Source organism: Bos indicus, chromosome 6 (genome assembly GCF_029378745.1).
Source record: "Bos indicus isolate NIAB-ARS_2022 breed Sahiwal x Tharparkar chromosome 6, NIAB-ARS_B.indTharparkar_mat_pri_1.0, whole genome shotgun sequence".
NCBI classification, from domain to species: Eukaryota; Metazoa; Chordata; class Mammalia; order Artiodactyla; family Bovidae; genus Bos; species Bos indicus.
This window is the reverse complement of record NC_091765.1, coordinates 87,037,232-87,613,947: the sequence shown is the minus strand read 5'-3', so window position 1 is coordinate 87,613,947 and position 576,716 is coordinate 87,037,232. Positions and strand designations below refer to the sequence as shown.

The following is a 576,716-nucleotide window of genomic DNA, read 5'->3' as shown; positions in this document are numbered from 1 at the left end:
GAATCCACTATTATAAGTTATTGTCTAGTTCAACCATAGATTCAACAAGTGAAAAAGAAAATGAAAGTGAAGTCACTCAGTCGTGTCCGACTCTTTGCAACCCCACGACTGTAGCCTACCAGGCTCCTCCATCCATGGGATTTTGCAGGCAAGAGTACTGGAGTGGGTTGCCATTGCCCTCTCCAAGCCAGTTCTTAAATATTTAAAAGTTTATCATGGTAGATTTTGAATGCTTTCCAATAGGCAAAATTAATTTATCAAAAGTAGAAAGCATAATCTGTTTTGAAACAAGCATCACTGAAACTCGTTACATAACTCCTCTACTGCTCTGACTGTAACAGCCTAAGTTGTATTTTATATAATATATGCTGTGTACTCTATTACATGTACTCTATTAACCTTTTTTTATTTTAGTAACTTTCAAAAATACTTGCCAGCAGTCTACTTCCATCCAGCATATTTCTAGGCTATTATAAGTTATCAAGGGCCCAAGAAATGGAAACTTATTCTAGTGCTAGCATTAGAAAAAAAAAGATTATATAGAAGGAGTTACAGACATAGCCATCAAATATACAGTTATGGAGATATGGATGAATATCCGTATTACATATACCACTTTGACCTTCTGTTAATATAACTAAGAAAGGACTGCCAGAATGGGAAGTTGAATTTATTACATATACTGAAAACCTCACAATACTTCAGGCAAGTACTTTATTCTGTATTCTTTGAACTGAAAAGACCCCTTTTTCCCCACTGTTGGAATGCCAGAGAAAAAGAACACTAAATTGAAAGCAAAGAGACCGGAGTTTTATCTCAGTTTTGCCACCAACATACTGCATGACCTTGGAGATTTCATTCAACCTTCTCAAACTCGCATATGTAAAATGCTAACAATGGACTGTATAACCTCTACAATTCCTTATTCACTTCATATTCTCTGACAACAGTATACATCATATGAGTTTGATGCTATTCTATGCCCAGTATCTGAAACTTTTTTTAATATTTATTTATTGGGCTGTGCCAGGTCGTCGCGGCATGTGGAATCTTCAGTCTTTACTGCAGCACATGAGATCTTTAGTTGGGACCTGTGAACTCTTGTGGCATGTGGAATTTAGTTCCCTGATCAGGATCGAACCCAGGGCCCCTATACTGAGATCACAAGTCACTCCACCACCAGGGCAGTCCCTGAAACTTTTTGAAAACCACTAATTACTCAGTTGACCACTAGATGGTAGCAGATCCCTGGTTACTCTGTGAATGCAGGCAGCCAAGTCAACCTTCACAACATTGTGAATTCTAGTATCAAAAGGTTCATGGAAGAACTTGGCCTTGGTCATCGAAAGACTGAGTTTTATTCAGCTCTGCCTCTTATTACTTCCATGATCTTGGACAAATGGGCCTTTTGGGGTTTCTGATTACCTACCATAAAATCAGAGGTCATCTTCTAGATCTAAAACTATGATTGAATATCATTACCTTAGCAAGAGCAAGATAATTTAATAGTAATGTCCTCTTTTGCTACCTTGAACCGTTCAAACAGTTTGCATTTGACAGAAAGAAAAATTCCTTTTTCTATCCATGAGATCTTGGGCAATTAACAATATTTGTATTTGCTCACCAGTAAAATGGAGAAAATAAGAGTACCTCCAAGGGACATTATAATGAGTAAAGAGATATGGTGATTAAAATAGCTAATAAAATCAGTCATTTTTAGAAATTGTTTATTAATTTTTTTAAATTATTCTGATTGTGTTGGTTGGCATTTGGACTCCCTCAGACCATTATTCTTACCACACCTTTCCCTGAATATTTGAAGGTATAAGCCAATGACTTTAGGCTGACTCTCATTTACATGTTCAGAGTCTACATAGAACAGTATGTGTGTCCAGAAATACGTCTCGAAATCCTCTTTAGTCTAAGTGGCTGCAAAAAGTTCCAGGCCTTGGATCTGTAAGTCCTGAAAAAGTCTAGGCATTTTGCTTTAATCACTCCTCACCAAAACTCCTTGAAAGAGCTCTCAGATCTGGAGCTGTGGCCTGTAGACTTTTGGTTTCCCCGTTAAAGAATGGGAAGTCAGTCTGAAGGTCTCCAGGTAAACATGGACTTCCAGTCTCAGCAAAGCACTACAAAGACTAGTAACTCTGCTGCTGCTGCTGCTGCTAAGTCGCTTCAGTCGTGTCTGACTCTGTGCGACCCCATAGACGGCAGCCCACCAGGCTCCCCCGTCCCTAGGATTCTCCAGGCAAAAACACTGGAGTGGGTTGCCAGTAACTCTGAAAGATGCCTAACCTAGATTGCAGAAACCAGTGTAAGTGGTTTGTCTTGAACTGGCTCTGATAATTATTTAGCATAATCATCAATTATATTACTTCTAAATAAAAATACTATTTTACATATTGTGTGACAAGAGCTGCATTTTCTCTTAGGTATTCATTTAAATCCTTGAAGGCATAAAATACATGAAAAGGCCAAAGAGGTCGGGTCATGGAAACAAATAAAATCCCTAGAAGCCACTGTGCTTCTTTGCCCTCATTAGCCATCATCACTTTGAAAACATTGAATGCAATATTGGATGTAATTGAAGTGCTGCTGCTGCTGCTGCTGCTAAGTCGCTTCAGTCATGTGCGACTCTGTGCAACCCCAGAGACGGCAGCCCACCAGGCTCCCCCGTCCCTGGGATTCTCCAGGCAAGAACACTGGAGTGGGTCGCCATTTCCTTCTCCAATGCATGAAAGTGAAAAGTGAAAGTGAAGTCGCTCAGTCGTGTCCGACTCCTAGCGACCCCATGGACTGCTGCCAATGGAAGTGCAAAGCAGAGCAAAAACTAGCTTGAGTTCCTAGTATGAACTGTGCCTTTACCCACTCCTCTTTTTCCAAAGACGCCTACCTTGTAACAAATTTCTCTGTTTTTCTTTCTTTTTAAAAAATAATACCGTGTTTAGCACATAGTTTATTTAGCAAGAATGTAGGTGTATCCTGATAACTTGTTCTGTGGTGTAACAGGGTGAGTCCATCAAGATATCAGTGCTGACAAAGAATGGTGAGCCAGAGAACATGGCTCAGAACAGGGCAAATGCCATGGAGGATATAGTCCAGCCACACAAGGTCAGAGCAGGTGATGAGAAAACAAAGCCAGAGATGAGCTGGGTCTAGAAATATCTAGCACCCTTTAGATTCTGGCATGGTTGAGGACAAGAACATGAGACAGTGGCACTCCAAGGTCTGAGGTTGCCAGGGATGTTGAAGAAACCAGAAAAAAAATAAAAATAAAACTATGGTCATCCCTTTAATGAGGCAGTGTGGAAAATCTATTCTCCAATAGCTCTGGGTTCTTTATTCACCGTAGCTGCCTCATGCAAAGTTGCTTCAGCCATGTCCAACCCTTTGGAACCCTATGGGCTGTGGCCCACCAGGCTCCTCTGTCCAAGGAATTCTCCAGGCAAGAATACTGGAGTGGGTTGCCATTTCCTTCTCCAGTAGATGCCTCAGAGAGTTCAAAGGCAAAAGCAAGATTAAACAGTTCTTAAAAGCATATCTCTTATTTTAAAAGAATAATGAATACAAAATAGAATTTTAAAAGTAAAGAATAAAAAAGGTTGGCCTCCAATCATACTTTTTAGCTCAGGAAAAGTTCTGCAGACGCAGCCCACACTGCACTGAACTCACTGAGGGCAGAGAATGAACCTGGCTTACCTCTTTTATCATCAGTGCTCCATCTGGTGCTTGGCACACCTGCTCTCAGTGAATGTTTGTTACTGTTGTTGTGGATGATACAACCAAGTACATTACCAAAGCAAAAGCCTGTAATAGTGTCCTGCTGACGGGCCAAAGTGCAGAGTCACAAACACCCTGATCTTTAGCCCTCTCCAGACCTTTAAGCTGAATGTATACGGAGCGTACAAAGGAATTCAGTCACTTCAAACAAGAACTAAAGTTGGGATGTAGAATTCAAAATGACATCAACTTCCTGCATGCCTCTTACATCTGTGTGCCTCTGACGCCCTGAACGCCATCCCCACCAATGGTGAGTTCTGTAGAATGGCTTTATAAACATGATACAATTGGCTGGAAGTCAGAAGACCTATACCTTATGCCTGGTCTTGACATCTACCAGCTGTGTGACCCAGAACAAGCCATTTAATTGGAGTTTTTCATACATTAAACTAACAGTCTAATTTCAGCAATAATCATCCATTTCAGCAATAATAGTCTGATTCTAAGCTGATCGTGAAGAAGAGAAAATTGGATTCAACTGGGCCAGTCAATGCTCCTGATCTTTATAAATTCCCACACAGACTTTTACTCTCCCTAATCCACATACTTTTCAGTGTGTGAACAACTAAACTGCTTACAGGAGATTTACTGGTGACAAACACAAGGAGGATTCCAGCAAATTACATGTAATCATCTTTCTGTGTGCTTTAGAGCAGTACGAACTCTCACCATTTCAATATGCTCCTACATTGGTTAGCTAAAAACCTAAAACAAAAATTTTAACACCTTAAAGTGTAGCTATAAATATATAAGGATTCTCACACTTTATCCAAGAAATCTTATAAGCAATGGTCTTCAATTTACTACAGATGTCACATGAAAATGATGACAAAATTAGCAAATGTGACAAATGAAGCCATCAGTCACTGGAAAAATCGGCCAATGGAGGTAGAATTCTATGATGATCAGATGCCACTAATGTGACACAGAAGTTATGGTAAACTGTGTCCCTGAGTCGAAAAGGAAGCCAATCCTTTAATATGTAACTTTAAAGGAGGCTAGAATAGGGAGGCAAGAGAGAGAATAGAGGGAGAGGAAAATGAGTTTGAGAGCTGAGGCAACTCTGGATGATATTATGAAGAAGAAGCTATTTGACTTTGATTTTCATAGAACCCCTCATCATCACCACCATCAAAACAGAGAACTAGTGACCAACTGCAAAGGTTCATCATCAGTTCCAAGTGCATTACCTTCCAATCTAATAAAAATATTCTATTGAGTTCCTGTTTGGAGTAAGATAGAACAAACACATTCTATCCTGTCTCTGTCCCTGAATGTAGCTAAGAACCTAGACAGATGGCATCGGCAGCTATCTGAAGACTCAGAGCAGTTGTGGTAGGAAAGAGGACAAGATCGAAATACCACTGATACAGCAGTGCATTTACCTTCCTCTTCCACTGGTATCCCCTGGCCTCAACTCCAAGCAGCCTAAAACCCAGAAGTAAGTATCACTGAAAATAGAAATAATCCCTGGAAAAACTCTTTAGTTTAGGCTTGAGACCTGAGTAAGGTGTCATCTAAAACCTGAAGGTGGGGGAGAAACTCCTCCCCACTTGCAAGAGCTATGGTCCTAGGAACTAAGAGGGTAGGGTGAACCTTTACTGTTTTGCTCTCTATCTTTCAACCACCAACCCACAAACACTGGAGGAGTCATGAAAAATACCTGGCATAGCAGAGTAAATCAACTTTCAGCTTTCTGGCAACAGGACTGAAAAAGTGTGCCTTGAGGAACTGGAGAGAAACAGGGAAATCACAGAGGAAGGAATTCAGAAAGCAGCTCTATAAAGTTGGCCACGAACTCCTGGGCTCACACCCAAGTCGTATATGCATCAATCTAACCCTAGTAAGCATAGGAAAGACTCTAAGAACTAAGAGTCAGATCCTATTTATCAGACTTGCCACTGAATAAAACACACAGAGGCCAGATCCAAACAGCAAAGCAAGGGTTTTGAAAATAGGAGTGAAAGAGAAAATGTCATGACAGATTCTTCAAAAACTGAAAGGAAATTTAGGGATACCAGCCAGAGATCTATGCATATAAATTTGACAACACGGGTGAAATAGACTGCTCCAAAACCACAAACTATCTAAATTCATACAAGATGAAATGGAAAACTGGAATAGTATCATAAGTATTAAGGAAATTAAGCATAGAGATATAAACATTTCAAGCAAAGAAATCCATAGGGCCAGATTGTTTCACCGGTGAACTTCACCAAAACATTGAACAAATAACAAAAATTCTACACAATCTCTTCCAAAAGTTAGAAGATTAAGGAACACTTTCCAACTGATTTTGAGGCCAGCACTATTTCCATACCAGACCAGACAAAGACAATACAAGAAAACTATAAACTAATAACCCTTATAACATAGATGCAAAAATCCTCAACAAAATGTTAGCAATTTGAATGCAGCAATATATACAAAGGATAATGTACCACAAGTAAGTTGAGTTTACCCCAAGAACCCAATGCTGATTCAATATCAAAATTCAACCAATGTAAACCACCATATTGACAATCTATAGGAAAAAGAAAATGTAAAATTATATCAACTGATTCTGAAAGTGTTTGACAAAATTCAATACTGATTCATGATTTTTTAAAAAAATTTCTCAGCAAACTAAAATGCAAAGACAACTGCCTCAATGTAATACCACTAGAACCATATTTAATTGTACAAGATTGAATGTTTTCCCTAAAATAGGAACAAGGCAAAGATACGACTCTCACCATTCGTATTCATTAACACACTGGAAGACCTGGCCAATGCAACAAGGCAAGGAAAAAAAAAAAAACAGAATGTATATAGATTGGAAAGGAAGAAATAAAAATTTTTATATTTACAGATAACATGATTGTCCATTTAGAAAATCTCTAGTAATCTAACAGAAGGGGGAAAAAAACTCCTAGTACTGATAAGTGACCTTAGCAAAGTTGCAGTGTACAGTCAATGGACAAATATTACTCATATTTATACATACTAACAATGAACAAGTGGAAAACAATTTTTTAAAACTATGATTTATAATAAGTTTAAAAAAAAAAGAAATACAGGGTGTGAGTGTAACAAAAGGGATTCAGACCCTATGCTGAAAACTACCAATGTTGATTAAAGAAAGCAAAGAACTTAAAAAGAAACTGGATAGACATACCATGATCATTAATTAGAGGATTCAATTAATGTAGTAAATGTAGTAAAGATGTCAGTTCTCCCAAATTGATCCACTCAGTGTTATCCATGCTTCTCATGTTATTAAAGAAGCAGAGAGGTACAAAGAGAAAGATGAGGCAACCAAAATATGAATATCACAGCCTTGCAAATGGCAGGTATATTAGCTTTCCATTGCTGCTCTAACAAAATAGCATAAACTTAGTCGTTTAAAATATTTCATCATTTGGAGGATGTGTAATTTCATCATTTTGGAGGTCAGAAGCCAAAAATCAAGGGTATTGGCAGGACTGCCATCCTTTCTGAACGCCCTAGAGGAGAATCCCTTTCCTTGCTCTTTCCAGCTTTTAGAGGCTAAAGGCCACCAGCACTTCTTGGCTTATGGTTCTCTCCTTGCATTATCAAAGCCAGCCACGTTGCATCTCCCTGTGTCTTTTGTCTGTAAATGCATTTCCCTCTGACTGCTCTTCTGCTTCCTTCTTCCATTTTTAAGGATGCTTGTGATCATTTTGGGCCTATCCAGACAATCCAAGATAATATCTCTATTTTAAATCCAGTTAATAAGCAAACTTAATTTCCCTTTGTTTTGTAACAATGTATTCATAGCTTCTGGAAATTAGGATGTGGATGTCTTTGGAGAGGGGTATTAATGTACCTAGAATAGCAGACTTTACCAACTAATTTTAAGCATTTGATGAGGAATTTTTAAAGGTCATGAGATATTCAAGACAAAGCTGAAGCTCAGGAGGAGTTTCACATGGAACAAAGAAAATTTATTAATATATGACTTAAAGTTGAAGTGTTTTTATTTTGTTCTTATATGTTCTCCTTATCTCATTAATACTACCCAGAAAGTCAATAACTGTTTTAGGTCAATAACTCCATAAGCATGAAGTTGAATAAAAAGTCTGTTTGGTGCTCTGTATGGTTAGGAAACCAAACAAGTGCATCACATACTATAAAATATAAGCCAAAACTGACTTTAGAAGCTCATCATAACATGATAAATGTAACCAGAGAACACAAAAAGGCATTACTTACTGATGTACCTGCAATACAATGAATATAATTCCATTAGTAGAAAAAACTCGAGAAAGGAAATAGAATGATGAATAGAAAAGCACCATAAAAACCAAAATTCAGTTCAGTTCAGTTGTTCAGTCGTGTCTGACTCTTTGTGACCCCAAGGGCTGCAGCACGCCAGGCCTCCCTGTCCATCACCAACTCCCAGTGTTTACTCAAACTCGTGTCCATTGAGTCGGTGATGCCATCCAACCATCTCATCCTCTGTCGTCCCCTTCTCCTCCCACCTTCAATCTTTCCGAGCATCAGGGTCTTTTCCAATGAGTCAGTTCTTTGCATCAGGTAGCCAAATTATTGGACTTTCAGCTTCAGCATCAGTCTTTCCAATGAGTATTCAGGACTGATTTCCTTTAGAATGGACTGGTTGGATCTCCTTGTAGTCCAAGGGACTCTGAAGAGTCTTCTCCAACACCACAGTTCAAAAACATCAGTTCTTTGGTGCTCAACTTTCTTTACAGTCCATCTCTCAATCCCTACATGACTACTGGAAAAAACATAGCTTTGACTAGGTGGACCTTTGTTGGCAAAATAATGTCTCTGCTTTTGAATATGCTATCTAGGTTGGTCATAACTTTTCCTCCAAGGAGCAAGCATCTTTTAATTTCATGGCTGCAATCACCATCTGCAGTGATTTTGGAGCCCAAAAAAATAGTCTGACACTGTTTCCACTGTTTCCCCATCTATTTGCCATGAAGTGATGGGACCGGATGCCATGATCTTAGTTCTCTGAAAGTTGAGCTTTAAGCCAACTTTCTCCTCTTTCACTTTCATCAAGAGGCTCTTTAGTTCTTCTCTTTCTGCCATAAGGGTGGTGTCATCTGCATATCTGAGGTTATTGATATTTCTCCCAGCAATCTTGATTCCAGCTTGTGCTTCATCCAGCCCAGGATTTTGCATGATGTACTCTGCATATAAGTTAAATAGCAGGGTGAAAATATACAGCCCTGACGTACTCCTTTTCCATTTGGAACCATTCTGTTTTTCCATGTCCAGTTCTAACTGTTGCTTCTTGACCTGCATACAGATTTCTCAGGAGGCAGGTCAGGTGGTCTGGTATTCCCATCTCTTGAAGAATTTTTAGCAGTCTGTTGCGATCCACACAGTCAAAGGCTTTGGCATAGTCAATAAAGCAGAAATAGATGTTTTTCTGGAACTCTTGTGCTGTTTGGACAATCCAATGAATGTTAGCAATTTGATCTTTGGTTCCTCTGTCTTTTCTAAATCTAGTTTGAACATCTGGAAGTTCACACTTTACGTATTGCTGAAGCCTGGCTTGCAGACTTTTGAGCATTACTTTACTAGCATGTGAGATGAGCACAATTGTGCAGTAGTTTGAGCATTCTTTGGCATTGCCTTTCTTTGGGATTGGAATAAAAACTGACCTTTTCCAGTCCTGTGGCCACTGCTGAATTTTCAAAATTTGCCGGCATACTGAGCACAGCAATTTCACAGCATCATCTTTTAGGAAGAAATAGCTCAGCTTGAATTCTATCACCTCCACTAGCTTTGTTTGTAGTGATGCTTCCTAAGGCGTGTTTGACTTGGCATCCCAGGATATCTGGCTCTAGGTGAGTGATCACACCATCGTGGTTATCTGGGTCATCAAGATCTTTTTTGTATAGTTCTGTGTATTCTTGCCAACTCTTCTTAAGATATTCTGCCTCTGTTAGGTCCATACGATTTCTGTCCCTTATTGTGCCCATCTTTGCATGAAATATTCCCTTGGTATCTCTAATTTTCTTGAAGAGACCCCTAGTCTTTCCCATTCTGTTTTTTTCCTCTATTTCTTTGCATTGATCACTGAGGAAGGCTTTCTTATCTCTCCTTGCTATTCTCTGGAACTCTCCATTCAAATGGGTATATCTTTCTTTTTCTCCTTTGCCTTTTGCTTCTATTCTTTTCTTAGCTATTTGTAAGGTCTCCTCAGACAACCATTTTCCCTTTTTGCATTTCTTTTTCTTGGGGATGGTCTTGTTCACTGCCTCTTGTACAATGTCATGAACCTCTGTCCATAGTTCTTCAGGTACTCTGTCTATCAGATCTAACCCCTTGAATCTATTTTTCACTTCCACTATATAATCATAAGGGATTTGATTTAGGTCACACCTGAATAATCTAGTGGTTTTCCCTACTTTCTTCAATTTAAGTCTGAATTTGGCAATAAGGACTTCATGATCTGAGCCAAGGTCAGCTCCCAATATTGTGTTTGCTGACTGTAGAGCTTCTCCATCTTTGGCTGCAAAGAATAGAATCAATCTGATTTCAGTATTGACCATCTGGTGATGTCCATGTGTAGAGTCTTCTCTTGTGTTGTTGGAAGAGGGTGTTTGCTATGACCAGTGCATTCTGTTAGCCTTTGACCTGCTTTGTTTTGTACTCTGAGGCCAAATTTACCTCTTACTCCCAGTATATCTTGGCCTCCTACTTTTACATTCCATTCCCCTATAATGAAAAGGACATTTTTGGAGGGTGTTAGTTCTAGAAGTTCTTGTAGACCTTCATAGACCCATTCAACTTCAGCTTCTTCAACATTACTGGTCAGGGAATAGACTTGGATTACTGTGATATTGAATGATCTGCCTTGGAAATGAACAGAGATCATTCTGTTGTTTTTGAGATTGCATCCAAGTACTGCATTTCAGACTCTTTTGTTAAATATGATGGCTACTCTATTTCTTCTAAGGGATTCTTGCCCACAGTAGTAGATACAATGGTCATCTGAGTTAAATTCACCCCTCTGAGTCTCTTTTAGTTCACTGATTCCTAAATGACGATGTTCACTCTCTCCATCTCCTGTTTAGATACATAGATAGTGGTTGCTCAGTCGTGTCCAACTCTTTGCGACCCCATGGACAGTAGCCAACCAGGCTTCTCTGTCCATGGGATTTTCCAGACAAGAATACTGGAGTGGGTTGCCATTTCCTTCTCCAGGGGATCTTCCCAACCCAAGGATCGAACCTGGGTCTCCGGCATTGTAGGCAGACGCTTTACCATCTGAGCCACCAGGGAAGTCCAATTTACCTTGATTCATGGACCTAACATTCCATGTTCCTATGCAATATTGCTCTTTACAGCATCGGACCTTGCTTCTATCACCAGTCACATCCACAACTGGGTGTTGTTTTTGCTTTGGCTCCATCTCTTCATTCTTTCATGGAGTTATTTCTCCACTGATCTCCAGTAGCATATTGGGCACCTACCGACCTGGGGAGTTCACCTTTTAGTGTCTTATCTTTTTGCCTTTTCATACTGTTCATGGGGTTCTCAAGGCAAGAATACTGAAGTGGTTTGCCATTCCCTTCGCCAGTGAACCACATTTTGTCAGAACTCTCCACCATGACCCGTCCATCTTGGGTGACCCTACACGGCATGGCTCCTGGTTTCATTGAGTTAGACAAGGCTGTGATCCATGTGATCAGTTTGGTTAGTTTTCTGTGATTGTGGTTTTTGTTCTGTCTGCACTCTGATGGATAAGGATAAGAGGCTTATGGAAGCTTCCTGATGGGAGAGACTGACTGAGGGAGAAACTAGGTCTTGTTCTGATGGGCAGAGCCATGGTCAGTAAATCTTTAATCCAATTTTTTGTTGATGGGCGGGGCTGCGTTCCCTCCCTGTTGTTTGACCTGAGGCCAACTATGATGGAGGTAATGAAGATAATGGTGACCTCCTTCAAAAGGTCCCATGCAAACAGTGCTGCACTCAGTGCCACCAGCCCTGCAGCAGACCACCGCTGACCCACACCTCCACCGGAGACTCCTGGACACTCACAGGCAAGTCTGGGTCAGTCTCTTGTGGGGTCACTGCTGCTTTCTCCTGGGTCCTGATGCACACAATGTTCTGTTTGTGCTCTCCAAGAGTCTGTTTCCCCAGTCCTGTGTAAGTTTGGTGGCTCTATGGTGGGGTTAATCGTATCCTCTTCCAAGAGAGCATATGCCATACCCAGGTCTACTGCACCCAGAGCTCCTGCCCCTGTGGCAGGCTACTGCTGACCCATACTTTCACCGGAGACACTCAAACACAGTTCTGGCTCAGTCTCTGTGGGGTCTCTGGGTCCTGGTGTGCATAAGGTTTGTTAAGCCCTCTGAGCGTCTCTGGCAGGTAAGGGGTTTGATTCTAAATGCGATTTCTCCCCTCCTACTGTCTTGCTGGGGCTTCTCCTTTGCCCTTGGATGTGGGGTATCTTTTTTTGGTGGGACCCAACATTTCCAGTCGATGGTTGTTCAGCAGAGAGTTGCAGTTTTGGAGTTCTCACAGGAGAAGACGAGCACACATCTTTCTACTCTGCCACTTTCCAGGTTAACCAAAATTGTTCTATGACCTTATAGGGTAAGTGGAAGAAATATTTACAGGGAGAAAAATCCTTGTGTTGATCTGGCAATAGCAAATGAGAAACTTAATCTAGGATTCTTTTAAACAGAGGATGTCTATGTTACTTTCAATAAACCATATTAACAAGTCACTTTTGCTCAATGTTAATATGTGTGTTCCTGGTGACAGATGCACAAATGATTCTCAACCTTTCTTCCACAGTGGGATTCATAAGAGACAATGGCATTCATTAATGTGATGAACATATATGAGATTTAAGTTTAATGTCCTGTATAACATTTCTGATGCCACTCTTTTTCTCCTACTCCAGGTAATATAGTTGACAATTTGAGAGTTAAATCCATGTGATAATAGGTATAACACAGAAGCCCACAAGCTACTTGGATTCTCCCTCCTTTAAAACCTAATTATTTACAGTCTGGGTCTCCACTATGTGTGGCTACACAAAGTCTAAACCCCTTTCAAGTCCTGGGAATTTGCAGAGAATTAATGTTCTCCTGGTATTGGCTATGCCAGGCTTCCCCACCGTTTTTGTCCATTCCACCGTCTCATAAGTACTCCCCCAGCTGATAAACTTATCTCTGTTCAACCTCATTCAAAACTAGACACTATCTTCCTTTCTCCAAAACACAGTTGACACAAGGTTTTATTCTTCAAAATACATCACTGAAGGAATTCTACTATGATATAAGCAACCCTCTATCTGGAATCTGTTTTTTCACTGATGTATTTTAAACACCTAGAGTAGTGCCTAGCCAGTGAAACCCTGTCAGATATATGAAAAGTTTGTGGAAACAGGTAATTACAGTGCAAAAAAAAGAGAAGGAAATATGACTCCTAAAACCCATCAGTCATTCCCCAGCTCTAAACTAAATTTCTAGGACTCTATCACTCTTTTCGTTCCCCATCTTTGTTCTAGCTTCCCTGGAAAATTCAAGCCAGTTAACCCCATAATAATCTTTCAGAAATGCTATTGTGACCACAGAAAACACAGTGGTCATTGCTTTGTGGAGCAGTTTGGATTTCTGTCATTTCAAATCCAGCATTCCAGAATAGGATTTTATCTTACCTTTGCATAATCAAAGGTTCATGTAAATATTTACTCCAAAAGCCAAAATGCCTTCTAACACAAACTTGATAGGGAATTCATCTTTAGCAATATAAAGCATGAGTGAAGCTCCAAAGTCCCAGGGTTTTTTCCTTAAACATTTCAAAGAATCCAGATCAGTTCCCTGCCTCTTCCATCCCCCTCCTGCTTTGCATTCAAACAGCAGTCTGAAAACAGAAAGTGTTTCTCAATCCACTCTAAAATAAAGGTTGGAAGGAGAAAATGTGTCTCTGTTTCTGGAATCACAGAGGTCATGGCTCCCCTCTGCCCCATCATACACATGCAAAGATGACTCTGAATATCTTGTAGCCCTTTAAAAAAAAAAATCATATGCAAACACTCTTGAATGATTATTATTAGTAACATACCACTAGTGACTCTTCCTCACAATGGGCCATGTCACTGTATCATGACACTTCAGCTGAGGACACAAAGTAGTAGCTATAGCCTAAGGTCTTCAGTCTCCTAGCTTTGTTTCCAAACTTATGCAAGAAGCAAAAAGGAGTATTTTTCAAAAAGCTTAGAGACTTGGTATGTAAAGCATTACATGTATATAATCAAAGCAATAACATTTCATATCATAAATTAAGAAAGGTTACACAATACAGGATGGCAGTCAAGAACACAGGAAGTGCTTCATGCTCCCTGGAATCCCAAAATGTTTCATGACGATACAAGGTGGTTCATAGTTAAATTGACAGGTTTTTGCGATCCAAACTACTTGAATTGGATGCCAAGCTCTACCTCTTATTACTATGACCTTGAGCAAACTATATGACCTCTCTGAGTCAGCTCTCTCATCTGTGATGTTGTGTGCATGCTACGTTGCTTCAGTCGTGTGCAACTCTGTTGGATTCCATGGAATGTAGCCCTTCAGGCTCCTCTGTCCTTGGGGATTCTCCAGGCAAGAATACTGGAGTGGGTTGTCAGTCCCTCCTCCAAGGGATCTTCCTGATTCAGGGATCAAACCCACATCTCTGCATCAGCAGGCAGGCAGGTAGGTTCTTTACCACTAGTGCCACCTGGAAAGCCCCTCACCTGTGAACAGGCACATTAATACAGGTGTTAGAGGGCTCTTGTTCAGTGACAGATATACAGTCGTGCTTCTAGAAAACCGAAGTTCCAAGTCCATTGGGCCTGCAATATCATCTTACAGCCTTTCTTCACTCTGGTCTCTTTGCTCTCCCATTTCCATGGTATTGTTTCATACCTTTCATTCTTCCTAACCCTGTGGCTGCATCTCACCTCCAATGCCACTGAGAAAAAGAAGCCACCCTAAGTAGGGTGACTATATAATTTATCATCCAGACTGAAACTATTTTGAGAATAAGAGATGATACTCCCATAATTACACCAGGACCATAGGTATCAACCAAGATTTTCCCAGACAAACTAGGATATATAGTTACTTCAATAATAAACTCCCTCAATTTCCAATCACCAAACTGAAATAATCTCACCTATATTTGTACCCATCTTTTTTTCCTTGCCTCCTGTTAGGGTGAAAAAATGTGCCGCCCCTCCTATCACTGGCAAATCCCTCTGCTTATTCTCCAGACCCATCTCATTTCACTTCTCACCTTCCCAATGTTTCAGCCTTGCTCTGTTATTCCCTCTTTGCTTTCTCTCCAAATTCTCTCTCTCTACTGCCTCCTTTCCATTAGCATTCAAATATTCTTCAGTCTTTCCTGTCCATGAATTCTGTCACTTCAGTGTGTCAACTCTTTGCAACCCCATGGACTATAGCCCACCAGGGTCTTCTGTCCATGGGATTCATCAGGTAACAATAGCAGCATGGGTTGCCTTTGTCCATGGGATTCTTCAGGCAAGAATACCAGTGTGGGTTGCCATGCCCTCCTCCAGGGGATCTTCTCGATACAGGGATTGAATCTAGGTCTCCTCTGTCTCCTGCGTGGCAGTTAGATTCTTTACCCACTGAGCCACTGGGGAAGCCCTCAGTCTTTCCTAATTAAAAACAAAAGTGAAAAGTGAAGTCACTCAGTCATGTCCGACTCTTTGCAACCCTATGGACTGTCGCCTACCAGGCTCCTCCGTCCGTGGGATTCTTCAGGCAAGAATACTGGAGTGGGTTGCCATTTCCTTCTCCAGGAGATCTTCCCGACCCGAGGACTGAACTGGGTTTCCCACATTGTAGGCAGATGCTTTACCATCTGAGCTACCCGGGAAAAGGTCTTCCTTAATTCCATGTCTTTTTTTCCCTCTCTTTTACAGAAAAATATATTGGAATCCTTCTACTTGTTTCTTCAATTCTTACTATACCTCTCCACACTGCAGTCTGGTTTCTACCACCACTGAAATGCTCTTGACAAGACCTCCACCCCTATTTCCAATACATTTTAGTATATATATATGTGTTCTCAACAGCATGAACCATTGGTGATGCGGTCTTCTCAATACCTTCTCCCTTGACTTCTGTGATACCATTTCTAAGTTTCTGGCTATTCTTCAGTGTCCTTTGTGGACTCCTCTTTTGTTCATCTCTTGTTCATAAGAATTCTTCAAAGTTCTATGTTAAAACTTTTCCTGTTCACATTCTTCTAATTTTCTTATGTAATCTCAATTTTGGGGTTGCAAAGAGATGGACCTGACTTAGCAACTGAACAATAAATGATCTCATCTATTCCCATGGAATCAATTACCATCTTCAAGCTGATGGCTTTCAACTATATGTCTCGTCCAGATTTCTTTCCTAGTTTTCAGATTTGAATGTCCACTCTTTTTTAAATTCATACTGGAACCTCAAACTCAACATATCTGAAACTACACATATCTTCTTCAAAATAGTTGTTCCAACTTGTTTTTCCCGCCTGGGTGAGTGATGCCACCATTCACAGGTTCCCCTGGTTAAAAAATTGGAGGTTTTTCTTCTCTCTCTTCCTCTATAGCAATCATTTCTACTCTGTAAATGTTGTTCAAATTAGGTTACTTTTATCCTTCCCATTGTACTGCCCTAGTTCAGATTATAATCATTTTTCATCTATATTATAATTCTCTAGAAATAATTTGTGTTAGGTGAGCTGATGTGGGTTGTGAAAGAATTCACAGAAGTATTAACAAGGAGGAAAAAAAAAGTGTTCTTATTCACTTTCCAAGGGAGGAAAGGGACCAGACCCATACAGTGGCGTTGGCCCTGATGCGTGGGTGTTTGAGTCTTTTATTGAGTTTAAAGAGCAAAGTGTAGGAAAGAGCAGGTAAGTTTATATCTATTTTGGTCCAAGTTCTGTCTGGGCTGGATGTGCTTCTATAGAATATGATTTTTCTGAAACTTTGTAACTTTTTGCCTTCAGTAATTTTCCAGTCCTTGGGTGTTTGAAAGAGACTCGATAGGGTGTCTGAAAGACCCTTGACAGGAGCTTCTCTATCTTGAACCATGTTAGATGAGTTTAAAGTCTGCGCACACACACACACACACACACACACACAGAAGTCGCTCAATCGTGTCCGACTCTTTGAGACCCCATGGATTGTAGCCCACCAGGCTCCTCGGTCCATGGGATTTTCCAGGCATGAATACTGGAGTGAGTTGCCGTTTCCTTCTCCATTAAAGTCTGCAACTGCTAGGTACCTAAAGGTATGCCAGGAATATACTGGTTTCTTCCTTGCTATCTTTGTAAACATAGCTTATCTTTTTAAAAATGACACAAAGAAAGCAGAAGAGGAAACAGATGCCTCTGGTAGCACATGACCCCACCCCCACTCCCAACCTGCCCAGGTAAGCAATGCCTGAAGCCACATTTCTCTCTCAAACTTTCCAGTTATCTGAGCCAATGCATTTCAATTTTCTTTTCAATTAAGCAAATGTATTGGATTTCCACTACCTGAAATTTAAAAGCAATATAAAATCATTTGACCAGGACATGATATTTATCCTTGGTTCCTAGTACAGTACCTGGCCAATGCTTAACTTGTTGTATAAATGATGTATACAAACCACCTTATATTTATTTTTTATCTCCATGACAACAAACAGCAAAGTGCTTTCATTCATTCAACAAATATTTGTTGAATTTGTACTATGAATCACTATTCTAGATATTGGGAATATGGCCCTGAACGAAATACACAAAAGCCCTACTCTAATGAAATTTACATATAGTTTATTCAAAGATAATGAATAAAGAATTAAGGTGTGCTGTTTGGCAGAGGATTTTCTATTTTTGTCTATAAATATTAGAAAAGCCCCTTGGAGTTAATACAGCAAGATAATATGTGTGAACCAAAGAAATCCAAAGAAATCCAAAGAAACCAAAGAAATTCTTCAGTTTTTATTTGTCAGCATAAGATATTTACATGAGAATGAATCAAAGACATTATATCCACTAAATATCAGGTCTAAACAAACTTCAGGGTTTAAAATTCTATCAGAAACAAATTATTTTATAAAGCACTGAGGATCCAGTTCATAGAAACTTAGATTCACGGACCCTTTAATTCAGTATTCAAGGTAACATAGAAAAAAAACCATAATATATCAAGTAGGCGGTCCTAGAGCTGAATCCTAGATTAAAATAAAAGCTCTGTCCTTTGGGGAAAGTTTCCTATATTTTCTAAGTGCTATTTCCTCATGATAAAAGGAGGATTATAACAGTTAATTCACTAGGTCTGTTCATTCACTTTGAAAATTAGCCAGTGACCATTTAGTATGAATATTAGTTGAATGAATGCTAATATAAATATTAAATAAGATGAGTGAAAGTCGCTCAGTTGTGTCCAACTCTTTGCTACCACATTGACATTGACATTGAAGTCGCTCAGTCGTGTCCGACTCTTTGCGACCCCATGGACTGTAGCCTACCAGGCTCCTCCTTCCATGGAATTTTCCAGGCAAGAGTACTGGAGTGGGTTGCCATTTCCTTCTCCAGGAGATCTACCCAATCCAGAGATCGAATCCAGGTCTCCCACATTGTAGGCAGACACTTTACCGTCTGAGCCACCAGGGAAGTCAACTTTGCGACCACATGTACAATATATATTTCATGGAATTCTCCAGGTCAGAATACTGGAGTGGGTAGCCTTTTCCTTCTCCATGGGGTCTTCCCAACCCCAGGATCGAACCCAGGTCTCCCACATTGCAGGTGGATTCTTTACCATCTGAGCCACCTGGGAAGCCTAAGATGATATATATGAAAGCATTTATAAGATGTAAAAGATGTAATGTGCTATACAAACTTTACTTGTTTGGTATTATTATTATTCCTGTGAGAGCCAAGGTTGTGGAAGACTTGCATAGGAGAGGGTACTAGAAAGAGAAGGAAGAATAAAAACTGACTTGAAAAGAGTTAAATGTCTAAGTGTCTAAGAGGAAAGTGAGAAAGGCCAACAGTAATGAGCAATATACTTCAAAGTAGTGGAAGTCTGATGTCAGCCTCTGGGCTCTTCTTTGTAACACTTATGATTCTCACCATAAAAACTCCTAATCTTATGCTCTGCACATACCAATTTTACCTCCGCACTACCATTTTTAAAGCTGGTTTTAGGATAGCAATCTGCTTAAATAATAATGTTACAATGTCACAAAAACATTGTTACTGTAGCGCTCTGCTGCTTTGGATTGCATCTTGATTTCTCTATGGAATGCCAACTCTTCCTGTAGTTACTTCTTAAGGTTAAAATTTTCCCTGTACAGAATTAGTCTCTGCATGGCATTTTTCCTTTTTGGTTTTGTGTTTTCTAATTTTTCTGTAACAATTTGGAGTTATAATGAAAATGAAAACATTACTTTCGAAAACAAGTTTTAATAAAAACCAAAATCCTCCAACAGTTGGGCTATGTCTTTTCCTTCTACATTATCAACTGCCAATTTAGATTTCTAATCATCTGAATGAGCTTCTCTAAGATGACTCTCTCTCTCTCTCTCTCTCTCTCTCTGTCCCCCTCCCCCCCAATTAAACTGACCATCATTGAAATCTAAATGTTTTGATTCTTGGCAAACTTGTTTATCACCCCCAGATTCTGGAAATTTAGAAGAGAGAGATAGCAATTTCTTGTCTTCTCTCATGTTGAGAATTTTTCAAGGTGAATGTTGAGTATGGGCAGGAACTATCACAAAATAATACCTTGGAATTTAGGAAAGAAGAGATTCATCAAGAAAAGAGGAAGCCTAAACTAACAGACTTATATTCTCTCATCTCTGAACTATTTTTCAGATTATCCTGTTTACCAAAGCTGTCTATGAATATTTTCATTTAAATGACTTACTATTAAAATGTTATCGCTAGCACAATCAATACCATGCACACAATTAAATGTGTTGACTTAGTTTTAGTGTTAAGCTTTCTTTGGAATAAGCAGTGTTATTCTATACCCTCCAAACTTTTGAAATTTCTGACATAGCATAGCTGCTTGCTTATAACCTTTTAAAGCAGAAGGAATACTGGTTATGTCCAGAAGATCACAAGGATAGCTGAGACAAGGCTAGGGGCCAGGATGAGGAGAAGATGTAGAAGTGGGTCAAACTCAGGAAGGGGCTCAGAAGCTGTAAGGCAAGGTGGGTCTGAACCCAGTGAGGTGTGGGCAGTGGAAGTATTCATTAATTCTCAAAGACTTGCAGGGATCAATATTAGTGTGAGTGGTCACAGTAGACAGGAAATCTATGGAGCAGAGGTTAATAACATGCACAGAGTTTGGGTTCAACTCCTGGGAAAGAGCAACAAGCAGAAGCTTTCCATTTTGCCAGCTTCCTGTCTCACCTACTGGTTTTTATGTGGTTCCTATTGAAATAGAGAGAAACCAGCATGATATGTCAAGGTGTGAATTAAAGAATGTGTAATCTAAGAGTATGGATGAGAGAAGAGAGGTAGAAATTTTAAGTTTGTTTTGTGGGGAAGGGCAGGAGAGGTACAGGACAATGTTATTTTTTCCTTTTCCCCCATTGAACAAAGCTCTCTGAAATTCAAAAATAATAAGAAAACTAAAATTTCAAATGTTGAATTTGGGGATCAAATAATCAGAGCCCCATTTTGACCACCATTCTTACTTCCTCACTGTACCTTATTCTTAGACTTGGCAAGATTCAATAAGCAAATTTAAGAAATTTTAGAAAAAGGACAGGAAAAACTATTAATATCTTCATTGTATCTACTGAAAGCAAATGCTATCCTAATATTCATCTTCCTGAGGGCCTTTAAAAGGCAATATTTAGTCACAAACTCATCTTGAATAGTTGGTATAAGGGGATGTGCAGTATAGGACAATTTTCATCTCCAAAAAATACAATCCTAGGTTTCGTCCGTGTGTAAATGAGATCCATACTGTATCCTCCTTGGAGCAAAATGTTTCTATGCTGAAAAGAAGTGGCAATCTTGTCCAGGACTTCCAAGAAAAAAGGCTTCCCTGGTGGCTCAGAGGTTAAAGCATCTGCCTGCAATGCAGGAGACCTGGGTTCGATCCCTGGGTCGGGAAGATCCCCTGGAGAAGGAAATGGCAACCCACTCCAGTATTCTTGCCTGGAGAATCCTATGGACGGAGGAGCCTGGTGGGCTACAGTCCACAGTGTCGCAAAGAGTCGGACACAACTGAGCGACTTCACTTTCACTTTCTACCAAGAGAAAACAGAATACTAAAACACTATTATCTTCCAAAGCCCCAGAGAACCAAAAGCACCACCTTGGATTTTTTTTTTTTTTTGGCTGCACATATGGGAGAAGACAATGGTACCCCAATCCGGTACTCTTGCCTGGAAAATCCCATGGATGGAGGAGCCTGGTAGGCTGCAGTCCATGAGGTCACTAAGAGTCGGACACGACTGAGCGACATTGCTTTTACTTTTCACTTTCATGATTGGAGAAGGAAATGGAAACCCATTCCAGTATTCTTGCCTGGAGAATCCCAGGGACAGGGGAGCCTGGTGGGCTTCCGTCCATGGGGTTGCACAGAGTCGGACACGACTGAAACAACTTAGCAGCAGCAGCACGGCATGTGGGATCTTAGTTCCATGACCAGGGATTGAACCTGTGCCCACTGCAGTGGAAGCACAGAGTCTTAGCCTTGATTTTTTAAGTTTAGTCAAAAACTCCCCCAAAGGCAATCAGTTTAGTTCAGTTCAGTCGCTCAGTCGTGTCTGACTCTTTGCGACCCCATGGACTACAGGATGCCAGGCCTCCCTGTCCATCACCAACTTCCAGAGTTTTCCCAAACTCCTGTCCATTGAGTTGGTGATATCATCCAACCATCTCATCCTCTGTCGTCCCCTTCTCCTCCTGCCTTCAATCTTTCCCAGCAATCAGGGTCCTTTCAAATGAGTCAGCTCTTCATATCAGGTGGCCAAAGTATTGGAGTTTCAGCATCAGTCCTTCCTATGAACACTCAGGACTGATCTCCTTCAGGATGGACTGGTTGGATCTCCTTGCAGTCCAGCGGACTCTCACGAGTCTTATCCAACACCACAGTTCAAAAGCATCAATTCTTCGCACTCAACTTTCTTTATAGTCCAACTCTCACATCTATATATGACTACTGGAAAAACCATAGCCTTGACTAGATGGACCTCTGTTGGCAAAGTAATGTCTCTGCTTTTTAATATGCTGTCTACGTTAGTCATAACTTTCCTTCCAAGGAGCAAGCGTCTTTTAATTTCATGGCTGCAATCACCATCTGCAGTGATTTTGGAGCCCCCCAAAATAAAGTCAGCCACTGTTTCCATTGTTTCTCCATCTATTTGCCATGAAGTGATGGGACCAGATGCCATGACCTTTGTTTCCTGAATGTTGAGCTTTAAGCCAACTTTTTCACTCTCCTTTTTCACTTTCATCAAGAGGCTCTTTAGTTCTCCTTCACTTTCTGCCGTAAGAGTGCTGTTATCTGCATATCCGAGGTTATTGATATTTCTCCCGGCAATCTTGATTCTAGCTTGTGCTTCATCCAGCCCAGCATTTCTCATGATGCACTCTGAATATAAGTTAAATAAGCAGGATGACAATATACAGCCTTGAAGTACTCTTTTCCCGATTTGGAAACAATCTGTTGTTCCGTGTCCAGTTCTCACTGTTGCTTCCTGAACTTCATACAGGTTTCTTAAGAGGCAGGTCAGGTGGTCTTGTATTCCCATCTCTTTCAGAATTTTCCACAGTTTGTGGAACAAACTTTGACACAGTCAAAGGCTTTGGCATAGTCAATAAAGCAGAAATAGGTGTTTTACTGGAACTCTCTTGCTTTTTCGAAGATCCAATGGATGTTGGCAACTTGATCTCTGGTTCCTCTGCCTTTTCTAAAACCAGCTTTTCAAAGGCAATTTTATTCTAAGAATAAAACGAATAAATTAGGACTTCTTGAAAACTATTACTTTAATACCATTTTTTTTTAAAGAGAATGAAACATCTTTTCTTCCACACTTATAAAATCTCATACTCAATACTTGTCTATTCAGTTTGCTTGATCCGTATTATTCTTGAGGAAGTGGTGGAGAAGATATCCATGGAAATAAGAATTCAGTATTTCTCTTAATAGAAATAGAATGATCATATTCTATGTCATCTTAGGTACTACTTTGTGTATTTGAGTAAATAGTGTGACAATTTCAGAATCAAAGACAATCATGTGAAAAAGTTAACTGGGATAAACAGTGACAGGCTTCCTCAGAAAGCTGGACTTTTACTTTGAAAATTTATAAAAGGAGCAAAGATGGTCTGTTATAAATTTAGACTGTTTGAGAGCAGCACTTCAGTGTGGAGAAACCTATTCTGAAGCAAGTAAAAAGAAGTTTATTATCTTTTTATTATGACAAGCAAATTAGTAAACTGAAAAAGTTTTTGAGGGGCCAATACTTAAGTAATTCCTAGAAATTCCTCGAAACCAAGCGACAAACTTTTGACCTTTGTCCATAGTTCTTATATCAGCAATAAGTAGGTAACAGGATAAGGGGCAATTCCTAGGGACATTGAGTAAAGTCTGTCTCCTTCCAGGAGTCTAGAAACCCAAGTTTTAACAGCTGTGGGATTTGGGGTTAGTCATTTTCCCCTCTGAATCTTAATATACTCACCAGAGGATGAAAGTGTGATATAAAGCATTATTTGCCCCCATATTCTTTTTAGTAATAAACCACCTCAAGTTTTATTAAGGCACAAGGGTGCCCAGCTAGAGAAGAATTTCCAGGCTTCCTTTTAGCTAGGAAAGTGAAAGTGAAAGTTGCTCAGTTGTGTCTCTTTGCAACCCAATGGACTATACAGTCCATGGAATTTTCAGGCCAGGATATTGGAATGGGTAGCCTTTCCCTTCTCCAGGGGATCTTCCCAACCCAGGGATCAAACCCAGGTCTCCCACATTGCAGGTGGATTCTTTACCAGCTAAGCCACAAGGGAAGTCCAAGAATACTGGAGTGGGTAGCCTATCCCTTCTCCAGTGGATCTTCCCAACCCAGGAATTGAACTGGGGTCTCCTACATTGCAGGCAAATTCTTTACCACTCCAACTGAGCTAGGAGTGGTCATGAAATAGCAAAGATGATTTTTGCAATTTTCTTATCATTCCTTAGAAATGATGTCACCTGACCTGGATTCGTCTCCCTTTCATTGGTTGGAAAATGCCAACAACAGGAGCCACCACTTTATTTTATTTATTTTTAAAAAAATTTTGATTTGTCTGCTCCAGGTCTTAGTCACAGTATGTGGGAGGTCTTTAGTTCTGACGTGCAAGCTCTCATTTGCAGCATATGGGATCTAGTTCCCTGACCAGGGATGGAACCCAGGCCCCCTGCATTGGTAGCATGGAGTCTTAGCCACTAGACCACCAGGAAAGTCCCAGGAGCCACGCTTTAGACCACTGGGAACCCACACGTTGAGGAGGGCAGACCTTCCTCTTAGCCTGGGTTCCTGAGCAATATCATAGAACAGAGAAGTCCTACCAGCCTTGCACCACTTCCCTTGGGACTCTTGGTGGTGGTGGTGGTTGAGTCACTAAGTCGTGTCCTACTCTTGCAACCCCATGGACTACAGCCCACCAGGCTCCTCTGTGCATGGGATTCTCCAGGCAAGAATACTGGAGTGGGTTGCCATGCCCTTCTCCAGGGGATCTTCCTGACCCAGGAATAGAACCTGGGTCTCCTGCATTGCAGGCAGTTTCTTAACTGACTGAGCTATGAGGGAAGCCCAAATTGACAATAGTTACTGGTTAGTACGTAGCCACATTGGCTTAAAGAACACTGGAGTGGGTAGCCTATCCCTTCTCCTGCCGATCTTCCTGACCCAGGAATTGAACCGAGGTCTCCTGCATTGCAGGCAGATTGTTTACCAACTAAGCTATTAGGGAAGCCTTTTGGGACTCTTAGGTGACAGCAAAGAAAAAACAAAAACGCTCCTCTTCTTTTAAGCTGCTTTACTCTGGGTTTCCTTTGGTACATTAGCTTAGCCTGAACCCTAGCTAAGGCAGAAGTTCCTGAACAAATAATCACAGAAGAATGTCCCAGTTCTGAATAGAAGAAACATAACGGAAGCAACAGATTTTTGCTTCAGGACTAAAACAGAAGGTAGAATAAACCTTGTTATCCTGCCAGTGATGATCACAGCAGCACATGATCAAGCTTAAGATCACTTTTTTAAATGATGGTCTTTTCTTCATTCTTAGCAACTCAGACTCCGAGGCCCCTTTATTATACCTTTTAATTGCTCTGTTAATCACTTTCAATGTTCTTCCATTTTACTACCATGCAGTATGACAATAGATTGCCTTCTCTACAAAGGCTATCTTTAAATTCCCACGGGCATTTAGTAAAGTTTTATTATCCCCAGACCTAATCCTATGAGAAGATTAGATCGCTAGAAGTCGTTTTCTGCCTATCAGCATAAGGCAGCCAGGGAGGGTTTGCAGACATATGGGGTTTGAAACCTTGAAATCCTGCAGCTTATGTCGGGGAGCCAGAGGAGCTCTGGGAAGTCACCTGAATCAGACTCGCCTTTGCTTATGCAAGTCATTGACCATAAAGGCATTTGAAATCTCTTGTGGCTTTGTAAAAGCCCAGGCTTAATTACTCGATTTTACCCAAATTTTACACCTACACACAGATCACCTTTTTATTAATTGCTAAACATTTTTATTAGCAATACTCTCATTTTAACTTTTTAAAAAATTTATTTATTTCAATTGGAGAACAATTACTTTACAAAATCATGATGGTTTTTGCCATATAGCAACATGAATCAGACACAGGTATACATACATCCCCTCCATCCTGAACCCCCTCCCACATGCCTCCCACCCTCTCCCTCCAGGTTGTCACAGAGCACTGACTTTGGGTACCCTGCATCATACATCAGACTCCCACTGGATTTCTGTGTTACATACAGTAATGTGTATGTTTCAATTCTATTCTCTCAGATCATCCCACCCTCTCCTCCCATTGAGTCCAAAAGTCTGTTCTTTATGCCTGTGTCTCCTTTGCTGCCCTACACGTAGGACCATCTTTCTAAATTTCATATATATGCGTTAATATACGATGCTTGTCTTTCCCTTTCCAACTTACTTCACTCTGTATAACAGGCTCTGGGTTCAGCCACCTCATTAGAACTCTGTGATTTGTTGATATCCAAAGGAGAAAAACACAGATTGTATGACAGATGAATTTAGAAGCGTAGAAAACTTCCCAAGAAAGCATTTTGCACAGGGAAGAGATTTGGGCATCCAAAAGGCCAGCTAAATGGCATTCAAGGCTGTGGAGTAGGGAAAGATATATCTAAGGGAATGAGAAAAGGAGTGCTGACAAAGAAAAGTGGAGGAATGCAACATGGTCTTTTAACCCACCTACTGATCTATCTCCCACACTGAAGCCAGAGAAATCATTTAAAAACACCAATCTGATCGTTTTCATTCCCCTGCTTAAAAGTCACAGATGATTTACTATGACACTTAAAAACATGTACCAAATCCTAACTTGACCTAAAAATATGCTGTGTCTGAACCCTAATTACCTTTCTAAAATCGCATCAGACTACAATCTCTTTTCCTCTCTGCAAACTAGGCACATGGGGTATTGTGGTTGAACTATGTACCCTCTAAATATCACGTGTTGTTGTCATAACTCCTAGTACCTCAGAATGTGACTTTATTTGGAAATAGGGTCACTGTATATGTAATTAGTTAAGGCAAGGTTACTTTGAAATAGGGTGAACCCCCAATCCAATATGACTGGTATTCTTACAAAAGGGGGAAATTTGGACATGGACACAGTGATGACACCATGTGAAGAGGAGCGCGGAAATGGGAGTGATACTTCTACAAGTGAAAGAACAGCAGGGATTGTTGTTCTTTCAGCAAATCACCAGAAGCTAAGGGAGACAGTTCTCAGGAGGAACTAAGAATGCCAACACCTGATCTCCAGAACTGAGACAGTACATTTCTGTTGTTTAAGCCACGCAGTTTTGTTATGACAGCCCAAGGGGACTAATAATGTGGGTTTTCCCAACTCTGCATAGATGTGTGTTCATACTGTTCCCTTTGCCTTGGCAGCTTCTCTAGCCAAGCTTGACACCTTGCTTTAAGCATCTTTTCCTTGAGAGAGAAATCTTCCTTAATCTCCCAGACTAGCTAAAGCCCCTCTCCTCCTCAATCTACACTTACCATAAATTCAACAAGACCCTGCACTTCCTCAATGCCCTATGCCCTCCTGAATTATCTGTTTATTAATGTCTGTCTTTTGCATCTTGCTATAAGTCCGGAGAAGGCAATGGCACCCCACTCCAGTACTCTTGCCTGGAAAATCCCATGGACAGAGGAGCCTGGTGGGCTGCAGTCCATGGGGTCGCTAAGAGTCGGACCTGACTGAGCAACTTCACTTTCACTTTTCACTTTCCTGCACTGGAGAAGGAAATGGCAACCCACTCCAGTGTTCTTGCCTGGAGAATCCCAGGGACAGGGAAGCCTGGTGGGCTGCAGTCTATGGGGTCGCACAGAGTCGGACACGACTGAAGTGACTTAGCAGTAGCAGTACAAGTCCAGGCTAGGACTCTGAGTGTCTCATTCACGGCTGTGTCCTCTGTGACTGGCATATAATTAGTGCTCAAGAAATATGTATTGACTGGTTCCCTTGATTTTAACTTGGAATCTTCTGTTCCTAAACATTGTTTCAAAGATCCCACATCCTTAGTTATAATTCCCACCAAAGTATTCCTTTCCTCATGTATATATTCATATGCCTGAAGGCAAACCTCATATTTCTATAATTTGTTGTTGTCATACCTAACATTTTATTCCATTCCACCACACATCTGTATAAGCAATAACATTTGTAAATGTACTAGTCTTCAGGAATGTTTTTGATTTGGGTCCTATATTACTGAAAAGAATCTCAATTATTTGGCAAGCTGACATCCTCATAAGATTCTATCTGTCCAGCAAGGCAGAGGAGGGAAATTGTGAGAGAACACGAAAGCAATGAAGCACTTTTTAAACAAACATTCATTTAATCTGACTCCTGATATGAAAATTTTGGGAATTTTCCTGATGTGGAGAGGGAGGGATGATGGGAGATTTGCTGAAAATTACATGAAATCCATGGAATAATGAAAGTTAATCTCAAAACATCTATATCTATGCCTATCTCTCTCAATAGACATAAACATATTTGTAAAAGGGGAAAAAAGAGCAATTGATTCCAGGTAGGCTACTTCTCCCTCTCAGGTCACTTCTAAGTTAGTTTGAATTTGACTCCCAAAGAATTGCAACAGTTCTTGAAAAGGGTTTACTTAAACAGATAGATTTAGAAGCCTCTTTGTAAAGAAGGTCTTAGTGGGTATATTCACTGAGTAAAAACATTTTGGTTTATCCTAAAGAGAATTTCCTAAGTAAGTACATGTTCAACAGACATGCTCTTGATGGAGTAACAGTTGGATATACTACAGTTTTTAGTATCATATTTTCAGACAAGACTCCACTGGTCACAGAAAGAGTAAATGACAAACTATAGAAAGAACCATTACTCTTGAGCACAGGAAGAATAAAATAACTGGACTTGTCCTAGTCATTCGTTTAGTAAATAGTTCTTGAGCATTTACTCTGTGTTAACAATTGTGGCAGATGCTATTAATACAAAGTTCAATAAAATAGTAATAGTAATAAGAATAGCTTATTCTTATTGGTTGCTGATTTTGTCTAGGCCCCAAGCTAAATGCTTTACATACATTATCTCCTCTAATCCTCACCATAGCTTTGTACATAGTTACTATCATTGTCCTCATTTTTAGGAAGAACTTATGTCCCAGAGAAGTCTAGCAGTGTGTACAAGGTCAAAGAGCTGAGATATAAGTACAGCTATGCCTGACTCCAATGCCTAAGTTCCTACTCAGTGCATTAGACTAACTCACAACAGAGAGTCAATTACTATAATTTTTCCCCAAATCCATAAAATTCAGGTTGAGCTTCTGATCTAAGGAAGATAACATTAACAGGGAGTTTGAGAAGGAGAATTTAATTCCACAGTAATACAGGAATGGCATTAAGTAACCTTTTCTTAGAATGAGTTTATGGACCATTTCACATAAGCTCCCCAAGTTCAAAAGTCAGGATTATAGTGATTTGGGCTCATCTCAAGTGAGCTTAAGAAAAACAGAAATGAAAGTAAAGGACTTTAGACTCTAAAGTCCTGTGTGTGTGTGTGTGTGTATGCGCGCGCACTTGGGTATGAATGCAAAATAAAAATAGTGCAGAAAAGAGACCTGAAGTTTTGAGTCAAGAAAGAAATCCAATCTCTTTTTTAATCACTAGGGGAGAAATTGAGTTTGTATATGTTTTTGGTAAGAAAGAAGCCATACATTTCATGAAATTCTTTTAAAATACTCTGACCCCAAATTTTGAGCCAACACAGAAAGGAAAAACATATTTTTCAAAAATTTAGACAGAAGATGGCATACAAATGTAACTGTTAGAGATATCAGAATTTTCAAGACCATGTTAAGGCTACCCCAGAATAAGGGAATCACTGGCCTCTGCTTTGTCACTGAGCCTGTGTACTTCCTGACATGTGTCATTTGGGTATGGTATCTTTTGTGTTAGGGAGGGCATGCATCTTCCCCATCGCTTATCTTTCAGTTTGTTTTAATACTCCTGACCTCTCTCTTCTTCCTTCACTCATACAGTCCCAGAAGAGAAGGAGTGAGCTAACCTGATTGATGAATTTGAGAAAGAAACTGTGAAAGCTTGCAGAAGCCACAAACTCGTTTTCCTCTACAGTTTGGGTGGGATGTGGACTTGGAGAAGAGGATGCCTGCTCCATTCTAGTGCAGATAATGCTAAACAGGTGAACCTCCTCATTCTAGATTCAGTATTTGAGAGCCAACTTGCCCACAGATACAAGTCAAATTTCCAATAGCAGTTAAATCAGTAATTAAGGTCATAATTTTTGGTCTCTACCTATTGATTCTTTTTTTCTTAGCTCACCATTATTCTGAAACATGAGGACACAGTGAATCATTTATTAGGTTCCTACAAAGACCCCAAATTGTAGCTAAATTGATAACACTGTACTGTGCCTGCTTAGTTGTATCTGACTCCTTGTGACTCCCATGGAGTCTGCCAGGCTCCTCTATCCACGGAATTCGCCAGACAAAAATACTGGAGTGGGTTGCCATTTGCTCCTCCAGGGGATCTCCCTGGACCAGGGCTCAAACCTGTGTCAAGCCTGTATTGCAGGCAGATTCTTTATCGCTGAGCCATTGGGGAAGCCTAACAGTAGCTTGCAAACAGGACACTAAGAAAGAAAAGCTTATCTTTGTATATTCTGGAAATAAAGAGTAGAATTAGATAACTGCTGCTGCTAAGTCGCTTTAGTCGTGTCCGACTCTGTGCGACCCCATAGATGGCAGCCCACCAGGCTCCCCCGTCCCTGGGATTCTCCAGGCAAGAACACTGGAGTGGGTTGCCATTTCCTTCTCTAATGCGTGAAAGTGAAAAGTGAAAGTGAAGTCTCTCAATCGTGTCCGACTCCTAGTGACCCCACGGACTGCAGCCCACCAGGCCCCTCCGTCCAAGGGATTTCCCAGGCAAGAGTACTGGAGTGGGGGCCATTGCCTTCTCCGGAGAATTAGGTAACTATATTGGTCCAATTTTCTACCCCCAAGCATTACTAATGTAGCTCTGCTTGGCCAAATCCTGTGTGACCATTTGTAAATGGGTAGGTTAACAGTTTAACTGGAGAGCCCAGAAAAGTTATAAGATAGCCTCTAACTCCAGTTCTGCAGTCAGTAGAAACATTTGACAGAGAAGAATTAGAATTAACCTTAGAGGATTAGTGGGGATAATTCTGAGTAATGAGGGAAAGGGCTCTATGTATTATTCAGATATTTTATTTTCTAGCCATGCTGTCTTTCATTTTTCATTTTCTTGTCTATCCATCATAACTGAAGCAAAATTGTATGAGGTGTGGGGGCCATGAAGATGTGCTTTGCCTTCCTTCTACAGCAGAAAATGTAACTGACCAGGAGCCCCAGCTTAGAAATCCAGAATTTGCTTTCAGGATGCCATTACCACAGCTGTTCCAGCCACTGACTGAATACTAAGTACAGCAGTGACATTAAGGCAGGTCCCTTTCCAGAGAGACATGAGACTTCAGTTGGCCAAATTCATCCGGGGGGGGGGGGGTGGTTCCCTAATGGCTTTGCTGGAACTGTGTGGCCCTCCACCCAACAGCAAGGAGATCGACCCAGTCAATCCTAAAGGAAATCAACCCTGAATATTCACTGGAAGGACTGATGCTAAAGCTCCAATACTTTGGCCACCTGATGCGAAGAACTGACACATTGGAAAAGACCCTGATTCTGGGAAAGATTGAGGGCAGGAAGAGAAGGGGCAACAGAGGATAAGATGGTTGGATGGCATCGTTGACTCAATGGACACGAGTTTGAGCAAACTCTGGGAGATAGTGAAGGACAGGGAAGCCTGGCGTGCTGCAGTCCATAGTTTCGAAAAGAGTCGGACACAACTGAGTAATTAAACAACCACCCAACATTCTCTCCCTCTCTCCTTCACTCTGGGTTAGACTGGCCAGGTGGTCAGAGGGATCCCCCAGCTTCCTCTGGGTACCTCCCTATTTCCTTTCACATGGGTACTTTCTCCTAAGACAGCCCTTAAATGTTTAATCCCATCTTAGTATCTGCTTCTTAAAGGACACCAAGGGAAAGTTTAACAGATTACACAAGTAGAGCCCATTGACCCTGATAAGGAGCCAGAGACCAGCATTTACTTGAAGAAAGCATAACTTGAAGAAAGAAGAACAGAGTTAGTTAAAGCTTTGGAATATAGTTAACACAATCCCATAGCCAATGCAGGGTGACTCTGTACCTATTTTTTTTTTCAATTTTAAATACAGTTTTATTTGAGACATTAAATTTTTTCTCTTGCAATACAGAGCTTGTAAAGTGCAATTTTTTCCATGTGCACACACATTCCATGTTCAAGTACCAAGAATGCCCAGTTATTTACTATAGCAGCTCAACTTTGTAACTGCCACAGGATTTGTTACAAATTTGGGTCCTTCCATGTTTTGTGTGGAACAATGCTATATCTATGCTAGGCTGGCTTAATCAACCTCTTCAATGGTGGGCCCTGAGAAGGCACTACCTGATGGAGGAGCTCCATCACCAAGGAAGCCCCCAGGCATTCCTCCTGGCATTCCCCTGGGCATGCCTCCTGTGCTCTGGTACAGCTTGGTAATGATGGGGTTGTAGAATTTTTCCAACTCCTTCTGCTGGTGTTCAAATTCTTCCTTCCCTGCACTCTGGTTCTTATCCAGCCAGTTGATTATTTAATTACACTTGTAAAGAATCTTCTGTTTGTCCTCATCATTAATCTTGCCCTGAAGTTTCTCATCCTCAACAGTAGCTTTCATGTTTAAGGCATAGGATTCAAGCAAATTTTTTGAAGACACCTTATTCTGCTGCTTCTTGTCTTCAGCTTTGTACTTTTCTGCTTCTTGAACCATCTGTTCAATGTCATCCTTGCTCAAACGGCCCTTGTCATTAGTGATGGTAATCTTGTTCTCTTATCCTGTGCTCTTATCCATAGCAAAGACATTGAGAATGCCACTGGCATCAATATCAAAAGTGACTTCAATCTGAGAAACACTACAGGGGCAGGAGGTATGCCTGTGAGTTCAAACTTGCCAAGCAAGTTGTTATCCTTGGTCATGGTTCACTCACCTTCATAAACCTGAATGAGAACACCAGGCTGGTTGTCAGAGTAGGTGGTGAAAGTCTGCGTCTGCTTGGTAGGAATAGTGATATTGTGCTTGAGGACACTCATGACTCCACCAGCAGTTTCAATTCCAAGGGAAAGGGGAGTGACATCCGACAGCAGCAAGTCTTAAACATTTTCAGGTTTGTCTCCAGACAAAATGGCTACCTGGAATGTAGCATACAGCTGCACCATATGCAAGAGCCTCACCGGGGTTGATGCTCTTATTCAGTTCTTTCCCACTGAAGAAGTCCTGGAGAAGTTTCTGAATCTTGGGGATGCGGGTTGAGCCACCCACCAAGACAATATCGTGGATCTGAGACTTGTCCAGCTTGGCATCCTGAAGGGCCTTCTCCATAGGGTCCCGGGTGCCATGGAACAAGTCAACATTCAATTCTTCAAATCAGAAGTTGATTCCTTCATAGAGAGAATCAATCTCAATACTGGCCTGGGTTCTGGAAGACAGAGTGCGCTTAGCAAGCTCAGAAGCAGTACGGAGGCAACAGACAGCCCTCTTGTTCTCACTGATATCCTTCTTGTGTTTGCTCTTGAACTCTGCAAGGACATGGTTGACCCTGCCATTGTCAAAGTCTTCTCCAGACAAGTATCTCCAGCTATAGATTTAACCCCAAAGATTCTATCCTCAATAGTGAGGATTGACACATCAAAATGCCACCACCTAAATCAAAGATCAGCACATTTCTCTCTGCTCCAACATTTTTGTCTAAGCCATAGGCAATAGCAGCAGCAGTTGGTTCACTGATGATTCTAAGTACACGGAGACCAGCAATAGTTCTAGCATCTTTGGTAGCCTGACGCTGAGAGTCATTAAAGTAGGCAGGTACTGTGACAACAGCATTGGTAACAGTCTTCCCAAGACAGACTTCTGCAATTTCTTTCCTCTTTTCAGGACCATGGATGACATCTCCTCTGGATAAAAACTCTTTGTCTCTCCTTTGTATTCTACTTAAACCTTAGGTCTGCCAGCATCATTTGCCACCATGAAGGGCCAATGTTTCATAACAGACTGGACAACAGCATCATCAAATCTTCATCCAGTAAGTTGTTTGGCATCAAAAACCGTGTTGGTGGGATTCATTGCGACTTGGTTCTTTGCAGCATCACCAATCAATCGTCTGGTGTTAGTAAAGATGACATAGCTTGGGGTGGTTCAGTCCCCTGATCATTGGCAATTATTTCCACCTTTCTGTGTTCTCCCACACAAGAATCGGTGGTGCCAAGATCAATGCCAACTGCAGGTCCCTTAGACATGGTTGCAAAAACATAGGCCCAGCTCTGCAGGAGGAGCAAGCAGCAATCTGGAAAGCTACCAATGCATCCAATGAGCTGGCTCTGTACTTTAATGGATGGATTTTGAGCAATGTCAAAAAGAGATAACAGCGTTTGGATTTGTCAGAACTGATGCTGACTTTTCAGCATTATAAGTATTGGAGAAGAATTAGCGTGAGATTTAGTTGAGAGGAATTGTCAGTGTAGACTCAAAGAATGTCAGAGACTTCCTGAGCCATATTGACTACAGGTTTTATCAACACCACATACAGAAGTGCTTGGTAATTAACACTTGAAATATATTATTTGGCTCTATTCGGTATGGTTTCCAGAATGAACAGACCAAGAAGCAAAATCTTTTACAAATTAGTACCTTGTTTATATATAGAACCTTTCCAGAGTGATTCTGAGTCTCGCCCAGCCCCTCATTGGATCATATCTCATAAAGTGCAAAATTTTGTACTTGGGCTGTAGTGTATTGGTAGAAAGATTCTAGAGCTGTGCTGTCTAATATGGTAGCCACTAGCCTCATCTTATTTTTTAAACTTAAAATTACTTAAATTTGAATAAAATTTAAAATTCAGTAGCTCACTATACTATTCATACTACAAATGCTCGATAGCCATGCATGTTCATGGTTCCTTCATTGAACAGCGCAGATATAGGACATTTCCAACATCAAAGAATATTTTATTCAACAAGGGATATTCTAGAGGAGAATTTCCCCAAGGAAAAAAGTTATCTGACTTTTTAAAAGTAATTCTGCTACATTTGGTGTGGCGAAAGAGTGTTTCAAAGTCACCAGTTCAGCCCAGCTCCTTCTCACACCTACAAAAGATGCTTAATGACTGCCCTACAAGCCACTGAGATTTTTAGAAACCACCTAGGAGGGCTCAGTTTCATCTAGAAAGAGAATCAGTAACCAATATTTCACAGATATCTTCAGCTAATGTGATATTTTCTCACCCATTGCCTAATGAGATTATGTTTTAGGACAATGGAGTACCCTTAGCAACTTTGGGGTAAATGAGCAATGGACATATGGAAAGGAGGCTGGACCACCCTGTTGCTGAAAGACAGGATGCACATAGCAGTCTACGTGATGCTTAGTGTGCCTGAGAAGAATCAGGGTTTGGGAGTCTCTTGTAGCTAGGGGTAGAAATTGAGTTTCAAACAGGAAGTTGAAAGGTAGCATGTCTCACTCTGCAGAGATACCATGGCCATGCTCCTAAGAGAATCCATGTGTGCAGAGCCTGTTAGGCTTTAGACAGAGGGATGCTATCTCAAACAGAAAACAATCCTGCTAGGACTGTTGACTCCACTGAAGAAAGTAATAGGATATTAAACAGTGACTTAGATAAGTTGATCAATGAAGGTCTCTCAGAGAAGGTGAAACTTGAGTAGAAACACAAATGATAAGAGTCAGTCATGTAAAGACCTAGGAAACAATGCTGCCAGGTTGAAAGAACAGCAAGTATACAGGCACCAAGGCACGAATGTGTCTGGCATGTTCTTGGGAGACAGAGAACCAGTGTGGCTGTAACAGAAAGAGAGGGAGAGACTGGAAAAAGATGAAATTGAAGAGTTTACATTGAAGTTTCATCAAAAAGCTTGGATTTGATTCTAACTGGAAAGGAAGGTCATTGGAGAGTTTGGAATAAAGGAGTGACCTTATTTGATTTAGGTTTGCAAAAGTGCTCTCCAGATATTATATGGAAAGGAATTTATTTCAGACAGGGTCCCTATAAAAAAAAAAGAGTCATGCTCAAAAGTGTTTAACTGAAGAGAGTTTAATGAAGGAACAACATACAGAGTAATGCATAGATGAAGGCAGTTAACAAAGCTTAGTGAATTCCCCACAACAGAGAGGAGTTATCACTATGACAAAGCCTAAAGGGACAAATATAATGTACAGAAGTACCTGAACTCTGCGAGGGCCAAAATAAGAGGAGATCACCCTACAGGATCTGTTATCCATGGAAGAACACCACCACTGTCAGATGATGGGAAGAATTGGGGCAAAATAAATGTGCTTCCTCTTTCTCTTTCCCCCTCTAGTCTTCTACTGGGACTTTCAATTTTCTGGACTCAACCATCCAGGCAAGAGAGATACAGAGGCCAGACAATGTATTTTGTAAAAGTAGGGGTCAAAGCAAAGCAGAAAAGGATAGAAGTGAATGTGGAGGGTTGGGCAGCAGTAAATCTCAAAGAACAAATTGACTATATAGCATGATAATAAGTACTATGGAAAATAAAATGTCAACACAGTATAAAGAGTATTTGTCAATTTTAAATATCATCTCCCAAAATACAGTGATGGTGAGACATTCATACATATTATGATTAACTAGTTTATCAACCTGGCTTCATTCTACCTAAAGAAAACAGTGCCTATGAAAAATAGCCTCAGTATCTTTTGAGATAAATAAAGGAAGAACCAGTCATAAAAAAATAACAAAAAGCAGGTCATATGGGAAAAATCTACTTTATCTTCTGGGTCTGTTCCCCAGGGTATTCATGCTGGCCTCCCTAGGTCTTAAATAAATATTCTCCCAGGTAGAAATATGAATGATAAATTATTGTGGGTAGACCTTAAAACTATGCTTCCATGAGAAGCAAACATTAACTTCAAGAGGAATGTTCTCATAACCACGGTGCCTAAGACCCAATATTTCTCCCACTTTTGTAACATCTTAGTATTTTCTTCACTCTTCACTCCCAAGTTAAAAAAACTTCAAAACAAGTGTGAAATGATTAAACTAATCCAAAGTGATTTAACTGTATTCAGAAAATAATAAAAACTTTAAATGAACACAGAAATAAATAGCACTCAAGAAGAAAATCAGAGGCTTAGCAACCATTAAAGAGATAAGATATGCAAATAAGCAGAAAAATATGACAAATGATCAAAAGTATCATCAATAGAAATATATCCAGAAATAACAGAGACAGAAGACTGAGACCTTAAAATATTACCATGTATTTATTCAAAGGGGAAAAGTGAACACAACAAGGAAAGAAATGGAAGATCTACAAAGGAACCAAATGGGACATCTAGACATGAAAATCATAAAAATTAAATTTAAAATCTACTAGAAGCAATTAATTGTAGTTTAAATCCTGTAGAAGAAATATCAGTGAAATTGGGGCCATAGCAATAGTACTTATCCAAATGAAATATTGCACAAAAATTAAAAAGATGGAAAAATCAACAGAAACTCCATGACCTGTGGAATAATATCAAGTAGTCTAACAGATATAATTAGAGTTCAAAGGGTGAGCAGGAAAAATATTTGAATAACAAATGGCCAGGTATTTTCCAAATTTGAAGAATTCTATTTCTTCAGATCCAGGAAATTCAATGACACCCAAGCAAAATGAACATAAAGAAAGAGATCCAGGAAATTCAATGACACCCAAGCAAGATGAACATAAAGAAAATCACACAAAGGCTATTATGATTAAACTGTGGGGGGAAAAGCATTAAAGAGAACATTAAAAAAAATCACATAAAAAAAGACATGCACGGAAGGAAAAAATAAATGAGAATGTTCACAGACATCTTGTCAGAAAGTATGTAAGCTGTAGGACAGTACAGAGAGAAAACTATCACCAAAAAACGTATATCCAGAGAAAATATTCTTGGGGGAAAAATTAGATTTTTATCAGAAAAACAAAAGCTGAGAGAATTTAATGAATAAACTATTCATGGAAACAAATGTGTGAGTGCTCAGTCACGTACAACTCTTCGCAACCCTTTGGAATGTAGCCCACCAGGCTTCCTCTGTTCACGAATTTTTCAGGCAGAATACCAGAGTGGGTTGCCATTTCCTACTCCAGGGCATCTTCCTGACCCAGGAATCAAACCCACATTTCCTGCATTGCAGGTGGAGTCTTTATCTGCTGAGCCATGTGGTAGGCAAAACAGAACCCTAAAACTATTAAGTTATTGTAATAAGGCAGGAAAATGAAAATAAACACAGAGGATTCCCTAGCAGTCCAGTGGTTAGGACTCCAAAATTTCACTGCCAAGGGCACAGGTTCAATTCCTGGTCAGGGAACTAAATTTAAAAAAAAAGAAAAGAAGCACAGAAAACAAATACCAAAATGGTAGATTTAAACTTAACCATATCAATAGTTACATGTAAATAGTCTAAATACTTAAATTAAAAGATAGAAACTGTTAACTGGATTATTAAAAAACACAACTATATAGTGTCTCAGAGAAGGCAATGGCAACCCCCTCCAGTACCCTTGCCTGGAAAATCCCATGGACAGAGGAGCCTGGTAGGCTGCAATCCATGGGGTTGCTAAGAGTCAGGCATGACTGAGCGACTTCACTTTCACTTTTCACTTTCAAGCATTGGAGAAGGAAATGGCAACCCACTCCAGTGTTCTTGCCTGGAAAATCCCATGGAGGGAGAAGCCTGGTAGGGTGCAGTCCATGGGGTCGCACAGAGTCGGACACGACTGAAGCGACTTAGCAGCAGCAGCAGCATATAGTGTCTACAAGAAATTAATTTTAAACATAAGACATAGGTTAAAATTTAAAGAATGGAAGAAAGATGTAACTTGTAAACCCCAATTATAAGAAAGCTGGAATGACTATTAATATCAGACAATGTTGTGTGTGTATATATATCTAACAAATATAATGGTATTAAAAAATATTATACTTTTTTTCAAGAGCACACAGAACATTCATCAAGATAGACTAAAATGTCATGCCATAAAAACTAGCTTTGACAAATTTAGAAGGATTAAAATTATACCACACATACTAGGTGGCACTAGTGGTAGGGGTAAAGAATCCACCTGCCAGTGCAGGAAATATAAGAAACTCAGGTTTGATCCCTGGGTGGGAAAGATCCCCTGGAGGAGGAAATGGCAACCCACTCCAGTATTTTTGCCTGAAAGATTCCATGGACAGAGGACCCTGGCGGGCCCCAGTCCATGGGGTCACAAAGAATCAGACTACAACTGAGCATACATACATTCATTACTTTACTACATTAAATTAAATTAGAAAGAGCTAAAAAAAAAAGAAAAGAAAATAGAAAATTCCCAAATATTTGGAAAATAAACTTTTAAGCAGCATCAAAGAAGAAATCACACACACACACACAAAAAAAATATAAAACTTTTAAAATACATGAGATTAAAACCCAATATACTGGAATTTGTGGGGCATAGCTAAAACAGCTTTTAGAGGATTTTACAGCTCTTATTGGTTGTATTAGTAAAGACCTCAAAATAATGGCCTAAGTGTCATTCTTAAGAAGCTAGAAAAATAAGAACAGATTAAACCCAAGGTAAGTAGAAGGAAGAAAGTAATAAATAATAGAAATCAAGAAAAACAGAAAAGCAAATAGTAAAGAATCAAACCAAAATGAAGCTGCTTCAAAAAAAAAAAAATCAATGAAGTTCAAAAACTAGTAGCTAAACTTACAAGGGAAAAAAAGAGAAAAAATTACCAATATCAAAAATGAAACTGAGAATATCACTAGTAATATAACAAAAATATTGGCAAAAAACTGACAAACTTTGACGAAAAGGCAAACTTTCTTGAAAGGCAAATTACCAAACACTGCCTGAATAAGCAAAAGAAAATCTCAATAACCTTAAGTCTATCATTGTTGTCTAGTTGCTAAGTTATGTCTGACTTTGTGACCCCATGGACGGCAGCACCTCAGGCTCCCCTGTCCTTCACTATCTCCTGGAAATTGCTCAGATTCATGTCCACTGAGTCGGGGATGCCATCCAGCCATTTCATCCTCTTCTGCTGTGAGACCATTGTTAACACGTGGTGCCTGGGTTTGACTTAACCTTTTCCTCATCCTTTCCTGAAATGTCAAGTCCAGTCTTATCACTACTGCTGTCGTTGTGGGCATTTGCTGCTAATTGTGAATCTGGTAGCAAAATGCACGTTGGAATTGCCTGCTTAGTGCAGTTCCCCAAAGTGGAAGCCTCTCCTGGTGCAAGCAAGTAGGAGAGCCTCATAGGGGCAGCAGCTCTCCAGGCCTTTGGGGCTAAAAGGGATGAGGGCAGAAGCCCAAAGCTGCTAGCACCAGTGTGATTCCTGTTACCTATTTGCTCTATTCCAATAAAGTAGAGTTTCACACACACATCCACACCCAAAATGAACTGTCTAATGAGCTTAAGAGGCCAGAATGACTCTAATAGTTAATTCTAATAACTGTTTTCCCACCAGGATTGGGAGGTGAGAATGTCCACTGCTACTTCTAGTCAAAATTTTATTGAAAGCTTTTATACAAAAGGAAGACATCTTTTAAAATTCAAATTTGAAAGAAAAGTAAAATTCTTTCCTGAATACATAATCATGTCTACTATTTAGACAACTAAGAAATCTCCCATGGACAGAGGAGCCTGGAGGGAGAGCTGCAGTCCATAGGGTTGTAAAGAGTCAGACACGACTGAAGCAACTTTGCACAAGGAATCCAGTTTTTTTAAAAAACTACTTAAAACTAATAACCTAGTTATTGTTGTTCAGTCACTAAATTGTGTCCGACCCCAGGGTCTATAGCCCACCAGGCTCCTCTGTCCATGGGATTTCCCAGGTGAGAATACAGGAGTGGATTGCCATTTCCCTCTCCAGAGGATCTTCCTGACCCAGGGACCAAACCCTGCATTGGCAGGCAGATTCTTTACCGCTGAGCCACCAGGGAAGCCCAAAAATCTAGTTAAGCATGATCAAAAGATATACATAAATCAACTATATTTCTACTTCATAACAATAAACAATTGGAAATTGAAATTTTAAAATAATACCATTTCTAGTAGCATTAGAAACATGAAATGCTGAGAAATAAATTCAATAAAATATGTTCAAGAATTGTTTAATGAAAGTAACAAAATATTGCTAAGAGCAATTAAAGGAGATCAAAAGAAATGGACATAGATACTATGTTTCTCCCTGGAGTAGAGCATGGCAACCCACTTCAGTATTCTTGCAGGGAGAATCCCCACGGACAGAGGAGCCTGGAGGGCTACAGTCCATAGGGTCACAGAGTCAGACATGACTGAAATGACTGAGCACCATGTTTCTGGAGTGGAAGAATCTATATTTAGAAAACAAATCTTTCCAAACCGACTTCAAATATGGTAATCATCTTGCCCTCCTGCAGTATGTCATCCAGACTATCACTAGAGTGACCTTGCTAAATTGCAAATTTGATCATGTAATTCATCTACTTAAAAAATCTTTTATGGTTCCCCAGGGCTAATAGGATAAAGCTTAGATTCCTCAGGATAATACAGGGCACTCTGATCAGAACCCACCTGCTGCTCTTTACAATGCCTTCTGACTGAAATACCCTCTTTTATCCCATTGGTGAACTCCTTTCTACTCTCCAAGATCCAGACGTGACCTTGATCCATGAAGACTTTTCTCATCTACCCAAGATTTAACCACTGCCTCTTTTAAGTCTATAGGACCCTGTGTTAGCCCTTTTCAATATTGCCATAATTTATTTGATAATCTCTATCTCCCCAAAACAGACTGTGGGCTCTTTTGTGATCTCCATCTTGAGGATAGGGACTGTAGCTCATTCATTTTTGTTTCTCCAGCTCTAGTATCTCACCTAGTACATAGTACGCACTCAGTGATTATTTTAATAAATCATAGTCTGATCTACTGATTGGATGAAACAGAGTAGGCGTTCTTTCAAAGATGAAAGACTCAAACAGGTTAAATTTCAGAAGTGAATGGGATCCCTTCTCTAAGTTTGGCTAAGATAAATATGAAAAGGACATTTCATAACAGGAAGAATTATTAAACATTCTTATTCTGGCTCCCTCCTCATCCTGGCTTTACTTCTAATCTAAAGCAGTTCTGAGGAAATTATGTTTGACCACAAGCTCCACAAACTATTTCTAGTTTCTCATACTAAATCCAAGAGATTTTGTATAATATGTCATCTATAGCCTCATTTTACCTCAATCTTCAAATTCACTCTCACCCGCTTTCACTCTCTCTTCCACACTAGACAAATTTCCCCAGGGAAGAATGGAGATATTTATAGCAGCCAAATAAAGAACTCTCCCAGAAAGTCAGGGAAGTTTGGCCCAAGAAAGTTTGCCCACTTCCTTTTCACCATCCACAGATTATTAGTTTATGCCCACCTCTCAGCCCTCTGGAATTAGCTGTTCCCCTTTCTAGAGCTTGATTCTCCTGCATTTGTATTGTCTGTGACCTGTAGGTTTGGCTGTATGCACATTCTTTTACAAATCTTTTCATGGATTTCCAAAATTACATTGACATAACTTTTCCAGATAAAAGAGTCCGGGCGCCCCATGAAAATTAATTTCCTTTTGGTAACTGGAAATAAACCTACTTGTGCTAAATGATCTTCAATATTTAATAATTATTCAATACTAATTTACTGTTTGTATTTGAAACAAAGTCTGAACAATAGAGAGCTACGCAGAAAACATGACAAAGCAAAAATGAAGGCAGGAAGACTACTGGGAGAATTCCAGAAGTTCCTGTTCCAACCAGGGCAAAAGCTGGCAAAATTGATAGGGGCAAAGCGTGCCTTCTGGAATGGCTTGTCTCCCCGTGTGTAACCTGATGCCCTCTCATGTGGCTTTTCTCTCCCACCCTGTCAGCCGGCTCTTAGAAAATATTCTCAAATTTCTTCCCCCTGAAGCTGTACCTTAATGTGTAGTAAGAAAGAATGAATTTCTTCTCCTCGGGATTTGCCTTTTATAGGAGGACAAAGGTCTTTCCAACCTCACTTTGGTTTAAATCCAAAGGAATTATTTTTAGGAAGAAGCAAAGCAGAGGAGAGAGGGAGCAGATTTATTACTTCCCTTACAGAGGAAGAGGAGAGTGCAAGGAATCGAACCTGAAGCTCTTGCATTGCAAGCAGATTCTTTCCCACTGAGCCACCTGAAGCCACCACATTTAATATTTAGTAAATGGTCATAACCTTGCTTAACTTTTTGCTCCACACTGTGGGGTGAACATCAGGCCTGGTTAAATATCAGTGCTTCAGAAAGCTTGTTACCGCTGTCTTCCTTGAGGGCCCAGGTTTAGAATAAATAAAATTATTATAAGTGAAGAGAAGTAAGAGAATATATTTTGAGTCACAAAAGGGATTGTTCAGTAACTCCCTTTTTCAGTCAGATAAGGAATGTTACAGTCCAGTGAGAGACGTGAAATATATATATATGTATGTATATGTGTGTGTGTGTATGTGTGTGTGTATATATATATATATATATATATATACATGAAAAATATTTATGGACTTCCCTGGCAGACCAGTGGTTAAGCCTTCACCTTCCAGTGCAGGGGGTGTGTGTTCAATCCCTGGTCAGCGAGCTAAGATCATACATGCCTCTGGGTCAAAAAAACAAAACATAAAACTGAAGCAATATTGTAACAAATTTAATAAAGACTTCTAAAATATGTTCTGCTGCTGCTAAGTCACGTTAGTCGTGTCCAACTCTATGCAACCCCATAGATGGCAGCCCACCAGGCTTCCCCATCCCTGGGATTCTCCAGGCAAGAACACTGGAGTGGGTTGCCATTTCCTCTCCAATGCATGAAAGTGAAAAGTGAAAAGTGAAAGTAAAGTCATGTCCAACTCTTAGCGACACCGTGGACTGCGGCCCACCAAGCTCCTCCGTCCATGGGAGTTTCCAGGCAAGAGTACTGGAGTGGGTCGCCAGTGCCTTCTCCAAATATGCTCTACATAAAAAAAAGAAAAAAAACTTAAGAATATTTAAAGAAAGTTACTAAGGCTTCTTAAAGGCCCAAAGCAACATCTTAGCTGGTGAAATAAAGGCTGAATTTTGGCAGAAGGAGAGGTGTGGAGTAGATGACTGGTCACCTGCGTGTACCTGAGGTGCCCAGCAGGTGCCTAAACTGTAGCACAGTTGGGGCTCAGACCTGGGAAGAGGGAAGCAGTTGTTATAGGAGTCTGTTTTCTTTCAGACCAAGGACTATCTTGAGAAAGATTGGTCTGCTTCTGTGAAAGTGAGAATCAGCTACACAAGCTTGGTTGAAAGCAGATGTTTCAAGGTCAGAAAGGAAAACTCACAGAGCATGCTCCTCACATAACCCCTGACCCAGCTCTCCTGGCCTTCTGTCTGATTCCCAGGGTCACCTATGCAGAACAGAGTCACCAAAGCCCCGTCATGCCAACGGGTGCTAGGATCCAAAAGTAATTGGCAAACATCTGTTCTCAAGGTCTCCTTTTATTCCACGTTAAGTGCTCCACAAAAAAAATCTCTCTAAAACGCATCCCAAGAGGCATCTTAAAATTCTTGGCTCCTTTCCACTCCCCTTTATGGTTATCCACCTGCCCCAGTCCTCACTTTCTCACTTTCTTTAGATCTCTGCTCCATGTCAGCTTTTTATAGAGGCTTTCCTGATCACCCAATTTAAGTAACAAACCCCTAATCCTCTCTCACCACCTAGCAGCTCCTTATCCCCCCTCCCTGTTTTATTTTTCCTCATATTAATATTTGATATCCTGTGGATTTTGCTTGCTGATTATATTTCTCTCGTCTCTCGCAGGTAAGCACAATGAGGATGTGAAAGGGTCTTTTTTTTCGGTGGGGGAGGGCTGGTTTTGTTCACTACTTAGTATCTGAAATAATATGTACTTCAGGAATTAATAAACAAAAGAGTAAATGCTGATATTGTTTCATACATTACTCTTTCTGCAAATTCACAGACTCTTTGTCTTACCCTTAGATGACTCCATCTACCCGAATTGGCTACAGAAGGTTCTAGGTGAACTTAATAACACTAGACTCATAAGATGAGAAATAACTGCCTAAGGTTTCTATTGATTTTGGTCTTAACTGTGGGATGAGGGATATTACATTTCCTGAGCAAAAAGGGGCCTTAAAAGGAAATTGAGAATTAGGAAGAAATTGTTTCTTGGTGGAAACAATCTTTCTAGTTATCTCTGGTTTTAATCCTGTTTTGTGTGGTACTTTACCTCTGCTTGAAACTATTCTTGGATCAGGCTGTTCCTCTGTTGTGAATAATCACTTCAAACATCAATGAAAACCAGAATAAGGGAAGTATGCATATTTCACTTAGAAAATTCCCAGAATGATTTTATGACCAAATAGTAATTAGATTTTTTGCTTCTAATGCTTTGTCTCAGGATAGAAAGTACAGAACTGCACCATTAGGCCATTTGTTTTGTACAGTATCCAGCACAATGAGATGCATACCCACTTACAATTTCACGGATTTTTGGGGAATGATCACGGAGACATAGATTGTATTTTGTACTTGATAACGTGTTGGAATCATGGTAAATCCAAGAAATATAGTGTCTTCTAAGTAGATTACAATTTTATGTAAAAGGGGACACTGATAACCAAAAAATACATGGCTAAGTATTAGATAAATTTATTGGGTATGTTCATTTCACCATAATTTTTTCTTATTCTCCTATTTCTTTGATAATTAAAGTTTCTCTTTTAATCAAGAGATCTAACATTGTTAGTGACCTAATGGGCAACCTAATTTTTATTTCTCACCTAGAAGTTCCATATCTCCATCCTAGCCTCAGTTTTGCTTCAAAATAAATTGTAATTTAAAGCAAGTTTAGCTCAAAGGATCAAGTTTAGCTCAATTTGTCTTTCAAAAGAGGAAATTTATCCGGCCCAGGAAGTAGGAGTTAGTGTCAATTAATTAACGATCATGAAGTGCTTTTTAAATACTGACTGAGTGTTCACTCTTGTGATAATTAAAAGTAAAATGCAATGACTCAATAGCCCATGTATTAGTGGTTAGAGATAAAATTCTATTGGTTATTCACTGAAATTTTTTAAACTTTAATATGTACAAGTTTTATTGATAAAGCTGCTTATTTGAGAAGAATTATGTAGCAGAACATCTGCATGAATTAAATCTATCTAATTTAGTACAATATGCTTTAAAATTCATTAAATCCCAATAAAACCATGCTTTTTACATCATGGGTCTCTTTTTCCAATGTTTAAGATAAACTGTTTCAAACTTAGAAGTCTTAGAAGAACTTTCAAAGATAGCTTCAAATTACTCATTCACAGCTGTATATGCCAGAATTTATCCCAAATAATTTTTGTTGCCAATTCAGATATTTTTTCTACCTTTACAACAGCATGTTTCTTTGTCAACAACTCCTGTCACTCAGTAAATGGAATGCAAACTACATTGTAATATTATTAGGAGAAAACTAATACTAGGATGTTAGGACAATCAAAAAAAATTTTTTTTTCCCCAAATCAAGGATAAATTTGTTTAGATTATCTACACTGTTTTTCTCCTCCATGGATCATATGATTACACATTGATTTTCATGAAACGTTACCTTTAATTAGTTTTCTCAGAATTAGAAACTTAACCCTCCAAGGACAATCAGGAGTGATGGTAGAGTGGAAAGAGTACAGCTTTGGAATCAAACTCTCTCCATGGACTTCGCTCATGGTACAGTGGATAAGAATCCACCTGCCAATGCAGGGGACATGGGTTCAATCTCTGGTCTGGGAGGAGTCCATATGCCACTGACCAAGTAAGTCCATGCACCACAACTGCTGAAGCCCGCACACTCTAGGGCCTGTGAGCCACAACTATTGAACCCACATGCCACAAATACTGAAGACTGCATGCCTAGAGCCTGTGCTGTGTAACAAGAGAAACCACTGCAATGAGAAGCCCATGAAATACAATGAAGAGTGGCCTCTGCTCACTGCAGGTAGAGAAAGCCCATGCACAGCAACAAAAATCCAGTGTAAACAAAAATAAATAAATCTCTCTCCATAACTCCTAACTTTAAAAGACACTTTCATTTCTGAGCTTTAATTCTCTCATCTCTAAAATGTACTTAATAATAAATTACTCACAAGAGGTGTATGAGGATTCAATGAGCTAACTGCACACTGAACATTTTTGTCCTCCTAAAAATGCATGTGCTAAATTCTGACTCCTAATGTGAAGATATTTGGAAGTGGGGTCTTTGGGGTAACTAGGTCATGAGGGTGGCACTGTCATGAATAGGATAAGTGCCCTCATAGAGAGACCCCAGGGAACTCCCTTGTCCCTTCCACCACGTGAGGACGTAGCAAAAAGAGGAAAACATAGTTGACTGTGAACCAGAGAACAGGCTCTCTCTAGACACAAAATCTGTCAGTACCTTCATCTTAGACTTCCCTTTCTCTAGAACTGGGAGAAATAAATTTGTATGGTCTATAAATTACCCAGTCTAAGGTATTCTGTCTTAGCAGCCCAATCGGACTAAGCCAGAAATCAGTACTGAGAAGTGGATGCTGCTGTAACAAATATCTGAGGAGGCACTCGCTCTCTGGATGCTCTCAGCCCTGTGCTTGCATTTATCTAAGAGTGATGCCTCCTTAAATGGAGAATGTTAGTGCCACCCCAGTCCTCTTTTAATCCTAGATTACTTATTTTAACTCTCAAACTTTTTCATACGATTTTTTTCTCATGTAATGTTGTGGCTTGGTTAAATTATATGGCCATTATGACTGTTTATAAAGTCTTCAGGGCATTTGTGTTTTGATCGAGACAAAAGAAAACATGTATTAGGTATCTACACCTGCATAGCCACAGTCATTTGAGGCCTTGACTGGGTTGAAGGATCTGCTTCCAAATTCACTAACATGGCTGTAGGCAGTACCTGGTCTCTCCATAGGGCTGCTCTTGACAGAACAACTGGCTTTCCCCAAATGAATGATCCACAACAAGAGAGGGAAACCAAGACAGAGGTTATGTTTCTTTTATAACCTAATATCAGAGGTGACCCTGGAGGAACAAATAGCAACCCACTCCAGTATTCTTGGGCTTCCCAGGTGGCACTAGTGGTAAAGACTGCCTGCCAATGCAGTAGATGTAAGAGACTTGGGTTCGATCCCTGGGTTGGGGAGATCCCCTGGGGGAGGGCATGACAACCCACTCCAGTATTCTTGCCTGGAGAATCCTATGGACAGAAGGGCCTGGTGGGCTACAGTCCATACAGTCACACAGAGTTGGACACAATTGAAGCAACTTAGCATGCACCAGTATTCTTGCCTGGAAAATTTCTATGGATAGAGTAGACTGGCAGGCTACAGTCCAGGGGGTCTCAAAGAGCTGGACAGGACTGAGCATGCATCCATCAGATGTGAGAAGCCGTCACTTCTGCCATATTCTACTGGCCACAGAGACCAACCCTGATACAGAGTGAGAGGGAGGAAGAGGGACCATAGCAGGCCACTCTGGAGGTAACTACATCAATGTGTTTTTAGGGGTTTCAGTTTTGATTCTATCAATTAAAAGCCATTCATTAAAAGAAATTTTGTATCTCCTTTAAACCTCACTTGTCTGGTCTATAGAACAAGAATAACACAAACAAAACCTGCTTCGTCTTATAGTGTCAGATGGGTGGAGCTCCAAGCATGCAAGTAAAAAAAGAGAAACAAGACACAAGAACAATAGAATCACAGCATCCTGAGGTGAAGCCAGCTGTTGACTATGGAAAGCCAACAGAAGGGTGTTCATCTAGCGAAACTTCTAGGAGTGCAGGACAGCCAGGAATTCCAACAGGATGAAGTTTCATGGAAGGTGCAGTCAAGGTGAAAGCAGTAGCAGACCCACGTGAGGCTGTGTGCAGGAGGAAAGAAAAACTAAGCTACAAGTGACCTTTCCACGCAGCAGCATGAGCCCAAGGGGCCCATCCACAGAGCCAGACAAGGATGATGGTTTAAAAGTCAAGATCATCAAATAAGAGTAATCTCCTAGTGTAATTCATAGGATTCCAGGAAGCTGTGGAGCTGCTGTATACCTCTCAAATGTAATGTGCTTAGGGTCGCCTGGCAGTATTGCTACAGTATGGATTCTGAGTCAATAGATTTGGGGAAGGATGGCGACTCTGCATCTCTTACAATTGCTCAGATGATATCACTGCTACCAGCCCATAGATCAAATTGAGGAACCAGATATATACCTGCTCATGTTAGGAACAATCGGGGTATTGCTGTAGGTCTGGAAGCCAGGAGCCACCTGAAAACATCTACTCAAACTTTCAGAATCATCTCTCTTCATTGTGGCTGCCAGCTACCCCTCAGCTAATACACTGGATAAACAAGTCCCTGTAGATTGGATTGATTATTTAATCTTTATAAAATAGGTTTTAAAAGGTAGAAAAAATCAAAAGACTAATCCTATACAAATAAAATCTGGTTTCAAATAAAACGCTCACTCATACAGGGTAAATAGCTCCTTCAAGGCTAAATGGTTCCCTAAATTGAACTTCCCTTTTTTAATCTCACATGTCCCCTCTGTCCTTGAAACTGCTTTCCCTCAAGGGAGTATTCAATTTCTTAGAAGTCACATTTTATGATTCTTGATTCAATCTGAAGTTAAGCTAAATGTTTAAATGCATCATAAATATTGAAGCAAGACCCTCAATATTTGTATATACACAAAAGTCAAGTATTCAAGTTGTTAAGGATAGTTAATTTGGGGTAGGTAGGAAGATTACAGAAAATTTTAGCTTTCTTATTTTGTGAAATTCTATGTATTCCAAATTCTCTACAAGTAGAGTATGTTACTTTCATAGAAATAAAATATATATTGTATATCAACTAGTTTTTCTGGTCAAGCCATACAGCTATCATTGGATTTTGTCACCTCCCAAGATTCAAAAATCCACAGAACATTAATTGATTTCCACTGTTGCCAACAAAGGTCCATCTAGTCAAGGCTATGGTTTTTCCTGTGGTCATGTATGGATGTGAGAGTTGGACTGTGAAGAAAGCTGAGCACCAAAGAATTGATGCTTTTGAACTGTGGTGTTGGAGAAGACTCTTGAGAGTCCCTTGGACTGCAAGGAGATCCAACCAGTCCATCCTAAAGGAGATCAGTCCTGGGTGTTCTTTGGAAGGACTGATGCTGAAGCTGAAACTCCAGTACTTTGGCCACCTCATGCGAAGAGTTGACTCATTGGAAAAGACTCTGATGCTGGGAGGGATTGGGGGCAGGAGGAGAAGGGGACGACAGAGGATGAGATGGCTGGATGGCATCACTGACTCGATGGACATGAGTTTGAGTGAACTCCGGGAGTTTGGTGATGGACAGGGAGGCCTGGCATGCTGCAATTCATGGGGTCGCAAAGAGTCGGACACAACTGAGTGACTGAACTGAACTGATGCTTTAGACACAATACTAGGAACTGGGAATATGTATACACACACACACACACACACACAGAGTCTCTGTTCTTAAAGAATGTCTAGTCCAGTCAATGCCATATCCCAGGGTGCAGAGTAAACACAGGACAATGCTCATATCAGTCCAGCACCCAGGGAAGTCTTGAAGAGCAAGTGAGTTTGCCAAGCAGAAAAGCATGGAGAAGACATTACAGGCTGAGGGAAGAGCATGAAAGACACCTTCACTGCCTAATTCCTCAGCAAGTCTGATTTTAAAGCACATTATCGTCATTAACCGGTTAGTCCATGTCAAATCTCTAAGGGTTATTTCTGTGAACAGTAAATTTAGTTGATTAGACTTTGACATTAATGAGAGCCCCAAGTTAATTGGATAGCTTGCCAAAAGAAAGTGTACAGAGAAACCAGGGTAATAACCCTAAAAGACTTTAATCCTAGCCCATAAGGGCATTCTGAAACAGGCAGTCCCAGGATTTCATTCAACAGCTAGTCCCAGGAATTTATTCTTCACTGCTCCTGAGAGTCAGGTTTTTGAGGATAGCTTTAGCAAAGTTTTTTTTCCTGCAGCCTCCCCATCCACAAACACTCACAGGCAAAACTCTCCTCATCACCCATCACCACCCAACATATGCATATAACACCTAACTCCAGATAAACCAAAAGAAAGAAGATCAACTAGTCAACATAAAACAGCTTCACTTCTGAAGGGAAAAAACCGACTCAAAATGATGCCCCATTAATATTGGTAGAGCAGCTTTGGTTATCCCTTCCTTCCTTCATTTATTTATTTAACAAACACCTACCAGGCCCTAAGGATTGAAATCTGACTGAGACATGGTGTTTTCCCTTAGAAAGCTGCAGATCAGACCACAGCACAATGCAGTCAATGCTGTGATGATGGATGGAGAAGGACAGTATGTTAGGGGCACAGGTATAGGGCATCTAAATCATCCTGGGAGGACTTGTCCTGAAAAGTTGTCCGGTTCCCTGGGAGACTGCAGAGGACTACAAATTGTTCAATATAGCTGGAGCCAAGGGTGAATGTGAAGGAGTGTGGGCACTAAAGCTGAAAATATAGAAAGAAATGGGGTCACAAAAGCCTTAGATATTAATGAAAGAGTTTGAACTTTCTCCTTGAAAGCTATGGGGAGCTATTGAAGGAGTTTAAGCAAGGAAATGGCATGATTAAAAAGATCAATATCACAGCAGTGTGGACAGATTGAAGGGAAGCCACTCTGGGAACAGGAAATGCAGTTAGGGGGCAATTGTAGGACCTAGAGATGTTTAATGAGTACAAATTAGGGGAGCTGTGTGAACAAAGCAAAAGGGAGAAATTTAAGAAATAGTGAGAAACAAGATCTTCACAACAAAGTGAGTCACCAATACCAACTCCAGGTACTGAACCTAAGGGGAGAAAAATTACAGGGAGAGCATGAAACTCATCTCAGAGGTTTTCCAGTTAGAATAAAAAGGTGAATGGACTGTTCACAGAGGAGATTGAGCATGTAAGGTGGTTTCTTAGCTATAGACCATGAGTTCTTGAGGCCCCAGTGGAAAGTTCTGGAAGGTCTGGTGATGGGCGGCTTGATGGAATAGATTAGGAGGAACATAGGGCAGCTTAGAAATGAGTTTCAGATAAAGAAAGATAGGTTATCTGGGAGTCTTGACCAGGGGTGTGGGTTTGATGTGGCCAATCTCAAGTGTTTGAAGGATGTGGCATATCTGTGTTAGCCAAACTTATTTGACCACAACATGCTTTTAAAGTCATGATGTATTGCTGGGACATCAAAAGGAGTTCATGAAATATGATGAGTTCTATAATCAAATGGTCTTAAGGATAAATTAGTTGCTACAAAAATGATCAAAAATGTTTTATTTGTATCATTTTAGTGCCTAACAGAGAAAAATTCGAGGAACCAAATATTTCTGTTTGTTTTAGTAAAAAACAGAAAAAAAATCACAGGAAATGGTAAAGATAGATGTCCATCTCTGCACAGGGCCCTCTTTCCATATGCCAAGAGGTTTACTGTGACCCCAATCCCATTCAGGTCAGGTAATTTCTACACACAGTGTCCCAGCCTTTTTTCCAGGTTGGTATCTGCCTTTTAGTTTCCTCAAAGGAACTTAAAACTGGACAGGCAGGTTTGAATTTAGAATGAGTGGATTTTCTGGAGTTTTGTACCTGAAGCTGATGGGGAAGTTCAAACTCCAGTCCTGGCCCCAGTCCCTAGCCTAAAATCCCTTCCCCACTTCCCAGCCCAAGCTTACCTCTGAATCACCAGGGTCAGCAACATGGCCTTTCCCACAGAAAGTCTCAATCATTCCCCTGGAGTACATTCACTGTGTTTGGATGGGGCATTCCAGGGACCAAAGCATCCAGAACACAACTAGATGGATAGGTAAGGAGGGGCGGCAAGGGTTTCAGATCAGCCCATCTTCTTGGCTCCACAAGCTCCTAAACCTCAGGAGAGGAGCTGTGCAGAAGGAGGGCAAGAGTGCCATTTTCTAAGGTCAGGATTCAGAGCAGGGACTTTCCTGCCAAGATAGTTGAGCCCAGAAGTAAGAAAGAGCATAGTTGTTTCTCACCATACGCAGACTTCACCAACAAGCTATAAGAAAGAGTAACCATTGCTAAAAACAAGACCAGAGGACCAAAATGAAGGCACTTATGCTAAGCTCTTCATCACCAACCTGAGAATTAACTCAATTATGCAGGTACCTGCTGAGCCCCTTGAACTTGCTCCCTGCTCACTGCCTCAGATGGTGGGTAAGACCTTCCAGGGTCCTAGGGCTGCAGCAACCATCATTAGGAACTTTCAGGCTTTTTTGGAGAATTTCTCCCAAACTGGGCCTGGAAGCTAGTAAGAGTTTAGACTGGGTTTGACGTAAAAACCAGACAGGGTTCAGAATTGAACTGGATCCAACTTAGAAACCAAATTGAGTCCAAGGTTAGACTAGGTCCAACTTAAGCCTGCACCCAATGTGAGGCCTCAAGTGAACAGAATCCTGTTTGAAAGCAGAGCAAGCAGGTTAACCTTATCACAGATAATCTTGAATTAGAGTGGCCATAATGGAGAAATTCTAACCTAGATAAGTTTATCCATTTATGAGGTATCTTAAGGGCTTCCCTTGTGACTCGGATGGTAAAGAATCTGCCTGCAATTCAGGAGACCTGGGTTCCATCCCTGGGTTGGGAAGATCCCCCAGAGAAGGAAATGGCAACCCATTCCAATATTCTTGCCTGGAGAATTCCACGGACAGAGGAGCCTGGTGTACTACAATTCATGGGATTTCAAAGAGTCCAACATGACTAACACATTAGACAAAAAGGGCCCTTAGTCAAGCACTACCATTAAGGGTGGAGGGAAAATTGTTTTTCCTCCTCTACAGTTTCTGACGACCGAGTTGAGAACTGCTGGGAGTAGCCACTCAGTCCGGAGCCTACAGCCAGGATTCTGGGAAAACTGGCAGGAGTCAGCAAAGGGTGAGAGTTCTTACCAAAGTCTACTCTCCTAGATCTCTGGTGCCTGATTGAGAGAGGAATGTAAGATCGTCCTTTCCTTTCCAAATTCATATTGATAGGCAAAAAACATTTGTAAGAATTAAATCTCTGATTTGCTGCCAGGTACCTACTGGTTGTCAATTCTTTCTGTCCCAGGGACAGCTGTTGTCTGCCTGTGTGTCTCATTTCATGTCCTGGGAACCTGACTTGGCAACCATCAGCTTGGGATCCCCCAAATATGACCAGGCAGGCATATGCGGCTAAGGTCCTATCAACTATTTCAAACAATTTTCTAAAAACATTAGATGAGTGTTGGCTACCATTACAGAGAGAATTTTCCTAATAAATCTGGACTAAATTTTCTCCCCAATTTCATTCAGGTTTCTATTTTAAGCAGCAAGAGCATAATTATATATCCAGAAATTCAGATTCAGAGAAAATATAAAAAACTTTTTAATCTTTTTTTGTTATTATCATAAAGGCAAAGTTGGAAATAGACTGCCTATTCTTTCCAAGGACATTGAAAGCTGTGATCAAACTTTTCTTTTAATTCTTTAATGCAATCAGGTGGTAAAATAGATGAAAGGAATGTGTCTGACAGTGACCTTGGTGATTTTCTTCCTAATTTATATTTCTAGTTATCTAGTTATCTCCTCCCATACCCCAGTTGGCTGAAATTCTAGTATGTGAGATAGAACTTGTTTTCTGGAGCTACTGGTCTATAGTCTGCAAGTCTTCCTTTACCCTTCATCTCTTTTTCTGAGTATGTTCCCCACTTCTTTGCCTTTACTCCTGATTCTCCCATTAGGACTCCATGTTCCTAGCAGCCTCAGTGTCAGCAGTTGGGATCAAGAATTTCTTACTCCCCATTGTCACCTCCAAACTATTCTTCCCCTTCTCTGCTAAAAGATAATAATATCTCTACTCCCAGGGAATGATGAACAGAAGTTCAGGAAGGTAGCTCTCTTGGAGTGGGGTTGACAAATAAGTTCCAGACCGCCTACTCAACCTCCCAGCTTTCACATCAACTGTTCACATACAAGCAAAATACTCCTCCACAGACTCATTTTTACCTTCCAGAAATGGAACCAACTTTCAGTTGGTCAAATCTTAAACCCAAGAAACCTCCTTGACTTCTCCTTCTCCCTCAAGACCTCAAAACTAAACTATTCTGTTTTCTTGCTCTGTTTACTTCCTATAGATATCTTGAAGCCATCTACTTTCTTCTATCTTCACAGCCTTAATTAGTACAACCACCATCATCTTTAGCCTGGTTAGGTGTAATATTTGTCTAAATGGTCTCGCCACTCTAATCTAGTGCTGTCATCCAATCTGTTCTCCATCCAGAGACTAGAGTATTGTTTGCAAAATACTAATCTGATAATGCCACTGTAGAAAGCTTTCAATGGCTTCTAAAAACTTGTAGGAAAAAAATCCCAAATCTTTATCAAGGCCTTGCATTGTCCTATGTCTAGTACGATAGCACCATTAGCCTATGGGCTCCAGTCACAGTGGCCTTCTCTGTGGTCGTGGAACATGCTATGTGCTATCAACCAACTAGGCCCTCTGTCTGAAATATAAGAACATTTTCTCCCACCTCACCCTACCTTTCCTAGACCCTAAACCCCTAATTTTCACTCAAATCTCAGATTCAATCACTTGCCTAGAAAATCTTCTTTGATGCCCATGGGTAGATGAGGTCAATTTCTTATATGTTCCAAGAATAATGTTTTTCCTCTTGAAGTGTATAATTTTATTAATTAGTATCTCCTCAAATCAAGTATAAGTTCCATGAGGACAGAAATCATGCTTGGTTTTGCTAATTTTTGTATTCTTAGCAACTGGCCTAGTATTCAGGACATAGTAAGATTTAGATTAAATTGTTAAATTGTATAGGATAGTATACTAATTAACTTTTGCCTCATGACAAACGACCAAAAAAAACTTAGTGGTATACAGCAAAAAGCACTTTTTCCTGCACTCATATGTCTATGGGCAATCTAGTGCACACTCAGCTAGATGACTCCACCTTAGACCCAACTGCATTTGGCTTTAGGCTGAATGTTGCACTCTAGTCTACCTCATAAGTCTTCCCCATGACATGATCTCATAGAAAAGTCAGGAGCACGAAAAGAAAAATAAGTTGCCTAGTCATGTCTGACTCTTTGCAACACCATAGACTGTAGCCTACCAGGATCCTCTGTCCATGGAATTCTCTAGCCCAGAATCCTAGAGTGAGTAGCCTTTCCCTTCTCCAGGGGATCTTCCCAACCCAGGGATTGAACCGAGGTCTCCCGCATTGCAGGCGGATTCTTTACCATCTGAGCCATCAGAGAAGCCCCAGCAGCACTAGATCCAAGCCAGATTGCAAATACATCTATGGCCTCTGCTCATGTCAGGTCCACTAGCATTCCTTGGCCAAAGCACATGTCATGGCCAGACCCAACACTTATGAAGAAGAGAAATATATTCCATCCAGAAGGGGGAAGGGGAGTGAATATTTGTGGGGCAATAATTCAAACTTTGCCAACAAAGGTCCATCTATCTAGTCAAGGCTATGGTTTTTCCAGTGGTCATATATGGATGTGAGAGTTGGACTGTGAAGAAAGCTGAGCGCTGAAGAATTGATGCTTTTGAACTGTGGTGTTGGAGAAGACTCTTGAGAGTCCCTTGGACTGCAAGGAGATCCAACCAGCCCATTCTAAAGGAGATCAATCCTGGGTGTTCTTTGGAAGGATTGATATTGAAGCTGAAACTCCAATACTTTGGCCACCTCATGCAAAGAGTTGACTCATTGGAAAAGACCCTGATGCTGGGAGGGAATGAGGGCAGGAGGAGAAGGGGACGACAGAGGATAAGATGGCTGGATGGTATCACCGACTCAATGGACATGAGTTTGAGTGAACTCCGGGAGTTGGTGATGGACAGGGAGGCCTGGCGTGCTGCGATTCATGGGGTCGCAAAGAGTCAGACACGACTGAATGACTGAACTGAACTGAATTCAAACTATTATAGATAGAATCAGAACTTACTGTAATTTAATTTATAAAGGGTTTGATGACATAAAGATGACATATTAATAAAGGCCAGTGGAATTCAGTGGAATTTGTTTCAAAGCTAGGGCATCATAAAAGAAAAAATATTCATGAAAGAAGTTTCATTTCAGGTAGTCCTTGAATAATGAAAGCATTTGAACTCATAGAGACAGAGGTACCTAGATATCCCAAGGGGATGAAACAGTCAAAGCAAAGGCCTAGAGATAGGAATGTGTGAACATATTTAAATATTGAATGGTTAGGACACAGAGAACCTCTAGGGCTGTAGACAGAGAAAATGCAAAGTGATTTTATTCAGCAGTGGATAAGTCAGTAAATGACTTTTTTTTAAAAATTTATTTATTTTAATGGAGGCTAATTATTTTACAATATTGTAGTGGTTTTTGCCATACATTGACATGAATCAGCCATGGGTATACATGTGTTCCCCATCCTGAACCCCCCTCCCACCTGACTTTTAAGCAGTGGAGTTACATGGTCAGGGCTGGGCTTTGGGCTACCAATTTAGCAGTAATGCATGCATGAGACTTTCTAGACGAAAAGAGATTGAATGGAGGAAGAACCATTAGTAAATTCTTAGAATATTTATGAAGGTGTGACAACTGCTTGATCCAGAAAAGTATTAGTAAGAAATTGGCAATTAGTTGGCAGTAGAGAGTCAAAACTCAAAAGCATCAAAGATAATTGAGATTTTTTTCTTAATTCAGTAGACTTGTAAAAGAGTAGTAAAATTATCAGAAGTAAAAAAAACTCAGAAAGAAGAAAAGACTCAGAGAAGATGAACAGTTAGTTTTTGATATATTTTCCTTGATACTTCAGCATGAATATCAAGATGAAGATATTTGACAGGTGCAAAGATTAAAAGTGAGACTAGACTGAAGACAGATACTCACTCATCTATTCAAGAACCATGTATTACCAAGATCTTTTCAGGGGTCACCCCATCTTGTCACCATTGTATATCTAGTATTAACAGGTTCCTGGTTTAGCACAGGCTCCTGGAACATACTAACTGAATGAATGCCAGGCAATGGGCCTACAATGGTGAGGCAGATACAGATTATACAGATCTCAGTAAGTTCACAGCCTAGATTTGAGTGTTATCATAGTAGAAGTCATGCTGAAGCCATGAGCAGAAATACAATCACCTAGAATCCTTGACCCAATCCTAACTGGCCCAGGACAAAGTCTTCATGAATATGAACATGCAGGAGGGGAGGGGAGAGAACAAGGAGGAAGCTGGAGCCGTCAAACGAGTTAATAACAGAAAAGAAGCCATGTTAAGAGAAAATGTAATATAGGTGAAGACTAACAATTTTTAGCAGAAAAAAAACACTAACATGTTATCTGACTTAGCAACAGCAGGCCTGTGATACTTTTTAGGATTTGAACAGCAGGCGCAGAAATGAGATAGCAAGATCTCAAAGAAACAATAAGTCTGTGTGAGTCAAGGCACTACGTTCACTCTCAATTCTTTTTTTTTTTTAATTGATAGTAGTTGGAAAACAAGGAATAAGGTAGTAGTTCAGGAGGTTCTAAATTATTGAATTAAGATAACCCATAACCAGGCATGAATGACTCACATTCTTTTTTTTCTTTTCCCTGTTCAGTGATTTCACATTCCATGCCAGGTAAATCACAATGTCTAATCTTGTGACTTTCTTCCTCATAACACTTCCATTGGTCACTACCTCTTAAAGTCTTAGATTTTTGCTCTAGTTCAAATGCCAAACCTGTATTTAAAGCATTTTCATCCAGGGCTTTTTCTTATAATGTTCCGAAAAATTGAATAATTTTCTATCCACTCTTTCTATTTTAAAAAAAATTATTTTCAACCAGATAACTATTCATACTTCTATTTATTTTGTCTTATTCTTTCAATCTTGCCTTCCCCATAAGGCAATTGATCCATGAAGTATTTATTAGTCTCCTCAATCCACTGTCTTTTTCTCTTTTCTTACTAGAAAGATACAAACACCAAAATAGTGAACAGCAGCCAGTATGTATAGGCACTTGGAGGTTTTAAAAATAATAAACAGATGATTTGAACAACTCTGTGTTAAAAAATTGATAATCTAAATTAAATGGACAAATGTTATGTTCACCAGAACACAAAACATTGATATAAATATCAAGAAAATATAATATAGTACCTCAAATGGAGTAGTAACAATGCAATTAATCTCAAACCTAGAGGGTTTCAGGTAAAGTTTATGAAATTCTTAATGAACAGGTAACCCTGTATTATACTACCTGTTTCATAATTTTAAACATGGTTGGAGAAGAAGTTAAGAGATATTAGGATGCAAGTATAGCCTTGGTTTGGAGAAGGCAATGGCACCCCACTCCGGTACTTTGCCTGGAAAATCCCATGGATGGAGGAGCCTGGTAGGCTACAGTCCATGGGGTCGCTAAGAGTCGGACATGACTGAGCGACTTCCCTTTCACTTTTCACTTTCATGCATTGGAGAAGGAAATGGCAACCCACACCAGTGTTTTTGCCTGGAGAATCCCAGGGACGGGGGAGCCTGGTGGCTGCCATCTGTGGGATCACACAGAGTCAGACATGACTGAAGTGACTTAGCAGCAGCAGCAGCATAGCCTTGGTTCCAAAATTTGTTTTTGACTGTAAAGAAAATTATGGGACAATTTCAGGGGGCTTCTCAGGTGGTACAGTGGAAAAGAATTGCTTGCCAGTGCAGGACATGTAGTAGCAGACTTGGGTTTGATCCCTGAGTCAGGAAGATCCCCTGGAGGAAGAAATGGCAACCCACTCCACCATTCTTGCCTGGAAATTTTCACGGACAGAAGAACCTAGCAGGCTACAGTCCACAAGGTCTCAAAGAGTTGGACATGACTGAGCACAATTTAGATTTAGAAAAGGCAGAGGAATCAGAGATCAAATTGCCAACATCTTCTTGGATCTTCAAAAAGGCAAGAGAGTTCCAGAAAAATTTTGCTGGATTCTATTTCTGCTTTATTGACTATGCTAAAGCCTTTGACTGTGTGGATCACTATAAACTGTGGAAAATTCTGAAAGAGATGGGAATACCAGACCACCTGACCTGTCTCTTGAGAAATCTGTATGCAGGTCAGGAAGCAACAGTTAAAACTGGACATGGAACAACACACTGGTTCCAAATCGGGAAAGGAGTACGTCAAGGCTGTATATTGTCACCCTGCTTATTTAACTTATGTGCAGAGTACATCATGAGAAATGCTGGGCTGGAGGAAGCACAAGCTGGAATCGAGATTGCCAGGAGAAATATCAATAACCTCAGATATGCACATGACACCACCCTTATGGCAGAAAGTGAAGAGGAACTAAAGAGCCTCTTGATGAAAGTGAAAGAAGAGAGTGAAAAAGTTGGCTTAAAGATCAACATTCAGAAAACTAAGATCATGGCATCCAGTCCCATCACTTCATGGCAAATAGATGGGGAAACAGTGGAAACAGTGGCTGACTTTATTATGGGGGGGGGGGGGCTCCAAAATCACTGCACATGGTGACTACAGCCATGAAATTAAAAGACAGTTCCTCCTTGGAAGGAAAGTTATGACCAACGTAGACAGCATATTAAAAAGCAGAGATAGTACTTTGCCAACAAAGGTCCATCTAGTCAATGCTATGGTTTTTCCAATAATCATATATGGATGTGAGAGTTAGACTATAAAGAAAGCTTAGCACTGAAGAATTGATACTTTTGAACTGTGGTGTTGGAGAAGACTCTTGAGAGTCCCTTGGACTGCAAGGAGATCCAACCAGTCCATCCTAAAGGAAATCAGTCCTGAATATTCATTAGAAGGACTGATGTTGAAGCTGAAACTCCAACACTTTGGCCACCTGATTCAAAGAACTGACTCAGTGGAAAAGACCCTGATGCTGGGAAAGATTGAAGCTGGGAGGAGAAGGGGATGACAGAGGATAAGATGGCTGGATGGTATCACCAACTCAATGGAAATGAGTTTGAGTAAACTCTGGGAGTTGGTAATGGACAGGAAGGCCTGGCTTGCTGCAGTCCATGGGGTCGCAAAGAGTTGTACACGACTAAACGAGTGAACTGAACTGAACTGAGCACAATCACACACACACACACACACACACACACAGAACCATTTCACTTATGAATGTAGACACCAAAGTTCTGAATAACATATTAGCCTCCCAATTCCATTCAACTCAAATTGAAGAAAAAAAAAAGGATTGGATAACAGAAAAACCTACCAAATCTAATTCACCAAATCAATGATTATCTGGATTATCATGTGATTTCTCCAATGATATGGGGAATAGTTGAATATTTATTACTTAAAAACTAAAACAAAGCAAAACATTTCCAAGACCAGGAATGGAAACCTTGGAACTTCCATAATTTCAAAGGCCTGACCACCAAAATTCTATATGAACATGAAAGGAATGATCTATTAGTGCAATTTCAATAAATCAGCAAGTTTTTAAAAACTCAGTTTGAAAAATTAAAAGCTGTCCTTTCTACCAGAATAACTAGCTACCAAATGGAGATTCATTCACAGTAGCAACATAAACAGGAATTAACCTTATAAGGAATGCCCAAGAACTCTACGGAGTAGATATTCCATGTTGGACAGAGGGGTGACTTAACATCTATAATTTCAAAGTCATCTCAACCAAAATTTCAGATTTTTTTTTACCCTCTTCTGAGACTTTTAAAATCTTCATCCTTGCATCACGATTGTTGTACACTTGCTTTCCTCTCCAAAACCTGAAGTTATTTGAGGATAGTGATGTCTTCTCCATTTTAAAAAATCTTTGGCATGCCTACTTGTATGATACATGCTTAGAGAAATATATGTTGAAGAAAAAGGAGGAAAGAGACTGACGGTATGTTTTCCATTTTTCATTGTTTCTCCTAGAAGAGCTCTTAACATAGTGCGTAAAGTAGCACATCAAGGTTGATGAGCTTCTCAATTTCCGTTCCTCTCCTATAGCTTTTAATATTATGATCAATTCTGTCCTAAACTGGTTGAAGTGCTAATGAAGGTTATGTATACTTATATTTATATACCACTGATTTTTTTAATATAAATGTATTTATTTTAATTGGAAGCTAATTACTTTACATATTGTAGTGGTTTTGCCATAAATTGACATGGATCCACCACTGATTTTTAAAGAAATAATAAAATGGAGAAGACATCATTATCCTCAAATGACTTAGGGTTTAGGAGAGGAAAACAAGTATACAATTGTGATGCAAGGGAGAGGATTTTAGAAGTCTCAGAACAGGGTAAAAAAATGTGGAATTTTGGTTGAAAATTATATATTTGGGGAATATATATTATATATATTGCATATATATATATTATATATTTGGGGAAATTATATCATTTTTAAAGATTATATATATATTACTCTTCCTTCTCTTCTTCACACACACAAAACCCACACACCTCTATTTTGTTTCTAAGTTACTTACTTGAGTCTCTTTAAATAGCATATGAATCAAGCAATGCATCTGGCAAATTACTAGCTTGTATAATGTCCTAATAATTCCTCAATAGAAATAGAACCCGAATACTCACCAAAATTATTCAATGGTATGAAGGTTGTGTCTATTACATGGAAAGTTTAAATTTTCAGGAAATTTATGAGCCCATAGATTCATAAATATTAGTTCTCAAAATCAATAATTAGATGAAGACAGAGAGAGGTTAAGTTACTTTCTCACAGTCTCAAAGAAGTTGGTGAAAGAAAATACAGTAGTATACACAATAAATCAATCAGCTGTTCACTGACTACCCATACTTTTTTGCTCTTATCATGAAACCATTATTCATGGCAGGGTAAACTTAAGCAAAGTAATATAGAACAGCCAGACCCACACAAAATTGTGAGCTCCGTAAGGTTTTCCTTTCTTTCACAAATTTCTCTGCGGTGGAATACCAGTTCTTCACTTTCTGGGTAACCTTAGAACCATTACTGAACTTCTGCGAGCTTGATACTTTACATGTGCATTGGAGATAACGCCTATTTATAAGGCTGTTGGAAAAATTGAAGGATTAAAATAAATCCTTGCTTCATGGTAGCTGATGAAGAGCATCTTTTCCTCATCTCTTTAAGACAATATGATTTCTTAGTTTCTTATGACCTGCTTCTATCAAATCAGGAAAAATATCGTGCAGTCTAAATTACTTTTTTTCATGTTTGACAAGTAAGTAAATGACTGAACAGATCTTCTAGAAACTGTATTTTATTTTTTATTATGTTTTTCTCACACTATGTGGCAAGTGGGATCTTAGTTCCCCAACCAGGGATCAAACCCATGCCCCTTGCTTTGAAAGCACTGGAGTCTTAACCACTGGACTGCCAGAGAAGTCTTCTAATTTACTTTCTAATGAAAATAATTTATACTATTGTCCAAAAATATTCCTAAGTTATTTTATTCCAAAATAAAAATTACACTTGGCTATATAAAGGAATTATTGGATAGGTTATTTATGTGAGCTCCTTCTTTGTATCTACATACCATACTGAAAACTATTTATTTAGATCCTAAACTCTGACCCATTAGCCTTATTACAAATTTATGACAATCCAAAGGGAAGATACAGTAGAGAGAGAACTAGAGTCAGAGTCCAGAAAAGGTGCCTCTAATACTGACTCCGCCATTATTAATCATATCAGTTAGAGTGAATCACTTAATCTCCCTAGTTACTCCTCTCCTCATCTACAGACTCAAGGAGCTGAGCTGGGTGATATCTGAGGTTCTTTACCCTAGAAATGTCTCTATTTTTTAGTGCTTTTACAGATGCTCAGTCTTCCTGAGATTTCTTTTTTCCTCATGTGTTGTAACATACAAAAAACACATACTAATACTAATAAAACTTACACCAAAAAAGTACTAGTAACACTGATACTTGTAACTTACACAAAGCTACCAAGGACCTTACCACTTCTCAGAGATTAGCTCTTGGAAATTGGAGACACAGCCTAAAAATTACAGCATTCCAGGCAGATTCTTCACTATCTGAGCTACCATGGAAACCCAGTACGGAAATAAGAAAACATAATTATTATGTTTATGGTTATGTTTATGATTACACAGATGCTCAGGTATATGTAGAATAATTTTAGAGTCTTATCTCACCTGAACTATTAAAGGGAAACATAGCAGTTTCCCTCAGTATACGTGTTAGACATAAAAAGAACTTGAAGTGTAAGAGTACCTACATTTTGCACTTAGTGAATGGAAAAGGCTACGCTAACTGTCACAGTTGATACCATACGTAGTTACGGCACCGCGTCTCCAACTTTCACAACCTGAACATTCTAAATGATAATATACTCAAGGTATCCTAAGTTTTTTTAATTCCCTAGTTACAGCTCTCTCTAAAGCCACAATTACCTTCTACTAACCTAACCACAGCTATCTGAAGAAAATACTTTTCATTCATTTCATTCATTTACATACCACTTCATCTATTCAAAAGCAATTTTTACAAAAATTTAATCCCTCCACTTACACCCTGGATTCCAACTCTTTTACCTACTCAAGGAAATTTCTGTAGTAATTCTTTCCTAACACCATAAATTTGTCATCTTTTCTGAATATTTCCCATTTGTATAAAAATGCTATAATTTCCCCCATGAAAATATTAACCCCTTTTGACTTCATAATCCCTCTAGTTTTTTCTTCTCCTTGTAGAAAAATTCCCCCAAAGAACTGCCTATACATCTTCTCTCCAATTATTCTCTTTCATTTTCTCCCGACTCCTACCCCAACCAGGATTTGGCCATCACTACTTAACCCAAAAAGCTCATGCCAAAGTCAACAATTGCATTCATGCTGTTAAATCCAACAGCCAAGTTTCAATTCTCATTTTAGACAACATATCAGCAGCGTGGGACATAGATGGTCACTTCTTTTTCCTGGAAACAGTTTCTTCATTTAGCTTCCAGGATAATCATTATAAAAACAATAATAATGACTCATACAAGATAACACTATTCCATTTTGAAGTTCACCTGCATCTACCATGATACATCTGGTTTTCCATAAAGGTGACTACAGATAAGTTAACTTTGCTATGATGAAGGCTGAAGCTCCAATACTCTGGCCACCTGATGCAAAGAGCCAACTCATTGGAAAAGACCCTGATGCTGGAAAAGATTGAAGACAGGAGACAAAGGAGACAAGAGAGGAATATATGGCTGGATGGCATCACTGACTCAATGGACATGAGTTTGAGCAAGCTTTGGGAGATAGTAAAGGACAGGGAAGCCTGGCGTGCTGCAGTCCATGGAGTCGCAAAGAGTCAGACATGACTGAGTGACTGAACAGCAACAACTAGCCCTCCATCTTATTAGTCTTCTGTAAGATTACTGTAACTCCTCCTGGGATGGAGTTCTGTGGCATTACTATGATTTACTACCTTAACTAGAGCACAGGGGGGAAGTTGGGAGGTGGAGGGCAATGTCAGAGGTTTCCACTTGGCTTTTCTTAACAGACAGCTTGTATTCCACAGGTGAGGGAATCAAAGTGATATTTCTGCCAGCTGCAGGGTACAGTTACATAATTAGATCCACAAGAACTGAAGAAATGACCACAGATGGGGGGTGGGTCGGCCTTACTGTGAGTTGAATATAGGCCAGGACTCCGCTTGTTTCTTGGCCCTTTTGTTGAGCAGGGTGCCATGACATCATTTCAAGGTCATTGGTATTAGCACTGGCTCAGCTTCCTTTTTCAATAATCTTCACAAGATCTGAGCATATCCCCAACCCCAGCATACAGTGCATTGGTAAATGGCTCTATAGCCCTCTAGTAATAAATTGGTAAGAAAAAAATAAGTAAAAACTTCTGGAAATAATATTGTAGCAATACATAGTCCTTCCTCATGGAGACTAGCCTCATCTTCAATTTGAAGCAGTTGACTTCAATCTTCTACTTACAAAGTCTTAATAATTTGGTTTTATAAATCAAGGAATTCTCTTATTGACTGCCCATCTCTATTGACCCTAGGAAGTCATGGTCCATCAGCCATTGCCACAGAGCCCCGTAACATCAAGCCCTCCTGGTTGCTATCCAGCTATGCTTCCCATTCTAGTAATTATGACCACTTTGTCTCTAGTAGATAGGTGAAACCACTGGGCCTCTTCTGTTCTAGAATCCTACCATCCCACTCATACTACAGAGTTAGTTCAACAATAACACCTCCTACCATCAACTTGCTTACAGAGGACTACCCTCACTGAGTTTTTTGGTGATGCCAGTGCCCTCTCCCCACTGCCCCAGGCTCCCTGCCCTGTACCAGTGCATTCTTCATTGCTTAAGGGGAGGATGTGTCCCCTCCCTTCAAGGGGAACATAGTCAGCTGCTTATGCTATAAATGTATTCGAGCATGGCCACCTCTCTGCGCTTTCTGATCCCTTGTTCAGTGGTCTACCAAGGCAATTACAGCAGCAGCCTGGCGTACTGCAGTCCATGGGGTCACAAAGAGTTGGACATCACCCAGCAACGAAATAACCACCACGTCTTTACTAGCATTGGCATCTCCATAGTTTTAAGGAGTGAAAAGCACAGCACATTAGGACCAGATCCAAGTGTTATTGTCAGTATGTTAAAACCTGAGTCATGATCTGTTAAACTCCATAGCAACAAACTCTTCCCTATCCAGTCATATTTTGCCCCTGCTTCTAACATTGACTATTCCCATACATGCTCTCCCAGTCCCTGTCAGTATTAGCCACATACTACAGCTCTTTAGGATATAACCACTTCCTCCAATCAGACTGTACTTTTGGTTTTTCCACACTAAGACTCAACCCCAGATATTGGCCTAAAAACAATGAGAAAGGAGTAAGCAGAACTTGAGCGGGGCAAGCACCTTGGAAGTTGTCAGATGAAGCCCTTACAAGCCTCCAGGCAACAGGAGCTGCTAGCCCAAGGGAGGGGCTGCTTCTACCAATTTTTTTGTTTCTTGGAAACCTCACAATAGCAAATGATACATGCCAGGATTATTATCACTCCAAATTGTATCAGCCATGGAATCTTTATCTCACCCAGAAAATGATGAAATTTCAGACTTTTATTCTAAAGATCTTTTTTCTAGGACCACTTTTCATACAAAATGTCTTCGATTGAGTTTCCTAGAACAGGCTTTATACAGTCAGCAAAAACAAGACTGGGAGATGACTGTGACTCAGATCATGAACTCCTTATTGCAAAATGCAGACTTAAATTGAAGAAAGTAGGAAAAACCACTAGACCATTCAGGTATGACCTAAATCAAATCCCTTTTGGTTTTACGTGGAAGTGACAAAAAGATTGAAGGGATTAGATCTGATAGACAGAGTGCTTGAAGAACTATGGACAGAGGTTTGTGACATTGTACTGGAGGCAGTGATCAAGACCACCCCCAAGAAAAAGAAATGCAAAAAGGCAAAGTGGTTGTCTGAGAAGGCCTTGCAAATAGCTGAGAAAAGAAGAGAAGCTAAAGGCAAAGGAGAAAAGGAAAGACATACCCATCTGAATGAAGAGTTCCAAAGAACTGCAAGGACACATAAGAAAGCCTTCCTCAGTGATCAGTGCAAAGAAATAGAGGGAAATAACAGAACGGGAAAGACTAGAGATCTCTTCAAGAAAATTAGAGATACCAAGGGAACATTTCATGCAAAGATGGGCACAATAAAGGATAAAAGCAGTATGGACCTAAAAGAAGCAGTAGATACTAAGAAAAGATGGAAAGAATACACAGAAGAACTACACAAAAAAGATCTTCATGATCCAGATAACCATGATCACTCACCTAGAGCCAGACATCCTAGAGTCTGAAGTCAAGTGGGCCTTAGGAATCATCACTACAAACAAAGCTAGTGGAGGTGAAGGAATTACAGTTGAGCTATTTCAAATCCTAAAAGATTATGCTGTGAAAGTGCTGCACTCAATATGCCAGCAAATTTGGAAAACTCACCAATGGCCACAGGACTGGAAAAAGTCAGTTTTCATTCTAGTCCCAAAGAAAGGCAATGCCAAAGAATGTTCAAACTACCACACAATTGCACTCATCTCACACACTAGCAAAGTAATGCTCAAAATTCTCCAAGACAGGCTTCAATGGTATGTGAACCAAGAACCTCCAGATGTTCAAGCTGGATTTAGAAAAGGCAGATGAACCAGAGTTCAAATCGCCAACATCCGTTGGAACATAGGAAAAGCTAGAGAGTTCTAGAAAAACATCTATTTCTGCTTTATTGACTACACCAAAGCCTTTGACTGTGTGGATCACACCAAACTCTTGAAAATTCTTCAAGAGATGGGAACACCAGATCACCTTACCTGATTCCTGAGAAATCTGTATGCAGGTCAAGAAGCAACAGTTAGAACTGGACATGGAACAACAGACTGATTCCAAATCAGGAAAGGGGTACGTGAAGGCTGTATATTGTCACCCTGCTTGTTTAATTTATATGCAGAGTATATAATGCAAAATGCCAGGCTGTATGAAGCACAAGCTGGAATCAAGATTGCCCGTAGAAATATCAATAACCTCAGATACGCAGATGACACCACACTTATGGCAAAAAGTGAAGAACTAAAGAGTCTCTTGATGAAAGTGAAAAGGAAAGTGAAAAAGCTGGCTTAAAACTCAACATTCAAAAATAAAGATCATGGCTTCTGTTCCCATCACTTCATGGCAAATAGATAGGGAAACAATGAAAATAGTGACAGACTTTATTTTCTCAGGCTCCAAAATCACTGTTGATGGTGACTGCAGCAATGAAATTAAAAGATGCTTGCTTCTTGGAAGAAAAGCTATGACCAACCTAGACAGCATATTAAAAAGCAGAGGCATTACTTTGCCAACAAAGTTCCCTCTAATCAAAGCTATGGTTTTTCCATATCCATTCATGGATGTGAGAGTCAGACCAGAAAGAAAGCTGAGCACCAAAGAACTGATGCTTTTGAACTGTGGTGTTGGAGAAAACTCTCGAGAGTCCCTTGGACAGCAAAGAGATCCAACCAGTCAATCCTAAAGGAAATCAGTCCTGAATATTCATTGGAAGGACCCATGCTGAAGCTGAAACTCCAATACTTTGGCCACCTGATGGAAAGAACTGACTCATTGGAAAAGACTCTGAAGCTGGGAATGATTGAAGGCAGGAGGAGAAGGGGACAACAGAGGATGAGATGGTTGAATGGACAGGGAAGCCTGGCGTGCTGCAGTCCATGGGGTCACAAAGAGTTGGACACGACTGAGTGACTGAACTGAACTGAGTCAAGGATTTGGATGCAAGCAGTTTCCTTGGTGAGTAATTCTAGAAAGAAGGTTAATGGTATAGGGAATTGTGACAGAGATGGAGGAAATCACATAAACAGAACGCTAAAATGAAGGATTTCACAATGAACAACTGACATACACTGGAAAACTACAGAATGCACCTCAGAAGTGTGCCATGAAGGAGCAAAGAAGTTAACGTATTTATCCACGAACTCCTGACCTTCACCATTTTTAGAGAGAGCAGTGACTCTCAGCTACCTTCAGGCCCATCCCCAGGCACAGGTCAAACAGGCTCGCTCAGTCAGTTAGCCAGAAATGAGTTTCTATAACCTTGAGATCCAGGTGGGCTGAGGAAAAATGGTGGGGCACTGATAGGACCTACTACATATGCTACCATACACTGAAAACCTGCCTCTCCATCCTTAGAAAGAAGGAGGCTACCATTAACCAGAGCATTAACCAAGTAACTGTGGGTGGAATGGACAAAGGGACAGTTTTGAAAGATCTTAATGAGGAGTTTACAGGACTCATTGACTGATAGAAAATGGGAATTAGATGAATAGAGTATCAAAGATATAGTTAACGTCTCTTCCCTTCTTTTAGGTATGAAAGTTAAGTGCTTAATAACAGTCAAGTGAAAGAAATCATAGACATCTGCATAAAAATCTATGACTCCTCATACTGAATTTTGAACTAAACTCCTCAGATTATTTTGATACTTACAAAAGTTTGAGAACCAAGGCCTAATAGGATAATACTAAAATTCCTTCTTCGGAGAAGACAATGGCACCCCACTCCAGTGTTCTTGCCTGGAGAATCCCAGGGACAGGGGAGCCTGGTGGGCTGCTGTCTATGGGGTCGCACAGAGTCGGACACGACTGAAGCGACTTAGCAGCAGCAGCAGCAGAATTCCTTCTTAAGAGATTTGGGTGTCTTTAACCATCCTACAGGTATCAATACCCAGAACATTATCTATTTTAGGTGTTCAGTTTCAATATGGAAATTTACAAAGTCATATTAGCATGATCCAAAAAGTTTAACCGTACATATCTCAGACTTCCTGTAACTACCTTGGCACATCACCAAGTGGTGTGTTAACCATTGTCAGACATCATTCTGAGCAGAAACTTCCAGTAAAAGGAGGGAAACTGGGAGAAACATTGAAAAGCAAAAAAAAAAAAAAAAAAAGCTAAAGTAAAAAAATCCAAGTGCCAAAATATAAATGATTCTTACTGTCTCTCTAATAAGCACTGAATGAATATCAACTGAGGCAGTTCCAGGATGAAGCAGGATGGATTCATGATTGGCCACTCAAACTTATGAATTGCCTCATGTTAAATTCATAATATGGTACAACCTGGTTGCCCTGTCACTAACACAAACCAGCTGTGACACGTTCCTTCCACCGGACAGACTGACTTAAAGCACCATTCAACAGAAGACTGTATCTCTGCCACCTTTGCATGAGGATTTCTTGTAGCAAAAAAAGTAACCTAGAGGCCACTTTTCCTCCAGCTTCCTAATTACTGAAAATGTTAAAAAATACCATTAAATTTCAGCAGAAATAAAAACTGTAGGTTCTGTATGAGAGAAGTTATTGACATTTTAGGGATAGGGATGATAAAATATACATCCTGGAAAGAGAAAAGTAGAAACAAATATTTATTTCTGACTGGTTTGGTACAGGTTAATGCATTCAACAAATATTTACAGTGTGTCTATTTGATATTTGACTGGCACTTTCTCTGAATACTGGGGACATAGCAGTGAACAAAGTGTGTCCTGTGAAAACCACAGTGGTAAATATTTAACAACCAGCTCTCCAGAGGGAAATGTTCTGATCTGTAAACTTCACTGATTCCTATAATGTAAATACTCCAATTGTGGTTGACTTCAATCTACTTACATGACATAACCAAGGAGCTGGGAAGTGACGCACACAGCCAGCTTTCAGAAGCCAGTAGGAGCGAGTTCCAGCACACCTCTGGAACATAGAGACAATGGGCTCCCTCCCCGCAAAAAGCTGAATTATGTAGAACACATGAGTTCTAAAAAACACTGTATCTTTTTATTATATAGGACTTTCCTGGTGACTCAGATGGTAAAGAGCCTGCCTGCAATGCAGGAGAACGGAGTTTGATCCAAGGGTTGGTAAGACCCCCTGGAGAAGGGAATGGCAATACATTCCAGTATTCTCACCTGGAGAATTCCATGGGCAGAGGAGCTTGGCGGGCTACAGTCCACGGAATCGCAGAGTTGAACACAACTGAGCAACCAACAGATTTTATTATATATTCTATTCTTCTCTTCAAGGTTCTCCAAACACATTAACCCAGTAAAAGTCCCATAGTAAAGATTTACTTAGAATGACCTAGCCACTCTTTCTCAAAACGATATGACCATAGAACTAGCTTGTCAGCCTGGATAAGCTTTAAACTACATGATCAGCCCTTGAAGTCAGTCCATCTGACTGTGAAGGACTTAAAGGTAAGAATCTCAAAATCCTCAGACTGGCAAGGGCAGGCACACCTTAATGCAGCCAGAATAACTTTTCCCAAAGTGATCATGTACTCCAAAGACAGGGGAAGTCTGCTCCAGATATGAGTTGGTTCTCATCACCAAGATTTGTTTTAGTCACCGTATACTTTATTTCTCAGTGATTCAGGGAACTGTCAGATTATATCTTCATTTGTGATGTACACAAATCCATTTTATTTCCTTCTCCTAAATTCTTCCTTGTCATCCATTTAAGACTGATACAATTTTTAAAAAAGAAATTAAAAGTCACACTAAACCAGTAGTTTTAGTTGATAATAACTTGACAATAAAAACAACAGCAACCAAAACTTAGGCTTCAAAACTATTGATTAGGGTTGGGAGGTGGGAAGGAGGTTCAAGAGTGAGGGGACATATGTATACCTATGGCTGATTTATGTTGATGTATGACAGAAACCAATACAATATTGTAAAGCAATTATCCTCCAATTAAATATATATATATATATATTGATTAAAAGACCATGATTGGACCAAGATTGAGCCAATTGTCCAACAAACACTGATAACTGAAAAATTATAATAATTCAGTTATACTTTTGTGACAAAACTATGGAGATATTTGAACACATTTTTTTTTAATTTTATATATATGTGTTTAGAATATGAGACCCAGAACAATGAGGTACACTAGAAAATATCTAGCAGCGATTTTGTGTTGCAAGGTTAGAATATGTACAACTCTGAAAACCCATATTCTACCAAATAATGCCATTTTCTATCTGAAGCTTTAAGAAAATTACAGAATGTTGAAAGCTTCTTGGATACTAATATTTCTATCTACTTATCTATCTGAGTTTTGCTATGGCATCAAGATGCTGAAAGATACAATATGTTTACATACACTCATGAAAATATTTCTAGATGTTTTTAATAGGATTTTTTGCATATATTTAGCTTTTTTAGAAAATGATCCTATAAAATTTATGGAAACTGTGATGATTAAATCTTGGACACTAGAAAATGAGATTTCAAGAACAACCTGTGTAAGTGATAAAACTTGATGCTAAATCAAACAATATTTGAATTTAATTCAGTAAATTTTTACCAAGAACATGCTAAAAAAGAGGTTCTATGCATGACAAGGAGGAAATCAGTCCTACATGTCAGGAGTTCAAGTCTGTCAGAAGCCAAAGTGTTTTAAAATACTTTGATAATTTTTCCAAGGCGAACAGTGACAATGAAATAAATATTTGCGATATAAAATAATCTTAAAATTTTTTGGTTAAATTAAAGAGAATCCATACAAATTTGGCTTTACCACACTGATGAGTTTATGCTGGAGAGTTATTGACTCCACTCACAGCTTTTGTTAACTTATGAAGTCACTGCCTAGAATAGAACCTACCAAATATTATAGAATGCTGACCTCATCCATCTTGGCAATGATAGTTATTCTGCAAAATCTGTTGAAGCAACTGATTGCAGCCTTCTTAGATTCTGTTTAAAAGGTTTTCTGCTGTGAAATAGATGAATTTGAATGAAAAATTGCTCCTATGCTTTCTGACCATTTTTTTCCTTATAAAAATGAAAATTGTTATCTGCCTCCTCTATGGTTGCTAGGATAAAATGTCTCCTTAAGGTTGCTAATAGTAGTAGCAACAACAGCTGGTGAATCTAATTTGCATTTAAATGAACAATTCACAACTCTGTCCTTCAAGTCTTGGATGCTCCTGATGGATTCTCAGAGCATAGATGCAATAGTAGGTGCAAGATGGATATGCAGTCAACAGTACAATCTAAAAGCTGCATTTGTCAAAGAATCAGTCACTCTATGAAGGGTATTCACCAACCTTTGGAAAAAATAGTCATCCCAAATCTAATGTGAGATCTCTATGCCAGCCTCTCTTCTTATATTTCAAGTCGTTTGAAGGTTAATTCCAGCAAAATTAGAACTGACATGAGTTATTTTACCAAGTAAAAGAGCTACCAAAAATCCTTTATCCTAGAGATATGAAACATATGATTATAGTGTTGCCCTGTACCCTTGGGTCTGGACCAACTTGTTAGCATTGTTTAGTGGTAACAGTGAGACTGATGATTTGTACCTAAATCTTTGTGAGACCCCTGAAGTTCTCTCTCAGTGTTGCCCGTAGGAACAGACAGATTTCAGTGACTGAAGGACATTCCCAGGATCCAACATGACATTATTTTCCAATTTAGAGTTTTCCAAGAAAAACATACAATGTGGCAATTATTAAAGCGCCCCTGGTGCTGGATATGGGCTTCCCAGGTGGCTCAAGGGTAAAGAATCCACCTACCAATGTAGGAGTCACAAGAGAAGCAGGTTTGATCCCTAGGTCAGGAAGATTCCCCGGAGGAGGAAATCGCAACCCACTCCAGTATTCTTGGAAATCCGATTGTCAGAGGAGCCTGGTGAGCTACAGTCCATGGGGTCACAAAGAGTTGGACGTGACTGAGCAACTAAGAACACACACACACACACACACACACACACAACCTTTACAGAGGTACAACAATTTGAGCTCCTGGCAGCCACTATGGATTCCTATCGGTGAGATAGCTTTGGACTGTGAAGTATTTTCTTACTTTAATCCTTATTTTTAAAGGTCTTCTTAATAATCACACTTAAAAGGAATCCTTTTTATGATCACAAATTATTACCTGCTTATCAGAAAGCTTGTAGTTTAGTTGCTAAGCAATGTCTGATTCTTCGCAACCCCATAGACTATACATACATACATACATAAAGTCACTCAGTCGTGTCCGACTCTTTGTGAACCCATGTACTGCAGTCCACCAGGCTCCTCTGTCCATGGGATTCTCCAGGCAAGAGTACTGGAGTGGGTTTCCATTTCCTTCTCCAGGGGATCTTCTTGACCCAGGAATCGAACCCAGGTCTCCCGCATTGCAGGCAGACACAGGCAGACACTTTAACCTCTGAGCCACCAGGAAGCCCAAGTTTGGGGGGAAAGTGAAGTTGTTTCTGCCTATAGCCCACCACAAAATTCCTCTGTCCATAGACTCTTCCTGGCAAGAATACCAGAGTGGGTTGCCATTTCCTTCTCCAGGGGATCTTCCCCACCCAGGAACTGAACCTGGGTCTCCTGCACTGCAGGTGGATTCTTTACCAACCGAGCCACCTTTTGATAAGGGAAGCCCAACTTATCAAAAAAACTTAAAGATGATAAAAAATTCTACTGAACAAAATTGCAGTTACTCATAATCTTACCATTGAGAAATAACGATTCTTAACAGTTTGAGTCCTTCTCTGCCAGGTTTTCTCTTTGCTTTACTGGGATCCATATGCTCATAAGAATTTTGTATTCTGCTTTTCAGGTCACCTTGATAACACTAGCATAACTCCCTTAGTAATGTCATTTTACTGACTACATAATAATTACACATGGATATCACATTATCACAAAAATAAGTGTATAGTTGAAATTTTCATTTATTTTCATTTTTTTTCTCATCAACTTAAAGACAAATAAATAACATAAGAGTTGTGAGTTTAAGTTTTATTCCACCTCTCACTGAGGACTATAGCCTGGGAGACAACTCTGAATAGCTGTCAGAGCTGTCTTAATTTCCAAAGAGATAATACCTGTGTTTACATTCACAAAAACTGTTGGATCACTTTACTATCCTGTCATATATGTTGGAAATATTTATCCCCTCTTCATCATATCTATTGGAATACTTTGTTTTTTGCCTTTTACATTTTTGGCTTATAGGCATTTTATAATTTTATATAATCAAGTTTATTATCCTTCCTCTGATTTCTTGCACTACTTTTGCTTGAAAAAACCTTTCTCCTACAGACTTATGATAATATAATAATTTCTATTTTTCCCTAGACTTTCTACAGTCTGATTTTTGATACTAAAAAGCATTTTAAATATTTCCCCAAATCATAAACTCATTTTTTCTAGTACCATTTATTGAAAAACTTTAACATATGTTAATATATGTATTATAATGTATGCTGTGGGAAAACATCTTCCCTGGATTTCTCAGTGTTCTTGAAAAGTCCTGGCCTCATGAGCCATGAAAATGATACAGCATAAAAATTGAGATTATTTTGTTTTACTTCACCAGTAAAAAGGTTGCTTTTCACTTGTATCACTTGCTTTTCACTGAGTATCAGATGTTTGGCTCCCTACCTCCTTAATGGTGGAACTTATTGCTCACATGCAAAGGATTATAAAGTTTTATCCTTAAAAAGTTTCCATTCCAGGCTAGGCAGCTGAATTAAAGGAAAGGGAGACTGAGTAAAGCCTAGACCACTGAAGGGATTTAGAACGTTATCTTTCCATGTATTTACATTTCAAAACACAGAGTCAGAATCAAGGGCTGCAAATTTCAGAACAGGACTTAAAATCCCTAAAAGAGATTTATTTGCATTCCAAAGGTAAGAACCTAGTATCCTTCCCCCTCCCTCAGGAGAAGGAGCAGATATAGCCCCTTGCTGTGTGGGGGAGAAATTCACAGTTCTGGATCCCTAGCCCGCACACAATCCCACAGCACGTGAAAGATTTTTTCATCTACCTCTCATCACGTCATTTGTGGGTTCAGGCCCTGCAAGGGGACTGATTCTAGGAACAGTTTCAACTGTGAGTGAAAAAAACCCTCTGATATCTGAGGGACTACCTGCACAAGTTTCTCTCTCTCTCTCTCTTCTTTGACTATACTATCATTCTTGATAATACTATAAAATAATCTTATATTTATTATTTTTTAATATAATTTTTACAGGCTTTCACCTGACAGATTTAAGTTTCTTAACTATCCAATCACATCTACTGGATATAATCATTAAGTACTATTTTGCATTGTTTAGCACTGCAATTTCTAAAATACATTTAATGGTGAAAATGACTGTCTTAACCACAGAACTAAAAAATTTTTCTGGTTGATCTAGTCATGTATCAAATGTATTCATCATGAGAATTTGTAGTTACCAAGTACATGAATGCCAAATCTTAGAAAATGACATAATCACAACCACAACCTAGTAAAGGAGAGAGTAACTTCCCCAAAAAACTCAAAAACGTCTATACATCTCTACATCAGCTGCAGACTTCAGGCATCAGGCAGATGAGATAGCAAATGATCAAGAAATTGGTGGATAGAAAGTTTCTTGAGTCTCTGCTCTAAAAAGCAATCTATATAGTTTAGTACATTTATAGACTTCAGAATGTGTGTGTAGTCAGCTGTTCAGTCATATCCAACTCTTTGCAATGCCATGGACTATAGCCTACCAGGCACCTCCATCCATGAGATTCTCCAGGCAAGAATACTGGAGTGGGTTGCCATGCCATCCTCCAGGGGATCTTCCCATCCCAAGGATTGAACCAGGGCTCCTGCATTGCAGGTGGATTCTTTACCATCTGAGCCACCAGGGAAGGGGCAGACTTCAAAATAATTTTTCTCATTTTAATTTTATTTTCATTTTTTTAATTAGTGAATTTTAAAATATTAAAATTATATATTAAAAAAGAGATACATACTTTATTATTATTATTTTTTACTCATTTTAAACTCATGTCAAGGTATATATAGTATGGTGAAGAGTCTAACAAAACTCAGATGTGGTAAAGAAAAAATTTCTTCCCTATATAAGTACGTACCACGATTCAACCTTTCTGAAGTCCTGGGGACCTTTGGAATATAGTTTCTGAAGTTTAAAGATTATTGGTAAACGTGAATTATTTCTGATTTTTTGGGTTTGTTCCTATCATGTGAGGATTTATAGTGGACATTAGATAAAACATATTAAAGTACCTAGCAGAATTTGTGGGCCAAGGAAAATACACAATAAACAATAATCCCCTATTACTGTGGTGTTTGTGTGTGTGTGTGTGTGTGTGACTTGAATTAAACTTTTGGTTTTACTAAACTTGGACTCACTTTATGGTAGAAATAAATAATCTATAATTTTTCCAAAAATGAGTTGTGAAATTTTTACATTCAGCTGTTAAGAATTCTAATTTTGGCAGTTATCAAGCAAAATATAATTTTTCATGAATAGCAACCCGTTTGTATTTGTCACAGTGTGCAAAATTAAAACACCAGGTCCCTTATAGAAATACGTGCAAAATAACATTGATATAATAATTAATAGATTTCCTTTTAAAATCCATGTAGACTTTATACCTATTAAACCTAAAATTGCTATTTTCTAAATTTAAAATAATCTCAAAAGCTATTCTAGGGTTCTTATATTTGCCATATATATGTACCTATATTCAGAATGAATTGACACAAGGCAAATGGACAGGTGGATAGATAGACACAGGAAGAAAGAAAGAAATCAAAGAAGGAAGTGAACAGAGAAATTTTTCTAAGTTACTTTTATAAACAAAAACTGTCATTTCTTGGAATCTAAATTATTGTAAAGCTTCAGTTCAGTTCAGCTCAGTCACTCAGTCGTGTCCGACTCTTTGCGACCCCATGAATCACAGCATGCCAGGCCTCCCTGTCCATCACCAACTCCCGGAGCTCACTCAGACTCACGTCCATCGAGTCAGTGATGCCATCCAGCCATCTCATTCTCTGTCGTCCACTTCTCCTCCTGCCCCCAATCCCTCCCAGCATCACAGTCTTTTCCAATGAGTCAACTCTTCACATGAGGTGGCCAAAGTACTGGAGTTTCAGCTTTAGCATCATTCCTTCCAAAGAAATCCCAGGGCTGATCTCCTTCAGAATGGACTGGTTGGATCTCCTTGCAGTCCAAAGGACTCTCAAGAGTCTTCTCCAACACCACAGTTCAAAAGTATCAATTCTTCAGTGCTAAGCTTTCTTCACAGTCCAACTCTCACATCCATACATGACCACAGGAAAAACCATAGCCTTGACTAGACGGACCTTTGTTGGCAAAGTAATGTCTCTGCTTTTGAATATGCTATCTAGGTTGGTCATAACTTTTCTTCCAAGGGGTAAGCGTCTTTTAATTTCATGGCTGCAATCACCATCTTCAGTGATTTTGGAGCCCCCCAAAATAAAGTCTGACACTGTTTCCACTGTTTCCCCATCTATTTCCCATGAACTGATGGGACCAGAAGCCATGATCTTCATTTTCTGAATGTTGAGCTTTAAGCCAACTTTTTCACTCTCCACTTTCACTTTCACCAAGAGGCTTTTGAGTTCCTCTTCACTTTCTGCCATAAGGGTGGTGTCATCTGCATATCTGAGGTTATTGATATTTCTCCTGGCAATCTTGATTCCAGCTTGTTCTTCTTCCAGCCCAGTGTTTCTCATGATGTACTCTGCATATAAGTCTTAGGTTAGTTTAAAAAAGTCACGTATGATCTAGCATATAAATCAAACAGTTATCCACTTACTGCCCATTGCACCAACATTTTCCATGTTATCAAGGATTGATTTACCACTAACTTCCAGGAGGAAAATTTCCTGCCCAGTCTATTACAAATATTCCTGTTTTCTAAAACTTGGATATTCTACTGGGAAATTTTGAGAATAAAATTAATAAAGCCAGTTCTTCTAGAATGCTTGTTTTGAAAGTGCAAATTTGTTCCAAGGTAATTGACATATTAGGGAATCAGTTCAGTCCAGTTCAGTTGTTCAGTTGTGTCCAACTCTTTGCGACTCCATGGACTGCAGCATGCCAGGCTTCCCTGTCCATCACCAACTCCCAGAGCTTGCTCAAACTCATGTCCATCGAGTCAGTGATGCCATCCAATCATCTCATCCTCTGTCGTACCTTTCTCCTCCTGCCTTCAATCTTTCCCAGGGTCAGGGTCTTTTCTAATGAGTCAGTTCTTCAAATCAGGTGGCCAAAGTACTGGAGTTTCAGCTTCAGCATCAGTCCTTCCAGTGAATTTTCAGGACTGATTTCCTTTACGATTAACTGGTTGGATCTTCTTACAGTCCAAGGGACTCTCAAGAGTTTTCTCCAACACCACAGTTCAAAAGCATCAATTTTTTTTTTCTTGCAATTTAACACATACTTTAACAGAGGTAGTAGATGTTTAAGATGTTTGCATGAATGTGTTTTGTGTATTCTGACTCATCTCAATTCAGTTTGGTGCAATTTTTTTTTTTTCTCTGCAGGTAAAATCATACCTAAATAAATGTGAAATTCTCATTATGCCCCAAAATTTCACACAAAACACATTCATGCAAACATCTTAAACATCTACTACCTCTTTAAAGTATGTGTAAAATGGCAGGAGAAAAAGACTGGTAAGCATATGGATTGAAGACCAAATAAAAGAAAATTAGAAACAATCTTCCTGACAGTCAAAGAGAAAGCACTATCTACAAAATATACAAAGACTCAGCCTGAAAGTGACTCCGAAACTGACCTCTTAAATCACAACTTTTAAACACAGTGGGGTCGTCAGCAGTTTAAAACATGGCTAAGACTCCCAAAGCCTTCAGCTATTGGATGAAGCCAGAAGTAAAATAATAAAGGCACAAAAAAAAGTTTCCATTAGTGATACAGAATTTAATTGAAAGAAAAGACTATACTTTAGACCAAATTTTTAAGAAGTGGGTGTCTATTCTATATATGCCTAGAAAGACCAACACCTTAAAGATAGAGAAGCATGCCCTCGGGTTTAAGGTTGTAAATCGTATAACTCTGATGTTTGGCTCAAGCCCAATAAACCACACTTACCCAAACTTTCCATCTGATTTCAGATACAGTCCTGCCACAGTTCCCAATAACTCACTAGTCTCAACCCTTCTGATGTCCACTTCACAAACAAACTTCCGATCCTTCTCAAGACTGTGTCCATACTTATTGTATTGCATGCATGCTTCCTCAGTCACTTAATTGTGTCTGACTCTTTGAGACCACATAGACTGTAGCCTGCCAGGCTTCTCTGTCCATGGAATTTTCCAGGCAAGAATATTGGAGTGGGTTGCCATTTCCTCCTCCAGGGGATCTTCCCAACCCAGGGGTCAAAGTCACATCTGCATTGACAGGTGGCTTCTTTACCACTGAGTCACACGGGAAGCCCCATTTATCATAGTACTGCATATTAATCATTTAACATGTGTAAAAGCATGTTATCATTTCTTCTTTATACATATATGTATATGTAAACATGGCACCGATGACGTTTTTAAGTGTTGTGACCTGATTTGTCCAATGAACATTTTTGTTACATAATTTTCCCAGCTTTTCCATTTGAGGAATATATCTTGTTATAGCAGAACTGGCTGTATTTCCCTTCAAAGAAGTTCTCTAGCTTTCTACCAATACAAGTCATCTATACATTATATGTAGCATGACAATTATCCAGAAAGAGTCTAGTAAATAAGATTAATGGTTCATCAGTAATGAGAAGGGTGACTTCCCTGGTGGTCCAGTGGTTATGAGTTCACCTTTCAACACAGACGACACGGTTCAATCCCTCGTGGGGTAGCAATAAGCCTGTGCACCACAACTAGAGAGTCTGTGTGCTGCAATGAAAAATCCTGCATGAGGTAACTACACAGCCAAATAAATAAATAGTTTAAAAATAATAAGAAGAAGATGGGCAGGGGTAGGACGGGGAATGGGGTTTCATCTCTACACTAACAACTCCTAAATGTACACATTGAGCTCAGATCCTCCTTCTGGCCCCCAGACTTACCTAATCAATAGTGTACTTGACATTTCTTCTTAGACATCTTGCCACCATTTCAAATGCACTTCATGCACCCAAAGCCAAACTTTTCATCTTCTCTTGAAAAACTATTCCTCCTCCAGTTTCCATCATCTGAGCTAACTGCCCCTCTGCTCTTGTTCTTTCTTCCACTCATGTGTGAATCTTGGTCATTCTGAATAACTTTCCCCCCTACTCCCTAATACCACTGGCATCAAAACTATCATGATGCCTATCTATTATTCTACGTTCCAAATGCATTTCTACTCTCTCCCTTCTGTCTCCACTGCCCTCACCCAGGCCACATTTCCCTGGGACCCCACAGCTTCTTCCTGGTGCCCCTGCTCTAGGGTCTCCCCAGAGTAATTTGAGGGAAAACTAGGATCAGCTCACACCTCTGACTAAAAATGTCAATGACTTTCTATTACAACCCACACAATTTCTTAAATTCAAAATTTCTTAAATAACATGACCCAGACTACCTCTTAAATCTCATCTCACTTTACTCCTCCTCATCACTCCCATTTCCTGCTTTCTGAAACCAGGCTTAATGGAACCAAGTTCTTTCTTGCCTCACACCTCCATTCATACTGTTCATTTTGTGAACACTTCTCTCCTATTTAATTTCTATTCAGCCTTCAGATCTCTGGCAAATATCACTTTTTTGGAAATACTTTTCTACTTCCTACTCTAAATTAGCAACCCCCTCATTCTCTTTCAGATATTACAATCACTGTCTTTTTTAAGCCTTATCACAATACTTATTCACTTGTGTAATTATTTGTGAGAAGATTGGATGGCATTACCAACTCAATGGACATGAATTTGAGCAAACTCCAGGAGATAGTGAAGGACAAGGAAGCCTGGCATGCTGCAGTCCATAGGGTTGCAAAGAGTCAGACATGACTTAGCAACTGAACAACAACAGTTATTTGTTAAATTCTCAATTTCCCACTAGACTAGGAATCCCATGAAGTCAGAGAGCATCTGTGTTTTGGTCACAATGTTATTTAAAACATGATTAGTACCAAGCACAGAGTTAAAAATATTTACTGAATGAATAAACTCCCTCAGAAAATGCTTGCTCCTTGGAAGAAAAGCAATGACAAACCTAGACAGCATATTAAAGAGCAGAGACATTACTTTGCCAATAAAGAGCTGCCTAGTTGAAGCTATGGCTTTTCAAGTAGTCATGTATGGATGTGAGAGTTGGACTATAAAGAAAGTTGAGCACTGAAGTATTGGTGATTTTGAACTGTGGTGTTGGAGAAGACTCTTGAGAGTCCTTTGGACTGCAAGGAGATCCAACCAGTCCATCCCAAAGGAAATCAGTCCTGAATATTCATAGGAAAGGCTGACACTGAAGCTGAAGCTCCAATAATTTGGCCACCTGGTGAGAAGAACTGACTCATTAGAAAAGACCATGATGCTGGGAAAGATTGAAGGCAGGAGGAGAAGGGGATGACAGAGGATGAGATGGTTGGATGGCATCACCTATTCAATGGACATGAACTTGAGCAAGCTCTGGGAGTTGGTGATGGACAGGGAGGCCTGACGTGCTGCAGCCCATGGCATCACAAAGAGTCAGATACAACTGAGTGACTGAGCTGAGAAAATGTTTATCATACAATGTTTTAGATCTTGGGTTAAGTTTTGGTAGTATACCTAAGAACATATGATCTTTTGGGGGGAGACATTTAATTATATAATCATCATAATAGCAATCATTAGCATGTTGAAAATTTGTGTTGAATGATGCATTATCAAAACCCACCTTGATAGCAACTCTATGAAATTGATACTATTATATTATTATCCCCAATCCACAGAAGAGGAAACTGAGATTCATCAAAGATAAGCAATTTGTCCAGAGTTACTCAGCCAATCAGAGACAGAAGTTTAATCACATGTGTTCTAATTACTCTCTACAGAGGCAGGAAACACCTATCTGTCCCTAGGGAGTTGGGACAGATTGTACTAAGAAGTGACATTTAATCTGCATCTCAAAGAATGAGTCAAAGGTTTCCAGATAGAAAGAGGTGAAGGCATGCTGGGAGGAAGAAAAAGCAGAATCAAGTGTGTGAGAGAGCAGGGAATATTTGTTGTAGGGCAAAGAGTTCACAGGAGCTGAAGTGCTAAGTCACAGGGCAGAAAGTACACTGAAAGGAAGCAAAAGAAATAGGTTGGATCAAACTGAGAAAGTCCTGTGTTAATTCTAATCTGATGAAAGGAAAGCCAGTGGTAGTTTTGGTCTAACAATAACAACAAAAAAATTCCAGATAACTTATCTCTTAAAATAGTAGGTCCAGATAGCTCAGCAGGTAAAGCATCTGCCTACAATACAGGAGACCCAGGAGATGTGGGTTCGATCCCCAGGTCAGGAAGATTCCTTGGAGGAGGGAATAGCAACACACTTCAGTTATCTTGCCTGGGAAATCCCATGGACAAGAGGAGCCTGGTGGGCTATAATTCAAAGGATGGCGAAGAGTTGGACACGACTGAGCAACTAGCGTAGCACAGCACACAGATTCCACAGCAGAAAAGCAGAAGTGCCAGACTTATTAAAACACATGGGTAATCAAAGACAAAATGCTAGAGATTCCTACTTACTAATAGGCCAACTGCTGTCTTCCGCTTCTCTTTACTTCCTTTCCTGGACATATCAGTCCCAGACAAACAGGTGTGGCCTAGCGTGGTGGGTGTCCACCTCAGCACAGGAGAGCCACGGGAGCCCAGAGCAATAAACAGTAAGATCAGAGTGAGATAAGTGTCCACACAGGAAGGCAGGCCAGGATGGGATGTCAGCACTCAAGCGGGGTGAGAAGACATCCATGGAAACAACTTTGGACATGATGTAGAAAACTGCGTTTCCACAGAGACATAGTCCACTGCAAGATAAGATAGCTTAGAAGGGTAAGAAAGGACCCACAGAGGTGGGTACCTGGCACAGGATGTCAAAGGCAAGCAGAATGAGGACGGTGTAAGTGGGGGAAGAGTGGCCTGGAGAGGGGAACTGGAGCCTGAGTTGGGTGAGGAGGAGGTCTGGGTGTGGGGGTGATTCAGGTCAGAGTATCAGAGCCTGGGGGCAGGGAGGGGGGTGGCAGGTGAGGAAGGCTTCTGGATGGAGAGTGGCCCAGTGTGGGGCATGAGGGCCCAAATGGAGTAAAGAGGGTGCCTGTATGGGAGAGGGAGCCATGGAGCAGCCATGGAGCAGCAGCAGCCATGGCAGCAGCGTAGCATGGGGACTTAAAACCTGAATGAAGCGAGGACAACATCTCCGAGAGGAAATGGGCTGGATCAATGATGGGAGGGAATTACATACATACAGTTTAATCAGTCAGTAAACATACGAAGAGTAAATGGGACAGGTTTTTCACTGCCAGAGAATGGAGTTACCAGTATAGAAAGAAACCCTATGGTGTTGATCAGAATCAAACGCTTCAGTGTAAACTCAGTGTTTTACAAAATTATCTATATGATACAGAAATAAATATAGATGTAAGTGTGTGTATGTATTTGTGTCAGGGGGTGTATATGTAATTCCCATCTCTGTCCAATAAGATGGCATGGAAAGGACAAAAGCAATATGCACACCAAGCACCCAGACCTTCCTTTCTGAAGACCTTTATCCACTGAAAACAGGACTTCTTTGAAGAATTAGCTGATTTCAAGGCTGAGGAAGAAAAGGTAGAAGATGAGCCTAGAATATTTTGTGTGTCTGAAAGTGAGGGAGTATTACAAAATGATGGGGACGTGTCAAAAGCTAGATTGAAGGATTTCTACTGGACAAGTCAGGGGTAATTTGAAGGTCAAAATAAATACCTAGAAACTGATTATAATCCATTAAACAGAACTGTAAGGAATGGACCACTCAGGCAGGGGATGATGACAATGGAGGAGACTATATGTGTACTTTCCTCTCAGTTTTGCTGTGTACTTAAAACTTTAAAAAAGAAAAAGCTTTAAAAATAAAATTGAAAATCACGAGTCCATATTCATATAAGTAATTAAATAAATAAACAAATGACTGAAACTGATGAGAAAGGGGATTTTACGGTCTCAAAACACCTTACCACAGGGGAGAAAAAGTTGTTATTATCTGCAAAGAGAAAAAGAGTAACTTCACAGTGAACAACACAGGTAGACACCACCTTGCTGAAGCAATTAAACACCACTAACAAGAGGACAAAAATGAAATCTGATAAAATGATAAATCTGATAAAATGCAAAGACAAGAACGCAGCATCACTTTAGTGCTATTTCTGCCAAAGATGCACAACTTGAATCTAAAGATAAGGAAATATTAGACAAGCCCAATGGAAGGCCATTCTCTAGAGTAACTGGTCTGTGATATTCCAAAGTGTCAGGATCATCAGTAAGGGAGAGACTGAGATGTTCCCGATTGCAGTAGGCTAAAGAGATAAGACAACCAAATGCAACAAGTGATTTTGAACTGCAGCCTTTCGCTATGAAGGGTATTACTTCCATGTGGTCTGAGGATGAGATGGGAGTAAGATATCAGTGCTCATTTCCTGATTTGGAGGGTTGTACTGTGGTTATGTCTTTGTCTGTAGGAAATGCACATTAAAGTAATTGGGATGCTGAAGAAGACCAGCAATCTACTCAAAACAAAGACAGGACAAAAGTTCTCTGTTGGATTACTTACTGTAAGCTAACCTTTTTGTGGTTGGAATGTTTCTTTTAAGTAAAGAAGCTCGCAAACAATATCACACTGATGTCAGTTCTCCACAACTCAGCTTGAACTTGAATGTGATAAAAAGAGAATCTTGATCTTTTAACCCCTGGCAATGTACTGTTTCCCTCCATTACATACTAAATATCACATTCACTCTTATTTAACATACATCCTTAGCAAGTTATACTTGGTTTTCAGTCTTTCCTGCCAATTACTTACTATATCACCACTGTTGAGAGTGACAAAGAGTACCAGGAATACACCTGGGAAAGGAAGAAACAGACAAAGAACAGTGAGTTTATTTAGTTTGTACAGCAAGGAAGGCTGCAAGCCCTTGGGAACCCCAGGAGCATCTTAGCAGGGGAAGCTGAGAAAAGGTTCTTATGAGGTTTGAGCTCATGCTGGAGGATTCTAAGGAGACGTTGAGGAAGCAAGGACCAGTTCTGGACTAGAAGCTCTCAAGGAGCTAGGGAAGTTCAGTGGTTGGGAATCTTAACATTTTTCCTCTAGGAGGTGGGAAGATTAAGCAAGTCTAGAGTTGCCATTGTAAAGCAACTGCACCCTTTCATGTTAGCACTAAGAGAAGGGTGTTTATTCATTTCTGTGGTCACATACAGGCCTTGTCTATGGCTTGTTCTCAGTATTGTTTATGTTCTGTTGAGAATACTGTGGTCTGGTTGTCATCAAGGCCATTTTTCAATTTCTCACCAAAGGACTAGAATAAGGAGATAAGTAGTACTAGAAGGGCAGACACAGTGCTAACAGAGGAAGTAATCACTGCTGCTGCTGCTGCTGCTAAGTCGCTTCAGTCGTGTCTGACTGTGTGCGACCCCACAGATGGCAGCCCACCAGGCTCCCCCGTCCCTGGGACTCTCCAGGCAAGAACACTGGAGTGGGGTGTTTCTCCAACGCATGAAAGTGAAAAGTGAAAGTGAAGTCGCTCAGTCGTGTCTGACTCTTCGCGACCCCATGGACTACAGCCTACCAGGCTCCTCCGTCCATGGGATTTTCCAGGCAAGAGTACTGGAGTGGGGTGCCATCGCCTGCTCCGAAGTAATCACTGACTACCTGTTATTAAGGGAAGAGTCAAAGAGAAAAAGAAAACATGGAACAGTGATAATCATCATCATCAGCTAAGGCTTTACATGTGCCAAATATTTTTAATTCTCAAAACTAAACAATAAATTAGCTGCTAACTAAAGAATAAATAATATTATCTGCATTTGACAGATGAGAAAACTGAGTGATAGATTAATTTGCCCAGTGTCATTCAGCTAGCAAAAAGCAAAGCCAAGATCACCATATAACACATTTGTGGATTCCTATATCCAAAGGCCAAATATTTACTAAAGTTACTATATACAAAGTATTGTCTGAACATTGCAAGGAATAATAGGATTGGAGCATGCTCTAAAATACTCCTTAACTCTCCCACAAACACTTGCCCCTCTCATCCATCCTCCTTCTCACATTTTCAAAGGATATAATCTAGTGTCTTATTCATGATTGAAATGTGGGATAAAAATGAACTTTCCTTTAACTTTGACATACCCTCAGCCTAGTCCTCTATTTGCTTTCAGTCTTTTCTCTTTGCTTTCACTGTTTTCCTTTTTGAACTCTAATTGCCTCACATATGTTCCATGCCCAGTCTTGCAGCCTGTTTATGTATCCGTGTCTTAGGAGACGCTCCTTATTTACAGTTTTGGCTGTTCATCCTCATTCCTCTTGACAATTACTCTTACCCAGTGATAAGTCGATAAATGTTTAACAACCGGCTCCCCAGGAAAAGAAAATGTGGAGATGATAGATGTATAGATAGACAGATAGATAGAGTTATATAAATATACAAATTATAAATTTTGCTCATGTAAGGAATATGTTCAGACACTTTACCCTCTGAGCCACCAGGGAAGCCCCAAGGAATATGTAACATTTTATAAACAATAATAAACAACAATATAACACTCTAAATTCCATGTAGTCAATTAATTTTCCCAACAAAAGAAGGCCTTTGTTGATATTTTGGCCGAACTGTTACAACCAAACTACATTTGTAGCTGATGAGTGAACAGAAATACAACTCAAAGGTTGTTGGATTTTTCTGGGTCTATGACTAAGGCAAGGTGAAACAACAAAGATGTATGTCAGAATGTTCTTGTTCATCAATGACATAAAGGAGTTCTTTGCTGAATTTGATAATAGTTTTGAAAATACTAGAAGACAATTTCCTCAGTTTTTTGTGCTCTTCGCAATGTAATGCCTACAAACATGACATAATTTTAAGCTTTATCTGCATTATTTATATTTCTCCATCACTTTTGTAATCTAGACAACACAGGAATAAACCAAGCACTACTTTGCAGCATTTGTGAACCTCTGTAGTGTAAAACAGTCCCACTTTGGCCAGTTTTGAGCTACCAACTTGATGTCACTGGACACAGAGCTGGGAAGAGACCTACAGGCACACCCATATATGATATTTCCACTTGACAGCCGTATTAGATGTAAATAACCTCAAGAACATAAATAAATAACAGTAAAATATCTTAGAAGTCATAAGTCTTGAGTATTTATGACCTTTGCTTTTAAATATTATTTATTTAATAAATTTTCTGAAAATGTACTAATTGGCCCTTGTGAGCAATACAAGCTGGTCCTAACATACAACTGCTTCTTCCCCACTCATCTTATGTTGGATGGGAGGTATCATCTTCCATAAAGGAGATGAAAGGAAATATGTCTTCTTTCCACATTGAACCAAGGGACAGGCCTGGAACCTAAGCTTGGTCACTCTGCACTTTCTCATGGGGTTCTGAATGCTGTCTGAGACATTAAAGGAGAGAAGAAATAGTTGGAAACCAATCACCCATCATGGTGGCTGTTGCTAACCAAACAGTTCCTGCTATGGGATTGTGCCCGCTTCCCTTTCTACTGTCCAGAGTGCCCTTGGTTACTGCCTTTTTCTACTGTCTCTGTTCTCTTTTTTTTTTTATACCTATTCTCAAGCCTATGATTCTCCCATGTTCTTCCCCAAAATTACATACAGTATGTTTTCATCATTCACAGGCAATAAATCTGTTACTGCATGGGTTTCTTAGGAACAAGGGCTGGATCATCTTCCTGTTTCTAAGTCTTGCACATTACATGGCTCTAGGACCAGGTATTTCTCATGATAGTCCTACCAAACTAATTTATATGCTATCGGAAATAAATATATTTAAAAATAAATATCAGAAAATTTTTTCAGTATTTTTCTCCCTCTACTAGTATGGTTCATTGACTATGCTAAAGCCTTTGACTGTGTGGATCATGACAAACTGTGGGAAGCTCTTAAAGAGATAGAAATACCAGATCATCTTACGTGTCTCCTGAGAAAGGAGACAAGATTGAGAAAGGAATATGACAGGGCTGTCTGCTGTCACCCTGTTTTTTTAACCTATAAGTTGAGCACATCATGAGAAATGCTTGGCTGGATGAGTTTCAAGTTGGAATCAAGATAGGCAGGAGAAATATCAAAAACCTCAGATAAGCAGATGATACCACTCTAATGGCAGAAAATGAAGAGGAACTAAAGAGCCTCTTGATGAGGGTGAAGGAGGAGAATGAAAGAGCCAGCTTAAGGCTAAATATTAGAAAACTAAGATCATGTCATCTGTCCTCATTACTGCATGGCAAATAGAAGGAGAAATGGTGGAACTTGTGATAGATTTCCTCTTCTTGGGCTCTAAAATCACTGCGGATAGTTACTACAGCCCTGAAATCAGAAGAGGATTGCTTCTTGGCAGGAAAGTGATGACAAACCTAAACAGTGTGTTGAAAAGCAAAGACATCACTCTTTTGACCAAGGTCCATATAGTCAAGACTATGGTCTTCCCAATGGTCACACATGGTTGTGAGAGCTGGACCACAAAGAAGGCAGAACGCCAAAGAACTGATGCCTTTGAACTATGGTGCTGGAGAAACACTCCTGAAAGTCCCCTGGACAGCAAGGAGATCAAGCCAGTCAATCTCAAGGGAGATCAACCCAGAATATTCACTGGAAGGACTGACACTGAAGCTGAAGCTCCAGTATTTTGGTCATCTGATACAAACAGATGACTCACTGGAAAAGTCCCTGATGCTGGGAAGATCAGAAGGCAGAAAGATAAGAGGGCATCAGAGGATGAGATGGCTGGGAGGCATCACCAATGCAATGGACATGAACTGGGGCAAACTCCAGGAGATGGTGAGGGACAGGGAGGCCTGGTGTGCTGCAGTCCATTGGCATTGCAAAGAGCGGGACATGACTAGGTGACTGAACAACAACAGTATAAGATCTACTTACCAATCAATGAAGAGATAATTATTTTAGAAAGGGTGTCTATATGACACCCATTTTTTTCAGGGGTGGAGCTTAATGATATAAACCTCTCCAGGACTACAATTTATCAGAAATGAAACATTTCCATATATTGCTTTATAAATAATACATCTCTATCTTGGCAGACTTTTCTAGCCTTCAGATTTGGAAGAAGCATGCTTTTCTTATGTTTCCACGGGGAGAAGCATGACTGGACAGTAATGCTGAACACTGATAAAACCTGGGAAATATTTATGGATTGTGGAAAGTATCTCAGATTGTGGAATAAAGATGGTGAATTACATTTAGTGTTTTTCTGTATTGATTTAATGCCTCATTATTTATTCTAGATCATAATGTGTTCCCAGAACACTGCTAAAGACTCTCCTTTCCTTTTTTACCTTGGATCCATTACCAACCAGTTGTGCAAGCGGATGAGCCATTGTTACTCTGGAGGGCATGCGTGCATGCTCAGTCACTCAGTTGTGTCCAACTCTTTGCGACCCCGTGGACTGTAACCCTCCAGGCTCCTCTGTCCATGGGACATTCCTGGCAAGAATGCTGGAGTGGATTGCCATTCCCTTCTCCAGGGGATCTTCCCAACCTAGGGAATGAGTCCTTATCTCTTGCATTGGCATGCAGAGAGACCTACAAAGGACGGGAACACAGGGGAGGCCAATACGGCAAGGCCTGTAAGCTGAGCTGAAATGAATGAAAGAGGCTCCCTAAAGGGAAAAAATATATATTTTAATTCCTTCTCCCATAACCCACAGTTAAAATTAAAATAGAGAGATTACCAGATGATTTTGATACCATAAGAAGAAATTTTATCTAAAACTGTTAGGATAGGCTGGGACACAGGCACATAAACAAACATCTGGAAGCACCTGAGTGACTTGACACAATGCAGCCATCACTGGTCATGTTTTCTAAAATCTGTTCAGTTCAGTTCAGTCGCTCAGTCATGTCCGACTCTTTGGGACCCCACGAATCGCAGCACGCCAGGCCTCCCTGTTCATCACCAACTCCCGGAGTTCACTCAGACTCATGTCCATCGAGTCAGTGATGCCATCCAGCCATCTTATCCTCTGTCGTCCCCTTCTCCTCCTGCCCCCAATCCCTCCCAGCATCAGAGTCTTTTCCAATGAGTCAACTCTTCACATGAGGTGGCCAAAGTACTGGAGTTTCAGCTTTAGCATCATTCCTTCCAAAGAAATTCCAGGGCTGATCTCCTTCAGAATGGAGTGGTTGGATCTCCTTGCAGTCCAAGGGACTCTCAAGAGTCTTCTCCAACACCACAGTTCAAAAGCATCAATTCTTCGGCGCTCAGCTTTCTTCACAGTCCAACTCTCACATCCATACAGGACCACAGGAAAAACCATAGCCTTGACTAGACGAACCTTTGTTGGCAAAGTAATGTCTCTGCTTTTGAATATGCTATCTAGATTGGACATAACTTTCCTTCCAAGGAGTAAGCGTCTTTTAATTTCATGGCTGCAGTCACCATCTGCAGTGATGACCCTGAAATTCCTGAGTTTCAATGAATATTTTTGAAGGAAAAAAATTTTTTCTAAGGAACTTTTTAGTCAAGTTTAAGTATATTGCTTAAAACTGATCTCTCAAATAAAGTGTCTACCATGGAAACATAGTATTATTGAATTCTATGATAATAGTAGAGATAAAAACTGACTTCAGCCAAAATTATATGACATGGTAAGCATGTCATATGTAGATACACATATCTGTGTATCTAAATAAGCAGATTCGACCCGTCTGAAGAGTGCTGACCTGACACATGCTGAAGAGTCACAAGCCCATTGTCTTTTGTGATCCCCAAAAGGACAATCATGAAAGGCACAATATATCTCCTGAGGGGGACTGCTGAATCTTTTACTCATTCTAGCCTGAAGACTATACAGGTTTTAATATTCCACTACTTAATTTGTTGGATATATTTATAAGAATTGAATGTAAATTGCTCTGGGCTCCATTGCTAAGAGCCGTGTGTGTGATGTGAAATAATTACATTGTTTGAGAACAGTAATGAGATTATTAGCTAGTGATGATGCAGGTGCTGGATCACTTTCACTTGGTCATCAATTTTTAATATCAGCTGAGAGATTTACTTAAAATGGCATATTTAATCAACACAGATAAAGAAGAAATAAGTCATCAACAGAAAAATAGGTGGCCATTGCAGGTTATCTAAATCACTACCTAGGATGATAGATGGAAAAAAACCTCATGCTGGGTTCAGTAGTAACCAGCCTTCATGTCTAAGCTTCAAAAACCATTCTGAAATACAAATGTGTTCTTTCTCTCCACAATCTGTGCTGCTTTTTCTAGTCTGCCAGTGAGCAGACCATTTTTTTTTTTTCATTTATCTGTTCCTGTTTTCATTCTTTCTTCCTTGCATTCTGAAGATGTATAAGTCCTGGACCCTACTTTATGTTACAGACAGTCTGTCAAGAAGGTAGAATAGATAGAATGGAAGGGAAATCTTAGAGGCCCACATATGAAGAAATGGATAGATGTTTGGGCATGATGTTCTGGAAAGTAAGAAAAACATATCTTGAAAAATTCAGATACATACCCAAGACACCTAATGCTAAAAGAGACAAGTGTCGGGATATAGTAAAAAGTTCTGGAATGGTTGAGCTTTACTAATAAAGAGGCAATGCAATGCACAGTAGAACTTTAATAGGGTAGTACTTAATTAGTACCAAAAAACCACCTTTGAACTCTACCTGTTTACCTGAATCAGTACAAAACAAGAAGACAAAAACTCTAATAGAATTTCTCTGTAATTGAGCAAATACACCAGCTTTGGACAACAGCCTCTGTATATAAGAGCAACTGAGTAATGTAATTACTACTATTACTCTCAGAGAAAGTGGAGATGCTCAGAGATTTGGGAGAGCATGTGGTCTGATGGAAACAGGCAGTGAATTTAGACATGTGATGGCCACTGACCTGTAATCTTGGCAAGTTGCTTAATCTCTTTGAGAACTAGCTTTTTTCCATCAATGAAGTATGGATAATAATAGCCCTAAATAATACAGCTATTTTCAAAGGGCTAGTTACATGTGGAAATGGTTCCAAGATTTAAAGTAAAAAAATGCACTTAAAGCATATAACTTGGTGCATAGATATATGAGAAATATTAGTTTCTATCTTTTTTCCCCTTCTTCATGTACCTAGTTCCCTGTTCATAGAATCTGTGGCATGAATGAAGAAAGGAGACAAATTAATCAACAACCACTTAAGCAAGAATGGTCAAACTGTCGGACATTCCAACTCTGCTGAACAGAAGTCCAATACCAGAGGAGCCGGGTATGCTATTTCTCCCTGCCCGGATCTCATTTTCTGCAAGAAGCACACTTTCAACAACTTTGTAAAACTAATATGTTGACATGAAGGATGAGAAAAAGTATGAGAGCAAGAGCTCCAAACTGGAGTTAGAAGGCAGTCAAGGGAGCTGCCTGATCAGCATCTTGCCTTTCCCCTCCAATCATAGGGGCAGGTGAGGCTGCTGAGGCTCAGCCATGCCCAGTCTCTCTCCCCTGCCCCTCAAAAATGTTAGAACTAGAACCTCTGTCAAAGTAAACTTATCCAAAACTAATATTAAAATTCTCAGTTCAGTTAGTCAGTTCAGTTGCTCAGTTGTGTCCAGCTCTTTGTGACCCCATGAATCACAGCATGCCAGGCGTCCCTGTCCATCACCAACTCCCGGAGTTCACTCAGACTCACATCCATCGAGTCAGTGATGCCATCCAGCCATCTCATCCTCTGTTGTCCCCTTCTCCTCCTGCCCCCAATCCCTCACAGCATCAGAGTCTTTTCCAATGAGTCAACTCTTCGCATGAGGTGGCCAAAGTATTGGAGTCTCAGCTTCAGCATCAGTCCTTCCAATGAACACCCAGGACTGATCTCCTTTAGAATGGACTGGTTGGATCTCCTTGCAGTCCAAGGGACTCTCAAGAGTCTTCTCCAACACCACAATTCAAAAGCATCGATTCTTCGGCGCTCAGCCTTCTTCACAGTCCAACTCTCACATCCATACAGGACCACAGGAAAAACCATAGCCTTGACTAGACGAACCTTTGTTGGCAAAGTAATGTCTCTGCTTTTGAATATGCTATCTAGGTTGGTCATAACTTTTCTTCCAAGGAGTAAGCGTCTTTTAATTTCATGGCTGCAGTCACCATCTGCAGTGATTTTGGAGCCCAAAAAAATAAAGTCTGACACTGTTTCCACTGTTTCCCCATCTATTTTCCATGAAGTGATGGGACCGGATGCCATGATCTTCATTTTCTGAATGTTGAGTTTTAAGCCAACTTTTTCACTCTCCACTTTCACTTTCATCAAGAGGCTTTTTAGTTCCTCTTCACTTTCTGCCGTAAGGGTGGTGTCATCTGCATATCTGAGGTTATTGATATTTCTCCTGGCAATCTTGATTCCAGCTTGTGCTTCTTCCAGCCCAGCGTTTTTCATGATGTACTCTGTTCATATGATCCAGCAGCCCCATTTCTAGGAATATACCCAGAGAAAATTAATTCGAAAAAATACATGCACTCCAGTGGTCACAGCAGCTCTATTTACAACAGCCAGGACATGGAAACAACCTCAATGTCCACTGACAGAAATGGATAAAGAAGATGTGGTATAAATATATATATATATATATATATATATATATATACAATTGGGATGTCACTGAGTCATGAAAAGAATAAAATAATGCTACAAAAAAATTTGTAGCAACATGCATGGACCTAGAGATTATCATACAACGTGAAGTCGGAATGAGAAGGACAAATACCATATGATAACACTTGTATGTGTCATCTAAAATATGATGTGAATGAACTTATTTACAGAACAGAAACAGACTCACAGAGAGAACAGATATGTGATTGCCAAGGGATGGGAGGAGATATGGATTAGGAGTTTGGAATTCACAGAAATAAACTATTATACATAGAAAGGATAAACAACAAGGTCCTACTGTTTAGCACAGGGAACTCTAGTCAATATCCTGTGATAAACCATAATGGAAATGAATATGAAAAAATAACATAAAAAGTGAAGGTGAAAATGTTAGTTGCTCAGTTGTGTCTGATTCTTTGAGACCGAATGGACTGTAGCCTGCCAGGCTTCTCTGTCCATAGAATTCTCCAGGCAAGAATACTGGAGTGGGTAGCCATTCCCTTCTCCAGGGATCTTTACAACCCAGGGATCAAACCAAGCCTTCCTGTACTGCAGGCAGATTCTTTACCGTTTGAGCCACCAGGGAAGAACATTTATATGTACAACTGAATCATTTTGCTGTAAAGTAGAAATTAACACAACATTATAAATCAACTATACTTCAATAAAATAAAATTTTTAAAAAGTTCTGCCCCTCAATCATTTTTGTGAAGCTAGAGTAACAGATGGATCTTTATGGCAGAGCATAGGAAAACACACAGGAAAAACATGCACACAAGGGCTGAGTTTCCTGCTCAAATGCAACCTTTTTAGATGTGACTTTAAATCTTCAAATATTCTATTTAGAACAATAAAAGATATGCCCCGATCATGAGTGATATTTCTTGTGAATATCCAACATTATCACAAGTCATTCTTGCCATGTGCTTTAACACAAAAAGGAGGGTGGAGAGGAGGACTGATTCAGACAACAGGTCTGAAGCATAATTAAACACACACTGGTAGCCTTGAGCTCTAGCTAGCAGACTTGGGCAGCCAAGATTCCTCAATGTTTGCAGGGAAACAGATACTCTATCACCACTGGCTTAAGCTGTTCTCATAATGATTTCATCAAAGTCCTCCAACCCTCCTGAAGTCTGAATTGGGTAAACCATGAAATCTCTTAAGTTTTAGTTTTGAAATCAGCCTCTTATGAGGAGAAAATAATTTTCAACTGTTACGTATCAGACACTTAATAGTTGCTGGTAACATTTATTTATATAAACCTCGCCACGTATATAAGCTTACCAAATACAAACCCAGAAGCGAACAAATTGCACAGAATGTCAAAATCACAAAGGTCATAAATATGCACATACAAAGGACATAAGATCAACTAGTGTCAAAGCTGACGTAGGAATTTGCTTCCAATTTTGTTGACAGCCAACATGAAAGAGAAGCATTCAATTCAACAAATATTGATTTTGTTAGGATCTGCTATGAGCCAAGCATTGTTCTAGGTGCCAAGAATACAGTAGTTAAAACCGAAAAATGTCTTGGTTGCTCTAGCACAGAGTAGCCAATTATTTAATTCTCTTTGATAATAAGAAATAGCAATTCTTTAAGGCAGGTGAAGCCTTCCCTGGCATAGAGCAATAATTTCACTCAGAGTCTCACGTATGCAACACTGCTGTGCTACAAAGACCCTTGTCTCAATGACATACCTATGAAAGTGCAATATTAAATTTCTTCTTGCATCATTCAATGAAAACTAAAGACAAGACACCAAAGTTGATCTCAGTAAAAGCAACCTGGCAGGAGGTTAACACAGCTTAGTGCAAATGTGTAATTTTTAGCTGATTTAACTTAATTGGCCTGGCATGTTGTGGTTTATGGGGTCACAAAGAGTTGGACATGACTGAGTGACTGAACTGAACTGAACTTAATTCAAAGATAGAACCTGGGTCACATATAGAACCTATTTCTCAAAATCTGCATCAGAATAATCTTGGAAGATTCTGAATAATGTAGATTCTTGGACTGCATTCACAAAATCTTAGTGAATCAGAATCTCTGAAAGCAGGCCTAGTAGTCTGTATTTTGTAAGAGCTGTTTGGGATTTTCTTTTATACACCAAGTGTTTAGAACTTTTAACTTTGAGGAAGAAGTTTTAAACTGTTTTCATTCTTCAGGGGTTGTGAAATAAGTTTAGGGGCAAAGCAATTATTTCAGTTCAGTTCAGTTCAGTCACTTAGTCGTGTCCAACTCTTTGCGACCCCGTGAATCGCAGCATGCCAGGCCTCCCTGTCCATCACCAACTCCCGGAGTTCACTCAGACTCACATCCATCGAGTCAGTGATGCCATCCAGCCATCTCATCCTCTGTAGTCCCCTTCTCCTCCTGCCCCCAATCCCTCCCAGTATCAGAGTCTTTTCCAATGAGTCAACTCTTCGCATGAGGTGGCCAAAGTACTGGAGTTTCAGCTTCAGCATCAGTCCTTCCAAAGAAATCGCAGGGCTGATCTCCTTCAGAATGGATTGGTTGGATCTCCTTGCAGTCCAAGGGACTCTCAAGAGTCTGCCACAACACCACAGTTCAAAAGCATCAATTCTTCGGTGCTCAGCCTTCTTCACAGTCCAACACTCACATCCATACATGACCACAGGAAAAACCATAGCCTTGACTAGACGGACCTTTGTTGGCAAAGTAATATCTCTGCTTTTCAATATGCTATCTAGGTTGGTCATAACTTTCCACGAAATAGATTAAAATAAGATGGAAATAATGAAATAGTAAATATTAAAGTGCATTGTATTTTATTTAAATATTTATGTAAATATTGCAGATAACATAAGAATAGTTTTGTGAAATTTTTATTTTTATGAATATGTAGAGTATAATAGGTTATATGTATAGCTTACCCTGGGTTTCAGTCAAAATACTCTGAAAACAGTAATCTAAAGGTATATATTGACTTCAGATCTTTCAAAAACTCTCTGAAAGTATCAGTCTTTTCTGGTCTATTTGAGAATTAAAAGTAAACAGTTGTGTATATTATTACACAAGATGCATGTAATTCATATTATATATATAATATGTAATACATATGTATCACAAGTTTTTGCTCACACTAGCGATGGAAAACATCAAATATCCTTTGGTTACCATGGTGTCCCTTCATATATTTTAAAATATGTATTGTTAAAAGAGTTGAGATGTCCCTCTGGAATAAACACTCTTGTAAACCATATGCAAATTCATTACCAACAGCAGAAGTCTTCTGGCTGTATCCTGCTGAGATGTTAAGAATAAAATAGAAATAAATTTTTCCTAGCCTTTTTTATGTTCTTGATTTATTACTATACATGAAACAGTAACTCACCCCAATTTTATTTATGATATTAGAAGATAATACTTATAGCATTTCAATCCATTGACTATGATTAATGAACCTGAATTTAATTTTCCATCCAATTCTATATAGTCAACTCTTTGTAAATTGATTCTCCTCCCAAAATTATGATGCATGTCAGATTATTATAGCTGGTACTATTTCAGACAGAGCAGATGCTTCCCTTAGTTTCGATGTGTATAATATGAATGCTCAAGAATTTTGCAGAAAACATAACTTTCTAAGATTCACAGAGCAGAAAGTGGCTTTAGTACCTCAGGACTTCAGTAACGATATTGTCAATTCAGAAGCAAAAGTACTAAGACTCTATTTCCCACTTGAATACATTTTCCTTTTTTTAAAAATACATTTTCATGGTAAGCAATTTAGTTAACTATTAAATATTCTTTATTTTGGGGGAACTGTTCTCTAGAGCAAGTGTTTTTACCATAAAATTCACAGAAAAGTTGCAGCATCTTTGTGAAGTCTCTAAAATGCCATGAAGAATTCTGTGTATGTTGCTGTATAGATTTCTCTAGGGAATGAATCCACAGCTTTCAGAAGTTCCTGAAGGCATCCATGACAAACAAAAACATCACAAGACAAACTTTAACTGCTTTAAAGCCTATCTTTCTTCTCTTACTCCATAATTTAAACTTTAGATCTTTTGCATCTGTCTTCAGATAAGATCAAACACAGTTTTTTCCCTTGTGTTTGCACAATTTATTCTTGAGAGCTCTCATTAGGTAACACTCTGACATGCTCTTCTCCAAAAGAGAGACAAATGAAGCTCATTGGAAAGAATAATTGTTTAGAGGAATGGTCTTATATAAAATAAAATTGCCAAAGTCTGTTTAGAAATTTTTTTTTTCCCCACTCTGGAGCAGTAGGATAAAGTACCAAACTTGCTGATCAATAAGGTGTAACTTCCATAGTACTGAATGAAATCACAATGGAATGTCAAGCCAGGTAAGTCATTAGGAAAGTATTTACTTTTGAGAAGTCAATACTTCCTTCAAATAGTGGAGATAAACATGTCTTCCTAGAAAATGGTATCTCTTTACTACAAATCATACAACAAATGCACAACAGAAGTCATTTTTGAAATATCTTTTAAAATCTGCAGACAGGGAAGTATAAGTGTAGTAAAATGTGTGTGTGTGTGTGTGTGTGTGTGTGTGTCTGTGTATGTTCAGTCACTCAGTCATGTTTGAGTCTTTGCGAACCCATGGACTGTAGCCCACCAGGCTCTTCAGTCTATGGAATTTTTCAGGCAAGAATACTGGAGTGGGTTGCCATTTCCTCCTCCACACACAATATGTTGTAAAAGATATGTGGCAAATTTCATAAAATGGTGATATTCCCAAGTAAAACTGTTCTTTCTCCACTAGATTGAGACAAGCTTAGAACATGATATCCTTATGCGAATTTTTATTAAGGAAATCCCAAAATGCAAAACCCCTAAGTATCCTTTGTTCAATAGAAGTTTTATCAGACATTTTCAAGGAAAAGTCAGACTTTTTTTAACTAACACTGTTTATATTTCAATATACATGTGTATGGCAACAGTTAGGAGTGATATTTTGGTTTGCTTGTTCTTGAATCACAGAAACTAATCAATCATTATCACATTATATCCCAAATGCATTCATTGAACAGATCATCATTTGATGTTTATTATGTGCCAGATACTGCCCTAAGTGAGTAAGAGTACCTAAGTGTATGTAATGATGAAAAGGAACAGGAATGATTGCTTAACCTAAACATGAACAGAATGGATGGTAAATGAGTAAATCATTTTGTCTTGGACAGGCATGGATTAGTGATTAGGAAATCTGGAAAAATACAAATCAGATATGAAAAAGTATATTGCTTTAAATAATAACAACATTCTGTATGCTTCTTAAGTGCCAGCTATTCTACGAAGAAATTGAACAGGCTTGCTGCATCTACACAAAGCAGAAATCCTATGAAGTGAGTATTTGTGATAAGGCTCTGGATCACAAGGACAGAAACCAACTCACAGAACCCAGTATTTAGAATGCAAAGAGAACTTTCAAACCACTGGTTTTAGAAGAAGTGCTCAAGTTCTTACTCTGCCTTCTCTACTCCTCTTTGCAAGTCTCCCACAATCTTCTTTCTTGGGTTTCCTCTGGTCCTTGTGTCTATGTGACAGAAAACAACATCACTAATAATTCAGTTCTCAAATTTTGCATACCAATAAAAGCTATCCTTTCTGAGTTGCAATTTTAATATCCCTGGCAAAGAACCACCATTGAGCAAGGATTATTCAGATGCCCAACACCAGATCAGCAGGGTTTGGTAAGTCCTGTCTATTATATCAAGGTAACAAGATGTTGAAATGTCAATCTTTAAGATTTTACTTTTTTTCATGCGCTTTCATTATTCCCCCAATTTGTCAGAGGAGCATGGAAGCATTAGTATTTTTCTACAAGGAAAGCGAAGAGAAAAAAATACATATACTTTGATTTGTAGGTTTGGTTTGGTTGTTGGTGGTTGCTTTTGTTTTTTTTTTTTTTTTTATGCTTCCTAACTAGTCTCTTAAGACTCAAAGGGAAGTCCCTGAAGGAAGTGGATCAAAGGGTTTATAAAAGCAAAGGTTAAAAAGCAAAAAAGAGGGAAGGAAATGACTCCACCTCCCACATTTGGAAAATGATGGTTGAGGGTTCCCTGGGCTGAGAGAAAGAGAAAAGGGAATGGTGGGGCCAACCTCAGAAGAGGACCAAACTTCCAGACCAGAATGGTCTCAGGGGAGTTAGGGATGAGAGGGAAGTATTACCATGGCAATGTGTTTAATCATCAGTAAGGGGTCAGCAGAGTGGAAGCCAAGATAATAGACCACTCTTCTGCTTACAGAAAAGCCATGTCAGTGACTGTCATCATCCCTGGGTAGAGAATGGCTTCCATTATCAGCTGCCACCACCTCTTGCTATGCTCAAGATTTTGCAGAGTCTCCTGTTCTATCTTTCATCCATCCAGGACACTTATAAGTACCCCAAAGAGAGCACAGAAACTTCACCCACCATATGACAATAGTGGTAGGAAAGGAAAAGTCCTAGTACAGTTATTGGGGTACGCTGACGAGTGGAAAAGTTCACCCTTGTTTTACCACCCTGTTGGCTTAGACAGTAAAGAATCCACCTGCAATGCAGGAAACCTGGGTTCGATCCCTGGGCAGGAAGATTCCCCTGGAGAAGGGAATGACTACCCACTCCAGTATTCTTACCTGGAGAATTCTATGGACAGAGGAGCCTAGAAGGCTGTAGTCCATGGGGTCACAAAGAGTCAAGTACAACTGAGCAACTAGCACTTTTCACCACCCTGGCAATTTTCAGGCCAGTTGGGCAGATCCCAGGAGGGAAGATACACTGGAGAAGGGATAGGCTACTCACTCCAGTATTCTTGGGCTTCCCTGGTGGCTCAGCCGGTAAAGAGAATCTGCCCTCAGTGCGGGAGACCTGGGTTGGGAAGATCCCCTCGAGAAGGGAATGGCTACCCACTCCAGTATTCTGGCCTGGAGAATTCCATGGGGTCACAAAGAGTTGGACACGACTGAGCAACTTTCACTCACTTCACATGTAAATGTCAGGATAGGAAGGAGAAAGTTTCAGGAAAAGTGCTGACTTGGGTTACAGGGCAGATGAAAAAGTAGGAATCTCTTAGAACATAAATATTCTCATCTGATACATGAGGCAGCTGATTCTTACAAATATAGGTACCAAACCAAGATCACATGGTCAGGAAATCCTGAACCACAATACAGACCAAGCCAGTGTGCTCAACCAGATGCAGGAGTGCCTCCACACTCAGATCCCTGTGGCAGCTTCTTTAATAAACAAAAATGAGCAAGAAGCATTTGTGGAAAATTTTTGCAATCACAATTTCAACTCCTGGCACCATAGGAGGTAGCTAGCTATCTGAGCATCCTTGGCGACAGATGGTTCTAAGATATTGTGTACAGTACTGGGAGAAGGGGTTCATTTTTTTTTCATTTGAAGAAAATATATTTATTGTTATCCATCTACATCCTGAATTCAGTTGGCATCTGAGGTTATTCGTTATGAATTTTGTATATGTATGTTTCCATTTTGATAAAAAGTAATACATAGAGACAATGGATCACTTGACCCACTAGAAGGCAAATTTTCAAGAGACCACAGGGAACCCAAAAGCCACAGAAAATGTGCAACTCCAATGTGTACATTTTTTTCAACTTTTAAAATATCTTAAATATCAAAATGAATCCGCCATAGGCAAAACTAATACAATTATGTAAAGTTTAAAAATAAAATAAAATTAAAAAAAAAAATCTTAAATAAAGTTTATGGTAATTGAAAAGAAATCTTCAAATGTGAATTTTTATGCTTCCAAATCATCATTTTAATAGATCTGTAGTATTCTATTGTTTGAATATGCCAGATATGCACTAAATGGCAAGTTGGAGAAATTGAATTCAAGTTAACTTAAGCAACAAATGGAAATTCTGGCTCATCTAGCTGTAAAAAATACTGAAAATATGATGATGTTAATCTCTCTCTTTCTCCATTTTGCATCTCACCCAGTTTCTGCTGACCCTCATTCTGTCCCTTCACATATGCATGAAGAATAAGACTGTAGGGGGACTTCCCTGGTGGTCCTGTAGTTAGAACTCCAAGCTTCCACTGCAGGGGGGCCTGGGTTCGAACCCTGGTCAGTGAAATGAGATCCCAGAAGGCTCAAAGGGCAGCCAAAGGAAACAAAAAAAGAATAAGGCTGTAGAAGGTGTGAGTTGATGATATCACAGCTCATTATTCACGAACAAACAAGAACTTCTCTCCAGTGTTCAAATATCAAATTCTTTATATCAAATCAAACAATCCTAAAGGAAATCAACCTTGAATATTCACTGGAAGGACTGATGCTGAAGCTGAAGTTCTAATACTTTGGCTACCTGATAGGAAGAGCTGACTCATTGGGAAAGACCCTGATGCTAGGGAAGATTGATGGCAGAAGAAGGGGGTGACAGAGGATTAGATGGTTGGATGGCATCATCGACTCAGTGGACATGAGTTAGCGCAAACTCTGGGAGATAGTGATGGACAGGGAAGCCTGATGAGCTGCAGTCCATGGGGTCTCGAAGAGGCTGACACAACTGAGTGACTGAACAATAACAAAATAGCTACTTTGATTAACCCAAACTGGGACACATGTTCACTTGTGGATGAATGAATACCTGAGACAAAGGGACAGAGCTCAGGGAAGGGTTGCGTCTCATCCACATTTTGTCTGAGTGTTGCCAGTACCAGTCCCACCAGAGTCAATGTCAGGTAAGGAATAAGAGGTGTGTCATGCTGCCCCCAGCTCCAGCCCACTGGAGATGACTATATATATCTCCTCTCAAATCCAGACAGGTAGCTTAAAATCAACCATGGTGGAAATATCTATGCAACAGAAATAAGCATACACTGCAAACCAGGACTTTTTTAATTTCCTGAGGGCAGGCTGTTAAATATTTACCAGAAATTCTTAGACGGGAGATTTTTGCCACAGGGCTGTGGTGAGGGAGACAGAGCGCTAGATAGAGACACCAGTATGCTGGTACCAGACCCACTTGTTCTCTACGAGTGCAACTAATAAGTAGTATTCATAAAACCAGCAGATGCATTAACATTTACAATGATTCTTCATGAATAGAATGCTGATTAAATAGGTCTTTTAAAACTTCCACCTGTTTTCAAACCATTCAAAGAAAAGTTTTGGAATTGTTTTTTTAATAGCATCTACTCACCTCACCAATGTTTAAATTGAGGAAAATAAGATCAGCATGATCCAAGAAGAGAAAAATACCATCTACATTCTGATAAAGACGTAACCTGTAGACCATGGTTATTTCACTTGAAAGAAATTTCGTATCAGCCTTTCCTCAGAACATTTAGGGAAAAATAGCCCTGTTGTCCAGTCTGTCTTTGCAAAGGAAAATATCATGTCTTGATGCATATCCCCAGCTGTGCTATCTACATACCAGTCTCTGGTGTCATCTTATTCCCAGAGTGAAACTTTCCTAGAGCCAACTTCTATCACTCTCTCTCTCAATGCTGGTTTTTTCCTAAGATTTGTTAGAATCTGCTCATGATCTTGAGCTAGGCTGCCTATTTACCTACTCAGATAACACACAGGGCCTCCTGGTTTTGCTTCAAATATTTTTTTTTCCCAGAAAGAAACTTCCATTTTGCCAAATTTATATGTAACTGCATTCATTGAGCAACTATGGAATAACTCAACCCAGTAACACAACTAGCACTTTTTGAGCATTTACTAGTTTGCTAGGCAAACTACTACTGCTAGGCAAACACTACTTTCCTCATTTTATTTGATCCACACAACAGCCCTATGAGACAGGAAATGTTATCCTCATTTAACATACAAGGACAGAAGATAGAAAGAAGATAAATAATTCTCTAAGATCACATAACAATTGAACAGCATTGCCAGGAATAAGATGCCTGTGTGATACCAAAATCCACTCAACTCCTGAATATACTGGTCATGCCATGCACTGAGGTGCTTACGTACACTTTCCCATCCGGTTCCAAGTGTGACGTGGGTTTTGTTATTCTCCTTTGCAAATGATAACAACATGGCTCAAAGGGTTTAAGAAATGTGTCCAAATTTCCAAAGCCATAGGTAATATGTGGATTATCCACCTTTACAAGGTGGATCTCAAATCCATACATAACTCCTTGCCCAGTTTTTTTTTTTTTTTTTCCTACTATAATGCACCTTTCAGAAGAGGCAAGCCATCTGAATATGTTCTAAGTTTAGCTATTTAAAAAATTTTAAGGGAACAACTTTTGAAATGATGGATATATACTGGTGTTCAGCTATATAAAAACATAGCATTTATTTGGAGTCTTAATTCTATTACACTTTGAGGTAACAACAGAGAGTGAGGACTAGGTGAATCATCAATCCTGGCAATTTTGTGGGAAGGAGATGTCGGGGAGGAATCTATGCTCCAGAAGAAGTAGAAATGTATTATATCAACGTCAGCCAGTACAGACAGAACTTGAAGAGACAGAGAAAACAAGGAGAGAAAACAGGCAGAATCATTTGTATTCTTTAATCACAGTAGTTAGAGTAGCCCAGAAAAGAGCAAATTGAGTTCATCAAAGCTCTACCGCACAAATTCAACTCCCTGTCATTCCAGCCTTGCACTCCTTGTGGCAACGGTTTCCTCATGAGAAAACCACATGCAAGTGAAGTCAACAGTGGCTAGGGGGCAGAGTTAAAGATGTTTATCACCACAATCTTGAAATGTCTGGGAAGGATTTAGGGGGGTGGTTTGCCAAACAGAACAAGAGTGATTATCAGGAAGTGAAAGGATATGACAAATAGAAGAGTTACCTAGAGCCTGTGCAGTGACGAGTGGCAACCCAGAGCCTCTGAGCTCTGCCACTTGCTGCTTCTCAAGTTGACTCCAACAGGAGGACATCTGAATAACAAGTCATGCGTGTACCCTCATTGTCTTGCCACATGATCATTGTTTCTTGGAAGGAAACCCTGGAATTCAGAAACAATGGGTAGGGATGAAGAACTGGGAAATGATGCCACATTTCTCGTAGCAGAATCAACATCACAAAGATATCGGTTCTCAAGTTGCTGAAAAAAGCAAACACAGTACCCTCATTTAAGGCAAGGAATACACAGGAAGCCAAGACACTGGCCAGTTCAAATCACCTCAGAATCTTGAAATTACAGAAGGAAACTTTAAGAGAAATTGCAAGTAAAACAAAGGTAACTGATCAGTAGGGTCCCTGAACATAGATTGGAAGGAGTTAGGCTATCAGAATTCTACTCAGTAGGACTAGAATTCAACTTAGAATTCTAACAAATCAAAGAAAAAGTATGATAGTTAGGAGGTTGGAGAGGTGAGCAGTTGTGGGTAAGGGGTATTGTAGGAGGTGTTTGGGAAGGTGAGCAAAGAGGAAAGAAACCTCTGGTCATGAGCCAACAGGCTCAGAAAATTTCAAGATCTATATTTAGATGCCCGTGCACACTGGCAGATTTGTGGACTAAGAAATCTGGAACTTGTGTTTGCTTTTTGGAATAATCAAAAAATGGGATGCTTTCCTAAATTCCTCCAAGCTACATGAAGTGGTATTGTCTTTACTTAGAGCTCAGGTAGTAGCTCTTCCCACATTCAGATCAGATCTGCTTCCCTCATAAGGCAGCCAACCGCTCACTGGCAGAAAGGTCTACAGTATTTGTTTTCTGTATGCATGTATACGTATACACACATATGTATACAATGGAATACTACTCAGCCAAAAAAAAGAATGAAATTTTGCCATTTTCAACAACATGGATAAACATAGAGGGTATCATGCTAAGTGAAACCAGTCAGAGAAGACAAATACTGTATGATTTTACTTTATGTGGAACAGCAAAACAGTCATAGATACAAAGGACAAACAGGTGGTTGCCAGAGGGCAGAGTGTTGGGAAGGAAAGAAATATGTGATGGAGATAAAGAGGTACAAACTTCCAGTTAAAAAAAAATGAATCATGGTGGTGATTAGTTTGAAATATATGGAAATAACAAATCACTGCATTAACAGGAAGAGATGGGAACACCAGACCACCTGACCTGCCTCTTGAGAAACCTATATGCAGGTCAGGAAGCAACAGTTAGAACTGGACATGGTTCCAGATAGGAACAGAAACAGACTGGTTCCAAATAGGAAAAGGAGTATGTCAAGGCTGTATATTGTCACCCTGCTTATTTAACTTATATACAGAGTACATCATGAGAAACACTGGGCTGGAAGAAGCACAAGCTGGAATCAAGATTGCTGGGAGAAATATCAATAACCTCAGATATGCAGATGACACCACCCTTATGGCAGAAAGTGAAAAGGAACCAAAAGCCTCTTGATGAAAGTGAAAATGGAGAGTGAAAAAAGTTGGCTTAAAGCTCAACATTCAGAAAACAAAGATCATGGCATCCGGTCCCATCACTTCATGGGAAATAGATGGGGAAACAGTGGAAACAGTATCAGACTTTATCTTTTTGGGCTCCAAAATCACTGCGGATGGTGACTGCAGCCATGAAATTAAAAGACGTTTACTCCTTGGAAGAAAAGTTATGACCAACCAAGATAGCATATTTAAAAGCAGAGACATTACTTTGCCAACAAAGGTCTGTCTAGTCAAGGCTATGGTTTTTCCTGTGGTCATGTATGGATGTGAGAGTTGGACTGTGAAGAAAGCTGAGCACTGAAGAATTGATACTTTTGAACTGTGGTGTTGTGGCAGACTTTTGAGAGTCCCTTGGACTGCAAGGGGATCCAACCAGTCCATTCTGAAGGAGATCAGCCCTGGGATTTCTTTGGAAGGAATGATGCTAAAGCTGAAACTCCAGTACTTTGGCCACCTCATGTGAAGAGTTGACTCATTGGAAAAGACCCTGATGCTGGGAGGGATTGGGGGCAGGAGGAGAAGGGGATGACAGAGGATGAGATGGCTGGATGGCATCACTGACTCGATGGACGTGAGTCTGAGTGAACTCCGGGAAATGGTGATGGACAGGGAGGCCTGGCGTGCTGCGGTTCATGGGGTTGCAAAGAGTCGGACATGACTGAGCAACTGAACTGAACTGAACCAGTCCATCCTAAAGGATATCAGTCCTGGGTGTTCATTGGAAGGACTGATGCTGAAGCTGAAACTCCAATACTTTGGCCACCTCATGCGAAGAGTTGACTCATTGGAAAAGACCCTAATGTTGGGAGGGATTGGGGGCAGGAGGAGAAAGGGATGACAGAGGATGAGATGGCTGGATGGCATCACTGACTTGATGGACATGAGTTTGAGTAAACTCTGGGAGTTGGTGATGGACAGGGAGGCCTGGCACGCTGCGATTCATGGGGTCACAAAGAGTCGGACACAACTGAGCAACTGAACTGAATTGAACCTAATGTTTTAGGTCAATTATACTTCAGAAACAACAAAGTTATAGAAGAAATCAGATTTACAGTGACCGGACAGGGGGGTGTAGGGAAAATGGCATCAGATGAAGGCAGTCAGAAGATACAGACTTTCAGTTATAAGTAAGTGCTAAGGATGTAATGTACAACATGAAAAATATAATTAATGCTGTAGCACATCATACAAATTCAGAGAGTAAATCCTGGTGGTAAAGAACCTGCCTGTCAATGCAGGAGACTGAAGAAATGCATGTTCTATGCCTGGATGGGTAAGAGGCCCTGGAGAAGGGAATGGCACTGCACTCCAGTATTCCAGCCTGGGAAATCCTATGGGCAGAGGAGCCTGGCGGGCTACAGTTTATGAGGCTCAGAAAGTCGGGCACAACTAAGCAACTAAACACTATAAGCAACTAAGCACAACTAAGTGTGCGGATACATACACATAGATATATATGCATGTGTACGTATATGTGTGTGCTTAGTTGCTCATATATACACACACACGTACCACATCTTCTTTAGCCATTCATCTATTGATAGGCACTTAGATTGCTTCCACTTCTTGACTATTATAAATAATCCTTCAATGTACATAGATGTATATATCTTTTCAAATTAGAGGGGTTTTTTCCCTGATAAACACCCAGAAGTGGAATTCATGATTCCATATGGTAACTTAATTTTTTAAGGAATCTCAATACTGTTTTCCATAGTGGCTGCCCCAGTTTACATTACCACCACCAGTGCACAAGAGTTCCCTTTTCTCCATACCCTTGCCCACACTTGCTGTTTGTTGTCTTTTTATTAATAGCCATTCTGACACGTCTGAGGTGATAACTTATTGTTTTGACTTGCATTTTCCTGATGATTAGCAATGTTGACCATCTGCATGACTCCTTTGGAAAATGTCTATTCAGAGTCTGTGCTCATTTTTTAAATTGGGTTGTTTGGGTTTTTATGATGTTCGGTTTTATGATTTCATTTATTTTAGATATTAACCCCTTAACAAATATATTGTTTGGAAATATCTTCTCCCATTCAGTAATGGCCTATTCATGTTGTTGACAGTTTCCTTCACTGTACAAAAAGCTTTTGAGTTTGAGGTAGTCTTGTTTTTGTTTATTCTTGCATTTCCTTGATTCTTACACGTATTCTCCTCTGTTTTCTGGTATTTAATGTTACTATGACAAAGTTTGAGATCAGCCTTATATTAGTTTTCTAGTGATTCTTCTGAGTGATTTAATGCTTTGTTTGTTTGTTTTCCTGCCAGGCTATTTCTGTCAGAGTCCAATTAGAAAAACAGAAAATCCTTTAGATGTTTCAAGCAACACTTGCAAAAGTATTGGCAGAACTGTAAGAGGAAAAGGAATTAGATGATGATATCCAGAGATCAGGAACTGTAGGTAGAAGCAACAATCTGTAGGAACCCACAAAAGTATCCTTGTGAAAACTGCTGGAACTGCTGCTCTGCACTGACTGGACACCCAGGAGCCAGCACTCACTGTTGTTGCTGCTGAAGCCCTGGGTCCCTGGCAGAACTGGTGCTTCTTCTACTTGCTTCCAGCCTCCTAATCTCACAACTGGCTCCCACTGGCAGACTCTAACCGAAACATCTGGCAAAAAGAACCTAGAAAATGTGGCATACTCCCCACCAGCAATACACAAGAGAATAGCATCTGAATAACAGATTATTTTTGGCATGTTTCCCAAAGGATAAAGGGAAAATAATCAAAGGACTTTCCTTTGAAGTCAACTTTACTAGCTATATATTACAGCAGTGGCTATTTTGAGTCAATTTCCATGGTTCAAGATGTATTCTTCCAATATATAGATTCAGGTTTTCGCTCAAGGAAGTTTTCCTGGTTACATTTGTGAATATTGTTCCAGTCCATCATTTTTATTTTATTTGGGAGGGGCTTTTCAATGGTATATACCTTGGACTTCTATTTCTCCTCCATGGGTGCTCAGTTGTGTCCAGCTCTTTGTGACCCCATGGACTGTAGCCCACCAGGCTCCTCTGTCCATGGGACTCTCCAGGCAAGAATACTGGAGTGGGTTGCCTTTTCCTCCTGCAGGGGATATTCCCGACCCAGGGATCAAACCTGTGTCTCCTGCACTGTTGAGCCACCACTGTCCATAGTTTTTTTCTCCATTCACCTGTGATTTGTTCCCAACTTCCTTTTATTTCACTTTGCATTTTTCTCTATTTTCATTGTTTTCTGCAGTGTCCATCCTGCCTTGGGTTCTTAAATGTATTTTAATTTCTATAAAAGTTGTTCTTTTTTTCAGTTCACATTATATCTTTTGATTTTTCTTTTTTTTTTAAATTTTATTTTATTTTTAAACTTTACATAATTGTATTAGTTTTGCCAAATATCAAAATGAATCCACCACAGGTATACATATGTTCCCCATCCTGAACCCTCCTCCCTCCTCCCTCCGCATACCATCCCTTTGGGTCGTCCCAGTGCACTAGCCCCAAGCATCCAGTATGGTGCATTGAACCTGGATATCTTTTGATTTTTCATCAGCACTTTTTCTCTGAGCTTTTCCATTTTTTTATTTGTGGTTTCCCACTAAAGTAAAACATTAATATTTTCATCTGCAACATAACATTTTTTATGGTTAGTGTTCTGTTAATAAGAATTTACTACTAGTTTCTCTACTTTCCTTTATTAGCATTTCTTAGCATCTAAATTTTACCAGTTCCTTTTTATTACTTGTCATGAATGCCTTGGATTTTGCAAGACCAGCTGTTTTCAGTGGTCTCCAAGCCCAGGATACATCTTGTTGTTATATTAAAAGTCTCTCCCATTTTTCAGCTACAGAAACAAACTGCTTCCAGCAAATATGGCTTGTCTGTGTGATTCCTCTGTAAATGCAGTATCCTCTGCTTCTTGGAACCAAACCAGCTCCAAGGTAATTCTATCAATGTAGGTCACACAACGCCCACCTCTGTGGCCACCAAAAATGTAAGCCCAGGATGACCTTCCTTATGAGCGGCTGCCACTGGCCCTCCCACTGTTAATATTTTTCTCAATTGTTTCTGATCTACACCTCTTTTCAAAGGGATGACTACTCAGTCCTAAAAGCCTATTGAAACCCTTTTATATAACTGAAGATCATGCTTGTCTATTTTCACCATAAATGGTATTTTCAGAGGTTCCCCCCACCCAGAGGTTTTGATCCTTATTCTTCAGTAATTTGTAGGAGGCTCTTGGCCTGTAAGCCTTGTAGTTGCCCGATCTTGAAATTCAGGAGCCTGGAAACATGGACAGAAATGGAGGTTTATTGGACATGTGATTGCACACATCTGAGCAAAAGGTCCTGGAGCAACATTTCATTGTGTATGGCAGACAGCTGGCAGGACATTACAGCCATCTGCATTACTGGGGAAGAAGGCCATCATTTATAGGGGGAATTGATGTCAGGTTGGCTCATCAGTTACCAGGGAAACCAGCTCTAGGGCTCCTCCCTCACAGTCCCACCGCCTCCCTCTGCCCTGTTTAACAACCATCATGGCTGCAGATATTTTCCTTCAATCAACTAGCAGGTTCTGGCCAAATGATTAGAACAATCACTAATTGGAGCAGGGGGAAGTACATTCATGTGGTAAGGTGTAGGTGTAGCAGGGACTGGCGAGCAGGGGATGTACAGAGAGCACAAGCACAGCCATCTTGAGTGGCCTGACCACACGCTCCACCCCTACGTGCCCTGCATGACCTTTACAATCTTGGACCAGCCCTCTTAGGTGATATCCCTGCATTCAGGTATTCAGAGATTCACTGCAACCAAATACCACAAATGCAATACAGACACCAGCAGCTAAAGAACATCACGAGTCCAAGAGGTGGGCAATCTTGGGAGCCAGGCATTTATCAGGTCAATTTTTCATGGAACTCCAGAGGATGATGACAGTGGCATAGCACCATAGACCCAGCAATCAGACGAATTTCTCAGTGAGATACCACCATTGTTGCCAGTCCACAAAGATCCCTCCACTCTAACTGGTACAAAACGTTTAACAGGCACAACCAGGGAAGGTCATTATGCAAATTACGAGCAGTAACAGCATTCTGAGATAATACCACCCCTGCCCGTGGTTTTTGCCCTGGCCTGCCATATCATATTGCCTGTCCACCCTCAGTCCCCAGAGCTATGCTATATTCTGGACAGACAGTATAGCAGACCATGGGGTTAACGTAACCGTGCCTTTCTCCAATGGGGGCCCAGATTAATTGCCTTAGTAGTCTTAGACTTCACCTGTCTTCTTCCTGGCCCCACTTGAGTCTCTAATTATACTGAGGACTTCCCTGCCAGTTCCAGGGCCATTTTATAACATGTTCCTCTAGGGATCATGTTATAGGGCAAAAGACTGCCCTGATAGTTGGCAGTGATTCCGGTGATTAACAGTTGATGGTGTTGACTAGTTAGTTGCCTCTGGCTTAACATAGCATAGGTACTGGGACAATTGTTCAGTTCTTAGGGCTTGAGTTAGCCTTTGGGACCATATGTTGAGAGAGTGACTTTCCAGTATCAATTGTTAAGTAGTCCATTCTTCCTTTCAATTAGCCCAGCAACAGTAGAGCTGCAGGGCAGGTGGAAATGCCAGTGTACATGATTTTTATTGGCTCATTCCTGAACTTCATGGCTGGTAAAGTGGGTTCCTTGGTCACTAGCAATGTCCATGGGGGTCCCTGTGTCATCCACAGCTGTTCTAGTCCTCAGGTAGTGTTTTTTGCATTGTGCAGCAACTCAGGTAAGCCTTTTGTAATATCTTACACCTGTCATAATGCATTGTAGACTGTACATAGCTGTCCCATCACCCTATATCATTGCACTATCCCCTTCTATAGCTAGGACCAGAAGCCCCAAGAGTACTCTTACTATTTTGCCATTGCCACAGGTCCCAGAAATACCCTTCCAGGTAACTGGCCATGTCTAATTCACAAACTGTCACTTAGTTAATATCCCTAAAGTCCATGTCTGTCATTATTCAGGGGTGGTGAGTCTGTGTTCGTGCTCTGCTGCGTTGTTCAAAGTGCTGTCACATTGTATACTTTGCAACCTCATGGACTGTAGCCCATTAGGCTCCTCTGTCCATGGAGTTTTCCAGGCAAGAATACTGAAGTGAGTACCCATTTCCTTCTCTAGGGGATCTTCTTGACCCAAGGATTGAACCCCTGCATTGCAGGCAGATTTTCTTACTGCTTTTCCACTGGGGAAGCTGTTTTTCTTAGCCAGATAACACCAAAATACTCAATAGATAATCCATATCCTTGTATTTTGTCTACTTTCACCAGCCTTCTCCATGCAGTCAAATGAGTCATGAGTGCCAGGCTGCTACTTTTCAACTGGAAAGAGACTGAGATTTTCATGTCCCACATGCTAAAGGACAGTCAACTCTGTTTCTTGTTCTTATTTCCCAACATCTCAATGCTCTTAGGAGCTTCCTTGGCATATTGGCTAACTCACCAATTGTTGGGCTGCACCCCCACAGACCTGTAAGCCTTGTAGTTACCCAGCCCCAAGACCAAAGAATGAGCCCGGAAATAGAGACAGAGATATCAATGGTTGTTGGAAAGGGGATCTTACAAGTCTGAAGCAAAAGTTCCTAGAGCAGCACCCTCCATCGTGTATAGCAAGCAACCGTGGCAGCCGTCTTTGCTCCTTGGGGGAGGAGGCGCCATTTAGCGGGGCAATTGATGTCAGCTTGGCTCATCAGTTACCAGGGAAACCAGTGGCTGGGGCACGTCTCTTACAGCCCCTCAGGCTAACGACCATCAAGAGGGCAACTGTTTACCTTTAATTAATTAGCAGGTGGAACTGTTCTGGCCTAAGGATTAGAACAATCACTAGCCAGGGGAAGGGCAAGTAGGGACTGGCTGACCAGGGGAGGCAAAGAGCGCTCGAGAGCAGTCCTCTTGAGTGGGGGGAAAATGGTGATTTATGCAGCCATGTTCATAAATGAAAAATCCTTGTGCTGGTGACCCATAGACACAATTACAGAGAAAAATCTTATATATTTATGGCCTGATTGCTATGATGCAAGGCAAAACATATTCAGTATCAAATAAATGATACAAAAAATAAAAGTAATATCAAGAATGACACCAGGAAAAGTTTCGTAAAGGAGGAGGTAGCATTTGATGGGGGTCTTTGTTGAAAGGATAGTAGAAGGGAAGGATTCGGAGGCAGAAAGAACGACTCTAAGGCACTGCTTGGAGAACTGTGAGGCTAGCACATCTGAGAAGTACGTGTATGCAGGAGAGTAGAAGGAGATACTATTCACAGAAGCAGTTTATAAATCCCAGCACTATTCGAGTTTTAAAGAGGATTACTAACCCTGGAAAGTTAGATGGGGACACACCTGGATTGAAGAGATACTTTAAAGCAGCAGAACGCTCACATCCTACCACATAGATAAATATCTTTTTTGACCAACTCTAAGGTATCTGTTCACCCTTGAATCATATTTAAAAGTGAGTTTCTGATTGAAGCCAAAAAGCATCACTAAGTAGTGGATAAATGTTGTGAAAGCAACTGTGAATCTAACATGGACATCCTTTTAATTTATTTCCCTTCAGACTGAGGGTAAGGACAGTAGCTACTTTATTCAATCTTATGTATTAAGCATGTACCATGATACCTTGTAATAGGCATTTGATACATAAAGGCTGAATACATTGTAAATAAATAAATTCCCTCAGTGTAGCTTCTTTAGAGTTCCAGTTCTTTCTCATACTGTTTTATCATTTGCAATTTTCCTGTGATATATTAAAATGTAACTAAATTGAAAGATTTTAAACTTGGAATTTAAAAATAATAACTTTTCCCCATCTCTCAAAATAATTGAAGTTAGTGTGGTGACTTAAATGGCAAGATAATCCAAAAAGAGGGGATATATGTATACATATAGCCAATCCACTTTGGTGTAGAGCAGAAACTAATACAACTGTATAGAGCAATTATACTTCAATAATTTTTTTTAATCTGAAAAAAAATTGGAATCAGTCAGAATCACAAAGTAAGGATTCGGATATCAGTGCTATAGGTAGTTATGCTAAAGAAATTTATATACTCTCTTAAAACACTTCTGTTTAACCTTCAGAATGAAGGATTTTCATTTGTGAACACTGCGCATGTGAACAGATGTTCTCTAGAAAAACAAAAATTGATCAATATTGGCCAGAGAACAAAGAGATTCAAACCCGAATGATTTCCACATGTGGCCACTGCCTATCAATCACAGGCGACAGCAGTGACTGCTCTGCTGTGACCGAGGAAAGCTGTACTGATTTCCGTTAGACATGCTTCCGCCAAAAGAGATTAATTCTTAGTCATCAGAATCTGATTTGGGCTCAAGCTTAGCAGGCTAATTTTCAGCCTATGGGAATAAAGTCATGGTAATTTTCTGATCCTTTAATGGAAAAGAAACGGGCAAAGATAAAAGAAAAACAACCACACCAAGAGGCTACCAATGGCAAATATTTCCTGCTTCTCTGGCCTTTACTTGTAAAGGTATAATTCCTTTAATAATTAGGAGTGGTATTGTTTTTAGGGTGCCTCATTTACTATCAAGGAAAATGCCACTAAAACAAGGTGAATTAAGCTTTTGCTTTCCATCAGAGTTGCCCTAGTTCCCTATGATTTGAAACAGTGTTCTTGGGCTGTATTTTACTTCCAAAGAAAGATAGTATGCTTTAGAGCAAACAGTAAACAGAAAGGAATATTCCAGTGGAAACTTGCTTTTTAAGGAAGTAGTAACTGGTGACTTTTCTTCCCTTTACTTCTTACTTTGAGACAGCTGTGCTCAACTCCATAACCAATTTGGCTGGAACATACATATTTATTAAATCCTTACATGCCTCCTGGAGGCATTTTGCAAAATAATGAACAGATTCTGGTTCTTGGTGCTCTGTCATGTTGTTAAAATCCATTCCTGATTTGATGCAATGGGGACACTTTACTTCTCTGGTATTCTTCCCCCAAACTCATAATTCCAACTTAATCACAAGAAAACATCAGACAAACCCAAATTGGAATATATTTTACAAAACACCTGACCCTTTCTTTTTTAAGTTTTCAGAGTCGTGAAAAGTACAGAAACACTGATGAACTTCTGCAGATTGGAACAGACTAAGGAGGCATGACAACAAAATGCAATGTTGGGTCCTGAACTGGATCCTGGAATAGAAAAGGACATTGGTGGAAAGATTGGTGGAATATTAATAATGTCTGTTGTTTATGTAGTAGTATTGTATCAATGTTAAATTCTTCAGTTTTGTTCAGTTCAGTCGCTCAGTCGTGTCCAACTCTTTGCAACCCCATGGACTGCAGCACACCAGGCCTCCCTGTCCCTCACCAACTCCTGGAGTTTACTCAAACTCATCCCCATTGAGTTGGTGATGCCATGCAACCATCTCATCCTGTGTTGTCCCCTTCTCCTCCCACCTTCAATCTTTCCCAGCATCAGGGTCTTTTCCAATGAGTCTGTTCTTCACATCAGGTGGCCAAAGCATTGGAGTTTCAGTTTAACATCAGTTCTTCCAACGAACATTCAGGACTGATCTCCTTTAGGATGGACTGGTTGGATCTCTTTGAAGTCCAAGAGACTCTCAAGAGTCTTCTCCAACACCACAGTTCAAAAGCATCAATTCTTCTGTGCTCAGCTTTCTTTATAGTACAACTATCACATCCATACGTGACTATTGGAAAAACCATAGCCTTGACTAGATGGACCTTTGTTGGCAAAGTAATGCCTCTGCTTTTTAATATGCTGTCTAGGTTGGTTGTAGCTTTTCTTCAAAGAAGCAAGCATCTTTAATTTCATTGCTGCAGTCACCATCAACAATGATTTTGGAGACCCCCAAAATAAAATCTGCCACTGTTTCCACTGTTTTCCCATCTATTTGCCATTAAGTGATGGGACCGGATGCCATGATCTTAGTTTTCTGAATGTTGAGCTTTAAGCCAACTTTTTCACTCTCCTCTTTCACTTTTATCACGAGGCTCTTTAGTTCTTCTTCACTTTCTGCCATAAGGGTGGTGTCAGTTTTGATAAATGTACCATGGTCATGTAAAATGTTACAATAACGGATCTGTAAATCTAAGATTATTTAAAGTGAAAGTGTTAGTCACTCAGTCGTGTCCAACTCTTCTGGACCCTGTGGACTATAGCCTGCCAGTCTCCTTGGTCCACGGGGATTCTTCAGACAAGAATACTGGAGCGGGTGGCTATTTCCTTCTCCAGGAGATCTTCCCGACCCAGGGATCCAATGCAGGTCTCCTGAGTTACAGGCAGAGTCTTTACCATCTGAGCCACAAGGGAAGACTTTAGAGCAGCTTGCTCAGCCTCTCCTGCTCGCAGCTTGCCCTCTGAAATCACCTTGTGTCCAGGGCCTGGAGGGAGGGAGGTTCGTCCTTCCTGTCGCCGACCTCAGCAGGGAGGGGGAGGCAAAGCCTAAGCAAGGCCTCAGCCACAGGCCTCTGTGAGGTCACGGGGCACTACCACACTGGCCCGCCAAGGGGCGAAGCAACTCCCGCCTAAAGGAGCGTCCATTTGGAGTGTTTTTGGATGAGACTGACATTTGAATTAGTAGTCTAAATAAAGCTGAGTGCCACCTCTAATGTGATGGGCCTTATCCAATCCGTTGAAGCCCGAAGAGAACCAAAAAGCTGACCCTGCTGAGCGAAAGAATTCCTCCTTCCAGACTGCCTTTCAGCTGAGATATTGTTGTTGTTCCTGACTTTGAACTCAAACTGAAACTCTGACTCTTCCTGAGTCTTGAACCTTCCTGCATTCAGGCTTGAACTGTACCATCAGCTCTCTGGTCCTCAGACCTTTGAACTTGTTTGGAGCTACACCATGAACTACCTTCTTCTGGTTGCCAGCCAACTCACTCTGCCCATCTCAGGACTTGTCAGCCTCCATAATCACATGAGCCAATTCCATATAATCAATGTCTCTCTCTCCCTCTCTGTTTTTCTCTCTCCACATCCAAGTGGCCCTATCTCTCTGGGATATTGAGACACCTTAACTAATGCAGTGATAAATATAATTATTATTTGTTCATTCACTTTTCTGTTTAGAATGAATTTATCTAGGAGTTCCAGTGGCAGAATTCATTGGTGTGTGGTACTTACAGAGAATATATTTAGATGTTTTAACACTGATAGGTACTTGTTTTGTTTGGGATTATTACAATATTAATTTGAGGATTATTATAAATAATACGGATATGGACATTCCTGTGCATGTGTCCTGGTACAAATGAATGTAAATTCCTCTTGGATATAAAACTAGGAGTAAGATTCCTGCTAGATCTGTAGATTCAGCATAGCTGTAGTTTTTTTTATTTTTTAACTCAACAAAAAAAATTTTTTTTAAAGAAGTTGACATGCTTATTCTAAAATATATATGAAATCAAAGGATTAAGAATAGCTCAAACCATGTTTAAAGAGAAGAAGAGAGTTGTAGGACTTTACCTGACTCTAAGACTTATTATAAAGCTACAGTAAACAAGACAGTATACTATTTGTGTCAAGACAGGCAAATAGATCAATGGAACAGAATATAGAGTCTGGAAATACACCCACACATACTGTGAATTGATTTTTAGCAGATACAAAGCAATCCATGAGGGAAGAACAGTCTTTTGACAAACAGTGCTGGAATAATTGTATACCCACACGCAAAAAAATGAACTTTGACTGTTACCTCATATTATATACTACAAATAGACCACAGAGCTAAAGGTAAGAGCTAAAATTATAAAACTTCTAAAAGCTCAAATATCTTAGATTTGCTAAAGATTTCTTACATGCAACACAAAAAATCTCCAAAATATCTAAAAGAAAAAAATCAATATGTCAGCCTCAAATTTGAAAGCTTTCACTATTCAAAGACACTATTAATACAATAAAAAGCAAGCCCCATCAATGGAAGCATGATACATAAATATGCATACACATATGTATTCATATCATAGAAAACTATACAACACTAAAAAAAGCAAATTAATGATATATACTACATCATGGATAGTTTTCACAGATATTATGTACAGCCAAGGAAACTAAATAGAAAAGAGTATACATGATCTTCTTTACATGAAATTAAGAACAGACAAAATTAAGATGATCAAAGGCAAGAGATGTCAGAGTAGTGATTACTTAAAGATTGGATAGCATTGACAGAAACTCACAAGAGCACCTTTTGTAGTGCTGGAAATATTCTACATCTTGATCTAAGTGGTGGTTACACATATGTATACAAATGTAAACTTTCATTGAGCTAATAATTTTTTTTTTGCTGTTTGGAATTTTTTTTTTAAGTTTTCTTTTTTTTTTTAATTTTATTTTATTTTTAAACTTTACAATATTGTATTAGTTTTGCCAAATATCAAAATGAATCCGCCACAGGTATACATGTATTCCCCATCCTGAACCCTCCTCCCTCCTCCCTGCCCATACCATCCTTCTGGGTCCTCCCAGTGCACCAGCCCCAAGCATCCAGTATCGTGCATCGAACCTGGACTGGCAACTTGTTTCATACATGATATTATACATGTTTCAATGCCATTCTCCCAAATCTTCCCACCCTCTCCCTCTGCAACAGAGTCCATAAGACTGATCTATACATCAGTGTCTCTTTTGCTGTCTCATACACAGGGTTATTGTTACCATCTTTCTAAATTCCTATATATGCATTAGTATACTGTATTGGTGTTTTTCCTTCTGGCTTACTTCAGTCTATATAATAGGCTCCAGTTTCATCCACCTCATTAGAACTGCTTCAAATGTATTCTTTTTAATGGCTGAGTAATACTCCATTGTGTATATGTACCACTGCTTTCTTATCCATTCATCTGCTAATGGACATCTAGGTTGCTTCCATGTCCTGGCTATTATAAACAGTGCTGCGATGAACATTGGGGTACACGTGTCTCTTTCAATTCTGGTTTCCTCAGTGTGTATGCCCAGCAGTGGGATTGCTGGATCATAAAGCAGTTCTATTTCCAGTTTTTTAAGGAATCTCCACACTGTTCTCCATAGTGGCAGTACTAGTTTGCATTCTCACCAACAGTGTAAGAGGGTTCCCTTTTCTCCACACCCTCTCCAGCATTTATTGCTTGTAGACTTTTGGATCACAGCCATTCTGACTGGTGTGAAATGATACCTCATAGTGGTTTTGATTTGCATTTCTCTGATAATGAGTGATGTTGAGCATCTTTTCATGTGTTTGTTAGCCATCTGTATGTCTTCTTTGGAGAAATGTCTATTTAGTTCTTTGGCCCATTTTTTGATTGGGTCATTTATTTTTCTGGAGTTGAGCTGTAGGAGTTGCTTGTATATTTTTGAGATTAGTTGTTTGTCAGTTGCTTCATTTGCTATTATTTTCTCCCATTCTGAAGGCTGCCTTTTCACCTTGCTAATAGTTTCCTTTGATGTGCAGAAGCTTTTAAGTTTAATTAGGTCCCATTTGTTTATTTTTGCTTTTATTTCCAATATTCTGGGAGGTGGGTCATAAAGGATCCTGCTGTGATGTATGTCAGAGAGTGTTTTGCCTATGTTCTCCTCTAGGAGTTTTATAGTTTCTGGTCTTATGTTTAGATCTTTAATCCATTTTGAGTTTATTTTTGTGTATGGTGTTAGAAAGTGTTCGAGTTTCATTCTTTTACAAGTGGTTGACCAGTTTTCCCAGCACCACTTGTTAAAGAGATTGTCTTTAATCCATTGTATATTCTTGCCTCCTTTGTTGAGCTAATAATTAAATGTAGTTCATTTTAGGCTTTCACTCCATAAAGATGTTATGGAAATAATGAAATAAATTAACATATAGGTTACCTTACATGCAAAATAGAAACCATGCTAGATAAAAATATTCCAATAGAAACAAGCAAAATCTCACAAGCAAGTGGTACCTTTACCAGCAATCTTCCTTCACTAAGAACCACCTTATCAACTACACCAAGCCTCCAACCCCATGGATTATATTAATGCTCTTAATCAGCCAAAACAAAGCAGCCGTGCATCAGATGTACATAAGATGGATAAAATGTGGCTCTCTTTAGCTTTCTACTACAGGGCTGACAAGGTTAGAGTTGTATTAGATTTTATGTGTCCTTCCTCCATTTAGAAGGATTATAGTTTACCACCTCCAGTTTTGGTCAAGAAAAGTGATTGGAAGAGAGGTGGGTCACTTGTGAGCGTATGATCGGAGAGCTGTTGCATGTGCCGTGTTCTCCAGTCCCTCTACCATGACTGGCCATGTCTCAACAGAGGCCGCTCCATCAATCTACATTTTGGAATGAAGATAGTCTGGTGCAGGACCAAACTGATTGGTAGCCTGAGAAATTAATCTTTGATGTTAAAACCCACTACCTGTTAAGATTATTAGCATAATTTACCTTAAGCTGATTTATATAGAAATTGCTTGCTTGCTTGCTCAGTCACGTCTGACTCTCTACAACACCATGAACTGGAGCATGCCAGGCTTCCCAGTCCTTCACTTTCTCCCAGAGTTTGTTCAAACTCATGTCCACTGAATAGGTGATGCTATTCAAACATCTCATCCTCTGTCATCCCCTTCTCCTCCTGCCTTCAATCTTTCCCAGCATCAGGGTCTTTTCCAATGCTCTTTGCATCAGGTGGCCAAAGTATAGGAGCTTCAGCTTCAGCATCAGTCCTTCCAAAGAATGTTCAGGGTTGATTTCCTTTAGGGTTGATTGGTTTGCTCTCCTTGCTGTGTAAGGGACTCTCAAGAGTCTTCTTCAGCACCACAGTTCAAAAGCATCAATTCTTCAGTGCTCAGCTTCCTTTATGGTCCAACTCTCGTACGTGACTACCAGAAAAATCATAGCTTTGACTATACGGACCTTTGTCAGCAAACTGATGTCTCTGCTTTTTAATACACTGTACAGGTTTGTCATAGTTTTTCTTCCAAGGAGCAAGCTTCTTTTAATTTTACAGCTGCAGTCACCATCCACAGTGATTTTGGAACCCAAGAAAATAAAGTCTGTCACTGTTTCCATTGTTTCCCCATCTATTTGGTGCCTAGAAATGCAGTGCTACTCTAATAAAAACCTGTTAAGTGACTTTAGTTCAGAGGCCAGCCTATGTGATGAGGAAATTTTGTAAATGGAGTCTGGAAAGATGACAATACATATTATGCATTGGCAAAACATTTGGTAAAACTTGCTTGCATTAACTTGGAAGACAATTAATGTTTTGAGTGATCTTTAAAATTCTGCAGTTGGTAAATAAAGTTGGTAGTACTTCTTCCTTCTCATATATACAAGAAAGATTAATTTGTTTAAGAAAAAAGTCAATTTGCAATCAAAGAGGTAATAGAATTAAAAGATGCATTTGTTTTCTCTTTCCTAAACATTATTTCCCAAAAGGTAAAATTGAGAGGACATTTGAGATAAAATTCACTTCATTCCAAAGACCAAATCAAATATGACCATAATGTCCTTTGTTAAAATTTTTGAATTAAGATGGAGTTGTTTCAGTTGGATGAACTAGCTCATGGATAAGAGATTAAAGCATCAGTCTATCCACTTCCAATAAACTTGATTAGCTCATCACCTTAATTAAGTTTAGAGAAATAGGCATGTCTTGAAAAGAATTGCAAATGAGGTTATAGGCACGTGAAACTGCTACAATCAAATAAAAAGCCTTATTCTGAAAGTATTAGTCGAGACTAAATACGATTGCGACTGTTCTTGGCTAAAAATGACCCTGGGGGTCCCCAGTATTCCTGTGGCCAAAGGAAATTTCTGGGGAGGGACCCATCTGTAACTGTCAGCAGCCAATCAGCCAATTCACCTTGAATGAGAGGTTGAGTCTGGAAGGCGTGCTGGGAAGTGCACCACAGCACTGAAGTGACCACGGGCAATCACCTAACTTCTCTAGCCCTTGGTTTCTTCATGGGAAAAATAATAGCTCCTCTCTTATGGGGTTGTTATGAGGACAAATCAATATTTGTAAGGCATGTGGAACGTTGCTACCACATAGTGAGGCTACATATTTGATTGTTAAGTAATAATTGTCTAGTGAAGGTTGTCAGGGAATAAGTTATTTTAATTAGTCTATTAATTGTTCCTATAGGGATACTCAGCCTGAAAGCGCTTTGATATGTTTGTGTGTGTATGTGTGTGTGTGTGTGTTAAGTTGCTTCAGTCATGTCCAACTCTTTGTGACTCTATGGACTATAGCCTGCCAGGCTCCTCAGAGCATGGGATTCTCCAGGCAAGAATACTGGAGTGGGTTGCCATGCCCTCTTCCTGGGGATCTTCTGAACGCAGGGATTGAACCTACATCTCTTATGTCTCCTGCATTGGCAAGTGGGTTCTTTACCACTAGTACCACCTGGGAAGCCCTTGATCTGTTTGAAATCAGTTAATTCTCAAATAGTTTAGAAGTTCTCCATGGAAGCCTTAAGAAAAGTATGAATTTGCTTGGAATCTACATTTTAGCAATCATGCCAAACTAAAATTTATCTCAGGCTTTATTCAAATGATGATAGATTTTGAATTGCTAAAATATGAATCAAAGGGGTATGATTTCTGACAGGTACTGTACTAAATACCTCACATATCTTACACATCTTTTCTTTCATTCCAACCACCTTAAGAGATAACTGTACTGTTATTACCTCTATGTACAGAGGGGAAACTGAGATTCAGAAGATTTTGCAAGGCTGGAATTCAAAGCTGACCTCAAAGCCTTGATGCATAACCCCTGTACTCTACTTGTTCCATTTAAGTTACCCACATACTCAGTTGTTTAAGTTTTTGAAATATATTTGATCTCTTAACCATTGCACTCAAAAGAAGTAGCCTGCCACTGTTATCCTTCACAAAGATTTATAAATAACTCAACATCATCATTTTGCAGCCTCTTAATGGAAGACTCAGGGGTCACAAAAGGTTGGACATGACTGAGTGATTGCACTGAACTGAACTGAATGGAAGACTCAAGCTTCCCACCTCAGATAATAAATAATTAAGATCTTGAAATGTTAAATCTAACTTGTATTCATAATGAAGATGTCAGCTTTCATAGTATTCTAGAAGCATTATATAAAAAGATACATTTTGTATCAAATTGCATATTTTAGTATGAGGATATGTATCATGGCATCAAAAACATACTCAGCACTTTTCTAATAACAGCATCTAATCACAGTCTCACCCTTCAAAAAGCTGATCCTTTAAAAACAGCCTATATATAGTTACTAATCCCTTCATACTTATTTGTAGTTCTGCCCAAAGTTAGCAATTGTGTCTGCCAGTTGAGAAACCTAATCAATAATTGAAGCTCCACCATGGCTAATGCTCAGCTGATGCAACCCCTTGATAATTCTCTCACTGAGTCTCAGCGCTTGAAATATCCTGGCTAAGCTCAGTTTTTACCAGGTCAGCCTGACATTCAAGGTCAAGCAGGGTAAAAGAACAACAGCATTACACATACTAGAGAATGGCTTGTTTCCAAAACTGAACATATCACTGTGCTTCTGCAACTTTCAGCATCCATTCTCCCCACCCTTTGACACCAGCCCCAGTCGGTTCAGATGGTAGACTGAGAGACTCTGAACTCAGGAAAGAAAGACCCCAACCACAACCTGGCCCCAGAAGATACTGATCAGATTCCCATTAGATGGTGGTTGATCTAAATGTGGGGAGTCGTTCAGATATATCCAAAGAGTCACAGGGGGTCTGCTGGGCAGAGCTGCCTTTCTCAAATATGAAGGTAGAGTCTAGCTAAGAGAGACATCTTTATCTACTTGCTTTTATCATTTTGTTTTTTTTTTTCCAAACTCTCCATTTATTTCTGCTGAAACAATTTTAATTCTTTTTTTTTTAATTGGAGCTGTCACACAGGTTTCTGTGTGTTTCTGCTGTACAGCAAAGTGAATCAGCCATACCTGTACATATATCCCCTCTTTTTTAGGATTTCCTTTCCATTTAGGTCGCCACAGAGCACTGAACAGAGTTCCCTGCCCTATACAGTAGGCTCTCATTACCTATTTTATACATAGTAGTGTATATATGTCAATCTCAATGTCCCAATTCATCTGACCCCACCCCCTTCCCACCATGGTATCCATCCATTTGTTCTCTATGTCTGTGTCTCTATTTCTGCTTTGCAAGTAAGATCATCGATAAGAGTTGGACATGACTGAAGTGACTGAGCACATACCATTTTTCTAGCTTTGGTATGATGACTAAAAGTATATTAATTCTCTTGTGAATATGAATGCAACAACCAAGAGAATCACAGAGATGCCGGCCCTGACAGCATCTGGACACTGAACAAAAGCCAGAAGCTGCCTAATCCCAGACTGTTTAAGCCACAGTTAAAAGCTGCCATTTCTTCCAAACATACTGCTAACTGATACTGTGTTCCCACACTTCTCTCCACCTTTTCTTCTTCACTCCTTCCCAACATTCCTTCAGTTTCCTTTTATATTATCAGGGGTGATCTCAGTGGTTCTCTCACATTTTTTGATGCTCCATGCTATTTCTATGGGCTGGTTCTGAATATTGAAACCAATAAATAGTGTTTCCTTTATATTGACTGTGGTAATATTCTATGTTAGCATTATGGCTCTGTTAATATTCTAGTAGAACCAAGTAGTGGGGTATAATTCCAAATTCAATATAATTACACCTGAGCCACTCAAAGGAGAATGTCAAGTTCAAGTAAATTCTCTTTCCTTATATTCCATCAATAGTTCAAAATTTGTACATATTTGGAGTATTTACTGCTCATACAGCATTTCTAATTACTTTTTAAAAATTTTATTTACTTTTAATTGGACGATAATTGCTTTATATGTCCCCTCCCTCTTGAACCTCCCTCCCACCTCCCACCCCATCCCACCCCTCTAGGTTAGCACAGAACACTGGGTTTGAGCTCCCTGAGTCATAGAGCAAATTCCCACTGACTATTTGTTTTGCATATGGTAATGTATATGTTTCAGTGCTACTCTATCAATCCATCCCACCTTCTTCTTCCCCCAATGTGTCTACAAGTCTGTTCTCCATTTTTTATTTGGGAAGATAAATGTATGCCTTCTTCACCATATCCCTAATATCTTCCAGATTCTTACTCCTTCTAAGAATCTTGTGCATTCTCTTCCTTGATATCTGGTAACTTCTATTCCAATTTGGACTGCTTTCTTAATTTTTGGACCATGATTTTCTCATGCAACGTTTCTTTTCCCAGGATTTTGTAAATGTACCTTTTTTCCAATGCCTTTATCTTACACTCATGAACTGTAGCCTACCAGGTTCCTCTGACCATGGGATTCTCCAGGCAAGAATACTAGGACGTGTAGCCATTCCCTTCTCCAGGGGATCTTCCTGACCCAGGGATTGAACCTGGGTCTCCTGCATTGCAGGAGTAATGAGAGCATATTGTATAGTGAAGGGAACTCTAGTCAGTGCTCTGTGGTGACCTAAGGGCAGGCAGATTCTTTATCATCTGAGCCACCAGGGAAGCCCCAAGTTTTCCAACATTCTAGTCATTTTAACCATTCCATGGAGTACTTTTTCTATGTGCTCTCCCAAAGCCCTCTGTCCTGCCTTATCTGTTACTCTGTGACTTGACTATTCAATAAGGTTGGATCAGTTGCTTTCTGTGACCTTGACTGTCTGAGTTAAATTCCTCACAGCGAAGTACCTTTGTAAGTAATTTCCTAGAAGCAGTTGAACTGAAGATTAACTGTTTGGAATTTGGTTTCTAAATATTCTATTCTGCCTTACACTTGATTGATAGGCTGGTTGGGTCAAAAATCCTAGGTTTAAAATTATTTTCCTTCAGAGTTTTTTAAAAGACATTGCACTAATGTCTTTGTTGTTTTTCAGTTCCTCAGTCATGTCGGATTCTTTGCAGCCCCATGGACGGCAGCACGCCAGGCTTTCCTGTCCTTCACCATCTCCCAGAGCTTGCTCAAACTCATGTCCATTGAGTTGGTGATGCCATCCAACCATCTCATCCTCTGACATCCCCTTCTTCTCCTGCCTTCAATCTTTCCCAGCATCAGGGTCTTTTCCACTGAGTCAGCTCTTTGCACCAGGTGGCCGAAGTATTGGAGCTTCAGCTTCAGCACCAGTCTTTCCAATGAATATTCAGGGTTGATTTCCTTTAGGGTTGACTGGTTCGATCTCCTTGCAGTTCAAGGGACTCTGAAGAGTCTTTTCTAACAACACAGTTCAAAAGCATCAATTCTTCGGTGCTCAGCTTTCTTCATGGGCCAACTCTCACATCTATACATGACTACTGGAAAAACCGTAGCTTTGACTAATTCTCAATTTTTCAGTTGAAAAGATTGACTTCACCTTGGTTTTTATGTCTCTATATGTGGTCTCTTTTTCTAGAAAAATTTTAAGATACTCTCTTTTTGTGTTCTGAAACTTTATTCTTGGTAATCTGAAATCCAACAGTGCTATCAATGTATAATTTAAATTATTTGTTCAGAGTTGTTCAGATATGTATATGAACATGTGTAACAACCTTCATTTCTGAGAAATTATATACTCTGACTCTATTTTTATTTTTGATTCTATTAATATACTGTGAGATATTTCATAAACTTTTTCTTTCTACTGTTATTTTGTTTTAGATTTGGAATGGAATTTTAAATTCCAAGTGTTTTCTTTCTTGATTGTTCTGTTTTAAATGATCCTGTTCAAATTTTGTACAGGTGTTCTTTCAAATGTAAAACAAATTAGGATTTTTCTGAAGTTATTTCCTAGTCTTTGAAATACTTGTTTTCATAGGGTTGGTGGTTTCTATTAATCTCAGTCTTTCTTGGTAATGCCTATAGGATTTCTTCAAATATTTTGTAATTCTTATTATTTATACTTATCTTCATATTTTAGAAAGAGAATATTTGACAGAGGGCTTTATGTCTGTGGGTGAGTCTTGTTGACTCTCAGGCTTTGCCTGTGTGTAAAGAAAGTACTCATTAATGTCAGATAAGGAGATCTTTTTAAATAGAAGTTTTGAAGTTTTCCTCAGGAAATTTGTTATCTTAGAGACAAACCCTCTGATTTTTTTTTTTTTTTTTCCCCAACCTGAAGCTAAGAGCTTGGTATTAGGCTTATTAGCATGCAGAGGCAGGAAAGGATGTTTTATATATTCTAATATATATATCCTACATCTTGATCTAAGTTGTGGTTACATGTGTATAAAAATGTAAAGCTTCACTGAGTTGAATAATTTAGTGTACTTTGTGCTCCAAACTCTATAAAGATGCTATAGAAATAATGAAATAAATTAGCACATAAGCCTTGTCCTCTCAAATAGCAACCTCCTCCCCAGCCAACGTGTTCCTCACTATGTCTGTGCAGTGACACCCTGTCCCATGAACCTTTAACCTCTTCCCTATCCTGTGACCCCTTCTGCCTTCACTGCTGACTCCTCTGCCTAAGGCCATCTTCCCATCACTGTCCACCTGATCCTCCACTCAGCCATCTCTTCCCAGAGAGGCCTTCCCTGTTCATCCAACCTCCGTTAATTTCATTTTACTCTTGTATTACCCCATCTTCTTTATTCATGGTACTATTCATAACTCGAGTTATTTTTTATTTGTTGATTGTGTATCTCCCAGACCACACACTTCATTAGGGCACAAACTATTTTATTTGCTGCTTTGACCAAGTAGAGAATCTGGTACGCAGTGAATACATACATAGCAATTCTCTGCCCTGCACCATTCTCTTCTATACCTCCCAGATTTGGGAGGCCTTCATCCATTTTCTTAATTCCACTGATACCATTTGCCCAGCAAATATTTTCTCACCCAAACTGAACCACTGCCTTAGAAACCTTTCCCGACATTTTGGCCTCTTACTCTCAAAAGAAATTGATAACTTCCTCATATGGGCCTTCACTGTACCTGACACATATTTCTGTCATAGCACTTACAAGTTTTCATTTCACTACTTTGTCTACATGTCTCTCTTTCACACTTGACTGTAAGTTAATTGAAATTAGGAATCATATCTTATTTTTGTTTCTCCAACAACTACCCCATTCAACAACTGTAAATGAATGAATGAACAAAAATGGAACATAGTTAATATTTTTGGTGGCCCCAAATCATCATTTTGAATATTAGTTGCAATATATTTTTACCTTTAAACATATAATCAATAGATTTCAATCAATATAACACCAATACATTTTACCTGTAAGACCTGTTGTGGTGTCCTTGCCTGTGTAATAAATAGCCTGATTCTTGACTTCTTGAGTATGTTTTATACCGTTTTTGTGTCATCTCTCTTCCTACCAAGACTAAGTTATTGATTCTTACTAATTCAGCTTTCCTATGAGAAATCCATAGATTATTAAGGTACACAAATCCAAGCATTTTGAAAAAAGTAAGTGGAAACATTTGAATGAGGATTTGAGCTCTCCGCTCAGAACCGTGGTGCTCAGGCTGTGGTTGTAGATGTTGGTACGGATGGCTTGGTATGTCAGAGGCTTCTGTGTTTTAGTTCCCTGTTCTCTGGTAGGTCAGGTAGCGTCATGAAGGGCTGCTGAAGTATGCATTTCCTTTTCATAACACGTTAAATATAACGTGAACCTAATTTCTTAACTCATTTAATGCATCATTGGTGGGCATGTTGTAAAACCAAATTCTCCCATATTATGATCTATTCTGTTTTCTGCTGCTTCCAGTTCAGTGATATAATTTAAACCTCATCCCATGTCCAGTGTCACCACCACTATAAAGATGCTCAGAGCCACTGTCTTTATATTGTTTCCAGATGAAAAGACTGTTTTAACCAGTGTCCCAATCTCATGACCTTTTTTTAAAAATGTAACTGCTTATTGCTATCTATGGTTCTTCTTCATCCCTCCTATTTGTTCCCCTGACCATCCACCCCCTACCCTGCTACCATTCTCTTATTATAAGTTAGGGCTGAATTGAAATTTCCTAGACAGTTGTAAATATTACAGGGAACCCTGGGGAGGATGTATTATGTATCTTCTATGGAGCACCATTCCAGGATTTTAATTTGAATAATTTTTAGTAAGTGCTTATGCTTAGCAGTTTTTCTGCTTTGATAATTGACTATATACATCAATATCACATATAGATTCATCTTCTATTTCACTAACTATATTAAAGAAGAATAACAATGTCACCTTTTCAATAAACCATTTCACTGCTCTTAGTGGACATACTTTTTCTTGCTTTGAGCCCTTGCATCATAGCCCTTCATTAAGACTTGAATAGATAATTCTTACAATTTCTTATTTTACATAATTTAGACATCTATTTTATCCTCTTGCCTAGAGTAATGAAAGGCAATCAGAGGTCAGGAGTTTGAACTTACTCACCTTTGTATTTCCCACATCTTCCAAAGGAGGAAAATAACAGGCAGTTAATAATTATTTGAAAAGTTGAACAGAAGCACTTGACACTCATAATGCATAAAGTTACTTTATTTTAAGTATACATTTAATTTTGAAAAATATAAATGCTAAAATATCTCATCTTCTTCATCTCTTAATTCCATAAAAGTCACAATAGAAAGCTTCATAAAACTGTAAAATACTATAATGTTATAGGAATTTTAGGTTTTATATTGGAAAAAAATTATTAGTAATATATTGAAATGTTTTCTGTTCTATATCATTTTGTTCCACCATGTTGATCTACTTCATTTAAAATAAAAAGATGCATCATTTCTCCAAAGTTAATAAAGACTTAAGAGAATAAAAATAAGAATATCTGAAAGTGCGTATTGATTCTGAAAAGTAATGTGTACGGATATGTACCAGCCATGAAAATGGCTAAAAAGAGGCAACTATTCATTCTTTTCACATTGTAGGATTGGGACAAAGTTACTTCTGGCTCTAAAAGTTTCACTGGATGACTTTAGCCCTGAGTTGCAATATTTGCTTAAGAACAGAATTCAGGATTTTTGTATGTACCCATAGAGCACAAAGAAATGAGCCAAAAAATAGAACATATCTAAATTTCTGGTCAAAAAGCAACTTGACTGGTTAGCATATATCACACAACTTCTTTATTTCAGGCTACAATGAAGCTCAATGAAATCATCATCTGAAAACTCCCAAGGCCCAAGCAAAATATCATTCAATTGTATTCAGCCACTTGGTGCCACTGGGCTTCATGCTCATACTGTGAAGAGTAGAAGTGAAATCTCATGGAATAAACAAGAACATCTTAAGTTCCTGTACCAAAATCATGAAGTGGTATAAAAAGGATTGAAGAAAGCTTTGTCCCATCCCTGCACAATGTCAACCTCTGTAATACAACTCAAACGGTTTTGTTTTTGTTTTTGAAAGATAGTCAGCAGTCAACACATTTCAAGTACTTAACACAGTTTTTAAAAAAAGAACCATAAACTTGGAAGACAATCGTTCTCTGTTTTAAACACCAGTATATAGCTGATTAAAGATTTACTCTGTGTGTGTTGGTGCATGTGCACAGAATACATACAAACTGAACTTCTGATGGCAGACAATCGTTTCTCTTCTTTCCAGTCTTTGGTTGGGGGCTGACTAGAGAAGGCTTGTCTTCCTACTTCTCTGACTTCCTCCATCCCCCTACCCTACTCCACCACCTGACTAGAAAAAGAGGCAGGGACTGTACCCAGTACGGCACACAAAATAATTAGGATCCCAACTTGTTCATTATTTTACATAGTAGAGTGACTTTTATCCAGGAAAACAGTGTCTCCAAAACATCTTTCCAATGCAAGACCACAAGTCTTTATTCTCTGATAAAGCAGATGCTTTCCTTCCAACACTGAGTCAGTACAACCACAGGACTTTTAACAACTCTGCATGTACCCTTAGTCCTTTACTTCTAACATAAATCTTTTACCTCTGTGTTTACATCAGGGAGAAACACTTGCGAAAACAAATTTACTATTGTATTCTGTGTGTCCAGTTTACATAAAAACAAAACCACCCCAAAATCTGCTTTAGTTCTTTGATAGTACATTCAATTACTGAAAGTATAAGTCACTCAGTTGTGTCCGACTCTTTGCAACCCCATGGACTATACAGTCCATGGAATTCTCCAGGCCAGAATACTGGGAGTGGGCAGCCATTCCCTTCTCCAGGCAGGGGATCTTTCAAACCCAGGGACTGAACCCAGGTCTCCCACATTGCAGGTAGGTTCTTTACCATCTGAGCCACCAGGGAAGCCCAAATTCAGTTAAAATACAGATAATCTGATAGCTCTGTGTGGACCTCAGGGTTTGTTTGTTTAGTTGGTAACTACTTGTGCTCCTCTGAAAGTAAGTGCTTTTTAAAATACTTCCCTGGGTTCCAAAATATTGAAAAGATTTGATGCTATTCCTTTTAGCAAATACAAGGTGCTTCTCTGCATTCATGAGTATCAGCCTTCCGTCACAGAATGTGGGTGATTAACGAAGGTACAGGTAGTTTTATCTACTCAAAGGCTGAAATATTGAGTTAAGTTGCTTCAGGAGTTCTTTGAAAGGGACAGAAAGGGACACGAATCCTCAGATACTTGATTCATGATCAGAAATATAAATTATTCTATCTAGAGTATAAAAGTGAACAAATGTGTCTTTAATTTAACAAGATCCTAGGTTAGGCTAATCTTAATATGCATGGCATTTAAACATTTTATCAATGCTCCCATTAGAAAGACAGAGAAAAGCTTCGTACAGTTTTAAATTAGGATAATGAAAAATAAGTAATATCATCATTTTAAGAACAGCTCTAAATACAAACATGATGCCAAAATTTGGCACGTGAGGTTTTAACAAATAATGTTTATTCTGCCACCTTCATTTTAATGAAAAAATTGTAGGTCATTTATGTCTATTTTGTATAAAATTAAAAGTTTTAAGATTATCAGATACTATAAAAGTAACAGTTAATTTAGGACAATAAAATTTTTATAATCAAAATTTCAAAAGGACAGAATTATAATTTAATTAATATAAGAATGAGTGGGAGTCAATATGTACATATTATGAAACCAAAATAAGCGGTTTCATTCTGCTTCTAATACTCCTCCAACAACCTGTCTTAGTCAGGATACATCACAAATATGGTTTTGGGAATCCAAAATTATGGATTCACCATTTAAAATGCTATTTTTAATGCAGATTCATAATATATAATGCAGACTATTAAGATATTACATTTAGATAACATGCTAAATTTGGTTAAAGATCTAATTTTCATTTGTCTAATTTTCAATATGGTACTTTGAAATACACATATACACATATATAGACATATATATTCTAAATGCCCCAATCACAAAGAATAATTGCCTTTCAATCTTAAAGACAATGTGAGTATTATTAAAAATGTATACATATATAATAACTCTGAGATCTATCTGCATTCCCATAAACACTTTTTAAATGTGTAAATGGTCTATTATATAGTCTTATGGATTTTGTATTGTAAATAAGGGCTACTATGTTAGTGATAGTGACTGCTATCTGGGTAATAAAATATATTTACCCTCATTTGCATAATGGTAAATCTCTTGGATCTCTGATAGATTTTTCACAAGTGGTTTGGATTTTATAAAAACTGACACAAGAGACTAGTAACTTTGCCTTTTCCCTACCATCACTCTGTCTCTTTCTAACTTTGCACATATGTGCACCAGCCACACACAGAGTACATACACAAACACACAAATGTTTTCAAAATGGAAAAAAGTCTAACAATACTGCATAGGACACTGACATGGTAATACAATCAGCATCCGTGCCTGGATACTATTATCAAAACATTAGTTATTCCCATTACAAAGGAGTGTCTCCCTCCTCCCCCAATCTCCTTCATAGAACAGTTAAATTTCTCTTAAAGAAAGGGAAAAATGGATGCTTAGAAACATGGTGTTTTTAGTCCAATCTAGCCCTCAGGCATACCCTAGAGATGGTGTGTGTGTGTGTGTGTGTGTGTATGTAAAAATCACATTATATACAATACAATTTTTACAGAAAGCCTGGCAGCTACAAATAAGAGGTAGAACTACTCAAAACTATGTTTCCTGCTGCAGGAAAAAATTCATTTTCTTTACAGTAATTAAAAAAAAGTTTAAAAAATTGACAAAAAATAAGTTGCAGGTTAGGCCCCATAATTTAAACAACAAAATCTAGGAAGAAAAATATTTTTCAATGTACTCAACAGATAAGTTCATTAAAGGGTTAAAAAAAGTTTGCATAGGAAAAAAGGGACATTCCAGCACTTGCTACAATGACGGCAATAGTTTCTCTAATGGGAATAAAGTACCTTTAGTTTTCCTTCTTTTGATAATTCTAAGATTAGGGTTTAAAAGCAAGAGCAAGTTAGAATAGCAGCACGTTTTCCAGTCCTGGAGAGCAATACAAGCGAGAAGGGACTGTCTGGAGGTCAAGGTTTGTTCGACCAGACAGAAACATAAGCCAGTAAGCACAGCTCCAAAGCTAATGTTGGAAGTTCCTTCAATATTTTAATAAAAGGTGTTATAAAATCCTTAATACTTTTGCCCTCTGCTTAATAAAGGAAAATGACAGGGTCTGTGCATGTTTAGAGTGACAGAGGAATTTGGTTGTCAGAGGACATATCTGAAAGTATAGGAACAAAAAGGGATTCTTCAGATGTTGTTTTTAAGGAATGGTGCACTATTGTCTGGATTTTACCTATGCAAGAGAGAAGCAGAGAGAGAGCTGCAGTGTTTGGCCAGTGACCAAAACCCAAAAGAAAACAAAAATTTAAAAATAATCAGACAAGAAACAAGAACATAAACAACAAAAACGGTCAGTTTTAAGAAAGACAAACAGGTTACAATGTAGTTTCTGTTCCCTTGCTCCTCCAGAAGTAATCATTGTCTTCAGGCTCAAGTTCTATTCTAATTTGAGGCACAACTTTTACTGGAGTTCTAGGACTAGAGGAAAAGAAAAAGGGGGGAAAAAAAAGGAAATAGTAAGTACAACAGAATTCCTTTACCATCTGTCAAATGTTTATGCGTTGTATAGAAGTCAAGTGGGTCCTTCTTTGTTCTCTTTAAATACTTATCTCCTCCTTCTGTATTAAAAACAAACACTTTAAAAATGGGACGAAGTTACCAAATAGGAGTTAAGAAATTCAAGTAAGAGTTTCATAAGCTCTCACACCTAGGTTGGAAAAAAAGCCAACAATAAGTAAGACCTACCAGGGAGGTGTCACTGTCAGAAGTTAAAGGACAAAAAGACTGACATGAAAAATACTCAGAGATTTCACGATTTTGAAAATCAAGGAGGATCTGAAATCTCTAGAGCTGTGTAAAAAGGAAGGAAACTACTGGAGAAGAGCCAGCAGGAAATGCCAGCTACCCTTAAATCAGAGATGACACTGGTATGATGCTGGACTTTAAAGATCCTGAAAGATTTCATTATGTTTAAAAGTAGGTGGAACAGGTCTCTTAGAATGTTTTCTACAAGTAAAGGCTTGGATGAGGTCTGATGTCTCGGTAATTTTTCTAAGATAAATTTGTAGGGAGGATGGAGAACAGGGTGTCCTGCCAATAACCTGCCACTGATTCCATGTGTGCAGGGCAATCACCCCACAGAACAACGTTAGATACTGGGCTGTCCTTTACCTTGGCATACCGAGTGACCGAAGGAAAGGAATTTTATCAGCATGATGTATGGCGTTCAAGGAATGTTGGTGATCTTTCTCCTAAAAAAAAAATTTAAATCATAAATAGTCATTGGTAAAGTATAACATTAGAAGGAAAAATTTTTAAGTCTTTACAAAAAGGGATACATCTTTTACAACCGGAAATAGTATGAAAGACAAGTTTACACGATTTAAATAAACACTGTATCAAGAATCTAAGTAGTGTGATGAAGCCAAAATCACTCAGTTTCCTTTATTCTAGGTTTTCTGGGATGGGCCACTATTGTTTTCAGTGAGAGGACAAGCTAAATAATTTTTGGCGGATGATAACATCTACTGAATGCCTAAGTCTTTGCCCTTGGATTTCCTGCCATCTTTAGCATTCACAACTTTGTCCTGCTATTATTCATGGGGGTAAATAAAGATTTTGAGGAACTCGCTTCTACTGCAAATCCACGAAATCAATTTTGTTCTTTCATGGATTTATATGATACTAGAAAAGATTTTAGAATGATCATGGGTATTTTGCTTAAATAAATTTCTCATGTCATATCCACTACTTTCAAAATATCCTTTTAAAGGTTTTTGAGAAAATGAAGAACAATTAGCAATAAATAATCAATCTGCCATACACTTTTTCCAGGAGCCTCAAATTCTATCTGTTGATTTTTTTTTTTTTAAGTGTGAAGTAAAAGCGTCAGTCACTCAGTCATGCCCTACTCTTTGTTACCCCATGAACTGGGGCCCACCAGGCTCCTCTGTCCATTGAAATCTCCAGGCAAGAATCCTGGAGTGAGTAGCCATTCCCTTCTCCAGGGGATCTTCCTGACCAGGGATGAACCCAGGTCTTCTGCACTGTAGGCAGATTCTTTACCTTCTGAGCCACCATTCTGATTTTTTAAAAGTAGTTTTTAAATTGTACTTGGAAGAGGTTGCCAGGTTAGGATGCCAATAGAAGACTTCTACAGTCTCTTTTTGTTCTTTAATGCTCTGGAAATGAAAATGAAACCAAATAATGGTTTGAGGAGCTTGAACTTAAAAAAAATATTCAACTAAATGTTGCTGATAGGATCGAGAAGAAAGTAGTCTCAGTCACAGATTACAGATTGGACACCAAAGGTGAGACTGCGTTAATTCTCTTTTCTTTAAACCAGTGTGGGAGCCAGCTTCCAAGATGGCTCCCACTGCTGCCTACCTTCTGGTATTCATGTCCTTGTATAATTCCTCCCAATATTGTACCAGGGTTGGTTTATGTAACCCAGAGAATATGCACAGGAGATGGTACATCACTCCTGAGACATAAAGATTGCAGCTTCTGTTCTGGTTTCTTCCTCTGTTATCACTGGCCACCATGACAGGGACAGCCCTAGCAGATATCCATGAGCGAAGGAACTATAAAATCTCCTGCCAACTGCTTGAGCCTGGAAGTGGATCCCCAATTCTGGTCAAGCCTTCAGACTTAGACCCAGTGAAGAGCTTGACAGCTGCCACCTCAAGAGAGCCCTTGGGCCAGAATCACCCAAATCAGTGGCTCCTAAACATCAGGAACTACATGAGGTGATCCAGGTTTGCTGGTTTAAGCTGCTGAGCTTTGTGATAAACACCAAGAGATATTTAAAATACCCATTTTCCATAGATATTCATTCATTTCAAACTTTTCTTGGTAACTTCTTATTGAAGTTGAAATAGCACTGTCAAATAGAAATAAAAATGCTTCAACTGTCTTTTCTTGTAACAGATCAGGATACTCTGAAGTACACCTGGAGCTAAAAGAGTATGTTTCCTTCAAATGAAAACTCAAAATAGTTTGGAGGCAATTGGTCCTTGCTATTGAAAAAGCTTGAGATAGTCACTAATGTTACTACAAAAGTGTTCACCCTTTTCAACTGGCCTGTTAACTCAATTACAAAAAAAAAAAAAAATGACATGACAAAAACCATTACACCTTTGCCACCAGGCTATTACCCCAAGAAAGACCAGTACAATTACAAAGATGATTTTGAAATAGCAGAAGGAGAATGAAGAAATTAGGAAGAAAATGCAAATATCTTATAGGCTATACCCAAAGATGGGTGGTAATATTTAATGATTGCCAATTTAATTGAAATAACATTTACGCCAAATTCTCAGTATTAACAATTGACTGACTCATTGATCTTTGAGAAACCCACGATGCAATCTCTCTTTTGAGCTGATTTGATCATTGGTGGAAACCTAAGGAAGACAAACAGTAACAGACAGTGATGTAGTACTAGAAGCTGCCATTCTACATACCAGCAGAAAAAAAGGAAATCAATTAAAAACATGGTTATGAGTTTAGCAATTCAAAGAAACTGGCGATAACTTGGATCAGAGAAGAGACAATCAAATAAAAACTTAAATGGTTATGGATAAAAGGAAAAGGTAAAGAATAAAGATCAAGGAATGTAAAAATGAAATTTCATAATAAGTATAAATCTGCACATAGAAAAAAAGAAAGAAAACAGGGGAAGTAAATGGAGATGACAGTCCTTAAGTTTTTTCTCTGTAAAGTGCAAATCATATTCCAGCCGGCATGCAAGAGGTTAGTTCTACTCACTGTCGGAAGGTTTGCTATCACTTAGGAAAGGTTGCTGTTCCATGATGTCCATTGGAATTTTAATACTTGGAACTTTTTCTGAGTATGGGCAGTCAGACTGTGAAAGAAATTTACAACAGTTTTATTTTATGCAGACCTCGCAGGATGGATTGAACCTATTACATTATCATTTACGCTGTACTAAGGAGAACAGCCTTAGATACAATCACTTCTCGTTTGCTGGCTTTTCAAGTTCTATGGCATCTTCCCATCACGCTTACTTTCCTTTCTTCTAGGTTAAGGGAATTAAGTCAGTTAAAACTAGAACCACACAAATGGAGCTCACCACAAATGAAAACAATTGTAAAGTTTTCCATAAGCTGGATTCACAATCAAATATTTATGGGTTAATTGTATGTGTCTTTGAAACTAACAGTTAAGTGTGAAATATTAAATTTAGGAGACTTCCTAAACTATATGTTCTTGAAATTTTGTTTCATTTATGCTTTCCAACACTACCCCCAGGAAAATGATGATTTATCTTTCCTTCCAAGACACGTAAGGATACTTTTTCTAATATTCACTCTCAAAGAGTCATCCATATAGACCTGAAAATAACCCTCCATCCTTTACTCTAATACTCTATCAAAACTATTTTGTACTTAAAGGTTCATCTTAATTAGCTTATTCCAAATATATTTCGAAATTTAGCAAAACGTGAGAAGATGAAGTCAAAAGGAAGGTGCCTATGATGGTCAGATAAGGAGAAAAGAATCATCACCAAAATAAAAAATCATGAAGCGTCTTAAAGAATGGACCACTTAAGCCAAAACTGTAACAGATTTCTATAGGATTAACACTTTACTGTTTTTCAGGATTCACTGAACCCATGGCTATGCCTGAACCCAAAAGATGAAATTTATCTCTTCACTGAAAGAACCAAGGAGATAACATTTAGTTGAAAGGGGAAAAATGGGAACTAGGGATGAAAGAAAATAAAAAACAAATCTTACCATAAAACTATTACACATATAGAAAATTCCTTTATGATAAATCTAAAGAGGATAATGAGCCTTAAATATTAAATTAAAATATTGAGTTAAAATATTTCAAAAGACTAAAATATTGCACTGGAATTGAAAAAAATGAAAATGTTAAGAACGGGTTTTGGTGCAGTATTTCAAAGTTTCCCCAAATAATAGCATTTATAGATGAACAGATTGGCAGCTCACCCTTAATCATACATAGCCTAATGGGTGGGTTCAAAAATGACTGAGTGGCTCAAAAGGCAGGCAAGCCATAATTTTCACTACTTTTGCTCACAGATATTAGAGTTGGAATTCTCATACCCTTGTGTGGCTCCCTATATCCATGGATGCCAAACCACACAATGGCCAAGTGAACATTAGGAAAGCCACATTTCAAATGGAGAATCCCAAATAATGGGCTCAACACTCAGAACTTATGGCACAGATATACTCTGGCTGGATTCACTGTCTAGGATACATAATAAGCTTGTTTGTTTGTTTTTGTGGGGGCAAGGGGGCAGGGGAAAGAGGAGAAAGAGGAAACGAAACATATCACACATTATCTTCAAGAAATCTGTTGGAAATATGGATTGAAAATGATAAACATTATTAATAAAAGAATAGTGCTGCTTAAATAAAATGTGATTTGCTGAAAATCAAATCTAAGAATTAGAAGACCTTCTTAGGAGCTCATTTGATCTGACCTCTGACATTAGAGAGCACTAAATTTAAAACATTTTTAAAAGTAAATATTTTATTACTATTTTTTCCCTAAAATTCATTACAGAAGATGATTCCATAAAATTATTTCATACATTTGTAACGTGTAATGAATTTTAAGTTTGGTGTCCATGTACCTAAACTGAGATACTGGTCTTGAAAATTCAAGATGAAATACTGCTTTAATTATCTCAGTATTTCAGGCAATCTTTTCTTTGCCTTGAGTAGCCTAGAAATTTATTTCAAAATTTGATTTCTATTCAATGTGTAAACGCATCTTTCTTGTTAACACTGCATCTTAATCTGTGCCACAGTTTAAGCATATTCTCCCTTTTTCTGTCATCATTGGAAACAGAAAATCTATACACCTGTTCTCATTGAAGATGGATGATGACAGTCACAGAAGCTCCCTCAGACTCCTTCTCTCTTTAGCTAAATGCACCTCATGTATTTAGCCTTTTCTTATTGGATCAATTTATCTAAAATCCAAGTTCGTCTGTTGCCTTCCTTCACTGTACTCTTCCCAAGTTCTCCAAAAAGAATACAGTATCAGACAGCTTGACCAATCGAAAATAACCAGACAGGCCTGGACGAGAGCTTTGTTTTTGCCAATATGTGTATGCTTAGAAAAATGACTTAACATTTCTCAATCTAAAGTTCCTCATCCATAGAACAGGAACAAAAGTAAAGAGCTGTTTTGGCACTTAAGGACAAGGTATGCCCGATCCATCAAAATGATCAAGTACAGACCAGACAAGGAAAACTAACAAGACTCTCATGTCAGAAGGATACTGGGGATTCCATTAGAGTGGGGATACTGCATTGGGTAAAATCTAAAACAAATCTACAAATCTTCATGTAGAAGGTGTCATTTTGGCTGCCCTTTCAGAAAGCTATTGAGATAAGCTACTCGTGTGAGTGTGTGTTTGTGTGTGAAAGAAAAGCAAATCCCAGATTTTCTCCCAGTCCTGATTATAGACTTTAGTGAAACACCAAGATTTCTGTGAAATGTTTTCCTAAAAAGTGGACAATCATTTTATTTCTTAGCTTAGTCATACAATTGCAAGAAGATAACCTAAATTACAACACTGACTATTACAATTATATAAAAAGATCCCCAAATGCCAATTTCCTTTCCATTTTATTGAAGGGTTACAGAAAAGCAATCTCAAATTATGCTTAAGTCCATATGACCCAGCAATCTCACTACTGGGAATATACCCTGAGAAAACTATGATTCAAAAAGACACATGCACCCCAATGTTCATTACTGCAGCACTATTTACAATAGCCAGGACATGGAAGCAACCTAAATGCCCACTGACAGATGAATGGATAAAGAAGACGTAGTACATATATAAAATGGAATATTACTAAGCCATAAAAAGGAACAAAGTTGGGTCATCTATAGAGACACGGATGGACCTATAGTCTGTATACAGAGTGAAGTCAGAGAGAAAAAAACAAATAGCATATCATACATTAATGCATATGTGTGGAATCTAGAAAATGGTACAGATGAACCTACTCACAGGACAGGAATAGAGATGGAGAACATGTGGACACAGTGTGGCAAAGGGAGGGTGGGACAAATTGGGAGAGTAAGACTGATATATATACACTATCAACAAACAGCTAGTGTGAACCTGCTGTAGGGAATTCAGCTTGGCGCTCTCTGGTGACCTAGATGGATGGGATGGGAGGGAGGTCCAAGAGGGAGAAGATATACGTATCCATACAGCTGATTCACTTCACTGTCAGCAGAAACTAACACAACATTGTAAAGCAACTATACCCCAATAAATTTTTTAAAATTATGTCAAAGTCTAATGCAAGGATAAATAAAATAGCTGAGAAGCTTGTTTGAGAGCCCACTCAAATACATACAGAGATCCCAGGATGGGAGGTCACCAGCATTTGTCCTCATCAGGCTTAAAATTATATAGAAAGGAGCTATTATCTCAAATTTAAATCCTGGATTATCAATAATAAACCCAATACACTTTATAGCTATGAAGCAAGCTTCCTTTTTTTAATCTAGGAGATCAGAGATTAAAGTTTTTTTAGATATGGTGGGCTTGATTGCCTAGAAGTCATTATATCATTAGTAGCATATTTGCAGTTACAGAAGATTTCAGAAAATATTTTTAAGAAACAAAGAAAGAAAATAAAGGGCAAACAAAGGTGAAAAGTGACCAACAGCATGACCAGTAAACATTCTGGGAACTCAGACATTCATCACACAGAAGGATTAAAAAAATACAATTTTCACATTTGTTTAACCAACTTTGGAATTTTACTTCGGAATTTTAGAAAGCCCCTTACATCATCATTGTCACTGTCCAGACTTCCTTTCTTCTTTTTCTTTTTCTTCTCATCCTCCTTCTTTTTCTTGTCCTTTTCTGGAATGACATCATCAAGGAAGCTGAGGTCGTGCTGGGAGAAGAGGTAGTCCATGCCTTTTCTGACAGCTACAAGTGCCAAGATCTGGAAGGACAGATACAAAGGGTAGGAAAGAATGCATGTCAGAGAAGTCTGAGTGAGTATTAATATTGCTCTACCAAAATCAGTAGAAACGTTTTTGTACAAGGCTGAAGTATGACAGAACTTGTCTGGCTTGTATGGATTTATATTAAGTGGACCATAAACATTTTCTTCACAGGGAAAGTTGGTTTACAGAAGTCTTTGGCTGACTTAATTTTGTTCACTGTAATGTATGATCCCCCCATTTGGAATTTCTGTGTGAAAGCATTATTTTTTAAAGCATTTTCTTCCATGTCAGATTTCTAATAAAATAACTAAAGTTTCAAAGGAAAAACAGCTTGCATATGATTGCTAATTGTTCAAAATTAAGCCATTATACAGGTTTTTGAAAGTCAAAAAATGTGTACAATGCACAGTTCACAGAGGCATCTCCAAAATATTAATAATGGGGGAGTATTCTAAAGGAGGTCATCCCTGGGTGTTCTTTGGAAGGAATGATGCTAAAGGTGAAACTCTAGTACTTTGGCCACCTCATGCGAAGAGTTGACTCATTGGAAAAGACTCTGATGCTGGGAGGGATTGGAGGCAGGAGGAGAAGGGGACGACAGAGGATGAAATGGCTGGATGGCATCACCGACTCGATGGACGTGAGTTTGAGTGAACTCCAGGAGATGGTGATGGACAGGGAGGCCTGGCGTGCTGCAATTCATGGGGTCACAAAGAGTCAGACACGACTGAGCGACTTAACTGAACTGAACTGATTTAGTTTACTCAGACCATTTATTCCAATGGGGTGACTTTAATCACCACCTTTAACTGAATATTTACCCTTAGTCAGACACTGTGGTAAACTCTTAGACAATATTTTCTCATTTATTCCCATGACGAACAACCCAAAAGGTAGATGTTAGTATCTCTAATCCAAAAGGAGAGAAAACTGAAGCTTAGGGACATATGAAGGTTATCCAAGATCACAAAGCCAGATAAAGGGAGAATACAAAAGGTCCAGTTTTCTAACTTGAACCCCAGGACTCTTGAGCTCTGTATCTTTGATTTTATGAACTGCTCTTGAAGGTATATTAAAGATGCTTTTGCTCAACAGCAAAATTAATATGCAGTAGGACCTGGAAGTCCTGACTCTGCTTCAAAGTAACAGTTGTCTTTAGATTATGCTCTATGTCAGCCTCTGCATCTCTTAGAGAAATAATAACTTAATTAAAAAGAAAAAAAAAAAGCAAAAAAAAAAAAAAGTAAAGCTACAATAGCATTATTTCCCATACACACAAATTCAATGATGAAGTCAAATACAGAGCTAGCATTTCCTTATGTCCTTCTTCATTTGTGATTCAGAGTTGAACATTAGCTGTTTCACCTTCCTTCACATCATAACATGGCAAGGCGACCCAGACTTACCCTAACACTTAGCATGATACAAATTTGAAGAACTTCAAAAACTAAGCTTAGATCTCCGTTTCTTCTAATTCACTCATTGACCTCTTATAAGCTGCCAAACTGGCCCTCTATTATTTGACCTGAAGTGTGCCTGAAGTGTATTCTGATTGACTCCAATGTAGCAATATTTCAAAAATAACTAATGTCATGTGTACTTGTGTCTCCCATGTGTCAGGCATTATGCTATCCCCTTTATATTCATTGTTGACGCACAGAATAAAACAAAGATGCCATTCTCATTTTACTGATGAGTTAATGGGGGCTCAGGGAAGTTCACGGGTCAGCATGAACCAGAGCCAGTACCTGAACTCAGCTGTTGGACTACAAGGTCCAGCCTAGACAACCAGAGACCCGGGAACCCTAAGTTATAACCCACCAAACTGATTAGGTCAAAACTCAAAAAAAAAAAATGGAACTATCCATAAAAGATACATGTGTCATCAATATTACAATAACTACATGATGCTGGTGTGATCTCATGAGTAGGTTCAATCAGAACAATCCCTACCATGACTGGAAAAATGATAGCAGCCACGGTGGACTTGAGGATCCAGAGCAAGGCTAGACAGAGCACCTGCAGGAAAGTGAACAGGTGCACTCGCCGCAGCGGGACGTGGCGCAGGTAGATAAAGTCAGGCTGATGCTTCAGAGGCATCAGGAGCAGCTTCAGACGATCCATGAACTGGGGAGAAAAGGGAAGGAGAGGACAAGTGCGTTACTTCAAGGGCTGATGCACCAAGTCATTTCTTTCCATCTAACTCACCACTGGTGTTTTATAGTCTATATTTTAGGCAAGCAGGGACCTTGTTAGAGAACACTGGTCAGGAAGAGAAGAAGCATCATCTAACACAGTAAATCAGTACGACTCTTCCGGTTTTTGTTACTTTGCAGGAAAGTTATGCAGCTATAGGACGATATGAGACAAAGTGGCCACTAAAGAATAGTCTCAAAGTCAAATATAAACTCAAGATGTTCATCTCCTGCTTTTTTAAGATCTTGGAGTTTTCCTTTCATTTTATTAAACTTTATTTATTTTTGTTGTGCTGGGTCTTCATTGCTGTGCATGAACTTTCTTGGTTGCAGTGAGCAGTGGCTACTCTCTAGCTGTGGTGCATGGCTTCTCACTGCAGTGGCTTCTCTTGTTGTGGCTTGCCAGCTCTGGAGTACACTCTCAGTGGATGTGGTGTGCAGGCTTAGTTGATCTACGGCATGTGGGATCTTCCCAGAGCAAGGATTGAACCCACGTCTCTTGCACTGGCAGGAAGATTCTTAACCACTGGACCACCAAGGAAGTCCTCAGCTCCTATTTTCTACATGTACTATCTACACCTTAGGAGAAGAGCCTGGGCCTATGCTACTAATAACGTGTTAAAGGAAGATAGCTAACTCATGTGTCTCCCTGTGCCTAAGCTGTCTTATCTGAAAAGAAGAGGCAATGCTATGTATCACATATATTTCAATACTGTTTTAAGGATATAAAAGAAGTATCTGACCTGAAAATGGGAATGCATTGGTATTTTCATAAATTTCACATTATTTATCTATGGCATAACTTAACTAATATATTCAGCAATAAATTACCATTTCGCAGAGAAAAGCCATGTGAATACTGTAGTGACTTTTAGATCACCAACAACTAGATACCTGATCTAGGAAAGGCTATTCCACTGTTACGTATAAACAAGTATTAAAATGACTACTGAACACCTATGTGCCCGGTGTTGTGCTTCAAAGAACAACAGCAAAAGAGACACTGATGTATAGAACAGTCTTTTGGACTCTGTGGGAGAGGGAGAGGGTGGGATGACTTGGGAGAATGGCATTGAAACATGTATAATATCATATATGAAACGAGTCGCCAGTCCAGATTCGATGCACAATACTGGATGCTTGGGGCTGGTGCACTGGGACGACCCAGAGGAATGGTACGGGGAGGGAGGAGGGAGGGGGTTCAGGATGGGGAACACGTGTATACCTGTGGCAGATTCATGTTGATGTATGGCAAAACCAATACAATATTGTAAAGTAATTAACCTCCAATTAAAATAAATAAATTTATATTTTTAAAAAATTTAAAAAAAAGAACAACTGCTCAGTTTACATCAATCATGATAATAATGATGACATTTAAATACCTATCATAGGAATTTTCACGTGGAAGATGCTTACAAAACACCTGCTGAATCGAATGATCATTTAATAAGAACTCTGAAATAATATTTCTACTTTCTCTCTAGAGAAAAGGGAAAAATGTAAAGTAAATAGGCTATTACAATCTTCCCTGAAGTGATTTCCTATTTAAAGAGTTTTCTTCCTTCCTCCGAAGTTATTTTTGACTGATAGGAGCAGTCCCACCTATGAAGATTGAGGTAACAAAATTTTTTACTAACTCTAATTTTGCCAAAAAGGTCTAAAAGAGGAAGAGTTGGGAATTCCCTGGTAAGTCCACGGGTAGTTCTCTGATCTTTCAGTGCAGAGGGCACAGGTTCAATCCCTGGTAGAGGAACTAAGATCCCACAAGCTGCACAGTGTGGCCAAAATAATAAATAAATAAAAATAAAAGAGGGAGAGTCAAGAGAAAAAGTAAAGAGAAATAGCAATAGGGCAACACCACAGTAGAATTTTAAAAATCCACTAGCTGTCCTTTCGGCAAGGGATCTTTTTTCCCCTACTGTTATAAATTCACTGATTTTCTTTCCTTTCTGTTTAACTTAATAAGCTTGTAGCTCCAACCATTGATTACACATCCAGAACACATAAATCAAACTTTTGATCTAGACTGACTTATTTAGGCTGAACAAAAATATGATCTATTTGTTTGAGGACCATGTTTGTTTCATATTTTTCCATTTAAAGTAAGAAAGAATATTTACTATGTTAGGTAAAACTATTTTTACACATTTATACTTCCCAGAAGTTTCATGGACATTCATGAAGTAAACCCACATTCACATCCTTCTAGTCCAGTCTATGAAGAATGACCTCGTATTTTGTAATAAATATACAAATGGTGAAGAACTTGACTCAAAGAACTATAGCCTTTCTCTTTTTGGAGTTCTGGCCACTCTATCGGACTCTAAATTCAAATTAATCTAAATCCAATAAATGAAAACAAGGATTATTACAAAGGGGTTTAAATAAATTCTTACGATGCTCACAGGACATGCAGTCTTTTCCATGAAAACATCACTAAGTGCTAAATAAGGCTACAGTTAACAAGGTGCCAGAAAGCAGAAGTACTTCCAGTTTTCTGGTGCCAATTAAAGTAAACCTCAATTGAAAGACGAAGTCCCTTACAAAATTTTCCTTAATGACTTTTTAAAAAGGGGGGCCAGTTTTACCCAAGATGTGACAAACTGAAATTTCTGACAAAAGTCGCACATTAACCATGTTGACTTGATTCTTTTATTGGTGCAAAACTCTTGGTCTGTGATCTCAGCCACGTGAAAAGCAAATCAAGTAAGAATAGGTTGCTCTTAGTACAGGGTAAAGGCAAATGGATAAATAGTTCCTCAAGCACATTCAAAGGTTAGACTTCCTTCTCAGGAAAGAAGGAAGGAAAGGAGGGAGGGAGGAAGGAAAGAGGGAGGGAGGGAGATCACAGAGAGATTTCTTACTTTCCTAGTCAAAGGGCCTTTAACAGCTTATTTCAAGGATGAATATACATGACAACATTTGTTAACAAATTTACTTTTGTTAATTAAATCAGAAACACAGGTGAATGGTGGAGAAAGTAGAAAATAAATGCATTTTAAAATTTAGCAGTTAAGGATTAGCACTTTTTTCCAATGATCTATTACTGGACTGTTTATACTACTACTAGAAAACGTTAACTGTGTTTAGATTGCTATGGAAAACTTACCTGCACACCATTAAGAGATGCTACCCCCATATACAGGAACACACCATAGAGTACAGGCATGGGAATAAACTAGGATGGGAAAAATGGAAGAAAGTTTAAAAACAAAAATAAACAATAATAATAATAACAGTAAAAGATAAGACTTAGTAACACAGTGACCACTAATCAGTGTGCTTTCCTTATCATTGACAAACTTCTAAACACTTTGTACTAGAAAGAAATAAAGGAGGGTGAAGGAGACTTTCATATTGCATCTGATGCTTGTTTGCACTTTTTAAAAACAATTAGCATGCATGACCTTAAAATGACTTTTTTAATGGAGAAAAAGTCTGTCTCCCTTTCCCCTTAAAAGGAATGACCATGTAAATCAGATGTTTGCATGAACTGTGCAGCAGAAAGAAAGGCAGAGGGTTGCCCCACTCCTGAGACCAAATTTCTGCCCAATAGTCTACTGACTTTTCTCTAAATAATTTTCACCAAGTGAAAATTACAGTATTTATACACCAAATATCAGCTCAGTGTATATATGCCTCTTTCAATTAAGTAAACATCAAACTACTGTCCCCCTTCTTCTTCTTGGGAATATTAAAAGGACTAACTAATGAGAATGCTGCTTGAAAGGAGCATGGAGCATCTGGAAGCAATTAATCACATACACAGATTAATACACATCCTTTAATAATGAATTAATACATTTTCATGCATCAGTTAGCAAGAATTTATACAGTAATGTAAGGGAAGTTCCAATATGTTTGTAACTTTTGTCTATTCCTAAACCTTTGAAATGTTCCTAGCACTGTGAAACAAATCAAATCAGGGATGACTGTTTCTGGGAAGTCTTCTATCCGAACAACAAAAAAGGGTTCTCAAGCTTGGATTTTGAAAAGAAGTTCAAGTTCAGGAGTTCTCAAAGCTCAAATACTAAAACCACAATCAATTAAGTCCAGTCTTACCAAATCTGCACAAAGGAGGCTATTGTAGCCAGAAAACAATATGACTTTAGAGTAATTTTTAAAGAACTATCACATGTATTAAGAAATTGAAGCAAAATGTTTATCAGCCTTTCCTTGTGATTACCTCAAACAGTTCTGTATCTGAGACCCTTTGGAGACTACTAGAGAAATAGGATAGATTCCAAAATAAGTCATAACTGCCAACTGTTATTGATTAGCTATAAAAATGTAAATTTATTATAGAGTAAATATACTGATTTATGAAAACATTCGGAGAAGGCAATGGCACCCCACTCCAGTACTCTTGCCTGGAAACTCCCATGGATGGAGGAGCCTGGTAGGCTGCAGTCCATGGGGTCGCAAAGAGTCGGACACGGGACACGACTGAGCGACTTCACCTTCACTTTTCACTTTCATGCATTGGAGAAGGAAATGGCAACCCACTCCAGTGTTCTTGCCTGGAGAATCCCAGGGACGGGGGAGCCTGTTGGGCTGCCGTCTCTGGGGTCGCAGAGTCAGACACAACTGAAGCGACTTAGCAGCAGCATGAAAACATTATGTGCCTCTTCTAAAAAAGACCAACAATTTTAACATAGCTAATCTGATCTTGAACTCAGAAAACTAAATGACTTCGAAAGTTGAAGGTGGTGGGAAGGGCAGAGTGAGTGGCAGTGAAGCCTTCATACTGTAATATCCAACAGTCACCACAGAGGTGAATGCATCATGTTCCAGACACTTGAGTCTGGACATTGTTTTCATTTTCTTTAGAATGTGTGTGTTTCCATTCCTTATGATGCTTCCATACAAATTTATTTAAAAACAAAATGAAACTAAGGAAAAGACCCTTTCATATTTTTGACTTGTTTTTTTAAATTAAATTTTATTGGCGTATAGTTGTTTTACAATATTGTGCTAGTTTCTGCTATACAGCAAAGTGAATCAGTTATTTGTATATATATTATCACCTCTTTTTATTTTTTGACTTATTGTTTTGTTTTGACTTATTTCTTAATTTTTAAAATATCTTCCACAGACAAGACCACTTCTATTCTTCCTCAATATATGATGATTTCTTATCATGTCATTTCTAATTTCTTGGGAAGAAATGAAAGGTGGAAGGAGAGAAAAGAAGTATATAGTTCATGGGAAACTTGTTAGAAATCCTGCCATAGTTATTTTTTAATCTGGCTTAAAAGAAAGTAATCACAAAGATAATCTTGGATCTTATCCCCACCTGTCACCTAAGCTTAGCTAAGCATTTTCTTGAACGTGGCTCTAATGCCAGAGTGAAGGCAATTTGTGCCTTGAGCCTAGGTCTGTTCTCTCTGAACTGATGATGACACATATTGCCAAATTAATCACAAGATGAAATCAGAAGGTAGCATTAACTCAGAACATGGTATGAGGAGGAAAATAGCTTTAGAGATGATCATGTTTTTTAAAAATTATTCTGTGGTGAAAATAGTACATATGAAGAAGGCTATTAATTTGATTTTTAGCTAAGTTCAATGTGATACAAACGTCTTATTAAATCCATCATTTTCTTATGATAGTGTGGTGTGTCAGTAAAAATCTTTCAGTTTGGAAATTCTGATGAAACATAACAGAATTACTGGGTTAGAGGATATTTTTTTATTGGATTTGATTTATGAGTCATAGCAGAAGGTCAATCCTTAAAAATTCATCACAATATAATATTAATCGCAATAGAAATTTCCCAAAGAAAGGAAAAGAAGAATGTGCTTTAAAAAGATAGGATCCCATTTTAACTACTATGATATGCATAGTAATATCAGGGAGACACTATTACAAAGCAAGACAAGAGAAATTAAAACATAGAACACAAAGTATACTAAATTCACAGGCATATCAAGAAGTATCAAATGATAAAATTATGCCAAAAATCATACAAATAAGCAATCGTACCCAGAATGCCAAAATGCATAATTGTAGATAAATATTATTCTACAATGCTTTCAATAAACATTAAAAATGAAAAAAAATTAAATGCTTGATCCTATCACTAGGTAGAATAATGAAACAGAGATGAGATCAATATTAACATATTCAGACAATGTTACCAATGTTTTCAAATTCTGGTGACATATTCTTCCCTTTGATTTTGATACTGTTAGATTATCCCCATAAGAAAAAAAAATGTAAAAAAGGTAAATGCAATTTTAAAAAAAGGAAGGCAGGGTTTGCAGTTGTCCACAGCACAGATTTCGGTACAAGAATGAGGTCTCCCAGCAGAATCATAGTCAGTGTGTGTGTGTGTATAAAAACGAGAATGAGATCTTTATGAGAGCATGGGCATAGAGGTTAGACAGACCTGGGTTACAATTCTGGTACCTGCCGTTGTGCAACCCAGAGAAAATGATTAACTTCCCCATTCTTCAGTATTCTCATCCATATAGTGCTTATGATAAAGATTTGCTGTTGTTTAGTCACTCAGTCGTGTCCAACCCTTTGTGAGACCCATGGACTGTAGCCCACCAGGCTCCTCTGCTCATGGGATTTCCCAGGCAAGAATATTGGAGCTTCCTTCCCAAGGGATCTTCCTGATCCAAGGATTGAATCCACCTCTCCTTCTTTGGCAGGGAGATTCTTTACTGCTGAGCCACGAGGGAAGCCCCATAACAAAGATTGCATAGCACAGATATTTAGTTCAGGGTCTGGCTCATATAGATATCTGATGAATGCTGTGCTGTGCTGTGCTTAGTTGCTCAGTTGTGTCCAACTCTTTGTGACCCCATGGTCTGTAGCTTGCCAAGTACCTCTGTCCATGGGGATTCTCCAGGCAGGCATACTGGAGTGGGTTGCCATGCCCTCCTCGACGAACGTAGTACTGAAATCATTATCAAGAGGGCTTTTAGTGGCAGGTCGAGAAGCCTACAAGTGCAAAGCAGAGGTTTCTTTGGCTCCTCTGTGGTGGGCCTGACATGGCAGGAGTTTAGGACAGAAGAAGGGCTACAAAGGTCAGAATACGAGACTTGGTTTTATCGAAGTTTTACAATATTGCTTTTTCAACACTAACAACTGTCTTCAGGAACGTGTTATTAAAACAATATCCTTACACCCTTAAGCCTTAAAAATCAACGTAAGGAAGCTGCAGACTTGCAATATGGTCCATAATCACTGAAATTGTGGAGCAAGCTATGATGAAGAAGTTTGTAAAAAGGCTATCTTTCTCTATACTTGAGAGAATTAGATATTGGGTCAGAGAAGCTGGGGAAGATCATCTCAAGGAAAATGAAAGTGAATTGTTCTTTGAGGGCAAATACTGTTTTATCTCAAAGGTGGTACACCCCGTGGTTATGAGATCAGGCTTTGGACTCAGAACTGCCTGAGTTCAAATCTTGGCTCGAACAATTCAAGGACTTTGTGACCTGGCAAGTTACTCATAATTTTTCTTAACTATAAAGTTGATTCAGGAAGGGATAGTTAGGGAATTTTGGATGGATATGTACACACTCTATATTTAAAATGGATAACCAACATGGACCTACTGTATAGCACATGGAACTCTGCTCAATGTTATGTGGCAGCCTCGATGGGAGGAGAGTTTGGGAGAGAACGGATGCATGTCTATATTTGGCTGAATCCCTTTACTGTTTGCCTGAATCAATCACAACATTGTTTGTTAAATGGCTATTCACCAATACAAAATTTAAAAAAAATTTTGAGGTGTTAACAACATAGTAACTGTGTATTATATGCTTGGTGAATAAATTCAATTAAAACCTTTTTTAAGATTAAAAAAATCCTAAGTAAGTATAATTTTGGTAGGTGTTATTGGAGAACTAAATATAAAAAGTCTGTGCAGAGTCCTTAGTCCAAGTCCAAGTTCAATAAATGAGAGCTATGAATACAATCATCTTTATCATCATCTACATTATCACTTCTCCTTGTTTCCCTGTTACTGAGCAGAGTGTACAGCATATAGCAGGAGCTCAACAAATGTTTGTCAAATACCATTTAAATGCTCTCCTCCACATCCTAGATCACTGAACAAATCTGAAGGATAAATTCTGGTCACTCCTCATGTTAAAGATAAACTAATTCAAGCAAAGGCAACAGAAATAGCAGTGAACTTTTCTTGATCTTTATTGCTTTAGGCTTGTCAGAAGAATGGAAAAAGTAAGCTGCAGAAACTGCCTTTCATCTTCTTCCTGCTCTTTGGTCTCCCTGCATCTCCCCATACAGAACACTAGCTTAACATCAGTATTTCCGCTGCAGAAACACAGATCTAAACTGTCTAGCCAGCCTGGGAAGTCGGTTATTCCTGCTTCTAAGCAGTTCTGTACTGAGCCAGTGGTGAGATGTGAAGCATGTACCACTGGTTGCTGGCCAAGGTCAAGGGGTGTCCTCCAGAACTTAAAGCTAGTACATTATGATTCCCTGCATTGCATTCTTCTCTGTAAAAAGACCGAGTGTGGCAAAGAGATCAAAACAGAAGTCATCAGCTTCAAAGTAATCAATGTTCACAGTAAGTCTGTCTACATAGGCATGGGGAACGACTACCCAGACTATTTAATGCATGGCAGAAAATACAGCTAGCATCATCGGAGGTCACCAAACCTGTGAGGGATCCTGGGAGTTGGGAGGAAAGTTGGGAGGAAATTTTTAAAACTCACATGTTTCTGTTTCATTCATTTGATCTGCCTTTCAAAGGCAGCTCTTTGAAGTAAAACCATTCCTTAAAGTTGTCATGTGTTTTGTTAAAACACATGGTTATATAGATACATAGTCACATTGCCTCCTCCAAGTTAGGTGCTAATACCACTTTCTAAGTGACTTCTGAGGTTAATTGTTAATCTTGACTTTTCTCAGTCATAACTTAGGTTTCAGTTAAACTACTCTCAACATCTGTTTCTTCCTGTGTTGACTTTTCAAATGAGCTAACAAGGTTCCTGTAGTGAAATGCATGCACCTTAGCAAACTTCAGTGCTAAGGGCACCTGATCTGAAACTGGCTGACCTGTTCAGATGTGGTTCCTGAAGTAAGGAACAGCCTCACTAACTGAAGTAATGAACTGCAATAGTCAATGCTAGACTATTGAACCCTTGTTTTTAAATCTACATTTCCTACAATACGTTGGAAACTATATTAACAAGACAATTTCATTTCCCAGATCTTGGGCAAAATTTTGCCTGGCACAAATGATTGTTGAACTCCTTTTTTCACTTTTCACTGATTCTCATATTGACTCCTTTGTACTGACCCAAAGTTGCCAGGTGGAAATAGCCACAATTGTCACCCTGTTTATTTAACCTATATGCAGAGTACATCATGAGAAACGCTGGACTGGAAGAAATACAAACTGGAATCAAGATTGCCAGGAGAAATATCAATAACCTCAGATATGCAGATGACACCACCCTTATGGCAGAAAGTGAAGAGGAACTCAAAAGCCTCTTGATGAAAGTGAAAGTGGAGACTGAAAAAGTTGGCTTTAGCTCAACATTCAGAAAATGAAGATCATGGCATCCGGTCCCACCACTTCATGGGAAATAGATGGGAAAACAGTGGAAACAGTGTCAGACTTTATTTTTCTGGACTCCAAAATCACTACAGATGGTGACTGCAGCCATGAAATTAAAAGACACTTACTCCTTGGAAGGAAAGTTATGACCAACCTAGATAGCATATTCAAAAGCAGAGACATTACTTTGCCAACAAAGGTTCGTCTAGTCAAGGCTATGGTTTTTCCTGTGGTCATGTATGGATGTGAGAGTTGAACTGTGAAGAATGCTGAGCGCCAAAGAATTGCTGCTTTTGAACTGTGGTGTTGGAAAAGACTCTTGAGAGTCCCTTGGACTGCAAGGAGATCCAAGCAGTCCATTCTGAAGGAGATCAGCCCTGGGATTTCTTTGGAAGGAATGATGCTAAAGCTGAAACTCCAGTACTTTGTCTACTTCATGCGAAGAGGTGACTCACTGGAAAAGACTCTGATGCTGGGTGGGATTAGGGGCAGGAGGAGAAGGGGATGACAGAGGATGAGATGGCTGGATGGCATCACTGACTCGATGGACGTGAGTCTGAGTGAACTCTGGAAGTTGGTGATGGACAGGGAGGACTGGCGTGCTGCGATTCATGAGGTCGCAAAGAGTCAGACAAGACTGAGCGACTGATCTGATCTGATCTTATCTGATGGATACTAGTACCCGAATGAGGGGGAGCCAGAACATGAGTACTTAAAGAAGGTCAAAGGAAAAGCAAGCTTATGCTCAGTGATCCCTTATACCTATATCACTCCTTTCTCTGCATTGTAATCTGTTCCTGTAGATAGTAACATGTTTTACAAACCAGGAGCAAAAAGAATCAGCATAAAATGAAGAAATAAAGTTCTTTCAGCTTTAACGTCTCTACAGCCATATTTGGGTGAGAAAAGAGTTAGGAAGAGACCCTGCATTTCTTCCTAAAAATAGCAGTTTATACACTGTTCTCTGTGTCCCTTTGGAATCAGGCATGATTACTCAGTTGACAGATTCTCCAAGATAAAGCCAATCTGCTATAACAAACAAAAAAATTTAAACACATCTGACTTTTTTGAGTTAGGATTTTATACTGCATTCATGAAAAGAAATTATATAAAAATAAAAGAAAAAAGAGTGGGTGGTGATGAGTACATAGGAACTGACGGGAACATTTTGACTTATTTTCACTAGTGGCTACGTACTAACAGATCCTAGAAAAGAAACTCTGCAGATGTGTCATATGATGCGAGTCCACCTTCAGGGGTTCCAGGGGCAAGTTCCTAGTACAGCCTTCCACAACTTGAGGCTTCAGTGATCTAAGAGCTGACCTGTCCACATGACCATATCCATTGGCCATGTGGGAAAAACCTGTCATTAGACTTTCCACCGGCTGATGTGCTGGGGTCTACGGGGCGACAGAGGACACACAGCACTTCAGCAGAGAATTTGATGCTATGAAACTCACAACAACTCAAATCTCCCCCACAACTTGCTCTGCACTGGCAAAGTGACAATAGATTTCCCTCTGTCCCCACAGAACATAAGACCTGCCCTTTTTTACGGTCCTCTGTTATGTAACCAGAAACAAATTCCCTGCAGTTACTTTTACTTCCCCACACAGTACATGAGATACATATTCCTTCATCATTCCAGTCAAAAATTAATTACACGAGTTAACTGATATTGTGGAAATAAAAGGCAAAAGAGGAAAACTTAAGTATTTTACTGTTTACAAACTGTTTTGTGCATATTGTATGCATTAATCTAATTATTCCGAAGGTAAAGTCAGTCCTGGCAACCCACTCCAGTACTCTTGCCTGGAGAATCCCATGGATGCAGGAGCCTGGTAGGCTGCATGCAGTCCATGGGGTTGCTAAGAGTAGGACACGACTGAGCTACTTCATTTCACTTTTCACTTTCATGCATTGGAGAGGGAAATGGCAACCCACTCCAGTGTTCTTGCCTGGAGAATCCCAGGGACGGCAGAGCCTGGTGGGCTGCCGTCTGTGGGGTAGCACAGAGTCGGACATGACTGAAGCGACTTAGCAGCAGCTAAGTCCGTCCTAGCTTTGAGATCATATTTCTACGTTCCACGAATTCATCTAGTTGGCAATTGTCATATAAATGTGTGAACTTGAAAGAAATGAAGTTTTGCCTTTCCCTGTACTTCTGTATTGTTTGAATTCTTTACAAGAATGCACTGTTTCATTACTTGTATAATTAAATAAGCATTTAAAAAACCTTTTTAAAAATTAGAATTGTTTAAAAGCAAACAAAAATTTTCAGAGAAAAATTTGGAAGGATACTGCTAACAGTGGTTATTGACAGCTATTATTAGGTCCATAGGTGATATTCATGCTTTGTACTGTAATGCCAAGCATAAGATACAAATTATCAATCACTGGCAAGTACTGTTTCTATAATAAAAAAGAATAAAACATTTGTGTTGCAAAAGAAAACGGGAAACCTTATGTTTTATATATATATATATTTAGTACCATCTCCACTTCTAAATAGGCTTTTTAGTACCATCTCCACTTCACATACAGTTTATATTTATCTGTTAAAGAGACATTCACCCCATCAATCAAACCTGCATATTGACCCTAACTTTCTAAATAACCTATCATTTTTATTCCTCAAAAGTTCATTTCTAAAGTTTTCCAGTTATAAATCAGTAATTTCAGTCTCTCTTTGTGGACATTAGGCCTTGTGATTTGAAGAAAACAGAAACAGTCAGCAATCATTAAGAATAAGAGAACAATTACAAAATAATCATCCTGAGTCATTCATGTTATCCAGGAGTCTAATGTGGGAAGGGAGGGTATGATTTAAAGACAAGTAAATGGGAAGTGATGGGAGGAAAAGATGCAGAGAGACCAGGAGAGTGAAAAATGTTGGGAGTGGAGTTCAGGTAGTAAGTGAACTATATGAAACTGCCCTAGCCATAGGTCAAAAAATTTGAATAGTGGTAATTTAATATGGTTCAACCAAACTACTACAATAATAATAATAGAAGGAATGAAGGAGTGAGGAGATCAAGATGAAAGGTTTTAAAGTCTTCATTCTACCTGATCCCTGCTTCATTCAGTGTGTTATGCATGTGGTAAGAAACTCGCTGATACTTCCTGGAGAATTCTACTCTTCACATACCCAGTTATCTGTCAGTATTCTGAGAAGGAGGACAAGGCGAGTATTTTATATATTTACCTTCAAGATGGGAGCCATAAAGACTGACAGACCAGTCAGAATAAACACAAGGGTTCCAGTGACTCTTTGTTCCCTGAAACCAAATCAAAAGATTACCAATCTACCTCTTGTTTTCATAAACATGCTCTTGTCTTTTCACCTTCAAAAAAAAAAAAAAGACTCTACATTGACCAAATCGATATTTCACAAAGGTGTGGATATCATATGCAATTAACACCTCAAGGACAGCTTATAGGCTCAATAGAACTATAAAATTCTCTTAAAACTAGTGCAGTGTGTGATCTGAATTCATCAAGGGAAAAAAGTAATTCTGCTAAATCCTTTGTCTTTTTAGAATCAGGGTTTAAAAATCACTTGCTCTTGGTCAGTTACTGACCTATATGAAACCCTTATTTTTAAAACAAGTTGTACCATTATATAATTACACCTTCCTTCACAGGAGACAGTTATTACATTGCCCCACATTCTAATTAACATCAGCTCAGGGAATTTCCCAAATGCAATAAATCCCATCAGTCTCATTTCCAAATCAACCAACAACAAAAGTAATTTTTAACAAATATGATTCCCATACAACAACCCCCTCCCCCAGCTCCCAAAAAAGAATCACCCACTGTTGTGGCGTGGGAACTGCTGGCCCGGTCATGTGAGCTAGTCACTCGAGCACTTAGGAGCAGAGTCCATTGTGAAAAATACACAGTAGAGTATAAAGGTCTCATAAAAGCCCTTCATGGCTACCCAGATTGAACAGCTGGAGGTCAAGGTTTCTCAGTGCTTATGAGACAGAAAATTAAGTGGAAAATAAGAATTCCTTTCCTTTCATAGAATCTTGAAAGTCATAAGCAGACTCAAGAGTTTTAGAAAGTCTCAACAGAGCTGAAAAATGAAAGGCTTTAGCCTTTAGTTATGATTGTGATATGGTACACACCACAGCTCCAAAATTACCTGCATGTTGAAGAAACTGAATGACCTGTTTGAGTTTTTACTCTGCACCCTTTAGCTCTTTGCTAATCAAAGGAAATGTATGTAACATGAGAAGTGAACTCAAGAAATTGTTGAAGACTCTCTTTCAAATGAAAACTTAGTCCTTTCTAGAATAGCAAGTCCAGAATAAATCATTCATCACCAGTCCTTTCTCCTCCACATTGGCCCATCTCCTGCCTGACACATAGATGTGTGAATGGCATGGTTTGTAGAGCCATTTTTTTTTTTTTCTGATTTAACATACCTCACTCCTAGGAACTTGGGCTGTTCTCCAGGTGCAGAAGTCTCTGTCTCCATCTTCAAACTGTCGATGTGAGCGATGGAGATGACAGTAGCAGCCACATACCACGGAAGGGCCATGAAGGAGCACACCACCATGAGGATGGCCACCCAAAAGAGATCCAGGTGATATCCAGCTCCTTTCTGCAGCAAGAGGTAACAATCCAGATAGGAGTTAAGATTACCAAAAGTAACCAATGCACTCTGCTTGGAATACGTATCTACCGAAAGGTGAGCTCCTTGAATGAAGCTTCATCTTCCTCATGCTATCCCTCAATAATTAAATGCAAAGCTGTCACATGATATACATCCTTGAGCTTGCTTGTTTATTGTTAATTATCCTCTCTGCATCCAATCACATAATTGGAACAATAGAAATGTACAACTACCTTGAAGAGTTACTGAGATCCTCTAATAAAGTAACTGAGACAAAGTTTCTTGTGGGAGCATAAATGGTAGTGATGGGTATAGAGTAGGAGCTCAATAAATGATGATAGCAGCAATAGTGATACTGGTTTTTAACATAAGCACAATAAGCTCCTTAGAAACAGATGCAATGCATTCTTTGCTTGACTATTTAGCAGTATGCTGTTCACTCAGAGAGTACTCAGCACATGTAGACTAGAGATCTGAAAGCAACCTTAAGAAAAGCAACCTTGGCACTTTATGTGGAATCTCAAAAAAATGATATAACAACTTATTTACATGACAAAAATAGACTCACAGACACAGAAGACAAATTTATGGTTACCAAAGGAAAAATGGGAGTTGGGAATTAGGAGTTTGGGATTAACATAAACACAGTAATATATATAAAGTAGATAACCAACAGTGGCTGACTATATAGCACAAATAATGAATCTTAAAAAGAAAAAAATTTGTATATATATTTAAAAATATATAATATGAAAAACTGAATCACTGCTGAACACTTAAAGCTAATACAACATTGTAAATCAACTATACTTCAATTGAAAAATAAAGACAAAAAAGTATATAAAAGACCATTTCTCACCTTTCATAGTACAAGAAAATAATGGTTTAACAACCTATGAAACATTACACTTAAGGTAATTATACCCCCTCAATAAGAACAGGCTGATTTCAAACACTGCCAGAGAGTCACAATAACATTTACTGACTGGAAGAGCAGACGATGTAACAAAAGGTCTAGCTCTTTTACTCACTAAATAAATATTGTTAAATGTGTCCACGATGTTATTCTATGATTATATTTCTCTGCTCTGTTTGTGAAGAAATCAAACGCCGAACCCCCCTATGGAGCCTGAGAAAACAGAGCAGTCCATTTTCACAGCATGGGAGCAGCAGCGCCCAAAGCCAGTGTGTGAGCAACCTGAGGGAATGGAGAGGCTGACTGTAAAAAATGAGAGTGGGCTTTACACTGGGAACCCGGTGACTGCTATCGTTCAGATCCTGTTACATTATTCCGAACACTACTCTCTTCTCACCGAAATGCCAAGATTTTACCCCTGGCTTGCACCCATGGGTCTAATGTTCTCAGAGAACTCATCACAGGGAAGGGTAACTGACCCAAGAAAGAAAAGCATATTTTTACTTTGTCCAGGTTTAGCTAAGAAAGAAAGCCTCCTTGAGAGACAAATAGGGTAATATTATTCATAAAACCAGTTCATTGCAGTACAAAGCATAAGGGTTTGAACTGGGAATAGTTTAAGGTAGGGGAGAGGAGGGCAAGGTAGTGACTAATGAGGTGAATATATGCTACATCTGGGGGTCTCAGTCATTCACTCTGTCAACAAACTCTGACTGCCAACTTATGAACAGACACAGGCTTAGGTGTTGATGACATATTTGCAAATAAACCAGACAAAAATTCCTGCACTAGTGGAGTTTCCATTCTACTGAAGGAGACACCAGTAAACAACATAAACAAGTAATCTATACAGTATCTAAAACAGTGGAAAGCACTAAGGAGAACTGAAGTTGGATTTGGAGGCTGAATACTGCGGGAAGCCACTGTAGTGTTTTAAAGCAAAGAATGACATGACTTGCTTACGTTCTGAATGCCAGGGCTGCTGTGTTAGGAGCAGACAGAAGAGAACAGTAAGCATGAAGAGGCTGCTGCCATGACCCCAAGCGACTGTCATGGTTAGAATCAGGGGGGCACCAGTGAACAGAGTAAAAGCTGGGTGCATTCTGGCTTTATATTGAGGTGGAACATAGAGGATTTGCTGACTTCTGCCTGTGGGTGTGTTGGCCATTCACAATCTGGCTTCTGTTCACATCATCAGCCTCATCTTTGACCTCTCTCCTACTTGGATCTTACAGCCACTTTCAACCAATTCCTCAAATATGTCTTACTGATGCCTTTGGCGTCTTTGACATCCCTCCCTAGAAAAGTCTATATTCTTCCCTTGGCTCAGTCCTACTCATTCTTAAGACTTAAATGGTTCCCTGTTAATTTATGCTTTCCTCTATCATGGCATTCATCATGCTGTTTTGAAATTGTAGGTGTGTTTATTTGTCTTTGATATTTGACTATAAGTAACATGAGGAACTGGACTGCATCCTGAATACCTAAGCAGAGAACATGATGTATAGTCAATGCTCAACTGAAGTTTATTAAAAAGTGAATGACAAGTAGAATGTGTACATTCTTTTGAGTGGCAAATATAAACTCTTAGTTAGCAATACAAAAAATTAAAACTTACTTGCTGATTGGCATAAATGTGAACCTTTTGTTGGGATAAGGGGAAGGTGGAAAACATCTGGAAATATCACATAGCTACACGTTTTATTTAGACTAAATCACTCAAGACTATATTAGGAGTACCAACATGGTAATTGATGGGCAGAATATCTTGTCACCATGGAAACTGTAATAACCTAAGAATGTACACACTGGGTCAAATGAATAGTGGTTGCAGAAAAAGTCATGGAGGTGAGCTGCCCCCATGCTTTCTCTCTCTCCCCTTTTAAATCAAGCCAGCTTCTTAACCTTTTTTTTAAAGAAAGAAAATTATTTATTTTTGGCTGTGCTGGGTCTTCATTGCTTTGCATGGGCTTTCTCTAGTTGTGACATGCAGGGGCTAACTCTTGAGTTGGAGTACATGGGCTTCTCATTGCAGTGGCTTATCTTATTGAGTGGCCTGGGCTCTAGAGTGTGGGCTCAGTGGCTGTGGCACATGGGCTTAGCTGCCCCTCGGCATGTGGCATCTTCCCAGATCAGGGATCACACCAGGAATCTCAACAGGTGGATTCTCGACCACTGAACCACCAGGGAAGTCCCTCCATGGTTTCTTAAACTATTTCAAGTAAAACAAGTCTGAACTAGATATCCAAGAGACGAGCAAAAAGGAACCACATAATACTAAAGAGGGTGGAATGAGAACTGTAGAAAGTAGAATACAAAGGTAACTGCAAAACCACCAGAACAAATAAAAGTTCTGGGACAAAGTAATTATAGATACATAATTACCCTGCCTCTTGACATCACCCCCTTCAAAAAGTCTTCTTTTCCCTCAACCAGGTGAGAGTACCTGATGCTCTTAAAAGGAAGGGAAAACCATCAACTTGACCCGAAGGCCCTACCTGGTTTGTTTCCACATTGTTCTCTCTCCAGGCCCAACCCTCCTTCTTTCACTGCAGCCACACTCAATTATTTAAGTCATTCATTCTCAGCAGGTTACCGGCTCTGTAAAGCCTGTTCCTACATAATGAGTCCTGTGCCCTCCTGTGTTCCTCTTACTACCCAGGCTCGCTCAGCTAATCCTACTGATGACGTGTGAGATCTCAGTGTAAGTGCTGCTACCTTGGAACTCTCAGTACCTCTGGACTGGATCAAACCCTCTCTTACAGACTCTTCAAGCACCCTCCCCTTCTTTCATACTTCTCTGCAATGCTACAATGTGATTGATTATTGGAATGACACATCTCTCCCTCAGGGACAAGAAGATCCATGAGGACAGGAACCATATGCAAAGTTTTCTCTACTACTGAAACTCCAGCACGTGACACAGAGCCCACCACAGAGTGGACACTAGATTAATGTTCGTTGGATAAATGAATGCATGTTAATGCATCTGTTCAGTGGCACTCTGCTAGATCCTAGAAATATAATTAGAGCTAATACACAGTCCTTGTCCTCAAATGGTTTATAGAGTAATAAAAGAGTTGGCAAAATCAACAGGCATTCTCAATACCACAGTGCTAAAGGTCTATAGTAAGGATGAGGTTGCGATGCCATGAGAGGGGGAGCACCTTTATTCAACTCAGCTTAAAGTCAGGGATGGTTTACATGGGAGGTGGTATCTAAGTTGAGCCCTAAAACATGAACCATAACCAGCTGGAAGACAAGATATAGGGAATCAGGGGGAAAACAACAGGCAAATGGGCTGCCATTTTGAGAAAATTGAGTTGGTGCTTAGAAGGAGATGGGAAAGGTATAAAATAAGGCTAAAAGAGTTAAGAACTTTCATGTTCTGTTAAAGACTTTGGAAGTTTTAATTATAAGAGCAATGGGAAGCATTTTTGTAAAATGCCATGTGTCATCTTCTCCTTACCCCTCATCCCTAGTGCCACTGCCTTCTTCATATTCCTGGCTTTCTTCACAGTCACTCAGCAACCCTCGACCCTCAATACAGCTCTAGCCACAGAAACCTCTGCTTTATACTTGTCCCTGAGAGTTCACTCTCCTCATAGAGTAATCTCTTTAAAATCTCAGTCACTGTATGGTCCTTCCCTTAGTGGCTTCTTGTTTGACTTAGATTCTAACACCTAAGCACTGTACAATTCTCCTATATTAGTGTTTCTTACATCAGTGTTCTATATCAGTGTTTCTTACCATAACCATTTTGCCTACCAGGAGACAGGTGTCTGGAGATATATTTTGGTCACAACAACTTGGGAGAAAGAGTGCGACTGGCATCTAGTGAATAGAGGCCAGAGATGCTGCTAAATAGCCTACGATACACAAGATGGTCACGACCAACAAAGAATTGTTCAGAAAGACAATAATGCTGAAGTTGAGAGTGTTTGTTCAATGGTAATTTGGCCCCACTCCTACTGACTTTATCTTGAAACACTAATTCCCAGAGGCTCTAGTCACACTAGTTTATTACTTGTTTCCCAACACACCAAGCTCTTCCTCACCCCAGGGCCTTTGCATCTGCTCATATCTTTGCTTAGAAAACTATTTTTTAAATAAACATTCATTGGACACCTATGCTAGATCTTATGTTAGATAAAAACAAGAAGACAGAATACCTCCACTTGAAAGGTTTATAGATTATTAGTTGAAGCCAGAGGTGGAAGAAAAGAACTTATTGTTTGTGCAAGATACAAGTACAAGGTCAATTTCAGCCTAGTGGTGGATATGAGTAGTGAAGAGGGGAAATCCATGAAACTCCTTCAGGGTAGAGACCATGACTGAGAACAATTTTTAATCTTTAATATCTAACGCAAGTGTTTTATACATAGCAAGCACTCAGTAAGCTCAAAAAAGGTTAAGTCTGTCCTCTAAAGTGTATAAAAGTCTTTATCTTCATGGATATGAACCCAAAGGATGTTCTGCTTTCTTAAACTGGAGAATATTTTAAGTACAAGGATAGGCATTGAAACTTTCACTTCCTTTTGATACTATATGTACTTTGCAAACAGAGAACACCAGTCATTCAGGAGTAAATCCACAGAAATAAGAAATCTCTGAGGGGAAATGACAAGCCCAACAGTGTATTTGGTACAGAGAGGATAACAAAGGGGTCAGGGGCAGTACGCACACATGAAAAGATGCAGAATAAACATTCATGCTAAAAGCCCCTCTGGATTCAGAGAGCAAGGTGGTTTATGAGGACACTGAGAACCATGACACAGTTCTTCCCACCAAGGGAAGGGACACAGATTTGTACATAAATTCTAATGTATTCTAAACCCAGATTCAAAGAGGTCTGAAAAAGACACCCAAGAGTACAGAATGTTTAAGTGTATCTAGTGTGAACCTACAAAATCTTCCTGCAGTGACGACATCTAAACAGGGCTTTGACTAATATTAAAGGTCTCACATTCCCTATGAGAACCAGAGATGGATTAGAAGGGTCTCGGTTATTACCCACCTTACACATTGAGTACAACAACTCTGAGGACCATGCGGCCCCAGATAACAAAATTCTTCAGTGTTTAGTATATCTACCTTATGGAAATCAGTGTGATGGGCCACATGAGAGCTGGAAAAAGGACTAAAATATGGTCCTTGCCTTGAAAATGTTTTGGCTCAGAAAAAAAAAAGGAAATTATACTAAAAAACTACTGCACAAGATATTATGTGACCAATGTATAGCGTGCATGTGTGTGTTCAGTTTCTCAGCAGTGTCTGACTCTTAATGACCCCGTGGACTATAGCCCGCCAGGCTCCTCTGTCCATTGGATGTCCCAGGCAAGAATACTGGAATGGGTTGCCATTTCCTCTTCCAGGGAATCTTCCCAGCCCAGGGATCAAACCTGCATCTCCTGCATTGCAGGCAGATTCTTTATCACTGAGAAACCAGGGAAGACCAATGCACAGAGTAGTACAAATATAATAAGAGCAAAAACAGGTGTAATAGAAATTACATATTGCATATATGATTACATCATGTAATAGAAATTACATTATGAGTGAAGATTTCACTGACAAGTTTTTACAAGGATGGAGATGATTTTGATAGGTGGTAATCATTGAGCAGCGGAGAGGAAAGTTTGAATAACCAGCAGAAGAAACTGGCAGATTTGATGCCAGTAATTCATCTGACCAGTACATTGTATAGTATGCAGAATCATTTTAAATTTCGGGTGAGATCATATCACTTAAATCCCAAGCTAGGGCAAATGGACATTCTTCAAGGGGGAAAGGTTTAGAGGAAATAAAGTGCATAAACGTTTAGAACTATAGGACTGACATATTAGAACAAAGTTTTTTTAAAAAGTTCCAGGGTTTGAAATGACACAAAGGAGATTGGTCATTAACTCATGGTTAAACCATTAGAATAGTCTAGACATGAGATTAAAGCACTGAGTCTAAGGTATGAGAGAAGGGATAGAAAGGAAAAAGGTAAAACAGGGCACCTTTTGTAGTTATCCAAGAAAACACACTCAAATTAAAGGTTTTACCATAGAGTATATCAGAGAAAATGTATTGCTACAATGATCTAATACCTATCTCTGGATACTAATTCCAAATGATTTTCCCTCCCACGTCCTATCTTTACACTTAAGATCACTTTCCTTCTGAGGAGTATCCCTTGCTTTGAGGTCTGAAGCTCAAACTCTTTCTGCTTCTGCCAATGACTCAGGGAAAAATCCCTGAAGAAGTTATGACCTTGCTGAAGCTCGTTTGCTTTTGAGTGCACTGCAGGAATAATGTGGAACATAACTAAGCAAAATGATGGCCACAAAAAGCCAAGTGCCTTAGTGTTCCTCATCAGTACAGAGCTGATCTGCACAATGGAAAGGTGGGTCCCATTCCAAACAGAGCAATCAGCCAGCCAGGGCCACTGGACTCAGAGCCAAAGCAAACACCACCCCCGAACATGCTGCTTTTCACATCGCAATGCCTCCATCTCCCTCACTGTTTCAGGTTTCTCTTTTGAACCAATTTCATAGCAGTCAGGGCTCTGTATCGTTTTAGACAGAATTTTCAATTTCCACATTTCACAGCCTCTTTCCAAACAAAATCTGAACAAAACAATATCCAGAGTGAGAAGCCTTCAATTCATGATCATGGTCCCACTGGTATCTTTAGATTTGTGTCAAAACACTGGCACTTATTCTAGAACTATTGTCATTCAAAGGAAAGATTTCAAATAAGCAATTCCAATGGTGATGAAAACATTTTTAAAATATATTCAGCTCCTATTTTAAGAGGTAAATCCTAATATGCCTTGATTTTCCAATGCTTTCTACAGGGAATAGAAGAATAAAATTTCAATATTTTATCCACCCTAAACTTGCTAAATTCAAAATTCTGCATTTATTAGTAAGGAAACTTAATGGGCAAAAGAATAGGCATTTGCCTTCAAGGATACATACCAAATCTGACCAACTAGATCTGAAAAGTAAGAAGATGTTTCCAAATATTTTAGGAATAAAATATATTAGTCAACATCCATTTCCAGCCTTTCAAACTAAACAAAGACCAAAATGCCTCCCAGTATAGAACATCTAAAAATGCTCAGCAAAATACAGAAAATGTCTCATAGAAATCATGGTCTATCTGTCAGAAAGTAAGAGAAATACTGGAAACAAAAAATAATGGCAGCAAGAAAGAATAAATCTACCACATCGGTAAACCCAAGAGCCTGAGCCTGCCCTATAACACTGGGCTAATCTTTGGGGGGCTCAGGCATGAGTTAGAATGACTGAATCCTAGGGACTGAACACCAATCCTAGGGACACATGAGGGGAAGGGTATAGATGGGAGACATCCCCTGAAATAAAACTAGGATACTCTAAACACAGTATAGCCATTTGGTCAACTAGGAAAAAAACCAAAACACCCCCCCAGAGAGAAAGACAGTGAAGATACATACTACTTTTTGCCTTGTCACTAGATATAACGCCGTTACAAAAAATCTCTAAAAATATTCCTAACCATAAAACTACAACTGAGTTTGGGGCTGGCATTCCCATTACCTTTGCAGTTTGGAAAACTTTAAGCCTAAAACACAGTGTAAAGTTATCCTGGCCTTCCATGAATTAGTCTTACCACCACCCCCTCAAAAATATATCGATGGATATAAAGTATGAACACTATATCCATCAAGCGTCTAAGCAATCAACATCTTCTTTGCCACATATTGTCCTGCAAGGTAACAGTACTATCCCTCCATCAAACAGCAGAGTCCATCCGCACCTCCTTGAATGGAGGATGACACTGTGACTATTTTGACCAATTAACTCTGGCAAAGGTTGAAGAAAACCCACACTTTTATTTCAACAGTTTTTTAGAAAAAGCATTTGTCTTTGCCTTCATTAAGGACAGTTACCAAGTTAAAATCAGAAGGATAACAGTGGCTTAGTGGTAAACAGTTAATGCTGCCCTCTCCAGTGGTGAAGAAAACATGATTTGAAACAATCTTTTCCAGGATTAAATAAGGTCTTCCAAAAGTAGTACACTGAGGACATGTGTCCACACAGGGTGATCTACGACTCTGTCAAGTCTTGAATAACATGCCAATTAAACTATCTTGCTTTTGAAGTAATCGGTATTTTTAAGCAGTACTTACAAAGAACGGAGAAGGCAGTGATAGCTGTTGTTGCGAACATTACCTTGAGTTTGTGTTCCTTCCTGTTTACAATCACAGCTGTGATTTGCTGGTCCATGAAGATCAGGATGGTGACCAACAAAGCAGGTATGGCAGCTGCAAGGTACACCCACCAGGGGTTTCCACCGAACGGTGCAACAAACCAACCTCGGTTTGGACTCGTTGGCTTGAAGAAGAGAGAAGACATTATTTGAAACAATATTAATACATACTCCATGACGAAAAATAAGTGGGGATGACAGTTTTGTATTTGGAGAGTCAGCGTGTTAAAAAAACAGAAACAGTTTTACTGATAGGTTAGACAAAGATTATTCACCAAAAAGTTCCTAAAGGAGGTTATTTTTTAGGCAATGTTTTAAATGAAGGAAAACTAAGAATATAGGGTGATGGAAAAGAAGTAAATGTCATTTTGCATGATCAGGATGATCGAAGATAAGACTCAGGAGGGAAGAAAGTGATCTAAGGGACAGCCATAAGAAAAACCCAAATGCAATATTCAGTAATGAAGGAGGCAAGAAACTACAAAGTGACCTTGAATTTTGTCCATAAGTTTTAGCAACTGCACTGAAGTTATGTCTACTACTGCCAAATTGAAATGGTTTCATTTAAAAGCTACAAATATTTAAAGTTATATTAAATATTTCTTATTTTCATATTTTCCTATTCTTTTCCAAATTTTAAACGATACAAATAAACTAAAATAGAATCCTATCTATGAATTATTTTTTCCACATTTACTATTGAGAAATCCTCACTTCTCCTAAAGATATTTCTGTTTCGCTTGGCTCATAATCCCATCACTGAACCTATACACATTTTACTACATTTACCAGGCTGTGAGCTTAGAAAGAAAGGAACTATGTCTTGCCCTTCAATGTATTTCAAATCCCTAGTACCAGGCTTGACTTAAAGCAAACATTCAATAAATGCTGACTTAAATAACTGAATAAATGAGAACTTATCTTTGCTAATGGCAGAGAAAATGCAAAAAAAAAAAAATTTGTTTGCTATAACACTGATATTCCTTTCTCATTAGGTAGTCATGAAGCTAAAACTGCTGTTAGTTTAATTTTTCTTAGCAAATATATGGTTATCAGGGATGAAGAGAAACATTAGGGGTGTTCTAGAAAATAAGTGAAAGACTTAAAATGGAAAATTTAGACAGGGATATTCAAGAATGGCTGAAACGTAAATTTTACCCGTTAGGTCTTCACATACCAACAAGTTTATAAAATGAATAATTCTCACATCTTCTTTGTATAGAAACATGTGTGTTATAGCAAGTCGTTTGGTAGCAGGAAAACAGCACTGAATTAGTAGTGTAACCTTGGATAGTTTAATTTTTATAAGCTTCAATCTCAACTTCACAAAATCAGGATGATAATAGTTACATTACATCCTAGAACTATTATATGCATCAAGGTTACAAGTTGTTTTAAAATGTTTGGGATATTTTAAATCCTCTAGATAAAACAGATTTTATAATTGTGTATTTTCAATCAAAATCAGTATAATGTGAACCTTGCATTTAGTTCTAGTCAGGCATTTAATTTTAGTGAAAAAATAGATAAAATGTACATTGGTTATAAATGTACCAAGAGACCATTTATAACATAAAGAAATGGGTAACTATACAAAACTAACTCGGAGATAAGACAAAATAGAATAAGGGAAAAGAAACAAAATCAGGGAATGACCAAAAGACAGAAATTCACCTACCTTGAACTCACTTGGCACAATTAGTTTCGGAGTGTCCACACCTACTAGAGCATCTATTACACAAAAGATGAGAATGGACAAGATAATGGCAAAGTCACTGATGAGCTTTCTTGCCTGGGAAGAGAAAAAAGAAACAGGAACCTTTAAGCATTGGATATACGTATGTCATATATATATGACATATATATATATATATATATATGTCTCTGAAGTGAATGAAGAATTCTGTTATTTGCTAACAGTTTCTAGTAACAGCTTCATCAACAAATTAAAGGAGGTGTCATACTGCAGGGAGATTATTTTTTTTAAGTTGCTTTTGCATAACTTTCTTATCTGGCCAGAAATAATCTAATTGCACCAAGCAGGTGTGTGTGTTGTATATGTGTGTTTAGATAAAGGAAGGGAATCAAATAAAATATATCCTTGAAGTACTGTACTCTCTTCCCGTATGTCACAGAAAGGAGAGCTGGATATGGATGAAATTTCAAGACATGTTATAAAAATCTGCACAGAGACATAGAATTCTTTTTACTATCTGGGAGGTAGTATTGTCTAAATGCACTGGAGAAGGAAATGGCAACCCACTCCAGCATTTTTGCCTGGAAACTCTCATGGACAGAGGACCCTGGTGGGCTATAATCCAAGAGGTAACAAAGAGCTAGACATGACTAAGTGACTAAATAACAACAATGATGAGTACAGAGCAAGATAATTTCCACAAGGTAATCTGAAAACTCCAAGAACTTAGCAAGGAAGGGGTTACAGTTTCAGACTAATGAATGGACTGAAGACCTCAAAGAAACAAAAAGTGATGGAAGACAGAAATCTGATGGCTTCACTAAATTGGCCAAAGAAAGTATTTTTCACTCTAGGCTAGTGCTTAAAATTTCCTGTATGTGGAGCCTCTCTCTCTCCACTACTTAACTGTGATTACCATTAGTTTACAGCCTTTAAACTTCCTAAGTACCTGCCTCTGGCTAGGACATGGGCTGGGCTTTGTGGGATGTGTGTTAAACTCAAGTCTTTCCCATGGCGTGGGTGCAGAATGGCCATATCTGATTCAGCAGGGGAGCCTGGGACCATTGAGTTGATTGTCAGGGCCTCTGCAGTGACTAGTGGCACTGACAATGGCCTACAAGCATTACTGGTGCACAAACAGCTGAGTTTCCCAGTAAGGTTTGTATTCACGGTGGTACACAGTTTGATCATTCAACAGAAATTTACTTAGCACATTCAGCTCTCTGTATTCACAACTTCTGCTTCCATGAAAATGAAGGACCAATTGAACCTAATACTTGGCTTGATGCCAGGGATACCAGTGAACAAAACAGATACAATCCATGTCTTCATGAAGCTCACAGTCAGTCATACTCAAGGAAGCCTGCCAGGATTGATTCAGCAGTGGTCACATTATCTTAGGGTGAGCAGTCAGCTTTCTGATGCTGCTAGATGAAGAGAGATCAGTGATGGGGCTTAGTGGCTGCACAGTTCTTAAGACAGACGGTCTTCTGAAAGAGCAGTATGACTATGGCAAGCAGGTATTCAAGAGGAACTAAAGTGGAGAATGGAATTCCTTGGCAATGTGGGTGTGAAGGACATGTTGTAGTTGTTCAGTCACTCAGTTGTATCCGACTCTTTGTGACCCCACGGACAGCAGCACACCAGGCTTCCCTGTCCTCCACTTTCTCCCAGAGTTTGCTAAAGTTCATGCTATCTAACCATCTCATCCTCTGCCGCCCCTTTCTCCTTTTGCCTTCAATGAAGGCTGAGTCATGCTCAATTCTTGACTGTCTCTGGGTGGCAGGAGCCTTGAGGACTCACTAGCAGCAGGATCAAAGATGACCCTTTTGACCAGGAGTTCCTTTCCCTCTTGGAGGACTGGGCTAGCTTTCTGGAGAAGTCCACACAGAGGAGCAGAGAGCCAGCTATGAGACTTTAGGGGCAACTTAACACCAATCACAAACAATAATACAAGCACAAATAGATGGCAGGAATCATTTTGGGGAACATATAGTACAGCAGTTAGAAACACAGTTTTTATAATCAGATTGTCTGGCTTGGAACTCCAGCATCATTATTTCCTAGTTGTAAATACTTATCCTTTCTTAGCTTTAATTACTCCAACCACAAAATGTAGCCAAAGTAATCCCTATGACTTCATCAGTTTGTTATAAGAATTAAATAGGATAAGCCATGAAAGTGCTTAGCATAACACCTGCAACACCATAAACTCTCCTAATATACATTGACTCGGGTTATTTCAAGTTCTACAAAGTCTCTTTGGCTGCAGAAACCACTGGAATAACTCAATAATCTACTGTCAGGAGGTCTTTGAAAGGAATCTTGAATTCCAAGAAACAAGAAATAAAAGCCCAGTAATAATATGAAACTGCCACGCAGAGCTCATTTTGGTTGGAAGTATCTGGAATTCTGGCAGAAAAAAAGGCTCTTTCCAGGGGCTCAATATTGGAAGAAACACCCATTTCTTTAGATTGTGCGAGTTAAGTTTTGACACAGCCAATTTGGGATGGTCTGGCAAGTGATGGTCATTGTGAAGCAGGTTTAATATCAAGATGTTACAACTGCTCTGGTCCAGTAGGTTGTGAATCACTGAAGACCAGAGGTCACTGCAAAGGCAAAAAAAGAGTTCTTTCTTCTTTATCACCCTCCCAATCCTCATTTAGCAAGTCCAATTTTTTGACAACTCTGATATCCTAGAAATTGCTCCAAAAGAGGATAATGGCTATTAAAAAGTCAGTGTTTCTCCTCACCTCAGCCCCCGGCCCCATAAATAGGAAGAGGGAAGCAGAGGCTAGCAAATGAACCCAATCTGCCATTTCTTGGTAGAAATTCCATAAGGCCCGCACCTCTGGCCCTTCTAGGGGAAAGACCTGCCCGACTGAAATCACTACCAAGTACCGGAGAAACGTTGCTTCTTTACTTAGGAGAGGAGGCATTCTCAGCCTTCCACACACTGAGCACCAAAGCCCTAAAACTGCTCTTTCAGCAGTTTTCTCCATCTTCATTAACGGCGATTTTTTTTTCCCTATTGCTTAGGCCAAAAACTTTGGACCATCCAAACAACTCTTCTCTTCCTCTCACATCCTACATCTAACAGGTCAGCCAATTACCTCCAAAGATCCTGTCTCTTTTCATCACCTCCATTGCTATTCCCATCCTATCTAAACCACTATGTTATCTCATATGGTTCCTGCGTCCCATCTTCCTGTCTCCACTCACCTGCTTCAGGACGTTGCCAAGGTATCACCCAGGATAATTATGCAAAAATTTAGGTCAGATAATGTGGAAGGTAGAATAATGCTCCAGTAAAGATGCCTAATTCCTTGACTCTGTGAATATGTAATGTAACATGGCTAGGGAGAATTCGAGTTGCAGCAGAAATTAAGGGTACTAATCGGATGACCTTGCGATTGGGGAAACTAGGATTATTCCAGTGGGTCCAGAGTAATCACAAGAATTCCCATTAAGTGAAAGAGGGGGCAGGAGAATCTATGTCAGAGAGTGATGCAGCATGAGAAAGACTGGACTGATCACTGCTGGCTTTGAAGATGGCAGAAAGGGGCCAAGAGCCAAGGAATGTGGGCAGCCTCTAGAAGCTGGAAAAGGCAGGGAAACTTAGTCTCCCCCAAAGCCTTCAGAAAGAACAGTCCTGCCAACATCTTGATTTTAGCCACTGAGACACATTTCAGATTTCTGACCACCTGATCTCAAGACAATAAATGTGTTTCAGCCACTATGTTTATCGTTATTTGATATAGCAGCCATGGAAAAACAATATAAATAAACAGATAATTTATCTTAGTTTAATCGTTAGTTTCACAAATTTATATATTATATATAAATTTGTAAGAACCCTTGGCAATGGCATTCTTGTCACGTGTGGTAATATTATACTATATGTATCGTTGTTGTTCAGTCTCTGAATCATGTCTGATTTCTTTTGCAACACCATGGACTGTAGCCCACCAGGCTCCTTTGTTCACAAGATTTCCCAAGTAAGAATACTGGAGTGGGTTGCCATTTCCTTCTCCAGGGGATCTTCCTGACCCAGGGATTGAACTTGCATCTCCTGCATTAGCAGGCGGATTCTTTACCCTTGAGCAACCAGGGAAGCCCATATTATGTGTGTAACAGTACCTAAGAAGTCAAATGATAGTAATTCAGGATTACATTTCTTAAAATGTATGGGGAAAGAAAAGCTATTCTATTCATAATATTGTTTAACCCCATTAAAAATCACAGCCAGGGTGATATGCTCTGTACAATATACTGGCTTCTATTTCCCCTTCCTTCCCGTTAAATTGTACAATACTGTTCAGGAACAGCAGAAACCACCCCTGGAGGGTGTTTATTGTAAGACATTCATTTCTAAGATATTGGATCTAATTTAAACTTCATAGTCAAGGAAATTGATTTTTCCCTGGCCACTTTTGTATTCAACTCTAAATCCTCTAATTAGAGAAGGTAGGTGGGGGTGCTATTTTAGCAGGCTCTTCTTATCCTATACTAAAATTAACCTTTAATTTGAATGAGGCAAAACCAACAGCAGAAACTAAAAAATCAAGCATTAAAAATGCCCTAAAAATGTCAAGCACTGAGTACACCCAGTTTACTAGATATACTCTAGGACTCAGATATAAGAGCGTGGCATCTGACTTTAAGGAATAAGAATCACCCTCTTTGGGCTTTTCTCACATTTTCCAAACATATTTAGCAAAAGAAACATGTATGGATTTCCTTCCATTTTTAGTTTATTTTATCCTCCCTCTTCACCAAACTTGATCTCCTTCAAAAACACCAAAATAGTACTCTTTTATATAAAGAAATCAAATTAGAAACCCATAGTTCCTAATCTCCTACTAGCTATTATTGATAATGATTAGAAGTGCCAAAGTTTTCATGAGAAAACTGTTCCTACAAGATTTCATGCTAACCCTGTGGATTCAGAGGCCTCAGATTTAACTTGGACAAACATCATAACTAATGGGTCTATCCAGTCAAATGCTCTAAGTCCCTAAGTCTCTCCAGGCTCAAACTTCAACATCCTAGGAATATAAACTATTACAATCTAAGTGAAACACAAGTTGACTCATATATCAAGGACTAACTATAAAAAAAAGTTTGCTGTTTTTTAAATGGTACACAGATGTGCTATGACATATAATAATTCCTCCACTCATGAATGGTGAAAAGCAAAGCATATTTCAATGAAGACTTTTTTATATCAGAATAGTTTGAGTTTTTTTATTTACCATTTTTAATTATAAAAATGAAAAGAAAAATATTTCTGTCCTCTGCAGACTTACAAAATATCTCAATGAATCTAATAAAAAACAACCTGGCTTAAATATTTAAACTACCAAAGCAAAGAAGAAATTAAGTGGGTGGGAAGGAAAATTCAAATAACCATACGCTGTTCTCTTGTTCTTAGGCAAAAACAACCTAATAAATCTATTATACACATACTCTTCATGAAGAATGATACTATATTAATTATTAAGAGAGTCATAATTGTTGAGACACCAACAGTGAGAAGCTAGTTAATTTACAGGGATAAAAAATGGATTGGGTTCCTCAGAAGCCCCAGAGGGTATTTGGTTTTCACTTTGCAAGGATGCAGCTGCTCCCAAATTAACTGGGGGAGAGGCTGTGAGCCTGCAGAGCAGTTCTCAATGGATGGAGCTGTTACAAAGAGACAAGCACAGCAGCAGGCACCCTGTGGGTTCTCAATAAATATTAATTCATGATGTCAATTCCTCTCATGATTGCAGTGCATGGAAAATGCTAAACAATACTGTAAAAAATGCATTTATCCTAGACAGAAAAAAAAAAGTATGTCAGAAAAATATGTGCCTTTTGGCAGTCATGAAAAGGCAGAAAATATCATAAAAAAATTTAAAATTTGATCCCCTCAATTAGAATTAGAATTTGGGCTTCCCAAGTGGCGCAGCTGGTAAAGAATCTACCTGCTAATGCAGGAGATAGAGGAGACTCATGTTAGATCCCTGGGTCAAGAAGATTCCCTGAAGGAGGAAATGGCAACCCACTTCAGTATTCTTGCCTGGAAAATTCCATGGACAGAGGAGCCTAGTGGGCTACCGTCCAAGGGGTCTCAAAGAGTCAGACAAGACTGAGCGTGAGCACACGCACACACACACACACACACACACACACACACACAATTAGAGTTCACTAAAAGGAAAGTCTGATTTAGACTCCAGGATTTCTATGTCATAAGCTCCAGAGTCAGAGAGATCCAGGGAACTAAGAAGGGAACTGGATTGTGTTATTTATCTAGGAGGGCCTCAGAGCCTACCAGTAAAAGTCTACCAGAAAGAGATTGTTTTTCCAAGCAGGGGCAGAGGGGAGTGGGCCTAAGAAAGTGGTTCAGCAGGGAAGTTAAGGAGACTCCAGCAGTCACAGCCTCTTCCTCTTCCTCCATTCTGCCTCAAACTGAGCAGAAGAAAAAGACCCACATGAATGAGTGCCAGGCCCAAGTAAGTAAATCACCTGGAAAATACTATGTCCCAGTCTGGTCACTATATTCTCAGTTGAAACTGAAAATTTGGAACTGACTCAGAGAAGGATGACCAGTAGAACAGGAGTCCAGAAAACATACCACCAAAAAAAAAAAAAAAATGATGAGAGACCTCAAAAAGCTGTAGTGAGTAAACTACCTTCATACACGTGAAATCTGTCATAGAAAAGAAAGACTACACTTGTTCTGTGTAGCTTCAGAAAGCGAGGGCAGACCCCGAGGACAGAGGCCATGGAAAGGTTGATTCGCGTTTCTATCAGGAATGCCTTGGAGATGTGAAGTTCCCTGAGAGTCATTCAAGCAGCCCACAAATGAGCACTTGTCAGGAATGAAGAGGCAACGTTGGATTTGATGCTGTTCAAAGTCCTAACACTAAAATTCGATGATTAAGACTCAGTTATCAAAACTTCTTGATCCTCTAATAGGGCCATCTTGGCTATATCTCCTCTCCCCCAAACCATGATAATAAAGGGTTCCAGGGCTTTAAAAGAAGGTGGTTCTATAATTTAATATTAAGGTACAAAAATTAAACTCCTTAAACAAATAGTTAATAAGTCATACGTATAAATTAAGGGCTTTCCTGGTGGCACTAGTGGTATAGAATCCACCTGCCTATGCAAGATACATGAGAGACTTGGGTTTGATCCCTGGGTTAGGAAGATCCCCTGGAGGAGGGCATGGCAACCCACTCCAGTATTCTTGCCTGGAGAATCCCATGGACAGAGGAGTCTGGCAGGCTGCAGTCCATAGGGTCACAAAGAGTCAGGCATGACTGAAGCAACTTCACACGTGTATAAATTAAACAATCTAGAAATGGAGCAGGAGACCGTTTTGTATTAATGAATAGATTTCAATGCTGGGGACTTTTCTGTGATGGATAAGTAAGTTGATAGTGCTTCTGACCAACAAGGTACCACAGCCAAAAAAGGCTTCTTCTTTCCACAGATTACCTCTATGTAATCATTAAAACCTTTCACATCACATCTTATTCTAAGACGAGGAAAAGAGGAAATTAAGTAGATCCTTGAGAAAAACACTTTCATGCCAATTACATACATCAGCCTTCCACACTGCATCTGACTATGCCAAAGTACCAATTCAGTTCAATTCAGTTCAGTCGCTCAGTCGTGTCCAACTCTTTGCAACCACATGAATTGCAGCACACCAGGCCTCCCTGTCCATCACCAACTCCCAGAGTTCACTCAAACTCACGTCCATCGAGTTAGTGATGCCATCCAGCCATCTATAGTTCTGCCTAATTGAGAGGCTCTATAGATTTATGAGTTCTAATCACAATCCTGCTCTATCTTTAAGCTGACTGCTTTCATTTTGCCACCATATGTTGCAGCGATGGCATCTATGCTCCAGGAGTAGCATCACTGGTTGGTAGAGGACTCTGGAAGAACATTTCCTGTTAAAGCCCCGAGGCATCTGCTAGAAAAGATCACCGATTATGCTGTGATGCTCCTTTAGGAAGTTCTGATGACAAAATATTGGTGAAAGGCTTGAGGCCGATATAACAGAACAGGAAATGTATGGGACAACAGACCACTGCACCCCTCCTAAAGGGATGGGAAGCACAGGGGGCAGTCAGGGCGGGTACCACTACTCTATCACATTCCACTGAGCATCTGGAAGTATCTGATAGATTAAATTCCTGGGACTTCCCTGGCAGCCCACTGGTTAAGTCTTCGCCTTTCAATGCAGGTGATATGGGTTTGATCCCTGATCAGAGAGCTAAGATCCCACATGACTCACGGCCAAAAAACCAAAACATAAAACAGAAGCAATACTGTAATAAATTCAATAAAGATTTTTTAAATGGTCCACATCAAAAATAAGAAAAATTCCTGATGGACTGTTAGTTACCAAAGGCAAACTGTTTCATCTTAAGTGCTCACACTGATGGACTGACAGTGGCTGGCTTCATGAGGGAAGGTGAGAGCAGATAATCAACCCTGATGTGGGCAAAGACAGTGAGAGAGACTGAACTGGGGGACAGAGGTATACATGTAAGTGAAAGTGTTAGTCACTCAGGAGTATCTGACTCTTCGCAACACCATGGACTGTAGTCTGCCAAGGCTCCTCTGTCCATGGAACTCTCCAGGCAAGAATACTGGAGTGGGTAGCCATTCCCTTCTCCAGGGGATCTTCCAGACCCAAGGATCAAACCCAGGTCTCCTGCACTGCACACAGATTCTTTATCATCTGAGCCATCAGGGAAGCTCATGTTAAGGAGAGCTATTACAGCAGGTTAATCAAATGGACTGATGAGTTTAACTCGATAAAGAAAATCCTAGAAAGGTAAATATGATGGATATCATTTTTGTCATATCAGATCCTTTTCCACTCTTTTCTACCAAGCTCACTGCCTTGGGAAGCTGACTTATGTGGTCTACGATAGGCTCCCTTGCTCTCCAGATTTCAGATTTCAGCCCAGACAGGCTATCGGGAGAAGAGAGAGATCAGATTATTGATTCCTATAGCTATATCCCTTTGAGGTTGAGTCAGGCTGGCTAAATTTCTCAATCCAAAGGAGTTCACGGGGCCCCTCTGGAAAGCTCTACCACTCTCTCTTCTCCCGGGTTCTAGCAACCGCTCTCATTCCACATCCTTTCATTCAAGGATCATAACAATTCCACTGTTATTATCACTGGACATTAAACGCTCCCTTGTAGTTTCCCCCAACCTAATGTCACCTTTGTATATCACGCTTTCATTAAACCCCTCAGACCATCCTAATCTGAGTGTATAATTTTGAATTTGCTAGATGATAACTGTGGATCATCCACAGACAGAGGCTGGCAGCAGCTGCAAAGGAAGACCTGGCATAAAAATGGAGATTATTAATAATGGACTCGGGAATCTGTACTTCCTTCTCACTGCTATAAGCACAAATTAAATGTAGAGACTTTTATCTTAGGAGATGGAATCAGAAAACTCTCTTTAAGATTATAGAATATTAGAGTTTAAAGGATATTAACTGCCATCTAGCTGGGCTCCCCTGTTATGGGTGTGGACTGAAGTCCACAGTAAGCTATCAAAGGGTGCCCTGTTAGTTACTTGCAGTGCTGGCCTTAGCATCCACAGCTTCTGGGTTCCTGCATATGTGCTCTTTCCATAAATTGCAGCATTGACCTCTACTTGACTGGGCTCCACTAGCCAACAAGAATTGAGGGCCTAGCCTGCATCCAATCTGGTGCTAACTGATGTGAGGAATAAAACAGAAGTGTAAGAGTTTCCTAGCAATTCTCAGTCTTGATCAATTAACAACTCATACAAACATTTAGGAAAAGAAGTACAAAGAGAGAGCGATGGCTGTGTGAATTAAAGGAGAATTGGACATTTTGTATGGCAAGGGCACTGCCAACCAGGATTAGCATTTGGCGATTTTAGAGGTTCCACATGAATTGTTGGTGAGAGTGAGGAAGTAGTAACAGTTAGGCTTGAGTACTAGCACAGTAATCACATTTAAGCATATAAGTTTTAACTATAGAATATAAAATACAAGTATGTGCTATGCTAAGTCAAGTCTGTTGTGTCCCATCTCTTTGCAACCTTATGGACTCTAGCCTGCCAGGATTCTCTGTCCTTGGGATTTTCCAGGCAAGGATACTGGAGTGGGTTGTCATGCTCTCCTTCAGGGGATCTTCCTGACCCAGGGATAGAACTCATGTCTCCTGCATTGGCAGGTGGGTTCTTTATCACTAACGCTACCTGCGAAGCCCAAAATACAAGTATATGAATCTATAAACATATTTGCTCCTACTTACAGAGATCATACTTCTAAATGACGGCTTAAATGAAAACATATTTTGGCAAATGAGAGGAAAAAAAGATGTTCTTATAATTTATGTATGTATGTATTATTAGTTAGCTATAACTGTGAAGTGAGGAGGGGAGGGAGATGATAGTGTGAAAGCCTACACATTTGAACACTTCTCCTTGGAAATCAAATATATGTCCTCCTACCTGTTTATTTTATAATTTGGTGTAAGCAGCTGTAAACAAAGTTGAGAACCTTCTCAACAGGAATTGTAACTAGAATGCCTTCATTATTTTATTTTCACATATTCAATATTTTCCCAACTTTTCTCAACAGCGTTTATCAATGTCTGAGAAGCTACCTGCTTGGGCTCTTATAAGGAGAAATTTCTTTAAGTTCAAAGAGCTATTATCGATTTTGGAATTTGCAGGGAAAAAAAGGTGATGTTTACATAAACAGTTAAAATGATCACTATTCGTCTTAAGGTTGAAATTATTTTGCTAACTACGATTTACAAGTGCTTCACAAATTCTTTAATTTTCACACTATGGCAAATGAGAGAGACAAAAAGGGTGATGATTCCCAAAGTGTGAGCCAAAAAAAAAAATGTGCCATAAATTAATAATTAAGGAAAAATCTCAATAGAGAAGAAGAAATCGTCTTCAAAGACCTTTACCCAGGAAACTGTTCTTCACATAACATACCACTGAAAAGGTGGATCAAGTAAGCACATTTCCCAGTATGGGAACCGGTGTTACAAGCTCAAAGTCTCAGGGACAAGCACTTAACCTGAATGTGTGAAGCAGACAAGTCTTAGACAATAGAGAGCAGTAGTAGTGAGAACAATTAACTACCTGCAAAGGACAGTTTCCACCTATGCCCTCAAGTGTGTGTGTGTGTGTGTGTGTGTGTGTGTGTGTGTGTGTGTTTACAAACTATGGGCTAGACAAACAATGGACGAGGGTTGAATTCTGCCTACGGACCACCACTTCGTGATGCCCTTTCAAGGCAGACAAAGTTGAACACTTCTTGCTACACTTCACTTTGAGGAAATTTTTCATCCTTTGGGCCAGCTATTTCAGAACATTTCTAATGAAATCTGCAGACCACAGTAACCTGCTGTGGTCTGAATGCTGTCCTTCCAAAATCCATATGTTGGAATTCTAATCCACGAAGAAGATGATATTAGAAGGTGGCGCCTTTGGAAGAGCATAAGGATGGAGCCTTTGGGATGGCATTAGTGTTCCTATGAAGGACACCCCACAGAGCTCTCCAGCCCTTCTGCCACCTGAGGACACAGTGAAAAAGACACTGCCCAGGAACCAGGAAGAGAGCGCTCACCCAACCATGCTGGCACCTGATCTTGGACTCCCCAGCCTCCCGAACCATAAAAAATAAATCTGTGTTGTTTACAAGTCCTCTAGTCTCTAATATTCTGTTATAGTCACCCAGACAGACTGAGACAATCATCAACTCTTGCTTTTACTTTCCATTTCATAAGAAATATCAAAGACAAAACATTTCCTAGCTGAAAATGAATGTATTAATTTTCAGTCTCATTCCCCAGGAATAAAAAAGGAATTTTATCCACTACATATCCTGTCTTCCAAGTTCTCCTGGTCTTTCTACACAGAGCTCAGGAGGAGAGATTCATGAGATTCCAGTTGTAAAGAGCAGCTCACTGATAAAAATCAAGTATAATCAAGATTACTAAGAACTACTGACATCCTAAATAGTGAGAATTGAACTGTAAAGCAAAGGATTAGCTTCGTTCTGCAGTTAAGAAAACAAAATGCCATTAACTAAATGTTGGTCTTATCTTGTAGTCTCTCCAGGAACCACAGTTTTGACTTGAAGCTCACCCAAGCATATTAATGGGAGACAGGATGTCTGCACGAGACAAGCCAGCTCAATTATCTGTGTTTCTCTATCGTGGCATTCGTCACTATGGGAAGGGAAGGCCGGTTCAGATGACACCCATATCTTATACCAGTACTTGTGTAACAACACAGTTTACATTTATTCCCACAGCCCATAGCCCAACTACTAAATTACTCACAAGTACAGCTGATGAACAGAGAATTCTACGTCAAAATTCCTAATTCATAAGGAAAGAGTTTTTGCTTAACTACTTAAACACACCATGGATCTCAAAGATCCACAGATCTAAATGGTTTTGTGCATTTTTATATAGAATACACCTACTTTTTCCTTTCGGTACAGTCAGAATTCAGACAGGCAGAATTTAGGATAGAATTATGCGAGCAAAATCCTGAAAGGTTTTTCAAAGCTAGACTATAATTATGTCAAAAATACGTATGCACAGAGACTGGAAAGCATTTTTTAACACTCAAAATCATATTGGAAAGGTTGAATTACAGGTGCCTTTTTCATTTTGTAAAACTGTATTTTTATTGAAACAGTGGGAATTCAATAAAAATTATTTAAAGCTCAAGTACTCACCGTGGTTGGAAAGTAAGGACTGGTTTTGAATTTTTTCAAAGCCATAGAAGAAGTGTAAGTGCCCAAGAAGAGGATGAAAGACATGAGTGTAATATCAGGAACAAAACCACAGTTGTTGCCCACAAGCTTTCCTCCATATTTCAAACACTCCTTTGTCGTCAGAAATGCCCAGTCAAAGGTAGCATTATGGTACTGCAGAAGAAAAACATGAAACATTTTCTGGAGAACAGTGTGACATATCAAAAGCAGCTTTTGATCCTTGATGGACTATACGGGAATTTATACTAAAAACTTCTGTAGAACAGTCCAAGGATAAACCACTGAAGGGTGAAATCTGAGGAGGTGTTAATGGAATAACAGGTAAGGGGGGCCAGGAGGCTGACAGTTATTGAAAATACAGTGAGAATGATGCAATCCATTACCTGGTTTATACTACAACCCTACAATCACCCATCTGTTCAATAGACACAAACCAAAAAGTCCTTTCCTGTGAACCTTCCTGAGAGTAAACCAAGACATAATAATCTCCTAAGTCTCCAAACGTGAGACTCTCCGAAACATATCTGATGTCCAAAAAAACTTGACTTCTGTGCTGCACAGCTTCTTGTGCTTCAATCTGATGGCCCTAGATTCAATGCTCTAAAGTTTATATTTGGCTAACTAATTTACCCCACACTTTCACAACTGAGCTATTTCTTTTCAAAATAACTAGAGATTGGTGACTTGAGGAACTAAACTCTAAAAATGTTGGAGATCTCTGCTTTTCCAATTGTGTATCCTAATGAAACACAGCTTTTCTTTTTGACTCCAGGGTCAGCATCATGAGCATCCATTGCTGGAATGTGTTGTGATGGGCTGAGCAGTAGGATATGGGATCTCCTTCCCTGTGTTTCATGGCCTCAAGCTCACAAGGCCATTTTCAAGTTTTCTTCTGTCTCATGAATTGCGGTCACATTGCCAATGCTGCACTTCTCGATAGCAGTGTAATTCTGTTCCTATTCACTGTTTCCAAAACGCAGGAGAATCCTTTAGCTATGGTACTAGATAAGGCCAGGACACCCATTCTCCAGATGCTGAGTTTTAGCTGTTATAAGCTCACAGCTGTCTTCTTCTCTAGAAAACTGCCTTTCATGACATAAGAGCAGCCTCATTTGGAAGGTTATGCTCTCTTGCAGCCACTTACTGACCAACACTAATGGGGTGCTACTGTCCGAATATCTGGGCTCTCCTAAAATTCATATGCTGAAACCTTACCCCCATATGTGATGGTATTTGGAGGTAGAGCCTTTGGGAAGTGATTAGGTCAAGAGGGTGGTGCCTTCATGAATGGGATTTGTGCCCTTGCAAAACAGAGAGCTCCTTGTTCCTTCTGCCACGTGAAGACACAATGAGAAGACTATCTAGAACCAGGAAGCAGAGCTTCACCAGACATTGAATCTGCTGGTACTAGGAGTCAGACTTCCTCTTAGTTGCAAGGCTAATGTGTATGTCACGTGCTAACAGAAGAATAATTTGCGGACACCTCTCAAATAAATACAAAAAGATAAATTTTTCCTGTCCTTTGAAGGCAGGCATTCTACCTCACACCCAGTGCATCACCAATATCCTTTACTATTCATGCATTTTCTTGATATAAGTAATCTAGTAATAAAAGAAGATCACACACATAAAAGAAGAATCTCTGGCCAGAAAGAGTTCATATTTTTATAGCACTCAAAACGTAAAGTTCTTACATAAGTCAGGAAAAAAAAAATAAACTCTAGATTTTTCCCTGAAATATTAGTTTCAACTTGTAAACAGCTGACTTTCAAAACTACTCTTTTATTAAACTCTGTTTCTGAGAGGTGATTAATCAGTTTCATTTTGTTTTTCAGATTTCTGTAAATGGATATTTTTAAGTATACCTTTAAAGTTTAGAGGTCATAACAGGTAACAGATTTCTTTGGTTTAAAATAAACAAAAATTTACCATAATTTCAGCACTTTAATATCAGCAGAATCCTTCATTACAGCTCCAACTCCCCAAAGAGGTGACTGGCATTAAAACAATCTCAACAGGAAGCTTTATTGATTTTCTTAGAGAGATGAAAACTATACAGATGTGCAAGAAATGACAGACATGTTTCTTGCTTATGTCACCTTAAAATGCTAGTATCACATTTTTTGCATGCCTCAAATGATTCTTTGTGTTGTTGTACAGAAAATATAGCCTCCGACATCTTCTTCACTAAGGCTCCAGCATAAAATCTTTAGGTAGCATGTATAAACCTCGGTATCTACACCTTAACACACAGTTTCCTACTCCAATAGAACTTAAACTCTAGCTAATAACTGTATGCTCAGTTGCTCAGTTGTGTCCAACTCTTTGCGACCCGAGGGACTGCAGCCCACCAGGCTCCTCTGTCCATGGAATTTTCCAGGCCATAATACTGGAGGCTGCCATTTCCTTTGGACATGAAGATGTTTGTGGCGGAGAAAGAACCCAGTTATGGGTAAAAACAAGAATGGAGGAAGATGAAAGATTAAGATAAAGAGAGAGGAAGATTGACTAGGTTCTGGCCTCTCTGGACCACAGATGGGTAAACCCAGAAAAGACTAGAGTGTCTGCAGACCGAAGGGACTGTGTGTCAACAAAAAAATAAGAAAGAGTGGACCAAGACAGAGGCAGAATTCAGTTTAGGATATAGCAAGCACCAAAAGAAATCTTAGTTAACTGAATGAATGAAATCACTCACCAAGATCCTAACATTTGACATATTTAAGGAAGACTTCCCAGTAGCTCAAATGGTAAAGAATCTGCCTGCCATGCAGGAGACCAGGGTTCGATTCCTGGGTTGGGAAGTTCCTCTGGAGAAGGGAATGGCAATCCATGCCAGTATCCTTGCCTGGAGAATTCCATGGACAGAGAAGCCTGGTGGGCTACAGTCCGTGGGGTTGCAGAGAGTCGGACACGACTGAGCGACTAACACACACACCCACAAGGAAGATTATCTATGAATATAGCTATTCTTTCTATCTGGAGGACAAAGTTAAAGTCAAATAAACTTTCAATTTAGATTATCAGGTAAAATAAAGTATTTCCAGTTATATATGAATTTCAAGTAAACAATGAATAACATTTTTAGTATGTCCCATGTAATATGTGGGGCTTTCCAAGGTGGTGCTTGTGGTAAAGAATCTGCCTGCCAATGCAAGAGATGCAAGAGACAGGGGTTCTACCCTTGAGTCTGGAAGATATCCTGGAGTAGGAAACAGAAACCCACTCCAGCATTCTTGCCTGGAAAATTCCACGGACAGAGGAGCCTAGTGGGCTACAGTCCATGGGTTCAGAAAGAGCTGGACAAAACTGAGCACACACACACACAACTATACACACACATACACGCAATATGTAGGATATACACTAAAAAAAAATTTTTGTTCATTATTTCTCTGAAATACAAATGTAACTGGGACTCTATTTTTTCCTAACTCTGATGATGCAACTTCGCTTAGACATAGGCTATTTTGAGTAACAAAACAAAAAGTGGAAGATTTAGCCAAAAGAAAACAGAAAATGCACTGGGCCCCTATTACATGGATAACTATGATAAGCTTTAAGGGAGCAATAAATAAGAATAAAAACAACATTTTATTATTGGAGAAATAAAATATGTCCATGTATATATTAACTAATAATGCAAGGCAGTAAAAGAAAGTGTCTAAACAAATAGTACAGAGATTAGTAGATCAGAAGAGGAGCTAATTAATTTCATTGAGCACAGAGAAGACAAAAGTTAAACTGCACCTTGAAAAAATGCCCAATCTCGATGGAACTCTCATACTCAAAAGGCAGTAGGCAGAAGAGTGGCAAGGCAACAGAACCAGGAAGGAATGCAGAGAGAGTAACGAAAGCCCATGGAGAGGGGCATAAACGTGACAAACTTTGGGTGTATATTTCTTCTCTACTAGCAGAAACAGAGAGGTACAGCATTAGATAGACACCATGAGCAATGATGTGGATCTGGGGACATATGATGCTTCATTCACTTATCTAATAAGTCCTTTAGGCACCACTTATGAAATGATCACCATGAGGAGGAACTCAGAGTGAATGGACCAGGTGGGCCAGAGCTGAGTGTCTGCGTAAATGGGCAGTGAGAGAAAAGATACAAAGGAAATGGGACTAAGTTGCTGAGGGTCTTAACTGAGCTCAATCTCATGAAAAGAGATTTCAAGCTGTTTTTTTCTGAATCTCATTTTCTAGAGAATGACCCTATTTGTATTGAGTGAATACATTCATAAACCTTAAAAGTAAAATGTATACTGAAGGATTACTTTTAAATTTTAAAATACCACAGCATCCTCCACAAAGACAAAAGTGGGGGATATATGAACGAGAATGGGCAAATGTTTGACAGTCACTGAAGCTAGGTGATGTGTATATATGCAGATTTATTGTACTATTCTATTTTAGGGCATGTTTGAAATTTTCCATAATATTTTAAAAAGTAGGAACATGTAATCTTTAAGGAGATTTAAGGACAGAATGGTTTGTGCACTTGACTTTCTTAATGAGATAAAATCACAAAAATGTTATGCACAGGAAGATTCATATGACATTCCATTTCCCATGAAAAGAATGTGAACTCCTAGAATCACCCTGAAGGTACATCAAATCAAAGCAGTTGTGCTTCCATGTCTGACTGCCAAGTGGAATTTATGAGACTGTAATAGGTCCTAGACCCATGATTAACAGCATCTCCATGTAGACATAATATGTGTCACTGGGCAATACAATAAGCAAAACTTCAGACATAAAAATGAAAGATTCTACTTTGCTCTCTTCAAGTATCAACTGGTAAAATATATGCCTTTAAACAGTATATTTGTGTAGTTATATACCTATGGGTAATTCTACAAATATAAGTCTCAAGCTTAAGTAGTTAATGTACTCATTCAGGATTTTTTCCCTGCAGTGGGTAAGCTAGATTTGCAGTGATCTGCAATCTTACTTTATGATATACGGGATGTATATGAGCTGCAACTGTAGCTACATATATTGTTGTGGAATATCAAAAGTAATTGGTTGTCCTACTTATGATTAAGATATAGAAAGCTGCAGGAGACTGTTAGTAGTCCCAACCTAACAACCAAAGCACAAGGATAAAAACTGGAGTGGGCAGCCATTCCCTCCTTCAGGGGACCTTCCTGACCCAGGGATCAAACCCGCGTCTCTTGCATTGCAGGTGGATCTTTTGTAATCTGAACCACCAAGGGAGTTCTCATAAGATCATAGTTTTAAAAATTCCACCAACAAGATAAGGATGTAAAAATCCTAAGTAAATTAAATGCCAAAAAGCTACAAGATCTTCATAGGAGAGAAGAGGTCCCTGACTGCCTCATCCCTGGCAGAGTAGCAGGTGGACGATCATAGCAGGTGGAAGATCGTAGCAGGTGGAAGATCAAGGCACTGGAGGTCTGGAGAAATGAGCCACATTTTTCATGAATTTTTAATGATTCTGTAGTCTGGGTGACAAGTTAGAATTCTGTGAAGCCCTCCCTAGGCATCAACCAAGCCTGCATCCACCCACCAAACTTTCTAATTGTCTTTGCCAAATGCACAGAGAGTTCATATAAGGCTAGAGATTTGACATGGAGAAGGCAATGGCACCCCACTCCAGCACTCTTGCCTGGAAAATCCCATGGACGGAGGAGCCTGGTGGGTCGCAGTCCATGGGGTCGCTAAGAGTCGGACACGACTGAGCGACTTCACTTTCACTTTTCACTTTCATGCGTTGGAGAAGGAAATGGCAACCCACTCCAGTGTTCTTGCCTGGAGAATCCCAGGGACAGGGGAGCCTCGTGGGCTGCCGTCTACGGGGGTCACACAGAGTCGGACATGACTGAAGTGACTTAGCAGCAGAAGCAGCAGCAGAGATTTGACAAGACAGCTGAGAGAAACACCACTTAGACACAGAAACTCCATCAAATGCAAGAAAGACACTTTCCTAAGACAGGAAGCAGGAAAGGACAGGCGAGAGAAATCCCTGTGAGGCTTTCAGGCACTTCTGAAAGGGCTAAGATAGCTGACCTCTGAAGGAGTGGAGTGAGCAGAGCAGTTGGGCAAAGATCTCCCAAGGCTCAAAAAGCTGGGCCCTAAAACAAGAAATAGGGCATTTCAGAGGACTTTCTGGGATGATGGAAATGTTCTCTATGTTTCTTCAGGTGGTAGTTACATGAGGTATAAAATTGTCAAAACTCATTGCAATGAGCACATTAAGAACTGTGCATCTTAACGTATGACTGAGTTTAATAAAAAATCAAATTATAAAAATAAATCTAACATGAAAAACAAATACCAACTGATCCATTCAATCATGTTTTCGTAAGAGAAACTTCTGACATTAGATTCTGAAATCTGTTCTCTGCCTCTGAGAGCTGGTAATCTTGATTACCAGCCAATTTCAACACTTACTGTTCAGATAGAGTGTGGATAAATTGTGGCTGGTCTCAAAGACTTACAGAGACCTTTGCAAGAATTTCGTTTGCAGGTTAAAGGGATATTCCAAGTGAGAAATCCATGGGAAAGCTGATCAAAGAGGGAAAAATTTAAAGACACAATGACAGAAACACAGATGTAGAAAACAAATGTATGGACACTAAGGAAGAAAGCAGGGGATGAGGAGTGAGAGGAATTGGGAGACTGGAGTTAACATATATATACTATTGGTGCTATGTATAAAATAGGTGATGAAGGAGAACCTACTGTAGAGCACAGGGAACTCTACTTAATGCACTGTGGTGACCTAAATACGAAGGAAATCCAAAAGGGAGCAGAGATATGTACACATACAGCTGATTCATTTTGCTGTACAGTAGAAACCAACACACAACATTGTAAAGCAAATATACTCCAATAAAAATTAATTTAAACCAAGACACAATGATTCCAACAATAAAAGGAAATGTGGAAAACCTGGCTTTTTATTCTTGAAGGGTTGTTATTCCAATGTTCTCACCTCTGTCTAAATGCTCTCATGCCCTGTTTTTCCTGCTCTTTCCCCTGAAAACAGACCCACACCACTAGGAAGAAGAGAGCTTGTCTTCATGCTAATGAAGCTGAAGAACAAAGGCCTCCCTTGCTCTGACAGGATGTTCTTGGGGCCCTGTGAGAGGGAGTCTCATGGTGCCCAAGGGCTGCCCGTCACTTTTACAGCATCTTCTTTCCTGACCTAATTATTGCTGAATGAAAAGAAGGAGATGAAGCCCTGTTGACTGTAGGTCCTAGGAAAGGTTCAGGCTAGCCAAGCTAGGGTGGCCAAACACACAGAGGACCCAGTAGGTGGTCAGAAGCAGCGGCTACCAATTTCTTCTCTCCACCAACCTGAGTGATGGTGGCAAATGGCCTAGCAGAACAATAAGAATACCTGAAAAGAATAAAAATAGCACCGGACATTGACCGAGAGACAAGTATACGTGCCAGCTATTTTGCTGGCTGCCTATTTATTAATCTGGCTCTTCTAGCGTCTCAGGGAAATACTCTTCTCATCATCATTTTACAGATAGGAAGCTGAGAAGCTTCCATAGCTTGTGATTTAAGTAGTGGAGTCCTGCATTTGCAACCAGGCAGTCTGGCATGAGAACTCGGTATCTGTAAGTCCTTCTACATGATATGCTGTTCTGCTTTCCTAAAGAATGGAAATAGGCAGATTTTGGAGTTAGAAAGCCTGAGTTCAAATTCTGATTTTACTGTCTACTGGTCATATGGCCTTTGAAAAGTTAAGTAAGCTTTATAAGCCTCTGATTCATCTATAAAATACAGGTAACACCATAACTCATAAAGGTATTGTGAGGAGTATAGACAAGTAATGTAAATAGCCTGGCCCCTATTAGGTGCTATAATTGATGATAATAAGTCATATTACCTTTCTAACATTCATTTCTGGGTCATGTATATATGTGTGTGTGTGTGTGTGTGTTTATGCAAAGTATACATAAAGGGATTGATACAGATAGAAAAGGAGAAATGAAGACTAGAAAAAAGTTGTCCTTTATAATTACATACACACACACATTACATATTTTGCCCTAAATTCTTCTCTAGAGAAGCTGGACATAGAAACTGAACATTAATTAAGGTACATAATTGATACACACACGAGGAGACTATTGCCCTGGAGTACAGAGCATTCGTAGGGATGAAGAGAGTAAACAATAGTAAACATTCCAATTTGAAAACACTGAAGCATCATGGTGCACTAGCAATACCACAGGTTATGGAACCACCCAAATTTCAGTTCAATCTTTGTTCTACTAACTTATGGCTACATGACCTAAACCAAGAAAAGGTTATTTACCTTCTGGGGCTTCAGTCACTCTCATTTATAAAATGGAGATAATTATGCCTGGTAGGTTATGTAAATGATCACAATACACATTAAGGTTTACAATAATGATAATATGTATAAAACACCTGGTCTCTTGTAGATGCTTTATAAATGGTAGCTAAATTATTATCATTAGTGTGAGTGTACTTCACAATCATATGAGAAGTCAACCTCAACTTCCATTTGTTTTCCATGAATCTTATAGTGACATCTTAGTATAATTACATGTCAATTGCTAGAGTCTCTCCAGGACTTGCCCAAAGACAGGACTTAAAAATTTATTAGTTCAGGGCTTCCCTGGTGGCTCAGATGGTAAAGAACCAGCTGGTAATTCAGGAGATTCAGGTTCAATCCCTGGGTTGGGACAATTCCCTAGAGAAGGAAATGGCAACCCACTCCAGTATTCTTGCCTGGAGAATTGCATGGACAGAGGAGCCTGGCGAGCTACAGTCTGTGGGGTTACAAAAAGTCAAACATGACTGAGGGACTAACATTTTCACTTTAAAGCTTTACTTGATTAGTTACAACAAGAATTAAGTTAGGAAACAATCTCTTTTGAAGTCATTGGAAGTAAATGTTTTATTAATTTTTATTCCAAATTAACCATCTTAATTAGTTACATATATATTTTAATTAGGTTTTAAGTAAGTTTCTTAAAAGTCTAGAAGGAAGTATTTTTCTCTGTTTTAAGTTATATCCTTTTAGGCACCAGGTCAGCTGGCTCAAAGATTGAAAACTGAATTTTTTTCTCTATGTGGCCCTTAAGACATATACGTATCTCTTACACACACACACACAGACACACACACTTGTGCACGCACGTGTGCTCTCAAACATGGATGAAACAAAGAGGCAAAGTTTGGAGAAAGACAGAGAAAACAGTGAGGAAAGAAGTCAAGAGAGCCATTGAATGTGAAAACGAGAGAAACAAGGTCAAGTGAGAGATATTCAGGAAAGATACAAAGCGTCATCTTTGAAAGGGATGTTGTGGGCACTGATTATATAATATCTCCAGAAGTGTTCTGGTCTCCTGAGAGATGGGCACTCTATCAAGACAAAGTATTATGGTTTCTGCCTTTATAACTGAAAGACTGAAATTCCTTGGTAAGATTCCATGTCCAGTGCAGAAGGAACACAATTGCAAGTCTGAAACAGCACTTGCCCCTTTTTCTCCAACACAAAAGTCTTCTTCCAGTGTGTGACCTTCCATGCAAAACAGCTCATTTTTAAAGCTTAGTTCCAGTCTCTTAAAGAGCCTTGGTTACAAGCCATGGGAAAGGATATCATGTGACAGAGGCACAGTCCTTTCTAAGTGACACGGGAAACATCCTGCTACAATCACCCTCAATGAAGAGAACACAGCACCATCTGGTCATCAGAAGAGTTTGTAATCGTACTAGAAACAAAGAGAGGATTCCATGCTCCCACTTCGCAACGTACCTCACTTTCCCTTGTGAAAATATTTAAAGCTGATAATTAATGGATATAGCAGTCAAATTCCTGAGAAGGTTTGAAAATTGTGTTATAGGAATAAATACTGAAGTTTGAAAGAAAAAAGGAAAAGAAAAAAAAACAGTTGATCAGAACGCAGAAAGTGTTTTTTCTTTCCCTACAATATCACTGACTATTAAATATGTATTCAGACTAGGATCACTGAATGGTAGGAAACATCATATCATGAATATTATAATTAGAATATATAATATGCAAATGATTTAAAATATTAAGTCACTTACCATGTTAGAAGAAGAAATGGTTGGCAAATCTTCAGGAGCTAATGTGGTATCATTAGACACTGAGATATTAACTGTAAGAAAAATACCATTTTTTACTATAAAAATAAGATTAAAGTGACCCATATTCATAATTAGTAATTTTAAAAAAGCAGGAAATGGCATTTAAAAAATGTCTTCAACAAAAACATAAAGGCACAATAAATTTTTCTTAATTATAACTGTATTTACCTTTCACCTAGATTAAATAACCCAAAATTTGGATACATCTTTTATGTTCTAATTTGAGAAGAAAGAATGACAGATATTTAAGGAGATGGTATTGTAATTTGTTTAAGGTTTCAAAAGAAAAAGAAATCTCCTCTATTACAAAAATGCATTCAACATATTTTACCTAGTGGAAAAAAATGACTGTTAATAAGTGAGGAAATTGGTTGATTATGGCTTCACATACAGTTAAATCTTATAAATTGAAGCTTTACTAATTAAGAATCATCTGATTCTGGAACTGTGGAATTCATAGGAGGCAGTATATCTCTACAAAATGTGTGCAAACAAAAAAATACTAAATAGTGAATTATATATAATTTATTATAATGGGCATGTACATTTAATCTAATTTTAAATTATCTTTATATAGTTTGACATCATTTGTTGAATTAATAAGATGTCACTTGCATAACAACTTCTCGGGCTCCAAAATCACTGCAGATGGTGACTGCCGCTATGACATTAAAAGACACTTGCTTCTTGGAAGAAAAGCAATGACAAACCTAGACAGCATAATAGAAAGCAGAAACACTACTTTGCTGACAAAGATCTGTCTGGTTAAAGCTATGGTTTTTCCAGTAGTCATGTATGGATGTGAGAGTTGGACCATAAAGAAAGCTGAGCACCAAAGAACTGATGTTTTTGAACTGTGGTGTTGGAAAAGACTCCTGAGGGTCTCTCAGACTGCAAGGAGATCAAACCAGTCAATTCTAAAGGAAATCAACCCTAAATATTCATTGGAAGGACTGGTGCTGAAGCTGAAGCTCCAGTAGTTCAGCCACCTAATGCAAAGAACTGACTGATTGGAAAAGACCCTGTTGCTGGGCAAGATTGAAGGCAGGAGGAGAAGGCAACAACAGAGGATGAGATGGTTATATGGCATTACTGACTCATTGGACATGAGTTTGAGCAAGCTCTGGGAGTTGGTAATGGACAGGGAAAGCTGGTATGCTGCAGTCCATGGGGTTACAAAGAGTTGGACATGACTGAGTGACTGAACTGAACTGTAGAACCTAAATTATTTATTAAACCAACACTCCTCTTTGAAATATTTCATTGTTTTCTTTCAATTTATGAGTCCAAAATCAAAACACAGCATGTCAAAAGTATTCTATAAGATTTTTCTTTATCAGATAAGCCATTTTCCTACTACATGGAGCTTTATGTATTAGAAAAATATGGAAATATGAAAAAGCACATCAAGTTTTTGTTTTTGAGGATCACAAAGCTCATTCAATATCTAAACTGCTAATTACTGTTTGGTCCCAGATCATTCCCACCCCCAACCCAGGCCCCAACATCTGTAACTTGTCCTCTTAGTTTGGCATGTTTTAGGTCTCACTTATATAAACTTTTTAGAGGAAACAGACAGGTTTATTTGACTGCTGAAAGTTAGAACATAAGGAAGTATGCACTGTTTTTTCCCAGAATCTGCCCAGTCTGGCACTTAACTAACAGGAGCTCAAAAATATTTATTGATTATTCAACCTTAAAAAAACCAAATCCTGCCACTTTCAAAAACATAGATGAACCTGTAGGACATTATGTATGCTAAGTAGCATAAGTCAGACATGGAAAGATAAAACTGCATGATATCATTTATATGTGGAATCTTAAAAACAAAAAAAGAAGTCAAACCCATAGAAATAGAATAGAATGGTGTTTACTAGGACTTGGGGGTGAGAGAAATAGGGAGAGTTGGTAAAAGGGTACAAATATCCAGTGGTAAGAGAACTAAGGTCTGAGGATCTAATTATAAGATGATGACTATAGTTGATAATACTATACTATATAAATGAAATTTCCAAAGAGAGTGTAACTTAAGTGTTCTCACCAAATACATATAAATATGTGAAGTAATGGATATGTTAATTAACGTAATGGAAATCCCTTCACAATGTATATGCATGATGAGATTACGAGTTGTACACTTTAAGTGTGTATATTTTATTTATATATAATTTTGTCAGTTATACTTCAATAAGGGCTTCCTTGGTGGCGCTTGTGGTAAAGAATCTGCCCACCAATGAAGGAGACGCAAGAGACACAGGTTCGATCCCTGGGTTGGGAAGATCCCCTACAGTAAGAAATGGCAACCCACTCCACTATTCTTGCCTGAAAAATGTCATGGACAGAGGCGCCTGGTGGGCTACAGTCCATAGGATCACAAAAGAGTCAGACACGACTGAACACACACACACACACATACTTCAATAAAACTGAAAAAATATTTGTTTACTAACAATAAAAGAAGCTAGGAATGGGGTCACATAGTGACTACAAATGAATGACAGCAGATAAAGGCAAAAGAATTGAAATATGGAAAACAAATAAAAGGGAATAAAATACTTAGCTTCAGTCCTAGTTTTTCTCACTCCACTCTGATCTTTGAAGGCTTTGGAATTGTTAAACTTTTAACTTCATTCTAGCTGCTGCCAGGCAGGGCTTCCCTACTTCATCACCTGCAGACTCAGCTTTCTCATTCTTAGCATTTCATTACAGGTCACAGAAAGAATCAAAATAGGATAGAGGATGCTTGGCCCAAAGAATGAAGATGTTAGCAAATTATTATTATTAAAGCCTAGAAGTCTATTACTATTATGTTCTAAAAAGCTTCAAGCACACTTTCTTACATTATTCCATTTGTTTATTTTTTAAAACATAGAAGACACATGTGGCAGGTATACTTTTACACCTGTTTTACATTGCATGGGACTCTGAGGCAAGATATGCCAGGTTTCTTGCCCAGGATTAGAGAGTCAACCAGAAGGAGAGCTGGTGCCAAAACCTTGCTCATCCTTTTTTGCCCCCACCTTGAATTTCTATTTATCAGAATCAAAATGATTTATGTTGGCCACTGGATTCAAGGCGGGGAATTACAATTCACCCACGTTAGATGGCTCTCTCTACCGTAAACTGAAATGTCTGACCTGTCTGAGCATTTGAAGAAAAACAACATATGTGACCTTGAAGGCACTATTTAGCTGGTATCTGTGAATCTGTCCTTTGTGAGTTAGATTCACAGATAGTGAATTAATGCAATTTTGTGAGCTTCCTGTCATAAGAGAGTGAAGGTTGTTTTGTAACATACTTTCTCCCTAAACTCAAGGAGTGAGGAGGGAGGAGGATGATATTCGAAGCTCCTTTTTTTGTGTGAAATAAATGACAGATAATAAAGGCCATTGAGTTCCAATCTGAACTTTTAGTAACTGCTCTCCGGTTCTTGATATATGTCAATTTGATCATCAAAATAACTTTTGTATTTTTGGTTTTCCTCCGAGACAAGCTATGCACACTGGCTCCCCAAATCTCAAAAGATCAGTATCAAAATGATAATAAGAATAATATACTTTTCCTACTTATTACAATAAGTAGTTGCTTCAAAAGAAAGACTTCAAAATAAATATATAAGCAAGCACTTCTATAAATACATATTGGCAAAATATGGTTGAGCCCATAAATAAGATTAAAAGTAAATTTCTATAAGCTCACAGGCGAGAAAATGATCAATTCCAGTTGGGAACTTGGTCTACAAGAGCCCTTGATCACCACTTGGATCCAGACACATAAAATGCAAATATTTTGGCAACCAACTGCAGAATGATCTGTGCATACAGTATCCGTAATATCCTTAATTAGGATTCTGGAAAGGTGAAATGGAAAAGCCAAAACACTGTATTCTGTGTCTTCACTATTTGCTCAGCACCACAGCTTATGAAGCAAGAACACTTTGCCCTAGGAACCTGGCTAATTTAGAACGAGCCAGTTATCACTGGGACAGTCTGTGTCCCACACTTGGTTTCAGGTAATTTACACAGGTTGGTCATTTTACATTCCTTGGACTTTCACATCTTGATCCTCTTTTCTGTGTATCAAATGCTAACTGATCCTCTGGAATGGAGAAAGGAACACAGACAGTAATAGACATTTAAAAATGTGTCTGTCACACGGATGACCAGCAGGTACATGAAAAGACGCTCGACATAGCTAATTATTAGAGAAAGGCAAATCAAAACTACAATGAGGTACCACCTCATACTGGTCAGAATGGCTGTTATTAAAAAATACTGGAGTGGGTTGCCATTTCCTACTCCAGGGGATCTTCCCAACCCAGGGATCAAACCTGCCTCTCTGGCATCTTCTGCATTGGCAGGAGGATTCTTTACCATTAGTGCTACCTGGGAAGTCACTAAAAAGTCTACAAATAATAAAGGCTGGAGAGGAAAACCTTCCTACATTGTTGGTGGGAATGTAAATTGGCACAGACACTATGGAAAACAATTTGGAGGTTCCTCAAATAACTAAAAATAGAGTTGGCATATGACTGTAGTCCCATTCCTGCGTCCATATCCAGTGAAAGTTGCTCAGTCGTGTCCAACTCCTTGCAACACCATAGTCTTTACAGTCCATGGAATTCTCCAGGCCAGAATACTGGAATGGGTAGCCTTTCCCTTCTCCAGGGGAACTTCCCAACCCAGGGATTGATTGAACCCAGGTCTCCCTCATTTATTTTTTTTTTCTAATTTTATTTTATTTTTAAACTTTACATAATTGTATTAGTTTTGCCAAATATCAAAATGAATCTGCCACAGGTATACATGTGTTCCCCATCCCGAACCCTCCTCCCTCCTCCCTCCTCATACCATCCCTCTGGGCCATCCCAGTGCACCAGCCCCAAGCATCCAGCATCGTGCATCGAACCTGGACTGGCAACTCATTTCCTACATGATATTAAAGGGATCCTTTACCAACTAAGCTACCAGGGAAGCTGCGCTAACATATTCAAACAAAACTATAATTCAAAAAGATACATGTACCCCAATGTTGACTGCAGCATTATCTACAAGACATGGAAAAACCTAAATGTCCACTGATAGATGGATAAAGTAGATGTGGTACAATGGAATACTACTCAGCCATAAAAAGAATAAAATAATACCATTTGCTGCAATATGAATGAACCTAGAGATTATCACCCTAAGTGAAGGAAATCAGGAAGAAGAAAGCAAATACCATATGATACCACTTATATGTGGAGTCTAAAATATGACACAAATGAAATTACTTATAAAACAGAAACAAACACAGAATTAGAGAACACACTTGTGGTTACCAAGTGGGAGGGAGAGTGAAGGAGGGAAGGACTGTGAGTTTGGGGATAGTAGATATAAACTATTACATAGAGAATAGATAAGCAACAAGCTCCTCCTGCAAAGCAGAGGGAACTGTATTCAGTATTCTGTGATAAACCAAAATGGAATATGCAAAAGAATGTGTGTGTGTGTATATACACACATATATATAACTGAATCACTTTGCTGTACAGTAGAAATTACCACACTATAAATCAACTATATATCAATAAAATGTGTTGCATTTGAAAGGCACTTAGTAAATGTTAGTCAAACCTGAATTTGTATCTTCAACCTAGCTTCTTAGGGGGGAACTGATTAACTTGCTCTGAATAAGAAAAAATTTAACAATATTCTCCATGATAATGAAACTTTAATGCTATATTCCATTCTATTTAAGCAACATCTTAAGGCAACAGAGTAACTGGAAAATAAGTACAGAATAAAATTGAATAAATTTCTTGCCTGCATGGTCATGTCAGATTTATTTAAGGGTTCTTAAAAACTTGAGCACACGAGTGCCTCTTGATAACTCACATATTTATGGCTTAAGTGTCCAGATCAATAAAAGGGCAAATACAGATTTTCAAGGATGACAGAGTGAAGGAGGAAAACTTTGGGAGGAGTAACTTTTGGGAAATTTTGTGTCATTATCCCAGCCTGAAGTCTTAAAATTAACAGAAAATTTTTATTCACTATTTCTTGTTATTATCCTTTGTTTTCCTGTGTTAACCAAGCCTCATGCTTGAGATTTTCAAGGTCAATGGACAAGTTTAAGTTATGACGCTCTTTATTCCATGAACACTATTCACATACTCACTTATGATGTTGCCCTGGAGCTAAGCTACTATCTGGTATTAAGCTGGATATATTTAGCCACTACTTTCACAAAAACTTCTCTCCCATCCCCACCCATCTTTACATCTGCAATATACATAAGACATTATTCTGGGATACATTTTCCTAGTCTGGATTTTACACAAACCCAAAGCCAGAGAATTATCCAGGTCTGGTGATTATCCAAATTCATTGCTTCTCCTTTTCTGATTCTTGCAAGTATTATACAGATGCTACTGAAATATAAGTTAGGTCAGTTAAAGGAAATTAAAATGATGGGTCTTTCAAATGTCCATGGTTATCTCAAAAGACCATGTTACCTTGAAAAACAAAATGTCAGCTGTGCTGGTAAAGTAGCATGGCAAACGCAAACCTAAGCAAGACTATACCAGAAGGCTCTGCCCTTCCTCTTCAACCCTCAGACTACAATTTAAATCTACTTTATCTAAAGAGGAAATAACATATAATAAAAGTCAAACTGCATAGAACATGATGCAGGTCATGGAAGATGAATTAGGATTACCTTTTATGTCCTCATTTTCTTTTAATGGGCTAACTGTGAAGCAATTACACACATGTGCACGTGCTCAGCTGCGTCAGACTCTTTGCCACCCCAAGGACTATATCCCTCCAGGCTCCTCTGTCCACAAGATTCTCCAGGCAGGAATACTGGAGTGGGCTGCCATTTCCTCCCCCAGGGGATCTTCCTGAATCAGGGATCAAACCCGCATCTCCTGTGTCTCCTGCATTTCCCTCACTGACTGTAATATGGGATCACAGGAGACAATGAGCCGGCAGTTCTTTTTTAACGGTTATGACACATAGGTGCATAGCATTTGCTAAGATAATAGAAAAATTATACACACAAAAAATAGTAAAAAAAATTCCACTGTAGAAAGAACTGTTTTAGAGCATTTGGAAACCTCCTCAAGCTGTAAATAAAACCAAAGTGTAGCAATGGAAGCCATGCTTACTACCATCACTTGGTCTGACAGTTTCATGCCAGAGAAAAGACCACATTTTACTTAGAAATACTAGACAGTAATGCACTGGGTGCCTGCGAGAGGTTTTATTCCTCTTCATCATTCATCCATTATTAAGCCTGTTTTCCCTAGAACAGTCAACAGTGAATCAATAAAATATATCCCTTCTGTTAAGAGTAAAGTATCGTGTCTGTCCCCTTGAGGCTATTTTTCTTGCCTATCTAATTTGCTTGTCATATTTAACAAGCCTTTTTTTCTCTCCAGATACAAAACCAACACCTGCTCAGAAAATTTATTTTGACCCTTTCCAAAACATTAACCATACCCTTAGGTGTATAGTCAGTGCCACCCTTGACACATTAGGTAAATGAACACAGGTAATACAGTAGAAATGTATTTCTAAGGTCTAGGTCAAATGTATGTCTGACCTTATTCATTCTAAAGATAATTAACACTATCTTAAAAGTAAATTTTATAAAAAGCAATGCGCACGTGAGGGGGCATGTGTTCTACTTCATTGCAAATAGCACAATTCTTAAGCAATGAACTAGAGACTTAGTGAATTTTTGTTGATGGCAGAAGGGGAAGGGAAAAAAAGGCAGAAGAAAGAAGAAAAGGAGTGGGGAAAAAAGGGAGTCAAGTCTACTTCCTGGTCCCTATTTAAAGAATTCTAGCATTTATATTTTTGAATAGATAGCTGCTTCTTAAAGGAACTAAACATCTCATCTCTGGGGCTTGAAAGCCTTTTCCTACATGACTATGTATAGTGTACAACACTTCTGTAGTCTTGAGATTCAGGGGGATAATAGTAAATGATCTAACTATGATGCAATGAACTTCTTGACATTTTTTCTAACAATTTTGCTGCAATGTTTCATATTTATCTACAACAGTTCCTTGGTTTTTGTTTGTTGGTTGGTAAGCTTCCAGTGGAAGCCTAGTCAGAGTCTTTTTCTAGGAAATTTCAGGGGAAGTTAAATGCTTGCATCCCTTTAAAAGAATACAACGAAAAGATTTAACTGCTGGGGCATCTTTTGTGGGATAATGGGAATGAGAAAAAGAACAAAATTTTACTCAGTGTCTATTATGAGCCAAACAATTTTACATATACTATTTCATTTACTCCTTATAGTCTCTAAGAGTAGGTACAATTACTAACCCAGCTCACAGGTTATCAAACAGATTAGGAAATTAGCTTGGTCCAAGATCACACTGCTAACTAGAGCTAAAATTCAAACTCAGTTTTCTTTACTCCAACACACTTCTGGTTTACACTTTATCACACTAACAATTTTCTAAATTGGGATTTTGGTGACAAATAAAATACCATGAGCTGTCTTTCAACTGGGTATGTTTCAGTTTTCACTTTGGCTTTAAAAAAAAAATTTATTGAAGTAATAGCTGCTTTGCACTTCCCAAGTGGCGCTAGTGGCTAAGAACCCACTTGCTGGTTTAGGAGACATGAGATGTGGGTTTGATCCCTGGGTCAAGAAGATCCCCTGGAGGAGGGTACGGCGGTCGCCCACTCCAGGTTTCTTGCCTGAAGAATCCCATGGAGAGTGGAGTCTGGCGGGCTACAGTCCATGGGGTTCCAAAGAGTCAGACGTGCCTGAAGCAACTTGGCAGCAGTAGCATAGCTGCTTTACAGCGTGCTGCTGGTTTCTATTGTACAGCACACTGAAACAACTATACATACACTATAGCCCCTCTGTTTTGGATTTCCTTCCCATTTAGGTCACCACAGAGCACCAAGCAGAGTTCCCTGAGCTACAGGTTAGGGAACTAACTTATAGGTCCTCATTAGTTATCTATTTTATACATAGTATCAATCATGCATATGTGTCAATCCTAATCACCCAATTCATCCCACTTTTGGTTTTCTGAACCATCTTCTTCCTTATACACCTCTGCGATATAACCATCAAGGCATAGTGGGAAATAGAACACCTATTACCTCTACATTAATTAATAACTATCATATTTCTAAGAAAAGTGAATGTAAGCACAAAAACGATGTGCTAAAACCCTGATATGTCCCATGGATAACTTCCCTTTTAGCAACTGAAGACTGAGGTTCCCTAGTCTTTCAATATGTGAGAAGCTGAGTATATGACTTGGGTTTACTGAGCAGCAGAGGGGTGCAGGAAGAAGGGAGGAAAAGGTGCCTTAAGAAATGGAAACTCAGGAAGTGATAAAGTTTTATGGAAGCAAGTGAGAACAAGAAAGATCAGGTAGGGAGGAGAAAGAGCTGTCTTCACAAAGCACCAGAAAAAAAAAATCCACAATGTTATTGTGGCCATGAAAATAGTTTTCTTAGTGATTAAATGACCCCGATCTCCTTTCCTGTAAAATCATTTCTCAGTTTGCAGGATCACGACTCCATCTGCGCAGTTGCTGGTTCATTGTTACAGACTGTACCAATGTTGAAAAACAAGTCATCCGCCAGTTTAAATATTATTGACTCATTGATTGAATTATTTTACCAGGAGTGCATGTTGCGATGAAAGGCCAGTCTTTTGTTGTTTTTAGAACACTTACTCTAGCTGTACGTGCAACTGTATTATTCTCTCACTATTGGTTTTCAGTTTGTTGTCGAAGTACTAAATGTATTGTGGGTCTATGTAGTCTTCTATCAAAAAGTATTAAGGTTGTGAGAGAAATACACAATCATTAAACTTAAAAGTTTTATAAAACATGAGATTGTCCTGGAAATGCATGTGCCTTTGTCCACATCAGAAACAGATCTCATCTCCGTGTGTGTGTGTGTGTTACTCAGTTGTGTCCAAATCCTTGCAATCCCATGAACTGTAGCCCGCCATACTCCTCTGTCCATGGGATTCTCCAGGAAAGAATACTAGAGTGCATTGCCATGCCCTTCTCCAGGGGATCATCCTGACCCAGGGATTGAACCCTGGTCTCCTGCATTAGCAGGCAGATTCTTGACTGTTTGAGCCGAGGAAGCCCATACTCCCTCACATTTATGTACGTATCTTCCATGAGTGCCACGTATCTGAATGAGTCTAAAACTAAGGGGTGCAAGCAACAGTCTTGTTGCAGAATGAGCCAACTGTGCCACAACATTTGCTTAGAAGGAAGATGATGAAGACTGGCTTGTTTGTCCTATCATTCATACTTACAAACCCTAAATTTTTATAACAACAAAATTATAATGGTTATTAAATGGCTAACATTTAATTACTTCTTAGAAACTGTCCTAAGTATTTTGTAATGCCTCATTTTTTTTTCCTTCAAAACAATTCTATAAGGTAGGGGGTATTATTAACCCCATTTTACACATGAGGAAGGTGAGGCAAAGTTACTTTAGAGAAAGGAACTTGTCCAAAGTCATATATGGGGCCTTAGCCAAGCAGGACTTGAACACAAGATTTTCTGACTTCAAAATCCTGCTACCCTGCATTACTGGTACCCCATAGAGGTAGCGGGAATGGTCAGAATCCTTCCAAGACAAAAACTAGCTATTTAAGACAGGCTTGTTACACAACCGAGGGGAAGCACGTCAAAGGAAGAATTATCACTTCAGCCAGCACTTGCTATACATGGATAAAATCGGTTCAAGCCTCAATAGCAGTGTCTCAAGAAAACAGAGATCCTTCCTGAAAGGAAAATTACATGTAAAATCTTTGTTGTATTTTTTGCAGTGAAAATGCATTCAGGTATGTCTTCCTGGTTCCAAATGACCTACTCCACCAGCATCCAATTAAAACAATACATGCAAGTTTTTCCATTAGCCTCAGGTCAGTGTGGGGCTGACACCACGGATATCTTTGTGGCAGGTGTGCTGACAAAGCCCTCATCTGGCTTTATGAACACTTCAAACCTCAAAACAGCTGGTAGTATTTTTTTCCTCCAGAAATTCTTAACATAGAATTACTCAGAATGCCTAAAAAAGCCAGTATATAGACTTTTCCACAAGTAAAGAGACATATAAATGCATAGAAATAAATAAGTAAAAAGGAAAGTCCAAAATCCCACTATTAAATATGTCTATAATTCAGTATTTTTCACATGCGTAGTTTAGACTTCTGAAGAAGGCAATGGCACCCCACTCCAGTACTCTTGCCTGGAAAATCCCACAGACCAAGGAGCCTGGTGGGCTGCAGTCCATGGGGTCGCAAAGAGTTGGACATGACTGAGCGACTTCACTTTCCCTTTTCACTTTCATGCATTGGAGAAGGCAATGGCAACCCACTCTGGTGTTCTTGCCTGGAGAATCCCAGGGATGGGGGAGCCTGGTGGGCTCCAGTCAATGGGGTCACATAGAGTTGGACATGACTGAAGCAACTTAGCAGCAGCAGCAGTTTAGACTTCACCTCAAAGTCTAGGCTGTATGATTAAAAGAGGTCTTATCACCTCCTCTCCTAGGAAGAGCTCTAAGACTTGTGTAACGGTAATACATGCCTTCTGGGTTTCTCTGGGGAGCATACTTAATTGATTCTAATCATATCTATCATGTACTGTTTACTCTTTCCAAGCACTTTTTAAGTTCTGAAGTACTTCTAAACAGTGTACATCTTAACGGTAATAGGCCTTTATATCTATAGCATTCATCTTGCCTCAATCTTTAAATTTCCACGTTTTACTTGTTTCTCCTTGCTTTTAAGCATAGGGTTTATTTTAATGTGAATTGACTTTTCTTAAAAGAGAAAAAGAAACCATAAGTGCAAAGCCCAACAAGGCCCCATCTCTTCACCAGGGTCACTGATCAACCCATTTGTAGAGAGATGCTGCTCTTTTTCATGTCTCAAGATGCATATAGGTCTTATAAGACTTCTCCACCAAAATGGTAGAGAACAATGCAGATACATCACCAAAATATCTGAGAGTCACAGGACACAGCCTGCACAGGCACTGAAACTCTTTATAGGATCTTGTTGAGTTTTTAAAAATTCATAAGCATTATTCATTCTAGTCTATAATATAACCATGTTTGTTTTATTGTGACTAGTAAGTGGTTTTTCCTTAGAATCTATAGATAAAAGTGGCTATTACATGAATGTGTCCAACTTTTAATGGGCTTCCCTGATGGCTGAGTGGTTAAGAATCTGCCTGCAATGCAGGAGACCTGGGTTTGATCCATGGGTTGGGAAGATCCCCTGGAGAAGGGAATAGCAACCCCCTCCAGTACTCTGGCCTGGAGAATTCCATGGACAGAGGAGCCTGGTGGGCTATACAGTCCATAGGGTCGCAAAGAGTCACAACTGAGCAACTAACACTTCGACTCTGACTTGCCCTACTTAAGCCCAGGTGTACAAAACCCTCAAAACACTGCTGTGTTTCTGGTGCTAAGGGATCTTAGTCAAAAAAGCATGGATCATGCACTAATTTTTATTTTAAGCGAATGTAGCTAATGTTACAACCAGGGACCACTAGGACTATTAGCATTAATTTTCTGACACAAATGCTTACTCCTCATTCTACTGTGCTGTGCTTAGTCACTCAGTCGTTTTCCACTCTGCAACCCCATAGACTGTAGCCCACCAGGCTCCTCTGTCCATGGGGATTCTCTAGGCCAGAATACTGGAGTGGGTTGCCACGACATGACTGAGCGACTTCACTTTCACTTTTCACTTTCATGTATTGGAGAAGGAAACGGCAACCCACTCCAGTGTTCTTGCCTGGAGAATCCCAGGGACGGGGGAGCCTGGTGGGCTGCTGTCCATTGGGTCGCACAGAGTCAGACACGACTGAAGTGACTTAGCAGCAGCAGCAGCAGCAACACAGATGAACTAACTATAAAGCTCTATTTTATCACTAGGTGATTCTAGTCTGAATTTTTTTTTTAATTTCTTGCTTCAAATTATATAAAGTGAATTCATATTTGTTTATTCTGTAAGTTTAAAATAATCTACTTAGAATTTACTTAAGAGGAGATTCCTAGTAAAATAAGGAACAGAAGTTCAGAGGACTAGGTTAGTCTGGTCCTTATATCTGTCATAGAGATACAAAGAAGATCCAGAATAATATACACAAAACTATTTCTCACCTATCAGAGACAATCAAGAATAAGGTACACAAAATTTCCTTGCAAATTCTGTCACTTGAGTTAGTTTCAAAGTATTGAGCTAATGTGAATGTACGTTCACATTCCAGAGCTCCTGGTTACACCTCCTGGTTGAATCACATGGCTAAGACACCTCAGGCAAAGAGACTATAAATTCAGCTGCATGGTTTCTCAGAGGAAATAAAATAAAACCCATTTTTGAGGATCATAATACCAGGTTGAAAGTTTGCATGCATGGAGCCTCCGGCTTCTTCCAAATAAAAGGTAAGCATAAACACTAAGCATAATGTTCTGACCTGGGTCGGGCGGCATACACACACAGGAAAATTGAGTATTGTAGCCCACTTTGAAGTTGGAGTTGATGGGGTAGTAATCAGCTAGCTTGATCATCTTCTTGAAAGCATCGTAGATAAAAATGAAGCTAATCAGAGAAGAAAAGCCCTCTTCAGTGAAGCGAGTGAAGTACTGAACCAGAAAGCTGGCATCGGTGGCTACTAAAATGAGACACAGAAAGGCCGACCAGAGGCCGATCCAAAGGCGAAACTCCAAATAGTCAAAATTATGGTCCCTGGAAAGAAGAAAAAAGGTATTTAGACTCCTCCTCCATGGAACACAAACTGCAACACAAAACTACCAAACTGCAGAGTGATTGTTAAAAATATAAGATCACTTATAGCTACTAGATAGAAAGATCATTCTTAATTTTATCCAGGAAGTATTACCTTTAGGATTTGGCTTAATGGCACTAGGCTAAGAAATAATTTCAGGTGTTTGAGAAAAGCACAATGAAGGAATCGTACCATTTGAATGTAATTGACTCATTAATTTTCTTCTTGTATTGATTCTTTTATCATAGAGTGTCCTTTATCACTCTTTATGGTCTTTGTTTTAAAGTCTATTTTGTCTGATATGAATACTGTGACCCCCACTTTCTTGTCATTTATGCCTGCATGAAATATCTTTCTCTATCCCCTCACTCAATCTTCTCATTCAAAATGATGATCTCTATGTAGAAAAAATAAACAGTTTGAAAGCGTAACACTGGTACCTAGCATATGTTCAATAAATGTTTTGGGAGCCTTCTGGTTAAGGAAGACACTAAGAAAGTATTCTGTCTTCCTCAAGTCATCAAAGTCTACTGAGAAAGACAAACTGATAAACAATCACACCGCAAAATACTAAGTGATACCTAAAGTTCCCACAGAGTGTCACAGAAGTGGGACTAATTTGGGCTCGGCGAGGTGGTGGGGATAGATAATCTTGCAGAAAAAACTAAAAGTATTTAAGGAAAAGCAAGAACTTTTGAGATAGACCAGGGAGGGTCAGGTCAGGAAGACGAAAAACAGTGCTCAAGGAGACATGTGGCATGAACTCCATGCAATGCCCCTTGTGAACTGAGTGTCACCAATACAGGGAGATGGGATCAAATGAATTTGAGTCAGCTGTACTGAGGTGGACGAACCTAGAGCCTCTTATACAGAGTAAAGTAAATCAGAAAGAGAAAAAAAATATCACATATTAATGGATATATTGGGAATCTAGAAAAATAGTACCAATGAACCAATTTGCAGGGAAGGAATAGAGAAGCAGAAGTAGAGAATGGATTTATGGACACAGCTGGGGAAGAAGAGGGTAGGACAAATTGAGAAAGTAATATTGACATATATATACTATCAGGTATAAAATAGATAACTAATTGGAAGCTGCTATATACACAAGGAACCCAGCCTGGTGCTCTGTGATGACCTAGAGGAGTGGGATGGGAGCAGGGAGGGAGCTCAAGAGGGAGAGGACATATATATATATATATATAATATATAAATAATTATGACTGATTCCCACTGTTGTACAGCAGAAAACAACACAACACTGTAAAGCAACTGTCTTCCAATTAAAAAGTAAAAATAAACAAGTGATTCAATATTTAAAAAAAGAATACGATGCCTCCATTTAAGTAGGCCATTTTTCAATACCCTTTACACTTCTTACAAGTGAATTAGTTCAAGATTCATATTTTGGAAAACATGGGTCAAATGTTGGTATTTTACCATTTCACACTCATTATTTTACAATTATGTGGACAGTGCATTAAAATAGTTGTTTTTATCATCATTTGCAATGAAAAAACATATTGGTAATCACATTTCTTGTATGAGAAAAAATAAATCAAGGATCATGCATGCTTAAAGCTCTATGGCTTTCCCTTTATACAGTGAGTTTCTGATAACTGACAGCCACATATTTTAATGCTTTCCCAAAGACATCTTGTCAACATGTCCATTCCCAACAGCCTAGTCTAGGCCACCAAGAAGCCTTTCCCTGATTCTTGTAAGAACCTCCTTACTAATATCGATGCTTGCCCTGCTCAAAGCTGTTTTCCACATCACAGCCAAAATAACCTTTTCAAATGTAAATCAAATGTCCTAGTTTAAAGTCTTTTGGTGGCTTTGCACTGCTCTTAGAATAAAAATTCAAATTCTCTTCCTAACACAATGTCTGGTGCGTAAAAGGGTTCCAATAAAGCTATTCCTGCAGGCTACAACTTGAAAGTTGTAATGTCAGAAAGTTACTGAACTGGTTTATGAGCTATCACTGGTACCCAAGTGATGACCAACCAAAACTTCTACTGAATATTAGAATTAAAAGTTGCTTGATTTCATATGTCAACTGGACTAGGCCATGAGGTACTCAGGTATTGGGTCATACATTATTCTGGGTGTTTAAGGGTGGTTTGGGTAAGGTTAACATTTAAATCGATAAACCTGAGTAAAGCAGGCTGCCTTCCATAATGAGAGTGTGCTGCATCCAGTCAGTTCTTCAACTGAAAAGAACAAAAAGGCCAGCTTCCCTCAAGCAAGAGAGGACTGTCCAGCAGACAGCCTGCCTTTGGACTTGATCGATAACATAGGCACTACCTAGTTCTCCAGCAGAAGGCCTTGGATCTGGAACCTACGTTCTCCTGGGTCTTCAGGTTGCTAGGCCACCTTGCAGGTTTTGCACTTGCCAGCCTCTAGAACTGTGTGAGCCAATTAGTTATGATAAATCTCTTATAGATGAATATACACATCGTATTGGTTCTGTTTCTCTGGAGAATCCTGATTAATCACCAAGTGGTCATATGTGCCTCACTTTATGGATGAAGATACCAAGGCCAATAGAAACTAAGCCATTTATCCAATGTCAAGGCTTTCACGGCAGAGCTGGACCAGAAACCAATTCTCTGTACTACTGGACAGGTCCTTTTAAAAATTACAGCATGGTTCTTCCTGTACAATTTATATTCAGTGTGTGGTGTGTGTGTGTGTGTATGTGTTAGTTGCTCAGTCGTGTCTGACTCTTTGCGACCCCATGGACTGTAGCCCATCAGGCTTCTCTGTCCATGGAATTCTCCAGGCAAGAATACTAGAATGAGTTGCCATTTCCTGCTCCAGGGGATCTCCCTGACCCAGGGATTAACTTTGGGTCTCCTGCATTGCAGGCGGATTCTTTACCATCTGAGCTACCAGGGAAGCCGTAGCACACGAGTGGGCCTTAAAGTCACTGTCCTCTATTTCCTTCTTATCAAATCACACACATTGGAATACATTGCCAAAACAGGAGATTAGTAACACTTGGGTAGAAAGTTATCTTCTACAGATTTCCCAAAATCTTTCTAAAGACATCTTTGGCATTTCTTTACAGTTCCCTCCACATCTGGAACCCCAGTGTTGAATCCTATGCATGTCTTTCTGAGATAAGTAGACTCTAGAAAAAGCTAAATTCTAGGAGTTTACACTATAATTTACATTATCACACAATGAGTCAGAGCCTAGAAACAGTTTTATTACTTCAGACATTTTCCTTAAAGTTTTAAACAATTACCTAGTTTTGCTTTCCTAACAAGATTAAAGTTAGAACAATCCTTAATGTGTTCTAAGAATGCTAATTCTTGTTTACAGAATTGATGTTTACAGGACAGGATAAGAAATAATCTAGTCATCAGCTAATGATCAGGAACACTATCAGTTTGAGTACAAAGGGGGAAAATGCATGTATAAACTTGAATCTTAGGACCTAAACAGGATACCCAAACCAGCTCCTCTAAAATACTTAAATACTCCCAGAGTGTCTCTGTAAGAATAACCCAGATAAATTCACTAATACCAATCACTCCATTAGGAAAGTGATATGTTTACAGCAGCAAAAAGAAAGAGGAATAAAAGATGAGAAACTTTAAACAAGCCGATCAACAGTGATTTTAAACAAGCCGATCAACAGTGATGACTACAATAAAAGGCAATGTTAACGTCCAATAAGATTATCAGGCCCCTTGGTGCCAAGTTTAAATTGCAATTAAATTATAAAAGTTATAAGCTACAGAAAGGAAATGATAGTAGAAACTGAAGAAACTATGGTGCGTTAGAAGGACAAAATCAGTGTACATTTTTTTGGTAAAACTCAATGTTTCTAAAGATTTACACGATAGTTTTGAGCAGCAGAAACCCAAGGGTACAGGAAAAACGAAGAACTTACCTTTGAAGCATGTTTCAGAAATCAGTCACTGACAAATATAAACTCCCTAAACTGAATGAATAAATCCAGGTACTTAATAGAAGACAATAATAATTTGAAGGCCTACAAGTAAACTGCTCAAATAATATAAGAAATAAATTAATAAATGACCAAATGACAAACAGGATAAAATCCAACTTTAATCACGAAGTTTCTATATGACTTAGACCACACTGCTTAAACTCCCTTCAGATTTCTCCCAGAAGAAAAGGAAAAGGAATCCAATTCTCTATTATTGGGATTGTTGTTGTCGTTTAGTTGCTAAATCATGTCCAGCTCTTTTCCAACTCAATGGACTGTAGCCCACCAGCCTCCTCTGTCCATGGGATTTCCCAGGCAAGAATACTGGAATGGGTTGCCTTTTCCTTCTCCGGGGGATCTTCCTGACCTGGGGATCAAACCCATGCCTCCTGCACTGGCAGGCAAGTTCTTTACTATTGAGACATGAGTGAAGCTCATTACTGAAATACAGTGTGTAAAAATAGTTCAAAAGAGACTGCAGAATTGGAGAAACAAAACTATGTGTGTTTTGGAAAGTTGTGAGCTATTCTTTCATTGTTACTAATTTTAAAAAGCGACAGTATATCATTCATATGCCTTTTCATGGTTTTCCAGTTGATAAGCCAAATATTAAATCCTGTATTCCAAGTCAGAGATAAATCTGTGGATTATTTGGAGTTACTGTTTGAGTCCATTAAACTCACAAAATAAGAATTTATCTATTTCTTAAAAAAATAAAGAAGGTAAAATATGATGGGGAAAACCTGGGCAAAAGATAGTAAAATACTTTCTTTACTGAAGGATTTCTCAGATCCCTTAGTAAACTGAAGGGTAAAGTGAATTATCAATAGGGGGATATAATAAATAATGTACAGCACTCCCTAGACTTATTGGGATCACAGATTTTTCTTTTTCATTGAGAATCTAATGCAACTAGCAAATGATGAAACACACTTTGAGAAACAGTGGTCTACACAAATACTCTGTATCTAGACATATCAGCACTGCTGTTACCATATGTAAGCAAATGATATAGCATTGTGAATAAAAGAATAAGGTTTGCCACATAGTGTCATATGTTACTCGGTGATGGATTTAAAGTACAGTTTCTCAAATATTTCTTGTTGCTTTACTGCTATTTTCAAATAAATCACTTGAAACTATGTTTAAGTTTCCAATTTTGATGAAACAGAAGGGAAAATGAGAAAGGAACTTGCTTAGCAAAAGGAAATAATCTCGATTCTACAATTATCTAAAGCAAACCAGGGTGCAAACATTTTCTGTAGATTAAGGCTCTGATCACATTGTATACAATAAATCTTTCTGCAAAGGTTGCACATTTGTCCCTGTTTATAGTATGTGCTTGTTTAATCTTTCCACAAAGGCTTTCTTGTCTCACATGATGTTTTCTTAAACATATAAAAACTGTTTGACTCTTTCTATAAACTGACAGGAGCAGAATTTTTTCCAATGGTCTCCTGAGAATTATAACGGAGGAATTTCTGGTAATGATCTACAGAGAACATAACTCTAGTTAAAATCTGAAGCTTTAAATGCTTGGAAGACCTTTAATTTTTGCCCTCAACCCAGTTTTCAAAACCCTCATTTTAAATTCTCATTCCCTCCTCTCTCGTGATCACTTTTGACAGCATACATGGCTTCTTTTTTTTTTCTTTTAGTAATTTTTATCCCTCTAAGTTGATTTTTTAAGATTTCATTTATCTATTTATTAGTTATTTATGACTGCACTGTGTCTTCGTTGCTGTGCAAGGGCCTTCTCCAGTTGTGGAGCACAGGCTCCAGGCACATGGGCTTAGTGGCTCCAAGGCATGTGGGATCTTCCTAGACTATGGATCTAACTCGTGTACCCTGTGTTGGCAGGCAGAGTCTTAACCACTGGAACACCAGGGAAGTCCCCACACAATTTCAAAGCCTCCTATTTGAGTCCTTAAGTCTACGAGGCATTAAGTGGGTAATAACATTTCTAACATTAAAATCCTAAAACTGTATAATGGTAGAAGTATATGGAAATTCCAACAAGGAATGCTAGCAAGCCATATGAAGTTCTGCAATCTATCTGTGTACTGAGATCTGCCAGTAAAGGCAGTTCTCTCTCAGAGGTATCAAGTTCATTAGAAAGAAGCTGGAATTCCCAATTTGATTTTGAAGCCATTTGTGGGCTAATGTGGCTATTTAGATAATTTGGTTAATTAAATTTTCTCCATCTTAAAATAATCCATCAATTTCTAAAAGAAAATACTGGTACCACAATTGCCAAGCCCATTAGTAATGTCTAGTGATTCCACAAGAGGTTTAGGCTCTGGAGTCAGAAAGCAGGGATTCAAATCCCCACCCTGCAACAACTGGTTGATGCAACCTTCAGCAATTTATTACCTACTCTGTGCCTGCTTTCTCATCGATAAAACAGGATATAGTCCCTACTCCACAGGACTGCTACAAGAAATAAATGAGGGAGTACATGTAATGCACTTAGGACAATACTTGGAACACGGCCAAGCACTCAATAAATGTTAGCTGTTACCCAGTTGATTCTAGAAATCCATCATTAGTTAAGAACACAGGAATGGGATTTAGGAGCAGTGGGCCACGGGAGCACCCGGCCTCTTCCACAGACAAGCTATGTCACCTTGAACAAGTCACTTCACTTCTCTAGTGTCAATACGATCATAGCAGGAAATAGAAGGCAACCTCAGATGGAATTCTGAGGAAAACTTTTAAGATGTGAACTATTTACAGAGGAATGAGTAACAAAAATGGCAAGGTTCTCAGGGACTAGAGATGTCAGGAAGCCATTTCTACCCTCGTCCCCCGACCCCCACAACAGCTTAGAAAGGCTAAGGAAAGAAGAGTCACCAGAGCCTGATGAGGGCAGAACCAGGGTGGGGTAGGGGGAGCCACCGGATGGAACAAGCCACTGCCAGACTGCCCGGGAGAGCAGTGACCAAGCGTGGCGGGGGAAGCAGACATGCCCTGACCTCTCTGCCTTCCTGTGCTCCTGAGGCTCTGCTTTAGCCAAACCCAACAGGAAGCCAGAGGGCAGAGGAGCCTGCATGCTGGGGTCCACCGGGGTCAGCCTCCAGAGGCACAAAGCAGGACAATGAGGCAGAGAAGAACGGGGGCGGAGGAGAAGCAATGTGACAGAGGGACCTCCACTGCATCAAATGTTAGCACCTGCCAGGTGACTTAATCTCTGAGGGCCTCTCAATCTCCAGATGCTAAAATTTCCAAATTCCACTTAACTACTATTCTGTGCAGGCTTCCTTGGTGGCTCAGACAGTAAAGAATCCACCTGCAATGCAGGAGACCTGGGTTTGATCCCTGGGTCACGAAGATCCTCTGGAGAAGGGAATGGCAACCCACTCCGGTATTCTCGCCTGTAGAATCCCATGGACAGAGAAGCCTGGTGGGCTACGGTCCATGGGGTTGCAAAGAGTCAGATGCGACTGAGGAACTTTCAGTTCACTATTCTGTGCTCTATCTAGACTGTGAATGTTCTACAACTCAACAACTCTAATTTATAATTTGATATCTATATACATACTTGCTGAAATTAAATAGAAGCCTCTCAAAAACGAGAACAGGTCCTGTGCTGCTCAAAATAGTGAGTGGTTGACCAGCAAAGAGGCAAAAGATGGCTCCAGAGACAGCGGTGCCCAGGAAACTCTCCAGCACACCCTAATAGAAAGAAAACAGAGGTGTTAATAGAAACATGCCTTATTTTATGTGTGATGTCACTAGGGGACTTAAACCACATGAGTATGCTATTTTGAGGGCTGTCACAAACATCAAACAAATGTAAAGAATATTGATTTTTACCAATATGGATATCACCTTCTATTTCACACACATATGATTTAGCCATTCCTGCCTATTCCAAGGGTTGAACTGCTCCTAAGTACTATAATGACTGTAATGACTCGTGGTTGACTACAGAAGGCAAAGGATGACTCCAATACTCTTTAAAAAAATACTAATTGATGCTTCCATACATAAAATCACACTATACAATCCCACCAAGTGTGTAGAAGTGACTTAGTACTTCTGGTGTTGTTCTCTCTGTGGTTACTTTCAGTATTTGTTTTAGCTGAATTTCACTTTGCACACAGCAGGTACTTATAACTAGCTACATTTTATGCACAATAGCTATTTTCTATAAAGGAAAGCTTTTTAAGAGGAAAGGAGAGCAAAGAGAATAGAAGAAAATGATTTGCCCTCTATCCTGCAGTCTCTAAGACATCAATTTCAAAAAATATTCTACTGCATATTCATTGTCCAGTGTAAATGTACACAAGAGCTGCAAATTACTTTCTCTCTAGAGGTAATAAATGCGTGGGGACATGAGTAACTAAACATTTGTGGCCATGTCGCCCTGTAGATGTATCTCTTAGAACCAACCCATTATTGCCCCTTAGCATAATAAGAACAAAGGATTATAAATATACATATATACATACACATATATATAATATCATATAATCACATAATGTATACATATAATGTAATTATTATAAAGAAATTGGTCTTTTAAAATTGATTTACAGAACTTTAAGCGCTATCCCCACTAAAAAGCCATCCCAGGAGACTCTTACTACGATGATTACTTGAAATATTTTTTTATGTGGCTTTAGAGCTAGTAATATTCTCTTCAGAATGACATTAACAATAGTACATCCTTCTCTTTTAAGGGTAGGGTTCAACTGGGAAAACACAAAAATCCTTTAGCACAGCACTATCTAATAATGAGGTTGGGGTGGAGATGGCATAAAAAAGCAAGAGTTGACAAGTAAAAAGACTAGTTCCTCACACAGTGTGCAGACACATTCTAAATACCTCAGTATACCTACTTTTGCCCAAGATGTTTAGGTCTGAAGTTTGGCAGGTGAGTGTTTTAAGAGGACCCTATTTACATAAATTCTATTGCATGGCCGAAGGGTACCATCTCGTTATTTACAGCCTTTGCACACATAATCATTGTATCCAGCTCATTCCTCCTAGGGGAGCAGCAAGCAGAATGATAAACAAAGCCAGTAGAACCAGGCTGCATTTATGCAGAGAAAAGAGAAAAAGGTTCCCCAGTGCCCACTAAATAGTATCAGTCTTGACCTCTTATCCCTGAAGATATGGAGTTTCAGGGGGTTAAATGATATGCACAAATCCATGCTCACTGTGGCACAAGTCTTTGGAGTATGGTTTCCTGCCCAACTACTACTGCATCCTTGGCAAAGGGAAAAGGTATACACGCAGCTGGGATTTTCTCAGACTTGCCCTTTTTTTTTTTTACCTCTTGTGCATTGACACCGGGCTTTTTATGTCTTTGTCATTTATCTTTGTGTGTGCGTGTGCCTTATTTTAGTGTGTGTGACATGAAAGAGTAGGTCCTGGAAGGCTCCTCATGGCAGGACAAGCCATGCTCTGGGCACAGGTGACAGGCGAAGTGTCCCTGCATCGTTCTCTCTCAAGCATGGATGAGTGACTGTTTCTCATCACTACTGCAGGATCAAACTAAAGCACACAGCCTGGGTGTAAGAGAGAACACAGTGAAAAAAGGAGGAGTATGAGATTAAGAATACTCTATTTGACTTGAAGGGCTTCCCAGGTGGCTCAGCAGCAAAGAATCTGCCTGCCAACGTGGGAGATGCAGGTTTGATCACTGGGTCTGGAAGGTCCTCTGGAGGAGGAAATGACTACCGACTCCAGTATTCTTGCCAGGAAAATCCCATGGACACAGGAGCCTGGCAGGCTACAGTCCATAGGGTTGTGAAAAAGTTGAACATGACTCAGTAACTAAATAACAACAACAACAAATTTGATTTCATGTAGCTATTAACCTCTGTGAGGGGCAAGAGCAAAGTCTCCAGCATCATCTGTATTTCTCTTTCCCCCATAATGCTACACACCATTCCCCACATGCTCTCCAGGCACCCAGGAAACATTAAAGGAATCTAAGAAGACGCCCAAATCACACCCTAGGTCCCGCTTATCAAAGGCCAACATCCATGACTGCTCATCCAATAAAGATAACAACTAATCTCTTCCCGAAAACAGCTTTGATTTATGGAAAGTCATGTGATCATTAAAAAGGTAAGATTATTTTTATTTCAGTACTTGATCCTTTGCTAAGTGCTACAGTTTCCATTTGTTGCTGACAATTTTAAAACAGAGACAGATGATTTATTATACACATTACACTGGAAACTTGCTTAAACTCCGAGGTGTTTCCAGTGTTTCTGAGAAAAGAACTATTTTCATCACATTTTGACATGTTGCTCTTGACAATATAGAAATTTTAAAAAATAATCTCATGCAATGAATAACTTTAACTAGAATTTAAAGCAATTTGTAAAGTGAACTATCAAAAAAGCCCTTTTTTGATTTATTATTGTCAGTGTTCATGAATATAAAAAGGAAATAATGTGTGGATGTGTGCATTTTTAATAGCTATGGCTCATAAAACCACTTCTACATCTGATTCCCCACAGAGGAACATACTCCCTAGCAATTCATGAGAATGTAATGTACACGGCTGAACTCTGAGGGGTACAGAATCAGGTGCAGCAAAGCACTCCAGCTACATTTTGATTCGGTTTTTATTTTATTCCATTTCCGATCAGATGATACCCACCGCATAACAGAGGAAGGAGCTAACAACTTGCCCTTGGAAAACAGAGACTGGACTCTATTCTGCCACCAAAGAGCTGATGACCTTGGGAACGTCACTTAACCTTTGTCAATTTCAGTTTCTTCAGGTAGGAGAAAAACATCGAGGCATAGTACACATACTGTACAGTATAAAAATGGACTCTGGAGTCAGATCACCTCAAGCTGACATCCAGACTGTATATGATTTACTCTGTAATGACTTAAACAAGTTACTTAACCTCTCTGTGCCTTGTAACGTGAACATCAGATTAGATAATATGTCTAATGTTTATCACAGTCATTGACAGATGTGCTTTTGATGAACAGTATAGTCTAAAGGAGATCAGTCCTGGGTATTCTTTGGAAGGAATGATGCTAAAGCTGAAACTCCAGTACTTTGGCCACTTCATGTGAAGAGTTGACTCATTGGAAAAGACTCTGATGCTGGGAGAGATTGGGGGCAGGAGAAGGGGACGACAGAGGATGAGATGGCTAGATGGCATCACCGACTCAATGGATGTGAGTCTGAGTGAACTCTGAGAGTTGGTGATGGACAGGGAGGCCTGGCATGCTGCGATTCATGGGTTCGCAAAGAGTTGGACATGACTGAGCGACTGAAGTGAACTGAACTGAACACATACATCAGTCCCTCATGCTGGGAAAGATGGGAGGTAGAAGGAGAAGAGGCCATCAGAGGATGAGAAGGCCAGATGGCATCACCGATGCAATGGATATGAACTTGGGTAAACTTCAGGAGAAGGTGAGGGACAGAGAGGGCTGTCATGCTATAGTCTGTGGGGTCGCAAAGAGCTGGACACAACGGGGTGACAACAACAACAACATACACATTATGAATCTACTCAGATAAGAGATGAAGAGGCTGAACGAGGTCTCTTCCAAGGTCTCCTCCAGGTGGCTCAGCACAAAGAGCAGGTCCTGGAGTCAGGGATACCGGAGTTTAATCTCAGCTCCACTACTTATGAACTTCTCTAAATCCTAATTTTCTCCTCTGTAAAATCAATGGCTATTTCACAGGATAATTACTTGGACTGAATATGATAATACCATACAAAAAGCTAAGAATAAAGTAGAGAGACGATAAGATGCTGGTTTTCTTTTCTTCCTGCTTCCCGTCTCCTTCTTCCCAGTCTGTCTCAGTTACTTCTCTCTCCTTCAACAGAGGAAGGAGATGGAGCGTGACAGTCAATAGGAGTGACAGGAAAAGATGAAGATTGCTCCTCAGGCAAAAAGAGGACAAAAGCCTCTAGATTCTCAGTGTTTTCCAGGGTTAGGTTGCTGTTCAGTCATGTCCAATTCTGCGATCCCATGCACTATAGCCCTCCAGGTTCCTCTGTCCGTGGCATTTTACGGGCAAGAATACTGGAGTGAGCTGTCATGGCCTACTCCAGGGCGTCTTCCCAGGGATCACACTCAGGTCTCTGTGTCTCCTACATTGGCAAGTGGATTCTTTACCACTAGGGCCACCAGGAATCCACAGAAGCCTTAGACGGCAATGTTACAGCCACTGATTTTGGTGTTTCTTTTCATTCCTTGTAGTATCAAACACATGGAATCAGCCACAATAAAACAAAATGGTGTATTTCCCTTTATAGAAATGAAGTAAAAATCCACATGTAAAGCAATTGGTGAACCTTTTTTTGCTCACACGAGGGTATAACATTAAACCAAAGATATTCCTTGTTTTAAAGAAGGGCCAAGAGAGTCAACTGAAGTCTCAGAAAGATCAAGCATAAAAGAAATTTGAGGAAGGGAGGTTCAAGAGGGAGGGAACATATGTATACCTATGGCTGATTCATGTTGATATATGGCAGAAACCAACACAATACAGTAAAGCAATTATCCTCTAATTACAAATAAATAAGCTTTATTTTTTTTAAATTTTATTTTATTTTTAAACTTTACATAATTGTATTAGTTTTGCCAAATATCAAAATGAATCCGCCACAGGTATACATGCGTTCCCCATCCTGAACCCTCCTCCCTCCTCCCTCCGCATACCATCCCTCTGGGTCGTCCCAGTGCACTAGCCCCAAGCATCCAGTATCGTGCATCAAACCTGGACTGGCAACTTGTTTCTTACATGATATTTTACATGTTTCAATGTCATTCTCCCAAATCTTCCCACCCTCTCCCTCTCCCATAGAGTCCATAAGACTGTTCTATACATCAGTGTCTCTTTTGCTGTCTCGTACACCAGGTTATTGTTACCATCTTTCTAAATTCCATATACATGCGTTAGTTAGTATACTGTATTGATGTTTTTCCTTCTGGCAGTATGGTACTGGCACAAAGACAGAAATATAGATCAATGGAACAAAATAAATAAGCTTTAAAAAGTGACAAGAACATGAAAAAAAGGAGGAAATCTCACCATAGGAGCAAGATTCTTTAGAAAAAAAAATCCAACCACAATTGGTAGCACCAGAAGTTTGTCTGTGAACTACTTGTGATAAGTCAAGGCCATCACACCCGTCATGGCTAACACAAAGCAAATGCATTCAAGATGATAAAACATTCAACATTTATGCTGTCAACTTTGACTTTATTGCAATTTAGTACATTTAATATCTTCATATAACACTAAAGAATGACCTTTGTTGTTTTATGTCCTTTTTATTAAGAAATGTATTACTTGGATTAATAATTAACCCCAAATTGCCTTAAAATACAAAAGATTTTCTATCTCTTTGACAATTATCAACCAAGTAAAACGAGAAAAGAATATTTAGGGGGCAATATATGCTAAAATATTCACCAACATTACTGTTAGATTTCAAGACTTGAAAAAAAAAAATGTCTACTAACCATAAAAAGAAATTTCAGCCTGTATTGGCTGTAATCTATTAAAACTGTGTAGAATGTTGATCAATAAAATTAAACTTCTCTAGCATTTGAATCTGAAATTTAGACAAGAAAAATGATGCAGCCTAATGACTTTTAAACATGGCCATTGGAAATAAGCAAACAAACCTGAATTACCTGCAGATCAGATCCCCAACGTAAAGCCACAAGATCAAAAATAAGTGATGAGATGATGAAAGTACCTAAATCAAATTTGAGCCACATGAAAAATATCTGTGAGGGTTGTTTTTGTTTGTTTTGTTTTTTGTTTTTTAGGGAAAAAGAAATACTGAATTTTTATTTCCACTTTGGGCTTCCCAGGTGGCTTTGTGGTAAAGAATCTGCCTGTCAGTGCATGAGTACAGGAGACACATGTGGGAAAGATTCCCTGGAGAAGGAGAAGGAAATGGCAACCCACTCCAGTATTCTTGCCTGGAGAATCCCATGGACAGAGGAAGGAGCCTGACGGGCTTTTGCAGGGGTTTGCAAAAGAGTCAGACATGACTGAGCGACAAAACACATCTTCACTTTGAACAAATAAATCAAGATCTTCAAAGATTAGGTCCCAGGAATCCATAGGTTTCCAAAGTTCCCAAACTGATTTTTATACGGTCCATATCTGAGGTGCACCCATTCAGGCAATCTTCCTTCTTCTATCAAAATAAGAACTACCCGCTAGCATGGTTAATGACCAGCAGCTACACAGACCATTCATCTACACTAGGAAGGAAGACTGGATACACAACCCTCATTTCTTACTTCACCTGTGTAGCTACAGACTATAAATCAATGATTTCTCTCCTGACAGATCACAGCCGCCAAATCCTTAGTGTGCCATCTCTGCCTAAAAGTGCTTTGTCGTCATAAACAGGATTTCTGTTTACACTGCCCAGCAGGAACAGAAAAAAGGAGGCAAGACTTGAAAAACAAATTATCTCTCTGCTTGAAGAAAAGTATGAGCCAAAATCTCTACTAAAGAGCTCCAGTTCCAAGTCCAATAGAATGGATAGCAAGAAAGGGAGGCTTTACAATATTGTTTTGTTTGAAGAGCTGTGAATAGGTATCTAGATCCTCTGAAGTGTCCAAACATCAAATACCAGTATAATCTTACACAAAAATTAAGTCCAGATGGATGAGAAATGTAAATGAAAACATAAAAGAACTAAGATATGTGGGTAAATATTTTTCTAATCTTGGGGTGGGGAAACTGCTCTAAATATATCATGAATATAAGAAATTATAAAAGACTAAAGATTTTGACTACATAAGAACTGAGATCTTTACAGCAAAAGAAATCAAATGTGGTTAAAAGATACATAGCAGATCTAGGAAAAATACATTTGTGATATTTCTGACAAGCAAAGGGAAAATATCCTTATTATACAAAGAGTTCTTATAAGTCAATGAGAAAAAAAGAATGCCCCAAAGAGAAATATCCCAAGTGTACAAATATAAAGACACATAAGTAAGCAATAAGTATGGACGGATATTACCTCTCACTAAAAATCAAAGAAATGTAAATGGAATAAAAATGAGCCGTCATTTTTAAGCCACAGAATGACAAAAATGAGAACATGAGACAAATTCTGTTTTTGCAAGAAAGTGAGCAAGCCAGCTCTCTTGTCCATTACTGGTAGAAGTTTAAATCAGTATACCTTTGTGAAGTGTAACCTGAAATCAATATCAAAAATAAAACAAGTATATACTGCAATCACATTCTGCTAAAAATTTAGCTAAAGAGGTAATGACAAAGAAGGAAAGTGGAGTTAAGCACCAAGATTGTTTACAAATGAAAGGACTGAAAAAAACTAAAAGTCCACTAATAGAGAATTTATTAAATAAATTATAGCACATACACCATGTGTATAAAGAAATGCAGCCATTAAAAATGCTGTGTTCAAGACCCATATTGAGGTGGAAAGACTTTCTTGAAATGCTAGTTACATAAATGATTGCATATATGATCTCATTTACAGAAAATCCTACACAGTGATCTGTTTATACAAGCATTGCAAGATACAGAAAGATATTCATGAACAGGTTAATAATGGTTATTCCTGGATTTAAGGGCAAAACGATCTTCTATGCAGTGTTTCTGTACTATTTGAATTTCGTACCATGCTTAATTTTATCTTATTCAAAACAAAGCTATTTCAAAATGATTTCAAGCTAAACACAAAATATTGTTTAGAATTTAGCATTGTTTGGGATCTTCACCGCTGCTCAAATGACCCATCATTTTCTGACCACCAAGAAAATAGAGTTGACAAAGGTCATTTACATGGGAAAAACAGCCAAATAGGTTTCTGCTAAATGGAATTTGGTAAAACAAAAAAACGAACTTCAATCAAACAGGTTTCATTCAAAACTTATACATGAAATGAAGCAAATTGTCTAAAGTTAAAGTTTCTTCCAGGGAAAAGCAATGACCAACATACCCTGGAGGCAAGTAAACAGTGTGGTGCCCTTTACTTTGTAACTGAATACACATTTATTGTTTTCTTACCAACACAACCTAATTGGATCATTCCAACAGACAACCCTGCCCAAACTGGAATATGTTTCTGTTGCAGATTAACACATCACCTTCTATTTCCACTTCAGGGAAGAAACGCACTTTGGTACCAAAATGTAACATTCAGGGAAGATGAAATTATTATCTAGTCTTCATGCAGTAAAGTAATTATCAGTTGCTTTAATCCTGCTGTTACAAATTGCGCATGATGCTTTGTAAAGAAGTGTCTATCTTATTGAGGAATATCATATATGAGTAAGAAATGATACATTTCCAACTTAAGCAGATTGATTGAATATTCTCAGCACAGCAGTATGTTAAAATAAAGCCTCAAAGTTGGAGATGCCAAATTTATATTTATAAATGTTCCTTATTATGAAACAAGTTCCCTTAAAATGTGCTCTGTTAGGCTCCATAAATATCACAAAATTCAACAAATTCTAAAATCCTAAAAATCTTACGGTCTTCTTTTACTAAAAGGTTTGTGAAAATAGGATTATATTTATTCCTGAAAAAAATTTAAATGACTTTCTTCACTCAGTCTTCACTCTAGACTGTGCTCAGTCATTCACAACCAACAGTCAATTTAAATTAAAGCACTTCTCTGTGTTCCATAAAGCTAAGAAGGACAGCTTTTAAATAACAAAGACTTGACACTAAGTATCAAAACAGTTTTCCTTATATCAGTATCTTACCCACAGACTAACCTATTCATAAATATTTGTTAAATCAACATTTAACAATTTAATTAATAGAACCCACTTGGCATGGGAGTAGGAAATGGCAATCCACTCCAGTGTTCTTGCCTGGAGAATCCCAGGGACGGGGGAGCCTGGTGGGCTGCCGTCTATGGGGTCGCACAGAGTCGGACACGACTGAAGCGACTTAGCAGCAGCAGCAGCAGTACCCACTTGGCAACCAAGAATATAAATCTAATGCAATGAGTTCATATGCATGGTCATAAGAGACTTTTAGTTGTGGGAAGGACATGTTTTTAGGATAGTGAAGATAAAAGCCCTTATTTTTACTTAACAGTATGGCAGAGCTCAGTGGTAAAGAATCCACCTGCCAATGAAGGAGACGCGAATTCAGTCCCTGGGGTCAGGAAGATCCCCTGGAGGAAGAAATTGCAACGCACTTCAGTATTCTTGCCTGGAAAATCCTATGGACACAGGAGCCAGGCAGGCTACAGTTCATGGGTTGCAAAGAGTCGTACATGACTGAGCATGCATCCTCATGGCAAGGGGAGAGCTTCCGATTGTAAAGCTCTCAGATTGTAAAGAATTTGCCTACAAATTCTGGTGGCTTAGATTGTAAAGAATTTGCCTACAATGCAGAATACATGGGTTGGATCCCTGGGCTGGGAAGATTCCCTAGAGAAAGGAATGGCTATCCACTCCAGTATTCTTGCCTAGAGAATTCCATGGATAGAGGAGCCTAATGGGCCACAGTCCAGGGGGTCACAAAGTGTCAGACATGACGGAGGGACTAACACACTTTCACTTCATGGCAAGGGGAATAGAGCATCATTACAGTAGAGCTTACTGAAAAGTGCAATAAGAGCACTGCATATTCTTGGATCTCAGAAAGCCAACGCTCTAATACTTTGTTGCTTAAGAACAGGAAACAAGCCAGGGCTAGATCCCAGAAGACTGTAAGGTCAACTCTTGGCAAAGCAGTTCAGTTACTCCCAGAAGCCCAGGCTAAACTTTAACTGCCTACACTTAAGGAATCCATGCACACCCACTCTGGAAGTTTCAGAGTCCTCTCAGAGAAGCATGATGGCTCAAATGTATGTGGCAAGTTGGAGAATTCATGCAGCTATCTATGCTGCCATTCTAATTTGATTATATCTGGAGAGAATTCCAGAAAAACATCTGCTTCTGCTTTATTGACTATACCCAAGCCTTTGACTGTGTGAAAGTGAAAGCAAAAGTCGCTCAGTCCTGTCCAACTGTTTGCAACCCCATGGATTATACAGTCCATACAATTCTTTAGACCAGAATACTGGAGTGGGTAGCCTTTCCCTTCTCCAGGGCATCTTTCCAACCCAGGGATTGAACCCAAGTATCCCATATTACAGGCAGATTCTTTACCAGCTGAGCCACAAGGGATCACAACAAACTGTGGACAATTCTTAAAGAGATGGGAATGAGGCCACCTGACCTGCCTCCTGAGAAACCTGTATGCAGGTCAAGAAGCAGCAGTTAGAACTGGACATGGAACAACAGAATGGTTCCAAATTGGGAAAGGAGTATGTCAAGGCTGTATATTGTCACCCTGCTTATTTAATTTATATGCAGACTATATCATGCGAAATGCCAGGCTGGATGAAGCACAAGATGGAGTCAAGATTACCAGGAGAAATATCAATAACCTCAGATATGCAGATGATACAACCCGTAGAAAGTGAAGAACTAAAGAGCCTCTTGATAAAAGTGAATGAGGAGAGTAAAAAAGTTAACTTAAAACTCAACATTCAGAAAACTAAGATCATCATGGCATCTGGTCCCATCGCTTCATGGCAAATAGATGGGGAAATAATGGAAACAGTGAGAGACTTTATTTTCCTGGGCTCCAAAATCACTGCAGATGGTGACGGCAGCCATGAAATTAAAAGATGCTTACTCCTTGGAAGAAAAGCTATGACCAACCTAGATAGCATATTAAAAAGCAGAGACATTACTTTGCCAACAAAGGTCCATCTAGTCAAAGCTATGGCTTTTCCAGTAGTAATGTATGGATGTGAGATTTGGACTATAAAGAAAGCTGAGTGCTGAAGAATTGATGCTTTTGAACTGTGGTGTTGGAGTAGATTCTTGACAGCCCCTTGGAATGCAAGGAGATCCAGCCAGTCCATCCTAAAGGAAATCAGTCCTGAATATTCATTGGAAGGACTGATGCTGAAGCTGAAACTCCAATACTTTGGCCACCTAATATAAAGAACTAACTCATTGGAAAACACCCTGATGCTGGGAAAGATTAAAGGCGAGAGGAGAAGAGGCCAACAGAGGATGAGATGGTTGGATGGCATCACCAACTCGACGGACATGAGTTTGAGTAAACTCCGGGAGTTGGTGATGGATAGGAAAGCCTGGTGTACTGCAGCCCACGGATGGGGTCACAAAGAGTTGGACACGACTAAGCAACTGAACTGAACTGACTGGAGCCTCTGGAGCCTCAACTGATTTATTTTGAACACAGTTCCATGGGAAATGATCCATATGCCTCTCAAGATTTGCTTCGAAATAGGTGTGTGCATATGTATATACACAAACACACACACATAATGTGATATATATATATATATATTACATATATAGGTAAGATTACTGAATTTATATAACTGAGAATGTATGTGAATACTAATTACATATATATGTATATATATATATATATATTTCTGCTTTGAAATGAATGCTTAAATGTAAATTCCTGTCATTGAGTAGGCAAGACCTCCTGAAGAGAAGTTGGCAGAAGAGTTTGCTTAAACGACACCAGTGTGGGTGACTCACTCATGTTTTCACAACATGCTTCTGCCCAGCATCCATGTCTATTTGTAGCCTCACAATAAAGGTCCTACATGAACGTCTCTCAGCTGCCCGCCTCTAAAAGCAAGGACACTGTAGTCGGTTGACTCATTTGAGCTGCCTGTGCTTTTGTGAATAACCCACTGCCACATTTATGAAGGCATGTGATACAATTGAAGATTATTTCAGGCTGTGACAAAGCTTTTCTGCTCAGTTCTGATCTAGTGTTTAGAAAGTCAAATGAAGAAAGAAGATTTCACCCCTTTAAATAGGTCCACTACAGACCACTACTGGTATCTCGGGGGAGCATAAAACAGATTGCTTTATCAACTCTAGATTGTAAATACCATCAGAATAGGGATTCTTACCTACTTTGGTCATGTTATCTGTATCCTCAGCACTTAATGCCTGGGACACAGTAGACATCCAATAAATATTCACAAAAGAATGTATCGACGTCTGCCTTAGACTAGTAAAATAACCTGGTCTTGACACCAAATCCACAAAGTATTTTCTTTTCCTGATGCGAAGTCAAGAAGACATTTACTGCCAGAGCATCAAAACCTCTGTATGTTACAAGATGGCCAACAGGCTCATGAAGAGATGGTCTCATCACTAATTATTAAAGAAATGAAAACCAAAACTACAGTGAGAGTTTTCACCTCACACTGTTCAGAATGGCTGTCATTTAAAAAGTCTACAAATAACAAATACTCGAAAGGGTATGGAGAAAATGGAACCCTCTTACACTGTTAGTGGGAATGTAAACTGGTGCAGCCCTATGGAAAAAAGTATGCAGGTTCCTCAAAAAATCAGGAACAGAGTTGACATATGACCCAGCAATCCCACTCCTGGGCATATATTTAGGAAAAAAACCTGTAATTCAAAAAGATGTATGCACCCCAATGTTCATATCGCAAAAAAACACCTCTGTACGTTAAAGAACATACACCCTTACAGTTTTGAGACACTCTTCAACATATTAAATTCACCTTATTCCCTGGTCTTCAAAATAGATAAAACCAATAGATACACCCATCTAAGTCATCTACCACTGCAAGAAAACCTAATTAGATGACTATAAGCAAAATTTTTCCATATTTAAATTCTAGGATATGTAAAATTACTATGTAACTATTGAGTTGCATATGCGTGTGCATGTCCTAGTCAAATTATATTTACACATATTATATCAAAAAACCCACTGAATCTATGAACTCATTTACTAACAGCATCATTCCGCCCAAAACAAATTCATAAGAGAGTATTCTGTTCAAGAAATAGCTATCAATGATCATTAATTTTTTAATCCCTGTTTTTCAATGTTTCTGCCACCCACTGAAAGTACCAAATTGTAGTATTTCATCCACATAGTTCTTAAAACGAAAAAGTCTTCAGAAATGACATGAAGACTAAATATATGTATATATGAGTGTTAAATATATCCAAGACTATTTTCATTCAGAGAAAGTTTCAAAAAACCGAATTCAGTTTCAGTGAAACTATCAATGGAGGTTACATAATTTATTGATACAATGGTCTATTATGTCTGACAAATTATCCTCATAGGTTTCAATTAGATACTTGATTAAGTCAACTCCTAGAAGTAACATCCAGCAAATGGTCATTTTAATGGACATCCTGACACACTGAAAGCATTTATATTTCTCCTAAAGTCTTTAGAACCCAGAAAATAGCTTACTCCACCAGCAAGGCCTTTCCCATAATACTTGTCTCAGAGGACAAACCCACAGTAACTATATATGTTACACAACTTAATCTTTACAGAACTCCCTCATATGCAAAATAATGCACCACCAGGAGGGATCAATAATAGACTTGAACAGATTTCTCTCTCTCTTGTGTGAGATGCAGCATTTTAAAGCTAAGTCTCACAAAGTTGAAGAGTTCAATTCAGCTTAAAAAGGCAAAAGGGTAACACATAAGAAATGTCATTATGTCTCCATCTCAATAAGAACATTTAAAAAAAAACCACATATTGAAAAATTATCTTCACCTGAAAGTCTATCTATATTGTGCAAGACAGAAGGAGGTTTTGTTCTTGCTACCCTCTCAAAATCACAGCTTTGTGTGATTTTTTCTTAACATGTTGTTCAGTGGCTCAGTTGTGTCTAACTCTTTGCGACCCCATGGATTGCAGCATGCCAGGCTTCCCTGTCCTTCACTTAACATGAGGTTGCCTGTCTTATCTTCTTCGTGCTGGCCTCAGGGTACTTCCCCAGTGCTTTTTTCCTCCACTTTGTTCTTTTGAATGACGTATTTTAATTATCATTAGACTTTCATTTAGATGAAGAATAGCCACGCAATTTGAATACAGACAGATTTTGTAAAAATACCATTACTGAATTACTGTTACAACTAATTTACTCATTTTTGTCTATGAATGAGGAAAAAAGGGGAAGACATTTTTTTTCATATACTTCATCTCTGTGACTACAATGCTTGGCTTCTATTCCCCATACTTGGGAATATACAGCTAAGTGCTTTCTGGTCAGCACAATGTAATTTTAAAATGTTGATCATTGGCCAATATTTCAGAATCACCAGATTTCACTTAAGAATTTGAATTTCCAACCTCTCTTTGAAAATCAGAAAATGAATAATGAGTGCATATTCACATGGCAACAAGGAAAGCCAAGTGGCAACTGCCCCCTTTCAAAGGAGCAGGAGGTCACGGGAGGCATCACAGTGCCCAGCTGTGAGAAAACCCAAGCCAGCCTTGGACTAGTCAGAGGGGGAGCCCCCAGCCCCGGCAGCAGTCACGTGAGGAAAGAAGCCCTCGGGCAACTCCAAACTCAGCTGCCAAAACACTGCAAGTCTACAAGGACCTAAGGGAACAAGCCACCCGAGTCCATCAACCACCAAAACCATAAGAGAGAAGGAAAAAATGGTTGTTTGAAGCCTCAGATTTGGGGGTAACATGCTATGCAGCAATAGATAAAGACTAAAAGATGAAAGTGCTCTTAACAAGTGAAATAAAATTGTTTAAAGTAATGTCTCCCTTTTTTGCTTGGGTCAACACAGATGTCACAGAGCGTCTCCATCTTAATTTTGTGTTTAAGCAGAAATCTAAAATATGAAATGTGCCCAGGGGAGAAAACAGAAGTAGAAAAAAAGCAATCCTTTGGAAGCAGCTCTATTATTTTAAATGAGCTGGTTGGCAGCACTTATTAATGTCACATAGGTTAAACAGTAATAAGTAGTAACACAGAAGAACAGTGTTTGAAAAGGGCTTGAATCTGGTTCTTTTCAGCTTCACTCACTACTCTATACTCCGCAACTAGCACAATGCCTATTTTTTTCCATAATGATTGGATCAACTAAAAGAGGTTTTGTACATATCTTTCTGATTATGGGAATTAAAAATATCTTTTCTATCACTAAAACTTCAGCTATTATGGCTACAAAAGAAGGGCAAATGCCACCTGCAAAGCAACCAACAAAATAAGCTAGAATCTTAATGGCTTAATGAGAGGCAGATCCAGGAATAGGAACACCAACTCGTGGCTTTTATCCTTAAAGCTGAGTTCTTCTCATAAAGATACAAATTCAGTCTTGAGCAAAACACCCATCGTCTGCTCACATGTAAAAGGAAGCTAACCAGGCATTCCCCCAAAACTTGATATATCAAATTTAACAGTGTGGTCCATACATTCAAGGTAATAGAAGATCGAAACCTTATACCCGGCACAAAATTAAAGCAGCTGATCTGCTTTTGCCCAAATAGAGCTATATATCCTCATTTCCTTCCCTTCTTTTCCCCACTTGTGACTCAAGCCAGATTTCATCGAGCTATTTTTGTAACTACTAAAATGCTGGAAATACAGCAGCAGACCAGAAGCAAAGTAAAATGCAGCATCCAGCAAAAGAAAGAAAATCACGCTGAGTAACTGAAAGGCCATCTGCTTCTCGCTGAGCTGCAGGGGTGAGGAAGGCAATCTGGCTGTACTATTTGTGTCTTCCCCCAAACCAAACCCACCTGCATGTTGTCAGTGGCATCCCCAAGCAGTCCTCCGAAAGTGATAGCATTAGTTACAGTTGCCAGATAAATGAAGAGAATTGCTGAAAGAGCCTGAATATTTAAAGCATCATAAAAGTCACTGGCAAAAAATGGTGCTTTCCTCTTTATGTCCTTAATTAGTCCACCACAGAACCTGGGTAGGGAAAAAGCAAACGTGACAATGTAAAATAAAGTATCGGGCAATGAACCAAGAGATAACTTATTTTAATCGCAGAGAAGGTGTATTTAAAGTGTTTGAATCAGCAAGATACTATTTCAGCCCTTAAGATAAAATCAGAAAACTGTAAAGGAATACATTTTCTTCTGTCTTCTTTTTGATCACCAAATTAGGCAGTCACATTCCCTAGACTGTTGGTCTTTAGATGAGAGTGAATTGTGTAGATGAATTCAGTGTCAATGTCTGAAGGAAAACATCCCAACCTGTGAGCCGATCATAAGGCCCTTTCTAATCTTGTCAGAACTTCCATCCCAGCCTCATTCATTCATTCATTCCACAAACGTGTATTTGGTCATTTGGGATATGCCCAGCACTATTCTGAGTACTGGAAATACAACAGTGAATAACACAGGAAAAAATACCCACCCTCATGGAGTTATTTTCTGAGTGAGGCAAACGAAATAAGTAAAATGCATGGGGCTAAAAATCAAAGAAAAAATTAAGTGGGGATCTGGGTTAAATGCTAGAGTTGCTATGGCTGTAATATCAGAGTGGCCAGAACAGGACTCCTAATGGGTGACTTTGGGGTGAGGATCGGAAAGAATGAAGGGAGAAAGCCATGCAGGTGTGTCATGGAGGAGCGTAGCAAGCTGAGCCGCCTCATATCCACAGGCAGGTCAGCTGCCTGTCATGTGTCAGCTCATTCCCTCAACCAAACCTCACTCAGCTTTCCCCACGCTGTGCCTTCTGCCTTTGATGTCTTCCCTCAGAGTGCTACAACCCTTGGAAGTCTTGATCCTCCACTCATGGCAAGACTTGCACTATGCTCTCACACATTCTCAGGATTGTGTGTCTGTCTGTCTGTCTTAGCTGCATTCAACGCCCTGCTTCACTTTTCTTGGTATGTACAGACATATTGCATGGTAGCAGACATTGCAGACATGTAATGCACTTAGGAAAGTTAAAATATCAAAGATTACAGTCTGATTAAATAAAGAAGTTAAATCCCAGAAATTGTATCTATAGAAGAGGAAAAGGATATTTCTAATGGGAATAGTTTGTAAAGAACTGTTCAGGGAAAAAATGGGGGAGAGAGAGGTTCTGTTCTCTAGTCTTTAAGAAGAAGAGGAGAGAAATAACATCCTCTTCATTTGGGAAACAAACCCAAGTGGGTCATTGGAGGAAGGAAAGAACGTCATTTCATTCAGATTCAGTTGTCTGTTAAAATGACATACCTTTGTGTTTTCAAAAATCTGAAGTGTTTTTTAAAAAGTCATATCTTCGCAGATTCATTTCAATATTTGGCAAAACCAATACAATATTGTAAAGTTTAAAAATTAAAATTTAAAAAATAATAAAAAAAGGAAAAAAAAATAAAAAGTCATATCTTCATAAACAAGTATCCTACTTAAAACTGTACTTAATTCAGATTGAAATGGAGAACCTAATAGTGAAGGCATAATTCTAATAAGAAGAGATTTAGCCAAAGCTGCCTGAGAAACCTGAGCTCCCCACTGCAGGCCGAGGAGACAGTGGCCTGGCAGTCACTCACGTCTGTAACATGTAACTCTGTACATGTTCTGTAACTCTGTACTCTGTTCTGTAATATGGGTACACTTCTGAGTAAATGTATCAGGAAGAGATGGAATCAAGAAAGTCAAGGGCAGGGAGAGACTGGCCTTTCTGCCACACCCGCCCCCCACTTCTCTAACAGCTCTCATTCATGCCACTGCCGTCACACTGGCCTCTGTGCCAACCCAGCACCCACTAGGCACCCTGCTGTTCTCCACCCCCCACCCTAGGATCTGCCTCCCCACTTCTTCAGGACTTTCCTCAAATGCTGCAATTCCCTCTATGGCCTTCCCTTACAGACCATGCTATGTAAAATGGTATTACCTAGTACCTTTCGCCTGTTGCAAAACTCCCTACTTCTGCTTTACTTTGCCCCACACAATCAGATTCACATTTCGTTATCTGCTCACTGTTTGTCTCCCACCACTACAAAGACCCCTAAGGACAGAGGTTTTCCATTCATCCACTGCTGCAGCCCAAGCACCTGTGACTAATAATACACCATAAACCTGTGTTGGCTGACCGAACATAGAAACCAGTAACAAAGCACTGACAGAAAGATTAAGGGGAATTCAGACCAGAGGGGAACCTCATTATGAACAACAGAAGAATCCATAAGTTACCTTCCAGTGCGCTGCAATTCCTCACAATCTGCATGTCCTCCTCCTCCATGGCCTCCATCGTGGGGCGTGTCCCCATTCATCTGAACATTCTCTCCACCTGAGTACATATTCTTTCTAATCAAGACAACAGAGCCCAAGAGAAGATTAGTTTTATTTTATTCACCTGCCTCTTAGCTACATCATGCACTAACTAATGAAGAGATGGACCAAAAACCCTTTGGGAGAAAGATTATGATTTCCTGCCACCATCCTGTGTGTGCTTAATAGCTCATTGGTGTCTGACTCGTCGCGACCTCGTGGGTGTAGGTTCCTCTGCCCATGGGGATTCTCTAGGCAAGAATACTGGCATCGGTTGCCGTGCCCTTCTCCAGGGGATCTTCCCAACTGAGGGATCAAACCCAGGTCTCGCACATTTCAGGCAGATTCTTTACCGTCTGAGCCACCAGGGAATCCCGTGAATACTGGAGTGGGTAGACTATCCCTTCTCCAGGAGATCTTCCTGACCCAAGAATTGAACCAGGGTCTCCTGCATTCCAGGCAGACTCTTTACCAGGGAAGCAGACAACTTTAAAGTGTTCTAGTTAGAGCCAAAAAAAATGAGTAGATGAATAAAAAGTTGAATAAACTGTATGTTGTATGAAAGGGAAATTGTTTCATCTGGAAAACCACAGATTTCTAGAAAATGGCTTCCCCTCAATTATCTCACCCAATTTCTTAACCTCTTAAATCTACAGGGTAGATTTACCTTGAGTAAACTGATCTTTCCACCTATAAAGGGGTCCCAGAAACATCCCAAAAGAATCTCTACAGTGTATTCCAATATCATAATCTGAGATCTTTAATTTGTAATCACTGAAGAATATCACCACATGCTCATTTTCCAGTGTCAACCAAATGTCAAACGAAGGCACATGTGTGATTCATTTGCCATAATACCTCAAGTTTAATGGAAATCTGTCAATATTAAGGCACTAGACAGAACCTCTTCTCCTTCTCAAAGATTAAAACTCCCAATGGCCTGATCGTTTTACCTTTTGTCAGACGATGGAAGACTCTTAGGAGGCTCTATCCTGATCGCTGGATCCCATTCTCCAGGTGGAAGGACAATGACTTCGTCTAGGAACTCATCTATGCCAGCAATCAGGTCCTGCCTATCTTTCGCTTTATAAGCAATGTCATGGAACACCTAAAGAATAAGAAGAGATGTGCTGATCCAACAAGAGAACTCTCCACACGCCTCAGATGTTAAGGCTGAAGAATGCAATCCATAATCTACTTTAACATTACTGTGACCATAGCCTCCTATTTCCTACTATTCAGCTTAATCTAAAATATTTCAGTATCCAGATTATGAACCCAAAGAATATAGGTAGAGGCATGAGAAAACAGCTGTGCTTCTTTTATATGATTTTTTCCTAACAATACCATAAAATAGCATTGCCTTTCATCTCCCACTGGTATGTACTATTACTGATATGGTTGCTATGGAAGCCAGATGAAAATAGTTTAGAGAAATACACAATCACTCCCTGAAATAAAAACTACTGGGCCAAACCACTGCTTCTAATTCAAGAAGGAAAAGTTCAAACTGAGTGTTAAGACTGGTTAAAACTCAAATTCTGCAGCTCTCAAACACACAAATAATTTGAGTTAAAGCAAAGGGGTTTTAAGTAGGTGATCATCTGTGTTTTAGGAAGCCAATAACCAAACCATCCAAGGTAGCAAATGTGTATCATACTCTTTGTCCATCATTTCATTCTTCTAACCTGCCTGATAATCTGAAAGTCCTTTATACATAACCCAAGCCTTTCATACCTTGTAAGTCAAATTCTTTAGTCTCCAGCAAAGAAGATGGGCCCTGTTTGATACCTTTGGCTATTCTTAAAGATTGCTATGTCTTTTCTCCTCAGTAGAATGTGTAAAAGCTATCAAACAGCACATAATGGTGTGGGGGTTTTGGGGTTTAGGGGAGGTCATTCAAAGTGTAGGCATAACATCTGCAGTGGACATAACTGGCTACAGCCTTATTTTCTCTTGCTACCTCCCACTATGGAGGCTGGAAAGTCAGTATCTTTCTTAGCCTAGCCTGCAGGTAAGGATGGGCAGTTCTGACTCATGGGATTAGAAAAAAAGAAAAAACAATGTGTGGGAGGAGCATTAAAATACCAGTTCAGAAAGAAAGACACAGCTAATATTCCCTGCCTCCTCCTTCTTGCTTTGCTATAGATGGTGTGAATGGAGTTGACAGCAGCAGCCACCTTAAGACCACAAAGCAAGAGCCTTGGCCCTTGATTTACCATTAAGCAGTTAAGTTTAACCAACTCCAGCAACTACTTACCTCCAAATTTCCTAATATGTGTGCAAAACAAACCCTAAATTGTTTAAGCCACAATAAGTCAGATTTTCTATCATTTGCAGCCTAAAGCATTTCTTTTTCTTCTTTTTCTTTTTTGCCTAAAGCATTTCTAATCAATACATCTTAGGGTGAAGAATTAAGAAATTGTAAATATGCAGAAATAAATAAAAGAACTCACTGAGATGCTTAGTTGCCTCAAAGGAAAAAAACAGCACTGCTATTCATCAGTGTTCCCAAATTAAGTAACCATCTGAGTAATCACAAATAGAACTGCCATAACTAAATGCTCTATTCTCCACTCAACACATGGAGAAGCTAACATATCAAGCAATGAAGCAAAAACAAAACATTCGGCAAAATAGCAAGCTAGAAAGGCATAAAAGCAGAAATCAGTGATCCTATATTCTAATAGTATTTCTCCTACTATGAGACTAGTTCGGAATTTCAACATGTCTAAGGTGTGTGTAGTGACGTCAAACTGTTATGAGAATACAGTCATAATTCCAAAGTGCTAGATACTTTGCAGAATGGTTGCTAATGCATTTTAGTATATGCATCATTCCTTCCCACAAGATAAGAAAACCACAAAAACAGGTACTTTCTGATACCTAAGGGAAAATGCATTTTACTATGCATTATTTTATAAAACCCACTTCTGAAACAAAACACTTGAATTTGCAGGATGAATATATTAAACATTTTAAGAGATTATGTTAATACAGTGACTTGAACCTTTTAAATAATATTTAACATACTTCAGTTTGCAGAACTGCAAATGTTTAGAGAAAGGAAAATATGACTTATTCTAACATAAAATTTATTTTTTGAAAACTATTAAAAGCAGTTGTCAGCTCATTTGCACAAATGACTGTACCTCATGTTTTAAAGAAGGTTGGTAACTACGTAATTCTAATTGAAGAAATTGTGACAGCCAACTCACAGTATGAGAACAAAGAATGACATTCACAGATCACCATCTTCCTGATTCCCTACCTCATCAGACATCAAGGTGGCAATGGCTCTGCCGATCTCATGGTAGGACTTGGCTTTCCCCTTAGGACCTAAGAGAATGAATAAGAACCTATTGGGAGAGGAAAGAAGCAAAGGCTGTAACACATATTTCATCAAACTCAACACACATAACACTGAGACATGTTTAATCCTAATTCATAAAAAGGTTAGGTCTAGAATTCATCTTTAAAACAAAGGTCATAGTCTTGGTAATATGAAAGGCACTCTTCCACACTATTGTGAAACACAAATTGTTGTTCATTTTGTTTGGAAGCAAGGGAGAATTGAGCATGGAACCCTAAAAAGCTTCTTCATGAAGAAGGAAAGGTTCACTATATGAGTAAGTCTTTCTTTTCTAAACTTTCTTTTCTTTCTCTTTCTTCTGACTTTTCAGAATCTTTGGAGAAAACCCATTAAGCACAATAACTAGAAAGACTTAGCACATCTTCTGATTTTTCTGACTTTTCTTCACCCAATATTGATGGTGACAAATGATCCTCTCCATATTTTAAAGAAATAGTTCTACTCAGAAGTGGCTGGGAGTCAGCAAAATCCAACTCCTCTACAATAAACCACATGCTGACAACCAAAGTAAAGAAGGAAAAATTTGAGAGAAATTAAATATAAAACATCATTCACAGTTAAAATTCTTTTACAGGATTCCTCATTTTCTTTTCCAAACTTGTTTTCTTGATAATGCACTGTTCCACAGTAGTTAGGTCCTGAAACTTGCAATAATGGGCTTATCTCCACTCAAGTTCACCCCTTATCATGTTGGAAGGACTCCCTCACTGATCACAAGGGCAAAGATGCAACTCTCAACTGGGGAGCAGGAAGTATATGAATTCAAAAACAGACAAAAGGCAATACTAGACAAATCCCTGCCTTGCTTATTTATGATCATATCTTACCTAACATGGAGATAATGAGGACAATAAAAATGATCACATGCTATGGTTGCACAGCTTTCTAAAGCTTACAAAGCATTTCACACTCACATATCATTTAAACTCCTACTATCCTTTGCTATAAGGACACGCATCTTACTCCCATTTAATGGTGAAGAAACCTAGGCTCAAGGAAGGTAATGGATGGGCTCAAAGACTGTCCCCAGTGAATGACAGTAGATGGCTGGATGGCACCATGGACTCAATGAACATGAGTTTGAGCAAGCTCTGGGATGTAGTAAAGCACAGGAGGCCTGGTGTGCTGCAGTCCATGGGGTCACAAAGAGTTGGACATGACTAAGAAACTGAACAACAAGACAGATAGGACTTTTTACCTCTTGTTTTTTCCCAGCACACAATTCTGCTTAATAATACCTGCGCAACCTATACACCAGAGAAAGCTATCCAACTATGACTTCCATAGGCCACTCTGGGGGAAAGACGTTGTGATACTTAGCTAGGGACAAGAAAGTTTAAGTAAGATCTTATGAAACCATGAATGGCTTAGGACTTTTGTTGGTAAAATTTTCTTTTTTACTAATTTATTTATATTTTTTTGTTGTTTAAGAAAGGGCTATTGATAGCCAACACTCTTCAAGGTATTAGGGTCTGTTCTGAAATGCCCTTGAATAGATAATTCCATTTTTCATCATAAAATTTAATCTAAAGAGTAAAGAAAAAAAACAAATTGAGAATGTAAGAAGGTAAATCTGAATGTCTGAATCCTCAGAGTTTATACCAGAATAACCATAAAACCATTCAGTATTTATTTGCTTAGAAACCAGTTCTGGAGTGGAGCGGTGCACTCGCTTTCAAATGTTATCACAGTAGATGAAATGGGCAAAAGCAATCAGCAGGCACGAAAGTCATTCAAGTATGAAGGAAGTCATTATTAGAACTGGGTTTTAATTCTTCTAACTAGAACTTGCCTTTTTCTGAAGCTGAACCTAAATTATACGCCACCACATACAGTATTATCAAGAGCTTTTTTTATTGACAGAAAAGTACAATGCACTTTTCTGAAGGGATGGCTCACTGAATGAGTGCAACACCTGAAAAAAACATTTAACAAATAAAGTAAAATGCAAATCTCATTAAGAAACACATATAGTACTTTTCGTATGTCCCAATTCTATTTACTTGTCTACCAAGGGCCAGCTGCCAGGCAGGACGATAGGGCATAGCTTTAAACAGAAGTGGCCAATGTGGTACAGCAAGAGAGCATATGTAACACCTGGATGCTTTACTTAATACATTTTAAAACAATGTATTTCCTTTGCCTGTCATTTTTTTATTATTTCAGGCTTCCCAGATGGCAGTGGTAAAGAATCCATCTGTCAATGCAGGAGACTCAAGAGACACAGGTTTGATCCCTGGGTCGGGAAGATCCCCTGGAGAAGGAAATGGCAACCCACTCCAATATTCTTGCCAGGAACACCCCGTGAACAGAGGAGCCTGATGGGCTACACTCCAAAGGGTCTCAAAGAGTCAGACACAACTGAGCATCTGAGCACATCCAAATATTAGCATCTAAGCACTACACAATATCTAACCCTTTCCAGAATCACTGTCTACATCTTCCTACCTCTCCCTAGTATCTGCATCATGATTATTTTACATTTATAAATACACACTATGGAAATGCACATTTATCAACTGACACGTGAATTAATTATCAGGTTGACTATATGGCAACAAAGCCAAAATAGTGGCTTATTAGAAAGTGTAGAAAATGCTCTCAGTCATTAATAGTTCTCAAATTCTGGCAGACAATGGGCCGCTGGTCCAAGGGATAACAGAGTAGTGGATCCTCCACCTTAAATCCTATGAGATGAGGGCATACATTTTCTACAAATATTTACTCTGCTCTTTACTAAACAGCACCAAAGAAGAAATGGCAGTAACAGACCAGTGGTGACCATAAAAAAACCACTTATCATAGTAGCAAACCCAGTATATGAGAGCTACAGTGTTTTCATTAAGTTAGGCATAAACGTACAATTCCTCTTTCCTGAATAATGTGATTTTTATTAAAACATATATATATATATATATATAAAACATATATATATATGTTCATTTGGAGAAGACTCTTGAGAGTCCCTTGGACTGCAAGGAGATCCAACCAGTCCATTCTGAAGGAGATCAGCCCTGGGATTTCTTTGGAAGGAATGATGCAGAGGCTGAAACTCCAGTACTTTGGCCACCTCGTGTGAAGAGTTGACTCATTGGCAAAGACTCTGATGCTGGGAGGGATTGGGGGCAGGAGGAGAAGGGGATGACAGAGGATGAGATGGCTGGATGGCATGGCTGACTCGATGGATGTGAGTCTGAGTGAACTCCAGGAGTTGGTGATGGACAGGGAGGCCTAGCGTGCTGCGATTCATGGGGTCGCAAGGAGTCGGACACGACTGACTGACTGATCTGATATATATTTGGCACTTGATATTTTCTTTATACTTTAAAGTATAAAGAAAATATCAAGTGCCAAATAGAAATAAAAAGTTACGTATCAGTTAAAATTTTCACATTACTTCAGTCAGGAACCACTGAGTAAATCCATTTTCTTAAAATGAATAGAGAGGAACTCTGGACACCCACAAGTAGCAGGAAACATCACCTCAGGTCGAGAATTTCATCGGTAGGGAAGCAGACCCCTAGGAAGACTGTAATTGGAAGTGCACTATTGAAATGGAGATGAGAGATCTGGGAAAACTAACAACACAGAACAACTTATCGAGCTGAAGTTCCCTCTGTCCGAAACATGTTCTCTCCTCTTTAACCCTCCAAGAAGCAAAAGCTGTTACAACTTTTCTGACAGAAGTCCATCTTGCCAAACTCAGCTTTTATAACATACTGAAAACTTTCATGACTCAAGTGGTTGTTTTTGTTTTTGTCAATGGACAGATGTTATTTTTAACCAAAAGCTTTTTTTTATTAACGAATTAGAGTAAACATTACATTTGTGTGGTTGAAAGGGCACAGCCCATATTGCTGGCTCAGGGGAAATAATTTATGTTGCTGAGTTCTTTGTATTTGCTTATAAGTAGACACAAGTCACAGAATTTATAATAGTGCCTGGCTGTCTCGAGAATCTTCATGAGGCCCTTCCACTCTGATGTGCTCACTTTTCCATGTAACTAATCGTGCCTGGCGGAGAAGGCGATGGCACCCCACTCCAGTACTCTTGCCTGGAAAATCCCATGGACGGAGGAGCCTGGTAGGCTGCAGTCCATGGGGTCGCGAAGAGTCGGACACGACTGAGCGACTTCCCTTTCACTTATCACTTTCATGCATTGGAGAAGGAAATGGCAACCCACTCCAGTGTTCTTGCCTGGAGAATCCCAGGGACAGGGGAGCCTGGTGGGCTTCTGTCTATGGGGTTGCACAGAGTCGGACACGACTGAAGCAACTTAGCAGCAGCAGCAGCAGCAGCAATCGCGCCTGTGGAGAATGCCTCTAGCATTCACCACAACAAAAATCAGTACCAGATGAGCATCCAGAACCAACGGACTATATTCATATTCACAAAATAATTATAGGCAGAAATAGAGCATAATATCAGAAAAAGAGCCAGCCTTCCTAAACCTTTCCATCTTTTCCGAGATGTGCACCCCTCCTCCTTCCTGATATATCACAGCCATTCTAAAATAAACTCAGCATGTACCAATTCCTTACTCCCTTTTTTTCAAACAACAGTGAATCAAATAACCCATTATTCATATTTAGTGGCTTTGGAAAATGTGGCTAAACTGTAGCTTCCTCAATAAATTCATAAGGACCACAAACCCATCATAACCAACCATGTTGCACATAGTAAACAGCAGTGAGCCACTGGAAGACTGTTACACAAGACAGAACTGAACTAGCAAGACCTCCATCCCAAGTCCTCTACTAGAATTTTTATGGTTTTGACAATTAGGGACAAAGAACTGCTTTCAGGCAGATCATTATTTATAACATAAAATCGATATTAACTAAGGGTGACACAAAGGGGTAAACATTCTAATTTTATAGAGGGCTGCTGCTGCAAGCTCCCTTTATAATTATTTGCCTCAGATGTGAAAATCAAGGTAAGAAAAGCACAGATTGATCAAGGGCTTTGATTAGTCTTCATGGGAAAACCCTAAAGCGTTTTTTTGCAATCCATTCTAGGAGTCTTCTTAGATTTTCCCTAAGAGCCTGGCTTCAGAGTCAGAAATCTGCACTGACAGTACGTCATCCATGTGGCTCCATCTCTGAACTATAAAATGGGAATTATATTCATCTCCATGTGGCCCATAAATATGACTGAGTGGCAGCCTCAATGGAACAGATGTAAGATAATAGCAAAGCAAAGTGCCTGTTAAGACACTAAGAAAATCATAAACATACCCGACTAAGTCACCAAAGAACAGAGTTCATCTGCTTTCACATGGATGACAAGAAGGTCCTCTATGTAGAAAGCATCTACCCAGTCTGTAGGAATCCAGCTGCAAACAGAAAGCTAAACTAGATCAAGCAAAGAGCAGAGTGGATAGAGAAATTCGTGAACTCTATACAAACGGAGTGGCTATAATCATATTTCCTAAAAGATGCATGCTAGTAATGCTATTTATTATAAATAGTAAGAATAATAATAATAAGTAAAAGAGTCTGTCTTCCACCTTCAAAAGGAAAGGAAAAATGGAAAAATTTTTCAAAAGAAAAAATGACCGTCATTACAAGATGTGCACAGAAACAGATTTCTCAGGTTTCTGTGCAGGATAGCGGGGTGGCATGCATGTTAAAGCACACAGCTGAGTGCAGAGACATCCTCCACAATGACCACCATGCTCCTTGTGGGATTTCCTTTATTAGATTTCACAGGATGCAGCCACTGTAAGTGGCCCTGTATTACTCACACACAAAGAAGCTAATGAGACTCTCTTCTCAGTGATTACAGCTTGCCCTGGTTCAGAGGATAGCAAATGGATAAAACTATTTCCTGGAAAAATGTTAACATGCTAGGATATATTATTCAGATTACTGCCCTGAAATAGCTTTATGAATTGAAGCATTATTGAATTATATTCCCTTGAATAGACTGGGCTCCTTTTCTCAATTCAAATAATGCTTGATTTTACCTCTAGACTAGTACCACTGTCCAGGACAGAAAAACATGAGCCGGACAGGAGCAGATGATAAGAGGGACTCCAAAATGGTCATGACTTGCTACTCAATGATCTTGTGTTATTGTTTAAATAAAAAACCTCTTAAAATATTTTTATTTGTAGCTTCTAGAGAAAAAGAATAAAAAATGAAAAAGAGCAACTGAACACTTCTTGGCATGTCTTTTTCTTTCAAGCTCCAGAAAAGTTGGTCCAAAGAGACATAAATAAAACCAAAGGGACATGCAAGCTGGAGTTCGGCCATGACTGAGTCAGCTAGCTGTTCGCCAGGTGATTGCTCAGATGAACCTGCAAGGCTCTGCTGGAATGTTTTCAAGCAAAAAGCTAAGTTATAGAAAACACAAATCATCATAATCCCATTAACTGAATAAGCTGTAACTATCCCCTTTCCTCTGCTATTTGTCCAACGACTGCTTATATTATTCCTATATTGTAATATGACAAGTATTCTCCCTGTTGTTAGTGTCTAAGAAATAGAAAAATGGGATAAAAATAGCAGCGTAAAAAAGAATGGCCTGTAATGTATAGAATGGAAGGCCATAAGGAAATGTTCTCCTAATTTTCCTCCTGAATTAGCTCAAAACAAATCTTGAGCCCCTTATCTTGTTGGTTTACCTTGCTCAGATCATCTGAGACCACTGGAAATCCATAGCCTCTCCTGCTCACCTGGCGAAACCTACAGAAAAGTTCCCTGCCCTTGCTCTGGGCACTGCCCCAAAAAAGGCCCTATTTTATAACAATTTTCTAATGTCAACCTGAAGATTATAGACTTCTCTTTAACCTATTCCTAAGTACAAGTTTATTTGAAGCATTAGCTTCTATTTACCTACTACACTTGACATAAAAGTCAAGCTTCCTAGCTCTTCTACTGGGCTCAGTTACAGAGAGAAATAAAAAAGGATGACTTCTAAGGTACTGTGCAGTATGAGTACATGATTGTAATAACAGTAGTATATGTTCTTTTAAAATAAAACTTTATGAGTCCTAACACATAAAGTACACAAATTTAAGTGTACAACTTAATGATTTTTACTTTTGTGCATATATATAATAAACACATATTGCTATTTAGTCACTCAGTCATGTCCAACTCTTTTGGGACCCCATGGACTGTAGCCTACCAGGGTCCTTTGTCCACATTCTCCAGGCAAGAGTACTGGAGTGGATTCCCATTTCCTTCTCCAGGGGATCTTACTGATCCAGGGATCAAATCTGCATCTCCTGCACTGGCAGGAGGATTCTTTACCACTGAGTCAAATCACATATATACATGTCTAAATATGTACACATAGACACATTTACATATATTGATATATATAATGTGTATATGTATGTATGAACATACCCACTATCAATTTCCTAATCAAACAGAGAACAAATGAAAATGACTCAGACCTCTGAACCATTTACCATCTATATGATCTTGTAGAAGTTACTTAAACTCTCAAACTGTTTCTTCATCTATAAAATCCCTTATAGTTTATACTTTAAAAATTATTATGAGTATTAAATAGGCTAATCCATCAGAAACTATTCCATAGTCCAATTAATTATTATAATCATTATTACTACTATACATGTGCCAAGTCAACCAAGAGCATGAAAGTCAGACTGAACCGTTATTTCAAGTTAAACCTTTCCAACATGCTTGCTTTGGGTGAACCCTCATCCTATTGGCTCTCTAGCCTGAGCGGGAGGAGTTTTCCCTATGACCACACGGGACCCCAGTGAGTCAGGGAGCAGCTTACCTTGTGGGCACAGGGACCTCAGTCAGGGCACCCAGCATGACTGCCTGCTGCAGCCGAACAAAAGCAATGAAAGGAGAATCCAAGAAGTCTACCTCGCCAACAAGCACGTTGGAAGCTTCTGCATCACGTGGCAGTTTTTTCATGAACTTATTCTTCAGCTGCATGGGAAGAGCCAAGAAGACACAACTTATTTCCAGAGAAGGGAACTCAAAGAAATTTCTTTATGAGTCTACGTGCACCAGGCAGGCCCTAGCTAGCCATTCTTCTATTATGTCTAACCATTCTATTATATAAGTTTTTCTCTGTATTTTGGATGCAAAAACATTATGTGTACAGCCATGTGGTTTACATATAAAACAATATTTACATACGTATCAATTCATTAACTTATTCAACTCAATAAACATGAGTTTAAGAGTCTCCTTGGAGCCAGGAACTGATCTAAGCCCTGATGATAAGGGATGTGTCAACTAATGACATGGCCTTCTTGAGCTCATATTCCAGCAGGGGAGAAGTAAAATAGAATTTAAAGTAGTGATAAGTGTTGAGAAAAAAAAGTAAGACATGTAAGAGGATACGTCTTTAGACAAGGAGGTCAGGGAAGGCCTCTGAAGCAGCACGTTTGACACTGGGATAAGGGGACAAGCCAAGAAAAGATCTGGGCAAAGAAAATTCTAGGCAAAGAAAAGAGAAAGTCCAAAGCCTCTGAGCCAGGCAAGAGCTAGGCAGTTACAGCAACAGCAGGTGGCCAAGTGTGTGGGAGCAGATGGAGCACAGGAGAGAAAACGGCAGCAGATGAAGTTGCAGACGTGAGGGGGGCCAGCAGGTGAGGGTCTTGAAGGCACAGTAAGGAGTTTCAGATGTTTTAAACAGAACTTACCCACTAAAGAAAAGTCCATGGAAAGGTGGAGTAGAAAGACCTAAATTTAGGAGATATCACCATGTAATCAGGATTTAAGACCATGTGATAGGATGATACAACCTCGGGTGTTAGTGTAGACAGAGGAAAGGGCTGTCCATTGACCCTTAACATCTGCCCACTGACCCTAAACCCTGGGGTACCTAACCTTTTATAGGAATGGAAGCAGATATTGGCAGAGGACACTGAAAAAGAGCAGCCTGTGAGGTAGGAATAGAAGCAGGCCTTCACCAACCAGGACTTTAGGTGAAGAAAGGGAACAATGAAGAGAGGATTATCTGCTTCAGTGTCAAAGGATGCTGGAAGTTCAAATAAGATGAAAAGTAATAAAGGACTAATGATGGGACCTGGACCACGAGGGAAGTCCCAGTGGTCTTATGGGAGACTCCATACTCCCAGTGCAAGGGTCTTGGGTTCAATCCCTGGTCAGGGAACTAGATCTCACATGTGGCAACCAAGAGTTGGCATGCTGCAGCTATAAAAAGAATCACAGCTAAAAAGATCCCACATGCTGCAACCAAAAGACCCAGAACAGCCAAATTATTAAAAAATTGTTTTTTAAAAGAAAGTAAAGACCAATGAATTTGACAAGATGGAAGGGGTGGATGATCTATATAAGAGCGGACACCAGGCTACCCAGTAAAGAATAAGATGTGAAAAAATGGAGACTGGGAGTAGAGAGAATTCTTTTGCAAAATGTTGCTACCAAGAAAAGCCAAGAATTAAGGAGGTAGATGAAGAAAGGGATAAAACGGAGATTTTCCATGGGGAATATGATCACAATTTGGAATGTTCATGAAGATGATCTAGTAAAGACAGATTACTACCGTAGGAGAAATGGGCATAACTGCAAATCAGCTCAAGCAATCTTGAACTATTGAGAAGAGAGATATCCATGCATAGCTAGAGGGATTAAATCCAGATGGAACACAACTCATCCATTCTAACCAGGCAAGGCAGACTCTAGGTACAGTCGGGGGTGATCTGGGAAGTCTGTGGGGTGAAGATGATTCCAAGGACTTACATTTTTTCAGGGAAATATGAATGACCTGATGGTGAGGAGGAGGAAGACGGACGTACATGGGAGCTTGAGGAGAAAGGTAAAGGTATAAAGTGCTTTTCATGGAGAGTAAAGGTTACCTTTGCCAACAAAGGTCTGTTTAGTCAAGGCTATGGTTTTTCCAGTGGTCATGTATGGATGTGAGAGTTGGACTATAAAGAAAGCTGAGCGCTGAAGAATTGATGCTTTTGAACTGTGGTGTTGGAGAAGACTCTTGAGAGTCCCTTGGACTGCAAGGAGATCCAACCAGTCCATCCTAAAGGAGATCAGTCCTGGGTGTTCATTGGAAGGACTGATGTTGAAGCTGAAACTCCAATTCTTTGGCCACCTGATGCAAAGAACTGACTCATTTGAGAAGACGCTGATGTTGGGAAAGATTGAAGGCAGGAGGAGAAGGGGACGACAGAGGATGAGATGGTTGGATGGCATCACTGACTCAACAGACATGAGTTCGGGTAAACTCTGGGAGTTGGTGACGGAGAGGGATGCCTGGCGTGCTGCGGTCCATGGGGTTGCAAAGAGTTGGATACGACTGAGCGACTGAACTGAACTGAATTGAAAGGTTGCCTAACAGTCACTTTGAAAACTTATCCTGTAGATGTTATTCCTTCATTCCCCCTCCCAACCCAGCTCCCACTTAGAACAGGCTTGTTCAAGTATCCTACCATGAGTGGGAAACGTCTCCCAACAGCTCAAGGAAAACATCTCAACAATCACAACAAGAAAGAGATAAGAATTTTGCAAGAAGATTTCTGATATACACATCTCACCAATATGAATGTCTCCCCACTTAAGTTAAAAGTTACCAGTGAACTTTTTTCTGCCACGGGTTATCACCTATATGGGAAGTGGGAGGCATGGCCCAATTTTCCCCAGTAATGAAAAATTACAGTAGAGTTTTATTTTCTATTTCCATATAAATAGTTCTCAATAAGGGAGAATAAGTGCCATGAAAACTGATCCCCAAAACCATCACCTTCAGTAGCATTTTAACAAGATTCTTGCCTTTGGAACTTCATACAAGAAGAAAACTGAGAGGCAAAAAAAAAGAAGGAAGTTGGAACTAATAATTTAGTGGAAACCAAAAAAACCCCACAAAGGCAAGGTATATATTTTTGGATGTTAGAAACACGACTACTTCCAGCAGTAAAAGACTTTTCCAAAGTTTATACCATTAATCCTTCAAGCAATACTAATATTTCCAAAAAGTCTGTTTATTTCTACACATACGAAAAGAGCAGCCATGGGAATAGTCTAAAACCATCAAATTGTTATTATAGTCAAAGGAAGTTGCAGTAATGAATTGCTCTGTGTAACATGGAGTAGAGTTTGGGATATGGTCAAGTGACCCAAAGGCATAATGAAATACCACTGCTAGAGTAATCTTCTTCCGACTCTTTCCAGAGAGAGCTCCCATTACCAACACAGGCCATGAAGCTCTATAATCATCTGATTGTACTTGCCATTCTCTCCAGCACTCTTTGCTGTCGTTAGGTAGGTAATCTGATCATAATCTCCAGTTTTAGGTACTTAGCCTCCCACGCTTAGGACCAAAAACTGTCCTTTCCTCATTTCTACCTTTTCTAAACCTCCTTCAGAGTTCAGAACAAGCCTTTTCACTCTCTCAGCACTGCTCCTAGGGAACTCCAGAAGCACTCATTTGTTTTTTTAAATTTTTTAAATTGGAGTATAATTGCTTTACAATGTTGTGTTTCTGCTGTACAACAACGTCAATCAGCTATGTGTATACATACATCCCCTCCTTCTTGAGCCTCCCTTATAACCCCCCATTCCATCTGTCTAGGTCATCACAGAACACTGAGCTGAGCTCCCTATACTGCACAGCAGCTGCCCACTGGCTGTCTGTTTCACACATGTAGTGTATATACGTCAATCCTACTCTCTCAATTTGTCCCAGAAGCATTCATTTTGGAATCATGCTTTTGCCAAGGCTGAAGTCTTTGCTCTTAGCTCCCTGAGGGTTAGAACAGTTTATCCCACACAGAACTGATTGCTTCCTTTGCAACATAATTCAGCTGTCGTAAATATTTTGAATGGAAGGAATGAGCTCTGCAGCATTTACAGTCAGACCATATGAACATTAAATGCCCAGGAAAGTTCAAGAGGTTTTAGAGGCCCATTCTAGAACATACTAACTGTCTGGATCTATCACTAAGCAACTACTGACTCACAGAACATGTAGAACATCCCACAGTTATATTCTTCCACAAAATGTTTTACTTGTATGGTACCTTTACTAAGATGACTACACCATTTTGGAAAAATTGAAGCATGTTTTTAAAGCTAGAGGAACTGCATTCTATGTGCTCAGAAGAGAAGTAGTTATAAAGATATATTCTTCGAGATCAGCAAATCTCACACTGTGTTTGTAGGACACTAGTGTTCTTGAAGAAATTAGTAGCTATTCCAAAATAAAAATGTGTGGTGCCTGAGTTGCCCTGGAATTTAGTCCTCAGATGACTCTCTTCTCTACACACATTCCTGGGTGATCTCGACAAGCCCCCTGCCTTTAAATTCCATCTGTGACCTGATGGCTCACAGATCTATGGGCTTTCCTGGTGATTCAGATGGTTAAGAATCTGCCTGCAATGCAAGAGACCCAGGTTCAATCCCTGGCTAGGGAAGATCCCCTGGAGAAGGGACCCACTCCAGTGTTCTTGCCTGGAGAATTTCATGGACAGAGGAGCCTGGCAGGCTACAGTCCATGGGGTCACAAAGAGTTGAACAGATTTACTTCAGCCAGGACCTCTTACCTGAAGTCCAGTTCTATTACATCTATCCTCAAAAGTCTTAACAGGCATTGCAAATTTTACAAATCCAAAACCAAGCCCCCCTCCCAAGAGTCCCCTCAAACTAGCTCATCCTGGGGTCTTGCTCATCTGGTTCATGGCAGCTCCATTTTTCCAATGCCCAGGCCCAGACCTTGCTGTCATCTTCCACACTCTCCTCCTCTCACACCCCATGTCCATTCTACCAGTGAATCCTGTTGGACCCACCATCAGAGACGTCCAACCGTTTCTCACCATCTTCACTGCCACCACCCTGGGCCACATTACAAGCACCTCCCTCCTGGGTATGGCATTGGTCTCCCAGCTGGATCGTTTGCTTCTGCCCTTGGCCCCCGCCCTGCTCCCGTCTGTTCACCAAAGCAGCCAGGGCAATCAAATCAGGAGTCAGAGAAAACCTCTGTCGGTCCCCATTTCACTGAGAAGGCAATCTTATTATGACAAGCCACAACTCCAGCATCATCGGGCTTCCCATCAGCTCCCTGACCTCGTTTCCAGCTGCTTTTTCCCAGTCTTCTTCAGACCCACCATCCCAGGGGCCAAACCTTCCCTCTGACACACCAGGCACACTCTTCCCTCAGGGCCTTCACATCTGCTGGTGTCTGAATGGAACGTCTGCAGGGCTCCCTTCCTCACTTCCTTCAGATCTTTACTTATGTTATTTCTCAACACTGAGACCTTCCCTGGCCACATTTGTTAAAATTTCCACCTCCCTTTCCCCACAGGTTCTTCTTACTCCTCTGTCCTACCTTATGTTTTTCTTTGTACTTATTATAGTCAAACATGCTACAGTTTTTACTTATCTTCCTTATTATCTGCCTCCTCGCTAGAATGTAAGTTCCCTAATAGAAGGATAATATCCATCTCTTTTGTTCAGTGTTACATCCTTAATGCCTAGAAGAAAAGATGAAAATAAATGTTTGTTCAGTGAATGAATGGTGGTTATTATTTCTGCTCTTCCCAATAAGCTTTCCTAACTCTTCTCTTAAAGCAGTGGTTTCTGGGCATCCCACCACCACCCAGGCCATCTAAGTGGACAAACGCCTAGATAGGACTCATCTTAGTAAACTCCCCTACTGATAACAGTGGCTGGTCCAAAGGACGGATGCACCATCTACACAGGGACCAAAACATTTTGGAAAATTAACATTCAAATAAATGTGTAAAAATCAATGTTTCCCTTTCACCTAAGGTTGTTACCCTCTTTGCTGGAAGGGCCTGTCACAGGATTGTCCACACTAGGAGAGAATGAGGTCAATGGCCAAAATGAAACACAAAACCAGGAGAGAAAAATGGATGAAAAGAGAGATTGCTTAGTCCCCAGCCTCAGGCCCTGTAGCCTCTCCATTCTGTGAACTCATCAAGAATTATTACTAGTTATATAAGCCAGAAAATTCCACTTGGGGCTTAAATTAATTTGAGGTGATTTCTTTCTACTGCAGTCGAGACCCTTCACAAAAAAGTGCTTTTGTCAAATAAATTTGAGGAGTACCAGGTCAGACAGAATTAAATAAGTTTCTATGCTATACACTCTGTTAGAGCTTTGACTAGGCATGTATGCCAAAGAATGCTTTATCTCCCACTCGGAGATAAATAAGGCACATTTTGATATGAAAACAGATTTTAAAATGCTGTTTGGGACAGAAATTTTCTCATCTCCCATTTAATCCTACTCTCAGCTCCATTTAATTCTCTTTAAATTTAACGGGTGCCTCAAATGTTCAAGGCCTGATGTGGGCACTGCAAAGAACAGACAGACTCTGCTCGCCTAAAGTTTAAAATCCAATGAAGAGAAGCAAATACAGAAATAGATCTAATGAAACAAGACACATAAAGATAATATGAAAGGTATATTGTTCAATGGAGGTCACAATATATAGCAATAGAGTTCAAGGAGAGTTCGTCCATGAATCAAAGTTTACAGATTCCTCTCATAAAGGTTGCTCATCAAATATTGATTCATATAGGTTCCCTTTTTCAAGTACCTCGACAATACCTGATACAGGAAAAATAATGACTTAAGTATAAAAAGCAACTATGGGCTTACACAATAAAATGTGAACAGCAATAAAGTACTAACAAAAACATTATTAACATTACACAGAATGGTGAAGAACAACTCACGAATTACAAACAACAGCAAAAGATAATGAAAATAAGAACAAAATCAGGTTGAGGATCACTCAACAACCTCATATGGATTGAATTACGAAGATAGTCTGACATTTCTTTCTTATAGATCACTAGTTGATGCTCCAAGGGATATATAGCCTGGATTTCATGCAGGGCCAACTATGAGAACACACAGCAGAAAAAACTGCTTTAGACAACCTTGATTCCAAAGAAATGAATTTCAAAAGGCTGCATCTGGTAAGAGATAATTTGGCTAGCTCAGGGGCTTCCCAGGTGGTGCGGTGGTAAAGAATCTGCCTGCCAATGCAGGAGGTGCAAGAGATGCAAGCTTTATCTCTGAGTCAAGAAGATCCCCTGGAAGGGGAAGTGGCAACCCACTCCAGTATTCTTGCCTGGGAATCCCATCAACAGAGGAGCCTGGAGGGTTACAGTCCACGGGGTTGTGAAGAGTCGGTCATGACAGAGCATGCACACATGCAATTTGACCACCTTAGCAATTTGGGAACACTTTTTGTCTACCAGGTAACAATACCAACTCTGTGAGTCTGGGGATGTACATTTCAGGTTCCTTTAATGCTAACCTGTTCCTTTAATGCTAGCAATACAGGTTAGCATTGCTATAATGCTACAGGTTAGGTCTTGCTATAATAATTTAGTTAACTACTTTCTGATTGGCTTTCTAAGAACCCAGTGATCACAGTACTAGCATAACAAGAAACTAGAGATTATAAACAGATAAAGCAGAACAAGTGGACTGATGTAACAGTGACAGCTTCTTGGAATGATCACCCCATGTGATGACAGAAACGTTACTCATACTCAAGTGATACGCATCACATATAGCTAACTGAAAAAAATCATACTGTAATCAATCTCAAGTGACTGGGATAATATTATATCCTCCCACCCATGCTATCACCCTCAGACCTTCAGCATCAGCTGGTATGTAGGTTCAGGCTATCATATTATTATAGTCACTAGGCAAGTATTTAAACCCTACAATGCCAAAGAATGCTCAAACTACCACACAACTGCACTCATCTCACACGCTAGTAATGTTCAAAATTCTACAAGCCAGGCTTCAGCAATATGTGAACTGTGAACTTCCTGATGTTCAAGCTGGTTTTAGAAAAGGCAGAGGAACCAGAGATCAAATTGCCAACATCTGATGGATCATCAAAAAAGCAAGAGAATTCCAGAAAAACATCTATTTCTGCTTTATTGACTATGCCAAAGCCTTTGACTGTGTGGATCACAATAAACTGTGGAAAATTCTGAAAGAGATGGGAATACCAGACCACCTGACCTGCCTCTTGAGAAACTTATATGCAGGTCAGGAAGCAACAGTTAGAACTGGACATGGAACAACAGACTGGTTGCAAATAGGAAAAGGAGTACGTCAAGGCTGTATATTGTCACCCTGGTTATTTAACTTCTATGCAGAGTACATCATGAGAAACGCTGGGCTGGAAGAAGCACAAGCTGGAATCAAGATTGCTGGGAGAAATATCAATAACCTCAGATATGCAGATGACACCACCCTTATGGCAGAAAGTGAAGAGGAACTCAAAAGCCTCTTGATGAAAGTGAAAGTGGAGAGTGACAAAGTTGGCTTAAAGCTCAACATTCAGAAAACGAAGATCATGGCATCTGGTCCTATCACTTCATGGGAATAGATGGGGAAACAGCGGAAACAGTGTCAGACTTTATTTTTTTGGGCTCCAAAATCACTGCAGATGGTGACTACAGCCATGAAATTAAAAGACGCTTACTCCTTGAAAGGAAAGTTATGACCAACCTAGATAGCATATTCAAAAGCAGAGACATTACTTTGCCAAGAAAGGTCCGTCTAGGATGCGAGAGTTGGACTGTGAAGAAAGCTGAGTGCCGAAGAATTGATGCTTTTGAACTGTGGTGTTGGAGAAGACTCTTGAGAGTCCCTTGGACTGCAAGGAGATCCAGCCAGTCCATTCTGAAGGAGCTCAGCCCTGGGATTTCTTTGGAAGGGATGATGCTCAAGCTGAAACTCCAGTACTTTGGCCACCTCATGCAAAGGGTTGACTCATTGGAAAAGACTCTGATGCTGGGCGAGATTGGGGGCAGGAGGAGAAGGGGACGACAGAGGATGAGATGGCTGAATGGCATCACCAACTTGATGGATGTGAGTTTTGGTGAACTCTGGGAGTTGGTGATGGACAGGGAGGCCTGGCGTGCTGCGATTCATGGGGTCACAAAGAGTTGGACATGACTGAGTGACTGAACTGAACTGAACTGATATACTAGGTATCAGAGGTAGACTCTGAAATAATATTTTTAAAACACTGATGAGATGAAGACATTCAGAAGAACCATTTAAAACACAAAGTAGATGTCTTAGAGATTAAAATGACTTGTTATTTTAACATAATAACATCAATGACTTGTTAAAGTCAATATTATTCATAACATAAAAATGGGACATATCATAATTTGTGGAATGCAGCTACACGTGCACTGAGTAAAATTCACAGCCTAAGTGCAAATATTTCAAAAGAACAAAAGCTAAAGTGTGATGATCTAAATCTATATCTCACGGAATAAGACTAAAACAGCAAATGAAACTCATAGAAGGTATAAAGAAGGAATTAAAAACAAGAGAGGAAATATGGCATTAAAAAACAAGTATACTATCCTGATCATGTTCTAGCTCATAATCTGTAGGACAATTATACAAGTGTCCACATTCTAAAAAATTATCAAGTAGATTTTATCACAAATACGTTTTACTTTAATAAAACAATGATACTACAAAGAGTGTCTTAATAGATTAACTGTTATTTCATTCCCATACTGCTTACATACGGTGCTTCCTTGGCAGGAAACTTTTAAAGGAAATCAAGGATAGTGAAAAAACTGTATTCCATAGCCCTACCTCATATGTCAAAGGCTTTTGTAAAGATAAGAAAAGATAAGAGGTAAAATGCCTGCTGCTGCTGCTGCTAAGTCACTTCAGTCGTGTCCGACTCTGTGTGACCCCATAGACGTCAGCCCACGAGGCTCCCCCGTCCCTGGGATTCTCCAGGCAAGAACACTGGAGTGGGTTGCCATTTCCTTCTCCAGGTAAAATGCCTAGCAAGATACAAACAAATATAAGGCTCACTCCTCCTGGCTTCTTTTAGTTTCTCTAACATGGAAAGTAAACCTCTCTACTCCCTTCTTCCCTCCTACCATGCATATCCAGGAGACCACCTGATTGTGCTGTGTTGGAGGTAACATATTCCTGCTTTTACTTTCCAAAGGTGTGTGAACCCTAAGCAACATAAACATAACTTAACCCAGTATACTTCCTTGGATTAAAATTAGCCTCCAACAGGGGTGGGAAGAAGCAGCAGTCCATCAAAAGCAGCCTTGTGAAAACTAATCCCTGGGATAATTCTGAAATAGGTTTGACCTAGCAAGCACTGTGTGTATATATTTGGAACAGACCTACCATCTCAAATTCTGGGAGTCCTGGAGTATGATAGGTGGAGACCAGGCACTGGCTATCGTTGGCTTCTATGGTTAATTGAAGACTGATGCTATTGCCCATCCTCTCCCAGTTTTCCAGCAGCCCTCTCATCCCACATCTAAGGAAGAAGAGGACTGATCTGAACCAATTGAATTCTAAGTCAATAAGCTTACACTAGCTTTTCTCAGGCACTAGGAAAATAGTTCTTTTCACTGAAAACTCTACTCTGGCCTTTCTTTGTGGTAGGGATTCTCAGTAAAAAGAGCATGTCTACTCAAGTCCCAAGTACAAGGAGTATCTTTTGCTTCAAGGGTCTTTCCAGCTACCAAGATGAGGCAGAAGGCTCTGCCTAGGTCACCCAGGTTCTACTGTGGAGTTTGCAGCCGAAGTCTCAGTCTGTAAGAGTTACCTGACCTTTGATTATCTATGTACACATTTCTCATCCTGATCTTCTCAGGAGTGTTGGATTGAGAACAAGTTTGGGTGTTCCTCAGTAGTCCGGACAAACACCGTCTTAAACACACCCCAGCGTTCCATTCCTAAATCTCACTTCTTTACTGTAAACTGTATAATTGCCCAACAAAGAAATGTCAGAGGAAGGAAAAAAATAGGAACTGCTGTTTTATAAGCTTAATAGAGTATTGCTTTTTATTTCAAGACTACATAAGACAAATTATTTCAAAACTCTCCTGTTAAATAAAGACAGTTTTTAATCAACCCCTTAGTAAATTTGTGGGATAGGATTTTTTTGGTGTGATACACAGAATTGCTGGAATAAATTAGTTTAAACTTTTTTTGTTTTGTCTTTAATGATTGCCCTTTAGGTTATCTTCAAGCTGTAATTTAGAAGAATATTTCCACTGGCTAAATTTAAAAACCATCAGCCTAATGTCTAAGAGGCCTAAAAAGAGGAGCTCTTGCTTGATTGCCTACAGAATCCAAAATTTAGACACTCACTTATGATGTTGTTAGTACTGAATTTCTGTAATATGGTCTGAGATTTCCAGAGTGTATATAATATGAAAGAAGGAAGATAAAGTCATTAAATACGACAAAATGTCAAAAGGCTGTGGCTACATGTTCTTACTTCTTGAAAACTTTTCTAGTTTTACTTATTCCATTTTTAAAAATGAAAACAGTCCCCTGAGGGTGAAAATCTGATTTTCTAATTTTTCCTTTCAAATATAGCCATCTCACCACCATTAATGCAAATGATTCTGCAAAGCAGCACATTCACAAATGGCTATTAAACTAAATAAAACATTAAGCACAATCCATCAGTTCTGATTTCCTAAATAGGATGAAATTTCAAGTACTGACCTAGTTTAAAAATCAACTTGTCAAAATCTCTAGTCACGTTTTCTTATGTTTTACATCACTAAAAAACATCAATACGTTTCTAGCTATTTACAGTGTTTAAAACATTTTCACATTTACTATTTCACTTGAATTCTCACAGAAAGGTTACAAGAAATGTACTATTTAACTATTTTACAGATGAGGGAAACAAAAGTCCAAGCAGTTTAAAGGACTTCACGAAATTCATACAACTGAATGTATGAGCCAGAACGTGAATTATGTCCACTGCACTACACTGTGAAACCTTCCCATTTCTGATGAATATATTTTACTACCTGAAGTTCAAAAATAATTGTCCTAAAACTTCTAACCTTTTCATTTAGTACACTAATGCTAAGTATTGACAATGGTTTATGTGCTTAGTCGCTCAATTGTGTCTGACTCTTTGTGACCCCATGGACTGTAGCCCACCAGACTCCTCTGTCCACAGGGATTCTCTAAGACAGAACACTGGAGTGGGCTGCCATGCCCTCCTCCAGGGGATCTTCCCAACCCAGGGATCGAACTCAGGTCTCCTGCATTGCAGGCGGATTCTTTATCATCTGAGCCACCAGGAAAACCCAACAATGGTTTAGGCTCTATAAACACAACCTTTAAAATTGTTAAGAAGCACATTTAGGATATTCAACAGGATTTAATTACACAAAATAAAAATAAGCCACACAGAGAGGGGGAAAGCAGAAAGTCACATAAACACAGCACTTTAAAAACTATTTAAAGAAAATCTGGAATCTGCAAGTTCTAGGTGCTGGTTGAGTTAAGTAATGTTCTTTTTTTTTCCCTCTTTCATTGCTGAGTCATGAACCCCACCACACATAAACACAGGTCAGGGAAGGAAACTTGAAACACTCATCAATCTACCTGGTGGAAAAGGCTCTTTCTAGCCAAGTCTGACCCTGACTGCCTTAATTTTCTCTGATTTCATTTATAGGGCCCTTGCCTTCCCTCTGTGATGATATACTTTTCACCAATGCATTCATCAGCTGGCTTGACTGTGATTCTTATTAGATGAAAAGTATCTTTTAAAAAAAGGGTTCCAAAGGACCCTATAAAAAGAAACTACATATTATTCAATTGTGTTTCCCCAGTGGCTTATAAAGGCACTGCCTCCCAGTAAATGTTCACTCCACATTTCTTTAATGCATGGAATCCATGTGATCATACCTGTGCTGTGTCACCTTTACAATCAACAAAGATAAAAGCAAGGATACTGAAAGTTCCAGGACAAGTCCTCCATTTGGTGGAAGCACACTTAAGAAAAGGTCTCTGAGCAATCCCACTGCTGGGCATACACACTGAGGAAACCAGAAGGGAAAGACACACGTGTACCCCAATGTTCATCACAGCACCGTTTATAATAGCCAGGACATGGAAGCAACCTAGATGTCCATCAGCAAATGAATGGATAAGAAAGTTGTGGTACATATACACAACGGAGTATTACTCAGCCATTAAAAAGAATACATTTGAATCAGTTCTAGTGAGGTGGATGAAACTGGAACCTATTATACAGAGTGAAGTAAGCCAGAAAGAAAAACACCAATACAGTATACTAACACATATATATGGAATTTAGAAAGATGGTAACAATAACCCTGTATACGAGACAGCAAAAGAAACATTGATGTATAGAACAGTCTTTTGGACTCTGTGGGAGAGGTAGAGGGTGAGATGATTTGGGAGAATGGCATTGAAATATGTATAATATCATATATGAAACGAGTTGCCAGTCCAGGATCGATGCACGATACTGGATGCTTGGGGCTGGTGCACTGGGATGACCCAGAGGGATGGTATGGGGAGGGAGGAAGGAGGGGGGTTTAGGATGGGGAACACGTGTATGCCTGTGGCGGATTCATTTCGATATATGGCAGAACCAATACAATATTGTAAAGTTTAAAAATAAAATTAAATTAAAAAAAAAGAAAAGGTCTCTGGTGAGAGACAAAGTTCAGTTCAGTTCAGTCTCTCAGTCATGTCCAACTCTTTGCAACCCCATGAACCGCAGCACACCAGGCCTCCCTGTCCATCACCAACTCCCAGAGTTTACTCAAACTCATGTCCATTGAGTCAGTGATGCCATCCAACCATCTCATCCTCTGTCATCCCCTTCTCCTCCCACCTTCAATCTTTACCAGCATCAGGGTCTTTTCAAATGAGTCAGTTCTTTGCATCAGGTGGCCAAAGTATTGGAGCTTCAGCTTCGGCATCAGTCCTTCCAATGAATATTAGGACTGATTTCCTTTAGGATGCACTGGTTGGATCCCCTTGCTGTCCAAGGGACTCTCAAGAGTCTTCTCCAACACCACAGTTCAAAAGTATCAATTCTTTGGTGCTCAGCTTTCTTTATAATCCAACTCTCACATCCATACATGACTACTGGAAAAACCATAGCTTTGACTAGATAGACCTTTGTTGGCAAAGTAATGCTTCTGCTTTTTAATATGCTGTCTGGGTTGGGCATAATATGAACAGCCTTTATCAATTCTAAAACTTATGAGCGTAGGTCAATAAAAAATCAACTTTTATTTTTGGGTTGCCTGGTAGCTACCATTCACTGTGACTTTTTAAAAAAATCCATGCCAAAATGCCTTAAAATCCTACCTTTCCAAGATTTATCAGTGAGATTTTTAAAGAGAGTCCTGCTTTTGGAGAATAACCATATGTTGCACCCTTCCTAACTTAAGATTTCAAATCTCTGATCAGTAAAACTGTACTCTGAAGGCACTGTTGTTACCAAGAGGGCCCAAAGTCTCCAGTAATACATTTTAAAATGATTAGTAGTAATACTAATAATTACTAACATATTTTTAATCAACCGGCACCAGACCAGGAACTTTGCATGTGCTATTTTATTAAAGTATCATGCCTTTTCTACAAGCAATTACTGTTGTCATTGTTTTTTTTTTTTTTGAGATATAAAATGTATTTATGGCAATTACCTCATAATAAAGAACCTGGCAAACGTTATAACCCATTCAAGAGAGAAGCCAAAAAATGGATACATTTATAAATTAGGAATATTGAAATGATATGTAAATGAAGGCAAAGCTAGTTTCTTCAGCAGTGGAAAAGAGAGGATAATTGAACCTCTACTAGGAAGGACAGAACTCAGATGTCTATAGACAAATATTATCTCACATTGTTATCACTTATCTACAATTTACAGAGTTGTAGAATCATTCCCACAGAATCAGATAACCCAGAGGGGTGTGCTATTCCATAGTACACACACTTTTCATCGAAGTACAAATTTTTCTCTGCCTGCCTGCTAAGTTACTTCAGTTGTGTCTGACTCTTTGTGAACCTATGCACTGTAGCCCACCAGTCTCCTCTGTCCACAGGATTCTCCAGGCAAGAATCCTGGAGTGAGTTGCCACGCCTTCCTCCAGGGGACCTTCCCAACCCAGAAATTGAATCCATGTCTCTCTTGTCTCCCACATTAGCAGGTGGGTTCTTTACCACTAGCATCACCTAAGGAAACCCAAATTTTTCTCTACAGTATCCTTAATTAAGTAATCAGATATTCACTACTATAGGTAAAAACACCCTGAATAAAGTATCTATACCAGCAGACTGACTCAGTTGGTTGAACTGTCACCCTAAATACATTGAACAGTGATGCTTTCGGGCAGGTTCTGAAATGGAGATCAGTACTTGGTAAACCTCTGAGCAAAGAAAGTACACTCTTCCCTCAATCTACACAGTACCTGAGCTCCTAGAAAAGTGGGTGCTTATTAAAGCCATCTGAGGACACTGTGTATGTACAGTGGGGTTGGGTTCCAGTTAAGACAGTTATGTTTTTCACCTGTGTGAATATCTGGCAGAATACATGAAAGTTAGGGGGGATATGGCAAACCTCTTTATTGGGGGTCATTTTCCTGAGCACTACAGAGCATCTTCTATCCTAGCCCTACCTACTGAAGGCAAGTGGTACCCTCCAATCATGTGACAAACAAAACAAAAGCCTCACAAATTACCAACACAATCCCTAAGGATGGAGAAGCACTGATGGAGAAGCACTGTCATGGCTGAAATATGCCCTCAGACCCACTGTTTTATCCCCACCTCCAGCAACACCATCTGCTCAGTTTGGCAGCTCTGGAGACAGGCAGAGGTTGTTGTCATTGTTGACACTTGAGGAAATGTGATTTAGAGATTACACAACTTGGCTAAAATCAAGAAAATAGGAAAGGCAGGGAGAGGGTGCAAAGCAAAGTCTGTCTCCAGAGTCCAAGCTTCACCAAGCTAAGTTTAGTGATTATTCTCCAGTTCATTAAATTTTTTTTTTTTTCTGTCATGCCACATGACCTGTGGGAACCCAGTTACTCGAGAATCCACACCCTCTGCATTGGAAGCGTGGAGTCTTAATCACTGGACCTCCAGTTCATTTAAATTCAAGTGGAGAAAAAGAGAATGAGCTTTAGAGTCAGAGTTATCAGAATACCTCAGTTCTTCCTCTTACTAGCTGTGGTTACCTGGGGCAAATTTTTCCACCTCTTTAAGCTGAATGGGAATAAAATGGGAATAATGAGTGACCCCCTTAAAATGGGAATCTTTAAAATCTTTCAAATGGGAATAACTAATAAGTAACTCCTTTACAGTTATGAGAAGTTATTGAGATGATGTCTGAAAGTGTTTAAACCCAGTGCTGAGCAAGTAATAGGCCCTCAGTACATGTGTTAAATGTAGGAATATTATAAGGCTCTGAAGCAAGGGAACATCAGAAGGTTCAGAATAATGAAAAGAGATTTGAGAAAAATTAAAAGACAGACTGTATAGGACATGTTGAAGCCTGGATAGAGAGAGTGAAGCAGAAGGAAGGATCCAGAATGACACACTAGACTAGAATTGCACTTCTTCAAATGCCCAATGCTCCCTGACAGCAAAAGCAAACACTTCACCAATACAGGTGAATAACAGATGCACCAGTGAGTCTGGCCGAGCACTAAAAATATATGTCCTCAATCTTCACTGTATTTTAACCAAAGCAATAGTTACTGAGAAGATGACACTTACTTATCTTTTGCATTTAGCGTCTTCAATCTGTAAAGTTGAGTTGATAGTAATATATCACATGTTGTAAACAATATGTAAAAAGCTCCTAGTACAGTGACTGAATAGCACAGTGGCTATTCCATAAACGGTAACAATAATCACCTTGATAGAGTTTTAATATAATCCTAGGATCTACCAGAAACAGATGATGGGCAAAATAAGAAAAAAATTTTCTCCCCCAAAGGAATAAAGTTACGTTGGCACTACATTTAATTCAGATACTCAATTCTCTGAATTTCAGATAGAAATCTCTCTCCCCAGTTTGTGTTATGGACTTAAAACATATATTCATCCAGTACAGTGCCTCTCTACGTAAGTTAATTCTACCAAATGTATAGCTGCATGTGTTTTAACTTAAAAAGTTTGCAGAGCTATCTTCACTACGGTAAGGCTAAAAAAAAAAAAAAGAACAGATAAATCAAAGGCTAAGGTGAGCATGACTAGTGCAGCTATACTGTAAAACAAACAGAATTATCCACAATAACAGCATCAGTTCATCTGCATCCCCACTTGTCCTTGAATGACTGTGTTTTCAGCAGGAAAAAAAATACATGACATGGTTTACTTCTAACTCTCACCCTACCTATTAATATCTTAAAAGTAATATCTGTTTATAGCTTTCCCTCTCCCATCCCAAAAAGAAAGATCCTAAACACAGGGTTTCTTTCGTTCTTTCTGCTCCACAACCTCCAGCTGCCACTGGGAGAGAGGGATTGAAGAAGAAGACAAAACAAACAAACAAAAATTAGCATCATGGGGTTAGTGACTTCAAGAGAAAATTATAGTTTAAGGGGAAATGTTTCATGTGCATTCTCTTCTGCACTCACCCCAGTCAGGATAGCTAATAAAAAACACAGACTGCTCTTTTAAAAACAAAAACTTCAAGGGATGAGGGGTAAGAGGGTGGAACCATCAGAGGCAATGTAGACAACCAAGAGTCTAAAGTTAATGGCTTGCAAATACCCACGCAGAGTGCTTGTCTCATGTGGGACCCAGCAAACTCTGTCTAGCACCCCTGCCTCCATGCAGTCCAAAAAGAACCCGGCAAGGCTCTGCCATAGGCACCATGTGAACCACCTTGGAGCTGGCGGTCCAGGCTTCTCTGTCTTCAATCTTTCCTGCGGTTCCTTTCACTCAGAATCAAAGGAAAAGGCAGGGCTCTTATCAAAGCACAGAGTGGCAGTTCTGAACTTAGGGTCCCTGGCAGGAGTCCAGGGAGCCCATGGGCACTTTGAAATTACATGCACATTGTTAGGCCTATACATTTACTGTTCATTTCTCTGGTGAAAGCCCCCATTGTTTCATCACAAACTCAAATGGGTTCTTGACATGGAAAAAGCTTGAAAACCACTGCACCAGACAGTGTTTCGACCAAAAACGTACAAATGAAGACCTAGACTGTTAGTCTCGGAGGTGTAGGCTTGTATACAGTGTTCATACTGAACAATTTTTGTGGCCCAAGGAATGGGAAATTTGGGGTTTCTAAGCAATAGGGAAAGAGACACACAGAATGCCACAATGGAAAAGGAATGCCACAGTGGAAAAATGCCCTCAGAATATATGTCCTTGGAAAAAACATGGTCCCCAACTGATTTTCCCAGAATTTGGGAACTGGAAGGGACCTAAGAGGGCCAGTTCTGGCTCCTTTAAGGCCCAGAGAAGCTAAAATTCATTCAAGATCACACTCCCAGAACACAGATAGGAGTAGAAAAGATGCCCTCTCCTAAGCCCTCCTCTAATTCTGTTTCCACCACACCACTGGAACAGAAAACAATTAAAAGAACCATTCATTGAAATACTTGGGAAAAAATTGAGTGAAACTGAATAAATGCATAAGTACCTTTCACTTCGCACATCAAATGTGGTAACAAAAATCAGACCGGAAAACTAACAAGTAGACATAACTCTTGAGACCTGTCTGGGTGGGTGCTTCAATATCTGATTGCTTGGGGTCTAATAAATTATCGATAAAATGGCCATCCGCATGGAGACAACAGAGGGAAAGCACACCATCTACTGACTTCTGAATGGCTGCCGGCAGTTCTCTGAGAATTCAGTACTATCAGCCAGGAAACATTTAAACCAGGTCCTTGCAGGGCTAGGATGTACAAGGGACCATATGGTCCCAGCAGAACACTTCAAACAGGCAGCTGTACAGCTATAATTAAATCTGTAGTAGTCATGCTATTATTTATCTAGCAGATTTTTTAAAATGTACCATTCACTGAGGTCTCTGAGAACACACACCAAATTAGAACAATAGAAAATACTGAAGAAGCAGAGAAAGGAAAACAAGGGGCTGATGCAGGAACAGGCAACAGCTTCCCAAAAATCTCCCCGAGAGGTTCTTCATTTGTACCCGACTACATACCAGAAGGTGACGATCACTTTACTGACACGAGTCACGAGCCCAAGGGTCTGTTCACTCCTTTGTTCCATGGCACACTCCACTGCAAAGGTCTACCTCTTTTTGAATTTTCAATCCCTATGTATCATTCATTTGACACTCATCAAATCAGAAAATCTTAAAAAGAACTCAAAAATGATTTAGTCCAACTTCCATCCAATAACTATATTCCTAACATCCAGTCATTTGTTTTTTTGAATGTGATAGTGAAAGAAAAAAGCATTCAACTCAAGAATTACTTCAAATATCACCTGTGCCCTCTCCCCAGCCCCTGGCATAATTCATTCTCCTCTCTGTGGTCAAAGACATTCTGGAGGAGGCAATGGCAACCCACTCCAGTATTCTTGCCTGGTGAATCCCCATGAGCAGAGGAGCCTGGCAGGCTACAGTACATGAGGTCACAGAGAGTCGGACATGACTGAGCAACTGAACAGGCAGGCAGACCCTACATTATTTACAGATTTATTCCACAGTCTATAATCAGAACCCCTAAAAGACAGAAACTGTATCCTATTATTTTTATAGCCCTGATTCCAAATGCAATGCGTAGCCAAGAGGGACTTAATAAAACTTTCATTAATAAGTTTGTAATGAAGCTCTGGTTCCTATCTAATTCATACTAATATTTAAAATAAAAACTGCCTCCATGAAACATGTACCCACAAACACAAGTTTATGACAAGAGCAACAGACAATAAATCTATTCTCTTTTACTGGAACATAGGCTTCAGGAACTTCCTATCCCTCAAATCTTCTCATCTCTACAAGTTATAAGTGAGTTACTTCAATTATTCTCCTCTGGCTAGCGCCCAGGCATCTCACCATCCTAGTTCCCATAAACACGTCTCCTCACTGGTTTTGAAAATGGGCACTTTTGGGGAACTCCCTGGTGGCCCAGTGGTTAGGACTCCATACTCCCACTGCTGAGGGCACAGGCTCAATCCCTGATAGGGAAACAAAGATCCCACAAGCCACACAGTGCAGCCAAAACAAAATACTACGAATAATAATAAAATAAAGTTTTAAAAAGAAAATGAACACCTTTAAAAAAAATCTGAATCCAATGAAAGTTACAAATTTTCTGTCCAAATACAGTGGAATTTTCTCCATTATTCACCTCATGTTTGAACTTACATAGTGTATAATCATTCCTATTAAATTCTTTGTGGGTTCAGCCCATCAAGATCATTCTCCATCTTGATTCTATCATTTAAAATTTATATAGCTAACCATGTCTGTTTTGTGTCCTCTGAGAATCTGATAAGCATGCCTTGTGTCTTAAACCAAACTGCTGATTAATCTGTTCAACAGGACGCTAAAAAGTACCATGGTTTTAGAAATTCCTTCCACATCTACACTGGTTATTAATCCACACACTTGAGTACAGTTATTCTCTAGCTGAGAACCTCTGATGGTTGCAAGCCCTCAGTTCATCAAAGTGTTTACCCCTATATCATCAGGAACCTTATGGATGCCTTATTACCATACAACCAAGTGGCCTGCCCAGAAAAGAAAATGTGATATATAAATATACTTGTGTTCCTCCATTTAAAAATATGGGGCAATAATTCAGATCACAGGTTGGCACAAACTTTCTTTTAAAAAGGCCAAATTAGGCTTTGTAGGCAACATACAGTCTCAGTCATACATTCTTTTTTTTTTCCAACCCCCTTTAATACTTAACTTGCCAACTATACAAAAATAGACTACCAGCAGGCTCACTACCAGCGAGCCACAGTTTGCCAGATATCATCTTGTCAACTTTGAAGCAAATGCCCTATTGGTGAAGACAAACATTTAACCAAAAATTAAAATAAGCAGTCACTGGATGACAGCTGTGGTGGACACCGTGATGGAGAAGCACACGTGAAAAGGGAGCTCACAACATAGGCTCTCTAGCCTAAACCAGGGACCCCAGGAGACATCCCTGCAGAAGTGACTCAGACTGAAAAATTACGGGTGAACCCCAGTTGCCTGGGCAGGAAGAGCATTCCAGTTAGTGGAAACTATATGCAAAGGGCCTAGGGGAGGGGAAGACTGGCATAATAGTGGACCTGGAATGTACACGTGCATGGTCAGAGTAAAATCAGCGAGGGAGAGAACCTTGCAAAAGGCCTCTGGAGAGAGACGTTAAGCAAGACAACACAGGGCTTTGAAGACCATGCTCAGGATTCTGGGCTCATCGCAAAAAAACTGTTTCAAGTCATCAGTGATGCTCTCTGTACCCTCCTTCAAGACAGAGCCTCTCTTGTAATATCTATATACTTTATAGGCTTCCCTGGTGGCTCAGATGGTAAAGAATCTGCCTGCAATGCAGGAGACCCAGGTTCGATCCCTAAGTTGGGAAGATCCCCTGGAGAAGGGAATGGCTACCCACTCCAGAATTCTTGCCTGCAGAATTCCATGGACAGAATAGCCTAGTGGGCTACAGTCCATGGGGTCTCAAAGAGTCAGACACGACTGAGCAACTAACTTCAACACTTTCATAGTGCTTTGTAAACTTTACACATTCCTAGGTTTAAAAATCACATGGTTTGCATGAATGTAAAAATAATTTTTAACATACTACTACAGAAGACTGGCTACTTTCAGGAAAGAAGAGAGGAAAAAGAAGGCATCACCACTATAAAATCTTACCTGTATACTCTTATTTAAATATAAAATCATTCTAAGCTAAGAGCTATTCTAGTAAGAACTAGAAATTCCCCATTGTTTTATTTTGCTACTTACTCTTGAACCATCCCCCAAATAACAAATACATTGTCTCATTTATTTCACTGGTTCCATTTTCCCCTACTTTGTTTCATAGTTTGTCTTATTCTTCTATTCACAAAGAGGCAGAAGAAAGCAGGTGGGGAAAGGGAAGTAATATTTTTTTTTGGCACCTAATTAGTCTGTGCCTGGAATACTTCACATATTATTTACCTCTTTTTAGCCTCATAAAAACAGGAAAAGTAAGTTTTACTGACTTTTTCTAAGGCTTAGAGACATTAAGTGCCTATATAAGATCACTTACCTAGTAAGAAAGGAAGCCAGGATTTGAATGAACATCTCTAGGATTATATAAAACACAAGCTTTCCTGCTACATTTCCTATTAACCCAGAAAACTGTAAAAGGGCTCTAAGTCTTCCATTCCTTTGATTTACATCCTTTTCTTCTATTCTTTCCACACTGAAGTATTACAATTTGTGAATTTAGATCAAGAAGGCACAGCTAAAATGAAGACAACATAGTCTAAAGTGTAGTTCAGACTACCACGGCATAGATTAAGAAATATACAAGCACAAGACCACATAACCCCTGCTGCTGCTGCTGCTGCTGCTAAGTCACTTCAGTCGTGTCCGACTCTGTGACCCCATAGACAGCAGCCCACCAGGCTCTGCCGTCCCTGGGATTCTCCAGGCAAGAACACTGGAGTGGGTTGCCATTTCCCTCTCCATTGCATGAAAGTGAAAAGTGAAAGTGAGGTCGCTCAGTCACGACGGACTCTAGACCCCATGGAATGCAGCCCACCAGGCTCCTCCATCCGTGGGATTTTCTAGGCAAGAGTACTGGAGTGGCTTGCCATTGCCTTCTCCAACATAACCCCTAGTATAACATTAGAGAAGACAGAATCTTCTAAAAGCCTTTTATTTTCATTTATTCTTGGTTTTTAATAAAACATGCATGTTGTGCTACTTTAGCACATCTCTGAAAAATGAAACACTATAAAAAATTTTTTAAACTGAAACCCAAAATGTGACATGAGTCAAGGTCTTTCAGAAGAACTGATTACACTCCATTCCCTCAGCAGGACTTCAATCAGGGGTTTCACACAAAGACAGGTGGTAATAAGCATAACACTGCCCCCCCTCCCCCCGCAAATCTCTTTATGACACATATTTACAGATGTTTTCAAAATGTCCTGATGAAAAGAGCTAGTCCTAGAGAATTGCACACTTTGAAAAAGAGCTTCATCACCATTTTAAGAAGTAGTGACAATTGTTATTTTTCTAAACAGTCTTCCTCCAGGGTGAGTGCCTGGGGATATCACTTTAGAGACGATGATTCAACAGGAAAAGAATTATGCACCCAGTTTTTCTTCATACAAAACTTCAATGCAGAGGCTACTCACTGAAATTTCTGAAATTACTTTGCTTATTTTTCATTGTCATAAACAAGCTGATATGGAAACAGACTTTATCTGTAAGTATCATGTGAGAAACAGAGAAATGCGGCCAAAGGCACTATGAGAAGAGAAACTTCTTTCACCTCTGACCACAAATTTTTCTGAAAACATGTCATCCTGATACATAGTTGTATTTCAACTTGACTTGTCTTTTTAAATTTTAATGATATACTTGGATCTTACCTTAATGCACTCCTGGACTCAAAATTATAATAAAAATTTAAAGTGAAACAGAGTTATAACAATGTATAGAGTAGAAATATACAACAGACTATTACTCAGCCATAAAAAGAATGAAATAATGCCATCTCTGGTAACATGGATGGATCTAGAGATTACCATACTAACTGAAGTCAAAGAAAGACAAATAGGGTATCACTTACACATGGGATCTAAAAACATGACACAAATTAACTTATTCACAAAACAGAAATAGACTCACAGACACGGAAAACCAACTTATGTTTTCCAAAAGGGGAACGGGGGGAGAGGAATAAATTAGGACTCTGGCATTGACAGATATTGAATATAAAACATTAAACAACAAGGACCTACTGTACACTACAGGGAACTATATTCAATATCTTGTAAAAAACAATAATGTATAAAACTAGTAAATTCTATAATAAATCACAGTCAATGATAAATCCTTCCCAAGTCTGATATGCCTCACCCCTACCTAATTTCACACTATTTCATATCATGCAAAATAAAGTAACTCATGTCTAAAAGTAGAGTGTTGGACAGTCCACAATTTGAAATGGTCTCTGCTTGGGAAAACTTAGCAATACCATGTCATCTTGCAATGGAACATCTTTCTGGGCTTGACAGTTGACTTTTCCAATATGTCCTCATGATAAACTGTATTTTGTTTTAAATAAAGGAAAAGAAAAATATTTGGTGTTTTCTGTAAGCGATGTCAATCAGCCAGGTAACTATGTTCACTGAGCTTTCAATTATGAGAAAAAAAAATGTATACATGAATTTACCATTTATATGGTTATTCTAGCTGAAAAAAATTTTAATGTATGACACGGGCAAGGATGTTCATTTCAAGCAACTGATTAACCTAATGAAATACTCTGTCAACGCTCACGATAAGAAATACTAATTTTCAAAGCTGCCAGAATGAAAATATAAGACCTTAACAATACTTTCAGAAATCATCTTTCTCTGAGAAACTCTCAGAGTCAGTCATTTTCTCAGCTTTAAAAAAAAAAAAAAGATTTTTTTGAGAAAAAGAATAAGTAGAAGCTGATTCTCCCCCAATTAGCCATCATCATCTTGACATCAACAATTTCCATGACTCCTGCCTCTCCCTCTACCCCAAACTCTCTGCTTTTCCCCTGCTGCTGCTGCTGCTAAGTCGCTTCAGTTGTGTCTGACCCTGTGCGACCCCATAGACAGCAGCCCATCAGGCTCCCCCGTCCCTGGGATTCTCCAAGCCAAGAACACTGGAGTGGGTTGCCATTTCCTTCTCCAATGCATGAAAGTGAAAAGTAAAAGTGAAGTCACTCAGTCGTGTCCAACTCTTAGTGACCTCATGGACTGCAGCCTACCAGGCTCCTCCGTCCATGGGATTTTCCAGGCAAGAGTACTGGAGTGGGGTGTCATTGCCTTCTCTGTGCCTTTCCACTCCCACCCCATAAATAACATTAGATATTCATATAAAAAACAATAACAAACAAGTGAGTCCCTGTGAATGGACAAACACTAAGTGCTTAATGGTATTAGAATTTGAGAAAGTGAAAGTCACTCAGTCATGTCCAACTCTTTGTAACCCCATGGACTGTATACTCCATGGAATTCTCCAGGCCAGAATACTGGAGGGGGTAGCCTTTCCCTTCTCCAGGGCATCTTCCCAACCCAGGGATCGAACCCAGGTCTCCCTGAGACAGGTATAATTAACATGAGTCAGAAAACCCAAGGGTGCGTGTAAGGAAAAAGTGGCACTTGACTTAGACCCTGAAGGAAAGGTTGAACTTGGAAAAGACACATGTGGTCCAACAGAAATGTGTGTGCCGCACCACTATCCATGGAAGGCAAGTCAGACACGTTTCATGGGTGTGCGAGCGGAGCAGTGTGGAAGCTAAGAACAGGAAACCCCAAAAAGCCAGATTAGCAATGTAAATCTGAGAAGTGAGGAATGACATCTAAAATGAAACTGACTCCATCCTAACCAACTTTCCTGTCAAACAAAACCAAAAATAAAAAGTAGTATGTGTGTGTATGTGCTTGGTCGCTCAGTCATGTTAAACTCTTTGTGACCCCCATGGGCTGTAGCCCACCAGGCTCCTCCGTCCATGGAATTCTGCAGGCAAGAATACTGGAGTGGGTAGCCATTCACTTCTCTGGGGGATCTTCCCGATCCAGAGATTGAACCCAGATCTCCTGCATTGTAGGTGGATTCTTTACAGTCTGAGCCACCAGGAAAGCGCCCAAAGCAGTATAAACAATGAAAATGATGGAGATAAATTAAAATTTATATAATATTTAAAGTATACTAGGCACATTCTTTTTCATGTAACAGCTCTGTGAAGAAGGCAGTTCAGACTGAATTATAAAACCTTATTATGAATCAGGAAACAGGTTTAGAGGAGTTAAGGTACAACATGCTTATTTAAGTCTTCAAAGCTATTCCTATGATCAGCTTTAAAAACAGTTCAATAATAATTGCTTTTTCTGCTTTACCATAAAAAAAAAGTGAAGGTTACAGTGATATTTATTTATCAGACCTAATGACATAGAAGTGAACATATATCCATAATAAGAACAAATATAATACCAAACAGCCTGAAAGTTGAAAGACTGTAGGGTGTTTCTAAAAGCACAAGTAAAATTTTGTAAATCAAATGAGCATCCACCATGGTCTGTGAACAAGTCAACTGATTAATTAATATAATCTACTTTTGCTAATTCTACAGGTAAGGCCTGGCGTGCTGTGATGCATGGGGTCACAAGAGTCAGACACGACTGAGTGACTGAACTGAACTGAACAGGTAAGTATAATTTTTAAAAAGTTTTTAAAAGGTTAACATTGAAACCCTGTTGTATTTCATCAAATTTGGGGGGTTACTGCCATTATTCAAAGAATTTTAAAAGTCACATTATATTCCAATTGTTGGATAAACCAAGTCATTCACTTGTACCTGGTAAACTGCAGCAAGTTACATTCCAATGTATTTCTTACATTTTCTACCTAACTCCTTCCCCAATGAAGAATGTTTTATTTGGCTGAAACTCTTATCTTCTGTTATTTATGTTCTCTAAAATGAAAAGATGCTTCTAAAATCTCTCATTCCTCTCTGATGGACAGCTCTGGCCCACACAGTTATTTATCTTGCCTTTCCCTGAACTGCTGCACTTCACTGTCAGCACTACACGGTTATTCAGTCTCTTCATCTAGATATAAACTCACATTCTGAAATCATATTTTTTACTTTATTTTTATTCTATCAGCCCTCATTGACCTCCACCAATACCACTCAGGATATGAGCATACAACAGTTAATTCACAGAGTCTTTTAATCACTGTGGCAGCAGAAACATCCAATCACCATAAGACTCAAGAATTTTTTTAAATTGTTGGTTTATTTAATAACAGTTTTGGTGATTAGCCTATTCAGCACAATGCGTGCCCCAAAGACAAACCTAAAGTCATAAATTATCAAAAACCTGGGGCTTAGGATCTAAAAAAGACCATAAGGCAAAGAAGCAGAATTTACTGTACTTGTTTAGAGCACAACCCCAGGGCCAGTGCTACCACTCAGATGCTATTTGACTTCAGAAAAAACTACTTAATGTCTTTGCACCTTAAATTTACCAACATATTAATATAAAACAGGGTTGATAATACCAACCAAAGCACTAGTATAAAAAAGTGCTGAATGTATGTCTGTCATTATTAATTACTCTTTAGAGAAGAACAGACAGACTCATCACTTTCAGAGACAGCCCCCGAATGGTCAAAAGTGCCACTGATACTGAAATTACAATGGTGTCCTCTAAATTGACTTGATTACTTCTAGCCTCTTCTATGCATATCCATTGAACACTGATTAGGCAGTAATATTGACTGGGAATGATTAACCACTGCCCTTCAGACTGTAGAAAGAAGCACTGCTACCATTTTAACATGGCAGCACAGAAAACAGAAGCATGGTAGTTTTCATTTTAGTTCAATACGAGGGAGTGAAACCAGACCATTGGTGGTAACACCCAGAGCTATCAGAAAACTCTGCTGGTAACTGATAAGATCATGAGATTCTATGGAGGTGAAAAAATCAACTACCACTGACCACTCAGACAAGTGAGCCAGAAACAGTGGGAAACCCTTCTCTCTGTAAAGAAGAGCAAGAAACACTTCCTCCCATGGCTTGACCTCTTTGTAAATCTACTCTAGAGATTCCTGTTGCAAGAGAAGTAAGGAAACAGCAAAATCTGCAAATACCTCCCAACATGTAATGAATGATCTGCTGATCTTTTCATCAGTTATCCTAGATGACAACACTCCTCATAAAGGCGTAAATTTTCATTTAACTTGCTTTACAGTATGTATGTAGGTTCACTTAGAATTCTCTTGAGGGTGGAGGACTGGAGAGGAAAGAAATGCAGGGCCAAGCTGCAAATGTGCTGGATAAGGCTTCAAAAAAAATACTTGTTCAACCCTTCTTGCAAGTTTCCTTTTTGTTCCAAATGCTGACCACCAAGAAGGGCTCTTAAGAGGAAGCCATTTTTGGTTGCCAAGGAAATTCTCACAAAGTCACAGGGTGTCTCTCAGAGCTGAGAATAGCTTCGCCTTAAGGAGAAGCAATCAGAAACACAAAGGCGGCCAAGTCTACAACCACTGTATTTCTCACCTCTTTACCTCAAAATACAAGGCGGATTAGCCAGCTCAGAGATCCAATTAGACCAGGAGAATAAACCCAGTTTTAGCCTTGATATTTTCAGCTTCTGCAAAAAAAAGTCCCCAAAGTGAAGTAGGAGGCAGATGCTAGTAACTGGGATCCTTTTCACTTGAATTTAGTCGCTAAGCTTTTAGTGGAGTGAATCACAAAGGAGAAACTCAAATCTGACTGGCAAACAGTATCCCAGCAGTGAGAAAGATTTATTCAAGTGTTTAAAAGACGCAGGATGAAACTGACATAATCTTTTGGGAAGGTAATTGGCAATACAAGGTGATCCAGCAATTCCACTTACAAAAATTTCTCCTTCAGAAGTACTCATGAAAGAACGCAAAAAAACCCCCAAAAACTCAGTTACAATGAGGACATTTCTTAAAGGCCTACTTGTAATTGCAAAGAAATAAGTAACTATCTCTTAACAGATTATTTAAATGAAACGTGCACTATGTAGCCTTTAAGGAAAACAAGGTAGATGTCTGTGGTATTGTTAGATTTCTAAAAAATCCAGTTCCCAAACAATATGATCTCATTTGTAATTTATATAAGTAAGCATATACATTTTTATGTCTAGAAAAAGTCTAGAAGACTATATTAACCTGCTAATAGTGGTTATTTTGAGGGTGAGAATTTGTGAACTTTCATTTTCTATTTTATTCATTTTGTTCTGCTTGAATTTTTACAGCAATTTAGTATTACTATGAATCAAAAAAACTAAAGTTTAAAAAACACTATAGATAATAAAATGTTACTACAGCAGGTAAAGAATAAGTCAATGTTTATAGTTACACTTATTATAAAGGTTTTTTAAACATGCCCTTAGGGTGTTTACCAAAAGGGACTATTGCTTTCTGGTTTTCCACTTTCAAGGGGGAAAAAAGGTGTTTTGGGGGTTTTTTTTAATGACGTTCTGATCAGAGGTAGGTGATATGTGGCATGAGAGCAGACATCCATTAAAGATAATTGTTGATGGCATTCCACTACTCTCTGCAATCTAAGTGTATTCTTTGCATTGGGATACAGCAAACTGCTACATACTGAAAAGAGAAAAAAAGTGACATTAAATAAAAAAACATGCCAGATAACCACTTAAGGCATATAAACCCGGCAATGCCATTTGTTCAATGGTGAACACGGGATTGCCCTGTGGTGCTCCTGGAGTTCTTAGATTCTTTCATGGATACCTGTGGCTCAGACAGCAAAGAATCTGCCTGCAATGCAGGAGACCCTTGATCGGCAAGGGTTGGGAAAAGCCCCTAGAGAAGGAAATGGCTATTCACTCCAATATTCTTGCCTGGAGAATCCCATGGACAGAAAAGCCTGGCAGACTACAGTCCATAGGGTCCCAGAGAGTCACAAACAGTCAGACTGCACGACTAACACTCACTTCACAGGTACAGGTGAGATCAAGGCTCAGGAACCCCTTAGGCCGCTCTGTCCGCACATCCTGATGCCTCTTTCAGAACAATAAGGAGTAAGTTGCTTATCACCATTAAATTCTTAGAGAGACCTCTGGTGAAGGCCTCATGAGTCATGTGTTTTACCAGGCAATATCAAAAACAGCACATAAACAATCACTCATAAACTCAGTCTCACTACTCTCAGTGGCCTACATTCACTTCTAGTGCATTAAAACATTCTAATTTTTATTAATAGTAACTAATAATTAAATCTAATTAATAGTGCATGGAAAATATGCTAACTAGAAAACTCACTTTCTCCCTTATAATACTTTCATGGTACAGAAGAACTTGATTTGTTGATAGGAATAAGGTCTTGACACCTACGGCTCAACCCATTAAGAAACTGGCTCTTGTCTGTTGAGCTGTTTACTGCACTGCGGTGTTCATCCAGTGTTTAATTACAGGAACAACACCAGATGATCCAGAACATTAGCAGATTCTTCCACCCCATCACACACTATTCTCAGTGATCTTTTTTCAGAGTAAATCAGAACACACCACTCTCTAGGTAAAATTCCCACAATAGTGTCTCTTGGTACTTAGAATACAATTAAAAGGTTCCCCTGTGTACTTCCCTGGCCTCATCTACCTCTGCATACCTGCTTCCTTTGCTCGTCACTCTGGAATTTTTCTTATTCCTCCGTCTTGAATACAGCACACACATTCCTGCCTCAAGGCTCTCCTCTTGCTTTACATTCAGCCTAGAAACCTCTTTGCCCAGAACTTCTCTTCTCCGGGTAACCCTCCTACTTAAACCGGCTTTGCTGTACCTCTCCACATTATCCTACTATATTTTCTAGATAACACTTAGCATTGCATAACATTACCCTACTTGTTTATTTACTTATCTTTGTTATTTAGTGTCTATCTGTCCCCTGAAGCACAGAAGTTCCAAGTGTCAAAAGATCCGTCTGTCTCATTTACCTCTGGAACCCTACCACCAAGAACATTTGCTAGCACAGAATATACTCTTTACATGGATCAGTGAGTTCAGCAGCCTACAATTATGGGGTGATTAAGAAGTTCAAATTTGCTGCAGCTGGCTTTCAATTTTACATGGTTCTAAATTTTACAAAAGATCTCTCCTTTTCTCACCTGAAAACACAACATAGAGCTTAGATTACCTGAGACAAGTTTATCTACTTCACTTTCAAGCTGACACATAATCTGTTTTTAAATGAAGGCTAGCTTTCTGATTGAGATAAATGGCTTTCACCCGAAACACAACAGTATGAAAATGGGGAAATTCAACTGTCAGTTTCAACTGGGACACGGGTTCTTAAAATCAGTATGAATATCTGTGCTTCTCAAACTCTACTAATAATTAGTTGTTAATTCTTTTGGAATATGGGAGAGAACACAAGGTGGGAAGAGGAGGCTACAGAAGGTTAAATTTCTTGTAGAGAAGGAAAAGAGAATGACAAACATCAGTTTTGTTCACTATCTCAGTGACAGGCTAAACCCCTGGGAAAGGGGCTCCAAAGATAACCAGTGCCATGGTGTTGCCAGTTCTCATCAAGGACTCCTGGTCAAAGGAAACTTGCAGCCACAGAGACCCTCTCTGCAGTTACTAACACCGCAGTGACTAAGCACATCTCATGACTGTAACTACCTCCTCACAACATGCCTTTCTTCTCGGGTTTTCACAGATGTGATTCCATCTGGAGCTTTCCCAGCAGTGTCTCACCGGTCCCTGAACACGTGCAAAAGACAGTATCATAACATGAGCAAATACAAGCCCTTCCCCACCGCTGTGCCTTCTCTGAGGAGCAGAGCAAGACCACCCGTGCTCTGTGTGAAACAGAGGGGTTTCTGTCTGAGTGCTGAAAACAGAAAAGCAGGTGCTATTGTACTTTTCCATCACTATGAATACGAAATAGCTATGAACGCTAAGGGAAGCTCTATGTGAGCCTCAGGATGGAAATCAAAATAATGAAAGCATCATCTCAGCCGAATTTAGGTGAAAGTGTCAGTCGCTCAGTCATGTCAGACCCTTTGAGACACCGTGAACTGTAGCCTGCCAGGCTCCTCTGTCCATGGAATCCTCCAGGCAAGAAGACTGAAGTGGGTAGCCATTCCCTTCTTCAGGAAATCTTCCTGACCCCAGGATTAAACCCAGGTCTCCTGCATTGCAGGTGGACTCTTTACCATCTAAGCCACCAGGGTGACTCGCTCCTATATTCCACATGTGTAAGAAAGGATTAGGGGCATGTCCAATCACAAGATGTATCTTTCAAGATTCCATTTTAAGACAGTCATGGCTGAGCAGTTTCAAAGTTCTACATGGTTTACTGATTTCATCCTCTTACTCCCTGACAAAAAATTTTAATTCAGGTCTATCTCTACACAGATCAGGATTTCAAAAATAGAGATCACAAAGTATATTAAGGATAATAGTGTACTTAAAGATAATGCAAAAACTGATTACAGTACCCTTTAGAAATTAATGTTAGGCCCAGTTCCACCAGGAAACCTATGGATAAGTTCTCAGGTAAGCTGGCTAAATAACCAGTATCAGGGAAGTGATGACTAGTTAAGAAGTTACAAGGATGTGTGCAGAAGTGTCTCTCTAAAGCGTCTGCAAGAAATTTATCTACTACTTTCACTGCAATCTACAGACTGTGATTTCACTTAAGATTTATGTAATTGTGAGATGTTATTGCATTACTGATAAACATGAAAAAAAAAGCCCTTTTAAAACAGTCATCGTAGAGACTTCACTGGCAGTCCAGTGGTTAAGATTCTGCACTTCCACTTCAGGGGGTACAGGTCTGATCTAAGGTTGAGGAGCTAAGAAACCACATGCCTCACAGTCAAAATGCCAAAACATAAAAAACAGAAGCAATAGTGTTAACAAATTCAATAAGCACTTAAAAAAAGAAAGGATCCACACCAAAAAAATAAAAAAAAAAATCTAAAAAACACAAAAGGAAATAAAAAATAAAAATAAATTAAAAAGTCATTGTACCACTGAGCACAGTATTTCCTCCAGAGAGTTAAAGCTACAAGGTAAAATAGTAAGAAGGAATTTTCTTATTCTCACAGATGATTCCATACTCACATGAAAATTATAACTAAACCATTGCATTTGATAAGCACCCACAGAATTTATTTTTTTTTTCAAAAACAGAAAAGAAATAAAAGGTAGTAGAAAAACAAATCAGTCTAAGGTAATTGGGGAAGATAACTGGATAATGAAGAAAAAAAATCCTCCATAGCAACAAAATAGAGATTATTTATGTACATTTACAAGTCAATGAGCTCCAGATGTATTTTTTTAATCTACTTCTCCCCAGGTGTTTTCTTTTTTTTGCCTAATAAATATAACATCCAAGTTGGAATATTGTTGAAGTGTTGCATCATCTAAATTTTGGCGATGCTCTTTCTTCTGCCGTTAACTATTGTGAGCTATTTCTCAATAAAGCAGCCGCTACTGAAATCGTAAGTACTAGGCCTGGCAGAGCCAGACAGAAAAAGTGCAGCCCACAGATCTGTTTCTTCTGTTTTCCCAAAACAGAATCTCATAAAAAATATGCCCTCAAATTTTGTCACTATGTAGCTGTCAGAAAGAGAAATTCTGCTTCTCTTCCTATCTCTGAACATTAAATCCATTCCTTGTGCTACTGGGAAGTTATATAGCTCCAGGAAGCTGTGAGGTACCATCGCAACTGTTCAAATTGTATCCAGGCAGAATAATCAGTCCATCAGAAAACTTCAGTTCCAGTTGGATGCAAGTTTTTTGGGCCAACTTGGAAAAGCATACCGAACAAGTTTGACTTTACTGCCAAGATCATTTCCAGGACATTGGCTAATTAATTATAAAAGCTTTTTCAAAACAAATTTGAGCCTGGCAACCTTTTTTCCTATCCAAACAGAGAAAAAGCAGGCTAAAAAATAAAAAGCCCAAGTTTATTGCAGGGTTTTGTGTGTGTGTGTGTGTGTGCCAGGGTTTCATCTTCTTAGCAAGCCTATTTTCTTCTTCTCACCAGAAAATGATCCAGGAGCTTTTGTATTGGAAGTTAATAAGACTGTAGGTATATAAACTGGAAATATTAGTTTGCATTTGTACTCTACTTTTGATTATAGAGGAGATCATGGGTCAGTTACAAAGCACCTCTTCAAACTCTTTGGTGGGAAGCAAAGATGAAGTTTCTTTCTCTTTGAGGGGATGAAGGGTTCATTGGATGAACGATGGCTATTGTATTAGATAAATGAAGATGGACAGTTGCTCTTTATAATGATATACTCATCACCTGCAATTTCTAGCTTTGAAAACAAAAAGAACAAAATTCCTGAATTAAATCTTCCTGGTTTCAACATCATATGAACCTTGATGAATAGGAGACACTGGAGATAGGCATCAGAGATTCTGGTTTTAAGGACGACACAGGCTTTATTTAGTTAAATCAACTAAATCATAATGTTCCAACCTATTTCTTCTAACATGGGCATCAAAATCTTATGTAATAAACATCTTAACCCATCAAATTTCTTTTGTATATGCTCAGATATGAAGACAACCAAGAACGTAAGAAATTTCTCTCAACATTTACCAGCAGCTATTGACAAATGCCTGACAAGAGAACTGTCTCGAGTAAAAGAAGTCTTCCTAAGAAATTGTCAACCCAGATTTTCCTAACTTCCTTATCCTGTATCAAGGCTCCAAAAAATCTCATAATTAGAATGCTGCTTTGTCAATCGTTGGAGCTAAAATGTACAAAATAGTTTTGAGTAAAATTCTCAACAAGTCCTAGTGGACTGAGTTTTCCCTTTCAGTACTGTTATGATCCTACCAATGCATTCAATGTTTAGACAATCATCCTCCACGGTATTTCAAGAGGTAGGCCAATGGTAGGAAGGAGAGCTATCCATATTAGTATTTAAGAGTAGGTGGCAACTTTAGAAGTCAAGAATTAATCTCAATGCTGGGGCGGGGGTCGGGGGGGGGGGGGGTGCGGTGCAGTAATTAAGCCTAACCAAAGCATAGTCTCTCTTCTGGGAAACACAGGTAAGTTAAAATGAGAAAGATTACACCAGATTTCAGAGAATCTTCAAAGTTGGCATATTCTGAACTTAACTTGATAGAAGCCAGTATAAGCTTTTGATCTGAGGGGAAAGATAAGAACAATAATATGAAAAATGTATTGAATTAGGAGAAAATGGGGACAGGGTTATTCCAAAGGTGGTTAGAAGGAGAATAAAGAAATCAATGTCACTTTACAAGAAAGAACATAATTTCACCTTTCCAGTACTTTTGGGAATTCACTAAGGTCTGAAAACCTGTCTAAAGAGAAACATGGTTGTAAACAAGGTGTCATTGCCTTAGGAATATATAATTGAGATTTATTTATTTATTCAAGTAGAATTTTCAACCCATTAGCTCAAATAACTCATTTTATTCTTTAATGCAAAGTACAAAAATGCCAAAGAATTGATGCCTTCCAACTGTGGTGCTGGAGAAGCCTCTTGAGAGTCCCTTGGACTGCAAGGAGATCAAACCAGTCATAAAGGAAATCAGTCCTGAATACTCATTGGAAGGACTGATGCTGAAGCTGAAGCGCCAATACTTTGGCCACCTGATGTGAACTGACTCATCTGAAAAGACCCTGATGCTGGGATTGAAGGCAGGAGGAGAAGGGAATGACAGAAGACGAGATGGTTGGATGGCATCACCGACTCGATGGACATGAGTTCGAGCAAGCTCTGGAAGATGGTGAAGGACAGAGAAGCCTGGTGTGCTGCAGTCCATGGGGTGGCAAAGACTTGCACACGACTGAGCGACTGAACGACAACAAAGTACAAAATTATACCTAGTCACATTTTTAACTAGTTCAAGTCCAGATACTCACTCAACTAGGAAAATGATCCAGTTTCTATTATATTCTTTTTAAAAGAAAACATACTGAGGTTCAAAACTTAATTGCTTTTCATTTCAAACGGGTTACTTACCATATATTTTAATAAGCAAATACACAGCTAACAAGACTATCATTACCTTTGCCTGAAGTATCCCCCCAAAGTTCACAACAGACAGCGTTCCCTAGCCCTTCACAGTTCACCAGAGCACTTTTTTCATAAATTACCTTATTGAAGCACTACAATAAACCTGAGGTAGGAGTTATTATTACTATCTTAAAGCTGAGAGAACTATAGTTTCAACATTTAAACTGCCCAAGTGAAGATCTCTGGACTAAGCTAACTCTTATTTTCTGGACTTCAAATCCCTTCACAAACTGCTTCCCCTTCTTTCCAAGGAAGTGAGAAAAAAAAAAGCCATCAACACATATTGGTTCAATTTAAGTTAGGAAACCACCATTTCTCATCTCTTCCCAGCATCTTCTAGATATACTTTGTCTTACACTTTAAAGAAGCAAGAATTCCTAGCTTACCTGGTCCTTCTCTGGTTTATCAGAAATGTCATTCAGGCTGGAAGAAGTCAGATTCCTGTGGGTCATGGCTGGGCTACCTGTAAAAACAGAAGGAGACCGTCATTCAAGACTTCTTGTCAAAAACACAAAGCTTCTGGTTGTACACTTCATGAACGCTAGTAGATGATGATGGAATGGTGATGGTGCTTGAGCTGTGTTAGGACTCTCCCAAAGAGTTTTCCAGAGTTGGAAAGTAAGGTGAGAGAACTAACATGGTTAAACAAAAAATATCTCAAAGACCTTGTTTAAGTCTTCTTTCTTGGCTTTATTTCAAGATAAATTCAGCTTTGAAAGAAAGGTGTAAAACTTATACACATAAAAATAAATTTACTCCTGGTTCTGGCCTGCCCTTTACACACATCCTAATCTATCTATTTTTTTGCCTATAGATGTGGGCTCCTTCCTTATTTCAGCAAAGCTGGCCCCAGGACAAAAGGCCTGGACCTCCTCTCCGTCAGCCTCTGCAGTCCTTCCTAGACACCACCTGCTCTGATCAACCCCCCAAACCATCTCTATTCCATTCTCTGGCTAAGATTTTATGAAGAATATTTCTCCTTAGTGGGCATCTGAGCCAGGAACCCTATACTTTTCCTCAGTGTTATCACAGCTCCCCTTACTTCCTGCATTCCCATTTACCAGATTAAAATAAGCATACCCCATCTTCCTCCCTAATATGCCAAACTTCTCATTCAAGTCAAGGGACAGATTTTATCAGGAATATTCCATGGGCAACAAGCTCCACAGCAGTATGGGTGCTGTAGATAAAATCCACTGGCTGTAGATAAAATAAACCAGTGTAGATAAAATCCAACCAGTGACTTCAGATACAATCACACAAGAATGGCGGGGGTGGTGGGGGCCATCTAGATGAGAACCATTTTCAAATAGACTGGTTAATCAACAAAATACTGAGCTTTCATTTTGCAGGTGAACTTGAAATTTCTTGGCTTACTAAGCAAAAGAATAACTTTTCAAAGGCAGGGTGTTTGACCCACCCCTGCAAGGTGCTGAGTAATGTGTTCCCCATTTAATCCTCAGCGATCTGACTCAGTCTGGTCTTCACACTAAAAGGACAAGGGTTGAAAAACAAGCACCCAAGTTCGAACACAGCTTCATGCTTGCTTCCATATAATTCTTCAGATCACAGACTTCCATTTCTTCAGGCCAAAACATCAACACAAAATTCTATCAAAGATTAAAATCTACTCCTAATAATTTAATGTCTATATAACAGCTGCTCATTAAATAATATAATTGTCTTTAACTACTAGATCAATTTTCTAGAGCTGGCAAAACCAGAATTATTTTCCACTCTGCTGCATTTCATTGAGTAAACATGGCCCAGATCTCTTAAACCCTTTACCTGGTAGGATGCTTTATTCTAGGAAAATTTAAGTATAGGGCATTTTTCAAAGGAAAGTAACATCTGAAAAACTGCTTTACAAGCACAATTAAAAGAACCTCTTTGAAAGCCACATTTTCTTCTCTGAACTGCATACAAGGTTTCTACGGTCTTCAATACAAAAGACGCCAGGCACAAACATGAATGCCCCCAAATAATGCTGGGCTAGAAACTAACAGGAATTGATGAGTACATACAATTTTGTACTTTACATTAAAAAACAAAACCAGTTTGTTTTTTTTTTTTAACTAAATGGGTGAAGATTCTACCTACATAAGCAAAAGAAAAAACAACTGAACTATTTATTCTTTCTTCCCCTGAACTTTAAATTTCTTATTTTGTATTGGAGTATAGCCAGTTGACAATATTGTGGTAGTTTCAGGTGAACAGCAAAGGGACTCAGCCACACATATACACATATCCATTCTCCCCTCAAACCCCTCTCCCGACCAGGCTGGCACATAACACTGAGCAGAGTTCCATGTGCTATACAATAGGTCCCTGTTGGTTACCCATTTTAAATATAGCCGTGTGTACATGACCATCCCAAACTCCCTAACTATCCCTCCCCACTCAGCAACCATAAGTTCGTTTCCTAAGTCTGTAAGTCTCTTTCTGTTTTTTAAGTAAGTTCATTTGTATCATTTCATTTTAGACTCCACATATGAGGGATGTCATATGATATTTCTCCTTCTCTATCTGACTTAACTTACTGAATTATATATTCTTAAAGCAATGAAGCCTTAGCAATCCTAAATTAAAAGCAGCTTATGTAAATAAATAGGTATACTGATTTCTAATTATTAAATCAATTGTATATAAGCATGAATACCGAAATGAATTTGAAAGCAATTTTTCACTACGTAATTTAAATCTTCTAGGCAAAATTCTAAACTCATTGATTTACACTGGAAATTCTTCATAAATACTGCGAAGGTACATTTCACCCAAGCACTGTCCTGCTGCTGTTGCTGCTGCTGCTAAGTCACTTCAGTTGTGTCCAACTCTGTGCGACCCCATAGACGGCAAAATCTGAAGCAAACAAGTAAGGTTTCCATTATAATGGTAATCCTGACTGATGTTACAACTTTTCCAAGAAAGCTCATATACTGCTGCATTTCTCTTGTTTCTGAAAGACAGTTACAGGATAACTATCTGTATTTGTATTATACTGCGGGGGGGCGGGGGGACATAGAAAAGGCACAGGAATAAGGAAGATGCAGGAACCAGATGGGGAAGAAGAGGCCACTGTTAGAAACAATCACATCCATTGTCCCTCCCAACTTTATCTGATTCTCATTAATAAAAGTAATATTAACAGTTTCACTGATGTTTAACTTTGTAACACACTGAAAGAATTCAGAAGTCAACACTTCTAGGTAAACCTTAAGCAAAGATGATCAGCATTCTTGCACCTTTTCCACCTCCCTCCCTAGTAAACTCTCCACCTCTGCCCTCCACAACACCCTGAACCAAAGACAAAGGCTTCCCAATGTTCTAACTCAGTAGTTCCCAAAGTATGGTCCCCAGACCAGCAGTAGCAGCATCACCTGAGCACGTATTAGAAATGCAAATTCTTGTGACTCACCCCAGACCAATTATATCAAATGCTGGGTATGGGGCCAAGCAAGGTGGGTTTACCAAACCTTTGAAATGATTTTGAAGCAAGCGAAAGCTGGAGAACCACTACTCTAAATAAACCAGTTTCTTAACCACAGGGTGTGTCCTAGTTGGAACTGAACTGCATGAAACATACATAAATTAAAGTAGCAAAAGAGGCAGATCTGATAACCTTGTCCTCCTGCAAGCCATTGCTCAAAACCGTCACATCTCAAGTAAATCATGGAGTTAGCTTCTTTGCCACATAAACACACACAAAAAGGACTGTACACAGCCTTTCCTCTAAATCTTCACCTACACAATCAATAGGCTTCCCTGGTAGCTCAGATGGTAAAGAATCTGCCTGCAATGCAGGAGACCTGGGTTCAATCCCTGATTTGGGAAGATCTCATGGAGAAGGATCTCAGAGAGGAGGATGAGAAGGTTGAATCACATCACCGATGCAATGGACATGAACTTGGGCAAACTTTGGGAGATGGTGAGGTACAGGGAGGCCTAGCATGCTGCAGTCCATGGGGTTGCAAAGAATCAGACATGACTGAAGTGACTTTAGCACACACACATTGAATGAATAACTTTGTTATTGGAATTCACTATTTAATCAGCCTTTTCCAGAAACACATCACCCAAATCAAAGAAGGCAAGGTCAAGAGATTACAAACCAGATTATACCTGGGAATCAGAAATTTCCGTGTGGCACTTTAGCAAACCTGGGAAACTTACACAAAGAGTCCCTAACAATGTTCTACCATGGATAATCTGTACCCAATAGTCAATAAGACACAATGTCAGGCTAAGTCAGTGTTTTCTAGAGTTTTGCCCTATTAATGTAAACTCAATATACTGCAATATTGAGGGAGTGGGGGTAGCAGAAGCAAATGTCATTGTGAATCAAAAAGGTGAAATAGAAATGTACCCAAAAGTATGCTGCTTCTTGTGCAGGTAAAGATGCATCTGCTCAGAGCAGCAGAGAATGCAGTGGTTGGATAGCATCACCGACTCAACAGACATGAATTTGAGCCAACTCTGGGAGATAGTGGAGGACAGAGGAGCCTGGGGTGCTGTAGTCCACGGGACTGCAAAGAGTTGAACACAACTCAGCTACTGAACAACAACCACCACCAGTAGGCCTTTCTTTCTAATATACAGGCCAAATGAATGTTTTATAACTGCTCTTGATCTAAAGCAATTTTGTGTTTTTCAAATCTGATTTTTACAACAGAAAAAGAAGAACCAGCCTTGAGTGAATAATCATAATAATTTCCATATTATTGTATTTTGGCCATAAGAAAAAGAAAGCTTGGAGGAGCACATTTTCATGCAGTTTCACACAATCGAAAACAATTTCATTTTCAAAGTACCCACTTGGCAGGTACATACTGTCTTCTATAAAAATTAATTACATTCTGTACAAAGTTTGAAAATCATTGTTATTCTTTAGCATACATGTAGCAATTCATAAAGTCCTTTGCAATTGTATCTGTTAGATACTATAAAAAGAGGTAGGAGAATGTACAGCATAGAAAAATGATGATACTTATACGTGTACATGTTAAGTAAAAATGTAAATATGTATGTGATGCATTGACAGACACATAAACTGACCTCCCCATCTCATACCCTCATAATGAGACTATAGGATATATTCTCTGTACACCTCACTGACTCACTGATACTTTTTCCCCCTATGTTGACATAACAAATCTACTTTAAGATGTATATATCTAAGATTAAGGGTCAACTAATCTTTCTGGACTCTTGAGAGTCCCTTGGACTGCAAGGAGATCCAACCAGTCCATTCTGAAGGAGATCAGCCCTGGGATTTCTTTGGAAGGAATGATGCTGAAGCTGAAACTCCAGTACTTTGGCCACCTCATGCAAAGAGTTGACTCATTGGAAAACACTCTGATGCTGGGAGGGATTGGGGCAGGAGGAGAAGGGGACGACAGAGGATGAGATGGCTGGATGGCATCACTGACACGATGGACGTGAGTCTGAGTGAACTTCGGGAGTTGGTGATGGACAGGGAGGCCTGGCATGCTGCGATTCATGGGGTTGCAAAAAGTCGGGCACGACTGAGAGACTGAACTGAACTGAAGTAGTTTAATTTACATTATCTTACTTAATCCTCAGATAAACACTCTGAGATCAGTATCATTATTACCACTTACACATAAACAAAATGAACTTCAAGTTCATGATCACACAGCAAGTGTCAATTTAAATCCAGATCTCTTAATAACAATCTAGGGGTGTGGGGGGTGGGATTGGTCTGTCTATGTTATTTACATAAATAAACACATAAACTTCATCATTTTCAATGAAGAGAAAATATAATGTACAACCACAAAAGATATATCCTATTTCTATGGCAATTAGGTGCAATATAAAATCACCAAGGAGGTTTAAGCCAAAAATGTTCTTGGTTTCCAATTTAGCTTCTCCCAAAGATGGAGTCTGCATGTCTTTACTTTTTCATTTTCATAAAGTAAAGGAGAAAAATATTCAACTCAGCTACTCTGCTTGCCACAGTGATTGAATAGTAGCCCGAAACCACAGCTCTGTGAAAAAGGAGAAAGGATACTAAAAGCAATAGCAAAGTAATTATAAAAGCAATAATGCTACACACTTCTGAATGTCTTAAGTCACAGTCATAGCCAAGTGTTTGTAAGATTCCACAATGAACGTACAGCCAGTTCTCCACTATTTCCATACTGGTTTTCCACCTTTCAAGAAATTTTGCAATTTCTTCCCATTTCAACCACTAAGAACAGGAATATAACAGGACAGGGATAATAAATCTGTTGAGACGTAACAAGTGTGACTGAGAAAGTCCTTCTGGAAGGAATGGCTGAGATAAGCTTGAATTCTGTCAGATCAGTTTCCTAGTCTTCCATGGCAAAAGACCACCAAGAGCTGTCCCCACCAAAAGTAATTTTAAAAAAAAGCATGTCATCAAGACCTCCAACCCATTCTCAGTGCCCACCTCCAAATAAAATGCAGAAATATTTAAAATATAAATATGAGACTAAAGAACATTTAAAATTTTATCAGTAAGAGCTCTTTGAAAGCATCTCATAACTAACAGAAAATCAGTTTGGATATTTTCGCTTGTACAACTTTTAATTATTTTGTTTTATTTAGAGGATTTCTGTTGTTTGCTCATGATTTAATATCATGTAAACTCCAAGAACACAAAGCCAAGGCCTTTGGTTTGTCTTGTTCACAGCTACAGCCCCAGAGCTTGGCACCAGTGGCACTTAATAAATATTTGTGAATGAATGAATAACAGCAACTGGGTATCACTTTACTTCCATTTGGAGTTACTACTATAAACACTACTGTTCAAAGTCTATTTCCTATGGAGGGAGATGCAATGTGCAGACTCCAAGAAACTTCAGACTTGGAAAGCTTTAGAGTAAATAAGGAAGAAGTTTGTAGCTGGCCCAGAACTAACGGAATGGAAAGACACTGCCTAACTGGCTAAATGCCTGTCAGTCCGCAGTAGAAAGAGAGGTAAGAAGCAACAACTGTGAGAAAGAGACACACTGTGTGCAGGAAGAATCAGGTGAGAATGAGAAGAGACACAGGGAAGGTGTCAGGACGCACTGCAAGGAAAGGACAGCCTTGGGTAGAGAAAAGTCTGGGGAACAGAGATAAAGAATGAGGTTGGTTTGGAAAGCTAAAGCAAATTCAGAGGAAGGAAGAAGACATCAAAAGATCCAGATAACTATGGAAGTACGTGAGTCAAGTTCTAGCCAAAAGCTGAAGTCATCCCTAATGTGTGGGGCAAGGATGAGGGAGAAGACATCCTTGCAGAGAGAAATGGAAGAGGGCAGAGGCCAAGGCAGTGCAAACACAAAGACTATTCTCTGTTTTAAAGACCATTCTCTATCTTTTTGAGATCTCTGCTGTCTACATGCCCCTTGATAATCTACCCACCCTCAACTTCTTTGACCCTATTTTCTGTGTTTTTGAATTTTCTGAACTACTCTGTTGGCTTTTCCCAAGATTCAGTGTTAGGGATTCAACATCTCAATGTTGAATACACAGCCTTCATTTCTTCTAAGTCTTTTTAAATTTCAACCAGCAAAAGCAAAATCCTCTCACCAGAGTGACTCCCATTCCCAATCCAATGATATTGCACTGGATATTTCATTTTTATTATGATCTAAAATAAAACTTAAATATTTATTATGATCTAAAATGGCTTTCCTGGTGGCTCAGAAGGTAAAGAGTCCTCCTGCAGTGCAGGAGACCCGGGTTTGATCTCTGGGTCAGGAAGATCCCCTGAATAAAGAAATGGCAACCGACTCCAGTATTCTTGCCTGAAAAATCCCATGGACAGAGAAGCCTGGCAGGCTACAGTCCATGAGTTCTCAAAGAGTCAGACACGACTGAGCAACTTCACTTTATGATCTAAAATACGTAGTTAAATTTTTTAAAGGCATTTCATTCTCTTTCTGTGCACACACAATATACACGTGACACTTGAAAAATCTCTAATCAGTTGCGGAAACATTCAGAAACAAACAAGGACTAAAAAACTTACTAACATAGGAAAGACTCCATAAAGGACTTCAGGGCATCTGTGGTCCCTGTGATTACATATAGTGTTTGTAAGTCTTTGTGTCACCTGTCCTTGTGTGCATGCACACACACAAACATAAAACGATGAACCAAAAGTTACCCTGTACAAAGAATATAGGTGGAAGCACAGAAAATAATTCATCACCTTATTTCATGAAAGTAGAAAAAGAAAAGAACAGTGATGTCAGCAAGACTATGCTACTTAGTAATAGGGTGAGTTAGAAAGATCAAGGGAAGATTAAGAATCAAGGAAAGGAACATCTCACTATCTTCATGACCCAAAGTGATTTTACTAAATACTCTCTCATCAGGTTGAGAACCTGTGATAGGTCCCCACAGCCACAGTATTCCAAGCACATGTAACAGTGTCAGATTTCCTAATTTGGACTCCCTTATATCTGTATGTTGATACTGGATCCAAGACATAGTAAAAATTTCACTAATTAATGGAGAAGTTCTCTGAATTGATGAAGTGTCTAAATTTAAAACAATTTAAGAAAGCTACCAATTCAACTTAGTATATGACTTGGTAAATGCGTTTATCCTTCTCCCTTCCTAGATATTTTTAAAATAAAAACTTAAAACAATTAAAACAGATTAAAAACAAAAAATTATAAAATCACATCAATTAAGAAAATTAATAGACAACCAACAGAGACAAGAGACTTCAAAAACTTTCTAGAAGCAAAAGAATAGGTAAGTGTATTAGAACCTGAGAGTGGATCAAGAGGGAGGGAATGAAAAAAAAAAAGAGTATTAGAACTTGATACTATTTGTGCTACATAGAAACTATAGTGTGAAATATGTGCAGGAAGTCATGGAGTCAAAAAAGAGATCTTCCATGAAAAACACTGAAGAAGCGCCACACTGGAAGAGGCCAAGTCCAATGGAGGCCCAAGTAAGATGCAAGCAGAAAGGGATGAGTTCATGGAAAGTCACTGCACCAAAAGTTTGCTACCATCCCAGTGGGTGCACACCCAGCAGCTGAGGCATTTACACCACAGGGTTCATTGCTGAAGTGGGATTTAGAAAAGACCAGACAATCAGAGCAGGAGTTTGGACCTCATAGCAAAATCTTCTGATTTCTAGCATTCAGGATGACAGGATGACATTTCCTACTCACTCTAAAACAAATCCTCTTTCAGTTCAGTTCAGTCGCTCAGTTGTCTCCGATTCTGTGCTACCCCGTGGACTGCAGCAGGCCAGGCCTTCCTGTCCTTCACCATCTCCTGGAGCTTGCTCAACTCGTGTCCATCAAGTCGGTGAAGCCATCCAACCATCTCATCTTCTGTCATCCCCTTCTCCTCCTGCCTTCAATCTTTCCCAGCATCAGGGTCTTTTCTAATGAGTCAGTTCTTTGCATCAGATGGCCAAAGTACTGGAGCTTCACCTTTAGCATCAGTCCTTCCAGTGAGTATTCAGGACTGACTTCCTTTAGTATTGATTTACTTGAATACAAATCCTCTTACTTGAATACAAATGAACAATTGAGAATTATCAGATATATGAGAGGAAGCCCAAGACTAAACACACACACAACCAAAACACAACTTCAATAAAAGAATTATAATTTAGAAAACTTAAATAAAGATTCTTACTATTTTGCAAGAGATTTGAGACGATACTGTATCCATAAAATGTGGACAGAATGCTATAAAAAATAGAAAAGGAAAATGCTTTACAGTTATAATAATTTTCAAGACTACATGTGATAGTAATAAATGTATATGGGCTTCCCAGGGGGCACAGTGGTAAAGAATCCCCCTACCAATGCAAGAGATATGAGAGATGTGGGTTCGACCCCTGGGTCAGGAATATACCCTAAAGAAGGACATGGCAACCCACTCCAGTATTCTTGCCTGGAGAATCCCATGGACAGAAGAGCCTGGTGGGCTACCGTCCATGGGGTCGCAGAGAGTCAGACACAACTGAAGAGACTTAGCATAGCATATGGGTTAGAAAATAAAACGAAGTGTATCTTCTGAAAAAGTAATGGTCAAGGGGGCAAAGATGCAGAAAACATGAGAGTACAGAGTATCAGTCCATGAAGGCCAATTAGAAAGACATACTAAGAGTCCTACTAAGCTGGAACAAGGACAATGAGAAAGAGAATGCTATTACAGAGAATATCCTACAGCTAAATTAAGGACACATTTCTTCAATTACAAAGGTCTCTAGAGGAAGTAAACAAAACAAGCCACATACACACAATCCACCACTGTGTGTAAATAAATCATTAGGAAACTTCACAACACTGAAAGTGAAGAGAATACCCTAAAATTTTCTATCTAGAGAGAAAAGCAGTAAGAACTGCACTTGGAATTCTCTTAAGCAACACAAAAACAGAAGAAGAGAATGAAACTATGCTTTCAGAGTTCTGGAAGAAATAGTATTTTCAACCTTGAACTGTATACTCATCTCAACTATCAATCAAACGTGAAAAAACAATAAGGAAACTTTCAACCAGAAAAAAAAAAAAGAAAAGAAAACCAAACAAAATGTCAACCTTTATATGCCCTTTCATACAAAGTAATCTGAAATGTGATTTGGCAAAATGAAAAAACAAAGAAAAAGAGATGGATGGTCTCCAATTTAGGAGAGGATTGAGAGTAAATGCTAGAACAGAAGCTGTGCAGCAGGTCTCGGGGCAGCGGTATCTTAAGACGCAGGAAAAGAGAGGAGGGAAGAGAGGAGACGACAAGGAGAGAGCAGTGAGAATAAAGCAGCCATAGGGTTTATCCGGGCCCTTCAGCTATCGAAAGAGCTTGGGGATACAGTAACAACAGGCAATTTGAAAATATACAATTTAAAACTGCAGGTTTAAAAAAAAACAAAACTGTACAAGAAAGAAAATGTAATTATAAACCATGTCATAGCTTTAAAGTACATTCCTATTGTCATAATAATGTAAATACTATTTATGAATTTCTGACTTTAACATCAACTGACAGAAAAAGAACAAATGTATTTATAGATAAAGACAAGGATGTAAATCTAACCAATATTGACAATAAAGGGGCTTCCCTGGTGGCTCAGATGGTAAAGAGTCTGCCTGCAATGCAGGAGACCCAGTTTGATCCCTGGGTCGGGAAGATCCCCTGGAGAAGGGAATGGCAACCCACTCCAGTGTTCTTGCCTGGAAAATCCCATGGACGTAGCTGCCTGGCGGGCTACAGCCCATGGATTCACAGAGTCGGACATGCCTGAGCGACCTTCACATATTGACAATAAATAGAAGTACTAATGACAGAAATATGGAAGTAAAAGTGAGGAGAGGGCCAAGGAAGAGCAGGAAACTAATATTCTAATATTCTTTACTGACAAACTGCTGCTTAGTCACTCAGTCATTATCTGACTCTCGGCAACCCCAAGGACTCTAGCCTGCCAGGCTCCTCTGTCCATGGAACTTTCCAGGCAAGAATTATGGAGTGGGTTGCCATTCCTTTCTTCAAGGGATCATCCTGACCCAGGGATCACACTCATATCTCTTGCTTCTCCTGCACTGGCAAGAGGATTCTTTACTACTGAGCCACCTGGGAAGCACAAGATCTTTTGAAAAAATAAAAATTAATAGGAAATATCTAAGATTGATAAATCAGAAATAGCAAGATAAACTTATTATATAAAGATAATAAGATAACCATGACAAAGCTAAAAGAAAATAGAAACAATTAAAAGCATTAAAAGTGACTGCTCCAAGGACAGGGTCTGTAAATAGGGAAGATAATACAAAGGAGCTTGTTTCTCATTAGAAGTCCTCTGTTTACTTCAATTTCATGATTATTTACATATAATACTTTAATAAAAAATCTTAATACATATGTTTATGCATCATATGATAGTGTTAATTAAATCTACTTTTATTATTTTGAAATACCTGAGATTAAGTTGTCTATTGATTAGTAGACAATCTTGGGAGTTCTAATTAAATCAAATTTCTAATATAAACATGGAGATCATGAAAAGTTTAAAATCAATTTTTTTTCTTTATTTTTTGGCCATGTCACAAGGCATATGGGATCTTAGTTCCCTGACCAGAGATCAAACCTGCAACCCCCTACATTGGAAGCACAGAGTCTTAACCACTGGACTGCCAGGGAAGTCCTTAAATCCATTTTTAAGTAGCTTTAAGATGCTCCATGGAGTGATATTTACATTATTTTTAAAATGATGACAAGGGAAATTTTTCCTGGAGGCTCTATCTGAATTATCAAAGATTCATATCTATAGCTTTAGTCAACAAAAGGCCTTATATCCAAAATGTCTATGAAGAAAAAAAGTATGTGCAGAAAAGCAAGCCATTTAACACAGTCCTACATCTGCAGACAAACAAATATATAGATACGGATGTCAATATCAATGTTGATATAGATATAGTTTATTAGTATTATATATAGACATAGATACAGATATAAAACTTTAAAAGAGTAACAGACTCATTATCTGGGCCTCCAGCTACAAACACAGCTCCTCCTAACCACTCTTGATTTATGGCTCACAAAACGTGACCTGGAGAAAAGCCTCGTGCAGTAACTCCTCATGGTCTTACTGATACACATCCAACTAGGTGATACACATTGGGCAATCGGCGCTCACAGGTCATACTCAAGTCAGGGAGCAGCCTCCAGGAAAGAAAGGAACAAGGACTTTGGGACCCATCATGCCCCTATCACATACATGGCTCCAAGTGTCTACGTGAGAGCAAAGCACAGGGTGTAACAGAGGAGAACAAATCTGACTCCACATTGGATCTATTCCTTTAGCTCTAATCTTTCGTGCTCTGTTGTTTGTGCTTAGTCATGCCGGCTCTGCACTTTAGTCAAACAGTAAAAGAATGCTACCTATATCCTGAAATATACGTAATAGCAATGGCAAAGTTCTGCCCCCCCAGGCTGGACCTTCAGAAACGTAATGCTTTTCATTCATATAGAGATAAAATTTTCAGAACAAAAAATAACATTTGTCTTGTTGAAGGTTTACAGGGACATCATGACCAGATCCTCCATGGATAGCTGTAAGAACAAAAGATTATCACATTCTATCCGGGGTCTGGTGGGCAAAAAACCCGCCACACCCTCTCCTCCTTTAGTATAAAAGAAGCCTGAATTCTAACTCAGGTTTTCAGGTGGCACTAGTGGTAAAGAATGTGCCTGTCAATGCAAGAGACCTAAGAGATGCAGGTTTGATCCCTGGGTTGGGATCTCCGCAAGAAGGAAAAGGCAACCCACTCCAGTCTTCTTGCCTGGAGAATATCATGGACAGAGGAGCCTGGTGGGCTGTAGTCCATGGGGTCGCAAAGGGTCAGACACGACTGAAGTGACTTAGCACACAAGATGGTTTTTTGGAAGACTAGTCTGCCATCTTCTTGGTTAGCTGGCTTTCTGAATAAAGTTGCTTTCCCTTGCCCCAGTTCCTTGTCTCTCAATTTATCAGTCTGTTGTGCACCAAGCAATATTAACTTGAACTCGGTAACAGGTCCAAGCCAACAACCTTCCCAGTGTATGCTGGCTTGTATACTCATTTTCTCTGCCTTGGAGAGTTTATTATACAATTTAACCAAAGTGACATCTGATGTCACTTAGGTTCCAAATGATGAAATAGCTTTGAGGCCTCAAGAGATCCCAGGGTTATTCTGGGGAATTCTGGTCAGAACTAACACAGGCTTAGGATTTCCTTCGTATTGGAAAGCTCAAGTTGAATTGGATGCCCAGTTGATACTTTTCACTCCTAAATCTCATCTAGGATCTTGTTCTAAGAAATCCCAAGGCTGAGAGTCTTCAACTCCATGACACAGACCTGTGTGATATGAACTGCCATGGCCATGATTTTTCTGGCTGGTGGGTGAGGTGTACAGAGTGGTAACTCACACCTCATCTCTCTCAGATAAGCCCAATGGGTCCATGAGGAGACGTATAAAAGGAATCCAAGAAATAACTTACATCGGCCTGACATGATGAAAAGAAGTCAAAGGTAGAGTAAGAAAAGATTACAAAATGAAATAATAATCCCTTATAGAATTGCTGTAAGGATTAAGTGTACAGCAGAAAACTAACACAGCATTGTAAAGCAATTATACTCCCATTAAAAAAAAAGGATTAAGCAAGGAAATGCATGAGCAAGTGTCTACACAGATGTTCAATAAATGTTAGTTTCTCCTCTTTCCTTTTGTCCTATAATCATAAGCATAAATCCCCTATGAAATCAAGATCCTTAGAACATGAACTACAATTGCCAGGGTTAGGACCCTAACCATTTGTCATTTTCCAGCCTAAGGCGGGGTGTCCAGAGAACTAAGAGGTTGTAGCTGGAGGTTAAAAAGCATCTGAGTTGATTCAAGAGATGAGGACTGAGGCCCAAACATAGGTGTCACTCATCACACAGAGGGTATGCAATGACTCCTGGTAAACCAAAGTTAGAGCACTCCGTCTGTGGGGTCACACAGAGTCGGACACAACTGAAGTGACGCAGCAGCAGCAGTGTTATGATGTCTCCCTGAGTGCAGAGGCCGTTAGTAATTTTTTACTTGAGAAATTTATGCAACATGTACCTAACTTACTTAGCTGTGTCCCATCATGCTGAAAGGAAGTTCTTTAGGTAACCACTAATGCTTTCAAAGAACACCTTGGTCTCCTGGGAACCATAGGTTCCATCTAGCACCTGTCATTCTGAATTGAGGGTAATATATGCCTTTCTCTGTTTCTTCCTGAAGTGGTATGGAGGGTGATTTGGGTAGGAAAACAGACAGTAAGAAAATATATGAAGCCTTGCTGTATAGTGTGCTGTGCTAAGTCACTTTGTTATATGCAGCCTTGACCACCAACAACAAAAAGATGCAGAGACTCTAAGAATACTTCACTGGGTCTAGTTAAGATGTTTAAAGATTGCTTAAATCAGGGGGCAAAGGTACTTTCTAGAAAATCTACTTTCTGCTGAACCAAGATAAAAAGGGGAAAAAAGCAGAGAATGAGGAAAAAAAAAAAAAAAAAACCCTCATGTCAGTAATAACTTGAATCAGTATCAAAAAGTTAGCTTCAGAAGTTGTTCCAACAGAGTACTACTGGAAATTTATCACTGTTATACATGTCTCTTACAGGGAAATAACACAGAAAGCACAATAAGGTTAAATGCCCCACAGGATAGATACTCTGCAATGCTGGCTATGTTATTAGAGATGCAACTCAGAGAAATCACAGAGGTAAAGGACACGGAGAACATAAACCAACTTCTCTCCCATGTCTGGGAGAAATGTCTTCCATGTCTTTTTCCCCTATAACAACACATACCTAATATCCTAAGGTCTGTTTATATACTTCTGATGACAGGGAACTTGGCACTTAATTAAGCGATCTATTCTATTGTAACAAAACTCATTCTTACATTCAGTAAAACGTCTGATTTCTCAGGTTAGTAGTAGTATCTGGATGGACCAAGAGACAGTATGTGCCAACCAAAGCACACACATGCTAAGAAACAGCTGGATTTCATTTAAACACACAGAACTTCCTAGAGATAATGTACAGTCTCAAATGTCCCCAGACTTAACTAAGCATTTTCATAAGGGTAAAGCCCTTGCTCTATCCTTTATGGGTCCTAACACCGGGGAGTTGATCCCTGCAGCCTTCATTCCCTCCCAAGAAGCTGGTAAACGAAGGTCCCTTAATGAGAAAACCCTGTATCCTCATACAAGAGGGACGGGCCTCTATCCTTGACAACAGGGACTGAACCTGGATCAAGTTATCAATCCTTCTTAAAAATCACTGACTTTCATGAATCATTGAATCATGAAGATAAAAACTACACTCAAATGCTAAAACAACAATCTAAAACACTGTTGTTGTTCAGTCGCTAAGTCATGTCCTACTCTTTGCAACCCCAAAGACTGCAGCATCCCAGGCTCCTCTGTCCTTCACTATCTCCTGGAGTTTGCTCAAATTCCTGTCCGACCCATTCATATCAGGTTGGTGATGCTATCTAAACATCTCATCCTCTACTGCTTCCTTTTCCTTTTGCCTTCAATCTCTTCCAGGAGTCCAAGTAATATCTTATTCCCTAAAATGTTTCTGGTTCTGTTCTTTGAAGCAGCAAAGTCTACCTTCCTCTGCATGTTTGTATTAAGCCCATCTCATGAAACAACTACATTTCCCTTTCTCTGATTCCTCTCATCCATACCCTGATGGCTGAGGAAGATTCCTCATTATCTGATCACGTCCCCAAAGATTTCTAGGTTCCCATTCTCTGCTTTCAGATATGATCCACCCTTCTCCACAAGCATTTCCAACTCTATTCAAGAGAACCAGCTTAGCACCAACATCACTCTCTGCTTGGCAAAAGCAGGTCTAGTGAGTACGTCTGTGAAGTAGGTGTCTGCATTGTTCAATATATTTTCCCAGGACTAGCTGAGCCCCAGCCAAGAGAGGTACTTAAAACTATTTAAGTGAATGAGTGAATTGACCATTTGAAAAAAAATAATATAATACCCCAAAACTGTTTCACTGCAACTGAACATAACAAAATTATCACCACTAAAGGGGAAGTGTTAGGTCCATACCATTTCTGTCCTTTATCGAGCCCATCTTTGCATGAAATGTTCCCTTGGTATCTCTAATTTTCTTGAAGAGATCTCTAGTCTTTCCCATTCTGTTGTTTTCCTCTATTTCTTTGCATTGATCGCATCTGGTCCCATCACTTCATGGGAAATAGATGGGGAAACAGTGGAAACAGTGTCAGACTTTATTTTTTGGGGCTCCAAAATCACTGCAGATGGTGACTGCAGCCGGGAAATTAAAAGACGCTTACTTCTTGGAAGGAAAGTTATGACCAACCTAGATAGCATATTCAAAAGCAGAGATGTTACTTTGCCAACAAAGGTCCATCTAGTCAAGGCTATGGTTTTTCCTGTGGTCATGTATGGATGTGAGAGTTGGACTGTGAAGAAGGCTGAGTGCCGAAGAATTGATGCTTTTGAACTGTGGTGTTGGAGAAGACTCTTGAGAGTCCCTTGGACTGCAAGGAGATCCAACCAGTCCATTCTGAAGGAGATCAGCCCTGGGATTTCTTTGGAAGGAATGATGCTAAAGCTGAAACTCCAGTACTTTGGCCACCTCATGCGAAGAGTTGACTCATTGGAAAAGACTCTGATGCTGGGAGGGACTGGGGGCAGGAGGAGAAGGGGACGACAGAGGATGAGATGGCTGGATAGCATCACTGACTCAGTGGACGTGAGTCTGAGTAACCTCCGGGAGTTGGTGATGGACAGGGAGGCCTGGCGTGCTGCGATTCATGGGGTCACAAAGAGCCGGACATGACTGAGCGACTGAACTGAAAGAGGAAGTGTTAGTCGTTCAGTCATGTCCGACTCTTTGCAACCCCACTGACTGTAGCCTGCCAGGCTCCTCTGTCCATGGAATTCTCTAGCAAGAATACTGGAATGGGTTGCCATTCCCTTCTCCAGGGGATCTTCCCAACCCAAGGATTGAATCCGAGTCTCCTGCATTGCAGACGGATGCTTTACCATCTGAGCTACCAGTGAAGTACCAAAGGGAATGGGACACTCTCAATCCAAGATGATAACAATTATTCTTACAAAGACAATAGTCACAGCTATCACCAAAATTATTATGAATTATCATAACAACCTACACAGCCTAAGCCCCTAGATGGTTAAAAGGATATGCCACTTTCTTATAGGCTCGAGGCACTTTCCTAGAAACACAGATAGAAATTACTCAAAGCTGTCTTTTGGAAACTGGGGAAATGATTCAATCTTGACACAGCAATTCCTAAAATCCAGACCCCAGCTTAGGAACATGCTAAAAGAATCGATTTTTAAAGGAAGATTTTTATTAAGGGAAAATTTTGTCATTATAATTGGATTTCTCCTGCTCTTTCTCCTCAAAAAGGATGCTGATATTAGTCTCTCCACTATATGCACCTAACGAGACTGTTCTTTGATTTGTAACCATGGTTACTACTTGCAGAACCCATCATAGTGTATGGCTCTTTTCTGAGGCAAAAGCTGACCATGGCCCAGAATAGTCTGTGTGCCCCAGCTGCTTCCTGGAGTTGATAAGAATGGGCCTGAGAAAATAGAACCATCCCAGAAAATTATACTTTTGAATGCTGCCTTGTTGCCCCTCATTGAGAAACACCAGGAATTTCATTTTCTGATTTGAAACAACAAAACCGAATCATCAGTGTCCACATCTCTTATTAGCCGACAAGAACACTATCTGTGGCTAAAAGCAGAGAGATCTGAGGGCACAGAGAATGACAAGCAGAGAGGGAAATAGAAAAGAATTATGTCATCCGGAGTCCACACACCTGAGTTCAAACCCTGGTCCCCCACTTACCATGTGATCTCAAACACTCCCCACCAGACAGGTAAGGTCAGAGCAAAAGAACAACCTCAGATTCTCATGTCTTAAAACAAAGGTCATTTATTTCTCCCTTAAAATAATAATGTCCACATAGATTTTCTGGGGTTTCTGTTCTACATCTCTGTCCTTAGGCACAGAGCAGTCCTCACAAGACACTGCTTGTTTGAGAGAAAAGAAACTCATAAAACACGTACTGACTCTCATAGCTTTCCCTGGGAATGATACCCATCACGTCTGTTCATGCTCCATTGACCAAAGCATGTATTGACTCTCATAGCTTTCCCTGGGAATGATACCCATCACGTCTGTTCGTGCTCCATTGACCAAAGCAAATCAGGTCACACCTAACTTCATATGGGTGAGGAAGACAGCATTCATACATGCCCAGAAAAAAAAAGAGCTGCAGCAGCTGTGAACAGCCCTAAAGCACCATGTCAGCATAAGTATGTAACCTCAGTCGTGTCTGACTCTTTGCGACCCCATGGCTGTAGCCCACCAGGCTCCCCCGTCCCTGGGATTCTCCAGGCAAGAACACTGGAGTGGGTTGCCATTTCCTTCTCCAATGCATGAAAGTGAAAAGTGAAAGTGAAGTCGCTCAGTTGTGTCCAACTCTTCGAGACCCCATGGAGTGCAGCCTACCAGGCTCCTCCATCCATGGGATTTTCCAGGCAAGAGTACTGGAGTGGGGTGTCAGAACCTTGCTCTAGATTTGCACATTATCTGTTGTTTCAGTCTTTTCTCCCATATTCAGGTTAAGTGTTCAATTAATCAATAAATGATTCACAAAGTGTTGTGTGTCAGGTATTATACACTAGCCACTGAGTTAGAAGCGAACCACAGTTTTTTTCCAAAAGAACCAATTTAGGTTATAAGAATCCCCATTTATGTTCTAGAAACAGCACACACACTATCAGCACCCCTCATCAAAAGAAAAAAAAAAAAAGTTAAAGAAAACTAAGTCACACAAATAAGGAAATGTAGATGAATTTGAAAAGACTACCCAACAGTCAAAAACTAAAATGGAAAAAAGACAAAGTGTGCCTCAGGTAAATAGATTCTGTGCATTCTAGTTAAGTACAGTTATTCTATTTCTTTTCTTACTTGTTTTCAGATTGACTAAGCTCTTAAAGATGATGAGACCCCATCTTGTCCATACAAATCTAATGGGGCAAAGGAGATACAAGTGTGACTGATAATACATGATTTGCAAATAATGTACCCACAACAAGATGTGGGTAGATGAGTCCAGTACAACACTTACTAAACATCTACTAAGTGTGCAACACTGTGCTTTGCAGAGAAGATTCAAAGATGAGTGAGATGTGGTTCAGGCTCTTTGAGCACTCTGCCAACCATGAAGGAAGCATATTTGTACTATGGTGTGGTGATAAAATAATGGCTGGGAGAATGAATGCAGAAACGGAGAGGCACATGGCTGGGAGGGAAGGAAAGGAAAGAAATGAAAGAGTCTCCTGGAGGAAATAAGAACTCCAAGGATTAATTAAATATATTCAGTCACGTGGGAGAAGTCACAACAGCATGAATAAGGGATACAGAGATTGAAATTCTGGAACCTAAGTAAATGAGGACCCCAAATATTACTGGAGCTTGTAGTATCAAAACGGAAATGTCAAGAGATGATTAAGAAGCGTTAAGCAGAGACCAATGCAAGGAGCATCATCTCCTAGGTTAGAGAGCTTGACCTTCTCAACATGGGCAAGGCTATGAAGCTTGGCCTTGAAAAGACAGGCAGGGGGCACTAAAGTTTTTGAGCAGAGGGAGTGACATGTTTGCATCTGTGACTTAGATAGGCCCTTCTGGCAGTTGTGAAGGATGGATTTCAAGGAGTAAGAATGAAGGCTGGGAAAAGAGGAGGATATTATAATAATTCATGCAAGAGATAATACAGATCCGAAGTAGAGAAGTTGTCATGGAGAGTTAGGGAAAGGAAGGAATGAATAGGAAGGAAAATAGCAGAAGGGGATGAAGGACAAGGAGAAGGAGGAGATGACAGGGACTTCTGGCCTGACAAGGGAAGGATGAGGGGCTCCTGAGACGGGGGGCACAGTAAGAGGAATAGAGTTGGGATCCAAATTACCAGGACAATGCTAAACACCATAAGCATTCAGTTTACCACAGAAAGAAGGCCATTATTTCTGAAGATTCTGCCAGTGATTTTCATCAAAGTAAAATTCTACTGCTTGATGCCAAGAAGAAATTTCATTACTAACTTTGGAATTGATATCTGCAGCTAGAATATTACATTTGCTTTTCCTCCAGTCTCTCTCATTCACATGTGGACAGACATACTAATTCAAGTAGTTAGATCTTCAGTGGTCTCCAAGAATTAAATTCAGGCATTGTTTGGTCGAATAAAAGTGGTTTACTCTTATCTGCATGAAACATTCTCCATCAGTTTTGAATGAATCCCTCCTATCTCAGAAGTCTCCCGTAAAACCACAGCCTCAGCAGTTATTTGGGAGGCCTTGAACTGATAACCCCAGTCCTTTCTCACTATGAGAAAAGCTCTCTTCCTCCATCTATGAGGGTGTGCAAGAGGTGAATACTTCCTTCACACTGGCCTTGCATAGTTTTACATAACTCTCAGCACTGCCCAAAAGGACACACTCCAAGTCAAGCCCACAATTTCTGTTACAACTGGGTGGGAGTCATTGGTGCTATTCACCAAAGATTTCTTAATCTCCACCCTCTATGCACATGGTAGGATAACAATTCTTTGAAATTAGGTGTGGACATATGACTCACTTTGGTGAGTGAAATATGAGTGAAAGTAACACGTCATTTCTGGACACAAGTTATTGAGGCAACCCATGAGTCACTCTAACTCTTCCTCATGCTACAGTGATTGTGGAAGCATGAACTGAGATAAGACTACTGTTGGCCTGGATCATGTCTAAGGATGATGAACATAGCTCTCTGGAGTCTCATATTAAACATGTAATAGTGTGAGAAAGAAACTTCTATGGTGTTAACTGAGAGACATTTGGGGTTAGTTGTCACTGTAGCAAAATCCAGCCCATCTTAACTATTAGTTGTCCTGAGAGCAGCAAAGAAAGAAGGGTAGGAAGACCCTAAAATTAAGATAACACTCTTAACCATGTCAGGAATTAAACCTAAGGTTTTTAAATTTTCTGTTTATTAATTTACAATAATATAATAAACCCACTGTATGTTGCCATAAGTAATGTATTTTATGAAAAATAACTGCATTTTCCTAAATGAAAGAATGGCATTGTTTCACATTTTTACACATCTCTTGAATGTATGGCTTACTCTACATCTAGATTCTCTTGTCTGACTCTGTGTTCAATCTTCTGAGATATATTGTTTTGGTTGAAAATGATACAGGGAAAATCCAAAGACCTTTCAAACTCTTTGGAGGAGTCTCAGGGGTACCCAGTCCCCATTTTCAGAGTCAGTTTTATAGTGTAATTGGTCAGAAAATTTTTTCTGTAAAGGGGAACACAGTAAATATTTTAGGCTTTATAGGCCATACAATCTCTGTTGTAACTATTGAAGTCTTATCACTGAAGCATGAAAGCAGCCATAGACAATACATAAACTAAAGAGCGTGGCTGTGTTTTAATAAAACTTTATTCACAAAACCATGCAGTATATCAGATTGGGTCCATGGGCCTTAACTGTCCAACCCTGCAATAGAAGATACCTAAGTCAATTCAATATGGGTCCTGCTTAAGGCTATGGGTCCTATCTCTATTGTAGACCACAGACTACAGTAAGATGTACCCCCACACAACAATACAAAACTGAATGAGACAAGGTCATAGGAGGTGGTACAAAAAAATGTGCCTGCAGAGTTCAAGGTCAGTAGAGGGTATCTCAGGTTGGAAAGGTTTCAAGGAGAATGTGGACCTTGAACAACCAGCAGAATTTTGACACAGTCTCAGGAAGAAGGAGAGTATTCCAAGTGGAGAAAATGTTCAGGACAAAGACAAAAACAGAGGGAAGAACTCGGCAAATTTAAGAAATGGTAAGAAGCTTCTGAAATCTAATGCAGATAAAGGGAAATGCAGCAGCATAAGATGCTGCTTCCTCAACTTCAGGGCACTGTCCAATGGGCCCTGAATGCCAGGCCCAGGGGGGTTGGATATGATCTGAAATGCACTGATGTGCCACTGACCATTTCCACATGAGGATGTCAGCCAGGAATGATAAGACTTATTGGAAGGCAGAGTTTAGGACACATTTCCCTATACCCAGTTATAAGCAGTGACCCCAGATAACAGTACAAGCAAGAGAAAATAAGAATCTGAACAAAAACAATGGCAGTAAGACCAGAAAGGAGACCAACACAAGTAATATGACAGGTATCATTTAACAGACTTAGTTAATCTGTTAAATTAATCTCTTCCCCTCCCACTGCAGGCAGAAGGGAAGAGAGAATGCATAATCAAAGATGACTTTAAGGTTCCAATTCTGAAGGAAGGGAGAAAGATGATAATTGACAGCAAGGTCAGGAAAATGGCTAGATTTGGTGATGAGAAGAAGAGTTTGATTGTGAACATATTCTACATAACACCATTTTCAAACAAGTGTGAATGTTCACAAGTCTCAAGCTCTTCTTGTTGGGGGGAAAAAACCTCTATTTTATAATTAAAGCAGATGGTCAAAGTTTTTTGAAATCTGTGCCTCTTAAAATCTCCTCCAAGTCCCCAGAACTCTAAAATACAACAGAATTTCTAAGTTTTTATTCTTTTCCCACCTTGATTCTTTCTGTTAATAACTCCAGGAGTCAGCATATACTTTAGTCTATTATAAATGCAGTATCATATATCAATGAAATAACTAATGAGCCATCTTTAAGGAGTTCAGGATAAACAGCAACCAACACCCACCCCCCTTTTTTTTAAGTGGTAAGGGCTGTCTGCATTTGAAGAATGTTGTAATTAATTATTGGATACTACAGAAGTTTTCTGAATATCTATGTTAACTAAAAAATCTGAAGGTAGCTGTCAGGTTCTTAAAAGATTTCATTTCCTATGGTCTTTTGAAAATTGTGACTATGAAAAGCTACAGTGAAAGGACTTTGAAAGTTATACTTGGATTTCCTTTTGTCCTTTTAAAGGCCAAAAAATGTATGGAAGAACCATACAGTAAATGACCAAATAAATATTCCCAATCAAGAATAAGTCCACATCTAGAACATAGGCTGGAAGGTGAATCAAGATGAAAATGCTCTAAATTCATTAGTTCTCTAAAGAGAGCTGCCACTCTGTACCCCAAAGGTAAATTTAAATGGGTCCCCTGAACTAAGGTGATAATGTGATGACAAAGCACAATTCTAAAAGAGTATTGGCCCATGATAAATAATCTAAAAATCTCCTAGTAAGGACATCCTTGGAGGGCCAGTGGTTAGGACTCCAGACTTTCACGACAAAGGGCCTGGGGTTCAATCCCTGGTGGGGAAACTCAGATCTGACAAGCCACACAGTATGGCCCCCCCAAAAAAGAAAACACAACCCAAAACCAAAAACCTAGTGAAACACATCTTCAAAGATGGTCACTACTGCTGCTGCTGCTAAGTCGCTTCAGTCGTGTCTGACTCTGTGCGACCCCAGCGACAGCAGCCCAACAGGCTCCCCCATCCCTGGGATTCTCCAGGCCAGAACACTGGAGTGGGTTGCCATTTCCTTCCCAATGCATGAAAGTGAGAAGTGAAAGTGAAGTCGTTCAGTCTTGTCCGACTCTTAGCGACCCCATGGACTGCAGCCTACCAGGCTCCTCCATCCATGGGATTTTCCAGGCAAGAGTACTGGAGTGGGGTGCCATTGCCTTCACAGCAAGCATGAAAGGGGCAGAAATCAGAACTGCTGTTTCTGTAAACCTCACCACCCTTTTCTACGGTGGGTTTCCTAGCATCTCCCTGGTTGCAAGTTCAAACTCTGAGTTCCTTTCTCCTCCTCCCCTGACCTTCAATTGGTGCCAAGTCCTGCAGACGCCATCTCCTCACATGTCATGCAATATCACCACCTTTCCATCCCCACAGTCACAATCCTAGCCCAGATCCTCATTCTCTCCAACTGATCTCCTGCAATCATCTAACTCTCTCCCTACTTTCAGGCTTCTCCCTACTAATAATTAATTCCCTAGTACACAGTTCTGTGTGTGTGCTCAGTTGCTGCAATCGTGTCCAACTCTTTGCGACCCTATGGACTGTAGCCTGCCAGGTTCCTCTGTCCATGGGATTCTTCAGGCAAGAATACTGGAGTGGGTCACCGTGCCCTTCTCCAGGTGATCCTCTCGACCCAAGGATCAAACCCATGCCTCCTGCATTACAGCAGATTCTTTACCGCTGAGCCACGGAGGAAGCCCTCTGATCATGCTACGCTCTTGCTAAACAACGTTCACAGACCTTCCATAAAACAGCTTCATGATTTCACCACCTTAACACTCATATATTCAGTTCTCATGCCCTGTCTGCTAATTAAATGTGTGAATTTATCCCATGTCACACAAACTCTTCTCTGTTCTCAACAACCTAGTTGCTTTTATACTTTTCCCTCAGCATAGTATCACCTTTCCATGTCTCATCCTGCTTTCACTACAACTTTCATGTACAGAAGGACAATCCACCCTTTATGGCTCATTGAAAAGTCTACCTTTCCCGAGAAGAATAATTCCCCCAATTTGTTTTTTATGCCCACTATCCATTCTCCCGACAAGCATTTTCAGAGAGTATAACATATTCTACGATGTTACATGCTGCAGACAAAAAGGTCTGCCCTTATACTCTGGTGGTGGCTCTGCTTCTCTCAGAAGTGTTGTCAGCTGGGAACTTCCTTCGCTTCTTTCTCTCCCACTGGACTATGAAACTAGAAGAGGAAGAGCATGGGGAATGTTTGTTGACTTGAACCTGTTTAAGTGAACTCTCTGGGCTCAAGGCTTTCGTAAAGAGGTTCCAAAACTCTTTAAGAAGACTCTTGAGCCAGAGAAAATTACAATATTTATTTTATCAGTAAACTTTCCAACAGTTAAAAGACTTGAACTGCTTAATTCCAGAAATGCCCATAAAGAGGGAAAAAAAAACCCACATTTTTTCCCCCCTAAAGCAAAAGAGCCCCACTTAGATTTCAGTTCTTTAAATTCTAATGTTAACTGTACACCTGGTTGTAAGATAAAACAAGAATCTACAGAATTATACCACCGTGGTTTCATTTTTAAAAATATTATCTAATATTAATACTTGGGATCACAATAATATCACCACTAGATGAGCACCTACAAAACAAAACACTGAGCTGGACCAGGAGATCCTTGCCTGGTAGACTTACAAACTAGACAGAAAAACACACACAAAGCAAAGTGAAGACAGATGCCGGAATCTGCAGAAGATGGCAGGAAAAAACCCTAAGTCCTCATTTTCTTTCTAAAGTTCAGACCTAAGGGTCTGAAGCAGCTGATCTCCACTGCCGATAACTGCAAAAGGACATAAGTGTTTTCTAAGGGGCTCAGAGGATGTGGGCTGTTAGCCATCAAACTGAATTCAGAGATAAGCACTCAGAGTGGAGAGCCATTCCGAATCTAGCAAGACAGGGTACGCACCTATGCTCTAATGATGGCAAGGCATTTAGGTGGGTATTAACTTGTCCTGAAAAGTAGAGGTAAAAGCTTCTCTTTTGTTCTCAGTGGCCCAGACTGGTTTTAGACCTGCTGGGGAGATCTCTAAGAGGAAATCATTTTTGTTTTTTTTCCAACTTCTAATTCAATACCTTAGCAGCAGTTGAAATGAGTAAGAGTTGTAAGCTCACATCTGCTTCAGGTGACAACTAAGATAAGAAGCACACAATGGAGCTTACTTCCCAAAAGCAACTTTAAAGGTAGCTTGTTAAAGGCAGCTGTCATTTCAAGTTAACACTGTCTGAAAATATCTTTTAGAATATCTTTTCTAAGAATACGAAAAGATTAAATTAATGGAACCTTGTCCACAAAACTGTTTTTAGGTGATATTTTGGGCAGTGTTTTTATTATTGAAAAATAATTCTATGTTGACTATTAGAATGAACTGATCAAAACTCATCAAACTGAAGTGAGCAGAAATACTGGGAAATAATTTTTCCCGGTAAACTATATTCACTTTTGGTTACTGTGGTCAAGATGGGCCCTAATGAAAACTGGGCTACTGGTTACTCTTAATAAGATGTTGGAGTGTCAAGGATTAATAAATATTTACTGTACAACTCCCATGTTTCAAGACTGTACAATGCACTTCAGGGGATCCAAAAGCATGATACCCAGCCCCTGACCAAAAGGAGTTTTTTATAGAACTGAAATGAAAAAATGCAAATAATGAACCATCAGACAGCTGCATAAAACAATACACAGTAAATCCTCAACTGTGAACCACAGACATCAGAAACTATGACATACAGGACCTGAAAAAATCTTTTGTGTTTTTGAGAACAATTTTATAAAAGGAAATGGGATTTCATTTGGGCCTTACTGAGTAGTTTTGGATCCCATACTTAAAAAGGTGTTCTCAGAAGGGCCAAGCAAGAGGGCACAGAAGTGGGGCTCACCACAATATAAGCCAAGAGAAAAAGGACAAGCAGATTAGATAGAGCTTTGTACCAAGAAGAGATGAAAATGAGGTTGGCTAGGCAATGGCACCCCACTCCAGTACTCTTGCCTGGAAAATCCCACGGACGGAGGAGCCTGGCAGGCTGATGTCCATGGGGTCGATAAGAGTCAGACACGACTGAGCAACTTCACTTTCACCTTTCACTTTCATGCATTGGAGAAGGAAATGGCAACCCACTCTGGTGTTCTTTCCTGGAGAATCCCAGGGACGGGGGAGCCTGGTGGGCTGCCGTCTATGGCGTCGCACAGAGTCGGACACGACTGAAGCGACTTAGCAGCAGCAGCAGGCAGGTAAGATACTAGCAAGATTTAACACCACTTTGCACATCTTTATTCTTTTATATGTGTATATTAAATGTATTGAACTGATGTTATAGGTAACAGGAAGCTCTGGGAAGGTGACTGAGATGATATATCAAAGCTGTTTGTTTAGGGAGAGAATATATCATATAAATAGAAAATGAACAGACTATTCTCTCATGACTAAAATGTTTTCTTAGAAGGGTTGGCCCAGGGTGTGGTCTTAATTTCCAAATAGTTGCCATATTTCCATAACATGAACAAAATGAACATTTTGGTCAGTTTCCTTGATACTTTATCCACAATAGTATATCAATGTCTAAATGCCTGACATGGAATAAATAAAACTTTAAAAGGATAAGAATAGCTACAATGTCTTAAGCAATTCCTATAAGCACTTGGCTAATAACAGTAAATGCTATATTTATTGAGGGCTGAGCAATACACTAAGCATTATACATTTTCTAATTTAATTCCCACAACAATCCTATGTTGGTAAGATTAACCCAGTTTTATGGCTGGGTTTTATGTAAACCCAAATGTACAGTAGAGAAGTAACTTGCCCGAAGTCAAGAAGTTAATACATGGTAGGTGCAGGATTCAAATCCAGTTCTGTCTGACTCCAAACTCTAGTGACTAAACTCTGTACCTGAATTTATTTTTTCCCCAATTGAGAAAAAAAAAAAAGTTTATTAAAAGAAATGCATGACTTTTGCAGAGAAAATCAAGTGATTGTTGAAGGTTCACTGCAAGGTAAATAAGTCTTTCTGGCAACGTAACCATATGAATTTCTTATACCTTACTCCTTAGAAGAAAAGTTATGACCAACCTACATAGCATATTGAAAAGCAGAGACATTACTTTGCCAACAAAGGTCCATCTAGTCAAGGCTATGGTTTTTCCAATGGTCATGTATGGATGTGAGAGTTGGACTGTGAAGAAAGCTGAGCGCTGAAGAATTGATGCTTTTGAACTATGGTGTTGGAGAAGACTCTTGAGAGTCCCTTGGACTGCAAGGAGACCCAACCAGTCCATTCTGAAGGAGATCAGTCCTGGGTGTTCTTTTGAAGGAATGATGCTAAAGCTGAAACTCCAGTACTTTGGCCACCTCATGCGAAGAGTTGGCTCACTGGAAAAGACTCTGATGCTGGGAGGGATTGGGGGCAGGAGGAAGAGGGGACGACAGAGGATGAGATGGCTGGATGGCATCACCGACTCGATGGACGTGAGTTTGAGTGAACTCCGGGAGATGGTGATGGACAGGGAGGCCTGGCGTGCTACGATTCATGGGGTCGCAAAGAGTCGGACACGACTGAGCGACTGAACTGAACTGAACCTCAGTAAGACACTATTCATCAAAGTTATAGATGAAACTACTGAATGATGAAGTTCAATTCCTACCCAAGATACTTAATGATCTCTATGATTTGGGCAAGTTATTAAACCTCCCTAATCCCCATTTCATCTGTAAACTGTGGATAACAATAGACATTTCACAGGATTGTTCAGAAAATTAAATGGTGCCCCATAAAGGTACCAATCCTTAGCTCAAGGATTGTACCAAAAAAGTGATGAATTAATGTTTGCCTACTCATTATTATATACAAAATTATCATTCAAGCTTCTTCAGCCTACTGTACAGCAGAAATAATTGCAAAGTTAGTAGTTCAGTAAGTAGCCCTTCCTCCCAATTCTCCTGCCACCAAATTCTTATTTTTTTATTCAAGATTAACCCCCAAATCATCTTGTCCAAAAGCCTCTTCTACCATCATAACTCTCAGGCCCAGCAGATGTTCCCATAATCTTGTGGGGTGTGGAGAGGGGTGGGTAGGTGTGTATGTGTGGGTGTGTGTGGGTGAGTATGTACTTTTAGTCATTTTACCTAACATATGCTACAACTGTTATCCATTTTACCTGCCTTCTTCACTAAAAAGGAAGCCCTGCTGAGGGCAAGGACTCACTTATACATTTATAAAATACCCATTGTCAAGTACAGTGCCTGACATGGACAACATATATTTATATTTCTATGGGACATGGAGATTATGACTACAGTTTCTAAAAAGATCAAATTCACTCCAATAAATCCTAGAAGAATTGACCACAACAAACATCATTTTAGGATGAAGTAAAACTTCCCCCATTAAGTCATCTGAGAAAACATCTCCAGTAAGAGAAATTTCCTTACACTAAGCAAAAAGCTTAATCAATAGGTTCATTTTAAGAAAAGTAACAGTTTACAGCTAAAAGCCCAATGCTGTCACCATGAATGGGCTTCTTCACAACTAAAAGTAATTTTTATCACATATAATCAAATTTGGAAATCACAGGGGAAAGTTCATGTGTTTTGGGTACACGTTCTCTTTTGGTTTTAGGTATGTATATCCTATCTCTTTACAAACAGTTTTCAAAAATAAAGATTCTATCTTATGCTACATTTTCATCTGTAGCACCTATTGCCTTTCTGGCACTTAAGCAGTACTTGAGGGGTTTTTAAACCACTAACTTGGTAAGTTTTTCCTCTTGACCAGCATTTGAATGCTTTCAAACCTCCTGTAGAGACCTCATCTTCATGATATCTTCCTCACAATCCTCTGAAATAAGAAAATATGACATCATCACCCCCACGAGGAAACTGAGGTTCTGATAAATGTTCCACGGAGGGACATTGCCAGTGCCAAGCCCAGCCCTTCGTCTCCAACTCTTTCCACTGGCTTACAAGTTCTCAACTTAATTCAGGATGGCAGGTCACACAGAGAATACATTATTACTCTCCTCTTTGCTAGTAGAAGAGATGAATCCATAATTGTGAATTTAGCAATCTGTGAGCCTTACCCTTTCAGGCACTCTTGAGGACACTTTCACTCAGTTAGTTACCATAAGCCCCGTCTTCATGCCCTCCCACGCCACCACCGCCACCGTCCTTGCCCTTTCCCGGCCATTGACTTACTTAGCCATCCCACGCTGGGACTGCGCCGCACTCGGGGGTCATCGTCCAAGGTGCGGGTTGCTAGGCAGGGCACTGAGTTCTCAAGCGGGCTGCGGGCTTTAGTGCCAGAAGCAGAAGACAGGAGGAGGAGGACACATGAGCAGCCACAGCAAGGATGAGGATGAAAGCATTGATTAAGAAGAAAAAAATACTAAAGCAAATCACACAAGCGGGTTAAAGGAGAACAATGACATATTACATTGACACACACCCCCTCCCATGACCCTGCATTCTTAGATGGTACAAATCCCAACACAGAATTTCAGAGCCTGAAACAAATTACATTCAATCATCATAGTTCCCCAACTACCAATGGCTGATCCACCCTGAAGCACGAATACACAAAACATGGATTGTACTCAGAGAGAAGATTTACGTAATGAACACTAATCTCAAGATGTAAGATCACGATTGTTAATAATCTTGCACCACATAAGCACACACAGAGGGAAGTCACACACACTTGTGCAAGGCACAGGGAGCAAGGTGTTATATTAGCAAGGCACTCTCTTGTGATCTGTCCAACATCCCCTTTTATGGATCTTCTACCCAAAGCAGAAAGCAACATCTCATATTTTGACTTAGGAAATATTTTCCTTGGTGAATATAAAACTGGTTTTTAATACCCTTTGCCTCCTGTTTTTTAGCCCTTCAGCAACATGAGACTAGGGTATAGATAAATCAATATCGTAATACAAATCCATTTAGAATGGCACATTAGTTCTCATTTTGTTGCTCTTTAATCCTTATTTTTAGTATAATTTTAATATGTGGTGCACCCACGCCAAATCTTAGAGCACATCAGAGACTGAATAATGATGTAGGCTAAATATATAGTATGGTTCCTCCAAATATTTTCAATCAACTGGAGAACACCATCAACTTCAGCCCGGAGATAGTTGCATTTGGGTTTTATGTCATCTGTTTTGCTATTCTCATCAAATGCCCCACTCCTAGTAAGAAACAGGCAGCATAATTATCCTTTAAGGAACAACAATGAGGTTGGAAATAACTAACCATCAGACTACATACAATTTGACTTGAGAGAGTTTTTTTCCCTTAGTAATATAGTTGTTAAATGATCAAAGTAACAAATCAAGCATATCAAACAGAACCAAACATTAGATAATCTATTCACACAAGTATGCAAGTGACAGGACAGACAAATAGCGCTCTTAAGGCTATTGGTGACTGGGGAGGTCAAGTTCCAAATTAAATCAATTACAAATTAATGTAAGTTGATGGCAAATTTGGGCATTCAGCACATTATAAAATCTAGAAACATTTTTGTCAATTTATCTTTCTGTGTTTAAAAGCTGTAAATAAAGCCAGGACTTGTGAGCGGGCCATCTGTGCCAACACCTGTTTGAGGCAAATCTGATGTTTTTTCTTTGCAATCTGAATTTTTAATTGTTTCCCATAATTGAACTTCTTTGCAAGTTTGTATCGCACTAAGAAAAATGAAAAAGGGAAATGAACCAGTTGAGATAATTCCAAAATTGCTTTTGTTAAGAGAGAGGCATATAGAAATATATATTGTCATACAGGCCAACTTTCACCTCCTATTTCTTCTGACAGTAAGGGGACCTGCTTGTGAGCCAATATTCCTGCAGGCTTAGCTAAAGGACATGAAGGAAGGCCAGACTACTGGCTGCCATTTATCTGGGCCCAAGAAAGAACCAACCAAAATTCCAGTTCAGTGAGAGCAGACAGAGGTTAGGAATGCAAAGTAAACTAAAAAGAGCCTTCACACTCATCAGCGGCTGGACAATACAAAGTTACCCAAATTTTATCACTGATACCATGGCCTGCTCCTAAAATAAATCTGCTCCAAAACTCAGATGCTGATGACTAGCTTCCCCAGACAGCTTCTCTTCCCTCCACTTTCCCCACAGCATGTCAGTGTGTTATTAGTTGGGAACTAAAGATGGAAACACCTTTTTGCATATACAGCCTCCATGAATGCTGAGCCTTGCCATCAAAGGGACAGTGGAATGGAGCCTGGCACACACTGGCAAAGAATCTGGCTCCAAAGACAAGCATGAAAATGAAACTGCCCATAGAGGCTTGGCACCTGTGTTTTAGTAAAGCTGATTGAAGCCATCTGGCTGCTTACCCTCATGAAAACTGGGAGGCTCACAGCATCCATTACTTGTATTGGCAAATTTCAACATTTTGATTGTTAGACCCTCCCTGTACTTCTGTGCAGGAAGAGATACAAACTCTATAACCCTTTTATGTTGCTTTTCTTCTCATCACAAATTTACTCCATAGACAAAATGTTAAAAAAGCTGTTCTTAAAGCCAAGCCAAACTTTATGATTATACCATTATAATGATATATTATGTAAGCCTTTTCCAAATAATGCTTTCATTGTACTTCTTCTACACTTAAGCTACAAAATAAACAACTTAGCTTTGCTACTATCTTATATATTCTCTTTTAAATCATTTTTGCCTGGCTTCCGGCATAAACAAGAAACTGGTTTATATTACTGTGATTTGATGAGGAAAGATAAAACCCTGAAGACTTCTGAGTGACGGTTCCCAATATCTAGACTGTAGAAAAAGGTGTTATGAACAGGATTTTTTTGTAATGATTCATCTTTTCCTTGAGAATCAACTTGTCTAAAACCATCAATCTTAAATCTGTTCAAGTAAGGGTGTCCCTACTTGAATCATGCAAATAACCCACCCCCCGCCACAAAAAAAGCTTCTCTATCAATTTTTTTAACAATCTTTTTAAAAAGATGATTAACTACTGTTAATATTTTAGGACTCTTTCACGATTGCAATGTTGTATGTATTCCACACCATTATTTAGCCAAGAAATTTAGCTCAGGAGTTTAGCATTATTTCACCCATAAACACATGACATGTTGCCTAGAAATCTCCATTTGGAAAGCCAATAAAGATGTCCAACTGCCATCTTTCACATAAATTTCTGCCTAGACATAGAAAGACTCAGAGCTCTTTTAACATCACAATATTACACAAAGTGAGAGCCCTGGACTCACTGATGTATGGGAAATAAATTATGGTTGAGGAAGCTCATGATCACTGTAGCTGAATCAGAACACTGTTATTAAGTATACTAGGTTCCTCTATTTTTATGCCTTTGGGTAAGTTATTTCACATTTCTAAGGTTTCTTTATTTTATATTTCTTCAGGCTTTTCATCTGCAAATGGAGATACAATATAGAAACTTTAAAAACAATACATGTACACCCATGGTGGATTCATGCCAATGTATGGCAAAACCAATACAATATTGTAAAGTAAATAAATAAATAAACTATAGGTATGAAAATCAAATAAATAAAAACATCCTAGAGAGCAATACCTGGTGTATAATAGGTGCTCAGTTAATGGGAGGTAACACTGTTGCTGCTATTACTACTACTATTATTGATAAAACAATGTTTCCTTTATTCAAGGGTGTTGGAAAACATGGAAGGCAGCAACCTTGGCCTCATTTGATGCAGCTTTAATTTCAAAATGTCATTTTTAAGAAATCAGGTTCACAAACCTGAAAAAAAAAATCTCCGTTTTGTCCTTTGTACTTTTACTGAAACAGGGTTTGAGTGAAATGAGATATATTTAGTTATTCTCGGAAGACTTTGGTTTTCTTCTCCCTTTTTTCTTTTTGGGAGACATGGTAAAGAGTACACAGTGCTCACATCTCACGTCTCCATTTTGCCTTCCCTCATTCCTCACGTTTTCCTCTGCTTCCCTTTCCTCTCCTCTCTATTTCTCTCTTATAGGGACCAGGGCAGAGAGTAGGATATACAACTACTCCCCTGTCTGCTCTTAGAGTAACCTGAGGCTGGGGAGACTGAGATTTCACAAGGGCATCTCCATCAAGATCTCAAGCCTCGGAAGAAGATTTACTCCTGGTTCGGCAGCAGAAAATCAGTTAAGGACTCCTTTTCAGAGAAAGAAGTAATGGAGAAGAAATATTCTTATTTGGTAAGATAAGATAATAAGAATTATTCCATTCCTTTACTCCATTATAGACCCTGGTTTTGTAAAATAGACTGGCAATTAGTAAAAATTTTAAATATGTTTATTTCAACATCCTGATATATATATATATAATTTATTAATGTGTGTGTTAAGTCGCTTCAGTTGTATCCAACTCTTTGCAACCCTATGGACTGTACTCACCGATGGGGCTCCTCGATCCATAGGATTCTCCAGGCAAGAATACTGGAGTGGGTTGCCATGCCCTTCTCCAATATTATTTACTGATAGCTAAGAACTATTGTTGCTCAGACATATTAGTCAATCTTCATACTCCTAAGTTAAAAACATTATAAAGCCATGAGTGGCATCTCCTTACGTATTATTTGGCGTCTGTAAGGTTGATAATGAAAGCAGCACTGTTTTAAAAACAGAACTCCAAGAATGCTTTCACATACGGAGTAGTAGGGAAAAAAAACTAAAAGATGCAGAAGTTAAAAGAATACAAAATAACGGTGGGGAACTGAAGCTCTGTATTCAGTTTTAAATCTGAAAGGCACTACATTTTCCCCTTAAAACCTTTCTGAATAATAGTTTTCCTTACAACGGTATCTCACATTATGATTATTAAATACTTCTCACAAAGATATCTCATTTATTTCTGGTTGTATATGTTGAATGAGACATTACTATCCTATTTTACAGGTATAGAAACTGAGGCTTAAGACTATGATAATGCAAACTGCTCAAACTCATGATGCTACTAAGGATTTCTCCTGGATTAGAATGAAGCCTTTGGAAAAGATGGTGTGTCTTCAAGGAGATTATAAAGTAGGCTTTCAATATCAAAACCTAAACACTTACTTGTGTTGTATCTCTTGTGTGTGTGTGTGTGTGTGTGTGTGTGTGTGTGTGTGTGTTGTATCTCTTAAGCCTGACTCTTCACTGCCATAAAGAGCAGACTAGACTAGCAAATACTCAGAGAGTATGACTCTTGGAGAAAATTGTGTTGTTTATTTAACAGTCTGAACATTATAAAGCTGGATGTTCAGTCACCTGCCCAGGAAAAGAAAATAACATAAGAATAGTGTCTGATAGATGGTTTAGAAATACTACTGTTATTTCATCAGTGTTATTAAAGATTACATTTATTGAGGCATTTTTCTAGTGACTTTCCATGGATGGGTTCATTTAATCTAAGGCTGAGAAGAGCTTGGTCATTCATTGAATTCTGGCCAGAACATTCATCTGTGCTATGCAAATGAACGGAGAATTAGAGTTCTGAACAAAACAGATGGATGTGTGCTGCTGGTTTTGGAAAGAGCTGATTATACACAGAAAGGCACCTGGGAAGCTGAATCTCCTCTGAAGGTGATGGAGGCCTGAGAGCTGACCTATCTTAGAACTGGAGAAACACGATGACCACTTCTGGGACAGAACCTTTGAGGAAAGTCAGGGAAATGTCTGCCTTCCCCACTGATTCAGGGAGCAGGTCTGAATTCAAGGGTATGGAGGGGAGAGGGGAACTTCAGAGTAGAATAACCCAGACAGAGACTACTGGGATAAGCTGGAATCCAAAACCCAGATAAAACCTAAGAATGTCTACAGGGAGTGAGAAAGCTGCCAAACCTGGCAGTGGTCCCAGCCAGATCTACCAAGTGCCAGCATCTAGGCAGCTTGACCTAATACCCAAACCAAGTAGCTGGAATATGTCTAACCTCCAATCAGATGCAAAGCAGTGAGAGCCTAGCTAATTCCACTTCCATTTCAATAGGGCCAAGAATTAACAGAATAAAACACTGATTTTTTTTCATTGTTTTGTTGCTAACCACTATTTATGTTACTGTAGGTAATAGCAAGAGACTACACTTTTTCCCTGGTGACTCAGATGGTAAAGAATTCGTGTGCAATGCAGAAGACCTGGGTTTGATCCCTGGATTGGGAAGCTCCCCTAGAAAAGGAAATGGCTACTCACTCTAGTAATCTGGCCTGGAGAATTCCATGGACAGAGGAGCCTGGCAGGCTATAGTCCTTGGGGTCGCAAAGAGTCAGACACAAGTTAGCAACTTTCACTTTTCACACTTTTTAAGGGGCTTCCCAGATGGCACTAGCAGTAAAGAACCAGCCTGCCAATGTAGGAGACATAAGAGACGTAGGTTCAATCCCTGGATTGGGAAGATCCCCTGGAGGAGGGCATGGCAATCCACGCCAGGATTCATGCCTGGAAAATTGTTCTGTTCTAATGTTAGAAACTGCAGTGTAGGAAAGAGCTAGGAATCAGCATACTGCCTGGAAGTTAATGAAAAGAGGAATTTGCAGAAAAAGTACAGGGTAGGAGCAAGTGGTATTGCATTTCTCATAACTGATAGAAAAAAAAAGAAGGTAAATTGAGATAAAATTCAGAGATGCCATCAGGAGCAGGCCCTGGCTCCCTGTAACTACAGAAGAGGCCACAGTGCACCAGAAGCAGCCTGATGATGTCTAGCAGCAGTTGCCCTGGCATGGAGCCACCACCTTTTCCAAACCCTCATCTACCTACTGGAGAAGCCTTAAGTCTTAGATTCTCAGTGTGGTTTAGGGTTTCCCTGACAGCCAGCAAAGAGGAAAATCAATGATGGGGACAGACTATTCTGCAAGAGGTCTGTGATGAGAGAGTTTCCTCCTCTCCCACTGCTAGTGAAATGGTATCACTTAGTGAAGGGCAGAGGAAATAAATCAGCAATATATCCATGAGATTCTTCCCAAATGGTAAGTTATAGAGCAAATATCACTCCAGCAAATACCATCATTCAATATGAGATTTTTCTTCCTTACCTGTGCTTAAACATATAATATATACAATTACATATAATTTAATATTATTTGTTGGGTGATGGTACTATGGTACCACTGTATAAAGTACAGTGATGGTACTATGTACAATCACCATTCAAAACATTTTACATGCATTATCTCATTTAATCTTCATTTTATGTTTTACAGACATAGAAGCTAAGTACTAAATTACCTTTACAGTTTTTCACTTAAAAAATAATGAAAATTGGGGTCATAAAAATGGATTGTGCAATATGAAATTCATAGCCTAGGTCCAGTTGGATAACCAAAATCATTTCTCAGTAAAGGGCATCTCCTAGACCACAGAGGGAAAGGATTTTTATGAGAGTCTAGGGAGTAGAAATGAAATCAGGAAAACACCAGGGACAAATTCATGAGAGCACTGCCCAAATTTCCATAAAGGCAGTGAAAGCTGAATACTCAAATTAAGGTTCTTGGTCTTAAAGTTGGGTCTTATCCATCTTTTGTTAGACAGTACATATCACAAGTATCCACTTAAGTGGTAAATGACATTTAAAAAAATCATATAATCCTATAAAACATAGCTCTTTAAAACAGAGTTATCAGGTAACCTTGTCAGAAACATATTACTAAATATTTTTGAAAAAATACCAATTAAGTCTAAACTTTCACTTTCTAATAAAATGCAAACTAAATATACCTTATTTGACTTCTAAACACTATTAAGAAACATTCTTAGGCTTCAATGTTATTCTTTCATAGTAAACTAAAATAATACAGAATTATTACCTAAGTATCTCTGACCAAACTATTAAATAGAACCATATGAAACTGTTGGTAGTCAACTATATTTTACCCACAAAAATGGCAACTGTATATGGTTCAGCCTAAAATAATAGTGAGAAATAAAAAGAGAGTAAGGAAAGGAAAATCTAACACCAGAGGAAAGGAAAACCTCATTAATTTTCTTCCTGTGACACTAACTTGATAGAAATGCCTCCATTAATAAATTGAGCTTGCCTCAATATATAAAATATGGCACTTGCCTCAAATTTCATACCTGGCAGATATATCCACCAGAATTCACAGATGTCTTGGATAAGTGGAAATTTCACAATAATTAAGATATTATAAACCTGATTCTTCCCCAATTTATTACAAATAAAAATGTTTTTCATTTCTTTTTAAATCATTCAATCATCTTGAATCCAAAGCCACATCAGGACCCTAAAAAATTTAGCCATGGATAGACAGTGGTGGGCTGGTAGTGGGTGTTTTGGTAAATGTTTGAGAACCAGCTCTCTGGTGAAAACACTTGTGCATGTGTGTGTGTGTCTGTGTGTGTGTGTGTGTGTGTGTGTGTGTGTGTATGTGTGTGTGCGCAAGCGCAAATGGGTGTGAGTGGTAAATTTTACTGATTTAAAGATGTATAGCATACATACAAATAATAAATATACAATACTCTATTGTAAACTGTATACAGCCAGTTGATTCTCATACAATGCTTTTGTTGCTTTTTACCAAACTCTTCTATCAATAGCTGACTTATGGTTGCAACTGGCAAACAAGCATAGGCCCAACACCCATGTTGAACATCCATTATCATATATGCTATAGAGGAAGACAAAAGTGAAGCAATGAAAATGCATTGACTCAATCATCAATGACATGGGTGATTCCTTTATTAAACTGAATAATAGTTTTTTAATACTGAAAGACTATTTCCTCAATTCCTTGTACGACTCACATTCTAACAGTTGTTATGGACTGAATGCTTGCATTCTCCCAAAATTCACATGCTGAAATCCTAACCCTCAATGTGCTGCTGCTGCTGCTGCTAAGTCGCTTCAGTCGTGTCCAACTCTGTGCGACCCCATAGACGGCAGCCCACCAGGCTTCCCGGTCCCTGGGATTCTCCAGGCAAGAACATTGGAGTGGGTTGCCATTTCCTTCTCCAAAGCATGAAAGTGAAAAGTGAAAGTGAAGTCGCTCAGTCTTGTTCGACTCTTAGCGACCCCATGGACTGCAGCTTTCCAGGCTCCTCCATCCATGGGATTTTCCAGGCAAGAGTACTGGAGTGGGGTGCCATAACCCTCAATGTAAAGGGTGCTAATTCCATTTATGAAGACTCTGCCCCAAATGCCCCTCCTCCTAATACCATTACATTGGGGGTAAGGATTTCAGCATATAAATTTTGGCTTCCAAAAGAGCATCCTTATAAAAAGAAATAGGAGAAAGATGATCGATTTCTCTCCCCCACCTGAAGATAGAATGAGAAGGTGACCATCTACAAGCCAAAGTGGACACTCACCAAGAACTGCATTTGTGGCTTCTTGTTCTTGGATTTCCCAGCTTCCAGAACCGTGAGAAATAAATGCTTGTTCTTTAAGTATATACAGCAATCTTTGGTAACATATTATAGAAGCCCAAGCTAAGATATCGGCTATAGATACTACATAGGTAAGCTTAACCTGCATTATTAGCATTTTCTCTAACTCTTTTTAAAGTTGTAAATAACTGACAAAACAATATATCAAGTCCTGATTTGTAGTATTTGCTGATGTCTATGGTGATTATACCACCATCAGGACTGACTGCAAGCTTCCAGTATAAAGTCCCTGAATGTAGATTTGGGAAGAGTTAACAGTAACACACTATTTTATAGGGAAGCCTATAGTAAAATAAGAAGGAGATAATGCATTTTGAGTATTCGTTAACATTATTTTTAATATATAATATCTAGTTGTATGTTAATTTTTAATAGTAGCTATGTTTAACAAACAGTCCTCAAAATTCTTGATAACAACTGGCCCTTGCAAGTATATAAGAGGTGGCATATGACTAGGGAATGAAAAAATTTTTAATCTAGAGTAACTCCAAAGATTTCAGCCATTAACAACACGGGTATTATTATAACTAAAACTGGCAGCATTCTATTTTATAGTCTATGATAGAAAACCAAGGTGATAAGTTTATCTACATTTTTACATGGAGATATTAGAATCTATTCCAACTACCATAGATAAAAGATTCTGATTTATTAAAGTAGTATAAAATGTTCTATACTTTTTATTTTAGAATTTTATCCTAAGAACATTTCATAGTTGTTAAAGATATTAAGTATTTAAATCCTAACATATAAAGATAACTATATGTATAAACTTGCAAGTTAAGAACAAGTGCCTCTAGAAAATCAAAAATTTGCCATCTGATAATTTATAATAAAATATTTTGGAATCACCTGAAAGTCATTCTTATAGTATCTCTCAAGGCAAAACTTGCCTCTAGATATTTAAAAGGCCAAAATATGTTTTAAAGGCCTAGTCATATTCCATGCTTTAGGGTATTAGCTGATCAGCTGACAAGTCAGAAAGAAAAAGAATCACCTGCACTTCCTGCTTGCCTTCTGCCCAGCATCTGAGGCATTGCACATGTGAGAAGCTCAGTAGTGAAGGCAACTGCAACTTTTCTCTGCAGTACAAAGATCTACTGATAGGGTAGAAGATGAATGACGAGCAATATCAACTCAATAATTGCATTTCACATCCAAATACTCTCCCCTAAAGCACAAGATACTGCCACAAAGACCCAACTGTTCCTAACTTTTACTCTACCTACACGTCCAGGAAAGTTAAGCTCATACCACACTGGTGGTGAAGGTACCCTTGCTCTGCCATACTCATTCCTCTTCTCATTGCAAATATAGCAATATCTGAAAACAATGCTCGCTTCTTTATACTACCACTGACTTCATGATAAAAAATAAATCTCCAAATCATAAAATTTTCATTTTATGTGAGACAGAGATTAACAAATAAGATACTAAAAAACAGACTTGTACTTTAAATGCCATAATTTTTAAAATATGATTTGTTCTTAAAATTATTTGTGACATCAGTTTCAACAAACTGTTTATCACGTAACATTTCCAGCCATTAAACTGTTCAAAATGCAATTTAAAAAATAAATAAAATGGGAGATGCAGAGAAATCAAAACATTTCCTGTGAGCAGCAATATTTCAGATATGGTAGAACCAAATTGTCATAGGAATGTTCTAGATTAGATTCTTCCTTTTGTGAATGCTCTTTAAAGAGCATTCTTATTTTAATTATTTATAACCTGTTGTGCTTCAAAAAGAGAAACACAAAAGCAATTACATAAATATAAAAGTCACTCAACAGAATTGAACTTTTCATCTGATTCTGCTTACTTACTAAACACTCATTTTAAAAAACTATGTGGAATGATTCCAAAATATAGCAAAGTTTGCTAATAGTAAGCTCTCTCCCAGAAAGCCATTAATTTTAATATTAAGTAAGAAAACTCAATTTCCAGAAATAGAGTGAACTGAGTTAGAATTCAGTTTATATACTTCACTTAGTCCATCTTTTCTATGACAACATGTTTTATATTATTCTGAAAGTACAGCTGAGAACAGCAAATTAAAAGTTCCCTTATCTACTCATTTCTCTTAACACCAAAAAGATTGGGCGTGGGATGGAAGAGGCCTCGTTTGACCAGTCCAATGCTTAGCAAGTCTTTACACTTTAATTTTCCATACCTCATGAGAATAACTTCTCCTTTCTCAGCCTACACCCAATTACGAAATTTATTCAAAACAAAGACAATGATACAGAAGCCAGACACTTTGCAAGAAATTCTGGTAAATGTAAAAGAGTATACATAAAACATAGTGCCTTTCCTATTGCTACAAAATCGGGCTAATATCCTACCTGAATTCTCACATCTATCACATTGCAAAAGAGCAGATTGGTTTTTTAAGCAGTAAAAATAATATTGAATCTTATTTTGATGAATGACCATCTATAGGCTGGACACCATCTCATATATCAAGCAAACACTTCACAATACGAGATTTCGGAGTACCTATTAAAGCTTAGTCTGTCCTAATTCTGACAAACCACCAAGTCAAAAGCATATTCCTTGATGTACTCAATAATATACAGGCCTGCTGATTCATTGGGAACATTCAATTGATTCATCACTGCATTATTACCAAACCCTCTCAGTCAATCAGAATAGAGGTGTATGGAGCAACCATGGCATCTTGGCATTTGCAGCCTACAGTCGTAATTGCTGAAATCTTTCCAATAGGACTGCAAGTCTTCCCAGTTGGTTAAAACATGTCATTATGAAATGGTTGTGGCATATGAGTTGAGAAAAGAAGAAATAAGAAGAGGGATTTAAAAAAAAAAGGTGAGAAGAGGTGGAGTAAAGTGAGTAAGGCAGGTAAGAAAGGGCAGCGGTCAGGCGGCCCCTGCATTACCATTATCAGGGTTGGTAAACATCCTACTTGCACTGGAGACAGTCTTCCCAATGTCAGCCAGGGATCGAAGGTTGGATTTCTTGGTTTGATGCCGGTGCTTCCGGAGCAAAGTATAGGTCACCTTATCCTTAAGGTCAGGTTTCAATAGGCCTGTTTCAATCTGATGGTCAACAATCATCTCTGAAATAAAAACAAAGCAAAACCAAAACCAAAATTCAGTCACAAGACCACAAAGTCAAATTTTTTTAACTTATTTTTTTAATAAGTTATTTTTTAACTAAAATTGTTAACTCTAATTTTATGGATGTTATCCTCAAATTTAATATCAATATATTATTTTTCAATTTCCAACTTCCCACTTTCTGTGAAGGTAAAGATACAGGGTATAGTACTATTGGCATTAAAGAGAGTTAGAAATATTCCAGTATTAATTACATCTTTGGAGAGGAAGAACTGCTTTGTAAATTTTTTTCAATCCTGGTTGAGAGTGAATTCATATTAATCACATTCTTCTATGAGTAACACAATAAATAATTTACGCTTTCCAATTGTTTAAAAGTAAGATTAGAAAATTTCATGTACTCTTTCATAGGAAGTGTGCCAGAAATATATATGATATGAAAAAATCTTGAAGAGAATATATAAAATTTAGCATCACGTCATTATTGATTTTCTTAATCTATTCTCTCAAATTCGTCTGTAATTGCTTTATAATAGGACAAAGTAAAAAAAAAAAAAAAAAAGATAATACCTTTGCCCATATCAGGTTATTTGAACACTAATTAATCCAGTGAAAGAAAGGTTAAAGTACAAAATTATACCTTAGTCTTTTCTAAGAAGGGAGGTTTATTCTTCCTGTTTAGATCCAACTAAAGCCTTTACCACATATTCTATAATTCATTTTAAAGTATAACCTGACAAGAATTTTCTAGAAAGTTTAATATCTTAGTTTTTCTACAAAAAAAACCCAAAAAACCCTAAAATTTCTACTAGCTTTAAACCACCTTCTTTAAAAACCACTTTAAACCACCTTCTCACACTATTTACAAAAATAAACTCAAATGGGTTAAAGACGTAAATGTAAGACCTGAAACCATAAAACTCATGGAAAAAACGTAGGCATTATACTCTCTGTCATCAGTCTCAGCAATATTTTTTTAGATCTGTCTCCTCAGGCAAAGGCAACAAAAGCAAAAATAAACAAATGGAACTACATCAAAATAAAAAGCTTTTGCACAGTAAAAGAAACCATCAACAAAACAAAAAGACAACCTACTGAATGGGAAAAGATATTTGAAAATAATATATTTAATAGGGGTTAACATCTAAAGTACTAAAGAACTCACATATCTCAATATCAAAAAAAAAAAAAAAACACCAAAAAATTTAATTTTTAAGTGGGCAGAAGATCAGAATAGACATTTTTCCAAGAAGACATATAGATGGCCAACAGACACCTGAAAAGGTGTTCAATATCACTAATCATCAGGGAAATGCAAATCAAAACCACAAAGAGATATCACACCTGTCAAGAATGTTGCTATCAAAAGATAACAAATTAGCAGGAGTTAGTGAGGATGTGGCAAAAAGGGAACCCTTAGAGAAGGAAATGGTAACCCGATTCAGTGTTCTTGCCTGGAGAATCCCAGGGACAGGGGAGCCTAGTGGGCTGCCGTCTCTGGGGTCACACAGAGTTGGACACGACTGAAGTGACTTAGCAGCAGCAGCAACAGTATACTGTTGGTGGGAATGTAAATTGGTGCAGCCACTATAGAAAATGGTATGGAGGTTCCGCAAAAGACTAAAAATAGAACAATCACACAGCCCAGCAATTCCATTTCTAGATTCTTGGACAAAGAAACCAAAACACTAATTCAAAACAATATATGCACCCCTATATTCACTGCAGCATTATTTACAATAGCCAAGGTATAAATGCAACCTAAAGTTGGACAAAGAAAATGTGATATATAACATATATATATATATAATAAAGTATTACTTAGCCATAAAAAAGGACTGAAATCTTGCCTTTTGTAACAATATGGATGGATCTAAAGGGTATTACACTAGGTGAAATAAGTCAGATGGAAACACAAATACCAAATGATGTCATTTATGGAATCTACAAAATAAATTTCACTTGTGGAATCTACAAAACAAAATGAACAAGCAAAACAGAACCTGACCGAAAGACACAAACAAAATAGTGGTTGCCAGAGTAGGGGAGAGATGGGTGGGTGATGTAGATGAAAGGGATTAAGAGGTATAAAATTCTGTTCTAACATAAATAAACCACATAATGTAATGATAGCACAGGGAATACCATCAATAATAATATGGTAATAACTCTGTATGGTGACAGACAGTTACTAGACTTTTCATGATTGTCAATTCATAAAGTATATAAATGCCAATTCATAATGTTGTACACCTGAAACCAATACAATATTGTATGTCAACTATGCCTCAATAAAACATAATAAAATAAAATAATCTTAGAAAAAATCTTTCCCCCAAATTTCTATTCGCTCTTTTATTTTCCAGAATGGTTCTAACTAGAAAGGATGAATGTGCTTCATAGAAATTGCTCCATGGGTACGTCTGCTGCAGGACATGTTTTACTCTAACAGAAAACAAGAAGTCCTCTTTCCCACAAATCAACATGTCAGCAGTAGGACATAAATGTAGCCTGGTGGCATCCTCCTGTAATGTCACATCACAGGTTGATACTCCTTTGTCCAAAATGGGGCACAGGAGAACCTCTCACAGAATCTGTGTGAAACAGGCAATGGAGGAACAACACCTCATGTCTGCAGTCAGGGCTTGTGTCCCCAGCAGAGAACCAGAACAATGGGTCCCGGGCCCACCTGTTGCAGACACAAGGCTGCATTGAGCACATGTCAATTATTTTCCTCTTGCACAAACTTCTCTGTATACAAAAGTGGAGGAGAGAATAAAAGCTCTTCTTCTCTAAAAGTCTGACAAGAAAATTAATGGGTACTGATAGAAAAGTTATGACCAACCTAGAGAGCATATTCAAAAGCAGAGACATTACTTTGCCAACAAAGGTCCGTCTAGTCAAGGCTATGGTTTTTCCAGTGGTCATGTATGGATGTGAGAGTCGGACTGTGAAGAAAGCTGAGCACTGAAGAATTGATGCTTTGGAACTGTGGTGTTGGAGAAGACTCTTGAGAGTCCCTTGGACTGCAAGGAGATCCAACAAGTCCATTCTGAAGGAGATTAGCCCTGGGATTTCTTTGGAGGGAATGATGCTAAAGCTGAAACTCCAGTACTTTGGCCACCTCATGCGAAGAGTTGACTCATTGGAAAAGACTCTGATGCTGGGAGGGATTGGGGGCAAGAGGAGAAGGGGACGACAGAGGATGAGATGGCTGGATGGCATCACCAACTTGATGGACGTGAGTCTGAGTGAACTCCGGGAGTTAGTGATGGACAGGGAGGCCTGGAGTGCTGAGATTCATGGGGTTGCAAAGAGTCAGACACGACTGAGCAACTGAACTGAACTGAACTGAACTGATAGGACAACAGCATCTCCCAAACACTGCCATCTCTTTGCAAAGAGAAGTTACAGATGTTCAAGGGGCTTTGCTTGAGCATGACTGTACCTCTCATGAGTCCTCTTTTTAACAAGCACTCATAGAACTGGTCTCACCGTGAGAGCTGACAGTTCACACAGTGTACAGTCAACTTCCTGGGATCCAAGGAGAGGCTGAATCCAGGCTTTCCATCACATGCCTTACACAGATGCTGTCAATGTCACATATCACTGAACCACTTTGTAGACAGCCTGGGAAAGGCAGGAAGAGTTTCTACCATAGGAATGTTTTGGTTTGAGAGTGGCCTTTAGCTCTGAGTATTTTTAACTACACAACCCTTACTCAGTAAAACTCTCAGAACAGATCCTGTAATTATAATTAACCCTCTGTTCCATATTAAAATAATTAAGTGCTACTGAACACAAACCTCTCTCCTTTCCCTTGAAGTCTTAATCAAAGTGGAAAGTCCATTTTACAGAAGAACCATAAAAATAAACATACAGCCCTGGCATATCTACCGCAAGCATATCAAACTCCTACTCTAATTTCAGGGTTGTGGATTAAAGTGTTTCTTATCTACCCTTTCTTGGCAGGGCCTCCCTCTATTCTTGCCTTCCCCTGTAATCTCAAACTAATCCATATATAATGCACAGCCAGCCCTCTGTTACTAATTTCTGGAAATCACCAGTTAGAACACGTTAAAACATCTGTGTAGCTTATGCCCTTTATTAAGTTTCCATAAAAATGGCCCACATTACAGGGGTCTCTTAAGCATAAACTACAAAACCTTTCAAGGAAAGTGGAGGCAGTTAACATTTTACAGCTACACTGAAATTAAGCCTTCAATATTCGAAATCCCACAAACACTACCAATAGAGAGAGAAAGCGCCTGCTCAAAATGCTCCCAGAGGTGAAAGGAAATTCAAAAAGCATCAGGTTCAAACTCTTAAACAGATGAAAAAAAGCACAAGAGAGGAGACACTCACAGACACAGCCTTAGTAGGGCAACGCCCCCCCTATCCCAACTCCAAATTAAACCAAGTTTTCTGATTCACAGTTTAGATCTTTCTCCATATCATATGATACTTTTCTTTCTTTTAAAAGGAAACTCTAGACCAAAGGGGGAAAAAAAATGAAGAGAAAGATGGTCATGCTCCCCCCAAAAAAGATTAAGGGTAACATTCTTTTAAAAACATACAAAAGCCCAAGAAATATAGGGTTTCAAGAGTAACAGACAACTCAGATTTATACAAATGTAACCAGTTTTATGTTAATCTATCCAGCTGGCCCCAGCAATGTGAAAGTCTTATATAATAGACAGTGTCAATGATGACAGTAACAACGAGGATAAGCTTTCTTGAAGGCTACTTGGCCAATACAAAACAAAACCCTTTACAATGTTCAAACCCTTTGAATATTTCACCATTAGAAACCTATAATCAGGAAATAAGCAATTTCACAAAAGAATAACAAAAATGTTCATTTCTTGTCTTTATGATAAAAACTTGACAGCAACTTAAAAGCCCAATTATAGATTATTAACTATTTTGCAGCCATTAAAATGATGTTTATATTTATGTTTAATAACATGGAAATATTCATACTATGTTTTTCAGTTAAGAAGGGCAGATTAGAGGGTTATGGTATGATTCCAGCTCTAAAATAAATTTCATATGTGTAAACAGAGATGTACCCAAAAACTGTTGAGAAAATATCTCTAAGATAAGATTAGTGGTATTTTGATTTTCATGTGCTACATGTTTTTGCATTACTAAAAATGAACATATTTTACTTTTGTGATGAAAAATAAATATATTATCATTTTGAAAATATAAAAGGTGTTAAAAGCAAGAAATAACATGACTAATATATCTGCCAACGTGCACAGCTCAGGAATGCCTTTAAATATAAAAATTAGAGCTCCAAAAATAGAACTACATTTTCCTAATCCATTTCCCATAATAATACCTGAAATGCCTTATAAATTTTTTTTAACTTAGGAGGGGAGGAAAATTCCCATGTACTTGGCTTCATATGTGAATGATGTTCTTTAAGTGTAAAATTATAATATGATTGCAATAATGAAGCTATCAAAGTAACCTATACAATGACATTTTATCCCTTAAATAAGACAAATTTTCCATTAGCGTTTAGAAGGGGATCTTCATGAAGAAAACTAGGTCCTGGGAAGAATCAGAATGAGGCTGAATTTTGTATACAAGTGTGAGAAGTGACACAGCTTCAGCCACTGCTTGTAGCCTCACATGGTGGTGACTTTGCACCTACAAAGGGAGGGTGCCCCTTGGAGGCGACTGAGAAGGAGAAGCAGGTAGACTGCAAAAAAGGATTAAAATCATGCTATTGTTTGTTTCATATCATCACACTTGCTATGATTTCTTTTTCTTCTCTTTTGTGGAAATAAAAGTGGGGTGAAGAGGAGATGTATCTTAAGACTTAGCTGCACATAATTCTCAACTCTGAATAATAGCACCATTCAGGAGACGATAAATCCACTGCATCCTCTACTAGAAAAAGATTTTTTAATAATCAAATAATGGCAGTAACTCAAGGTACCTTGCCAATTTTTATCACTCGAAATCATGGCAGTTTTTTTCTTTCATGTTGTTTAATCTGCTGTAAAGCTTTGATTCTTTCAGAAGATTTTTAAGTATTTCTTTCAGTCACTGACACTCTATCAAACAGGCTTTTTTCTCTACTCCTCCAAATCTGGTCCATTTTTTTTCTCTCTTTATTTTCCTTGTAAAGTATGTTATTTGCCTCTGAATTGTTTTTCTGTGTTATCAGCTCCAGAATGACAGTGCTGTCTCTCTGCCCACTTGCCTCCGGAGTGGTACAGCAAACATAATACTCAGTGATGACACTTCAAAGTGACCTAGCAGTGTCCAGTTTTAAAATTGAATGACAGTATTAAAGTGAACATGTGGAGGTTAGAGAAAAAACGCCACAACTGATAAACAAAAAGTAATGGAAAATTAAAGTGAGAATGCAAACTGCTTAATGAACCTTTCTTGGTGCTGATTTAGTGGCTAAGTCATGTCCAATGCTTAGACCCATGGACTATAGCCTGCCAGGCTCCTCTGTCCATAGTGTTTCCTAGACAAGAATACTGGAGTGGTTTGCCATTTCCTTCTTCAGGGGATCTTCCCAATTCAAGGATCAAACCCAGGGTCTCCTGCACTGCAGGCAAATTCTTTACCGACTATGCTACCTAAATGTAGTAAATAACAGAAACTTTCTCTTTGGCTATTGGTTAATGAGGCTCCAGTATCATGTGGGACTCGGTCTTCTACCACATGGAAAGGGTCAGCAAATTACTGAAGGCCAGAAACTCTGTAAGACGGCTTTTTTCAGGTTCTGAAGATCTCGAAGACAGTTTAATAAATAAGCACAAGTATATAATTTGACTTTAACATTCATCACCCTTGTTGATCATATTTAGGCAGAGCAAAGAAGCTATGAGGTTGTTTCTAGCTCTCTCCACTATACCTTTCAGAATCTTTTCTCCTGTTCGTGAAGTCTCTGAGCATCTCTTGACCTGACTCAGTCTATAGTCAGATCTTGCTAGGTCAACTCTATCCTGGAATAGTCATGGAAGTATATGAATAATTACATCTGTATAAGAATAATTACATCTGAGATCCTCATTCAATTCTATCAAAAACCCTGAAAGGTCTACCTTTATCTACCTTCCATGGATGAAATACAGAGACTAAACAAAGAATTAAGTAATGAGCCTTGTCCATGGTCATACATGCTACAAGAGGTAGACCCTAATTAACCACTCCCCAACTTTAAATCCACCATTCTCTCTATGACACCACTCTGCCTGTCATGGAATGAATACATACCTCTGCCAGAGAGTAGGTATATTTTAATAGAGAACAAACCCTGGGTTCAGTGAAATGCATCTCCAAATAGTGGAATTACAGGAAGTAACCATGGTCTAAGGTAGGACTTTTTTATTCAACACAGGAAACCTCAATGACCCTTAAACCACAACATATATTCTCCCCCTAGATTGCCGATCCATTGCCCAGTCACAAATTTAATCCCATTTGGCTCTGCCTTTAGGCATTTCTAAATTCAGACATCTTTGCTCCAGATTAGTTCTTAAAGCCTGAAAATACAGAAATTGTGATTCTCACTCAAAAATTGGATTGCTTTTCATTAACTATGGTACATCTTTAGATAACAATCTCACTTGCAGCTTTTAACAAATGAAATAAGTCAGTGAAACAAATACCCTGGAAAACCATTCCTTTCCTTTGCTTCTCTCTGTCTTTGCAGATCTTCCCTGGATACAATAAACCAACATCTCTTCTCACATATCAAAGGTCCATTTTCAGTCTCACCTGCTTTGTTAACTATGAAAAATTCTGTAGAAAGCAGTATTTCCTACATTATCTTCTTACTACTTATATACGTGGACATGGATTTGTAATATATTCCATTTACAAAGTGGTAGATTTGCAAACCTAATTCCAGGGCCCAGAATAGTGTCTGGTACATGGTAGAAGGCCATGTACCACTGCTGAATAGATTTATAAACTAATTCATTCTATTCACCTAGCATCTTCACATTAGACTTCCTCCCTTCTCCACTTGCAGCATAAGCACTTCAGATACAAGGCAAGTGTAGAGCTTCCTTGTAAATCTAACAAGCCCTCTGAAGAGGACATAGATATGTACAGATCAGCAAGATATATACCCAATTTGAGAATGAATCTTCTTGTCTAATACACATGCTATAGACTTCCCATTATCTATAAAGACACAGATGCCACAGACAAGACTTTGCCTTCTGATAGTCAAAGAAATTTTGAGATTACATAAGAATTTTACACTGGTCAGTGGGGCCATGATCCACATCGTCTTCCCACAGTTCCAGAGTAAGCACACTGCAGGCCCCTTAAAAAAGTGCAGTCATCCCTACAGGGGCAGAGGTCACCGAGCTATGGAATTTTTTTGGAATAACAAGCAGAGCCCCAACACCTTTCCTTAAGGAAAACATGGTCTTGAGCACATCAATCTGCATGATAAAGCAGCTTAGACCAGGTTCTTGCTAGAAAATGAAAACAATTATTACTCTCTAGAACGCAGCAAGGTGTGCACAAGGTGTTTGACATGGTAAATTAACATTCAGTGCTCAACACCACACAACACTAATCACAAAGATGCCAATGTTGCCCTGCACCATGAGGCCAGTGCCTTGCTGGGGGCTCTACAAATGATCCTCAGCACCAATGAAACCCAACTCATTCACTAATCAATAAGGTTCCACAGGCTTCTTGCCCCCACCCAGTTTTCTCTACATACAGCTAAAGAAGCTTGACGTTCACCTACAAAATCAACCCAACTGAGAGACTAGACATAGACCAGCTTCCTTTTTACAGAGGATTTAAACCCTATTTTACAGATGACAAAACAGGCCCAGAGAAGCTCAACACAATGTCTAAGATCAAGAAGTTCTAGAAATCTAGTGTGCCGACTTCCAGTCCACTATAGCAAAGGACATGGGGGGAGAGTTCTATCTAAAAACCTCAATCTATGCTAATATCTGAAGGAATGCAAATCTGTCCATGCAAACATGGTACCAATTATCATTTTAAAAATAACATAAAAGTGAAAAGCATAAGAGAGAGGACTTAGAAATAAAACTGGATGGAAATATGCCAAAATATTAACAACAGCTATGTTCAGATGGAAGTACAATGGATGATTTTTTAAAATTTTGTTCTCAGTATTTGTCTGTATTTTCCAAATTTTCTGCAATAAACCTTAAGAGAAAGAGGAACTTCCCTGGTGGTCCGGTGGTTAAGAATCTGCCTTCCAGCGCAGGGGATGCAGGTTGGATTCTTGTTTGGGGAACTAAGATCCTACATGTCACAGGGCAACTAAGCCCACTTGCTAAAATTACTAAACCCAGGCACTTCAACTAAAAACCCATAATCTGCAACTAGAGAGAAGCCTGCGCACCTCGATGAAAGATCCCACGTGCTTCAATGAAGATCACAAGTACTGCAACTAAGACCTGATGCAGCCAAAAATAAATAGGCAGATATTTTTAAAATAACAATAAAAATTAAAAGGAGACAGAGATTAAATGCCACAGAATATTCAGCTCTGCTTACACTAGAAGTCATCTGCATTGAGAAAGATTCATAGACAGGCAGATAGAGCAGAAAAAATGCTAAGAACTTAAGACAACATACTTACCCACCAACTGTGGGAGAGAAGAAGCTTCCCTGTCTAGCATGATGGATCCTTTCTCCATACACGTCCTCAGCTCAAATAAGCTGTGAAGGGACAAGGTGGCCACGTGGGGTTTGCTCCATCTCTCTCCACCCTGTTCCACTTTTTCTTCAAACTTAATCCACCTAGAAACATGAGATTCAAGTGAAGAGCAATTAAAAGTGTTCTCATCACCTCTGGAAATAGCAACACCAACCTCTCCAGTTCCACCCCCACCAGCACTTTCAAAATGTCTCCTTTTGTGGAGTCTTAAAAGCTTATTCTATCATTAACTGAATTACCTTTATAAATACACCAAACAGACTCACCAGCCTGCTCCTCTCCCTGGTGTTAGAGAGAAAGAAAAAAAACAATGTATTCTTGGTTTTATATCTATCTACATGTAACCATGAAATCTTTAAGAATGATTACTGAACAAATTTTTTTTAAATAATGTAGGAAAAATATGCATTTCAAATTCTCCATGTGGGTGGAGCCTACAGTGTGTAAAAATAATCACTATTGTGAGAATTCTGTTGTAACTTCACAAGGCAAGTTTATACAAGGTGAAATAATCAGTAATGAACCAAAATTTATTGTAAATATTTAAAAATATGGTGTGTAAAATGGTTAGACAAATATAACATTCCCCTTTCATGCTTAAAGAGGGCCAGCACGTGTTGCTGTATCTTACATTGATAACTCTCTCTAGGTTAACACAAGTTCCCTTCTCATCAAGATGCTAATAGAAGCTTTTACCCCTCGAGCTTAGCTCCACATGTGTTTAAAAATATACAAGCTCAGTAAACAATGCATCTACTCTGATAGTAACAGATCTCTTATTAACCCTAGTAATGGAACAAATAACCCTATTTTATAGTTTCTTCTTTCCAAGATTTATAGACATTTTGATAACTTAGCAATATATAGGAATGCAAAAAGTTTAATGGAAATGAGAGCAAAACACATTTGACAGTCTTTATATCCCACCTATTATATATATTGACTCTTCCTACACTGGTAAAGGGAAACAGGAAAACATCATGATTTTGCTGTTTATCATGACCAGAGAAAATGTTGCTTTCTATCACTTCAAAACTCTCAAAGATATTGGACAAGATAAAGAAGGGATTAAAAATTCGTTTCCTACACTCTTCACCCAAAAGTTTAATGATTGAAAAATGTTTTCCTAGGAAAAGCTAAACACTCATCCAACTCACTGAAGATGAGAACAAAGGGCAGAGATGAGAGGAAGCTCTACATAAGGTATTATTTATAGACTGCTCACCACTCCCAAGGGGAATAAAAGAACACATTATTAGAATCATGAGTGAAAATAGATCAACAGATCAGCCACAATGTCAAGGAAAACTCAGAATTCTAATCAAGCCCAACACTCATGTGATTCATGAGTATATTAGCTATATTCTAAATTCCCTCTTTCCTCTCCCACCCAGGAAATTCTCACACTTCAATGCCAACCTTATCCCGAACCTCACCCTCCACCCTAAGACCCTCCTCCTTCCCGGTGTATCCCCAAAAGTGTAAGGAGTGGAGGTTTTCACATGTTTTCCCTCACATTAAAAAACCAACACCAAAAAGTTCTAAAACTTCAGAACTAGACCTTGTTTATTCTACAAAAGTAGCTTTGAAACATTCTGAAAGAAAGATCTTTAATATTCTGTGTGTGTGCGTGTGCAAGTGTGTGTTAATTAACAGTTCTTCACCTTTGTTGGTATTAGAACCACAGAAGTAGATGGAAATGAGAGAAAAATGACAACTTCACATCACATTCTTATAGAATTCTATGGATTTGCCCAGAGGATAAAAGGTAATTGGGTTATTTTGAAAGTAATCATTTTACAGAGTATATTACACTGGCTAACTTCAGGCATATTACCTTTTCAGACTTACAGAATCTCTAACATGTTGATTGGTGACAAGTATGTGAATCATATTTCCATTTGATGTTATAATTTATCACTCAAGATGAGAGTCTAGAAGATTCCATTGTATATGAAACCTAGTCAGAATTGCATATAATTATGTTATCCATAAAGATGGTAGTAGTGGTCTTGCTTTTATTTCTAAGAGTATTCTTATTATCTGAGGGATAGAATCTTTGGTCACAGAATTTAAGTCCAAGATGAATAACAAGGGCCAGCTAGAAAGTCAGTAAATGGGAGTGTTCTGTATATTCAGCCTTTACTTCCCTCTTATCTCTTCTGAATGATGACCACTTGCTCTTCTATCAGTTGCCGTAAGTCCTTATAGCCAAATGCATTTTGTAAAAGAAAACTAAGCCTCACTTACGTACAGTATATGACAAGAGCTCTTCCTGCCATAATCTTCAATTGTCCAAACAATGTAAGTTTGACAAAATCTTCTTTTTAAAAAAAGGAGTAAAACCATTGCATGCTTTTGTGACCAATTACTCTCCATAGTTCATCTTAAATACGACTTTGAAAGAGTTTCAAAAGCATATTTAGAAATAATCCCAACTAGCTTGGATTTAGAAAATAGTATTATTCAACCTCCTGAATTATACCAGTTAAGATTTGGTCAAGATTTAACCATAATGAAATGGGAATGTAAAGTCTCAAAACTAGCCAGTTCCTTAAAATCTATGAAAGACAAGTATTGTCTCAAAGTTCAGTTTAAGTATCTATTTCACTTTGAGTTCAGTAAATATTATATGTTGTGATGATGTCATGTCATAGTATAGCGAATAGCACAAGGTAATTCTGGGATAATGACTATTAAATTCCTTTAAAATACATTGCCTGAGGGACTTCCCTGGTGGTCCAGTGGTTAAGAATCTGCCTTGCCATGAAGGGAACACAGGTTTAATCCCTGGTCTGGGAACTAAGATTCCACATGCTGAGGGGCAACTAAACCCACATACCACAACTACTGAGCACAACTAGAGAGTCTGTGTGCCACAATGAAAGATTCCGTGTACCGCAACTAAGACCCGATGCAGCCAACTAAAGAATGAATGAATTTTTAAAAATACACTGCTTGAATTGTTCAAGAAACTGCACCTCAAACATGCACGCATAAAGTAATGGTTTGCCCATTTAAACAGACTGCAGGTAGTTTCATTCCAGAAACTATACATGCTATGTCTATCTTCCTCACATATCAAGGACAAAGTTGAGAAAAAACTGAAAATGACTCAGTTCAAATCAGAACCCATTAAAGAAAAGGCTAAGGCAAAGGTACCGAAGTTCAGCCTATTCATGTGTCAGTGAATTTGTGAAGGTGCTTTAGAACCATGTAATTACAGTTCTAAAGACCAGACATTTTTACTGTAAAATGTACTAAAAGCTACTATCTACCCTTCATAATAACTATGAATAACCATATATTTGCAATAAGTTCCCTACTTATCCTTTTGTCTTAGTTATTTGACATGTTATAGAAAAATTAATTTCAGAAGTTGGCTTTTTAAATGCTGGCAATCACAAAACTGTTATAACCTTTAAGAAAGAGTTTATTAGGTGAAGTTTATTTTTCCCAAGGTCTTAGAAGAATAATGATAAAGTACATTGCAGTTTAACACACTTTGAGTGACTGCCAACCAAACAGTATTTCACTAGTTTGTTGAAGAAATAGAAGGCCCATGGGAAACACTGAACATTTTGCAACTTTCCAATCATGTGATTAAATACAATTAAGAAAAGAGAAGACCTCTAACTTAAAATTATGCCAGTTTTACAGTGGAAAATAGACATGACCTTTGCCCTAGAATATAATCCAACTATATAAAGCTATTAAAACAATAATAAATTTCTTGTTAACTAATAAATGCCTCATTGCACATAAAAGATGCCAATGCTAGTGCATATCTGGGATAAACGATGTTTTTAAGGAGAATTCTTAAATTTGTAGATCAACTGTGAAAGTTATTGCAAAACAGTGTAGTAACCACATATAATTACATAGATGATTAAATTCCTTTTTCTTACAGAAAAAATAAACCTGGTCTCAAATGGAATTTTCCAGAGTAACACAGTGGAGAAGAAATAGTGGAGTCAGTGTAGATTAGGGTCCCTCTGCAAAACCCCAGGGTATGGGCATGTGGTTATGTTTGATGGCCAGGCCCAGAACCCAGGTCAGGTTCCCCAAAGGGAGGCAGGGTCACTTGGCCAAGCAAAAACTGTTCCTCCATGTGGCCCACTAGAACTGAAACATCAGTGCCCTTTCCCTTTGTTGGCTTGTTGGGTTTATTGAAACTCGTGATGTCTTTCTTTTTTACACAGGTTTGGCAGTAGAATTTGAGTCTCACTGGGGAAGTGATCTTTAACACAGATTCTTAGAACAGTGATGAATTCCAACACGGCCCATCTGAATATTCACTGAGGGAAAACTGGAAGCCAAAAGCCACGTTGGCAAACATCACTGACTCACAGAAATAAAGAGTTTGGAGTCATGGAGGGTTGTGATAGCCTTTCTGGCTTAAGGCCATCACCAAAACTGGATCATGACTTATTCTTTAACCAGTTTGCTTCATGAATCAATTAGCTGATGCCTAGTCACCTAGAAGGAAAGCTATGACAAACCTAGGTAGCATATTAAAAAGTGGAGACATCACTTTGCTGACAAAAGTTCATATAGTCAAAGCTACGGTTTTTCCAGTAGTCATATATGGATGTGAGAGTTGGATCATAAAGAAGACTGAGCGCCGAAGAATTGATGGTTTCAAATTGTGGTGTTGGAGAAGACTCTTGAGAGTCCCTTGGACTGCAAGGAGATCAAACCAGTCAATTCTAAAGGAAATCAGTCCTGAATGTTCATTGGAAGGACTGTTGCTCAAGCACCAATATTTTGGCCACCTGATGTGAAAAGCCAACTCATTGGAAAAGACCCTGATGCTGGCAAAGATAGAAAGCAAAAGGAGAAGGGGGCAGTAGAGGGTGAGATGGTTAGATAGCATCCCCCACTCAATGGACATGAATTTGAGTGAGCTTCAGGAGATGGTGAAGGACAGAGGAGTCTGGTGTGCTGCAGTCCACTGGGTTGCAAAGAGTTGGACATAACTTAGGAACTGAACAACAACAGTCACCTAGAAATTCTTAATGAGAAGCACAGGATCATTCACTAGTACCAAATGTTCCATTAGAACTACTGCTACATCACTGAAAGTCAGTATTAAAGTTTTGGTTTTTTGACTTTTTGCCATGCCATGCGCACTCAGGGAATTTTAGTTCTCTGACCAGGGTTCTCTAAACCTGCACCTCCTGCAGTTGAAGCATGCAGTCTAAACTACTGGGCCACCAGGGAGTCTCTGAATGTCAGTATTCTAATGACCTAACACTAAGGATACTCTTTTGAAAAATAATATTCTCTGTATTCCACTGATTATATATATTTCTCAGGTCTGATCATTCTACCTTTGGGAAAGCCAGTGAAAATTCAAAGTTTTGACTTTCAGGAAAGAAAAAATCAGGGAAAAGATGTGGGAAAAAAGAGGGTGGTAGGGTTGGCTATACTTCAAACGTCATATAAATAAAGACTTCCCTTGTTTATAGTTTTACATGACTACTGTGCTTTGTGAGACTTAAAAGGGGATATTTTTCTTACCAGTGGAAGCATTTTCCTTATTTTTTAAGACACAGAGCTAACCTGAACTTCCTGAAGTAGGACTAAAACTGCAGTAATGTTGAGACTCCATGTAGGATATTCTTGGTCAAATGAAATCATTGGTCAACTGAAAAAAGTATAAAACATTAAAAGGGAAAATACTAAAGAGGGTGTTATTGTGTTCTATGGGGTGTGGACTCACGGTGGAAACTACACGGAGCTGGAGAGATCGAGAGACCTCTCTCCAGCTCCGTGTAGTTTTATCCAATAAAATAGTCCCTTTAATTGGAATTTTCACAAAAAGCAAAGAATCCTCTGTTTAATGTTAGCCAAAAAAAAATTCATGCTGCATTTTAATATGCAAAATGAGTCCCTTTTAAGTCTTAAACTTTTATTAGTCTGGTAGGTTTTAGAGCTTTTTGTGGGGAAGAAAAGCCCCATCGTGCCTGGAAACTGGACATCATAAATGGCCGTCATAAATTACTATCAAAATATTCAGAAGCAGAGTCATGTTGCAGGAAGTAAAACCCACTGACAATCTGAATCACTTCTGGAGATGCAACCATCTCCAAACTTCCCCACAGAATTTAGGTGGAGCAGTAAGCTAAGAATCAAGGCTCTATTTCTCTATTCGTTCATTCTATAAACACGCAATTTTCAACTATGGGCTGTGTCACAGGTAGCTGAAAACACTAGGAATATAGTGGTGACCAAAACAACCCCAAGTTCCTGCCCTCATGGAGCTTTACTTTTATTGGAGAGAGACGATATGTTAACATGCCAAACGTTGATAAGTACTAAAGACAAACAGAATAAAGGATGAGGGATAGGAAAGTTTGGGGAAAGTTGCTTTTTTCCACTGAGGAGGTCATGGTTGAATAGAGACCTGAAGGAGGTGAGGAAATGGGCCACAGAGATGACACTGGGTACACAGGGAGAGCATTTCAGACAAAGGGAAGCACAAGGCAAAGGCCCTGACACAGGAGTATGACCAAGCCAGTGAGGCTAGAGCAGAGCTAACCAGGAGGAGAAGAAGGAGATGAGGTCAAGAGATCATTGTGTAGAGCTCATGAGGGAAGTAAGGGCAGGTTCAGGGAGATGGACTAATTACGAAGCATTTGCAGTCATCTAGAAAAAGAATGGTGGATTAGACCAGGGTTGCGGCAGCACTGAATGCAAGATAATGGTGAGATTCTGAATATCTGAATAACGTTGAGGGTAAACTAGATAGGCTTTGCCAGTGCATCAAGTAAGGGATGCAGAGAAAGACAGGTGTCAAAAAGACTCCAATCTTTCTGGCTTGAACAACTAAAAAAATGGAGTTGTTCACTGTGGTGGGGAACCTTGTAGGAAGAGCAGGTCTGATGTGGGAAGATCAGAAGCTCAGTTTCTGACATTTTACTTTGAGATGCCTGCATGCATGCTAAGTCACTTCAGTTGTGTCTGACTCTATGTGACCCTATGGACTATAGCCCACCAGGCTCCTCTGTCCCTGGGGATTCTCCAGACAAGAATACTGGAGTAGGTTGCCATGCCCTCCCCCAGAGGATCTTCCCAATCCTGGGATCTATCCCAATCCTGGGATTGATATAAAAATGTGGTTCATATATCTCCTGACTTGGTAGGCAGGTTCTTTACCACTAGTGCCTCCTGGGAAGCCCTTTGAGATGCCAACTACCCACCCAAATATTTGTTTTCAATCAAACAAGTCAAGAAGTCTGGGCTAGAGAACTATACGCAGATGACATCAGTGTATTGATGAATTAGTTTGAAACATCAAACAAAGGTCCTCTTTGGGCTTTGTCAGTGGTGCGCTGGGTACCTTGGGCTGGATGCCTGGGTACACTGAGCTATACATCAGTCAGAAAGAAATGGGTTATCACAGACCTCCAACTTCAATCACACAATAATTTTAAGAAATTATTATATTTAGAACAGTAGATTCTAAGGCAATCAGTTCTCAACTAATCATAATCATAATCTCTCCCTTCAGGTGAATGAGTATAATGAGGTAGACAAAATGAAAAAAAGAATATCACATATATGATTAATTAATTAATAGTAATTGTGGCAAGTCTTATATAGGAGAAGTTATAGAAAGTAGACTATTGTCGTATGTTTCTTTCTGGACAGTTTCCTTCATGACATGGTATACACCCACCACACTTTTTCTCCAGCAGTACACTCTCTCAGGAACCCATGACATTACCAAACGGACACATATGTTGTTCCCAAGGAAATAGCCAGCTTTTAAAAATCGTAAATTATTCATGACCATCTTAACCTTTAAAAATCTTAAATGAAAATTTTGTGTCCATCTCATTCAATTTTGAACTACTGATACAATGAGCTGTGATCCCTTCACATTTCTGGGACCAGGGGTCACATAAAATAAAGTACAGTCTGCATTTGGCTGAAATTAAAAACAGAATGCTGTACCTGAATTCTGCTCTATATAGGTACTCGCACAGAATTTTAAGATGAAAGTTAAGAATCAATGGAACTTCTCTAGTTGCAGCTGATGACACCAATATACAAAGAGGGATGGAATTTTAGAGCTATAAAATACAATGATATTAGAAACAATGCAACCCAATATGACTCTCATTTGACAACATAAAAAACACAAGCTCAGGAAAACTACATGATTATATGACATGCTAGTTAGCAGCAAAGTCAAAACTAAATCAAAATCTCCCCAACACTTAATTAATGCTGCACCAGTATAATTCTCACTCTGATCTTTTCTGTTAGAAAGAAGAAAAATAAAGAATGAAATAGAGATACTGGTACAAGTTTTCAGTTTGACAGACTTCTTCGGGAGAGTGTTTTATCAACTAAAAGCATACTTTATGAAAAACTTTTAATATCCAGGTGACTGGTGCAAAGAGAGGGGGAAAAGAGACAACAACTGGAAAGAGGCCCCCAAGAGAGCAAAGAATGAAGAGCTTCAAGAGGGAGCATTTGAGATGGAGGGGCAGAAATGAGTTATTGCGCACTTCTGTATTCCCAGTACCTAAAACAGTGCCCAACATGTACTGTACGGTCAAAATGTACTGGCTGAATTTAATTGATTTGAAATAAATTACAGCCTATAAAAGGCATGTTGTTTGGCTTCCCTGGTGGCTCAGGTGGTAAAGAATCTGCCTGCAATGTAGGAGACCCAGGTTAGAGTCATTAAAAACATACTGGCTGAATTTAATTGATGTGAATTAAATTACAGCCTATAAAAGGGATATGTCAATATTATTTTGTTGGTGAAAGTCAAATACACTGAACCTCCATAGAGTGATGACAACAGACCAATAACTGCCACTATATCAACATCTTTGTATTAAATGATTTTTATATGTCATAGACGATTTAATGTGGTGTATATAACTAAATCTACATGTAGAAAGAAAGAAAAGCTCTGTTGTGAGATTAATGAAACTTTAGATATTTGTGCAGTGCTTAACAATTTGTATAGCATTTCTGCATATATACATGTATGTAGGTAAATGTCCATGATACAATGATATATCTGATATAACATGATATATATTTATAAATAAACTATATAATATAAATACAACATATTTTAACATATATATTATATTTATATATTGTATATCTTAAGTTGCACATATATATTGTATGTATATTTATATATGATGATGAATGTTATGAGCTGGCAGGTGACAAGGGTCTGAAATTAAACTCGGGTCCCTACTACGCCCAATTCAAGTGAACCTTCTACTTGTTTTCACTCTATCTTTAAAAGATGACAAGTTTTCACTTGGAATAATGGCATGTGGAGACCATGGGCATATATCTCCAGGCCATCATTTTAGGTGCTTGACTTTCTCTCTTTAAAATATTTTATTGTTAAATACCTATAAATGGCGATTTACTTCTAATATCTTATAAAGGTTAAAATGCAGACCAATGACCCCAGCAGTGAAACAAAGGGTCTCCTGCATCCACGTCAATGTCAAAGAGAAGAAAAGGAATCCTTTTAATCTTTAACCAGCCAACCTCAGGCTCATCGGTCATTCAAAGTGCTCAGGTTAGAGAAAGGGGCTCCCAGACAACGATCTTGCCCCGTCCTTGTTTCCCTGGCTCAGTCCTGCACACTCAGCCATGCCTCACCTCGCCGTCTCCTTCCACTCCATCTCTTGCCCATCCACGGCCAGCAGCTCATCCAGTTCCGTGAAGAGCTGAGGGGGTGCTGGGCTGTCATCCTCCTCGCCCAAGATGAATCGGATGCGTTCTGCTGCAGGAGAGACTGCAGAAGTGAAAATACTGCGGTTAAACATCGGCTGGACAACCCTGAGCAAAGTGTAGCTCCGAGGTCTTCCTCTGTCCCCAGAGCTGGTGGGCTTCCCTTCCACATTTTCAGTGGACATCTTCCTCGCCAAGCCTCCCTCGTCCCCAACCTAAAGACAAAAGGAATCCAAGGCCTTCTCTACTCCTTTGGTTCTGAACCGTGTCTCAGCTCTCCACCACGCTCCAGAAGGACAGAGCTCCAATTCCACGTCCCGACTGATGGAGAACCTTTAGCCCTCAGATGAGCTGAGGTCCGACCACGTGAGCTTCTCTCTTTCTCCACTGATGACCCATCCAAAAGTCTGAGACAGAAACCAGCTGGAGCCAATCATTTTCTCTACAGCAGTGGGAGGGGGCAAGAGAGCACCCCAATCCTAAGTTTCCCCCAGGCCCCCGCCTCCCAGCAACCCTCCCTGTGCCCAATGCCCAAAGCCCATGCATGCCCTTGCAGGCTCCTTACTGCCCGTAACTGCCTAACTGCAAAGTTGATGAAGGAATATTTAACAAGACGGAGCCTCTTCTTTACATAATGGCAGTACCCAAAAATGTTTAGTCACACTTCAGTGCACTTGAAAAACAAGCCCAAGTAAAATATTGTACACCAGAAGGGGAAAAAACCTTCCAACTTGCTTGAGCACATAATTGAATGCCCTACTAGCTCCTTCTGACCCCATCTCCTAAAAGTCATGTAATGAAAAATTAACTAGAATCTCCTCCTAGATGTGGGCTGTTTTCTCTTTCTTTAAAATAAAAGGAAAAAAAAAAAAAGGAAAGCTTTTGGAAACTGACGGTTATAAGATAAAGCCCATGGATACTCCTTATAATCCCCAAAGAATGGTATATACATGTGACTGTGATCCAAGTACACAGATCTATTCATCTGGTAGAGCTTTGTAGTAATATATGCTCTCAACCTAATAAAACAAAAAAAAATTCCTACCATCTGAAAACTGCTATAATACTAGGCAGAATAAAATTCCATAGGTCAAAATACATTTACTACAAACTCATGAAAAATATTCAACCTACCTAGTAATCAAAACTAATTATTAAAACAAAATACATGTTTCGCATATAAAAATGGCAAAAACTTCAAAGAATGACACTCTCAATGTGGGCAAGGGTTTAGGACATATGCACCAGCATCTTTCAATTTACATCACTGGTAGGAGTCCAAACAGAAACATCTTTCTGAAGGGAAATTTGAAAAAAATATGGAAATGTTTTCAAAGTATATCTATCCTGTGAGCCAGGAATTCCACCCCTGGAAAGATGTTCATTTCAAATAAATAACAGTTGCTATCGCAACATCTTATCTACAGAGGTGACCACTGTAGCATATTTTATAATTGAGAAAAATAGAAAAAGCCTAAACATCCAAAAAGGAGGATTGATTAAACAAACCATTGGTTAAGCCCATTCAATCAAATACTATGTCATCATAAAACATAAAGATGAGATTATTGTTTTTTGACATGCATATCATATAATATTAATTGAAAAAATAAAACTACACAATCACATGTATAAAGCAACCCACTTTGCTAAAGAAAAAATACACATGTATCCATAAGATAGTCTGGAAACGAGGCAGCCCTCATTTTGCATGGTTCTAATGAGTGTGAATTTCAGCTGCTACAGTTGAGTTAAATAACACCAGTAGCCCAGCACCACAGCTTAAGTTTCAGTTGTGTGGTATATTAACTATGAGTAATTGCATAAAATACAAAGTTCACTGCCAGCTCTTCAGTCCATCAGCTACCATGTAAATAACATACGTGCATCATGATCATGACCAATCATAGCGCCCCTTTCAAAGTCTGCCGGTGACGGGTCATTACACATTTGTTATGCACAGACAGCAAAGTGCATAGTGGTGCGGCCTCCTTTTCTTGCAATGATAAATGCATATGACATGAATAATCAAAAGAGGGAGTTGGCCAACAAAGATGGAAGTACAGCCCAGAAACAAAAAGTACTAATGCTGGAAGTGCAACCTACGTCAAATACAAATGGAGTTAAGACCTAACTGATTATGGGAATGTAGATAATGCTGCCGTTCCCCATTTGAGAAACTCCAGATGTACAGTCAGGGGAACTTAGTGAAAGCAAACTCATTAACTTAAACAGTAAGGCAAGTGGTTGTAACAAAATGATAATAATGTCCCAGAGGAAGTGATACTGGCCAAAAAAACCTTCACGTTTAAGGAACTCTCATACACATTTCCTGACATGGAAAGCACAAAGGATAAAATGTTGGAAGCTGATCCAGACTTAGGAATATGACAACTCCTCTGGGCACAGAAAAGATGTTCACTCCATTTCATAAACTGTACTATAGCAAACAAGCAAACTACTTCTGACCAGATTTTACAAAGAAATCAACCAATTTAATCTCAATGCTTCTAATGTTTTAAATTAGCTTGTACTAAATAAATACTGGTTTTATTATTTCTTTCATTTCCCTCTACCTTTACAGTCAACACTAAGAGAAATTTTAATGATTTGGAAAATTTTTTAAATGTCAAAGAACAATAATAACTTTTCTCATTGATCATTAGGATTGTTTTATATAATTTCATCTTGCATAGTCATTTTTATGGTCCTGCAATAAAATGCAAAGCAAGGACTGCCTGTATATGTATCTTTTAAACGTTATTCAGTTTATTTCTAGGGCTTCTATTTTCTTCTTTTCACTTTCATATCAATTCTAATACATGCATAATTCATTCATGTATTCAGTCAGCAATATTTATTGAGTAATGTCTATGCTCTAAATAGGTTTTGCTTCAGGCTTTGAAGATAAAGCAAAGAACCTGACAAAAAGATTCTAATTTATATGCTGGAGGGAAAACAAACATTAACTAATTAATTAATTAGTTAAGTGAATAAGAAAGTTAGTATATAAACCAGCAAACAAGAAAAACATCTGCAAATTGTTCTGTGCTTACAGAACATTAAAACAAGGTAACTGAATACATATTAATATAAGATACAATATGTTTTACTTTTGTAATTAGAACAAAAGTGTCTTTGAAATTTCCTAAATCTCTGGGAGAAAAAAAAAACTAAAGTTCCAGGATTTTTGTGTAAAAACACTTGCAATGTCTTTCCAATCAAGAAATGGGATGTGTGACTATATTAGAGGATCAGAGAACACATAGAGGGAATAAGAGAATGGTAAGAAACGGTTGGCAGAATTTGGAATCTAGATATAGTTATTCAGCACAGTGGTTCTGAAACTGACAGTCACAAATTTGACTGATTTTTCATCAACATTCAACATCAAAGATCCCTGAGGCAGAATTAGCTTTCAGAAAAAATCTATGTTTAGAGAATCAACTTTTTGTTCATTTCTAAAAGATGCCATGTGGCTTTGTCTTCACCTCTAACAGAGAAGAATGAACATCTCTCCTGCTTAAAGAACTGACTCTCCTGCATAGACACTGCACAGTTCATCTGTGCTGAACTGGAATCCACAGAGCACTACTCTGCGGTCTGATGTTCTCAAGTTAGAAAAGTACAGCTCACTGCTTATCAGACAGCAACTTGCTGCACCTCTGCAAAGCAGAAAGAAAGAAAGATGTCATGTTACCTCCAGGTCTTCCTCTCTGGGCACCGTGACTGAGCACCTTTCATAAGTTGTCTTATTTATTAAATATAGCCTCTGAGCAACCAGTATAACAATCTCCAGGATAAAATTCCAAAATCACATGTCATAAACTGTCTTGCCACTCTAGTTTCTTTCCTCAGTTGCTCCCCTCATCAAAAGAAAGCTTCTCCAAGAATCAGAAATAAGAGGTATTGTATTGTCAATATCAACATGTGGGAGAGGCATCTTCCATGGCCAACAAACACCCTCCCCAATTTTTAACATCATTATTAACACAAAGATATGCAGGGTGCAATGAAGTATGTCAGGAATTCATTTTTCCCCTATAACTTTTGATCAGATAAAAGTGAAGTGAGTGAAGTCGCTCAGTCATGTCCGACTCTTTGAGACCCCATGGACTGTAGCCTACCAAGCTCCTCTGTCCATAGGATTTTCCAGGCAAGAATACTGGAGAGGGTTGCCATTTCCTTCTCCAGGAGTTCTTCCCAACCCAGGGACTGAACCCAGGTCTCCCACATTGTAGGCAGATGCTTTACTGTCTGACCACCAAGGAAGTCCTGGTCAAATAAAGAAATGAGCTAAATACAAGCCATACCGCTACTTTCAGACTCCTTAGCCAAACTGGGTTTGAATCCCAACTCCATTACTATTTGTTGTGTGATCTGAGACAAGTTAGTTACCCTCTCTGTGTCTCAAGTTCCCCCACCTAAAAACTGGGATGATGACGATCACCAGAGTAGCTAAAATACAAGGTATAGAGTTATTTAAAAATTGCCAGCCCTTACCAGCAACACCTGCCTGGCTTCTAAGAAAGCAAGCTCTCACAGCTATCAGCCTTGACAATTCCTCTATGTTGAAAATATATCAGATAAGAAAGAAAATAGCCAAAAGTTCTGCACGTTTTACTTTAGTAAATTAAGTGGCTTCAGTAATGAGAATGCAAAGGTGTCCACACATTCCAGGAAAATAGCCAATAAAAGAACAAGGGGAAAATAAATAAGCCCTTTCAGTCTTAATTTAATACCAGAGGAGTAGGAGGTTTGAGAACATCAGAAAATCAACTTGCTTTACACTTGAATAGATTACAATTCTAAGTAATAACTAATCTAGTTTCATCATAAAAGAAAACCTAGAGAAAAAAATGAGAGAGGGTAACAGAAGAAGAAAGAAAGGAACGAGAAAGAGAAACTGTCAGATTCATCCAATCACTTTTGTCAGAACAGAAGGTCTGCAGATCAAAATGAAGTTAATGCCTTTAATCTGCTTTGATTTTTTTCCTTTTTTCATTCATCCTCTGGGTTAAAACGTATTTTGGATTTTTGAGAGGTTCAAGAATTCCCTGGAGGATCCTACATGAATGTGGTTACCTCTGACCCAGGTCCACCTGTCGGAGGACAACGTGATGGTCTGCAGGGCCTGGGGACACGTGGTGCCATCAAACCCCTGCTACCAACAGGAAGAAGGCAAATGCATGGCAGGAATGCTGTCCACCCACTGCCACCACCAGCCACCACAGCAGCCATCATCCTCACACTCTCTCTTGCGGAGCTTGAACTTGGCCTCCGTGCTCATCTGCACAGCCACCATCCACTCATCAGTGATGGCAGATGCAATGAAACCTCTCCACCATGCCTTGGCTACACAACAGTCTACTCCCCATTTACTTTTCTTGTCACTCTGGCCTCAATCTGTGTGTCCATCCTTGTCTCCCACAGCAACCCAGAAGTGTCCCATGACAGAATACAACTACACTATTCTTTTTCTTTCTTCTCTGATTCCATTTCTAAGGCCCAGTTGAAAATGCTATCTTTTCCAATAACCTATAGTAATCATTCCCCAGAAATTTGAATCTCTCCTTTACTGAAATCATAACTACACTTTGAATTATTCACTGAGGTACCAACCAATACATGGCTTGCTTGTTATTACCTAACTTTTCTAGATGTGCCTTGTCTCTCTAACTAGGTCACTAAGGTCCTAGAACACAGGGACTGTGTTTTATGCACCTTCCTTAAAGACCAGTGCAATACTGTGCATGTAAGAGTCACTCTGAGTATTAATGAATTAAGTCGCTCGCTCAGTCGTGTCTGACTCTTTGCGACCCCATGGACTGTAGCCCACCAGGCTCCTCCATCCATGGGATTCTCCAGGCAAGAATACTGGAATGGGTTGCCATTTCCTCCTCCAGGGGATCTTCCCAACCCAGGGGTCAAACCCAGGTCTCCCTCATTGCAGGCAGACGCTTTAACCTCTGAGCCACCATGGAATTAGATATGGCTAAACAAACCTTGTCAGAGAAGGCAGTGGCACCCGACTCTAGTACTCTTGCCTGGAGAGTCCCATGTACGGAGGAGCCTGGTGGGCTGCAGTCCATGGGGTCGCTAAGAGTCAGACACAACTGAGCAACTCCACTTTCACTTTTCACTTTCATGCATTGGAGAAGGAAATGGCAACCCACTCCAGTGTTCTTGCCTGGAGAACCCAAGGGATGGTGGAGCCTGGTGGGCTGCCGTCAATGGGGTCGCAGAGAGTCGGATACGACTGCAGTGACTTAGCAGCAGCAGCAGCAGCAAACAAACCTTGTACATTTTCCAGCACACAAATATGTACTTGCAAAAAGCAGCTGACATTAAGGACTCTGAAATGGAAAATATCTAAGTTTTGAAAACTGCCCTTATTCTACCCTTCCCCTTAATCCATCTTTGCATGAACTGTACCAAAATACAGTCACCATTTCCTGTCATGTCACATATAAAAGAATGAATACTTCAGGTCAACTATTTCCCTCTGCTAGATGCAATCTCCTTCTACCCTGAGGGACCACAACATTTAGTGTGCACATCTATTAAGACATTTAATATCCATGGCTCAGTGTGTTATTCATTGCTGTACTTTGTCTTCACAGGTTTTCATGCCTTTCCTAAACTGTTCTTGGCACCTATAACATACACAGTGAAGTTATACAAAAGAGAATGGATGGAAAATTGAGTAAAAGAATGAATGAAAAAAAAATGAATAACATCTATTCTGCCCCAGTTCCTCACAGGATATCGTTCTACGCTTCTGTCCTCTGCCTCTTGTTAATAAGCTCAACTAGGAAAATGACATCATGGAAAAATGCAAAAAATGGAAAACGAGGAGCGGTGGGGTTAGCGAGATTTGAAGTAGAGTTCTTACACTTTCATTTGGTAATGTAATTGATTAGTTTTCAGTGTATTCAACATGCCATGGTATTTGTTGAGATAATACAAATATTTTTAAGATAATATCTCTATCTTCAAGGAAATTAATGCTGGAAGATAATTTACAATAATGGAAAACATGCTATAAATAAAAATGTAATACTCAATATGTAAGACTTTTGAATGGTTGCACTGGACTAGGCATTGTGTGAAGCCCTTTCCATTTACATAGCTTATTTTATACAAGCCTATGAAATATCCACTACTATTATTCTCTTATATTTCTTTCGCACTACAGCTAGGGAAACTGAGTATTAAGAAGCTAAGAGACTTCTCCAAGTTGACACAACAATAAGTGATATGACCTCAAATCCACTTGCGTTATTTCCAAGCCCACTTCTTAGCCACCACACTCTAATGGATGATCTCATCTTTAAAAATGCTCAGATTTCCATATGAACAGTACAGACAGTAAATGTACTGGATTTCAGAGGAGGCAGAAATCATAATGGCATATGAAATAGTCCTAAAGTAAATTAATTGAACATTTGGTTCATTATCTGCTGAAAGGCAATTTGTGAACGTGCTCTTTTATTTTTGGTCTGTAAAACCTCCCACTGAGGTCACCCTGCAGGCTACCCCGAAAAAAGTTTTTTTCAATAGAAATAATGATCATAATGAACATTCATACTGAGCATGACAAGTTTACATGCAAATTCCCTTCTGTGGGTTAAATGAGGACTTCTGGATTTTGTATTTTCTCCTTGTCAAAGTCCACCATCTGGTAAAGTCTTAGCTCTCAAACCAAAGTATAAAAAGAAATAACTATTTGCTTCTCCAACTTATTAATGTGCTATCACCAACTGGTTTATATAGTTATCATTTTAAGTATTCATTTCTCTTCTTCATGCTGAGATAAAAGTTTGTAGGTCAGTATCATGGTTGTTAAAACTTTCACAATTACCTATTAGGCCACTGCAGTACTCAAATACACTTAAATGTATATATAAAATCCTCAAACTTCTTTTCACATTCATAACTACAAGAAATGATTAAATAGCTAAATGTATAAATCTTCATATTTATATAAATCTTTAACATACACACATACACTGCAATGGCATTTGTTACTCCTGCCCACCTAGCAACCCTGACCTTTTTTTTTTTTTTTTTCGATAACAGCACCCCATTTTCCTTGGAGAAACATCTTTATACTTAGAAGTCCACTGAGACTGAATTACCTGCTGTGCCCCAAGCCTGGACAATAAGAACATCACGATTCTTGGCCACAATTTTTAATTTTTGACTGGATATTTTATCTAATCCAGGACAAACAGAATAAATAAGCATTAGCTTTTTTTTTTTTTTTTTGAACTTCCAGGAAATAAACCTTCACTTTATGCTTAAGGTGCTAAGATGGTAATAAAAGCTTTCAGTGTACATGGCCACCTTGCAACCCTAAGGGAAAAGCCTGCCTGGAAATAAGGAACTCAGAACCAAGACAGAAACAGGTTCCTGATACCATCATTTAAGCACCTAGATAGGACCATGCCTGAAGTCAGTAACTTTTCAATCATATGTAAGGATTCCTTTTAAGCTAAAAGTAATCAGAGGCAATTTTTTTTGTCACTTGCAACCAAAGACTTATGATATAGATGTCTATACTTCCACTTGAATGAGTTAGGGTAGGGCAAACCTATATTAGCCATCCATGTATCAGCTCCTTCAAATTAACTGAAGAAACTGTTTTCATAAATAAAACTTTTATTGGAGTGATCTGTTCAAGTCATTAGACTTTCTCCATGCTTGAACTCACCTCTCCTTCAACATATCCAGAAAATGACTATTGATTTATATGCTGGCAGGCTCTAGACAGGTAAATTAGACGGTTACTTTTTCTGTTTCAAATTAGCTAAGAAATTGAAACAGGCAAATAGCATTCATTAAGGTGGATAATTTTTTAAAATACTTAGGTATCCATGTATTTTAAGCTCCCACACATGAAAAGCTGCCAATTATCACAATTATCCGTAATATGCCATGACATTATTACTCAGCTATAAAGAGTCAACAGCAGTAAAAGCCTGGATTTCAGAATGCTACCAATTTCAGCCAGCAAGAGGTGATAAAAACTGGAGTTTGCTGAGACATTTTTGGAAAATACCTGTGTCTTAGCCTTTCATCTTCAAAATATTGGAAAAAAAATAATTTACCTACGGGTAGCATTGAAAGAAATGGGAATACCAGACCACCTGACCTGCCTCTTGAGAAACCTATATGCAGGTCAGGAAGCAACAGTTAGAACTGGACATGGAACAACAGACTGGTTCCAAATAGGAAAAGGAGTACGTCAAGGCTGTATATTGTCACCCTGCTTATTTAACTTATATGCAGAGTACATCATGAGAAACGCTGGGCTGGAAGAAGCACAAGCTGGAATCAAGATTGCTGGGAGAAATATCAATAACCTCAGATATGCAGATGACACCACCCTTCTGGCAGAAAGTGAAGAGGAACTCAAAAGCCTCTTGATGAAAGTGAAAGTGGAGAGTGAAAAAGTTGGCTTAAAGCTCAACATTCAGAAAATAAGATCATGGCATCTGGTCCCATCACTTCATGGCAAATAGATGGGGAAACAGTGGAAACAGTGTTAGACTTTATTTTGGGGGGCTCCAAAATCACTGCAGATGGTGACTGCAGCCATGAAATTAAAAGACACTTATCCTTGGAAGGAAAGTTATGACCAACCTAGATAGCATATTGAAAAGCAGAGACATTATTTTGCCAACAAAGGTCCGTCTAGTCAAGGCTATGGTTTTTCCTGTGGTCATGTATGGATGTGAGAGTTGGACTGTGAAGAAAGCTGAGCACCGAAGAATTGATGCTTTTCAACTGTGGTGTTGGAGAAGACTCTTGAGAGTCCCTTGGACTGCAAGGAGACCCAACCAGTCCATTCTGAAGGAGATCAGCCCTGGGTGTTCTTTGGAAGGAATGATGCTAAAGCTGAAACTCCAGTACTGTGGCCACTTCATGTGAAGAGCTGACTCACTGGAAAAGACTCTGATGCTGGGAGGGATTGGGGGCAGGAGGAAAAGGGGATGACAGAGGATGAGATGGCTGGATGGCATCACCAACTCGATGGACATGAGTTTGAGTGAACTCCAGGAGTTGGTGATGGATAGGGAGGCCTGGCGTGCTGCAATTCATGGAGTTGCAAAGAGTCGGACATGACTGAGTGACTGAACTGAACTGAGCTGAGCATTACAAAAATGTTATCAGGATGCCAGTCATGTCTATAAGCTATTCAGAATTCTTTAGAACAAAAAGGTAGTAGCCCTTACATTCTCTGATTTATTCTGTATTTCTCCTTCATAATTTCTGCTAACATGGTGTATTGGAAAATTAAAACTCGGCTTTTCAGTGGGGTTACTATGAGTATTTACAATGCTGCTGGGAGTTCCCTGGTAGTCTAATGTTTAGAATTCATTGCTTTTACTGCCATGGTCTAGGTTCAGTCCCTGATCAGGGAACTGAGATCTCACAAAACCACAGCACAGTCAATAAAAATAATAAATGCTGCTGAGATGTTCACAGAGAAGTAATCCCAGTGATGGCCTAGCAGTCAAACAAATTTTATCTATGAAACTTCAGGGCACATCATATTGAAAAAAACATTGGCTCAAAGTCTTTGGGGTCTGCTGATGCTTTTAATTAATCATTCCAATTATATTAATTATATTAGTAACATTATTCCAATATTTCAATAATCTCTATCAGAAAGACATAAAATTTTAATCAGTCATTTTGGGTTTTAGCAAGCTCAGTAGTGATCCAAATTAAGTAACTGTTACAGACTGGACTGTGTCCCTGACAAAATTCATGTGTTGGAAACTCTAGTCCATAATGTGATAATATCTGGAGATTATTAGGGAGACAGTTGAGTTTAGATAAGGTTATGAGAGTGGATCCCTGATAATGGGCTTAATGCACTTATGAGAGGAGACACCAGCGAGTTTACTTCCTCTTTCTCTCCGCCATGTGAAGGAGATACAGGGAGAAAGCTGCCATGTGAAGCCTGGAACTGGGCCCTGACCAGGGAACAAAATCACCTGGTACCTTGACCTTGACTTCTCGGCCTCCATAACTGTGATGAATAAGCTCCTATTGTTCAAGCTACATAGCCTACTGTAATTTGTTATGGAAGCCTGAACTAACACAGTAACTAAACTAATCAACGGTAAAACTGAACTTTTTGACTTTTTTTCTAGACTAGTCTTATCACCCTATCATTTTCCCTACTTCACTGAATCCAAGTTTGCATGGTATTCATGAGCCCTTGGGGAAGAAATGGGCTCACAGAAATAGTAATAACCCAATTTCATTGACACTGTCCCAGTTGCATATCGTGAAATATCTGCAGTCTGTACCCCACTGACATATCTACCTCTCAAGTATTTTCTGGATACCCAAGGGATGATTCACACTTATCCTTTTGGCTCCAGCCCCACTGTTGATGCCCTCTGTCTGCAAAATCATCTAGAGAGGGTACCACACTGTAGACATAGTCACTAGGGCCCAGCGTGGCAGTGTCAATACCCTGCTAAGGAAGCCAGCATCCAGAGTTTCCAAGGAGGCAATACCCAAGGTGCCAAAGGAACACAGAAGTGAAAAAAAACAGCAAGTGACCAAGAAGTCTGGACGGAATGTCATGACCAATAATGCGGATCTGATGAGTCAGTACATTGTTCAGAGTGTTATTTGGCCCCTGCTAGAGTCGTAAGTTATGTCTTTTGACACCTATTACATGCCAGAGAATTTCCAGAAGAAAAACGACTCAAGCAAGGAAGAAGAATTCCTATAACCATGCCTATTCACTCAAATGTAACTAGGAGGGTGTATCTGCCTTGTTAAAATTACAAGATACCTAATGCCTTGCACATTTGAATAAGCATTAACTTTGGTTCTTATTTTTAACTCCCTTCTAGTCTTTTGTTCAGATCAAATTCCTTTCCCCAAAGGACCAGCTTTATCCTGACCCTTCTGTGAATCAATACATTCTGTTTTGTTTATTCCAGTTATAACTGGGCTTCTTCAGGCTTACTGATTTATATAGTATGTATAGAAAAAAACACCAGAACCAAATGTTAGCAATTATTATCCCTAAATGATAGAATTATTGGTGATTCTTGTCTTCCTCATTTTGCGCATGTGTAATCTCCAAATTTTCTAAAATTAACATTAATGTCATTATTATAAGGAAAACAAACCTATTAAGGTATACTTAATTGCTAACTTGAGGACAGTCATGCCAAATTAGTGCCAGGCACTTCCCTACCTTACTTGAAATTGCAGAATCTCAATTATCTTTCTCAACAAAACAAGCATAACACCTCATGCATTTGCTTTTACTGCTGTCTAGGGATTCAAACAGCCACTTCTGAACCATGTTACAAGACTGGCCATGGTTCTGAAAGCAAGCAGATGGAGCAGCCACAAAGGTCTAAAAATAATTCCATGGGCACAGAAGAATGGGGATGGGGTGAGGGGCTTCATCCAATTGGCTTGGGAAAGCAAGATGCTTTCTGTAAAGAGGAACTTACCCTCTAATTAAGATGCTAAGAAAATGGCCACCAGCAAGCTCTTCCTAAAAGACGGAAAAGTTCCCAATGCATGTCACAGTTTCCATTTCCATTTTCCTTTAATTTCTTACTCCCTACTTCACTTCTCTTTGCTCTGCCAGAGCTGTCCATGATAAGCTTTACATGATGAATCACTCTGCTTCAGAGTGAATACATCAGCATTTTCTCCAGGTTCAACTCAGAACAATTATCAGCACAATTTATACCCTGAGGTTCCTAAAGTCAGACTCAATTCTCATCAACATTAAGAAATCTACCCAATTCCCAAAATATCCTCTATAGACTTGCTCAAGTGCAACTCTTTTCTATATAAAGTAGCTAAATTTATTGCTCCAATATTAGCATCACAACCACCATGGCTAATGCTGCCATTAGATGCCTGCATATACAAAAGAAGGCATCCTCCTTCCTGTAGACTCTCTTTCAAAATGCCTAAGAATATAAAGGCACCAAGCCTAAAACAATCTTTAGGACTTCTGACCTCATCCCCACAAGGCCAAAATACTCCACCCATCTTTCCTGGATAGTGATATTGAGAAAGTGATTCAAAACATAATCCCGTTAAAAAGGAAACATTACATAGGTTCTAATTCTTTCTAAAGAAAAACAGTCACATTCTCCACAGATATATCATTGCTCTAACGATTTTGATAGAACTCTGAAGGTAATACAGAAACATCAGCAAGATTCTATAGTAAGCTTTTCTTGTTTTCTGCCTTAAGTCTGCTTTGACTTGAAGATCTAAAATTGGTGGTGAGTGATTCCCTACTTCTCTAAAGCTTAACTCCATTCTCAGCAAATAAAAACATACAGCAGGTCCTCCAACCTGATAGACCTGACTTTAATAGTTTCACTGTTCTCACGCAACATGATGCTTCATTTGCCTTGTTTTAACCTTGGAAGAAAAGCTATGGCAAACCTAGACAGTATATTAAAAAGCAGAGACATCACTTTGCTGACAAAGGTCCATATAGTCAAAGCTACGGTTTTTCCAGTAGTCACATATGGATATGAGAGTTGGACCATAAAGAAGGCTGAACGCTGAAGAATGGATGCTTTCGCATTGTGGTGTTGGAGAAGACTCTGGAGAGTCCCCTGGACTGCAAGGACATCAAACCAGTCAATCCTAAAGGAAATCAACCCTGAATATTTATTAGAAGGACTGATGCTAAAGCTCCAATACTTTAGCCAGCAAGATTGAGGGCAAGAGAAAGAGGGGGATGAGATGGTTGGACGGCATCACTGACTCAATGGACATGGGTTTGAGCAAATTCTGAGAGATGGTGAAGGACAGGGAAGCCTGGGGTGCTGCAGTCCATGGGGTCACAAAGAGTCAGACATAATTAGCAACTCAACAACAACAAAATCTACCCAGAAGCCTCTGCATTATTGAAGCCAACCAGCAACATAAGTCCATTGGCCAGCAAAGACCTAAAAACCAGGCCAGAATTTTAAAGACTGCTGGTAAAGCCTGAATTCAACTACTTAAAAAATGGCATATGATTTTGCCATACATCAACATTGTAAAGTAATTAGCCTCCAATTAAAATAAATAAACATATTAAAAATCAATAAATAAACAGAAAAAAAAATAATAAAGGTATATATACACTTCAAAATCCCCCCCAAAAAAATGGCACACGAATAACAAGAGTCCAATTAATATAAACAATAAGTTTTCATGCTGTTTCATTAAGTACCTTCCCAAATTATCAATAGAGATTTGCTAAATCCATTTTCAACAGCCAATAAAATGAGATCAGCTAAGTTTTGAGAACCATATTTTAGAAGAGAAGAGAATCATTTGTTATAGAAATGAACTTCCTTCTGAGTTATCCATACAGTTAAACCACACAAAGCTGATGGACAACATAGATCAGACTGTGCATGTGGGCTGGTTAGGGATTTTCATTACCCATTAAGGTCTGCTGTGAATCATCTATGTATTTCACAGAGTAATGTCAACAAACTAAGGAAGTCACCCTTTTCAACACAGTATGTTTTCACTATAATCCTTCTCTCTGACATTTCTTTATCCCTTATATAAAAAGTCTATTTATGACTTCAAGTCATCTGGAGATAACCTCAGTTCATCAGAGGAGAAAGTAAATGAGCCCCACTTCAAAAGTCATTCATTATAAACAGGCTGAGTCTGCAGAAAGAATAGGCATAGAGAGTATTTAGTCACTTGTAAGGCTTGTGGTGATGTGTAAGGCTTGGCCATTCCTTAATTGGCTGCAGAATTTCCAATTAATTATCAGTCACAAAATTTAGAGTTCCTTTGCCTTCTCAGACCGCTCTTTCTTTAGATCCATCATGGATCTAAGCTGGTTTAGAAATACGTTTGTCAATTTATCACATTTTTGAAAACCTACATAAACTCAAATCTGTCTTTCCTAAAACTATGTTCAAAAAATGCTCTAGTAACCTTACAGAGATTATGCATTCACCCCAAAATTGTCCAACCCCTTTGCCACTTTCCTTATGTGGAGGGGCAGGCAGGAGCCATGAACAAAGTGGGGTATCAGGGATTCAGATATAAAGGGACACAAAGAATAAGACAGAAAACTCTTAATAAAGCAATAGAACGTATCTGGGTCTGAATAAATGAGACAAGTCAAAATCTCTGACAGGAAGCCAAGGCCAAATGCCAAGTCAGCAACTCTAAACAGCAAACCTAAAGGAACCAGGAGAAAGAATCAAGATCAAGTAACCAAATTAAGAGTGAAAAGCTAGGATAAACTGAGATAAAAGCAACCGTATGGATAGGTAGGTGAGTCAGTAGGTCAAGGCAAATATTACATATAAATACTCAAGTTGTCTAATAATGTGAAAATGACCTAAAGAACTACTGTTGTTTTAGGGGGTATGATGAGATGTGGTGATTGTTCTCAATGTATTTTAAGGAGGACTTACATAAGATACTACCTGTGCTAAGTCACTTAGTCGTGTCCAACTCTTTCCAGCCTCATAGACTGTAGCCCATCAAGCTCATTTGTCCATGGGATTCTTCAGGAAGGAACACTGGAGTGAGTAGACATTTCCTTCTCCAGGGGATCTTTCTGATCCAGGGATCAAATCCAAGTCTCCTGTGTCTCCTGCATTGGCAGGCAGATATTTTACCACTAGCGTCATCTGGGAAGCCATGCAAGATATTAAAGACTCTCCAAATCTTGCTGATAGGTTGGCAAATCTCCGCCATGTGATCAACAAAATGTTCACAGGAGCTTTTTCTCACAATCTCAGGGGAACTATATCTTTACAGCTTAGGAAGCATTCATTGTTCAGATGGAGTTCTGCACATGCCCTCCTGTCTAATGACTGCCAGGCAACTTAGTTATTGAGACAACACAACCCTGAGTAAATAGTAATCATGGGTGGAGTGATGGAATCGGAATTATAAGTCCTAGATCCTGTGCTTGGCTCCAATTCCAAATGGTCAAATCTCCCTTACCCTCTGACTCAGCTTCCCCGACTCTTTGACATATAATAACAACAGGAAAAGGAAAAAGAAAGAGATTTTTACAAGGTATATCCATGGATGCTGGAATTGAATTTTGTTCTTCTGCATTACAAAATCTATTCAGAAATACAAGACAGTGAGTCTACTAAAGTACTGTTCATGCTGTTATTTTTCATTTCACCTTTCCTTTGAGAAACAATACATATGAACAAATTTTCAAATGCAAAGACTAAAAAAACCTAAATTTGGCATTCCTGAAGGTAAAAACTAGTAAACCTTAGCAATGTTCTCACCCTTTATTTACACCTCTTTTCAGTTAAAGACATGTGGTGAGCAGGAACTAGGAGCATTTAAACACCAGCTACATAAAGGAATTGTAAAATCAATGAAAATATTTACTCTTCCTTTTTCAATGAATTTATCATTAATAGTGGCAAGAAAAATGAACCTCAGTTAAAAAGATCTAAAGAGGTAAAGGCACATAACCCACTCCAGAGACCTAAGTGAGCATGAAATATCTAAGATGATTTTAAAAACCAAGACTTCACTGGAAGAATAACAAATGCTGGAAGGATGAGGTATCCCAAACACAGAAAAGGAAAGGTATGTGTGGTGGGTCACAGATTAATAAGAATACATGGTGAAAGGAACTAAACTATGCACAAGGGTGACTTCCTGAAATGAATGTGGCAATTCTGTGTAGCGCATACATTTTGATGCACAGATCCTACTGACAACCATCTACTTTTTCTCTTCAAGTAGTGTCTGTTTTCAAAGTAAATATACATCAGCAACCCAAGGGGTATTCAATAAGTATTAAACAACACTGGTTATTTCTGAGCTGCACCAAAGCACGCACACATGAAGATTATTATACGGTAAGGTATACTCAGTCTCTGCTCTTGCCTAACAGAGATTTAGGAAGTTTTGTTACCATGTTCCTTTAAAAAGTCTAGTTTTTTAAAACAAGGGTCTAAATATTTTTACATATTCCATTGCTGATTTACATAAAAATAAATTATAGTTATTAAAATACACTCTGAACTTCTGCCTTGTATACTCAAAGAAAAACTGGCCAATGCCCAGTTCTTATAAAGTTATATTCATCTAATCTTACTTTAAACCACACCTCAAAATGCCATCTAATAGTTACTTGTGATCTCAGCTAAATAAATCCCCTAAACTGAATTCTGAAAGTCAGTTTATAATCATTTTTCCTGGCCACTATTATAAAATAGACCTAAATATTAATATTGTACTTTTGGACATTAAATCAGTGGCTACTAAATTTTCTCCTACAGAATAATTCACCTGAGTCATATGGATGGCTATGTCCAAGAATTCATTTCAGAAACATCAACTGCCATTAAAGTTTTTCTGCAATGTTTGTATGGTACATCCTGCCATGAATGACAATTGGTTAATTTGCCCATGAAATTAGTATGCTCTGAACTGAGTCAAAAAATATTTATTCTTTCACATGCTGAAATCAAGCTCACTTCAGAATTGAGAATCTCTTCTATCTTGAATCTATTACAATTTAAATGATCCAAGACTTCAAGCACAATAAAAACTTGGCTTACAATCTCATTTGGGATCTAATCGTATGTAAGCAAACTGGGCTACACATCCAGTTCAGTCTCTTCTTCCAAAATTTATACTCCTAAATTTGTCCAGGATCACAAAATTTCCTTCTTCCTCTGTCAACTGAGCACCACAGGCAAGCTTCTTCAAAAGAAGTTGAACTTCAAAAAAGTTACTAATATGAGGTTTACTGAATAGTCTTCAGCTTGCTTTCTATTTTTTCCAGCCAATCAGTTTAAACTGTAATATTTGCATTAGTTAGGGTACTTGATTGAAAATACTACTTAATAAGAACATCGATCAGTAAATAGCACAAACTAGGAACATATTATCTCTTTGAAGAACACTTTTATAACCTAGTATTGTTATCTCTGTATTCATAAATGAAATATGTTCAAGGTTACATACATTACTCAGATCACAAACCTAGCAATGGAGGAATCTAAGCCAGAATGCAGTTATGTAGATTTGGCTGACTACAAAGCCTGCACTATTTTATTATATACTATTTTATAGAAATAAAGTCTGTACTATTTTATTATTATAGTAATTATATTTTATTATAGTACAGGCTTTATTTCTATTTATATTGTCTTTCTTCAAACAGGGTACGCTTCAAGAGTCCATGAGCCATAACTCAAAAAGATATCTGCTCATTGACTTGAACTCTGTGAAAGTGAGTCACGTTAAAATCTTGATAATAAGAACACATATTTTTTCTTTCAAGTAACCAAAGATTATATATTACCAAGTACCTTCCAATGAGTCCTCAACTTTTGCTACACCAAGCTTGGGATTGAGCCATTATTCCTTTAATTTTCAACAAGCCATCCAATCTATTACTTTGATTTTCCTCTGATTATAAGAGGCTTTAAGAGTCTAAATTCATTCCAGAGCTCAAACAACATAGCCTATAAACTTGTCAGTTTTAACTTTGAGGGTTACAGATCTGTTTGAGAGTCAGATGAAATGTGTACAAACCCATACAAGCAGAGTTGTGTGTAAAATGAATGCAATTGCTTTGGAAAATTATTTTCTTCAAATACATCAAACAACTTTCAAAAATATTTTTTAAAAATGCTCATTCCAGGGAATAAACTAACCTCCTAGGGTTGTATGTGCCTAACTTCCAGTGATGAATGGATGCTGGAAAATAAGAATAAAATCAAATAACAGCACACACACACATGTTCATAAAAATCTTAGAGGTTAAAAAAAACTAACAGTATACCATAAAAATTAGCCAAGGAGAATCTTTCAGTTCAGTTCAGTTGCTCAGTCATGTCCGACTCTTTGAGACTCCATGGACAGCAGCACACCAGGCTTCCTTGTCCATCACCAACTCCTGGAGATTGTTCAAACTCATGTCCATTGAGTCAGTGATGCCATCCAACTGTCTCATCCTCTGTCATCCCCTTCTCCTCCTGCCTTCAATCTTTCCCAGCAGCAGGGTCTTTTCCCAATGAGTCAGTTCTTCGCATCAGATGGCCAAAGTATTGGAGCTTCAGTTTCAGCATCAGTCCTTCCAATGAATATTAGGACTGATTTCCTTTATGATTGACTGGTTTGATCTCCTTGCAGTCCAAAGGACTCTCAAGAGCCTTCTCCAACACCACAGTTCAAAAGCATCAATTCTTCAGTGCTCAGCTTTCTTTAAGGTCCAACTCTCACATCCATACATGACTACTGGAAAATCTATAGCTTTGACTAGACGGACCTTTGTTGGCAAAGTAATGTCTCTGCTTTTTAATATGCTGTCTAGGTTGGTCATAGTTTTTTTTCCAAGAAGCAAGTGTCTTTTAATTTCATGGCTTCAGTGACCATCTGCAGTGATTTTGGAGCCCAAGAAAATAAAATCTCTCACTGTTTCCACTGTCTCCCCATTTATTTGCCATGAAGAGATGGGACCGGAAGCCATGATCTTTGTTTTTTGAATGTTGAGTTTTAAGGTGAAAGACTCTCTTCTTTCACCTTGATCAGGAGGCTCTTCAGTTCCTCTTCACTTTCTGCCATAAGGGTGGTGTCATCTGCATATCTGAGGTTATTGATATTTCTCCCAGCAACCTTGATTCCAGCTTATGCTTCATCCAGCCCGGCATTTTGCATGATGTACTACATACAAGTTAAATAAGCAAGTTGACAATATATAGCCTTGACATACTCCTTTCCCAATTTGGAACCAGTCCATTGTCCATGTCCAGTTCTAACTGTTGCTTCTTGACCCTCATACAGATTTCTCAGAAGGCAGGTAAGGTAAGGTGGTCTGGTATTCCCATCTCTTTAAGAATTTTCCACAGTTTGTTGTGATCCACGCGGTCAAAGGCTTTAGCATAGTCAATGAAGCAGAAGCAGATGTTCTTCTGGAATTCTCTTGCTTTTTCGATGAGCCAATGGATGTTCGCTAATTGAACTCGTTCCTCTACCTTGTCTAAATCCAGCTTGAATATCTGGAAGCCCTCGGTTCATGTACAATCTTTAAGCCTATCTGTCAGGGTCAATTCAGAGAAGGCAATGGCACCCCATTCCAGTACTCTTGCCTGGAAAATCCCATGGACAGAGGAGCCTGGTAGGCTGCAGTCCATGGGGTTGCTAAGAGTCGGACACGACTGAGTGACTTCACTTTCACTTTTCACTTTCATGCATTGGAGAAGGAAATGGCAACCCCCTCCAGTGTTCTTGCCTGGAGAATCCCAGGGACCAGGAAGCCTGCTGGGCTGCCGTCTATGGGGTCACACAGAGTTGGACACAACTGAAGCAACTTAGCAGCAGCAGCAGCAGTCAGGGTCAATTACTGCTTACAACAATTCAGCACATTAGCTGAAAAAGTACCTTTCCATTTTATAGCCCTGTCTAGAGAACTTTTAAAAACACACGTAATCTGTGTTTTAAAATGGCCTGTACCACCATGGTGACCAGCTGACCACTCTGCTTTATGGACTCATTTCCCTAATCTCCACCTCAGTGAAACATGTCAGACAGATGTTTCGAGGCACATCTCTTAGCAACATATTCAGTTCCAATTAAAAACATTTGCAGATCTACATTACAAATGCTTGCAAATAGAATCATTTGCTAAGTCCAGCAATGTCAGAAATGTTCAGAGGAAGGATTTTCTTCTCTACTTCAAGTGCAGCAACTCTGTTTCAAAAGTAAGGGTGCCGGGCGAATAAATTGAAGCTCAGTGGATGACGTTCCGTCAAAATAATCTGCAAACGTTTATTTTGCTGCCACATTCAGTAGAAACCAGTTCCTACGGCGATACTGACACTGCTATAATATTGATTCATGCTCTTGTGTCTTCAAAAATTAATAACCATAACTTTTGTTTTTTTAATGCTTCGGAATTGCCAGCAGTATGCTACCTCCAACTGGCTCAAAATAAAGCAGTTCGTGATTTAACTTGTTCTCAGCAAGGCATCTCTCTCTGAAGCTTTGGGTCCTAACTGGTTTTTTATGCAACAAAGGGAAGCTAAAGATCCTATCACTATCCTCTGTGCTCAAGAAGTGGTGAGAGAAACTGCAGAGCCCTCCTCGGTGAAGAAGTCAAAAACAAAGACTTTAAAATGTGCACTTTTAAGTTGAAAATGGCTATGCTATGGGTATTAAATCATCCATGTTACCAACCAATACTTTAGTCTAATGTACTAATGTGTTCTTAAAACTTTAATCAGAGGGGAAAACTGAGGCATCCACCCAGCCTCAAAATATCTCTGTAAATCTCTATGCTTTGCCTTGAAACTTTAAAGACTCTCATGCATTTTACACTTAAAATTAATAAATTTATGTTTTATTTTATTACAAAATATTTCCTTCCAAATATATACGTAAAAGTGATGCTACAGGTAAATATTATATATTTATCCTGTGTTCCACACCACTCAACCTCAGAAGCATCTGGAGCCCAGTTTGAGAAGAAAGACTTTTCTGTATCCATTAGAAGAAGGGCTAAGTCAGTGCCAGCACACAGCTTGGCAATGGCTCAAAATGCATCCAAGTGACTCAGATAAACTCTCATCCATTCCTTTCAGCTTCTCATCATAACCAAACTGGCCATGATAAAGTAATACAATGACTATTCAAAATCTCTTGTCTATTTTTGTTTTCCCAGGAAAACCAACACAAGCCCACAAGCCCAATCCTTACTCAGCTCAACACACTTACTTGCCTTCTCAACCTTGATGGGATGTGATTCTGGACAGGTCAGCTCTGCCTAAATATATGATATTTGTATGAGTTTTATGTTTGATGCTGTTGGACATAGAACAGAGGGGGAAAAAAACAAAGAATTCCACTGGAAAGGGAGGAACCTAGAAAGTCAGCCAAATTTCCAGTCTCTCAAGATTCAGTCAGTCATTGTTTGGCTTGATAATTTTATAAATTCCAAGAAAATCAAATATACTATTATTTAATATGTTTGGCTTATTCAATCTCCCTTCAATAGCATGGATTACGAAGGGCTGACCATGAATGTGCAAAGTAGATGTCATCTGTGATCCTTTCGGGTAGCCTATTGATTCATTCACATTTGTAACAAGTTTCTACATATTTGTAATTAGTATACTATATACATGTAATGAGTAAACTATATGTCATAGTGCTGAGTGGGCTCACATCTCACAAGGGGAAAACCCACATGTAAACAGATAATTACAGCAATTGTGTTAAGAGCTTTTGATTTATTCATTCATCCAATTGATGCTTAATAAACACCTACTGTGTATTGAGCCCCTACCAGGCATTATGCTATGGGCCCTAACAGAATAATGCTGTTTTTTTGTTTTTCTTAAAGCATTTTAGAGGCCTCCAGTTCAGTGTGGTTGGAGCACAGAGCATTAAAATGTGGTAAGAGAAGAAAGAGTTGAGTATAAAAATAGATACATGATAAATTGTGAATGGCCCTATACACTTTGATAAGGCACTTAGACTTTATCCTCTTATACCAATAGGGAAGTGCTGAGGGCCTGAAGCAGGGAGTGGCTAAACCAGGTGTGTGTTTTAGAAAGCTGTTTAGGGCAGTGTCAACTGGTGGGGTGGGGAAGGAGGATATTCAGTAATTCTTATAAAGAACTATAAATACATCTACAAAGTTGTGATAAGGAGCTGTGGACACCTATCCAGGTTGACTGTTCTTGCATGTCAGTATCTTTGTCTTCTTAGCTGCACACACCTTGAGAACATAGAGGCTGCTTTTGTTTGTTCCTAACAATTTAACAGATCTGTGGTCCAGCTACCTGGCTTCAAAACTGTACTGAGCATTTCTCTTGCAAATCTGTTCACAAAAACACCACTTCCACTTATCAGACAACATCTGATAAGCTTACCTTATGTTCATTCTATAGTCTTCACCAACCTGAAAAAACTAAACTAACTTTTGAGTCGAGCTAGACAGCAGTTCTGGCTGTAGTCAAATAATGGTGGTGTGGCTTCCCAAGCCGATGGCCTAGGAAGGCAAGCGACGCTCAGACGTCCATTTTCTCCACTACTCTCATTCTACATTCACCACTGTTAACCCCTGGTAGCCAGTTACATTTGACGCATCTTTAAGTGTTTTTTCCGACAGTTGAAAGCAAAAATCTAAAGCAGGCTTTTAGCCAAGACAACACCTGAGTTGTGTTTTTCAAATAGGCCCGATCATCACATTTACCTGAGGTGATTAAAAATACAGATTACCAAGGTTCCAAGTCTCAGTTGGTCTGAAGGGAGAGAGGCGAGACAGGAATCTGTATTTTTAACAGACCCCCTGGGTGAGTTTATGAATTAGGTTGGTTTGGTAAACCTTAGATCGAGGCTACCCTAATGAGTTCCTTATAATTAAAGCAGCACCAAGCACATATTTTTCTCTTAAGTACTTTAATGAAACTTAGGCAATCACGTTAAGTAATTGCTACCCATTTAATGTTTACTGAAACAGTTTACAACTATTTCACATGCCATTTTCTAAACCCTTCAGGCTTACTTGGCTTTCCCGCTGTGCATTAAACAGTTTGTTAACTATTAATAAAGAATGAAGAAAAATCAGAATCTGGAGGTCATTTGAACAGTTAAAGGGGCTGCCAAGAAGCATGATTTGTAATTAGCAAAACACATGTGAGCTCCTTGTGGCATTAACCAGGTCCTTATGATCAAAGGTTTAAAGAAAGAGCAGACCATGAATAAACAGCTCGCTTCCTAAAATAAGTCACTTTCTCTTTTTTTCCCTGTCATTCAAAAAATGTACCAGAAAATGCTATTTTTGCTGGTCACAACAAGCGTTTGTGAGATGACACTAGAGATAAATGAACTCAGGGCAATTGGTTTAGTTGCTCAGTCATGTCCAACTCTTTGCGACCCCACGGACTGTAGCCCACCAGGCTCCTCTGTCCATGGATTTTCCAAACAAGAATACTGGAGTGGGTTGCCATGTCCTTCTCCAGGGGATCTTCCCCACCCAGGGATTGAACCTGGGTTTCCTGCATTGCAAGTGGATTCATTACCAACCGGGCCACCAAGGAAGCCCAGGGCAGAGATGTGTAAATGAAACATAGCAATTGTTAATAGCTATTAAGTGATTACTATTATTAAAGCTCAGTCTTTGCATTTAATTTTTTTCATTTAATATAATGCTAGATTCCATTATTGTCTCCACATTATAGATGAGGAAACTGAGACACAGAGTAGTTAAATTACCTGCCCAAGGTCAAATAGCCAATAAGTAGCAGAAATAGGAACTGAAACCAGAGTCAATGCTTTTAACCATAATGGTGTACCGACAGAAAAAGAATTATAGGCTTGAACTGGGTTTGAGAGAAGTACAGAGCTATGACCAGAAGCATGGGAAGGAAGAGCTTTTCAAACCAAGTCAGGCTTGCAAATCAGTATCCAATTTGTTCCTGAGGGCCTACTATCTGTTAGGCACTGCACTCAATACCCTGTGAAATATCAGTACAAAGATGAATAAAACGTAACCCATTCTCATCTTCACTGGTTGATTTAGTTGTCAATGCCTTCCTAAGTTCAGTTCAGTTCAGTCACTCAGTCGTGTCCGGCTCTTTGCCTTTCTAAAGCCTCCTCTAAATCCAGATAGAATTAATCAGTGTCTCCTGTCTCCTGGAGGTGCACAAAGTACTTGTGTGTCTCTCAAGCATTATGACATCGCTCTTGACACTGCAAAATTATAATTAAGTTTTCATAACTCTGCCGCCCCTCCTATTAGATTGTTAGGTTCCATGGGCCTGGCTGAGAACAGGGATCATATCTTAACTCTTTCTCCAGTACCTGCATGCCTAGCACAGTGTGCCTGGGCACGCTGCTGTGTCTCTCCATCACAAATGTTTGATGAATGAAAAGAACAAATCAAACTCAGAAAGGACACAGCCAAGGCCATGCAACACAACTATTGAGCCCACGTGCCTCAACACTGAAGCCCATGCACCCTAGAGCCCGTGTTTGGCAACAAGAGAAGCCACCACAGTAAGAAGCCTGCCTAGCATAACTAGAGAGTAGTCCTCACCTGCTGCAACTAGAGAAAGCCTACATGTAGCAACAGAGACTCAGTGCTGCTGCTGCTGCTGCTAAGTCGCTTCAGTTGTGTTCGACTCTGTGCGACCCCATAGACGGCAGCTCACCAGGCTCCCCCGTCCCTGGGATTCTCCAGGCAAGAACACTGGAGTGGGGTGCCATTGCCTTCTCTGAGACTCAGTGCAGCCACAAATAAATAAATACCTGGGATGCTATAGCTGCAGCTCTGTTGAGAAAGAGCAGGCAGCCTTTGAATTCATACACAATCTTGTGATTCTGATCCTGGCTTACATCATTAAAAGAGGACCTTTCATTTTCTTCTCTGTGCTGAGGGTAACAGATATTATGATTCCTAATCAAAAAGTAAAATGGGATGGGTCATAAATAGATACTTTTCATCCATATATACTTGGAGAGTTGTTTTTCAAGTGATGGTCTTCGGGAAAGACGTTGAGAGACCAAAAAAACGCCTTTAAGTCTGAGCAGCAAAGTCATCTTCAGACATTCTGACAGTAAGACAGAAAAATGTGTGAAACACTAAGAGCCTTGTTGCACTGCTGTGAAATGAAACTTACAACTGTGTGATTGCCATCTGAGCTAAATTTTATTATCAACAACCAATCTGCGTGCATTTCTTTATTCCCAAAGAACCATTACATGAATGATAGATCAACTGACCCCACCATCCCATCCGAGCATTTACTTATCCCTCCCTTCTTCTGATAAATCCTCAGATTTATATCCATAATGTGCCTCAAGTTCATGAGATGTACCACACAAGATCACCACCACATTCAGAGCAGAGACTAAAACAGAGGAAATGAGATCTGATGGAAATTAGAGAGAGTAAAAGATGGGCACAACCTGATTTTTAGACTTTTCTTTTGTAGATGGAAACCTTCATTTATAATAAAATACACCTACCGTAAGCCCCAGAAATGCAATTACTACTAAAAGTAAAAAAGTTTAAGGAAACATGACAGAGTTTGAAAAGCAATCTATCTAAATTCCATTTACCAAAATCTGTGCTTAGAGTAAGTGATGATTCCATCTCCAAAACACCCTATGTGAGCCTAACATAGCACTTCCTCCCTTCCCATTTGGTTGCAAAGTCCCAGGCTCAGTGTTACCAGAGTCATACGATGAAGGCTGCCACTGAAGGTCACCACTGAAACACATGCGTCCTGCCTAGAGACAGGCTACTGAAAACTACACATTGAGGATAGAATGCCTGCCTTCCTGAATCTCAGCACACCTGGGCATGGAGAAACAGCCTAGAGTTCACAGTGCAGGTAGTCCACACATCACAGAGTGAACTACAGACAACCAGCTAAGTTCAAGCCCAGAGGTGTGTATCCATACGTTCCCTTTGCAACAAAGTTTGCTGTCTTATATCTTTAAAGGTAATTCTCATTAATAAGGAATACCGCTTACCGTTACACTCTGTGAAAGGAATCAGTCATTACAGTTACAGAGAAAAATCACAATCACAAAATTTGAGATCTAGAAAGGACTTTAACAATTACCAAGAAATATCATTTTACAAACAAGAAAACATGTTTAGAGACATTAAGGGAAACATCCATGTTCAGCAAGATCTTTTTTAATTCATTACTCTCAGCAACATTGCTTTTTTTTACCACAACAACACACTTTATCAACAACCAGGTTGTTTTTAAGATATTTCCTTTTCCTTTGTGAAGACTGAAAAAAAAATCACCATTATTTCCAATCCCACAAGTATAAGCATATAGCTCTTAACTCAAAAACACTGGAAAAGATCCTGATGCTGGGAAAGACTGTGGGCAAGAGGAGAAGGGAGCAACAGAGGATGAGATGGCTGAATGGTATCACTGACTCAATGGTCATGAGTTTGAGCAAACTTAGGGACATAGTGAAGGACAGGGAAGCCTGGCATGCTGTGGTCCAAAGGGTCACAAAGAGTCAGACACAACTTAGTGACCGAACAACAGCAAAGACTGAAAAAAGTCACCATTATTTCCAAGTCCACAAGAATAAGTATATAGGTCTCAACTCAAATACGTGCCTCCTAGCCACATCTATTGGAGAAGGCAATGGCACCCCACTCCAGTACTCTTGCCTGGAAAATCCCATGGATGGAGGAGCCTGGAAGGCTGCAGTCCATGGGGTCGCTGAGGGTCGGACACGACTGAGCGACTTCACTTTCACTTTTCACTTTCATGCATTGAAGGAAATGGCAACCCACTCCAGTGTTCTTGCCTGGAGAATCCCAGGGATGGGGGAGCCTGGTGGGCTGCCGTCTATGGGTCGCACAGAGTCGGACACGACTGAAGTGACTTAGCAGCAGCAGCAGCAGCAGCCACATCTATAGTAATCACTTCTACCTTAGAAACTAAAATAAAATAACATCTTTACTAAGCTATACCATCTTTCCCAAAACAACAAAAGCATCAAACACCAAAAACAGAGAACAAAACTGGGAATGTGTCAGACTTGTCATAGCAAGTGTTATTCATTTCCTCAGCACCTGTCTCCAAATGCCCTATTTCCTATGGCCAAGAAATCAGGGAGGCTGGTAGACAGCCAGTTGGCTGAAGTCACAGCACATTCTCCCGCCACTTTTCTGTCTCACAGACGGCAAAACCAAACCTCGTAACTTGGCTAATTCAACCCTTCAGGAAAACCTAGAATAAAACTTTTCTTTAGGATTATAAATGACGTTCACATTGTGGACATTTAGATGTGTCAAATGTCCTGCTTCAAAAAAGATGTTATAAGGATAAACATAAGAACTAGACTCATAAATAAAACTTGCCAAGATTTCACTAAAGTTGAACCCCAAAGCACATTTTCAGCAGAAAAGTTTCCAATGGAAAGAACAAGGAAATAAACTGAAGATGAAGCCAAAAAAATGAAATGAAACCAGCCACTTATCTATGAGGCTGGCTGGAAGAAAATCAAGCCCCCTACTGACCCCCAGAAGCCTTTCTGCAAAGTGAGAAACAGAATCCATCACTTCCTGAACCAGAACTGTTTCCTGTTGACATTTTCTAACCTGAAGATGACTCTGGAGTCCAACTGAGGGAAACACATTTTCCAGGATGTGAAACTCACCTTCGGAAATCCTGAAATCTTCCTTCCTATACTGTTGATTGTGTAACCAAAGGACTCTTACTTTCACCAAAACATCTAGATCATTTCCCTGAAAAAGCATAATACACATCTGACCATATGTGTGTATTTAGTGATTCACAAAATTACTGTTTTAATAGCTGATAAATGCTACCTTGGAGTATCAATGTGAAGTATAAAACACTATCAGCCTCAACATTGAAGTTAATCCTTCAAACTGTAGTCTTTCACCAGGCTGTACAGAAACTAAGCCATTACTGATCTCTATTCTCAGCCTCTTTCCATTTCTCTAGCCAAGGCTGCTTACAGAACCCCAGTGTATCTGCAACTTTCACTCCTTATCAGTAGCTCTTAAATGAATATAGCTTCTGACCACCAAAGTAGGGTATATTAAGTTTATATCTTCTCTGGGATTAAGAGGACTCATGAGGCATTCATTACTAATGCTGGATTATACTAGACAGAGTAAATTTAAAATAATAACAATAATTAACATTTGCATGGCAGTTTACAGTTCACATAATGCTTTTAACTATATTACCTCACTTGAAGCTCACAAATCCCAACCAAGATGGGAAAGGGTAATGGAAAAAGAGCCTCAGCAGGTCAGAGTGCTATTAAGTGGCAGAAGCAAAACCTGAACCCACAGTCCTCTGATTTCAAATACTAGGATACCATGTTCTCTGTTTACAATGGCAAAAGAAACAAATGTATTGGTGGATTTTAAAATTTTATTCATACGTGTGACATGTGAAATCCCCTAGTGGTTCAGTGGTAAAGAATCCACCTGCCGATGCAGGAGACATGGGTTCGATCCCTGGGTGCAGGAAATCTCCTGCAGAAGGAAATGGCAACCTACTCCAGTACTCTTGCCTGGGAAATCCCATGCACAGAGGAGCTGGTGGGCTACAGTTCATGGGATCGCAGAAGAGTCAGATGTGACTCAGAGACTAAACAACAATATGTACACATACAGGGCAAATATGAAAGTAAGATGTGAGGCTAAGTAACCATCTTCTACAGGAAAAAAAAAAAAAAAAAGCCATATGTGAGAAAACAGAGTAAGCAGTTTTTAATGATGAAGTGTGATATGATTCTGGAGAAAAAGCACGTGATGTTACAAGGGCAGCTCCAGGGTTCAGGGATAATTATAACGTCAATAAGCTAAAGAAGTTCAAAGTATCTATCTGGAGATGCAGACTCAGTCCATGATGCTGATGGTTTATAGTACAGGGGCGACAGCTGCATGCCCCTGGGCAAGGCACGGTTAATGCAGATTCTTCAAGGACTCTGTCCCATGGCCAAGTCTCTAGCTGAGTTTTACAAGGACCTCTTTGTCTTGGGCCCCCTCCCAACACATGGGAAACCTCAGAATGTCTCCTGCCACTGAGCGCAACTAAGCTGAGCCACTTGGTATTACTGGCTCTCGAGGGTGGCCAGCTAGTTGAGCCAAGACATATTTCCAATATTTCTCAGTCCTGCAAACAACCTATACTTTGTAAGAGCTTGTCTTTTATCTTTAATAAAAGATTAGGGGATATTTTTTCCCAATAATACTTTAAAATCCAGATAATTTGAGAGAACAACGTACTAGCCAATGGGGGATAATTTCTTATTTTCTACCCTTTATTTCCTATCACTCAGCCAATATTGCAAACCAATATGTCTGTGGAAATGACATATCTACAAAGACCAAATACTTCTCCATTTTAATCTGAGAGAGCAGAGTTTTAAGGATGTGTCATAAATGGAGCAACATTTGAAATGATCAAATCCAAGGTATGCCAAATATACAGAAGTAAGCCACTTTTGAAATTAATAAAACATTAAGGAGACAATACAAATAACCAGCAGAAATTATCAAATTATATTTCAGTCTTCCAAATATATTTAAAACATTATGATTTAGTTTAGTGTGCCTACAGGGCTTCCCAGGTGGCTCAGTGGTAAAGAATCCACCTGCCAATGAAGAAGATGCAGGTTGGATCCCTGGACTGGGAAGATCCCCTGGAGAAGGAAATGTCAACCCATTCCAATATTCTTGCCAGGAGAACCCCATGGATTTAAGAGCATGGAGTGCTACAGTCCACAGGGTTGCAAAGAGTCAGAAACAACTGAGCGACTGAGCATGCACACAATATGTTCAAAAGTAACTAATGGACCCCAAACAGAAAACATATCCAACTCTAAATAAGAATAAACCTGAGAAGCCTACAGCTTTGCCATTTACCCAGACATATCTTATAACATGAAGTGTTGCATGCCACTAAAAGGTACAAATTGAAATTTTAGGCTCACAGTTCATCGACCGTTACACCCAAGGTAGGTCAATTACTAAGTATTACAAAACACAAGTTAATCTTTCTATATGTGCATTTAAATGCATATAAATCCCAAGAGAAAAGAGAAGAAGGATAACGTTGGAGAGGACTCAAGAGCAAAATGATTAAAAGAGGCTTTGCCTTGCTGCTCCATTATTTGTTCTTTATTATATTGCTTTTGACTCCATTTTGCTTCGACTATGGAAATAAAAATATGTTAAAATTTTATTTGCATGATTTAAAGAAATAAAATTAAAAAAAAAAAAAAACAAGTTTAAAAGATTTGGTTCAAACTAGGACAACTAAAGACCTGGAAACAAGAGCACAATGGCACAGTGCTTTAGAAATGGAAGAATGGACAGCTTCCATCATGACATGGTTGAGCACACTCCCATAATGAAGACTCTTTCAAAGTGAAAAGGCAGGAGGGACTACAGACATTTCCTTCTCCAATCAATTTTGAAAAGGGATTCGGTTCTGTGATTGCCTCCTCTCTTAGGAAAATCAAGGCAAATCCCCTGAAAATCCCTTACATGGGTATTAAAAAGGACCTGTGTGTTCCAAACTAGAGGTGAAATAGCCAGTCCGGCATAAATACCTGGGTTTGCAGTTCCAAGGTCTAAGCTGTCCCATAGGATCAAGAGACAATTTTTCTCCAGCTCTAAGTCCAGAGGCAGAGCAACAGCCCCTAGTTTCTGTGTGCTAGACTCAAATGGGAAATGACCTAGCTCTGAGCATGGCAGAATCTCAGTAGAGAGCTCTGAAGAAGAACCTGACAGGCAAGTGTGTGTGTGTGTGTGTGTGTGGAGGGTGGGGGTGGAGGAAAGGAGTCCTCCCTTTGCCACCGTCCATGATTGATCCAAGAATGTCATTTTAAATTGTAAGAAGGAGGAGTCTGGCTCAGGATAGATTCAGCCTAAACTATTATCAGCCGCGACAAAGTAGAAGCTGAAGAATGGTCCAACTCCCAGAAGGAGGTCCCAGGTGCTAAGCTAAACTGTCAATCATTCCAAGTTACATTATGATGGCAAAGCCTCGGCTATCACCTTTGAAGAGAATGCCACCTACATATACCCTCTCATATACCACTGACCATACTGCAAATTGAGACAGACTTTGTGGAGGATAACTGTGATAATCTGTAGCAGAAGCTTCCAGTTCTGCTTCTGGACCCAGCAATTCCACTTTTTGCAATTTATTCTAAGGAGATAACTATGGATGGCTTCAAAAATTTAACTGCAGAGATATTTGTTAAAACACTGCTTATAGTAACCAAAATGAGGAAGAACCTAACATCCCCAAACAGGGGAACAGTTAAGTAAATTACGGTACATCTGTACAACAGCCTTAAAATGATACTGGGTTGGCTATAAAACTATATAATAATCTAGGAAGACATTGGTGAGATACTGTTAGGAAGAAAGAGTAGGTTTTGAAGATAGTATGTATTTATAGAACATTACCATTTTTGTCAAAAATATATTGTTTAATATACAAATTTAGGAGGGTATTCTTCAATACATACACATATACATTACTTTTGCAATAAAAAAATATTTTGAGGTAAAATAGATAATTCCTAAATCTACATCTATAATTATGCTGTTCCTAAACTTTAGTCTCCAATTATCATTCCCAACAGAAAGGAGCTCTATTCTCCACTTGAGTCATTGAAATTACTGCCCTCGGTCATCCATACCTAAAACTTTAGGTCTGAATAAGCATATTTTATACTTGAGCATACCTAAATGGTCAGAACTGTAGAAAGATAAATAAAGAGTCTCATAAAAGCATTAAATTATATATTATGGTGATCATTTCACAATATATGTAAGTCAAGTCATCATGCTGTACACTTTAAACATATACAGTCCTGTATGTCAATTATGTATCTCAACAAAACTGAAATTTAAAAAGAAAAAAAGCAGTACATTATAAAGAATCTCTTTTATGGAACAAGATGAATTTTTTGCAATGGAAACACTACCCTTCTGACTAGAGACTTATGCTTTAATCTCAATATAACTATAAATATAATATTTATATTGTGGGTATCATTGGTTCTTTCCATATCATTGGTTGAAGAAAACCAACTACTTTTAAGACACATCCAAAAGTTTAAATTAAAAGAGAACACTCAGTCTAAAAAGATGGTACTGATGAAGCTATTTGCAGAGCAGCAACAGAGACACTGACATAGAAAACAGACTTATGGACGTGACCGGAGGGGGAGGGAGGAAGGAGAGGTGGCTGTATGGAGAGAGTAACATGGAAACATACATTACCATATGTAAATAGATAGCCAGTGGGAATTAGCTGTATGATTCAGGGAACTCAAACCAGGGCTCAATAACAACCTAGAGGGGTGGGATGGGTAAGAAGGTGGGAGGGATGTTCAAGTGGGAGGGGACATGGGTAAACCCATGGTTGATTCGTGTTGGTATTTGGTATAAACCAACACAATACTGTAAAGCAATTATCTTTCAATTAAAAATAAATAAATTTTAAAAAGTAAAAATAAAAGAGAACATTCAATAGATAGAAATCAATCTGTTAAGAGGTAATTTCTGTCTTTTGTCCTTAAATCAATGGCATGTGTATCGTCTATAATTAATGGCAAAATCTCCCTCAAAAGTGGTTTCCAGATGCCTTCCTTAATCAGTCACTGATTCATCATGTGCTCAGGAATGTTATTCTAACAGGCACACTTGTTAGCTCCATGCAAAAGAAATATTACTACCCATTCCACTGACATAAAAAAAATTCAAATGAGTTTAATCTCTTTCAAGACCAGTTGAAGACATACATTCCTCCCCTAGCCAAGTCCCAACCAATATAAAAACATCCCAACATGAACTTACATCAACCCATGATCTAATGTGATGAGTTTACCAAGGTCTCCAAGAACCCAAATCAAGTGCCAAGCAAAATACAATGAACAGGGAGCTCCAGAGTGAAGACACACTTCATACCTGTTAGAGGAATTCACAGGGGAAAGCTTTCTGGAAGGGAGAATTTGCTTCTCCCTTCAACTCACAGAAATCTTACTCTTATTTTTCTGAAATGTTCCATCTGGTTCCAGAAAGAATTTACTGAGGTTATTAGTATACTCCTAGTTTTGGAAGGAACATGAAAACTATTTCTGGAAATTTCTCCAGAAAATTCTCCAGGTTAAATTCTCCTTTAAATTCACTGGGGAACCAAAGACCCTAACTTCTTCCTTGGAATTTCTTTATCATCTACTCCAAAAAATTATTGTGTAACCATTACCTCACCCTTCACTGATGTGATGAAAACTCATCCTCTTCACTGGTTCACAATAAGAGGACAGCTCATACCCACTCCAGTATTCCTCCCTGGAAAATTCCATGGACAGAGGAGTCTGGTGGGCTACAGTCCATGAGATCGCAAAGAGGCAGCCATGACTGAAGCATGATTGAGCGTGAGCATACAGTGAATGCTTTCAGTAGGAGGGCTCTGACCTTAAGTGTGACAGGGCTACGTCCTGGATTGTAAATGGATACCCTGAAAGCTCAAAACACGTGAAATGGAAAGAAATGCAGTTACCCTCAATTTAAGGATCAAAAGAATGAGCTAACTGACCCTAGAGAGCCACCACTGAATTGACTTTTTCATGCGACACTGGCAGTCTAGACTCATGGAGTCAGCTCATGAGAACTTGCCTGGTCTCTAACCAAGCTGTTGTTCACTATATCATATAAATAATAGCTCTCTTTATTTCTTTCTGGGTCTGGGTTGGTGAAACCTGTGCCTCTTCTAAACAAGTGATTTGTTTCTAATTTGTTGTCTCTATAAGAGGAATAAGCAATCAAGTTTCTTATTGATAGAAAATTTAAAAACAAAAATGAGGCCTATATATACCACATGGCCACGACTTTTCATTGATTTACATTTGTTCTTTCTTGACTCCTTTTAAGTTGCTATCCTTTTTTTCCCTTTCATTTTCCCACTTACTTATAATTTATTTTACATTCATGTAGTAACTATCTGTCACCTATCTGTCACAAAAAACTATCTGTTTTTTGGTAACAATGTAGAGTTCAAATAAGTAAATTTAGAAAGTTTCTAGACCTTTCAACAACTATTGGCTCTATTCAATATGCACTGTATACTACAGCTTTGGGGGAAGTCAAGATGAAACACGCTCTCATGAATATCACAGTCATGCATTACCTTGAACAATCAGGAAATTTTCAGATTCCCATGCAATCTGAGTTTAAGCACAGTTTCACGTTTACCCACCTACATGACATTTTATAAAGTACTTCAAAAACACTATATTTTAAATCAGAGATACAACACAAGCAGTTCATGTTTTGCTGTAGAGACATGAAAATCTGTATAAATAGTAAAGTCACCACTTCAATTATAGCAAAACTGTATTTAGCCCCTAGTTATTTCTGGGCATCTACTACCTAAGTATATGCCTAAGAACAGAAAGAAAAATGAGCTAAAGAAAAAAAAAATTCATCCTATCTCTACCTTCACCCCTTTTCAAGTAGCTTGCTATGATTATAAATTCAAAATCACATATTTAACTCACCAGAAAAACAGTACATTTTCATCTACTTACATCTATATCTTACTATGTTACACCTAAAGTTCCATCTTTTCTGACTAATGAGGCTACCACTAATCAATTGAAGAGGAGACAAACTGGAAAGTCTGTTTTCTTTCTACAAACTTCTCTCCTTTGAGTTGTGAAAAATTTGAGGTCTTCACCATATCTAACCTATCATCTCCATTGATAAGTCTAAATTTAGAGTGTTGGTGCAATGTTGACCAAAATTTCTTTGGTCATGTAAATTAATATTAATTTTTTCATAACCTTTAACTGGTCATACTTATTGTTTTCCACAACTCAACATTTTTGACAAATACTTTTCAAACTCATCCATTACCATACACCAAACAATAGCATCCATGACACTGCTATATTTAAAATGGACAGCCAACAAGGACCTACTCTATAGTACATGGAACTCTGCTCAGTGTTATGTGGCAGCCTGAATGGGAGGGGAGTTTGGGGGAGAATGGATACATATATAGGTATGGCTGAGCCGCTTTGCTGTCCACCTGAAACTATCATAACATTGTTATTCAGCTATATTTCAATATCAAATTAAAAGCTGAATAAAATAAAAATTAAAAAATAATCATACGCATGAATTGACTTTCAAATGTTGGATTTTACTTTTTCCAAGGAAATTTCCCCAGAGCCAGTTTGACCTTGTGAATCCAAGCCCAACAGTTCAGCTTTGAGAGCTTCTCTCTCACAGAACACACCAAATCACCGGACCGATCTGCATAATACAAGCAATCTAACGTCAGCTTCTTCCTGAGGTGACCTCATAATTTCCCTTGAAATATTGAAGACCCAGATATCCAGTCATATGTGCTAAAGCAATTACAGAAGGGATTTATTTATTAAACATTAATCCCCTTGTCATGCAGAGTACCTAGAAAATCCCTGATGCACTTTTGCACTGAAACTTCACTGGAAACACATTTTTCTAAGACTCCAAAGACCTTTCCCTTAACAAATCCGATAGGCCTTTCTCAAGTTCTCAATCCCCTTGACCTCTATGCTTCATTTAGCACTGTTGAAATTCTCTCCTCGCATGGTTTCCCTGGATGTTCTCTGTGTTCTTCCACCACCTCTTTGTCTCATTTGCTGACTTTCCTTTTTCCCTGCCTCCACCCCCTTGGCTGGCAACAGCTCCTAAGGTTGGAAACTGGCTTTCTGCATTTCTCTCTCTGTATTCTCCACTCTAAAGCATATACCACATGCACTACTGAACTATCATCTCACACGAATGCCTCAAAAATCAATAGGCTTGACCTCTCAAATTGTGATCCATCTCCAGTTACTCACTGGTCATCTCAAGTTATGACCCTGACACCTAAAATTAACATCTCTACCAGGGGAAAGGATGGGGGGAAGGGACACTTAGGGATCAACATGTACACACTGCTATATTTATAACAGATAACCAACAAGGACCCAGGGCTTCCCTGGTAGCTCAGCTGGTAAAGAATCTGCCTGCAATGCAGGAGACCCCGGTTCAATTCCTGGGTCAGGAAGATTCCCTGGAGAAGGGATAGGCTAACCACTCCAGTATTCTTGAGCTTCCCTGGTGGCTCAGCTGGTAAAGAATCCACCTGCAATGCGGGAGACCTGGGTTTGATCCCTGGGTTGGGAAGATCCCCTGGAGAAGGGAACAGCTACCCACTCTAGTATTCTGGCCTGGAAAATTTCATGGACTGTACAGTCCATGGGGTCACAAAGAGTAGGACATGACTGAGGACTCTAACTTTCAACAAGGACCTACTGTATAGCACATGGAACTCTGCTCAATGTTATATGGCAGTTTAGTCAGAAGGGGAGTTTGGGGGAGAATGGATACATGTACATGTATGGCAAAGCCCCTGTGCTGTCCACCAAAACTATCACAACATTGTTCATAGCCTATACTCTAATACAAAATAAAAAGGTTTAAAAATTAATAAATAAAAGGGATAAGCAAAAAGGACCTATTGAATAGTACAGAGAACTCTGTTCAATGTCACATGGCAGCCTGGATGAGAGGGGAATTTTAGGGGAGAATAGATTCATGAATATGTATGGCTGAGTCCCTTTGCTGTCCACCTGAAACTATCACAACATTGTTAACTGGCTATATTCCAATATAAAATTAAAAGTTTAAAAGAAATAAAATAAGATGTAACAACTCAAAAATCCAAGCTCATTTTATCCAGTGCAGCAGACTTTCCCAATAACAACCCCCCCAAACTCTCACTACTTATGCCTCAATTACAAAACAGCCCCTTAACACTCTCCCCACCTCTAGCTCCACCCCTCCAATCCACTGTAGACATTTATGCTGCCTAATAACTACCATATTTCAGCACACTGCATGTATTCAAGAATCTATGGCATGTTCCTAGTGTCTTATCACATCAAAGCAATAACCAAATTCATCACAAATGATCCATGGCCATGAAAGCGCCATCTCAGCCAAGCCAGTGTGCTTAGGAACCACCACAGGACATGCTTATTGTTGTTTCCAAACCTGTGTCCTCACATTTACCTTTCTTCCCATTCAAAATGCCATCCTCACTTTTATTTTCCAATTTATGTTTCTCCCTAATCCCGTTCAGACCTCATCTCCTGCCTCAGTTAGCCCCATATCTTCATCCCTATTCTTTTTGTCACTCAATACTTAGATATTCTATTCACACTATTTTTTTCACTTACTGATATGTTACTTGGCGAGCATTCTCCACTTGTGTTATAAGTACACGTTATCTTTATCACTGTTAGATGATAAAATTCCCTGGAAAAAGGGAATCTCTCTGATTTATAATAACATCTTAGCTAATATATATAAAAACATTTACAACATGTTGGTACTCTATACAGTACAGTACCAGCAGGTATCCACTAACTAGCTGTTAATTAATAACATAGTTGTCAAGGCTGACTGATGCCATAATCCTATATACAAATCCTAAGAAATAATACAATGCAGATTTCAACCAACAGCCCCAAAAGATACAATTTCCTTCAATAAAAAGTTTGAAAATATTCCATTCTAGACACTTTCCCTCTTCAAATGAGCTTTATTTCTTTTCTCATACTTTCCTGTTTAGCTTGTCTACCTGCTAGAAGGAACAGGAGTCATTTCTTACCTAATGAAATTACTTAACTCCTGTCTGCCTTGGAATTCTGCCTCCTCCACCCGCTTTACTCTGTGCTGTTCTCAAAGGAATACGAAAGCACCTTACCAAGGTCAGCCTAGGCCTCTGCTTAAGTCTCTAAAGTTTGAGAACCTAGAATCTAATTCGATGAGCCACCCCCGAAGTCAAGAAACAGTCTACATTTGATTAAAGGGTACAAAGGTCACACACATTTTGCCAGTCATACAAAAGGAGAAAAAAGTAAGAATTAGAATTGACTTTCTCTTATCTATAGCATGGAGTGAAGAAAAAAGTAGGGTACTCTCCATAGAATTTCCATGGAGATTTTTTTAACTGAATAAATAACTGAACTACACAAGATGTCTTGAGTTAAGATACTGACCTGATGACATGAGATGCCCTTGAAAGCTTCTCAAGAAGCCCTGCTCTACCTTTGCTCTCCAACTCCTAATGTATACTGCAACTTTAATATGTACTAATCTCATATTATATCTCCAACTTGCTATTGAAGAAAATTGTATCTTCTTGGACTGTTGGTTGAGATGTGCATTCGATGCTCAGTGTTTCTTGATAGTTACAGGATTTGGGTATAGGATTATGACATTAGTCAGCCATGACACAAGTATTAGTAATTTTTTCAAGCCAAACCATCAAGAGCTGCATGGACTCACTGTCTCCATCAGAAAGTAAGGCCTTTGAAAGAAAAGCATTTACAAAACACAGGGCTAAACTGATGTAGCCTGGATCTTGATCCATGGCTCCCACAAGGGCACCATGTGAGATGGAACCAGTCTGAGTAGGACATCATCCTGACTGTTGCCCCTTGCTGGTCCAGTACCCTAGACTGTCAGATCCAAAAGATATCAGTATGCCATCACTACATATCAAAAATCAGATGGACATGGAGAATTGCTAAATGCACTTTGTTAGACAGAGAACTTTAAAATGTCAAAGCAATATGGCCTGGGGATTTTCATCACCATCAGTAATAGATGATACAAACTCATGATAAAAGCTTGACTTGAGATTAAAAAAAAAATGTTTTGTGTCATTTATTCACACAGATCTTGGTGAAATTTAGCAAACAGAAAATACCCTGTTTTACCTCATAGCTCAATACTCTGTTCTACCTCATGGATTCAGGGCAAAAAAAAATTTAAACATTTGTTTATTTCTTATGTGTTAAAACTGATCTTGGATTTTAACCAAAGCTACCAAAACCAAACGTTTTCATTTTGAACTTTCAAGAGGAAATCCAGGATAAATATAGCATCACTGAGACTTTTCTATCAGTGGGAGAAAAACACTAGCACAAAAAAATAGATGTATCTAATGAAAGCAAACTTCTGCTTCAAAACACAAAGGCCATACTGTACACTGAAGATATAGAGACAATCATTGTCAAGGGCACAGACATGAAGGTCAAATGCCAGTTGTTATTAGTAATGGAAACAGGATTCCATAAATGAAAGGCTGAATGACACTCAAAAGCCCATAAAACACAGGAGAACTCTACTGCTTCCAGAAGAATGGTTAACATTATCAGAGTGTGTATAGACTACAACTTATGTCCTTCCAACCTTCTGTACATCGGTGTCTCAAAAACATAAAATGCTATTTTTATCAAGTTTTCTAAAAATGTGCAATTGTGTTTCCTTTCATTTGGTTTTAATTTTTACCTTTTGTATGTCTGATCTGCTTCCTATTAGATCTTTCTGTTACTTTCCGTTCTTTCTAGAATGAGGTACAGCGTGGCTTGGTACAATGTATACTGGCAACTTGCTGTAATCTGTACTGGTAACTTGCCTGGAAATACTACTGCTCAGCTTCCTGAGGACTGAGCCATCTAATTAGAGGATTTTAATCAATCCAGGCAATCTGCCTTCATGCTACCCAGAGTCAGAGCATGAACTCTGGCGTCAGACAGACATAACTCAAATCCTGGCTCTGCCATTTACTTAAAGGCGTCACCTCAAGAAGTTACTGTTACTTAACCTCATCAAGGGCCAACTTTTTTTTTAAAGGTCATGATAATAATAAAGATAATCATAATACCTCACAGTGTGTTCTTATGAAGATTCAAAGACAGAATGAACAAAATGTACGTCACAGTCCCTGGCACATAATAAATCCTGCCTAATGCTGAAGTATAAATGATGTGGGTTAGAGTACCCATGTCCACATCCCCTTACAAACTTCAACTTCCTACTTCATAAAACGGAAATAATACCAACTGCACAAGACTATCACAAAGATCAACCGAGATAATGTCAGTGAAAATATTGCTTAATTGTATAGCTATGCACAAATGTAAGGTCATGTTACTCCATCCAACTTAGTAAGTTGAGTGTTTTCTGAATGTCATAACCAAAAGCAACATAAAATGATCAACTTGAATTTGCACAAAGTTACAGAAACTGCTGGTGATGATTCCAGTTTGGTTGAGTGTCTCTGTATTTCAACACAGCATAAGAAGAAACACATGCTAGAGAAAAAAAATACAAGCCTTCAAAGCAAATGATCCTTTGACAATACCAAAAAAAAAAGGATCCACCAGCTGGCAAGTAGGGAAGCATCACTGTTCACACTCAGTGCTGTTCAATGTTCGATCTTCTGACCACTTCCAAGAGAAGCCATGTGGCTGCCTTTATAAAACACTAACACTCCAGAGCAGCACCCCAACTTATTTATTAGTCAATATCTGGGAGTGAAGGTCAAAAATCTGAAATTTTAACAAGACCTCCAAGGGATTCGGATGCCTACTCAAGTGTCAATACTTCTGCTTCAAAGTTTTTATTATGAAAAATCATAATAAATACAGCTAGCATTTGTCACTATGGAAAACTATTTATCTTCAGAAACAAAGAACGAAATAAATCTTACCAAAACATTTCAATTCAAGTACAAATTCTGAACTGAAAAGGGTAGACAAAGTTCAAAAAAACCAAGATTTCGCTTTTCTTTAACTACATCTTTTCAATGACACTTTATAGAGTAACACAAGAACTGTTTTACCACTGGTCATTACTGAGCAGTCTGGTGTCTCCAGTGCCCTAGATATTGACTTGTTTCCCTTATGCTTGCCCACGTGCTCATGTCAGCAATATGAGCAGGAGGTGAAAGTCAGTGGATTTCCAACTCCACTGTTTCATCAAGCCCCAGCTTTTACTGTATTTGCCTGAAATACAGTATTCCTCTTCTGTATGTCTCTTCTGAGCCCAGAGACATCACAGACCACCTCTGGGAGCACCCAGTTCTTTCAACCCAAAAGGTTACCAGGAGCCAGGATGAGATCACAAAGAATATGCTACACCAAGAAAGCCTCATTTCCTCTTCTGATTAAATGACTGCCTCATTTATCTTAAGTGAAATATCTAACCCTAACCCATCAATGACTTAGTGGTACTCTGGTTTATTCCTTGAAGCAATGCTTGTGGCTCTGTCCCATCATGGAACACGTAGGGATAACACTGGTATGTCACTCTGAAGTGCACAGAGGAGACTGGATCCACTGAGGCCCTGCTGAAGATCGATCTCTCAGCATATCTGTAACCCACTGCTGCAGGACACCCAACAGGAACACTCCATGGAATATTACTCCATGACTAAAAAGTTGCCTAATCAGATTCCCCATCAAAGGCATCAGGCTGATATCTCAACAGCGAGAGAAGTAAGTTGGCAGGTCTACAGCAGGAAAGACCAGAAACCAGAGGTGACAAAGGGACAACCTACAACTGGAAATGGAACCCAAAGTGTAAGAACCGGAAACATTGCATGACCCCATGCAATAAACGGATGGGGAACAAAGGCACTAGTGAGAGTAAAGGAGCTCCAAGACCGGGACACACACGGGTCACTGTCTTCATTGCAATGCTACAGTTCAGAAAGACATAAGACAAAGAGAGTTGACTGACAAAGCAAGATTAGCCCGGACATGTAATGCACTGCTACATTCGACATTATCAGCAATGGCTTGGAAGAAAAAAGATAAACAGAATATAGCTTCTAATAACATCAAACTGCCCAAAGCTAAGAGATGTTATGATTCCTTCCTGTTTTCAAGAGCTGTTATGTAGGGGAAAGGAGAAAGGATTAATTGTATTATCCAGGATACAACTAGACCAAAAGGTCAACATCACAGGAAGGTAGATTTTGATCCAGTGTAATGAAAGGCATCTCAGTGATTAAAACTGTCCACAAATGGGATGGACCACAGTGAAAGAAGTAAGCTCTCTGGCCCTAAGAGGGTGAATTATGACCAGTCAGAAAAGTCATAGCAAGGATTTCTACTTTGGTGAGAGACAGAATAACTCGCCCTGAACTTCCGTTTGTGCTCAAATTCTATGAAAAAATACTTTTGGTAGAAACTGAGTCTTTCTACCATTAAAGGAGTAGCAACGAAACTGGCAAAGAGCATAATATCTGAAATGACCCCAGGGCAAATTACAAGTAGAAGCCTTTCATTTCCATTCTGGGAAATACAACTGATAGAGGCTTATTTTTATCTTATGACATCATACTACTATTAGCCTTACTCCTATTACCCTTATCACTATGGGTTAAGTTTCCAACAGAAGTTTATAGTGTTTATAAGTCAAGACAAAGAAAAACCATGATTCTGTTCCTGAAAGCTGACTATCTAGAAAATTCTAAGATGGTCATTGACTGTCCTTATTCAGCTAAGAAGCAAAAGAAGGAGGGCTCTGCAGCCAGAGGACTATAAAAAGCTCACTTGAGTCTGAAAGGATGACACTCTGGACCAGCCTGAGATCAGCTTACACTGAACTCTGCACAGAAGTTCCCTCCGACCTGGAACGTTTGCAAAACCAATGGAAATTTTGTAAAAGACAAGTGATCGTTTTCACATCCAACCTGATTTCCCTAAATAGCAGTAACATCTTAATGGGTACAACTTGGTGATCCACGGTCATGAATCTTAAGGAAAGAAAGTGGGTATCATATAGCAATAATGTTGATTCAAATGCCACTCCCCCAACAGCCTCACATTCCCTTCCCCAGAACTTAGGGTAATGAGGCTCTGGCCTTGCCCGCAGGACACAAGAGAGGCCTTCATACCCAGTCCTATTCAGATCTGCTGACTTCCCACCCACAAAAGCCAAGATATTCAGCGCAACTGAGGCAGAACTAGTTTGGCCCTGTGTGACTCTGATGACAAGGAAGAGAAGCTCCTTCTGTGAATCAAAGGTCAGGACTGCACACACTGCAGCCGCTGCAGGCAACTCTATACCCAGAGGCCTTATTCTGGGAAATGTCACCATACGACAGCGGATCAAAGACGGAAATGGGTTTTTCATCCAAAGGTTTCCTAAGACAATAAGAAAGAAAAGAGGATCCGGGGAGGAGGGAGAGGGGAATGAAGACTGTTATCATATTAAAGAAATACAAAATCAGCAAAGCCATAGCCACTGTCTGTCACCGCACTGACGCAGATAAAGTTTTAGGTTATCATAAAAGACAAAGAGCGATAGAACTTTCCCAAAAACGCATGACTGCACATTTGGTAGGTATTCTCATTAATGGAACTCTGCTCATCAGATTCACAAACCATGTGAATTGGCATTATCGGACCTCAGCTTTAACTGTAATGCAATTTCCCTTACTGTACAGCCCAGGAAACTATATTCAATATTTTGTAATAACCAATAAGGGAAAAGATTTTGAAAAAGTGTATATATATATATATGTATATGTATATATACACACACACACACACACACGTATAGGTACATATATATGTATGTGTGTGTGCATATATCTGAGTCACTGTGCTATATACCTGAAACTCACACAGCACTATAAATCAATAATACTTCAATAAACTACAAATAAATATTAAAAAATGTAATGATTCCCTTTTCTTTGCTTATTTGAAACATCCAGTGACCAGTCATGGGTGTTCCACTCATTAATATGGATTGACACAGTTCTGGTCCAGTTAAAATCAGCTTTAAAGCTGCCCTTTTCCTAATTCAGGTACTGTCTGCTTGCCATAGACTATAATACTCTGGCCAAGCAGGTTGTTTTCTGGCTTTCCACAAAGCCTATTTGTAACCCTATCAACCCATCCAACCTACGTTTTTCCCTAAGAACCCAGATCATTCTCCCATTTCTTCTCTGTGCAAATTCCAAACCAGAGTTTTGAAGGTTTTTTTAAATAGGGTTCATTAAAAGTGAAGTGAAAGTCACTCCGTCATATCTGACTCTTTGCTACCCCATGTATAGTCATACAGTCCATGGAATTCTCCAGGCCAGAATACTGGAGTGGGTAGCCTTTCCCTTCTCCAGGGGCCTTCCCAACCTAGGGATCGAACCCAGGTCTCCCACATTGCAGGCTGATTTTTTACCACCTGAGCCACAGGTAAGCCTACTCTTTTTTAGAACTTCTACCAGTGAGAAAGAACTGAGATTATGTAAATTAGAAATATAATAATGAAATAACAAGTAGCATGCAGTCATCTTATTTAGAAAATTAAAGGGAAATTTTTAAAAGAGAAAATAAGCTGAATACCCCTTGCCATCAGTCACTAATATTGTGTATTGTTCAAAATGAATACACAGTTCACATTTCATTGGCAGGCCTAAGATACTGCTAAAGAAAGAAAGAAAGTGAAGTCGCTCAGTCATGTCTGACTCTTTGCGACCCCGTGGACTGTAGCCCGCCAGGATCCTCTGTCCATGGGATTCTCCAGGCAAGAATACTGGAGTGGGTTGCCATTTCCTTCTCCAGGGGATCTTCCCAACCCAGGGATCGAACCCGGGTCTCCTGCATTGCAGGCAGACGCTTTATCCTCTGAGCCACCAGGGAAGCAAGAGGACAGGCTCCTCTGTCCACAGGATTCTCCAGGCAAGAATACTGGAGTGGGTCTCCTTTCCCTTTTCCAGGGGATCTTCCCCCGGACCCACATCTCTGATGTTTACCTGCATTGGCAGGTGGGCTTTTTACCACTAATGCCACCTGGGAAGCCCTTCAAAGAGGGCACACAATGTTTAACATAGCATTGCTGCTAAGTCACTTCAGTCATGTCCGATTCTGTGCGACCCCATAGACGGCAGACCACCAGGCTCCCCGTCCCTGGGATTTTCCAGGCAAGAACACTGGAGTGGGTTGCCATTTCCTTCTCCTCAAATATTTTTCAAAGAGAATCTGTCAATCAATTAACCCACTGTGGCACTAGAGACATGTAGACACTTAATACATATTTTAAATTAAAGGGGACATATCCATTATACATTTAACAAATGCATTATTAAACATCAATTATCATTTCTCATATCAAGGTTTCATACTCCAACCAACCAGCAAAAATAAAGATTATACCATAGTACAATTTATTTTTTTTTAATTATTTTGCAGAACCATGAAATGTAAATCTGGAAAAGACTTTGGAAATCACCTAGGGTCTAAGCCCTTGTTTCATGAGGAGAAAATTGGGGTTCATGTTGGTTATCCAAGCTGCAGAAAGTCATAAAAGCTTACTGCAGAACTGACATTAAATCCAGGCTTTCTGACTCTTGCCCTACTGCTTTTCTGCTACATTATGTTGCCCCTCAAAATCAAATTCTCATATAATCTTCTTACCTAGCCACTCTTGAGCACTGTATCAAATACAAAGTTGAACTCAGATCTCCCTTTGCAACCCTTAAGTAGACCCCTCAACAGGGCCTCCAATGCAGGATACCCTCAGCCCATAATACAAGCCTGAGTGTCTGCTTTGTAGTTAGCATCTACTGTCCAACTTCCAGTGAACTATGGTGCAGCCGAGTGGTAATCAGGAAATAAAATTTGGGGTGAGAGATGCACTCCTTTAGATTTCTGCTCTGCCTGAAATCTGCTCTCACCTATCTAATACTCCCCAGGCCCTGAAAAGGCATCCAACTTAGGTAAATTTCTTCCTTTTTATTTCTTCACAGTGACCACTTCTCTGTAGTACACACTGTCTAATATAGAAAGTGGGCAACATAATAACTTTACATGGACTTATTACATGTGCCTTTTCATACAGGTATCTTTTTACGTAGAGGAAAAAATAAATGTATATGTGTAATTGAATCATTTTGCTGTACACCTGAAACTAACACAATATGTTACAACTATGTAATAACTATGCTCCGATATAAAATAAAAAATTTTAAAAAGAAAAGAATATTGCTATCAGAAATTTTGGTTCTTAGTTTAAGCACAGGATGAAAATACTACTCAGAATAGAATAACTCTAAAAACTAAGTAAAAATTTTAAAAATAAAATAAAAACTAAACCTTAATCTAAACCTCACATCCTATATAAAAATTAACTCAAAACAGATCATAGATTTTATTTTTTTTTTTTTGCTGTATTGCTATATTTTACTTTTATTCTTTTCCCACGGTGATTTTCTCATGGCTTAGCCAGAGCAACAGGTGGCTGACTATTAACCCCTGCAACCAACTACAACATTTTCCACTCCCTTTTTTTTTTTAAATTTAATTTAATTTTATTTTTTAACTTTACAATATTGTACTGGTTTTGCCATATATCAAAATGAATCCGCCACAGGTATACATGTGTTCCCCATCCTGAACCCTCCTCCCACCTCCCTCCCCATACCATCCCTCTGGGTCGTCCCAGTGCACCAGCCCCAAGCATCCAGTATCGTGCATCGAACCTGGACTGGCGACTCGTTTCATATATGATATTATACATGTTTCAATGCCATTCTCCCAAATCATCCCACCCTCTCCCTCTCCCACAGAGTCCAAAAGACTGTTCTATACATCAGTGTCTCTTTTGCTGTCTCGTATACAGGGTTATTGTTACCATCTTCCTAAATTCCATATATATGCGTTAGTATACTGTATTGGTGTTTTTCTTTCTGGCTTACTTCACTCTGTATAATAGGCTCCAGTTTCATCCACCTCATTAGAACTGACTCAAATGCATCCTTTTAATGGCTGAGTAATACTCCATTGTGTATATGTACCACTGCTTTCTTATCCATTCATCTGCTGATGGACATCTAGGTTGCTTCCATGTCCTGGCTATTATAAACAGTGCTACAATGAACATTGGGGTACACGTGTCTCTTTCAGTTCTGGTTTCCTCAGTGTTTATGCCCAGCAGTGGGATTGCTGGATCATAAGGCAGTCTATTCCCAGTTTTTTAAGGAATCTCCACACTGTTCTCCATAGTGGCTGTACTAGTTTGCATTCCCACCAACAGTGTAAGAGGGTTCCCTTTTCTCCACACCCTCTCCAGCATTTATTGCTTGTAGACTTTTGGATTGCAGCCATTCTGACTGGTGTGAAATGGTACCTCATAGTGGTTTTGATTTGCATTTCTCTGATAATGAGTGATGTTGAGCATCTTTTCATGTGTTTGTTAGCCATCTGTATGTCTTCTTTGGAGAAATGTCTATTTAGTTCTTTGGCCCATTTTTTGATTGGGTCATTTATGTTTTCTGGAGTTGAGCTGTAGGAGTTGCTTGTATATTTTTGAGATTAGTTGTCAGTTGCTTCATTTGCTATTATTTTCTCCCATTCTGAAGGCTGTCTTTTCACCTTGCTTATAGTTTCCTTTGTTGTGCAGAAGCTTTTAAGTTTAATTAGGTTCCATTTGTTTATTTTTGCTTTTATTTCCAATATTCTGGGAGGTGGGTCATAGAGGATCCTGCTGTGATGTATGTCGGAGAGTGTTTTGCCTATGTTCTCCTCTAGGAGTTTTAAATTAAAATTTTTTTAAAAAAATCTCAAATGATAACAAAGGGGAAAATCTTCAGGACGAGAGCTTAGTGAAGTTACTAGAATGACATGAAATGTATGATCCATAAAAGAAAAAAGTCATCGATAAATTAGAATTTATTAAAACTTAAAACTTTTGCTCTGTGAAAAACTCTGTTAAAAGAATGAAAAAACAAACTACACACTGGGAGAAAATATTTGCAGATCACATTTCTGACGAAGGACTCGTATCTAGACATATCAAGAACTCTCAAAACTCAACAGTAAAAAAAAAAAAAATTAAAATCAACAGTCTCACAAGAAAATAGGCATAAGATACAAAGAGACATTATACCAAAGAGAATATACAAATGGCGAACAGAACATGAAAAGCTGTCAACACCATTAGCCCTCAGGGTAATGCAAGTTAAGACCAAAACAAGATTATCACTACACACCTATCAGAGCAACTAAAACAAAAAATAGTGATATCATCAAAGAAATTGGATCACTCATACATAGGTGGTAGAACAGTAAAATGTTACCACCACACTGAAAAATATGTTTGGCAATTTCTTTAAAAACTAAAATTACATTTACAATACTGCCCAGCAAGCACACTCCCTGGCATTTATCTGAGACATGAAATAGTATCTCTTCAAAACCTTGTATGTACACAATCGCTCGTGGCACCTTTATTTGTAATAACCGGAAACTGCAGACAATGAAAATGTCTCTTAGTAGGTCAGTAGTTAAACAAACTAGTATATCCGTATTGTAGATTTTTACTCAACAATAAAAACTGAACTATTTGCGACAACTTGGATAGATCTCAAGGGCGTTACGTTGCTCAAAAAAATAGCCAATATAAAAAGTTAACATACTGTATGATTCACTTCTATAACTCTCACAAAATGAAAAACTTACAGAGACAGAAAACAAATTAGTAGGTGCCAAGGGTTAGGGACAGTGTGGAAGAAGAGGGTGTAACTATAAAGAAATAGCCCTCAGAAGGTTTCTGTGGTGATGGAACTATTTCATATCTTGATTGTGGTGGTGATTACACGAATCTATACAGGGGATAAAATGACCTGTAACTATATAGACAGCTTGTACCGTGTCAATCCCCTGATTTTAACACTAAACTATAATTATACAGGATGTAATCACTGAGGGAAATAGGATGAAGGGGACATGGGACTCCTCTGTGCTATCTCTTGCGGTTTTTTTTTCAAATTAAATCCAGAATTTTTTTCAAATTAAAAGTTTGAAAAGGGATTTCTCCCTGGCGGTCCAGTAGTTAAGATTCTATCTTCCATTACAGGGGGCATGGGTTCAATTCCTGGTCAGGAAACTAATGTCTGACATGCCATGAGTGTAGCCCAAAATTTAAACAAAAAAAAGTTTTGGAAAAAACACATTATTCCAGTTTTCACTACCATGGAGTTACTCCAGATGGACTGTCACATTCTAGAGCTTAGCAGAGTTCTCCTATCTGAAGCTAAAGCCCACTTGTTCACTAAAGGCCTCAGAAGCTTTAGTCAGTCACATGTGCTTTCACATTGCCCTTCCAGTGTCTCTTATTTTCAGGAGAGTCTGGTAGCCGTATCCTCATGGACTTGACTCTTCAGAAAGATGGAAAGTCTTTTAACTCTCTAAAGTTCTGATGTTGGTGGAGGATGGGTACTGTAAATCCAGAATTTTTTTCAAATTAAAAGTTTGAAAAGGGATTTCTCCCTGGCGGTCCAGTAGTTAAGATTCTATCTTCCATTACAGGGGGCATGGGTTCAATTCCTGGTCAGGAAACTAATGTCTGACATGCCATGAGTGTAGCCCAAAATTTAAACAAAAAAAAGTTTTGGAAAAAACACATTATTCCAGTTTTCACTACCATGGAGTTACTCCAGATGGACTGTCACATTCTCGAGCTTAGCAGAGTTCTCCTATCTGAAGCTAAAGCCCACTTGTTCACTAAAGGCCTCAGAAGCTTTAGTCAGTCACATGTGCTTTCACATTGCCCTTCCAGTGTCTCTTATTTTCAGGAGAGTCTGGTAGCCGTATCCTCATGGACTTGACTCTTCAGAAAGATGGAAAGTCTTTTAACTCTCTAAAGTTCTGATGTTGGTGGAGGATGGGTACTGCTGTGGCAAATTCAAGTTATTCTGTAAGAATTAGGAAGCCACAGCCCAATGTAGGAAGGAAACGTGGCGTGGGAGAGAAAACACTCGCTTGAGGGCTAGAAACCAAAGTTAACCCTTTGGGCCAAGTGACTTTTCCTCAGTCGTCTCATACATTAAATGTGGAGGTTTAACTAACTCCTTGAATATGACTACTGTTCTCAAAGCACTACCAGAGAAAGAAGAGCTAAATTTCTGAGAAGAATCTTATTACCTCAAAATGCTGAAAGGCAGAAAACCAGTTCTAGAATCTACTTTTTAATCATCAGTCTCTGTCACCATTTTCTGAAGGAAAATTATGACAGCCAGTTTGAACAAGTCCCAAATGAAAGGGAAACTTCTCAGGAAGTACTGTAGAAAGAAAGTGACAAGCCTTTCCAAGGCACCGTGCCAACTATATCTCCAGTTTAAATGACCCTTTGCTCAAGACAAAATTGTTCTTTGGGAGGGGAAAAAAAAAATTGTGTTCTGTTATTTGGATTTATCTTCCCTATTCATTTGATTCATTCATACGTTCACTCTGGTGACAGCTCAAGGCGACCCTGAAAAGGGCTGTCTTGCCACTGGCAACAATTAAAATAAAGACGCTTCCTGTGCCTCCATCCTTTGGGGCCACTCCTGCTGCTGCACTGAAAGAATTTAAAAGAATTTTTTTTTTTTTCAGTCAAGGAAGGAAGCAAAAGATTCTAAGCCTGTGAATGAGCTGAGGACATTTCTCCAAAGGAATCAATGAAACACAATATAAAGGGTCTTTTGGCTTAAGAGACATTTTGGAATGTCCAGCAACCTACTTGGGAGTTTCTGTTTTGTTTCCATTTATTTCCTCTGTATTTCATTTGTGACTATCTGGAAAAAAGGTCTTTTCTGGCCACTGTTCTTTTGTTTTTTTACTGGTTAGTTTATCTAGCTTCATAAAACTAAGCTAATTGACAGCAGAATATGAGAGCTGGAAGAAAATTCAAACATTGCCTATACCAACCCCAGGAGAGCAAACTCCGGGAGATGGTGAGGGACAGGAAAGCCTGGCACGCTACAGTCCATGGGGTTGCAAAGTGTCGGACACAATTGAGAGACTGAATACCAGGAGAGCAAACTCCGGGAGATGGTGAGGTACAGGAAAGCCTGGCATGCTACAGTCCATGGGGTTGCAAAGTGTCGGACACAATTGAGAGACTGAATACCACTACCACCACCAACTCCTCATTCCAAGACACAGTAAACTGAAGCCCAAAAAGATTCAATAAAGTGCCCAGTGTCAGAGAGTGGTAAGTGGCACAGCCAGGCTAGAACTCTACCTGTTGAGTATCAGCTCCAGGCTCTCTCTGCTCTATCACAGGAACACTCCATCCCTTTCAGGCTGAAAAAAAATTCTATAGTTGCTAATAAGAGCCTCCAATTCCTCCAGAGATACTGACTGCATATAGAAAATTAAATTCTGACACCTAAATTATTCAGGAATATTTTATTTGGTGACCCTGAATCCCTGTCAAAGTGTTCCCTCTAATTCTTCATGCGTGATTCTACCTGAATGGACTCAGGACTCTGTCTACCCCATTTTTAATGAAAGAATGAATAAATATGGCACATATTTAATCAAGTCACTAGGCTAAGTATTTTATACTATTTAATCATCACAAAAACTCTGAGTTACGGAGTCTTCTTCCCATTTTTCAGATGAGAAATCTGAGACGTCAGGAAAATGGCTCAAGGCTATATACATTTAATCCAGGTCAGTCTGATTTCAGCATCCAAGGCTTACCCAATATGTTTCTCAGAGCTACAGACTATTTAATCACTGAGCTATTCTTTCAAATCATTATACTAATTTTTTCTTTATCAATATACATTTGGAGAATTCTCAGAGCAATATTCAGCTTAAGGAGAAAGTGGACTCCAGGTAAAAATATGCTACTTTCAATAACTGAAACAATGCGCATTGCCTAAAGAAGAAACCTCTCAAGGACAATGTCACAGGATTAGCTTTTGACACTGTGGATTGAAACCAGTTATGAACCAAACTGCACAAACTCAACAGAGATTCCTAGTCATTTGGTACTTGCCCCACTGCAAGAATTGAACTGGGCAAGAATGGTCTCTCCTAAGTGACCTAGCACTATTACACTGTTTTTTGAATCCCTGTCCCCATTATTTTTATTTCTAAGGATTTTACATCATTTTCATAGGAACTGATTGCATTGTAACCTGCAACAAAAAGAGGAGTGTAAGTATCTTTATTTGAGTCACCAGATATAAAGAACAGACTATTGAAGTGAGTAAACCATTTATCAGCTATGTGCCTTGGGTGAGGTACTCATGGCATTACTGAGGAAATGTAGAGAAGTGAGTACCTCGCCCCAAAGGCTGGTTATGAGGATTAAGTGAGGTTACTACTTACCAAGCATTCAGAAAAATACTTAGTGCATGTTACTGTTCTTACTATGTTGATGGGATACATGATTATTATTACTACTAGAATAATCACAAAATGGGATTTTTCACTTACTTCATTGATAATGGTATTGAAGGACTATCAAAACACACAATTCTGTATTAACTACTCTCTACTAAAGTATATTTGGGTGCATGTTCCAAAATTAAACTTGTCTGTATCAATTCTTGACACCCCTATATCTAGCAGTTAATTCACCCTGGGGAGTTCCTCAGACACCCCATAAGATAAAACCCACTGAAATGTGTTTAAGGTTTTCCTGTGGGTTTTAAGAAACTTTTAAAAAAAGGAACTTTAAAAAAACTTTTTAAACTTTTTAAAAAAGGAGTACTTTTTTTAGAAATTTTTCAGGTCAAAGGCATCCCATTCGCGTTCCACAATGTGAAACTGCTCGTGAAAGCCTGGGCACATGCTGAAACTGACCTGACTGCGTTTCAAGGGAAACTTTCACTTGTCCATAGCTATTCCTGCACCGGTCACAGTGCTGAGATGAGAGCACCTTCCTGTCAGACAAGAATCTAGATCATGATCTCAGTTTTTTTCAAGAGATGAGCAGCTTGACCATTTGCTCAGCAAGAGGCCCACTAGTACAATGGTGAGGCAGGAGCGCATTAGAGTCAGAGAGGTCCGTATTTGAATCTTGCTCATGAGCAGCTACGTGATACTTTCCGAATTACTTCACCTCAGTGAACCTCCTTTCCTCATCTGCAAAATGAGAATAATAACGGTACCTTCTTCACTGAGCTGCTGGAAGGACTAAGGAAGACAAGGCATATAAAGTGCATAGTATTCGACAACAACAAAGACCATTATTCCCAGTTGAGGGAAACACCGTCAGCAGCAATAGTGCAGGAGTCTTCTACTATCCACTTCGTACCAAATTCAAATGAGAGAAGTGAAATTTACAAAAGATGATCCTCCAATGTAGGTCCAAAGAACCACTAAGGATGACATAGCAATACCTGCTTTTAGTTAATTTATCTCTGTAAAGCATTGTAACAGAGTGGGGAGAACATGGGCTCTAGAATAAGCAAGGATTGGGTCTCACAGGTTTACTCCTTACAAGCTATGTGACTCTGAGGAAGTTGTATAAAGTCCCTGGGGCTGAGTTTCCTTATCATTAAATGGGCATAACGATACTTTAAACGATAGTTGCAATAACTAAATGTTTATGAGGGTTAAATTAGGCATGCAAACTCCCTAGTACAGCCTGACACATAACAGGCACCCAACAAATGCCCCCTTACAGTGCACTTTATATCATTGCATAGCTATAAAATTTGGTTGAGAACATTTCAATTTTTCTTATTGCTCCTTATCTAAATGGAAACACTCCTTTTCAGAATACAATTCCAGAAAAATCTTCACTTTCCTTTAGCATGCTTTTACTTTTCTGATAAAAAATACCTTACTGATTGTTTAATCAATACACAGAAATCCCTTGCATTTCTATATACTAACAATGAAAAATCAGAAAGAGCTAGTAAGGAATCAATCCCACTCACCACTGCAATAAAAAGAATTAAATATCTAGGAATAAACTTACCTAAGGAGACAAAAGAACTGTACACAGAAAATTATAAAACACTAATGAAAGAAATCAAAGATGACATAAACAAATGGATAGATATTCCATGTTCCTGGGTAGAGAGAATCAATATTCTGAAAATGACTATACTACCAAACGCAATCTACAGATTTAATGCAATCCCTATCAAATTACCAATGGTATTTTTCACAGAACTAGAACAAAAAATTTCACAATTCATATGGAAACACAAAAGACTCCGAATTGCCAAAGCAGTCTTGAGAAAGAAGAATGGAGGTGGAGGAATCAAGCTTCCTGACTTCAGGTTATACTAAAAAGCTATAGTCGTCAAGACAGTACGGTACTGACACAAAAACAGAAATATATACCAATGGAACAAGATATAAAGCCCAAAATAAACCCATGCACCTATGGGTACCTTATTTTTTACAGAAGAGGCAAGAGTATACAATAGGGCAAAGAAAACCTTTTCAATAAATGCTGCTGTAAAAGATACATGTAAAAGAATGGAATTAGAACACTTCCTAACACCATACACAAAGATAAACTCAAAATGGATTAAAGACCTAAATATAAGGCCATAAACTATAAACCTCATAGAGGAAAATATACGCAGAACACTCGATGACATAAATCAAAACAAGATCCTCTATGATCCACCTACTCAGTTCAGTTCAATCACTCAGTTGTGTCCGACTCTTTGCGACCACTTGAACCACAGCACCCCAGGCCTCCCTGTCCATCACCAACTCCCAGAATTTACCCAAACTCATATCCACTGAGACGGTAATGCCATCAAACCATCTTATCTTCTGTCATCCCCTTCTCCTCCTGCCTACAATCTTTCCCAGCATCAGAGTCTTTTCAAATGAGTCAGCTCTTCGCATCAGGTGGCCAAAATATTGGAGTTTCAGCTTCAACATCAGTCCTTCCAATGAACACCCAGGACTGATCTCCTTTAGGATGGACTAGATGGATCTCCTTGCAGTCCAAGGGACTCTCAAGAGTCTTCTCCAACACCACAGTTCAAAAGCATCAATTCTTCGGCACTCAACTTTCTTTATAGTCCAACTCTCACATCCATACATGACTACTGGAAAAACCATAGCCTTGACTAGATGGACCTTTGTTGGCAAAGTAACATCTCTGCTTTTTAATATGCTGTCTAGGTTGGTCATAACTTTCCTTCCAAGGAATAAGCGTCTTTTAATTTCATGGCTGTAATCACCATCTGCAGTGATTTTGGAGCCCCCAAAAATAAAGTCAGCCACTATTTCCCCATTTATTTGCCATGAAGTGATGGGACCAGATGCCATGATCTTCATTGTCTGAATGTTGAGCTTTAAGCCAACTTCTTCACTCTCATCTTTCACTTTCATCAAGAGGCTGTTTAGTTCTTCTTCACTTTCTGCCATAAGGGTGGTGTCATCTGCATATCTGAGGTTATTGAGATTTCTCCCGGCAATCTTGATTCCAGCTTGTGCTTCTTCCAGCCCAGCGTTTCTCATGATGTACTCTGCATAGAAGTTAAATAAGCGGGGTGACAATATACAGCCTTGATGTACTCCTTTTCCTCTTTGGAACCAGTCTGTTGTTCCATGTCCAGTTCTAACTGTTGCTTCCTGACCTGCATATAGGTTTCTCAAGAGGCAGGTCAGGTGCTCTGGTATTCCCATCTCTTTCAGAATTTTCCACAGTTTATTGTGATCCACACAGTCAAAGGCTTTGGCATTGTCAATAAAGCAGAAATAGATGTTTTTCTGGAACTCTCTTGCTTTTTCCATGATCCAGCAGATGTTGGCAATTTGATCTCTGGCTCCTCTGCCTTTTCTAAAACCAGCTTGAACATCTGGAAGTTCATGGTTCACATATTGCTGAAGCCTGGCTTGCAGAATTTTGAGTATTACTTTACTAGCATGTGAGATGAGGGCAATTGTGCGGTAATTTGAGCATTCTTTGGCATTGCCTTTCTTTGGGATTGGAATGAAAACTGACCTTTTCCAGTCCTGTAGCCACTGCTGAGTTTTCCAAATTTGCTGGCATATTGAATGCAGCACTTTCACAGCATTATTTTTCAGGATTTGAAATAGCTCAATTGGAATTCCATCACCTCCACCAGCTTTGCTCGTAGTGATGCTTCCTAAGGCCCACTTGACTTCTCATTCCAGGATGTCTGGCTCTAAGTGAGTGGTCACACCATCATGATTATCTGGGTCGTGAAGATCTTTTTTGTATAGTTCTTCTGTGTATTCTTGCCACCTCTTCTTAATATCTTCTGCTTCTGTTAGGTCCATACCATTTCTGTCCTTTATTGAGCCCATCTTTGAGTGAAATGTTCCCTTGGTATCTCTAATTTCTTGAAGAGATCTCTAGTCTTTCCTATTCTATTATTTTCCTCTACTTCTTTGCATTGATCGCTGAGTAAGGCTTTCTTATCTCTTCTTGCTATTCTTTGGAACTCTGCATTCAAAGGGGTATATCTTTCCTTTTCTTCTTTGCTTTTCGCGTCTCTTCTTTTCACAGCTATTTGTAAGGGCTTCTCAGACAGCCATTTTGCTTTTTTGCATTTCTTTTTCTTGGGGATGATCTTGTTCCCTGTCTCCTGTACAATGTCACGAACCTCAGTTCATAGTTCATCAGGCACTCTATCAGATCTAGTCCCTTAAATCTACCCACCTCCTTGAGTAACGGAAATAAAAACAAAAGTAAACAAGTGGGACCTGGTTAAATTTAAAAGCTTTTGCACAGCAAAGGAAACTATAAACAAGGTGAAAAGACAACCCTCAGAATGGGAGAAAATAATAGCAAATGAAACAACTGACAAAGGATTAATTTCCAAAATATACAAGCAGCTCATACAACTCAATACCAGAAAAACAAACAACCCAATCAAAAAGTGGGGAAAAGACCTAAACAGACATTTCTCTAAAGACATACAGATGGCTGACCAACACATGAAAAGATGTCCAACATCACTCATTATTCGAGATATCACCTCACACCGGTCAGAATGGCCCTCATCAAAAGTCTACAAATAAATGCTGGAAAGGGTGTGGAGAAAAGGAAACACTCTTGCACTGTTGGTGGGAATGTAAATTGATACAGGCACTATGGAAGACAGTATGGCGATTCCTTAAAAAACTAGGAATAAAATCACCATATGACCCAGAAATTCCACTCCTAGGCATATACCCTGAGGAAACCAAAATCAAAAGAGACACATGTATCCCCCTGTTCATCACAGCACTATTTACAATAGCTAGAACATGGAAGCAACCTAGATATCCATCGGTGATGAATAGATACAGAAGTTGTGGTATGTATACACAATGGAGTATTACTGAGCCATAAAAAGGAACATATTTGAGTCCGTTCTAATGAGGTGGATGAACCTAGAACCTATTATACACAGTGAAGTGAGTCAGAAAGAGAAATACTGTATTCTAACACATATACACAGAATCTAGAAAAGTGGTACTGAAGAATTTATTTACAGGGCAGCAATGGAGAAATAGACATAGAGAACAGACTTATGGACATGGAGAGAGGGGAGGAGAGGGTGAGATGTATGGAAAGAGTAACGTGGAAACTTACATTACCATATGTAAAATAGATAGCCAATGGGAATTTGCTGTATGGCTCAGAAAACTCAAACAGGGGCTCTATATCAATCAAGGTGGGTGGGATGGGGCAGGAGATGGGAGGGAGGTTGAAAAGAGAGGGGATATATGTATACCTATGGCTGATGCACGTTGATTGTGTCTCTCTTTGATTGTGTCTCTCTTTTCATCTTAGCTGCCAGGAAGCTAAGAGATAAAATTCATCTCCATATAGTACTGATCCTTGTGGCTCTGCATATTCTATGTTCTCCCTGGTTCTGTCATCTATTTTCAGTCATCTATTTTACTCATGATGAATTATTACAAGACACCTAATTCTTCTATAGAATGTGAGAAGCCATTTACTAACTAATTCACTCAAGAGGAAAATTTTGACTTAAGTCAGGAAAAGAACACCTGACTTGGGATATTCAGCAACATTAGATATTAGAATAGGACCTACCTATTCCTCACATTTATCCCCTCTCCTTGGGCAATTCATCTAACCTTTCAGATCTATAGTTTCTCATGTCAAGTAGGAATAAGAATCTCTAAAGACCTCTCAGAATCATTTACGTGTACAAGTGTGCTTGTCAAGTGCTCTGTAAGGTCAAGAATGATTACTTTCACAATCAGAAAAGAGGTGGATGTTCACTCGAGTGAAGGTGTGCACGTCCACGTGGCTCCAGCGTAGCGCTGAGGACCCCTGCAGGCAGGCACTGAAGATGAGCGCTGACGGCGCTCCGAGGCAGCCACCATGCTGGGCTTGCTGGAATGCTTCAGCAGGACTCTCCAAGAAGGAAGAGGCCTGGTGGACATGAGTGCAAACACCTCCAGGAACAATCCCAATTCAGTAAACATCTTAAGTCAATTTGTTGGTTTTGGTCACTAATCTAAATTGATCAGCTTAAACTATAGTGGGAATGAGACCATGGCTTGTTCCCCACGAACCTGTGGGCTACAGCTATCTCTCTCACCAGACCCATCACAGGAACAGGCTATGGTTCACCAGGGGCCTACGCTGTGGGAAACCACATCTCTCTTTCTCCTTAACCACCTACCAGTGACAGCAGAAGTATCACCAATTGCTGCATACAAAAGTACTCATATACTATTAATGTAATTCAGAGAGGGGAATTTTTTTTAAGGTTAAATTTGGGCTATAATCAAGTAGCTCTTAATAAGTAGGTGAGAGTAGGTGTTTCTCCATTTTTAGAATAACTTGCTGACTTATCCCAAGAAGTTCAAACGTTTTCTTAATATCTCTAAGTCTTTTATTCCAAAAGTCCATCCCCTCACTAACCACTGAGTGCAGCAGCTGCCTACCCATGGAGGAGAGAAGGAGGAACTGCTACAGAATGGCATGTTGGGAACGTCATGAGGGAGGAGAAGTTGAAAGGCACGGGTTCAAGTCCCACCTCCACTCCTTGCGAATGAGTTAATGTGATCCTATCACCTAATGATAACTCATACATGCTGCTGCTGTGCTATGCTCAGTCGGGTCTGACTCTGCAACCCCATGGACAGTAACTCGCCAGGTTCCTCCGTCCATGGAATTTTCCAGGCAAGAATGCCGGAGTGAGTTGCTATTTCCTACTCCATGGGATCTTACTGACCCGGGGATTGAACTCGCATTGCTTACATCTCCTGCATTGCGGGCAGATTCTTTACCACTGTGCCACGTGGTACAGCCCAATAACTCATACATACCGAGCCATATTATTTGCCAGTGCCCTTTGAGGGCTTCATGACTCTTTTTACCCTCACAGCAACTCAGTGAGGTAGATACCTTTCTCACCTTATTGTCTAGATTGTAAGAGCTGAGACCTCTCAGAAAAGTCAAATGACTTGTCCTATATCCAAAAGCTGGGGAGTAAGACACACAGATCTGAACTCAAACTGTGACTCTAAGCCCCTGAGTCTTGACCACTATGCGGACAGTGCTTTCCTAAATCCTGCTTTTCTCCATTTGCAAGATAAGGGAATGATAAAGCAGGCAGTAGATTTCCCACAAGGCTGTTCCAAGGATCAGACGCACTCACAGAGGTGACAGCACTTTAAGAAGTCTAAAGTGCTATACAAACAGGACACGTTTCTACTCAAGTCAGCACGCATTTCCGAACACCAGCTACAAGGCCAGAAGGAAGTTACTTCTACATACATTCTGAACACAGAAGAGAAACAACAGCAGCAACAAAAGACTTTGAAAAGCCATCTGTGAAAATGTGTGACTTCGGAGATGAGAGCAACGGAAAAACCCGTTCAGGACCTGTCCACACCCTTCAGAAAGACACAACTGTCATCTCCACTGCTGGAATTTCAGTCAGTAAAAGCTGTTCTACTGCAATGCTCATCCATTTCCAAGGCAACCCACTTGCAAAGGACTTTTCTCCGGGATTTAGTTGACTTTAGACCAATCAAGTGGAAAACAACTATTCATAGCTGTAACTTTCTAATTTTGAATACCCAAGCTTTGGAGAAATGAATAATAGAATCCTTGGGACTTGACTGCACCTGATCAAATGCTTCTCATTCTCAGCTGAACCACTCGAGTATCATGGCTGCATGATACAGTACAAAGAGAGCCAAGCCGGGGGTCCAAAGACCTTGTCCTAAGCCTGATCCCGACAATACAGAATGTGTGACCTCCGGCAAGTTGCTAGCTGTAGGAAGCTCTGATTTGGCTTCCTAAAATAGAAATCATGCTTGCTCTAATTGCATCAAGGGTTATGGAACAATTGTACAGTGTATAAAAGCCTCTATAAGTTATATAGCACTACATAAAAATAAAGTATTTTGTAACATATACTCAACCCAGCTTCTTCAACTCTCTGAATGCCCTTTGAACTGTGCCCAGGGGAAACTTTCAATGCCATCTAAAATAACTTTGGTCGAAAAACGCAAGCTGGAGCAAAGGAGGAAAAAGCAAAGTGTAAAAACATGAAAAGTGCCATAAAAAATATATTTTGCTATAGTCAATGAGGACCTCCTGGGACCCTTCCTGATTTCTTTTTAGGGAAGACACACATTTCTTGATCACAGACTTTAAAAGTAGAGTGGACAAAAATATACTGATGTGAAAGCTTGAAATATATGAAAGTTTCAAAACTCCTCTGGCCAAACAAAATCTCCCTTGCATCAGAAATTTCCCTTCTCGCCCTGAATAAGCTAACAGACCAAAACCATAGCATAAATTGTCATGGTAAGATACCATTCCATGCTCCAGTGATAGATGCAAGGCATTCTGGAAGGAAATCATTGAGTAAGCAGAAGCAAGGCTGAGGTTTTGTATCCTCTTGACCCTGTCATTTAATCCTCCTTCTCTTCCTTACATCATGTGAGTCACAGACAGAAAAGGTATATGTATGATTTAAAGTCAAAGCTCCTGAAATTTTCCCCAGAACGGTTTGCCCCTCTGCCCTTCTACACGCTACACTGTGGAACTGGCATCCTTGGGGGTGGATTCTGACTGCCAGTAGGGTATGACGTCAAAATGGGCAGCCACGGAGTCACTAGAGAAGGTAGGAATGCACTTCTCCTGCCAAGGCCAAAAGCTTTTACTGGGACTCACCAGTGGCTGAAAAACAAATGTTTTATTTGATACCCCAATACAGTAGGAAGCAACATTTGCAGAAAAGAAGGTAACAGCCTGTAAACAGAAGTTGGAGGTGGTTTACTAGATAAAACAGCACGGGAGAAAACAATATGACGTTGGATTCTATTTAAATTGAAATTTTAAAAACTGATGCTTTAATTTGCTTCTATGACATTTCATATGCCTAACTGTTAAACTGAAATTCGCACCTTTTATTTTCTCAACTATTAGTCAAACAAAATGGAATTATTTTCTAGATGGAAATTTTCTCAGTGAGGCATGCCCATACTTGGGCAGTGTTGATGGCATGTTCTTTTTTTTGTTGTTGTTGTTTTTTTAATTTTTGCCTTCATGATCTCTACTTTAAAAAAAAAAAAGTTTTGTTAAAATATAACTTATACAGCATATAATTCATGCATTTAAAGCATACAATTTCATGTTCCTTGCATGTTCATAGAGTTGTACAACTATCACCACAATCAATTTTAGAACAGATTTTGATCACCCCAAAAAGAAATGCCATGCTTATTAGCACTCATTCTTTCTCCCAACCCTCAGCCCCTGGCAACCACTAATCTACTTTCTTTTTCTACAGAGCTGGATGTGCGTGTGTGTGACTGTGTGTGTGCACACATGTGTGTGTGTGTGTGTGTGTGTGTGTACACTCAGTTGCTCAATCGTATCCAACTGTTTGGGACCCCTTGGACTGGCTCCTTTGTCCACGGGATTCTCTGGCAAGGATACTGGAGCGCGTTGCCATGGCCTCCTCCAGGGGATCTTCCCAACCCAAGGACTGAACCCACACCTCCTGTGTCTCCTTATTGGCAGGGGGATTCTTTACCGCTGAGCGCCTGGAAATCCCTATACAGCTGAACGGCATTTAAGAGTGCTTATGCTCATCATGCTTCCTCCTGTGAGCACAGAACCTGATTCTGTACTCTCCTTTCTACCTGCAGTGTTCTCCTCAACCTTCACCCATTTTTTTTTCTTTCTCATCCTTTGGAACTCAACTCAAGTAGGACTTTCTCAGAGAAGTCATTCCCTGATCTCCGCAGCAAATCCTACTATTATCAGATTTTTATAGCACCATGAGTCACTCCATCATAGCACTTACCATAGATACAATTTAACATTTATTTGTATGGTATTGGATTAGTAAGTGTCTCTACCAAAAGACTCAGTTCAGTTCAGTTCAGTCGCTTAGTCGTGTCCGACTCTTTGTGACCCCATGAATCGCAGCACGCCAGGCCTCCCTCCAAAAAGACTACTAGCTGCCTAAGGGTAGAAAGAGTCTTTACTTTTGTTCACCATCGTATTTCCAGCATCCAGCACCAAACTTAGTACACATTAGATCTTCAATAAACATCCTATATGAAGGGAATAAGGGACAGATGTATGAATGAGGTATCTCAGTCTTCCTGATACTGTTGTGGTCCTGGGGTTTACTGAGAGACTCTCTCTAGAGTTTTCAGTACTGAATAACTTTCCCGTGACTTCACTTGTTCACAAGGAACAAAGATTAGAGGGCTAAGGATCTCCTAGAGCAGGGAAGCTGAGTAATATTTTATAGTAAAATCCCTTGAAAGCAAAATAGTTTCAAAACATGCAACCAAGATAAATTTGACAAATTCTAAAACTTTAAAATAAAAAAAATTAAAGAACAAATGAGCGAATAACCAAGTGACAGATAACAGATTTTAATATGAGAAACAAGTTGACATTTCACCCAGAAAAGAAAACTATCTGTATCCCCAGCAAAATCTAGCCACACCACCCATTTCATCCAGTCAATTTTAGCTACTTTAGTTAAGTTTGTTTTATGTACGTTCTCAAATAATAAATGTAATCACTTAGAAAATAAGTAATAAAAAGATACATAATATGACTTCTGATTCTAAGCTAAGATTTCTGGATTAACCATGTAGGACTTCAAGGGAGAAAAGGAAAGGCTACTTCATCTATTGTGCTTAAGTTCATCACTACCCCATAGTGAAAGAAAAAGGAATCAGTATTGATAATATTACACAAGGTGAATTTGGATGTGAACAATGACTTTCAAATTTCATTCACTCTAGCTAGATGCTGTGAAAAAGCCTGATCTAACCTTTATCCTAATCACTCTAGCACAATGGCTAAGAATTTTGCCTGGAGTCAGACAGATGCCAGTGTCCCAGCAACACCACTTGCCAACCATGTAATGTCAGGTGAGTCACTCACTTCTGCAAGCTTCAGGTCCCTAACCCTAAAAATGAGGACATTAACCTCAAGGGCTTTGACCAGGAAAACTAAGATTACAATTTTTAGGTACCTGCAGAGTACCTATTGCAGAAATTGTGTCCAATAAATATTCATTGTTATTATTCTCAGCAACATTTTATCAACAAAATTCATCACCTTCTACACAGATTTGTTCACATTACTGCTGATAGCTCTCCTGTGTAAGAAGAGTGTAGTCATACACTCATATGACAGGTAGTCATATAAACAGACCAACCTGCAAAATCTGAGGGCTGCTCAGGCTCACCAACAACAAGGACAAAATTAAGAGATTCCAGGTCTTCACTTCCTCTAAGTAGAAGATATTATTTACCATTTATGGAGTAAATAATGGAACTAAAATATTCACTCACTAATATTTATTAAAATAAGTGTCAATCACCTATCCCTTTCCATTAAGAAACATGCATTTCTCCAAGCACCACCCAGTCCACCTAAGCTTACATCTCATTGGTCAGGACTAAGTCACATGACTTAGTCCCTAGCCTCAAGGAACCCTGGGAAATCTATGTTTTCAGCTGTCACACTGCCGTCATGAACAAAATTGACGTTTTGAGGAGAAAGAAGAAAAGGAGAATATATACTAGGCAGGCTACCAAGCAGAGTCTCCTAAAATGTACTTCTATGGTTGTTTTTTTCCTTCTGGTTTTTGTTTGTCTGGCCCCATCATGCAGCATGTGGGATCTTAGTTCCCTGACCAGATATCAGACCTGTGCCCCCTTCAGTGGAAGTGTGGACTATTAACCACTGGACCCCCAGGGAAGTCCCATATGGTTGTTTAACTACAGAACTATAATGACCACATTCTTTTCTTCTAAAGGGGGACAGGATCTTTTGGTAGAAGCCCCTCAGTTTGCTCACCCTCTGTGCTGGTCCATTCCTAGGTAAAGAGGCAATGAAACCTCACCAGCTCCTCACTCCCCACCCCTACCCTCCGGACATTCCTGTTGCTCCAAGGCTCAACTCAAATGCTCCTTTCTCTGTGATGCCTTTTCCTACTCCCCATGTCAAACCTAGACATTTTCCTCGATGCCCTCATACCACCTGGTGGATAGCTCTATTATAGTAATTGTCATAGTCTCTGCAATTTGAATTGTGTCATTTTCTCCACTAAACTGTCAGGTTTCAATTTTCATCTCTGCAGGCCCAGTACCCAGGTCTGTGCCTGAAAAGAAAAAGTACTCCCTAAATATTTCTTTTGAACTGTGATGTTGGAGAAGACTCCTGAGAGTATATGGACTGCAAGAAGATCAAACCAGTCAATCCTAAAGGAAATCAACCCTGAATATTCATTGGAAGGACTGATGCTGAAGCTCTAATACTTTGGCCACCTGATGTGAAGAGTCAGCTCATTAGAAAAGACCCTGATGATAGGAAAGATTGAGGGAAAGTGGAGAAGGGGACGACAGAGGACAAGATATTTGGATGACATCACCGACTCAACAGACATTGAGCAAACTCCAGGAGATGGTGAAGGACAGAGAAGCCTGGGTGCTGCAGGCCATGGGGTCGCAGAGTCAGACACCACTGAGCAACTGAATGACAACAACAAAATATTTCTTGGACTGAATCAAAATGGATTAAATTGAATTGACTTGCATTGCACTGCACTGAGACTCAGGGATCGGACTGCATCTCTCCTCTCACCCTATTGTGGTGGCTCATGGGGTGTCTACCCCAGAACCATGAAGAATGATGACAAGCTTACTAGCTTATGGTTCATACAAGTAGATCATGTCTCAATGAGATCATGCATTAGCTTGACTTTCTGGCCAAAAAGGAGAGTCCAAAAAAAAAAAAAAGTTACATTAGCTTATTTCCTCTCAGGGGAACTATGGAGAAAGGAATAAAAGTCACTGTTTAACAAACAAAAGGCTGAGAAAACATTTTTTTCATTTAAGAATATGACAAATTAGTGAAAGTGACAAAAATAAATAAAAACCTACCACATACTCAAAAAAAAAGTTGCACAATTGCCTAAAAGCCAAACTGTAATTGTGAATGTGCTGGCATTTGGCACAGAGATCAGGATTTCAAGGAAGTGAGCCACTCTTTCATGAACAGGACTAAACTGAAATGTCACAAGCAGCTTTTGATTAAACTACGATTGTCACAGTATATAGGAATGAACTAACATATGGTGTTTTTAAAATAAACTACTAACCACATCCAGTGGTTTCAATTAAAGAATGGTTCATTGCTTACAAAAATTCCCCTAGATCCAGCTGTCTTCCAAAAAAGTCCCATTGCCTCACTGAATTTCCACTGTCATCAGGCAGATTACTAAGGGACCAGTCTTGGATTAGATGTGAACACTCAGGGCAGCCTTTGTAGAAAGTACTTTCCCCCAGCTTTATCTCGTGGCTGAACAAATCCTGGGGGTAATCTCCTATAAGGAACATAAGTTGAATTGTAGCTATCTTAAATGGCCTACTAGAAATCTCAGAGATAACCAAAAGAATTTTTCAGAATGCTAAATATGATTATTTATACCTTAGTGTTCTGGAATTTAAAAAAAATAATAATAAACAAGTATTACGAAAAGATCTAGTAAGACCCAAGTTTTTGATAGAAGGAACATCTCTTAGGGAGGACTCCAAAACCAATACAAAGAGGTAATGTAAACAGAAGAATGAAAAGAAGCTAGAGAATCACCGTAATTATTTCATAATCATGGTAGAAAAACTATCCCTTGGGGGATTAAAGATAAGACAGGCAGAGGCCACTTGAAACTTGTCTGAGGACAGCATTAGAGATCTGGTCCTGCTAAGAAATGTGGTTCTATTTTGAGGGGTGAGAAGCTAGCCTCTGCCACTCACCCAGTGATTTTTCTGTTCTTTGGTCTCACTGTCTTTCTCAATAGTCAGGGTCCCTCCACAGTGTCTCTTTCTCAGAACTGGTCATCTCCTCACTCTCCTTGGGCTTCCCTAGTGGCTCAGATGGCAAAGAATCTGCCTGCATTGCAGGAGACCAGGGTTCAATCCCGGGGTTGGGAAGATCCCCTGGAGAAGGGAATGGCAACACACTCCGGTATTACTCCCTGGATAATTCCATGGTCAGAGAGGAGCCTGGTGGACTATGGTTCACGGACTGCAAAGAATCGGACACAACTGAGCGGCTAACACTTTCCTATCTCCTTACCTTCAGTGTTATTCATGTACTTTTTTTCTGTGCCCCCCCACCCCCACTGGCCAAAATGTGGAATTCAGTGACATTTTAAAAAATCAATTGTTACTTAAAATAAATATAAGCTTCAGGTTGGTTTTTCTACTAATACGTTGCCCTTGATTGATCTCTTTTTCATCCAAGCTAGTACGAGCCTTCTATTAAAATTCCCCATCTTCACACTTAAAGACAGAACATTTTCCCCACCTGCCAGACAAGGAAAGCCTCTCTGTCACTTCTACTGTACACAAAAAATATGCAATGCAAAGATCCTGAAGTTTATCCCATTATATTCATCACTTAGGTGTTTTACAAATGTCAGAAAGAATCATAAAACAATAGAATAAAAGGAGCTTAAAGAGAATGTGGCATACACATTTTCCAGTCAATCTGATAGGGGAAAAAAAAAATCTATAAACCTTCCAAGTTTGATTTGAGCAAGAAATAATAACTCAGGAAAAGTTTCCTTTAGCCACACACTTCTCACGCACTTTAGAAAACTTTGATTAGCATTTGATCTAAATGAGTGGCCAGTGGAATACCAGTTATCTACCTTCAGTTCTCATTAACCATAGTATCTTCTGTTCAAAATCTATATTTAAGAATTGGAGGAACAAGGGAGAATATTAGCCATCTCTGGGTGTGGACATCAATAAAATAATCCAAAAATCTCTCTGAACTTTTTTGCTTGTTTGTTTCCTTGGTTTTTGTTCATTTGGGGAATTCAGCAATTTCACAAGAAATAAAAAAGCAGAGTCAAAGAACTGACCTAGGATTTTATAAGCTGCTCATGCATGCATTCTGGATACTACACAAATCTGCAGTGAATTTCTGGTTACAGAAATTGCTATTCCCATGACTTGGTAACAGAAATCAGCCTATTTTTTGCTGAAAACAACTTCAGTTTTGAACAAACACAGCCAGCTATACAGTCGGCGTGTTTCCTGTAAATCTGCATCCAGAAGTCACATTTTCCATTACACCTAAGTTATTCCTTCCTCATAAATGAAGCAGAATCAATTAAATGTAATTTCTCTGTGGCCTCTGTGTTAAAATTTTGGTAACTCACAAAGGATAATTTTAATACAGATTGCTGGAACACAGTAACACCACTACCAAAAGTAACTCCTAAGGGTATTGAGTACACTCTGCTTTTAAAAAAAAAAGGAATTTGGCTTAATTGGCAAGCAGCAAAAGAATAAAAAATTTCAGGGACATTCTTGTTTCAAAACCATTACATCATAATTCTGAGAAGGATGTACAAAGGTCACCTAAGTTCATCTCTGCAGCAACACGGATTAATCTGTTTATCCATGATAAACATACATAAACAATTCTTAAAATTTTCCATGTAAGACACTCCACAAACAGCCTCCGTGACATAAACTGATTAACGAATCTCACTATCATAAGTAACCATTTTTATATACTATCCTCACTTGGCAAAGTGGAATATGTACCCCAAATAGTCTTATGCAGAGGGAAGCTTACTCCAACTCAACATGCTAATACAGTTCTTTAGTGAAATGCCATCTTAAATAACATTTTGCATTCTTGCACTGACATACATATCTTCACACATTTTAATATTTTCTCATGAGAAAAAGTACATGCAGGGTAGCACTTTTTGTTTCTGTTTTGAAAATATGAACAATTTCTATTTTTTATGTGCTAATTAGTCATTGCAAAGTAAATGTTGCAGACCTATACAGCATGAGAAAAAATACTTTTCCTGGCCTTCTCTCTTTTCGTGTCACTGTTGTTCAACTCACTCTACTGCACAACTCCAGTGACTTCTATTTTAATCACATTTGAATAAGATTTAGGTTGGGGAAAATAGCATTTTTTTAAACTAAGGTAGTTGTTAATACTAAACTTTTCAGTTTTTATTTTTGCAGACAGAGCAGAATATTTTAACCTACTTGATCATTTCTGGACATTTTATTTGTATACCCACTCAAAGGATATGCTACTTCAAAACATGACTCAAATTAAATATGAGATATTGCTCCTGCCAGTGGGGCTCTAATGATATCGTTGGAGAGACGACACACACCTGAATTAAAGAAGTGAGTCAATACTCAAATCACCACAGGTCTAAGTATCAGAACATGTAACATACTTGTAAAATAATGTAAAATACTTGCCACAGGAGTTCAAAAACTGGGCAAGTCATTACGTGCTGGTATAAATGCTCTCTTTAAGGCCTGCAGAAGCAGAGTAAACCTACAACTTGCATTAAACTACCTAAAATATTGAAAACAGTAGAGGAAGCTCCATTAGTCTCAATTTCTTTTTAAATGTCTAAGAAGCCCAAGTTAGGAAACTGTTTTCAGTAATGAGGAGCATTGGAAGGGTTTATTATTATTATTATTATTACTATTTATTTAATTAAGGAGAGACTAGATGAAAGTGACAGTTTAGCAATCTGGAAACCTTATCAGAAATAACTCCCTTCTATTTCAAGTTAGACCCTGAAGGCAGAAAATCCAAAGAAGATAATGCCTTACGAATGCAAAGGAAAAGGCAGACACAAGAGACACTGATGGAAAACCAACAGGACTCAGTGAGTGGCTGTCTATGGAAGAAGAATATTTAAGAGTCAAAGATAACGAAGATTTTGATTATATAGGTAACAAAGATGACAGGGACTCCATGCTCACCACACCTCTACAGAATGTGATGAAAAGTCAAGTAACACTCCCCATCCATGGGAAAGTTATTAAAAGAACCCAACATTCCTGCTTCCAGATTGTGGTCATGGAAGAATTCCAGAGAATTTATTTATAGAGTATACCCACGGTCCCCTATGGTCCCTCATAGCAATTTTTGCATTAACAGTTTAAGTCCATAAAGTCCTGAATCTAAATCCCTGGAATTAAGAACCCATGGAGTCCTTCAAGAACTTTTTATATGAGAAATTTCCTAAATAGAATTACCATTTCAAGAAGATCCCTACCAATATCTTTCTTTTTTTAATCACACATATACTCTCAAATACGCTCACACCCTCAAGATTCTTATCTTATAACCTTGAACTCAAACCACAGGATGCGTTCTGCCTTCTGCTGAGGAGCTAATGCCTGTGACCCACAGTCATTTACACCCTCTTCGCTTCATTAAAGTATACTTCACATCTGACATTCCACATGGGGCTCTGGTTTTCTCCCATTTTCCACCCCAAGTCACAGTCTCTTTTTAGCTTGCGTACCCCAGCCCCTGGAGCACAGTGGAACCCTCTGAGGCCTCCAGAACTCATGAGTCACTATAAATAGCAACGACATCAACTCTCCCATGACACACGTAAACACACTATTCATAACATCTCATGGCATGATAAAATGGAATATCTATTGTAATAGAACAGTCAGAGGCTACGAGAAATGACACTCTTCCATAGTGTGAAGGACTGCCACTTGGAGGCAGCTTCAAGGTGACTTCAAGTGAATCGCATTTCCAAAACACCAGGCTCCCTATGAGGTGTACATAGTTAACCAGTGAAAGAAGGTGGAAGCACCATGACACAGCCCTCCTGTACTCATCAGCAGCACAGAGGAAGAAACAGCAATTATGTGTACCACACAAAACACAACATTGTTGAGCCTGCCTCGTGCCACCAGAAACACAAGTATGCCAAACATTTTCCTCTCTGCACAGCACTGCCTTCAGGTTGCTGACTCGTCCCACCCAACTGCCCTTCTTAGCCAGATTAATTTCACTGAGAAACACAAAGAGGCAGAAAAGAGATCCTTCTCAGGAAAGAAGGGACAGACCATTTGCCTTCAGGGGCTCAGAAGCGAAATTCCAACTACTGGCTGAATTCAAGGACACACGTGGTAATAAGCAGTCACTTGCTCTACTGGCTGTCTTTTACACAAAACAGGAGCACGATCAGTATCACTTCTGCCTGATGAACATCTTGTTTCCTTGGTCCTTTCACGCTATGCAGCATCCAGGCTGTACCACCAGCAAGTTATTAATAAGAGACTGAATTTAAGCTAGATCTCCTGAAGATGCCATTGGGATCCAGGAGTCAAGCTGACAGCCAAAGCAAAGGAAAAGCTAGTGGGCATTGATAGCACAAAAGGCAGAAGCGCTTAAAGAAGTAATTCTGCAAAGTTTTAGTCTGACCCTTTGGCATTACCTGTGTACAGTGGATGGGAAAAGATGAGATCGAAGAAAGTGTTCAGAATAACTCAAAATAATAATTGCTAACCAGATACACCGCTCACTTAACACTCAGAGCACTATGGATTAATTTCTATCATTATTCCCTTTACAGGAGAGGAAAGTGGAGTACTGAGAGCTTAAGTATCTTGCCAAGTTCACGCTGCTGGTATGAGCTGGTATTCGAACTGTCTAGCTCAAATGTGCTCCTAACTGCCGTGACCCACTGCCTTTTCAGTAAACTTCCATCACAAGTGACCCTTCTGAAAAGGCCAACTTTTAGGTTTTCAATTATTTTTTAATACAAAAAGCCTTTGTTTCAGACCTAAAGATAAAATGCATCCTCCTACGTATATAGGATGAAAAATAGAGAAGAGGATAAAAAAGACAGTGTGTTTCTTTTGTGTTTTATTTCTTAACAGGGACAGAATCTACTCTTCGCATGCACACTTCAGACTTCCTTCTCTCCTGCATACTGGTTCACTGGGGGGATATGCAAATGGTGCACAGAAAATTGTAAGAATCTTAGATATCGGTATTTAAGGCCTCGCCTGAAAACATGTAAGAATCAAGGAAAAAGTAGAAATGCACCCAGCAGAATGAAGTCGGGTCGGGGGAGGGCACAGGGGTGTATGCAAAGTCAAATGACAAAATCCCAAATAATCTTGGCTCTTATGCAAAGGTACTCTGTTCATTTCCCTGGAAGCACCAAACAAAAGCGGCTGCCCATTTCTCTGCTTCAGTTTCCTGGCTATTACTGGATCACCCACGGGCATCCATGTTCCAGGCTCACAGAACAATGCTCACTAGCATAAATCCATCAGTCCTGGTACTCATCCAAAGAGCTAAAAAAGACTACCACACGACTGAATGAACGTCTGTGTGCGCATACCTAGCGACAGAATCCCACCATGGGCAAGACATATGTGTGAGAGGCAGTTAGCACCTCCCAGCACCGAGGCATGTGCGAGCTTGTCAAGAGATAGATTACACATCAGACCGAAATGCTGAACAGGATGTTCTGCTTGTAGCTCTGTTTGCTAACATTTTATACATCTTCAGAGTCTCTGCCGTCACAGAGAGGCCTGTGAGTCCCCCACGAGCACCCCAGCACACTAACAAAATGCAAAGTGCAGAGGTCACTCCATCGATGGTAGGAGTTTAGCTCGTCTAGGACCACCTCCCCATCCAGAATGGGCAACCCTCGGAGGACAGCAGTTGCTAACTTAGGGGGAAGAAAAAGTGCACAGTGGGGGAGGCAAAGGGTTATTTTTAAGAAAGAGCACAATCGAGCTTTTCTCTCCACCACCCACTCCACACCACCTCCTCGCTCCCTTGTCTCTCCTCCTGCCTGCTCTTCCACTTCATTTGTCTTCCCCAGCCTCCCGCCCCATTGCTCATGTCCCACACTTCTCACACGTGTTTTCTTCTCTGTGTCCCAAGGTGGGACACCAGCTCAAACGCCACACAGAGAAAAACAGCTGTGTGAGGCCTCAGAGCTGCTGCTGAGCTTGGGGGTGGGAAGAGGGGGACAGGGACAAAGAAGCTGGCTAGCTTCCTCCTCAAAGCTCCCAATGCCTAAGATTCAACACATGCATCCACTTTTTAGAAGCCTTCTCTTGACACCAGAGCCACAGGGAAGAGAAAAAAGCTTCTGTGTTATAAGCTAAATGAACCCATTAATTACGTCATCTTCATATGTGCCTGAATACTTGAAGATATTTGGCTTATGTCTTATTACAAATGTCCTTTACTATTTGTCCTATGCCTCCTCAATATGGCTTCCAAAGCTGAGTCACCTGAGCTCTTGTGTGGACTAGTGAGCATTTTTAAATGTAAGTGATAAATCCACGTGCTCTGTGGATTGATTTCCTCCAACAGCTGTGAGTGACAAGCAACTCAACACACTTGGGAGTCGTGTGCCTCGACCAAAGTAGTGCTTCAGCAATAGCTGAAATAATGAGGCACTTTCCAAAGTGGAGTAATTAAAAATCAGGGCCAACTTTAACATGGCAAGAGAAAAAGGCAGAGCAGGAAATATAAAGATCACGTATGAGGATTACAAACAAGAAAACCACTTGGATCTTCATCTGAGACCAATAGAAGCAATACCTATGTCTTCCTCTGTGGCAATCCATCAACTCAACTGGATGGCTGGATGGCATCACTGACTCGATGGACGTGAGTCTGAGTGAACTCCAGGAGTTGGTGACAGACAGGGAGGCCTGGCGTGCTGCGATTCATGGGGTCGCAAAGAGTCGGACACGACTGAGTGACTGAACTGAACTGAACTGAACTGAAGCATATACGCTGGGCTTTCCAGATGGCACTAGTAGTAAAGAACCCACCTGCCAACACTGGAGACCTAAGAACCTCAGGTTCAATCCCTGGGTCGGGAAGATCCCCTGGGGAAGGGCATGCCAACCCACTCCACATTCTTGCCTGGAGAATTCCATGGACAGAGGAGCCTGGTGGGCTCCAGTCCACAGGGTCACATAGAGTCAGACATGACTGAACTGACTTAGCATGCACACACACACACACACTATGTACCAGGCACCGACCGTGCTGGGTGCCAGAGATAACACAGGAAAAGAAGACAAACCTGATCCAAGCTCTCAGGGAGCTTACGCTGTCCCATCAGCACAAGACAAAACTGTAGGTTTTTTTTACTAACTGTAGGTTAGTAAACTCCCGAAGTGAAACATGTATTACAAAGGAAAGAGATGAGAACTGTGGAAGACCAACAATGGAGAAGCTATTAATACATCAGATAGAATAGCAGGGCAAAGCATCGCTCTCTGAAGAGACAACACTTTGAAGCCGGAACATAAAGGCAGAGAAAAGCTAACCAGGGCAAGAATGAGGGACCATTCCAGAAAGACAGAATTGCACAAGCAAAGGTCCTGAGGCAGAAAAGGTTTGGACACCACTGAAAAATCAGTGTGGCTGAATTAAAGTGAACAAGGAGCAAGTAATGCAAAGGATTCTGGTGAGACACAGTGGGCCCTGAGCTTTGACCAGGATTTCATTCTAAAGAGGGAATGGTATGACCCAATTTGCACTTCGTGATAATCACTACTCCCTCTGTGTGGGAAAAGATATGAAAAGCAGAGGTTGTTCCAGTTGTCTTAAGCAAGAGGGTAGGATTCCCTGGATCAGAATATGGCAGTCACATTAAAAAACAATAGACAGATTCAGAGGTATTTTAGAAGTAGAACCAACAAAAGTTATCGACATATTGCAGATGAGGGTGACAGGAAGGGAAAAATCAGAGATGATTCTCATCAAGGGGCTCTATTTCCAGGTGGGTTTTTTCAATAGTGACAAGCACCACCTGATATAACACCAGGTCCATGCAAGAATCTGGTCTAGGGGGCCTGGCATGCCTGTAGACATAAGTTACTTAAAAACCACAGATCTAAGAACAAGAGAAACTTTTGTCTTCACATTGGCGCCAGAGCCCTATAGTTTCCCCAAAATCACACGCTTAAATGTCCCTTTACATCTGAGTGCAACGATTTTTAAGTAGAATCGCACCAGATAAACCAGCTATCAACCCATCTAGTCTCCATGATAAGCAATGGAGAAAATACAGCAATTTCTTTGAGGATCTTCATGTCAAGTTGGATGTCAAATACGTCACAGGCATATGACAGCATAACTTACTGACTAGCAGAAAATAACTAACTATAAAATACAAATTTATTGATCATTTCTTTGTTATCATTGTCCTTAACAATGTTGTCTCCGTAGGATCGCTTCAGAAACCAAGTATACAACCCAATGCAGTACTCCCCAAGGAGAAGACCTCTAAGATAAAGAGTATGAACTGCCTTCCGTCCTCTACATGCTCTACTCAAACTGGTCTCCAGAGGCCACAGGAAGTCACAGCATTCCATGGAAGACAGAGATTCAGCCTCAGTGCCTTTCTGACCTGTTCATCCCTATTACCTACTTGAGTATTACTGGCATAGTTTCCACTGCCCTTCCTAAAAAGCTATTACATAATGATCATCTCAAAATCCTGTGGCCCATTTGTGTAAGTGAGCATCTCTTTCCCTTTTAGTATTTATAGAGATGATGCACTCTTGTTCTTAAATTGCAGAATGAGAGACGATGAGACAGACAGACAGACAGCCACACACACACACACACACACACACACACACACACACACACACACACACACACACACTGGAGACAGCACCTCTGATTCTGGCTCAGGTCTTGCCAAAACAGATAGCAAATCGAGATAAACTAGTAATGTATTTGGAAAGGAATGTTATCTTTCGTTCCTCAAGACTATTAACTGTGACCTTTTTTGTCTGCATTTCAAGGACTTTGCTCGAAACAGACCCCATTTTTTTTAGTCAATATACAAACAATGCCTTTCAGAAAGGCTCTCCCCCAGTGTTCCAGTGAAAAGCATGCAACTCCTGCCTCCTGTCCTCTGGTCCCATGTAAGTCTTACATTTACTCCAACACTTTAAACTTTTAATTCAGTGGTCCATCCCCAAACTGTCCTCAGAACATTCCTCTTTAATTCGGTGGTCCAGCTGACAGCTCCTCTCCACATAAGTACCTCTCTACCTGCTAAACCACCTGCTCAGCTCCAGTAGACAGACTATAAAAACAATTTACAGATTCACATCACTACACTTCACAGCCTCATACTTAACTCTGTAAATTCACTTTCAACCGTTCTGAGCTGTTAATTCTAATTTAGCCTCTCATCACCTACAAAGACTAAACTGGATCTTTATCTTTGCCACCCATGTTGGATTTTATTGCAGGTTCTGGATTTCTGCAACTGTAGCAAAGAGAGGAAGAACTGGGCTGAGCTCGCCAACATGAAAAGCTGTCACTATGTAACTCATGTTGGGGACTCTTCCCAAACTGGCATATGTTTCTGCTGCTTTTCGCTTCTACGGCTTTTCGCTTCTACTGCATATATTTATTCTCACTCTAGCCACAAAGCTGCCCAGATAGCCCAACGTTCTCCACATCGAAAGAAACCAAAGCAACAGACACATAAACCCAAACACACATCCACCTGCTTGAATCCAAGGATGTGCTTTGACCTCCTGCTATTCTGTGCCAAATAACACCTCTATCCAAAGTCTGATGATGGCTAATAGTTTCAACATTTTCAGAGCTGCGTCACTGTAAATGACCCTCTGATTTTCAGGATGTTTTCCCACTATTCTTTTTTAAATCAACCTGGCTAAATGTAACCTATAATCCTATAAATGTCATGTAAATATGTATGCGTGTATATGAGGAGGGCATGACAATCCAGTCCAGTATTCTTCTCTGGAGAATCCCCATGGACAGAGGAGCCTGAAGGGCTACAGTCTGCGGGGTTGCAAAGAATTGGACAAAACTGAGCAGCTAAGGACAGCACAGTATGTGTGTGTGTATATATATACACACGCATATACATATATATGTGTGTATATAGCCAAAAAGTTCATTTGTGTTTTTTCATAAGACGTTATGGATTATACTTTGTTGTTGTTTACTGGCCCAGTCATGTCCAACTCTCTTGTGAGCCAATAGATTGGGATTTTTCAGGCAAGGATACTGGAGTGAGTTGCCATTTCCTTTCTCCAAGGGATCTTTCTGACCTAGGAATTGAACCCGTGTCTGCTGCTTCGCAGAAGGATTCTTTACCACTGAACCACCAGAGAAGCCTCTATGGATTATACATACACATATATATATATATATATATATATGTATGTATAATCCTCATCTTGACCTACTTTCTTAATAGAACCTACTTCTAAGGAGAAACAAGGCAAAAATTTCTTGAAAAATTTCCCAGTTACTGCTGATAATTGCAGTTAAATATCACCTATAATACTCTGTCCTACTTCACTAATGGAAACACAAAATGCTAAACGCCTAAACGCTGTCAGATCTCTTCTGACCTGCTCAGAATTTTACCAGGTCTCCTCCTAGACCAACCTACAGGGACAAGAAAAGCATCACCTCCGGAGACATTATTCTTTAGAGGCGTAATGTCTCCTCACCCCTCCCCATTCGCCCTAAGATCTTTAAGCATGTCTTTCCCAAGGCCATGGGAGGGAGGCAGAGAGGGGCACCAGCACCCAGGGGGAACTCACTGAGAGGCTTCAGGATGCTGCTGCTGGACTCATCCGCGTTCTCCACATCTGACTTGTCAGAATAGTTCTCAGAGATTCTCTCCTTTTCCTTCTTTTCTCGGTGGCCTGTCTTTCTCTTGTGACGTCTCCTTCTCCGGTAGCTCTTTGGCACATGGACCCCAATGTAGATGGTGTGGTGGCCTGAGGAAGGAACACAAATCACTCGTCATTTCAAACCACAGTCTCAGCTACATAGAAATCACACAAGACCCAGAGGTCAGAAAAAAAAAAATGTCCATAAATTCAACATTACCATTTCACATTTGATAAACTGGAAAAATAAAACTGCCTTCCAATTTTCATTGAACTAGATTGTAATTCAACCTGTTGGCTGCCACCAGGATTTGGTGAGGATGTGTTCTAATTCTATCCGGATAGACTCTTTTTGTTTAGGCAAGTCAAAGAATATTGAACTAGAAATCAGGAATCCTTGATTCTGGTCAAACCTCTGCCATCAATGAGCTATCTGACCTTGAGCATATCCCTTAATCATTCTGGGCCTCAGTTTCTTCATTTATATGAAGGTCTTAAACTGGGTAATCCTTAAGAGTCCTCTCCAGTGCCAACTTTCCTGGAGCCTGTGATTATACTGAATAGAGTGATGAAAAAGGAGTTATTGGAAAAAGGGGGGAAAAGACCTAATTCAGAGTTCAAAAAGTCATTCTGCGGGTATAAGGTTTTACACTAAAACTTTTTTTACCCAATCAGCAGAATAGAGACTTAGAACTGGGACAAACTAAGAAAAAATAAGACATACTTAGAGAGAAAATTTTAGAAATACTCAAATGTTCACACTAGGAAACAGCTAAAATGAATGTCAGCTACAGTGCCATTCTCATTTTTCTTTTTTCGTTTGCAAAAGTTTCTAAAAACTGGTTGTTGCTGTGATAAAAATAAACCCAGCCCAGTAAAGATTGCCTTGAAGAGGAGGGCATGAGGAAAAAAGATTGTGAAATGCTTTCAGTTCTCGAGAAGGAAGAACTGCAATACTGACAAGTGGTATTATTTTTACAAAATCTGATAAGACAGAAAAAAAAGGAACTCAAAGTTCTACATGTTTTTTTCCACTGGAAAACTTTTACTTTCACTTTGTATGCAGTCTAACTTCTGAATGTGGGAACCACCATTTCGGAAGTAATGGGAAAACTTCTTTTCTTTTTGAATTGCAAATGGGAGTTGCAAAAAAAGATGAGATTATCTAGGGATTTCCTCCACATTCTGGAATTATTCTGTAATGACCACTGTATGGCACCAAAGACAATAAATATCACACACTCACATGCAAGACACATATATGCAAATGTCTGATGAATATACCATGAATTCCTTTCCACTGTCACTCACGAGGCCTATCTAAAAACACTGTAATTCACAGTGGTGTTCCCTTAAACTGGAAGGATTAAAACAATTATATCAAGCAAGATGTTCCAATCAAGAATGCAGAACCCCATGTGAATGAATAAGCAGTCAAAAAAAAAAAACCTGATACTTGGAATGAAGTCTGAGGCATCTATATAAAACATGAAGTCCCTGCCCCCAATACATATACAGACATACAAACACCCAGACACATACGCCAACTCAACTACTAAAAAGCACAGTGAAATTCTCCCTGCAGAATGTGGTGCCAATGAGAAATTTATCATCTCTAACCATTTACAAGCAAATTGTTCTCATGGGAAAGCTATATTATACTAGGAAGTAGGAAACATCTAAAAAACAATGTGAATTAAGAAACAGTGTCAATTGTTTCCTGCGCTCCAGTTATTGAGGGAGTCCTCGAGCTTTATCTCAGGTCACACAATATATGTAAGCAAAGCATCCAGTTTCTTTAGTAAATCAAACACGGTCAGGAAATAGGAAAACATCACAAAAAATGTTAAGAAGTCAAAGAACAAATTTTAACCTGTCACATTAACTATTTTCTTATTAAAAAATGGTAACTAAGCAAAAAGAAAAAAAATGGCAATTAAACTGCAAGAGTCAAACTGATGTTACATGTAAAGATTTTTTTTAATATCTTTAGCCAAATCTGCATAGTATATTTAGATATAATGATAGATCATTTAAAAAACAGTTCGTGTGCACGCTAAGTCACTTCAGTCATGACCCATCCTTTGTGACCTTATGGACTGTAGCCCACCAGGCTCCTCTGTCCATGGGATTCTCCAGGCAACAATACTGCAATGGTTGCCATGCCTTACTCCAGGGGATCTTCCAGACCCAGGGACCAAACCCACGTCTCATGTCTCCTGCATTGGCAGGCAGGCTCTTTACCACTAGCGCCACCCGGGAAGCCCAAAAGACAGTTTCTATGGGCTGATAAGATTTTAAGGTAAGATTTCTAGCTATCAAGTGTTGTTGTCAACCCAACAAAAGAATCAGCATGATATAAAGAGTGAGCTTTCAAAGCCCAGGAGAGAAATGTACCTTACCCTCTAGAACCTAATTGGAGTTGTCATCACCACAAAAATGGTGCCTTTTTATTTACATCGCAATCCTAGGCCTCACGGCTGCCTTATGAACTAGATTCAGCTGATCTCCATCTCCTCCAGCTCCTCCTCCAGATACTCCATCCAACCACAGGTGGGGGAACTTTTGGACACATGCTGCCCCGTGGAGCCCAAGTACCAACCACAAAGGTGGTTCCTTTTAAGACATCTCCAATTTCAGACATTTTTATCAGCTTTATTAAGGTACAGTTCTTCACATGCCATAAAATTCACTCATTTTAAGAGTTTATCTTTCTACTTTAATCTCTGGCATGTCTGAGATTTTTCTGGAATAAAAACTAATATTTTATAAAGTAAAAGAAAAAGAGAGTATATATTGAATGATTTTTAGCATATTTACAGAGAGTTGTGCAACCATCGCCATAATCCCATTTCAGAACCTGGCTACCAATCAACAAAGATCTCTCATGCTCATCCACAACCACTCTCTGTTCCCACTCCCATCCCTTACTACCTCTCAGGCATCTTTTATGCTGTCAGCAATGGGCTCCAGGAAGCTACAATTCTTGGTACCCACATGCTATGAACTTTTGCAGGACCCCTTACAGCACAGTAGAACCGAATATTCTTTGGGTAAGGAAGCTCTCTCCTTCCAAGAGTGGCCAGAGGAAAGCATCACTGAGCTGAGTAATTCAAAAGCAAAGCATCAGGAAACTCAAACAGGGGCTCTGTATCAACCAAAATGGGTGGGATGGGGAGGGAGATGAGAAGGAGTTTCAAAAAGGAGGGGATATATGTATACCTATGGCTGAGTCATGTTGAAGTTTGACAGAAAACAGCAAAATTCTGTAAAGCAATTACCCTTCAATAAAAAATAAATAATTTTTTTAAAAAGGCAAAGCATCCTCCTTTTCCTCTCAGACATTACTAGTAACTAAATTTTCCTTTTCTGTCTTGTTCAGATAAAGGAAAAGGCATAGAGTCCCAAGGTCAAACAAACCTTTAGGACCTAAGGAATAGTGTCTGTGTTTCAGCAATTACTTCTCAACCTCTTTTCATTTCAGCTTCTTTGCCCACCAGAAGAGAGGAATCGCCACTCCAGGTTCGATGCAGGATACAGGAAGCTTGGGGCTGGTGCACTGGGATGACCCAGAGGGATGGTATGGGGAGGGAGGTGGGAGGGGGGTTCAGGATGGGGAACACGTTTACACCCATGGCAGATGCATGTTGATGTATGGCAAAACCAATGCAATATTGTAAAATAAAAAAAAATAAAAATAATAATAATAAAAAGAGAGGAAGACAGCCTCACTTTGGTGAGTAGGGGAAAGGCACGCTTTCTCAAAATGATGACCAAGTATTTTATAAGCTGTATATGCTAAGTACCAAACATTAATGCTATTACTAATGCTATTAGTAATAAGAATAACGCTATTACTAATAAGAATATCATAGTTGATCTCAGTATTTATTTTCATTAAAATATCTTTACCTGTTTCAGAGATATGCCATGAAGACTGATGGCTATTTTTAAAATTACAACTCACCAAATGACAGCAAGCTCTTAGGAAAGCCATAGAGGTGGAGGATATAGTATTATTTTAAGTGTAAAATGAAAAGGGGAAACTTGATAGACAAGCCTTCCAATTCAGCAAGAGTCTACAAAGCAGTAAGATGCTCGGAGAATCAGGGATAGTTACCTGTTTAATTTATGAGGGAATAAGTTTTAGGCTCAAAAGAAAAAAATTCTCCCCTAGTGAGTGAAAGTCTCTCAGTCATGTCCAACTCTTTGGGACCCCATGGTATATAGTCCATGGAATTCTTCAGGCCAGGATACTGGAATGGATAGCCTTTCCTTTCTCCAGGGGATCTTCCCAACCCAGGGATCAAACTCAGGTCTCTCGCATTGCAGGCGGATTCTTTACCAGCTGAGCCACCAGAGAAGCCCAAGAATACTGGAGTGGATAGCCTATCCCTTCTCTGGCGGATCTTCACGACCCAGCAATCGAACTGGTATCTCTGGCATTGCAGGTAGATTCTTTACCAGTTGAGCTACCAAATGTCAGTAAAGACTGCTTCCAAAGATAATGTAAGAAGAAGGAGCAAAAAAATTTAATAGCTACAATTCATAAGGAAACAGTGATTGGTTTAAATGTTATTAAAATAAAGGTTACATTCTTGCTACTCAAAATTTTGTAGAATAAAACTACTGGAACCTACATTTGACAGTGTTCACTTAGGTGTGAGTCAAAGGGCATTCAGTCCTAGATTTGGCAGGGCCTCAGGAGCATGTGTTCGAAGAAATACCCTGCATACCTTTCTGTGACAGATGGTGCAAGTTCTCAACAAACTCTAAATATCTTGGGAATATCTCACAATCCAACCACAGCCAGTATTCCTGGGGAGAAAACACAGCTTTTCTGGTTATCTCTGGCCTTCGGAAATTATCACCAGGTGATCCACGTTGCTTCCCGTCTTCACATGCTCCACCTCAGGGGAGAGCAGAAGCCCTCAGATGCTGTCATGTCCACTTCTCCCAGTTCCTGAAATATTTCTACACTAACGCCATTGAGAGTTGCTATTGTGATCTGAGGCCACCAGAGAACTCTTACACTTATTAACTATAGTCATTTAAGTGAAAGAGGCTTCCACAGATACCCACTTCACTACCAAAAATGATTTAGGACTTTGAAGAACGAAACCCATCAAGTGAGTCAAGCTAAAATTTCTGTAGAGAACTGAGTGGTTAACAATATATGCCTCTCTATGCAACACAGATCATTAGCTCCTTTAGGAAACATGAATGAGTGAGTGAGTGAAAGTCACTTAGTCATGCCGACGCTTTGTAACTCCATGGACTATCCAGTCCATGGAACTCTCCAGGCCCGAATACTGGAGCGGGTAGCCTTTCCCTTCTCCAGGGGATCTTCCCCACCCAGGGATCGAACCCACATCTCCCACATTGCAGGCAGATTCTTTACCAGCTGAGTCACCAGGAAAGCCCTTAGGAAACATGGTACTATGCTTATATACACACAGATGACAGAAGCCACTTACGGAATTGTTACAAATGTGCCAGGCTGTTCCATTACCTCATGCCATCCTCACCACTACACGAATTAAGTGAATGACAGAGGATGAGATGGTTAGATAGCATCACCGACTCAATGGACATGAATTTGAGCAAACTCTGAGTGACTGTGGAGGACAGAGGAGCCTGGCAGGCGACAGTCCATGGGGTGGCAAAGATTTGGACATGACTTAGAGACTGAACAACAACATCGCCGTTGTACAGGCAAAGAAACCAAGGTTCAGGGACGTCTAGGATATTGTCACCAGCTAACTCATAAAATTCTACAGAAAAGGGACTTTCCTATTGTCCAATGGTTAATTAAGACTCTGAGCTCCCAATGCAGGGAGCCGAGGTTCGACCTCTGGTCGGAGAACTAAGATCCACATGCTGCAAAGCATGAACAACAACAACAAAAAAACAATTAATTTTTAAAAAGATATTAATCTCTTTTTAAAAATCCCTCAGGAGAAATATCTCCCAGGTCTCAACATTAAAAATAGTGAGTGCTTCATCCTTGCTTTGGTGGTGCTTTGTCTGTTTTTAGGGGGCTTTTTTGTGACAGACACTATATTTATACTATCTTGTAACTGATGTTTCCTTCCTCATGTTGACAGCTAGAAATAGAAGAGACAAATCTCAGGCCAACCTGCAATGGGTAGACAGTTTTGTGACATGCATTTTAAACACTAACCTCCTCTTCCAACTTTTCAATGGTTACTTTCCCTTCGCATTGAAACTTTTTAGAATAAGGCAGCATATAAAGATTTTTTAAAACCTGAGATGTCAGTACCATGGGTAGAGGCTGAGGGTGGCTGTGGGGGAATGTAGATTTCTAGCCAGAGAGTTAACCGGTCCTTGCTGGTCCTTTGAGTACATCGAAATCTACAAGTCTAAATCTTTGTCCAGAAATCTACCTTCCCCCAAGGCCACCCCACCCGCCGCCAGCCCCAGGCTCCTACAGAACATCACTAACAAAATTCTGAGGGATGTTCCCAATTTTAGTTTTCCACATTGTTCCTCTTTCTATAATCAATGGGATTTCTGTTCTCTCTGGTTCAAAGCAAAGATTCTACAACACTTGGGACTTTACATCGTTCTTTCAGAACTAATCAGCAATACTTCCCAAACATAAGTTAAATACTGCCTTTCTTGGCTTATCTAAAGTAACCTGGTCTTATGCCAAGGTGCCTGAAACTTGTTGTAGCTACTGCCAAGAAGGATACAGGGGAAGGAGGCAAATTAAAGAGAGATTTATTATTTCTTTTTAATTATGAAAAGAAAAATGTTGGAAGAGGAGACAGAGACCCTGGATGTGGGATAGACTGTCTAAAAGATGCTGGAAAGACTTTATTTCTTGTACCAAAATGAATCTCAAAGGTATTTTGGAAGTGCATGCATAAGAAACCTTACAGAGAATCATAGTACCAAGTCCAGATGCCAGAGAGGTTGTGTGTTTCGCACTTTATATAATAAGAAACAGATCAGTCTGTCTAATCCTAAACACTTTAATAAAGGAAATACAAGTAACTCATTAGTGCTTTACCCACAGACCCATAAGAGTGTCCATAACCAGTTCTATTAAGATATAATCAATGCAACATTGCTAATTTACTTCGGCATAAATACCAGTTCATGAAAAGAAAACTCACTTTGAAAGGAATGTTATAATTTTGTATTTAACAGGGGGTAAGTCAGCCCCTTTGGTTAGATGTTTGCTTGACAGTCCACAAAACAGATCCCACTACTCAAGACAAGGGATCATTTCTATTCCTATATTTTGGATAGCGCCAACTTTTCACCCAGAAAAAAAAAACAATAATGCACGTGTTTCTTAATAGTTTATTGCATGCTACATATGTAATTTATTTACAGACCATTCTGAGTGCTGATTAGTAATCTATTTTAATATTAATGCTACCAACTACACTTAGGAGCAGGCATGCAAGCAAATAAGTAGTAAAAGTGATGAAAAACAGGGAAATACTTTTCTTCCCACTGAATGACATGGGACTTTTGTTCACTGAAAACCTCCCAGAAATTCTTTAGGCAACTTGAGGTACCCCAAGCAAGACTGATAAGAAATCTCAGCTTGGTATTTACTGAGCAGAGTACTTTTAATATTTAATATTTGATGATGAAAATGATAACCATCTCGAGGCAAAACAAACAGCACAAGGAAAAGGTCTCAAAGGGGAGTTGAGCTCATGGTAACTTAGCTAAACTCTTGTCTTAAAGAACAAGCTAAAGCTCAGAAAACTTTCGCACTTGCTTTACAAGTGCTCATGTTTAGCAAAGTAGTTCTAATCATAGTTTTTAGGTAGGTGGGCTCCAGTCCATGGGGTTGCAGAGAGTCGGACACAACTGAGCAACTAAGCACAGCACAGCAAAGGTGAGGAACCCATGCCACACACTGAAGTTATACTTTCACGACAGCTTCTGTTACTAATAGCTGATAACAGAGGCTAAAACTGACCAGCACTGTATAAAATCTGAACCAGTGACTATTTTTAAAGAAATACAGCTTCTTATATTTAGTGATCATCCATTATTTGAAAATATCTAGGCCACAACAACTTAAAGGCACTACAGGAGCCAACCTTGATGAGTAAACAGGACTAAAAATCATGTTATCTTTTATAAACTGTAGCTCCTGAAATGCTTCACAATCTCTGAAAAACTGCTTCTCCAAAGTAATTTTAATTCTGCTCTAGCAAAACCTCTTTTGGCACTAGGGGTAAAGAATCTGCCTGCCAACCCAGGGGATGTAACAGACTAGGCAGGGTTCGATCCCTAGGTGGGGAAGATGTCCTGGAGAAGAGAATGGCAACCCACTCCAGTATGCTTGACTGGAGAATCCCATGGACAGAGGACTTTTGTGGGCTATACAGTCCATGGGGTCACAAAGAGTCGGGCACGACAGAAGCTACTTAGCACACACGCACATACTTTTAAAGTATAATCTATATTTATACCTATATCTATATATATTTTTGGGGTTTTCCTGGTGGCTCAGACAATAAAGAATCCACCTGCAATGTGGGAGACCTGGGTTCAACCCCTAGATCGGGAAGATCCCCTGGAGAAGGGAACGGCTACCCACTCCAGTATTCTTGCCTAGAGAATTTCATGGAGAGAGGAGCTTGAGGGCTACAGTCCACGGGGTGGCAAAGAGCCAGACACAACCAAGCAGCTAACATTTTTTAACACATTTATATTGAGATGTGTATATATATATACACATAATATATATACAACATAATATATACAATCTCTACATTGAGAGAGCTAAATATCATTTTTATGGACAATCCAAATCCAATATGTCAATAAAATATCCTCCATTGTGTACAGTGCACAAAGATGCACAGTAAATGCTGTTCTTATCTCTCCCTCCTATTTCCAAAGCGGGGAAGAAAGCCCTATTTCTCTTCCTTCCCACCCACTTTGAGCCCTGACAATAACTTGTGAACACCCTCTGTTCTCCAGAGAAGGTACTCCAGAGCACTCCCCCTGGGCAAGACAAAAGAGTCAACTTTGGATCAAGGCTCCTGGAGAAGGAAATGGCAACCCACTCCAGTATTCTTGCCTGGAAAATCCCATGGACAGAGGAGCCTGATGGGCTACAATCCATGGGGTCGCGAAGAGTCAGACACGACTGAATGACTTCACTTTCACTTTTAGATCAAGGCTAACTCACCCCTCAGTTAGCTGTCTAGTCATTATGCAGAGTGTAACTGTGCTGCAGAGGCAATACCTTCAATAACCCCCGTCTCCCCTACCCCTGCCAGGAGCCAGCGTCAGGTCATCACCATCCTGCTGCGGGAGGGTCTCCCCGGAGCTTTCACACTGTGGGTGCCAAGCCCCAGGGCTCAGGTCTGTTGTCCTTTTTACTTGAAAGCCAGAGGAGAGTGGATTCAAAAGGTCTGGAAGGTCAGAGCCAGCCAGGGCAGTGCAAAGAGGAGCCACTTAACAGGAGCAGATGAACCCTTGACTCCTCCTGACACCCCAGAACCCTGAAAGAGCTGGAGAATTTTAATGTGCAATACACATGCAGTCAGACAAAATCCACCTGTGAGCCAAACACAGAGAACTGACAGTTTCCATTATCTCTCTTGTGGTCTCCATTTGCACAACTGAATGGCAAGTAGGGCTGGAAGAGAGAAAACAAAGGCTAATCCAATGGTCATTGATAACCGGATTTGCAATTGCAGCCAGAGAGGCAGCTTAGACAGACACATAAATGCACACATTCACACTCTCATTCTAACCACATTGTCCGTCTGCGACTCTATTCTGGCTTCCCTTTTAGCACTAGCCTAAGCCCTGCTGGGCAATAGGAAGAGTAGACTTAGTCACTATAGACAGATAATCCACTATATAGTCAATGCACTCACAGCTAATCAGGTATCAAACATCTAATATTAGTTCACATAATTCCCTCCTCTCACACACCTGTACATAGGTAAATGAGATTTGGATCATGCGGGGGCGGGGGAGGGGGAGCAGGTTGGGGGTTGCTAAAACAATGACCAAGAAATAGAGAAAGTGCTACAAATGACTCAAACTAGCATGCTGCTGCTGCTGCTAAGTCACATCAGTCGTGTCCGACTCTGTGCGACCCCATAGACGGCAGCCCACCAGGCTCCCCCATCCCTGGGATTCTCCAGGCAAGAACACTGGAGTGGGTTGCCATTTCCTTCTCCAATGCATGAAAGTGAAAAGTGAAAGTGAAGTCGCTCAGTCGTGTCTGACTCTTAGCGACCCCATGGACTGCAGCCCACCAGGGTCCTCCGTCCACGGGATTTTCTAGGTAAGAGTGCTGGAGTGGGGTGTCATTGCCTTCTCTGCAAACTAGCATGCTGCTGCTGCTGCTAAGTCGCTTCAGTCATGTCCTACTCTGTGCAACCCCAGAGATGGCAGCCCACCAGGCTCCCCCGTCCCTGGGATTCTCCCAATTCCAGAATCATTACAACTATGATTTTCCACATGCACCCAGAAAAAGAGGACAACATTCACTGACACAGCAGCAGATAATCACACTTCTAGAACTGAAATGACCTTAAATATCATCTGATTAAACCTCTTCATGTACCAATTAACCAGGTAAAGCCAAATAGCTAATGATGTAGAGGCTGGGACTCTTGGAGCTCCTGGTTAAAGGTTTCCTTTCTTCCCCACTACCATGGTACCTACACTCCACCCTACCTCTCCTATATTCCATTGTCTGCAAAATATAGCCAAGTGGGGAGAAAAAAGATTAAGCTTTTCAAGTTAGCAACTACAAAAGAGGACAAAACAGGCTCAGGAATTCTCTGAAAGTGTGTCTTATAACCACAGAATGACAAGTTTAAATCTACAACCCTTAGCTCTGTAAACTGCCCCAGAATATGAAGACACCTGCCCTCCCATGAGCACCTGTGGTCGTGCAAACAATGAGGCCAGCCGGGCTTGTGCTTCTTTCTCTTGCACCTTTTCACAACCTCTCCCAACACCTTTTATTCTTCTCCATTCAGTTCTTCCTACTCCCTGCTCTTCCAGGCTCTCCTTCCAGCTCTCACCCAGCGATGGAAAGGGACCAGACCTCAAGCACACATTTTTGGAAGGAGCACTGCCCTGGTAAAGTTAAGGAGTCTGGCTCCTCATCCTAGTGTTCCAAATTACCATCAGCATTATTGCAAGCAAATCACTTTACAGGCTCCAAGGCTCGTCTCTCCATCTGTAAGGTGAGAACGCTAAGCTACATTATCTCGTAGATCCTTTTGAGCTCTAAAAATTCTGTAATAATTCTAAGGATTTTAATTGGTTAAGGGTAATGAAGCACATAAGGAAAAGGCTAAAAGGTTTTCTACTATTTCTCAAAGTCCCTCCACAACTACTTACGATGGTAGTTTTCCCTGTGGGCATTCTTCAGTCTCCTCTGATTTGACTCTTTCCTGACAATGCCACTTAGACTGCTAAAAGCCACCCATCACCCTTTTCTGCCAAATCGACCAGTTACTTTTCGCTCCTCATCTTCTTGACCCCAGGCAGCACTCAGCACTGTCCATCACTGGCTCCTTGTTGAAAACAGTCTTCTCTTGGCCTCAGAAGACTTCTATGATTGCTCCTTCTCAGTCTCCAATGGTTGGCATCAAAGAACACAGACCAGTCCTCCTCCTACCCTATTCTCTTCCTTTGGTAATGTCATCCACTCCTGTGGCTTTATTTTTTAACATTTTGTTTTGGGGATTTTTTAAAAAATATTTATTTATTTCTCAGTTTATTTGGCTGTGCCAGGTCTTCATTGCAACATATGGGATCTAGTTCCCCGACTAGGGATCGAATGCAGGCCCCCTGCACTGGCAGCAGGGAGGCTTAGCCACTGGACCACCAAGGAAGTCCCCCTATGGCTTCAAATACTAGCTAGCTCCCTGGGATTCCCAAACTTCTATCCCATCCCCATCCTTTCTTTTTAGCTCCAGCTTGTGTGGCCAAGTACCTGCTTTAGAGTTCTACTGGACTGGATGTCTCACAGGGGTCTCAAAGTCAAAAAGCTGAACACCTACCTTCCTTCACTACTATCCCTCCAGTGTCCCTCATCACAAATGGCATGTAAGTCCCCAAACTGCTCAAAGCAGAAATCCAAAAGTAATCACCCCCCACCAGCACATCTTTCCATCAGCAAGTGCTGGCAATTCAACCCATCTTTTTTGTCCCAGGCTAAACCCTAAAATCACCTCTCAGTTGAATCTTAGCAACAGTCTCCCCACTTTTATCTTTGTCCTCTTGGGATCCTTTCTCCACCCATCAGCCAAAGAGATGTTTTTTAAAATGCAAATTTTGTCTTGTCACTTTCCTGCTTACAACACTCTGTAGTGGATCCCCAGTGCACACTAAAAATCCTAAATCTTTAGCTGCTGCTGCTACTGCTAAGTCACTTCAGTCGTGTGTGACTCTGTGCAACCCCATAGACCGCAGCCCACCAGGCTCCTCCGTCCCTGGGATTCTCCAGGCAAGAACACTGGAGTGGCTTGCCATTTCCTTCTCCAATGCATGAAAGTGAAAAGTGAAAGTGAAGTCGCTCAGTCGTTTCCGACTCTTGGCGACCCCATGGTCTGCAGCCTACCAGGCTCCTCCGTCCATGGGATTTTCCAGGCAAGAGTACTGGAGTGGGGTGCCACTGCCTTCTCCACAAGCTTTAGCAAAAGTCATGAATTATCTGGGTTCCACCCACTTCTCGGAGAAGGCACTGGCTACCCACTCCAGTACTCTTGCCTGGAAAATCCCATGGATGGAGGAGCCTGGTGGGCTGCAGTCCATGGGGTCGCCAAGAGTCGGACACGACTGAGCGACTTCACTTTCACTTTTATGCACTGGAGAAGGAAACAGCAACCCACTCCAGTGTTCTTGCCTGGAGAATCCCAGGGACGGGGGAGCCTGGTGGGCTGCCGTCTATGGGGTCACACAGAGTCGGACACGACTGATGTGACTAAGCAGCAGCAGCAGCAGCAGCATTCACTTCTGGCCACTCTCTCCTGGTACATATGGTCCAGCTACATGGGCCTTATTTTCACTTCTCAAACAGGCCTACTCACCACTGGGCCTTCACACATCCTGGCCTAGGAGGTTTCCCTCCTTCTTGACCTAGCTAACTCTCTTCACCCTTTAGGTCTCAAGTTAACATCACTCTACAGGAGATACATATCTTGGTCTCCATGTATACTCACCCACAGGCATGATATACTCTCTAAATTATCATATCAACCAACTTTGTGTCCTTAAATGATGACGAGTTTATTTGACAACACATTAGTTACTGACCTAATTGGAATATGTCATGTTCGCCCGGAAAAGCAACATATCAGAGCTTGTATATCTGCAAGTGTTCTCACCATTTTTATAAGCTAAAAAAAAATAATAATAAAAGCTTTGTCCATCAAAGTTAATGAGAAGAGTTAATGAAATTCACTCAGTATTGTCCGACTCTTTGCAACCTCATGGACTACACCGTCCATGGAATTCTCCAGGCCAGAATACTGGAGTGGGCAGCTGTTCCCTTCTCCAGGGGATATTCCCAACCCAGGGACTGAATCCAGGTCTCCCTCATAGCAAGTGGATTCTTTGCCAGCTGAACCACAAGGGAAGAGAAGAGTTAACATAGATAACAATCAGCTAACTCGTTGATTACCAGATATCAGTACTAGCTTTAGTCAGAAAGCACTCCCTAGTCACAGCAAGCACTTGAGAAGGTGTTAAACACAAAAATAAATCACAGGCAAGGACCAGACCCAAAGAAGTTAACACCTTAAATTTACAGGGTTCATCCTGGGGATTTCAAATTAGTTTCCTTACACCCCTAGCAAAACTAGGAGATAAGGAAGCACCAATGCTGTTTCTTTGTACGAAAATCTGGGATTCAGAAATTAAGTAATTTGACAATGGCTTACTGCAAATGTCAAAGTATTTTTCTGGTATTATCCAAGAATCCTTAGAGCATCTCTAGTAGGTGGAAAAGAAGATAGGTTATTAACTGCACTCTGCATGAAGAAAACACAACCACACAAACACAATCGGCCTCATGTCACCCAGAAAGACAGGGCAGAGCCAAGAACAGAAATAGGTCCTGAGACTCCTGGTTGTCCACCACATTCTCTAACCCACAATACAGACTGAATTAAAGTACCTCCAACTCCAGACGCTGACTGAGTTTGCCAAATACATGCATCCATTGGATTCAACTGTATCCTTTCATTCTACATCCAAGACACTGTCTTTATCTTTCAGTAGGGATAGAATCACATTGAAAATTTAATAATCAACTAGAGGGCAGGGTTGTGATTCAACTAATTCATAAAATGTGTGACTCTGGCCCTCTAAAGCTGGTACATTGGCTGATTTCACAAAGATTCAGACACTCCTTTTGATTTCCAGAAGTTTTGGCCTTGTCAAAGGTATTGAGTAACCTACCATCAAGAGGAAGTAAAATCATGTCCCAAGAGGGTTGAGTCTGCTCTCCTTTCAAAGTCGACAGAGTATCAAGAAAGGTGAACATGTTGGATGTAGCACTTAGGATGGCTGACTTCTAATTCTAACTCTTGGTGAAGGTAAAAACAATTCATCAGATTTAAAAGCTTTTGCAGCTATTCAGGGAAGGGAGTTATTTAAGTCGCCTCTACTAATGATTCAATGGGTGTCACTCACCACCCTCCTTCCCTTCACCTTCATCCCACCTGGCAATCAGCAGCTTCAGGGGCACAATATTTGGAACCTCCTGTGAACTCGTACCATGGCAGGCTCTCACCTCAGTCCCCTGCGTGCTATCAGCCAAAAAAGGGAAATGAAACAGAACAAAACCAAATCCCATCAGCATGCCCACTTCAGCAACGGGAGAGCCTCCACTGAACTTTATTCAGTTTTATTCTACTCTTACTCTACTCTCCCTCATCAGGCCCAATTTTCAATTCCCAATGACTTTGAATCTTATAATGATAAAAATGGGGAAACACTTAGCTCAGGTTTGAATACTTAGTATTATTTCTATACTATTGCATAATCTCATTGAATTGGCACCTAAATTATATAACAGCCAGTAGAGAACAGAATTATTCTAGTTCATGCTGCATATGGGGAAAGGAAAAAAGGAAAAATATATATATATACTGTATATGTGTGTTTACATACATTACATATATAATAAACCCTTGAATCTTCCTCATTGGTAAGAAAATACCACACACTTAAATCTGTTTTCCAGAAGGGTAATTTTGCAGGCCTTATTATAATGGGCACACATTTATAATTTATCCTGTATGCAAGTATAGTTAGTATATCTTTTCTTGGAAGAGGAGACAATTTCACAAATTAGAGGTAATGTCTATCGGAGCAATCTAACCATGGAAACCAGATCTCACACGCGGAGCCTAAAGGGAATCAGAACATGTTCAAAGAGAAATACACAGCAGGAAAATTCTCTTGACCTTCCTGGCTTGCCTCTTCCAAAACAAGAAGCAGTATGTAAGTGTGGTTATTAGGAAGGCAAGGGATAGATGTTGGTAAAGATGAATTAAGAAAATAATGGTTTCAGGATGGAGGGGACACATATGCCTATAGCTGATCCATACTGATGTATGACAAAAACCATCACAATATTGTAAAGTAATTATCCTCCAGTTAAAATAAATAAATATAATTTTATAAAAGAAAATAAACATTTTGGTAGTTCAAATTTTTTGGAATGATAATCACTGAAAATTATTGGTGAGGCTGTATCAATCAGAAAGCAAAAGAATAAGACAGTGATACAGTATAAAGTAGGCTTCCCCAATGGCTCAGCAGTAAAGAATCCGCCTGCAATGCAGGAGCCTCAGGATATGTGGGTTCAATCTCTGGGTCTGGAAGATCCCCTGGAGAAGGGCATGGCAACCCACTCTAGTATTCTTGCCTGGAGAATCCCACAGACAGAGGAGCCTGGCAGGCTACAGTCCGTAGGGTTCCAAAGAGCTGAACACCACTGAAGCGACTTAGCATGCACACACGCCTTGTATAAAGTACTCCTATGCCTAATGCCAAGTACAGCAGCATTAATGACTGTTTCTGGTCATTATTAAAACAGTTCTCTGGTGAATGGTGTGTTTGATTCTCATTGTGCAGAACTGAGAAATTCAAAATCTAAACTTTAAGTTTTGTTCTTCACTTATGCAATGCTTCAGCAATATAGCAAGTTTTAAACTTTTATTCCCAAACTGATGTTTAGTTACTCTGCCTTAACAACACATGAATAATACAAATGATAGAGACTCCCCAAAATCAATATGAAACAACTCGTCTCAAAAATATGAGCAGATACAAAGCTTCAAGAAAGAAACTCAACCGTAGACAAAATCTGCTGCAAGTGTATTATTTCAGAATGCTCAGGTTAGGCAAGATTGGGATGGATGGTCTCATGAGCCCCCTTAGTTTCTTCAGTGAACGCAGAGACCCATCTACAAAAAGTTAAATCACCAATTCCCACTTTTCAAATGGTGTCATATTCAGACATTGGCATTGTTGAGTATGAATATGCCAAATGTAGAAAGCTGTGCTAAAATGGCAAAGAAATGAACTGGAAGCATTTTGGAAGTAAACATACCAAAATAACTCATCTACACTAAGAGGGTTAGAATGTCAAAGGACTTATATTTTCTCCTACACACATTTTTAAAATTTCAGAATTTTTATAACATACCTTGATTTCGAAAATAAAAAAGTTAATTAAAAAAATAATATATGTGGTTCATGTATAACTGAATTACCTTGCTGCACATCTGAAACATTGTAAGTCAACTGTACTTCAATAAAATTTATGTATTATTGAACTAAAAAAAAAAAAAAATTCTGGATCCTTGGAAAACATGACTCAAGTACCAAGTTGAATTCTGCAAACTTCTTGCCATAAAAGAATGTAGTCACCCAGGACAGAAAGTGGCTTCCAGAAGGCTTTAGCCCATACTGTACTACCAGCGAATTCTCTACAATTGGAAAACTCTGAGAAGGGATGTCTGATTCCTGCTTCCAAACCCCATGGAATTATGAGCTGATTTCCTTGAGGCTCAAGAAATCTATACACAAATACTCAACTTCAGTGACACAGCAGGAGGTGTCAGAGAGCTGGGTGCTGCCTGCTTTAGGACCTCTGGCAGGCTTCCAGCTGCCAGCAGGACACTGGGAAAGGTCTGTGTGGGTTCAAAGTGCTCTGGGAACCCAAGCTACTTATTCAAGCGTCAACCCTTAAAACACCTGACCACACTTCCTCCAAGCTCTCCAACGTGTGGATACATTGTTTCTTTTAAGAAGGCTTTTCCTTCAGCAATATTTGCCCAAGTATTTCCTCTGTACACACTGTTTTCTGGGCAATTATAGAGAACAGGAGAGAGGAGGTCAGCAAAATGCAACCCGACACTTACATCCAGCGCTCAGAATAGCGCTGACCCCAACCAGCCCCTCCCTTCCCATCTCCTTCCTTCCCATCCACTAGGTTCTCATTCACGCCTTCTTGGCAATTACGTTTTCTAACCATTGTAATTATTAACAAATGTCCACCAGGCCCCGCCTTTTCCTTAGAATACTACCTCCTCCAATACACATAAATACATCATCACAATATCCTCCAGTGAAAAATAGGTTTTTAAGTCATTATGATTTCATGTCAGTAAAATGTTGAGATCTTGACCTCCCAAAACACAAAAGCCACCAGTTCACCACTTCAGTCTCTCTCTTCAAAATAAAAAAGCAAAAGAAGGAAAAAGAATACAGTGGATGTGTTTATGGGGCTTCTTTTTCTTATCAGTATAAGTGATGTACATATATTAATGATCTTTGCAAAATCAACTAGGATCATTAGAGAAAATATCATCTCATTTGACTAAGAGAAGAGAAACAGATTTCTAACTGAAAATTTAAACAAAGGTTTTAGAGGACTATATAAATTCATTCTATGTATGCTTCATTTGGTTTATTTACACATTCATTTCTTCACTCTTGCAACAAATATTTAGTGAATGTCTACTTTGTTCCTGACCCTGTCCTACTTTTTTACTTTTATTTCCCTAAAAATAACCTTCCTGTAAATTCCATGAATTTTCAACAACACTCTCTCTCTTAATGTCCAACAGTAGACCTGGGAATTTGTAGAATTATTCTTCCATTTGGACAGATGGGAGCGCATTTCCTCTTAGACTTGGTTTTGAATGGAAGAGGAAAACCACCACAATATATCATAATGGAGTTGAGAGCACTGATCAAACTTCAGAAAAGCAGATCCGTTTCAGCCAATATTGTATTTCTGTACTTTATGTTTCCTGAGTTGCTGCTTAGGATTGATGTTAAGAAAAGGGCCCCTCGTCATGAAGTTAGAGTTGCCAAGGCTTGCCGGGGAGTTACCTAGCCTTGCAGAGCCAAGGCCTTATCTCAAAGGATAAGGTGGAGTTTGCTCTTTTCCCCTATTGCGAAATATGAGAATATTAAGTAATCTGTTTATATCATACAGATCCAAAACCCTGGCTGACTTTTTAAAGGATAAAATATCCATAGAATTTCCTCCTCTTTAGAAAAAGCTACCTGGGATCTTCCTCTCTCAACCGTGGTTCACGCAACAAATTTTGCCAATTTCCCCTAAGTGTGTTTGAAATGAAAAATCAGTCTTGTTCCTCAGAGTGGACATTTCTGGGTCCCCTTGAAAAGCAAGGAGATCAAACCAGTCAATCCTAAAGGAAATCAACACTGAATATTCACTGGAAGGACTGAAGCTGAAGCTCCAATACTTTGGCCACCTGATACAGAGCTGACTCACCGGAAAAGACCCTGATGCTGAGAAAGATTGAGGGCAGAAGGAGAAGGTGGCAAAAGAGGATGAGATGGGTTGGATGGCATCACTGACTCAATGGACATGAGTTTGAGCAAACTCAGGAAGACAGTGAAGGACAGGGAAGCCTGGAGTGCTGCAGTCCACGGGGTCACAAAGAGCTGGACCTGACTTAGCGACTGAACAACAACTGGTAACGTCAATTTGTCATCTAACAGAGCAATTCTACAGAAATGCCTGGGCTAGAGCTGGAGCCTTTAGGTATAAAAACAAACGCTGTATCTGAAATGTTACAAATTTTAAATGAGTTTACCCACAGTAACTACTCTATGCCAAAAATGTTAGCTTCACCAAACACACTGTAAGATCACCACTGAAAGAGCAAACATACAAGCTTCTCTTTATTTTAAAGATTAAAATTGACACTGGGTTTCCTTTCTAAAGAGTATCTTTTTAAACCATTATTATAAATGTATAAGAGGCCTGCATGCTAAGTCGCTTCAGTCGTATGCGATTCCATATCCCATGGACTGTAGCCTGCCAGGCTCCTCTGTCCATGGGGTTCTCCAGGCAAGAATACTGGAGTGAGTTGCCATGCCCTCCTCCAGGGAATTTTCTTGACCCAAGGATGAAACCCGCGTCTCCTTTGTCTCCTGCACTGGCAAGAGGGTTCTTTACCACTGGCATCACCCGGGAAGCCTGGTTTATCAGGCAAACTACATGAAAAAGAGCTTCAGATCTTTAAACATATCCCACATAGATAAATTCACTATTTAAACAGAAGATGCCCCCTCTTCTGATTCACTCTATTCTTAGTGAGTTTGCAGCCGATGGTTTTCTATTGAGTTTTTAGAATGCAGATTGAGTGTCATGCCACCCACAGAGAGTAAAGTTGAACCAGGTGAATTGAGGGTGTGGTTGAAAGTCTCAGTCTGTCTCCCTTTCTCAGAATTACAGCGTTAGAAAGAACTATGAGGCAGCATTTGACTCTTTTTGCCTTCAAGCTGAGATGAATCCAATCATCCCAAATTGAGTGACCTTAGAAAAATTTTTAAAGCATAATCATATCAAAATAACCAGAGTTACTGGAGGTCACCCTAATACTCGTTTAATGGGACTGCATCTTATTAGTGCAAATTACCTTAAAAAACAAAGTTTTATTTTAAGTTCAGTTTTGCCAAGTGTGCTGCAATATACCTCAACCATATGTATTCCAGAAGCAAGAGAAATACTGTTTGGGTAAAAGGAAACATGTTTCATAACAGAAATGTTAGGTGTTGCAGCTCCTTGCCCTTTGAATTTCTGATCCTTAAACTAGAGCACTTACTTTGGACATAAATGTACCAGAAACTCAGCTACTTCACAACAAAAATAAGTCTTCTTTCCTTTAAGAATACTCTTCTCCATGTAATTAAAAATATGAGATAGACTCATGTCCTTGAGGAAAACATTCCCATCAAAATCCTGATCAGAGGTATTGACAGTCAAATCAATTGTATCTTCATTCTCAACCACTGGAATCATGGTAAGCCATTCAAACCCATCTCCATTTCAACTTCTTTACACTGTCACCTAGAGTTACTATAAAATTTAAGGGCTACCACCCTCACCAGATGAAGCCAGGTGAGAAAATGGGAAGGTCAACTGGGAAGGCACTGAATTAGAAAGAGTAGTTCCTGATTATATTTCATGACCTGTACTGTAAGGACCCCATACTGTTGTATGCCTCCACCAAATCATGGCCATAAGCAGCCATCCTACATAGTCTCAGCCTTCAGCAACAGCAACTAGCTAAACAGGCTTTGAAAGAAATGTAACCAACCCACACTCCACTCAACACGAAAGATTATCATTAAAATAGAAGTTTCACCAGAATAGGAAAATACACAAAAGCCACACAGCAAGGTGAATCACCACAAAGCCAATCAATTTTACAGATATTTTTATCACCTTTGTCTTTTTGGCTTCTCCTTAAAGAAATCTATCTACAGATTTGTGTGCTACTCATTACATTGTTGTCTTAATTTTCTGCTTGAAAAATCAAGGGGGAAACTGCAGGAAATAAACTTCTTAGTCAACGTGTTAAGAAACCCATGTATAATATCCTGCTCCAGTAAAGCACTGTCAATCCTACAGATATTACAAACTCAAGAAGTGATTAACATCTCCTGAGAACTTAGCTAGAGGGTTATTCTCAAGGAACATACACACAGAGTCCATCTCATCCCCAAGCTCTCACTGATTTTTCTACTTTAATTGTTCTGAAATGATCAGATATTGGCTCAGTCCTACAGTGTTTCTTAGAGTTACCTGCTATAACTTTAAGATTCTTATCTCCTCTTTGACACTGACGGGGACAGTGACAGAATCACCACAATGGAAACTTAGCATCAAGGGTTACAAGAATCTTAAGACAAAAGTGTTACTATTTTGCTTTCACTAGCTTGGCATTTTCCCACAGTCATGCTGTAAAAGTGCAAGGAACCCATGAAACAATAAGAACAAAAATATTGTGGTTTCCTTTTTCCTAAGAAACATAGGCTTCAATTTCTAATTAGTCAGTCTCAAGAGTGTACATGCGGGAAGTGCGAAGGTGGGGGTGAGGGGCACCCACCTTCCAATACTACACAGTCAGAAGAAACTCACCAAGGAGACATAATGGCCACATTATTCAAACTACCCCAGGTGGCACAAGAGCATCACTTGCCTGGAATCTGGTACTGAGTCTGGTTGAAGAATCACTCCAAAACACACGGCACCCACCTTCTTTATCCAACCCCACCACCTCCCTGGTCCCAGTCTTTGGTAGGCATTAATCAGACTAGGGAGTTTTCAAAATACATATGAATTCATTCTCAGGTGATTTTAAAGGGTAGAATTTATGATGTGGTTAACCAGTAAGTTTTACTTAACTTTATGAATACTGCCTAAAACCTTGCTTATTTTTAAAACTGTCATTATAAATGTTAGTAATACCCTGTATATCTGTGATGCCTTCACATGTTTTTTTTAATAACTATTAATTAAACCCTGCCTTCTCACTATCAAATAAGTAGGATGATACCCATATTACTGATAAGTCAAGAGACAAGAGAAGAGAAAGCATACTGAAAGGACCATGGTACCAGCTAAAATTTAACTCTTCTTTGGTTTTTAACTGGCACTGGGGAACATTAGCAAAAGAGTTTCTCGGGGGTTCTAAGTAAAAATAAATAAATAAATAAATACTTGTCCATCTTTTCCTAACAGAGTTGCATCTGTAATTACCACTCTTTATATCCTCAGCTTAGACCCATGCTTCTTGCAGCAATGGTATCATTCTCTCTCTGTAACATCTGCTTCTCTATCCTGCAGGCTACAAGGAAGATATTAGAAGATACTGCCAAATATATCTATATAAATCTAGCAGCCTCCTTGAATTAGTCATTGGAGAGTGGTTAATATAATCTGGCAAAATATTTATTTTTGACAGAGAAGCACAGCTAACATAGGAACCTGCTTCAAAGTCAGATCTTTTTTTCTTGTTGTTACCTACGCAGGACCACACTGATTCAGATTCTGACAGTCCAGTGAAGTTCTTAGAATTACTTTCTGTGCTGAAGCAAAATGTGGAGATGAAATGAAACTCGAGATCAGCTTTGGTTTTTAACTTCAAAATTATAAGACATATGCCATGTATGGGTGCTATTATCTATAAAGACTTATGTATACAAATACAGACTTCCCCAGGCCCATCAAACTCACCTTCTACTTCTTCTTCATCACACACATGCTTAAGGAAGGAAGCCCCTCTGTCCAGGACAGCTTCATCCTCCATCCTATAGTAATAAAAAAGAAAAAAAGAATGCTCAGACTTCTCCTTGAGGGAGCCACTGGACGTAGCCCAGCTTCTGGGCAGGTGAACCTGCAAGCTGCTGCTCATGTTAACAGGGCAGAGTCCCTCTTCCTTTGGTGTCTGCTGCTCCTTCGCTCCTTCAGCTCCTCTCATCGGGTGCTTCAGAATATGCCGGTCCCACATAGCTTCCGTTCTAACCTTGACAGGGCCCCCGCAGGGACAGGTAAGAGAAAATCATTTCAATCCTGGAGGCTGGATGTTGGGGGTTCTCCCCTTTGGGATCTGCCCCCAAAAAAAAGACGAAAAGAAAAAAAAAATACCAAGAGAGGAAGTTTGGTGTGCCTGGAGTGCTCGTGATGGTCGTTTGTGGAAATCCAGCTTCAGTGCTTAGCTCTTTAAACACCCACTGCATAAAAATGTATACCCTCACACACACACACGCACACATGCACACCCACCCACACACAGAAAGCGACAGGGAGTTAGGCTACTGCACAGTGGGAGCCTAGCTTCCAGCCAGCCTCTTAATACCAGCACAGCCCAGTATTCTCTGTTGAGTGGCAAGCTTTGAGTCACATGTTGGCCTTACGGAAATCTGACATCTGAGGATTATCCAGCAACCCCGGCTTCAGCAACAGTCACATATATATGCCACCCATTCATTCATTTTCCACATTCTTATCGCACGTCTCTGTCTATGTATATCTGCCCTGTTAACTCTTCCCTGAAGGGCATGAAGTGCTGCATTTTGTAACCATATTATGCTGCCCTCCTGTCTCCTTACATAATAGGATCTACTCTGCAATTTCCTAGGCTAAATAAGACCTCAGGATCCATCCAAGTAATGACAGCGTTTGTACAGCCTCCCAATGCCAAATGTGTCTCTGGTTTATAGAACGAGGTAAGGTGGATTTCCATATTCGGTGACTCCTTTTCATTGCATCAACTTTGACATACAGAATTCCATGAACTCTATTTATAGTGAAAGCAGAAAGAACTCTCAAATTGCTCAAATGCTGCTACTGTCGTACCGGTCTAGAAACAAAGAACTTTCTCTGGGGACAGCTGCTCTATGTCATACCATACATGAGCCCCGCCAGAGAACCAAATGTTCACTCTGTATTCTATTCATCCAGTTATGTGCTCGGGCACTGAATCCTGTGGGTCTGTTTTCCATATTGTCTTTGTAACTTATTCTTGTGCTTCTCATATTTGTTATCATCTATATGAGATGCACTGAATTCACTTTTTCTTCCTTTCTATTTCAGGAGCATTTCCATCTCACAAAGCAACCATCTGAGCTTAAAAAGTCAGAAATCTGGTGTCAGGGAGACACCAGTTTAAAAAGCCTATTCGTACCTGTATCACCTGGAGCAAAGTATCCAAATTTTTAAGCCTCAGTTTTTCCATCTAGGAAATTGGAGGTAATAATATCAATTATGTGGGATTGCTTTGAAATTAAAATCAGGTAACACACATGAAAGCACTCAGTTTTTTTTTTTTTAATTAATTTTATTCTATTCTCAAACTTTATGTAATTGTATTAGTTCTGCCAAACATCAAAATGAATCCACCACGGGTATACATGTGTTCCCCATCCTGAACCCCCCTCCCTCCTCCCTCCCCACACCATCCCTCTGGGTCGTCCCAGTGCACCAGCCCCAAGCATCCAGTATCATGCATTGAACCTGGACTGGCATCTCGTTTCATACATGATATTTTACATGTTTCAATGGAAATAAAAGCAAAAATAAACAAATGGGACCTAATTAAACTTAAAAGCTTCTGCACATCAAAGGAAACTATTAGCAAGGTGAAAAGACAGCCTTCAGAATGGGAGAAAGCACTCAGTTTTGTCCTAGCACCTATGACATGTTTAATAAAGTTATGTTTCTTTCCTGTCTTCTTTCCTTTTTTCTTTTTTGCCTAACCTTGGTTGGCGGACAATGCCATAAAGAAACTCATTACTTTGGAAAGCTGAAGAATCTTTTCTTCTGGGATATGGCTCTTACACACAGTTCATCTTTTTCCTTTTCTATACTCTAAAAATATAAAACTAAATGCAAACAGGAAATGGGTCAGCAAACAGGATCACAGTAAAAAAGAAAATGCTGTGAAGACTTGAGAGGTCAAATCAGTTACCAGCCTCTCTGAGCCTCTGTTTTCCATGAAAATTAAATTATCCAACATACTCACCAATTCAGCAAATATTTATTTAATGTCTGCTACATTCCTGCCACTCTTGGAACTGGTACTCTTGGAGGGAGAGGAACACATGTCTGAATAAGGCAGGCAAAATGCCTCTGAAACTAATAATAAATAGATGAACAAGATAATCTTAGATATCAGTAAGTGCGATGCAGGAAAAAAAAATAATAAGGTAGTGGGCTACTTAGCATAAGGTGATTCAGATGTGGCTTCTGAGAAGGTGACATCTGAGCAGAGGCAAAAATGATAGGAAGGAACCAGGCATTTAACTATCTGGGGGCAGAATATTCCAAGCAAAGGGAAGAGCAATGCAAAGGCCCTAAAGGGGGAAGAAGTTTAGCATGTTTCAGGAACAGGGTAAGGCCAGAAGGACTGGGCAGAGGGATGGAAGGTCACTGGGAAGTAACAATGTGGAAGGAATCAGGGCCACGCAGGCCACGGTAAGCAATTAGAATGTTAGGTGTTATGGCAGCCCCTGAAGAGTTTTCAGATGGAAAGGGACTTGACCTGCTTTGTCTTTTAAAAGACCGCTCTGGCTGTTAAGTGAAAAATTCACGCATGCGTGTGAAGTCACTTCAGTTGTGTCCAACTCATTGCGACCCCATGGACTGTAGCTCACCAGGCTCCTCTGTCCATGGAATTTTCCAGGCAAGAATACTAGAGTGGGTTGCCATTTCCTCCTCTAGGGGATCTTCCCAACCCAAGGATGGAAACTGCATCTCTTAAGTCTCCAGTTTCTTTTAGTCAGGATGTTTCCTCACTAAAAGAGACTAAGAAACTATCTCAGGAGCCCAGGGAAGAGTACAGGAAAAACATATTTCAAGGAAGGAATCAAGAGTTCTCTTCTGGAAAGGTTATGGTTGAGATGCTTATTATATATGAAAAAGGAACTGTCAGGCACACAACTAGAGGTCAGTCTGGAGCTCAGGAGCCGAGGGCTGGGGATAAAAATTGGGAATCAATGAATAAAGCTGGTGTCTGAAGTTATTACTAGATGATATCATCCAGGAAGAAAATGCAGAAATAGAGAAGCTGACATAAGACCAAGTGCCAGGCATGCCGGGCATGCCAACATTTACAAGCAGAGCAGAGGAACAAAAGCAGTCAATGAGGTAAGAAGAAAACCAGGAAACAATGATGTCAAGGAAGCTGAGAAAAGAGAGTGTTGCTACTGAGAGGCTCAGAAAGAATCAGAATAAAAAGGGGTTTGGCAATAGGGAGGCCATTGGTGATGATGACCAAAGCACTTGAAACATACCATACACAGTGCTAGACACACACAGACAGCATTCAATCATCCCCTTTTCTCTTCCCTGACATCCTCCATTCATTCATTAGTGAATATTTGCTGAGTACCTACTAGGGGCTCTTCTGGTCACTGGAGATACAGTGATGAGCAAGACAAGAGACAGAGGCTCTAGTGTAATCGCATCTGCCTTCTTGAAGACGTCCCCTAGCAATCTGAGGGCTGATCCAAAGAGCAAGAACCCACCAGTAATACAGCATTTGTAGACCTCGATGAAGATGACAGGTTAATGGAGAAATCTCCTTAAAAGACCCTGGAAACAACAAAATACTGGATCCTGTACTATTGCATCTACACTCCTAGTACTTACTATCTCCCCTTCAGGAAACAAAGAGTAGTGTAGCCCACATTTCTTTTCAAAGTGCACGCTTTCTGGTCCTATAACCTACAGAATCGAACACAACTTCCTATAGTCATTTCTGCACCCCTACCACTAACCAAGCTGGTCCCAAAGCCATTTACTAACTTTTCACACATTTCCTAAATGAAAAGGTTAGCTTTTGCACCTAAGCTCTTCCCCAAATCGCACACAACAAACAATCAAAGCAGAAGTGAAGGAAGTCAACAGTAACAACTAAAGGAGACTAGACAAGCTTTAATGCCAAAATCACTTCCTAGGCGGAGAAAACCATCCAGCCTGACTGAAGCACTGTGCACAGGCTCCGGGTTAGAGGGAGCATAATGGTAGGGGCATTCGTTGGCTCTTTGATACATATTTCACATTCCCTCCAAGACTATACATAGCAAGTAACTAGAAACCTAGTTCTTTCTGGTGGACAGTGCGGAGCATCTGTAAGCACCCTCCTTCCTGTAAAAAGTGCAAAGGAAAATGCAAACTGAAAATATAGAACCTGCATGCCCAGAGCAGCCCTTTCCTTGTCAAGAGCAAGTGCAGCCTGGCACATCTCGGCTTTGACACAGAATTCAGGGATTTTATAGCTTTCTTCCATCTTTATACCACAAGTGTCCATTGTTGGGGTTTGTGCACACCCCACCCGAGACCAAATCCTCTCAGCAGTTGCTTGCTATTATTAGTAAGACAGAGATATCTTTTAAAATGCCCCGTCTGACCCAACCAGTTTTTCCCTCTATCAGTAGGAAGAAATGAACTCCTCTAGTTCCTAATCAGGCCCCCAAAATCTACGCTAAAATGTTCCTTTCACACCAACTGCACTTGCTGAAAACAAAGAAGGGAGGGAGCATGCTTCTAAACAGTTCCCTAGGCTGCTCTTGTCGTCAGCATGAGGCAAAGTTCAGAATAGATTTGGAAGCTTCTCACCAGCATCACGGGGAGAAGGGTCATACCAGTCAGTATAAAATCCATGCGGGGCCAACACTGCCTTCCTTCAGCAGGACGTCTGACAGCAGAAGTCAGACCCCTTCCCCCAGCAATCCACATACCCAATGTGGGGCTTCTCCCATCCTCTGTTATGCTGGGAGCTGCAAGTGATTTAACTGTAACCCATGTCAAATCAGCTGCCAAACAGACTGGCCCTCAACAGCCGGTCCTAATCACTGCACAGGCTTGTAAGGGTGACTTAAGCCTGGCACGAGAAACATTTGTGCAAAACTGTCGGCCATTGGGCCCTGGGCACCCATCTACATTCCACCCCTCTGAGTTCCCAGCCCTAGAGCCCTCGCCAACTGCCAACGTGCTCACCAGCTAGTCCACACAGCGCATGCAGCTGCCACTCAGCCAGTCAGCAAGTGGCAGGCCGCCAGCACGCAAGTTTCAGAATGCGAGCATGCCCCGTCACAGTGCTGCTAAAGGTTGAAGGTCTCTGTGTGCTAGCCTTTAGATTCGCCTCACTTGCCCTCCCACCTCCCTTCTCTCACCCCTCCCGGGTTCTGCCTCCCACGGTAGCATTTCACTCGTCTCTATAGTAACAGCATCTGGTTTCAGGGTTATAACTTTATGCAGAGCATTTCTCCTCCGAAGCAAGGGCTTTTGCCAAAGGATGCACTAGCAGCAAAAAGGCTGCTGCTTAAGGTGGAGCCACATGTTCCCTTGTCACCCCCCAGAATGCGGCTATGTTCTCAGCTGCAGGGTCACAGCAGCGGCACCGCTCAGACCCAGAGAAGCAGAAAGCAGCCCTTCCACCTTGGTATGCCCACTCCCACTGCCAGCCCCTCTCCTCCACACCCTGCTCTCCACTTAGCTGCACGGGGATCGAATGAATACTGGTGCTTCCTGATTGCTTTCAAGAAGGCACCAGACCATGCACAGCACCCTCAGGAGCAGAGTAGCTCCAGTTGTTCATACGTCTGTATCTGAGCTCAACACCACTGGTTTTTTCCATGCGTACAGCTTAAAATTTACTACTTAACCTCATATTTAAACTCATCTCACTTTATCCTCACTAGCCTGATCTGTTTACAAGAGCCAGGGAACCCCGTAATCTCTCACTTTACAACAGCTTTCCCATGCACAGCAAATGTTTACACACATGCCCGCACACACCAAAGTGACGCACGGAGGGGAGTGGACAAGTACCAGGAAGTGAAGAGTTGTATTATCATTGTTATTACTTGTTGCTGCTGTAAATTTATATTTACACTGTGTGTAAGGGCCTTTCCTTGAGGGGTACAAGGAGTTCGTCTCAAGTCTCAGAGCTCAATGCAGGTTGCCCCTGCTTCTCAGCTGGTTAGATCACGTGAGAGGCAAAAAAAAATTGGTATTTTCACAGGTCTTTTTCAGGAGCCACCAGTACTGACATTTACAAGTATACACTCACACACACACACACAGACACACACATCTCTCCGAATTCTATTTCCTATTCAAATCATCTCCAAGAAGAGGGGAATCATTAGCATCGCCAATCATTTGCCAGTGTAATGTTTTCAAACTTTGGAAACCACACAGTGTTTTATTGGTGTCTTTGTTGTTTTGGAAAATCTGCTTTCCACGTTTTCAACACACACGTAAAGAACAGCATCAGTTAGTTCTCTAAAAGCACAGGCAACAGGGGCCAGCAATCCCAGCGCTGCAAAGAAGACTGCCATCTATCGGCCACACGTGTTCACTACAGGGAAGTGGAGGGCAGGAGCGGAGGAAAAGTTGCAACAGTTTCCTTCCTAACTTCACCAGTCCCCACCAGTGCTGAGAAGGCCTTTGGCTTCCACAGGGAGGAAAGAGAAGGACGCGGGCGCTGGCTTAACCGTGGAGACTGCTGGAGCTCTGGAAATACCTACTGGGGAAAAGAAACTTCAGTGTGGCAAACCCAAAAGATGACTAATAGCAGAGCCGAGCCCCGGCAATCAGGAGGCAACAAAGCCAAACAGGTCCCCTCAGCAGAGTTCACGAGGGCCCTCAGTTCAGTTCAGTCGCTCAGTTGTGTCTGATTCTTTGCGGCCCCATGGACTGCAGCACGCCAGGCTTCCCTGTCCATCACCATCTCCCGGAGCTTGTTCAAACTCATGTCCATCAAGTCAGGGATGCCTCATCAGGCTGTAAATGCATCAATACACAGGCCCCGGTCCAGGGAGAAAGGGATGACAGCCCCTCACAAAACCAGACTGCAGACTGGATAAAAGATGAAAACTGAATCCCGAACAGGATCACACCACACATAATTCTGGTTTATGAACTGCAGTATTTTTGAAATGACCAAAATTTAGATACGAAGGGCAGGTTAGTGTGACAAGAGTACAGAGATGGCAGAGGTGGTGTTTGTTGTTATAAAAAGGTGACAGAAAACAGATTTGGAAATTTCAAATCCAACTCCTTGCTGACTTGGTCCTGTTAGGCATCTCACTTGTGGTGATGAATACATGAATCTACACAGGTAATAAAACTATACAGAACAGAAAACATACACACATATACAAAGAAATGAGTACCAACAGGAAATCTGAATAACTGCATTATATGTGATCAGAAAATCATGGTTGTGATATTATACCAAAATCCTGGTTGTGATATTATACTAAAGTTTTGCAAAAAGTTAACAGTGAGGTAATACTAGCCATATAGAAGTGATCTCTCTGTATTAGTTCTAAAAATACATGTGAATCTATATTTATTTCAATAAAAGTTTCAATTAAAAAAGCTCATCTGCAAATCTGCTTTTTTAAACTTTATTTCACGTGATGGTTAGTTACAGAAGCTGGTCCATCCACACATATGCAGAATCAAGTAAAATGGTGCAAATCCCAGACATGCACTTTAGTAACTGTAACCTTGGGAGAGTTAGCTAACCACTCACTTCAATTGTCCTTAAAAATGACCCTAAACACTTGATAAGTGATTCAGGGGATTAAATATGTTCCCAGAGTAAATAAATTTAATTAATTTTAGTTGAATCTAAATCTAAGGCTTCAAGGACCCAGAAAGTATAGTAACTAACAGGCCTACAATCCCGAAGGCTTTAATTCTGTCCCCATGGGCAAATGCCTGGGAGTATCAACTGGGGAGACCAGCAACGAACTGCCCCTCAAGGCTGGGTATCAAACTCCTCTCTCCCATCTTCTTCATGTTGGGGACAGTCTCCTACACTGTCTTCAGATGGCTGACTGAGTTCTGAAAGGAACTTCCTTGCTGGAGCAGGCTCAGCAATAAAGGACAAGAAAAGAACTGGTGGTGTGGGACTTCCCTGGTGGTCCAGGGGCTAAAACTCCACTCTCCCAATGCATGGGGTGGGGGGCACCCTGTGTTCGGTGCCTGGTCAGGGAACTAGATGCCACATGCCACAACTAAAGACCCCACATGCAGCAATAAAGATCAAAGATCCTGCGCATCGCAATTAAGACTCGGTGCAGCAAAATAAATACATAAAATTTTTTTTAAAGAACTAGTAGCAGGATGGAGACAGGGACTCTGAGTTGAGGAAGGGCGTGGAAGCTCAGGACTGGTGACAGATGAAAGCAGAATGTGCTGGAGAGGGTATTTTGTGCTGAAAAGGGAACAGCTCGTCTGACCCCATGGGACACCCGCCTGAATTATCCTTGAAAAGTGAAGTGAAGTGTTAGTCGTGTCTGACATCTTTGAGACCTCATGGACTGTAACCCACTAGGCTCCTCTGCCTATAGGATTCTCCAGGCAAGAATACTGGAGTGGATCCCCTGCCCTCCTCCAGGGGATCTTCCCAACCCAGGGATTGAACCTGGGTCTCCTGCATTGCAGGCAGATTCTTTACCATCTGAGCCACCAGGGAAGCCTGAATTACCCTTACATCATTTAATTTACTTTAATGAGTAGATCTACTTGTTTTCCTGACTACCATATGTTACAGCTTCTGACCAGAGTTCCTATGTCAAAAATTCAGCACTTTGCCCAGTGAAAGTTTTCCTGGAGTTTTGACTGTTAGGGACAGGAAACGGAGGCTCCCTTCTCAACTCATAACTTGCAACTGTCCTTCCTCAAAGGCTCTGGAGTGAAAACAGAAAGATCCTAAGAGAGGGGGGTGGCAAGAATGGAAAGACTGGGACTTCTCTTCAGGAGTCAGGAGGATGGCTCTGAGCACGTCCATCCTGTCCCCCGAATTCACTGCCAGGTCTCCAGCCAAGAGCCAGACTGAACCAGCTGTCGTGTAAAGAAGGCAGAGTAAAGGGAAGAAGGGAAGCAACTCTTCCATTCGATAGGGAAGACAGCCCTATCAAAAGGGCTTCGATAGCTGGAAACCCACCCTGCAACACGCCAACTTCAGGCTTAGAAGTGAGTGTATCATGACTGGATTGCTACCTGCCCTCCCACCGATGGTTTCTAACTGGTCTTCCTGGCTCTGAACTCACTCCCCACTTATCCATCCATCTAGAGAACACAGTCTGGTATCATTCTCCTTTTAAAGATCATTCATTACATTGAAGATGAAGTTCAAACTGCTCAACATGGAACTGAAGACTTATCATGAGCTTTCTACACAGAGTTCCTGCCACTCTCCATACCATCCCACTCCCGGATTAGGCTACCATGCCTTTGTGGACATGCTGTTTCCTCTAAATAACACATTGCCCTGGTTAACCCATTCTTCTAGACCCTACTCTCTAGAACACTCTCTACATTCTTAGACACACCCTTCCCCCCAAAAAGCCACACTCCTTTCCCCATTCTTCACTGGCTCGTTAAATGTGTCTGCTTCTCATGGAGCATGTACAACAGAGAACATCACCATCACTGAACCTCACACAACTGTCCTCGGACACATCATGGCAGACTTCTGCACCACCGTATAAGCTCTTTGAGAGCAAATACCATCCTTCTGAAGTCTTTCTAATTCCAGATTCAAGCACAGTCACTACACATAGTATAGTGAAAGTGAAGTTGTTCAGTCGTGTCCAAGTCTTTGCAACCCCCGTGGACAGTAGCCTACTAGGCTCCTTCAATTCAGTTCCGTTCAGTCGCTCAGTCGTGTCTGACTCTTTGTGACCCCATGAATCGCAGCACGCCAGGCCTCCCTGTCCATCATCAACTCCCAGAGTTCACTCAGACTCATGTCCATTGAGTCAGTGATGCCATCCAGCCATCTCATCCTCTGTCATCTCCTTCTCCTCTTGCCCCCAATCCCTCCCAGCATCAGGGTCTTTTCCAATGAGACAACTCTTCGCATGAGGTGGCCAAAGTATTGGAGTTTCAGCCTCAGCATCATTCCTTCCAATGAACACACAGGACTGGTCTACTTTAGGATGGACTGGCTGGATCTCCTAGCAGTCCAAGGGACTCTCAAGAGTCTTCTTCAACACCACAGTTCAAAAGCATCAATCCTTGGGCACTCAGCCTTCTTCACAGTCCAACTCTCACATCCATACATGACCACTGGAAAAACCATAGCCTAGGCTCCTTAGTCCATGGAAATTTTCCAGGCAAGAGTACTGGAGCGGGTTGCCATTTCCTCTTTAAATGTTGAAGAATGAATGAATGGATCAATCAGTCAACTAACCCGGGATGCTATATCTATGACTTTGCCTTATAAAGGCCAACCACATCTGCTATCACCCATGGCCAGGACAGATGGCCAGCACATGATGACATTTAAATTGGATTACAACATTACTCATGTTCCACTTGCACTACTCTATGAAAATAAAATATGTACTTTGGGAGAAAAAAAAAACAAGTGAGGAAGGAGTACACTGACAGCACACACATGTTTGGAACTAACATATCTCTAAATGCAAAGACCTGAGTGTAGTTTCCAAACATGAACCCCATTTACAAGCTAACTTTTAATCACTTGTCAAAACAGCGATTTGCTCCAAAGAGTGAGGAAAAGGCTATGCTATATCCCCTGAATGATGTTATGTCTGTGGGTGAATTATGAGATTTTTTTTTAAATAATCCTAATTATTTAACTTTCTCCTTATTACCTAACTTGAGAACTTAACCCTTTCTATAGACTATAATTATAATTGCACAGAAATATGTAAAATTAAAATCAAGAGAATTTCCCTTTGTCTACTTTTGAAAAAAATTTTTAAAATAAATAATTTTTTTAATTTATTAAAGTTAAGCAGTATCTAGATCTGTCACACAATAGGTTCAAAGCAAATATCTGCTTAATAATTACAAATGAACAAACTTAAATCACAGCTTAAACTGCTTTAAAAATCCAGAAGAAGCATGAGAAGCCATCAGTTTAGTTCAGTTCAGTCACTCAGTTGTGTTCAATTATTTGCGACCTCATGGACTGCAGCACGCCAGGCTTCCCTGTCCATCACCAACTCCTGAAACTTGCTTAAACTCATATCCATATTCTCGGTGATGCCGTCCAACCATTTCATCCTCTGTCATCCCCTTCTCCTCCTGCCTTCAATCTTTCCCAACATCAGGGTCTTTTCCAATGAGTCAAGTTCTTTGCATCAGGTGGCCAAAGTATTGGAGTTTCAGCTTCAGCATCAGGTAGCTGAAGTACTGGAGTTTCAGCTTCAGCATCAGGTAGCTGAAGTATTGGAGCTTCAGCTTCAGCATCAGTCCTTCCAATGAATATTCAGGACTGATCTCCTTTAGGAGACAGGCTGGATTTGCTTGCAGTCCAAGGGACTCTCAAGAGTCTTCTCCAACACCACAGTTCAAAAGCATCAATTCTTCAACACTCAGCTTTCTTTATGGTCTAACTCTCACATCCATACATGACTACTGGAATAATCATAGCTTTGACTAGATGGACCTTTGTCAGCAAAGTAATGTCTCTGCTTTATAACATGCTGTCTAGGTTTATCATAGGTTTTCTTCCAAGGAGCAAGCGTCTTTTAATTTCATGGCTACAGTCACCATCTGCACTGATTTTGGAGCCCAAGAAAATAAAGAGAAGGCTCAATTTTGTTCCTCAACCTGCAACTGAACAAATAAAACTCTGTAATGTGTTTAGGTAAACCAATAAAGACGCTGGATAGCAAATACCTGCAAAAGGAAATTAGGATTTGAAATGTCAACATAAACTTTGAGCTCTGGAAATTGCAGCCTAACTTTAAAATTATACATAGTCAATGTTAATTATCTATAGTAATTAGCACAGGGACAGCCCAGATAACCAGAGTTAATTTCGTACTTCTCCTCTGAGTCTGTGATTTGGCAGACATTCAGTCCGGCTTTTACAGTGACCTCAGGTTAGATCCAGGTTGGCAGGTGGACAGGAACTCCAGAGTAGGCGTCTGTTCCGGGACACAGTGCTGGGAGTCAGCTGGAGGGCAGCTGAGCAGGTACAGCCCGTGACCTCCCACCTCTGACACCAAGAGCTGACCCTGAAGAAAACAGCCTTCCCTTCCCACCTCTACCTGAGTGGCAGTCACCTCATTCACATCTTCCATCTTGAGCCACCACAACAGGTGGCAAGGATGAGGCTCCTGGCATTCTACTGAGTTCTTGTTACATGCCAGGCACTGTGTTAAGCGTCACACATGGAGTATTTCATTCGTGATGCTGTAAAATTGTGCCCAGCTGGCTTAATAACAGGATGGGGCTGAAGGTTCTAGTTATAAGATTTCAATACCTATAACAATGTGGGACTGAGGATAGGGACTCTGATTATCAATTAATTTTTCAAAAGTCCCATGTTTAAAACATCTACTACATACCAAGTGTTGGGCTCATCACTTTACAATGCTTGTCTGATTCAATCCCCACGACAACCCCATAAGGTAAACACTTTCAACATACCCATGTAGAATTGTAATTTTAAGTTGATAATTTACTCAAAATCACACAGTAAGCTAAGACCCAGGCAGGAAGTTTATCTTAAGCACTCTCCTATACCCCTTCATAACTAATCTAACGGATGTCCATCAGTGATCAACTTCAAGAATCTTTTTTTATCTTACTTAACTTCAATATGCCTTCTCATAACTTCAGATTCTATCACTTACACTCACCTCTTACCCTATCTGGGTGTACCTACTGGCCAAAAGTTGAAGGACCCTATGACAGGCTTCCCAAATAAATATCTTTATTTAATAAACACTGAGGTTAAGCTTACTATGTGCCAGTCACTGCTGTAACTGCTACAAATATTATTAGCTCATTTAATTTTTACAACAGTCTAGTGAAGTATGTATCATTTTTATCATCATGAACTCTGAGGCACAGAGAGATTAAGTAACTTACCAAAGTCACACAGCTAATAATTGTCAAAGTCAGGATTCAAACCCAGGTTGTCTAGATCTCCAAGTCTGTGCTCTTAGCCATTATATGTCATGCTGCCTCCCTTCACCTAATTTGACTGATCTGTTTCAAACTCTCCAGGAATCCAGGCTCACAAAGATTAAACAGATCTTTGGAGAAACAGCAGACTCACCAGAATACCTCCAGAGTATGCAGACCCAAGACATTCATAAAACTCCTCCTCTCAATCCTATTCTGCAAATGTTCAAACTCACAAATAACATGGTAACATATAATTTCTGATATAATATGTGGTCAAGTGTAACTGTACAAGTTTCTGAACTCAAGGAAAAGAGGGATATCAGGATGACCTGCAGTTCCGGGGGTGTGCCATCTGCCAGGCTCAGTCTGGGTTCACCAGTAGCACAGGGCTCACCATGAGCATCTCTACAGAGCACAAATGACTACATGGTATGACCCTTCAGGGCTACCAGCAAATAGCCAAAAGGGTTTACTGTATCAAAAGTCAGAAGAATGCATCACTTCCCATGTGGGCTATACTACTAAGCAGAAAAACTTTATCTCATAAACATGAAGTTTAAACATATAAGCACTGCTCACTGTTACATGAACAATGAAAGTACTTCTCTAATCCATTCCCTTACCAAAATGTCTCTTACCACAATACAGTAAGTCCCCTGCATACAAACATTCAAGTTGCAAACTTTCAAAGACATGAATATGCATTAGCATGTCCAATCACATGTGAATATGCATTTGAGTGTCCAATGACATTAAGTTAATTCACGTGTCTGGTGTACACCGAAACATGTGTGCATCTCTGCAAGTAGCTGTGCTCTTATGTAGTTTACTGTACAGATCTGTATAGAGTACAATAGTACAGTATCTTTATAGATAGAGTTGAATCAAGCAAGGAACCAGAACCTGTGTGTCAATGTCAGGCATGAGTGAAACTGCAGCTTGCCCTCCACCTCCTATTGCTGACAATCCTTCAGCTCCACCACCTCCCACCAGTTTATTGCTGTATGCCAGCTGTTGTACTGTACTACTGCACTTTTCAAAGTATTGGACTGTAAGATTAAAAATGTTTTATTTTTTGTGTATTTGTTTTTTATGTATTATTTGTATTTAAAAGTGTTATAACCTTATTACTGTACAGTACTATGCAGCCAATTGTGCTAGTTGGGTACTTAGGCTAACTGTGTTGGTCCTAAGAACAAACTGGAATTACAAACATGCTCTCAGAACAGAACTCATTCATATGAAGTAGACTTACTGTACTTTTCAAAGTTTATCCTTCAGTTTCCTCAAGGAATCTCTCAGTGTATACTTGTAATCAAATTTTCCCAAAGTTTAACTCATCTACTCATTCATTGAACCAATTGAGTGTCTCCTATGAATAGCCCTTATTCTAGGCACTAAGGATAAATCCATAGTGGAAAAACAGGCAAGAAGGAAAATTTAAAAGTAAACTGCATAATACATTAGAAGGTGATCCTGCTACGGGAAAAAATGTAAGAAAGGAAGAGATTTAGGGGGAGCTAGAGGGATGGGATACAATGGGAATCAGTTTTAAATAGGCAGTTAGGAGAGATCTCGCTCAGTGACACTTTGAGCAGAGACTTGAAGGAGATGAGCAAGTAATTATTCAAGGGAAAAACAAATACAAAGGCCCTGAGGCAGGAGAGTGGCAGATTTTTGGGACATCAAGCAGGCCAGTGGCTACAGCAGAGCAGGCTGGGAATCAAGTCCAGAGAGAGAGAGCTAACACAGGAGCAGCCGCCGTGGCCTGGGAGGCTACTCAGAGGGCTTAGCCATTTACTCTGAGCAACTAGAAACCACTGGGGGATTCTGAGCAGCCGTGATATTTCCTCAAGCTTACAGTCTTCTTTACTTTTTAAATCTCTGTCATTAAATAAACATCTTCATGAAGGTCCTTCCTGGAACCTGATTCTACCCAGAAGGTCTTCCAGGAGCCATAGCATGAAAGTTACCAGCAGGTCTGCCAGGGCAGCTTCCTACAGCAGCCAGGCCCCTTCTCAGGTGCAGACCCACCTGAGAAGACAGGATCCCCAGCGGTCAGAGCCTGTGCACTGACTTCCGCCTCGGGTCAGTCCTCTGAACTCCGGCTGATCTGCATTAACTTTATATTCATATAATCTTTATTAACTTCTGCAAACTAGCCTCAAAGTTCATGACTTCTGCAGTTGCCACCTGAATCCTCACCTACCTAAATGTGCCCCAGGGATGGCAACTCAGTGTTAGAAGATGCCAAAGCAGATGACTAATACCTACGTGTAAAGAGAACAGCATGGAATTGATTTGTTGGTGGCTTTTTAACACCCGTGACTCAAATCTATGTTTTACATAATAAAGACATATATTTAAAGTTGTCTTTAACAGTAAATTTTCTGGATTAATTTTGTGAGAATAGGAAAGACAGAGAATGATTGCAAATTCCTTAGTTAATATCTATTGTATTTTAAGGTAAATGCCCTCAGTGTGTCATCCTTTGCCTAAGGGCGGAAGAAATGCTTATTTGGCTCTAGTGGATTCTTAGCAAGGGGTAGGCCATCCCAAAGAAGCATGGTACTCTCAAATTAAAAACACCCTCTTTTACTCTGGTAGATTGAAAAGGAATCTACCATATGTAACTCTCAAATGCAATATGCAATTTGAGATCCTGACTCAATCAAATCATTTTTTAAAAAATGAGGGGACAACTAAGAAAGATTGAATATTAATTAGGTATTAGATGATACTAAGGAATTACTATTAATTTCCATTAGGTATAATAATGGGATTGGGGTTGTATTTTTAATGTCTTTATTTAATAGCTGTTAGAAGCAATCTAAATGTCCATCAACAGAGGAATGGATAAAGAAGTTGTGGGGTATATATATATATATGTGTGTATACATATGTAATGGAATAATAAATAATATATATATAATGGAATACTACTCAGCCATAACAAAGAATGAAATAATGCCATTTGCAGCAACATGGATGAACCTAGAGATCATCATACTCTTAGGCAGTTAGACTAGGAAAAAGGAGTCCAGAATGGCAGTGGCTAAAAGACAAGCAAAGGAAAAGCCCACGAAAATAGAACAAAGGAAGGTCCGAGGACTGGAGTGAGGAACTCAGGCAAAATAAATAGCACTCCTGGCTAGCCCAATTTACACAGGGCAGGCCCAGGGGGAGGGGGAAAAAAACATATGAAAAGAGGAGCCAAAATTGGGCAGGGGAACTCTCTTCTCTTTGCATCTTTTGGGTCAGCAGCCCCTCACGCCTTCCAGAAAACATGTATTAATAGAAAAGTTGTAACGAATATACTCACAAGTTATATAGACAGTTCCTTTCCCAAAGATTATTATAAACTCGAATGTCCACATTTTTGTCCCTCATTTTAGACATAATAAATTAAAATGTATAGGAAGATTTCAACGTGTGTTTTCTTTTCCTTCACACCTTAATCCACAGGCTCTCATCCAAGGAGTACTGGAGTGACTTTATCATGCCCAGTAATTTCATCTTAGTCAAAACAAAACAAAGTTTATGGTATGTTTATGTTTCTTAATACAAGCATCAGCATTTTGAAATTTTTCCCCTCATTTGTGTTAAAGTTGCATGTTAAAAACGCAACAGGAACTTCCCGGGTGGCACAGTAGTAAAGAAAAATCCATTTGCCAAGCAGGAGACACAAGAGACACAGTTTTGATCCCTGGGCCGGGAAGATCCTGTGGAGTAGGAAATGGCAACCCACTCCAGTAGTCTTGCCTGAAAAATTCCACAGACAGAGGAGCCCGGCAGGCTATAGTCCATGGGGTTGCAAAGAGTCAGACAGGACTGAGCACACACACAAAATGCAACAAAACATCCATATATCTGTAGCAACAAACACTGAGGTGCAAAGAAACCTGTGACATTGACAAAACAGAACCACGGGCTGCACGAGATGCCTCTGCAAATTCCCTCCAGCTCCTCACTGAGTGCAAAGAACACAAGCGCAACGGGAAACAGCAATTACCAGCTGGGGTGGGGGGTGCTGTTTGTATATTAAAACATAGTTTGCATCAAAGCTGAAGGTATGAAAGTCAGGGCTGCCTGTATGTACAAATGAATGATGTTCAAGCACAGGACAATGAGCATTCTTTGGGATCCTGGAAGAACAGAAAGTATCCAAAACCACCACAGTCCCTTCTATTGCTAGGCGAGGTACAGGGAGAAAGCGGAAGTATGTCCTGGTGACACAATATTCCTTTCTTGCCAAATACAGGGCACCTATTTTTTCCCAAAGAAATAATATTACATTTGTTGGTTAGGTTCCAAAGACAACTCACAAAAAACTATTTACTGCAAATGTGGCCAAATTATAGTAATAATAATAAAAGCTAATACAATAAGTGCATTGTATGAATAATTTAAAACCTAATACTAGTCCATGAAATAAGTGCTATTAATATCCCCATTTTACAGATGATGAAAGTGAGACATGAAGATGTAAGCAGTTGTCAAGGTTACATAATAATGGAATCCACATAGATTATCAGCTAATAGTATTGAAATAATTAATAACTGTATAGTACTAAAGTCGGAGAAGGCAATGGCACCCCACTCCAGTACTCTTGCCTGGAAAATCCCATGGATGGAGGAGTCTCATGGGCTGTAGTCCATGGGGTCGCTAAGAGTTGGACACGACGGAGTGACTTCACTTTCACTTTTCACTTTTATCCATTGGAGAAGGAAATGGCAACCCACTCCAGTGTTCTTGCCTGGAGAATCCCAGGGACCGGGGAGCCTGGTGGGCTGCCCTCTATGGGGGTCACACAGAGTCAGACACGACTGAAGCAACTTAGCAGTAGCAGCAGCAGTACCAAAGTAGTGTTTTAGGTACAGAATGGGTAAAATAGGTTTCAGTGGTGTTGAATGGAACCCCAAGCATCATTCTGGTATTATTTTCTATCAAAAAAATACATTTTGAGTTTCAAATAACCATATTCAATGATGGCATTCCAAAAATGAGTAGGAGGCAGTATGCATTTGGTTAGAAAGGGCATTAAACAAATAACTGAAACTAGAGGATAAATATCAGTGTTATCTTTAATAGATAATCACAAATAAATGAACTACAATCAGTTGAGACAAACCTACTCCAAGAAGAAATTACATACACATATTGTCTAAGGCAACTTTCTAAATTTGCTTTTCTCCTTATCCCAAAAATCAATTATCTGGATAAACACATGATAGCTAAAGACCAAAGTAAAACACCAGTCAGTTCTTAAAGACCTATTCAGTGTCATAACATTTCCTCTCTGGAGATCTGGGACTTGCTTGTGAACTTTTATCAACTTGAATCAATTTCACAAACCACTAGGTTAAAAGGAAGAATTATTTCTTCATCTAAATAGCAGAAGATAATTCCCTTCGCCAAGAAGAGTCTTAGAAGTAATGATGACTTTCTCTCCAATCTCCATTTGGAGATTTTACAGTCCTCCTGTAGCTTTTACAGTCCTTTTACAGTCCTCCCAGCTTACTAGCTGCAGCCAAGCTGAAAAGAGTCAAAAATAGTGCAAGTCAGACTGTCACTACTACATTCCAGCCTTGATGGAGACCTTCGTAAGTCTGCCTACCCGTGCTTACAGTTCTGTAAAACTAAGAGTCAACAGTAGGAAAGGCGAGCTAAGAGCAAGTGATGGTTAGCTGATCATGCCTAGCTGATCACTGCCTGTTTCTGTGACCTTCATCAGATCAGATCAGATCAGATCAGTCGCTCAGTCATGTCCGATTCTTCACGACCCCATGAATCGCAGCACGCCAGGCCTCCCTGTCCATCACCAACTCCCAGAGTTCACCCAGACTCACGTCCATCGAGTCAGTGATGCCATCCAGCCATCTCATCCTCTGTCGTCCCCTTCTCCTCCTGCCCCCAATCCCTCCCAGCATCAGAGTCTTTTCCAATGAGTCAACTCTTCGCATGAGGTGGCCAAAGTACTTGAGTTTCAGCTTTAGCATCATTCCTTCCAAAGAAATCCCAGGGCTGATCTCCTTCAGAATGGATTGGTTGGATCTCCTTGCAGTCCAAGGGACTCTCAAGAGTCTTCTCCACCACCACAGTTCAAAAGCATCAATTCTTGGGCGCTCAGCCTTCTTCACAGTCCAACTCTCACATCCATACATGACCACAGGAAAAACCATAGCCTTGACTAGACGAACCTTTGTTGGCAAAGTAATGTCTTTGCTTTTGAATATGCTATCTAGGTTGGTCATAACTTTCCTTCCAAGGAGTAAGCGTCTTTTAATTTCATGGCTGCAATCACCATCTGCAGTGATTTTGGAGCCCAAAAAAATAAAGTCTGACACTGTTTCCACTGTTTCCCCATCTATTTCCCATGAATTGATGGGACCAGATGCCATGATCTTAGTTTTTCTTAAAAAATGAAGTGACCTTCATAGAGACCTTCATTTTTGTTTACAATGGGCTTTGAAAGGCAAGCATATAATAAGCACCCATAGATTAAAAACTACCTGCTAACCTATACAGATGCCATTTTCTTAATAGCCAAATCATTTATCACTTCATCACACTATTGATTTGCACTGTTTTGTCATTGGCACTGATGGCCCATACACTAGCAGAAACATTCACTCTCAGTCAGGATTAGCCTACTTAAGGGAAGAAACTTGGACGTCTGGGCAAACTTAAAAGTGGTATTGTTTGTCCAGTTCTGGTTCCCCGGACCTTATTCCACACACACAATTTCTCTAAAATAAAAAAATTAGTCCAATTTAAAAATGAGGGATTTCCCTGGTGGTCCAGTGATTAAGAATCCGTCATCCAATGCAAGAGTTACGGGTTCAATCCCTGGCTGGAGAACTAAGATCACACATGCTGTGGGGCAACTAAGCTCACACATATGCACCAAAACGAAGACTCCGTACAGCCAAAAAAAAAATTTTTTAATGAGTGAAAGACCTAAACATTTTTCTAAAGAATAAATAAAAATAGCCAACAGGTACATTAGGAGATGCTCAAGATCACTAATTATTAGAGGAACACAAATCAAAAGCACAATGAGGTATCATTTCACACCTGTCAGAACGGCTGTCATCAAAAAGTTTACAAACAACAAAGACTGGCAAGGATAGAAAAAAAGGAAACAGTACATTCACTGTTGGTGGGAATGTAAAACGATGCAGCCACTACAGAAGTTCCTCAAAAAGCTAAAAATAGAACTACCGAACATATGATCCAATAATCCCACCCCTGAGTATAATCTACAGAAAATGAAAACACTAATCTGAAAATATTCATGCACACCAGTGCTCATAGCAGCCTTATTTACAACAGCCAAGAACACAGCCTCAGTGTTCATTAACAGATGAATGTGACAAAAAAGATGTATGCATAATGGAATATTATTCAGCCATAAAAAGGATGGAATGAAATTCTGACATTTGCAACAGTATGGATGGTCCTGGAGGCTATAAATCTTAGTGGATAAGCCAGATAAAGATAAATACTATACATTATCACTTACATGTGGAATCTAAAGAATCAAACAAACGATTGACTATAACAAAACAGAAGCAGACTCACAGATACAGAGAACAAATTAGTGGTTACCAATGGGTAAAAGGAAAGAACAGGGGTAAAATATGGGTAGGGGATGTATGTGTAAAATAAATAATCTATAGGGACATATTGTACAGCCTAGGAAATAAGAGTCAATATTTTATAGCAACTTTATATGGAATATAATCTATAAAAATATTGAATCATTATGTTACATACTTAAAACTAATATTGTAAATCAACTATATTTCAATAAAGAAAATAATATTTTATGAATTAAAGTAATTCAAGTTATTAATTCTTTAAGTCTCAATTTTCTCATCTGAAAAATGGGTTTAGGAATAATACCTACCTTGTTCAATTGCAGGAAACTTACAAGATAATATAGACAAAAGCACCCTGGGAACTTCCCTGGCAGTCTAGTGGCTAAGACTCACTGCTCCCATTGCAGGGGCCCAGGTTTGATCCCTGGTCAGGGAACTAGATCCCACATGCCACAACTAATTTTGCATGCTGTAACTAAAGATCCCACATGCTGCAACAAAAATCCCAGGTGTCACAGCTAAGACCCGGCACAGACTAAATAAGTAAATAACATTTTTTAAAAATCAAACAGTACAAAGGACAAATAATTTGTTTTTAAAAAGCACACTGCATGATAGGTGCTGGTCATAGATCTGCAGTCTACCCAGGCAGCTTGTTTTATTAGACAGGAAGGTCCTTAACTTTCCCTAGACAGGCACAAGTTCATGAAGGTTACATTTGCTAACAACTAGCAGAGAGGGAATTCAAACCCAGCTCTGCCTGATTCCAATGCCCTCATGCCACACCTCCATCCCTGCATGGAACAGGAGGAATAAATAACCAGGCAGTTCTTCCAAAATCTCTCCAAACTTATGAGCCCCAGCTTGGGAGCCAGAAACAAGAGAGAGTTTCCCTCTTCTAAACCTTAAGTGACCCGCAGGGGCAGCAAGGAAAGAGGTCATCAGCCTGCACCCTCTTCACATGCCAGAGGTCACAACTGGTTGATAACACTCAGACGACTCACTGGAAAAGTGCCTGAGGACTGGAAATAAGCCAGCGGAATATTTTTGAAAGGTGGTCACCCTGTGAAACACAGACTGGCTTGTGTAATTTTTCAGGCTTGGAAAATGTTGAAAATGATCCCAAATGCCAATTTTTAAACATCAGAGTAAAGGAAAAATTAAAAATAGAAGTGACAAGGGGATGTAGGTAAGAAAAGAAAGAAAAAAATGTGTTGCCGGGTCTTAACCAATATATAGCTTTGGTAGGAACTAATTTTCTAAGATTAATGATTTCCTAAAATAGAAATGACAGACTTGGTAGATGAGTAATAATAATTTTTCTTGTGTTACTAAAACTACTGACTCTCTATAATGCTAAGGAATTACCAATAATGATGATTACATGTACACTTAGTTCTCATCCATATAGATGGATCAGTTGTGGTCTTCATAACAAGGCCCACGTGCTAGAGTTACTCTAAGCTCCATTTTTCTTAGGAAGAAATCTAGTCTCAGAGCCATAAAGGGAAAGGCCCAAGAATGCAGACATTAAGAGAGGAAGAATGGAAATTCACACTCAGATCTGACTCGAAAACCAAGCCTCTCCCTTGTTAGCTTTGAAAGTGCCCAGCATAGGGTCCACTTCCTGTGTCCTCCCACCCTTTGTTGTTGTTACCATTCAGTCGCTAAGTCATGTCTGACTCTCTGCGACCCCATGGACTACAGCACACCAGGGTCCCTGTCCTTCACTATCTCCCAGAGTTTGTCAGATTCAAATCCAGTGAGTCAGTGGTGCTATCTAACCATCTCACTCTGCCACCCTGTTCTCCATTTGCTTTCAATCTTTCCCAGAATTAGGGTCTTTTCCAATGAATCAGCTCTTCACATCAGGTGGAGAAGGTATCAGAGCTTCAGCTTCAGCATCAGTCCTTCCAATGAAGACTCAGCGTTCATTTCCTTTAGGACTGACTGGTTTGATCTCTTTGCTGTCCAAGGGACTCTCAAGAGTCTGACGAGGGAAAGATACAAGGTAGATGGAGACTCCTGGAGAAGCAGACCCAGAGCATCAGTGGAGGAGCATCATCTTTCCCTCAAGGACCCAGAAAATGATGCGAATATAGTGAAACTGAGAGCGCATATTGATTAATTTAAACGGGTGTCATTATGACGATAAGTTGTTTTGAAAGCACAGCTATTTGCACCGTGGACAGGGCCAGAATACAAAGTTCTTAGTAAACCAAAAAAAGCAGTAAGAAGCAAATTAATGAACTCCCCCACCCCCATAACTCCCTGCCAAAAAAAAAACAAGTCCATCTTGTTTTAGTCTACAATCAACAGGACTGAGTGGAGCACAGCAGAATAAACACAAGGACTTCCAAATTTCTGTGATACCACCGTAATCGTCCAGGGTATTATTCTAGTGCTCAAAGAGTTCACACGGTTTATCTTCTCAATATGCTTAATAGCTAATAAGATAGGTTATTCTACTGAAATAGGTTAGAGATATAACAAAGAGTCGGACACGACTGAGAGACTGAACTGAACTGATAACAATTCAAACAAATGGAAGTTCTAAGCACAGGAAGGAATCACAGCAAAAGCAAAAATTGCAATTCAAGCTCCTAGCACAGAATTTACTTCACTGATAACACTGCCACTGTGTCAACCAGGAATCCTGATGGTTCCCGGCCAGTGCGCTAGGACCACGCTCCAGGTGGACTGAGATGTCCTTCCCCATTCCAGGCAGAGTCAGGCACAGACAGGGCCCCAGGCCAGTTACCTCCATCCACAAGATGTCTAGACTGCTCATCCAGAGTACTGTACAAATATTATTACTTACTAAGCATTCTATGACGTGACAAAGGTCAAAAGCATTAGCAAATGAATCCATCATTTCACCAACTTTTTGATCAGAAAATGTCAACAGCTTAGAAAGTCTAGAATGTCCCTAGAGAAGCATGAATAACCACTTCCCCCTTCATCCTGGTCCCTCCGCCATAGGGCCATTATTTTTCTAACAGCTGTTGGCCAGCGTCATCCCAGGCTGAGAATAACACACCATCTGAAGTACTGTATACAAGGCTGTGGAAACCAAGGTGGGAGGCCACAGCAGAAGGCACTTCTACATCCCTCAGGGCAGGCTCAGTGGATGCCAAAGGGGGAGCCCCATGTGGTTCAGTTCTGCACACAGACCATCCACAAACTGGACTGGGGTGCATCTGGGAGCCACATTAACAGATTGAGGCCTAAGTGAAGTTAGTCAGGCAGAGAAAGACACATATTATACGACAGTCACTTCTACATGGAATCTAAAAAATAATACAAATGAATTTATTCACAGAACAGAAATAGAGCCACAGACACAGGAAACAAACTTACGATTAACAAAGGGGAAAGGGAGGGAGGGAGGGATAAATTAGTTTTATGCAATTAACAGATACATACTAATACACGTAAAGTAGATAAACAAGGATTTACTATCAAAGCACAAATATATTCAATATCTTGTAGTAACCTATAATGAGAAAGATTCTGAAAATATATACATTTTGTGTATAACTGAATCTCTTTGTGAGAACACCTGAAACTAATATAATACTGTAAATCAACTACATTTCAATTTTTAAAAAAGAAAGCAACCATGGAGGCGTTAGTGCTATGAAAGCATCAGGATGACACTGAAGAGGAGCAGCAGCCTGAGTGGGAGCAGAAGAGGCAGGTTTCCTTCTTACCTTTTCATCTTTCACTGTATCTAACAATACCCATTGTCAGGACAGCCTCAGAAATGACTGTTTTTAAAGAGCAATTGATGTGCGATGGAAACTCAGCCCTGCATGCTAAGATGAGCCTGTGTGGTAGCAAACGTGGCCCCTGCCGTCAAGCCCACCAGCTGGGCAGCAGCGCTCTCCTGCGTCTGCAAACCTCAAAGAACAGAAACCCCCCTACTCCTGCTTCACTGACTCCTCCTAACATGTCAAGAACTGCATTCACAGGCCAATTCTTTTTGAGACAAAATTCAGGATTACTGCTAGAGAATAAAAGAAGGTACAAATTACATGCCAGTTAGCAACAGTGCATGTAGAATGATCCCAGTCTGAGACATCATCACGTCTCACACTCCAATTTCATTAGAAAACTCTCCTCAGCATTAGAGGAGTTTGGGCCTCATGGCAATCACTCTGCTTGGCTCTCTGGTATCTATTTCATCCCAGTTTCTATAATGTGACCTGGCCTACCCAAAACTGCACCTGGCACCCTATTGACATGTGCACGCATACACATACACACACACACAGGCAACATCATTACCATTTTGGAATATAGGCCAACACTTCCTCATTCACCTGCTCTCAACCTCTGCCTCTCACTTTCATATTCCACAGTTCTCCAATCCCAATGTAACTCTGCCCTGGGGAGCCCAATTCTGGTCTTGGTGACTTCCTGGCTCTTCTCTCATTTCTGGTGAGACCCTTGGACCAGAGCAGGTCAGCACTGCTCCTCACCACCTGCTCTAAGCAAAGGCCACCCCACCTTCCACCCAGGCTCAGACCACTGGGCCTCTCCCTGCTGCTTTCCCAGCCAGACACAACGTTGCCTACATCCATTCCTTCTCCTGAGGATTAAACACAGTAGGAAGACTATATTAAAACTAACCCTGAACCTAACCAAGAAATCAAATCCAGTGCATAAAATACTAAGAAAGTACCAAAGTGTTCCAAATCAAAGAAGAATAGAAATATGGATCTCAAAATTTCAGGTGGGGATTAGACAATTTTGGAATGAGGCTTGGATTCACTATTTCAGATGGAAGACAGACTCTTTGAGGGCAGACACACTTGGACAAGCCAAGGTTGGAAGATTAATGCTGGCATAAAACTCAATATTCAAAAAACTAAGATCATGGCATCTGGTCCCATCACTTCATGGTTTTCCTTGGATGGCATCTAAGTTGTCTCTGTAAATGGCCCGTGAGACATCCTGGAGGTTGGCTGACTTCCTTGGTGACAAGGCACTTCAGTCATCACGTCCATGAAGCTGGCTGTAAGTCTGACAACCTCTGACTTCAGTTCAGTTCAGTTCAGTTGCTCAGTTGTGTCCAACTCTGTGACCCCATGAATCACAGCACGCCAGGCCTCCCTGTCCATCACCAACTCCCGGAGTTCACCCAAACTCATGTCCATTGAGTCAGTGATGCCATCTAGCCATCTCATCCTCTGTCGTCCCCTTCTCCTCCTGCCCTCAATCCCTCCCAGCATCAGTCTTTTCCAATGAGTCAACTCTTCGCATGAGGTGGCCAAAGTATTGGAGTCTCAGCTTCAGCATCAGTCCTTCCAATGAACACCCAGGACTGATCTCCTTTAGGATGGACTGGTTGGATCTCCTTGCAGTCCAAGGGACTCTCAAGAGTCTTCTCCAACACCACAGCTCAAAAGCATCAGTTCTTCAGTGCTCAGCTTTCTTCACAGTCCAACTCTCACATCTATACATGACCACTGGAAAAACCATAGCCTTGACTAGACAGACCCTTGTTGGCAAAGTAATATCTCTGCTTTTCAATATACTATCTAGGTAGGTCATAACTTTCCTTCCAAGGGTAACTCCAAACAAGCCTCTGCTATCTCTGCATCTGTTTCCTCAGCTTCACGAGACAAGGCTCACTTTCCACACAGCCTGAGGCCCTATGATGCTATGTGTGTTCTGAAAAGATCCACAAAACACTGTGAGCTCTTCACACACACAAATGGGATGGGGAGGGAAATGGGAGGGAGGCTCAGGATGGGCAACACGTGTACACCCATGGCTGATTCATGTCAATATATGGCAAAACCACTACAATACTGTAAAGTAATCAGCCTCCAATCAAAATAAATAAAATTTAAAAGAAAATTCAAGAGATAGTATCACCAATGTGTGTTTACTCCCAACCTATGCGGGTTTAGATTGCCAAATGTTCCACCTTCTTAGAAGAGAGATTTGGAAAGGCCCATCTGCCTGATGGGGGCAGGGGCCCAACTCTCCAGGTTTATGCCCACATTTATCAGGAAGTTGTGTTACACAAACCCACATGTTTTTAAAACTTCCAAATGCAGAGACGTTAAGGTCTGTGCTATTTTATGCCAGTATACTCTTAATAATTAGGACAGAAATATAAAAGGAATTTAAATAGAAAGTGTCTTTCTATCTCCCTGATAAAAGTACCTAGGGAATGGTGTAAACAATCATTCACAATTTTGACATTTTAATCTTGCAAATTGTTTGGTGTTTCAGAGGCAGTCTGTAAAAACTTTTGCATTTTAAATGAAACGGTAGTGACAGATCTAAATTCACTGTGGTATAAAAACATAGGAATATCACTATGCCTTTATCTTGTTAAAAAGCTAATAAATTATAAATCCTTTTTAAATCACCAGCCAAAGCCCAAAATCTGTAGGCACAAGCAAGGGAAAAGACGGAAGGTGATTATGAAAAGATAAACTGTTTTATGAAGGTGCTTTTGTGGTAAAAGCGTATGATGCAGTCACTCAGGCATACAAAGATATTATTTGAAAGCGATCTAAAAACCACATGGATCTGCAAATGAATAAATGTTCCCAAGATAAATTACAAAGAAAAACATTCTGAATGTGACTTTGCTTGGTCGTATATTTAGTTGCAAGTCTCTTCAGACTTTTTAGACGATTCTTTGGAACTCTGATTATCCAACATTCTTTCTTTTTCACTTTTCGCCTTTGTTACTGCAACTGTACACCTAACAGTTCAGCTCACTTAACTTTTTATTGAAGATCTACTCTGTAGCAGTCCAAGTCAAGGACTAGTGACATAAAAAATAAATATTTATTATGAAAACTGATAAACATCTTTTTACTGTTAATAAATAAAATACAGTCACTTCATAGAGGAGAGAGTCTAGTCAACTGAGACAGAAAGACTCATTACAGACAATTCTGCATAGCTTCAAACACCAAGAAATACACTTGTTCAAGATTAACAGATTCTTCATCCTTTCTGTCTACAAAGATAGCATTCCCGGGAGCAGGAAGAAAGCCTTCTCCTCAGTTGGGTTAATTTCCCTAAGCTTCTACTTGGGGAAAGGATGATGAGTGAAAGGAAGGAGGCAGAAAAAGCGAGATCACAAATAATACTTTTTTTATGAGAAATAACCCATAGGAAAATGTTTCCTGAAAAATTATAGTTATTTTAACATGGACACTACATTGACTACAAAGTCAGCTAGCTCAAAAACACTTCAGCATTTCTTGCAATGGTAACTTTGAGTACATGGGTCATTCATTCTTTAGACACTGACTACATAAATGTCATGATTTCTCCTGAAACCAAATAATGGCTATTCAACAGCCAAAAAAAAAAAAAAGATAACTATGCCCTTGCTTACTAGCAATATCAAGTCTGCAAACTGGAAGAAAAAAGCTGAGAGATATTCATCTCAAGTCAAATGTTTTTTGGTTATGACAAGAAAGTTACCCTAGATCCAAGTGAGGGTTTTCTGAGTACCATCTGCAATCCTCAAGAGATGGTACAAACAATCTGAAAAACTGATGCAGACATACTAGAACCCAAATTAATGAGGTTAGCTTGCTCTCACAGGCGTAAACAGGAAGGTGACTTCAAATGGAAGAGTCCAGATGATAATAAATGAAAGCAAATATTAATACCATAACAGGAAGGAAAACTATAATTGATAAATCATTAAATGAGATTACAAGATTTTAGTACAAAAAAAAGGAACCAAGTGTGCTTCCACACACTACAATACAACCCTTTTAATGTAATGTGATAAACTGTGTAATGTCAGATTTTATTTCCAATAATCTTTTTTTAATTCTAAAGATGTAATTAGCCAACAGTAAGAAGATATCTGTAATAGTAACCTTGATATATCAAATTATTTTAATTTCCCCAAGGAAGGAAGCCTTCCAAAAACTTCTTAAACCCAAATGTAAATGAAAGAGGAAAAAATAGTATTCAAGCACTAATTTTTCTACATAAAGGGGAAAAGGCCTTCATGCAGTTCTTAAAAATTCAAAGATGTTTAGAAGACCGTGAAATGATTCATAAAGGAGAATCTGAAGAAGTAAATTCTGCATCACTTTCCCACTTCCAGATCTTCCTTTACCACTGCAGAAAGATGAAAATTAAGTTTATTCACTAAATAGTCTGATCTCAACATCTGAAAATGCATTTCACCGTCTGTGGCCTTTGTTTAGTTTGTATGTGTGTATGAAATATTGGGAAATCATATTTAGATTTAAAATCGACAGTGATATGTACCTAAACGTACAGTTTCCTTTAAGGTTTTGGAAGCATATCTAAATTTATCCTCACACATGGTTATAGATTCATTTTAATTTTTACAATTCTGAATTAAGAAGTTTAGAAATATTCGATTTGGAAGGCCCATGTGTCTAGACATATTAAATCAAACAAAACTCTCCAAGTGCCTTCACACTAGTGTCAATAACATAAAGCATCAACTCTCATTTATTCATGGGACGATTACAGCATTTGGAACATGGCCAACACCTCACTTCTTCTCACTGTCCTTTCGGCCTGCTATATCTTATCTATCTTATTGGCAGGCATCACTCCAAAAGTAGTAATAAGCTGGCAATTATTAAGTCCTTACCATGAGACAGGCACTGCTGTCAATATATACAAGAGCATATGATTTCCCACAACTGCTCTATGAGATCAGTACTCTTGCTATGCTTATTTTCCAGAAGAGGGGCTCAAGGAAGCTAATTCACTTGTCCACAGTCATAAACAGCAAAGCAAAATGACCAGTCTGATGCCAGAGACTGAATACTTAAGGAATTCAAGATTTGCCTCCAAGAGATAACCATGATAGAGGAAACGAAATCCAAATTGATCAATAGAGTAAGAAACCACCCTATCCCTCTGTGATATACATAATCAAAATGAATGTGCATTTCATGGGTGAAATGTTTCCAACTACTGATCATAATGAGATTCCTGGATTATCCATAGATTGTAACTCACATATTCAATCCCAGGCCCTCAGTTAATTGCAGGGTTCTGGTTTGACCTTTCTTATCTTCTTGAGTATTTGTCAAACACTGTACTCAGCCTTAAATTCATTTTTTTTTAATTGCATAAAAATTTCCATCTTAGCCATTTTTAAGTCCACACAGTTCAGTAGTGTTAAATACATTTATGTTGTTGTGTAATAAATCTTCAGAACTTTCAGCCTTTGTCTTAGTCCCTTCAGGCTGTGGTAACACATTATCATGGAGGAGAAGCTTACAGATAATTGAAATGTACTATTTGCAGTTCTGGAGACCAGAAGTCTGAGATCAGGCCACCAGCACAGTCAGGTGTTACCCTCTTCCAGACTTCTCACTGTACATTCTCATGGCAGAAGGGGCTACTGAGCTGTGGGAATCTCTTACAAAAGCAGAAATCCCATTCATGCAGGCTTCATCCCTATGACCTAACCACCTCCTAAAGGCCACATCTACTAATACTATAATCTTTGAGAATTAAGATTACAACATATGAATTTAGAGGGGAACACACACATTCAGCCCACAGCAGTCCTAAATACGTTTGAGGTCCATTCTGTTGCACCATGTTACTCTTTATCAACGACCCATCTTTAAACTTCTGAGGTTGAACAAAATCTTCAATATTGAAGGCTTCTTTCTTTTTTTTTTTTAGAAGGCTTCTTTCTAGATAAGCATATATAAGACTCTGACATTATATAAGTTAACGATTCTTTTGGAACCACAGACCTTTTGAAAATCTGATGAAACCTATAGTCAATATATCAAAATAAAATGGATATATGAGTATATAACTTAAATGGTGCTCTATTTTCATGAAGTTATTGAACCTCTGCCCCGCAAAAGCCAACTATGAACTCAAGTAAAGAACTCTAATTATCTGGCATTATTTTGCACTAGTATTTACCAATTCTCTTGCATTTGCATCATTCCTTTAAATATCAAGATTCCCCTAGGGAGTTGTAATCAAGATCTTATTTGTAAAATTTCCCATAAACATGATTTCATTTATAAAAATTAACCTATAAACTTCAGGAAAATAACTCCATTGCTTATAAAAAGAACCCCATGGGCAAAGAATTCCCTATTTCCCATATGTACCACATATTCAGTGAGCAGGTTCCAACAAACATGCTGTCAAAGCACCTCACATCTGAAAGTAACCTAAACCACAAAAATACAGTCGAAGCTGCCTTATTCTTATGGGCACACCTTCTTCGGCTCTGATAGGAAGAAAGCTCCATGACTGATTGTAGATAAACTGGACTCGATCACTACCTTTCCAAATTTAATGTGTTGTAGTTAAACAACCATGTTCAGTGGTTTTAATTGCATCATTGCACTTTCTGATGTTTCTGATACCATAAAAAGATTGGATTTTACAGGTGAAACCTTAGAGCTGATAGTCTCTCATTTCCTTTCCACCCAGACCACCCAGGGGGAGTAGATAAACCTGAAAACTATAATGTTTTGTTATTTGTAGGGGATTAATAAGTAAACACTGTTAAGGGATACTAGTCCATATTAAACATTAAATATTTAGTATATGTCACCACTTTAACAACATGAATACTCTGGATGCACTCTTCCAAAAGCATATACATATACAGATTCTACATATAATATCTGGTGTGATCATGAGCCCCCACCTAAAGCCCAGCCCTCCAGATCTCAAAATAAAGAACCTATCTCTGCATTCAGCAGACAAGTGTGAGCAGACACCTCTAAGAGTTCCAGAACTTCACCTCCTTGAAACCGACATGAAGAACTGAATTCTGCACTGCCTTTAAAGGTGTCCATTCTATGCAAAGAAACTCAACACTCATCAGAAACAGTCACCACAACATTCTCTTCGTTATCTGGTCAGTTTCTCAAAACAGAAACAGTTTAGTTAACCCCTCTTAAAGGAAGGCTCTGGCTCTTTTCTGTTTGGAAGGCTGAGAAGCTGAGGGATGGAGAGCCTCCTGCCTCTGCCACAGTGACTTCACACTGCATCCCTCCAGAGAGCTAATCAGTAGACATTCTGACGCTGGCAACACAAACAAGCCAAGAATTAGCCTGGCTAATGCAGGTGCTATCATCTGGTAGACTGAGGTCGCCACTGGAAGCCATCTTACCAGCACTGTTCAGCCACCCACCTCCTCAGGGCTCTTGCCATCCTGCACCTTCACTTAAGAGGCTGTCTTCTCAAAGTCCATTTGAATTTTTTAAAAGCAGTGTTCAATTACACATTTTATTCTACACTAAATTAGCCTCTTATCCTCTTTCTTGTTCTCTAGTTTCTTAAAAGTTTGTCCTCTATATATCACACAGCTCAATTGTCTATAATATACTACTAAAACATACACCTATATATTCATTATTCCTCAGACTCCAAGGTTCAGTTTAAGTTACAAAAACTAGTGTTTGAAAGATTCGTTAATTTATTAAAACCATTTTTAGGGACTCTCCTGGAAGTCCAGTGGTTAAGATTCTGCACTTCCACTGCAGGGGGAATGGGTTTGAACCCTGGTTGGGGAATTAAGATCCCATATGCCACACATCAGGGCCAAAAATAAGTAAATTTTTTTAAAGACACAATTTGATTTAATGCTAAAAAAAGGTCTTCCAAATGTGACTTTTTTGCCACTTAGATTTACTGCCATTGTTCTACCAGGATTCCCAAATTCTGAATTTACCCGGTGAGTTTGAGACTATATTAATTTCAGAGACTAAATTTAACTAACTATTCCATTAAAAAAAATTGTATTCCAAAATGATGAGCAGGTAGAACTGAGATGAAAACAACTGGAACAATGGGAAGAAAAAGTTTTCAAGTACTCAATATCCTTGGTTACTTTTCCCATGACTCTGTGATTGAAAATCAGGACAGCATTTTAAAAGCTGGTCACCTTGGAAAGCACAGAAACCTCTAAAAATAAAAATCAACATTTACAGACTCTGCCATAATGGTTTCTGGGTAAACAGAAAGACATGCTTGCTATTTTACCCCCACATGGAGGTTGTGGTAATTAATTATTCAACATTTGGAAAGTGCTTTAGAGATAAGAAGCTAAGTGCTAAAAACCACCATCAATTTGCAGCAAACCGCACTTAAAGTGAACTCACCAGGTTTACTGTTGGAAACTGAACCATTAATCTATGTCCATGATTTTTTTCTTTTTCTTCTTTTCTCATTTCATTTAGAACATTAGACCAAACAGCTGACACTCATATGCAACCTTCCTTTCCCTTTAGACAACCTTTGAGTGTCACTGAGTAAAAAACTAGTCCTTAAAATATATAAATTCCAATAATGTGGTTTCACTGGAATTCACAGTGAGATGCTTATTAAGTATCCTTCCTTCTCTGCCTTTTATTAAAGTAACAATATGAACAGTTAATTTATTAAAAATTTCATGTGTAAAGCTTTGAGAGTAATCAAAGTCTAGTTTAACATACTTATACTGTATTAGTGATCATTTAGGCAAACATTTAATGTTCATGACTATACTACATATATAAATTTAGATGAACAATCTAAGAATTGATTAACTTTGATTAATATTCTAATGAAGGCAAGAAGTCATTCTATTTAAATAAAAAAATTAGGTTTTGTTAAGAATTTTTCCTTATTTACAATATATTCTGGTTTTAATCTATTCATTTTAAAACCCAAAACAGTGGTCCAAGATTTAGGAATTATTTTTACCAAAATACAACTAAAACCTACATAAAAGCCAACCTGCCGTAATTCAAGACACATGTATCCCAATGTTCATTGCACACTATTTTTACAACAGTCAGGACATGGAAGCAATCTAAATGTCCACAGGCAGATGAATGGATAAAGAAGATGTGATACACATAAGTAATGGAATATTACTCACCCATAAAAAGGAACAGAACTGGATCATTTATAATGATGTGGGTGGACCTAGAGTCTGTTATACAGAGTGATGCAAGTCAGAAAGAGAAAAATAAATACCATATACTAATGCATATATATGAAACCCAGAAAAATGGTACAGATGAACAGAACTGGGTCATTTATAATGATGTGGGTGGACCTAGAGTCTGTTATACAGAGTGATGCAAGTCAGAAAGAGAAAAATAAATACCATATACTAATGCATATATATGACATCCAGAAAAATGGTACGGATGAACCTATTTGCAGGGCTGGAATAGAGACACGGAGGAATAGGGTGGAATAGGGTGGGAGAAGGGGCAGGTGGGACAAATTGGGAGGGTAATATTGACATACATACACTGCTGCTGCTGCTGCTAAGTCACTTCAGTCGTGTCCGACTCTGTGCAACCCCATAGATGGCAGCCCACCAGGCTCCACCGTCCCTGGGATTCTCCAGGCAGGAACACTGGAGTGGGTTGCCATTTCCTTCTCCAATGCATGAAAGTGAAAAGTGAAAGTGAAGTCGCTCAGTCGTGTCGGACCCTCAGCAACCCCTTGGACTGCAGCTTTCTGGGCTCCTCCGTCCATGGGATTTTCCAGGCAGGAGTACTGGAGTGAGGTGCCATTGCCTTCTCTGACATACATACACTACCAGGTGTAAAACAGCTAGCTAGTGGGAAGCTGCTGCATAGCACAGGGAGCCTAGCTTAGTGTTCTGTGATGACCTAGAGGGATGCATAGGAGACAGGGAGGAAGGCTCCAGATGAGTGGGATATATGTATACATATAGCTGATTCACTTTGTTGTGACTCACTTTGTTGGAATACAACATTGCAAAGTAATTACACTCCAATACTAAATTAAAAAAAAAAAAAAAAAAACCTGTGTTCATGCTAAAAATAAAAAAGAGGAATCATGAAGCAGTTTTTTTCAAGTAGTTTTTATTGGACTATAGTTGCTTCACGGGCTTTCCTGGTGGCTCAGACAGTAAAGAATCTGCCTGCAGTGCAGGAGACCCAGGTTCAATCCCTGGGATGGGAGGATCCCCTGGAGAAAGGACTAGCTACCCACTCCAGTATTCTTTCCTGGAGAATTCCATGGGCAGTGGAGCCTGGCAGGCTACAATCCACGGGGCCGCAAAGTGTCGCATACGACTGAGTGACTAACACACACATAATTGCTTCATAATGTTGTGTTAGTTTCTGCTCTACAGAAAAGTGAATCAGATATACATATACATATATCCCCTCTTTTTTGAACTTCCTTCTCATTTAGGTCACCCCAGAACACTGAATAGAGTTCCCTGTGCTCTACAGTATGTTCTCATTAGTTAACTATTTTATACATAGTAGCAATAGTGGGTATGTGTCAATCCTGATAAGACAGTAGCCGGCCACACTCTGCAAAGCCATCATGTGGTAATTGTGGTCACTCTGGGAGTAAAAATACAACATACAAGATATACTCATTCTTACCTATGTCCATTTTGGAAACAATTTTTAGCAAAATATTATTACTCTTTTTACTTCCTGTCTCTTACACAGTGGAAGACCATATATACAAATGTTATAATTTCATGTTTTAGAGAATTAAAAGCTGTACTGACATAATCTTCTTGGATCTGAGACTTATTTCCATTACATCGAGCTCAACAACATTTCTCTAAAAAGAGGGTTTATGCATTGTAATCCCCAAAATGCACAGTTTTTAAAAAGTCATCTTTGGTTTTAGAAAGGGCTTATTATGAGATGAGTTTTTACCACTTTAAACATGAATACCTTCTACACATCTATCAGTCTTAAATCTTTTATCCATATTCTTCCCTCCCCAAAATTTCTCCCACCAAGAAAACAAAAAGAGCATGGATGTAAAATCTTAAATGTACTCAACACTCCTAACCTCAATAGGGGGAAAAAAAAAGCCCTTCTGGTTGCTGAAGGAGATGTTCTTCATGAGGCTCCTGGCTCACAGAACAAAACTAACTGTGGAATTCTGCATGGAACCCACAATACAGTGCTCAACCTCCAAATAAGGTAACACCAAAAGACAAATTTTCTCATTGACTCAGCTTGATACTTACTGTGTGTTCCATATAATCTTCAACTTCTATGGATCATTATGTAATAAAAAGGCAGACAAACGATTTTTCATGGTTCACGCCTAATATTGACATTTATTTTAAAGAAACTGAGAATACTTTCAAACAATTGCAAACTAGGGAAGAAAGTGAATCCAAGGAAGGCCTTTTTACAAAAAATTCCTTCAGAGGAAGTACCACAGTATTTCCTCCTCCACTCTGCCAGCTTTAATAAGATATGCCAACAGTGCACTACTGGTGCAAACAGAAGAAATGGGCACAGTTATGTCTTAAAGAAGTGTTTTGTGGCAGACGTGATTAGCTATCTCTGTTTCATCGTTAACAGGGCAACCGGACAGTTCCTTAAAAATAAACAATTTACTTATAATATAATTGCCTGGGGTGTTGGGGTGGAGGGGAAGTAAGAAATTTCAGGCACAATGTTTTCCAGCCATACAAATATGAAGAAGATAGAAACTGTCCAAAGGAATTAGCTATGTTCCCAAGTGACTGAGAAATGAATTGGCAGACTGAGCCTCCATGAGAACATTATTTTGAATCAAAACCAAATTTCTAAAACACTCCAGGTGATCGGCTCTATATTTATGGAACTTAAATACAGGACTGTTGAAAAGAACGATTCCGAAATGTTTAAGAAATGAAGCAATTTAATTAAGTGGTAATGCTGTATTTACTGATTGTGTTGTAATGTTCAGATCCAGAACCAGAGTGACAGGAAAGACAAACAGCAAGACTCTGGTGATCTTCTGAGTGCCAGTGTGTGTACTCAGTCATGTCTGACTCTTTGCAACCCCAATGACTGTAGCCCACCAGGCTCCTCTGTCCATGGGATTCTCCAGGCAAGACTACTGGAGTGGGTCACAACCTCCTCCTCCAGGGAATCTTCCCAACCCAGGGACTGAACTCGTGTCTCTTACATTTACAGGCAAATTCCTTACCACTGAGCCACCTGCGAAGCCTGGTGACCTTCTGAGATGGACACTATCACCTGGCCATGAACTGCCTTATCCAGCCACTCCCCAGCACAGCAGCAGAGGTGAGTCCATGTCCCCTATACTCAGAAGGTCCTTACCTAAGTTACTTTGAGAAAGGCTAAAACTAACACACACACCTACCTAAAAATTTCATTCACCGTACATCCAAATCCTTCAAATTTAATCATCAGGGATTATCTCCTTTGCTCCTTTCTTCCAGTAAAAATTAAAACTGCGAACACTACTAAGATACATACCACGTTAAATTATTTTTCTTACAAGGATATTGTCAGATTTTTTCCTCTTGCAAGGAAAATCAAGAAAAAAATTAATAAAGAGCATTATCTTTTAAACTCATATTGTACTAAAAAAACTATACTATAAGGGAAATGTAGAGCTGATAAAGTCACATATGATGATAATAACTAACACCTAAATCATTCTCACTGTGTGCTACAAACCCTTCTAAGCATTTCACATTTATTAACTCACTTAAGAGCCTCGGAATTAAAGGAGGGAGGTTCAGATGAAGAGCTGGAGCACTAAGGATTTGGGGTCCAGGCTGCACTACCCAGATCTCCTCCTCACAGAGTAGGGGCTTCCCCAATGGGAATGTTGGGTAACTGATAATGCTCAGCTCGGTCTTACTCCAGAGTCGCCTGAGCCAAGGTCAAGCCCTGTCCAAGGACAGCCCCCATCTCACGACTGGCTAACATGGGGTAGAAAGGCCTGGCTCCCTTACCTCGAGACAAGACAACTCTGAAGGGTCTGCTCGGCTCCGGAACTCCCAAGGGGATCAGCAGAGGCCTTGGCTGCCATCGTATTGACTTCACCTCCTCCTCCTGCCCCATCCAACTTCCTTCACTCCCTCACAGGTATTATATACCTCAGCACAAGCCCCAGTAAACACCCCGCCCAATCAGAACCTGCTTTCCAGGAACCTAGGACTCAAGTCCAGGCACTTTGGCTCCAGAGTCCATGCCCATAAACAGTACACTGAAATTCTGACGGTAAGGCAGATTCAGAAAACAAGCTCCAGGGGGGTTTCCACAGGCCTCGGAACCTATAGGTACAAAGAGGTCTTGGCAACAAGAACCGAAATTTGCCACAGGACTGCTGGATCTCTGCAAGCTTCCCTCATTTCTGGGGTCTGTCAGCCGTGCTCACCATCAATCCTTTCACGACTGTCTACTCAGGCCTCTTCACTGAAGGCCACTGACTACTGGAGAATGCCACTGTTCTGCCCAGAATCCTCTCTCCTGGTCTCCTAGTCCTCGAAACCTATGAGGAAGACACAGCCACCACCTCAGGCTCCATCACCCCAGAGCCCTACTCTGCTACCTGGTTGAAGCAGCCCTCCCTGGCCCATGCTTCTCAGACCCCCTCATGGAAATGGGTCCTTCCACTCTGTCTTACAGTCTCTCTCTCAATACAGCTAAGGCCTCGTTGTTAGGGCACAGTCCCCATCATGGCCCTCTCTGGTCTTTGCTTGTGGTCCAGTGTTCAGAACGCTGCACTTCTAATGCATGGGGTGTGGGTTCGATCTCCAGGTGGGGAACTAAGATTCCACATGCCATGTGGCACTGCCAAAGAAACCAAACCAAAACAACAAAAACTGTTCAACATGCTCAAACATGCTCAATTCACGAGAACACACACTTTGAGGGTCACTGCCCACCATGAAAGCAAAGAGCAAAACCCTTAATCCTTGTTCAGACATAGCTCAGACATCCTCTTTACAACATAAAAGATAAGCAAAAGAACGTCTAAATATTGTAAAGTAATTAGCCTCTAATTAAAATAAATAAATTTAAATTTAAAAAAATAAAGCACAGCAATATGAGAACACATATGTGGAGTAACAGCTCCACACAACTCCAGCCCAAAGAGCACTGCTGGACTGTATAAAGACCATGAGAAATGAACAAAACGGGAAATTATTTTCAATAGATTGCTAAGAAAGGAGATAAGTGTGTGCAATTCATTTTAGAATGATATACATCAGAAACATATTTTAAGACAATTTTAACTGGATGCTTACTTAGGTAAGCTTCAGTTATCAGAAAACTCAATGAAAGTGAATACTTCATACTGTAATGACAGTAGATAAATAGATCACTCCTGCAGTTTAAGCAGACAGAGCTTTATTTCCCAGAGATGGGCTTCCCAAAACATGACTTCCCCTCCCTTGATTCCACAGACTGGGATCCATGGTACCTTCAGGCATTCACACCCTACCATCACTGCTCCCCAAGTCGTCAGGGCCCTGTTAGATCCCATATCCCTCGATGCCCACCTTAGAACTGAACCCTTCACTGTCTAAGTAAGACTGAGAAGTTATACCACCAGCTCCTTATTCAAGCAGCCACCTGCTTAAAGCCTGGGCCTACTCAAGCCTGGTTTTTTCCGCCACTTCGGTTTTTATATAAAGGACACAGTATTATTCAAATCCTTTACTAGAGTCCTTCCATCACAGAAGCTAAGAGCTGTGGGTCAAACAGGAATACACGGCACTGGACTTCCCAAGCTATTTAATCTGTGGATATAATACGACATCTAGGGTATCCAACTCACTTATTTTTAAATCTACAAAATAAATTTCACTTAGTTAGGAAAGCAAACTCTTTTAGAGTAATGGAATTATCCCAAACGAACCCTGAACCAAAAGTGTTGGTTTTAATTACTCAGAAACACCCAATTTGATTTTCTCAGCCAGCAAGGTGTGGACTTGATTTAGAGAAATTTTACAAGGAGTGTTAAAGGATGCGATCATTTTATAGCTTCAAGTAAAACAATGCATTTACACTAGTACCTTCCGGTCAAGGTCAAGAGCTAAGATAAGACCGGATGAAGCAGGTAAACTTTATCGGAAATGTCATGTGAGGCCAGACCCACGATCCCCCAGACCACCCTTCAGTGACATCTGACACAGACATCAAAGAGCAAGAGACCATTCTACAAAGTGGAAGGAGACTCACACAAAGGGTCCTGACGGAGCCGAGTCCAGACAGAAGACTGTCCAAAGAGACCCATAGATCAAACATAGCCATCCTTTCTTTTAAATTGTACAAATACTGCATCTACCTAAAGATTTATTCTGGGCCTCTCAAGACGCCAGTTTCTCCTCCTGGGGTAAAATGTTGCTCACAGAAATACCTACTACATAAATTTAAACTCTTCTTTTATGTTAAACCTATGTCTCTCAGTTGTGTGGTCTCCCTAGCACTGCTGTTCTTGGATTTGCGGCAGAGAATTCATGACTTTCCTTAGACTTGGACTCAGATGAAGGTGAGGTCTCCTTTCAGGCTTCACGGTTCAAGACTACAGCACTCATATCGATTTAAAGACACCCCCCTACTCTCATGATATGCAGTGTATTTCTCTAGACCTTTCCCAGGTATGTCTGTCTTGAGGTGCAAGAACAAACCTTCGAGGGAGCCATGTAGGAAAAATTCACAAGGTTCAGACACATGGATGAACACAGACATTCAGCATGAAAAGATCCCTTTTAGGAGGTGATGTGTGTGTGTGTGTTAGTTACTCAGTCACGTCCAACTCTTTGTGATCCCATGAACCGTAGCCCATGAGGCTTCTCTGTCCATGGAGTTCTCCAGGCAAGAATACCAGAGTGGATAGCCATTCCCTTCTCCAGGGGATCTTCCTGACCCAGGGATCAAATCTAAGGCTCCAGCATTGGAGGCAGATTCTTTACCATCTGAGCTACCAGGGAAGTCCTAGGAGGTAATAACTGAACTCAAATATGTGCTCAAATGCAATATTTATCAATACACCAAAGAATAGTGAAATTCTTGGGATTTCACTGGAAATATCATTTACACATAATAAGTAAAACATCTGGGGCTTCACCAGTGATCTGGTGATAAAGAATCTGCCTTGCCATGCAAGGGACACAGGATCGATCCCTGGTGGGGGAATTAAGTTCCTACATGGCACAGAGCAACTGAATTCAAGTGCCTCAACTAAAGAGCCTATGAGTCACAACAAAAGATCCCACACGGCGCAACTAAGACCCAACACAGCCGAATAAACAAACAATAAAAATAAACACATGTTCTCTAATGTCTCAATATGTTGTGCATTAGCTTCTATTATAAGGCACACATACTATAAGGCAAATAATATACATCAAATAATACACAGATATATACAGTAATGATATTCTCTTATCTTTATATAAAGCCCAGTATTATCACAATGCCCTAAGAGCTGTACTATAAAGAAGTTTTACTTTCCCTCACTTTTATTTCTGTTACATCTTCCAAAGATTTTATGAGAACAACATCTGGATTTAAAACTCCTGGTTCAATACAGTATAAAAGAATGATTTGAGTGAGGCAAACACCAAATTCACAGACGTGGATACCTAAGTTAATGAATGACTCCCCCGTCACCTACCACAGGAGGCACCCATTCAGGTTTGTCAAATGATACTCAGAAAGTATCTGGGCGGCAAAGAACTTATGCGTTTGAACTGTGGTGTTGGAGAAGACTCTTGAGAGTCCCTTGGACTGCAAGGAGATCCAACCAGTCCATCCTAAAGGAAATCAGTCCTGAATATTCATTGGAAGGACGGATGCTGAAGCTGAAACTCTAATACTTCGGCCACCTGATGTTAAGAACTGACTCACTGGAAAAGACTCTGATGCTGGAAAAGACTGAAGGCAGGAGGAAAAGGGGACAACAGAGGATGAGATGGTTGGATGGCATCACCGACTTGAAGGACATGACTTTGAGCAGGCTCCAGGAGTTGATGATGGACAGGGAAGCCTGGCGTGCTGCAGTCCATGGGGTTGCAAAGAGTCGGACACGACTCAGCGACTGAACTGACCCCAAAGTCAGGTGTACTTCATTTCAACGTGTTTTTTTTTTTTTTTAACAATACCTTCTATACATATTCTTCAGAGAAGGCATAAAAATTACAATTCCTTATAAACTTTTTTTTAGGTAAATGCCTCTTTAGAAATCTTAAAAGCAGTGCTCATTGGGGTAAGCTGGGTGAAAGCTAAGTAAAAACTGGACTATATTTTTCTAATTTCCTGTGAGCCTACAATTATTTCAAAACAAAAAGGTTTTTTTAAGTGCTAACAATTCATTTTTACTTTCAAGAAATTAATGCATAAAACTGCATCCAATTCAGAGACTAGATAAAATAGAGTCCTATCTAAATAAAAAGGTTAGATCATTTTTCCAAGGAACTATAAAATATAAAACATCACAAACTCTAATAACAAAAGTTTCATCCCCAAAGTTACTGGATTCCAAACTTCATGAAAACATATTTCACAAGAAATATTTGAAAGACCAAATAGCAATGATCAAAGCTATTGATACTACAGTGGAGGAATTTCTCTAGAAGAAATAGACTTCAGATTAAATTTGAGTGTAATGATTGGGCATCTCTGACTGGTCTGTCCTGATTTTTTAAGTGACTAATTATCATTTCACTAAGTAAGTATTTTCACTACAAAATATGCTATCCACTGTGAGGACCATGAGAGCTACTCTGACACAGTTCTCACAGTGAGGAGGCAGAAAGTGTACGAAGACAACAGGAACACATATGAAACCAAAGGCAGTGCAGAACAGTAGGCATAAAGGGATCAATTAGTGTACAATTCACTGCTGAACATTTTGGCAATAAAAAGTGTGAGTACTTGAATAATATTTTCTTCTGATGTTTCTAGACGGATGTTTTAGTTTCATATCTTAATGTACTTTTCAAGGGAAATTATCTGATCTCGTTTATCTAAATCTTTTGAGACGCTTCCTATCCGCCTTCTCTCTTTTCCCTGGCAAAGCAGTTCAACTTGTAAAACTGCAAATGTGTGAACTGTGTGTTTCTTCTCAACCTGTTAACACTCAGCAATTTTCTAAAAGCGATTGTAATCAGTACGCTAGCCATCTCCTGCCACAAAGCCCTACTCTCTGCTAACATCAGGAGTGCTCATCTCACATTCCTAAGGACACGTCTCTAGAGGTCAAAGGAATGAAGGCATTTCTGCAGCAGCTCGAGGTGTGAGGCCTCGATGCAGCTGCAGTCGACATGCAACACTCGAGGGGAAGGTTCTAGGAGGGCAGCCATCCATACAATGTCCAATCAAACTGCCCGGCTGAAGATCTCACTCCGTCCTCAGCTGAACTAACAAGTTTCACAAATAACACTTTCAGAACTTCATTCATGGTCAGTCTGGGGTAGAAAGTACCAAAGCCTGCCTTGTGTTAAAGACATTAAGAACCTCCAGGGACTTCCCTGGTGGCATAGTGGATAAGAACCCACCTGCCAATGCAGGGAACATGGGTTCGATCCCTGATCCTATAAGATTTCACATGCTACAGAGCAACTAAGTCCCAGCACCACAACTACTGAGCCCGTGCGCCACCCTTACTTAAGCCTGCACACTCTAGAGCCTGCAAGCCACCACTAATGACTGATGCTTCAACTACAGAAGCCCCCTGCGCCCTAGAGCCTGCAAGTTGCCACTACTGAAGCGCATGAACCTAGAGCCTGTGCTCCGTAGCAAGAGAAGCCACCACAATGAGAAACACAAGCACGGCACCTAGAGAGTAGCTCCCGCTCTCTGCAACTAGAGAAAGCTCACATGCAGCAACAAAGACCCAGCACAGCCAAAAATAAATTTTTTAAATACATAATAAATAAACAAATATAGCACTGTGTACATGTCAAAAGAATTGAAAAAAAAAAAAAAAAGAATCTCTCCATCAGGCCATTAGAGACAACAGATTTCCACGCTGAAGAGCAGGAGAAATGGAAGAGCTACTCTCACTTCACTCTCATGGGACATCAGTTTAGATATTATCATTGTCATGATCCTACTCTTTAAATAGTTGCTCTTCCCTAAATCCACAGCGTCAATGTCTTTTAAAAGTCACAAGTGCTGAGTAGACACAAAAGAGAGGAGCCTTGCATCTAGCATTTAACACAGCAATAACCAGACATGCTTGGGTGCTTTTTGTTTTTAAAAGACCCACTTTAACTTCTTACAGGAATGAAATCACCCAGAACAGAAGATGAGGCTTTCTGAAATTCACTATTTGTAAAATAGTAGTTTAACAAGGCAGACCATAATTACCCCTTGTATTTATTTCAATTTTCCATAGCATTATGTCTGTAGCAAGAAAACAAAAGCTGTCTTGTTATTCCAGATGATTCCATTTTTCCAGTAAATCACCCTAAAGCAGCCACATTCGGGTCAAGCGCATATGAGGGATGCTACCTAAAATGTAAACGTCCTCATAAAATATAGACTAACTTATGTTATTCTGAAGCAATATGTATTATACACTCAGTACTCTGAGAACTGCAAAACAGTTTTACTTAAATGACAAAAGCCAACCAGCCAACACTACCACCACCAGCTCTCAAAAAAAAAGGAAAAGACTCAAATATGAGAAAAAAGAAAATTCAGCCTTTGGGTAAGAAAATCTAACTAGATTTACACATCAAATTCCAAGTTCCTTCTGCTGCAAGTCTGGTTTTGCATAGGGATACCTTCTATTGTTTATCATGTAATTCTCCAAAATAAAGATCATGCAAATTCTCATTATATTTCATTTAAATATAAATATAGGCATTAAACTCCTTTTCAGGTGAAGAAATAAAGAGGGTCAGAAAGTCACACCAAAAGTTGAGAGTCAGACCTTTCAGAGGATTAGGAATCACTGCTTTACACGAGTTTATAAAGTATATGCTGCAAGTTTGCTTCTGACATTATAATCAACGTATCTGAGAATGATCTTATCCATACTAAGCTGAAAGGGCTCTCTACAAGCTCCAGTTATCAGATTGTTCATCTTTAAATATTCAGTTTTTCACGAAACATGGTTACCAGGGTATCAGCACTGGAAAACCCACTACAAGATTTTAAATCTGAAAATTGTTGGCCAGCATTCTAATTATAGAAGCAAAAAATATTCAGTGCGTAAGCTCTGAGGGCTCACCCATAGGGTGAAGAGCACTTTAATCATTTTCGAGGGTTCTCCCGGTCCTGTGTGTGTTACTTGGGGGCATAAACTAGATATGAGCTATATAGTGAAACGGGTGATCTCAAGCTGCTGGCTATTAGACTCAATTTTTCAAGCTGATGTTTAATAAACCCTGTTCCCTGCTCAGCTTTAGCATAAAAAGTAAAAGTCCTAGAGAAAAAAAAATGTAAAAACAGTGTGAAGCATGCAGAGTTAACAGTTCAAAAAGACTGCTTAAGTGTGTAGTTCATTCATTCAGCAAACAAGCATTTATTACTGTGTCAGGAACTGTTCTCACTTGTTGGCACAATTCAAGAGTAAGGTATGTTTAGAACACAACAACAATAATGAAATAACTAAAATATGTTTGGCCATTTACAGTTTTGAAGAAAGCTTTAAAAATAACACCTCAGTTGTCTTCCATAATAGCTCTAATGAATTCGGTTTTACAGCCATTTTAATAACAATGAAAAAATAAGAGATCTAGATGATTTTCTAAATTCTCTAAATCAAGTAACTTATAAGTAATAGAGCTGGGTCTCCAACTCATACCTTCCAAACGTACATTTCCATCAGTCACTGGGCAGAACCACATTACAAAATGCTCTACTCTCATGGGAACCACAGAGGATATATTCTGTACGGTTCTGAACTGTGTTAAAGCTTTTAAGGAAAAAGTTTTACAGATCCAGACTAGGATGTGTACAAGTTCAAATATTTCTGTTCAAACAAGATACTACAAAAACTGTTTAGAAGCAACTAGGCCCAAGATGTTGCAAGATTCTACTTCCCCGCAGACATGCTGAGTATCCGCTCATCTAATACATCAGCACATGCTAAAGGGCACACTCACAGGTGCCATGACAGTCCATAAAGGGCCAAAATGTGGGCTGTGGCCCAATTCCTGGAAATCCCCGCCCATTCCCCAAAATAGATGGAATCTCCTCCCACTTGTTAGCCTATAAAATTACCCAGTCCATAAAAACCAACAACCCCATACCTCCTGGGCTCTGGAGCCCCTCTCATCTTCTGAGATGGCCACATGCTCCCTATGGAACGTATATCTCTCTGAATAAACTCATTTTCACTTAAAAAAACTGCTCTAATCTCTTCACCCATTTATTTTAGTTATTATATAAAAACACTGGTGAAATGAGTCTGCCTGGTTAGCTGAGCTTTCTAGACAAATAAGGTAGGTTTACTCCACAAGTCCTAAAATGTTCCTTACTTGGGATAATATACTGGACAGAAACTCCTAAGCCAAAACCTTGAACTAGAACTTCACAGAAGAAAAACAAAGCCAATAAACATATTAAAAAATACAAAAGGTACTCCAGGAAATGCAAATTAAAACCACAATGTGATACCACTACATATCCACTGCTGCTGCTGCTGCTAAGTCGCTTCAGTCGTGTCTGACTCTGTGCGACCCCATAGACGGCAGCCCACCAGGCTCCACGGTCCCTGGGATTCTCCAGGCAAGAACACTAGAGTGGGTTGCCATTTCCTTCTCCAATGCAGGAAAGTGAAAAGTGAAAGTGAAGTCACTCAGTCTTGTCCGACTCTTAGCGACCCCATGGACTGCAGCCTACCAGGCTCCTCTGTCCATGGGATTTTCCAGGCAAGAGTACTGGAGTGGGGTGCCATTGCCTTCTCCGACATATCCACTAGAATGGCTAAAATTAAAAAGAGAGATAACAGTAGCTGTTTTTAAGGATATGCGGCCGCCAAAACTCTCATTAGATGCTGCTATCACTATCTACTAAGACTGGCTCAACAATTCAACTCATAACACACATCCCAAATTCCTACCCATACTAAAAGACATATGTAAGAATGCTCAGAGCACTGCTTTTCATAATAACCAAAAACTGGGGGGAAAAAACCTCAAATATCCATCAAGAGTGAAATGGATAAATAAATGTGGCCTTCTCATAAAATGAAACACGACAGTACAATGAGAAAAAACAAACTGTTGCAAAATGCAAAACAAGAATGAACCTCACACATATAACACTGAGCAAAAGAAGTGAGGCAAAAAGGATACAGAACATGTATTCTGGTAGAAAGTTCAATAACAGGTAAAAGTAACCTGCAGCCCCAGAAGGGACTTCAGGAGGGAAGCTACCCTTGGTGGGAGGAGAGTGGGGCTTCTGGCTGCTGACAGTGGCCTATGTCTTGGCCTTTGGTGCTGATGCCCAGGGCTCTATTCACTTAGGTAAATCACTGAACCGTTTACTTATCATTTAACGACACACATACTTTTCTATACCATACTTTTCCCTGGTAGCTCAGTTGTAAAGAATCCGCTTGTCAATGCAATAGACACAGGTTTAATCTCCAGGTCGGGAAGATCCCCTGGAGAAAGGAATGGCAACCCACTCCAGTATTCTTGCCTGGAGAATCTCACAGACAGAGGAGCCTGGCAGGTTGCAAAGAGTTGGACACTACTTAACAACTAAACAACAACATACTTTTCTATACACGTTATATTTCCATAAAAACTTAGACAGACAGGAAGAAGAGTAGGAGAAAAGAAAGAAAGAAAGGAGAAATGGAAGAGGGGAAAGGAAATGTATGAAGTGATGTTATCAGGACGGTGGAAAGAGTCCTCAACCACCAAGCTTCTTTTCATTCTCACGTCTCTTAGCTCTTAATCGATCTCTTCCTTGACTACCAAGCTGTTCTCGGGGACTTTTGAATGTTATCCATGCAGCTGCCAGTACCAGGCCATTTCTATCTTCCAATCTGTAGTTTACTATTTACCACAGGACTAGATATGTTATAATCAGTCACACTGCATGTGAACAGCCACTCATATGAGGGATCTCCTATGAGTAAAGTGAATCCTCTTTAATGTAGGTCTTTCTTTTTAACCTCTGTTTTGCCTGCTTAGAGGCTGTTTTGCTGACGAATATGCCAGATACAGGAGTTACCAAAAGATGGAGATGTTCCTGGGCTCTAGGGCTTTCCTGGTGGCTCAAATGTCTAGTAAAGAATCAGTCTGTAACCCAGCAGGAGGAGAAGGGGATGACAGAGGACAAGATGGTTGGATGACATCACTGACTCAATGCACATGAGTTTGAGCAAGCTCCAGGAGAAGGTGAAGGACAGGGAAACCTGGAGTGCTTCCGCCCATGGGGTCACAAACAGCCAGACACAATTGAGCGACAGAACAACAACAATAACCCAGGAAACCCCAGTTTGATCCCTGGGTCAGGAAGATCGCCTGCAGAAGGGAATGGCAAACCACCAGTATTCTGGCCTGGAGAATTCCATGGACAAAGGAGCCTGGCAGCCTACAGCCCATGGGGTCGCAAAGAGTCAGACATGATTGAGCTACTAATACTAACACTTTCACTTTTTCACTGGGCTCTACCCATGAATACTAGGTCTCTAGGCTAAAGCTAGAATCAACCAACATAAAATTCCAGATCCCAGGAGTTTACTTACTTCCAAAGTAAGTATAAGAGAATATCACTAGTGAATACGTTTATAAAAAAGAAAAGAACTGCTAACTTCTTATCCAAGACATTATGAACAGCTTTGCTAACTATGTCATTCATAGAACATCCTATCAGTTTCAAAGAATATATTCCTTTCTCATTTTGTATTTTTACTAACTTTGATTTTTTAAATCCTCCCAAAAAGTATACTGCAACTTTTATTTAAAACTTCAAGGTTTCCAAAACAGAAACTCGAGTGCAGCAAAGTCTCTTTCTACACAGTAATCCACAATGTAAAAAAAAAAAAACCTGAAATACTACTTGTAAAATCCTTTTACATCTTAATTTATGTAACTTCTTTCTGTACTCATTCTCCATGAAAAATAAAAGTTAGCTCTCAAGACTGGAGCTAGAACTGGGGCACACAAACTGAAAAAAGTCACCCACGGGCACTGCTGCTGCTGTTGCGGCTGCTAAGTCACTTCAGTCGTGTCCGACTCTGTGCGACCCCATAGACCGAAGCCCACCAGGCTCCCTCATCCCTGGGATTCTCCAGGCAAGAACACTGGAGTGGCTTGCCATTTCCTTCTCCAATGCATGAAAGTGAAAAGTGAAAGTGATGTCGCTCAGTCATGTCCGACCCTCAGCGACCCCATGGACTGCAGCCCACCAGGCTCCTCAGTCCATGGGATTTTCCAGGCAGGAGTACTGGAGTGGGGTGCCATTGCCTTCTCTGCACAGGCACTGCAGGTCCTGAAATAAAGAAGAGCTGGGTGTGTGCATCCACTACACAGAATGATAAACAAGGAGCAGAAACTCTCACCTTACATCAGATCAATGTTTATCTGCTTTAGTATCTTAAAAACTGTAACTAAAACAACACTCATTCGAGGACAGTCATTTCAGAAACAGGTATCAGTAGTTCAAAGATGAAATATTCATTCCCACCTCAACCAATAATTTTCCACTTAGTTTAAGAAAAGCATACAAAGTTCCCTGTGCCTTGGCTTACTCATCTTTTAAACAAGCATGATAATCCCTTACATCTACTTAATTTGCAGAAAAAGATAATGCTTTGGCTTCTAGAAACAACTATAGGTGTACAGGGTTTCACCATGATGAGGTCTATCTCCATCTTTTCGAACATGTAACTTAATCCAAAGGCAAATAAGACCATATCATCGAGGGTGAAATTATGAACCTCATGAAGAAGATTGGAAGAAAAAGTTTTTTCTCTTCTTTGTCACAGCAGGTAAATAAATCCATCATATTTCATAGCTGGCTGTCCTTTTGATGCCCTGTTGGAAATGCCATTCCACTGCAGAGACTAGAGAAATGCAATAAAAGTCATTGCCACAAAATCATTATGACAGTCATAAATACAGCTTTCAGATAAAATAATCAGCCACCTCTACAAATGAGGAGTACTCGTGCACCTGTGCATGTGCCTGTGTGTTGTGCGTAATGTACATCGGACAAAAGGCCTGAGTAAAATGGTAGGTTAGAAAAATCCATCTTCACTGCTGGAAAAATAACCAACAGTGTGCACTACAGGGGATATAAAATATCACATTAGTGTTAGAAGGACAGCAGCATATTTTCTACTTGTGACATAAATCAAACTCTTAGCTATTGGGAGAAAGGCAAATATGTACGTGAAATACAACTTAGCCCTGATCTTGTATGAACGAAACATTATTCTTTCCCTTCTTTCAAATTCCTACATTATGCAAAAAATCCCCGAAAGTAGCAAGATCTAGTTTTGTAAAGTCTTACGAACTTTATGTAAGTTTAGGATGTTCCTAAACTATGTGTTTTGCTCAATGGCCCTCCGCAACACACTAATTTCATAATTCACAGGTTGACCTCAGAAACTGCAGCCACAGTGAGAATCCAGATATGTGTTCCGCTCACAGCTTCCTCTGTCCCATCAAATCATGTACCCTGATTCTTTTCATTCAGCTATATAAAGGAAAAACTCCTTAAAACTTTCATCATTGCTACATTTTTCTCTTCTGAGTTTGTTCTTTCCACTCCCAGTCTTCATACCTATCAACTCCAGTCTCGGCTTTCATTCACATTAAAAACGAACACCAAAAACGCTCCAGGAAACAAGCAGATGATGTGTATTGGCACACTTAAGTAGCAGTGACTTCTCACAGGACTAACAACACTAGTCCTCGTGGACTGCAGCGCCCTCAGAGGCAGGCGGAGAAACCTGATTATCTACGTGATTCACCAACTAATATGTATTTCCTTTCCTTAAGTGTTGTGTTTTCTTTAAGATGTAAGCCATGGCCAGACATCGATCTTGTTATCAGAACGAGGGATCAGAACCTGAAAATTATACTTGCCAGAGCTCAGTGAAAAATGAAATTACCACCAGAGTGTGCTGGAATTTGTCACAAAGGTTACCCATTTCTATCACATTTTTTCTGTAAATATGATTCCCTGTAGTGCTTTCACACATGGGTGTAAACCCAAAATGTATTCTAATCCTTTAAAAGATGAAAATAATAACACGAATATTCCTACATTTAAAGTCCTTTTATGTTAACAAAATGAACTAAAAGAGATACACCACTATAAACAGTACATTCTGGATATTTCATTGGCTGGCATGCCTTATATATGTTACTAAGGGTCATTCTGTAGAATGATCCCGAACCATTAAATGATACTCCAAATCTCATTTTGAAAACACCTTCTTGACGGTGTCTAAGGTGGACATGCCTAGAACTATCAAACTATCCCATCTTATCCCTCCCACACTCATACCCTGATAAATGCGCTTTGCCTCAAGAGTTCGTAAGAGTTCTACTTTCCTCTCTCTACCCATATATGTGGCAGGTTTTTGTCATCTTACCAGAGACGCTGAGATAAAGTAAAAACTATTGAATTTCAAGATGTAATAGCAAGAGAACAGAATCCTATCACTACATTTAACTTTAAAATGAAAGTAAAAGTTTTTTTCTCAGTTGTTAAAGCTATAAAAAAAGCAGCAGACATTTTCCTTTGACTGAAGCTATACCAATAACCTCAGTCTAAGTGCCATTATGGCCATGAAAATCACTTAAATGCTAATGTGATAGATAACAAGGAAGAGAGTTCTTAAGTCAGAAGCCTTTCAAAAGACATTATGTTGGCTATAAGAAGCTACTGGATACTGTTCTCATTGCTGTGAACAACCTATTCAAATCAACATGAAAAAATAAGCCCTAATGGGCAAAGTATGCTTAAATTTAATTCAGGTAATATTCAAACTCCAAGTCCCAGATACAAGGAAAAGGGGAAATATGGTACAAGGCAGTGTCTCTCAGGAAAGGAACCATTCCAGGATTTGAGACAATGTGTGTTTGGCACAACCCAGTGTTCACGATTTCCCATTAGCCCCAACTTTCTCCAGCACTGAAGTGAAATGGGAAAAGAAATGAGGAACATAAACCAAAACTGTTAAATGCCCTTCATTGTCAAGTCTGGAAAGAGCTTGCTGAGGGCCAATTACGTTGTGAAGGTAAGGCCTTGAGAAGGAGTGAGGGGTGGGGGGGAAAACACGGAAGTTTTACAAGGAACTCTTCTGAAAAATGGTTTACCATGGTCGAACAGAGGTAGAATGGCTTCCTTCTCCATCTTTCCTATCAAGTTCGGGTTTTTTTGGTGTTGCGATTCTTTTGTTCTTTAATTAACTTCCCTTCTTGCGGGGCTTGCTGCAGTTTGCTGATGTAGTTCCCAACTGCTACCTTCCTTTGGCGACTCTCATTAACGGACTGGCAAAGGCTGGGTAAAATGCACTTAAGAAAGAAGAAATCACCTCCTCTTGCCAAGACGCACATGTGCCCAGTACCTGAGGAAGAGCTCCACTGTCGCCGGCCAAGAGAAATTCCAGTTTAACCTCCCCTTTCCAAATCAACAGCAAAGAAGCGTGTGTGTGTGTGCCACTTGCAGAGAATCTGCCTGACTCACCCCCGCTTTCGGCGTGCCAGGGAGAGATGTGAATGATCGGTCTCCCGGCTGATAGTGAAGTGGGGGTCGCGGTCCCGGTGGCACCGAAAGTCCCCTGCCCCCATCCTCCGGCCTCCCCCGCTAGTGTGTCTGGGGATGTCTCCCTCTCCGGCAGGTGCCCGGCCACGCTGGGGCCACCAAAGCTCACCCAGGCAGGAACACACGTGTCCTGCGCCGGAGCCCAGCCCCCGGGATACAGTGGCCCCACAGTCCGGGCAGGGACGCCAGGTGAGCGCCGCGGAGGGGTGTCGGGGAGGGGGGCGGGCTTGACCATGCGGGTGCAGCAGGACCATCCAACGTCCCCCTCTAAACGCTAAGAAGAAAAAAGTACTTTTCTGCGGAATCTGCTTCCACACTCCGCCTGGCGCCCAGCCCCCGAAGATGCCCGGCCCGCAACTGACCTCTCTCTCTCACTCCCCGCGCGCGCCCAGGCCGCCCGCGCCCCCTCCAGGACCTGCCCCGAGCTGACCCTCCTTCCCCGGCCCTGGCCGGGTGCTCACCTCCTGGGGTCCGGCTTCCGTCGCTCGTCCAGTTTGGCGGTTGAGTGTGGAGCTGCAGCAACCGCTGCCGCCGCCGCCTTCGCTGCCACCGCCGCTGCCGCCGCCTCCGAAACGCTGCCCGGCGCGCCGCCGGGGCTGGAAACCGGGAGCCCGCGGGATCCCGGGAGGCGCGGGCCCGGGGCGCGGCGGGGCCGAACCGCGGGAAGTTGTCGGCGCGAGGCGCGGGGCTCGAGCCACCCCCGCCCAAGTAGTCACAACTTAGCAGTCCGGGTGGGTGCGCGCTCCGGGGCGGAGGGAGGCGAGGACAGGGCGAGGGCGCGGGGGCGGGAGGGTCTCCGGAGCCGGCAGGACTGGACCCTGAAAGAGGGGAGAGAGCGAGCGCGGGGGCAGATGTCTACACGGCCCGCGTGGTGCCTGGCGGGTGAGTGTGTGAGAGCGCGGGGCGTCTACTCTACTTTGCCTTCTGCAGCTCCTGCATATTTATGGGGATCGCCGAGGTTCCTGCCGGTAACTACCACTGCAGCAGCGGCGCCCGGCCCGGACGCCCCTCGGGAGCGAGCCCGGGGAGGGGGGTGGATCGGGAGGGCGGCGGTGGCGGAGGCTGTGCCACGAGCGCGAGCCCGCGATCCATATTTAAAGCCGCCACTGGCCTCGGCCGGCCCCCCGGCCCTGCCCTCGCTCGCGCCCGCCCGCCCGGCCCCCACCGCTCCGGGCCGCCGCTCGGCGTCACCAGCCCGGGCATCGCGGCGGCGGGGAGGGGCCTCGGGCCGCACCGCCCCCGGGGGCCCGGGCTCTGGGCGCCGCGTCCGGCTGGAACTGACCGAAGACCCGGCTCCTGACCCGCCGCCTCCGCTTCCCTGGGTTCCCTCTGTCTCTCTCTCTCTCTCTCTGGCTCTGCCTCTGACTCTGTCTGTCTGTCTGTCTGTCTCGCGCGCGCTCTCTCTCTCTCTCTCTCTCGTGCCCTGAGCCGGCTGCTAAGTCCCAGCTTTTTGTCCGATTTACAAGAGTTCCCCGCTGGGGAGAGCTTCCTCTCTCTTGCAGAACTGAAATGACTGGGACAGATCACTCTTGAAGCTACTTTTATAAAAGTGGAGGGAAACAGGTAGAGAGCGCGCTGCCAGCACGCTGTGTGAAGTTGTTCACCTCTAGCACGATGTCTGGGGAGAGCGCAGCTGTCAGCCTTGTCCTTCGCTTGTCACTGATGACTTCTGTCTTCCTCAACCAGTTTGGGAAACATCTTTAGTCATCCAAGGGAGTTTCTTGAGGATATAAATGGATTATTGTATTTACTCTGTTTCTAAGGCTAATAGAGGTTTAAGTCCTCTTTGCCAAGCAAATAATACTACTAATAATATATCAATGACCAGCCCCATTTTGATCAGTTAAGTAGACCATAAATATATGAACAGACTGTCGGCACTGACACCATCTAATGTTCTGAATACTGCTAGAGAGTAGCCACTTAATGGATTTGAGCCACACAGTATATGATGTAAGCCCATGTGCATTTCCTATTAATATATATTATATATTTAATATACATATGGAAGTCACTGACCAAACTGCATCTCTGAGGGTAACACCGGAACACATAAAACCCTACAGAAATAATGTCACATGCTCACTACCTCCGCCAAAGATTTGTTTCCAAATTCTTTCTTCAATAGCAAGTAAAAGTCACCCAGTTGTGTCTGACTCTTTGCGACCCCATGGACTATACAGTCCATGGAATTCTCCAGGCCAGAATACTGGAGTTGGTAGCTGTCTCTTCTCCAGGGGTTCTTCCCAACCCAAGAATCGAACCCAGGTCTCCCGCATTGCAGGCGGATTCTTTACCAGCTGAGCCACATGGGAAGCCCTTTCTTCAATCCTAACCTATAATTAATAAGACCCCTAGTGGGGAAAAAAATCTGGAGGAAAATAACTTGGAGACAAAAGTCTTCTTTCTAGTATTTAAAACTGGAATAGACATATTATTTATTGTACCTCACCAATGCTGGCAAAACAGGTATATACTTGAACCTTTAAATAAAAAAAAAAAGCTACTGTGTTTAAAATCCTTGGTTAGTGCTCAGGAGACACTGGGATGACCAGAAAGTATCTAATGTCTAAAATTGAAATGCATTAATGTCATGTGTCTGGCTGTTGTTACCTCAATGCTCACACATTTTACATTACCCACTGCAATAACGTGGGAAATTCAAGTTTTGGTTTTTTTTTTTACTTAAATGTAAAGATTTTGCCTACATAACTATACTTTGTTTTTAGACTAATGTTAAAATTAACTTTCAGTCCCTGAGCACACAGTTAGCAAGAATCAGCAACCCCAAAGTAAGCTCACAGGAAAAGAGAAGCCACTTTTGTATTAAGAATTTGCCATTGCTGTTCAGCAGTTTTTCACACTGTGGATTATGTATTTCAACATAGCTGGCAATTTCTCATTATCATCGTGAACCAGCCATGAATGGTCAGTGTTGGTGACTGTTTGGGAAAGGAAAAGTCCAAGAAACTTATGGTTTCCAATATTCTGCTGCAAAATACATCAAACTGGCCTTTACCCAAACCAAAAAAGTAACCCTTAAAGGCATTTTTCTATCAAGATGGACAAAATTTTACCCTGAAAGGAGTATAAAGTTGGAGAGTGGGGTGGGAGGCAGAGAGAGAATTAGAGCACTGTGGGGTGCGGGGTTGTGTGCCCCTTATATTAATGAGAAAAAAAGAGTTGTCTTTGGCAAAAAGCCAGCAATCTGTTATCATTCTCATTACTTGATGTTTGCTATCCCACAATTAAAAGCGCAGGTTCCATTTCCTTTCCTATTGACTATTGTCCAGTAATTGAGATGCATGTGTTTTTCTTTTGAAAGGTCATTGATTAACTTTTCTCGTTATCTCTGCGTGTGGTCACCTTTGCTATTGCTATTCAGAGCTGAAAAAAGTGAAAGTGAAGTTGCTCAGTTGTCCCACTCTTTGCGACCCCATGGACTGTAGCCCACCAGGCTCCTCCATCCATGGAATTTTCTAGGCAAGAGTACTGGAGTGGGTTGCCATTTCCTTCTCCAGTTCAGAGACAGGACAATGAATTCGGAGACCTTTTTTCACCAATCCTAAAACACACTATGTCCCTTGATTCTCACGAGCCCAAAGAAAGCTTTATTTGTTCATTTCATACTGGTGTGCACACAGCTTGGTGACAAGAAAAATGAACAGAAAAAATGAATGGAATTAGAAAAACAATATAAGTAATCTTTACTGATAATGATTTATTTGTTTAATAAATAACTCTCTCTGCTAAATGACCTTCTAGGATACTAACCCACTATTTTAGCTTATCAATCAAGTTTCTTTGATATCATCCAAGGTCCTTATGGGCACCTAAAGGAAACAAAGATGAGAGGAAGAACCTTTGTGTCAATGGCAGGCACCACCTAGTGGCAGCAGGTGATGAAACCTCATGTTGGCATGATGTCTCCAGCAAGAATGAAGATGAAAGGTTTTCAATAGGTGGTTCAGACATTCCTGGTCTTGAAGAAGCATGGTTCTCTTCGATTCTAAAGCAAGAAGGTTGTACCTAGAAAAATAATACAACTAATGGACCCCAAGATGATTATTCAAAGAATTAGGCTACAAATCTGACCTGCAGGTAGAATTATGGCCACAAAAGTTTTCTCAGTCTTTGTGTAACTTTGTATAGTCACACCTCTTTATAAAGACCTCAGTGTTGTTGTTTTTTTTTTTCCACTTAAAGACCTCTGTATTTAAGTTTCCTCATTATAAAATCAAAGAGAGTGATGGCTCGTCACTGAATATTATCTATAAAGGATTTTGTTCAACAAATAGCAAAGCCCATAAATATAACTATTATTTCAGGGTTTTTATTATACTATTTTACAAGAGAAAAAAGGATAAACGATATCAATGAATGCTTATCCCTGAGTTACACAAAATTGCAACATTCATACACATCTTATTTGGGGCCCTAAACAAAAGGAGACAGTATAGATTACAAACTTCAAAGAATGATCAGTAATGTTTTTCATTACAGCTTCTTTTTAAATATATGGCTCATTAGTAAACGTCTGACAAAAATCTTGCCATATAGAATAGGTATTTTTCTTTGTGCTAGTATTTTGACTTATAGTCATTTCGTTATTAAATAATACTGCCATCGAATGATCATTGAAGTAGCCAACCTGGAATCGGTTTCATTAACCATTTCAGGATATAAGAGTAAGGAGAGAGAAAATCACCTGTCTTTCCATCCTGGGACTAGTCAGGGATGAAACTGAAGATATAGACAAAGAGAGAAAGACAAAGAGATCACTTAGAAACTTCATTTTTGTTTCATTCACACTCTAGAAATTACATATTCAGTCTGGCAAATTCCTGAATAAATTCAGCCAACCTTAATTTACAATCTATATTTCCTCCTTTGATTCCAAATTTAAAAATAACTGTAGTCCCTTTTTATGAGGAGTAAAGAAAGGTGAACACTGTTTTTGTAAGCTGTCAGCATGGCATGAGCTAGGGAAAATAATTTTATTTGGTTAAACGTGTCATAAGTTGCTTCACAGCTTAAACTGCTAAACTCTCAGCCATATCCAACTGTCATTTTAAAAACACGTACCTAACATCAAATATTAAGAAAGGTTCTAACATCTAAAAACAGAAGCCTATCTCCGTTCATGTTGAGGAAGACAAGTTATTCAGCCTTTCTAGACTTCAGTTCCCTCAGTAATAAAATCAAGGAGCTTGAGATAATCACTCAAAAAAACAATATTTCAACAGGATACTAGAATATTTTCTTTTAATAAAATTTGAATATGTTTGTGATAGAGAAACATGCAAATATTTCAGAAATAGCATTGATACACTTATTATGAATGCTCTGTTTAATAACCTTAAGCCAGAGTTTCAGCCTCTTTCCCCTACAGGAATTCTCCTGTATACATCAGCCTAACAACAAGACACAGGCCTCTCTGTTTGAAAAGGAAAAGGGAAAATTAAATTGAGCTACTAAGCCACGGAAAACTACACCCTCTATGATTAAAAAGATTAGTCTGGTTTTAAGTAAGATAGTAGAGAATTACATCAGACTTCTCTACCAAAACCAACTCCCAGGGCCCTTGGACTCTGCTAATCAGTGTTTGTGTGTGTGTGTGTGTGTGTGTGTGTGTCCCACCAGCCACGTCCCAGACACAGACAGGTACTTGTTCCTCTGTATCCTGCTGGCCTCTCACCTCCTGGAGGATGAATAAGCCCAGATGGCAGCTGCTTGCTCTAAAGTTGCTCTTCCTTTTCTCCTGTGGACTGAATCACATGGACATAGCTGTTCCACTGCGAGAAGACAGGTTTTCTACAGATTAACCAACCACTGGGTCAAACTGGTCCATGACCATTCTCTCCCCAGACCAGGCCTATCCTGGAGACTACAATACACCCATCCTTTTGCAAATAACCAAACAGCTGATACTTCCAGTACACATCTGCCAGACTGATCTCTTTACAGGAAACACAGCAAGATGGTAATTTGAGTGTTAAAAGCTCCTTATCCTGAGGGAGGAAACATTCTGAGCAAATCTGCCCTTTATGACTTCTCAATTTCCCCTTGCTGACCAGAAGGGGTTCACTTCCACACAGAACATGAAGGTCATCTGTTCAGCATACAAATATTTATTACAAACCTACTATGTGTCAAGGACTCTTCGAGGTGATGGGTCCCTGAAGCAAGCAAAGTTCCAGTTTCGTGGAGCTTACAAGTGAACAAATAAATTAACAAGATAATCTCCATTTCCTTGGAATGCAAAATGCTGTGAAGCAGGAAATGGTACAAATAGGGTGACCAACCATCCCAGGGGTAACCCTGATATTCCTGTGTCCTGGCAATAGCACTCTCCTTCATTCTCAAGAGATGTTGGTCAGAAGTTATAGACTCACCCTCGCTCCAAAGGAAATAAAACACAGTGAGAGGCTAGGGAGAATCATTTGCAAGTGGGTGTCAGAGACGGCCTCTTTTGCTTTGTGATGTTTGAGCACACAGATCTGAATGACAAGATGAATACGTATTAAAATTTTAAAGGCAGCTTGACAGGACAAGCAGCATTTGACACAAAGTCTTACACATAGTAGGAACTCAATAATTATTTATTGAATGATCAATCACATCCATTTTTGTAGAGCATTAAAAAAAGAGAGCCTTGCTCAACCAGAATACATTTCTATTAAGGCAGATTCAGGCTCCACAAATTTCTTAAAACATCACTTTTCCTAATCTATAACTTGTGAATCAAATCTACATATCTATTGCATGTACATAAACCAAAATCACCACAGATGGTGACTGCAGCCATGAAATTAAAAGACACTTACTCCTTGGAAGGAAAGTTATGACCAACCTAGATAGCATATTCAAAAGCAGAGACATTACTTTGCCAACAAAGGTTCGTCTAGTCAAGGCTATGGTTTTTCCTGTGGTCATGTATGGATGTGAGGGTTGGACTGTGAAGAAGGCTGAGCGCCGAAGAATTGATGCTTTTGAACTGTGGTGGTGGAGAAGACTCTTGAGAGTCCCTTGGACTGCAAGGAGATCCAACCAGTCCGTTCTGAAAGAGATCAGCCCTGGGATTTCTTTGGAAGGAATGATGCTAAAGCTGAAACTCCAGTACTTTGGCCACCTCATGCGAAGAATTGACTCATTGGAAAAGACTCTGATGCTGGGAGGGATTGGGGGCAGGAGGAGAAGGGGACGACAGAGGATGAGATGGCTGGATGGCATCACTGACTCGATGGACGTGAGTCTCAGTGAACTCCAGGAGTTGGTGATGGACAGGGAGGCCTGGCGTGCTGCGATTCATGGGGTTGCAAAGAGTCGGACACGACTGAGCGACTGAACTGAACTGAACTGAACTGAAAATATCTCTGGAAGGACAGGATATAAAAGCAACTAAAAGCAGTATTTACCTCCAGGAAAGAGAACTAGGTGATTGTGGGGTAGGCATGGGGAAAAAGACTTTTCACTATAACCCTTGCAAGTTTTTAAATTTTGAGCCATTGTAGATCAATTTTTTGGCTTATTTTTTAACTTAAGTTTGAATAAAATATATAAATAATTTCATTTTCCTGCCTATAGCTATTTTCCATACAAGTAATATATAATGACATATTATTGTAAACTATAATTCACAAGAAACCCTTCTGATAGACAGTAAGATTAATCTCTTTACAAGCTATGAAATAGTAGCTACTGTGACGCCAGCGACAGTGCTGAAATGTCTGAACCCTTTCACAGTTACTGGATGATATTTAGTGCTGATGGGGTTTGCTCACTGCCCACCTGGGCTTCATTCAAATTGGTGTCATGGAGTGAGAAGATCTTACAATATTGCTGCTTTTCTTGCACCTAGGCAAATAAAAATACTGTACAAAGTTTTCAAATAACATTTTATTGGGCATCTTGCTGTACTTTTGCTTATAGCTGCTTGCTTTTCAAAAATGAAAATCTGTTGCTTTTTTGTCTGTTATGATAGTAACAGTTATATTATTTAAAAAAGTTGTGCAACAGAGACAAATTAGATGGAATGGCATGAGAAATACCCTCCTTCAGAGATGACTGCTAATATTTTGGCATATTTTCCTTTTTCATACATAATGAATGTCTGAGGTTTCAAGTTGATTGATTATAGTGTATTTTTTTTAAATGATGTGGTCATCAAGGCTAACTTTAAGTCAAGATGATCTGTTTTGACATTAAACACAAGCTTTAACAAATACAGCTAGAAAAAAGGGAGTATGGGGCCTGAATTTGGCCCCATCTTTCTAAACCCAGTTGATAGTCATTACACACTTACATCATCACAGTTCCAGAATTGCCTTCTCCTTATGAAAATTTATATGAAATATGCTGTCTATTGACAGTTTCTGTTACCTGGCAATGAAAATATTGATAGCCCCACTAATAACACTAATACTGTTAATAGCCAAGACCTACATAGTCATTACCATGTTCCAGGGACTGTTCTAATTACTTACGTGAACTCACCTAATCTTCATAATAACCCTATTACTCACTCATAGAATTATCACTCCTATTATGGAAAGAAGCAATGTGAATACCAGAACTCCATACATTTTCTTACACATCACTTCTGTTTCAGATTTCCTCAAAACTGGTGGAAGTTTGGAGTTGGGGGTTGGTCTTGCTCTGTGAACTTAAAACATCTGATCCAGAGGGTTGGCTAATTGTTGGAGAAATCCATACAATGTGATACTTAAATTACATCTACTGCTCCAGTTCAATCGAACCTGACAGAGCACATGTACAGTGATATAAACACCTGTGTATACTTTCTGAAAACTCAGTTATCCAAAACCAGAATTTGGGGAAGTTCAAGCACTAGAGTTTGGGGTTTTTTGGGTGTTTTCTTGGTTTTTGTTCTGTTTTGTTTTGTTTTGTTTTTACCGTGGCTGCTTTTAAGTCACAACATTTAAAATGAGATTTTTTTGGTGCTGTTTTCTTTTAACTTCAATCACATGTATGTGCTTTCTAGCCACAATCATTCCTATAGGGCATAAAATAGACATACAACAACATGCGTTTGAAGGCCATTGATAACTTTCCATGAACTCGTAACACTATGGTAGTTGTTCCATTCCCTCCTTAACTTTTTAACTTTTCATATTGAAATAAGTGGTAGAAGAAAATATTTCTCTTGGTATCTTGGTATTGTCATTGTTATTTTAGTAAATACCAAATAGGCCCTGGCATGGGCTTCCTTGGTGGCTCAGTGGTAAAAAATCTGCCTGCCAATTCAGGAGATGTGGGTTCGATCCCTGGATCGGGAAGATCCCATGGAGATGGAAATGGCAACCCACTCCAGTATTCTTGTCTGAAAAATCCCATGGACAGAGGAGCCTGGCAGGCTACAGTCCATGAGGTTGCAAAGAGTCAGACACGACGGAGGGACTAAGAGCACATACAGTGGTAATAGCAATCTTCATCTCCAAGTGAAATTTTAAGACTTTCATCTGTGTTTACCAAAAATGAACTTTTCATCCAGCATTACACAGAAATGGGTAAAAAAAAATGTCCTTCAGCATTTACTTGCTTAAATGTAAAGGTTAGTATTTAGCAAAAGTATTTAGTATTTAGCACAAATCATTCAGAAACGTCTATGCTAGCATCTATAATGGTAAGGCAGAAACTGAACGAAGGTAATTTTCAAATAATTAAAAGATAAATCCCTTCCCTTTCAATTTTCCATTTGAGTACTGTGATAACTTTGATTCAGGGGAAATAAATCACTAAATAAATAAGTCACTCCTTGGTACTCACATTTCTTCATAGATGCAGTGATGTGTTGGAACCAGTACCCTGGCATCCTGGTCCAAGGATGATATTAAAATAAACCCTAAAGAGGGCCAAAATGGAAGAAAGCGTGCTAGACAGCTCTTGCTGCTCCAGCCAGTGACCCTCAAATTCCATTACTGCTTCTTTGATTAAATTAAAATACAATAAGTATTGAGTACTTATTTAACACTTTGTCTATCCTGGCAAGAGTAAAAGACAGTCCATTTAGAGAAACAACTCTTCAAAAGTTTCTGCTGATGCTGCAGTTACTATTTGGAATAAAGAGCAGGGTAATCAAGTAGATGGAGGTGATTTTTCAGAGAATACAGAAGAAAATATGACATACTAGGTATAGTGGCGCCGTCCTAACAAACTGCTTTCATCATCTTGCTTTATCATAGACCACCAATCAAGCAGATGGAAGCAGTCCAGTGTAATGCTAAGATATTTTAAACAAATTCAGTGCTGTGTTCAATAACTAATGATAGCTACCATGTGTCAAAAACTTCCTAATCCTTGTGAGACAGGATAAAAATTATCCCGTTAAGGAAACAGAAGCTCAGAAACAAGTGCCAAAGTTGTGGAGCCAGAGTTCTGAAACTAGGCCTAAACTTCCACATTTTCTACTCTACCATGCTTCCTCAATCCCTCCCTAGGAGATACATGAAGAAAGTTAAGATTACATAATCTTTGGTGGGGAAAGTCTGGACTCCTTACAACCCACCCACCCCTATTTTCAGTCTAAACTGCACATAATTAGGTTAATCTCCTAAAGCACTGTTTTATTAAGCTCCTGCCCTCCCTATGGGAAATAGATGGGGAATCGGTGGAAACAGTGTCAGATTTTATTTTGGGGGGCTCCAAAATCACTGCAGATGGTGATTGCAGCCATGAAATTAAAAGATGCTTACTCCTTGAAAGGAAAGTTATGACCAACCTAGATAGCATATTCAAAAGCAGAGACATTACTTTGCCAACAAAGTTTCGTCTAGTCAAGGCTATGGTTTTTCCAGTGGTCATGTATGGATGTGAGAATTGGACTGTGAAGAAAGCTGAGCACCAAAGAATTGATGCTTATGAACTGTGGTGTTGGAGAAGACTCTTGAGAGTCCCTTGGACTGCAAGGAGATCCAACCAGTCTATCCTAAAGGAGATCAGTCCTGGGTGTTCTTTGAAAGGAATGATGCTAAAGCTGAAATTCCAATACTTTGGCCACCTCATGCGAAGAGTTGAATCATCAGAAAAGACCCTGATGTTGGGAGGGATTGGGGGCAGGAGGAGAAGGGGACGACAGAGGATGAGATGGCTGGATGGCATCACTGACTCGATGGACATGAGTTTGGGTAAACTCCAGGAGTTGGTGATGGACAGAGAGGCCTGGCGTGCTGTGATTCATGGGGTCTCAAAGAGTCGGACACGACTGAGCGACTGAACTGAACTGCCCTCCCTAAACAACACTTTCAAAGCTCTTTATCAACTACTGAATAAAGTCCAAATTATTTGGCTTAGTGACCTTGCTTGACCAGGTTTCAGCCAGCTGTATTTGCTACTGACCCCATACATAGTTTGATGTATGGGACATCTCACCATTTCCTAAACATGCATGTCATTTTCTTGGTCCTGTTTACTAGCTGGGACCAATTTATTTTACCAGGAATGACTTTCTTTCCTCCACTTCCATCTCCAACTATTGAAAGCCTTTTTATTTTTAAATGTCCAGTTAAAGTGCTGGGCTTCCCTGGTGGCTCAGCAGTAAAGAATCGGCCTGCCAATGCACTAGATGAGGGTTCGATCCCTGGGTCAGGAAGATCTCCTGGAGGAGGAACTGGCCACCCACTCCAGTATTCTTGCCCCAAAAATCCCATGGACAGAGGACCCCAGCGGGCTGCACTCCATGGGGTCACAAAGAGTCAGACACAATTTATCAACTAAACAATAATAACAAATGACAGTGCTACCTGATCCCTATTATCTTCTCTGATTAGTTCAGTACAAAAGAACTCTTTCTTTTCTGTATGGATAGCTTTTAGGTTGTGCCACTTACGTCTCAATGTAATGAGGCTTTCAGTGTATGTTCTTTGTTTCCCCCACAAAATTGTAGGTTCTGTGAGAGTAGGAGATGGATGTTATACATTTTTACATTCTCCTCTAGTACAATCCCATGAATATAGGATGCTCTCACTAAAAACTGAATGAATAAATAAAGAATGAATAAATGAAGCTTAAGCTGAATTAATGACAACTACAACTTCAAATATAGTAAGATCCCACTTGAAAGACTGGATTGAACTCAGAAAGCACTTGTGAGTTTTTACTTTTCTGTGGCTGTTAATTTAAAAATCATCTTTTGTGTTCAGTCATGGGCTTTAGTAAAATATGGATATGTTTTCATGAGAAATTAGGCTTAAACTATGATTTCTCCTTGTTTTAAACAATCTTGCATTTATTTTTCAAAAAAGTATTTTTGGAATGGCTTTTATGTACAAGATCCAATGAAATACTAAAGAAATGGGTGAGCAAGACAGACCAGGCAATTGTCTTCAAGGAGCTTAAATTCTAGTTGGGAAGAAAGACAATAAACGAGTAAGCAAATGTATGAAATAATTTCTATTACAGAAATTAATATGATGGTAAACAAGAGAGTAATAAGATAGAGTACTTTGGCTGGTCAGAAAAGACTTGAGGAGGTAACAGCTGACTTTTAAGAGTCAGCTATGTGGAAAACTGTGAGGAAAACAGAGAAGACAACAAGTTCAAAGGCTTTTGGGGGTTGAGGGTTGGTACAGGAGCAAAGGGAGGTATGCAATGAGATGTGGGGAAGGCAGGAGCCAGATATTACAGTTTCATAGAAAGAAATTAATATCATATTCTAAGAGCAATCATAAACTACCAAAGACTTACAAAAGAGGGTATCACATGATCAAATTTAGGATTTGGAAAATGTGTTCTTAATACTAAATGACTCATTAGAAAAAACCCTGATGCTTCTTCTGAAAAATAAAAAATGAAAAAAGAAAAAGCCCTGATGCTGGGAAGGATTGAAGGCAAGATGAGAAGGGGACAACAGAGGACAAGATGATTGGATGGCATCACCGACTCAATGGACATGAGCTTGAGCAAGCTTCAGGAGATGGTGAAGGACCGGGAGGTCTGGCATGCTGCAGTCCATGGGGTGGCAAAGAGTCAGACACGACTTGAGTGACTGAACAACAACGATACTAAATGGAGATGGATTAGAAAGGAACTGATGGTTTGCATTAGGGAGAAAGTACTAAAGATTGGGAGAAGTGGGTGAATTTCAGAGGCACTTTAGGGGTAAAACTAAGTGGACTTGGTAGATTAGATTGAAGAATTGGAAGGATAAGAAAAATCAAGAATGACTCCTAAGTTTTTGACTAAGAAACTGTGCTATTTCCTAATACCCAATGAAGACCAAATTTGGAGAAGACCAAAATCACTGTTTTGATTTAGGAAGAAGAAATAGAACACTGTTTTGAATGTAGTAGGTTTGAGATGACTTTTAGACATCCAATTCTTATAAATATCACATTATAAAAATGTTAACATTTCACTGAATACTTATATTTGCTCAATTGTGTATCCCCTTTTTTTGGCCAGCGTGGCAGAGCTTATTTCCCAAAGAGGGTCTCGGTAATGTTGCCAAGAAACTGAGTCACTTCTAACATTCAACACCTCCCTTTGCTCAAATGCATGCAGAAGATGTTTCTACTCTAAAGGTTAGATGGTGGCACTTGTTCAATTAAAAGAAATAAAAGACTCTTTCCTTTTCTGAAAAAGAAAAGGGGGGGGCAGTCTATTCAGCTAATGTTTTTTCATCCATTTTTCTAATTAGAGGATAATTACCTTACAATATTGTGATAGTTTTTGCCATACATCACATGAATCGGCATTAGGTATGCATATGTCCTGTTCTCCCTCCTGAACCCCTCTCCCACCTCCATCTCCATCCCAGCCCTCTAGGTTGTCACAGAGCACTGGCTTTGGGCTCCTTGTGTTAGACATTGAACTCCCACTGGCTGTTTTACACACAGTAATATATATGTTTCAATGCTATTCTCTCATATCAACCCACTCTTTCCTTCCCCTACTGTGTCCAAATTGTCTGTGTCCTCTGCTGCCCTGCAAGTAGGATCGTCAGTACTATCTTTCTAGATTCCATATACATGTGTTAATATATGATATTTGTATTTTTCTTTCTGACTTACTTCACTGTGTATAATAGGCTCTAGGTTCATCCACCTCATTAGAACTGACTCAAATGGGTTCCTTTTTACATTCACCTAATGTTTGAACTACCATATTGGTTGAGTTTTTTGGCTTTTATATTGGCTTGAGAGACTTAAAATATACATACTTTACTAAAAGTTTACTCTTGGAGAAAGCTTTTAAAAAATCCCCATTCCCACATTCTCATCTCCAGTGTAACCTTGTGTGTGTGCTCAGTCACTCAGTCACGTCCAACTCTGCGACCCCATGAACTGTAGCCTGCTAGACTTCTCTGTCCATGGGATTTTCCAGGCAGTAATACTGGAGTGGGTTGCCATGCCTTCCTCCAGGGGATCTTCCCAATCCAGGGACTGAACCCAGGTCTCTCACATTGCAGGTGGAATCTTTACTGTCTGAGCCACCAAGGAAGCCCAAGAATATTGGAGTAGACTATCCCTTTTCCAGGGGATCTTCCCGATCCAGGAATCGAACTGGAGTCTCCTGCATTGCAGGCAGATTCTTCACCAGCTGAGCTACCAGGGAAACCCAATATAACCTTACCACTCCCATGTAAATAGGCAGGGTCCATCCTAAATGAGACCCATCCTGGGTGTTCATTGGAAGGACTGATACTGAGGCTGAAACTCCAATACTTTGGCCACCTCATGAGAAGAGTTGAATCATTGGAAAAGACCCTGATGCTCGGAGGGATTGAGGGCAGGAGGAGAAGGGGACGACAGAGGATGAGATGGCTGGATGGCATCACCGACTCGATGCACATGAGTTTGGGTAAACTCCAGGAGTTGGTGATGGACAGGGAGGCCTGGCGTGCTGTGATTCGTGGGGTCACAAAGAGTCAGACACGACTGAGCGGCGGAACTGAACTGAACTGAACTCTCCTCTCCTGGAATCTGGATGGTCTTGGGACTGCTTTGATCAACAGAATACAGTGAAAGTGAAGCTGTATGCTTTCGAGGCTGGGTCATAAGAGATGATGCAGTTATCACTTTGTTTGCTAGAACAGTCATGCTGGGAGCCTTGAGCTGCCACATAAGAAATCCAACTGTCCTAAGGCTAACATGCTTGGCTCCAAGCCAAACAACTTGAAGCGCCATATGAAGAGGCCAGCTATGGGCAGTCCAGTTGATAGTTCTAGCCTTTTCAGCACAGGCCCGATTCATAGGAGTGAAAGTGAAAGTGAAGTTGCTCAGTCGTGTCCAACTCTTTGCGACCCCATGAACTGTAGCCTACCAGGCTCCTCTGTCCTTGGGATTTTCCAGGCAATAATACTGGAGTGGATTGCCATTTCCTTCTCCAGGGGATCTTCCCGACCCAGGGATCAAACCCGGGTCTCCTGCATCATAGGAGTGAAGGGGCCTCCAAATGATTCCAGCCCCAAGTCATTGAATCACCCCTCAGCCCTCGAATTTTCTCAGCTAAAATCCTAGACACTGTGGAGCAGAGACAAGCAATCTTGCTGTTCCTTGGCCTGACCCACAGAACCTGTGAGCATAATAAAATGATTATTGTAAGCTAGTAAATGTTGGGGTATTTCATTAAGCAGCAGTAGTATCCAGGTCAGCCTGTTAATCAAACATTCAGGGACTAAATACATACAAGCTATAATCCTATAAGATGCTGCTTGTACAGTTAAATACTACATTCTGAGAGGAGCATGCAGTTCTCAAAGTTCTGAAACTGTCATTTTACCTCTTCAAATAAAGGTATGAGTGGTGACTATGGGACAGACAAAGAATCAAGTTCAGACGTAAACTTGGCACTTAATTCTTGGTAAAATTAAGTTTGGGAGTAAAGCATATTCAATTTTGATAAAAGCTCAAGTCAAATGAGGCCATATTTTAAAGCCCTGATGCACATACCCACATTTCAAATCTTGTGACTTCCCTCTATTTCATAAGCAGTTTTTCTACAGCTATTGCTAGGTTCACATGAGTAGAGCTACCATTAGAATAGACTGCTGATAGACATAATTCCTGTATGACAGATGGTTAGGGGCTCGGAACACAAAGTTGTTTTGTTTTCAGAAACAACCTTCTACATTTTTTTTTTCTTTTCCTAATAATCAATGTTTTATCTTCACCTTTCTTTCAGAAAGTATGAAATAGGAGAATTTGGCCTTGGAGAGTAGGATTTTTTGTTTTGTTTTGTTTTTTTGGCTGTGCCTTGCAGGATGCAGGATCTTAATTCCCCCGCTAGGGATCGAACCTGCATTCCTGCACTGGCCATGTGGAGTCTTAACCTCTGGACCACCACGGAAGTCCCAACAATATATTTTTTTTTTTTTTCAAAATAATACCTCGATTTAAAAACTGTCTTAAAACAATGTACTGAATTTTAAAAGTGAATTGTCTTCCTAGGAATTAGTGCCTGCTATCCTTGAGTGAATAAAGTCAATTTGTTGTACCTCAACAACAATCAGAAATATTCGGTGAGTGGTCACTTGCATATGAGTGACTATAGCAAGCACTAACAATAAATTACATTGCTGAGATAGCAGGTATTTTAGCTGATCTTGGATCATATTTAACTCCTTAGTGAGTCAGTAGGTTTTGATTGATATGACTCTTGCAGATCCATAATCAATATGAAAGTTTTAGTCTTTTACGGGTAAAATAAACTGAACTCAAGGCCCTTGACCCTACTCCCTGCCTCACTATTATGCCGTATGGATAATACCAGTATTGGTACTCTAGCAGGAGTGTTAAGATTCAGGAAACCAGTAAAAAATTGTAACTATGTGTGTTTATATATCTTTTTTCATTTCTTTTCAAAGAAAGAAACTGACATACTCAATATTTAGAGCCTTAGAATGTCCTGGCTTCCATATGGAAGTTTTTATTTTGAAAATTATGGGGTCATGTCATTTTTTTGAATGATGTGCTCTAACAGCTTCAAAACAAATATCTGTTTTCCAAACAGTTTAAATTTATGGGCTTGTTATATTTCATCAATGTACACTCAGTAAGAAATAGGATAAGAAATTATTTTAAACCAGGGGTCATCAAACTTTTTCTGTATAGATAGTAAATGATTTTGGCTTTGACAGCCATACATTATGTCTCAACTACTCTTAACTCTGCCATTGTTGTGAGAAATCGGCTGTGGGTAATATGCTAATGAATGGTTGTGGCCAGACTTACCCACACTTTGCCAACCCCTTGTTAAAACTAAAGGCAGACTACATTAATAAAATATACTGGAATGTAAGGGCTTCCCGGGTGGTGCAGTGGTAAAGAATCATCTGCCAATGAAGGAGACGCAAGAATTGCGGGTTCAATCCCTGGCTTGGGAAGATCCTTTGGAGGAGGAAATGGCAACCCACTCCAGTATTCTTGCCTGGAAAATTCCGTGGACAGAAAAGGGCAATAGTCCATGAGGTCGAAAAGAGTTGGACATGACCAAGCACACACACACACACACACACACACACTGGAATGTAAACATGTTTATTTATGAAAAGATCTACCTTTGAAGTCTTGTTAGTATGTCTTTATACCTCTTGTTTTGTTTTATTGCAGACTCTACCATGCCACTTCACTTGGCCTACCTTCACAGTTGCAGCAGACTTAGTCAATCATATTGCATCAATGATTGGAATGCCACAAAACTACTCTGAGACACCACTGCAGAAAGAAACAGATTGAAAGACTACATCTAGCATTTTAGAGCTGGAGAGAGGTGTGAAAGTACTAGTTCAAAATATTTAGCAGAGCATCCTGTTACCTTGTGTAGGTTCATCTAGATTTAAAATGATCGCTAATGTGGGGTGAATTCCTCAGAGCTACTAAAAGCACACCCAGTGAAGTGGACATTCCCATGTCACTTAAATTAGACAACCTAATAAAACTAGAATAACGAACACAAAGCCCACACCCTAACCATTCTCACGATTAAGCAAAAGTCAAAGAAAATGGTAGATTAATAGATTAACTTTCTAAAGTATTTATATTCCTCTGGTCAACCTAGCTTAATTTTTCCCCCCAGTTTGAGTTACTAATCACTTCCACAAAAGTCATCTCCCTTCTACCTGTATGACTCTGATTTCTAGCTCCGTGACCCCTAATCTCTGCCAAATATTGAATCATTACTGATAAAGAAGCACAGAACAATTTTAGGAACATTGTATTAGTTGAAAAATAATGTTACCAAAAGTAATAACAATAAAATCAGGAGAAATAAAGGAGGTGAAAAAATAAACGGAGCTGAAATATCAAATAAATATGTCTAATGAATCCTTGAGTGTCTTGTCTTCCTAATCTTACATAAAGAAATTTTGACCATAGATGGTAGTCTTAAGTAATTATTTTTCTTTTCTACAGTCTTTCCAAGTTTTGAACCAAAATGTGGCACAGTGGTGAGATGCTCTTTCTTAGTAATAATCTTTAGTTCTTTCTGGAGTGAATCCACTAATCTACTTTACCCTGTGCTCTACAATCATTAATGATTCACAACCATTCTTGTGAACTACGACTCTGTTTAAAAGATAAAGATGAAAAAAAAAAAAAAAAAGATAAAGATGAGATCAGGGCAAGGTTAGCTGGGACAGAACACAGGTGTTCCACCACTTAGCCTTGAACTGAGACCACTAAAACCTTGGAATTACCTGATTAACAACCAGGCACTTACCTGAAAGTTTTGGTATCAAGTGGGATGTAACTGTCCTAATCCTTATGTTGATAGGACGATCTGGCTATGAAGATTTGCTTTGTAACAGGAGTCAAAGAGGAAAGAGCATGAGCTTTGGAGTCTGACCAATCTGGGGTTGAGGCTTCACTCTACTGTTTATTCTAGGAGTGCTTGCGTGCTAAGTTGCTTCAGAGCCCAGCTCTTTGCGACCCCATGGAATGTAGCCCTCCAGGCTCCTCTATGCATGGAGTTTTCCAGGCAAGAATACTGGAGTGGATTGCTGTTCCCTTCTCCAGGGGATCTTCCTGACCCAGGAAGAGACAGGGATCAAACCCATGTCTCTTATGTCTCCTGCATTGGTAGGTGGGTTCTTTACCACTAGCGCCACCTGGGAAGCCCTCTACTATCATGGTGGTGGTCGGCTCTCAGTCAGGTGGTAAAGGTGGGGGTACTACTGGTAATTCAGTAATCATGCGAAGAAAAGACAATTATAGTGCCAAAATAATATTAAACAGCCCTCTTGGTCCATCAAACATATTGAATGCCTCAATCCATATTCTATCTTCAACCGAGTGAGCAAGAATATTATCTCTTTAAAGTGATATTGATTGATGTAAGGCCACTGCTTGGCATGGAAATAAGCACTGGAATAGTCTTCACTATTAAATTCATCCTCTTATTTCCTATGGAACTGCAAACCTCACTGTAATCCTACACTCAATTAGTAGATTGGGGTGGGAGTAAGGTCAGAAGAGGAGAGAAATAGATGCCTTTCTACACATTTTTATTTCTTTCTTAAACTCTGAGAACAGAATTAAACTCTGAGAGTAGACAGTATTCTTTCCCATTGTATCATGGTTTCTTTCTTTCATGTCTTAAAAAGTACTTATAAAGATATTCTAACCCAAGTGGTTCCCAACCTTTGGGCACCAGGGACCATTTTCATAGAAGAAAATTTTTCCAGACAGAGGGTGGCGGGGTGATGGGGGAATGAGGGGGTGGGTGGAGGGTTGCAAGGGGTGAGGAATGGTTTGCGGATGATTCAAGCTCATTACACTTATTTTGCACTTTATTTCTATGATTATTACATCAGCTCCACCTCAGATCATCAGGCATTAGATCCCAGAGGCTGCAGACCCCTGACCTAACACAATGTTAGACCTAGAGTCTATAACTGTCTTTTATCACCTGCCATGCTTCTAGTTGATTTTGCTCTTCACTCTGAATTTTGTTTTGAATTCTGTTCACTCAACAATTTATACAGTATATGTGTCAAATACTATGCTCAGTATTGGGAATAAACAACAGCTAACAAGATGTGGCAATGGCAACCCACTCCAGTACTCTTGCCTGGACAATCCCATGGATGGAGGAGCCTGGTGGGCTGCAGTCCATGGGGTCTAGGAGTCGGACACGACTAAGCAACTTCACTTTCACTTTTCACTTTTATGCGTTGGAGAAGGAAATGGCAAGCCACTCCAGTGTTCTTGCCTGGAGAATCCCAGGGACGGGGGAGCCTGGTGGGCTGCTGTCTCTGGGGTCACACAGAGTCGGACATGACTGAAGTGACTTAGCAGCAGCAGCAGCAGCAACAAGATGTGACACAGTGCTTGTTCTCATGGTGCTTACTGTAGAGTTCCCACGGAAAAGAGATACTAAATAAATATACAAATAAGCAATTTGCTAATTACAGATAGGATCAGACAACAGTCCTCATAGAGAGTGAATAGATGGAGATTTGCTCTAGGAAGTCTGGTGAGCTATCGCCTCTGTACCTCCTGGGATAGCAACTGAAGATAGCTTTCCTGTCTCCACATTCCACGCTGCTGACCTCATCCCCGCAGTAAAACCCAACAATGGGAGATGGATGAGGATGCCCAGGTAGGGCAATAAATGTTCCTGTAGAGTAGGTTAATGAAATAATCACATTGCCACATGATACCTTTTCTCACCCTATAACACTGTACTTGCCTTCAGGGAAATCACACAAATTGTTTATTTAAGACACACTGAGAAGCTTATTTGTTTTGTGGAGGAGAACTCAGGGTGATGTTTCCATCAGAACTCTGTGACTCTCTCATGTTTCCAGCTTCATAAAGGAAAATCTAGTTGGAAACACTGAAGTCTCTTCTCCTTCTGCCCCCTGATAAATACAACCCCCTCCCCACCCCGCTCAGGCACACAGCCCTAATCAGTACTGCAGAAGTATGGTTTCTTTGCAATTTTCTGCAGTCCTAGGATTTTTATATTTATCTGGAGATAAATACTACTGAAAGTACTGCTTCTCTAAAATATAGGTCTTCCTCCAGAGTTCATCAAAGTCTCGTTTTTAACATCTACCCAGTATATGAAAGAAGAGTGTTACTATAAGGAAACAATTAGTCAAAGCCCTTTTTTCCCTAATTATTAGGATTGTAGTTGCATTGTTTTTACTTTTCAAATGTGGTTAAAAGATATATTACAAGCCACCAACACTGTGTTGCTAGTCTGGATATTTTTGTCAAACTGTCTTCATTTATGTACTTTCCTTAGACGAAGGTTGTTTGGGTTTTCTGTTTTTTTCATAGGTCCCTTCTTTTTTCTCCGCTTTTTTACCTCATCCTTCATCTATGCTGTCTTCCATCTTATGATACTCACGATATCACATTCCCTTCCCTCTGCCCACATCCTCCCCACAGTTTCAAGCTTCTTCTCATTATATAAGCTGTTTTCTGAATATGTAAGGTGAATGTTCCTTTGCTTCCTATTAAATAGCCATAAAGTGGATTCCACATGAGAAAAGCTCAATATGTAACAGAGTTACAATTTTGTCAAGCACCAAAAAAATGGCATCGAGTAAAATTTGACATTTATAATGGCTGTCCCTGTGTTCTTGGGGGGGAAAAATAGGGTGAGAGTTAACACTTACCTGGACATATGTATAAGATAAAACAACAGGAATTTGTTAAATTCTTTTCAAATAGAGATACCATCAAGGAAGAGGGAGCACTGGGTCATGATTGAGGCTAAACTCTAGAATCAAATTACATGGGTTTAAATCCTGGAACATTCATTACTACCTGCCTACCCTGGTCAGTGTTACCTAACAGCTCTGAGTTTCAGTTTCTGCATTAGTAAAAAGTATCTACTTCATCTAGTTGTTGTAAAGATTACATTAATTAAACAGATAGAGTGCTCAGAAGTTCTGGTACACAGGAAGCATTCAATAAATGTTAGCTATCGTATTATTACAATAGATTCCAAATTGTAGAAATCCCCATCTTTCTTTTTTGAATCCTAATACTATAGAAAATAAATGCATTGGAAAACTACCCAGATATTTTCAAGTGGCTTATTGATCATCATTTAGCAGTACAGGAGAGTCCTATATATTTTCTCATTATATAGAAATAACAATATAACTCTACTCACACACACAAACACACACACACTTTGTATATATTTCTCTTCTATAATTAAAATTACATCTAATTTTGTCATTTTTTATTATACATTTATACTTCTAATAAACTACACGTGCGTGCATGCTCAGTCGCTCAGTTGTTTCTGACTCTTTGAGACCCATGGACTGTAGCCCACCAGACTCCTCTGCCCATGGAATTTTCCAGGCAAAAATACTGGAGTTGCCATTTCCTTCTCCAGGGGATCTTCCTGACCCAGGGATGGAACCCGCATCTCTTGTGTCCCCTGGATTGGCAGGTGGATTCTTTACCACTAGGCCATGAAGGAATCCCAAAACTATACATGAGGTACTGTGAAATTCACCCAGGTGTTTTCCTGGGTTAAAACACTGGACTTTTAAGATCTCCCAGGCAAAAATACTGGAACATGTTACTTCAGGGCTCCATTTTCCAATTCACATCAGATTCCCCATTAGATTCTTTCAATCTGAGACTCACACAAGCTAACTCATCTCTTGCTGGCCCGCCCACACTTTACCCACACTCTCCTCTGCGCTGACCCAGAACACCCTGGGTGGCAAAAAAGAGATGGAGTTCCAGTAGAATCCCCAGAATCAGGTCCGAGAAGAAATCTGAATTCATATTGACAGAAGTGCCTGCCAACACCAAATAGCCTTCTCCATTTCAGCCTCTCTTTTTTCAGCACACTGCTGCAGGGCAAAAGGGACTTACGGAAATGATATTTGAAGGGGTGGTGCTTTGCCTTTCCAAGTAAATAGCTGTGAAAAAGGTCACCATGGAAACCATCACTTGAATTTGGGTGTATTTAAAACCTCAACTCAGCATTTAAAATCTATAGTTTGCCTTTGAGAAACACCGTTGGTTTTTCAGAAACCTTTGGGTAAGTGGGAGCAGGGGATCAGAGGTGTTGATTAGTCTGTTTATTTAGCTAATAAAACTAAACTGCTTTTTTAGGCACAGTAGTTGGTTTCTTTGCCAGTGTAAGCAGAAAATTGGATTCATTATGTTTAGACATGCCCTTTCATTCAGGTCACAGTTGTACATTCATAAATCCCTCTATCATATTTAATATCTATTCAGATACCATGTGGCTGCATGTTTATATTAATCCTTCCTAAAAAAAGAGACATAGTCGAGGATGTGTTTGCCTGGCATTCCAATTTTTTAATTGGGTCTTTTCCCATAAACCTTGGTTGTTGTTTATAGTTTCATTCTCTTATAAACTCCACGGTAATCAGGGAAAGAAAATTTTTCATAACATTCATTGTTCATCATTCCATAGTCTGAAATTGCATTAAAATTGGAAAAAAATGGCTCTAAGTCAGAGGGTGCCAGTTTTCCTGTTATATAAGGTTTCCTGGTTGGTCCTGTTTTCCCCTTCCCACCATTCCTCCTTGCCAGAGACATCAGCAAGCAAGGAAGGTGGTCAGTGTTTCTCCATATCTCCCTTCTGTGGGGCTTCTCTCATAAAAATCTTACAAGTGTAGAGTAAAAGCCCAAAAGGCAGTTGCAAAAGGCAAATTGAGGTACACATAATCCAAAGATTAGCAAGTCTCTGAATAATCAAAAATTAGTCAAAAATTGTGTACTGAGTTAATGTAATTAGAACATCACATTTCATTTGAAACTGTCTAATTTCAGAGCTTTGAATTTTTACATTGACTTCTATAACATATGCAAAAGTAGTAAATGCAATCATTAAAATATTGCTTATGCTGGGACTTCCCTAGTGGTCCAGTGATTAAGAATCTGCCTTGCCCTGCAGAGGAATATGGGCTCAATCCCTGGTTGAAGAACTAAGATCCCACATGCCATGGAGAAATTAAGCCCACACACCACAACCTGATGTAGCCAAATAAATACATAAATAAATAAATATTTTTAAAATATTGCTTATGCTAATTTTTTGCCTTTTTGTATGAAAAATGCTGTGAAAGTGCTGCACTCACTATGCCAGCAAATTTGGAAAACTCAGCATTGGCCACAGGACTGGAAAAGGTCAGTTTTCATTCCAATCCAAAAGAAAGGCAATGCCAAAGAATGCTCAAATTACTGTACAATTGCACTCCTTTCACATGCTAGTAAAGTAATGCTCAAAATTCTCCAAGCCAGGCTTTAGCAATACATGAACCGTGAACTTCCAGATGTTCAAGCTGGCTTTAGAAAAGGCAAAGGAACCAGAGATCAAATTGCCAACATCTGCTGGATCATCAAAAAAGCAAGAGAGTTCCAGAAAAACATCTATTTCTGCTTTCTTGACTATGCCAAAGCCTTTGACTGTGTGGATCACAATAAACTGTGGAAAATTCTGAAAGAGATAGGAATACCAGACCACCTGACCTGCCTCTTGAGAAACCTATATGCAGGTCAGGAAGCAACAGTTAGAACTGGACATGGAACAACAGACTGGTTCCAAAGAGGAAAAGGACTACATCAAGGCTGTATATTGTCACCCTGCTTATTTAACTTCTATGCAGAGTACATCATGAGAAACGCTGGGCTGGAAGAAGCACAAGCTGGAATCAAGATTGCTGGGAGAAATATCAAGAACCTCAGATATGCAGATGACATCACCCTTATGGGAGAAAGTGAAGAGGAACACAAAAGCCTCTTGATGAAAATGAAAGAGGAAAGTGAAAAAGTTGGCTTAAAGCTCAACATTCAGAAAATGAAGATCATGGCATCTGGTCCCATCACTTCATGGCAAATAGATGGGAAAACAGTGGAAACAGTGTCAGACTATTTTTTTGGGCTCCAAAATCACTGCAGATGGTAACTGCAGCCATGAAATTAAAAGACACTTACTCCTTAGAAGGCAAGTTATGACAAACCTAGATAGCATATTCAAAAGCAGAGACATTTTTGCCAACAAAGGTCTGTCTAGTCAAGGCTATGGTTTTTTCAGTAGTCATGTATGGATGTGAGAGTTGGACTGTGAAGAAAGCTGAGCACCCAAGAGCTGATGCTTTTGAACTGTGGTGTTGGAGAATACTCTTGAGAGTCCCTTGGACTGCAAGGAGATCCAACCAGTCCATTCTGAAGGAGATCAGTCCTGGGTGTTCTTTGGAAGGAATGATGCTAAAGCTGAAACTCCAGTACTTTGGCCACCTCATGCGAAGAGTTGAATCATTGGAAAAGACCCTGATGCTGGGAGGGATTGGGGGCAGGAGGAGAAGTGGATGACAGAGGATGAGATGGCTGGATGGCATCACTGACTCGATGGACGTGAGTTTGAGTGAACTCCACGAGTTGGTGATGGACAGGGAGGCCTGGCATGCTGCAATTCATGGGGTCACAAAGAGTCGGACACGACCGAGCAACTGAACTGACTGATGCAAAATCTAGCAATTCCATTTAAAAATAAACATTCTAATGACAATCTTAATTCGTATCATGTGAAAAGGTGTTTTCCAATTACCAGTTTGATATTGCTACAAACACATCAATACATATACTACTAACATGTATTACTTTTACATCATTAAAAGTTGTATTATTCTATACTCTTGATTTCTAATGGTATGGCAGCATTAAACATACTATTAATTTGGATTGTCATTAGGGTCTAATCATTTATATTACTACTCTAACTTTCTTTACCTTTAATAGTGTTTTAGCCATAGACATATAGTCAACTTTACTTGAAGAATTCTTACAGGTATCAGTTGAACATCACAATTCAGGTTAGCAGACCTTCCATAATTGCAGGTTGGAGTGTGAGGTATTTACATCTACAGATTAAGGAATAGATAATTAACAATCTATGAGTAATACCACCATAATTATGCTATTTAGACAAATGCTGGGTAGGAATAGTCTTTTTTCAAACGAAGCATTTTCTTTATGACATTCCATTCTAAATCTCAATTTAGAATAACTAATAAAAATGATTATAAATTGCTTCACAAAAATAAAACTGCTAAGCATGAGCTGAATAAGTACTATTAATTAAAACTGTTAAGGGTTTAAAGCAAAAAAAAAATATTGCCTCAGCATTACTAAAATGAGGCCAAAAACTACTGCTGATGAAAAGCAAGAAATCCATAGGAGAGTACTAGAGGTAACAAAGATGGCTTCACTATAAAATAAACCTTGTGTTGTTTCAAAGGTTGTTATTTTTTGATAAAGTATTTTTAATATCAGCTGCCTATAGAATCACTCTATGTGTGCTTGCTTGGACATAAACCAGCTTCTCTCAAGGTGTAATTTTATTGTTTTTATATGAATATATTTGGTCATATCAGAGTCACTTGTCATGAAAGCCCTACAATTTTTACTTGCAAGGCTGAGAGCGTAGTCTGGTCAAAGACCATAAAACATACCCCCAAAAATGTCATATATACATGAGGTGTGCACAAAGTGAAAATTCATCAGTGTAGTGAAATTTTGTTAAGGTTATAAATAAAAAAAAAAAATTAATCTCACCCAACTGTGGTCAGGTGTCAAGAGTCCTTCCTGAGTTTGACCAGAATCTCTGACCGACACACAAGCAGAACAGGCTGTTAGGAAACCAAACTCACTTCCCTCCACCACGGCTTCCATGGCAGCACTTTGTGGAATTATATGCCACAGGACTGGCCTGTCTACACCGTGCATCATCCTTCCCACAAGTCCAAAAATGGGCTCTTATGGATAGTAACAAAAAAATATAATAAGGAAGGATAGACCGAGCTCCTTTTTATTAAATTAGTGTGTGAAAAGCCAGCAGAGCTCATGTGTATTCTTGTAAATTCTGTACCAACTGCTCTATAAAGAATCATGACGTGCAAAGTTTATGCGTATATATAACCAAGAAATGCAAATAAATGTTTCCAATACCTGCAACACCAAATGCACTTAAAAAAAATCACTTATTTTTACCTTAATTTATGTATTTAGAATGCCTCCAATTAAATGGATAATTCTGGTAAACTCATACAGAGAAACATAGCAGAAATATTTTCATGTGATGGAGCTTCCCCTTAATTATAGCTGCCAGCTTCATAGCTTTGGACTGGCTTCAAGATGGGGACAATGATGTTTATTCTTTCCTTGGTTCTTTAATAATTAAATTCTCTCTTTGTTCAGTCCAAAGTGGAGAGATACTTTAAGTCAAATTCCATTCAGCAGAAACTAGTGTTATTCCCAGATAGAAGTACCTGAAATCCTGCAAAAGGATTCCTGTCTACCGAACTCAAATATAGAGTTGCTGTGCATCAGAACTGGAAGGATTTATGAGATGTCATGTGGGTTGGTGGCTTTCAAACTTTTTCAACCATACACACACAGAACAGTGTCACAAAATAATAAGTACCCCGACCCTATGAAAGGCACTCAGAATTTCTATTCTATTTTCAAATGCTCATTGTCACCGAATAAATTGATTTTGTGACCCATTAGTGGGTTTCACGGAGAAGGCGATGGCACCTCACTCCAGTACTCTTGCCTGGAAAATCCCATGGATGGAGGAGCCTGGTGGGCTGCAGTCCATGGGGTCGCTAAGAGTCGGCGACTGAGCGACTTCACTTTCACTTTTCACTTTCATGCATTAGAGAAGGAAATGGCAACCTACTGCGGTGTTCTTGCCTGGAGAATCCCAGGGATGGGGGAGCCTGGTGGGCTGCCGTCTATGGGTTGCACAGAGTCAGACACGACTGAAGCGACTTAGCAGCAGTGGGTTTCAACCCATAGTTTAAAAATTTTGGCCATACTCCAGCCTTTGGCAGTTTATATGAATGAGATAAATTATAGATGAAATTCAATTGTTTTCATTTTAAAAATGATACAAAAATGGACTTATATATCAATCTTTTCCATAGTATGGATCATCCAATTTTCCTTCACAAATATAAGAAATAATAAATGATTGATTATTTCTAACTACTCTTCCTTTAATTGGCATAGATTTTCTTTTTTTTCCCCTAGTTTCTTCTTAATCTATAATATGTACCAATATGACTTTTGTCCTCCTGTGTTCTCTAACGTATCTTAGCATTTTTACTTTACCTCAGAGTGTCAGTGCTTACAATATTTATTATTCTCTTGCTGTTTTCCCTTTAACCAAGTCCGATATACATTTTCATAATGCTTTTCTAATTCTATGAACCCCAACTCTAAACACTCACCCACTCTTTGTGGATTGTACACTGGCCTTTCAATAGAATTCTTTCCTATACCCTCTCTTGTACAAACATCTTTTCTTCATTCCTCTAAAATGTGTCAATAAATTAAAAGTTCAGGCTATTTTACTTCTTTACTTTTTCACTTTTTAGGCTTTCTAATTTCTTTTTAAAACTTCAGCATTTTAGTTACATATTTTAAGTGTCTAATAGCCAGATCGAAGTCTACATGTGGCTAGTGTCTACTGTATTGGACAGAGCAGGGTATCCCCATCTCCCCACAACTAGGAATGAAATAAAATCATGTGAGAACAATTTGAGGCATGGACATTCAAGCAGCAAAATTATTTTTTAATTGAAGGATAATTGCTTTACAGAATTCTGTTGTTTTCTGTCAAACCTCAGCATGAATCAGCCATAGGTATACATATATCCCCTCCCTTTTGAACCTCCCTCCCATCTCTCTCCCCATCTCACTCCTCTAGGTTGATACAGAGCCCCTATTTGAGTTTCCTGAGCCATACAGCAAATTCCCGTTGGCCATCTATTTTACATATGGTAATGTAAGTTTCCACGTTACTCTTTCCATACATCTCACCCTCTCCTCCCCCTCTCCATGTCCATAAGTCTCTCCTCTATGTCTGTTTCTCCATTGCCAAGCAGCAAAATACTTCTCCACCACACCTGAACCACAGCATTGCTCTTCTTCTACCATCACCCCCTACATTCCTTTAGACTTAGGAGAAGACAGAAGAAAAACATAAGAAGAAAAATGAGAAGAGCTGATGGAAAAGGCGTGGTCAACTAAAGCCAAAGTGTGGTCCCAGAGTCCTTGCCAGCCTGAAGGACAAAGCAAGCTGCCGAAGGGGGCGTTCAGATTGCCCCTCCCCCCCGACAAAGCATCCCTGCCTGCCCTCCTGCTATTCCCATCTCTGCACTTATTTAAAGAGTCACTAGTGGAAAGCAGTTGATGCGATAAGGCAAAGGATTTTATTTTTTAAATCATCTTTTCTGCTAGTCCTGCTGGATGGCAGGACTTTCACAGCATTTTGCAAATTGAATTTACCTTTCCATTTAGGTAACACATGTAACTGAATTTTCCTTTGCCTTTTGTGGACTAAAAAAAGTCCTATGTATTTACTGGCTCAGTCCTCTGCCTGCACATGAGGGAATCGGGGTGTTTATATACCACTATTTCTAGCTAAAACTAAACCTTGGTTCCCAGAGGAAGGCAATTTGCAGAGCATCTCCATTTATGAGAAGGGCATCTGTTTTCTCAGCCACATCTTACATGTGGCTCTTGGTTCTCCCCAGAACCTAGTGGCTACTTCCCCCTCCGCTCTCAGCCAAACCCCAGTTTGGTTTCTCAGTTCCCAGACACTCTCTGTTTCCCTAGGCAACATCACTGTGTACAGAAACTCAGTGCTTGGACGCTTCTAGGATTGTCAGGGCTCAGCGTTTATTTCTATAATGATACTCAAAACTAACGACGCATTTTCTTTTTCAAGCACAAAATTGAAGGGATACTGAAGCATAAAAAAACGGTCTTATGAACATATACTATATGTAACTGTTTATAAGCAGGTAATATAAAAATGTAATATATTTCACACTTCAATTTATGAACAATTAAATTAAGCCAGATGGCTAATTGGATTTATGGGCTCCATTTGATGAATCAAAAAATAATGCCATCTTTGAAAGCAGGCCAGGAAAGCGCTGGCCCCCTCTGCATTTTCATAGTGATAGGAAGAGAAAAGCCATTAGTTAACAGCAAATCTCATCCAAACCTATCAGCAGAATTGACAAAACAACTTCCAAGTTAAGCTTCAGAAGGTTAATGAGAACACTGCCCCTCTCCCACCCCCATCCATTTGGATCACAGAACCTGACAGGTGATTGGGGCTTAATAAACATTTGTTGAACAAATAAATAATGAGAAACAGAATAGAAACTCTCCATACCTATGAGTGGGCTTCCCAGATGGCACTAGTGGTAAAGAACCTGCCTGTCAATACCAGAAAGACATAAGAGATTTGGGTTCAATCCCTGGGCTGGGAAGATCCCCTGAAGGAAGGCATGGCAACCCACTCCACTATTCTTGCCTGGAGAATCCCCATGGACAGAGGAGCCTGGAGGGCTAGAGTCCGTGGGGTCGCAAAGAGTCAAACATGACTGAGGTGACTTAGCATGCACGCATGTGCCTACGAGTAGTTACAGAACTTCAGACTCACATCTTAAAGAAGTTTAGAGATCTCCTCTCTAGTGTGATCCAGTAGCTGAAGGAATTTAATGCTCTCACAGCCGCTGCTTTCCTTGCTAGGGAAAAAAAAAAAAAGCTATGTCTTATTAATATGTCCTTTCTGAACCAATGCCCTGAAGTCATATCAGAAGAGAGCCCAGAAAAAGACTATCATTTGGAGGACAGAACTTGCATGTAACTTTTTTCTTAGTGTGGAATTAGTCCATTTTTAGTCCTTTAGTTTTAAACTCATAATAGTAATAGTAAAGAGTGCCTCCATGCCATCTTCTAAAGAATTAATAGTGAGAAAAGTCAACAACAAAAGTGTTACCATTCTGATTACACTCACTGAGCTTATGGTACATCTTGCTTCAATCACTTTCTTCTATCCCAGCTTCGAGTTGAGGCTATTTCTACCGAGGACCTCAGGAGATTTATTCCTCTAGAAGGTCTCAAGACCCTATTTCCTTTTAGACTGACCTGAGACTCATTTCACAGGGTCCCATAAGAGCATTAAGAAGGGTCAGTGGGAAAACTTTAGGCAGAAGTGAGAGGTTGACTCAATAGGAAGAAGAATTGTCTATAAAATTATAAATACCAGAGGTGCTATCTCAGCTTTCTGTCACTGTTCAGATAGAGGGCTGAAGCAGAGACGAAGGAAGAAGCATTGCTTAGCAGTGGGAGTGAGGGTTTCTAAAGTCATTTCCACTCCTAAGTTTCTGTGATTCCATGAGCCTCCCCTCCCGGCCTTCTGAAACAAATCTCCTATCTGAACTGCAGAAAGTAAGGAGGAAAATGGAAGAATGAGAATCTCAAAAGAGTCAGGCCCACGGCTTTCTAGAGATCAGCCTTGTTCCCTCTTGAGTCACGGCTTATTGAAAGAACTCTACCCTCCCTCAGGACAACTGGGCCAGACCAGTGCTTTATCAGGCACACGGAATCTAGCCAAAACAAACCCTGCCTTTGGGCTGTGGAAAACAGCTATTTTTCTGGCCACCATGCAGACATGGCTGCGGAGCCTTTTCAGGACCCCTCTTCAGAAAGACCGCACCTGAAAAACCACAAGATCCTCCTTGATTTAATTCCACATCCTGAAATATGACGTTCCGTGTCACAGGGCTATAAATTAACTTGGTATTCTGACAATGAACTCCTGGTGTGATGAAGTCAAGCCCCATTTGTTTCCTATTTCCTCTTTCTCCTGCTTCACTCCATCACAGGGCACTAGCAGAAAAACCCAAGCCCTTGGCTTGTACAGGAGAGAAGTGCAAGGAGAGATGAAGGAAAACATCACTGTGGTGTGTGGTTTGGTTTCTCACAGTTGACTTTGGAATCCATCTCTCCGGCTGCTTATTACTCATTGATTGTCATTGACCGCCAACTCCTGGGAGAATTCAGGAGATGGCAGACAGAGGTGAGGACAGGAAGAGCAGAGGAAGGAGAGAGAGAGCAAAGATAAAGGAGAGGAAGAAGAATAAAAGAAGTTTCAGTGGAGCAATTTGAAAGGAGAGGAAGAAAAAAGCTTTTTGTTAACAACAACACACACACTAATCCCAGCTCCCCACTATACAATGCTCTTTAAAAATAAATAAATATATAATCACTCCTTTGGAATGACTGCAGAGAGTTGAGTTTACTCTACTATATTTCCAACTACGGGATATTATCTCCAAGCAGAACATGGGAAGGTGCTGGAATGAGGCTGGGACTCAGGCCAGGTTGGTGAATTCCTTATAATAGGATGAGACCACTGCTTTCAATGACATAGGTGGATAGTTGACAATGGGAACATCACTGAGAACTATTTTCTTCTAAAACAGAGAGACAGCAAGAACCACAATTAAGTTCAAATGTCATAGATGTCCAGAAATGGCCCCATGAGTTCCCAGTAAAGTTACCCCAGCAGGTTCCAAATCCTGTCTCTTTCTCCATTGTTTCATGCTTAAATGCTTTCCACTTTTTTTGATGAAGTGTTTAGTTTTACTCTTAATATGTTTATTTTGGTTTTAGCACAAAAGGAAGGGGCTACTAGTGAGGCACACTTATAACTGGCAAATTCACAGGGAAGTTCCATCCTGGAGCTAAACTCTCAAAGACTATCTGTAGTTTGGGGAAGTTTCTTTACTTCTTTTTGAATAAGATTTGTCCCTCTTACACAAACACATGCCTCCTACAAACATGTGGGGCCATGTATTATGCAAATTTGATTCCCTTCTTCCATGCTTTGGATATAATAAATTATCAATAAACGTTATCTTAGTTTAGTTTAAGCCTTCTGATTAAAAGATAGGTAAGGTTAGAAAGGTATTACCTAATCAAGCAGGATTTTTTTCTTCCTTATTCACTCTCCTATTAGTCTATAAACATTGAACCCTGACTTGAGAGCTTTGCTGATCTCTAATACATTTGATTCTCTCTAGCTGAGTTCTCAGTATAGCATATACACAAATGAATCCACCCATTCATTTAGCATGTATTAAGCACTCATACGTCCCAGGCACTGTTCTAAGTGCTGGCTGAAGAAGGTAGACAAGGTCCTCCCAAAGCAGACTTCTTAGAATTCCCAGTGGGGAAAACAAATTATAAACAAAGTTTTAAAACTTATTTATGAAAAGGGGCTGTAGAAGATGTTTCTGAAAGGAAGATATTTGAGCTGAGACCCAAGTGAAGTGAGAGCACAAGTTAAGTGAAGGTGTGAGGGAAGAATGTCCAAAAGAAGATATGAATGCCCTCAGGACCCAAGGCCAGAGTTGTGCTTCACCAGGTATGTAGAATCCAACCAGGTTCTGAGACAGGAAAATCTTCAAATGTTTGAGGACCTGTGGCTAGAGCAGCATGAATGAGGGATAAAAAGAGCAGAAAGTGAGCATATAAGATGATAAGGGCTGATCGTTTTTAATACACATTCTGAAAGTAAACCACCCATGGATGGCCATGTTGTGGGGAAGTGAGGGAGAAAGGAAACAAGAAGGAGACTTAGATTTGGAACTTGAGCAATTTAGTGGTAGATAAATGAAATCGTCTAATGAGATGAGGCAGTTAGAGGTGAGGAGGGAGCTTTGGAGGGAAAATCAAAACAATGTGTTATGATGTCTGTTACGAATCCAAGTGGAAACCCAAGGCAATTAAATACAGACGTCTGGAGATCAAAGAGAAGTCAAACTTGGAGAAATAAGTTTGGAGATCATTAACAGGTTTTATTTATTACCATTAGATGCTACGATGAATTAAAAAACAACCTATTTTATAAAAGTTTTACTAGAAAATCCAAGAAAAGGGAAACAGAAAATCAAGCACCTCTACTATCCCCAAAAGAAGCAGCTGTGCTTGATGAATTAGATTAATCACCACTTTCCTTTAAACTGGATAATACCTTGTGTTGAATATAGAAAAACGGATCAATCACTGACTTAGACATATTTTTTTTTTTGCCTATACTCTTTTTTCTAGCCCCAAAGCACCTCACCAGTCTCCTTCCCGCCCACCCACCCCCAACCCTGCAAAACAGAAAATCCAGTTTCACAGGCAGGGAAGTGAGAATCACTGTGACAAGGGTACAATCAGTATCCTTGAGGAAGAAGCAATGTTTGGATAATCTGTGGACCTTGAGATATGCTTGTTCAAGAGAACTTTGCTCATTGACTGTACAGATCCTTGGAGATAATATGAATTGAGTGAGATTTAATAATAAACTGATTTCTCAAACTGAAAAGATGGAAGGTGTTGGTGTGCCCTTGGTTTCCCTTTCTTTCCTCCTAAGGACAGTTCTTTCCCACGGACCATAGTTAGAGTTTTGCAAGAGTCAACACTAGCCATGACCATTATTGATGTGATTGCCACCTGTGGTTTGTCTTACTTGCCTGGGCAAGCTTTGGGAAAGAGTTTAGCCTAAAAACTAAATTAATAAATAAAAAAAGAATTGATTAGTGAGGCTAGGGAATGGATAGTGTTAATATTTTCATAGAAGTGATAACACCAGCCTCCAGAAAGTGTTCATTTATTGACCCCTCTGACTTCCTTTTATTCGAAGTGGTGACTAAACATTCCCTTCATTAATCAACTTAACTACCTGCTCTGTCATTCCGAGGCCACACTGACATCATGCACAAAGTCTGTCTTTTGGAACTCTGCTCTGACTTTGTTAAAAATGGAAACAAATTTGGCAAATACATCCATGGAGCATTCTTATACTGAAAAACCAACAAGATCTTTTAATTAGAGTCCAGTATCAGCACAAAGAAAAAGTCCCCAGGGCATTTTCCCTAATGTGCTAGGAGCCGTTCTTGCCGAAGTGTTGGGACCTATTTCATGAAATTACTTGGCAGATAAAACTTCCTAGTAAAGTAGACCCTTTGCCTTTAAGCTGGTGAGCCAAACAAACCAGAAACAAGAGAGTCTTTCTCTGTACTAACATTTGTTGTTGTTCTGTAACTAAGTCATGTATAACTCTTTGTGAAGCCATGGACTGCAGCAGCATACCAGGCTTCCCTGTCCTTCACTATCTCCCTGAGTTTTTTCAAACTCATATCCATTGAGTCAATGATGCCATCCAACCATCTCCTCTGTTGCCCCCTTCTCCTCCTGCCATCAATCTTGCCCAGCATCAGAGTCTTTTTCAAAGAGTTGGCTCTTCCCATCAGGTGGCCCAAGTATTGGAGCTTCAGCTTCAGCATAAATCCTTCCAATAAATATTCAGGGTTGATTTCCTTCAGGATTGACCAGTTTGATCTCCTTGCTGTCCACGGGACTCTCATATTAACACAGCACCTTTATTCATCTCCACTTCTTCTCTTAGGTGGGCCCAGTGGTGAGCCTTACTCTCAGAGGTCAAAGGGGACAGGTAGGAATGACTTGAGAATTTTCTATCCTAAGATTGTTGAATGTTCAGAAGACAGGTGAAAAGCAAGTAAGAATGAAGTTGTGACCAGGAGTTATTTCTCAGGAGAAGTGAGGGTTTGTTCAAGCAATGCTGCTGCTGCTGCTAGGTCGCTTAAGTCGTGTCCGACTCTGTGTGACCCCATAGACGGCAGCCCACCAGGCTTCCCCGTCCCTGGGATTCTCCAGGCAAGAACACTGGAGTGGGTTGCCATTTCCTTCTCCAATGCATGAAAGTGAAAAGTGAAAGTGAAGTCGCTCAGTCGTGTCCGACTCTAGCGACCCCATGGACTGCAGCCCACCAAGCTCCTCCATCCATGGGATTTTCCAGGCAAAAGTACTGGAGTGGGGTGCCATTTTCTTCTCTGGTTCAAGCAATGAGGAGGCTCTAAAAGAGAGGGTAGTTAAAAGAATTTGTGGGTATTTTGAGGTCAGGAAACTTATAGTCATGTTCACTAAATATTATTGAATTACTGAATGAATGAAAAGGTCTCTTCAAGTAAGAAGCTAATCCAGGAAGCATCACTTTCTAGACCATAGAAGGAATGCTGAGCAAACTGTTCAGGTATCTTGTCCAAAGAACAGCTTGATGTCTAGATAGAAAAAGGATCAGGATAAGAAGTTTCATGGATTAGCAATCAGTGGAGGGTGACTCTCCAGGAAGTAAGGTGCAGGGTGAAATATAAGGTGTGGCCAGAAGGAAATACAACAGTTATCAGAACTTGGGTCCAAGATGGAAGCTTCTATCACAAGCTTGGTACATGGTATAGAGTCAGAGCAGAATCAGCAGTAAGATGCCTCTTGGCCTAGAGCTAACATTCTCCCTGATTAAAGTCTGAGGCAGAGTCTGAGCCAGATCTAGATTTAAGTGTGAGATTTGCTCCAACTCTGGGAAATGGTAGTTAAAATGCCAAGGAAAGCAGATTGGTCATTACACTATCTTCCTCTCAAGGATTCCTATAGCTAGTTTTATGGGAAGGAGCTACCAGACTACCAGAGATGTTGCCTGTTTGGCCAAGAGTAAGAGCATAGGCTTTGGAGTTAGGCAAAAGTTTCAGCTTTCTCATCTGTTTGCTGTTAATATCAAGACCCTGGTCATATCAAGACTCTTTGTATGTAAAGCCAGACTTACACTAAGTTATACCAAAAAAATGTTATTATTATTATTATTTCAGAGGGTTTATGACATACTGGACCCCATCTCATTCAGCCCACCCAGTATCCCTCGAAGTAGGTGCTCTTGTTGCCACATGTCTATGAACAGGAAAGTGAGACCCCCAAGAGATTATATAACTTGTCCATGATTACACAATTAGTACCGGAGGAACTGGTATTTCAAACCAGCTTGTCTAACCCCAGAACCTTTGCTCTTATAATATACTAATCTTTGAAAGTATTACATGATAATAGAGTCTTGAGTCCACTTTAGAATCTCAAATGGCCCTTCCCAGATGGCTTCTCAGAGGATGGTACACAAAACATATGAAGTTTATAGGCAACTCCACCCTAATACTAACTCTTCAGTTACGAAAGGGCAATAATTAGCTCTGCTTTAAGGTGTTCCAAGTGACAGGTGAACTTCTGGCTCTTGCTCAAGAGAACTCAAGACATATATTCCTGTGCAAGATTTGTGAGAAGAACATTCGGCTATGCATGAGGGCTCTTCCCTAACTACATTGGGCTTGTAGCCAATTCTATTGGCATCCAGGTTATCAAGGACATGCTTAGCATTGAGTTCCTAAGCCCCAGAGTACTCAGCTAAAGGCCCTGGGATGAGACTAACTGAATCCAGAAGGATTAACACAGGGTCTGTGATGAACACTTGAGCCAGTGCTCACAAACAGCTTGGCTACACTGGACTCTCAAGCAAGCCATCCAAAGCAACAGGACAAGGTACGGACAAGAAAAGGAGGTACAAGGTCTGTGGTGCCCATCATGCCTAGCCCTGCAGCACTATGAACCGCAAGGAAAGAAGCTCTGAAGGTTTGAAATTTTAATCAGAACAGCATTAAAAGTGCTGAGGGTCTCAGCTGAGTCCAATATATTGAGCCATCTCATTCAGGGCTTGGTCACTGGGCTGGGCTTCAACCACTCAACAGCTCAAAGAAGACAAGTAGTCACTTCTGGGTTCTATGAAGATCTCTGAGCTATGTTAAAGAGCAGCCTCAAATGAGCTCAGCAATGGACTCACAGCAACCACGATCCCCAGGGAGCACCGACCACAGTCCACCGCCTCCTGTCTCCCTCTTCAGTAGAGGCACCATCATCCTGGATCTCTTTGAGGCAGAAGACCCCAGCCTCTGCCACACACAGAGGAGAAAGCTTGTTGGCCTTCCTGAGGCCTGTCTAATATTCACCACTAATCTCACTAGGATCCACTGTTCCCCCACTGGGGAAACAGGACTGGGGTCCATGGTAACTGACTCAGCCTATGGGGCAGCAGAGCCTTCAGAGACTTCATAGAACACCTGGGAACCAGACAGAAGGCGCTGCGGAAGTTCCCAGTAGTCCGACTGAAGCCTCTTAGTCAAGCTTAGGACAGTAATGGAGAACAAAATCCCTGGCCTCTGGGGCTCCCACTCAAAGTGATACAATTCAGCATTGTATTGAATGAGTATCCTTAATCAGTGGTGTTGAGAGGCTGAGAAAGCAAGTGTCAAGGGCGGTATGCAGAGCAGATGGTAGGGTCTGCTTTTAATAGAGTGATGTTTAGAACAGGATTTGGGCTCCAGAAAGAGGGTATGGAAACAATATACTGCTCCTCCTCCTTCATGGGACGACTTTCTCCCTGTATAGGGAGGCTGCTGTAGACAAGCATTGCAAGCACCACAGTCAGGGCCCAGAGCATAACAAAGTTTAACCAGGACCTGGATGGATGGCAGGATAAGCAAGATAGGCAGAATCTCTAGTAACAAAAACTTAGCAAGACTTCCCTGGTGGTCCAGTGACTAAGACTTTGTCTTTAAATGCATGGGGCCTGGGTTCAATTCCTGGTCAGGAAACTAGATCCCCCATGCCGCAACTAAGAGTTTGAGTGCCACAGCTGAAGCACAACTAAAGATCTTGAGAGCCACAGCAAAGATCAAAAGGCCCATGGGCCCCAACTAAGACCTGGCACTGCCAAATAAATAAGTAAATAAATACTTAAAAAAAAAAAAAAAAAACCTCAACAGACCTACAGTGACATAAAAGAATATACCCGTGACCCCAGCAGCCACACTATACTTTGAATGTCCTTGAAGCCTTGTCTTCCACCTTAAATATTCAATAGAACCACATTTTCTTCCATATTCACATGTGCTTTTATGTAAAAAGTAATGATTGAAATGAGAATTTTTTTAAATCTTTATTTTTGAGTAAAATCAACTTTCAGGGAAAATGATTCATGTTTTTCTTGTGCAATTCCCACACATCCTTGGCACACTGTTCCATATGCCTATATTTAGGCCTCTCGGAGTCAGGAACACTGTGAAGGCCCAGGCAAACTGGTAGACAGCCTCCAGAAAACTTCATAGGGAAAAATCAATGGTTGTGTCCACCAGGCAGTGGTGCCGGTGGTAAAGAATCCACCTGCCAAGGTAGGAGATGCAAGAGATGAGGGTTCAATCCCTGGGCCTGTAATATCCTCTGGAGAAGGAAATGGCAACCCATTCCAATATTCATTCCTGGAAAACCCCATGGGCAGAGGAGCCTGGTGGGCTACAGTCCATAGGGTCATAAAGAATTGGACGTGATTGAGCACACATCAAGTATCAAAGAAGTATGAGGACAAAGTTGGAAGAGAAGGGCTTCAGTCTTTGGAAGTTCTGACAGAGGAAAGCGGAGGACTTCCCTCGTGGTCCAGTGGCTAAGAATCCACCTTCCAGCGCAGGGGGTGTGGGACTGATCCCTGGTTGAGGAACTAAGATCCTACATGCCTCACGGCCAAAAAACCATAACATAAAACAGAAGCAATTTTGTAACAAATTCAAGAAAGACTTAAAAAATGGTCCACACAAATATAAAAAAAGAAGGGGGGAAGATAGTCAAAATGCATGAAATCTGACAATCCTGGACCACCTTGCTCTCAGGAAGTTCAGACGGACCACATGGAGAGGAAACCAGGAAACCTGGCAAATGAGGTGCCATTGGCTGGCATCGCCAGCTAAGTACCAGTTTGCCAGCCGTGTGAGTGAGCCATCTTGGAAGATAACACCACATGGGGCAGAATCACACTGTCCTTGTCAAGAAGTGGTCAAAATAAAGAATCATAAGCAGGTTTTCCAGTTCAGCATGTAAGAGACTTGGAAGCTGTCACTCTGTCCTAACAATAAACTAAAAGACTGAAAATCAACAACTCTTCTTGGATCCATAGAACAGGAAAGGGCACAAGGCAAACCACTTCCCCCCAAATTAGAGACCCAAAAGGAGAATTCAGAAGATAAGAGTTTACCAGAGCAGAGATTCCTGGCAGATACCAGCATGGGAACCTGTACCTGGGTAGGAAGACCTGAACTGTAATCGAGGAATTGCTGGAGGCTCACGGCAGACAACTCTGAGAGCTAAAGACTCCAAGGGGACCCAGTCTGGGAGGGGCTCCCACAACATTGTGAGATTTACCACCAAGAGCTCAAAACAGATTCCCATAGTAAATACAGGAGACAATCTCTTGTCTCCTGCAGGAGAAGAGAAAAAGGAATCATTCTGAAATATCCTCATTCTGTTCTTCTTAATAAGGCCTGCCCTCAGGGGAAACAAGTTAAAGAGAGTCCAGGCTGCTGGGGTATTAGCAGAGCCTAACTGATTTGGGGGCATGGAAATACTGCCCAGGGAAATACTGCAAATCCAACAGTTATGGCCTTCCATTCGGGAGAAGGGAAATACTCAACTCCAGTCCACCCTGAGTGTATGCATGCTAAGTTGCTTCAGTCATATCTGACTCTTTGCAATGCTATGGACTGTAGCTTACCAGGATCCTCTGTCCATGGGATTCTCCAGGCAAGAATACTGGAGTGGATTGCAGTGCCCACCTCCAAGGGAATCTTCCCACCCAGGAATCAAACCCCCATTTCCTGCAGGTCCTACAATGCAGACGGATTCTTTACTGCTGAGCTACCTGGGAAGCTCTAGCCAGTTTCACCTAAAGTGAAAGTGAAAGTGAAAGTCACTCAGCCGTCTCTGACTCTTTGCAACCCCATAGACTATAACAGTCCATGGAATTCTCCAGGCCAGAATACTGGAGTGGGTAGCCTTTGCCTTCTCCAGGGGATCTTCCCAACCCAGTGATTGAACCCAGGTCTCCCGCATTGTGGGCAAATTCTTTACCAGCTGAGCCACAAGGGAAGCCCAGGAATACTGGAGTGGGTAGCCTATCCCTCCTCTAGCAGATCTTCCTGATTAAGGAATCAAACCGGGGTCTCCTACATTGCAGAAGGATTCTTACTAACTGAGATATCAGGGAAGGGGAATTAAAAAAAAGAGAGAAAGAACCCTGAAGAGTGTTTGTGAAGTTCACATTCCAAAGACAAAGGCTCTCTAAAAGACTGGACCTAATCATCAAACTACAGAACACTTCCCTCCCTCTACGTCCCCACCATTTTATTAAGGCTGACTTGTAACAGCTCTTTTTACTCAGTACAACATGCTCTATGATCAAGAAAAAAATTACAAGGCATACCAAAAGACAAAAAACACATCTTGAAGAAACAGAGCAAACATCATAACTAGACATGCCAAGGATGCTGGAATTATCAGATCAGGAATTTACAACAACTATGATTAACTTGCTAAGGGCTCAAATAGATAAAATAAACTGCAAGCAAAAACAGATGGGCAATGTAAACAAAGAGATAGAAGTTTTAAGAAAGAACCAAAGGAAATGCTGGAGATAAAAAATGCCATAACAAAAACAGAGAATGCATTTGATGGACTTATGAGTTGACCATAGCCATGGCTGAGGAAAGAATCTCTGAGTTGAATATATATTGATAGAATCCCTGAAAACTTAAAAGCAAAAGAACAAAGACTGAAGAATCAGAAGCAAATAAATGATTGTTGTTTAAACCATTGAGTTTGGGGGAGAATAGATACCTGGAACACCAGGTGAAACATTAGCCTTAAAGAGCTACGCAGGAAATAAAGTCCAAGTGGAACCTTGAAAAGATGAATGTATGCTTCCATGCTACTAACCTAAAAGTCTGGAGAAGACTCTTGAGAGTCCCTTGGACTGCAAGGAGATCAAACCAGTCCATCCTAAAGGAAATCAACTCTGAGTATTCATTGGAAGGACTCATGCTGAAGCTCCAACACTTTGGCCTCTTGATGCAAAGAGCCTACTCTTTGGAAAAGACCCTGAAGCTAGAGAAGATTGAGGGCAGGAGAAGGAGGTGGCAGAGGATGAGATGTTAGGATGGCATCACCAAATCAATGAACATGAGTTTGAGCAAACTCCAGGTACAGTGAAGGACAAGGAAGCCTGGCGTGCTTCAGTCCCTGGGGTTGCAAAGAGTCGGACACGACTTAGCAACTGAACAAGGACCTTGAAAAGATGGCTGGACACTTCCATGCAACTAAGCTAAGGCTCCTAAAATTTTCCCTGGGAAGTACAGGGACAAGGAACTGTACAGCTCAAGTGCTCTCACCATTTCCAAACTAGGATGACAATATCCCAAATTTCCACAAATCTCACCCTGATAAACATGGAAATCACCAAATGTAGTGCGTAGTAACCAATAAGCGATGCAAACATACAACCTTGTCTATTCCTCTGGTGCTCAGAGCTTGCTAGCTTGCTTCCCACCACATTCTCCACATCTCCATGAGCATGGGGTGGTCTTGAGCTCTCTGGCCTTTACAGTGCCCAACAGAGTGGCACACATGTGCAGGCACTTAAAATCCCACAGAGGACAAAGGTAACAAAGATCATGATTTCTGGATGGTTTTGGGGTCAGTCAACACTAGTTGCGAAGTAAGACTGCAACAGGAAGTGGGACTTAAAAATTCCAAGTAGGTACACAGTTGGTGAAGCTACATGGGGCAAGCCATGATGACTTTCTCTGCAATACCTGTAAGCGATCACAAAAGAGATAACAGTTATCAAGGCCCTATTATTGTATGCAAAGCTTTGAAGGAAATTCGCAAGATCCATCTACTGCTCTGCATCCAGGCAGAGCCCATCCGCTCCTCCCTTCTTGCTATACAGCCCATTTAGAGACAAGCATTAGGTATTATCGGAGAAGGCAATGGCACTCCACTCCAGTACTCTTGCCTGGAAAATCCCATGGATGGAGGAGCCTGTTAGGCTGCAATCCATGGGGTCGCTAAGAGTCAGACACGACTGAGCGACTTCACTTTCACTTTTCACTTTCATGCATTGGAGAAGGAAATGGCAACCCACTCCAGTGTTCTTGCCTGGAGAATCCCAGGGATGGGGGAGCCTGGTGGGCTGCCGTTTATGGGGTCGCACAGAGTCGGACACGACTGAAGTGACTTAGCATAGCATAGCATTAGGTATTAACCAAGAGGTAGCACTGGTCCGACTGAACTTGCAATAATTTCTAAAACCAACAAGGATGCTTAGCCACAGCATGCCACTTCTATTTCCATGGCAATAGACAGACTTTGGGCAATTTCAAAGTACATGCTTAAAAATAATTGTGCAGCTTCCTTTGAGCCGAAACATACTGTCAGCTGATATACATTTTAAAGCCACCGTCAACATGTGTCTTGAGAAGGGGCGGATTAATAATAGCTTACATTTCTATAGTGCTTTTCATCCCAAAGGATCCCAAACAAGGGAAACAAGCTGAATCTCATCTCCTTGTATAAAGGAAAAGCCCTAGTGAATTTCAAAGCAATCCTGAACAGGAGAACTAATTACAAAAAAATTCACTTTTTTAAAGTGTCAGGACATAATTATTATTTTTTAAAAACTTAAATAGTATCCACATTGCTTCTGAGAGCTCACAAAGAAATGCTGCCATCTCCATCTCAGAAGGCTATCATCTCATTCCAACAAAGACAACAGTTGCAGTGCCAGGAGATTTAGAGACATTATGGGTAAAGAGATAAAAATAATAATAATAATTAACAACTGCACAGGAAGCTCCATCTGGAGTGTCTGATAACACAGTAGGAGATGGATACAGATGGGAAAAGGTGGGTGGCACAGGGTAGAGCCTGTCCTGATCTCATGGGCTTGGGGCCTCAGACACACTCAGATTAGTACCAGCTCGGTTCTTTCCACTCCCGGTGATTCAGATGGAACCAGCCAGGACACAGCCAGCATGTTTTACCGGTGTCCAGGAAATCTGGGCTCTGGATCATGGTATTATTCTGTCTGGCGTCATGACAAGGTCAATAACACATTTACCAGTGTTTGATAATCCTAGATTAATATAGCTTTTCCTTCTCTAAAGTACAGAGTCTTTCTTCTTTAACCCACGTAATTTGCATATACTTCCACATAGTAATTCTAGGCACAATGCTGCCTATTCTGAGCTTTTTTACCCTGATTGGCAGCTAATTAGAACCTTGAGATGTCGGCAGGTGTTGAGATGAAAAGACATCATAAACCCAGTTACAGCACAGACAATGACTTTTTAATAATCCATTTAAGTCACACAGTTCCCAACTAGCTGAGGCTTTTAGGATGAGTAGTTACTTGATCCTGGAGCACTGCTGAGTTAGGAGGACCTCTGCTGTTAAAAAAGAACCAACATCTTCAGAGGGACAGTGAAATTCAATTCCAAGAAGGCAAAACCGAAAGGAGCCATCACAAAAATCTCAGAAAGGAAACAGGATTTCTTTTTTATCAATTTGTTTCCTCTCTGCCGAATTGCCAAACCAGCATGAGGTGGACAGACACACCCCTACCTCCCATCTGCTCCTGTTAGTGAACATGATCTTACAATGAATAAGGCAGAAAACTAAATTGCTGAGAAGATAAAATTATCTCATTTGGTAATGAGAATATATTAATGGCATTATGACTCTAAATAAAGCCATTCTTTCCCTTTAGTGTCATAGTCTGAAATTTGAGTGTATACTACTTACTTGATATTCTTCATGATGAGTGTACTCTCAGCATGGGATAAATGTGTAAAGGGGAGAACTTTCTTCCACTGTGTCATTGGGATGAAAAACATCTGTCATTATGACACACACCCCCCCCCACAAGGGTTTTGTGAACACCAAAGATATCTCCCCTTAACTTGATTTTTACCAAAAATGGTATTGATTCCACAAATCTTCAGAGAGGATCTATTATTTGCATAGTCTTGTATAATGTGCTGGGGAGATACAAAAGTCTGAGCAAGAGGTTTTACCTTTGAGAAGCTGCAAAATAAGGCATACATGCATTAAAAAATAAGATAATAAAAGAGGTTCCTTTTATACCAGGTATGCTATCACCTGGTGCTACGAGCAGGTTAAAAATAGTAAGTACTATTCATATATCAAAATGAGAGAACTCTAAAAACTGAAGAACCCAAGGGAGTGTTTGAAGAACAGGTCATTGCAGATAGACAAAATTTGAGTTAGCCAGAAGAAAAGGGGATATTCCAAGTTGGAAGTTGGGGTAGGTAGGATTCACTCATATAATGACACTAGAACAAGAATATAAAGACTTTTTTTAGGGACTGGGAGTAATTCAGACTAGAGAGGCTCTTTAATGCTTAATTCAATGATACTCAGATATAATGCTTAATTCAATGATACTCAAATAGTTTGGATTGCTCATCTTAATTAGCAAATATTTTGCTAATTTGCACATCTCCAATTATATGTATACACATAGTACATGTGTAACCAACTGATATATCATGTACTTTATAGAGGGCTTCCCTGGTGGCTCAGACGGTAAAGAATTTGCCTGAAATGCAAGAGACCTGGGCTCAATTCCTAGGTCAGGAATATCCCCTGGAGAAAGGAATGGTAACCCACTCCAGTAGTCTTGCCTGGAGAATTCCAAGGACAGAGGAGTCTGGTAGGCTCTAGTCCATGGAGTTGAAAGAATGAAATAAAATTATATTTCTTTAAATTTTGTAATTGTGGTACAAAAATTCTTTTTGTCACTAGTGAAAACTCAATATTTTTAATGAGAACAGTATGATTTAATACACTTTGTTAATCTTTTAATAATGTTTGGTGACATAGTGATCAAAAATCTGGCTCTACATTTATCGTATTCTGATAGTTGGTTTTAGTGGCTGATGTAAGTGGCAAAAGATATGTAAGTGGGTATTGTTTTTTTTCACTTTTAAATAAGAAAGGACTCTCAATAGAATTTACCATTAAGTTCAGCAACATTCTATGTTTTATGGTTTCACTTCCTTTTTGGTGTTGCTCAGTCACTCAGTTGTGTCTGACTCTTTGCAACCTCACAGAAGCACACCAGGCTTCCCTGTTCTTCATCAACTCCTGGAGCTTGCTTAAACTCATGCCCATTGAGTCAGTGATGCCATCCAACCATCTCATCCTCTGTCGTCCCCTTCTCCTGCCTTCAATCCTTCCCAGCATCAGGGTCACCATTAAAATATTTTTGTTTTCTGAAGACAGAGATAAATTTACTATGAAACTACTGAAGCTTGAGTTTAAGAGCCCTCACCTGACTGAGCATCTCCACTGGAATGTAGCCATGTGGTTGCAGAGGTGAGATAAAGTTAGAGCATTTTGACCACAATTAAGACTTTCTTTCCACTCTGACGGCCTCTGTGCCACTTCCTTTTTGTTGGATGAGGCATAAGTGGCTGTAAGCACTTTTTAGATCTGAATAAGGGGAAATAGAGTTGGGAGCACATTTAGCTCAAGTTTTATTTTGTTTTTTAATTTTTATTTATTTATTTTTAGCTGTGCAGGGTCTTTTTTGCTACACGTGCCCTCTCTAGGTGTGGCAATCAGGGGTTACTCTCTAGTTGTGGTGCGTGGGCTTCTCATTGTGGTAGCCTCTCTTGTTGTGAAGCATAGGCTCTAGGCATGGGTTCAATACTTGCAGCTCCCAGGCTCTAGAGCACAGGTTCAGTACTTAGGACACACAGACTAAGCCACTATGCAGCATGTGGAATCTTCCCACACCATGGATTGAACCCATGAACCCCACATGGCAAGACAGATTCTCAACCAATGGGCCACCAGGGAAGTCCTAGCTCAGGTTTGTGTGTGTGTGTTAGTTGTTCAGTCATGTCTGACTCATTGTGACCCCATGGACTGTAGCCCACCAGGCTTCTCTGTCCATGAAATTCTCCAGGCAAGAATACTGGAGTGGATTGCCATTTCCTTCTCCAGGGGGTCTTCCCAACTCAGGGATAAAACCTGGGTCTCCTGCATTGCAGGAAGATGCTTTGCCACATGAGCTATTAGGGAAGCCCATAGCTCAGGTTTAATAGGATATATTTATATGGTTCCTAGGCTCTTCCATAGGAGAAGGCAATGGCAACCCACTCCAGTACTCTTGCCTGGAAAATCCCATGGACGGAGGAGCCTGGTAGGCTACAGTCCATGACGTCGCTAAGAGTCAGACACGACTGAGCGACTTCACTTTTACTTTTCACTTTCCTGCATTGGAGAAGGAAATGGCAACCCAATCCAGTGTTCTTGCCTGGAGAATCCCAGGGATGGGAGAGCCTGGGAGACGGATGGGCTGCCGTCTATGGGGTCACACAGAGTCGGACATGACTGAAGCAGCTTAGCAGCAGCAGCAGCAAGCTGGCTCTTCCATGAACTCAGGTCAACACTAGCCATCCCAATAGAAGATGCCTTTCAGGAATGTTCCTGCCCACTGTACTGATGTGTGATTGTGACATGAAGATGCAATATCAGTGTGTTCTGTGACGTGCAGGGCCAAAAATATTTGAAAGTGGAAGAGAAACAAGGTCTGAAATTATGGAACCAGAAGCGAGTGTGTGAAAAATTCTTCCAGTCACCAGATGGGTAAGATGATAAGTAAAGGGTTTGGTTTTCCATAGGAATTATCTCTGTCAACATATTCAACTTTAAATAAATCATAGATTTGTTTTTTATCGTATTCATGTTGTTGCAGGAAGGGGGACCCCTTCCAGGGCCCAAAACTGGGCTCTTGTCTAACATTCAGAAATGAATTGTCCAAGGAGACACATGTGTTGACAAAGCAAGAAATTTTATTGGGAAAGAGCACCTGGGTGGAGAGCAGGAGGGTAAGGGAACCCAGGAGAACAGCTCTGACACTTGGCTTGCAGTCTCAGGTTTTACGGTGATGGGATTAGTTTCCGGGTTGTCCTTAGCCAATCATTGAGTCCCTCCTGGTGGTGCATGCCTTGTTCAACCAAGGTGGATGCCAGAGAGAAGGATTCTGGGAGGTGGATGGACACGTGGTGTCTCCTTTTGACCTTTCCTGAATTATTCCCGTTGGTGGTGGCTTATTAGTTCCGTGTTCCTTACCAGGACCTCCTGTCGTAAAACAGCTCATGCTAATGCTTACTATGGTGCCTGGCCAGGGTGGGCGGTTTCAGTCAATGTGCTTCCCCTAACAATGTGAAACAAAATTTTCATAATTCTGGTGTTTTCAAGACACAAACCTATAGCAATATTGCAATCAGTGAGTATGTCTGCATGTGGACTCACATATTTTGTGTATCTGGGCTATCAAAGCACTTTTTATCATGTCTCATGTATCTTGTTCTGGTGAAATCTGGCAGTTCTGGATAAAGTGGCACACAAAATTGCCACAAACTAGTTTTCCTATGAAAGAACTCCAACACATATTTATCAATAAGTCAGGACATACAGCATAAGAATAATTTGATTATACAATTATATAGCTCACTACAACATAAGGGCAATTTTTAAATGCACTTGAATTTGCCCTAATAAATTAGTATTGTTAATTCAAAGAGCATTTAGTCTTGCATGATAAAATATCATGCAAGGAAATGGGAACCCATACCAATGATAAAATATGAAACTCCCCCAAATCTTACAGCTCAAATATAAACATGATAGAGAGTTCCCCAAATTTACTACTACTCAAAAATCTGTGAAACGTTATTAATAGCAACTATTATCAACAATAAAAAACAAATTTTGATCAGTCATGCTAAAGGAAAGCATGAATTATATTTCTATTTTCTCTTTAGAAAATGTTACAAAGTGATTGTCATTCTAAGGGGTGCTCAAAGAAGATGCAGCTAAAAACACACATGAAAAAAAGCATTGTAGAGGCATGTTAGCAGTTCACTTACAAAAAACATTATGTTATTTTTCTGGATCTTGTGTTATTTTGGCATTTCTAGCTTTTTTTTAAATGAGTAATCTGTTGTGATTTCTTTTCTCATTCTAAATAAATGTCATTTTCGCACTTGATTTTGCATATGCAATTTTGTCTTTTTACTCTTAAAGAGGCCTCCAAAACTAACTCAGGTTCAAGCTCCACAAAACCTGAATCTTCTCTTTTTTCATGCTCAGTTTACAAGTATCTTGCTTATTTAATGGCTTTATATTATTGCTAGGGGCTTCCCACATGGCACAGTGGTAAAGAATCTGCCTGCTAATCAAATGCAGAAGACGCAAGAGATGCAGGTTCCATCTCTGGGTCAGGAAAATCCCCTGGAGCAGGAAACAGCAACATACTTCAGTATTCTTGCCTGGAAAATTCCATGGACAAAGGAGCCCGGCGGGCTACAAACCATGGGGTCACAAAGAATCACACACGACTGAGTGATTAAGCATGCACACACACATACTATTACTAACAACCAACTACAATGTACACTTAAAGTAAGACATATTATTAAATGTAAGAATTCATATTTCAAATTGTTAGTTCAGTAATTTTGAATCATCTGGAAAAGGTCAGTTTTCATTCCAATCCCAAAGAAAGGCAATGCCAAAGAATACTCAAACTACCGCACAATTGCACTCATCTTACATGCTAGTAAAGTAATGCTCAAAATTCTCCGAGCCAGGCTTCAGCAATATGTGAACCTTGAACTTCCAGATGTTCAAACTGGCTTTAGAAAAGGCAGAGGAACCAGAGATCAAATTGCTAACATCCGCTGGATCATCGAAAAAGCAAGAGAGTTCCAGAAAAACATCTATTTCTGCTTTATTTGTCAGACTTTATTTTTTGGGCTCCAAAATCGCTGCAGATGGTGATTGCAGCCATGGAATTAAAAGACGCTTACTCCTTGGAAGGGAAGTTATGACCAACCTAGATATCATATTCAAAAGCAGAGACATTACTTTGTCAACAAAGGTCCGTCTTGTCAAGGCTAAGGACTTCCCTGGTGGATCAGATGGTAAAGCATCTGCCTACAATGTGGGACACCTGGGTTAGATCCCTGGGTCGGGAAGGTCCCCTGGAGAAGGAGATGACAACCTACTCCAGTATTCTTGCCTGGAAAATCCCATGAACAGAGGAACCTGGTTGGCTGCTGTCCATGGGGTCACAAAGAGTCAGACATGACTGAGCAACTTCACTATCTAGTCAAGGCTATGGTTTTTCCAGTGGTCATGTACGGATGTGAGAGTTGGACTGTGAAGAAAGCTGAGGGCCGAAGAATTGATGCTTTTAAACTGTGGTGTTGGAGAAGACTCTTGAGAGTCCCTTGGACTGCAAGGAGATCCAACCAGTCCATTCTAAAGGAAATCAGTCCTGGGTGTTCTTTGGAATTCTCCAGGCCAGAATACTGGAGTGGGTAGCCTTTTCTTTCCCCAGGGGATCTTCCCAACCCAGGAATCGAACCCAGGTCTCCTGCATTGTTGCTGGATTCTTTACCAGCTTACCCACAAGGGAAGCCCTATGACATGTTAGGAAAGACTAATTTCTTTTCTACTAAAATCATTTACAATTGTTTATATAATGTGGAAACAGGAGTAAAAAATTCTGTCACATTCTCCTACTCCAGGGGATTGTCTTTCACATCCTCTAAGCATACCCAACTTGACTCTGGAGATTACTGGACTAGTGAATGGGTGTAAACTTATTTTGAAAACAAAGGAACCACTGAAGATTTTTGAGAGACATTAGAGCAATATTTTTGGAAAATTAATTTTTCCTATGATAATTATTCTATCTATCAAGGATTGAATGCTTGAGTTTGGAGGTAGAAAGATGAGTTAGGAGGCCAGAACAATAATCTAAAAATGAGGTGAGGGACTTCCCTGGTGGTCCAGTGGTTAATATTCTATGCTTCCACTGCTGGCGGTATGGGTTCAATCCCTGGTTGAGGAATAAACATCCCACATGGCATGGCCAACAACTTAAAAATTAATTTAAAAAAAAGAGATAAAAATGAGGTAACATGAATGAAAATTAGTAGTGTGAAAAGGAAAATAAGAAAGAAGAAACAACAAACTGACTTGATAAAAGAAGAATGAACAGAATTTACAATACACTCATTTATCAGACAGGATTTGAAGGTGTGGGTGGGTTTAGGACATTTGATTAACTGCAATATTTCCTGTGATTACATCATATATCAAATTACCAGACCGCAGACTACATGTCCTCTGGGAAAGCAAAGTGTTAAAGTGCTACAATCATATACTAGAGAAATTACAGCAGTACACATAAACATATGGGATTCAGCTACCTAATTAAAATCCCAGTGAGCCAGCAACAGCCTAAAACTGTGAGTTCAGTGACTGCCCGAAGAAAACAGCAAATTAGACACTCACAATGGCAACATCTCAGATTTGTTCCAGTTGACACTTCTTATCAAAAATTAGCAAATTTTAAAACACCAGTTAAAACCAGCTCAACTAGGAATATCCAAAGGCTATATCAAATTTTAGATCTTCAGAGTGATTTGATGTAGAAGATTCTCAAACAGTAAACCAGACCTTTTTCTTTATTGATAGACTGGAGCATTGAATAAGACAGGACAGAAGGAGCAAGAATACCATCTCACATTATTTCAAAATGTCTATATCATTAAACCTTATTTTTAATTTAGTTATTTTATTTTGATTAATTATTTTCAACTCAGTAAATATTCAGGGTTAAATATTAAATGAAAGGCTTCTAATAACAGCTTTGTCCTGCCCCACAACCAGTTTGCCTCCCAATCCTTCTCCCCATAAACATATTTAAATAATTCAGTGATTATATAAAAATCTTTAGAAAACTGTTATTTTTTTACTTAACATCTTTAGTCATGATATTTTTGCTTTATGCTATGATAAATGAAGATTTATCTATCTGTTCCATTCCCAGTTCACCCAACAGCACTATATCTGGTGATATGGTGGAAACAACTTGTGCCAGATTGCAAAAGCCCATTGTTTTAGGAATTTCACAAGCCAACTATTAAATACAACCACTATTAAAAATTAAATTACACAAACTTAAAGTTAAAGCTCAACATTCAGAAAACTAAGATCATGGCATCTGGTCCCATCACTTCACGGGAAATAGATGGGGAAACAGTGGAAACAGTGTCAGACTTTATTTTTGGGGGCTACAAAATCACTGCAGATGGTGATTGCAGCCATTAAATTAAAAGACGCTTACTCCTTGGAAGGAAAGTTATGACCAACCTAGATAGCATATTCAAAAGCAGAGACATTACTTTGCCAACAAAGGTCCGTCTAGTCAAAGCTATGGTTTTTCCAGTAGTCATGTATGGATGTGAGAGTTGGACTGTGAAGAAAGCTGAGCACTGAAGAATTGATGCTTTTGAACTGTGGTGTTGGAGAAGACTCTTGAGAGTCCCTTGGACTGCAAGGAGATCCAACCAGTCCATTCTAAAGGAGATCAGCCCTGGGTGTTCTTTGGAAGGAATGATGCTAAAGCTGAAACTCCAGTACTTTGGCCACCTCATGTGAACAGTTGACTCATTGGAAAAGACTCTGATGCTGGGAAAGATTGAGGGCAGGAGGAGAAGGAGACGACAGAGGATGAGATGGCTGGATGGCATCACTGACTCAATGGAAGTGAGTTTGAGTGAACTCCGGGAGTTGGTGATAGACAGGGAGGCTTGGCATGCTGCAGTTTATGGGGTCGCAAAGAGTCAGACACGACTGAGCGACTTAACTGAACTGAAAGTTAAATAAATTATATTTAAAACAAAGGCAATAAATACTTAATTTACACTTCTTGTCACCCTGCTTATTTAACTTATATGCAGAGTACATCATGCGAAACGCTGGGCTGGAAGAAGCACAAGTTGGAATCATGGCCGGGAGAAATTTCAATGACAGATACACAGATGACACCACCCTTTTGGCAGAAAGTGAAGAACTAAAGAGACTCTTGATGAAAGTGAAAGAGGAGAGTGAAAAAGTTGGATTAAAGCTCAACATTCAGAAAACTAAGATCATGGTATCCAGTCCCATCACTTCATGCCAAATAGATGGGGAAACAGTGGAAACAGTGGCTGACTTTATTTTTGGGGGCTCCAAAATCACTGAAGATGGTTACTGCAGCCATGAAATTAAAAGACGCCTACTCCTTGGAAGGAAAGTTATGACCAACCTAGACAGCATATTAAAAAGCAGAGACATCACTTTGCCAACAAAGGTTCATCTAGTCAAGGCTATGGTTTTTCCAGTAGTCATGTATAGAATTGAGAGTTGGACTATAAAAAAGGCTGAGCACCGAAGAATTGATGCTTTTGAACTGTAGTGTTAGAGAAGACTCTTGAGAGTCCCTTGGACTGCAAGGAGATCCAACCAGTCCATCCTAAAGGAGATCTGTCCTGGGTGTTCATTGGAAGGACTGATGTTCAAGCTGAAGCTCCGATATTTTGGCCACCTGATGTGAAGAGCTGACTCAGTTGAAGAGACCCTGATGCTGGGAAAGATTGAGGGCAGGAGGAGAAGGGGACAACAGAGGATGAGACGGTTGGATGGCATCACCAACTCAGTGGATATAAGTTTGGGTAAACTCCAGGAGTTGACGATGGACAGGAAGGCCTGGGGTGCTGCAGTTCATGGGGTCACAAAGAGTCGGACATGACTGAGCAACTGAACTGAACTGAATTATGTTACTTCATTTTACTATTATATGTTTCTGAGGTTACTCATATTTACTGTATCTGTATGGTAGAAATACTACATAATGGCATATTACTACACATACCTTCCCAACTCTGCTTAGTGAGGTCAAAGTAGTAGCTTGATATTGATCATGGTGGGAGTATTTCACCACATAAATCACAAAATACTCATGGTGGGAGTATTTTACCACATAAATCAGCAAATGCCATAATCTCAGGTTTGATTTATTGGCTTGATGATTATCTAGACTTGTTTAGAGTCAGGAAAATAATGGAGAAAAACTTTTATAATTTAGATAAAAATGTAGAAGTGTATTATATTTGCACCCATTATGTTGTGAATAAACAAAAATGAGGGAATATTTTTCCATTATTCAAGAATATTATTCATTTCAGCAAAGAGGTTGTTCATGTCATTGGTAAATGAGTGAAGTTCTGACATACATCTTTACTGTTTCATTTTTTTCTTACTTGTTAAGGTAAAGGAAAACTCAACTACCACTCAATATACTTTTATACAATTAAATGTATATTCCTTTGTCAGTTGCAACCATAGGTTTGCCATAGTTCAAGAATTCAGCAAAAATCAACAAAACATTATATGAGAATCAATCCCTTTACGTAATTTACACAATGGAGTTTTTATATTTCATCATTATTTGTATATTGTGTGCTAAGTATCCTCTGTGCTTAATCGCTCAGTGGTGTCTGCCTCTTTGAGAGGTGTGTCCTACTTTTTGTGACCCTATGGACTGTAGCCCACCAGGCTCCACTGCTCATTGGATTTCCAGGCCAGAATAATGGAGTGGGTTGTGGTGTCCTCCTCCAGGGGATCTTCCCAACCCAGGGATCTAACCCACCTCTCTCATGTCTCCAGGGGGTCTTCCCAACCCAGGGATCAAACCCAGGCCTCCTGCATTGCAGGCAGATTCTTTATTGTCTGAGCCACTGGTGAAGCCCCATATATCCTTTATATAATTTTGGATTTAAGTAAAACTTATAATGTATGTATATAAATACATGCATTTCTGAGAGCCATTTGTTAAATGTTTATGGGAGAAGGCAATGGCACCCCACTCCAGTACTGTTGCCTGAAAAATCCCATGGATGGAAGAGCCTGGTAGGCTGCAGTCCATGGGGTCACTAAGAGTTGGACACGACTGAGCAACTTCACTTTCACTTTCCACTTTCATGCATTGAAGAAGGAAATGGCAACCCACTCCAGTGTTCTTGCCTGGAGAATCCCATGGATGGAGAAGCCTGGTAGGCTGCAGTCCATGGGGTCGCACAGAGTCAGACACAACTGAAGCGACTTAGCAGCAGCAGCAGCACATTATTGGTTACATAACTGTTTTTATGTTTATAAACAATATTTACATAATATGGTAACATAAAGTTCACCAAAGAGCTAGATATGTTTTCTTTCTTGGAGAAATGTTTTTCCTGAAGCTTATTTTTTCTTTTAGAATTTTTATTATAATAATTCTCCATTTTTCTTTCTGAAAGCTCTATCAGTAATGCTATGGAGTCTTTTACAGGTATGGGGAGAAGTAACTCCCTCTTACAGGCCTCTGGCACTTGACTGCAGTTTGATTATTTTCTAGGCTTATGGGACAAGAGTTATCCTGGGACATTACTGACTCTTTTTCCCTAGGATATTGCAATGTAAACTTATGTTCCTTGATATGGGTCTTTTGGATTTATTTTATAAGGTATTCAATATGGCCTTTAGATCCAGAAACCTGCTTACTTCAGCTCTTATCTTACATATTTGATATATTCCCCCTCATTTTCTCTGTTATCTCTTCCTAGAACACTGATTAGTTTATTGCTCCTTTAAGTCTCTTCTTCTCTACTTTCCATATCTTTGACTTATTGCTATACTGTCTGAGAGGTACTCTTCTGCTGATATTTTTTCAGCCATTAAATTTTTGCTTTTCAAAAGACTTTCATTGTTCTCTTCTATCTTTTTATTTTACCCTTTTCTTGTTTTATGAAAGTAGTATCTTTCTTATCTCTATAAGGCATTAGTTTTTCACTCTTTTGAGGTTTTCTGCGCTGCTGATGTTTTCTCTGAAAGTCACTCAGTCTTGTCCGGCTCTTGCCACCCCATGGACTATACAGTTCATGGAATTCTCCAGGCCAGAATACTGGAATGGGTAGCCTTTCCCTTCTCCAGGGGATTGTCCCAACCCAGGGATCGAACCCAGGTCTCCTGCATTGCAGGCGGATTCTTTATCAGCTGAGCCACAAGGGAAGCCCAAGAATACTGGAGTGGGTAGCCTATCCCTTCTCCAGGGGATTGTCCCAACCCAGGAATTGAACCTGGGTCTCCTGCACTGTAGGCAGCTATTTTCTCTGACTTTATGTTATTCGTTTATCTCTGTCTCTTCTTTCACAAATTAAATTTTGTACAGTTTTTTGCTATTCTTTGGTTGCTGTTCATACTGACATGAGGCACAAATACATTAAAAACGGTTGGGAGTTCTGTGTATGTTAACAGTGTTTTAATCAATGGATTTCGCTTTGCAGTAGGTAACTATGTACAAGAAGATGTGCAAGAGAATACTCTGGGGGAAATTCCAAGATCAGCATGTGGAAGTCTATGACAGCTGAATTTCTTCAAAGAAACTTCCTACAGGGGAAAGGCACATTTGGTCAGTGTTGTGCAGTCAATCTCTTTTAGGCCCTCCATTACACCTCCACTCGCCTCTTTATCTGGCATCGCTGAGTCTAAAGCCTTTGTGAAATTCTATGGGGGCAAATCAAATTTCTATGATCCTGTCTTCTGAAAACACTCAATAGTAAAATTCCACCTCTTAGTTTTATTGATTATTTCTATTCCATCCACTTTCTGATTCCAGAATTACATTAAAATCTTCCTGGTTTCCAGCAATGGCAGAAAATGTTCAGGCCATCCTCCTACTGAAAATGACTAAAATTACCAGATCAAATATTTGTTCAGTATTATTTAGAGCAGCAAAGAAATCACAAGTTATTAAGCAATTTTCAGGCCAAATTGAAAGGAATGCAGAGACTCCAGAGATAAAACAGCACAGAAGCGGAATTGCCGTGATGGCATTGACTACCAAAGGGAATAAACTCAAGTCCCAGGGCCCACACACTGTGAAGTTTCTAATAAAGAAGCTCTCCTCAGTAAACTAGGGTTCCAAAGGACTGCAACTTCAGAAAATAGTGAAGTATTATCATCTGGATGAATTAAGGAACCCAGAGCCATGCACATGGCTGAGCCGATCCCAGACTGGTATTTGTTGCTGCTTGATAGAAACAATGCAAAGCTTCTCTGAAGGTGGCAAATGGGATAAATAAAAAGAAACTCAAACCAATGTATTCCATAGTGAAAAAGCAGAACCTCAAAGACAATAATAAACTTTAAAAATCATTAAAGAATCCAGAGATAAGAAGGAGACTAAAATGAGCAGTAGATGGACAGTTATCTTCACAAAAGCAACAATGGAAGCCAGAAGATAGTGGAGTAATATCTTTAACATGCTAAAAGCAAATATTTGCCAACTTGAGGTCTGCTAGTAACTGTTCAAGAATATAGGCATAATAAAGATACTGCCAGAAAAACAAAAACAGAGATACTTTACCACAAATAGATCTTCAATTAAAAAAAACACCCTCTAAAGGGTGCAGTTTGAGCATAAGGAAAATACTCCTAGATAGAAGGCTAACCAAGACAAAAGAAACGAAGAGCACAGTAAACGGTAAGTATATAGATAAAGCTAAATGAACATTTTCTCTATGATACAATAATAGCAGTATCCTGTGGTTTAATTAGTTTTTGAGGACAGTACCATGTAACACAGAAGCGAGGTATGTGAGGTGAAGGTGTCCTAAGGACCTTGTATTGTTCAAAAAAAGGATAAAGATATTGGTTAACTTTAGACTCTGATGAATTAAAGATTCATGTTGTAATTTCTAAGGAAACCACGAAAGAAACAGAGTGTAGGATTTCCAAATGCAATTAAGGTAGAAATCAATAACAGAAGTAACTAGAAAATACGTTTAAAAGTTAAGAAATAAACTTCTGAATTTTGCATTTGTCAAAGAAGAAATCATACTAGAAACTAGAATTATAAGATAGTACAACATCAGACCCTTTGCTCTTGGAAGGGCTAGCTGTTTATCCACAGAAGGGTAGATCCCTATATCAAATTAATAATGTAGGAATTCTCCCACTAGATAATGGCCTCTATCTTACTCTTTTTGACATTGCACGTATAAGAATTTTTATTGCTTACTTTCATTTTAGAGAAGTCTTTAGAGGAAGAGGGGATGAACACATGTTTCAGTCAGCCACTTGCAGCCAAAATTCCACTAAGTTGTTTAAACAGGTATAACACAATATGATGTACTATTTCTCCCTCTTTTTCTCTCCTTAAGCTTTAAAAATTTTCCTGTTTAAACATCAATTCTGCTGCTGCTGCTGCTAAGTCACTTCAGTCTTGTCTGACTCTGTGCGACCCCATAGACGGCAGCCCACCAGGCTCCCCTGTCCCTGGGATTCTCCAGGCAAGAACACTGGAGTGGATTGCCATTTCCTTCTCCAATGCATGAAAGTGAAAAGGGAAAGTGAAGTCGCTCAGTCGTGTCCGACTCTTAGCGACCCCGTGGACTGCAGCCTACCAGGCTCCTCCATCCATGGGATTTTCCAGGCAAGAGTACTGGAGTGGGGTGCCATCGCCTTCTCCAAAACATCAGTTCTAGCTACCTTTTTATTTTCAAGTACAGGACAGGTTCATTCACAAGCTGTATATATTTCTGAGAATTTTCACTATTTTGAAAGAAACTTCTAAGGATAAAATTCCACTTATTTTCATTAAAAGAATATAATTATACTTAAAACATTTTTATAAGCACCCTTAATGCACTTTCAAAAAAAACTTCTTCCTATTAACTCAGGTAATGAAAATCAGCAGGAGGAGAAGGGGACGACAGAGGATGAGATGGCTGGATGGCATCACCGACTCGATGGACATGAGTTTGAGTGATGTCTGGGAGTTGGTGATGCTGCAATTTATGGGGTCGCAAAGAGTCAGACACAACTGAGCGACTGAACTGAACTGAATGAAAACCAGCAGGTGTCCACCTCCTGATTTTTTTTCTCTTATCCAATTGAAGTGAAGCAACATTTATCATGGGTTAGAGAAGAGATGCACAGAAAATGGTCACAAAATTCTCAAATTTTTAACATCCTATGTATTTGTGTGTGTGTGTGTGTGTGTGTGTGTGTGTTGACCCATTTTGTGTTCAAGGGAGGAAATTTTGAGCCAGGCATATTATCTGAAACATAAAATAATCTTAACAATAATAACAAAACAGACAAAAACAAACTACCACTGAATATCATCTCAAACATAGTGACAAACCATAGAAACCGAAGAGTATATTTTGGTTTCCCGAATATGTATGAGTTAATCTGCATACCAAATAAAGGACTAGTTTGGTCCATTAACAGAGTCTGGCTTAAATACTTTTCAAATGGAAAATTATTATCCACAATGAGAAAATAATATTCTGTTCATATCTTTAAAAATATTTCAGAGAAAAATTTAACTCCCAGACGCAGACAACCTGCTAAACAATAATTTGTAGGAGTTTGCTCACCTTGCATATTAATAATAGCACTCTATTTTCAGCAACTCAGTTCACTAAATTTTTATTTACTTGAAAAAAAATCTGTCCTACACTGCCCTGGTGGTCCAGTGGGCAACTAAGCCAGTGCACCACAACTACTGAGCCCAGGCTCTAGAGCTTGAGACCGCAACTACCGAGTCCAAAAGCTTCAGCTAGTGAGGCCCATTCACCCTAGATCCTGTGCTCTGCAGCAAGAAAAAGCACTGCAATTAGAAATCCACGCACTGCAACTGGAGAGTAGCCCCAGCTCACTGCAGCACTAGAAAGTCTGTGCAGCAACAAAGACCCAGTGAGACCAAAAATAAATAAATAATCTGCTTTAAAATCTTTATTAATAGAACAGTTTGTGGTAATAAAAAACAACTGTTAAGAGAAAGCATGCTACGCTACAAACCTCCTCACTTTGAAAGAATGTAGTAGAAGATTAGAATCAGACTAAACTGTTTATAGTGAAGAAATATGAGGGCAGATTCTGCATCAACAAATTTCAAGCTAGCGGTATGCCTTGCGGGCTTCACTGGTAGCTCAGTTGGTAAAGAATCCATCTGCAATGCTGGAGACCCTGGTTTGACTCCTGGGTTGGGAAGATCCACTGGAGAAGGGGTAGGCTATCTACTCCAGCATTCTTGGGTTTCCCTGGTGGTTCAGCTGGTAAATAATCCACTTGCAGTGTGGAAGACTTGGGTTCAATCCCTGGGTTGGTGGGTTGGAAAGATACCTTGGAGAAGGGAATGGCTATCCACTCCAGTATTCTGGCCTGGAGAATTCCAAGAGTCGCAAAGAGTTGGACACAACTGAGCAACTTTCACTTTCAGTATGTCTTGCTGTTCTTATCGCTACCTCTATCTTAGACACTCAGATCAACCTTTTTATATTTTGGTTGCTTTTTTTTTTTTTCAGTTAAACACATGGATTTGGTCTGCTAATAAAGTATGCTTATTAACTATTTTGTTTTTAGAAAGATATAGAATATCTTTTATGATATTTCTATCTGCTGCTGCTAAGTAGCTTCAGTCGTGTCCAACTCTGTGCAACCCCATAGACGGCAGCCCCACCAGGCTCCCCCGTCCCTGGGATTCTCCAGGCAAGAATACTGGAGTGGGTTCCCATTTCCTTCTCCAATGATATTTCTATCTAGAATATCATAAAAAAATAAATGAAAAAAACTTTCAAATGATCTCTCAAAGCTAACAGGGCATGCACTTTTAATTATACACTGAAATATTTAACAGGTTTAATTTTTCAAAAGTAGTACTATGTCTCTTTGGGTTCAATCCCTGAGTTGGGAAGATTCCCTGGAGAAGGGATTGACAACCCACTCCAGTATTCTGCTCTGGAGAATTCCACAGATAGTCATGGACAGAATTCCATGGACAGTCCATGGGGCTGCAAAGAGTCAGACACAACTGAGTGACTTCCACTCACTGTCTCTTTAGATGCCGACCCAACAATTTCTCTTTGTATAAATTGTGCTACCTATCTACCAATAACTCAGGGAACCTCACTCCATAAATTAAGAGACATTGTTACTTATTTTAATCATCTGTGGAATCTAGTGGCTCTCTATTAATGTACCAGTTCACTGCAATCAAAGAAAAAAAGGGAAGACAGTCCAACTGAAAGTATAAAGGGAAGCTGGGCAGAATCTAATTTAATTATCAAGGCTGAAATTATTCCAGGACTCCACCTGCCATAAGGAGAGTATCCTGGGATCTTTAATGACCAAAGTGGTCAGGATTTCAGTCTTACAGCTCATCCAATTAATTGCCAAGCACATCTTCTGCTATACCATTAGGTGACAGGGCGGGATCCACTCTGCTAATTAAGAACTTAGGGCCTCCTGTTAGTTTCCCAGATGACTTTTCAGGGTATGTGTACCTGGCCATGTAAACATATACTCGGTAAGAGATACCTCTATCATAGACAGTGAACAGGAGAGACTTCAGACATTTCTTCTCCACACTATTAGGACTGTGTAATCTCTATAGCACAAGTCAGACAAGATTGAAGATGCTGGACTCTTTGGCAGTTCCCAGGAGCCAACCCTATCTCTTCATTATGGTCAAGTCTAGAATGTACAAATTGCCTTGAATAGCCCTACATGCCCTCTGGAGGTATGTACTCTCATTCTTTATAGCAGGTCTCATTTCAGGACATTAATATATTCTTAAAAGTGAAAGTGGAGGGTAAAAATTCTCTTACTCATACATTAAAATGTAACTCTAACTTTCTCAAATTTCCTCTCTTTGAAGGAAGCATAAAGATACCTACCATCGCAAAAAAAGTGAAGTCCGGAATATTTTTCTCAAGTTGAAATTAGGAAAGCCTCTTCAAATAACCTAGCCCAGTGGTTCCAGACATCGTCCATTGACCAGTTGCACCTCTGAGTCACTTTTGAAATTTACTAAAACTAGAGATTTCAAAGTCCCACTCCAGAGTCACTGAATCAGACTGACCAACCATGGAAGCCAGGTACTTGAGTTTTCAACCAGCTAGTAAGATCAATCTACTTATTGAAAATCACTGGACTCTGACTTTCTTTGGAGGCAAAATAACAAAGTCCATTGAGTGAAAGAAGAGAATGAAAAGTTGGCTTAAAACTCAACATTCAGAAAACTAAGATCATGGCATCTGGTCCCATCACTTCATGGCAAACAGATGGGAAAACAATGGAAACAGACTTGTTTTTTTCTTGGCTACAAAATCCCTGCAGATGATGACTGCGTCCATGAAATTTAAAAGACGCTTGCTCCTTGGTAGAAAAGCTATGACCAATCTAAACAGCATATTAAAAAGCAGAGACATTACTTGGCCGTCAAAGGTCCATATAGTCAAAGCTATGGTTTTTCCAGTAGTCATGTATGGATGTAAGAGTTGGACCATAAAGAAAGCTGAGCACCAAAGAATTGATGCTTTTGAACTGTGGTGTTGGAGAATACTCTTTTTTTTTTTTTTTGAGAATACTCTTGAGAGTCCCTTGGACTGCAAGGAGATCCAACCAGCCTATCCTAAAAGAAATCAGTCCTGAATATTCATTGGAAGGACTGATGTTGAAGCTGAAACTCCAATAGTTTGGCTACCTGATGTGAAGAATTGACTCACTGGAAAAGACCCTGATACTGGTAAAGATTGAAGGTGGGAGGAGAAGGGGATGACAGAGGATGAGATGGTTGGATGGCATCATCAACTCGATAGATATGAGTTTGAGTAAGCTCTGGGTGTTGGTGATGGACAGGGAAGCCTGGTGTGATGCAGTCCATGGGGTGGCAAAGTCAGACACGACTGAGCGACTAAACTGACTGACTGTGTGAATTTGCAAAGAAAACCTTCTTCCTCCATCACACACAGTACTCACAACATCTTTCTCCCTTTTCTGTGCTTATTTTCTTTCTTTCAAACCCCTTGTATTGCTTCTATTTTAGATCCCATCATTTCAGTTATCAAGCTTCATTTCTTTTTTCTCAGGAAGCATTGTATAAAATTACTTTGGGATCTTATTAAAGTTGATGCTAATTAACCCAACCATATTTATTTTCACACTCAGATAATATGAGTAATCCATGAGAGACACTGAACTTTAGACACGAGGGAAGTTAAAATGCCTATGACGCAAATAGAGGCATTAGAAAAAGATTATTGGACAATTTAAAACTAACGGAATACTACTTTTCCCCGTTACTGTAGCTGATGTTCCAACATAATTGTTTGTTTTTAATTAGTGGGAAAGGAGATGTTTGAAGACATTGCAGAAAACTGGTACCATGACAGCCAGAGTGGAACAAAGATAGCAAAAACTTCCTAATGCAATTGAAATTTTATTCATCTGTAAAATGAGATGGTTTGTCGTGCAGGATCTCTTAACTCCCTTCTCACTCTAAACTGTCAGCAGTCCATGAATGTTCATAATCCTTGAATGACATCCTTAGAAATTTAACAAGAAAATGAACATGTAAAATTATCAAAGTCATCTGTTACTCTCAGACCTGGAAGAAAGAGGTGGCTTTAGTAGAGGAACCCAGGAAATATTTTTAGGCCAAATAGGGTGGCCTATAGTCCAGGATTACTCAGTACTGAGAGATTAACCACAACACAGGATTTTTAGTGCTAAAACCTGGACAGTCATAGCCAAACCACAATAGTTGGTCATTCTAGAGCCAAAGATTGAATTCATGAGATATAAATAAAAAATGTTTACCTTGTAAATGTAATTAAGCTTTTGACACATTGAGAAGTGAAAATGGACTTCCCCAGATTTTGGACAGGTGGCTGGGATATGACAAGTTATTTTTAATCATCTGAGGTGTCCCAACCATAATTGAAATAAAAATAGCATTTGAGCATAAAAGGACCCAAGGTATGATCTGAATAAAAAGCAACAGAACACTTGGGAAGGAATGTGGGTAACACCTTTATCAGAGAGGGGTGTGGGGATTGTATTGAACTTAGCCCCGATTTATACATGGCACTTCAAATTGGGGAGGCCATCAGGAAGTGAATTATTTAGTAGGAATCTAGTGCCTCCCAGTTACAAAAGCCTACAAATGAAACAGCAATTGACTTCTCACAGGGGTATGTGCTTAGCAATTGTACCTATTTACCTGACTTCCTAGCCTGTATTTCTGACCCTCAGATATACAGGGTCATAGATTTAGGCAAGCTCCATGTATGTAGGCAAGAATAAGGATTCATCCAGAGAATTTATAAAGAGATGGATTCTTAACATTAAGGAATTATTTCATTTTGTCCTAGAGTTGATACAAAAACTCCATGAGGTTAAAAATGTGTGTTTCTGGAGAAGGCAATGGCACCCCACTCCAGTACTCTTGTCTGGAAAATCCCATGGATGGCAGAGCCTGGTAGGCTGCAGTCCATGGGGTCGCTAAGAGTCAGACACGACTGAGTGACTTCACTTTCACTTTTCCCTTTCACGCATTGGAGAAGGAAATGGCGGCCCACTCCAGTGTTTTTGCCTAGAGAATCCCAGGCACGGGGGAGCCTAGTGGGCTTCCGTCTATGAGGTCGCACAGAGTTGGACACGACTGAAGCGACTTAGCAGCAGCAGCAGCAGCAGGGTTTCTCCCTGGGTCCTGGGTCCTGGGAATATGATGGAAAAGGAAGTGCCAGGAATCTGCCTTCTCACAGACAACAATCACACTAGCAGAATCTGTCTGATTTAACTATTTGAAACTCCAGAGTCTACTGAAGGCTTGCAAATTTCAGGAGAAGTCTTGGGCAGTAAATTGCAGTCCTATTGCTTTGGTCAATTTCAGCTCTTACCACAGGAAATGAAAGACAAAAGAACTATAAAGTATATACAGAAAACAACAGAATGATGGTAGTCCTTCCTTATCAGTAATTGCTTTAATGTAAATGGATTAAATTCTCCCATCAAAAGACAGAGATTGACAGTATGGGGAAAAATACCATGATCCAACTTCACGCTTTCTACAAGAGACTCACTTTATATTCAAAGATAGTAACAGATGGAAAGTAAAAGGATGGAAAAAGATACTCCATGCAACTAGTAACCAAAGAGAGCAGAATATGGCTATACTAGTTTATATCAGACAAAATAGGCTTTATATCAAAATAAGTTTTTAATGGGTATAGAGTTTCAGTTTTGCAAGATGAAGGGAGTTTTGAAAGTGGATGGTGGTGATGGTTGTACAACAATATGTAGGTATTTAATAACACTGAACTGTACACTTAAAAATGCTTATGATAACAAATTATATAGTATGTGTATTTTAGCAGAATCTAAAACAATTTTAAGGGGAAAAAAATGAATGCTTGTATTGATATAATCTCCTAATACAGAAAAGGTCACATGGTAATCATGTTTGCAGAGACATAAGATAACCCTCATTATGATTTATTAAAACACAGTAAAGGAAAGATCTAATAGTAATAGCATGCTTGTCTCCATATCCAATGAGCTCTTTTCAACCAATTTCCTGACTGACTTCTCAGCTACATTTGATACAGCCTATCACTTTCTCTTTCTATGTGATCAAAATATTAGATATCCAAATATAAAATATTTCTAAATCTAATTGTGTAATAGTATCCTGAGGAGCCTATTGAAGCCTGAGGCAAAAAGGAAAATTCAATAATTCTGATCTTGTCTTTATTTAAAAGTTTGATGTTTTATCATGGCTTTTTACATTAACTTGGTTTTTTCCAAACACTGCATTAAAACATTACCTATCATAATCACTGGGATTTTTGGCACCCTCTTAAATTTTGTGTCCTGAGGTAAGTCCCAGCCTTGAAAGGACTCTTCCTGTCACTTCTGTAATACCACTGTTTACTAGTTTTTCCCCTTGCTTTCTGGCCTCTCCTGCTCTGTCTTTTTTTGCAGCTCTTCCTCTGTCTGTCACTTGAAGGCCAATGTTCTTCAGGATTCCAAAGTTTTCTTTCTTTTCTCTACACATATTGTCTGGGTTATCTCAGTTACTTCTACATTCTATTGCTTGTCAAACTATTTCCCCTTCACTTTACCCTCCAGCCTACTAGGAGCCACACTGTATCAATAATGTAATCTTAATCTAACCCCAATCCTCTGCTCTTGTAGATCATTCAATTTCTGCTCCCATGATGCATTTCTGGAGACATACTTCCACTTCCAATGAAGTACTTCCTCTTGCCAAAATTTAAATTTCTGTGCCCATCAAAACCCTCTCCTCACCTCCACCATGCCTACCTCATATCCTAGTATACAGGACAGAAGAGAAAGAAATAGAAACCCTCCAGAACCCTCCATTTTATCCTTCCCTCCACTTCACCCTCCAACTGCTCAGCTCTGCCAAAGTCTCTCTCAGCTTTACAACTTCATGCACATTGTTTTTTCTATCTGGCATATTCCCTTACTTGCTAGTAAACTTATACCTTTCCTTCAAGCCTCATCCTGCATATCCCTTCCAGAGAGACCTCTGCCCTCTAGATTACATTAGGTTCCCCTGCTATGTGTGCAGGGGCTCTGTACCTTCTCTTTCTTATTCCTTTCTATGTATTATCCTAACTACTCATCCCATTTCCTTTGTTCCTCACTAGACCATAAACTCCATAAAGGCGAAAGCTACAATCATCTTGTTCACTGTATATACAGCTTTAGCACACTGCTCAGGATTTATCAGCAACTTCAGTAAGTAATTATACAAGGAAAGGAGGGTAGTCAGAGAGAATCACACAGCATCTAAGCAGAACCAGGGCAATCAATAAGCAACAGAGCAAATCAGCAAAAGGCAGTAGACACAAAGATCACAGAATCCAGCCACTATTAAGAAAAAGCTAAGTAGAAACTCCCCGTTTTTGTTTTTTTTTTTCTAATCCTGTACACATCTTTTCTGCTAAATAGCCAGGACTCCTTACCCTAGTGAAAGAAAGTGAAGTCGCTCAATCGTGTCCGACTCTTTGCAACCCCATGGACTGTAGTCCATCAGGCTCCTCTGTCCATGGGATTTTCCAGGCAAGAGTACTGGAGTGGGGTGCTATTTCCTTCTCCAGGGGATCTTCCCAACCCAGGGATCAAACCCTGTCTCCTGCATTGCAGGCAGACACTTTACCGTCTGAGCCACAAGGAAAGCCCCCTTACCCTAGTACTACCTGTATAATAGGCACAGTGCAATCCATTTGTTGACTTGGCTGACCTGGGACCTCTGAAATCTTGGCAGACCTCTGCATGGCCATCTGGCCTTTAGAATCCCCCCTGAAACTCGCTTCTGCTCTTCTGTGATCAAATGCCCTGTCCATTGATCTTTTCCACGATGTAGGGTTTTACTTGCTGTTTGCTGGCTCTTGCATCTCACTGGAGAGTAGTACAGAATGGCTTCACACAGCAGTAAGGAAGAGATTCAAGCTGGATAGTTCACAAAAGCTCACTGTGAAGCTTAGAACTGCTTCTTAACATGGTTAGGTTTATAATGCTCTCCCAAAAAGATTATATACAGTGTGCTCATATTATAAGATGTGTGAAACTGACACATATGATTTTACTGATCAACAATTTGAAACAAGTCCAACTGTATAGATTAAAAGAAAATTCAATTGCTTACCTTTTAGCCTGTTCATTGAAAACTGATAAAGAGTATAGCTAAAACAAAAGTCAACAGAGGCAAGCTAGAAATGTAGAACTTGGCTTTGGGGGGAACTTCACTGAAGACTGTATAGGAGAAGAAAGAAACTTTTCTTATCCTGGGAGAATGACAACTGTCACATGAGCTGGACATAAACACAAGATATCCAGCTTCTTATAACTCCCGAAAAAGGGCTAAATAAATAACAAAAAACACAGAATAAAGAGCTTCATTAACTTCACTGTGTGTGGTTAATATTCCCTATTAACATGCGGAGATTTGTCAGAAGACACTCAGAGCTCCCTCTGACCACATATCCTTATATGTACACTAAGGGCTGAGACTCATACAGCTAATAACTTCACTAACAAATGAGCATCATCTATAAAAGCACTGCAGCCTTAAATGTTTTAAAGTGGTACATACAGTTGAATGTGAATTCTCCTTGAAAGCCCTTTTTTCTATATCACAACAACATGAGCCCTATTTTTTAAGGTGATGTCCAAAATAGACACTGCTTAATGTTTGGAAAAAGATCTTATATGTGCTACTCCACAGCAGAGGCTCTTTACAATACATATGAGTACATGCCCAGTCTATTTTTCCTGGGGTCTTTCCCTCTGAGCATCAATATGTAAGCCACAGGAATTTTGATGCCAGCAGGAGGAGACACCACGATAGTTTGACTGCTTCCCAAACAGCAAAGGATAAAGCTCCTTTACAGCAGAGTCCTGCTTTTTACTACTATTTGCCTCACTCCTGGCTTTTCTTGCAATGCCATATCCTCATATTTTTCTTCCAGTTAGAAATTCATAAGGGAAATCTGTATACCAAGACATATACTGAGGAATACATTTTAGATCTTTTCCCCACAGAGGACAGAGTTACCAGGCCTCTGAGATTTTTTTTTTAAATTCTAGCTGACATTTTGGTGCCAACAACAACTGCTGGTTAAATCATCTAATCAGCCAGGATGAGGCCTTTTGTTCCCCTGCTTTTGTGACTTCATTTTTTTTTTTTTTTTGAACATTTAAAGTTGCCAACAATTCCAAATGGTGTCTCATTATTTCTTTCCAATTTGTTTCCATGGGAAGATAAAAACTGTTGTATCTAGAACAAATTATACGAGGATGCATAAATGACCCACCATAAAGTCCTTACAGATATCCTCCTACAATAGTTTGAAAAGGAATTTTTTTATACCAAGTCACAAAAGGGAAAAATGCATCTCCACCCTCCTTATTACCTATATTCATTATCAACAACAATAGCAATGATTTATTGAGTACCCACCAGTATCATATGAGGAACTCTGGGAGTTTAATTTAGTAAAGCGAGACCTATGCAGTTTATCAATTCAGAACAAGGTCAGACATTTGCTTACAGAAACAAAAAGGGTTTTCTCTTCCTAACCATTTTTTATTTAAATTTTTTTTTAAAGTAAAGACAAAAAAGAGGTTAAAATGCAAAGCTGTTTTTTTTTTTTTTTCATATATAACTTTCTGACTTACAATAGGTCCAGCATCAGTGCTCAGGTTTATAGCCAGGAGAGGTTATGAAACAGGTGCAGGTATCTGTAAAAAGAAAAATAACAATTACTTTATAAATCTTAAATGATATAAATTTTTCTTTGAGAGTATGATACCTCATGACACCTAAATCCATATAAGAATCTCTTCTTCATTTCTTCTATTTTTGCCCCCCTTTCAGGTTCTGTTTTTGGCATTCTATTTTTAGATTTCTACACTCATTGCTGAGGTAATATGATGTGCAAATTTCCATTAACTGGCAAATACTGAAAAAATCAAAGATTTATTCCTAGAAAATATATAGAAAATTTACCACAATAAATCTCTATAAGAACTTCTATAAGGTTATCTATTCCTAATCTCTTACTAAGATTTAAAACACATAAATACAAATTTTTATTTTTAAATGCTTGTCAAAATGAAAAAGTCCCTATAAGAAGATGTACAAAAATAGAATCGTATTAAGGTACAGAAGAGTAGAAATCTATTGGAATTAATTAACCATAGGATTTGATTCTCTTAAAAAATTGTTTCATACTTAAAATGAATTTTAACATAGAATTTGTGACCAGATTTTCCTTACTTAGCAGACTGCCAGTTCCTGTTTACATACATGATCTCCTATCTTGTCCCTTAATGGAAATCTTTATATTGCTTCACTGTGTAGTTCTACATAAGGTCTACATATGGTTCTCAAAGATTTAATAGTTATTGTACAAATGCAATAAAATTTTTTCGTGTTATTTTAGATGTTATAATAGGTGTTCTCACACTTGGCAAAGTCTTTGCGTAATGCATGCAGTTTTGGAAAGTAGGTGCAAAACTAATGTTATGAGCCATAGACATGCAGTATTTCCCAAAGCTCATAGCTCTTTATTTTCTGTCCCTGCAAAAGAAATTAAATTCCCACAGAGTAAAGAAAATATGAACCCAGACTGACTGTGAAAGGACCATGACCCATTGCTGATTACTTGAGATTTGGGGACATAACCAATACATGTACTCTCAGCTCATCCTCAGGGTTAGTGCATCGTTGGTTAAAGTATATCCACAATGAACAGCCTTCCTTGTGTACAAGTGTCTAGCATTATATCCTCCACTGTCTCTGGCTATAATCACTACAGTCACTGTTTTGTCTTAGTAGAGCTTCCTAGGTGGTGCTAGTGATAAAGAACCTGACTGCCAACGCAGGAGACAACAGATGTGGGTTCAATTCCTGGGTTGGGAGGATCCCCAGGAGAAGGAAATGGCAACCCACTCCAGTATTCTTGCCTGGAGAATCCCATGGACAGAGGAGCCTGGTGGGTATAGTCCATAGCGTCGTGGAGTAGAACATGACCGAAATGACTTAACACACCCAGAGCCACTTGAAATAACCAATCTCTGAGTAACCTCTACAAATCATTTGAGACTTGGGAAAAAAGAACCTCTCTGAAGAGGTTCCCATTCTATCTTTAGCCTTAGTATTTTTCCCAGAAAAGAATAAACCATGTCTTTTTCAATAGCATCTGTGTGTATTTGACTGAATGATACCCCAAGGAGCAGTGATACAACACAGGAGTTACGAGAATGAAGACAGTCACTAAAATCCCTTAAGCCACAAATTAAAGTTGCTCAGTCATGTCCGACTCTTTGTGACTCCATGGACTATCCAGTCCATGGAATTCTCCAGGCCAGAATACTGGAGTGGGTAGCCTTTCCCTTCTCCAGGGGATCTTCCCAATCCAGGGATCGAACCCAGGTCTCCCATATTGTAGGAGGATTCTTTTACCAGCTGAGCCACCAAGGGAAGCCCAAGAATACTGGAATGAGTAGCCTATCCCTTCTCCAGTGGATCTTCCCAACCCAGGAATTGAACCGGGGTCTCCTACGTTGAAGGCAGATGCAACCTGCAAGGTATTCTCCTTAATCTTGATGGCCTGTCCAGATAGCCTGTCCAGATGGCCTGTTAGTGACTGAACAACAACTACAATGATTAGAATTAGAAAGTAATAATGAAATTTTAAGTGGTAGTAAGACAAAGGTCCGTGCAGTCAAAGCAATGGTTTTTCCAGTAGTTATGTATGGATGTGAGAGTTGTACTATAGAGAAAGCTGAGCACCGAAGAACTGATGCTTTTGAACTGCAGTGTTGGAGAAGATTCTTGAGAGTCTCTTGGACCCCAAGGAGATCAAAACAGTCAATCCTAAAGGAAATCAGTCTTGGATATTCATTGGAAGGACTGATGCTGAAGCTGAAACTCCAATACTCTGGCCACCTGATGTGAAGAACCGACTCATTGGAAAAGACCCTGATGCTGGGAAAGATTGAAGGCAGGAGAAGGGGACAATAGAGGATGAGATGTTTGGATGACATCACTGACTTGATGGACATGAGTTTGAGTAAGCTCTGGGAGTTGGTGATGGACAGGGAAGCCTGGCGTGCTGCAGTCCATGGGGTTGCAGAGTTGGACATGACTGAGTGACCGAACTGAAGACAAAATGTGGAAGAGTGGGAAAGAAAGGAGCTTCTTTTTTCAAAGTAGCTCAGTGTCCTATCAACTAAGAAATGGATATATCCAGTTGTGGTATATTCTCAAATGGAATCTTTATAGTAGTTAAAACAATTATATCTAATGTAGCAACATGGGGAAAAACATCTGAAAAATTTAAGCTTGAATGAGGAAATCAAGTTGGAATGTATTATGTACTGAATAATACTATACCTTGAATTTTTAAACCCATAATATAACATTATGTATTGATATGGACACATACATGTAAATGAAATGCATAAAACTTTGATGGGAAGCAGAAAAAATTACCTTGGGAATAGTTACTTCTGGGCAACTTAGGGAGTTGTGGGCTAGGGAGTAAGTAGAAGACTTTATACCTGCTTTGCTGCTTTTATTTCAAAATGTCTGAAACAAAGATGGCAAAATGTAAATATTTGTTAAGTGTTAAGAGATAGTTACATGGTACCTGTTATATTCATTTCTATAAATTCCCAAATATTTGAAAGTTTTTTATTTCAATGTAGTTTTCTGAATGTTTGAAATAGTTTATCATTTTAACTGCACCACTGAGGTGGGAAAAGTTGTGAGAAATAGACAATTACACATTGTGAGGTAGGGAAAGTATTGATAGACAATGTATACTCTTTTCTGAGGAAAGAGAAATAAGGCCATGGGAGAGACTGACTGGCCATTGGTAAATGCAAGGAACATGGAGCAGTTTGGTGGCTATTCTGAGCAGACAGTTTGGGGAGGGAGAAGATGTCAAAGTCATGGTTAGATAGAACATGGGAGGAGAGAGGGGGCTGAGAGGATATAGTGTCCTATTGCAGGGGGAACCATATGTAAATGAAATGTTTGAAACCTGAACGATAACTGAATGCAGATGCTGGGCCGGAGCCAAGACTCAGATACATCCCAGTTAGGGAGAATAAGAAGACATCTACCACCCTTATTCCCTCCTTCAGACACAGACTTTATTGGAATAAACTCAATTACCTGAGACTGTGATCCTCCTGGGCAAATAGTTAAATCCTGACCCCAGTTACGTTTCACACACATACAGCTGTGTCTGTTTAATTGAGGGAAATTCAAGTAAAATCCAGAGAAGGCAATGGCACCCCACTCCAGTACTCTTGCCTGGAAAATCCCATGGACGGAGGAGCCTAGAAAGCTGCAGTCCATGGGGTCGCAAAGAGTCGGACACGACTGAGCAACTTCACTTTCACTTTTCACTTTCATGCATTGGAGAAGGAAATGGCAACCCACTCCAGTGTTCTTGCCTGGAGAATCCCAGGGACGGGGAAGCCTGGTGGGCTGCTGTCTATGGGGTCGCACAGAGTCGGACATGACTGAAGCGACTTGGCAGCAGCAGCAGAGGCAGCAAGTAAAATCAGAAACAACAAGAGACAACAGAATATTTACCAAAGGGAGCTAAGTGCCTGGTGCAGTAAATTCAGCCAAGGACCCGAGTGGAGGGCAGAGAATTTAGCAGCTCACAGCAGAACCTAAGAGCACCCAGGTGTTCTAGCAACATGTTGGAGCCCTGTTCATATGAATTAACATCTGGCTCACAACTGAGAAACTTTAGGGCACAAGCCTCTGCACCATTCCCCAAACTGAAGAAAAAAATCAGTTTTTCACCCTGCCAAACAAAATTGGTGAAGCTATTAGCAAGGATCCCAAACGAGAAGGTATTGGCGGCCACAAAGTCCCAACTTACCAGGCTCAAAGGCAGCTGCAACATCAGAGTTCCAACCAGATTAATTCCAGGTGGAAGTTCTGGCTGCAGCAGGAGCAATGCCATACAAGACAGGGGACAGCACTGTTTATCTAACTCACCGTGCTTTAAGGCTAACCAAGCCTATTCTAGAACCCTTTGTCTTCACCGTTGCAAATGATGCTCCATTGGCTGCAGCCTCTGAGATGAGAACCACACCAAGGCAGTGATGGCAGCGTTGTGACAGGCTGGCACCAATGAGGCAGCAGCACCAAGCCTTTCGCTGGGATCTGCAGCTCGACTGCAGTAGCAACGGCAGAGTCCCAGTTTTGGCAGCAGTGGTTTTCAGTTTAGGAAGGCTCAGAAGTAAGCCCTAGCTGGGCTCAGCATGGATAAAGGAAAAGCATCTTGTGAGGGAGTTTCCACAAGTGCATGGAGGAGGGGAACTCCACACTAACTGTGATGGGTAGATGAGGCATAGAGGAATTGAGACATGAATGCTTCTGTGCTCCCAGGGTGGGAAAAGCTGAGATGTTCAAGTCACCATCACTTGCTACTGTGAAAGACAGCACGTTTATGAAAGACTCTGTGCTTCAAAGGACATGTGCATTCGCTCAATTGTATCCAACTCTTGGCGACCCTATGGACTGTAGCCTGTCAGGCTCCTCTGTTCATGGGATTTCCCAGGCCAGAATACTGGAATGGGCTGCCATTCCCTTCTTCAGGGGACTTTCCCGACCCAGGGATCGAACCTTGGTCTCCTGCATTGCAGGCAGATTTTACCATCTGAGCTACAAGGGAAGTTTGTGCTTCAGAGGAAGAAAATCATGATAAAATAAAACACACGTCTGAATTAGATCATTCTTCCCAATGTTTTTGTATACTTCTAAGATAGGGAGTCTTATAAGAGAAATTTTTTTTGGTTAAAAGGGGGAATGGGAAGGGAAGAGGAAAAGAAAGTAGAAACTGCAAATGACCAAATATATCCACTCATGACACATCATGATGACAATTGCTTCAATTGCAAACAATGAGAAACATGTGAGACTTGAGCCTGTTTTAAATGAAACTTCATGTAATAACTAGAATTTTAGCCTGAAGCCTGATGGTCTAAGGGGAGAGGTGACAGCACCCCTGAAGCAGGGATGACAGTGGATATAAATCCAGGTGAGATGAGGAGAAGCTGAGCCATAAGAGTGACGTCAGAGCTGGCCCCAAATCTAAAAAGCCCCCGAAATCGCTCCCAGACACTTAAAAGCCCATAATACAAGCAGTCCTCAATTTACAAAGTATGTGAATATGTGAATAAAGAAAAATAATTAAAGTGGGAAAGGCAGGAGCAGCAGAAACAGTGGAGATAATTCTGATGCAGTAATGTCCAGAAATAAGGTGGAAAGGGAAGCTAGTCATCCGCTCACATGTCCTCTGTGGAGAAGCATCTTAGCTGATCGGTTAGTTGAAAGTGCAGGTGCCTTTACTCACCCAGCACTTTGTCCGTATCAGGAATCATGCTGGCTTCAATGAGAGATGCCCCTCTGGCTTCCACAGTCCCATCAGTTGCTGTCTGAGAGGGCGGCGAAGAGAGACTGCATACTGACCCCAGTGGGCCTGGCCCGGCCTCCTGAAGAGGGCAGGTGGCACACATGTGGGCTGTCTCTGCCTTCCTGAGCCCTGCCCAGGTATAAACACACAAGTGTTATGGCAAAGATCACAAGGGGACCAGGAGAGACGCACGCATGCTGCACTCCTGCTGCCAAGGTAACAGCTAGCTTCGATTCCTGGCAACAGGATCCTTCCGGACCTGCTGTCAGAGAAGCTGAGGGATTAGCCAGACTTCTCCCACTAGGAGGTCACTGCCCTCCAGAGAGCAGATCAATATATCAATCCCACCAGAGAAGACTGTCAGCATCACTCAGCTGTGGGGACAGCCATAGCCCTTGAACTTCATGTCTTCCGATAAAGGCAGTATCCACATAGCAGCAGGCTGTCTCCAGGCAGCCTGGAGATGACTTGTGGGCAGCCTGGCTTCTGTGGAAAAATGGTCCCTCATCAAATGTCAGTACTTACTTTTAGTGAAATTCAAATCCTGTCATCATGGGACCGGAAGGTTTGATGATACCTGGACACCATCCTGCCTACAGACTTTTTAAAGGAATCCGTTCAGTTCAGTTCAGTCGCTCAGTCGTGTCTGACTCTGCGATCCCATGATCGCAGCACGCCAGGCCTCCCTGTCCATCACCAACTCCAGGAGTTCACCCAGACTCACATCCATCGAGTCAGTGATGCCATCCAGCCATCTCATCCTCTGTCGTCCCCTTCTCCTCCTGCCCCCAATCCCTCCCAGCATCACGGTATTTTCCAATGAGTCAACTGTTCACATGAGGTGGCAAAAGTACTGGAGTTTCAGCTTTAGCATCATTCCTTCCAAAGAAATCCCGGGGCTGAGCTCCTTCAGAATGGACTGGTTGGATCTCCTTGCAGTCCAAGGGACTCTCAAGAGTCTTCTCCACCACCACAGTTCAAAAGCATCAATTCTTCGGTGCTCAGCCTTCTTCACAGTCCAACTCTCACATCCACACATGACCACAGGAAAAACCATAGCCTTGACTAGACGAAACTTTTTGGCAAAGTAATGTCTCTGCTTTTGAATATGCTATCCAGGTTGGTCATAACTTTCCTTCCAAGGAGTAAGCGTCTCTTAATTTCATGGCTGCAAGCATCATCTGCAGTGATTTTGGAGCCCAAAAAAAATAAAGTCTGACACTGTTTCCCCATTTATTTCCCATAAAGTAGTGGGACTGGATGCCATGATCTTCATTTTCTGAATGTTGAGCTTTAAGCCAACATTTTCACTCTCATCTTTCACTTTCATCAAGAGGCTGTTTAGTTCCTCTTCACTTTCTGCCATAAGGGTGGTGTCATCTGCATATCTGAGGTTATTGATATTTCTCCTAGCAATCTTGATTTCAGCTTGTGTTTCTTCCAGTCCAGCGTTTCTCATGATGTACTCTACATATAAGTTAAATAAGCAGAGTGACAATATACAGCCTTGACGAACTCCTTTTCCTGTTTGGAACCAGTCTGTTGTTCCATGTCCAGTTCTAACTGTTGCTTCCTGACCTGCATACAAATTTCTCAAGAGGCAGGTCAAGTGGTCTGGTATTCCCATCTCTTTCAGAATTTCCCACAGTTTATTGTGATCCACACAGTCAAAGGCTTTGTCATAGTCAATAAAGCAGAAATAGATGTTTTTCTGGAACTCTCTTGCTTTTTCCATGATCCAGCGGATGTTGGCAATTTGATCTCTGGTTCCTCTGCCTTTTCTAAAACCAGCTTGAACATCAGGAAGTTCACGGTTCACATATTGCTGAAGCCTGGCTTGGAGAATTTTGAGCATTACTTTACTAGCATGTGAGATGAGTGCAATTGTGTGGTGGTTTGAGCATTCTTTGGCATTGCCTTTCTTTGGGATTGGAATGAAAACGGACCTTTTCCAGTCCTGTGGCCACTGCTGAGTTTTCCAAATTTGCTAGCATATTGAGTGCAGCACTTTCACAGCATCATCTTTCAGGATTTGGAATAGCTCAACTGGAATTCCATCACCTCCACTAGCTTTGTTGGTAGTGATGCTTCCTAAGGCCCACTTGACTTCACATTCCAGGATGTCTGGCTCTAGGTCAGTGATCACACCATCATGATTATCTGGGTTGTGAAGATCTTTTTTGTACAGTTCTTCTGTGTATTCTTGCCACCTCTTCTTAATATCTTCTGCTTCTGTTAGGTCCATACCATTTCTGTCCTTTATCAAGCCTATCTTTGCATGAAATGTCCCCTTGGTATCTCTAATTTCTTGAAGAGATCTCTAGTCTTTCCCATTCTGTTGTTTTCCTCTATTTCTTTGCATTGATCACTGAGGAACGCTTTCTTATCTCTCCTTGCTATTCTTTGGAACTCTGCATTCAGATGCTTATATCTTTCCTTTTCTCCTTTGCTTTTTGCTTCTCTTCTTTTCACAGCTATTTGTAAGGCCTCCCCAAATAGCCATTTTACTTTTTTGCATTTCTTTTCCATGGGGATGGTCTTGATCCCTGTCTCCTGTATAATGTCACGAACCTCAGTCCATAGTTCATCAGGCACTGTATCTATCAGATCTAGGTCCTTAAATCTATTTCTCACTTCCACTGTATAATCATAAGGGATTTGATTTAGGTCAGCATGCCTGAAATTCAAAGTACAAAAGGACATATCTCTTCTACAGCCCTAGGTGTCCTAACATATTGCATATGTACTTGGGTTTCCCCTGCCTTGACCAATTCATAGGTTTGGAACAGGAATGCCTAGCAATTACAAGACCCCAAAAGCCCCCTTCTCTCCCCAGGAAGTGTCTCTAAATACCAGATTTCTCAACAGTGAACAACTGACACCACCTTCCTGCAGTCCTGGCTCCCTGAGATGACTGCCAAGGCCACTGAGAGCTTCAGCTCTGCCATAGAGACACCTGAAAGCTGATGAAGAACAAGCATTACGTCACAATTCCACCAAAGTAGGGGATGTGCCTATGGGCTAAGTTGCTTCAGTCGTGTCTGACTCTTTGCGATCCTATGGACTGTAGCCTGCCAGGCTTCTCTGTCCATGGGATTTTCCAGGCAAGAATACTACAGTGGGTTGTCATGCCCTCCTCCAAGGGCAGGAGGAGCAGGGAAGGAGGTTGGGAAGTTGCCCTTCCCAACCCAGGGATCAAACCCGCATCTCCTGCAGCTCCTGCACTGCAGGCAGATTCTTTACCGCTGAGCCACCAGGGAAGCCCAGAATAGGGGATAGTTCTCCACAACTTCGTTCATAAATTATTACATAGATCTCAAAACAGCAACACTTTGTTCTTCCAATGTTCCACAGGCCCTCCCTAGCATTCAGACAAGGATGTGTGGGGCCTGGACAGAGTATGAGATGAAGAAAGCATCCTCAATGTGTCCCCAGTGTATCCACCCCCACCAACCCCCAGCCACCTCCAGCCCTTATTTCTTTAGGATGAATTATTGCTGAGCAGGCTGCTCAGACCTTTTTGTAGATAGATTTCTAGAAATCTTGCAAATTTAAGGAAGACACAGGCCTGGGAGACACAGGCCTCCCAGAATGACCAAACCTGGGATAAATACAGTTCAGGTGACTTGATTTATGACCATGTACATTATTTTCTTAAGGAATATGACTTCTTCACAAAGGAAGACAAAACTCTCATTAAATAAGAGAAAAGGGCTTCAACTAAGCAAGAACAAAGATTCTGCCTAGGTCCATATTTACACACCCAAGAGAGAAGACAAGGATGTGTTTAGGAAAACTGGAGTAAGAAATCTCACAGCTTGAAACATTCCTCCTTTGACTGACCTTTTTAAGAATCAAGGCTGTTCTATTGTCAGATACATAGAATCAAGGAGATATCTGACATCTGTCTCTCTGAACCATTGCTTCCTCAACTATGAATATCAAGGGATGTTAACTTATGAGACTCTGATAAGAGGTATAGATCTTCTCACCAGAAAAACAAACACAAACACTTCCATACAAAATTCTGCACATAATTTTAGGAGGTAAGTTTCACAAATCTTAAGATTTAGGTTAAGAATCCCTGAACTAGATGATTTCTGAGATTTCTTCCAACTCCAAAATGAGTTTAGGGACGATCTGGTTAAACATGTCAGACTAAACAATCTTGTTTTGCTCTGCTCCCTCCTAAAAACTTACAAGAAAATGATACCAACCAGAAAAATAATTAAAAATGAGTAAAGGAAGATCTTCTGGAGTAGGAAATGGCAATCCATTCTAGTATTCTTGCCTGGGAAATCCCATGGACAGAGGAGCCTGGCGGCTACAGTCCATAAGGTCACAAAGAGTAGGACATGAATGAGTTTGCATACATATATAAGTTAACAAAATAAACAAAAGTAGAAAGTATATGGACCATTCAACACTGGAACCACTGAAATTGAAGGCACTAGTACCGATGAAGGGATGGAAGTCAATCAAGGTTTACTCTCTTATATAGGCTCTACCAAAGCCAAGTAACTCATTTTGTATTCTTTTTCTTAAAGCGGAACCTCTAAATTACATAAGACTTATGCTCCAAAAATAATGAATCTGTCCTTCAGTGTGGCTGAAATGAAGTCTTCATAAAAACAGTTGGATCCCAAGAGGCTCTTCCTCAACCAGGGAATCACTGTGTCTGTGGTACACCAGAAACTAACAAAACATTGCAAATCAACTATACTTCAGTAAAAAAAAAAAATCTGGAGCACAGTGGACATTCAATAGTGTCTGATAAGTAAATTAAGAATGAATGAATGAATGAATTCATTAATGCCAACTGTACATTTAACAAGGATTTCATGCATTTTGAGGGCCCATAATGTGTTGGCTAACTTCCAGAACCCATTCACGGAAACACAGTACTATTATATTCAAATCATTCCTCATGCTATCTTTTCTGCATAGAATGCATCCTTTTTTTCTTAGAGCTTCTAAAATCTTGCTTTTCCTTATCAAGGTTTTTCTAAGCAATGAGACAAAAAGAGGCCCATTCTATCTAAACAAGCATTTTCCTGAAACTCACGCTTGATTAACATAAATATTTACATTTGCACTGATTTTTCTCAATAATGCATAAGCATTCAGTATACTTGCAAGATAATTATTTTGTTAATGTACAGAAAAAACTTAATTATCTATTTTTATTGGAAATAGGAGAAAAAACAGGGTAAGTGTCATCCATACAAAATCTTGCTTTCAAATTCTTGGGCATCATTAAGTATAATACATAACAAACCCATTTGCTACAATGCTTATTATTTCATATTTATTTTTTCCCTTTTATAGTCTATAACCAAACCTTGTCAACCAAAATACTGATCTTCTTTAACTGAGGAAAAGTATAGAAACAAATGCAAGCAAAATAGTTACAGTTTGTTCATTAGCATGCATAATGAAGAACTGAGGATCTTATTTCGGTCTATCTTTGTCTACCTAATGTTGAGAGTGATGGGCAGAAAAAGAAAGAAACCAAAATTAGAAGTATATACTCTAAGAACTTCAGGATCATTTTTTGCTAACCAACTTCCTGCAGAACCTTCGCAAATATCCTGATATATTTTGTTCACATTTATAAAACATTTCACAAACATAAATGATTGCTAATGCTAAATGACAAATACATTCCCATATGCCACAGAAGAATCAAGTTATATTACAGAAAACAAAAACAAATCTGAACATTAAAGTGCCAAGGTTTAAAAATTCTTTTGTTCATTCAATCAGTGTTTTTCAAGCATCTGCTTCATTTTCCAGAAACCATTCTAGGCACTGAGAACACAGTGGCAAGCAAAACAAGTCTCTGCTCTGGTGGCGTTTACAGTCTAGTGTAGGAAGACAGACTACAAACAAATACATACTTTGTCATAATTTATACAATAAACACAGAGTGAAGGGAATAGTGGAGCAGAGAGGCAGGTGGTTAGGGTAGTCAGCTAAGGCATGTTTATTTAATAAGGTGACATTTGAGAAGAAACTTGAGGAAGTGCTGGAATGAGCCATGAGAAGATCTAGGGGAAAGAGCCCCAGGTAGGGCAACCATCAGGGTAAGGTCCCTGGAACAAGTGTGCTTGGCATATTGAAGGCACAGCAGAGGCCAGTCTTCTGTGAAATAAGCAAGGAGGAGAGCAGTAAGATGTGAAGATCATGAAATACCTTATAAAGAATGTTAGGGATTTCCCTGATGACCCAGTGGTTAAGACTCTGTGCTTCCCCTGCAGGAGGTACAAGTTCAATCCCTTGTTGGGGAACTAAGATCCCATATGCTGCATGGTGCAGCAAAAAAGTTAAATAAAATATTTTTTAAAAACAGAAGAATAGGAAGGTCTTTTGTGTTGCCTCTGATTGAAATGAAAGACAAAAGATGGGATTCAGTTTCCTTTACCCTACTGATGAGGTCAGCCCTTCATTTCCATCTGGGATGGAATGGAAGGAAGGAAAGGAATATATTAACAGGAATCACAGTACCAAGGAGGGAAGAGATTAGTCCCAATGAACAAGAGACTGATCTGAAATCCACTTAAGATCATAACATGTGGCTCTTGCCATTTTTATCTGAAACATTCTTAATAGCATACTGACACTCATGATTTCCTTTCGTCTAAATGCAGTAACCTATTTTCCTCAGGTGAGATAGAATGCTAGTCTAAATGTAGCTTAGCTATGGTGTCAATAATAGCACAAAAGTGAAAAGCGCCTCTGAACTGGAGATCCCCAATTTCTACTTCTGAATTAAGCCTCGTTCCACTTCCTCTAGGTCCAGGTTAATCCTCATCCTGTGGTGAGCAAACTCAAAGGAGAGGCGTCGACCGTCCGCCAAAGCTAGACCTCAGAACAAACGGCCAAGCACTAGCCCAGCAAATGTGCCAGCATGCAGTAACCTCGTATTTCTGCTTGCGGTATTTTTAGCAGTCATGCTGAGCAACTCATTTTCCCACATTGAGGCTACTAGAATAATTTTCCAACAGAACTTGCACAGAATATTGCCAGCTAATTTGTTTAAGCCTCACAAGCTTTCTTTCTATCCCTTCCTTCTTCCTCCCTCCCTTTCTTTTTCTTAGTAATCATAGTTACATTCTGGGTGTGACTTGTCTCCTTTAGAGGTGAAGTCTCTCCCTGCTTTAGTAACAGAACTTTTCTGTGTTTAATTTTAATGGTAAATTAGGTTCAAAGAAAAGAACATCTGTTCTGAACAATATTAGGATTGGCCTGTGAAGTTCAAGTCCTCCTGGTGAACACTTTCTAGTGAAATATTTTTGTAATTATTGCTACAAAAAGATGAAAAATAATTTTGTTCTTCAAAACAGATGCCAGTCAGAGAGCTCTATGGGAATTCCTGCCTATTCTTCTCTTTACAGCTACCATCACCTGGTCCTTTTCTTCCTGCACCCACTGGTATATGAAGATGCTCATTTATTGTTCACTGCTATGGAGAAGAAGAAATATAACAGAAATTCAAATCATGAGGATGTCACAAGAAAATGTAAATCTCACCTAGATCTTTGGGTAATTCCTGTTCTATACTGACATCTAACTGGAGGCAAGCAAAGCTATTTAGCACCTTTCCTGGATTGTCTTAGAAAGTGTCATCCATCAAGTATTTATTAGACATTACTATGTGCCAGGTATTTCTCTAGGTGCTAGAGATCGAGTGCTAAAGATAGGTAAATGCAAGGAAGGTTGAAGGTCCCTTCTACTGTTTCCAGTGGAAGGAAACGTGCAGGAGCTGGGGACTGTGATAACAGGATGAAGGAAGGGAATGAAAAGGACTAGGAGTGGAGTGGGGCAGGTGCAATTTAAAATAGGTGGTCAGGGAAGATATCCCTGAGAAGATTCATTTGAACAAATACATGAAAAATTCAAACATATAAGGTATCCTTTCAGGAAGCAATTTTACTTCATGTCATTTCCTTTCTAAAAACATACTCTCTGTGGTGGTTTTAAGGAAGCATATTTTATAGCCTTTTTGATCACTTTATACAGATTTAAATATGTTAGCTCAAAGATGACCATCCCTATCATTAGTATCTAATATTATTCTGGAGGAGACAATAGCTAATGAAATTGGCCAACAGAAGAAATTAGGTATCAAAATATAAAGCAGGAGGTAAACATTATAATTTGTAGATCATCTAACAATTATTTCAGCTTAAAGGAGGAACAAAAATTAACTAAAACTAAAAGAGAAATCAGCAATTTGAATGGTTACAAAATTAATATATAAGTATTAATTGCCTCCATAAGTATTAATACAAACAACAATCAGTTTTAAAATATAAAGGAAGATTAAATTCTATTTACAATAATAACAGAATCTTGCAAAATACTTAAGAACAAACTTGACAAGAAGTGTGCAAGAACTTTGAAGAAAATTTTGAAACACTACTAAGGAATACAAAAAATAACCTTGAATACATGAAACTGAATATCAAGTTCATAATTAGGAAGACTCAACATCATGAAGACAGCAATTCTTCCTAATTTAAATCTATAATTTAATATGATTCCAATAAAAATACCATCAGAATTTTTGTTGGAAAAATAGTGAGGTGTATTTAAAAAGTGCATATGGAAAAGAAAAAAGCCAAAAGCCTGGGAAACTCTAAGAAATTTAAAAGTAATAATAAGAGGTGAACAAGCCTACTAAAATTATATTTATTTTGAAACTTTACCAATTAAATAGTGTGGTGCCACTGAGTGAGTGACAGACAGATGAATAAAACAGACTAGAAGGTCTAGAAACAGACGTAAGTATCTGAGGGCGTTTAGTGTGAAGGTGGCGTATAACACCAGTGGGAGATGTATTGTCAAGTAAATGGTTTTAGAACAAGTGGGATAGCTATCTATTAAAATTAGGTCATATCATTTATACCACTATAAATGTTCATAAAAGTTTTAAACGTTAAAAAACTACAAAGAATAGATTCAGACTAGGGAGGGCCTTACCAATAATAACATACAATCTGGAAATCACTAAAAACTGATAAATTCAAGTATATAAAATTTTTTAATTTCCACATAGCAAAA

At 39.7% G+C, this 576,716-nt stretch overlaps 1 protein-coding gene and 1 pseudogene across 4 annotated transcripts; both read right to left on the bottom strand.

Annotated features, from left to right (window-relative positions):
• Positions 1-31,940: 31,940 nt before the first annotated feature.
• On the bottom strand, positions 31,941-33,962 carry LOC109560560 (heat shock cognate 71 kDa protein pseudogene; annotated as a pseudogene).
• Positions 33,963-130,629: 96,667 nt separating this feature from the next.
• On the bottom strand, positions 130,630-494,447 carry SLC4A4 (solute carrier family 4 member 4). 4 transcript variants are annotated; one of them, XM_019962893.2, is made up of 26 exons: positions 441,510-441,730; positions 441,099-441,172; positions 418,472-418,651; positions 341,336-341,471; positions 331,604-331,764; positions 321,807-321,986; positions 279,826-279,902; positions 243,674-243,831; positions 235,811-235,898; positions 233,493-233,647; positions 232,462-232,575; positions 230,068-230,242; positions 214,063-214,196; positions 206,246-206,517; positions 192,709-192,779; positions 182,605-182,796; positions 169,817-169,930; positions 168,102-168,263; positions 158,788-158,966; positions 157,560-157,632; positions 147,917-147,985; positions 144,563-144,736; positions 142,444-142,605; positions 138,392-138,488; positions 135,794-135,873; positions 130,630-135,100 (listed from the first exon to the last, which is right to left on the bottom strand). In XM_019962893.2, the coding sequence occupies exons 1-25, from the start codon at positions 441,635-441,637 to the stop codon at positions 135,830-135,832; spliced, it is 3,369 nt and encodes a 1,122-aa protein (XP_019818452.2). In that variant the 5' UTR covers positions 441,638-441,730; the 3' UTR covers positions 130,630-135,100; positions 135,794-135,829. The 4 variants fall into 4 exon arrangements, with proteins under 4 accessions (XP_019818452.2, XP_070647662.1, XP_070647663.1 ...); XM_070791561.1 differs by lacking the exons at positions 138,392-138,488; positions 441,510-441,730 and adding an exon at positions 493,825-494,447; XM_070791562.1 differs by lacking the exons at positions 138,392-138,488; positions 441,510-441,730 and adding an exon at positions 446,364-446,399.
• Positions 494,448-576,716: the final 82,269 nt, after the last annotated feature.

Coding starts and splice junctions, on each gene's coding strand:
- SLC4A4 (XM_019962896.2), bottom strand. CDS start 441,637: ATGTGTGCGTGTGTGTGTGTGAGGGTATACATTTTTATGCAGTGGGTG. Junction 279,903..321,806: donor GTTTACCAACCCTGATAATG/GTAATGCAGGGG, acceptor CTGTTTTTACAG/GTAGCCCAGCCATGACCCAC. Junction 182,797..192,708: donor CCATTTCTTCTTCTAACATG/GTAAGTGACTTA, acceptor TTTCTTCTGCAG/TACCATAATGCTACCTTTGA.